The sequence below is a fragment of the Globicephala melas genome, chromosome 17, assembly GCF_963455315.2.
Source record: "Globicephala melas chromosome 17, mGloMel1.2, whole genome shotgun sequence".
Taxonomy (NCBI): Eukaryota; Metazoa; Chordata; class Mammalia; order Artiodactyla; family Delphinidae; genus Globicephala; species Globicephala melas.
Genome location: NC_083330.1, coordinates 48,960,130 through 49,536,845, shown reverse-complemented (window position 1 = coordinate 49,536,845; position 576,716 = coordinate 48,960,130). Strand labels below are relative to the sequence as shown.

Sequence of the window (576,716 nt, the reverse complement as noted above, 5' to 3'; positions counted from 1 at the left end):
ATTAACTTGTACAAATCATCAAGGAGATACGCTCTCCTTTCAAGCAATGTCAAAGGTATGTCCTCTTCTGTGTGGCAGAGCTATTACTCATTTTCCATTGCGTTGACTTGTGAGTCTTTGAGGTTCCAGTTTTAGCAGAGTCTTCTATTATATTCTTTACATTGAGAAGGTCCTAGATTTTATTTCCCATACATCAAGCCCTATGAACTTTGAAAACTGGGTTTCAATTCTCTTCTTCCTTTGTTTTCCTCTTTTTAATTTAAAAAATTATTGAATTCCTTCTTCTCATCATCAAAAAGCCATGAGGTAGTCCTAAATGAGATGGTGTCTTAGGGAAGCACTCTCCTGCAGGAGGGGATGAACAGTCAGCAGGAGGAGAACATTGGATATATACAGGGAGATGGAGACCATGGGAATTAGCTTTCTCATCGGAGGAGGAAGTACAAATAGCAAAAAAGGGAAAAGCTAGAATAAACCTTGTATTGTTGGATGAGAACTTGAGATAACCATGTAAACTCATGGCTTTAAATGTACACTGAGTTAAATGTAAATGTATGTTTTCTGCGAATATGTATATGTGCATATACACATATGTTTCTTAACTTTTCCACTGATAGAGCTTGGGAAGAGCGACACTTCATTAGCATCATGCACAAGTCCCACTTAGATCTTGGTTTCTGAATACTGTTTTCCACTAAATGGAATCGGGGTGTTTGGAAAAAATAGGTGAATCCTGGGCTAGAGCACATGAATAGAAAGATGACCTTAGAATCTCTTGTACCAAAGAGTAATGAAGTATGCAAATAATGAAGGCATGGAAAAACAACACAAATGCCAACTTGAAGTCACTCACATTGGCTAAATCTGGGAAAATTAATGTATCAAAACAAATAGTGGAACAAGGGAGGAACCAAGATGGTGGAGTAGAAGGACGTGCTCTCACTCCCTCTTGTGAGAACACCAGAATCACAACTAGCTGCTGGACAGTCATCGACAGGAAGACACTACAACTCACCAAAGAAGATACCCCACATCCAAAGACAAAGGAGAAGCCACAATGAGATGGTAGGAGGGGCGCAATCACAGTAAAATCAAATCCCATAACTGCTGGGTGGGTGACTCACACACTGGAGAAAACTTATACCACAGAAGTCCACCCACTGGAGTGAAGGTTCTGAGCCCCATGTCTGGCTTCCCGACCTGGGGGTCCGGCAACAGGAGGAGGAATTCCTAGAGAATCAGACTTTGAAGCCCAGTGGGATTTGATTGCAGGACTTTGACAGGACTGGGGGAAACAGAGACTCCACTCTTGGAGGCCACACACAAAGTGGTGTGCATATCAGGACCCAGGGGAAGGAGCAGTGACCCCAGGGGAGACTGAACCAGACCTATCTGCTGGGTTGGAGGGTCTCCTGCAGAGGCGGGGGTGGCTGGGGCTTACCGTGGGGACAAGGACACTGACAGCAGAAGTTCTGGGAAGTACTCCTTGGCGTGAGCCCTCCCAGAGTCTGTCATTAGCTCAACAAAGAGCCCAGATAGGCTCCAGTGTTGGGTTGCCTCAGGCCAAACAACCAACAGGGAGGGAACCCAGCCCCACCCATCAGCAGTCAAGCAGATTAAAGTTTTACTGAGCTCTGCCCAGGAGAGCAACAGTCAGCTCTACCCACCACCAGTCCCTCCCATCAGGAAACTTACACAAGCCTCTTAGATAGCCTCATCCGCAAGAGGGCAGACAGCAGAAGCAAGAAGAACTACAATCCTGCAGCCTATGGATCAAAAACCACATTCACAGAAAGATAGACAAGATGAAAAGGCAGAGGGCTATGTATCAGATGAAGGAACAAGATAAAACCCCAGAAAAACAACTAAATGAAGTGGAGATAGGCAACCTTCCAGAAAAAGAATTCAGAATAATGACAGTGAAGATGATCCAGGACCTCGGAAAAAGAATGGAGGCAAAGATCAAGAAGATGCAAGAAATGTTTAACAAAGACCTAGAAGAATTAAAGAACAAACAAACAGAGATGAACAATACAATAACTGAAGTGAAAACTACACTAGAAGGAATCAATAGCAGAATAACTGAGGCAGAAGAACGGATAAGTGACCTGGAAGACAGAATGGTGGAATTCACTGCTGTGGAACAAAAGAAAAGAGAATGAAAAGAAATGAAGACAGCCTGAGACCTCTGGGACAACATTAAGCGCAACAACATTTGCATTATAGGGGTCCCAGAAGGAGAAGAGAGAGAGAAAGGACCTGAGAAAATATTTGAAAAGATTATAGTCGAAAACTTCTGTAACATGGGAAAGGAAATAGCCACCCAAGTCCTGGAAGCACAGAGAGTCCCATACAGGATAAACCCAAGGAGAAACACACCAAGACACATAGTAATGAAATTGGCAAAAATTAAAGACAAAGAAATATTATTGAAAGAAGCAAGGGAAAAACAACAAACAACATACAAGGGAACTCCCATAAGGTTAACAGCTGATTTCTCAGCAGAAACTCTATGAGCCAGAAGGGAGTGGTATGATATACTTAAAGTGATGAAGGGGAAGAACCTACAACCAAGATTACTCTAGCCGGCAAGGATCTCATTCACATTCGATGGAGAAATCAAAATCTTTACAGACAAGCAAAAGCTAAGAGAATTCAGCACCACCAAACCAGCACTACAACAAATGCTAAAGAAACTTCTCTAACTGGGAAACACAAGAGAAGAAAAGGACCTACAAAAACAAACGCAAAACAATTAAGAAAATGGTCATAGGAACATACATACCAATAACTACCCTAAACGTGAATGGATTAAATGCTTCAACCAAAATACACTTTCTTCTCAAGTGCACACAGAAAATTCTTCAGGATAGATCACATCTTGGGTCACAAATCAAGCCTCAGTAAATTCAAGAAAATTGAAATCATATCAAACATCTTTTCTGACCACAATGCTATGAGATTAGAAATCAATTACAGGGGAAAAAAAACGTAAAAAACACAATCACATGGAGGCTAAACAATATGTTACTGAAAAACCAAGATATCACTGAAGAAATCAAAGAGGAAATCAAAAAATACCTAGAGACAAATGACAATGAAAACACGACGATCCAAAACCTATGGGATGCAGCAAAAGCACTTCTAAGAGGGAAGTTTATACAATACTATCTCAAGAAACAAGAAAAATCTCAAATAAACAATCTAACCTTACACCTAAAGGAACTAGAGAAAGAAGAACAAACAAAACCCAAAGTTAGCAGAAGCAGAAGGAAAGAAATCATAAAGAGCAGAGCAAAAATAAATGAAATAGAAACAAAGAAAACAATAGCAAAGATCAATAAAACTAAAAGCTGGTTCTTTGAGAAGATAAACAAAATTGATAAACCATTAGCCAGACTCCTCAGGAAAAAGAGGGAAAGGACTCAAATCAATAAAATTAGAAATGAAAAAGGAGAAGTTACAACAGACACCACAGAAATACAAAGCATCCTAAGAGACTACTACAAGCAACTCTATGCCAATAAAAAGGACAACTTGGAATAAATGGACAAATTCTTAGAAAGGTATAACCTTCCAATACTGAACCAGGAAGAAACAGAAAATATGAAAGACCAATCACAAGTAATGAAATTGAAACTGTGATTAAAAATCTTCCAATAAACAAAAGTCCAGGACCAGACGGCTACAAAGGTGAATTCTATCAAACATTTAGAGAAGAGCTAACACCCATCCTTCTCAAACTCTTCCAAAGAATTGCAGAGGAAAGAGCACTCCCAAACTCATTCTATGAAGCCACCATCACCCTGATACCAAAACCAGACAAAGATACTACGAAATAAGAAAATTACAGACCAATATCACTGATGAATATAGATGCAAAAATCTTGAACAAAATACTAGCAAACAGAATCCAACAACACATTAAAAGGATCATACACCATGATCAAGTGGGATTTATCCCAGAGATGCAAGGATTCTTCAATATATGCAAATCAATCAATGTGATACACCATATTAACAAACTGAAGAAGAAAAACCATATGATCATCTTAATAGATGCAGAAAAAGCTTCTGACAAAATTCAACACCCATTTACAATAAAAACTCTCCAGAAAGTGGGCATAGAGGGAACCTACCTCAACATAATAAAGGCCATATACGAGAAACCCACAGCCAACATCATTCTCAATGGTGAAAAACTGAAAGCATTTCCTTGAAGATCAGGAATGAGACAAGGGTGTCCACTCTCACCACTATTATTCAACATAGTTTTGGAAGTCCTAGTCATGGCAATCAGAGAAGAAAAGGAAATAAAAAGAATACAAATTGGAAAAGTAGGAGTAAAAATGTCACTCTTTGCAGATGACATGATACTATACATAGAGAATCCTAAAAATGCCACCTGAATACTATTGGAGCTAATGAATGAATTTGGTAAAGTTGCAGGATACAAAATTAATGTACAGAAATCTCTTGCATTCCTATACACTAACGATGAAAAATCAGAAAGAGAAATTAAGGAAACACTCCCATTTACCACTGCAACAAAAAGAATAAAATACCTAGGAATAAACCTACCTAAGGAGACAAAAGACCTGTATGCAGAAAACTATAAGACACTGATGAAAGAAGTTAAAGATGATACCAACAGATGGAGAGATATACCATGTTCTTGTATTGGAAGAATCAATATTGTGAAAATGACTATAGTACCCAAAGCAATCTACAGATTCAATGCAATCTCTATCAAATTATCAATGGCATTTTTTATGGAACTAGAACAAATCATCTTAAAATTTGTATGGAGACACAAAAGACCCTGAATAGCAAAAGCAGTCTTGAGGGAAAAAAACAGTGCTGGAGGAATCAGACACCCTGACTTTAGACTATATGACAAAGCTACAGTAATCAAGACAATATGGTACTAGCACAAAAAACAGAAACATAGATCAATGGAACAAGATAGAAAGCCCAGAGATAAACCCATGCACCTATGGTCAACTAATCTTGACAAAGGAGGCAAAGATATACAATGGAGAAAAGACAGTCTCTTCAGTAAGTGGTGCTGGGAAAACTGGACAGCTACATGTAAAAGAATGAAATTAGAACACTCCCTAACACCATACACAAAAATAAACTGAAAATGGATTCGAGACCTAAATGTAAGACCGGACACTATAAAACTCTTAGAGGAAAACATAGGTAGAACACTCTTTGACATAAATCACAGCAAGATCTTTTTTGATCCACCTGCTAGAGTAGTGGAAATAAAAACAAATATAAACAAATGGGACCTACTGAAACTTCAAAGCTTTTGCACAGCTAAGGAAACCATTAACAACACGAAGAGACAACCCTCAGAATGGGAGAAAATATTTGCAAATGAATCTACGGGCAAAGGATTAATCTCCAAAGTATATAAACAGCTCATGCAGCTCAATATTAAAGAAACAAACAACCCAATCCAAAAATGGGCAGAAGACCTAAATAGACATTTCTCCAAAGAAGACATACAGATGGCCAAGGAGCACATGAAAAGCTGCTCAACATCACTAATTATTAGAGAAATGCAAATCAAAACTACAATGAGGTATCACCTCACACCAGTTAGAATGGGCATTATCAGAAAACAACAAATGCTGGAAAGGGTGTGGAGAAAAGGGAACCCTCTTGCACTGTTGGTGGGAATGTATATCGAAACAGCCACTATGGAGAACAGTATGGAGGTTCTTTAAAAAACTAAAAATAGGGCTTCCCTGGTGGTGCAGTTGTTGAGAGTCTGCCTGCTAATGCAGGGGTCACGGGTTCGAGCCTTGATCTGGGAGGATCCCACATGCCACGGAGCAACTAGGCCCGTGTACCACAACTACTGAGCCTGCGCATCTGGAGCCTGTGCTCTGCAACAAGAGAGGCCGCGACAGTGAGAGGCCCGCGCACCACGATGAACAGTGGCCCCCACTTGCCACAACTAGAAGAAAGCCCTTGCACAGAAACGAAGACCCAACACAGCCAAAAATAAATAAATAAAACAAATGGGAAAAAAAAAAACTAAAAATAGAATTTCCATATGATCCAGGAATCCCACTACTGGGCATATACCCAGAGAAAACCATAATTCAAAAAGACGCATGCACCCCAATGTTCACTGCAGCACTATTTACAATAGCCAGGTCATGGAAGCAACCTAAATGCCCATTGACAGACGAATGGATAAAGAAGATGTGGTACATATATGCAGTGGAATATTACTCAGCCATAAAAAGGGACATAAAATTGGGTCATTTGTTGAGATGTGGATGGATCTAGAGACTGTCATAGAGAGTGAAGTCAGTCAGAAAGAGAAAAATAAATATCGTGTATTAACACATGTATGTGAAACCTAGAAAAATGGTACAGATGAATCCGTTTGCAGGGCAGTAGTTGAGACACAGATGTAGAGATCAAACCTATGGACACCAAGGGGGGAAAGCCATGGGGGGGATGGGAGTGGTGGTGTGATGAATTGGGCGATTGGAATTGACATGTATACACTGATGTGTATAAAATTGATGACTATTAAGAACCTGCTGTGTAAAAAAATAAATAATATAAAATTCAAAAATTCAAAAAAAAAAGAAACTCAAAAAAAAAAACCAAATAGTGATAGTAATGGATTATATCCTACTTTTTATATAGGAACCCAAAGTCCACACTAATATAAATTAATAAATAAGTAGAAGCCATCCAATAAATACTGAAGGAATGCTATATTAGAAAAATCACCATTTGACAACCATACTAGTAATAATTAATTCAATCAAGAAACATTAACGGATGCTAAAATTAGTCGGTAAAAGTTAAGAAACAAGATTTTGTATAGTCCCTAGGTATCTCCCCACAAAATAATTATTTAAAAGGGAGGAATATTGGGGGTAAATTTACAGTGGAGACACCTGGCAGGCAACAGCTAAATAAAGTGGTCAAATTTAACACAATCAATAAAGGGATGAATGGACATCATGTGCCACCCAATAGGATTCAATGATATTTGGGGGGAAAAATGTATAATCTAGGACTGATGGTAAAGAAACACAAGACTAACTCAAATTGAGGGGAATTCTACAAAATGACTGGTCTAGAATCTGCAAACCATCAATGTGGTGAAAGTCAAACACTGAGGTACTGTTCCAGGTTGAAAGAGAAAGACATGACAACAGGTGTAATGCATAATCCAGGATTGGATCCTTTGCTATTAAACAAACATTACTGGGACAATTAGCAAAACTTGAATGGAGTGTCTGAGAGAATGATAAATAGGAGTTCTCTGTGTTATTCTTGCACCTTTTTTGTAGTTTTAAATTATGTTGAAATAAAATAATAAAAACCAAACAACCAGAAGTCTAGGGTCACTTAGGGTGTAGCAGATATCCTCAGGGCAAACCTTCGCTTCCCAGTATTCCTGCTTTCACTTAGGTTTTGGCCTGTGTGGATTTGTTTTCTTGTCACCTCAGTGATGCATTTGAAAAGATATATTTTATCTAACATTTTCAGTAGAAGAAATATTTAGAGTACACTTTAATACAGTTGACTCTTGAACAACATGAGGGGAAGGGGTGCTGACCCTCTGCACAGTAGAAAATGGCATATAACTTTATGTCAGCCCTCCATATCAGCAGTTTTGCATCTGTGGATTCAACCGACTGCAGATTGTGTAGTAGTTATTGAAAGAAATTTGCATATAAATGGACCGGTGCACTTCAAACCTGTGTTGTTCAAGGGTTAACTGTATATTTTTGTTCTACTTTTTTCATTCTTTCTTTACGAAATATCAATGTGTGTGTATCTCCTTTGACGTTCTGGAACACTCTCTGTATTCCTTCTTTTTTTTTGACTCAATGTTTTCTGGGGTTTTTTTAAATTTATTTGTTCAATTTCCTAGGACCTGTTTTTCATACCCCTAATTCCATATTCAGCGACATCTAGTCTTCAGTTTTCTTTTTGCTAATCCATCTATGTTTTTCACTTCTGATGTGGTTTTGTTTATTTCTCATGGTTCTTTAAGGAGTGCTTCCAACAATATTTTTATTATGTTCTATTGTCTTATTTCCACTTTGAGCATTTATTTCAGGGTAGCCACTATGGAACTTTATAAAGACTCTCTATCCTAATTTTTGTCTGCTTAATGGTAAAGTATTTCTCATCTGAACCAATTTTCAGTCCTTTATTTGTCATATTCCTGTTAATATTTTTTCTTACACTATATTGAGAGGTCCCATTCTAGTTACTTTCTGGTTATTACTAGATTTTTAGTGCCAGCTAAGTTGTTGAAAGAATGCGGACAGCCTTGAAGAATGAACTATAGACATACCTCGGAGGTATTGTGGGTTCAGTTCCAGACCACCACAATAAAGCAAATATCACAATAAAGTGAGTCACACAAATTTTTTGGTTTCCTACTGCATATAAAAGTTGTTTACACTATGCTGTAGTCTATTATGTGTGCAATAGCATTATGTTTAAAAAGAAAGTACATACCTTAATTAAAAAAACTTTACTTCCAAAAATGCTAACCATTATCTGAGCCTTCAGCAATTCATAGTAACATGAAAGATCACTAATCACAGATCACCATCACAGATATAATAACCAAAAGTTTGCAATATTGTAAGAATTACCAAATGTGACCCTGAGACATGAAGTGAACAAATGCTGTTGGAAAAATGGTGCTAATAGATTTGCTCGATTCAGGGCTGTCATAAGCCTTCAATTTGTAAAAAATGCAGTGTGTGAAGCGCAATAATGTGAAGCACAATAAAACGAGGTATGCCTATAGTCAGTAAGTAGCTCCAATTTCAGCTAGTTGTCTCTGTACACTTACTTCCTCATCAGGTGTCTGCCAACTGAGCAAGTTTCCACTCCAGGAGAATAGAAGTTTTTCCTCACTACAATGACACAATTTATCCCATAAGCCATTATGCAGTGATTTAGCCTACTTCTCTGTAGGAGATAAAAAAAATCTATGGCTACAAGACTAATTACCAGCAGCAGTTTACTGACATAGCAAAAGAAATAAAAGAGGTAGTAAAGATGGCATGTCACTGCATTTGCTCCTTTATCACTGCCCTCGGACACACTGTCGTGTCACAATGGGATATTCATGCAGCACAGTGGACACACAAACACATCTGGACTACACAAGCTCAAAGGACAGCAGGAAGGCCAGAGTGCTTGGAAAGTACTGAGCATATATGAGATGGGGTCAGAGGAGTAGGTTGTGGCCAGTTCACATAGTACCACAGGCCATGACAAGGAGTTTGCCTTAAATTCTAAATAAAGTAGTAAACTATTGGCAAGTTTTAAGTAGGGAAGTAAACCATGCTTTGGAGGTCAGAGAGGACTGCTTGGGGGAAATAACTGTCATTTGAATGACAGTGGAGAGAAAGAGCTTGGCTCTTTCTAGAAGCTTCAGGATGCCTGAGACAAAGAGCAAGGCATGAAATCGTGAGAGAAGGGATGGAGAGGTGAAGGCAGTCAGGGCACTGGAAACCTTTTAAACCATATTCAGACTTTGGTACTTACCCTGAGGGCAACAGGGTGTCAGGGTAGGCTATATAAGCAGGGAAACCAAAAGGTACCTATTTGCCTCCTACTCGTACTTCATTGTCATGAACCAGTCACAGACCTCACACAGCTGCAAGGGCTGTGAAGTAAGGTTCCTGCACACCTGGGGGCGGGGAAGAGGAGGGAGTCAGTGAGCATTAGCCATATTTACAACAGGTGGGGACCAATTATATACAGATTACATATTCTAACCCAAGTATCCACATTCATTCTTCTTCAGTGGAAAAGACACAGAGACAAAAGTTTTTTAAAAAATGATCTATTAAAGTTCTGGTCTATGTATATATTTGTCTGCTGCTATAGGATGTAGCCATAGACAAATATACATTGTCATCAGATCTGTATGTTACATTTGGGATGATTGATCTTTATTACAGGCTCTGCCCCAAGTGCCTGAACAGCTGAAACTAAGGAACATAAAAAGCCCAGTACGGCTGCCAACTTGAAGAGATTTGCCAAAGACAATGTTAAGACACCACTGACAGAAAACCCTGGTTTCAAATCTGATCTCCAAACAGAAAGCATCTACAAGTGTAGATGCTTCAAACTGCTGTGATGGGCTCAAGCTGCTTCTCCCCGTGCAGAGAGAGAGAGAGAGAGAGAGAGAGAGAGAGAGAGAGAGAGAGAGAGAGAGAGAGAGAGAGAGAGAGAGAGAGAGAGAGAGAGAGAGTGTGTGTGTGTGTGTGTGTGTGTGTGTGTGTGTGTGTTCCTCGAAGGGAACAGAATGGGGATTGATTTTTAATGATGATGTGATTTCCTTAGTAACTGTAAAAGCTAGCTAGTTTTTGATATTACAGGGAAAGTCCAAACCATAGCTGATATGAACTCTGTAGACACTGCTTGAACGACGTTACTTTCGCTACTGTTTAGGTGAAGAAACATGGCATGTGCTTTGGTTTGAACAGAAGCCTGATTAACCCCAGGTTCCGCCACTACTGGCTGTGTGGTCTTGGGCAATAAACTTTGTGAGCCTCAGCTTATTCATCTAGAGTCTGATCATAATAATGTGTATTTTACTATGTTGTCTTAAGGATTAACTATTTAAGACCTATAAATCACATAATACCATACTTGCCATGTGGTGAGGGCTCAATTAACAGGAGCTCTTACAACCTCATTTTTTAGTTCTCTGTGCTCAGTTGTAGTTTTTGGATAAAACTATTTGAATTTTTTAAATTTAATGTCACAAATTCAAAATGACTTTGTTCTTACTTTAAATGCACGAAAGAATCATTATAAACTGAAGAATTTTTATAAAGTTCATTTTAATGAACAAATTTGATTTAAGAAAAAACATGAATCCTTTTACGGTCAGATCTTTTTCATGAAGTTCTGACAAGTCAAATCAAATGTTTACCACAGGTTTCCCCACCTGCCAAGAACTACAGATGTCCTGGGCATCTGGTGCAGGGATACCCACAATCATGCCCACAGGTTGAAGGGCTTTAAAATCCTAATGTGTGGATTCAGAACTCACTGTGCCTGGGGGCTCAACAAGGTCCTCAAACATACAGCCCTCAGGCTTGGCTCTGTAAACTGATGATCCCCTTAGGTATCCCTACAAATTCAGCACTGGGTGTACTGGAGGCCTTTAAATGCAGACAGTGTGTTCTGCAGAGTCCCCAGGAGACCTGATCCATACCAGGGTTCATGTGGTAGAACGGGTTACAAAGAGAGAGGTACCGAATTAAGTAGCGCCTGCACAAGTGTGCTTAAACAGTAGTTAAGTAAAACAAACCAAAATAAACATAAAAGACATGTCATGTTGAAAAGCACTGCATCAGCATCTATTCAGCGTCACCAGGTTGCTGACATTAGGAAAGAAAGAAGAAAAGGACAATGAAAGCAACTCACACTCTGAAAGCAAGCTTCAGAAAACAGTAAGACTAAAGTAGGTGAAATAACACAATCTCTGAAACAGTGACATTGAGCTAGTGAAGAGATCACTAACCAGTATACTTCTAAAGTCCTTTCTTTCATTCTATTCCTAGTATTTCTGCATATGTGCAGGTAAGAAGGCAAAAAGCCCAACTTCTAAAAACAAGCTGAGGATAAGGATTAACTTCTGCTCTGTTTCTTTCTATATTTGCAAAGATCAAGATTTAGCCTCTCTTGCAAGTTGATATAGAAACGTGTAAAAGAGGTAATTGGAAAGGAAGGCACATGAGTAGGAGAAAGATACACACTTTACCAAGAGCTGGGCTGTAGTCCTACTTTGGTCCCTGATAGAATGTGACTTCACTAAATTGCAAATCTTGTGGCTTCATTTCCTAATACGTACCAAGAGAAGGGTTGACTGGTTGACCTCTTAGTAAACGACCATACATCCGAGAACAGACCCAGTTTGCACCTGTTCTGGAGTTCTTATGGCATCTCCTCTCACACTGAAACATGCCCTGGTTTGGTTGATAAATAATGCTCTCCACCCTACCTCTTGTATTTTTGAGCTCTAAAATTCTATTAATACTTCCATTCATTTATTCTTCTACATTGAGAGCATTTATATTCAGCAATGCTCTCACCAGAAAAATAATAGCTGGTGCATATTCACCTATCTTGGAAAGCATGTTAGCATAATTGTTCCTTGCACATAGGTCTTTTCAGCTGGACTTTTGCTGTAAGTCCAAGATGTCATCTGCTTTGTACAATCAAATTCTGAAAAACCTAATTCACTTGAACTTTTCAATGAGGTAAACAAATGCTAATTATTCATTTTCCTATTAGTGAGACACATCATTTTACACCCAGTGGCCTTCATAGATTAATAAATTATAATGATTAAATTCTTTTTTTTGTTTGTTTGTTTTCTGTTTTTTTTTTTTTTGCGGTATGCAGGCCTCTCAGTGTTGTGGCCTCTCCTGCTGCGGAGCACAGGCTCTGGACGCGCAGGCTCAGCGGCCATGGCTCACGGGCCTAGCTGCTCCGTGGCATGTGGGATCTTCCCAGACTGGGGCACGAACCCATGTCCCCTGCATCGGCAGGCAGACTCCCAACCACTGCACCACCCGGGAAGCCCATGATTAAATTCTTAATTCTTAGGCTATGTCACACTTCCAGTTTCCAATTGGTTAACGTACTCGTTAGATTTTTAGATGCCAAAAGCCACTGAAAATATATGTCTATTATGCCATTTTCTGTGGAAGTAAGATTTTAATAACATTTCAATTTCAAAAAAAAAAAAATACTTCGACCATAAATATATTTAAATAATTAAAAAAATTTTCTTCCCAAGTTAAGGAATATAATGATTAGTAACATATGTTGTAATATGTCAACCAAATTGTATAAATTTTCTGTCTGGAATTTTTTTAAAAAGCTAAATCTCAAACTTACCAATTAAATTTAAAAAAATTTATTTTAGCATTGCATAAGCCAAACAAATCTATTTCTTGGCTATATTGTCCATAATGGACGATCCTTCCTGGAAATGCAGAGTTCCTTATTTCCTTCTCCACTTCTTGGCAGTCATGCTTGTCTTCTGGGACATTCCTCCCTCTGCCTGAGCCTCCAACACCCTTCCAAGACCAGCCAACTCCATCTCGGGCTTGCCTTTCTCCCTCCTGTACCCTTTAACTGGAGCTGCTGATAATTTACAAATGTGTTAACTGCTTTAAGCAAAGCTGTGTTTTAAACATTAGCACAACTGTGTCGGGGGACATCTACAGGCTGTCTTCTTCCATAAAAAGAAGAACTAAGATGAATTACTTGATTAATCAAGGCCACCTCACTGCCATACCTTGCACTCTCATCTTTTCTCCACCAATTAATCTTCACACTTGACCCCATTCCAAAAGAAGACTCAAACACAAATCTTAATTTATCATCCAAGTAAATCTACAAACTAATCTGTATTTATTACTATTATAATAATTTCTCGTAGTGATTATAAACTCTCTCCAACCCATACGTGTCTCAAAGTATTTTAAATGATTAATTTTGTACTTTAAACTATGGAATATTAACAGAGCTTGACAAGTTATATTTCATATGCAAAGATAAAAATGCTTTGGAAAGTCTAATCGTCTAATAATAAATAACAGAGGAGAACCAAAAATTAAAACAGATGCTTTCAGATATGATTAAAAAATAAATAGGAAATGAGTACTTAAATAATCAACGCTTGCATACATAAATTATTCAGCAATAGAAAAGAATAAAGTATGATACATGCCACAACATGAATGAGCCTTGAAAATATTATGCCCGTGAAGAAGCCTGTCAAGTGAAAGGCCACTGCTTATAATTTCATTTATATTAAATTTCCAGAATAGGCAAATCTATAGAAGGAAAAAGTAGATTAATGCTTGCCAGAGGCTGGGGGGAGGGGGAGATGGGGAGTGACTACGAATGGGCACGGGATTTCTCACTGGAGTAATGAAAGTGTTCTAAAATTAGATGGTGGTGATGATTATACAACTCTGTGAATATACTAAAAACTACTGAACTATACTTTTAAAGTGTGAATTCATGGTATCTCAATTATATCTCAATAAAGCTGTTCTTTTTTCAAAAGCCAATAAATAAATAAATAATCAAGGCTTAAAATAATTCTACCCAACATTTACCAAATACTTTCTCTGTACCCGGTCCAGATCTATGCACCTTCTGCTGCATTATGACCATAATCACCCTTCAGGTTAACTGTTTTACAGATGAGGAAATGAAATCAAAGAGAATGGGAATAGCTTTTCAAAGTTCTCACAGCAAGCAGGTAGCAGAGATGGGATTCAAACCCAGGGCCGACTCCATAGTCCTTGATTTTAAATAATTAAGCACTTCTTTATAGATTCATGGTTTTTAACCCTATCAAATACCCACTTAAAAATAATATTGTCTAACTCCTATTTCAAAATTCTAAAATAAATTTATAGAAAATATAATCTACCTACAGATATAATTAAAACAGACAAAAAGCCCCCCAAAACTCCCTAGTTGTTATACAAAAGAGAAATAAAAAAAAGCAAATTACAGTAAAATAATACATAATTCAATATACAAAAACTCACATTAGAAGAAATAATGACCTCAACAGCCAAAAATGCAGACCAACACAGGTGTGTTGCCTTTTTTTTTTTTTTTTTTTTGCGGTATGTGGGCCTCTCACTGTCGTGGCCTCTCCCGTCGCGGATCACAGGCTCCGGATGCGCAGGCCCAACGGCCATGGCTCACGGGCCCAGCCACTCCGCGGCATGTGGGATCTTCCCGGACCGGGGCATGAACCCGTGTCCCCTGCATCAGCAGGCGGACTCTCAACCACTGTGCCACCAGGGAAGCCCGGTGTGTTGCATTTTTGACTCAAGTACCTCAAGCAGTGTTGTCATCAGTGATGAGATGTTCCACAATGATGAATAACCCTCGGAAAAGTTCCAAATAAAACAAAGGGAGACTCTATGTGCACAATGGTTGTATTCTGTCAAATTCAGTTGATGTTAAAACTGCATAAAAATACCATTTGCTTATATGTAAAAAGATCATTTGGTTCTTCCTTCAGAAAATTATAAATAGGTTGTTTACACTTATGAATGTCTGGTGGGACTTCTGAAAGTCAGTAGTACAAAAAGCAATTACTTGTGGCTCAGGACTCTCCTGAACATTGTTAGACATCCAACCTGGTGATTCTCCACTCACTAAATGCCAGCAGGGCCTTTCAATCACTGGGACAACCATAAAACACCCCCACGGATTTCCAAAACATCGCTTAGCAGCAGGACTGCCCCTAATGAGTACCACTGCTATAGAAGAGAGTAGACCATACACTTAGAGCAGAGGAAGCACCACCTCTAGGAGAGGAAAAGAAAGCCCAAATCCAAATATAGATGGAAAAGTCTACTTTAGAATGCATAATCTAAGGCAAAATGATTTTGAACTTTAGATGAATACTGAAAAACAGGCCGGCTGGGGTCTTTGGCGTTTAGTTTGGACACTTTTCGCTCCCTTCTCATCAGCATAAGACATCCCACCTGGCGTAACTGAGAATGCGCCTCTGGTCTGCCTCCTTTTCCAAAAAATAGCCTTGGAATGGGCTAAGTCTACTCTGTGAAGGAAAGTTTATTTGCTCTTTTTCTTCTCTTTCTGCCAAACTCCATCACCTTCCTTCCTCTAGCATCCCTGTCTTCATCATTCTTCTCTTATTCTTAGCAAGTACACCCACAAAGCAGAATGGGGCTGAAATGAGCCCCAGGAACAAATATTTTTGTGATAAAAGATTAGTTGAGGGATTCCCTGGTGGCGCCGTGGTTGAGAGTCCGCCTGCCAATGCAGGGGACATGGGTTCGAGCTCTGGTCCAGGAAGATCCCACATACCGCGGAGCAACTAAGCCCGTGCACCACAACTACCGAGCCTGCGCTCAAGAGCCCACGAGCCACAACTGCTGAAGCACCCAGGCTTAGAGCCCATGTTCCACAACAGGAGAAGCCACCACAGTGAGAAGCCCGCGCGCTGCAACGAAAAGTAGCCCCTGCTCGCCACAACTAGAGAAAGCCCGCACGCAGCAACGAAGACCCAACGCAGCCAAAAATAAAATAAATAAATTTATTTTAAAAAAAAAAAGAGAACTTGATGGAGTCAGGGAACGGCAAATAACTCAATGCTACTAGAGGCAGGACAGAACTGACAAGTACTGTGGCTAGACATGTTAGAAAAGGCTAGATCATGCAGGGTCATATCTGTCATGCTGAGAAGATTGGATTTTACCCTGAGTGTCATGGGATCCCACAATCAGGCTTTTGTTATGAGAACTGGTTTTTGCAAAGACCATTCTGGCCCTTTGTGGAGAATAGATTAGAGAAGGGCCCTAGTGGAAGCAGAAAGACCAGTAACAAGGATCTTGCATTGTTACAGGCTAGAGATAAGGGTAGTTGAGACTGGGGAGAAGTGTCCAGTTTTGAAAGTTATAATGGACATAGGAGTGGATAGGACTAGATGATTGTCTAAACGGAAGGGGTGAGAAGTGCACACACAAACACATGTCTGTCGGCTCAATGGAGGATGGTGCTATTGACCGAGATGGAGACAACAGGTTGGGTGTAACAAGAACGCAGAGGGTGGATTTTGAGGCAAAATACCCAATTGCAGCTCTGTTACTAAGGTATCTAATTTTATCAAAGGACAACTTTTCTGTTTAGAGCTGCTGAATTTTGTAATGATGGAACCAAAGAGGACTTTGGTTATCAGACGTTTAACTTCCTCATTTTAAAAATAAAGGAACTGAGCACAGACTAGGAAAGAAAGCAACTTAATCCAAAATTTACAACGAGTTAATTAATTGAGGCAGAATGTCTAATGAAGAAAAAGACTCAGAATCAAATCTCTATTCTGCTGCTTATCCACTGCATGATCTTTTCAAGCGTCTTTTCCTGTCTGCCTCCACCCCTTAGTGTTGTTGCAAAAGAGATCACAGGTGCAAAATGCAGCACAGTGCTGGGTACAGAGCAAGTTCTAGAAATGTTTTCTTTGTTTCTCATCCCAAAGAACTTGGTCATTCCCTAGATGAAAGGACAAAAGGATGATTTTCCTAAACTTAAGTGTTCACTTGTCCTCTCCCTGGGCACTGGAGTTGGTCAGAATAAGATTTGAAAACAGATTCTGATGCTCTACTGGACAAGTTAACTAAATGTCTTAAATTGATTTCCTTTTCTGTAAATGTGGTGATGCCATCTGCCCTACAGGATTTCCCAAAGATTAAGTGAGTGAACGCATAAACACACTTAAAATATCAATAGTACCGGTCACATAGTAGATGCTCAGTAAATCGTTCCAAGTAGGCATATATAGTTGAAATTTTAAGCTAGCAGTTTAGAAAGGAGATCAGGATGACAGATCTAAATTGACTTCTCTAAATAGACATGACAACAGATAGGAGATTAAAATTGGGGTGGGATGCTGAAAAAGGGAAAATCTACTAAGTCTTAAGGAGAACATATATTTATGAAAGACAGGGGGTGTGGCTGGTCAAAGAAGGAAAATAAAGCCAAGGATTACAGGGTAAAAACAATTAACAGAGTTTAGAGGGGAAGTAGGGATTAGTCAAGTGGTAAACACAGCACAGAAGTAAGTAATGAGAGGAGCGGAGAAAAGACTATGAAGTGTGCAAGCTGGATGGGAGAAGAGGGGGACATTTAAGAGATCAGTTTCAAAGTGCTTTCAAACTGTACAAAGTCAGTAAATATGTACTGCTCTTCAAATATTAATTTCACGGGCGTATATATGTGACTGGGTGGGGTTTTGTGTTTTGTTTATTGGTTTTGGAGTGTGCGTGCTACTCAGTTTCAGAGTCAGAGGAAATGGTTCTTCTCTGCAGCATGTTGATGTTGCCACAACTGTTTTGTTTGTTTGGCTGTTTTGGTTTCTTTCAACTAGGGGAGAATAACCTGGAATTACAGGAGAGCCCCATTGTAGGAGTTCACACCGTTTTTCATTTCTATGTGCCTGATCTATCCTGGCCGATCCTTTTACTCTCAATAATTTTTGTTATTTTACTTTTGTCCTTTGGAAACAACATATATTTATTTTGGGTTTTTTCTCTTTTTTTAAAAAATATAAAACTGTAATCTATCTATATTAAATTATAGACAAATTTGTTATTTACATGTATGTATTTTAATACACCCCTTGTTGATGGTCTGTCCTATAACTTACCTTGTTTCTGTCTTTTCTTTGTGCACTAATGCTATATTTTCTCTATTTTTATCAATTAAAAGTTATCCTAAGTGTTTTCAAAACTCAAAATGTGCTTGAACTCGCTGTTTTCAATGATCAATATTAAGAATGCAAGAGAATCTCTTGACTTTCCCCTGTAAATAAGAAAATTAGCATGTTTGGCTTTCCTTAATTCTCTCTCAGCTACTCAGTTTTTTTATATATAAAATATGAGTTTTTAAGGCATGAATTATTTTTATTTTGTATATTCTCTTTGGGCATATTTTTATATTTGTACTTTTTAAATTTATATTTACAGCAAGAATTTAAACTTATCTACGTGTCACTGGTAGCAGTGTTTATAATCAATTATTCCTTCTTTTTTCCTTTAGCCACACAACTTGTGGGATCTTAGTTCCCCAACCAGGGATTGAACCTGGTTCAATGTGAAAGAGCTGAATCCAAACCACTGGACTACCAGGGAATTCCCTAAAATCAATCTTTTTATGACCCAATTTGTCCTTTTTTCAGTTTGTTATTAATTTATGTCTTGTTCTAATGTATATTTAATTTTTTAAAAACAGATGAGTGATACAATTTTTGATTTTATGAGAATTTCTTTCCTTTATTTAATATGTTTCATATTCCATATACTCATATTTTCACATTTCCTATATACCTTGGGAAAGGAAGGGGAAGCTGGGAGTGACACCAGCACCATGGCAGCAAGAGTCATTCCTCTTTTCTCTCCCCTTTGATTAACAGCTAATTAGACATCCATAATGGAACAAAAGTGCCGCTGCACATTATACCAGGATACCCGGAAGGTTTCTACCCACACATGCTTCTGAAAATGGGCAGACAGGACCTCGGTAGGGGCTATGAGGCTGACTTGATGAGCCTGCCCCGCCTTCACTCACCTTGATCACAGAAAGGAAATCTGGAGGGTACAAAACTGGGTGGATACCCGTGGCCACCTGTGAGAAATTTTGTGGAGGTCCAGCCTTTCTGAGGGGAGAATCTGGCATACCACAGAAGCAGAACAGAGGTGAGTTTGGATGCAGAAAAGGGAAGGAATTTGCCAAGATGGGAACCCCTCTCCAGGGCAACACTGCAAGTGGCTGGGCTTTTGGCTGTGTCAGTGGGGACCCTTCCCATGGAGGAGGTAAAAAGCAAAAGTGGTGAGTGAATTCCAGGCTGTCCCAGGTGTGCAGGTTGTAGCTGGAGAAACCTGTTTCTCTCTACCAACACCCAGATTTCTGAGGACGAAACTCTGTGACTGGGGAAGGGACAGGAAAGGGAAGGAGGCAGATAACATAAAAGGGCTTTGAAGGAGTGTGTTTCCTGCTGTCTGCTTCAGGACTTCAGCAGGAGGTCAGCCTGTGGGCCTCTGGGAGTGACACACTTGAGGAGTTCATCCCTGGGCTCGCTCGTGGGTACCCCAAAAGTCACAGGTGCTAAGCTCACACCTCCCCTTACTCTGCTGTCAGCTCCACATTCCCAAGAGCATCCCAGACAGCCAGCTCCAGTAGGAGAAACCACAGACTTGAGCTATCATGCCACCTTCTGGAATATAAAAGAAAGGTTTCTAGTAGACAGTTTGTCGAATTTTAAGAACCAAAGAACCGAAGTTCAATTAAGGATGGGTCTGCTACTTCAAATGCAAAAGCAAACGTGCATACCTTCAAACAGTATGAAAAATCAGGGAAATGTGGTATCATAAAAAGAAAATGATAATTCACCAGCAACCAAACTCAAAGGCATGGAATATTGCAGTCTAACTTATGAAGAATTCAAAATAGCTGTTATGAAGAAATTCATTGAGCTACAAGAAAACTCAGCAAGACAATTCAATGAACTCAGGAATAAAATTAATGAAGAGAAGGAGTTCTTTACCCAAAGACAGAAATTATAAAAAAAGAACCAAACAGAAATCCTGAAGCTGAAGATTTCAATAAATGAAATAAAGAATGCAATAGAGAGCATCAATAACAGGGAAGAACAGATGGGAGAGAGAATAAGTGACTTGAAGGATAGGAATATAGAAATATTTCAATTAGAAGAGGAGAGAGAACTAAGAGTTTTTTAAGTGAAAAAACCCTAGGAAAGTTATTGGATTTGATTAGAAAGGCAAATATAAGTATAACTGATGTATCAGAAGGAAAAGAGAGGTGAAGGGGGCAGGGAGTTTATTTAAAGAAATAATAGCTGAGAACATCTCAAACCTGGGGAAGAACTTGGACATATAAGTCCACCCTGTTGTCTCAATGCAAAAAGACCTTCACCAAGACACATAATGAAACTATCAAAAATCAGTGACAAAGACAGGATCTTAAAGGCAGCAAGAGGAAAAAAGAAAGTAACTCCAAAGAATCCCCAATTAGGCTAACAATATATTTCTCAGCAGAAGCTCTACAGATTAGGAGACAGTGTTATGATATATTCAAAGTGTTGAAAGGTAAAAACTGCCAGCCACGCATACTTTATCCAGCAAAGTTATCCTTCAGATATGAAGGAGATGGAAAGGCTTTCCCAGACAAACAAAAGCTGAGGGAGTTCACCACCAATATACCTACCTGACCTGCAAGAAGGCTGAAAAAGTTCTTCAAGCAGAAATGAAAAGATGTTCATCAGAGCCATATGAAAGTATATTACACTCTGGTAAAGGTAAAAAGTTGATAGAATTAGAAAACTATAATTCTATTATTGATAGAATGATGTGTTAACTACTTAACTATAGTATAAAAGTTTAAGGAAACGAGCATTAAAAATAACTATAGCTACTATAGTTTATGAACAAATATACAACATAAAAAGAGGTAAATTATGACATCAAGAAGATAAAGGGGGAGGAATAAAAGAATAGAGCCTTTATAGGCAAATGAAAATAAATTGCTATTGGCATAAAATGGACTGTTTTATCTATGAGATGTCTTATGCAAGCTTCAGTGATAACCACAAAGCAAAAATCTACAATAAATTCATGAAACATAAAAAAGGGAGGGACTTCCCTGGTGGTCCAGTGGTTGAGACTCTGCACTTCCAATGCATGGGGCGCAGGTTCGATCCTTGGTCAGGGAACTAAGATCCCACATGCCGCACGGCGCAACCAGGAAAATATTAAAAAAAGAAAAAAAAAAAAGGGAGACAGAGCATACCACAATGGAAAACCACTAATTTACAAAAGTAAGCAGAAACAGACAGAAAAAGAAACAAGGAATATACAAAACAACCAGAAGGCAAACAATAAGATGGCATTAGTAAGTCCTTACATATCAATAATCACTCTAAACATAAATGGATTGAATTCACCAATCAAAAAGGCACAGAGTGGCTGGCTGGATTTAAAAAACAAGACCCAACTAGATGGTGCCTATAGAAGACTCATTTCAGCCCTACGGACATAGGCTCAAAGAGAAGAGATGGAAAAAGAAATTCCAGACAAGTGGAAACCAAAAGAAAGCTGGGGTAGCCATACCTATATCAGACAAAATAGACTTTAAGCCAAAAACAGTAACAAAAGACAAAGAAGACAATTATATAATGGTGAAGGGGTTAATACATTATTATATAACGATAAAGGGTTAAGATACAACAATTATAAATATATATGCACAATTCAGCAGAGCTCCTAAATATATTAAGCAAAAACTAATAGATTTGAAGGGAGAAATAGATAACAATACAGTAATAGTAGGGAACTTCAGTACCCCACTAGCAGCAATAAATATGTCATCCAGACCAAAAAAAAAAATATATATATATATATATATATATCAATAAAAGAAATGTTGGACTTGAACCATACTTTAAACCAAATGGATTAACAGTTATATATATAGAACATTCCAACCAATGGCAGCAGAATACATATTCTTCTCAAGTGCATACAGAATATTCTCTAGGATGGATCATATCATAAGCCACAAAATAAGTCTTAGCCAATTTAAGATTTAAATTATACCAACTATCTTCTCTGATCACAGTAATATGAAACTAGAAAGCTGTAAGATCTACAAATATATAGAAGTTGAACAAGACATTTTTGGAAAACCAATGGGTCAAAGAAGAAATCAAAAGAAAAGTAAAACATTATCTCAAAATAAAAACAAAATGGAAACACAATGTATCAAATCCAATAAAATGTTACAAAAGCATTCAGAGAGAAAATTTATAACAATAAATGCACATATTAGAAAATTAGAAAGGCTCAAATAAACAACCTAATTTTATACCTCAAGGAACAAAAGAAAAAAATTAAATCCATATTTAGCAGAAGGAAGGAAATAATAAAGATCAGAAGAGAAATAAATAAAATATATGAGACCAGAAAAATGATAGGAAAAAAACCAATATAACTAAGAGCCGGTTTTTCAAAAAGAAAACAAATTTTTGGCTACCGTAAGAAAAAAAGAGAGAAGACTCAAAATTAGAAATGAAAAAGGACACATTAGTCTCCCAAGGCAATAGAAATAAAAACAAAAATAACCAAATGGGACCTAATCAAACTCACAAGCTTTTGCACAGCAAAGGAAACCATAAAAAAAAAACAAAAAGACAATCCACTGAAAAGACAATCCAGCAAATGATGGGACCGACAAGGGCTTAATTTCCAAAATATACAAACAGCTCATACAATGCAACAGCAACAAAAAGCAAACAACCCAATCAAAAACTGGGCAGAAGACCTAAATAGACATTTCTCCAAAGAAGACACACAGATGGCCAACAGGCACATGAAAATATGCTCAACATCATTAATTATTAGAGGAATGCAAATCAAAATTACAGCGAGGTACCACTTCACACTTATCATTAAAAGGTCTACAAATAACAAATGCTGGAGAGGGTGTGGAGAAAAGGGAACCCTCCTACACTGTTGGTGGGAATGTAAGTTGGTGCAGCCACTATGGAAAACAGTATGAAGGTTCCTTAGAAAACTAAAAATAGAATTACCATATGACCAGCAATCCCACTCCTAGGCATACATCTATAGAAAACCATGGTTCGAAAGGATGCATGCACCCCTATGTTCATAGCAGCACTATTCACAATAGCCAAGACATAGAAACAATGCAAATGTCCAATGACAGACGAATGGATAAAGAAGACGTGGTACATATAAACAATGGAATAACACTCAGCTATTAAAAAAAAAACGAATGAAATAATGTCATTTGCAGCAACATGGATGCAACTAGAGATTATCAAAGTAAGTGAAGTAAGTCAGAAAGAGGAAGACAAATACCATATGATATAACTTACATGTGGAATCTAAAATATGGCACAAATGAGCCTATCTACAAAATAGAAACAGACTCATAGACATAGAGAACAGACTTGTGGTTGCCAAGGGGGAGGGAATGTGGGGGAGGGATGGACTGAGAGTTTGGGGTTAGTATATGCAAACTATTACATGGATAGTAGAATGGATAGACAACAAGGTCCTACTGTGTAGCACAGGGAACTAAATGTATTCACTATCGTGGGGTAAATCATAATGGAAAAGAATATAAAAAAGAATGTATGTATGTGTATAACTGGGTTACTTTGCTATACAGCAGAAATTAACACAACATTGTAAATCAACTATACTTCAATTAAAGAAAAGAATGGTAAACACTCAAAAAAAAGAAAAGAAAAAGGACACATTACAACTGATAGTACAGAAATATATACGTTCATAAGAGAATGCTATGAACAATTACATGCCAACATATTAGACATCTTAGAAGACATGAGTAAATTTCTGGAAACATACAACCTACATGACATAAGCAGGAAGAAACAGAAAACCTGAACAGACCAACAATGAGTAGAGATTGAATCAGTAATCACAACTCTCCCAAGAGAGGACCAGATGGCTTATCTGGCAAATTATACCAAACATTTAAAGAAGAATTAATGCCAATCCTTCTCAAACTCTTCCAAATAATTGAACAGGAGAAACACCTCCAAACTCATTCCATGAGACCAGCATTACCCTGATACCACAGACAGATAAGGACACTACAGAAAAGAGAACTATGGACCAACATACCTGATGAATACAGATGCAAAAATTCTCAACAAAATATTAGCAAACTGAATTGAAGACTACATTAAAAGGATTATATCCCATGGCCAAGTAGGCTTTATCCCTGAGATGCAAGGATGGTTCAACATATGCAAATCAATAAATATAATACATCACATTAATAGAATGAAAGATAAAGATAACATGATCATTTTAATAGATGCAGAAAAAGCATTTGAAAAAATAAAACATCCTTTCATGATGAAAACCCTCAACAGACTGGGTATAGGAAGAACATACTTCAACATAATAAAGGCCATATACAGCAAACATACAGCCCATATTATACTCTTCCAGGAATAAAACAAGGATGCCAGTGGCCACTCCCACCACTAGGGAGAAGTTCTAGCTAGAAAAATTAAGCAAGGCAATGAAATAAAAGGCATTCAAATCAGAAAGGACGAAGTAAAATTGTCATTATTTGCAGATGATATGATTTTGTATATAGAAAATCCTAAAAATTCAACCAAAAACTGTTGGAACTAATTTAAAAATTCAGTAAATTTGCAGGATATAAAATCAACATACAGAAATCAGTTGCATTTATATATGCTAATTATAAAATATGGAAAAGAAATAAAGAAAACTATCTCATTAACAACAACATCAAAAACAGTAAAATACCTAGCAAAAAATTTAACCAAGGAGGTAAAAGATCTGTACAGTAAAAACTACAAGAATTTGTTGAACGAAATTGAAGAAGGCACAAACAAATGGAAAAACATCTCATGTTAATAGATTGGAAGAATATTAAAACATCCATACTACCCAAAACCATCTATAGATTCAATGTAATCTTCATCAAAATAATAATAGCATTTTTTAAAGATGTAGGAAAAAAATCCTAAAATCTTCAAATAGCCAAAGCAATCCTGAGAAAGAACAAAGCCAGAGGCATCACTCTTCCTGATTTTAAACTACACAACAAAGCTATAGTAGTAAAAACAGTATGGTACTGGCATATGAATAGGCACATAGATCAAAGGAACAGAAAGGAGACACCAGAAGCACACAGTCACATAATATTCAACAAGGGAGCCAAGAATACCAGTGGGGAAAGGATAGTCTCTTCTATAAATGATCTCAGGAAAATTGGATAAACACATGCAGAACAGTGGAATTGGACCCCTATCTTACACCATTCACAAGAATTAACTAGAAATGGATCAAAGACTCAAACATGAGATAGGATACCATAAAAGTTCTAGAAGAAAACCTAGGGAAGAAGTTCCTCAACATTGGTCTCAGCAATGATTTTGAATATGACACCGAAAGTGCAAACAACAAAAGCAAAATCAACAAATGGGAAAGAAGCAGTTAACAAACTGAAAAGACAGCCTACAGAATGGGAGAAAAATTTTGCAAACCATATATTGGATAAGGGGTTAACATCCAAATATATAAGTAACTCATAGAACATGACAAAAAATGTTTCAAAAATGGGCCAAGGAACTAAATAGACATTTTTTCCAAAGAAGACACCCGAAGAACCAACAGGTACATGAAAAGATGCTCAACATCACTAATCAGGGAAATACAAATCAAAATCACAATGAATTATCACCTCACACCTATCAGAATGGGTATCATCAGGAAGAGAAAAAGATAACAAGTGTTGGTGGGGATGCTGAGAAAAGAGAAAACTTGTGCACTGTTGATGGGAATATAAATTGGTTCTTCAGCCTCTATGGGACACAACATGGAGGTTCCTCAAAAAATTAAAAATAGATCTATTGTATGATCCAGCAATTCCACTTCTGGTTATACAGCCAAAGGAAATGAAAACAGGATATGGAGGAGACATATGCACTCCCATGTTTACTGCAACATTATTTACTATAGCTAAGGTATGGAAACAACCTAAGTGTCCATCAACAGATGAATGGATAAAGAAGTTATGATATATTTATACAATGGAATATTATTCCACTATGATAAAGAAGGACATCATGCCATCTGTAACAACATGGATGGACCTTGAGCACATTATGCTAAGTGAGATAAGTCAGACAGAGAAAGACAAGTATTATATGATATTACTTGTATGTGGAATCTATAAAAGCCAAACTCATAAAAACAGAAAGTAAAATGGTGGTTACCAGGGAATGGGCATGGGGATAGGACAGATGCTATTTAAGGGTACAAACTTGAAACACGTAGTAAATAAGTCCTAGAGATCTGATGCACAATGTAGTGAATATACACAATATTGTATTAAAATCAAACTTGCCAAGAGATTAGAATTTAGAATTCAATTATCCCAATCTCTAAAAAGAAATAACTATATAACATGATAGAGGTGTTAATTATTGCTACAATGGCAATTATATTACAACCTAAAATTACCAAATTAACGTGTTTTATACATTTAATTTAAACAATGTTATATGTCAAAAAAATTTCAACTGATTTTTTTTTAATTTTAAAAAAGAAAGAAAAAGAGAAAAATTGGATCACAATTTCTTCCCAGGAGTGGATGTGTTGTGCCCTTAGAGTCTAACACTAATATAAAGAATTGTAAAAACAGTTTCATGGGCTTCCCTGGTGGCGCACTGGTTGAGAGTCCGCCTGCTGATACAGGGGGACACGGGTTCGTGCCCCGATCCGGGAAGATCCCACATGCCGCGGAGCAGCTGGGCCCGTGAGCCATGGCCGCTGAGCCTGCGCGCCCGGAGCCTGTGCTCCACAACGGGAGAGGCCACAACAGTGAGAGGCCGGCGTACAGCAAAAAAAAAAAAAAAAAAAGAAAGTTTCATTTCAATTTATTTGTAATTACCCTAGTTTGTTTCTGTTTTTTTTTTTTTTTTCCATCTGGACACTTAAATAGATTGCTCTCTAGCTCTAAAATTTAAAAACAATTCATCAGGATCTGTCTCAGGGTTGTTTCCTTTTCATCAATTTTGCCTGATATTTGGTTGAGCCTACTTTATTTATAACTGGTCTTTAAGTCAGTAAAGCTTTACGCTTTTATATATTTGTTCCTTATTACTCTTCATTTTTTTCTGACCAGGAACATTTTTTTCTAATAGAATTTCCTGAATATTGAGTACGCCCTTCACTGCTTCTATTGCAGCTGTAAATCAAACTTCATCATTTTTAGGTTTTGTGCAGGATTTTCTTATTTTTACCTGCATAGAAGTCACTCCTTTTTCATATTTCTTGTCAAATGTATATTACACTACTATGCTAGCCACCTACATATACTTGTATTCCTCATATATTTTTATAGAATAATTTTCCTGTATTCTATTGAAAACCCAAAGCAGATGGTTTATAAAATTTAAATTTGTGTGTTTTACATAATTTTTAGAAGTCTGATTTTTCTCTACGACTTGAGAAAAATAGTGTCATTCTTTAGATCGTAGAATCTTTTCCTAAGTCCAGTGTTCCCTTTCACCAGATTCCTCATCTTTCAGTGAGGAGAGCTCTATTCAGGTTGAGGGTTTCCCACAAAAACAGCCCGAGAACCCAGATTTGGTGCTCTGGTTGATGTGCACAGACTCTAATCAAATTCCTAATGTCTGCCGTTCGTTCTTTTAGAGTTAACATGCTGAATTAACTGTAGCTTGCTGGAGCATATCAGATCATTTGAAAGCCAGTGAAGCCCATAAAATACCCCTCTCACCTTTGCCCCAGGAGGTATTCACCAGCACTAGGCACCTAGATAATCTGAGCACAGATTCTAGAGACCAATTGCCTATGTCCAAATCCTGGCTCCACAATTTAGGAGTTTTGTTATCCAGGTACCTTTGGAAAACACCTTCCAAGACTACGGTGGGAGAATTATTTCATTAGCTTTGATTTTTTTCATCTCTGAACTAGAGATGATGAGTTTTTCCCTCATAGGGTTGTCGTAAGGCTAAAATGAGTTACCATATGTAAAGTGCTTCAAATAATGCCTGGCACACAGTTACTGTTACATAGCACGTGTGCTATTTCTCAGAAATGTTAGCTTCCAAAGGGATTGTGTAAGATTGGCAAACTCAGCATTGACATGGATCTATGTGGTATCAAGTAGGAGCTGAAACCACCAGAGCAACCAGGAGTATAAAGACGCTGGCCTAGTGAGCAGAAAATCTCTGTACCTACAGACAGCCCACTCTATACTGGCTGCCCAGAACCGATTCCTCTTTGGGTGTGCTCCCCCAACACCAAGTTCTAACAATTTTGTCAATCCCAGGATGTATAGTCATGCCCATTAAAATCCTCGTGTGGAAAATGTGTCCATAATGATGTAAGTATTCTCATCATCTGGCTGGCAAATGCACAACAATGAAGAAGAGAAAGGACAGCTGTGTTTTGGGAATGAGACATCTGGAAAGATCAAGGAGTGCACTGAAGAGGCCAATGACACAGGAGACGGAGAGATGAAGGGCTGTGGTCTTAACAACGGGACAGACTTTCAATGAAATGATTATTACAGAGAACAATACCCGTGACGTTTCAAAATGACACAATAAAGAGAAAACAGGCTGCAAGAGGAAAAATGCTAAGGAGGCAATGATTCCACAAAGGACATTGAAGGATAGGGTGTGGGTGCTGCCTCACTGCTCACACAAAGGGCACCTTTTGTGCACCAGACACTTGGGAGTTCAAAGCGCCACCAGATATAATCAAGGGTGAGTGTAGAGAAAGGGACTGTGCCCTGTGCATACAAAAAGATTCTGTAAGGGAATAAAAATAAGAGTGGTAACAGATTTGTGATGAGGCAGAAGGACAAAGAAGGAAGAGAGAAAAAGGATTATGCCTAGATTTATTTGGCCACAAACAGCCCACTCCATTGTGCTCATGTTACATGATTTTACATGGTAAAAATAACAAGGGTGATGCCTCCCTTGACCATATGCAAAGCAGTCTTTTGTTTCTTTGCCTGATCTTCTTCCCGCCTTGTTCCTCTATTATCAACAGTCTTCTTTTTTGTTTCCAACCTAAGCATCATACATTTTAAGAAAACTAAACAAACTACTTGAATAAAATAGAATTTGATCCATGGATACTGAAGAGTTTAAGAAAATATGGTAGATTTTTTGTTTCTCCACTCTAACCAGATCAAGTACAGGACAAATAGTTTTTCTTGTAATTTTCTTTGAAATTGCTTCCATAATTGGAACATTTCTGGTTAAAACTCCTTTCCATCTTAATCATCTGAATAATTGTCTCAATTCACGTCCCTTTTAAAAACTGCAATGTTTCCTCCTTGATTCAATAAATGGCCTTGCTCTTACGAGTAGGCATGGTTTAGATAGAATCCGTTGCAATTCTCACTGTGTCCACAAGATGGCAGGCGGGGATTTAGACTAAGTTTAAGAGTGCTAGTGACAGACTTTTCATAGATCTTTTTTTCTGATTCAGATCACCTGTTATTCAATCGATGAACAAATCTTTTTTCTTTTTTCCCCAAATTTACTGAGGTATAATTGAAACATTAAAAGTTTTATATAAGGTGTACAATATGATGATTTGATATATGTACATAGTGAAATGATTACCACCACCAAGCTGATTAACACATTCATCACTTCACATAGTTACCTTTCTTTTTGTGGTGAGAACACTCAGATCCACCTCCTTAGAAATTTCAAGTATATAATATTGTTAACTATAGTCTGGGGACCTAATGTGCAGCAGTAACCATGCTGTACATTAGACCCCCAGAATTTATTCATTTTATAATTGAAAGTCTATTCCATCTGACCATCTCCCCATTTTCCCCATCCTCCAGTTGGCAACCACCATTCTACTCTCTGCTTCTATGAGTTCGACTTTTCAATAAACCTTTTTTGAATACATATTATGTACCAAGGATTATACTAGATTTGGGGTGGCGGGGAATACCATCCAGTTTTAAAGATGACCTTTATTTACCATATGACTTAGAAAAAAACACCAGGTATTTTGTTTCCTGGAGAAAAGGCAAGAACTTCTGGACAGTACATTAATATAATTATATGCTGCACAGGAAGCCACAGCTAAAATGTATGCAAGAAAAGTAGCACATAAAACAATAATCAAGATAGCAGACTGGGTGTGTCTGACAATCTTTAAAAATCCTACCAGGATTACCACAAAAAATCTGAAGATTGACTCCAAAATTCCAACCTTTTTGTTTCTAAAAGTATTTCCTTTGGAATTTAATTTGCTTACAATAATAAAATTGTAAAATATTTTTTTCCAGAGACCAGTTAACTGAGTAGAAATTGAATTATCAATGCTAAGAAATAAACCTTCACTATATTATGAAAGTCAATAAATAGAGCTATATTTTAAAATAAAGGGAATTTGAGAGGTCAAGAGATGCCAGGAAAAATGTTCCCTTTCCAGATCTTGAAATTTAAATCTGATAAATTTTCTTTCTACTATACTGATATTAGGCAATCTTAATTTAAGCAAAATTAGAATCACTGTAAAATGACATATAGTCTAGTTTATTTTAGATATTCATATTTTTATTTTCTTAGTGTTCCCTACAATTTAACATAATTATTAAAAGTAAAATCGTAAAAGGTAAATTTAAAAATTAGTATTCAGTATTAGAGAATACTAAAATTACATGGTTACAAAATGCCAGATGGTGTCATGGATTTAATCCTGGAACAGAAAAAAAGAGCATTAGTGGAAAAAACTGGTGATATCTGAATAAAGTCTGTAGTTTAGTTAGTAGCATAGTATCAATGTTAATTTCTTGGTTTAGACAAATGAACCAAGGATATATGACATGGTATTAGCGCATGGGTGATGCTATACAGGAATGCTCCGTATTTGCAACTTTTCTGTGAATCTAAAATCATCCCGCCAACAACGTTTTCAAAAACTTATTAGCACACTAACAAACGTAAGGTAGACAGCTAGTGGGAAGCAGCCGCATGGTACAGGGAGATCGGCTGGGTGCTTTGTGACCACCTGGAGGGGTGGGATAAGGAGGGTGGGAGGGAGGGAGACGCAAGAGGGAAGAGATATGGGAACATATGTATATGTATAACTGATTCACTTTGTTATAAAGCAGAAAATAACACACCACTGTAAAGCAATTATACCCCAATAAAGATGTTAAAAAAAACACAAAACTTATTAGTCTAGTTAACAAGCACTATTGGTCATCCACCATACACCAGTTAATGAGCTAGATGCTGGTGAGTTCACAGTCTAGAAGTGATATTAATATTAAATCATAATCACAAAATATCTTTACCAATGTACTTTACCAGCAAGTACATTCTTCCTTTTATTTGGAAGAATTAAAAATCACAGAGAAATTAATATGGGTAAAAGAGGAAGGAGAAATAGTGTTGTAAGAGGTCAAATAGAGAAACAAAAGGGATCATGGCAGAAGCAAGGAATAAGTGGGTGGATGGAGTACACAGCCTGGTGTGGTGGTGGACATCCTCTCCATCACTGTTTCCTTTAAGACTTGTTCCTGATTAAAATATGCGTTTTTTAAGTAGCTGCAAAACAAACATGACTTAAATAGTGCAATTCCCATGGATAATTTCGTGTGCTGTCTTGTTTTATGTCCTACCATTCTGGCTTGTGTGAGGCCTGTTTTACCCCATCCTCCTAATAGCATGTTTTATAGATAGTGGGGGGTAGGGACAGGAAATAGAAGAAAACAAGCAAACAAAAAAATAAGTTGTGGAAGAGATGGAGAAAATAGAAGAAAAATATAAGGTAGGAAAACAAAAAAAAGGAAAGTCATCTGGCTTCACCCAAAAACTCACTTCCCAAATAATCAAGTTAAAATGCTGGTATAAACTGAGTCAACCCTCTTCATGCTTCAGCTGTCACCATTAACTATCAACAGATCGCCCAGGGGATTAACTTTACACAGAAAGGATTTAATAGCTTTCTGAGAAGGTGGGCTCACAAATTCCAAGAAAGTTACGTTTTCATCCTTCTTTTACCAGTCAAGGATAATTTGGCCTCCTCTTAACTCTTTTCAAAAACTGAATAGTTTTTTCTTAACATACCACAATCGATCAACAGTGATGTGTACGGTATTTAGTACCAGAGGACATGGGATATGATACAGATGAAGTTTATGATCTTAACATTTAAGTTGACTAGCCATCTAGAATTTCACAATAAATAACTATTTTACTGGAAATCATTCCTCATGTCAAAAACTCAGGGTTCATGAAGTGGAAAACATGCACAGAAAGGTAACGACAATGATCAGAGGAGAGAGAAGGCTAAAAGTTCTGGAACACGTAGGTCTATAAGGGTGAGGCTGGACTGTAACAGAAAAATGAATAATACAGTCACTAACAAGGATTAGCAGACTCATTCACCTAATTCTATAATGTTAACATACCCTTCAAACCTGAGTGAGGTGGAGTTAGGAAACATGGAAGTATTGCTTCTTTCAGCTGGGTAACTTAGGAGGTGACAGCAATTAGAAATTTGTAGAGATTAATTCAAAACTGGTTTGAGAAAAAGAATTTTGGCTAAAATATCCAAAGTGATCACCTCTGTGTGTGTCCAGCATTCCTTTTCTAGGAATTGATCTCTCCACAGCCTGGGTAGTTGCTGCAGGAGCTGTCAGGTTACAACAGGTCACCTGCCCGCTAGCAAATGAGTTTTCTTCCTTGGAAATTTGGACCTGAATCAAGAGAACTGAGACAGTCTTTCCTTGTGTCTACACTGTAACACATAGAGCATGGGAGTTGTTGCTGGATGACTGTGTTCCATCATGTAAGTAAGAGCAAACAATAAACCTATACAGAGTGAGGAACAGAGAGAGAAAAGTCAAGAGTCTTGACAGGGGTTCAGATCCCTGAATCCTGCCTCTCCTGAAACCTAGAAGCATTCCTGTCTTTGGGTTCCATGCTACACTGAGTGTCCTTCTAAAGAAATTTCTGGCCGAAATTCATTTTAGTTGGTTTCTGGTCTTTTCAACCAAAATAATTCCACCTAACACAAATACTCTAAACTATTCTCTTTTTCTCTCTCTCTGATCTTTCCCTTTCTCTTATATCTTCAATTTCTGCGTGTAACCAATATGTATAGCAGAGAAAACAATTAAAAACAGTCATCTCCTTGCTAATCAGTAACTGGAGAGCTTAAACTACAGCTACAGCTAGGTGGATTTCAAGCAGGAGAGGGGGGATAGTGTCATCTGATGATGCAAACAACAGCTAACAAAAATAATGATTTTTAGTGAAGAGTCCAAGTCTGAAGTAGGACTCAGCCTAAAGGGTTTTCTCTTCTTGCCAAATACAACAGAGGTGCCTACAATCTCTTCCAATGCTACACTGCTATCCGGAGAGGTGTCATCATGCAGTGCAGGCATTTAAAAAGAGCCAAGTCTGAGGATTCAATATTTGTACACACCTTATCGTGATACATAGGAAAGAAAATATGCGTCATAAAGAGAGAGTTGTTAAAAGCCATAAACTTAAATATCGCAGTTAGTATGTCACCTCAGGCTCTAGAAAGAAGAAGAAAAAAAAAAAAGAGTGGCATGACTGGTCTAGGACAAGGAACAGTCCATGAATCAGCTGATGATCCAGAAGTGGTCTTATTGGTACCTAATCTATTCAACAGCATCACTGAACACCTAGCAAGTTTGAATCAGGATCAGCATTTTCAGATCTCTGTCACAGGATTTCACCAGTTCCCTGCGTCATTAAGAACAGCATTACCTTGTACTGACACCTCGCATTTCTAGGGGAAGCAGAGATCCCAGCAAATGTGGCTGCGTGGACTCGATGATCTAAATTTTTCCTTCCAGCTCAACATGCGTCTGTGCTTTTTATATTCCTAAATGTGAAAGTACTTTGTGGGAGACTCCATTAAAAAGCTATTAGCAATGACAGTGGAGGAAGAAGAAAAGTGGTGACAAGGTAGAGGAAATCAGTGAGTATAAAAAGCCATTTATCTCATCAAAAAACGGATTTTTCTTGTTAAAATATTTGATGTATTTAGAACATGTCAGACTCTAAAATATCTCTATGGAGTGGGTATCACAATTTATAAAGCTAGACATCACACCAAACTGACTCAGTTTATTCTCATTGTACATTCACGTGTATTAAGAAATGAATCAAAAACATTGCGTTGGCCAAAAAGTTCCTTCAGGTTTTTCCATAACAGCTTATGGAAAACCCAAATGAACTTTTTGCCCAACCCGATATTTCCACATGTGTGAATGTATGAATGGTTTTTATTTTCATACTTTTTCTACTTTGATATAGCAATACAGACCTGTAGCCTTCACTTACAGTAAAATCTCAATCCTAATTTAGAGTGGACTAGAGTTATTTGGGAATAATAAAATCAACTTTTCTTGAGAAGTTACTATGCACCACGCATTCTTCTAAGTGCTTTATGTATATATAATTCTCATGCTATCCCTATGTGCCAAGTACTATGCTTATCAAGACTCTTTTACAGATGAGCAAAGTGAGGAACAGAGAGATCTAACTTGCCCAAGGACCCACATCTAGGAAGTCCCAGGATTGGTATTTGAACCCAGACGTTCTGCATTCAGAGCTGCGCTCGTAGATAAGCTGTTGCCCAGATTCTGGGAGGCCAGCATGGATAGGATTTTATGCTTAGGGGCTTGGTACTGGCTCCGTAAGACCATCAGAGACAACAAAGCTGGGAACAACCTTCAGTGCCCCAACTCAGGTGGGAAATGCTGTACAAAAGTGAAATGGGCTGTTCGGAGAAAAGGCAATGGATTTTTGCTTACTTGGCAGACAAACAGCATTGGATAAAGGACCAAGTACAAGTTTAAAGCCAATGCCACTCTACTTATTTTATGTTGTAGCAGGAAATGACAGGTACCAAAAAGGAAACATCTGATTGCTCTCTACGTTGCCCATGTGAAATTCAAAACTATCCTTAGGGTACCAAGACCCACCAGGGTCAGCCCGCTTAGATCATTTAGAGACGGCCCCAGTCACTCACTCACGTGACGGTGAGTAGAGCACTACAAATGTCCTAATGGGACTTGACGTCTGTTTAATACTGCCTGCTGAATTTTAAGTATTTAATAATTTGGGGGTAAATTTCTTATTTTCTTATCACTAACTTTTAGTATTGGAAATTCTATGGAAGTTACTGGTGGAGAGTTAAGGTAGATTTTAGATGCAAGCCCAGCGTATAAAACGTTATAAAAGTGTGGCAGCTTCACTGAAGGGGCTTGGAGTTCTGGAGCATCCCCCCCCTCCACTAGTACATCCCCCTCCTGCCCCTGAGGGAGTGCATAAAGGTCTTTACGAAACCCCTAGGCCTCCAGACTAGAGTTTGTAAACCACTGGCTGTTACCAAGTGGAAAACAAATGGGCAGTATTCCTGAGCTCTGGAGGTGATATGATATGTTCTGAGGATGAAGAATGAAGTCAGGTTTTGATGACTCTGCCAGAGTCAGCCAGTAAAGTCCATTTCCCTGAAGGTCTTCATGGGAACGGTAGGGATGGGAGAAGGGAACACCCATGTCTTTTCCTAAAAGTCAGAAATGCCCAAGCACATGTGATGGGCCAAACATAAGCCCCTTTAATTTAGGGTTTGAGGAGCATCGTCACATCATTCTAAGGAAAGAAAGAGTCAAGCAGAGAAGATTCTATGAAGGTTATTAGCACATATAGGGAAGGGAGAGGGTGGAAGGATGGATGCCCAGGGGCAGAATGACAGTTTGACAAAAATGGTTCCAAATAACTCTAAGGACAAAGAGTGGTACCTGAATTAGATTTGAAGATGACTGCCTAAAGCTGAGAAGGCTGAGGAATGTTGCTAGATGCTGGAAGGGTCATCACCAGTACAGATTTTAAACACTCAGGGAGCATATTGAAGGGAATGAAGCAAATTTTAGGATGAATTAGGAATGGAAACCATTAAGAACATCTTAAAATTCAAAAGATTTTTAGCAAGTGACGGCAGGATAAGCATTGTACGGATGGAAAACCTGGATACAGGTGGTGGTGATGTCGGCGTTCATCCCACTTGAGAAGCCTCACAATACTGGTGTTAAACTTCAGCTCGTTATGGACTTTTGCTCTGGCTAAGATACTTTTTAGGTCATATTTATTTTACCCTAAAATTTCACCATTTCTTCTAGCCATTTATGAAATCTACTTGGTGGGTCTCAGCCAGCATTGTTTAATGAAACAGGATAAAAAAATCAAATGCATTTTATACAGTAAGGGTTAGAATTATTTTGTGTGATTTTTGTTTTCATTAAATATATGTGTTTGTTTATGTATATGCATTTATCATGTGTGTATGAATGTATGTGTTCTAAGTCACAACATAAAGTATTTTTTTTCCTTACTCTTGGGTCATATTCAAGAAAAACTTTAAAGGTCACTAAATTAGATAACCTGGTCGTGGTGATGCTGTTGAAAAAAAGGCACTCTCTTACACTTCAACAGAGAAAGTGAAAAGGTACAACTGTTACAGAGGGCAATTTGGTAATAAGTTCCAAGAGCATCAGAATTATTCAGATCTTTTGATCTTGTAATTCTGCCACTCAGAATTTAGCCTAAAGAAGTATTTGATCAAATACTTAGATACATATAATTTCCCACAGCATCATGAATAATAATGAAAACCTAGAAACAATCAAGGGATCAAAGGATACAGTGATGCTTTATACAAATTTTGTGGCAGGTATACATCACACACCAAAGGTTGCTAGTTGCTATTTATCAATACAGAAAGATATTCGTGATAAGATTACATTACAGTTCAAATGGCGTCACCTAATTTTTAAGTTTTTTTCTTAAATGTGTGTCCATTGAGGGTGTGGAGAAAGGGGAACCCTCTTGCACTGTTGGTGGGAATGTAAATTGATACAGCCACTGTGGAGAACAGTATGGAGGTTCCTTAAAAAACTACAAATAGAACTACCATATGACCCAGCAATCCCACTACTGGGCATATACCCTGAAAAAACCATAATTCAAAAAGAGACATGTACCAAAATGTTCATTGCAGCTCTATTTACAATAGCCCGGAGATGGAAACAACCTAAGTGTCCATCATCGGATGAATGGATAAAGAAGATGTGGCACGTATATACAATGGAATATTACTCAGCCATAAAAGAAACGAAATTGAGCTATTTGTAATGAAGTGGATAGACCTAGAGTCTTTCATACAGAGTGAAGTAAGTCAGAAAGAGAAAGACAAATACCGTATGCTAACACATATATATGGAATTTAAGAAAAAAATGTCATGAAGAACCTAGGGGTAAGACAGGAATAAAGACACAGACCTACTAGAGAATGGACTTGAGGATATGGGGAGGGGGAAGGGTGAGCTGTGACAAAGCGAGACAGAGGCATGGACATATATACACTACCAAACGTAAGGTAGATAGCTAGTGGGAAGCAGCCGCACAGCACAGGGAGATCAGCTCGGTGCTTTGTGACCGCCTGGAGGGGTGGGATAGGGAGGGTGGGAGGGAGGGAGATGCAAGAGGGAAGAGATATGGGAACATATGTATATGTATAACTGATTCACTTTGTTGTACAGCAGAAACTAACACACCATTGTAAAGCAATTATACTCCAATAAAGATGTTAAAAAAATTAAAAAAAAAAAAGTGTGTCCATAAAACAAGCCCGTCATTGGTGGCCCAGGGCAGAAAGGAGTCCTGCCCCATTGGAATCTGTCCCCACAGCAGCACAGCCGCTGTTGTCAGAGGTACCTCAGTGGTTCCTTGTCTCCTTTCCACAACCAAAGCCATTCCTGCTCCTCTGAAATAGATGGGGCTCCCCCACTTGGAGAAGGAGGAATGGGTGCCCCCCACCAGGCAGGCCAGCTTTGAGCAAAACCTGGGGCGAGGCATCGTAACCTTCTCACACCCTCTCTTTCCCATCCCCAGGCAGGAGACCCTGGGTGTGGCCGCCCGGGCTGGGAAGAGCACACATTGGATTACAGGGTTGAATCAGAAATCAGAACGTGTTCTTACAGAAATAACGTAAGGGAGCACCCATACCAGGCAGAGGTATACTAGTTGAGTTGGTAGACTTTCCACAAGGAATCATAAGCAGAAAAAAGCAAGACGCAGAAAGTGAGTGTAATGGGATCTCAGTTCTGTAAACAATGACTGTGAACGTATGTATGTACATATACATATGTCAACACATGATTATATAAGCACAGAGAAAATAAATTTAATTATATGGACTTTACCTGATGAAGAGGCTAATAAAAGGAGATGGGATGGGGGAAGGGACAGAAAGGAAAAATCAAGTAAAATTACACTGAAAATTGAAAAAAAAATGTGTCCATAGAAAAATTTCTGAAAAGGCATTTATACAAAAATTGTAAAATCAGTAACTCTGTGGGAAGTGGGGAGGCATTATGAATGTTTCATTTTTTTCCTTTTCTATTATTTCACTTTTTTCTAAAATGAATATAGATTTTTATTTTAGAAACATTGACACTTATTTCAATCCTGTCCAATTGGGAATACTATGACTTCCAGAGCCTGTATCCAAAGATGAACCTCTGGTTTTCAGCCCACACAATTCCTTATGAGTATCTTGAGTCCTATAGGGGACAGCCTAAAGTGTGAAGCAAGAAATGGGAATAGCATATAAAGCAGACAAGAAGAAATTAACCCAGCTGGAATAGAAGATGCCTTTTAAGAATATATTTTAAGATTAAATTGATAAAGGGAAGTCAATAGGCTATCAGGCCTTACATGTAGGATATGCAATATGGACTTGATCTTTGTAAAGTATCGAGTCATTTCATAGGAGGGCACTGTCACGTTTTCCTATCAGTACATCATAGCGTCCACTTGGTCTAACTTTAACACTCCATGGAAACTAACCCTGAAGGGCAGGAGGTCCACACTGCAACGGGATGGTGTTAGTATATGGAATGGAAGTGAAAGTGATGCAGGAAAGTACTTCACTGAATTCTTTTCTCAAAAAACAGCAGACATTCTTTTCTAGCTACTGTAGCAAGTACTTCAGTTTTTATAACAAGCTAAGGAAAATCGCTGTACAGCTATAAATGTCAGCTTGAGTTCTAAAATTAATATTCTACTTGGAGCTCCATTTCTTACAGGACAAGATCTCTACAGTTTCATTCTTAGCAATGTTCCAAGCATCATGTTTGGAAAGCACCATGCCTTAATGAAATAAGACCTAAATAGGCTCAAAGGGAAATAAAAGTCTCTACTTAATACTGTAAAAGATAAGAGTACAAATGTAAGCCTTAGTCTAGAACTTGGCAAACTTTCTACAAAGAGTCAGATAATAAATATTTCAGGCTTTGCCAGCCCAACGTTCTGTTGCAACAGTAACGGTAGACAATATATAAACAAAATGGGAGTAGTTATATTGCAGTAAAATTTTCTTTTCAAACATCGATAACATGCCCAATTTTTCCCACAGGCTATAGTTTGCTAATCGCTAACTTAGACAATATAAAATAAACTTCACCAAAACACAAATTAATCTACATTCAGAAATTTACCAAAAAGTAATAATTAAATGAGCAGAGATTATTTGATCATTTAAATAGTCTACTATTCAAATCTTTATTGGTCAATTAAATATGCTACTAGATTCTATGTAAAAATTATTAATTTATACTAGATTTAGTGTGTTCTCCTAGAGCGTTTTTGTATTTTACAAATCCAACAATATAGAGGTAAGATCAGATCTCCTCTTTAGATTTTAAATTTATTAAATATGGAAGTTATTATAACTCTATTGGAATCTACGTGCTTTTTAAGTACATCCTTGAATATGAAAATATTTAGGCTTCTCCTCTGTAACTAGCTCTATAGCCCCATTTCTGCTGATGGTAGAAAACGGGTCAACTCTGGATCAGTTCTGGGTCCAGCCCGAGTACTTAGTGCAGGCCTACAGCACAGTCTTGTTATAGTTCCAAATTCCCTCACATGCTTTTGGCTTTTCTACTTCACCCAGTTCCTAAGTTGCATCTACAGTCCTAATATGAGGGAGGCTCCAGTAACAGCTGATGAATCTCTGTCCCACTTCTCCCTGGAGCCTGAGTGATTGTGGGTTCCTCCCATGAACGATGAGGACCTTAGCATCCTGTGTAACTGACTCTACGTATTTCCTCCTCCCTGACTTTTGGGATCTATTCAGATTTTGATCAAGTGTCCCTGATAACGTGGGGGTAAACTATCAATACAGTATTCACCCTCACACTTCATCCTGCTTCTAGCCATGGCCACCAGGTGGCAGGCCTGGGAACACTTCCAATTCTTCACTCGCTCAGGGCCCCAGGGAACTCAAGGACCCTTCCAATTCTCTGGAGCTCTGAGAAACTCAGATGGGAGATGAGGGACAGGGCAGTCACTGTCCCTCTGATGCTCAGATACTATATGTTTCCACTTCAGCTCCCCAACTCAGCCACCGTGAGCTTGGTGCTGTGGGGAGAAGAGGCACACTGCTAAGATCTCAAACAGGGAAGAGGTTCCAGTGCACTTGCTCTCAGATCCTCAAATCCCATGGCAGTAGGGTTGGGGTGGGGGGTTTGAGGAGGTGAGGCAGGGCATCACACCCGCACGAAGTGCTACCTAACACATTCGATTTCCATATGTAGTTCTTTGTATCTGGTAGGGAGGACCCTGAGTTTTACACATAAACCTAAGATTTTGAGGCCCTTTATTTTTCTTTTTTGTTTGTTTGGGTTTTTTTTGGATGTATTGGGTCTTCGTTGCAGTGCGCGGGCTTCTCACTGTAGTGGCTTCTCTTGTGGAGCACAGGCTCTAGGCGCGTGGGCTCAGTAGTTGTGGCTCACAGGCTCTAGAACGCAGGCTCAGTAGTTGCGGTGCGCAGGCTTAGTTGCTCCGCAGCCTATGGGATCTACCCGGGCCAGGGCTTGAACCCATGTCCCCTGCATTGGCAGGTGGATTCTTAACCACTGCGCCACCAGGGAAGTCCAGAGGTCCTTTATTTTTAAATTGGTCTTTGTCAACTCCCCCTTGGTGTCTGGGGTGGGTGATGAGGGGATTCAGAAACAAAACATGACCTCAGGCATGGAGGCCAAGATCTCCTTTATTGTAAGGAGATGCCAGTCTCTAGTTATAAGCAGCCCAGAGCCCATGGTTGAAAGCTAGTGGGAATATAACACTTGGCTGGAAAAAGGAAGTAGGAGATAAACACTGAAAATGCTCTCTTTGGGACTGTTATGTTTTAAAGCATTTTCAGGAGGAGGCAGGAATGTTATTCAGACACATGGACTAGTGATTTGAGGATAAGGTGACTGGGAAGAGTAGGAATAACAGGAAACTGGTTCTGAAAGGCCACCTAAAGCAGTACTGAACAGTGCAGTTACTATGCTGTTTGTCATACCTTAAGGTGACTCAGCAGTCAGCAAAGTGCAGTTCAGAATCCTCAGTTCCCTTTATTTGTTGTCATGGATGGCCTTCCCAACCCACTCCACTTGTACAATGGATCATTATAATCCCAGCTCTTTGAAGATTTTTCTCCTGAATAATTGCCCTCTCTCTCCTGTATCATTCGTTTCCAGTCTTCTTGAGGTCATTCTTAGCAGCACACTTACATGCTGTATTGTCTGATGTCTTTAAAAAGATAACAACTCCCTCCAGCTATCAACCCTTTGCTCTGCTCCCATTTATAGCAACATTTCTCAAGATCTGTCTGTACTCACTGTCTATTCCTCACTTCCCATTCGTAGGAAGGAATTGGCTATATTTTAATCCCTTCTAAATAAGCATTCATTCTAGATCACCCCATAGAAACCTCACCCACGTAAGAATCTGCTGGTTATTTCTCAAACCTCATCTTCTAAACCCTCTTGGCAGCATCCGGCACAGCTGATGATTCTCTTCTTCTCCAAATGCTTCCTTCAGTTGGCCTCCAGAATATTATATTCTTTAAATATGCCTCTTATCTCACTGGCCCATCTTTCTCAGCTACCTTTGCTGCATCCACCTCCTCAGCTCTTTTCTCTACCGTTACTTTCCCTAATCAGTGTACTCAATTCTTGCTTTAAATTATCTTAATATCATTTTTAAGCTGATGATTCCTGAATCTTTATCTCTATTCCTGACATCTCCTCCGAAATGCAGGAAGCCTACTCTACCTGTCTACTCAGATATGTAATAAGCACTTCAAACGTAATTGTTCTGAATAGAACTTAAAATCCTCCCTTAGTCTTAAGACAAAAAAAGCAAAGAAATATTGAACTGTAGCTCACAGTTTATTTTTCACAGTGATATGCATTAGCAATTCTGAAACTATTTTGTATATAGTGCAGGATTGAGCAAATGGGTCAACATATTGAGAATAATAGGAACCAGGTTTCTCACTGGCTGGTTGTTTGGAGAAGAAATTACAAATGCAGAAATGGAGAAGTTAAAAGTATTAGTATAAACTTGGGGTGTTTGACATAGATCAATAGATGATAGACAGATAGAGTAAATGAATATAGAAACACACACACACATACACACAGCTCTTCCTGCTGAGAAGACATAGAAGCACTGACATCCCAGGAACAATAGATCTTGATTTCAAAATGCCATTCCTCACAAAAAGGAGTCAGGATTTCTTGGAAACCAAGGAGCAAGGAAAGTAGAAGGTAAGCCTGGAGCATCTTCCTGTGCCAGAAAGTAAGGAACTGTTCAAAGAATAACGGAGATATGTCAAAAGGACATAACTAGCATGAAGAAACTCTCACTGGCTAAACTTGGGAAGTTTGAACATCGAAATAATTAGTAATGGTAATATATAAAAATAATCCTTTGAATAAAACAAATATCCATGAGATAAAACTAATATAAATACATTGATAAATGCAGGGGAAAGTAAGGCTTTACCTTAAAGTGTAATGACAACTAATAAATGTGAAAACAATGATAGAGTTTGGGGGAGATGGAAATCACCATTTTGCAACCATCTTTGTAAGAATTGATTTAGCAGAGAATCATCAGTGGCTGATAAAACTAGTGGTTGAGTGTTTGAGGAGGAACAGGGTATTTACAGGATATTAATCTCCAAGTAACTGTCTGTAGATTAATGGCAAAGTGAAATACAGTAACTGTACAGTGGAGAGAGGTGGTGGACATTACCTTAACAAAGTAATCAAAGCTAATGTCACCAATAATAGGACAAGGCTCCATTATATGTTTCTTGATATGATGCAGTGAGGACATAACATTTGTAGCATTCCTGCTGAAAAGGCTTGCTGATCAAATCATAAGGACACCTGAGATAAACCCAAATTAAAGGACATACTAGAAATTATTTTGCCTCTCCTCTTAAAAAATATCAAGGTCGGGCTTCCCTGGTGGCGCAGTGGTTGAGAGTCCGCCTGCCGATGCAGGGTACACGGGTTCGTGCCCCGGTCCGGGAAGATCCCACATGCCACGGAGCGGCTGGGCGCGTGAGCCATGGCCGCTGAGCCTGCGCGTCTGGAGCCTGTGCTCCGCAGCGGGAGAGGCCAAGACAGGGAGAGGCCCGAAAAGAAAAAAAAATCAAGGTCTAGAAAGACAAAAATGAGGAACTGTTTCAGGTTAAAGGATACTGAAGATATAGGGAAACTGAAAGTAATGCATAATACTGGGCTGGAAAGAAAAAGAAAGACAATATTGGAAAATTGACTTTGAATATAGAATATAAATTAGATGAGAAATAACATTCAACAGTAAATATACTGATTTGGATAATTTTACTGTACTTATGTAAGTGAATTTCTTGTTCTAGGAAATGCACTCTGAAATATTTAGGGATAAAGGGTGATTTGCAACTTTTTAAAATGATTCATAAAGAGAAATGGAATGTTAAAGCAAGAGAGCTAGAATGTAAATAAGTGGTGAATCTGAATATGAAGTAGAGTGCATACTATTTTCACAACTTTTCTAAAAGATTGAAATTGCATTAAAATTAAAAGTAATGTTTATATCTATGTTGTTTTAGAAGAATCAGGGACTTCCCTGGTGGCGCAGTGGTTGAGAATCTGCCTGCCAATGCAGGGGACACAGGTTCGAGCCCTGGTCTGGGAAGATCCCACATGCCATGGAGCAACTAGGCCCGTGAGCTACAACTACTGAGCCTGTGCGTCTGGAGCCTGTGCTCCGCAACAAGAGAGGCCACGATGAAGAGTGGCCCTTGCTCGCCGCAACTAGAGAAAGCCCTCGCACAGAACTGAAGACCCAACACAGCCAAAAATAAATAATAAATTAATTAATTAGAAGAATCAGGAGTGGCAATAAAGGTCATAAATAATGTCAGAAGCTAATATCAAGTTCAACAAGAAAAGAAACAACAAGAAACATAAGTGAGCATATGCTGAGAAGAAGGAGTTCAGAATTTTACCACATAAAGGAAGCTGTTTCCAAGGGTTATGATGTCTAAATCATGGCCTCACTAATAATGGCTGTGAAAAGGGAAGATCAAGATCCTGGCATTGTAACAGTTAAGGCATGAAGAGGCCAGTCATCAATACAATGTTTGGAGTCTACAAAGATGACAAGAGTGATTCAGAGAAGTCTTTGTCTACAACTAAGTGTTGAAGTCATCAAATAAGATGGAATAAGTAGATAACAGCAACGAAGTTGGGGAGAAGGTGGCATTAAGTGAATAACATTGGGAGTCCAAAGAAAGGCATTAACAAGGGTTTGTGGGGAGCAGTGAGGGAGAAGCAGATAAATGGAAACTTAACGTGTAATGACCTTTCCAGGATCAATGAGGGAAGGTAGGAGAAAAGCCCTCTGTTTGAGAGGGTGGCCAGAAAAGCTGTATCATCAGGGAAAACCATGTTTCACTTAAATAAAAGGAATTGAGAGCATTCTAAGGAAATGTCAAAACTGCGGGGTTGTCTCTTCAACAAATGGTGCTGAGAAAACTGATTATCCACATTCAAAAGAATAAGTTGGATCCTTACCTTACAAACTATACAAATACAAAATCAACTCAAATGGACCAAAGACCCAAATAAGAATTAAAAACTATTAGAGGAAAATATAGTGGAAAATCTTCAGGATGTTGGATTTGTTAATGATTTCTAAAATACAACACCCAAAGCATAAGCAATGAAAGAAAAAATACATAAATTGGTTTTCAACAAAATTGAGAACTTATACATCAAAGGACACATTAAGAACGTAAAAAGTCAAGGCACAGAATGGGGGAAAATATTTGCAAACCATATATCTGATAAGGTCTAGTATTTAGAATATAGAAAGAACCCTTACAACAACAAAAAAGACATTTTAAATGGTCAAAGGACTTGAATAGACATTCCTCCAAAGAAGATATACAAACAGCAACAAGCACAGGTGCCAAGGGTGGGGCGGCAGGGTGGGGGAACATGGAAGTGACCACTTAATGGGTACAGGTTTCTTTTCGCAGTGGTAAAAAGTTCTAGAACTAGACAGTAACGACAGTTGCACAATATTATGAATGTACTTAATGCACTGAATTTTCACTTTAAATTGGTTAAAAGAGTAAGTTTTATGTTGTATATATTTTACCACAATAAAAAAATGCAGGTTATTTTAGAGAACCTGGTAGAAGTAGCTAGACAGGTGTGAGATTCTATCAAGTGTCTGCAGGATGGGGAACAAGCAGGTGGGAAGAGTTGCATGAAGACACCAAAAAGAAACTTTGGAACCAAATTTTGAAAATCTTTGAACATCATATAAAAGAGTTTGGACGTTACTCTAGAATCAATAAAGAACGACTGAAGAGTTTTAAGCAACCTAGTAAATTGATCTGAAGAAGTTCTAAAGTTACTGTAACACTCTTTGAAATGGAGGCCTGATATGACATCTAAACATCTATCAGAAATTCTCTTTTATTGACAGTTTCATTAAATAGACTCGATTAAAATGTCTTCCTCTCTGTCCCCAGAAGCCAGGGTGCTAAAGTCCTTTCCTAGTATATAATTTTTCCAATCTCCTTCTTAAACTGTAAGCCAAAAGTAGCCAGACTGGTGGCCATCCCTAACAAGGTTTTCATAGGTCTCTTAGGATGCTTTTTACAAAAGGATACGAATGCCTCCCTCAACAATTAGTGGATTGAAGGTCTAGGCTATTTTAACGAAAATATTTCCCCTGCTCCCAGGCAGCCCTGAAGCTTCCTCCCAGCTGTGGGATGATCTGTGCCTAAGCACAAAAGCCAGGGCTGCTAACATTTCATGGCAGGAAGTCAACTCCGCAGCCTGCAAGTCTGGCATGTAAGGCATATAGATCTATCTTTAATCAAAACCACAGACAGTTGGCACTTTGGGCACTCCAAGAATGCAGACAAGAATTCTCTGTGATCCAGCCCTGGCCAAAAGCTCCCATGAACACCTGACATTGAGAGACTTGGTAAAATCCATTCTTAACTCTTCACTCTTCGAGCTGAGTTAAATACTATCCTATCCGAGACAGATGAGATCCTAAATCTCACACAGAGGCCTCGTGATCACTGTTCTCCAATCTGTGCCTTTCCTGGATTTTAAGGGGTTATAGCTTCAGATGCAAATGTTCAACTAAAAGATATTTTTTTTATTTTTAAAATCAACCACACATTCACCAGGGTTCATTCAAGACCCTTCATGAATTGTGCATAGTCACTCTAACCTTCTAGACTCATCTCCCCCTGTTTCCCCACAGAACTTTTGCCCACTTATCTCATTAGTTGTGTGTCTTCTGATGTGTCAGTTGCTGAGGATTCTAAGATGGGTAAGGCACGGTTTCTGCCTTCATGGTATTATATCAGCTCAACAGAAAGACAGACACTGGGCTGTCATAGGAACAAGGCATTTGCCAAGAATGTCTCTCCAGCACTGTTTTAGGACCTGTCGAATTTTTTTGCCAAAGATCTTAGGAGCTTTATGAAATTAGTGACACCTCCCCATTCTAGGCAGGACTTGACCCTGCACTGTTTTAATCACAATGAGATGGAAGCTTAGGACAATTAGACCAGCCAAGAAAGCTTTACTGTCCCTTTTTGTTGGACAAAATGTGGCGCCAAGCAGCACCCAGGAAACACCAGCTCTTCCCCTGCTCTGAGCAGGGTGTGTGTCTCCCCACCTGAGTGATCCAGGATTCCTAGGGGTATGTGTACAAATCCGCAGCCAAACCCCATGGCCTTTACCAAGCGATGGCTGCAAAAGGTGAGGGGCTGTTACGTCATTCTGGTGCAACGTGGGCCTCAAACTGTGCTATCGAATCACTACTCTTTTACTTCTTTTGAGTCATAAAGGGGCAAATCTCTTTCTAACCTGTTATAGCATCATTAAACAACATGCAGAATTGTGGACAACTTTACCTCAGAAATGTTTACGAGATAATCATGCTTTCTCCCCTTGTGTGATATGTAGAATGTATTTTATAGTGACTTGTTTAAGAATAAACAACAATGAGCACAGTTTGTTAATCCTATTTGTTTCCCATGAAAAGAGAAACAAATAATTATACGCTAAGTGTCAGGGATTTTGAGGCCATTGGTGGATGGTTACTTGACTGGGCTAAGGGATGCCCAGAGAGCTGGTGAAACGTCTCTCTCCCTCTCTCTCCCGCCCCCTCTCTCTTGGAGCTGGGACATCCCTTTTCTCCTGTCTTCAGACATCAGAGTTTCTGGTTCTTCGGTCTTTGAACTCCTGGGCCTACACCAGCACCCCTACCCCTCCAGGTTCTCAGGCTTCAGGCTCAGACTGGTAGTTACCCCATCGGGCTCCCCTAGTTCTCAGGCCTTTAGACTTGGACTGAATTATACCACTGGCTTCCCTGGGTCTCCAGCTTGCAGATAGCAGACTGTGGGATTCAGCCTCCATGATCATGAGTCAATTCCTATAGGAAACCTCCTCACATAGATCTGTAGATATGGATATAGATCCTATTGATTGTGCTTTTCTGGAGAACTCTAATATACCCTTTAAAGGGGAAACTGACTGAGAAGCTCCCACAGCAAATATCTAGCCAGTACTGAGCATATGGTAAGTTTGTGATGTCACACTAATTTTAGTAGTAAGTGTGCTTCCACAGGAAACAGATTCTCCTTGAATTTCCAAATAGCGCTTTTTTAGTGCCTGTTAGGTCAATTCTATTTACGTACAGGAATTCTATTACATAATTAGTGACTCAATTTTCATTAATCTCCCCACCCCCTGCACTTTGCAAGCTAACACCCATTTTTTTTTCTATAGGAACAAAAAGTTTGCTTTATTCAGGAGGCCAGCAACCTGGGGGTATGTGTCCAAAAACCAACTCTGAAGATTCTGCTTGACCATGAAAGTTTTTAAAAGGAGACCAAACCAACACCAATTTCTGATGCATCTAAGTGAGTCATTAGGCATACAGTTTCTTGTCTGTTATTTCTACCCTATGAGTCAACCATTCCATACTGCTGGAATGGAATTTAAACAGAGACAGTAATCATTGCGAACTTCGTATGTAGAAAAAAATTACTGTGGGGCACCTGTGAACCATGTCTGAGTGATCATTTTGGACTGCATCAGGGTGAAACATCACTATTCCAAGGCTATTAGAGTCTTGGTGCGTCCCAAGTGGACCAACATGGAAATCTTTCTCTTCTCCCTGCTCTCCTGGCTGCAAGGCAGCCCAAGATCCTCCACAAAGCTCAGAGAGTCAATTCACTGTCCGCTTTGCAGACCCAACTCTCTCCAAGGCCAGTTCAAGGTCTAGATTTAGATGGAGGTAGTAGGAATTTTGCCTTAATTTCCAACCAAGGAGCCCTCGGCTTTGGAATGATTAGTTCTTGATTTAAAAATAATTTGTTTTCCCTGAACCAGTTTTATATCTATTAGCACTTAGAGGAGAGGACAAGTAATTATTTGGTATCCTAGAATGCCAACAGGCTTAAAATGGGCCATTTCTAAACCAGCTCAGTTTCACTTTCTGGGATAGTTTCTTTATGACCCCAGGGCAAAGGAGAAGAGAGAGTGAACACTGAACTCTCCAGTTCTAACTCCTCCTCTCCCTAAATACACACAAATGCTGCAGTTGAAAAGGCAGATCCAATACAGCCTAGAATATCCAACACATCTTATGGGTCATCTGGTCTCTATTTCTCTCCCAAATAACAAGAGCAAGATCCTGTTAAAGAAAAAATACCAGAAGAAATATGGGAGGAGAGAAGATTAACAGCCATATAAAGTAGGAAGTAAATTTAACCTCAGCAAAAATAAAAATTCTAACAATGAAAATCCTCAGCAAATGAAGGAAACCCATCACTGGAAACATGATACGGAAGGTAGATGGTCATGGCAGGGGGCTCTAGAGAGGATATACAGTTTGACTGAGAAATTAAAGATTCTCTGAAATGCAAATACATTATACAGAAGTCACCTGGCTGCTTGCTGTCCAGCCAAAGTACAACCTAGCATCATGGCTTTCCTTCCCACATAGCAGGAGAAGCCACCAGGGGTCAGTGAAAGCTAGAAAATAAAATCAAGTTTGGGTGTTTTAAAAAAAAACTAACTTGCCTAAATTTACACTAGGAGATAACATTCTGGACATGTTTTAATAGTAATACTGAAAAGTAATGATAATAAAGGGAATATCAAATACAGAAACTCACAAAAATTATCAAAAAAGTTTGTTAATGAACACCATAATAAATGAACTCCCAATTTTTCTCATGATTCCAGAGAATGTCTATCTTAGTTAACCAATGCCACATTGGGAGAGGAAGAAACAGTGCTTCCTATCGATCAGATACACAGCAAAATAGCAAAATTACTTTAATAAACTTGGCCATCAGACGCATTCCCACCTGGGATCACCACAAGCATCACGGGAAATGGGCAGCTGTTGGAGGATCACAGCTTTTGATTAATTCCAAGGAATTTTAACTGGCTCTTCCATTCTCTCCACGCAAATAACCTCGCTCAGATTCTTACTGGAAATTTTAGAGAAGGTTCTGCCTATTTAGGGAATGGCCTCTGCCACAAAGAATCAAGTGAAAATCATCATCTCCCCCTCACCTCAATGGGCCCTGAAAATTGCCATGCTTAGAACAGACTGGCACCTCCCAGAAAATTTCATATTTTTTTACCTCAAGGTCAATGGGTTCTTGTGGGGGCCTCACATGGACTTTCAAATTAGCCATATGCTTGAGAATTAGCTACCCCTCTTTGCCTCAAAAGCAAAGAAGAAATAAAAACCGATATTCTTATACCACTTTATGCTTATAAGACAACATTTTCCCTTGTATTTGATATTAACAGCAATCCTGTGTTGTCAGTAAAATAATTCCATGCCCATTTTATAGATGAGGAGATGGAGGCTAAACAATTAACCCAAGTTTGCACATTGGGTTAACTTCTCAGCATCAACTTCCCCACTTGTAAATTTTTCTGACTCAGCTCTAAGAGAAAATAAAAATAAAGAGCCATATGCTCTTAAAAATGTTTTCCGTTTCCACAGAAAATCACCATATAAAGGTAGAATAAAGAGACAAATACCGTTATCCAGCAGAAAAAAAATTAAAACATTCAATACTGCAACTAAAGAAATTTTTGTCAAAATCTAGCTAAAGATATTAAACTTGTCATGAGACTATACCATTGTAAACAAAATAGAAGTTATATATTTATCATATATCAAAATACACATTTTTTTTATCCATGTCTTTGGCAGGAACAGAGTGGGTTGTGAGCCAAATTCACTTAATGTTTGCTTATAAGGCTTAATTTTATATTTTTAAATTTTAATGTGAAGAAACTAGGAGACGTGGAAAAGTACAAGTTATGGGGATTTGAGAAGGAACCTTAATAATATAATCCATTTACCCTCCTGAGTTCTGAACTAAGCGAGATAAACAGAAGTCGGGCAAATGAGACGACAGATGTCAGCTTCACATGAGCTGTTGGAGAATGTGACTCAGGTGGGAAGCAGCAGCGGTCCCTAATAATGCACCTGAACAGATTTACCCAGAAGCCGGACCCAAGGCAAAGATTTGACCCCAAGTAGTATCCCTGGGCGTTAATCCAAGCAGAAGAGTTAGGGAGTGACAGGGAAGGGAAGAAAGCCAGCAAGGAGCATGTCCTAAAGTCAGTTACCGATATACAAGTGTATAACTGAATCACTTCTCTGTACAGCAGAAACTAACACAACACTGTAAAGCAACTGTATGCCAATAAATATATACTTTTTTAAGTATCAATCAATCAATAAATAAATAAAGTTTCCACCGTGGGCAGCCTGTTCTCAATCCAGCTGGGGAACTCTGGGAGAAAGCAGAGAACACACCTCTGAGAGTTGTCTCACCCCAGTGTCTCTGAAACTAGCTCTTTATTCATCAACTCCCACTTCATCCTTGTTGGAGAGCTGCCTCTAAGGACATCAACTCTAGGGCACTTCCAGCTTGTCCTGTGCATGGGCCAAGTATGTTCCTGTGGCCAGGAACATACGCTAAGGAAGCGCAGGCATTGGTAATAAGCAACCTTCTGCCTGTAGAGGTGAAGGCTGGGAGGAGAGAGATGGGGCACCCACAGTCCTTGCTGCACGCATCGAGTCACAGACAGCACAGGCCAACCTCAGCATGTGACCAAGAGCAGACCAGCCGTTAGGCTCTCCTGAGCCAAGAAAGAGAAAGGGATAAAGTCGTGTGTGCTCAGCTCCTCAACCAAAGTCACATCAGCTAAGTCGCTCTTCTGCCGAGGGGAACAAGTGAGGGAGCAAGAGGGGCCAGGAGTGAACGCTGACGGAGCTATAGGGAAAAAGGGCCCCCATAAGGACAGCTGGGATGAGGTTTACAGCAGGTGAGAATGGTCTAGAAACATTACCTAGAATGTCTTCACTCATCTTTTTACCTCGTTACCAAAAAGAAATCTCGAGCAAGCCACTTTTTCTGGTTTGACTTAGGTTTCACTGAATTATTAGCATAGTTCTACATAAAGACTAGAAAGTATAATTTGGGTACTACAGATCCAAAGCAAATACCTTTAACAGAGTCGACTGGTATAAAAATTACTTTCAGATGTATGTATGTATGTGTATATATATATATTTATATCCTCTAAGGGAGAATTCAAAATCATAACCCAATGGTTGGGTAGTAAAAATCAGTCTAGGGCTTCCCTGGTGGCGCAGTGGTTGAGAGTCCGCCTGCCGATGCAGGGGACACGGGTTCATGTCCCGGTCCGGGAAGATCCCACATGCCGCGGAGCGGCTGAGCCCGTGAGCCATGGCCGCTGAGCCTGCGCGTCCAGAGCCTGTGCTCCGCAATGGGAGAGGCCACAGCAGTGAGAGGCCCACGTACCACAAAAAAAAAAATCAGTCTACTTTAAAATATTTTTATAACTCCCAGATACCAATTAAATTGACTTAAAGAGGTGAGAAGTAAATAGGCAGAAATAAACACGACAAACAGCAAAATAGCCAAGAATATAACTTGTCGGAAAAAAAGAAAAGTTTATATAGGGTTATACCATACTTATGCTAGGACTTAAATACTTCTGGATGTGGCAGACCAACATACCATCTAATTTATTTTATTAGAAAAGGGAAGCCTTTCTGACATGAAAAATATATGGCAGCCCAGTGTATGTATGTGTCTATGCATATATACATGTATGTATATATACATACACACATAGGCTTGCGTGTTCATGTATGTGTGTCTATATCACTGACTTATTGGATGGAGATTAAGTAATGGCCTTTGGCAAGTTTCAGCTCTGTAGGAAGTGGAGACAATCAATACAGATCTCTAAAGTTTCCGTAACAAAAGCAAGTGTGTGCTATGAGAAACAATGGACTACCTTTAGAGCCAAAACCCCTGTATTTATTCATTCCTCACTCATTTATTCGTTCCACAGCAACTGAGTGCCTACTTGGCAGATGGAAGATTAGGAAAGAGCAGAAAAGAGGCTGTATATATTATCTATTGCTGCGTAACAAGTTAACCCAAATGTAGTATCTTATAACAACAAAAATGTGTTATCTCACAGTGTCAGGAATCTGAGGGAGGCTTAGCTGGGGACATCCGGCTCAGGGTCCCTCAGGAGGCTGCAGGCGAGGTATCAGCTGGGGCTGCAGTCATCTGAAGTCTTAGCTGGGCTGCTGGATCTACTTCCCAGGTCACTCATGGGGCTGGTGCCCACAGCCCTTGGTTACTCACCCCATGGTCTTCTCCAAAGGACTGCACACAATATGGCAGCTGGCCTCCCTAGAAGCACATGCTCTAAGAGAAAGAGAGCCACCAAGAAGGAAGCCGCCTGGCAACCTCTTTTGAGACAAGTGTATTTGGAGCCTTGAGTCACCATGTAAGAAGTGCTGCTACCTTAAAACTACCATGATGGAGACAGCACATGGAAAGGGCGCATAGACGCAGAGAAAGATGTCCGAGGAGCCCCAGCTGTGGGAGCCCTCGGCCCAGGCAGCAGACCTGTGAGTCTGGAGGCCTTAGAGACCACCCAGACCCAGCCACGGAAGGACTGCAATCCCATGAGAGATGCCAAGTGGGAACCCCCTAGCTGAGCCTAGTCAACTCTCAGCACTATCAGAGATAATAAGAGATTGTTCTAACAAACCACTATTGGAAGGTGGCTTGTTACACAATAATAGATAACCTGAAACAGATCTTACGAAGAATACAATCTCCTTCAACTTTAACCAGAAAAAGGATTAAAAGTCATCGTATATTTGCCTAAAAAGACTGTTGTATTTTAGAAGGGTTTTGGCAACCCTGGAAGCCAGTGATTTCATTCTCCCAGTTTCCCCTCTCCGCTTCATTCTAAGGCCTCCTGCAGCACTTTTTCTAATGCAGAAGCTCAGCTCTGTCAAACCTTCTTCATTACAAAACAAGTGAAACACCACTTTCTAACCCCTCAGTTTGGAAATTCTAGTGGTCCTCACTTTCAGAAGCGGCTATTTCGAGAGAGAAAACTACCAAATGACTACGAAATGCTATTTTACTGGAAGACAGCAGCATCAAAAGGTCACTTTCAACACAGCATTAATGTAAATGTTGTGTCTTAAAGCACGTGTAAAACCTTCCTGGGCGGCCCCTTTTAATCACCACACCAGGAGGTGTTTTACTTATTGAAGGACAACAAATGCAGGCAACTCTCAGTGAGGCATTTGCTTCCCAGATCTGACTTACAGGGTGCTACCTGTGCAGGCAGGGAAGCAGACGCAGGAGTAACAATCACAGCATCTGCCAATGAGGTCAATCACGCCCCTCTCCCTCTTCCCAGGACACTAACTGAAGCGGGAAGCAATGGGGGGTGGGTGGTAGCCGGCAAGCAGAGAACGGGGGCTGGGCAGGGCAGGGGGACAGGTGAGGTGAAAGCAAGTGAAACACCCGAGCGCTAACTCATCAACTATTTCTCCCTAAGTCCGTGGCAGCTCTCCTACATGGGAGTTAGAGTTGCCACATACGCTAAATACGAACTGAGTGGCCCGGTCCTCCTTTCTACAGGTACAGAAAGTCAAAACAGCTTTGCTGTCAGATCATGGCCTGAATATTTCATTGGCTCCATAGATCTCAGAGGCCTTTGCTGCAGGTTTTTGATATTTACTTACTGGCCTTTAACTCTGGGCCAGCTCTGCTCTCTATTACAAATGCAACATAGAAATGTGGTCATGAAGTACTTTGTTGGGTTCAGTCACTCTGTAGGTCAACTCCCAGTTCCTCATGCCAACCCAGAGAGCTTACTTGGCACTGTCATTACTTCCTGAGAGAAGCATTACAGTTAGCTCATTATTTAGGTTACTATGATATGGGAATGCCTAACAGGAGTGTGTTGGATAGAAGGTATGTGTTCAACAAATGCAGTTCATGTGACGATGACACTAATCGGCAAGCCTGATTAAGCCCTAACCTCTGCAGCAATGGTTCAAGTCTAGCAGCACATTCGCATCGCCTAAAGGGCTTTTAAAAATGCTGATGCCAAGCCTGCCCCAGAACAGTTATATCAAAATGACTAGAATTGGGAACGCGGCGTTGGTATTTTTAAGAGCTCCCTCACGGTTCTCATGTGCAGCTAAGTGAACTTCTGCTTTATATTATTTTCATAGTCAATTAATCCTTATTGGTTTCAGAATCAATGTTTTTGAATGCCTTCTCATACTATAGGGCTGACCACCCTTACTGTTCACCTTCAACTGTTGCTACAGGTAGTACTGCAAATGGCCCTAAATCCTTATTAAAAGGAAATTTACCAGTTAAGAAAAAATGGAAGACTATTAGAAAAACGAGAGCTCTTAGAAAAATTGTCTGTTGCTTGAAAGTAGAAGTTCTGTACTCAATATTATCCTGAGTCTAGTCACTCTCCCTAAAAATTTAGCAATTGTTTCTAAGTATCTTATGTAACCCAAACAAATCTGGGTGCCCTCTAGACCAGAAGTGGCCTAGTGTTATGTCCATAAGCCAGCACAAATATATCTCCAAAAGGCCTTGACGAAGGGTATAAGTCTTTACTTATATTTCTTGAAAAGTGAGAGAGAAGAAATTATATAGCATGAAACATAGCAAACTAAGCTTAAAAACACCATCTTCCCCAAATCCCACATCACAGCATAGCAAATGTCTCTAATATCTCCTCCCTGCTCTCTCAGAAACACCATCTTTCAAAAACTCGGCCTACTCAGGATTTTCCATTTCTCTCTCCTTCTTCAAATCCACTCTTTCCTCCTACAAATAGCCTTCTGTCTCTATAATATTTCTGTCGTTGTTACCTTTTATGTTTTATGCCCAGCATCCATAATTTCTTATTCTCAGGAAATCACCCCCTTTCTTGAAAGTGTTTCAAATGTAGCCGAGCAAACCTGTCTCCAAGGCTGAGTGCGCGAGCTGGCCATCACCTATAAATCCGCAGTGACCTGTCTGTTCAGGGTGCGCACAGGTCAGCCAGCCCAGTTAGAGGCAACGGGACAACTTCAAGACGGCTTATGCTGTTAGACAAAGACTGTCTCTTTCTTCTGAGGATACCAGCCTTAGAAATACATCTCTAATTGCCCTAAGTGAGCACAGAAGCCTGAGAATGAAACCAACAACAAGGACATAGAACGCAGGGGTGGAAAATAGGTGCACCTGGGTGTGACAGCATTGCTCAAGTAGGTTAATCCCACACCTATTAAGCTTTTGATGGAATCCAGCTGTGCTTCAACAACTACCCTGTTTCACAAATGAAAGAGAAACTATTTTAAAGTATATTGAGTTAGGTTTCTGTCACTTGACACTGAAAGTTATATGCAATACAGAAACCGGTGCTTGGAAATAGGGAATGGTATTATAAATAAGAGTCCATACTGGGGAATTGGCCAAGCTGTGTTAGGTTAGATGGCAGTTAGGAGACCTCTGGCCTAACTAAGCTAAGAAGCTGGAAATGTTTGTTACAAGGTGATTTACCTGTTGCACCTGGGGATATAGAGAACATGTCTAAGAAGGCTGGAATATTAGGGAATTTTGCAGAAAAACTCTAGAATGTAGGGATGTATCGGTTACTCCTTGCCGCCCTCACTAAGCTCCAGCAAGAAAAAAATTTCTTTTACAAAGAACTCCTGTGCACACTTGCCCTTCTGGAAACAGAGGGAAAATAAAACCTTGCTAAGAAAGACCCTTTCTACGTACAAGTAATTTGGAGAAGCTTTCAATTCTGTTTGTATTTTACTTGCAGGGTTAGAGATACTAAGCCCCAGGATAACGTTGGAATTGAAGATAAACGTGGGAGCAGATTAGACAGCAAGAGGAATCAACAGGCTTCTCCCTCAGGCTTCTTAAAACCTGTGAACTTCCTATTTTAAAAGGAGACAATCCACCCCAAGGAAAAGAGCCAGTCATTGGACTGCGGGTTAGGGACAAGGGAAAGATAAGACGGGACTTCTGACCTATCTTGAGACAGAGGCCAAACTGGAGAGTATTAAGCTGATCTCTGGTCAGATGGACAGAACTCGCTCTAATCTCAATTCAGGGGCACTGACTTGACAAGATAACTAACTTTGTTTTTACTAAAATTGAGTGGCTGCAAACAGAGCCCAAACCTACTAAGCTTTTAAGGGAATTGTATTTTCAGAGAATCCTCGGTCTATTGAACAAAAGTCCACACATATAGTTTTCTGCAGCTTTTCTTTTTTCAGTTAGCAATGTCTCGGGGAGAGTTTCGTATCAGTGCCTACGAGCTTAATAACCCTCTCTAACTTCTACAAATTTCCTTGTATAAAGGTTTTATCATTTATTTATCAAATCCACTATTGCTGACCATGACCTCTACCCAATTTAGAGACAGCATAAAGAATGCTGCACTGAATATCCTTGACTGTACTTATGAAAAGAGGTTTTTTCTAAAAAAAAACAAACAAACACTCAAACCTGGTACTATGGGAAGGGTTGCCATGTCCTAGCTAACAACTTCTGGGAACTCAAACAAGCATTCGTTCAAAAAATGAACTGAAAGCTATCTTTATCACCCATGAGTTTTGTGTTTCATTCCCAGATCCGACAGACGCAGAAATATCCTCCATAACACTTCATCCAAAGAAAGACCCCAGCTACGAGGAGCGGAGTAACCCAAGGGCTGTGAATTTAAGACCTGACCTTTTGTAACGCTCCAGCATCCCACCAGCACAGTCTCCGCACTCCAAATCTCTTTTTCTTCCTGGTTGGTGTTGTCAAACCTCCATGGTTTCCTAGTATGCCAGCAGCGTGTTTGTTTTTTCATTTTCTTGCGGCTTATAAAGCCGCAGATGTGGGCGGGTGGCAGGAACTCAGTACTTCGCTTCCTTAGCAATAAGTACCGCCATCAACTGCGTACATATGGCTCCTATTAAAGTAAATGCAAGGCACGTGTCTAACCTGGAGGACAAAATTGGCAAAACTGAAACAGCTGTAGCTGTTGACCCTCTGTTTTGAGTGGGTGCTATAGGAGGTGAATAGTTCAGTCCCTTTTTCTAACCTGCCTATATGACTTCTTCCTTGCAAAGTGGTCATTTCTTTCTACCTCTGTTCACATACCCTAGGATTTTCCCCACACTTTTCTAGGTTCGGTATTTCTTTCTTTCTCATTATAAAAGAAAGAAAAAAAGCCATTTGGCATAGTCTGTAAACACCAATGATAAAGAACAACTCCCGGTGCCTGCAGAAACTGGGTGACCAGGTATTGGTATATTTTAGAAGTAAATCAAATTGGGAATCTAACTGGGACAGTGGTTGAACGTAAGATTCCTTTTGCCCTCATGTGTCTATGATTCGTGAATTAATGCAGTGAACATATTTTGAGCATCTCAGCGTGCCAGTTACTGGTAGAATCTGGACACACACAAAACAAAGACAATTTATATTTCTAAGGATTTCACATTCTAGAGAGGACAGACAAGAAAACTGCCTCTCACAAGAATCCATGAACAACGAAAGGGCAGAGAAACTGTGCTATTTGTTGTTGTGTTGTCAGTATTCAACAAATATCTGTTGTATGAATAAAATAATTGCAATGTATGTGATGAAACCAACTAGAGACAGTAGAAACACAGATCTGAAAGTTAAAAGAATGGTCCAAACTTGGTTGGAAAATTATGAATCATCACCATAGAGATGTTAGAAAAAAATGTAAAAGTGGGTGAGACTGACCAGGAAGAATATAGGAAGTCTGGCCAGCTTCGGAGCAACTGACCTCTAAGTGACAGATGAAGGGCAAGGAACCACCAAGACACAATCAAAGATGTGGGATGAATATCTATGAAGTGTAATGTCCTAGAAGTCAAGAGAGAGTGTCATAGTTCGTTCAGGCTGCTATAACAAAAATACCATAAACCGGGTGTCTTACTTCCTGTTAGCATCTAAAGGCATCTGCACACCATCACGAATGAAAGGAAAGTTCTCCAAGATTAGGCTTCAAGGTGGCAGAGCTAAGGGAAGGATGCCTGAATACCATCGTCATGATTGGCCAAATGAAACAGCTGGTCTCTTTAGACGGGCTAAAAGCTTGTGATCTCTACTATTAAATATGAAGAGGGGACTGCACCCAAGCCTCTGCACCTGGAAGCAATTGGCCTCCCAGTCTTAGCCAAACTTCTAAGGATGAGGAACCAAAGGCCTTCATCTCATGGTGCAAAATGACTCCTGCATCACTGGTATGCTATCATTTTCCACACAACCACCAAGTGAGCTGGATAGACTCCCCGTTTCCTCCACCCTTGGGAGAATTTGCTGGAAGAAATAGACATCCAACTGATTTACAATTCTGGACGGCCTTTCCTGTGTACGTGAAAAACTATTTCTCACAGGGCTTTTCTCAGCTGTTGCCTATTCCTGACGCAAGTGTCAAATGCTCTGGCAGGTGAATTCTACACCCCTGTGGTGGCCTTGGGTGTTGGCACTTGTAAACCAGTATATTTCTGTCATCACTTGCATGCCAAAGCTCAAAAGACAGCTACGTGTGTATTGAAGGAGAATGCAATTAAGAAATGTTTTAGCACACAACCTCAGCATTTCCTTTGGAGAATAAGGGGGAAAGCTGGAGAGCTAAGGGGGTTCCAGCCAGGGAAATGGAATCTCTAGAACTAGATACATGAATCTAAGAAGCTTAAAGAGAAAGCAAGGCAGAAGGGAATGATAAAAGATCAGAGCCCATCCCACGCCTCATTTGGCTCAAACCTTTGTCTGATGTAAAGCCCAGAAACTGCTTCCTTTGATTTCTGTCCGACAAGGCTGAAATTTATTTCCAATGCACTTAATATTGTATAGACATAGCAGGAACCGAGTGGAATCAAAGGAACGAAATGCATATATATCAAGGGTCATCCTACTCTTAGCTTGGTTACCTGTCAGTTGAAACATCCAACGCTTTACTGGAAGATAATTAGGTGCCTTCCCTACTCTACCAAATAAAAGAGAGTAGGAAAAACAATCACTGGGTTGAAGCAACAATTTATACATTGAAAAGAATATGAAATACGAGAGCCAGAAATTATCTTAGAATTAAAATTTCCACACTCCTCATATTAAGTAAGGACACTGAAGCTCAAATAAAGCGAGTTCACCAAAGCCAGCCAGCTGGTTAGTGACAATAGAGACTCTGATGTAGTTACTTAGCAAAAAAAAGTCATTTTTCCAGGCATGGTGCTGGGTACCAATGGGTGCAAAGGGGAAATAAACAAACTACACTCATCACACCAAGAATCACATACGTGTTACAGTGGATAAATGCAGGAGTCAGGAGATCATTCAGGTACAACGTGCAGAGTGAAAACAGGAGACACAAAAGCCCGTCTCCTCACGAGCCACCCAAGGTTCTTTCCACAAGGCCCACTCCAGTCAATACCTTCAAAGGAAAAACTTAATGTCATCTCCACAGCATCACAGTGTAAAATCTTGTGATTTAAGACAGTTTTATGTGAATGTAAAATGTCATGTTTATTACCAAAATGCATTCAGATCTCACACTTGTACTGTTTACTATAAAGCAGATTGGGGTACATAGCCCAAATATCCCAGACCTCAGCACCCAGGAGGTCACATTTCCCTTTTATACATAAATCACAACAGTTGGAACCCCTCATTCTTTCGACATGCATTCTTTTCCAGGTTGTCTTAGTCCATTCAAGTTCAGGATGTTCTAAGAGGATACCATAGACTGGGAGGCATATAAACAACAGAAATTTATTTCTCACAGGTCTGGAGGCTGGAAATCCAAAATCAAGGCACCTGCCTGATTTGGTATCTGGTGAGAGCCCTCTTCCTGGTTCACAGATGGATATTTTTTCACTGTGTCCTCACGTGGTACAAGGGGGCGAGAAGCTCTCTAGGGCTTCTATTATAAGGGCACTAATCCCATTCACGAGGGCACTGCGCCTGTGACCTAATCACCTCCCAAGGCCCCATCTCCTAAAAGTATCATCATGTGGCTTAGGATTTCAACATGAATTTAGTGGGGAGGGATATAAACCTGCCTACAGCATAGGTTTTCCTCTTTTACCGGTTTCTGAATATCTCAGTATCTTGTGTGTTCTCTAAATCCTCCTGTCACCAGTCATCTGATTCTAGATTCTGTAAGCTGCTTCTTCTCACCCCAGGAGAGCCATCCCCAAGTATAGCAGAAGCCCTTCCCTTTCACTTTTCACAGCCAAGCAGAAACAGGCTACTTTTGAAAAAATAGTGATAATAAAATTATTCTAAAAGTAATTCAAGGGGACTGCACAGTCCCGCCCCTTCTAGGTCCCTTATAAAGCAAGTTTATAACATGTGCTCTGCCCCAGGCCACTTACTCAGCCCCAAGGGTTTATCCTATGCCCAGTGGCTGTTCGTGCTCCAGGTACCTCCACATCTCCAGGTCTAGGCCAAAGGGAACCCAGTCTCAGAGAGAGAAAGAAAAGTGTTTCCCTCACCCTGTTCTAAGGCTCATTTAGGAATGACTTCTTTCCAGAATGATCGACAGTTGAAATGTCCATTTCCTTCGGAGGCAAACCCACTCGTACTACAAGGTTGCAGTTGAGCTGTTCACAGGACAGTTCTATGACAACTGATAGCATATTTCCCAAAGCCCATGTGCTTTAACCCGTCCCCAGTTTGTAGGACATCAGTAGCTCAATGGAAATTCGGTGATGCCAAAGTTAGTATTATTCTGTGTGGGACAGAATAATGCCTCCCAAAGATGTCTACATCCTAATCCCTGGAACCTGTGAATATGTATGTTACCTTACATGGTAGAAGGGACTCTGAAGATGTGATGAAGTTGAGGGCCTTGAGATGAGGAAACTATCCTGGATTATATGTGTGGGCCCATGTCATCACAATGGTCCTTAAAACTAGAGGAAATTTCCTGGCTGTGATCAGACATAGATATGACTACAGAAGACTGGTCAGAAAGATGCAACATTACTGGCTTTGCAGTGGAGAAGGGGGGCCACAAGCAAAGGAAAGTGGGCAGTCTAGAGAAGACAGAAGCAGCAAGGAAATGGATATTCCCCTAGAGCCTCGAGAAGGAACACAGGTCTCCAACACCTGATTTTAGCCCAGTGAGATCCGTGTCACAATTCTGACCTACAGTCTGTGAGACAGTAAAAGTGTGCTGTTTTAAGCCACTAAGAGGTAATTTGTTATGGCAGCCCTGGAAAAGTAATTCCTTATTACTTTTCAGTCTCTCCTCATTAAGCATACAAAAGCCATGGAGACACAGTCTCACCTAGGAATACACTAGTGATCTGTATTATACTTGTTACCCTTGTAATGCCAGTTTACCCTGGATGTGGTGTGGGGAATTTTGATAAGCAGCAGTTCTGTACTAACTTTAGTCATTCTTGGACTCAAGAAAATGATCTAAAACAATAAAGTTGAAGTCAATTGGAAGAAATTTTAAATCAATTAGAACTAAATTCTCCAACCCAAGGTGTCTCAATTTGGCATTACTGACACCTAGGGCCAGGTCATTCTTTGTTGTGGGAGGTGGTCCTGTGCATTGTGGGACGTTTAGCAGCATCCTCTACCCACCAGATGCCAGGAGCCTCCAACTGTGACAACCAAAAATTTCTCCAGACATGGCCAAGTGTCCCCTTGAGACAAAATAATCTGTGAGTTCAGAACCACTGTTCTATCCCAAAGGTATTTTGAGGGGAAATAAACGAAGCTATCGTCCAAGGATAACTGCTAATTCAGGATAGGAAAATGTTCAGTTGAGAATATACACTGGTAGGATATGTGTCAGTCCCACAGGCCTTTACATTCTCAATGCACAAAACACACAGTGTCAGGGATACAAATAGCTATTTCAAAGTGATTTAGGTATTAGGACCTTCTTGGATAGATTCACTGTACTCTCCTCCACTTTTAATACAAGCTCTTTTTCCATGAGTCAGTCATTTTTCCTGGCAAACTGACCTGGAATGGCATTAAACAGGGTTCAGTGGCTGCACTTGTAAGGGCATAGCGTGACTTCTTAGGAGATCAGACACCAACCCAACCAATTGCAGGTGGCTTTGGGTTACAGGGCACAGGCCAGTGGGCAGGGGGGATGTCGCCATACAGCCACTCCCTGAGAGGGACAGGGGCTTCAAACAGAGCTACATTAACTCGGGCTAGAGTTATTAAATGGGATCTGTTCTCAGGAAAAAAAAAAAAAATTCCATTGAAGTAGATGTCACGCCTACAACCGATCCAATATTTTTACTCCATGCTTTAGATTTAGCTACATTAACCTTAAGTGCTGGGACCTCAGGCTGCCACATGCACAAGAAATCAAAGGTTATCTATTCTTCTCAAATATGGTAATGATCTAAAAATAGGGAAGTGATTTAGGAACTAAACAAAGCAACTGAGGTGGTGGTTTATAACCTGTGAATAAGGCAGTGTATGAATTCAGGAGACAACATTTGAAAATGAAGAATTCAGCGAGAGCAAAACTTAATCCATCATCACAATCATATTAACCAAATTAATAAATTAATGGAACAGAGAGTCCAAGGTTCTATTCTATAGCAAAATAACCAAGAATTTGGGTGACTTTTTTTTTTGAGGTTTTTTTTTTTTTTTAATCACTTAGCAAAATGCCCTTGATATCCATCAAAGTTTGTGTATCAGTAATTCACTCCATGGTACGGATGACAGATAAACCACAGTTTGTTTAACCATTCACCTATTGAGGGATATTTTTGTTGTTTCCAGGTTTACAAATAAAGCTGCTATTAGTAATCACCTACAGGTTTCTGTGCTGACATAAGTTTTCATTACGAGCATAATTGCTGAATTGTATGATGAGTTTATGTTTAGTTTTTTAAGAAACTGACAACCTATCTTCTAGAGTAATTGTACCATCTTACTTTCTCAACTAGTAATATATGAGAGATTCAGTTTCTCCACACCCCCTGCAGCATTTGGTATTGTCGCTATTTTTTTTTGCATAAACCCATTTATTTAATTTTTTTAACATCTTTACTGGAGTATAATTGCTTTACAATGGCGTGTTAGTTTCTGCTTTATAACAAAGTAAATCAGCTATACATATACATATATCCCCATACTCCTTCCCTCTTGCGTCTCCCTCCCACCCTCCCTATCCCACCCCTCTCGGTGGTCACAGAGCACCGAGCTGGTCTCCCTGTGCTATGCGGCTGCTTCCCACTAGCTATCTGTTTTACATTTGGTAGTGTATATATGTCCATGCCACTGTCTCACTTCGTCCCAGCTTACCCTTCCCCCTCCCCGTGTCCTCAAGTCCATTCTCTACATCTGCATCTTTATTTCTAGGTTCTTCGTGACTTTTTTTTTCAGACCATCAATAAGGTCAGCTGGGTCTTTTTTGTGGGATAGAGACTTTTTAAATTGGGATTTTCTTTAAAGCACATTTATGATGTCCAGTAGCCAGATGTGGTGACAGTCTATGGCAACAGTATCTGGGAATGGAAAAGTAAGTTAAAAGTGATAGATAAATGGGTTCTTTTTAGCAGGGTTCTACTTTAGATGATTTTTTATAAATATACTCCCATAATAAACACTACACAATCAGGAAAAAAAATCCCCATTTCTCCTTCAAAATAATTAATTCCTATTTTCCTCTTAGATTCAAGGTGATGTCTCAATTACATTATAGATAAAGGCATTATGGTCACAACTTATAGCTCTCTTTAAATATTTCAAGGTCTGTTACCTTAGGGGGGATTAAGTCCCTATGTGTTTCTCCAGAACGAGGGCCCATGGACAGACGCTTTAGGAAATCAGGTTTCAGAACAAAATACAGAAAGAAACCTCTTGCTGTTGTTGTTTAAGGAGAATGGCTTAGCCACAGACTGAACTCTACTGTACATCAGCTCTTCCAGCAGGGGCTGCCTCATCACTGATTTAAAATGATTTAAAGGAGAGGCTAGCCTAGCAGCCCTTAGAACAGCCTCTTCACACTGCCGGGGTCTACACTCCAGGATATGGAGGTGGCCATCATGTAAGGCTCCCAGGTGGTGGGTTCTAAGATGTCAGATGACTCTTCCAGCCCCACAGGGACCTAGCACAGCCCCCCACCCCGGAGCATCAGTGACAGGAGGCTTGGCCTATTTTCTGTGTTGGAGCCACTGTTCATGATGGAGCATGAGCTCTGTCAATAGTGCAGGTTACCAGAGAACGCAAATGGCCCACCTCTACTCTTCTCTGCCCTTACTCCTCTCGCCATCAGCAAAATGGTTTGCAATCCAGTGAAGATCCCATCCCTAATTAGTCAGGTCCCCTTTTGATGTTTTCAAGCCTGCTCAAAATGTTGGCTCAAACCTGTCCCTTGAGTATACTTATAAACCGAAAGCATGCATTCAATAAATTTGTATCAAGGACCTACGTGTAGCAGGCACTGTAGCAGGCACCGGGATTAAAGGGGTGAGCAAGATAGGGGTGGGTCCTGCCTTTCAAGGTGTTAACAAATACGGAAAATACGCAAATAAACAAGCACTAGCATAAATGAAGTATAATTTGGGAAACTGTAGGGCAGTAAAGGAGCATGTGCCGGCAGCCTCTCACCTGTCGGGGTGACAAGGGGCCTGCCAGAGCCAGGGGCCTTCAAGCTGAGACCTGAGGAAGGAGAGGGAATTGGACCTGGAAAAGAATGAGTGTTCCAAACAGAGAACAAAGCACGAAGGCCGGAAGTCAGGGTAGCTATACACTTCTGAGGAAGCGGTAGAAGCTGCCCGTGGCTGGGTTATAGACGATCCCGAGCAATGAGTCTGGAGAGGAGGGCCAAGGTCCGTCGCTCCTTGGTGACTGTGTGGTGTAGCCACATCAACTCAGTTATACTGGGACTAGGGAAAGCCCCACCCCCAAGCACAATGAAACAACGCACCCAATACCAACGCGCGTCTCTTCCTGGGGCAAAGCTCTCTCCCTGCCCAGACATCCCCAGGTGCTGACCTGCTCTGAACACTTCCTGCATACAGTCTAGAGGTGACACTGTGGTAGAGTCAGTGACTGTCCCTCTGCCCTATTTCTCTGCAGTTCCCACCAAAGGTTGCTAGGAAGCTGCCACCCTCTCCCAGAAGGCAACTGTCAACAAGAGAAACATTAGACACCATAGGCTCCAGGTCTACCGCCAGCCCCCTGATTCTGGTACTGCCCTCCTGGATCATTCCCAATAGACAGACGTGAGCAGGGACCTCAGTAGGATACACCTATCTGTCAGCATTGTTCTCAGGGCACAGCCTCATCTGGAGAGGGATGGAGAGCAGGTACTAGTGAGAGAATATGTGCCTTCCATACTGGAAGGGTTTTATCCTTGCTTTTCCCCCTGGGGTTGACTGGAAAGGCCATTCTGGAATGACAGATACTGATTCCAGCCTTTCTGTGCCGCATCCCACCCCTAGGTTGCATGATATGGTAGGGGGCTGGGAGGAGATTATGTGGAGGCAACTGTAAGCCGTGCAGTCTCTCCATCTGCAAGGAGGGTCCCTGCCCACACCTCTGCATCACCCAGCTCACTAATGGGCAAAGAGAAAGCTTTCTGTGATTCCCACGCTTAACCACTACCACTGGTTCCGTGTCTCATGAATGTATGTGGATCTTCAGGGCCCACCCCTCCCCTGCTCCTCAGAGCAGGCAGCTCTCCTGGGCCTCGGCATACAAAGCCCCCAGGGAATGCCCCGAGTTCTGAGTAAAAGTGGATCAACTTGGTTGCCAAACGTTCTTGGTAGGCACATAGTGGCCATCCAGTGTTGGCCACATCCTGATGATTTGCTCTGCAGACCAACCTAGGAAAAGAGGCTGCAGTTTTATGCAGTTAAAAGTATGACGAGTTTCGCAGAATCTGAACACTAACGGATTGATCATGATACTAAGGAAAAATTGTTTATTTTTTAGGTGTGATCATGGTATTATGGATATATTAAAAATAAGAGAGAGATCTTTTAGAAAGAGAGGCCCAGGTGCAACATTTATTAGTAAAATTGTGTGTTGTCTAGGGTTTATTTCAACATAATCTGACAATGGAAGGAGAGTGGGTACATAGATGAGACAAGCTTGGCCATTAACTTATGATGGTTGAACCTCTGATGGAGACTCAGCGTACACAGAAGTGATTACACTATATTTTCTACTTTTGTCTGTGTTTGAAATTTTCCCTACTGTGGAGTTTTAAAGCGTACCCTTAGTAAATATGCAAACTACTAGAAAGGTTTAAGATAACCGAAATCCTTTAAAAAGGCTTTAATAAATGGCATTGCACTAGATGAATAAAGGCAGAGCAAGGTCTCCACAGTCCATGTAGAAGTCAGCAAAGCTAAGACTGCTTTTGAAAGACCTTCTGCTGTGGATTATACGTAAGTGAAAACTTAGGCTCAGAAAATTAAAATTAGATCACATACAAAGAAGGGAAAATCAGTACAGAGATCTTAAGTAGTATATAGTCTCTCTTGGCGATAATACTATTAGATTTACCAGGTAATCAAGACTGAACAACAAAAAACCACATTTATTAATTTTCTGAAAAGTTTTGGATCCAGTTCTGCCAGAGGGGAGAGGTCCAGTTCCAGGGAACCTCCAGGCCTCCCAATTTGGTTTCTGAGCAAATGAGTGAGAACATGAAACCTCTCAGAGTCATTCTTTCTATTCCACTGATGGCAGGTCTGGTCCCCTAAATGGACACAAGTTTTATTATCAAAGGGGTTGGAAATACCCAGGTGTAAGTCTATGGTGTAGAGATACGGCAAGATTCAGGAAGTGAATCCAAACCCTCAGGTGGGGCTCACTCTCGAAATGTAAGAGAAGCGAGGAGAATACAGTGAACGGGTCATTTCATCCTAAGTTAGAATTCAGATGTCTGTCACAATCCAAACTCCTAGTTCTGAGTTCAATAAAAACTGTGCCAAGGGCTTCCCTGGTGGTGCAGTGGTTGGGAGTCCGCCTGCCGATGCAGGGGACGCAGGTTCGTGCCCCGGTCCGGGAGGATCCCGCATGCCGCGGAGCGGCTGGGCCCGTGAGCCATGGCCGCTGGGCCTGCACGTCCAGAGCCTGTGCTCCGCGGCGGGAGAGGCTACAGTAGTGGGAGGTCCGCGTACCGCAAAAAAAAAAAAAACTGTGCCAAGGTTTTCATGTCACACTTCAACTACCACTGAGGAGCTGAATTAACAGACAGACAGATAGTGACCACTTGAGCAAGTGGTCACTTGCCCCGCCACTTTCGAGTAAGATTAGAGTTTAACAGTGAACTATTGAGTGTCCCCTGGGGCACTAAGCACTTCACCAACATCATCGAATATAAACCTCTCAGCTATTACCTCCCAATTTTACAGATAAGGAAACCAAGGCTCAGAAAGGTTCAGAAAGTTACCTGAGGTCCTACCACTAGTAAGTTGCTAAGCTTGGGTTTAAATCCAGATCTCTCTGACTACAGAACCCAATGTCCTTCACCACAATGCAAGCCCATTTTATTAAATACCACAGAGACTAAATAAAATATATCAGAGAGTATTTTCTCTCTGGCCTTGACCAAGTAAACACATACTCTTTTGTTGATTCATTGGGCAAGTTGTCTAGCTATATCCTTTATCCTTCACTGCAGTTAACCTCTAGTGTTGTGAAATCCCTTTCCTTCCAGAAGCTCATCAGGGCTCCAGTCTGGGATATGACAGCGTCACTTGTACATTTAAAAGTAGCCACTTGCTTTTCACACACACAGGCACACTCAAACACACATTGATTTTGGTGGATTTGAAAGTTAGAAACTAAGGAAAAAACCCCTGAGAAGGATGCCTGTGATCATCAAAAATAACTTCTGATTAGAACTCAGAAGAGCCCCATCTAAGGCAAAGCTGACTTGTTAACTTGCCAGAGAAACTGTGTATTTCCTGCCCAAGGAGGAATTTACTCTAGACCAGCAGGTATGTGGGCAAGATGGCTGCACACGACTTGAGAAGGAGGTAGAAAAGGAGGAATTCCTTTCAAATAGGGTCTTTCTATATTTCTATAAGAGGGAAGGCGAATCTTTCCCCTACAAGTTCAAGCTTATTAACTCTGTGCCACCAACCTCATATGTGACCACCAAAATTTATTGTATAAGTTTTAAGCGAATGCAGTTACAATGTCCTTCTTATCCCTGAAGGACAAGTTCTTTGGCAGGAAAACTGAATATAATCCTTCCTTTTGAGGGGTATAAATATTCATCGCCCTAACACTACTAGTACAACAAACCTGCGGCTAATATACTCTCAATGCAAAGATCTACCACAGCACCTGGCCCATTACAGTCATTATTTCAACAGCATCTTCTCCATGACATAACTTTTGGGCTAGCTGACCAAAAGTATTTGAAGGTAAAATAAGGCATCTTGTTTCCTTGTTTGCAACACTCACATGGGTAGGCTACCTTAAATCCAATTCAAGTACTCCTTGCTTGAGTTTCATATTATATATTTCAAGAAGCTGCCGCCTGTTAGGTTTAGTGTTTTGTAGTACTTTGTGCTGGGATTTCTCATGAGTGGTAGTGAAGTGGCTTGTCTATGATGCTAGGTCATAAGACATTCTTAGGTGTAGTAAAGGCCTTCATTTAATTAAATATGTGCAAAGGACAAATAATGGCTCTTCCTCACAGACATCTCACAGTGCTCTGAAGTCAGTGGCACAAATGGTCAATAATTTATCTAATTCATTAAAGTAACTGCAATTTAAGGGGTCAAAATTTATGCTTTTCTTAAATTAAAACAGTCACAGTTTTTCCTATAATGTCACTCTCGCTGGTTTATATTTTGTTTAATTGTGGATTTTGATTGATTTTAAATGAGAAAATTCCAGTCCAGTGTAGCTTAATAAAAAAGGGAATTTATTAGTTAACAAAACTGAAGAGTCTTAGGGGAGTAACATCTACAGGTATGGCTTGACCAAGGTGCTAAAACAGTGTTATCTGGACTCTAACTCTCTCCATCTTCTGATTTGCTTTCCATTATGTTGATGGCATTTTCATGTAGGCTCTCCCTATGTAGCAAAACAGCTTACCTTATAACTTAGCAACACCAATAGAAAGAAAACCTTTCCTTCCCAATAATTCCAGAAAAACTCTGGGATTGAGTCTCACTATAGTAATAAGGTTACTTGTCCATTCCTACCTCCAGTGGGGATAAAACACACTGGTTTGTTAGATCAGTCACTCACCAGGACGGGAGGTACAGGACAGGTGGTGGGTTTTTAGTCTCACTCAACTACATAGGCAAAGAATAAGATGCTTTCTCAAAGAAAAATTGGGATGCTGTTTCCAGAAAAAAGAAAAATGAGAGCCAAGCAGACAAAACCAAAAGCAGTCAACTCCATAGAGCAAGGTGGAGCTTTAGCAAAAGCACTTGTCAAACATACCTAACAGATGATCCTATCTTACCCTTTACTGTCTTGAATGACAACAGTGATGACTTTGTGGTGGTATTTGTGGATTATAATTTCATAAATTCTAACGATTTGCTTTCTCATTTTTTCGATAGATACATTTTGAATACGAAAGAGACCAAGGGAAAATGCAAAAAGAGTAAGTAGTATCTGCATATCCATACTGACTCTGATACCATTATGGTAAACTTTGCTTAAATTTACATCCAGATTTTTTTAAGTGCCATCTCTCACGTGTGTGAAAGCAGATAAAAGTTTGAGAGCTGCTCCGAGACCTCTGAAGAATGAGCCCTCAGGTATAACCCAACTCTGCAGAAGGAGAGCCTCTAGCTCATTAAAGATTTTTCTAGCTGCTTAGTTTATGTTATTTGGGTTTACTTTGGAATTTGTCCTTAGATTTTCAACCTATACCAGTATATTATGCAGGAATTGCCAAGGATGTTATTGATATCCACAATATAATTGGCAGAACAATCCATGCCTTAAAATGAAGGTAGAAATGAGTGACTTTCATGGCTTTATACATTTAGTTTTAGTGTCCTAACATGATACTATCTTGTTTAACATTGTCATAGAACAAGGTATTCTATATAAGAAGATTTCCTAGATAATTGTTTTAATTATTGTTACTTTGGTATATTTTTCTAAAGTGCATTATTTTATGTAGTAGCTTAGTTAGCACACATATCTGGGTCATAGATAAAAACATCAACTAAGTTAATATGTCAAAAATCAGTGACAGTCTCAAGGCTTATAACTTACTGGGGTTTGTATGGGTGTTTAGCCAATATGTTAGATGACTTCAAACTCACATGCGGTTGGAGTTGTGTCTGCTGTGTCCTCCTGTGGCTTCATAGTGCTGTAAGTATATCTTCCTGGTTGCCATTTCCAACCTGTGGCAGAAGAGAAAATGGTAAGTGAGCTTGTTAGAATTCTTCTAAAATAAGACTACATAGATCATTTGAGGAGCTCTGCAATGAATAAGGTACAACAGTGGCAGTGCATAAACTATTTTATGTTCATCGACCACTACACTCAGAAGTCTAAGACAGCAGGGCCACATCTGCATTCTTAGAACCTACCAGAGTAGATAATATATAATTGGTACTCAATAAATAAATGCTGAATGGCTAAATGAATTGACAGTTTGGCACTTATTTAACTGCTCTGAAACTTTTAAATTTCTTGGCGCTTTCCAGGGACTTCCGGGAAGATGGCGGAAGAGTAAGACACAGAGATCACCTTCCTCCCCACAGATACACCAGAAATACATCTATGCGTGGAACAACTCCTACGGAGCACCTACTAAACGCTGGCAGAAGACCTCAGACCTCCCAAAAGGCAAGGAACCCCCCACGTACCTGCTTAGGGCAAAAGAAAAAAGAATAAACAGAGACAAAAGGATAGGAACGGGTCCTGCACCAGCGGGAGAGAGCTGTGAAGGAGGAAAAGTGTCCACACACTAGGAAGCCCCTTCGCGGGCGGAGACTTCGGGTGGCGGAGTGGGGGAGTTTGGGAGCCGCGGAGGAGAGCACAGCAACAGGGGTGCGGAGGCCAAAGCGGAGAGATTCCAGCGCAGAGGATCGGGCCGACCGGCACTCACCAGCCGAGAGGCTTGTCTGCTCGCCTGCCGGGGCGGGCGGGGCTGCGAGCTGAGGCTCCAGCTTCTGTCGGAGCACAGGGAGAGGACTGGGGTTGGCGGCGTGAACACAGCCTGCAGGGCGTTAGTGCGCCGCGGCTGGCCGGGAGGGAGTCCCGGGAGAGGTCTGGACCAGCCAAGGAGGCAAGAGACTTTTTCTTCCCTCTTTGTTTCCTGGTGCGCGAGGAGAGGGGATTGGGAACGCTGCTTAAAGGAGCTCCAGAGACGGGCACGAGCCACGTTTAACAGCGCGGACCCCAGAGACGGGCATGAGACGCTAAGGCCGCTGCTCCCGCCACCAAGAGGCCTGTGTGCGAACACGGGTCACTGTCCACGCCCCCTTCCGGGGAGCCAGTGCAGCCCACCACTGCCAGGGTCCCGGGATCCAGGGACAACTTCCCCCGGAAGAACGCACGGTGCGCCTCACGCTGGTGCAACGTCACGCCGGCCTCTGCCGCCGCAGGCCCGCCCCACGCTCCGTGACCCTCCCTCCCCCCCGGCCTGAGTGAGCCAGAGCCTCCGAATCAGCGGCTCCTTTAACCCCGTCCTGTCTGAGCAAAGAACAGACGCCCTCCGGCGACCTACACGCACAGGCGGGGCCGAATCCAAAGCTGAGCCCCTGGGAACTGTGAGAACAAAGAAGAGAAAGGGAAATCTCTCCCAGCAGCCTCAGAAGCAGCGGATTAAAGCTCCACAATCAACTTGATGTACCCTGCATCTGTGGAATACCTCAATAGACAACGAATCATCCCAAATTAAGGAGCCCTGTGGATAAAAGGCTCTTGGTGCTACAGCCAGGAGTCAGTGCTGTGCCTCTGAGGTGGGAGAGCCAACTTCAGGACACTAGTCCAACTGTGTCCACTGTGTCCAACTTCAGGACACAGGACAGAGGCCTCCCAGCTGCACACAATATCAAACGGCAAAAATCTCCGAGAGATCTCCATCTCAACGCCAGCACCCAGCTTCACTCAACGACCAGCAAGCTACAGTGCTGAACATCCTATGCCAAACAACTAGCAAGACAGGAACACAACCCCACCCATTAGCAGAGAGGCTGCCCAAAATCATAATAAGTCTACAGACACCCCAAAACACACCACCAGACGTGGACCTGCCCACCAGAAAGACAAGATCCAGCCTCATCCACCAGAACACAGGCACTAGTACCCTCCACCAGGAAGCTTACACAACCCACTGAACCAACCTTAGCCACTGGGGACAGACACAAAAAACAACAGGAACTATGAACCTTCAGCCTGTAAAAAGGAGACCCCAAACACAGTAAGATAAGCAAAATGAAAAGACAGAAAAACACACAGCAGATGAAGGAGCAAGATAAAAACCCACCAGACCTAACAAATGAAGAGGAAATAGGCAGTCTACCTGAAAAAGAATTCAGAATAATGATAGTAAAGATGATCCAAAATCTCGGAAATAGAATAGACAAAATGCAAGAATCAGTTAACAAGGACCTAGAAGAACTAAAGATGAAACAAACAATGATGAACAACACAATAAATGAAATGAAAAATACTCTAGATGGGATCAATAGCAGAATAACTGAGGCAGAAGAACGGATAAGTGACCTGGAAGATAAAATAGTGGAAATAACTACAGCAGAGCAGAATAAAGAAAAAAGAATGAAAAGAACTGAGGACAGTCTCAGAGACCCTGGGACAACATTAAACGCACCAACATTCGAATTATAGGGGTTCCAGAAGAAGAAGAGAAAAAGAAAGGGACTGAGAAAATATTTGAAGAGATTATAGTTGAAAACTTCCCTAATATGGGAAAGGAAATAGTTAATCAAGTCCAGGAAGCACAGAGAGTCCCATACAGGATAAATCCAAGGAGAAATACGCCAAGACACATATTAATCAAACTGTCAAAAATTAAATACAAAGAAAACATATTAAAAGCAGCAAGGGAAAAACAACAAATAACACACAAGGGAATCCCCATAAGGTTAACAGCTGATCTTTCAGCAGAAACTCTGCAAGCCAGAAGGGAGTGGCAGGACATATTGAAAGTGTTGAAGGAGAAAAACCTGCAACCAAGATTACTCTACCCAGCAAGTTTCTCTTTCAGATTTGATGGAGAAATTAAAAGCTTTACAGACAAGCAAAAGCTGAGAGAGTTCAGCACCACCACACCAGCTCTACAACAACTGCTAAAGGAACTTCTCTAGGCAAGAAACACAAAAGAAGGAAAAGACCTACAATAACGAACCCAAAACAATTAAGAAAATGGGAATGGGAACACACATATCGATAATTACCTTAAATGTAAATGGACTAAATGCTCCCACCAAAAGACACAGATTGGCTGAATGGATACAAAAACAAGACGCATATATTTGCTGTCTACAAGAGACCCACTTCAGACCTAGAGACACATACAGACTGAAAGTAAGGGGATGGAAAAAGGTGTTTCATGCAAATGGAAACCAAAAGAAAGCTGGAGTAGCAATTCTCATATCAGACAAAATAGACTTTAAAACAAAGACTATTAGAAGAGACAAAGAAGGACACTACATAATGATCAAGGGATCGATCCAAGAAGAAGATATAACAATTGTAAATATTTATGCACCCAACATAGGAGCACCTCAATACATAAGGCAAATACTGACAGCCATAAAAGGGGAAATCGACAGTAACACATTCATAGTAGGGGACTTTAACACCCCACTTTCACCAATGGACAGATCATCCAAAATGAAAATAAGGAAACACAAGCTTTAAATGATACATTAAACGAGATGGACTTAATTGATATTTATAGGACAGTCCATCCAAAAACAATAGAATACACATTTTTCTCAAGTGCTCATGGAACATTCTCCAGGATAGATAGTATCTTGGGTCACAAATCAAGCCTTGGTAAATTTAAGAAAATTGAAATTGTATCAAGTATCTTCTCTGACCACAACGCTATGAGACTCGATATCAATTACAGGAAAAGATCTGTAAAAAATACCAACACATGGAGGCTAAACAATACACTACTTAATAACGAAGTGATCACTGAAGAAATCAAAGAGGAAATCAAAAAATACCTAGAAACAAATGACAATGGAGACACGACAACTCAAAATCTATGGGATGCAGCAAAAGCAGTTCTAAGAGGGAAGTTTATAGCAATACAATCCTACCTTAAGAAACAGGAAACATCTCGAATAAACAACCTAACCTTGCACCTAAAGCAATTGGAGAAAGAAGAACAAAAAAACCCCAAAGTTAGCAGAAGGAAAGAAATCATAAAAATCAGATCAGAAATAAATGAAAAAGAAATGAAGGAAACGATAGCAAAGATCAATAAAACTAAAAGCTGGTTCTTTGAAAGGATAAACAAAATTGATAAACCATTAGCCAGACTCATCAAGAAAAAAAGGGAGAAGACTCAAATCAATAGAATTAGAAATGAAAAAGGAGAAGTAACAACTGACACTGCAGAAATACAAAAGATCATGAGAGATTACTACAAGCAACTCTATGCCAATACAATGGACAACCTGGAAGAAATGAACAAATTCTTAGAAAGGCACAACCTGCCAAGACTGAATCAGGAAGAAATAGAAAATATGAACAGACCAATCACAAGCACTGAAATTGAAACTGTGATTAAAAATCTTCCAACAAGCAAAAGCCCAGGACCAGATGGCTTCACATGCGAATTCTATCAAACATTTAGAGAAGAGCTATCACCTATCCTTCTCAGACTCTTCCAAAATATAGCAGAGGGAGGAACACTCCCCAACTCATTCTACGAGGCCAACATCAACCTGATCCCAAAACCAGACAAGGATGTCACAAAGAAAGAAAACTACAGGCCAATATCACTGATGAACATAGATGCAAAGATCCTCAACAAAATACTAGGAAACAGAATCCAACAGCACATTAAACGGATCATACACCATGATCAAGTGGGGTTTATTCCAGGTATGCAAGGATTCTTCAATATACGCAAATCAATCAATGTGATACACCATATTAACAAATTGAAGGAGAAAAACCATATGATCATCTCAATAGATGCAGAGAAAGCTTTCGACAAAATTCAACACCCATTTATGATAAAAACCCTGCAGAAAGTAGGCATAGAGGGAACTTTCCTCAACATAATAAAGGCCATATATGACAAACCCAGAGCCAACATCGTCCTCAATGGTGAAAAACTGAAAGCATTTCCACTAAGATCAGGAACAAGACAAAGTTGCCCACTCTCACCACTCTTATTCAACATAGTTTTGGAAGTTTTAGCCACAGCAATCAGAGAAGAAAAGGAAATAAAAGGAATCCAAATCGGAAAAGAAGAAGTAAAGCTGTCACTCTTTGCAGATGACATGATACTATACATAGAGAATCCTAAAGATGCTACCAGAAAACTACTAGAGCTAATCAATGAATTTGGTAAAGTAGCAGTATACAAAATTAATGCACAGAAATCTCTGGCATTCCTATACACTAAGGATGAAAAATCTGAAAGTGAAATCAAGAAAACACTCCCATTTACCATTGCAACAAAAAGAATAAAATATCTAGGAATAAACCTACCTAAGGAGACAAAAGACCTGTATGCAGAAAATTATAAGACACTGAGGAAAGAAATTAAAGATGATACAAATAGATGGAGAGATATACCATGTTCTTGGATTGGAAGAATCAACATTATGAAAATGACTCTACTACCCAAAGCAATCTACAGATTCAATGCAATCCCTATCAAACTACCACTGGAATTTTTCACAGAACTAGAACAAAAAATTTCACAATTTGTATGGAAACACAAAAGACCCCGAATAGCCAAAGCAATCTTGAGAACGAAAAACGGAGCTGGAGGAATCAGGCTTCCTGACTTCAGACTATACTACAAAGTTACAGTAATCAAGACAGTATGGTACTGGCACAAAAACAGAAATATAGATCAATGGAACAGGATAGAAAGCCCAGAGATAAACCCACGCACATATGGACACCTTATCTTTGACAAAGGAGGCAGGAATGTACAGTGGAGAAAGGACAGCCTATTCAATAAGTGGTGCTGGGAAAACTGGACAGCTACATGTAAAAGTATGAGATTAGATCACTCCCTAAACCATACACAAAAATAAGCTCAAAATGGATTAAAGACCTAAATGTAAGGCCAGAAACTATCAAACTCTTAGAGGAAAACATAGGCAGGACACTCTATGACATAAATCACAGCAAGGTCCTTTTTGAGCCACCTCCTAGAGAAATGGAAATAAAAACAAAAGTAAACAAATGGGACCTAATGAAACTTAAAAGCTTTTGTGCAGCAAAGGAAACCATAAACAAGACCAAAAGACAACCCTCAGAATGGGAGAAAATATTTGCAAATGAAGCAACTGACAAAGGATTAATCTCCAAAATTTATAAGCAGCTCATACAGCTTAATAACAAAAAAACAAACAACCCAATCCAAAAATGGGCAGAAGACCTAAATAGACATTTCTCCAAAGAAGATATACAGAGTGCCAACAAACACATGAAAGAATGCTCAACATCACTAATCATTAGAGAAATGCAAATCAAAACTACAATGAGATATCATCTCACACCAGTCAGAATGGCCATCATCAAAAAATCTAGAAACAATAAATGCTGGAGAGGGTGTGGAGAAAAGGGAACCCTCTTACACTGTTGGTGGGAATGTAAATTGATACAGCCACTGTGGAGAACAGTATGGAGGTTCCTTAAAAAGCTACAAATAGAACTACCATATGACCCAGCAATCCCACTACTGGGCATATACCCTGAGAAAACCATAATTCAAAAAGAGTCATGCACCAAAATGTTCATTGCAGCTCTATTTACAATAGCCCAGAGATGGAAACAACCTAAGTGTCCATCATCGGATGAATGGATAAAGAAGATGTGGCACATATATACAATGGAATATTACTCAGCCATAAAAAGAAACAAAATTGAGCTATTTGTAATGAGGTGGATAGCCCTAGAGTCTGTCATACAGAGTGAAGTAAGTCAGAAAGAGAAAGACAAATACCGTATGCTAACACATATATATGGAATTTAAGAAAAAAAATCATGAAAAACCTAGGGGTGAAACAGGAATAAAGACACAGACTTACTAGAGAATGGACTTGAGGCTATCGGGAGGGGGAAGGGTAAACGGTGAGAAAGCGAGAAAGAGGCATGGACATATATACACTACCAAACGTAAGGTAGATAGCTAGTGGGAAGCAGCCGCATAGCACAGGGAGATCAGCTCGGTGCTTTGTGACTGCCTGGAGGGGTGGGATAGGGAGGGTGGGAGGGAGGGAGACGCAAGCGGGAAGAGATATGGGAACATATGTATATATATAACTGATTCATTTTGTTGTGAAGCTGAAACTAACATACCATTGTAAAGCAATTATACTCCAATAAAGATGTTAAAAAAATAGAAAATAAAAAAATAAAAATAATAATAAATAAATTTCTTGGCTTTGTAGGTTTAGATATGTGGATTCTGCATAAACTGTTACTGACAGTCCTTGTGAGGTGAGAAAACATGTGCAAAACCACTTAGCTTAGTGCTTGATACATAACAGGTGCTCAATAACATAAGTTGAATCAGCATTTTCCTCCATTATGATGCTGTCTTTGTTTGCTTATTTTTTAAATTGATTTTCATTTGTTACAGAATTTTCAGAGAGGTTGCATGGTATAATGGGAAAATCACTTCATCAAGACTGAAAATACCAAGTTCAAGTCCTGGCTTTTTCAAGTATTATTTAATTCTGGCTGTGGGCAGTTAACATAATTTCTCAGAACCTCAGTTTATTTGAGGGCAAATAGAAATAACTATCCAACTGCATAACAGTGTATTGAATCCCAGTCAGAGTTAAGGTCCATTAAGATTCAAAAATGATCTATTGCTTTTCTACTTCATACAGGTTCTTATGAAATTCAAATTAGATAATACAAGAATCTTTTGTAAACTATGAATCAATATCCAACAATTAAATGCTATTTGGATTATTTTTCCATGAAGTTTAAGGTCTTTTTTTGTCACTGAAAGCCATTCAAGTTCTTTGGTTTCTTTTTCTTTCACTGTACCCTTCAGAGACAAATCAAAACAAGGACTGCTTTGGGTTTTTTCAGTTTGTTTTTATTTGCAATTGATTTTTCCAAAGCCCAAGTTCTACTCTGCTTTTGGATTTGTTTTGTGGGATTGAGTTACATATTTTATAGATGTTTTGGGAGTGTTGGGGATGAATGTTTGCTTACAGGATCTTAGGGAAAGGTTTACAGGATTTTAATAAGTGGATTTGATTGATCTAGAGATTTTATTTCCTGTATTGATCTAACCAGGAGTCAAGGAATGAAGGATGGATAGGGAAGGTAAGTAGTCTCTTTGAAACCAGCCCCTTTTCAATATTGGGTAGAGATTCAGGGTATGTGCTAGGTTGCCAAGTCTAGCAAATAAAATAGAGGTCCAGTTAAATTAGATTTTCAGATAAACAATAAATGAAGCTTTAGTACAGTATTGCCAAATGTTGTATCCTGTATTTTATCTGGCAATTATAGGTGAGACAACGCCTAGAAGATTCTAAGAAGACTCCTTATTTACTTTAAAGGGTCTATAAGGAGTCAACAAAACAGCAACCTTCAGATTATCTTTACTCTGTTAAAAATTGAGATACATTTGCCACCTGGAAAAGGGTTCTGTAGGGTGACCAGAGTCATCTGAAAGGTTCTCTCTTATGGTCTCTCATGTAGGTGCAATTCCATGGCTGCTGGGGCTGGAGTGGTCTAATCATGCCAGTGAGCTGCAAACCCAAGAGACCTCACAGAACCGACAACTGACCGGGAGCTCACCTGACAGATACTGAATAAGGTGTCTACATATGGCAAATCCACATGGCTTGGGCATCTCCCAATATGGTGGCTGTGGTCCTAGAGAACATTCCAAGAATGAGTCCAGTGGCCCCCATACCCACAGTTGCCGCATCTGCAGACTCAACTAACCACAGATCAAAAGTTGGAAAAAAAACTCCAGAATGTTTCAAAAAGCAGAACTTCAATTTGCCATGCACTGGCAACTAGTTTTTCTATTAATTAATTTAATTAATTTATTTATTTTTGGCTGCGTTGGTTCTCTGTTGGCTGCGTGTGGGCTTTCTCTAGTTGCAGCGAGCAGGGGCTACTCTTTGTTGCAGTGCGTGGGCTTCTCATTGTGGTGGCTTCTCTTGTTGCGGAGCACGGGCTCTAGGCACACAGGCTTCAGTAGTTGCAGCACGCAGGCTCTTAGAGCACAGGCTCAGTAGTTGTGGCACACGGGCTCAGTTGCTCCACTGCATGTGAGATCTTCCCGGAGCAGGGCTCGAACCCATGTCCCCTGCATTGACAGGCACATTCTCAACCACTGTGCCACCAGGGAAGCCCACTGGCCACTATTAACATACCATTTACATTGTATTTACAACTATTTACACAGCATTTACACTGTTCTAGATATTATAAGTAACATAGAGATGGTTTAAATATATGGAAAGATTACATAGGTTATATGCAAATACTATACCATTTTACACAAGGCACTTGAGCATCCGTGGAGTTTGGTATCCTTGGGGGTCCTGGAAACAATCCCCTTTGGATACCAAGGGACAATTATATTCCAAGAGCTAAATCCTTTGCTTTTGCTTTCGAACTAAGCAAACTCAGTGAATTTGTTGATACCACCACTATGCATGCTTTAGAGATGATTAATATTGTTATGGCACTTGTTACATGGCTTCTGCTCTCTAGAACACATTTACTTCAATCAGTAAGAATAGAAAGATGCAGGGCTTCCCTGGTGGCGCAGTGGTTGAGAGTCCGCCTGCCGATGCAGGGGACACGGGTTCGTGCCCCGGTCCGGGAAGATCCCACATGCCGTGGAGCCTGTGCATTCGGAGCCTGTGCTCTGCAACAGGAGAGGCCACGGCAGTGAGAGGCCCGCGTACCGCAAAAAAAAAAAAAAAAAGAAAAAAGAAAAAGAAAGATGCAAGAGAGGTCAAATAGTGCATGTGAAGTGAGGATTGAACAAAGGGCAGAAGGACAGGTGGAGGCAAGTTATAAAGACACAAGTGGTGGCAGGGAAATAGCTATCTTAGGTGGATCAGGGTAGTAGGTAAAATGGAAGAGTTATGAATTACACTGGACTGATATACGGATTATCTAGGATAATTCTGAGAGCTGGTTTAATTAAGAAATAAGTTGACCCCTAGGGAAGAAAAACTAAGAACGTGGAATCCAATTAAAAAATCTGCCCCAATATTTTTATACATTAGACCCTATAAGGGACTAAAACATAGTAGGTTAATGGTTTAATCCTTTTTTAAAAAGTAAAATTTTTGACTTTACACCTGTTTTTCATTTAAGTCTATGCCCAGTTGCTTTAATAAAAGGTTACTTTCCCTTAAACGCACTTAAAAATGTTAATTGAACCGAAAGAACTCACCTCTAACACGGATCTTGGCTTATATTTTGAATTATATGATAACATCCACTGCACTGCTGTTTCCTTTTCATATTTCATGAATGTCCCAAGTATAAGCTGAGAGCCCCAAAGGCATTCAGGAGCCTAAGTGAGTATAAATCACACTCTATCAACGTTTCTAATCTCAAGTCCTTGACATGCCTAGGCATGTGCAGATGTTTGATTGAGGCTCAGTACGATTGTAGGTGAGCCCCAGAGCTTGCTGTTGGTTAAATAAATATTAGGTCTGTTAGAAGGTCACCTTTCCCAGCCATAACATAGCTGCCTGCTGAGCAAAACAGTTGGTGGCTGGAAAAGTAGTGAATAAGAACATGTCCTGCCTGTTGCTATGAGATGTGAAAGGGGGAGGCTGAGAGCCCAGCTTGCCCTGAGAGACTTTGCAGAATAGAAAGGTCAAGCAGCTCAGCTGTACATTCGGACTAAGATGCAACTGAGTTGTTTCTGAAAGCCAAGCCCAGAGGGAGAACATACCGAGAGGGAAAAACGAGATCATACTGTCCAGTCATTGATTGAAAACTCAGGCTATGATCTTTGGGTCTGTCACTATATCAGAAAACACAAAATTTCACTAATAGCGATCAATAATGGGATCCGGAAAGCCACTTGAGTAGGGAAGGAAAGGTAACAGCGTTGGGGGGGGGGGGGCGCATTTCATGCTGAATCAGAGTACACAGGGCCCTGGAAGAAAGCAAAATCAAACTGATTGTCAATCAGCAACACATGCATCTTGTTGTTGTGGGCTGGCCACTACTCACTAGAAGAAAATTTTACTTGGAAAATGAGGATTAGGAATGCAAATGAGTTAAGGTCATAAAGGGCAAGTAACTCATTTGACTCCATACAAGATGAAGGTTGAGCTCAACCTGTCCTAAGACAGCATTTCTGAACAGCCTTTGAAACAGGTAAAAACATCTGAAATTTTAGTCTTCAGTCTCCTTCCCTAAGAACTAGTCTTGCCATTAGAGGCATTTAGATAATGTTGGAAATTTAAGGTGGATCTTGCTACATGAAATGTTGCTTTAACCTTGTATCATCATTGCTACAGAAAGACAAGCATGGTTATTTATAGATGTTTCAAACTTCTGTTACTATTCCTCTCTCACTTAAAGAACAACAACTTGTGAGGTTTATTTAACTTAATTCACAGACTGTCTTTATCTTCCAGGGAAGATCAAAACCTCTTCTTTTTTCCTGTATGTTTGAAGCCAGTTTACCATAACCAGGAAAATTTGCAGCTATGTAGCCAAATGCCGGCATCCTCTAAGAAGTCTTTCTGATAATATTTCTGCTCTCTTCGGATTACTGCTTTAAAGCATATGTAGAGTCCCCGTTTCTTTTCTCCCTTTCCTGTCTCAGCAAGAGTATTTTAGCAGCTCCATTAAGGTATTCAGATTTCCAAATATCAGACTCCCTGGAGTAGCTTTCCAGGTTGAAACTTTACAGAACAGAGGTGGGTAAACTGACATTTTCAGAGTTTGAGATGAAGATGCAATGAAACACACTGCACCATAAATAAGAGAAGACATATCACGATTCTTTTTAACAGGTCACTTCAACCGCTGAAACTTCACTAGCATCAAAATGACTTACTAAACTTTATCGATGGGTAACACTCAAACGCTTGAACCACTTGGACAGCCTGAGCACTGAATTAAACCTGGGTCTTGAAAGTCCCACTATGTGCCAGGTGTTAATCCCCTGGTTGCTGGACTGGGGGTGTCTAGGGGTCCCTGGGTCAGAGGTGAGGTGGAAAAGCATAACTGCTGTTTACATGAGTATTTCAACATTCTAGCAACCGTACTAGCTGTGTCTGTGTACACCTGCATCATATTATTCCTGTTTTATGCCGCTGCAAATTGTTCATTAGGAGATACAACAGAAAACATGGTATGATCCAGATTTTGAACCTTTGCTGTGTTTCTTAGGCAACTGTATGATTAATCTCATTGTCTTAGTTTTCTTGTGGAAAATAGTTTTTCTAACCTCAGTCATCACGAAAACACAGATTGTGAAAGCTTTCTGCAGGGAAATCTGTCATCAGAAAGCTCTTTATTACTCTCTAGCGTTGTCTGTCTTTGAAATATTCTTAAAGAATTTTTGTCCTGTACCTTTCCTAACACGGTCATTAAAATTGCAAACATACTGTCTTAGCTAGATGACTACCATCATCATCATCACTGGTGCACTGTGTTGACATTATTTAGATATTTTCAGCACCTAATGATGTTCTAAAGAGAAGTTTATGTTCACTTTTTCCCACTATCCTTAAGTCAAATAATTTTAATTGGGTTAAAAATATACTCTCCTCATGTTTTTTACCACAATAAAAAAAATAATTATGATGTTGGCATCTTAGGGTTAGAGTATATTACAAATCCAGGGACTTCTACTACTAGGACACAAATAGATATTTATATGTATTCAGATACCTGTATACTAATTGAGACATGACTTGTAAACATCAAGACTGGCATATTAAAATGATTAACATGTATATATAATATATATATGTATATCCTCTACAATATTATCGTATCTGAGGACACATACCATTTTCACAACTCAGCTACTTCCTCAGCAGCTGACTTGAGAATAGCACGTTTGCATTAGCCACAAGACCCGAACCCTTAGTTGATAAAGGAATGAAAAGTAAAACATGTGCTGAGGGAGAGAGACCTGTTTCTTGATCTCATCCTTTAGCAGCTTGAAAATGTTTCTGAGGGAAGAAAAGGTTGTGGGAATTTGGTTGCATGCGGCAGAGGATGATTTATGAAAGTTCAATTACAGTGCGACCCCGTCTGTGGTATTCGCCAAGAACCAGATGTGAGTGTCTTTGGTAAAGTAGAACAGAAAAACAGCCCTGAACGCATACTGATCTTCAAAACAAAAGAGCAATATAATGGGTGGCTGCCAGATACAAGTCTCCTGAAAGGGCATTATAATTAAAAATACCTGAATAGTTTTTAAATACAATATACAAGGCCATTCCAATAAGAAGGGAACACAGTCACTGACAAAGAATGACAAGGATTCTCAGAAAGCAAGTGCTTGGAAATTACATTGCACATGAAGTTTCACATAGGGGCTTTAACAAACTGTGTCAGAAGAAAGGGTATAATTCATCTCCCATTCTAATTTTATTGTCATGACAGGAGGCAGGCTGCCACTCAAAGGCTCAGAGACCTGCTATTGCTTTTGCATTGCTTATACCTGCAAGAGACGGTGTATAATCGGAAGTAACATTTTGCAAGTCCCAAAACAAAGTTGCAGTCAAAGGGGAAAACTGGACAGTTTACTGATTGGCAGGTTAGGTAGGGCAGACACAGAAGAGAGAAGCAAGTGTTGAGATTTGCACTGGGAAATGTCCGTTTATGTAGCCCATCTTCTACCTGAACCTGTCTTGATCCACATAGCAAATAGCTCATGCTGTTTTGATTATCTGAGCTTGAATCAAGATGCCAGACTCCAATTCTAGCAGCGTGTATTTCCGCCACAACATGGACAAATCATTTCCTCCAGAGCTTCACTTACCTGTCTGTAAAATGAAGATAAGGCACACGTTTTTCCACTTTGACTTATAACCAGGAGGTGCTTGGATTAGATTCTCTTAGGTGAATAAACTCAACACAAGAAGCAACATAGACTCCAGCAGCACTTCCCTACATCATCACTGAAGCAAATTCAAAAGACACACTAGGAATGTCCTAGAAGCTCATATACACAAGATACAACATAATTCCTTGACCATCATTCTCTTTGTCCATCCTGCTTCAGCCCCATTAAAAAGCAGTTTTCAAAAAGTAGGGAATTATAACCACATTTCAGTTATATGCTGTAATAATACAATTTTTTAGCACTTACCATGTTTTACCAAACTCGGTTTTAAGCACTTTGCATGTATTACTCATTAATCTGCACAGTAACCCCATGGCTAATACTGTTTTTATCGCCTTTTAATATTTAGGCAAACAGTGGATAAATTGCCTTAGATGTACTGGTTTTCTATTGCTGTGTAAGAAAATACCACGAAGCGAACAGCTTAAAACAACACACATTTATTCCCTTATAGTTTCTGTTGGTCAAGAGTCCAGGCCTGAATTAACAGTCCTTTGCTCAGCATCTTGCAAGGCTGCTATCAAGGTGTCAGCTGGGCTGCGTCACCCCGAGGCTCGGCAGGGGAAGAATCTATATCCAAGGTCATTTAGGTGGTTAGTAGGAATCATCTCCTTGCACCTGTATGATGGAGGGTGTCCCTTTTATCTGGCTTCTGGTTGGAGGCCATCCTCTGGTCCTGGAGGCTACCTGCCCCACCTACACTCAAGGGAGGGGATTATGCAAAGGCATGAACCGCAGGAGGGAGGAACTGCTGGGGGGTCACCCCAGGGTCTGTCTGCCAGTACTTCTCAAACTTCAAGGTACACACAAATCATCTGATGATCTTGTTAAATGCAGATTCTGGTTTAGTAAGTCTGGGAGGGGCCTGAGCGTCTGCATTTCCAACAAGCTCCCAGGAGATGCTGATGCTGACAGTCTGGGGACCACCAAGACCCTGTAAAGCTGAGGTAGGAACGAGCAATTTGAGCTCCTGGCCCCATGCTCTTAACCACTTCACTACACCTGTTAAATCTCCCAGGACTGGACATAAGGCTGTTGGCAGCAATGTGTCTACTTTTATTTTTGCTGAGCATTTGTTCTTGGAACCCTAAGGTGTTCCGTGTAGTCGACATCTGATTACCTCTTTTCGCATATATGTGGTTTACAGAACAAAGCTTTAACCACGGGCAAGCTAGCCTTTAAATCAAAGCTTCAGACACCTTCTAGTTGGCCCTAGTGTCCTCCATCCCCTTCCTCAGCCAGGTGACAGTCTGCCCTGGCTAAGGGTGACACCCTGGGGAGGGGATTGTGCCTGTTCCCTTTTCGGCGTGCTGAGGAGTGTTGGATAAGCGTTCCCCTAGGTTCTCAACCATCCCCTCCCCTCTCTAAACGAGAGAAGTTTCTTCTTAACTTGTTTTATAATTGGGCCTCCATGGATATTTTTACTTGACCAAGTGTTTTACCAAAAAAAAAATTTCCTTTTAAAGAAAAGGAAAGATAGTACAGGTTTTGAACACTCCTTGGTGTTTTAAGAGAATAAATATTTACTTGGAAGAAAAGACTTACAAGGATTTAAAACATCTTACTTAACTAACTACAAATAATTCTCCCTGGACTTTGTAGTGGGGGAACCATTCTCACCAAAAGCATAAAAATGGTTGAATTAAAGTTTCTTTTTTGGTAATCTCTCCCAGACAGGAAGCTGTTATCTATCTTCTTTTTAAAATGATGCTTAGACCCTTACAACTTAAATTTAGCTCTCAGGCAGCCTCTCCTTCCTCCCTGTGGGGTACAAGTGGTGTTAAATGACAGACAGACCGTTAAACAAGATACCTCCCCACACAGCTGCCTTTGCCTCTTTGAGTAAGCTCTAATCTCTATTTAAAAAACAAAAAAAGAAATCTGAAGATAAGCCTGTCAGAGGGTTCTGAAATTAACATAGCTCAGACCTCCCGCCAGTGTCCTAAAACTTAAAATAGTGAATTTCCAGCTGTCTGCCAGCTAGCTGCAAGGCTTTCAAAGTAAAGCCCCTGTTCTGAGGTTGGAGCAAGTCTGCAGTGCTTACCTTGGTGCTGGGAAAATTAAGGCAGAAGGAAATAAAGGAGAGATAAAGGCCTCCTTGTAAAACTGCACATTGAAGAGCTGATGACCTCCCAGTGCCTAGTGTCACAGCTGCTAACTGCAGTGAAATCACCTCTTCCCATTATTTACTGAGCTGGGCTAACAGCTTTACATTCCATGCCCCATTCCTCCTTACAATAATCCTGTCAAAAGCACATTTGCACTTCCTGTTTGCATAGAGAACTCAGGCAGAGAGAAGCTAGGTAACATGCCCAAAGGTCACACAGCTAGCTGGCAATGGGGCTTAATTTGATCCAAAGTCACACTATATAATACAAACAGAGAAGCCTAAAAGCACAATAGGATGCCAAAGGAAAGTAAAACACTCTGCAAGAAGACTGTGGTGGGTTGAATGGTGGCCCCCCCCAAAAGATACGTCCGCATCCTAACCCCTGGAATCTGTGAATATGATATTATTTGGAAAAGGGGTCTTTGCAGATGTAATTAATTTGAGGAACTTGATATCATACTGGCTTATCTGGGTGGGCCCTCAATCCAATGACACGTGTCCTTATATAAGAGAAAGGCAGAGGGCAATTTGACACAGAAAGAAGAGAAAAAGACACGGACACAGAGGAGAGAACCATGTAAAGACAGAGGCAGAGACTAGAGTGGTGCAGCCACCAGCCGAGGAAGCCTGGAGCCACCAGGAGCTGGGAGAGGCAAGGAAGCATTCTCCCCTGGAGCCTTCACAGCGAGCACAGCCAGGCCACCATCTTTTTTTTTTTTTTTTTTTTGCGGTACGCGGGCCTCCCACTGCTGCGGCCCCCCCACTGCTGCGGCCCCTCCCACCTCGAGCAAAGGCTCCTGACGCACAGGCTCAGCGCCCACGGCCCACAGCCCCAGCTGCTCCGGGGCATGCGGGATCATCCCGGACCGGGCCACGAACCCGCGTGCCCTGCATGGGCAGGCGGACTCCCAACCACTGCGCCACCAGGGAAGCCCCAGGCCACCATCTTGATTTCTGAACACCAGAACCGTGAGAGAATAAATTTGTTTTAAACCACCAAGTTTGTGGCAATTTGTGACAGCAGCCCTAGCAAAATAATACAGACTTAGGACAAAACAAATCCTTAGGTTAACAACTTGCCGAGGCCCCTGTAATTATCATGCGCACCTGAATCCCTGACTAGGGTGCAAACCCTGAGACACCACCTCGTGTGTCTTGGTACCTCTTACAACCATGATACTTAGCTCAATGAATGTTTGTTGACTTGGGCCACGGAAATAACTGAAGGTCTGGCAAGCGGAACCTGTAGAGACAGCAAGCCTGGAATCATCTGAGAGCAGGCAGAGGAGGCTGTGACCAGTCAGTCCCTTCCAAAGGGCAGATCAGACTGGAATCGCCTGTGTGGCTCTTCCGCAGGACTGAGAAGAAGGACCAGGAACCCTGCCCTCATGTGGGGGGATGCAGAGGAGGCCCCATGAAATTCAGAGCAAACAAATGTTTTCAGTCCTCATCAAATCAAAACACAGTCATGGAAATGGAGACAGATTCCTGTAAATTCTGAACTGGAGAACATAACAACTGGAGAAAATAAGAATAAATCTGAGGCCCTTCTATCATTCACTCTTTTGTCGGTTTATTTTTAATTTACCTTTAAAATAGATTCATTATTAAGGTATACAATGGAATTCAGGAACATCTCCCTCCCCCATCACCCATCCATTCACTGACCAAACATTTGTTGAGCGCCTACCATGTGTGCTCCTCTCGTGTTTTCCAAGTATACGTTCAAATTCTTTGAGAAAAATACCAGATTTCTCTCTTCTGGTCCCACTCTTCTACCTCTAATATCTTTTCTCTAGTCTTTTTTGTCCTTGATTGCTGTCTTGCCATCTCTCCCAAGAATTACTATATCTGCTTTGCGTGCTCCTTTCTACTTCACAGAGGTCAGGTTTTCTGTCTTTACAGTTTTGGCTGAAGGTTCACATTTTTCACCTGTTCTGTGGTAGCTTTTTTCTGGTGAGTGGTCTTTGTTGGTAAGTTTATTGTTCTTTTCCACATATTTTTCTTAAAGTGTCTTTGGGTTGCTACTGTACCATTTTAAAACTTTTTTAACATCACTAAATGAGTTGAATTTTTCTGGACTAGGCATTTAAGAAAGTTCCTGTAAAGAAAGAGGATGGACCAGAGTAGCTTCCAGGTGTTTCAATCCAAAGAACTTTCTGTAGCCACCTTAGAGATCTGCTTCCTGCAAATATGATGCAGCCATTTAATTCTTTGTGTACCCTTACTGCTTCTGCGTCTTTAAATCAACTGCTTTTCAAATTATGGTTTTCTCAGGGTATATGCCCAGTAGAGGGATTGCTTGGTCATATGGTGGTTCTATCTTTAGTGTTTTAAGGAGCCTCCATACTGTTCTCCGTAGTGGCTGTATCAATTTACAGTCCCACCAACAGTGTAAGAGGGTTTCCTTTTCTCCACACCCCCTCCAGCACTTATTGTTTGTAGATTTTTTGATGATGGTCATTCTGATGGGTGTGAGGTGATACCTCATTGTAGTTTTGATTTGCATTCTCTAATGATTAGCGATGTTGAGCAACCTTTCCTGTGTTTGTTGGCAATCTGTATATCTTCTTTGGAGAAATGTCTATTTATGTCTTCTGGATTGGGTTGTTTGGATAGAGAAGATGTGGCACATATATACACTGGAATACTACTCAGCCATAAAAAGAAACGAAATTGAACTATTTGTAGTGAGGTGGATGGACCTAGAGTCTGTCATACAGAGTGAAGTAAGTCAGAAAGAGAAAGACAAATACCGTATGCTAACACATATATATGGAATCTAAAACAAAAAAAAAATGGTTCTAATGAACCTAGGGGCAGGATAGGAATAAAGACGCAGACATAGAGAATGGACTTGAAGACACGGGGAGGGGGAAGGGGAAGCTGGGACGAAGTGAGAGAGTAGCACTTACATATATACACTACCAGACGTAAGGTAGATAGCTAGTGGGAAGCAGCTGCATCACACAGGGAGATCAGCTCTGTGCTTTGTGACCACCGAGAGGGGTGGGATAGGGAGGGCGGGAGGGAGAAGCAAGAGGGAGGGGGTATGGGGATATATGTATACATAAAGCTGATCCACTTTGTTGTACAGCAGAAACTAACACAAGTAAAGCAAGTGTACTCCAATGAAGATGGTAAAAAGAAAAACAAAACTGCTTTTCCAAAGTTGGAGTTTAGGAGGATTTTGATTGCCAGACCTGACACCAGATTTCTACACTCACTACAGCAAACATGCCATGCAGCTTTTTTTACTACACGGTGAATTGCTTCCTTTCAGAAAATGTGTTTTTACAAAATCCTTCTGCAACCCACCCCTGCAGGCCTTCTCAGTATCCCTCTTGACTTTCTGCTACATAGATTCTAACCAACCTCAGCTAGTTTTAGCAATTATTACACATATGTCAGAGTCTGTAGATTACCTGTGTCCTACTTAACAGAAGATAGAGTCCGAGAGGTTTTTTTTAAAAAAAATTGTACCTGTTGCTTTTAGATAATTTCCAGGAAAAGACGGGAAACATCTGGTGTACAAAGCCATGTTCAATGGGCTATTTCAGCATTTTTTTCTCAAAATGACAGCCCTGCACTGAAAGGAATACTTCTAGCACAACTAAGGTTTCAGGATTGGGAATAAATTGTAACTCTGTATGTTACATTCATGCCGGCCTATGATAAGTTGCATGAGTATAATTAGGATTGGCTATTCCTTCTTGGTTTTCCAAACTTTATCTTTCTGTCAGGACTTTCCTTCCCTCAACACATACACATATTTACACACACACACACACACACACACGGAAGGGGATGTATACAAGATGCTATAGAAAGTTTAAATAAGTTAGAACTAAAAATCTCCCTTGGGTTTGGCAATGAGGAAGTCATCTGTGCCTTGACTAAATTGTTTGTGGGCAGAAACCAGAATTGTGGGTTGAATGGGTTGAGAAGTGAACAGGAGGTCACAAATTAAGAAGTGAAGACTACTTTTTTTTTTTTTGCGGTACGCGGGCCTCTCACCGCCGTGGCCTCTCCCGCTGCGGAGCACAGGCTCCGGACGCACAGGCTCAGCGGCCATGGCTCACGGGCCCAGCCGCTCCGCGGCACATGGGATCCTCCCAGACCGGGGCACGAACCCGTGTCCCCTGCATCGGCAGGCGGACCCCCAACCACTGCACCACCAGGGAAGCCCCGTGAAGACTACTTTTTAAACATACCTTTTTTCCAGCTTTATTGAGATATAATTGACATGTAACAATGTGTAAGTTTAAGGTGTATAATGTGTTGATGTGATACTTATATATTGCAAAATTATTACCACTATAGAGTTAGCTAACACCTCCATCGGGTCACATAAAGACAGTTGGCATTAAGGAAAGGAAAGTTTTACAGGATCAGAGAGAAAGTCAGGGCTAAGAAACCCTATATTTAGATCTTCTTAAGAAGCTGTTTTCGAGAGTGGTGTCACAAGCTTCCGAAGCCCATCCTTCAAGGTGGGGCGCTAAGCGAGGAGGAGGAAAGGAATTTGTGTCCGACCACAGCCATTAGCAGCCCTGGCTCTGGAGTCAAAGTGTCTGACTTTGATCCCAGTGTTAACTCTTGTTGGCTCTGTGACTTGGCATGACTTAGCCTCCATGATCCAAAATGATGCCCTAATCTACATAAAAGCCCAGACCTTTCTCCTGCGCTCCAATCCGCATCTACTGGATACCTTACCCTGGAGGTCTTACAGGCATCTCCAAGTTAGTATGTCCAGAACTTAATATTTGTCCAATCCCCAAGCTTAGCATTCCCTTCGTATTTTTATTCTTCGTGAATGAAACCACCATCTACCTATCAACCCAAGACAAAAAGCCTGTTCGTCTCAAATGCCTTCATTTCTTTCACACCTAATATCTCATTGTGACCAACGCCTATCAATTCCACCTCTTAATTACACCTGTAGTGCTTATTCCCTCCTTTCCGACTTTACCACTACCATCTTAGAGTAGGTTTTCATCATCTCTTACCTAGATTTCTGCGCTCCTCCGCCCAGCGCCCTCGCACCTGGCCTGGAACTGTAAATCCCTAGTCCAGATTCGAGAATCCGATTCCTGGGGGCGAGGCCGACGGCGGGGGTTGGGGGGGGGGCCGGGAAAACTGGCGGAAAGCAGGAGCAGCCACCCGTTGGCTAGAATTTGGCGCGGTCAGCAGGGCCCACTATCTTTCTCGGTTTGGGAGGAGGGTGGGAGAGGCACTTAGGTTCCCCCACCCCCCGCTGTCACCATAGTAACGAAACTTAGTGGGTGGGGCCGTCTCTCCACTCTCCCACCTCCAGCGGTGGGAACAATTTTGGTCTAGTTGGTGAACTAGTAGGGGAAAGAATTGACTGGAATTTCTGCTTTAGAAGAGCCTTTATAAAGGGGGTGGGAAAGAGACCAGAGAGCCAGTAGAGACCCCCAAACATCCTGCCCTTGGCAGGGGTTGCCTCTGGATAAAAGAAAACAAAAATTATCTCAGCCTCTACTCTTGCCCACTCACCATCCTTGAGTCCATTCTCCATACTACTGACAAAATGAATTTATTAAAACGCAATTCTGATCATGCCATTCTTCAGGTTAAAACTTTACAAGGTTTGGATAAAATCTGTCTTTCTTATCAGGGCTTTAAAGTTCCTCCACTATCTGGTCTTACTTATTTACCTGACCAGCTGCAAACTTCACTGCACTTCCTTCCTCGGTTTCCACTGCAGAAGGATGCAGCATTGCTCTTAAGAGGAGAACCTCTTTTGTTTAGAGATACTTTGTGTCTCTGTAATATGCAGAGGCAATGGCGCCGGCTGGTGGGGAATCAGGAGGTTAAGACAAAGGGAGCTACAGTGCAGAAGTCCCCGGGCAGGTGAGAGCTTGGAGATCCATGTGGCCCAGGCAGGGTGAAGAATGGGGTAGGGGAGAGTCACAGGGAAAGCAGTCAGGGGCCTAAACGGGGAGAGTGTGGTAAGACTTTGCAGACCATTGTGAGGATTTTGGCTTTTACTCTGAGGCAAAAGCCAGAGAAAAATTTGAGTTAAGTTTTTAAAGGATATGACTAATGTTGGGAATAGATTGGACAAGGTTAAGAGTAGGGAGACCAGTTAAGGAGACGATGTAATAATCCACAAAAATGCTGATGGTGGCTTGAGCTGCCCATGGTCCAGGTGAGAAGGGGCGGGCAGGTTAATGTCCATAAAGATGGTGAGAAATGGTCAAATTCTAGATACTTCCATTCACACTCATATTTGAAAAGACTTCTAAGATAGCCACTAGACTCTTTCCGTTTACACTGAGTGGAGGGGGATGTAAGTCGTTTTCTTGGGTTATTAAAAGAAAGGGGGGCTTCCCTGGTGGCGCAGTGGTTAAGAATCTGCCTGCCAATGCAGGGGACACGGGTTTGAGCCCTGGTCCGGGAAGATCCCACATGCCACGGAGCAACTAAGCCCGTGCAGCACAACTACTGAGCCTGCTCTCTAGAGCCCGTGAGCCACAACTACTGAGCATGTGTGCTGCAACTACTGAAGCCCATGTGCCTAGAGCCTGTGCTCTGCAACAAGAGAAGCCACTGCAATGAGAAGCCCGCGCACCACAAGGAAGAGTAACCCTCACTCTCCACAGCTAGAGAAAGCAGCAACGAAGACCCAACGCAGCCAAAAATAAAATAAATTTATATTAAAAAAAATTAAAAAAAAAGAAAGGGGACCCCATCAGGCTGTAGTATGTAGGGACACCCAGCTTACACTCCAGTAAGACATGCTGTTTCCTCCTCCGTACCTTGAGTCGTTAAGCCTCTCTCTGGGGCTTCCTCTCCCCAACTGCCTTCGACTGGACAGCAACCCATAATGCTCAGTTCAATCAGCACCTCTTTTTTGAGGCGTTCCCTAACCCCAAAGATATAACTGATTCTGACCTCAGATATATCCCTATTCTGACCCGTATATCATAACCCAGTAACACCTGATTGCTTTCTTTCTCCATGTTCTACTGTGAGCTTCATTAGGACAGACACTGGTCAGACTCATCTCTTTTGTCACCCGTCCCCTCCATAGCCCACAGCTGGTGCTTAGTGACTACATGGGTGTACATCAGGTAGTAAGGTAAAAGTAGGTGGCACCAATGGAACCCAGAGACGGGGGTATTACAGAGCTCAGTGGTTTACAATCACTGAGGATCAAATTAGGATCTTAAACCACATTAGGATCACCTGTGGAACTTTAAAAACTACAGCTGGTACAGAGCTGTTACACAGCCGGAGATGTATTACAATATTACAATAGACCCAGTGGTGAAGAAAAAAAGAGAAGTCCGAGCATGGTGACGGGGCTGCTATCCTTCTTTACAGTCTATGAAACACTTTGGTGTACATTATTGACACTCACACCAAGTCCAGGACAAAGAAGATTTTTGCAGGAAGAAACAGGAGCAAAAATTAAATGAATTGTCGCAGCACACACAAAGCTTCTCTATGTGCACTGTTGTTTCAGCCATACATCCTCCAAAATAGGAAGAAAAAGGCTTTTTTCGGTGAAATTCCATAGAGTTACCAAACTATAAAGGCAAGGAGTGAAAAGTGAAGGCAAATGATAGCAAGCTTTGACTATGAGGCTAAGACGTGTTAACTTTATCTGGATGATACTGGGAAGTGGTTAAAGGGTTTTGATCAGCTGAGCGACTTTCAAGGTATAAACATGGGAGATGTGTACAGATGGATTTGCATAGAGCAAAATGAGAAGTAGCAAAATGTATTAAGCAGCTATCGCACTAATTAAGTGGGCGTGATCAGCCCAAACCAGCCATTGATTTCACTTTTTTTCATTGAACTATAGGTTGACACCATCCTAGGTGTGTTATGTTATACTATTCAATGATCAGAGGAGTTAGGAACATGATACTTTAATGGGTATTGTCAGTTTAGGGTGTTAATGAGGTACACTTCTAAATTGTGCAGTTTGGAGTTAATCGATTAAACATGAATTGAACCAAGTTAGTGTTAATAACACAGTAAAGACTGAACAACGTTATTCAAAGAAGAGTGAGTTTCAGTCATGATTACAAGGTCAGTTTCTGAGACACCATTGTTCAGATTTAATTAAATATCATAAGCATTTATCTGTTTGTTTCCTGAATTAAATTAATGTGACTATAGATTGGTAATGGTTTGTGTGACATTTGTTCTCTGAAATTTTCTTTGGTCTCTGGCAATGTATGTAAATTATTATTGTTTATGATGTAAAAGTTTATGTTGTATTATACATATTGAGGTTCGATGTGTTGTCTGTGAACTGAGGTCATTTATGTAGAGGGTGGCATCATTATCCTCAGTAACAGTATAAAGAACAATGTGAACAGCTTCCACGTGGTGCTCTTATCCAGCATATTGGGCATTGTGCTAACTGCTGCACAAACATCACCTCATGTAGACACACAAAGAACGGCGGGGAAAGTCATGTTATTGCCATCAGACAAGGCAACTGAGTCTCAGAGGAGTTAACTCTTGTGGTACACAGATTCTGAAAGGAGATCCAGAATGCAAAATCCATCTGCCTGAATCCATACCTGGGCTACTGGTCTCGACACTCTTGAGACCTGCATGTGAAATGTCTGCTGGAAGCCTCTAGAATCTAGAACAAGGGTTGTCAGCCCCGATGGTGTGTTAGGTTAAGATGGTGCTGGGATCCTACCCAAGACCTGTGTCCAGAGACAGTTTAGCACCAGTGGTAGTTTTTAAAGCTCCACAGGTGATCCCAATGTGATTTAAGATTCTGATGTGAGCCTCAGTGATTGGAAACCACTAAGCTCCATATTCCAGGAGGTTCCAGGAGAGCACCTGTGCTCAACCCTTTGGTTATCCCTACCAAGTAACTGAGACCTCATTTGACCTGCAGCAGGCTGAGGGAACCCTTTCAAACACTGCTTTAAAGGCCGCACTATAAATTACCTTACAATGGAACACTATAAATAAGCGTTCCCTCGCAGCCACCAGTCCCTCCCTACAAATCACCCCACTTGACCCTCCCACCTGAAGACGCATCCCTGCCGTGGGTTTGGCATCAGTCCTGTCCTTGGTCAGACAGAAATATCTAAGGAGCTTTAATTCTCTAACTCCATGACTCAACGTCCAGATATTAATAGCAATAACCACTTATCGAGCTTCCATGGGCCAGGCACGCTGTTCAGTGCTTCACACGTGTTACTCATTTGATTCTCACACTGACCCTATGAGGTAGACGCTCTGATAATACTCATCTTACAGATGAAAAAACTGAATCCTAAGAGAAATTAAGTAACATGATCTAGGTCACCCTGCTAACCTGCAGAGCCTGGATCTTCACCTCGTTCTGCCCGACCACCGGGTCCATGTTCTTGGTTCCTCTCAGTGCTCCGGGTCTCCACGGGCGCCCCAGCGCTTCCGCAACTCAAGGGGGAAACCCTCCTTCTCACCACAAATCGTCCCTTCTATCCTTTCCCAGATAATTCACCTCCTCACACCTGTCACTTAAATTGAAACCTCTAGACCACCCCCGATACCCATCACCCTTGGCAACTAGCGGGTCTGATGTGAACCTCAATGGCTCTCAAACCTTTCTCTCTTCTTTCAGATCCTCACTGGGTTCTTTCCAAGATTATTTTTGTAACCCCTAAAAAGAGTCTCCCTATCCTAGTCCTATCTTTTTCAAATCCAAACCCCACTTCACTGGTTTTTGATTTGATCGTTTGGTGACGCAAATTTGATAACACATTGAGGTTTAAAATTTTTTAGTGATGCAAGTGAGTCCCATTTGATAAAACACTGATTCCTTAGCAAGGCGTTCTTTGTAATATCGCTCCAACTGACTTCTTCAAAGGCCTGTCCTACTGCTCCCAGGCCCCTTGTTCTTACCCCATAAACACTGTATGCTCTTCTCTAAAGCTTATAAACTGGGGGTCCACAGAATCTGGTCCGAGAACTGTGTAGGTTCACCCAGTACTACTGTGTGTGAGCGTGTGTGTGTGTGTGTGAGCGTGTGTGTGTGTGTATTAACTGTCACCACTTAAAGAACCGGGAGAGTTCATGTAAAAATCCAGATCTCTTACTTCTCTTGTGACATTGCTTCGCCAGTTGCCCACAGTCCTCACCACCCCATGTTGTGCCCCAACCCAACTCACCTCATGGGTTTAAATGACCTGCATGATCCTGGAGGCATCTGAGGTTGTGATCTCCACGCGGGGCCATTAGGTCTCTGGGTGTACCGTGCATCTTCATGCCTTATCTTTGTTCACGGCGTTTCTTCAGATTAGAGCGCCCTTTCTCCACCTCGTAGAGTTTTACCTTTTAAGGATCAGATAAAGGACCACCCCTGCTGTGAAGTCCTTCCAATAAAATCAGTCACCTGTGCTCAATGAGCCCATAAAGCTTTATTTCTATTTCTAGTGTAGTTCTCCCCAAACTATTAAGGGCAGTTGTATGCATGTCCTCTCCTGGCTAGATGGGAAGACGTTGAGAGTAGTTTCTGCTTTGTTCAGCTTTACACTCTCCCCGACACTGTCTACCATCAGGCCTCACCCACTGTATTCATTCCATTAGCAGTGAGTTAAGTAAATTCATTTGAAATCAAAAGCCATTTGTTGCTGCCCATTAAAGTCTTTTCATTCCCACTTTTCTGTGAATGAACAAGTAAAAAAACGTACTTATTTATGTAGAAAGGATCAATGAAATTATTGTTTCATATAAGCCTTGAGCAAACGTCGGTTTCTAAAGTCTCTTTAGTAAGATTATATAGCTGGTGATGAGAGCTGGCTCCATCTGGCTTCTAAGTGTATCATGCAGAGAATTGCATAAATATAACTTCCTTAGTATTGCCCATATGATCAAATAATAACTAGTATTTTTTACAAAATACTTCCACACTTATGACAAATTTCTTAGGTGGTAAATACTTCATTAATCAGGTCTGCATTTTCACCTACAGTTTCTAATCTCATCGTCTCACAGGGAACTCACATTGTAAACTACTTAGTTCACTATATCTTTCTTTGAGACTTTATTTTCTTTTTTTTTTTATGGTCCTCTCCCGTTGCGGACCATGGGCTCCGGATGCGCAGGCTCAGCAGCCATGGCTCACAGGTCCAGCCGTTCCGCGGCATGTGGGATCTTCCCGGACCGGGGCACGAACCCGCGTCCCCTGCATCGGCAGGTGGACTCTCAACCACTGCGCCACCAGGGAAGCCCCTATTTTCATTTCTTTTACACCTTCTATTAAAGCAGAAGAATGCTGAACTCTTAAGACTCTAGATCGAGGTTGAGAAAGAAGATATTCCTTATAAGATGCACAGTAGGTAGTATACAGGCCTTTCTTTAGGGAAGGAATGCCCAAAGCTGACACGAGGAGGAAAAGGATTTCACACTCTCTTCTGAAGAAGCATGAGTGAAGGACCACAGTTGCTGTGGAAGCAAAATCTCAGAAGGAATGACCAGATTCTTTTAGTAGCTGCCTGTTTTTGCCAAGACTATCCGCTGATAGCCCTAAGCCCAGGCAGCTGACTGCAATGCCTGTTAATATGTGAAAGACTAGTAACATTTTGCTGTTTCCATTCTCTCCCTATAAGAATTGAATGTGGAACAGGTGTGGGCAGGGAAGCAGAAAAGTCCTTGGGGAGTTATAAATTAGCCTGGTCCTGGGTTGAGTTCATGGGCATCTCTGAGGAACCCCATTCCTTCCCAAGGCATTCCAAGTAGCTGAAGGGAATCTAACAGGAACGAAACAGTCTGCAGTGTGTCTACATTCTAAGAAAGAATGCCAGAAATTTCAGACTCAGATTGAAATCTTTGTCATAGTTTTCTTTTCTTGTGATCCAATTTCCTCTTAATCAAGAGGGATTTTGTCTCTGCATTGTCGGACCACAGTTAACATTTTCAGATGCTGTTGAACTCTAAAAACACATCTGACAGATTTCTAGAATAGAGTAGTAAATCGTCTCCCCAATTGTCTTAATCCTGGGAGGTAAATGACCTACAGGATGGAAAACTGACATCAACATATTTTTTTAAATAAATTTGTCTCACAATCAGAAGTAATTAAAGTTCTTACCTTTTTATGGTCTTAGACAGCGGTTTTCAATCAGTGTGGTTAACTACATGTCAAGATTGGAGGAAAGTATAGAGTTAAAAAATCTATAGAACTGTTGTATGAAGAAAAAATTCTATTTGTCTTACTTTATTACTCAGTGTTGAGCCCTGAGCATTTTTACCTGGTTTAGGACACTTAATAGATGGTTATTTTCCTGTCCAAGTGCCCTATCTATCCAGTCCTTTTTTAAAAACTATATTTCAGGTCTTTGTTCTGAGAATTGAAAAAATGGTTTTTCTGCATGAACTTGAAGTTCTGCTAAGGAAGGTTGTGTTATTCAAAACAAAAGTTCGGGTAGGGGTTGCTTCTGATAGCATTCACTTATTTTGTCTTTAAATAGTCTGCTTTAACAAAACATTTGAAAAGATTTGTTGTAATAATCTCTGAAGTTCAGTGTGTGTGTAGGTCTCAATTTAAAGATTTTTTAAAAAAATAATTGGACCAAAATTTTGACTACCGTCTCGTGTATTAATAGGATTTGTCTATAAAATAATTCAAACGTGGGACTATAACACCAGGCCCTTGTCTCCCCCCTTATCTGGGCCTCAATTTTCTCACCTGGTAAATGGAGGTTGGATGGGGTGACTTCTAAAGTCTGTATCGAATAGAGCTGAAGACAAAAAGAAAACGGCTACTTAGGACCCTTGATGAGTAGAGAGAAAAGAGGCACATGCCCTACATCAGACATCTGGGTGTGAGTCTCAGATATTATTCGCTATAGGAAGTTACGTGTCACTGTATTCAGCTATAAAATGGGGACTAAGAGCTATACTGAAAGCTGTTGAGGTTTCAATGGAAACAAGCCTATGATGTTCCCAGCATAACTTGTGCATGTATTTTATGCTCCTATAAATGGTAGGACCATATTTTAAGGTCAGGAAAAACCTAAGGCTGAGCACATGATCGGATCTAGTAATTTCCACTCTGGCACTTGGAGAAGAAAGGGCATGATCCTATCACTGTCTTTTACCAACAGAGATGTCCCTCTGCTCTGATGAAACTGGAGCTGTCAGGGTTTAAAAAAAGCACACCATCACAGGGAAGGCACTGCATCTTGGCAAGAAGTGCTTAACATAGTTTCCACCGTGACCAAATTCTCTTCCCACCCCACGTCCCACTTCTATTTAAATCCCAGGCCCTCCACCGGCCCCCACTCATTTTAGCCAGTGCCCAGGCTAGCAGCAGAGAAGAGGAAGGTAGCATGGCTCCAGGGGAAAAGGAAAGGGAGGAGGGGCCAGCCAAGAGTGCCCTCCGGAAGGTACGCACAGCCACCCTGGTTATCAGCTTGGCCCGAGGTTGGCAGCAGTGGGCCAATGAGAACAGCATCAGGCAGGCCCAGGAGCCCACAGGCTGGATGCCAGGAGGGACCCAGAACCCACCCCAAGCTTCTGGACCAGTGATCCATCCCACCACCCACCGGAAAGCTCAGAGGGCCCCAAAGTCTTCCTCCCCAAAGCCAGAGGAACACGGAGATGGACCAAGCTCAGAGGAAGCCACCGAGGTGTCTCAGATCAGAAGGAAAGAGGTGACCAAAACAGTGGTCAGCAAGGCTTACGAGAGAGGAGGGGATGTGGGCCACCTCAGCCACAGATACGAGAAGGATGGGGACACGCCTGAAGCTGGGCAGCCAGAGAGCGAAATGGACAGAATCCTCTGCGGCCATGGCTCCCCGACGCGGAGGAGAAAATGTGCCAGCCTGGTATCTGAGCTCATCGAAGGCTGGAAAGAGATGGGACAGGAGGAACGGGAAGGGCCCAAGTGCAGGAGCAGCAGCGTAGACACAGAGGACAGCGGCTACGGAGGGGAGACGGAGGGGAGGCTGGAGCTGGATGGAGAGCGGGTGGCCACTGCCAGAATCAAACGCCCCTTGCCCTTCCAGTAAGTGAATGCATCTCCCAACTCCTTATCCCGCTCCTGAGCCCCAGGCAGCTGCGGGAATCCCAGAGAGCAGGGAAGGACCACCAAAGTCAGAGTGAGAATCTCACAGCTCGGGCAGGCAGCGAGGTCTGGGGAAAGGCACGCCCCTGGGCTAGGAGGGCAGGACCAAGCTCAGCTATGGACCTTTGGGCCAAGGGCCTGCACTATTTGGTTTCTCCTTTCTCTTTTTGAACACTCCAGGTTTAGCCACAACAAATCTGAAGCCACCGGAGAGGGGTATCTGCTTTGGGAAAAATTTTTAAGTCAATTCTATAATGAGTAAAAAATTGGCTTATTTTTCTGCAGAGACAAGTATTTACTGGTAGACTGAGTGGAGAAACCTTTCCCTTGTCCAAAATCAGTCTACAATATTTTCAAGAGACACATCTACCCAAATAGTGCCCCTGGAACACGGATTTCTGTGAGCCTGTATACAGGTGGGAAGCTGCTGTCTGACGTCAAAGCAGGCTCTGAAGTCAGACAGACCCAAGTTCAGATTCCAGCTCTGCCCTGACTATAGTTAACAATACTGTATTATGCACTTGAAAGTTGCTAAGAGAATATCTCTTAAATGTTCTCACCACACAAAAAAAGGGCTTATTCTTCTAAACCCATTTCCTCCTTTGTAAAACAATGGCAACAGTAACCTTTTGGAATAAATTCTGTGGTATTGGGAGGAGAGGAGAATTTAGCACAGTGCCTGCACATAAGCTCACTATATGAAGGTTATTACTCCTCATATAGATTTTATTATTTAGCAATTTTTCAAACCTTCAGAAAATTTTGTTCTGCTTATAAACAAAGATAGAAATGCTATAAAAGCTAGGTAATTAAAATATCACAATCCGAAAACAACTAAATGCACGCACGCGCACACACACACACACACACTGACTCAAACTGATACTTTAGTCTGACAAGAAACGCATGTTTTGTTTCAAGACAGTAGCTGCCTCCACGTAACAGAAAGTCAGGATTTCTCATTCAACAACCACAGGATGTCAGAATATAGGAAAAGTCTCAGATGTGGAGAATAATTATAAACCGACTCCTTCTGGGAACGGTTAGATGTGTAGGTGTGTTTTTCAACTTTTATGATATAATCAGAAAGTAAAGAACAAAACTGGTTACCTTATTTGACAAAAAGCTGTCAGTTTGTGACTTTAAAGATGTTTTGAAAGAATTAGCACTATTATATTGAAAGCTTTCAAGAAAAATGAAATGGCAAACGTAGATAATGATAATTCCACGTGCATCTAGTGTGTGCTGTGGGTATCTTACGTGCTTTGTCCTTAGAACTCTCACAATGAGGTAGGTAATATCCCGTTTTAGGGATGAGAGCACTGAAGCTCAGAGGGAAATTTCACTCAGCAAGTTAGTGACCTGAGATGTGTATGCCTGTCTCTAAATGTAATGCTTTGGAACCAGACATGACGCTACTTCTCAGGCAGCACCTTGAGGATGCACTCAGAGATCTAGATTTGTGCTCTATTTACATTCACATAGGAATTCACAATCAGAAATCACTATTCTACCAGACCATATGGAACCATAGTCTAAGTTTTGGCCTTGTGAATTTGGGGGGGGGGGCGTGTGCTACAAAACAAAACAATAGAACCGAATAAACCCAACGGAATAAAGACTAAGGGTGGCACAATGACGATCTTACTGTCAGCATGTTTTGAATTGGCCAGAGGTAGGGAGGTGACAATTGGGACCAATCTCCAACGCATGTACTTTCTTTGGCACTCTTCTAAGTATTTATTCATTTAATCCTCAAAACATTCTCATGGGGTAGGCACAGTCATTATCCTCATTGGATAGATGGGAACATAAGACAAAGAAGTATTAGCGAATTTGTATAAGATTGTACAGCCCATGGGGTTTGAACCCAGGCACTCTGGATCCAGAGCCCACCCTCTTGACCACTACTCTAAACTGTCTCACCTGGAAGTGAGAACTTCCATACCGGACCCTTCTGTTGGTTCCCCCAAACAGACATGTACATGGACACCTTCTTAGTGTGATAGAGAGATACCTTTGAATGAGAGACAGATTTGAATCATGGTCACTCTGGCAAATCCTAAGTTTCTTTGTACTCAACTAAAAAAAATAGATGTGATAATCACAGAGTTATTTTGGTATTAATTATGTAAAGCAACGGACCCAGGAAAGCTACTTAATAAGTTGTACTCATTATAATGCAAGGGGCCAGCCCTGGTGATCCCAACACTATGAGATGCTAGGAGACTGGCTCTCAGGGTTTGGGGAGGAGAATGGGAATGAAATCCCTTCCTTCCTTCTTTGGTTCCTTTCCCTTAGTCTTAGAATACGTAGGGTACCAGAACGTTGTACACAGCAACAGCAGCTCTGGATGTCAGCAGTAATCCTAGCTATGCTCAGGAAGCTTCAGCAGAAGCCCAATGGGACTTTTTACCTGATGGGACTCTCACATACTGCTTGAGAAATGAATGTGGCATTATTGAGGAGGCCTATGGGAAAGGGGGTTTTGTTCATTTATTTTTAATTCTAAGCACCATTCTTTCCCCATATCCACTAACAGGGAGAAAATTATGTGTCACGAATATCTAAGTAGAAAAAAAGTTTTCTTGGTGGTTAAGATGTTCTATGGATAACAGAGACAAGGCAGGTTTGGTAGAAAGTAGAAATATTCTTCACCAGTAGAGTTTTACTACCTGGGGCTTTACCATGAAAATGATTTCTATTTTATGCTTTATTTTTTAAATATTCAGTCTTTTGATTGTATAGCTATGTGACTTGTTTGGTCCATCTCCTTTAGACAAAGGAAATTTTATCTCCCATACAGTAATGATGCAATATTGAAATGACAATCACTCATCCATTCTCTCCTCCAAGTTCTGTTTAGCAAAAATACTAATGGCTGAGCGTTTTATAGAAAAGGGAACTGAGCGAGGAGATGTATACAAGTCATAGAGCTAGTAAGTGATGACACTGGGAAGGCTGATGCCGGGGCTTGCATTCTTAACCACTGTGTTAGACTGATTCTCTGAGGACAGAGTGGACTCAAGAAATCAAATGGAGATCAAAGCATCAGCTTAATTAGTGGAATCCCAATAACTCCCAAACTGTAGTGTTTTGGTACAACTATATTGAAGATATTTGCTAGAAATGAAGGGGAAAGTATGGCTTTCTAATATGTGCCCCCAATTCTCGAGCTTGGAACCCTTTCCATGGACTCTGAGGACAGTTGCCAATCTGCAAGGAGAAGCACAGGCTTGGCTCCCAAACCTGGCTGATAACAGAAAGGAGAGCACAGTTTTGAATTCAGTCACCCTGCTTCTGAAAAGTGTGACCCTGTAGATATCAATCTCCCATTAACCAAATTGGCTATACTTCCTGTGGTGAAGGGCAAGCAAACCAGTGGACAGAGGAGCAGATTCTCCCCAGAACTTCCCTGAGAAGTTGGAAAGGGTGGCAGAAGTTCTTCAGTTTACTGACAGAGAAGTGTTCTAGCCTAAGGTATGGATGTGGTGCTAGTCTTTGAATATCACTTTGCTTCTGTAAATGTGTAAGAGATTGTCTTTCTAAAGCTCAATCTAAACTATTATTCACATTTTTACTTGAAATTTAGAAAAACAGGATAAGCTGATATATTAAGTCTTACACTCATTGATCAGGAGGATACTCAAGGTATAAGACTTTCTAATCCTGATTTAAACCTGAAACTTCCATACTTTTTAAAAACTGGAAATACTAAGACAATATAGAACGTTTATAAGATAGTGAAAATTAAATACTCATTAAGATATATTTTCTTCTAGTACTTCTTTAAAACAACCTTGTCTATTTTCTAATTCTTGCTAATAGGATCAATTCTTTTGCTTTCCTTTTCTCTTATTACTGGAAATTACAGTTTGACCATAAAACAAATGGAAATTAAGGTTTAGTAGGTGCTTTTTTAGATGTTTGTCTTCTTCAAAGAGTTATTACCTCACCAACCCTAACCCTTATCCCAAATGACATAGAGTGTCAACACTCAGGGAATTTAAGTTCCTAATTAAAATTAGAAGAAAAAATACTACATCAATGAATGAGAGACCCATATAACATACAGTTTAAACAAATTACCTCTGGATGATAATTTGAATATTTTTCTGCTTCTTGTAAATTTTAAAATCAATACAGTTGATGCAAAACAACATGGGTTTGAACTGTGTGGGTCCACTTATAAGCAGATTTTTCAAATAAATGCTTGCAACACTATTACACAATCCATGGTTGGTTGACTCTATGGAGGTGGAACCATGGATACAGTATAAGTGTAGAGTTATACTCGGATTTTCAAGTGCTTGAAAGATCAGAACCCCTCCCCCACCATTGTTCCCTTGAACAACAAGATGAGGATCCTGTAGTACTGTAGTATTTACTATAAAAAAAAAAAAATCCATGTATAAGTGGACCCGTGCAGTTCAAGCCTGTGTTGTTCAAGGGTCAACTATAATACCAGTATGAAAGAGAATTTTGAAAAAGAAAAAAAAAATCAACTGTCACCTAGATACCAACATAATTATTTTCAATTGTGCACATGCTCTTGATTTCTTCAGCCTGGTGTGTACACATTTTACATGGTTAGAATTGTACCATATATACTCAAATTTGGTTCACTCTGATGATTTTCATGAATGTCTTTTAGTGGTTATTCGTCATTCTTTTTTCATTATTGAATATTCAGTGAGTACCTAAAAGACTGTCTGGCACACAGCAGTTGTCATAAGTACTTTACTAGAGGATGGAAGGAATGTCAAAGTGCCCAGAAGCTCCTTAAAGGGAGGATGTATTATGTTTTATACTATAGGACAGAACCACAGGTGGTGCTCAGGAGACAAAAAGTATGAGTTAATAAATCGTGCTATTCTTTTCACTTTCTTCTGAGATGTTTCAAGTCGCTTCTCCAGCAAGATGTTCCAGCCTTGGGCTTGTTTTTGAAGACTATGTCTGCCATGGATTGCCATCATTCCAAGGGCACTAGGTGTTTCCTCTCCTTTGGTCATGAGATCAAGCAGCCCATAATCTGAGCAGCTGAACAGGGACAGTCTATGGAGATGCAGATGAAGACGAGGACCAGCAGGGTTGAGGGAAATGCATTCCACTTCAGGGCAGTGTAGCTCCTAGCACTTTTCCATACATGTATGATTTTTTTAAGTTGTGATAATTGTGTAAACAGTTTTTGTATGCTGCTTTTTCCCAATTAACTTTGTCATATACTTTTGTCCATGTCATTACAAAGAAGAGCAGTGTTATATTCAGCAATGTACTCCTAGTTTGAATTCTACTGCAACAGTGAAACAATGCAGCAAGTGTAGGACACAAACCACGGGAATTAGTGAAAGGTCGCCATCTAGTGGATGGCCTTCCTCTTCGAAGAAAACAATGCTCAGGCAAGTATGCTTGCCTCTCTACCCAGTGTTAGCCTCCTGCATCTGAATGACCAGACTGCAGGAAGTGAGTTTGGATAGCGAGGAAGACTCACATCTGACCCGTTCCTGGGTTTTGAACAGCAAATTGTGAGAGTTCAGATAGCAGGGGCCGCTGAGTTCGGGCATGCCATTGCCATAAGCAAATCCAACCCTGCTCTACATCTCCCACTTCCAACGCTTCCACACGTGAAGCCACTCGGAGCTGGGGAGAAGGATGGGTGAGGCACTTGTACAGATGAGGAATACAAATTTCTGACTTTTAGGCAGTCCAAGAGTTCATGCTTTACTCATGAAGGCAAAGAGACCTCGAAAAAAGGTCTAGGAGATTGGAGATACAGAAATGACAGGAAAGTCTGTTAAAGACAAATTTTGCCATTTTAAAATTAGATCTGCACCCTCATGACATTATTGGTCTACACTTTCCAATGCTGGTTTTTGTTTTGTTTTAATAAAAAATGCATTCCAAACTGCAAGGGCAGACACACACATTTGAGACAGAGCTCATCCACATATTAGACACTGTCCTGGCAGGCTGAGTGGCATCATCACACAGAGGGAAGAGCACTGACGCTGCCTAAGACAGTCTGGGTTTGAATCTTGCCTCTTCCGCTGGGTTAGGGCAGCATTTCACAGAAGTTATACACAGGCTCTGGAGCCGGATTAACTTTGGTACAAGTCACAGACCCATCACTTAACAGCTTTGTGACTTTAAGCAAAGTTACTTAACCCCTCTGGCCTCAGTTTCCTCATCTGGGAAGTGAGATTAACAGTACCTATCTCATGAAATGGTTGTGGAAATATTAGTAGAAAGTGTTCAGAAGAATGCCAGCACACTGTGTTCAATAAATGTTACTATTGCTAGCTGGTGTTTCCTATATATACAGCTTGATTTTTCAAAATTTGTGGTACATCACAGATACTAGTATAGATATGCTTCATTAAAGATCCATGTATAGGGACTTCCCTGGCAGTCCAGTGCTTAAGACTCCGCACTTCCACTGCAGGGGGCACGGGTTCCATCCCAAGTCGGGGAAAGAAGATCCGCATGCTGTGCAGGGGGCCCCCCAAAAAAAAATCCATATATAAAAATCTATACATGAGTAAATATTACAGAGTATGTGTGCCGATACAAGGCTTATTTTGGGCAAATAACTGTTTCTTGATGTCCTGTGTAAAGTGTATTCCCTTAATACACTCATTCAAGTCCAGTTCTAAATGTTACTAATATGCAACTTTAAGATACACATATTTGGGGCTTCCCTGGTGGCGCAGTGGTTGAGAATCTGCCTGCTAATGCAGGGGACACGGGTTCGAGCCCTGGTCTGGGAGGATCCCACATGCCGCGGAGCAACTAGGCCCGTGAACCACAACTACTGAGCCTGCGCGTCTGGAGCCTGTGCTCCGCAACAAGAGAGACCGCAACAGTGAGAGGCCCGCGCACCGCGATGAAGAGTGGCCCCTGCTTGCCACAACTAGAGAAAGCCCTCGCACAGAAACAAAGACCCAACACAGCAAAAATAAATAAACTCTTACCCCCAACATCTTCTTTAAAAAAAAAAAAAGATACACATATTTGCATTACATTTGTGTAAGGAAGCTTTTTTCTTGAAATAGTTTAATATGATTATTTTAAAGAGCTTAAAACATTACTGTTATTTAGAGAGAAAATAATCTAGAAGGAGATACCTCAAACTAAGAACAATGGTGGCCTTGTATATGATTTTTCTTCTTTTATCTCTTACTTTTTTGAATTGTTCATATTTCTTTCATAATGAAACAATTATAGTTACATTAAGATGCATATGTACAAGAAGTACAGACAGAAAGCAACACTTGGGTGTTAAAATATCAATATTTTGATTCTTCATCCTCTCTCTCTCTTTTAGGGCAAACAGAGTCACAGAGAAACTCAACTGCAAAGCCCAGCAAAAATACAGCCAAGTGGGCAACCTGACAGAAAGATGGCAACACTGGGCTGATGAACACAGACAATCTCAGAAGCTGAATCCTTTCAGTGAAGAGTTTGATTATGAGTTGGCCATGTCCACCTGCCTGCACAAAGGAGATGAAGGCTACGGCCGTCCCAAGGAAGGAACCAAAACTGCCGAAAGGGCCAAGAGAGCCGAGGAGCACATCTACAGAGAAATCACGGACATGTGCTTCATCATCCGAACGATGGCTCACCACAGACGGGACGGCAAGATCCAGGTTACTTTTGGAGATCTCTTTGACAGATACATTCGTATTTCAGATAAAGTGGTGGGCATTCTCCTGCGTGCCAGGAAGCATGGACTGGTTGACTTCGAAGGAGAGATGTTATGGCAAGGCCGGGATGACCATGTTGTGATTACTCTACTGAGTGAACCTTCAACTGCACAAGCCAAACTTGACCCACTCTTGTCTTAATGCTAAATGTGAATGTAGTGAAAAGTAAAATGCAAACTGCTCTGTAATAAGTTGGTAAATATTAAACAATTTTTACATGATTGACTTTTTTGGCACTCTATTTAAGCACACACAACGCATTTCAGAAAGGACATCGAGGACTATTCGTATATAATAGTATAAATATTTGAAATTCTATTTACCCTTCTAGGCAAAAATGTTTGGCTATTCTTTGCACAACTACTATAAATCTTTAAATAAACAATTATATCTAAGAAAAATGCTGACTTCAGGGAAATATCAGCAAAACATATTACAATGTGTCATTGTTCAGGAAAAAAAAATTCCAGCAAGTTTGGCAAAACTAAATTTAAAATTTTCTAGGAAGCTTGACTTTGTACCATTATTTTTATCCCTTAAAAAACAAGCACACAAAATAAGCACACAAATAAAAAGTTGTATTCAAATAAGATGCTGGAATTTCTCTGTGGACTTTGAATTTAATAGGTTTCCAACAGAAATTAGCCACCCTTCTCTGATGTGATTTGCACAAATCACATAAAAAGACATTGCTGGTGGTCTTAGAGCCAGCAGAGAAGGCGATTTTGTTCACTTGCTCTATGAAAGCAGAGCAAAGGTAAGACATTTAGATTTACCTGCCATTGCAGGACTTCTTGGGGAAGTTTTTTCTCAAAACCTTAGTGAGTCATGCTGTTTGAAGTAGAAATACAGAAAATGCTACAATGAATTGGAATGTTGAGTGTAGAAGAATCTGAAAGAATCATGGGTAGATCAGAAACAGACTTGAGACATTTTAATTTACTTCATGCTGTAACAAATTTTTTGAAATATCTGAAAGTCCTAAAGCAGCAATATTAGTCCTGCCAAAGTGAAAAAAGTATAGCTTAATGATGACAAATTTATTTGGCACTAATCTGTTACTTGTCAATTGTTCTCAATTAGATTTAATGTGCCTTGTATAATTTTAAAAACAAATTGAATAAAAATTGTGAGATTACAATTCTTACAGAATTCAATGGAAGGTACTAAATGATATTATAGCACTTCGGTGTTTGATACAGAAATTAATGTCAAAGCATAATACCTCAAAGTAATAGACACTCATAATTGTTAGGCATTAGGTTTAATATAAAGTATGGATTAAACTACTGTAAGAGTTATCCTTGTTTTCATATATGATTCTCTTTCAAACTGAAAGTTCCAAAAATCTTCTTAAAGAAGGTTTACACATTTTTGTTTCCATAATAGATTTGTTAAATTACAAATTAATGACTAATATTTCTAAGTAGGATTTCATATAAGATGTATACTTTTATCACAACAGTGAAACCTATGTCAAACTTAAAAACATGGCACAAGAATAAAAGATACTTTCTTGTACTTTATGTTCTTGTTTTTATATTACTGTTTTGAAGTTATATTCCACAATGCCACTTTCTGGTGTTTGAAATACAAAATTATAGAGTGCAACTCGGGCTACTTCTAGAATCGGTGGAATATTTAGACAGAGAGCGCATATCCAACTCTGGACAGTAACGGTTTATGCGAGCATCGATGCAGATCATTCAAAGTTCAGTGTGTCTGAATGTGAGGATGGAATTTAAAAGTCTTCTTCTCAGAGAGCTTACATTAACACTCTTCTGAATAAGGTGTGACTCTAACATCAGAAAGTTTTCTTAGAGGAAAATGCCTGCTATATGACAGATTTTTATCTTAAAAAAACTCCATGACAGGAAAAATCCATGGTTGAAAACCTTAAGGCTTTTAGACAAAAAAAGATGAGTAGAACTCAGGTGGCAAACATGTTAATGAAAGTCCTCATATTTTCAGTCACCAAATAACATATGAAATAATTACATATAAAGTAAATATACTATCAATAGCACTTTACTTTTGGCAATTCTAAATTCCTAGTAATGGATAAGTGTACAGTTGGTTTCCAAATCTTCAGGATTTTTCAAAACTTTCAATCAGATGTTTAAAGAGCTTGGGGTTACTGAAAGGTACATTTTTGTTTTTTTAACCTTTTCTGTATGGACCTCCAAATGTTTGATGCCTTTTAATTTCTTTAACTTGAAGTTTTATGACTTCCTGATTCCCAAGTTCACCTTCTTATCACTTTGCCCACTTACATCAACAGGAGGGAAGTCGGCACTCGGACTTTCTTTCTCGCCAACACTGTGTTGGAAAATGAGGCTGCAACTATATTTTTACTTCTGCTTTTACTTTCCCTTCCCCAACTCAAGTTCCTTTTTTTTTAAATGAATTTTTATTTTTAATATATATATTTTTAAATAAATTTATTTATTTACTTTTGGCTGCGTTGGGTCTTCGTTGCTGTACGCGGGCTTTCTCTAGCTGTGGCGAGCAGGGGCTACTCTTTGTTGTGGTGCGTGGGCTTCTCATTGCGGTGGCTTCTCTTGTTGAGGAGCACAGGCTCTAGGTGCACGGGCTTCAGTAGTTGTGGCACGCGGGCTCAGCAGTTGTGGCTTGTGGGCTCTAGAGCGCAGGCTCAGTAGTTGTGGTGCACGGCCTTAGTTGCTCCGCGGCATGTGGGATCTTCCCAGACCAGGGCTCGAACCCGTGTCCCCTGCATTGGCAGGCGGATTCTTAACCACTGCTCCACCAGTGAAGCCCCCCCACCCTTTTTTTTAATACTACCAACAGATATACTAGGTACTGTTTCTCACACGATGTGGGAATAATTCTGTGTAAAGTAGAATTTCATTTCAGTGGGAACTCATGCTAGAGAAAGTATCGCTGTACTTTATTGTCACTATTTTCAGGGATTACAGAAGCAGCGAACCATCTGGCCCATGTTAAAGTGGCCTCTTAATGCAGATGCCTCCTAGAATATACATTTTCATTCCCAGTACCGAGGATGTTTCTTGATACACAGTAAGAACACAATGTCTGCAGAAGTATTTAATTTATAAATGCGCCGTAGGACCTCACTTCTTGGCCTGGAGGTTTTCAGAGTGCTGTGGTTCCATATCATCCCAGCAAGGATTATCTCATGGCAGTGTGTGCCCAGATTTGGGGGGCACCCCTGTATCTAACAAAATCACATTGCATTTACTTTTTTTTTTTTTTTTTTGTGGTATGCGGGCCTTTCACTGCTGTGGCCTCTCCCATAGTGGAGCACAGGCTCCAGACGCGCAGGCTCAGCGGCCATGGCTCACGGGCCTAGCCGCTCTGTGGCATGTGGGATCTTCCCAGACTGGGGCACGAACCCGTGTCCCCTGCATCGGCAGGCGGACTCTCAACCACTGCGCCACCAGGGAAGCCCTGCATTTACTTTTTGACCAATAAATTCCAATCCCCAAATTTCCTTTTAAGATACAACTCAAACAATATGAAAATACATATGCATAACATAGTGTACTATTTTTAATTGTAAAATAATGCAATAACCTAATACATATAGGAAAATGGCCGAAAAAAGCATGGTACATACACATGGATGCAGCTCTGAAAAAAGTAAGGGAAAGGTTGCAGGGGAGATTAAGATGGCAGAGAGTAGGAGAATGCTGAGCTCACCTCACCCCAGGAACACATCAACAGTACAACTTCACGTGGAGCAATTCTCACTGAAAACAAACTGGAGACTGGCAGAAAGGCTATTCTACAACAAAGGCTCTAAAGAAAGATTCACACAGAACCAGGTAGGAAGGGAGGAGAAGCTGTCAGATGAGGGCCTGCGCCCTGAGCAGGGAACACAAAGAGGAGGGGGATATATCACAAGCTCGGGGATCCTGCCTGGGGAGTGAGGGGCTCGAGACACATACTGGGCACCCCCAGACCTGGAGTCCGACACTGGGAAGATGAGCCCCTTTAGCTGGTTTGAAAACCAGTGCGCCTTACCAGAGGGCTGGCTGTAAGAACCAAGACTCTGCTAGTGAAGAGTGCCCACGTGCTTGATTACTTCCAGGAACAAGCCAGAGGAAGCAGTAAATTAGACTCAGTAAAACAGGTGAATGGGTGAATGTATGGAGGGAGCAGGGCGATGGTCAGGAGAGGAGAAAGAAAGCAAATAGTTCTTTTTTAAACACTCTAGTACATATATTTTGGTAAACAAATATACACAATTACTGTTGGGTACATAGCAAGGAATGAAATTTGCCGGCCAAATTTAGCTTTAGTAGAGTACCGCCAAAAAATGTTTTCCAAAGTTATTCCACTTCACATTCCTTTTTAAAATAGCGCTTATTGGCTGTTTTAATACTTTTAGGAATTGCCAAAGTCTTCTGCCTTTTCCGTCTTTTGTTTGAGTCGTAGTCATTTGTATATTGTGTATGTGAGACCTTCATTAGATCTGTGTATTACAAGAACCTTCTACTCTGTTGGCTGCCTTTTCATTTTTAATGATGTCTTTTGATGAAAAGCTCTTAACATTTTAATGTAGTATAATTTACCATTTTTTCCTTTATAGTTAGTGCTTTTCTGTCCAATGTATGTGTATCCTAAAGTCATGATGATATTCTCCTATATTTTTCAACTAAAAGCATTATTTTTTTACCTTTAACATTTAGATCTACAATCTGTAATTAATTTTTGTATGTGGTATGACAGGTCAAGATTTTTTGTTCCATACAGACATCCAATTAATCCAGCATCATTTATTGAAAAGACCATTCTCTCCACTAAGCAGCAGCAGCATCTTTTTAAAAAATCAGTCTGTTTCTAGACTCTTGACTTTAATCCATTCTTTTGTATAGCCTTTGACCAATACCACATTGTTTTAAACACCTTTTTAATAGATCCTGATTATCTAGTATTTAAGACCACAGCCTCATTCTTCACTGTTGCCTCAGCTGTTCTTTGCCTTTACATTTCCATATAAATTATAGACCAGCTTAATTTCCACAAATAAACCTGGCTGAGATTTTCCCTGCCAATACAGATTGATTTTAGAGAACTGACATCTTTCAATTTTGTCTTCGTATCATGAGCATGGTATATCCTTCCTACTTATGTCTATCTTTTTGTTACATATCCGATTTTTTCAATGGTATTGCAAAATGACAGTATTTTAAGCTTCATTTTCTAACTATTGGTTTAGAAAGAATAAAAAGAAGGGTTTTTACTCTTTTTTTTAATATTGAACTTGTCTTTAGTGACCTTGGTAAATCAAATTATTTCAATAGTTTGATCTTTTTGGAATTTTCTATGTCCACGATTGTGTCCTATACAAATGACATTTAAAGTCTTTTCTTCCCAGTCCTTATGCCTTTTATCTTGCTTTATTGAACTGGTTGGAACTTCCAGGATAATGTTGAAGAGAAGTGGTGAAAGCAGTTATTATTGTTACGTTTCCTACTTCTGGGAGGAAACCTTCAATAATTCACCATTAAAGATGATGCTTCCTGTACATTTTTCAAGGATATTTTTCTATCAGATTGAGGAAGATCCCTTCTTTTCTAATTTGCTAAGTTTTTATCATAAACAGGCACTGAAATTGATCAAATGCTTCTTTTGCTTCTGTAGAGATGATCATGGATTTTTCTTCTTTAAATGTGGAAAACAATACCAATTTAAAAATAACTACTGTTTGCTTTCCTGGAATAAACTCAATTTGGTTGTAATATATTATTCTTTCATACATTGCTAAATTTGAGTTGTGAATATTTTATATAGGATTTTGTATCTATGCTCATACCATGCTGTTCTGTAATTTTTTTGGTAAGGATTGTAAAGTTTTGGTATCAAGGTGGTGCTAGCCTCAATAACATAAGTTCTCCCTTTTCTCAGTACCCTGGAAGAGTTCATGTAAGACTGATACTTTATTTTTCCTTAAATACTTAAAAGGATTACCCAGTGGAAGCATACAGACCTGAGTTTTTTGTGGGAAGGATTTTTTTTTTTAATTAAGAGATTCAGTTTCTTTAATACAAAAATTTTATTTCTTCTTGGATCATTTTTTAATAAATTCTGTTTTCCAAAACATTTTTCTGTTTCATTTACATTGTCAAGTTTATTGATGCAAAGTTCTTCACAATATCTTATCTCTTTAAGGTTCACTGGTTCTAGTGATGTCTCCGTTTAAATTCTTAACAGTGATTTATCTTTTTCTTAATCTTGCTGGAGGCTTACAATTTTATTATTCTCAGATTTTCTGTTCTGTATGCTTGTTTTAAATTTTATTGATTTTTGCTCACATCTTTATTTCGTTTTTCCTTCTATTTTCATTAGGTTAAATTTGTTACTGTTCTTCTAGCTGCTTGAGATGGAAGCTTACAGCCTTTTCTTCTGCCTGTCACTTAATATTACTATACCCCCAAAACCTATCTCAAGAATTCTCTTTTCACTCAGTCTATAATCTCCAAGGGCATATCATCCACAGGTTATGGCTTCAACATCTACCTATATGTTGTTGATTTAAAATTTTTTTTTATCTATCAGAACAGAATATTAATTCCCCCCTGCCCCCAATCTGTTCTCTAGTTTCTCATATTATACTATAATAAGTTCCACAACTAACCTAACTTCCCTATCTGCTGCTTGTTTCTACTCTTTGTACATCACCCATCTCGATGAATAATATATTCCTAACAAAAAAACCTGAGAGCTATCCTTAACTCTTTCTGACATCCAATTAATAACCATATCTTGTTAATCCTAATTCCTAAATCTGTTTCAAATCCATGCCTCCTTTCTTATCCCTATTGCTACTATTCTCGTTCAGACCTCAACATTTTCGCTCTGGACTTTTCAACAGTCTTATTAGTGTCCTTGTCTCTAATTTGTTTCTCTACTAATCTACTTTTCACAGACATCTTTCTAAAGTGGAAATCTGATCATAACATTCTTGCACTCAAATTTTCTTAATCGCTCCTATGAGATTAAAAAAAATCTAAATTTTTTGACACTGCACAACAACAGAGCTCTTTATGAAATTAGTCTTACCTTGCTATGCACTCCCCACCAAGAAAACCAGGGACATAATTTAAAAATAACAAATGACTTACATTTCCTCATGTGCCAAGTACCCAAGTACATCCCCATTTTTTAAACTGTGCTGTTCCCTCTGTTTGAATGCATCCTTCCATCATTATTACTATTACCACCACCACACCACCACCACACCACCACCATAGCTCCTAGAACCATTTTTCACATATAAAAGATAGTAGTACATTTAATCAGACTTCTTAAATATAAAAATAACTTGATTATTCAATAAATCCAAACTCAAATTTATATTTATGTATTTAATTTTATTTGGTATACACCACTATGACCTTATTGTAACTGAAATCCAATACAGGATTTTTTTATGATTAGTCAACTCCACAAAGACAATAATACTGCTGTGGAAGACCAAAGGGGGAAAGAAACTGATATATTTATTTACAGTTCCCTATATTGTAAACATTTAATCTATACACTGGTAGTAACTTTTAATGAGAGCTTTACATAAACAAGGAAACGATGCCCTGTATTTCTATTCATATTCGGCAATAGCATATTAAATAGATTATCAGATTTTCTTTTTCATTAGCATTATGCTTTCTTTAGATAATTATCTAAACTTTCAAAAGATCTAAATATATCCAAGTACTATACAACTAAATCTACTTAAGCCAACATATTTGGCTTATAATTTCATTTTTAGAATAATTTAAAGTGCTATAAGCAACCTGGCAATCAACACTTTCTATAAGAACAAAACTACCTTTAAACATTAATTTACAAGATAATATACAATGTTTACCTGGAATAGCTGAAATTTCAGCACAAGGTCACTGTCACATGTATAACGGCAGGATTTTTTTGCATTACATGAAGCTTTGAAATTAACTGATGAATTATTGCCGCAATGGCTTATTACTGGTTTCCTACAAAAGAGGATAAGAACTACTGATATATTTTATCTTTTCTTTTTTTGAGGTCACTTGACAGTAAGTTTGCATATTCAACAAGTCTACTGAGTTACAATATTCTACTATAATCATTGCCCTTTTATAACAGCAAATGCTAATGGTGATTAATAACATATACCACTCAAAAAAAATCACAAGGTTTTTTTTTCTTTTCTTTTGAACAGGAACCTTATTTTCGGAGTTGGTGTGCAACAAGGCTAAAACAACAGAACTATAAAACAGTATACCTGACACAATATGTTGACGAAATATGCATCTGTCTCTTAGTTTCTGTAGTTATGATAATGCCCTGCTAAGCTACAAATATGTAAATAGTATATTTTCTTGCTTGATATATTAAATTCAGTAGAATCATCAAGTTCTCATTCTCCTCTGTCATTTTATAACTCTTTATCAGGTAATTCAACGATGAAAGCATATGCCCAAACCTGCAGATCATGTGCACTGTGGTCTATTACAATCAGAATTTTCCTCAAATTTCATTTTTATTAAAATGAAATTGAGAATACAGGCAAAATTAATAAAGAGAATGTTGTACTGTGAATTAAAACTAGAACTCAGTGGTGTATGAAGTATGCATTGTTTTGGCATGTGTTTTTTCCTTTATAAGAATAACTAAGCGGAGCATGTCGAAAAGTCACCTGTGCCAACCTCACAGATACAGCAGTACCTAGTCTTCATTCCCTCAATATCCCAGGTTAGACTACTCTACTAAAACAATCAATATAGTTTAAAAAATAATAAACCAAAATAGGTTCAACAAAAGAGCACCATCCTATTAGGAGACTGAGAAAACATGGATTATAGATGAGGTGGTCACTATGATCAAAATGCTACCAAAATTCTGACAAAACCTAAGCTGTTACACTGCAGGGACCCACACCATGGTCTAACCCTAAAAACCTCTGGGACAGAAACATGATTTTAAAAATAAATTCCAAAATTATAGCTGTAAGAAATGGTGATATGAACTATTTTTAAAGCATGAGTTACATGTTACATTGTATTGCTTCTTGAACTTTCCAAACAATGCTTGTTTGTCCATGTCAGGTTTGGGCCATTATCCTGCTAAGAGAGAGAGCATTATATTCATTCAAAAGCCCAGATTTCAATGTCTTGGATAAAGAAGTCTTCCTTCTTAGAAAGTGTATGATTTCCAAATGTTTTACAAGAATGGCTTCTTCCATGGTAGAGATCTCCATCAAGCCACAGGGCAAATTCTCCCCTGTAATACATAGAAGAAAATCGTTCTAACAAAAATCTTTTAATACTTATGCCCTAAGTTGTAAAAGAATAATTGCAGAGGTTGTAAAATATTAATTTAATGAGACATTTCAATATTCAACAACTCTAAAAATTTTTTTCAAAACCATTCCCTACTCCTTTCCACACAAAGTGGCACAAGGCAACTTTGTTTTGTTCATATCCCATTATAAAATCACTTAACATATAGATCAAGGAGTAAGATGAACTCTCTAAAATTATAGAATTAGCTTTTGAGGCAGGTACTACTCTGTTATTCTTTGCCTGGTATTATGAATTTCTCTTTGCTGTTTGGTTTTAATATATTTAACATGAGTTTCTTAGCGACATGAAAACTCCCTATCATCTAAAATAAAATGTGTGGTTAATGTTAAGGGTTCACTCTCTTTTTCTTTTTTTTGAGGTATGTGGGCCTCTCACTGTTGCGGCCTCTCCCACTGTGGAGCACAGCCTCCGGAGGCGCAGGCTCAACGGCCATGGCTCATGGGGCCTAGCTGCTCCGCGGCACGTGGGATCCTCCCGGACCAGGGCAGGAACCCGTGTCCCCTGCATTGGCAAGCAGCCTCTCAACCACTGCGCCACCAGGGAAGCCCAAGGGTTCAATCTCTAACTCACAGCTGAGGAAACTTTAGACTTGAGTTGTTCAAGGTCCCACATGTGATTTATGTTGAAGCTGGAATTTGCATGAGGTCTATCTGACTCCAAAGCCTATATTCAGTCCATCACATGATTTTGATTTCTTTGGGGCTCCTGTTTGGAATTCTGGAATATCAAGTCCTTACAGCTCCCATTTTCTGAGACTGTACTCACCTTCAAAGACTGTAAACTTGTCTTAATTTGTTATCAACTGACCCAATGGTGAGTTTAGCTGCTGGAATCACGTTGCATCATTAACACTAAGTTGCAGCAAATATCTAATGACATTGTGTACATTACTTTCAAAGACTAAAGGCACCCTTAATAGCTTGAAATTATAAGCCACTTGCTTGTGAGGCTTTCCTGGAGAGCTAACTGAATCACATGTAAGACCACCATTGGAGTAGGGACGAATGACTCTGCCTTCTCCCCAAACAAAAAAGGTGTAATTGGAACATATAAACATTATAAGCTAATTCCAACAACTAAAAATAACATGGTTTTTAGTTACCTGGTTATGTCCTTCAGAGAAGGCTATCATAACCATGGTTAATTTTTAATCACTGAAATCATGTCTTCCGAATACCTATCTATAGAGAAGTTGTAAGAGAATGTGCTAGAATCACTCAGGATGATGACTATCCAGGCTAACAAGATTCTGTGGCCTGAACGAATTATTATTATATATCCTGAAATGTGGGAAACAAATAACACTTCTATAAATTTAGGAGTTATTTAGCATACATTATTCCGATCCGGAAGGATAGAGAGAAATAACAAATGAAGGAAGTCGTGTTTGCTAAGGGCTAGTTGCGGAGTCTAGGCTAGGAGGCAGTAGAGCAAGCTACCCCCAAATACCATGAAGACTAAATGAAGGTGGAATACCAGAACAAAAAAACAAAGTTTCTCACAATGCTTGCTATGCCAAAAGAATCAAATCAAACTGCTGATTACTCATACTGTTAAAAAAAAAGAAAACAAGCCCTGAAAATCGGGGGTGGGGGTGTCACTAACATTTTTAACAGGAAAACAGATTTCTATTGTCTAAAATATCAATCCAAATAGTCTCCAGGGTAGAATAACATGAAAAATTTTAGACCTTTTTTATAAATTGAGAGAAAGAACATATCACCATGGTTTTCTGAAAATTTGAGAAGTTCTAAGGGATTAGTGTATTTCTCTTTCAACTATCAAGAAGTCACTAGACTTTAAAAGAAGGGTTTTAATCAAAAGGGTTAATCAAAGGGGAATCAACTAAACAGCATTTTGAGATGAGTAGTATTCTACCAAAAGTTTCAAATACTACACTCAAGCACCTTCTTGCAAATATTATACTTTCTTAGTCATAATATATAAATTAGGATTCCAATGTCAAAACTTTCCAAAGATAGCTGATTTTATAAATAACACAAATGATTTTTTTTTTTTTTTTTTTTCCGGTACGCGGGCCTCTCACTGTTGTGGCCTCTCCCGTTGCGGAGCACAGGCTCCAGACGCACAGGCTCAGCAGCTATGGCTCACGGGCCCAGCCATTCTGCGGCATGTGGGATCCTCCCGGACCGAGGCATGAACCCGTTTCCCCAGCATCGGCAGGCGGACTCTCAACCACTGCACCACCAGGGAAGCCCCACAAATGAATTTTTAAAGTTTCTTTCAAAATCTCACAGTCAAATGTTCAAGAGACTTACCCTCCACCACCAAAAGCTAGTGAATCCATGTCTCCTTTGATAAAAAACATATTATCTCCTGTCCACTTAAAGACCTACAAAAATGACAAAAGCTTTAAATATGTAGATGAAAATATCACTATCTATGTGAATTTCTCTTTTCTGACTACAAGAGTTCAATGGTTAATGAGAAAAGTTAAAGAAAGTAGAAAATTAGTTAAAAACTGAGTAGATGTCATTAACTTTTATTTTAGCATCAAATATAAATGAACATTAATTTGATAATGTTTTAACATTTTGGTATAGGGCCAAGGTCTTTTCTTTGGGTATGAATTTGCCTATCATTATTCTCACAGAAGCCTATAGCACGTGTTTATGCTTTCCAGTTTCAATTTCTTTAAAGAGGAGTGAACATAAAAACACTTGAGACATTCAAGGGTAAAACTTTTAGATGTTAATATTCTTAAATATTTTTAACCTTTCATGCAAGTTCTACCTAAACCTAATACAACATCAATTTATAGCACCTCACCTTTATAAAAATTTTCCAAAGTATTCATTACAGTTTTCAATAAAATACACTTTAGCACTCACTTTTTCATATACATATAACATTTGTTTAATTACATTATTAGTTACCAGGTAGAAACAGCATCATAAAAAAGGACTGGAAACAAGTATAACTGAAACTTCAAAAATCTGTAACAACTACAAGCTTCCAGGTAGCTGTAGGCATCAGTTGATATGTTTTATGGAAGGAATGGAAAGCACTAGTTAATCTGGTGAGCCACTTAAACCCAAATTTGTTAAGAGAGTTCATTCCTATTATGTTATCAAATCCTATTTTGTTCATTATAGAAACTGTTCCTAAAGACAATTTTTTAAAAAACCAACTGTGTTGATCCCTATTTTCAAGGTTATAATTTCATCTCTTAGGTACTGTCTGACATGCTGAACCTGACTGTACCAGAGACTCTGAGATTGCACTCAATGCTTTAAACAGTTACACATTCACTAAAATGCATGTATTAAATTTCAGATCTCATTGGCATTAGAATGTATCTAATTTTAGTCAAGTCACAATAAAGAAAATGAAATCAGGTAATCACTGTTGATTTAACCCCAAATAATTTGTTTTTAAAATTTTCAAGACTGACATCATTAAACTTGGTCATTAAAAGTTTCTAGAAATTTTACAAAGATAATTAATAAACAAAACAGTAATAATGACGTATACTCCTTACTGAGCCCATGATGTCTTTCTGGTACCACACCAAGTGTTACACATATATGATTCTCATTTAATTTTTAAACAACCTTGTTACATTTTATGATCCCCATTCTAACCACAGGAAAGTTGAAGCTCACAATGGTCAAAAAAGTGCTTGGTTATCAGTTAGTAAAAGGCAGAGATTGAGAGTCAAATGCAAGTATGCAGGACTCCAAAGTGAATGTTCTATTCAAGATGACACCTCTTCACAAACTGAATATAACTGGAATAAGTGTTCTTACCTCAAATTGTGGACAGAACGTAAAAACAAAGGTCTCTCCAGTACCATAAAAGCCATCACTTACTTTAAATGGCTCAGACGCCAATGCACCAAAAACCTAAGGATAAAAAAGGCACGTTCAATGACATGACTATTAATTTGTTTCGGTAAGCACTGTCTCAGTATATATGTTTAAGTAAAATGCAAAAAGTTTAATCTAGCATAGTTTTGTCTACTTGTACTTAAAGAAGTGAAACATGACCAGTTGTCACACAATTCATATTATTGTCAGGTACAAAGCATATCAGTTTCTCAGTGGGAAAAAACCAGATTTTTCCTAGTTTTGAAATCTAAAAACATGTCTATTATAACAAAAAGATAATCTAAAAAAGTGGTAGCCACATTTCAGCATGACAATGTACACACAGTGAGGACAACATGCTGTTGTGGTACTGTAGCACTTACGACAGCAAAAACCCCTCAGTATGGGTAAACATTCTACTACTAAAAAGGCATGCCAGTTTCCTCTTCATTAGACAGTAAATTCCATGAGGACAGAACTTCAGTCTGAATTGTTTGGTCCTGTAATGCCTTGCCTTTACACAGTACAAGACACACAGTAGATACCCTAAAAAAAGGATGAATAAATGAACAAGAGGACTGGACAAGTCATTTCAATGTTGTGGGTCTAAGGTTCCAGATCACGAAATGGCAAAGTAGAGTTCGATGATCTCTACAGTCACTATCTCTCCTGACATTCTACTTCCAGACTCAATTTTTAAAATAGACTTTTCTTATTGTAAGGTGTGTATGTACATATATATATATATATATATATATATATATATAATACAATGATACAGATCAATTTGGAATCATCACAAAGCAAAGTTCCATTCAACCTTCATGCAGACCTAGAAACAGGACATTACCAGCACCCCAGAAACTCTGTACCACCACCTCCACCTCCCAAAATGAAGCTACTAGGTCTGACAATAACAAAGACGTGTTCTGCCCATTTATGAACTTGCTGTTTCAGGAATAACCAAACCGTCTCTTCCTTATCTGGGACTTTGTTCTTGGTCTCATCCTCACACAATTATCTTTACTTATTTTATAAATTTTATTTATTTATTTTTTTAAAAACATCTTTATTGGAGTATAATTGCCTTACAATGGTGTGTTAGTTTCTGCTGTATAACAAATTGAATCAGCTATACATATACATATATCCCCATATCTCCTCTCTCTTGCATCTCCCTCCCTCCCACCCTCCGTATCCCACACCTCTAGGTGGTCACAAAGCACCGAGCTGATCTCCCTGTGCTATGTGGCTGCTTCCCACTAGCTAGCTATTTTACATTTGGTAGTGTATATACGTCCATGCACTCTCTCACTTCATCCCAGCCTATCCTTCCCCCTCCCCGTGTCCTCAAGTCCATTCTCTACATCTGCATCTTTATTCCTGTCCTGCCACTAGGTTCTTCAGAACCATTTTTTCTTTTTTTTTTTTACATTCCGTATATATGTGTTAGCATATGGTATTTGTTTTTCTCTTTCTGATTTAGTTCACTCTGTATGACAGTCTCTACGTCCCTCCACCTCACTACAAATAACACAATTTTGTTTCTTTTTATGGCTGAGTAATATTCCATTGTATATATGTGCCACATCTTTATCCATTCATCTGTCAATGGACACTCAGGTTGCTTCCAAGCCCTGGCTATTGTAAACAGAGATGCAATGAACATTGTGGTACCTGTCTCTTGAGTTATGGTTTTCTCAGGGTATATGCCCAGTAGTGGGATTGCTGGGTTGTATGGTATCTCTTATGTTTAGTTTTTTTAAGGAACCTCCATGTGGTTCTCCATAGTGGCTGTATCAATTTACATTCCCACCAACAGTGCAAGAGGGTTCCCTTTTCTCCACACCCTCTCCAGCAATTATTGTCTGTAACTGATATCTAGTCTCATAGTGTTGTGGTCGGAAAAGATACTTGATACGATTTCAATTTTCTTAAATTTACCAAGGCTTGATTTGTGACCCAACATATGATCTATCTTAGAGAATGTCCATGAGCACTTGAGAAGAAAGTGTATTGTGCTGTTTTTGGATCGAATGTCCTATAAATATCAATTAAGTCCATCTTGTTTAATGTATCATTTAAAGCTTGTGCTTCCTTATTTATTTCCATTTTGGATGACGTGTCCATTGGTGAAAGTGAGGTGTTAAAGTCCCTTGCTATGACTGTGTTACTGTCGATCACCCTTTTATGGCTGTTAGCATTTTCCTTATGTATTGAGGTGCTCCTATGTTGGGTGCATAAATATTTACAATTGTTATATCTTCTTCTTGGATTGATCCCTTGATCAATATGTAGTGTCCTTCTTTGTCTCTTGTCATAGTCTTTGTTTTAAAGTATATTTTGTCTGATATGAGAATTGCTACTCCAGCTTTCTTTTGATTTTCATTTGCATGGAATATCTTTTTCCATCCCCTCACTTTCAGTCTGTATGTGTCCCTAGGTCTGAAGTGGGTCTCTTGTAGACAGCATATATACGGGTTTTGTTTTTGTATCCGTTCAGCCAGTCTATGTCTTTTTGTTGAAGCATTTAATCCATTTACATTGAAGGTAGTTATCGATATGTATGTTCCTATTACCATTTCCTTAATTGTTTTGGGTCTGTTATTGTAGGTGTTTTCCTTCTCTTGTGTTTCCTGCCTAAAGAAGTTCCTTTAGCATTTGTTGTAAAGCTGGTTTGGTGGTGCTGAATTCTCTTAGCTTTTGCTTGTCTGTAAAGGTTTTAATTTCTCCATCGAATCTGAATGAGGTCCTTGCTGGGTAGAGTAATCTTGGTTGTAGGTTTTTCCCTTTCATCACTTTAAATATGTCCTGCCACTCCCTTCTGGCTTGCAGACTTTCTGCTGAAAGATCAGCTGTTAACCTTATGGGGATTCCCTTGTATGTTATTTGTTGCTTTTCCCTTGCTGCTTTCAATATTTTTCTTTGTATTTAATTTTTGATAGTTTGATTAATATGTGTCTTGTGCTTCTCCTTGGTTTTATCCTGTATGGGACTCTCTGCCCTTCCTGGACTTGACTATTTCCTTTCCTATATTAGGGACGTTTTCAAGTATGATCTCTTTAAGTATCTTCTCAGCCCCTTTTTTTTCCCTCTTCTTCTCTGGGACCCCTATAATTCAAAAGTTGGTGCATTTAATATTGTCTCAAAAGTCTCTGAGACTGTCCTCAATTCTTTTAATTCTTTTTTCTTTATTCTGCTCTGCAGTAGTTATTTCCTCTGTTTTATCTTCCTGGTCGCTTCTCCGTTCTTCTGCCTCAGTTATTCTGCTATTGATTCCTTCTAGAGAATTTTTAATTCCATTTACTGTTTTGTTTATCATTGTTTGTTTGCTCTTTAGTTCTTCTGGGTCCTTGTTAAACGTTTCTTGTATTTTCTCCATTCTATTTCCAAGATTTTGGATCATCTTTACTATCATTACTCGGAATTCCTTTCCAGGTAGACTGCCTATTTCCTCTTTATTTCTTTGGTCTGGTGGGGTTTTACCTTGCTGCTTCATCTGCTGTATATTTCTCTGTCTTCTCATTTTACTTAACTTACTGTGTTTGAGGTCTCCTTTTCGCAGCCTGCAGGTTCATAGTTCCCGTTATTTTTGGTGTCTGTCCCCAGTGGCTAAGGTTGGTTCAGTGGGTTTTGCAGGCTTCCTGGTGAAGGGGACTGATGCCTGTGTTCTTGTGGATGAGGCTGCATCTTGTCTTTCTGGTGGGCAGGACCGCATCAGGTGGTGTGTTTTGGGGTGTCTGTGAACTTATTATTTGGGGTGTCTGTGTTATTTTAGGCAGTCTCTCTGCTAATGGGTGGGGTTGTGTTCCTGTCTTGCTAGTTGTTTGGCATAGGGTGTCCAGCACTGTAGCCTGGTGGTCATTGAGTGGAGCTGGGTCTTCACGTTGAGATGGAGATCTCTGGGAGACCTTTCACCATCTGATATTACGTGGGGCTGGGAGGTCTCTGGTGGACCAATGTCCTGAACTCAGCTCTCTAACCTCAGAGGCTCAGGCCTGACACTTGGCCGGAGGACCAAGACCCTGTTAGCCAGATGGCTCAGAAGAAAAGGGAGAAAAAAAAGAAAGAAAGAAAGAGAAAGAAAGAAAGAAAGAGAGAAAGACAGAAAGAAAAATAAAGTTATTAAAATAAAAAATATATTATTAAAAATAAAAAATAAGAGTAATTAAAAAGAAAGAAAGAAGAGAGCAATCAAATCAAAAAAGAAAATCCACCAATGATAACAAGTGCTAAAAACGATACTAAAAAAACCCAAAACAAAGTGAAAAAAGACAGACCCCTAGGTCAAATGGTAAAATCAAAGCTATACAGACAAAATAACACAAAGAAGCATATACATACACACTCACCAAAGGAGAAAAGGAAGAATATATATATATATATAAAAGAAGAAAAAAGGAAGAGAGCACCAAATCAATAAACAAATCTACCAATGATAATAAGCTCTAAATACTAAACTAAGGTAAACATAAAACCAGAAACAAATTAGATGCAGAAATCAAACCCCAAATCTACAGTTGCTCCCAAAGTCCACCTCATCAATTTTGGGACAATTCATTGCTTATTCAGGTATTCCACAATGCAGGGTATATCAATTTGATTGTGGAGCTTTAATCCACTGCTCCTGAGGCTGCATGGAGAGATTTCCCTTTCTCTTCTTTGTTCGCACAGCTCCTGGGGTTCAGCTTTGGATATGGCTCTGCCTCTGTGTGTAGGTCGCCTGAGGGCATCTGTTCCCCAACCAGACAGGACGGGGTTAAAGTAGCAGGTGATTAGGGGGCTCTGGGTCACTCAGGCCAGGGGGGAGGGTAGGGTACGGAATGTGGGGCGAGCCTGCGGCGGCAGAGGCCAGCATGATGCAACAGCCTGAGGTGCACTGTGCGCTCTCCTGGGGAAGTTGTCCCTGGATCACGGGACCCTGGTAGTGGTGGGCTGCACAGGCTCTCAGGAGAGAAGGTGTGGATAGTGACCCGTGCTTGCACACAGGCTTCTTGGTGGCTGCAGCAGCAGCCTCAGCATTTCATACCTGTCTCTGTGGTCCGCGCTGATAGCTGCATCTCGCACCCATCTCTGGAGCTCGTTTAGGCGGTGCTCTGAATCCCCTCTCCTTGTGCACCCCGAAACAATGGTCTCTTGCCTCTTAGGCAGGTCCAGACTTTTTCCCAGACTCCCCTCCAGCTAGCTGTGGCGCACTAGTCCCCTTCAGGCTGTGTTCACGCAGCGAACCCCAGTCCTCTCCCTGGGGTCTGACCTCTGAAGCCAGAGCCTCAGCTCCCAGCCCCCACCCGCCCTGGCCGGTGAGCAGACAAGCCTCTCAGGCTGGTGAGTGCTGGTTGGCCGCAGTGCTCTGTGCGGGAATCTCTCCGCTGTGCCCTCCGCACCCCTGTTGCTGTGCTCTCCTCCGTGTCTCTGAAGCTTCCCCCACCCACCTGCCGTCTCCGCCAGTGAAGGGGCTTCCTAGTGTGTGGAAACTTTTCCTCCTTCACAGCTCCCTCCCAGAGGTGCAGGTCCCGTCCCTATTCTTTTGTCTATGTTTTTTTTTTCTTTTGCCCTACTCAGGTACCTGGCGAGTTTCTTGCCTTTTGGGAAGTCTGAGGTCTTCTGCCAGAGTTCAGTAGGTGTTCTGTAGGAGCTGTTCCTCATGTAGATGTATTTTTGATGTATTTGTGGGGAGGAAGGTGATCTCCACGTCTTACTCCTCTGCCATCTAGAAGCTATCTCTCACAATTATCTTTAACTTTCTAAAATTTACCCACATTTCAAGACTGTCAATTTCCACTACTTCCTGGAACCTCATTCTTATCTCCCTCAGATAGGAATGAACAATCTAAACACCCCTTTTACTTTTTACAGATTCTAACTATACTGGGCATATTTTGCTTGGCTTTAGAGATACTCACATACTTTAGTATTCTTTTCTACCAGACTGTAATTCCTTTGAAGGCAGGAACTGTTTAATTATTCATGCTCATATCTATACCTCTGTAGGACTCAGCATTGCCTTGCATATCAAAAGCACTCAATAATTACCAGTTAAACTTAATAAAATGTACTAATGAAAATTTTTATCAAAAGAATATGCTAACATTACTGTTACTACCATCTCTTAAAAGGTAAGGTTGTTATTTTTCATACCTGCCCATCACTGTCTTTAATCACCATCAGCACTGGAGTGTCTAAACCTGTCATTGTTCGATAAAGGGTCTTCAAGCTTGTACCATGCTTCCCAGTACCATAAACAAGAGTCCATGGATAGCCAATTGTTCTTGGTGGAAGATGCTTGGTAAGCTTTGAAAAATAAATTGTTAACACATACTCAATAGCTGCTTATTGTTAATCTGTACGATACTAATCCAGTTGGAATTTAATAGTACTTTATAAAATGCAGCCTACAAAAATAACAGTAGAAAATATCACTGTCAAAGATACTGAGATGCTTTTAGAATAACTGTACATTTCTCAGTATGAAATATTAATTGTTCATTAGGAAAAGAAACAGTCATACCAAACAATATACAGATTAGAATAGAGTCAAGAAACATGGATTACTTATTGTTTGCATCCTCTGTATCAAATTAACAAAAATATTTGATGAACTGTTAGCTTGATTATTAATAACCTCTCAAATCCAGAGGCAGACTATCAGAATTAGAAATCAAGCTTCAATATGTTATAACTGTATGGCTTTGAACATTTATGTAACCTCTCTGCACCCACGTTTCTTCACTTACAAAATGTGACAATAAGAGCATCCAACTCCTACAGGGGCTGCAAGAACTACACTAGATTGCCCATATAAAGCAAGTAACTGGCACACAGTAAGAAATTAAATACTGGCCATTATATTGTCTCATCTAAATTGCTACTGTTATTTATTTTAATGTCTGCTTACCCAAACCTCCTAATATCTTCTATTACAGCTAGCTGTTATATTTTGTTTACTTTCTCTGCATTGAAGACTATGACTAGGAACAGCAGCCCTGCTTCTTCAGTTTTCAAAACAACTGAAAATAGGGTATTTTATTCTCATGGCACATACTCAGAAAGGCACATATGTGGGTATGTCATACCTTTTCAATCTGATCTGGCAGTAAGAGTTCACTGGGATCACTTAGGTTTGGTCGAAAAGATTCAGATTCCAGGTCTGCTTTCACTGGAGTAACCTGCTTTGAATTTATATCTTCCCTTGTAGTAATCTAAAGAAGTAAACAGCAGCAACATATTAATACAGAACGGCAACCAACCTTCAAAAATTTTAGCCTTTTGAGAGAAATAAAACCTTATACCTTAAAAAAGGTGGCTAAAGCTTTAATTTAGGATTTTAGAATAGGCAAAAGATGCTCCATCTAATAACAATGGCATGTCCAATGCAGAAAAAGTTTTTTTATAAGCAGACATTTTTCTCATCTACTACATGAGGAAGGACAGGTATTGAATGATAAACTCCACATTTCTGGTAAAAAGAGGTAAGTTGCATGGAAACTTTAATTTTTCTGTTCAAGGGCAAAAAATGAGCCAGCTAGCTTGCTTTTTATCTGTGCTATTTAAAATATGTGAGAATATTTTTTCACGGTTAACATAAAATTTGCCAAAAGTAATTAAGAAAACTTCCTGGGTGCCAAAATTTTAATTTAAAAAATAGTACCAAAAAAAAGGATAATGTTTCATTGGTGTGCATGTGTATGTGAATTTATCTGCTTCACTGAAAAGGTTACCATTAGTTTTAGAAATGCCTTTTTAATTTTTACTTTCTAAACATGAAATTTCTTTATCTAGCTGAACCAAACAATACATTTAAAAGTTAACTTTTTCACAAACCTATTTTTAAATTAGAACAATTTGATGCACTAAAAAGTATGTATGCTTTTCTTGATGGAAATGATCTCACTGATATTCTTAAAATGATAAAATGTTGATTAAATCAAAACAAATTCTTATACAATTTATTCTGTTGGTACTTTTTCCTATTAATTTTATTTTCATATGTAAAATGGAATAATATTAGAAAATAAAATATATGAAACAACAGTGATATTCTTAAAGTGACAGAAACGTTGATTAACTTAAATTCCTGTACAATTTATTCTGTTGGCACTTTTTCATATTAATTTTATTTTAATATATAAAATGCAGTAATATTAGAAAATAAAATATATGAAATGAAACTTTTAATTTGGAAAACAGAATTCTATTGCAGCAGATAACTAAAATGCAGCAATTCTCGACGACTGTGATTCCACGCAGGAATGAAATCTTGCTAAATTTTGTTCCTTTAACAGATTTCTTACCAAACCTAAACAACATATATTTTCAACCAATACATGTTCTAGAACTGTATTGTTTTTTGATGAAAACTATATTAATTCTTTCACATCATCATCATGTTTTACCCTTATTTTGATGATGTGAAAGGTTAAAAAATATCCAAGGCAGCATGAGAAGCATTAAAAGAAAAGAAAAAAATTCAGGAGTTCTAGCAAAGCCATGAAAGCATATCTCATTAAGAAGAGGAAAACACACAATAATACACCAAGCTGAAAAATGAGGTCAAATATATAGTTCTTATTCCTGAAAAATCACAAAGATTATTTCACAGAATTTTAAACAATTTATCTAGTTGTAGTGCCTAATCTATACTATTCCGAAGTATTTCTAATACCAACCAGGAAAACCTAAGGAGAAAAACAATTCATCTCATTATGATATTTGATGTAGGGTTGATACAACTGAAATAGCCTTAAAGAAGAGAACCTTGCTATCCGTTAAATTTTAAAACATTTTCCCATAGTACATCTTTCGGATTCCATTTAGTAAAGATTCTACCTCAAACCCAAGACATTCTTCCAATGTAAAATGAAAACTCCTCATCAATCTAAGAAATACAGTACTGAGAACAGTTCTAAAATAACAGAAAATTCCTCTGAACATTTTTCAAATGAAAAGATGCCAGAAAAGAAAGTCCTACAGCTCTTCAAGGCAATACTGTACTCTTTAATACAAAAGGAATTTTCTGATGGCGTATTTTAGTGCTGCAGTCAAAACGAATCCTTCAAAAAAGAGATTTGCCCTGACAAAAGACACTGAAAACAGGGAATATTCAATCTCTGGAGGGGTTTAAACTACTGAAGGGGGCACCTGGAGACGTCTGCAGAGTGTGCGCAGTTCTTCAGTATTTAGAGCATCGATCCTGCGGTGATACTCAGCCACTGACACTACCTGAATATGGAGACAGGAAGACAATAATTCCACTGACAGTTGAGAAAAACAGCCAAAACAAAACAAAAATTGGAGAAATTTAAATGGGAAAGAGAACTGTAATCAGGATTTCTTTCCCCACTCCATGCTGAAAATCCAAGAGATTTATATATTAAACTACGGTGACATACACATGAATGAATTTAACTTATTAACTACTACATCCAACTAACTACTAGTACACAACTTAAGGTTTATTTATAACTACTAGTACACAACTTAAGGTTCATATAGACAGAATTTGACTGAATAAATAGAATTACAGTCCTTTATAAAAGAAACACTACATAAAACATAACATGCTTTGCTAATATCAAAGATAACATCTAAAATCTAACTGTCTTGCAGTTTACAAAGAAAATGGTAGTTTCAACTCTCCCCTTCAAATCAGTTTTAACTCAAAGGTTACATCCTAATGGCAATGCTGGAAAAATTTCTTCTAGGCAAAGGTAACAAACGTACCCGTGCTACATGATCTGTATCAGAACAGAGAAGTGGGGGAGCAAGAAAAAGATATGAAGTACATTTTAAAACCTAAGACAGTAAGAAAAATAAGCTCCAGAAATAGAAAATTAGATTTTTAAAAGCATATCTAATAGCACTCTCAGGCATGTCCACTTAGTCTTTCTAAATGATCCTAAACTGAAAGTTTTTGCCTTTCCTCTACAGTAACTCTTTGTAGTTGGTACTGTAGCAGTTATTTGTGACTAAAATGTAATGACCTTCCTACATTCTAAATTTCTAAGGGAAATTCTATATCTTCTGTAATTGTCTAGACCAGTCTCTTGCACGGTGCTGAATTTGAAAGCCATGTCTGACAGATAAATATTATTATAAAAAGCCCATGAAAACAGACAAGTTTCCTCAGACTGACACAACAGCTACAGCTTTTTCAGATCGTGACACAATTCCCAAAACAGTAAGCATAATATAGTGAACTCTGGTGGTGCTATAAATGTGTGTTGAATTCTCCTGACCTATGACAAATTCCTCTTGTGATCAATCAATTATGTGTAGAGGTTCTGGTCACAAAATGCAGTTAAACCAACTGACCCATAAAAGGTTTAGATTTTTAAACTAACCTAGGTTTTAAAAGGTTCTTGTTCCAGTCAACTAAAACGCATTAGCTACTTCTATGAAGAGCTGTAAAGTTGTTGAAAGCAATGAAAGACATGAGAATAGAAAAAAGGAAAAGAAACTGAACAGATTTTCCATTCTGGCCATTATTATTAGATTGACTTTTGAAAAGCAAGAATGCTTGCAATATGATAGCTGACTCTCTACTTACAAAGAAACCCAAAGTAGTTATGATTTCAAGCTCTGGGGAATCAGATGGACCTAGGTTTTCCCCCTTCCTTATCTATTTCTCCATAAAACAGTGGAAATAATAATAGTACATACTAAATAGGGTTTTTGTGTAAATAAAATGAAGAAATGAAATGCACATAGAGGATTGAGTATAGTGCCCACCACAGACTAAACAGGGGTTAACACTACTTGTACTTAATTTTCCATCAATTACCCTAAGGACTAAAGGATAATGTTGAAGAGTCTCCATATTTATTTTTGGTTTTTATTTTTGATATTAAAGTATTTCAGTTTTAAGAACTCAACTATTTTATATATTTTGTCTATTTTGAAAGTTTAATTTAAAAATATTAAAGGTTTTTCAATTAAGAACAGAATTTTCAATAAAGATGAAAGAAAAATTAGGTACTAAAAGTAAAAAAATAAAAATCACAGCTTGCTTTTCTAAGACCAGCAAAAGAAATCTCTACAAAATATTTAATGACCAGTTATACCTTTCTTCCTTCTTCCTATGGCATTCAGTCTAATCGAGAGTTTCCTAGACAAGAATTTTCAAATTATATGACTTAACTGTTCCTCTGCATTCTTTCTATTCCTCTACTCAACACTGATCTTACACTGAAAGCTCTTCCTTTTACCATATAAAACACAGTTCCTGGATGAAAGTAAAATTGAATTTGCTCACAAAACGGATCAGTTATAAACTAATTGTATCAACATCACTTAGAGTAGGAATCATCAGTGAGGGAACCATAAACTGGCATCATAAGTATAAGCTTATAACATCTGGTAGTCATAGTTTCTTTAAGGTCACTAATCTACTTTCCTCATTCATTTTTTTTTTTTTTTTGAACTGTATTCCTTTCTGGAATTTATAAACTCACCACTTCCTTACCTTTAAATATTTACTCATGCTGTGATGAATGATAATACACAATATTGTCAAAAGAGTAGGTGAACTAATAAAGAAAAAGGATTTGAAATCAAATGACTATGATCTTGGGGTGGCCTCAGCCTGCAGCAGCTTCAAGCAGGATTTCGGTTCCCCGGCCAGAGACTTAAGTCAGGCCTCGGCAGTGAGAGCGCTGAATCCTAGCCACTAGACCATCAGGGACAGTGGCCAGCGACAAGGTCCCTGGCTCGTCGGCTTTGCAGAAATGCATTCCCAGAGATGAAAAGTAGTGAAAAAAGTAAAGCATTTATCAGGAGGAAAAAGGGTACGTATGAACAGACTCACATGGGCAGACTCAGAGTCGAGAGTTGTGTGCTCGTAGTAGTTTACCTCACTTGTATGGGACATTTCTTCTGGGTTCCCTTTGGCCAATTATCTTGCTTTGCCTGGTTCTGGGTCTGTAATTGGTTTATCTCAGGGTCCTCCCACGTGTGCATGTGCATCTCTTAGCCGAGATGGAATTCTAGAGAAGAGGCCTATGGGTAGGTTGACATCACTTACTATGGGGTGACGCCCCCTCCCTTTTTGACCTCTGTGGAGCCTTTCTGCGCATGTGTAGTGGGAAAGGTCTCCTTGACTCTGAGAACGAGAAATATATGGTCCCTTTATCTTTCATCTGGGCAGGTCTTAGCTTCTCGTTCCTCCTGCTATTGTATTCATCTTGGAGAATCTGTCCACAGGGGATAAACTCCAGCTGCTCAGCCTGGGGCCCATCTATCTCCTGCCTCAACTAGAGAAATATACTTCCTCCTCTCAAAATAAATGAATAAAGAGATATAGATTCCTAGTATATATGGTGGATCTGGAATTAGTCTCAAATTAATTTTTAACCCCTTGGTAAATCATACTCCATGTACAGAATGTATTACTTTACCCAAAAGATTAAACCTAAGTGGAAAATGGACAGATTGCTACAAAATGTCCTGTATCACACTCCCAATTATTAAAGGTACACAGTTGAGGAAATCAAGACCTTCTAGCTAAAACTGTATTCACTGTCTGGCTAAAAAGTCATTTCCTGAGGAGCAAAGTAGTTTGCCTATACTGCTAAATCCCATCTGCAGAAACTAAGTACTATGAACTACCCTCTGTAGAATTAAGTGCTACTCTCTAGTCTCTTCAGTTTTTCACAAAGGACTCTCACAAAGAGAGCATTTATTTTCAACAAATTACAAATGTGAAGGCAGAAATAAATCTACCCATCTCTATTACAAAGAGACTAATAACAACAACAACCAGAACAGAAGCTGAAAATAGAGGAAATGTAGAGTTGCTGCAAATCCCATGAATAAGAACATGCTGTCCTAGAAAGAAAAGAGCTTCAGTCTAACATTGGTCTAACAGTCCTCCTTCCAGGATATTCCAGTATTTCCTCCTGAGATTACACCATAAACAAGCCAAAAACCTTTCCCCCAAGTGCCTTGCAGACTAAAAAAGATATCTGTGAATGTGCAATTTTTATTTCTCACTTATGCCTTACTTTTATTCCTTAGTAAAGGAAGATGGGGTAGAAAGAAAAATGTTACTTAACAATGCCATTTATATTTACTTTGGAATCCAAAAATATTTTTAAAAAGGAGGAAATTAAAGTTGAGCTGTTGTAGCTAACAAAAAAGGGCATACAACAGCATCCTGAACTTATGTAACATTCTGTTCTATATTTCATAATATATGACAAAGTCTCATCACAAAATAAGACCTGGATTGTGTTAAAACTTTACTCCTTTTTGCCTTAAATTAAAACTACTGTTTTCAAAATACACTTCCGTGACTTAAATAAAATATAAAAGGAGCAAATAGAGAATCATAAATTAGGTAACTAGAAAGTAGAATTAAGAGGGAAAAAAAGGATTAAATCCAGAATGAATAAAAAACAGAACACATTACTGAAGTTTTGATTTGAAGAAATCTTTTATATTTAAAATTACATCCTGTTAAGTATATCTGCAGATGACTCACATAGAATTTCATAAGAAGGCAGATATATTCACTGTTCTTTTAGTCAAAAAAAAAAAAAAACCTGTTAACTACTCAAAACCATTCAATTACAATATGTGTATATTATACTAGCCTTATAGAACAATAAATGTAAGAAGTGACTCTCACAAAAAGGGAATAATCTTGTTTTCCCCACAGCATATCAGGGGAAAAGAACACTCACTGCATAATCTTGAGATATATTAATTCACTATTATAGTTGGAGACTTCAAAACTCCTCTATCAGTAATTTGCAAATCTGACAGAAAATCAGTAAGGACATAGCTGAACTGAACAGTATTCTCAATTAGTTGGATCTAATTGACATGTATAGAATACTCCATCCAACAACAGCTGAATACATATTCTTCTCAAGCTCACATGGAACATTCACTCAGACAGAACACATTCTGGAACATTAAACATACCTTAACAAATATAAATCATAAAGTATGCTCTCAGACCACAATGAAATTAAACTAGAAATCAGTAACAGAGAAATAGTGCAAAAATCCCAAATTACTTTAGAACAACACACTGCTAATTAACACAAAATCATTAAAGTCTTGGGAGAAATTTAAAATATTCTGAACTAAATAAAAATATAACTTACCAAAATTTTAGGATACAGTGAAAGCAGGAATTAAGAGGAAAATTTATAGCACTGAATGCATATGTAAGAAAAGAGAAAGATCTAAAATCAATAATCTCAGCTTCCATTTTAGGAAACTAGAAAAAGAAGAGTTAATTAAGTCTGAAGTCGAAGAAAAGAAATAACAGAAAAAAATCAGAGTAGAAATCAGTGAAACAGAAAACAGAAAATCAATAGAGAAAACTCAACAAAACCAAAAACCAGTTCTTTGGAAAGATCAATAAAATTGATAAACCTCTAGCCAGGCTAACTAAAATAAGAAAAAGAACACACAAATAAATTATATCATAAATGAAGACAGGCCATCATTATTGATAATAAAGGAAAATAAAGGAATATTATAAACAACTCTATACCTACAAATTTGAAAACCTAGATGAAATGGACCAATTCCTTGAAAGACACAAACCACTAAACTCACACAGAAGAAACAAATCATCTGAACAGCCCTATATCTACTAAATAAATCGAATTAGTAATTAATAGCCTTGCAAAACAGAAAGTACCAGGCCCAGTTCTAGCCAACTAAAATGAATGAGCTACCAGTAAACATCAAGGTAACTCTATGAAAAGCTATGCAAAATTGCTGAGCAGTATGACAGGCATGATCATAGAAAAAAGGAAAAACTGAACAGATTTTCATTCTGGCCAATATAATTATATTGACTTTTGCAAAGCAAAAATGCATACACCACGGCAGCTGATTTTGTACTTACAAAGAAACCCAAAGTGGTATGATCTCTAGCTCTGGAGCATCTTCAGTGAATCCAGATAGATTCACTAGTGAATTCAATTAAACATTTAAGGAAGAAATTATACTAGATCTCTACAATCTCTTCCAGAAAAACAGAAGCAGAGAAAATACTTCCCAATTCATTCTATGAGGCCAGCACTACCCTAATAAAAAATAAACAAAGACATTGTAAGAAAGACAAAGTACAGACCAACATCTCTCATGAACATACATGCAAAAAAACCTCAACAAAATATTACCAAATTGAATCCAACAATGTATAAAAAAGATATCTATACAGTGACCAAGTGGGATTTAATTCCAGGTATGCAAGGGATATGCAAGGGATTTCAACATTTGAAAATCAACTGATATAATCCATTACACATAAATAGATGCAGAAAAAGCATTAGTCAAAATCTAACATTCATTATAAAAACTCCCGGCAACCTAGAAATAGAGGGTAACTCCTGCAACTTGATAAAGAACATCTAACGAAAAAATCCTACAACTAACATCATACATAATGTTGAAAAACGAAATACTTTCCCACTCCTATTCAACATTGTACTGGAAGACCTAGCTAATGCAGTAAAACAAGAAAAGGAAATAAAAGGTATACAGATTGGAAAGGATGGAATAAAACTCTTAGCAGATGACATAATTGTTTATTAAGAAAATTCTAAAGAATCATCCAAAAACTACTGGAGTTAATAAGCAATCATAGTAGGCTTGCAGGATGTAAGGTTATATACAAAAGTCAACTGCTTTTCTATATATCAGCAATGAGTAATTGGAATCTGAAATGTAAAACCATACTATTTATATTAGTACAGAAAAAAATGAAATACATGAAGTACAAAATTTTGAAGAAAGAAATCAAAGAAGATTTAAATAAATGAAGAGATATTCCATGTTCATATATATGGATAGGAAGACAATACTGTCAAGATATCAGTTCTTCCCAACTTGGTCTATAGACTCAACATGATTCCAATAAAAATCCCACCAAGTTACTTTGTGGATATAGGCAAACTGATTATTTAAAGTTTATGTAGAAAGATCCCAATGCCAACACAGTAATGAAGGAAAAGAACAAAACTGAATGACTGACACTATTCAACTTCAAGACTTGCTGTAAAGTAATCAAGATTGTGATACTGGCAAAAGAACAAACAGATCAGTGGAATGGAAGAGAGCACCTACACATAGACTCACACAAGTACAGTCAACTGATTTTTGACAAAGAAGCAAAGATAATGCAATGAAGAATGGATGGTCTTCTACCAAATAGTGGTGGAACAACTGGACAACCACACACAAAAAAGTTAATCTAGACAAAGTCCTTATACTTTTCACAAAAATTAACTCAAAATGGATCATCAACCTAAATGTAAAATGCAAAAGTATAAAACAACTAGAAGATAATACAGAAAAAAATCTAGGTGAACATGGGTTTGAAGATGCATTTTTAGATAGAACACCAAAAGCATGATCCATAAAAAAAACTAGTAAGTTGGATTTCATTATAATTAAAAACGTCTGCTCTGTAAAGACACTGTCAAGAGAATAACAAAATAATCCACAGACTGGGAGAAAATCTTTGCAAAATACATTGCTGATAAATATGTTATCCAAAATATACAAAGAACTCTTAAAAAACAACAAGAGAACAAACAAAACATGAACTAAAGATCTGGACATGTAAGAATATGAAAAGATGCTCTATGTCATATGTCATCAGAAAAATGCAAATTAAAGTAACAATGGGATACCACTAGGCACCTATTTAGAATGAAAGCACTGACAATATTAAATGCTGGTGAGGATGTAGAGCAGCAGGAACTCTCATTCATTGCTGGTAGAGCACAAGATGGTACAGTCACTTTGGAAAACAGTTTGGCAGTTTCTGTTACAAAACTAAACATACTCTTATTATACAATCCAGCAGTCACACTCCTTGTATTTACCTAAATGAGCTGAAAACTTAGGTCCACATAAAATCTGCACATGAATGTTTATAACAACCTTTTATTTAGTATTAGTGTCAAAACTTGGAAGTAACCAAAATGTCCTTCTATAGGTGAATAGACAAACTGTGGTACACTGAGAAAATGGAATATTAAATGTCAGCACTAAAAAGAAATGAGCTATCAAGCCATGAAAAGACAGGGAGGAACCTTAAATGCATTTTACTAACTGAAAGAAGCCAATATGAAAAAGCTACATATGATACGATTCCAACTAGATGATACTCTGGAAAAGGCAAAACTATAGAAAGATTAAAAACATCAGTGGTTCTCAGGTGGAGGGAAGGAGGGATGAACAGATGGAGCACAGGGCATTTTGAAGGCAGTGAGACTACACTGTATCATCCCGTAATGGCAGATACATGTCATTCCATAGAATGTGTAACACAAAGAATGAACCCTAATGTAAACTACAGACTTTGGGTGATAATAATATGTATTAGCTCATAAATTATAACATGAACCACATTAATACAAGATGTAAATAACAGGGGTACTCTGTTTGGAGAGAAAGGGGTATATGGGAGCTCTCTGTATTTCCCATTCAATTTTTCTGTAAATCTAAAATCTAAAATCTCTAAAAAATAAAATCTATTAATTAAAGAAAAACAGGGAAAAAAACCAGGCAAACACAAAATTCAGGGAGGTAGTTACCAATTTGGAGTTGACATGAGATGAGATAGAGAAAGAACACATAGGATGATGCACTTTCACTGGTAACGTTTTAGTTCTTAAGTTGGGTAGTGAATGAGTGAGTGTGATCACAAATACTCATTTTATCATTATGTCTCACAACTTACATATGTAATAAATATGCTTTTCAACTACTAAGTCAAATAAATAAAGAAAAAATATTCTACACTGAATATATGTGTATATGTCCTTTTTTCAATTATGTTGTGACATAATTAGTAAGATGTTTTATACAATAAGCATAAACACTAGTTAAAAAACTTCCCATGAATATGTACTATAGGTAGGCAACATAGTATAGTAGGTTTAGCTGTAGAACTCTGTCTTAATTCTGATTCTGTTTAATAGTCGTTCCTACATATGCCTGAGGGATTGCTTCCAGAAACCTTCACAGAAACCAAAACCCATGGATGCTCAGGTCCCTTATAGAAAACAGCACAGTATTTGCATATAATCTATGCATATCCTCTCCTTAAATCATCTATATATTACTTATAATACCTAATACAATGTAAATGCTATGTAAATAGTTGTCAGCATTGTGGCAACTTCAAGTTTTGCTTTTTGGAACTTCCTGGGATTGTTTTTCCAAATATTGTTAATCTGTGGTTGGTTGAATCTGCGAACGCAGAACCATCGAATGCAGAACTGGTGGATAAGGAAGTCTGATTATTTTAGTTTTGTGAACTTGAGCAACCGTACTTAATCTCTCAATTTCTGGTCTTTCAAATGGAAATAATAATCATATCTTAGGCACTTTATGAGGAATAAATAATAGTATGTGTAAGATATATATAAAGTAGAAAATGATACAGCAAATGTACAAAATAAATGTTAATCTCCTTCTCCTAGTTATAGTCTGAAGATTTTGAGAGCACGTATAGCAAAGAATTTAAGGGCACAGCTTACAGCCAGAATAGAATGCCTGGATTCAAACCACAGCTCTGACCTTTATTGGTCAGAGTATGGCTGTTATATGCCTCTGTTTTGTAAAATGAAGGTGAAAGCAGCAATATTTCACAGGTTGAGGATTAAGTAAAAAACTCATGGTAAGTGTATAGTGTTAGTATAAGTAATTATTAATATTTTAATCAGTATTATAATCATTAGCTGAGGTCCCTGGAAAGAGTTTTACATTTAAATTTGTTCTTAAAATTCTACCTGTGAGCTAATTTCTATACAGATGTAAGTAATTCATCATGTCATGTGTTTTCAAATATAAAGACCTAAAATACAAAAAAAAATTCATCTTGTCATATATTAGGGCCTAAAAACAACAAAAAAAGGAAAAGATGAGAAAATTCAGTGAAGTACTGATAGAAAAAAATGATGTTATTTAATATTTTGTGACTTTAATCTGATTAAACTTATATCCTTATAAAATGAGCTTATAACCTTCACATGAATTACAATTTACTGACAGACACTAAAAAGGCAGGATATAGTATATGGGTATATCAAATATACAAACAGCTTCAAGTAAATGATTAGAGATTAAAGTTTAGGTTATTTATCAGAATAAACTCTAAAACAGCCTTTAAAAATAAAGAAAACATAGCAGGATGGCTGAGCAGAAAGACCCTGAGTACATGAGCACACCAAAATTACAACTATTTACAGAACAACTATCAGTGAAACAGACCAGAACCTATCAGAAAAGATCTTTTACAACTATAGATATAATGAAGATGGGCAGCAGGGGTGGAGTCATGGTACAGTCAAGACCATACCCCTGGTAGGTGAACCAGAAACAGAAGAATAATTATTGCAGAAGTTCTCCCCAAGGAGTCTCAGCCCCACATCAGGCTCCCAAACCCAAGGGTCCTGTGCTGGAAAGACAAGCCCCCAGAATATTTGACTTTGAAGGCAAGTGGGGCTTCCTTTTGGAAGACCCAGAGGGTTGTAGGAAATAGAGACTTCACTCTTAAGAGGGCGTACACACTCTGGGACTGGGGACAGAAGCAGTAATTTGAAAGGAGCCTCAGTTAGACCTGCCTGTTGATCTTGGAGAGTCTCCTGGAGAGGCAGGAGGCAAAAGGAGCTTACCTTGGGGACACATACACTGGCAGAAGCCATCTTTGGGAGCTTGTTCTACCATGGGGACATTAATGCTGGCAAGTACCATTTGGAATCTTCCCATTACCTTATTAGCACCTGAACCCAGCCCTGCCCACCAACCTACAGGCACCAGTACCAGGTGCCTCAGGCCAAGCAACTAACTGAGCGGGGACACAGTGCCACCCAACAGCAGACAGGCTGCCTTAAGAACCCCTGAGCCCACAGCCTCCCCTGTACATTGCCCAGCCTACCAGAGGGCCCACCAACCAGTACACAGGCACTAGACCTGGGACCAAGGGAATGATCATGATATGATCAAAGAACTCAGGAGAAAAACAGATTAACAGAGTGAGAAATCTTAAGTGTTTAACAAAGAGTTAGAAAATATAAAAGAACAACCAAACAGAGGTGAAGAATCCAGAAAGTAAAATGAAAAATACACTAGAAGGAATCGACATTCGACTAAATGATACAGAGGAATGGAAAAGCGAGCTGGAAGACAGAGTAGTGGAAATCACAGAAGTGGAACAGAAAAAAAGAGAAAGGATAAAAAGAAATGAGGACACTAAGGGACCTCTAGGACAACATCAAGTGTGCTAACGTTCGCATTCTAGGAGTCACAGAAGAAGAGAGAAAGGGGCAGAGAAAATACCTGAAGACATAATCACTGAAGACTTCCCTAACCTAGGAAAGGAAACAGACATCCAGGTCTAGGACACACAGAGTTCCAAACATGATCAACCCAAAGAGGACCACAGCAAGACATACTGTAATTAAAATGGCAAAAATTTTAAATAAAGAGAATATTAAAGGCAGCAAGGTAAAAGCAACAACTTATATACAAGGAACTCCCATAAGACTATAAGCTGAATTTTTAGTAGAAACACTGCAGGATAGAAGGAAGTAGCACAATATATTTTAAATGATGAAAGGGAAAAACCTACAACTGAGAATACTTTACCTGGCAAGGCTCTCAATCAGATTTGATGGAGACATTAGAAGTTTTACAGACAAACAAAACGTAAAAGTGTTCACCAAATCAGTTTTACAAGAAATGTTAAACGGGCTTCTCTAAGTGAAAAAGAAAAGGCCACAACTGGAAACATGAAAATTACTAAACAAAAAAGCTCATTGGTAAAGGCAAATAGGTAGTAAATCAACTGCATAAAAGCTAGTAGGAAGGTTAAAAGACAAAAGTAGTAAAACCATCTACATCCATGATAAACACTTAAGGGATACTCAAAAGAAAAAAGTGTTAAATATGTCAAAAACAGTAAACGTGAAGAGAGAAGAGTAAAAATGCAGGGTTGTTGAAATGCATTTGAAATTAAGAGAACAGCAATTTAAAATAATCACATACATATATAGATTGCTTGCTCGCTGTGTGTGTGTGTGTGTGTGTGTGTGTGTGTGTGTGTATATAAAAACCTCATGGTAACCACAAACCAAAAATCTATAACAGATACACACACAAAAATGAGAAGGGCATCTGCATGTAACACTAAAGATAGTTATCAAATCACAAGGGAAGAGAACAAAAGAAAGGAACAAAAAAGTACTGCAAAAACAATTAACAAAATGGCAATAAGTACATACAGATCAATAATTACTTTAAATGTAAATGGACTAAATGCTCCAATCGAAAGTCATGGAGTGGTTGAATGCATACAAAAACAAGACCTGTATATATGCTGTCTTAAGAAGTCAGACACACACAGACTGAAAATGAGGAGATAGAAAAACATATGCCATGCAAAAGGAAATCAAAAGAAAGTCAGGGTAGCACTACTTCTATCAGACAAAATACTTTAAAACAAGGCTGTTACAAGACACAAAGAAGGGCCTTACATAATGATAAAGGGATCAATCCAGGAAGAAGATATAGCAACTGTAAATATATGTGCACCCAACATAGGACCACCTAACACAGAAAATATTAACAGAAATAAAGAAAGAAACTGACAGTAACACAATAATAGCAGAGGCCATTAACACCCCACTTACATCATCCCGACAGAGTATCAATAAGGAAACACTGGCCTTAAATGACACATTAGACCAGATGAAGTTAACAGATATATATGGAATACTGCATCCAAAAGCAGCAGAGTATACATTCTTTTCAAGTGCAAATGAAACATTTTCCAAGATACATCACATGCTAGGCCACAAAACAAGCCTCAGTAAATTTAAGAAAATTGAAATCATATCACGCATCTAATCTGACCAGAGTGATATGAGACTAGAAATCGACTACAAGAAAAAAAGCTGCAAAAAAATACAAATATATGGAGGCTAAACAATATCCTACTAAACAAACAATGGATCACTGAAGAAATCAAAAAATACCTGGAGACAGATGAATATGAAACACAATGATCCAAAATCAAAAGGATGCAAAAGCAGTTAAAAGAGGGAAGTATATAGCGATACAAGCTTACCTCAGGAAACAAGAAAAATCTCCAATAAACAACCTAACCTTACACCTAAAAGAACTAGAAAAAGAATAAACAAAACACAAAGTTAGTAGAAGGAAAGAAATCATAAAGATAGAAGCAGAAATAAATGAAATGGAGACTAAAAAAAAAAACAGAAAAGATTAGTGAAACTAAGAGATGGTTCTTTGAAAAGATAAACAAAACTGATGAACCTTTAGCCTGACTCATCAAGAAAAAAAGAGAGAAGTCCCAATTCAATAAAATCAGAAATGAAAAAGGAAGAGAAATCATAACAGATTACTGTGGACAGCTATATGACAATAAAATGGACAACCTAGAAGAAATGGACAAATTCCTACAAATGTACAATCTCCCAAGCATAAACCGGGAAGAAAGAGAAAATGTGAACAGACCAAATACCAGTAATGAAACTGAGTTAGTAATAAAAGTTCCCATCAAACAAAAGTCTAGGACCAGACGGCTTAATAGGTGAATTGTACCAAACATTTAGCAAAGAGTTAACACCCATCCTTCTCAAAGTATTCCAAAACACTGCAGAGAAAAGAACACTTCTGAATTCATTCTATGAGGCCAGCATTACCCTGATACTGAAACCAAAGATATCACACACAAAAAAAATTACAGGCCAATATCAATGATAAACATAGGTACAAAAATCCTCAACAAAATATTAGAAAACCGAACCCAACAAAACATTAAAAGGATCATACACCATGAGTAAGTGGGATTTATCCCAGGGATGAAAGGATGGCTCAATATCTGTAAATCAATCAGTGTGATATACCACATTAACAAATTGAAGAATAAAAACCAGATGACCATTTTGATAGATGCAGAAAAAGCTTTCGACAAAATTCAACATCCATTTATGATAAAAACATTCCAGACAGTGGGTATAGAGGGAACATACCTCAACATAATAAAGGCCATGTACGAGAAGCTCACAGCTAATATTATACTCAATGGTGAAAAGCTGAAAGCACTTCCTCTAAGATAAGGAATAAGACAAGGATGCCCAATCTTGCCACTTTTATTGAACACAGTACTGGAAATCTTAACTATAGCAATTAAACAAGGGGAAAAACAAAGAGATACACATTGGAAAGGAAGAAGTAAAACTGTCACTATTTGCAGATGGTATGATACTATACATAGAAAATCCTTAAGATGCCACCAAAAGACTACTATAGATCATCAAGGAATTTGGTAAAGTTGCAGGATACTAAATTAATATACAGCAATCTATTTCATTTCTATACACCAACAACAAGCTAACAGAAAGAGAAATTAAGGAAACAATCTCATTTACCATCACATCAAAAATAATAAAATACTTAGGAATAACCTTACCTAAGGAGGTAATGATCCTATACTTGAAAAACTGTAGTGCACTGATGAAAGAAATTGAAGATGACACAAACAGATGGAAAGATACACTGTGTTCATGGATTGAAAGAATTAATATTGTTAAAATGACTATACTACCCAAGGCAATCTACAGATTCAATGCAATTCCTATCAAAATTCCAATGGCATTTTTCAGAGAACTAGAACAAATATTTTAAAAATTTGTATGGAAACACCAAAGACCCCAAATAGCCAAAACAGTCTTGAGAAAGAAGAACAAAGTTGGCGGTGTCACACTCCCTGACTTCAGATTATACTAAAAAGCTATAGTAATCAATACAGTATGGTAGTGGCACAAAAACAGACACATAGATCAATGGAACAGAACAGAGAACACAAATATTAACCCACATATGGTCAATTTATCTATGACTAAGAAGGCAAGAATGTACAGTGGGGAATAGACAGTCTCTTCAATAAATGGTACTGGGAAAACTAGATATCTGCATGTAAAAGAATGAAATTAGAACATTTTCTCACACCATATACAAAAATAAACTCAAAATGGATTAAAGAACTAAATGTAAGACCAGAAACCATAAAATTACTAGAAGAAAACTACTAGGCAGAACACTATTTGACATGAATCTTAGAATTATTTTTTTGGATCCATCTCCTCAGGCAAAGGAAACAAAAGCAAAAATAAACACACAGGACCTAACTAAATTTAAAGCTTTGGCACAGCGGAGGAAACCATTGACAAAACGAAGACAGCCTACTGAATGGGAGAAAACACTTGCAAATAATATGACTGATAAGTGGTTAATATCCAAAATATATGAACAGCTCATATAGCTCAGTATCAAAAAACCCAATTAAAATATGGACAGAAGTCCAGAATAGACATTTTTCCACAGAAGACCTAGAGATGGCCAACAGGCACATGAGAAGATGCTCAACATTGCTAATCATCAGGGAAATGCAAGTCAAAACCACAATGAGATATCACCTCACACCTGTCAAAATGGGTATCGTCAAAAAGAACACAAATTAACAAATGCTGGCAAGGATGTGGAGAAAAGGGAATCCTGGCACACTTTTGGTGGGAATATAAATTGGTGCAGCCATTGTGGAAAACAAAATGGAGGTTCCTCAGAGAACTAAAAAGAGAACTGCAATTCTATTCCTGGGTATATACCCAAAGAAAACAAAAACACTTAGAAAAGATATATGCACTCCAATTTTCCTAACAGCATTATTTACAATTATTTACAATTTAACCAAGATATGGAAGTTACCTAAGTGTCCATCAACAGATGAATGCCTAAAAATGTGGTGTATATACATATACAACAGACTACTACTCAGTAGTAGTAAAAACAAAATTTTTTTAAAAAAATAAAAAAACAAAACCCAAAAAAACATAAAAAACAAAACCAAATTTTGCCATTTGCAACAACATGGATGAACCTAGAGGGTATTATGCTTAGTGAAATAAGTTAGAGACAAACAAATACTGTATGTTATCACTTATAGGTGGAATCTAAAAAATAAACTAGTGAATATAATAAAAAAGAAACAGACTCACAGATATAGAGAACAAACTAATGGTTATCAGTGGAAAGAGGTGATACAGGGGTAGAGGTTTAGGATGCAGAAACTACTATGTATAAAATAAATAGGCTACAAGTATATATTGTACAGCACAGGGAACATAGCCGGTATTTTATAATAATTATCAATGGATTATAATCTACAAAAATTTTGAATCACTATGTTGTACACCGGAAAATAATATAATACTGTAAATCAACTATACCTCAATAAAAAACGTATAAGGAAAAGATAAAGTTAAGCATGTTTCATCAACATGGTTCTCACCCAAGCTAACTGGCAAAGGTTTAACTTTATTCCATATATTTTGGAGCATATTCTAACTATTAGTCCTATTATCTTTGAGACTTTAATTCATTTACAAAATGCAAATAATCTATCTCTGGTTAACACACAGTTACTGAGCATTTAGAAAACTGTCCTAGTTTACATAAATATATGGCCATATCAATACTAGCTATAAGACTATTTATTACTTAAGTAATACCATTCTACTAATCAGTTGAGTAAAGTTATGAAGAACTGTAAGAAGTTACAAAATACGAAGTCCAAAAATGAGAAATTTTATTTGTTCTAAAATATTTGTTATACTCCTAGAAAAATTATTTTTTATTTTCAGTTTTAAAGTGGAAGAGCTCCCTCTCTGGCAGAATCTTAGAGGAAATTTCAATCTACAAAACAAGTAAAAGAACTGCTATCATTTTAATTTGTATTTCCTTAAGCCTTTCTCCTACCCTACAGCTTCTAGGATTTCTACTCCAAAGCAAGGAAAACAGCTAGAAAACTGGGACTTGCGCTTGTCTACACACCAAGACACATCATAATGTATTGTACCATTTTATAAAACTCTCAAAGACATCCTGGCGAGGTAATGAATATGCTAGGGTCTAGCTGTCTCTGTGCTCCATGACAACTTAGTTCAGTAAAACACTCGATATGAATTTTCACCTTTAAAATGGGAAGTAATACTACTGACTTTGCAAGGTTATTGTGAAGGTTAAGTGAAACAACATATATAAACTCTATGCGCAGAGCTGAGGACCAGTGAGAAGCACACTCTCATATCTGAAAAAATAACATAACAGCTTCCTATGAGGTTAAAAAGGAATTGGTGACTGTAAGTGTGTGATGTACATTATAATGACCTATAAAGTTGGTCTCTCTCTCTCTCTCTCTCTCTCTCTCTATATATATATATAAAGTTGGTCTATATATATATATATATAAATATACATATATATTTTGAACTATACAGTTCAAAATATCCACATTTTGCCTGTATTTGTAATAAATTAAACTATATTACAGTATTAGCAAACTAATGATAAATGTTAATTCAAACTGCAAATCAAAAAAATACATGCATAGCATCACTGTTCTTGGTTTAAAAAAAAAAAAAAGCTATGTTAATTGGCTAATCTGATAACCTGATCAGAATTTTAACAAATCCAATCATTTCAGATGCCTAAACCACTCTGTGCTGATGTTTCATAAACAAAAACTTGAAATCATTCAACTTAAAAATAAAAAGACATAAAAAAGTACTCTCCAGCCAAATTACACCACCACCAATGGAAATCATTTTGATATTTTTACATGTTTAACATTTAAGGGTGGCAAGCTGCTTTGGGGGCATCTTCCAAAGTCACTCCCGGTTCTAAGTATATGTCTAGTCTCATTTAAATCATCTATAATCTCAGTAAAAATAAAATTAATATTCATAAGGCAAGATATAATCTTAAATTACCAAAGAAAAAACAACTGGCAATACATTTTCTAACAAATAATGCATACATACTTATACTGAAAAATATCTAGGATTCTTAAAATTAGTAAGGTTGAGTTAGATATTTCTTAATTAGAGTATCATTTATCATCATAGAGTATCATTATCATTCTGTATTAGGCAACAATGCTTGAAACTTTTTGGATAGCTTGAGAAAGACTTTTCTTGGATTGCTAAAATAATAGTCTTAAAACACAAAATTATAAATGTATTTAGTCTGGGATCCAGTCAATAAAAATTAAAGTTAATTCACTAAGATAGTTCTACTAAATTTATTTTTAAGCAAAACAAAAATTCCAAATATTTTCCTACAAAGTTAAATTAAAAATTAAGGCAGTAATAAAGGTTTGATAACTTCCTGTTGATGTAGAACATGAAAACCAAAACACTTCCACAAACCAAAATTACAGTCCCTTATTCATTTCCTTTTTGAAGATATTTATGATTAGCAGAAATAGCTTAAATTAAGGTATGCTTTTATAATCATACAATTTTGTATTCTATAAATATTCTCTATACTTAAACTTTTAAATTATACAATTTTTCAGAATGTCACCATACAAAGACTAATAAATATAGAAACTGAAATCATCGACTAAGATTTACCAGAGTATATTTTTGATTAATTGGTTGATGCCTTCTCCCCTTTTTCCCATACCAGAGACGAGACATTTCCTTTCCAGGGCAAATTAAGTTACATCAAATCTCCTAAGAACTGTTTTAGAAAGCATTCTTCCTCTGTCAAAAATACATTTCTAGCACAAGAGCCCTACTACAGTGACAAAACAGTTTGCTGGAGACAAAGATTTGATTGACAAGACAGAGAGCTAATCACTAAGTAGTATCCATTGCAAAGATAGTCCTGAGTGGAGACTGTAAAGCTGGGGAGGGAAGAGAGGATTTCCCATGTTTAAGTTTGGTTGCACTGTACCCAAATGTGCAGAGAAAGGATTCAAAAGCTTAAAGATACAGAGCATGTATTTCCAAATACCAGTACACTAAGAAATATACTAAAAATAACCCAGTCATAAAAAAGTAATCAGTACAGTTTCCAGAGTCCCTCCCAAAGTACACAAATGATTTCAATTAACATTTTACTATTTGCTCATACAGTCATAAAATTCTGTTCCTTATTTACATCTAAGAGTCCTATAAAATTTCATCTTACATGTATTTTTTCAGCAGTAAAACATCCTTTGAGGACCCTTCAATCCTCAAACTTTTAGAATGACTATGTAAAAATGAAGCCAATCTACTACAAATAAAGCCTATACAGATATTCAGTGTGATCTGAAAATTCCTTTTAGTGTTAACACAGTCCATTTTTAAACTGCATTTTCTAACATCTAGTTTCTTGAAAAAGTACTTATATTTACTATGCCTATGTATACTTCACTAACCAGGGGTATCCTGAATATAAGTGAATTTTTAAGATTAAATATTATTATGACTATAAACTATAATCACCTAGATTACCTCAATTTTAACTAGAATATCAATGCCATATGATACACTGAATATTTCTTCCATTTTAAGCTAAGACTGCTCCTCCCCCTTTACCTTGTTGTGTGTACACACAAAGCTGTGCACACAATGCCACCCTTCACACACACACAGCTACCTTTCTAGTATACACAACGCTGCACCATACCCACACCCCCCCCAACTCCTTCCTGCACATTCCAGCATGTGCATGCACAAGACACAGCACACCCCCTGATGAATATCCACCCTGCCGTGCCACTCATACCAGCCACCCCCCCTAACTCCCCCACCAGCTCCACCACACTTACCCTAAGATCTCTCTCCCACAGTCCCTTGTAGGCACACTATACCCATCTCCACACCAGCTTTAGTTCAATTATATACATAGTGAACTGTGGTCGCCAACCCCCATCCCTGCACTCCCTCTGCACACACCAACAGCATTAGATAATTTGGTGGTAGTGGGGTGCTCTTTTGAAAACTTATCATTACTTCCAGCCGAATTTTCTAGAATTAAAAATATATGCATACCAAAATGTGGTTTAAATGAGATTTTTAAAAATATACACACATGCACCATGCAAAGGATAGCCTATTTCATTGGTTGTCTTACTCAGCATACATCTCCACACCTTCTTCCTAATACAGTTTTGATTTTGCTAAGGTATCTTTTCAGCCATGTGTTTCTGAGAAGGCTGGCTCCATGCCTAGACAGGATGGGTTCTTAAAGATCTAAACCAGTGGGTCTCAAATTTAACCTACACCAGAATCACTTGGAACATTTGTTAAAACAGAATACTGGGCTCCAAAACCAGTTTCTGATAAGCCGACTGCAATGGTGCCTGAGAATGTGTATTTTTTAATTTTTTTTTTTTTGGCTGCGCTGCGGCTTGTGGTATTTTAGTTCCCTGAGCAGGGATCGAACCTGGGCCCTGAGCAGAGAGTCCCAACCACTGGACCATCAGGGAATTCCCTGTACTTTTTAAACAAATTCAGAGATACTATTGCTGCTGGTTGTGGTCTAGGGACCACACTTTGAAAAACAACTAAACTACAATGAGATATCACTTCACACCGGTCAGAATGGCTATTATCAAAAAGACAAGATATAACAAGCATTGGCGAGAAAAAGGAGAAAAGGGAAACCCTTATGCACTATTGGGGGGATTGTAAATAGGTGTAGCTACCATGGAAAACAGTATATTTTTTGAGGTTCCCCCCAAAATTAAAAATAGAACTACCATATGATCTAGCAATTCCACTCCTGGGTATTTATCTGAAGAATGAAAACATAAATTTTAAAAGATACATGCACTGCCATGTTCACTGCAGCATTATTTACAATAGCCAAGATATGGGAACAACTTAAGTGTCCATCAATGGATGAATGGATGAAGAAAATGTGGTATAGATACACAGTGGAATACTACGTAGGCAAAAACAAAAACAAAAACAGGAAAAGACTGAAATCTTGCCATCTGAGACAACATGGATGGACCCTGGGTTCATTAGCTAAGTGAAATAAGTCAGACAGAGAAAGACAAATATCATATGACCTCATTTATATAAAACAACAACAAAAAATGAAGCTCATAGATAAAGGAAACAGATTGGTGGTTGCCAGGGGGGTGGGGGGTGGCATTGGGGAGGGCAAAATAAGTGAAGGGGAGCTCAAAGGTACAAACCTCCAATTATAAAGTAAGTCATGAGGATATAATATATAGCATGGTGAATATAATTAATAATACTGCATTATATATTTGAAAGTTGCTAAGAGAATAAATAGATCTTAAAAGTCTTTATCACAAAAAAGATTAACTAGACTTACTGTGGTGACCATTTCACAGTATATATAAATATCAAATCATAATGCTGTACACCTGAAACTAATATGTTATATGTTATTTATACCTCAATTGAAAAAGAAAAATCAACTGGTCTAAGCTATTTTAAGTGTGATTTTCTGTTTCTTGAAGCCAAATGCTTCCATTTAATAAATACAATATCTACCTAGCAGACATAAAATGAGCTCAGTAAATCTCCTTCTTGCCCTTTCTTTTTTCATAATACTCAGAAAACATAACGCTAGGTCATTTAAATTTGTCTAGACACCCCAGGGCTTGAAGCAGATGTCAATTTAGCATTAAAAATGTAAAATGACAGGCTATAAAATGAAGCACTTTTAAAAACATAACCAGCTTAAGGTTGAACATAATCTGTTCTCATAATTCACATATTCAACTTAATTTTTTTCCTTTACTTTCTTTATCAGGGCTGAAATTACTGAATTACCTTATATCTGATATCCTCTAAGTTGGGAGTGGTCTACTAGAAGCAATAATACATTATCTACCTACTCAATATTTAAAGTAATATTTTAATTTTTAAAATCATAAAATAGTCTGTCATTCATTCATCCCTTCTCACAATATCAATTAGACATTTTGTGCTTTAATAGAAATTTTATAGTCTATAGCTTTTGGCTAGTAACTGAGATAGATTATTAACAGGGAAAGCAAAGCATTGGTTCAATACTTTCCTGAGGTAGTTAACATCAGTAATAGTCAAAACAGACCATAATGACTCCTGGGTGCTAAATGCTAATATGAAAAAACATAATAGCCTAGAACTAGAGACCTACTCTACAGCACAGTGCCTATAATAATACTGTACTATATACTTGAAAATTTGCTAAGAAGGTAAATCTTATGTTAAGTGTTCTTATTACAAAATAATAACTATAAAGAGGTGAGAAGAAACTTCTGGAGACGAATGTTTACGGCATAGATTGTGGTGATGGTTGCATGGATATACACGTCTCCAAACTCATCAAGTTGTATATATTAAATATGCACAGCTTTTTGTATATCAATCATACCTCAATAAAGAGGTTTAAAAAATACTCAATATAGAAATATTATATAAGACGATCTGTATTAACTCATAAATTCTAATTGTTTTTAATGCTTTTGATTTATGAATTTTTCATATTTACTAAATTTCTTTGGCATTATGATTTGTAATCCTATGTGATTAGATCAATGTAAAAAAAAGTATATTCTTCTTTAATTGCTTTTATCTGAGAAATGTGACCTCTACTTAGTGACTTAGAGATAGAGACTACTTTCATTTTGAACAAAATCAATTCTGTATGGATTTTTCAGGCTAGACTAAGAGATCAGGAATTTTGTTTTATATATTGACTCAATTTTAATTTTGCCATTACTTGTGCTTTAATTCAAAAAACAAAACGAAACAAAAAAACAACCCATGTGTTTAAGAAAATGAACACCAGAATACTCATTGTCTGGCAGCTTAAGAAGTAAAACATTAATCAAACAATTGAAGCCTCCTGATACTGGTGCTTCTTAGAAGTTGCAGCCATACCAAACTGTTAGTCTTCTCTGAGAAACCTAATAAACAACCACAGCAATAACTCTAATTAATTAGTGACAACTAAGAAAACAGAACTGATTCCACATGATGATTACCACATCCTAGTGGAAAGCCAAATCAATAAGGATATAATATGATAAATTTTATAGCCTAAATTGCTAAGATTAGGTTAAATATATTAAATTTATATAATTAAAATGGAGAACATTAAAAATTAATGTCAAAATGGGAAGATCCTATAAATGAGTTACAAAATTATCTACGCCAGAAAGCAGATTCTAAAATACTTGGAGTAACTACAAAACCTTTGTACAGGTTTATTTAATAAGCAGCCAATATATTTACACTTACACTTTCACTTAAATGAAAGCTTTGATTATTTGAGAAAATGTGAGTCATGTCAAGCACCTAAAAATGAACAAGTCATATCAGAAACCAAACACTGAATGGAACATATTTTTAACAATACTTTGGCAAGTGTAAGAAGTAAGAAGTAAACCAGAGTAATCTTCTAATAACAATCATTGCTTTTAAAAATGAAAAGCACTAATACATTATATAATTTACTATGGGCATGTAATTTTAGTAAATCCATATTTTAAAATTTAATCAACAAGGATAAACCTGGGGATAAAATCTTACTAAACTTGTATTTTAAAATTTAACCAACAAACATAAGCCCGGGAGGTAAACTTTTAAATAAATCAATTAAAGCTAATTTAATAAAGTCAATTTCTTAGTTGTTTTGACCACTGGATATTTTAATTAGTAGGTCTGGAGTATGAGAGATACTGCACTACAAGTGGTATAAAATTAACTTTAGAGATGAAAAAAAATTGAAAACTTTTTCTGCCAGCTCTTATCCCAAAAGGAGTGGAATGTCAACCCAAAGGAAGTGGTACAACAAGCAATTTTAACTTCAAAAGTTCTACTTTTGAGGCATGTCATCAAGCAGCAAGACTGGTACACTCAACACATGTGACAAGCTGAAACCTAAAACTTTCAGAGGATTCTAGTAGAGTGCCTATTGAAGTTGGTATTTGGGGTCGAGGGTAATAAAGCCTGAGGGGTGTAGTTATGTGCCATGGTACCTGGTGATAGGATAAAACTGATCTGTATTACTGTAGCATCATTTTTATTTCGTGATAAGAATTTTAAAAGTTTTTTAGGTACATCAGATAAATTAAGACGATAAATGCAAAATTCACATGAACCTTAAAAATAAAACAGGCTTCAAAGTTATTTCAGGCTTACTGTGGTAGGCACTGCTTTAGACTATACCACTGGACACTTGGGTACTTGTCAAGTACATCAAACTTTAAAGCGCATTTTATAGATAAGTTCAACAGGCATAGACCAATGAAAAAAAAAGTATGGAAGGCCTGGTATATTTCTCGATTTCCCTTTCCTTGTAGTGCCTCTGAGTACATAAGGTGATAGGAGTCCTTTGGTATATAAGGGAGCTATGCCTGAAGTAACTATGTCAGGATTGCTACTATTGATAAGAACTCTTTTTAAAAATCAAAGCATAAAATGATTAAAGAAAGTTTCTCCACAGTGAAGCAAATTTATGTTTTTGGTGTGCAGATGCAACACCAAAATAAGGGGAATATTTTGAAAATGTTTTATACATTGTAACTTGCATGACAGACACCTGAAAATTAAAGTATATTATGACCAATATAGTCTGAAAGTATCTTTTGTCTTAGCATTATATATGTTTAACACAACACCCAAAGTGGTGGCTTGGGGTAGTACAGTAGTTATTCCACCTCTACTGTACAATGTAATCACCTGAGGAGCTTTAAAAGAACACTGATAAGTAGGTCCCACCCCAGGGCTTCTGATTTAATTGCTCTGAGGTGACCCTGAGTATTAAGATTTTTGAAAGCTCCCCCAGATGATTCAAAGGTTCTGCCTAGGTTGAGAACTTGGTGTGGTAAAAGAGTATAGTCTCTGAATTACAGATTAACCACTTTGAGGATTTTAGCTAAAATTAAGCTTAAGAAACAAGCTTAGAGAAATTATCTGTAAAATAAAGATAACAGTCTATGATTAAGTGGGATGCAATAGATCTAAATATTGATTTATAGGAAATTCAAGGCAGAAGAACATGTCAGTAAGGCTGTGGGGATGTGATCAGCAAAATCCAGACTATGGGACATTCTACAGGAAAAATACGATTTCTTAAAAGCTAAAATTACAAGGTAAAAAAGCAAAGCAAGGCAAACAAATGGAGGGAGAACCTACATCTACAGAGAAATAAGAGACGTTTTAACTAATCGGAACATCTAAACCTTAGTTGGATGCCAATTCAAACAGCAAACAGTAAAAATACATTCATATTACGTGTATTTTAAACATTTTATCACATTTGAAGAAATGTGAACTGGGGAAAAGGAAGGATTACAGATAAAATAAGTTGAGAAAGCTGAGTGGCACATGCAAATTCACTATACTATTAATCTCTGTATTTATGTATTAATCAAATCAAAGCACAATCATCAGCAAACAGTAGGGGTCAAAATAGGCATCTTTTCCCACCTTTACCTGACACTGCTGAAATGCCATTAGTGTATTTTCCTTTTCAGTGAACATCCATAAAAACACTCCCCATCAAAAAAGCAAGTAATATTTCTCACAAAACTGCGAAGGCCCACATAAAATATTATCCTCAGTAAACATGCTCTACTGACTTCTTGCACTGAATACTGGCAGAAACCAGAAGACTCTACAATTGTTCCTTTTCAGTCGCAAGATAGGGTTATTAAACTACCAACAGCAGAAGAATTCATAATTAAGAAACTCAAGACAGTATGGTTAAAAAAAGAAACAATGTTGAGGTAACCTGATGTTTTATGCTAACTATATTTATATTGACTAATGACTAAACTAGAACAATAAAGAATACATATTAAATAACATCAATCTGTTACACATCTTGAGTTACATGTATAGTATTTCTAGATTCTTTCTCCCAATATTCAGGAATCTTAGTTCTAATGTATCTTAAGGGGTTCTTACTCCTGACAATCTTAAAATTTAGCTATCTTTTCTCTTTGCTAGTAAAGGTAGGTTTCTGCTGCTCTCACTTCTCTCTGGAATTCACTGTACAAATCTCTAATACTGCTCTCCTTTTTTTCCTTTTCTCATCATTTCTAATTCTTGAATTCCAACCTTTTCTAATTATCTTCAGAACTGACTTTCAATTTGCACATTTGGGATCTGAAATTGTTTCAAGTATTGTAGAATTTTTCTTGCTACAAAAGGTGCACATTTTAGTAATTTGGGGTGCCACAGTTAATGAATCCTTTTAGGGTAATGATGAGGATAGTGTAAGATCAAAGAAGAGTTACTAAAGTCAAACAGAAGTACCAGGGAAAATAATCCTGGTAGAGGATTAAAAAGGAAGATAATAATAATAAATAATAATATTTAATTATATTTAAATATTAATAATTGATAATAAATTTTCATAGTATCATAGTATATAGAAAAAATATGTTGTTACTAATGTGCACTGGAAGGAAGAACAAAGACAAATGTATTAAACTTACAAAGGTATGTTTCTTTAAACTCACTAGGAGAAAGAACTTTCTAACAGAACTGTCCTAAACTGAAAAGTACTGCCCTTTGAGGTAGTAAGTTTCTTATCACTAAATATATTACAGCAGAACCAAGAATAGTGTAAAATGTAAAATGAGAGAGGCTGAACTGTCAGTTAATTCCAACTTCCAGAGTCTATGGCTTTATGACAAAATATTTACTACAAGTGACATAAGAACTTATTTTAGGATACAGATCAATTTTTAATAAGTACAAGTTTCATTATTTATTTTAATCTATGTCCAAATTTATTCATTAATGCTGTAAGTATTTATCGAGGATGAATTATATGCCTGTACTGTTCTTAGCTCTGCAGATAGTGTATGAAACCCATAAAACCCTGTCTTCATGCCACTTACAGAGGTAGGGGGACAGGAAGGAAACAGAAGAGAAGTAGTAGAGGAGGTGAGTTTATCATATGCAGAAGTTTCCTCAATGTATAAATTTCATGTTAGCATGAAATAAATTCATCCTAAATTCTAAGTCACCTCTTCTCCGGCCGTAGGTAGAAATTTTGAATTACTCTTATTTTATATATGTCTCTAGTCAAATTCCTTTTTTAAAAAACATCCTTTTAACAATTAAAATACTTTTTATGTCGTTTTACATTTCTTGAAACCCATAGAATGTACAACACCAAGAGTGAGGCCTGAGGTAAACAACAGACTTCTGATGGAAAAAAAAAAAGCAACAACAACTTTTTAGGTACTTAGTAGCTATCAGGCACTAGACCAACACTATACAAGAGAAATACAATGCAAGACATATGCAAGTACAAATTTTCTAGTGGACACATGAAAAAAGGAAAAAAAAAGTTAAATCAATTTTAATATATTTACTTCACCCAATATATCCAAAATATTATCATTTCAACATAATCAATATAAAAATTAATCACATTTTTTTCTTTCAATTCTAAATCTTTAAAATCCAGTAAATATTTTGTATTTACAGATTATCTCTATTTGGACTAGCCACATTTCAAGTGCTCTACAGCTACAAGTGGCTAGGGGCTATTGTATCTATAGGAATTAGTATATTTTAACTACATCTCAATGCAGACACCAAATTTCATAGGAAATACCTGAACTTACTTAGATCATATTTAGATTTCATGAAATTTATAGTTGAAAGAATAGATTCATATATCCAAGTTGTTTCAAACATATTTAAACGTCATCCAATACCAAATCAAGTATCGGTTTTTACATTTAAATTATTTAAAAGTAAATAGAATTAAAACTTCAATTCCTTAGTTGCATTAGCCACGTTTCAAGTACTCGATAGCCACATGTCAACAGTGGCTACTATATTAGATAGCGCAACAAAATGTTTCTAGACAAGGCAGCAAGAAAAGTTTTTAAAATTAAATTTTTTATCATCCATCTTCTTTTTATTTGAATCAGTTCTAGTTGAAAACAAGTGAGGGGACCTTTTTTTTCTTTAGAAATCATAACCTGAAGAGTCTTCCACAAGAACTGAGGCAGTTCCTTTGAATCAAAATGTCAATACTCAAAAAACTAATAATAAAAGTCTATTATTTCCAAAGTTAAGTATTCCAATCCCAAAGGAGAGAAAACTCTCAACTCCCTTACTTGATTGAAAATATTGCCATCCACCTTGCCACCCAAGTTAGAAACTTCACCATTACCTAATTGTCACTAAATCCTGTCTTATTAGCTAGGTAATACATTTTTAAAAAACTTTATTTTATCCCCTTCCACTCTACCTTCTATTGTTACTACCTTTGATCACCTGGGCTATTTTAAAAGTATCCTAAAGCTAATTTTAAATACATAGGGATTATTTTGTGCATGTGAACACCCATTTCATCACCAAGAATAAAATACAGACCATCTCCAGTACTCTATATAAAGTTCCCTCCTGCCCTTTGCCAAGCCAAACTCCCAGAAACAGGTAGTCTGGTGGACTTTTGACTAGTTTTGCCCTTATGAATTTTATGTAAATGGAATTATACAGTATATAGTTTTTTATGTCTGGCTTGGCTTCTTTTATTAAACTATTATCTTTGAGACTCATCCATGTTGTTGTTACCAATAGAACCTTTTTATTGCTATATTATTTGGAATTATATAAAATTCTGAAATTTATTTATCCAATCTCCTGCTGTTAGGTATTCAGGTTGTTTCCAGTTTGTGCCTATTGTGAATAAAGCTGGTAAGAAGATTAATAATGTTGGTTTAAATATTAAAATAACTCAAAATAAATGCTCAAAATATGTTAAACTCTTTTCCTCCATTATGTTGTAGTCACAGTAGAAACTGATGCTGTATATACCACAGAATGGACTTAGGCACATACAAAATCAGGTTTGCATTTTGAACAAAAGACATGCCATGTATACCTTCAATCATTATACATGTTAAGTACATACACAATACATTCATCAAATAAACAACTGCAAACATTAACACCACATGGATAACAAAATTTGATTCAGTTTATTATCACATTTTAGCATCTGCTTTGTATTTTCTAACGCACAAAGAGATTAATCCAGGCAACCATAACAAGAGAGAAACTGGATACTGTCACCCACCCTATCAATCCCACAAGACAAAGCATGTAAAAACATAATATGTAATATTAAAAGATGGATCTAAGAGGGGTTATAAAAAGTTGATTAGTGTTAATCTGATCATTTAGACAAGCTCAGTAAATTTGAGCACATAAAACTTTCATTACTTAGTAAAATTAGCATCAGCTTATTTCCCTAGCACTACTGCTAAACTGATGTCAAGATAATGCTTTATGAGCTTATTAGAAAGGAGTGCTAATTTGCATGAATGAGTTAAATAACTGCTGTACTGCCTCCATGCAGGAGATAACATTAAAACAAATCAGAAACAAAACAAAACAAAACAAATCAGATCTGAAATAAGTATTTTATGAAAATTAGTATAACAGCAGTTAATATTATTCTAAAGTTCACTCAATAAAAGGCATTTTATTGCTATAGGTTGCTTCTCTAGTATTTTAAAGGAAAAGGAAAATGACAAATAGGAATAAACCAAAGTTACTAATCAGATTTATTCAATAAACATGTATATACATGGACAGTGAACCTTTAAAAAATTACTCTTTTGTACAAAGATCACTTGCACTTTGCCTGTAACTACTATAAAACTATAAATTCACACAAAACAAAAAGATAAATGAAATCTTCGCATTTTTCCCCTTACCTCCCATTCTCTAGCTGCTGCTTCATTAGTAGAATCCTCACTTGTTTCCGATTCTTCAATCTTTTTTACTACTATAAATCCAGGTTCTCTGGTATATTCACCAGTATCTTCTGCATATATTTCTGGACTCCACTGAATGAAGAAGGCATACAAGTGGTCTGTCCTGTTAGAACAAGCGATTATTAATAATAGACGTAGTATTCTGTGCTGTTAGCTAGAGTTTAAAAACTATATTTGTTAAATATTTTCACAAAACTTGAAGACTTAAAATATACAAAATATATACCATGCTTTATTTAAAAATAAAACAAAGCCCACTACCAGGAAGACATTAACTTAAAATTTTTTGGCTGTGTTCTGTCAAGCTCTGAGAAAACTACATTAGGATTTTCTCTAGCGTGGTTCTGACATGCTCAGATGCTGTCCACAGTAATGTTTCTTTTCTTTAAAGAAACTTAGTAATGGAAAGGAAAACTGAACCCACCATTTTGACCTCATTTACACAATGATCTAATTATATAAAATATAAGTAAACAACTAACTAATTACCAATTTTAAAACCTGGACATTATACAGATTTTCTCCAAGTTAATAGAAATTTAGTATGTTTAACTTTTATTTTTTTATTTTTATTATTTTTTTTGTGGTCTAGAGTTTTTTTCTTTTTTTTAACATCTTTATTGGGGTATAATTGCTTTACAATGGTGTGTTAGTTTCTGCTTTATAACAAAGTGAATCAGTTATACATATATATATGTTCCCATATCTCTTCCCTCTTGCGTCTCCCTCCCTCCCACCCTTGCTATCCCACCCCTCCAGGCAGTCACGGAGCTGATCTCCCTGTGCTATGCGGCTGCGTCCCACTAGCTATCTACCTTACGTTTGGTAGTGTATATATGTCCATGCCTCTCTCTCGCTTTGTCACAGCTCACCTTTCCCCCTCCCCATATCCTCAAGTCCATTCTCTAGTAGGTCTGTGTCTTTATTCCTGTCTTATCCCTAGGTTCTTCATGACATTTTTTTTTTCTTAAATTCCATATATATGTGTTAGCATACGGTACTTGTCTTTCTCTTTCTGACTTACTTCACTGTGTATGACAGACTCTAGGTTTATCCACCTCATTACAAATAGCTCTATTTCGTTTCTTTTTATGGCTAACATTCCATTGTATATATGTGCCACATCTTCTTTATCCATTCATCCGATAATGGGCACTTAGGTTAGGTTGTTTCCATCTCCGGGCTATTGTAAATATAGAGCTGCAATGAACATTTTGGTACATGACTCTTTTTGAATTATGGTTTTCTCAGGGTATATGCCCCGTAGTGGGATTGTTGGGTCATATGGTAGTTCTATTGGTAGTTTTTTAAGGAACCTCCATACTGTTCTCCATAGTGGCTGTACCAATTCACATTCCCACCAGCAGTGCAAGAGGGTTCCCTTTTCTCCACACCCTCTCCAGCATTTATTGTTTCTAGATATTTTGATGATGGCCATTCTGACTGGTGTGAGATGATGTCTCATTGTAGTTTTGATTTGCATTTCTCTAATGATTAATGATGTTGAACATTCTTTCATGTGTTTGTTGGCCATAAACTATCAAACTCTTAGAGGAAAACATAGGCAGAACACTCTATGACATAAATCACAGCAAGATCCTTTTTGACCCACCTCCTAGAGAAATGGAAAGAAAAACAAAAATAAACAAATGGGACCTAATGAAACTTCAAAGCTTTTGCACAGCAAAGGAAACCATAAACAAGACCAAAAGACAACCCTCAGAATGGGAGAAAATATTTGCAAATGAAGCAACTGACAAAGGATTAATTTCCAAAATTTACAAGCAGCTCATGAAGCTCAATAACAAAAAAACAACAACCCAATCCAAAAATGGGCAGAAGACCTAAACAGACATTTCTCCAAAGAAGATATACAGACTGCCAACAAACATATGTTTAACTTTTAAATACCAGGAACATTCAGTGTATTATTGGTTCAGGGATGATCCAACCTTTTAACTCTCTTGTTCCCCTTTTCCATTTTGTTTACTAGAGTAAAGCCTAAATCCCTGATAAACATTATTTGAGGGTCAGCAACACCTTTCAAACATGTATGTTTTGTTGGCTGTAATTAGCATGGATAATTGAAAAGTGATTATAAAACTCTCCGCTAGCACATACTAATCAATAACCACTGTTCTGGAAATTGTTTCTAAGTTAATAAAATTTTTTAATAATGTCATTTCTTATGTGGCAACTAACACTTTAAAAAGGTATAGCTCAATATCAAAAAAACAAACAACCCAATCCAAAAATGGGCAGAAGACCTAAATAGACATTTCTCCAAAGAAGATATACAGACTGCCAACAAACACATGAAAGAATGCTCAACATCATTAATCATTAGAGAAATGCAAACCAAAACTACAATGAGATATCATCTCACACCGATCAGAATGGCCATCATCAAAAAATCTAGAAACAATAAATGCTGGAGAGGGTGTGGAGAAAAGGGAACCCTCTTGCACTGCTGGTGGGAATGTGAATTGATACAGCCACTATGGATAACAGTATGGAGGTTCCTTAAAAAACTAAAAATAGAACTACCATATGACCCAGCAATCCCACTACTGGGCATATACCTTGAGAAAACCGTAATTCAAAAAGAGTCATGTACCAAAATGTTCATTGCAGCTCTATTTACAATAGCCCGGAGATGGAAACAACCTAAGTGCCCATTATCGGATGAATGGATAAAGAAGATGTGGCACATATATACAATGGAATATTACTCAGCCGTAAAAAGAAACGAAATTGAGCTATTTGCAATGAGGTAGATGGATCTAGAGTCTGTCATACAGAGTGAAGTAAGTCAGAAAGAGAAAGACAAATACCGTATGCTAACACATATATATGGAATTTAAGAAAAAAAATGTCATGAAGAACCTAGGGGTAAGACAGGAATAAAGACACAGACCTACTAGAGAATGGACTTGAGGATATGCGGAGGGGGAAGGGTAAGCTGTGACAAAGCGAGAGAGGGGCATGGACATATATACACTACCAAACGTAAGGTAGATAGCTAGTGGGAAGCAGCCGCATAGCACAGGGAGATCAGCTTGGTGCTTTGTGACCATCTAGAGGGGTGGGATAGGGAGGGTGGGAGGGAGGGAGACGCAAGAGGGAAGAGATATGGGAACATATGTATATGTATAACTGATTCATTTTGTTATAAAGCAGAAACTAACACACCATTGTAAAGCAATTATACTCCAATAAAGATGTAAAAAAAAAAAGGAATTAAGTATCATCTTTCAGATAATTTGCCTCTATGAAAACAAGCAATTGTTTTTTCATAAATTACTTAGATACAATACAGTTCAAAATTCTAATAAAACTAATTTTTAATGAACATTAGCCAAGGTGCAAGGACAACATTAAAATGGAAAATTCCATGCAAAAATTAAAATAAAACCAACAGTAATGAGAAAAACAAATCCTTACATTATTTTTAACTAAAGATATAATAGAGTTGAATATTTCATTGTAATCATCTTGGTATCGTTGGCAGATCTGAGTATCTGGCTCTTTGCCTTTCATGTACTCATGAATTATGCAAATCATACCATATTTTTAAATTATTCTAATCACAGTTTGTTGAATGCACAGACTGTACTGTATATTTAGGTGAGGGGGGAGAGAGAAGAATTTTATTATTATATTCCTGAAAGCAACAGTCTTCAGAGCAACATATAAAGACTTTCCAAGAGGTACACAGACACATAAGATAGTCCTAAGGGAAGTAATCTTATATTCTGCTTCCATATGTTAATCTTATACTAAGCTGCCTGAGAACAGTGTGGTCAAGACATCTTACAGATTGCCTGTTCTCTGCTTTCACTAAGGCACTATCATCAGTCATCCAGAATTTTACATGCCATAAACCGTAAAAACTTCCTCGTTGCCCAAAGTTGGTACTGAGATGCGGAAAAGTTTTAAAAGACTGGATAACAAGTCCTTTGGCATATCAGGTGGTTTCTAATTCACTGATTTCCATAAAACTGGAGGAGTTTTTAATGAAGTTGTTCACTAATGGTCACTGAAAATAATTTTGATGAAATGTAAGTAATTTTGGAATATAAATAGAAACATGTTTAAAGAATTGACATTATTATAATAAAAATTTTAATAGACTTTTTTATGAACAAAGCTTCTCAATACTTATAATAAAAAGAAAAAAGGGAGGGGGTAGAACTGAGGGGCTGAATCCTATCTCATCATTTCAATGAACAATATTCATCAATGGATACATAAACTAATTGGAGGAAAGCCCTAAATATTTTATTAAGGCATTTCCTATATTTTACTTTTTTATATGTAATAATTATGACAATTTATAATTTATGTTGCTTTGATGAGCTGTTTATTAGTAATAATTTTAATGATAAAATTTTCTTGTGTTTAATTAACATTTGGAATAATGCAGTTGTTGATAGACAATTTTCTCTTTGATTTCCACATGTATTGTGAGCAGAGGCATTGTGTATCTTTGTTCAGCACTACCTTTTCAAGTATGTTAGAACAGGAAACAAAGCATAGCATAGTTTTAGAAGGCAGAAATAGTACCTTACTCTGGAGCAAAGGGTCACCATGCTTACTGTATATTATAAAAGGTTTAAGTTCCCAAAACTTATGGTTCCTCTTCTTTAACATAACCCATGGCACATGTAGCTGTCACTTGGCTTTCTTCACATCCAACCATGGGGACTGAAGCTCAAAGAACTCATACAAGTGCTGGTACTGTGACTGCTGCTATTGTGACCCTGTTTTCTGCCAGCATGCATTAAACTGAGGCAGGCCAACTTGTTAGCAAGGTAGGGTAAGCCTTAGACCCTTTACTCTTGACAATAATCACAAAATTTTTAAATAAATGTAATTCCAGTACACACACACTCACACATATAGATAAATGTGTAAGTATAGGTAATTTGTTGCAAAAAATGTAAAAGGGAATAAAAATATAGTACCTTAGAGTAAGATTCTATGAGGAGGTATAATTGAAATACAAATTCAAAGAGAAAAAGTAACGATGCAAATTTTAACTGTTAAAGAGCACATTCAAGTGGTGTTTAAATGGATAATGGTAGAGGGCAAACTGTTAACAATGTTTAGATTCTACTGAGTATATTTAAAGTATAAATGCAAGTTTTAACTTAAAATGTCAATATTTACAATGCAGTGATGACAGACATCCTTTAGAATTGCTTAAACTTAAGATGAAAAATTTTACTGTGTAGTGGGTATAAAAAATAGTTTGAGGACCACATCCTTTTAGTAGCTAATTTAGTGCTATGTATTCTATAGTAGGCATTCAGTAAGCATTTGATGAAATTTTTAAGAAGGAAATTATACATCATTACCTGCCTTGAGGTAGGGGCTGTACCAGTTCGTATTTCGATGAACCTTCTTGATTTAAGACATTTTAAGTAAGTTTCTTTACTACTAAAACTAGGTATATGTTCACCTTCTTTGCATCAAACCATGAAAGGGACTAAAATTAGAAATGGGGTAAATTAAAGAGTGTAAAAGAGGAGCTAAACGATTTTGAATAGATTTAATGTCAGGTTTTAATCATAAACTATTTCAATACTTTGCTACCGGTGGGATGTAGTATACAAAATAATTTCAGTTCAAGGAATCTCAATAACGTTTTGAAGATTCTGTTGTTGTTTTACCTTTCTTGTGGCACAGCAAACCAATATTCATGTTTCTTATCTCTCTGTGCATACTGTTGCATCGTTGCACTTGCTTGAGATACAAATGTTTTCCTCATAGGTTTTCCAACTCTGAGACATAAGAACTTATGTAATCGATGCCTCCTCTTTTCTTTTAAAAGTGCAGAACCTAGAATTGAGACACAAACAGTGTTTATTCAATTCTCATACACCATGCTTGAATGATTTAAAATAATTTAGATTAAGTAATGCTTATCTCCAAACTTCTGACAAATAATTACAGAATAAAACATGAACTTATTGAATTCTCTTAAGTAGCTTGTATTTTTTCCCATCAGAGGCAAAGTGACAAGTACAGCAGGACTAATGAACTAATAGGCAAAGTATGAGCTGACGTTACGTCTAAGCGTTAGGGAAAAGGCAGAAGATCCAGGAACTGTTGGCAAATTTCTGTTTGTGACACCCGCACTGAAGTATCATATACACATGCGCAATTTTCTGCATGTTCTTTATCAGCCTTCTAGAACAATATCTAAATAAGTCTGTAGAATTTTCAAAGGTTTACTGTAATATGGTTGTTACAGACAAAAATTTAGTAAAAAATCTTGTGAAGCTTTTATATGCATATGAAGGTGTGATAGAAACAATATGCTAGATTCAGCCATCAGTTTGGACAGCCTGAATTATCTCTAACCCGTCCAACCACAGATGCTGACATATGACACACTGAGAGTCTGACAACATGGTTCAATTCAGCAATCTAGACATTAATTAGCTTACGAAGGTGGCACACTGTGAAGAAAAAGCACTTAGTTATAGTCAGGAGATCTGGGTACTAGTCATGGCTTTTTTTCTGTGTAATACTGCACAAGGTACATCATCTATCTAAGCCCCAACATTTGCATCAGGTTAAAAGAGTGAACTTTTACCATTCTTCCCACAATTATATTTGTACATTTTTATATTTATATATTTACAGTTTTATAAGTTTTATGATATTATAAAGTCACTAAAGATCAGAAACTTTAAATATTTCCCTATTATAGGATCTCAAGTTACTTAAAATTAGTTACTTAAAACTAAGTTTCTTGTCCCCCCTCCATACACAGGTACAAAAAGAAGAAACCAAGCGGTAACAATCCAGGGATACCTATCTAAACTATTTACCAATTTTTCTCCTTTTAGTATTTTGTCATAATGGGATGTCCCTCCCATCAAACCCTGCACCCAAACAAACCCAATAAAATAAAAGTAGTCTACTATATTATTGGGTCAAACGGAAATGCCTCATTTTATCTTTTTCAAAGTTTCAAAATATAAGACAACTATCAGACACAAATATATCAAATAAAGATATTTATGCCAGCATTCTTTAAAACATCAAAGAAATATCTTAATAGTATGAATTGTTAATAACAACTGAATGTCTTAATACAGAAATGGCTAAATTACAGGGCCATTAAAAACCATGAAAGAATTATATGGATTCAAGTTGACCCTTGAACAACATGGGTTTGAACTGCACAGGTCCACTTATATGCAGATCTCCTTCAAATAATACATACTGTAACACTACAATACATGGTTGGTTGAATCCATGTATGCAGAACCACAGATATGGAGGGCTGGCTGTAAACTTACACATAGATTTTCGAATGTGGGAGAGGGGTGTGTGTCACCCCTTAACCCCTGAGTCGTTCAAAGGTCAACTGTATAATGACATGGGAAAATGTTTATTACATAATATACTAAGTAAAAAAAAGCAAGAAACAACACTACATACAATCCTGATTTTATATGAAAAATCCATGTAAGTAAAGATACAAAAACTAGCAAAATTGTGTGTGTCTGTGTATGTATATACACATACACACTAAAGATCAAAGATAAATATACCAAATATTAACAATGATCATTTCTAGGTGATGAACTCAAAGTAATTTTTATAAATTTTCTAAAAACTTCCTACATTTGTCAAATGTTCTTTAATGAACATTCATTAGCTCTGAATAAAGAAAAAAATTACAAAAGAAAAAATATTCAATCTTTTATAGAACTTGCTTTGAGTAAATGAATTCCTTAACATCTACTGAATATAATCCTTAGGTCTTCAGTATACCTAAATTAGACAATGCAAAGAAAATTCAGTGTTTTTAAAAACTGAATCAAACCTTTGTGTGTTGCTGGTAGGAATGTAAAATGGTGCAGCCACTGGAAAACAGCTCAATGGTTCATCAAAAAATTAAACACAGAATTACCATAGGATCCAGCAAATCCACTTCTGGTATATATCCAAAAAATTGAAAGAATGAAATCGAACAGATTATTTGTACACCAATGTTCATAGCAGCATTATTCACAACGGCCAAAAGGTGGAAACAACCCAAATGTCCATCAACAAATGAACATATAAAGAAAATGTGCTGTGTACAGTAGAATATTACTCAGTTTTAAATAGGAAGAAATTTCTGACATGGTACAACACAGATGAAACTTGAAGGCATTATGCTAAGGGAAATAAGCCGCACACAAAAGGGAAAATATGGTATAATTCCACTTATATGAGGTACATAGGGTAGAGATACAAATTCACAGAGACAAAACGTAGAATGGTGGTTGTCAGGGACTGTAGGGAGAAGAGAATGGAAGTTACTGTTTAATGGGTACAGAGTTTCAGTTCAGGAAGATGAAAAAGTTCTGGAAATGGATGGTGGCGATGGTTGTACAACAATGTTGAACGTACTTAATGCCACTAAATTTTACATTAAAAATGGTTAAACTGGTAATTTTTATTTTATGTATATTTTAACAATTAAAAATTTTTAATTAAAAAGACTGAAATCTAGTATTGATTAATCTAGAATCAATACTCCAATAGAATATGAGAAATGTTAGCTAAGATACTTGAGTTATACACCTTTTAACCCATAATGTACTAAGTGGAAGCACTGTATATTAGAAATAAAAGACAAACTATTACTATAATTTTCATAAGTAAATAGTATGAAAAAACAAAATGGTGTTTTAATTTATCCTTAGTACTGCTTTTTAAAGGAAAACATTTAATCAGACAATGATGGAACTTGTGGATACTTGAAAGAATTTCAGAAATAGATTTTTATGTCTAATTGCACTTTTTAAAAATGATGGGATTACAACTTCGGCAATTGCAAATTGCAATTAGGATATTATATATGAAATTTTAAAAGGTATTTTAATGATAAAACATATCAAGAACTAAAAGAGAAATGGAGAAATCAGAGGTATTACGGAACTTGTGAGCACTTTCAAGAAATAAATTGTTTAAAGACAGAATGCAGTGTGTGAGGAATGTTTAAACATGGTGGAAAAGATGCCCATTATGTGTACAACCCACTGTGGGATAAGAAAAGACAGGAGAAACCAGAGACTATGTACTTGTCCCCAGAGAAACATCAGTCAAGGGCTACTAGATCATCCTTCAGAGTGGCCTAAGATACAGTAGCTTTTGAGTCAGTGAGGAAAGACGGAGACAATATGCAATAAGATATGCTAACTTTATATATTCCTTAACACTTACCTTCTATATTGGTTGTTGCTATTTTATGCTTAATTTCTTTTTGTGACACCTGGTGAATATTTTCCCTTTGCTGTTTAGTTTGTTGCATTGTATGGGTTTTCCAGAGTTTCCGTAGCTCTTCTACCTCAGTCTCTGAGTCCTGATTTTGTTCCTTTCCTTGCTTTCCTTTGTTGACAATTGGCTTTTGTTTAAATTCTATTGCTTCCCCACAGGGCATACTTTCCTTTTCACCTTCTTCATGGTGTAATGAATTCTCATTAAGAAGAAAATCCTGGTCTGCATTACCTTTTATACCTGTGCTTTGTTCTTTAGGACCTGAGATTTCTTGAAGATTATCTGTAGTCTGATCTCCTTCCTTAGTAGCCATTTCAAGATTATTTAAATCAGTTTTAAGGGAAAGAGTCCCAACTTCATTGGTAGTATGTCCAGAATCGGATTTTAAGTGGTCAGGAGTACTAGCAGCTTCTGTTATGACTGTCAAACATTCTACTCCACTCTGACTGATGGTTTGCACAGATTCTGATGACGCACCAGATGATTTATCTTGTCGCAGCTCATCTGAAGAAATAAGCTCCTCTCGTATAGGAGAGAGTTCTGATTCCGTGAACACATCTTCAGAAAGAGACTCCTCGGTGCTCCTAGGAGCAGTGCTGGCACTATCATTACCTGCATCGCGAATTCTTGAGTCTATTTCATCAGTATTACTTCTTGTCATTTTCTTCAAATGGCAGAAGTCCCTTCCTGATAACTGATCTATCTCTCTGTCAGTAAACAAAATTTAAAGTTATTACTTTTTAAATTGTAGAATTTTATTTTCCACAAACTTAACACTGAATTAATATCACTAAAAAGGCTTTCCTAAAAGGGTGTAGCATACATCTCTTAACAGCACATCAAAAATTTGATTGATTCCTATAGACCATGTAATTAAGTCAAGTTTTGCATCAGTTGCTTAAGATCTGGGAAATATCAGTGTAAGATTTCCTGAATTGATCTACCTGAAGAGAAGTTGAAGATACAAGTTCTGGGTGAAGCTATAATTCTAAACTAAAATGTATTCACTGATGAAATATGCAAATAAAATTTTGATTAAAATTTTAAATGTCTTAATAAAATAAAAATACACTGATATTACACACACACACACACGCACACAGTGCTTATTTACATTTAAATAGAAATTAAACTAAAATAAATAGCTCAAGTGCAAAGTTAAAAACCAACCTGAATAGAACTGAGGCAAAAGTGCTTAGAGGTTAGATATTAGCTAGCTGAATGGTTCATCATTACTTTTAGATTTCCATGTTTAATGGCATTTGTATATGCAAGCACTAATGTTCAATGGTTAGACAGTTAAGTTCTGGAAGGAGACAGTGTAAACACTACATGAAATGCAAGTCAGCAACTCAAAATGATGGCTAAAAGTAGTTTCTGATAAACGGAAATTGCATGAGTTCTTTGGAAAAAGTATGAACATTTATGCAAGTCTGAGAATAGGAAGGACTGGAAGTAAGCCGACACACAATTTATTGGCTACCTCTGGATGGTGAAGTTGGGTAACCCTGTTCCTCTTATTCTAGTACTTGATATTTTTTATAATGATATGCATAATTTTCATTGTGCATAGGATAGGTAAAATTTATTTTTAAAAAAGTATTAGTTGAAGTCCAGTTCCTATCTCTGCTTGCCTTGTACTGAGTGATTCACCTTAAGAAATGTATGTAAGCATCTAATCTGTGTTATTAAATGTGTAATAGTGTCATCTACTGGTGAGCCCCTAAAACTGCATATATAGGGTCTTGGAACTTGGCAAAAGTTTTGAGAAACTGTACCTGTAGATTTAATAAGACCCTTAGGTATGAGATAAAGTCAAGTAAACCTAACAGTATATAGATTTAGATAAGTGTTGTAACCTTATTTTTTTATGTCAATGATGCTGCTATTGCTCAATATAGTTCCTGAACAATACCTTTGCAATTAACTTCCCAAGCAGTGTAAGACAGAAGAAAACCAATAAAATCTTACACCTCATTTTTACCATACATGACATTATCTGAGTTGTTGCCAAATATTGTTTTTAATCAATTCATAAGGCAGCATTGAAAGATATTTCTTTTGGAGTAACTTTTTTAAAGGTTTGGATCAAATAGATGGTCTTTCCAGGTGATGTTGTGAATGATAAAACAGTGATTTACAAGAGGAAGGGCCCTATAGCATCTGTGTAGAATAGTTACGGATCATTCAGCATAATAGAATCCCAAAGTATCCTAATACAAATGGAAAAGCAGGGCAAGATAAAATGGATCTCACCAATGACTGGCAACATATACATACATATACTCTTCTTGTTTCTCTTTTAATCTAATCCTTCACTCCTTCACCTTTGTCTTACCCCTCCACCTGCCACAATAATCTTTACTTGCTGAGACTGATTTTGGATGATGATATATTAAATAGCTAACAGTAGAGGCAATCCTAGGAATAATCTGCACCTCTAAGGATGAGTTTACCAAGCCAAAACAGTATCTACTGGGGGGCCATTATAATGGAGACTGTTTAAATAAAAGATTTTATTCTACCACAGGTATTCTAACAATTCATGTAGTCTGCCTCAGAAACAAAAATAATTTGCTCTCCGTCTCTTTTGTAAGTAGTTCTGTCTCACAGGGGTTAATTTTAAAACAACCATTATCATCCCTGTGGGCTATTATAGGGATAGAAATCTCAGTATCAGTTAAAGTGAAGCCAGTTTTTAAACTGTTGACAAAGTCATGTATGGAGGAATGGGGGAGTTCTTTTCTATTACATATCAATTTTCTTCTTTTGTCCTTCCCTTCCTTTGTTTGTATACCTGTCTTTTATTTTCTTCTCCTTTTATTTCTTATCCTTCCCTTTTCTTTGTTATTCCTTTAGTTAAACACATTACTTTCAAAGGCTATGCTGACCTGTAGCCTCACATCTATGTTACCTGAAACACACAAATTCCCTAACCAGTATATTCCAAGGTTAACTCTTTAAATTTGTGCAATCTGTGGGTCTTCTTCCCTGTGTTTTACACTTTTCTGAGAGAAGGGTGCAAACATATAAATCAATAAATGACAAAGCTGCTCTGGCTTTATTAATGTCAGGTCTTTGCTCATGTGACCTCCCCCAAACCCCACACCCAACTCTTCAGGCTCTTCTAAGGAAAATTTGAAAGCTACCCTTGATTACTTATATTACCTTAAATTACTAATAAAAATAATTTGAATTTACCTGAATAAAATGGGCTGGTAAACATTGAATTAAATGAGTACTATAGGTTACTTTTAAATATCAGGTTCTCTGACCAAATATACAAATATAAATCTAAAACAATTCCTAACCTAGTGCAGTAAGAATAATCTTTTCAATACTACATATAATTTCTGTTTCATTAATGATAAAATGAAAAGCAGCTATAATAAAACTATTAAAAAATACTTCAGAGTTATTAGACCAGGGTCAACTATCTAGATGAAATAAAATTACAAAGGAGTATAAATATCACTCTTACATGGGTAAGGATTCCTTTATTTTGCTATCGAAAATTTCTTTGTACATTGCAGCTGACATCACCTCTTCCATTGGACACATGATGCCATATTCCTCACAGCCATTCTCTTGAACCAAGGGGTCAGTTTTATGTGGATCAAACATTATATTATTTGGTGTAACTAGCAACACACCGCTGACTGTGCCCTAAGATGAAAAAAGAAAATAATGTTTAATCTTCAAAGTTTAAATTTTCAAAATTATTCTAGGTATTTTTATTTCCAATGTTAGGCCACCTACCACATATAAAAGTAGTATAGTCAAGCACTATGGCATTCTCATGAAAATGTTTTTAATAACACCCAAATTTTCCCAGTAAATTCTCCTTGTTAGCAGAGGCAAAATACAAAGAATATCATATTCACCTTCAATCAATCAAGACAGAAATTAAAATTTGCAGCCTCAGTAAAATGCTGAGTTATATCAGCAAGATAACTTCAGTAATATAAGAAGGACTGTAAAGTCCTTCAAGGCATGAGCCATGTTTTACATTAACTTGCATACAGCCTCCTGTGTTCTTCCGTCACTACAGGTATCAAATAGTTTCATGCACACACTGCAGGTTTAATAAATAATGTGCTGATAACTCAATCCATTATAAAAGGAAAATAGTATAATCTGTTTAAAATATCTTTAAAAAAAATCTCCATTTCACTCGATTCTGCTACTGCCTAGTTATGTGACCTCTGGCAAGCAAAGCCTCTGGGGTTGTTTCTTCATCTGTAAAATTAATTAGATTAGATTACTTCTAAGGCATACAGTAATTATTTTAATCATGAAAAGTTATGAAATGTTAAATATATTTATACAAATATAAAGAATCCAACCCTCTCATCTTACAAATGAGCAAACAGAAGTACGTAAGAAGCTGATCCCACTAATATTAGCTAATGTTTCTTGAATGCTTTGTATGTGTCATGCTTTATATATATTATTGTTCATTTATATATATTATTGTTCAATTATAGCTCTGAGATGAGAATACAGGTGGGGAAATTAAAATTGAGAGAGGCTAGGCAATTTGTTCTAAATAATAAATAACATAGCTAACTAATAAGTGTCAGGACCAAGATCCAAAATCCAAGCAGTCCATGCTTTTTACTATAATCTTTTCACATCTGAGTTACAAACAATAATCACTTCAACTCAAGTACCAAATATTCCTTAATCCTATTATTTTATTTATTTTTATTGAAGTATAGTTACTTTACAATGTTGTGTTAATTTTTGCTGTACAGTAAAGTTATTCAGTTATGTATATTCTTTCTTAATCCCATTTTCAAACTCCCATTCCACTACATCCTGTAAGAATAAAAATAAAGAGCCAGACAGAATTCTAAAACTAAACCAAATAATTACTTCAAAGTTGTCTTTTTTTTCTGAAGATACCAATAGAAAAACTTAAATATTGCTTGATTTGGTATCACACCCTCCTTCCAAGTCCATATTCAGCTCTGTGAATTTATCTGATTTAACTTTAAGAATGTAAAACTTAAGTTATGACAGACACTAACTTTAGAGACAAAAAAAAAAAAAAGAAAAATCCTACTAAAAATGGTCACCCAATCACAAATGAAAAAAAGTTATTGCCAATGTTCGAGATTATAAAATACGCTTATTATTTACAGTAACTGCATGCAATACTGGAGAGAAGAATACGTGTGTGTGTGTGCATTTTGGTGGAGGAAAGGGAATCAATCTCAAACTCTGACTAGTATTTCTTTTAGTTCAGACCATGGACCTCCTAAATAAGGAGGAACTTTATGTAAACCATAGCCTAATCATCTTTTGATCAATATTTTATTTTATTGTTTTTTAATATCTTTATTGGAGTATAATTGCTTTACCATGTTGTGTTAGTTTCTGCTGTATAACAAAGTGAATCAGCTATATGTATACATATAACCCCATACCCCCTCCCTTTTACGTTTCCCTCCCACCCTCCCTATCCCACCCTCCCTATCCCACCCCTTGATCAATATTTTAAACAGATTCATATACATTATGTATTTCTGGATCACATGCTAACGGAAATCAATGAGTGATGATAAAATATGTTGCAGGGACATTTACAACTGCCAGGGATAATCCAAGAAATAAATAATCAAGAGTAGAGTATATACAATATAAAAAAGCTGAAAGATTTCCAATCTTTAATACCTTCCTCTATCTCACCACATCTACAAGCAAGTTATTTGAGAAATGAAACCAAACAATCAGTAAGGATTAAGGAAAGCAAACTTGAGGTTCTCTGAAAGACTTCAGGTCATTCTTGATTTCATAAATTTCATCTGAGCATTAGTTTTAAATGATGATATAATATTTGGTTCACTGGCATAACACTACATCTTTTGCTTTAAAGGATTTTCATTAAAGACAATGATTACTAGGTATTATAGAAAAGGCCCAGTGTAATAATACTTTAATTTACTATACACATGAATACTATAATCTTAGTAGTGTAATTATAGAAACCATTTGAAAGGTCTCTCAAAACCGTACTTCTACTACTCGGATTACAAGGGGCTTGAAGCCCTATAGCTTAACACTGGAATGATCAATCTGCTAGTGTTATATTCCAGGAATTCACCCTTATTTGCTGCTACTGAAGGATGCACTGATATATTCAAGCTTCTTTCCCTCTGCCTTTAGCTGGAGCTCTTTGAGGTATTCTGTGAGATGTCAGGTGTCTCCATAAATCAAAAGAGACGGCCATGAGAAACATTACAACACAAAATTCACAAAAATCTCTTTAGAAAGGAGCCTCTCAAATTCATTTGCCCAAGATCAAATCTGAAATCATAAACTCATACTAAACCATTAACACTTCATTCTTTTTAAATACTGTTTCATAAATGTAGACATATTTTCAGGAGCAAGAGCATACTGTAAGTAAGAGATTTCCAATTACCATATCTTAATCCACATGACCTTCAGAAACTTTAAGCACCTACTTCCCTTTAGTATTAGTAACTTCCAATTCCTTATGTGCAATTACTTGACTAATCTTCCAAGAAGGAATTATTTCTATTAGAAAATAGTCTATTTCTAAAAGAAAAGTTACCACTTATATTTCAATATTTCTGTAAATACTAAAAGATAAAAGATTATGAGGGAACTCATCCCAGGAGAAATAAAAGCTTGTACTGATTTTTTTTTCAGTCTTAAGTCCACAGTAATTTAACCATTACAATAATTGTTGATAAATTTCCATAATTTTATATAAATAATCTTTACTACAATCAACCTGTAAGAAGAAGAAAGAAGATGACTTGTATGAGAAAGCATCTTTTCCTGCTTACTTTCTTACAAGAGATTATGTTTCAAGAACACCAGTGCAAGCCATTCCTAACCCTGCCAATGACTTTATCTTTTCTTTGATTCTTAAACAAAATTGTTATTCAAATACTTCCAACTAAAATTTTGCTTCTAGCCAAAAACTAATTCTGCCTAAAGCTACTAAAACACATAAAATACATGAAATAACTCTTTTCCGATACTATAATGCTGAATAAGGGGAAACAAATAAGATGAGATCTACAAATGCCCCAGCACACTGGGTGGAGTTTCCTGGCCACAGACAGAGACAGGAAAGGAGAGAACACTCCCTACTGAGAAAGCTTTGGAGATCTACAGAGGATTCTTTTCCAAGGTTCCAGCTGAGGACTGATTGCCACCTGTGCGAAAGCAGCTATCCAAGGATGAGAAAAAAAGCACTCAAAAGAAGCTGAGAAAACAATCCCTAGAGTCCACAGAGTCAGAAATAGTTTGTGTTCTCACCAACCAGAGCAAAAACCCTTGTAATTTACAGCACCTCAATACTCAGAAGGGTATTATCTCAGTAAGGGGAAAACTAGCTAGACTTAAAGGCTGCTCTGGTCATGCCTAACAAAACTTAAAAGCAAGCCATGATAGGATGAAGCTGTTTCCAAGAAACAACCATGTCACAGAAAAATGCGCAAGAATATGTATAGAAATACAAAAATATCCAGCACCCAACAAGATAAAATCCATAATATCTGGTATCCAATTAAAAATTACTAGGCATGCAAACAAACAGGAAAATATGGCTCACAGCAATAACAAAAATCAATTAACTGAAACAAACCCAAAAGTGGAAGAGAGAAAAGAATTGGTAGAAAAAGACATTAAAACAATTATTTTAACTATAGTCCATGTATTCAAGAATATAGAAGAAAGATTTTGCGTGTTAAGTAGGGATGTGGAAGATATAAGCGACCCAGTTTAAACTTAGAGGTGAAAAATACACTGGATAGAATACCAGATTAGATTTGGCAGAAAAATTAATTACTGAACTTCAAGATACAGCAATTGAAATTGTCCAAAATGGAGAGAGAGGAAAAAAAAGAGCAGAGTATCAGTAAGCTATGAAGCACATCATCAAGCAACCTAAAATATGCATAACTGGAGTTTCCAAAGAAGAGGAGAGAATGGGGGAGAAAAAACATTTGAAGAAATATGGCCAAAATTTTTTCAAATTTGATGAAAACTATAAACCTACAGATCCAAGAAGCTGAACGAACCCCAAGGAAAACAAATATGAAACACACACCAAGGCACATCATAATTAAACTGCTCAACAATATCAAAAAAACAAACAACCCAATCAAAAAATGGGCAGAAGACCTAAACAGACATTTCTCCAAAGAAGACATAGAGATGGCCAAAGGCACGTGAAAAGATGCTCAACATTGCTAATTATTAGAGAAATGCAAATCAAAACTACAGTGAGATATCTCCTCACACCAGTCAGAATGGCCATCATCAAAAAAATCTACAAACAGTAAATGCTGAAGAGGGTATGGAGAAAAGGCAACCCTCCTACACTGTTGGTGGGAATGTAAATTGGCACTATGGAGAACAGTATGGAGGTTCCTTAAAAAAGTAAAAACAGAACTACTATATGATCCAGCAATCCCACTACTGGGCATATATCTGGAGAAAAACATGGTTTGAAAAGATACATGCAGCACTCCAATGATCACTGCAGCACTGTTTACAACAGCCAAGACATGGAAGCAACCTAAATGTGCATCGACAGATGAATGGATAAAGAAGATGTGGTACATATATACAATGGGATATTACTCAGCCACTAAAAAGAATGAAATAATGCCGTCTGCAGCAACATGGATGGACCAGGATATTATCATACTAAGTGAAGTGAGTCAGACAGAGAAAGACAAATATATATTGCTTGTATGCGGAATCTAAAAAAAAAAAAAAGATACAAATGAACTTATTTACAAAACAGAACAGACTCACAGACATAGAGAACAAACTTATGGTTACCAGGGGGGAAAGGTGGGGAGGGAGGGATAGACTGGGAGTTTGGAAGTGATCTGTACTATATTTAAAATAGATAACCAACATTGTATGCCACAGGGAACTCTGCTCAATATTCTGTAATAACCTAAATGGGAAAAGAATTTAAAAAAGAATATATATGTAAAAAAATAACAATAAAATTAAAAAAAAATCAACTTGCTCAAAATCAGTGATAAAGACATCATCTTAAATGCAAAGAAAAATATATATTTTATACAGCACACCAAATACAAAAGTAATAGAAGACTTCTCTTCAGAAACAGTGCAAGCCAGAAAACAGTAGAGATTTGAAAGAAACATCTTTAAAGTTCTGAAAGGAAAAGAAAACCCTGTCAACCTAATATTCTATGCCCAGTGAAAATATCTTTAAAAAGTAAAGAAAATACCAAAGCTATATGAATAGCAAATAAGCAAATGAAAAGATGCTCAGTATCATAAGTCATTAGGGAAATGTAAATTAAATGAGTTACCACTAAAGACCAATAAGCATAATTAAAATCTAAAACACTGACCACGGTGAATGCTGGTGAGGATGTGGAGAAACAGCAACTCTCAGTGACTGCTGGCAGGAATGGAAAATAACACAGCCACTTTTGGAAGGCAGTTTGGTAGTTTCCTACAGAGCTAAACACAGTCTTACCACACGATCTAACAATCACATGTCTTAGTATTCAACCAAAGGAAATAAAAACGTATACAAAACCTGCATATTAATGTTTATAGCAGCTATCTTCGTAAGTGTACAAACTTGGAAGCAACCACGATGCCCTTCAGTAGGTGAATGGATAAACTGTTGTACTGTACATCCACAGCGATAAAAACAAATGAGCTGTCAAGCCATGAAATATATGGAAGGCTCTTAAATGCATACTGCTAAGTGAAAGAAACCACTCTGAAATCATTCAATCATACTTTATGATTCTAACTGCATGACACTCTGTAAAAGGCAAAACTATGGAGACAAAAAAAAGATCAGTAGTTTCCAGGGGTCCAGAGGAAGGGATGGATGAACAGACAGAGCACAGAGGATTTGGGAGACAATGAAACTATTTTGCATGATACTGTAATAGTGGATACATGTCATCATACATTTCTCAAAACCCATAGAGTGTATGACACAAAGAGTGAGTTCTGATGTAAACTATGGAAACCCACTTTAAGTGTAAGACACAGTCTCAAAGTAAAAAAATGGAAGAGATAAATCAAGTTAACACTAACTGAACAGAAGCTAAGTGACTACATTTGTATCCATCAAAGCAGACTTCATAGCAAAGAGTTTTACCAAGAATAGTCTTTCATAATTAAACAAGTCCATTCATCAAGACAATATAAGAATCCAAAACATTTTTATACCTAACCACAGAGTTTCAAAATACACACAAAAAAACTGATAGAACTAGAAGGGGAAATAGACAAATCCACAATTATAGAGGTATTTCAACATCCTTCTGTCAATAATTGATAGAACAAAAAGACAGAAGATCAATAGTAACACTCAACTTGATTTAATTGACATTTATAAACTATTTCTCCCAACAACAGCAGAATACACATTCTTTCCAAGTGCACATGTAACACGTATCAAGATATAATACATTCTGCACCATTAAACGTTAAGCCTACAAATAGTAGTATGTTCTCTAACCACATGGAAAAACATTAGAAATCAGTAACAGAAAGATATCTTGAAAAATACCAAATATTTGGAAACTAAGAAACTTCTAAATATTCCATGGGCCAAAAAAGAAATAAAGAGAAAGTATTATGAACTGAAAGAAAATGAAAATACAACATATCAAGACTGTGGATTCAGTTAAAACAGTACATAGAGGGAAATTTATAGCACTAAACACCTATTTCAAATACCCATAATTTATGAATTACGACTATAAAGAAATGGTTCCCACGTGTGACTTCTCAAGTGGGTATCATACTATAATTACTTTCTTAGCAACACCTGGAGTTTATTTTGACTACTGTACTTTACTATAATTCCCTCTGCAGACTAGAAGTTCTCTGTTTTAGAAAAGCAGCAACCTGTGGTAGATAAAACACAGATTCAAACTGGGTTTGAATTCTAGCCAGGATAGAGAAACCATGGACTCATTAACCTTTTCTGAAAGTTTTTTTTTTTCCTGTGAAGAAGGAATAGGACTGCCTATTTCACAAGATTATTTTAAATTGATCATCATGTGCTGATGCTGATGACTAAAAATGTAAATGCAAAACTGTCATATTTTAGTAATAAATAAAAAATGATTAAAAGTTTTTTCTAAAGTTTTATCCATTACCTTGCCACTGGTAACATATCTGCAATTAATTTTAAGAAATTTCTCAGTAAATGCTTCTTCCTCCTCAGAAGTTGAAGATACAACTCGTGCAGGTCGAATACCAGTAAAAGCAGATGAGAGAGTTTCTTCTTTCGGGTGGACTACATCAGGATTCTTTAAAAAAAAAAAAAAGATAAAGACACTTCAGAGAACTAAATAAAACTAAGCACATTGTTAAATGCAAATGCATAGCTCTCCCCAGTAAGTGTTCTTCCTTCTCATCACATTCTGTAGAACAGCTCAAAACGTTTTTATGTAAAAAAATATGGGAAAGATGGCTTCCCTGGTGGCGCAGTGGTTGAGAGTCCGCCTGCCGATGCAGGGGACACGGGTTCGTGCCCCGGTCCGGGAGGATCCCACATGCCGCGGAGTGGCTGGGCCCGTGAGCCATGGCCGCTGAGCCTGCATGCCCGGAGCCTGTGCTCCGCAACGGGAGAGGCCACAACAGCGAGAGGCCCGCGTACCGCAAAAAAAAAAAAAAAAAAAATGGGAAAGAATGTCACTTCTTTTACATTTGGTAAAGATCCTAATAGAGCTTAAACTTACATTTTTCAATTATTTTTTTAATGGGAATATATATATACTGGTTATAATACATATGTGTTTGTGTGTGTGTGTGTGTGTGTGTATACACACACATACACATTCAGTTGCTCCTGAATCAAATCACTGGTCCTGATCATTTAATATATCCCTCAGGTGCTGGGAGCAGAGAAAAGGTGAGTGCTTGTCTGTGAAACCTAGGAATTCAGCACAATCCATTCATTGAAGAGCCTGTTAAAATCTCAAGCTATAAAGAATTTATCAGTACCATTTTACAAAGTATTAATTAGTTAGATCATAGGTTTTTAACTTTTTTGATGCCATGGACCATTCCCACAGTGAAGCCTATAGACCTCCTTTTCAGAATTTTTTTTTTAATACTCAAAATATAGAATTACAAAGAAAAACAATTATATCAAAACAATTATCAAAACACTTTTTAATCAGAGATATTTTTATTTATAGATATATACACTTCTTTATTAATACATTAAATAACAAGATCTAGTGATGACTCATAACGATAATTTTGAAGTACATGGCCATAAACAACATTCTGTGATATCTACAACAACTCTAAATGGATTTGAAAATATGTGAGTTCTAGGGCTTCCCTGGTGGCGCAGTGGTTGAGAGTCCGCCTGCCGATGCAGGGGACACAGGTTCGTGCCCCGGTCTGGGAAGATCCCACATGCCGCGGAGCGGCTGGGCCCGTGAGCCATGGCCGCTGAGCCTGCGCGTCTGGAGCCTGTGCTCCGCAGCGGAAGGGGCCACAACAGTGAGAGGCCCGCGTACCATTAAAAAAAAAAAAAAAAAAGAACTGAAAATATGTGAGTTCTATTGGAGACAAAGTCACAGGTATCCCTGGTGCTTTTCTATAGTTTGCTGCTTATATTCTTAATCTTTAAAAATGCTAGATTTCACTTAAAATTTTTTCTATCCAAGTTCACAGAACTCATAGTTTTCCCAAAGTTCACTATTCTGTACAAATGTAGGAAGGTTAGACAGATGCCTTTTAATCTTTGTTTTAAATACCTCCACAGAGGCATTTCATACCTTATAAGTAAATGCACAATGCCTTATATAATAGTTTTCATAGTAGCAAGGTTCTTCACAGCTTTGAACTAAAATCTGCCACTCTGTAATTAATATCTAATAGTTATTATTTGCCCTTTTGAAATAATAAACAAGACTGCTTCCTCTTCAGTCTCACAGACTTTGAGATACTTGAAAAGAACTATCAAATTTTAACATGACTTTTTCTACTCTAATAAATGCACCTAATTCCTTGAATTCTGTCCTATATAGGACAGAATTTGTAGACTTCCTTTCTAAATTTCATATACCCTTCCTAAACTATAGGGCTGAATCCCAAGCACTTGGGCAGATACTCAACAGACATTTTTTGAAGGGAGACCAGTTCAGAACACTGCAAAACAGCTACATCTGATATAATTATATTTTTAAAAAACCTAAAATGGAATTATATTTTAACAGCTGCATGATACTGTTATAGCATTATTATCAATCTTTTCATTTTGTGATACAAACTAATAACTTTACATTCATCCTGTTGTCTCTGGTAGTTACTGTATCTAAGAGTTTTATATCATATATAAATTCATTTAGCACAGATAATTAAATAAGGGACATTAATAATATTAATTGATATTTATGAATACCTTTATATTTAAGTATATTATAAAGACCATTTCACTTTCAAATCATAAGGTATATACTATTACCTTAATTTTTAAGGAAACGTATGCTTGTCCAAATTCAGTAACTTGCCCAATGAGTAAGATGAAGCTGAGATGAAAACCCATGTTGCCAACACATGAACTAGCGAGCTTAACTGCACTACTATATGCTTTCCATTTCAAACATTCTTCTAAAAGATTGTGTGCAGAGGGGAAAAAAAAAGCCAATACAGAGCTATCACAGGGCCCCCTGCAAACTGGCACAAAGCAATACACAAATTTTGTCTATGACTGTTCAGTTACTCCCAAATCAGGTGACAACAGTATCTACTAAATAACCGTATTATTCACAGAAACTGTATCAGGGTACATTGTCAAATATTTTCCTTAAACATATACCTCATAGAACAAGATCTCTGAGGTTCCTTCAAAGCCTCAAATTCTACAACTCAGTATCAATAGCAATCCCAACTTGTCAAAGTAATCCTATTAAAAAGAATACATGAGATTAGCTTAACGAATGCTCAAAGTATAGCATAAAAGAGTATTTCTTTAAAAGAGATCAAAGTTGTTTAGAGAAATCATAATCAGACCTCATTTTAACTTACATACATGTACATGATCCAAAGTATCAGTATCTCCGTATCTCTGTGAATTTACAGATTCTGTTTCTTAATAAGGTGATTTGAATAAGCTTATTTGAGTGCTTTCTGAAGCTTCTTTGTGCAATTTTGTTTTAGCCACTAGGGATGGAAAGGTCCTTAAAAATACAGGATTATAAACATTTATTTATCAAGCCTCAATTGTCACCTCAATTGTTCAAATGTGCAAAAGGAAAGCAATGCTATGGCAAGTGACCCAAAAAAGTTGACTTATGGTCATCTTTTTTGTACAATATGATTAAATATTATATAATTTGTAGAGTATTATTATAAATCATTACCATAAGCTAATTAGCAACTCCAAACTCTCCTTTTCCCATGTTGCCTTGGCTTTATGGAGTTTTTGTTCTTTAGTGATTGAAAATATGTAGAAATGTTCTCTGGTAACATGTAGGTAAGGCATACAAAATTTGAGAAGGAAAAACCATACAGGCACAGAAATACCAACATTTATATTTATTTCATACAAACATATATAATATATAATCTAAAATAAAATGTTTATTTTTAAAGTAGTGAATATTATGTTTCTTCACTCAATCCAGTAAATATGATGGGTACCATTTACTTCCTATAAATTGTTATGTTTAACTATCACTCTCAGAATTTATTTAAACTCCACTTAAGAATTTGAGGCTCTTAAAACAAACATACAGAATAAAATACAATACAAATAAAAATATCAGAGTGAAGAAAAAATAAAATGCAATTTTAAGTGTTGTACTTGGAGTTTTGGACCTGGCACTGAGCTTTTTAGCAACCAGGTTAAAAAGCAAAGAAGGATCAATTTTTAAATTCTAATTATGAGAACAATGCTTGCTTTCAGAATCTAGAAGAAAACTCTCACCCAGTAATTTAACTATTTATTTGTGATATTACAAATACAGAGATTTCTTCTATATAAAGAAATGCTTTCCCAAAAATCTATATAAATACAAAGTCGTACTATGACGTTTTATGTTTTCACATATTTCAAATATAAAATTTTGTTCTAAGAATGTAAGACTAAGGTATAATTATAGCACCACCATTTAAAAAGTACATATTAAAAAATTATAATTCCCTAATAAACTGTTGGTATTTAAGTTTAAAAGCACCAAAGCTAAATTATATTATACAATATATAGGTAACATATAATTCATGTGTCATTTATACATACGGCATTTATAGTTGTTTAACTTTATTTTAATATAATATGTAATATATAAACTTATGTTTATTATATAATAAAGTATATATACTTACATATGAAAATTTAGGTTTAAAAGCATGAAATTTAAAATCATAATTTATATATTATATATCAGATAAAATATATTTTATATATTATATATTTTAGTGATTTTAAATTTATTTTAAGTTTAAATATATAATATTATACACAGAGAGAGAGAGGAAGGAGGTGGAAGTAAGGAAGAAGGGAAAGAGGGGAGAGGAATGCTTGTGACTAGTTTAAGGATGGCATATGTGAGAACAATTTTTGAAGCATATGCTATATTTAATCTCTTCAAACTATATTGATATTTCTAACTAAAATTTTTTTAACTTCTTGCATGTGTGCTATTACTTTAATGTCTGTTTTCAGGTATATAAGTTCAGGATGTCAATGAATTATGTGATTAGTATAATTAAAATAGAGGGAGGTTTATTTTATTAGATTTCACAAATATTCTCAAGATCCCCAAAACCCTGTAAGAAATTAACATCACTCTTTTATACATTTTCTCATCTATATGTAAAGAGAATAGTCACTGAATGTCTTTTTTAAAAAAATCTTATTTGACTAGAGTTAGAAAACCTTCTAAAGTTCCCTGACTAAACAATGTGGTTCTCTTGAAATTTTATAAAAGGCAACATTATGACACTTCACTGTGTCACCCAAGAAGATATGCTGAAGTCCTAACCCCCTACCTCAGAATGCAACCTTATTTGGAAATCAGCTTTTCACAGATGAAGTGAGTTAAGCTGAAGTCACACAGGAGGAGTAGAGTGGACCCTTAATCCAATTTAATTGGTTTCCTTATCTGAAGAGGAGACCACTATGTGAAGACACAAACACACAAGGAGAAGACAGCCGTGTGACTACAAAGGCAGAAACTGGAGTAATCTGTCCAACAAGACAAGGAATGACAAGGATTGTGGGCCAACACCCGATGCTAGAAGAGGCAAGGAAGGATCCTCCCCCACAAGGTGCTTGCCAACATCTTGATTCCAGACATCTAGCCTCCAGAACTGTGAGGTAAGTTTCTGATTTAGACCACCCATTCTGTAATCCTTTGTTACAGCAATCCCAGGAAATTAATACAGGCAAATAATAATTTTTTAAGTTACATAAACAGAAGAACAACATATTTAAAAGTCCAGATAATCTTAAATATTGAGGGAAAAAAAGCAATGCTTTTGTTCACCTTTTAATCATTTTAAGCAATACTTCCGATTATCTGCTTTACTTTTATTTTTGCTTTGGTAAGCAAAAATTTGCTACATTACTTCCACATAGCTCTTTACTACAAACTTTCTAGTTTCTACAATTTAGGACACATATATTTTAGTTTTAGATTGTATGTCTCAGTCACAGAGAATCTGTACTGCTAATCCTTACCCTTTCATCAATTAGTTCAAAAAGTGGTTAAGAATATAACACAAAACCTGGATGTAGACTGTCAGGGTTTAAATCTCAGCTCTACCACTCATTAAGTATGTGACCTTGTGTACATTACTCATTCTCTCTATGCCTTAGTTTCCTCATTAATAAATGCATAGTAAGTACTTTTTAAATGTTAATAGTAACTGTAGCAGAATAATTGCCTATGCTTAAAAAGAAGCTTTTAATGTGCCTAAACTCTATTAATGCTTTATATATTTTCTCCTGTAAGACCTTCTAGGCCTTCCATAGAATCTCTTAGTAGTATTTTTTTCAAAATTATATTTTCTTACTACCATGAAATATAATTTCAAAATTGTATTTTCTTACCACATTATAAGTACTCTACTTATTATCTTTTAGATTTATTAGAGTATACTAAAGAGTGTTTTATATTAAAGAGAATACAACTATCTGCTAGCCCATCTTTCAGTGGAGTATAGTAACATAAGCCGAAATTAAAAACTATTTAAAACCATTTCACTTTTCCATATTATTTATTTAAAATTCTTTTTCCTCTGAATTCCATCCTAAATATATCACACTAGTAGTTCTAGCCTAAAATGGCATTAGCATAATAAATAAATTTAAGATGCAGAGAGGAGAAATCAAAGGAGATAAACAAAAGAGGTTTTTATATTTACAAAAGAATGTTAGATTAAAAAAATTTTACAAAATGATAGTGCAAAAGTGACAGGTTTTACTACACTCACAATGATTGAATATTACTTATCTTTTTGGGTTGGGTCCAATTATTTACTGATCGATAGTAGTTTCTGAGCTATCAATTTCCAGCTATAAAGTGCTAGTAAAAAACCATGGGCTCTGGACTCAGACTATCCGCGTTGGAATCCTAATTCAGGTAAGTAGTCTAGCTTTTCACAATTTTGCTTTAGGGTATGGAACACAAGCTAAATTAACCGAAGGCTACACTGCTCTCCTTTGTCATTGCCCCTTATGAATATATCTGTTAAGTCCCATAGGACAATGGCATGGCCATGTTCAAAAAGGTCCAGTAACTGTTTGGTCTAGTATCATTAGAAACTGACTTCCATTTTCGTCAATGATGAGAATAAATGTAATACATTCCTTTCATGTAGCTGTATTCTAAAGTAGTTGTCATTTTTACAAGATAGCCAGCAAATAAAACATTTGAAAAAGACCCCCTTTCTCCCTCCCTCCCTCTCTCTCTCTCTCACCACAAACACACAGAAAAAAGTCCCTAGGCAAGGAGACAAATACTTATTAATAATATCATGTCCTTTACTCCATGAGAGAAGTGGAACTAGTCTAATACTACAGCTTAGAAACTAATAATTCCTAATAATTTATAGGCAAATTAACATTAATAATTTGTGTTTTGTTACCAGTATGCCATTTGGTATCCTAAACTTTGAGTGCAAATTGGGGCAGAGAAAAGGATGTCTCCTAAAATCAGCATAGCAACACAGAAGAATCTCTCACAGGAGTCTAGCCAGTTAATGGAGAAATAACCTTTTACATGTAAACATAATCATTGGGTCATTATGAAAATGGGAAATTATGATTAGTATTAATTTACACAGGAAAGGCACAAAAACCATAATTCCTGTCGGAGGAATTTTAATCAAAATTATTAAAGTTTTTTTCCTTGGAATTCATTTGTAAAATGTAACATATAGAACATCTATTCCTTTAAAATGCTAGATAAATTAATATACTATTAGTTACTCCAAATTAATATTCTGAAGAACAACTAAGATAATAATTTTTTTTTTCTTTGGCAGTGCTGTGCAGCATGTGGGATCTTAGTTCCCCGACCAGGGATCGAACCCACGCCCCCTGCAGTGGAAGTGCGTAGTCTTAACCACTGGATTGCCAGGGAAGTTCCCATAAATTATTTTTTTAAAGTGTGCCAATAATGAAGAGTTTTAAGTATTATATAAACATTCACAGAAACTCAAATAAAAATCAAATTGGGGGCTTCCCTCGTGGCACAGTGGTTGAGAGTCTGCCTGCCGATGCAGGGGACGCGGGTTCGTGCCCCGGTCCGGGAAGATCCCACATGCCGCGGAGCGGCTGGGCCCGTGAGCCATGGCCGCTGAGCCTGCGCATCCGGAGCCCCACAACAGTGAGAGGCCCATGTACCGCAAAAAAAAAAAAAAAAAATCAAATTGGACATGGACTTCCTATCATGATATACTCATGTTTGTTAAGTAAAATTCCTTTCTTAGTTAAATTATTATATGATATTCATAAAAGGGCTGATGAATATCTTTGGATTACTACTACCACCAACAGTAATCAATTTAAGCTGTCTGATTTAATAAGAATGTTTCACTTTAAAAACCGGGATTTACAAATTTAATTAACAAACTAAAAAGGTAAAATTTCGTTCAAGCCACAGGCAAAGTAGGATTAAAAAAATGGTGATATATACAAATACAGTGACATTTCTTTTTTTTTTTTTCAGTGACATTTCTTGATAGCTTTGAAAAGAAGGGAAACTTACAGTGGTCTTATCAAGTTCAGCCTCGGATGATGTTGGTGACAAAGGACTTATGGGGCTTAGAGACGGGGAGCTCTCAACACTGGAGACATATTCAGGATCAGGAACATATAAAACCTGGAAGAAAATATTCACATAAAGATTTAGTCAAACTAAAATATTAATAATCAGATGGTATTCTCTAAGCGAGCACCATTAACAATGACCTTCAGAAATAAATTTTAAAAATTAAAACCTTCAGATTAAAAGAATGTTTATTACCGAAATAACTGTAACAAAATTTTAAAAAAGATATTTAATTTAGATAAGTTTGATAACACAAACTGTGGGCAACAGTGAGGGAAAACAGTAATTCTTAAAAATTATTGGTGTTCCCCTTAAAGGACAATTTGTCAACAGCCAGCAAAGCTTAAAATGCACATATCCTTTAACTGAGCCATTTTACTTCTAGGACTTGACTTTATAGATATACGTGCATATAAAGAAAAAGAGAAACAAACAAGAATGTTTCCTAGAGCAACATTTACATAGCAAAAAAGTAGGAAGTCTAAAGCCTACTGTGCTTGGTTAAACCATAATACAGGCACACCTCGTTCTACTGTGTCACCTTATTGGACTTCGCAGATATTGCGTTTTTTACAAACTGAAAGATTGTGGCAACCCTGTGTCAAGCAAGTCTATCAGTGCCATTTTTCGACTGCATTTGCTCACTTCCTGTCTCTGGGTTACATTTTGGTGATTCTTCCAATATTTCAAACTTTTCATTATTATTATATTTGTTATGGTGATCTGTGATCAGTGACTGCTGCAAAAAGATTATGACTCTCTGAAAGCTCAGATGATGGTTACCATTTTTTAGAAATAAAGTACTTTTAAATTAAGGTATGTACTTTTTTTTTTTTTTTTTTTTGCGGCACGTGGGCCTCTCACTGTTGTGGCCTCTTCCACTGCGGACCACAGGCTCCGGACGCGCAGGCTCAGGGGCCATGGCTCACGGGCCCAGCCGCTCCGTGGCATGTGGGATCCTCCTGGACCGGGGCACGAACCCGTGTCCCCTGCATCAGCAGGCGGACTCTCAACCGCTGCGCCACCAGGGAAACCCAAGGTATGTACTTTTTTTAGACATAATGCTATTGCACACTTAGCAGACTACAGTGTAGTGTAAATATAACTTTTATACACACTAGGAAACCAAATAATTCTATGACTCGCTTTATTGTGATATCTGCTTTACTGCAGTGGTCTGGAACCAAATCCACAATATTTCCAAGGCATGCCTATATATTAATAGAGTGCAATACTTTACATACATGAAAAAGTCTGAGATTGAGTTATGCTTCAACAGAACATTTTTCCAGAATCAAAGTTATTTATTTTTTTTAAAGAAGAAAGAAAGGCTAGAATATTTTTGGAAGGGGATACATATTGGTAACTGTGGTTGCTTCTGGAAAAGGAAACTGTAAGTCTGAGATAAACTACCTTTAAAAAAGTTTGAATTTTTTATCAGGTACATGTACTGCTTTGAATATTTTTTAAAGCTCTTTAAAACTATATTTGAAAAGACAACAGTTATTTTCAATATGTATTAAGAGAAATTCACATGGATATAAGTGACATTTAATTTTCTCTTCTAGAACCAATGTGATTTGTTCAAAGTGTGCATAAAATTACTCTTCTTAAATTAACTGTATTGCAATGGATACTTTCTGTCTTAAAACTGATGCTTCTAACCATCAATGCATTAAAAAAAAGATACCTGTCCAGTAACAACTGCTCGGGAGAATAACTTATTTAGCTGAACAAGTTCGTTGGGCGTTGTATCAAATTTCAGGGCTATACTATTCAAAGAATCCCTTGATTCAACCTGTTTAAGAGAAAAAAAAATAATTTGTTAAAACAGAAAAACTAAACGAAGAGGTTTAATTTTCATTAATATGTCTATGGACCAATTTTACATTTGACTAATAACTGGTATTTCCATCTTTAGAGACAGGATAACTTGACAAATTTTGTGTTTGTTAGCAACTGATCTCAACCTATTATGATACAGAGTATATGCTTTATCATAATACATCACAATTACATGTAGGCCTCTACTTCAAGCAATTTCAAAATACAAAATATAATTTTCAAAACACAAACAAGTGATTTTTATTTTACGAAGATTTTAAAACAATACAAATAGTTTGTAAAACATATGTAACTTCTAGAAGCTAATTTTACTTTAGCAAAGTATGCCTGTATTAAACTTAAAGTGCTGTTTCTAATGATCTTTACATAATCTTCCATTTAAATAGATAAATTAGAAAATATATTTGAACCAAAGCTGAGGAATATGTTTTTGAATTAGTATATTTTAATGATCATATTTATAGAAATCTTAAATCATGGGATTTAATTGTCAATTATCCTGAAAGAAAGTCATTTGATCAATGTATTCCTTTAGAGTTCTCTATACATAAAGCATCTCTGTAGAGAATGATGAAGTCCAATGAAGTGGTTTTAGTGCATATGGGATTTACAATCTAGTTAGAAAATAAGAAAGACAAAAAAGGTTATATAAAAGATAAAGAGCAATTTAAGTGAAACAACAAATGCAACAGAAGCTCTGAGCAGACAGAGCAACATATTTGCTGCAAATTGTCCAAGAAAGACTTTATGGAAAAGATTTAAAGCTATCTTGAAGAACGGGTAGGAATTTGAGAAGTAGAGAGTAGGGAAGAACATTCAAAATGAAGAGAATAGAACTGACATATTAGGAGACAGAAAAGAACAAAACACATTTGTGGGATACTATCTCTTCCTCCCAAACCATCCAGGGTACACTCATGAATTTAGGATTTTAGGAAGGTAAGTAGAGCCAAATCTCAAAAAAAGGATGAGACTGAATTAGGCATTTTGAATTAGACTGTAAAAGACTTCGAAAATCAGGAAAAGTAGATATGTATGTGGGGGTAAAAAAAAAAAAAAAACAACAATAAATATATATTTTTTCTTTAATGGTTTTGTAAAACCAAATTGATGCCAAAGACACAGACTAATAATCTAGCCCTGCTCTCTTCTTCCATGCAAACTTTCTCATCTATGAAATGAGATGGTGTGTCACCTACCTTATTGAGATAATGTATGTAAAAGCTCTCTATAAACCAATTTTACTTTGCAGAAACATCTGGAAGTTTACGAAGTTCTTATTAATTAACACACATTTCATCTTCACAATGATCCTATCAGTTGTGGTAATGAAAGTAATAAAAACACCAATATGAAGCAAGGAAGTTACATGGCCGAGTGGCATCTTAGATTAATGGCTACAGGTCTATGATTAATGACACAAGAGAATGGATGCAGAAAAACCAATGTAATACTACAGCAGCAGATCATCCTTAAGGTCATACAAATATAAAGAAAGAGATAAAGGTATAAGATTTTCAGATAAGACTCAAGAGAAAACAGGAATGGATTGAATGAAGTTGTAATAGAGCAGCAGTTGTATTACGTCAGAGGTGCAAACATTAATGATCAACTGATGCTAAATCCAAAAATTCCAACCTAGATGAACAACAGATTGAAGGAAAATGGAAACAAGAAAATAAAGCATTAGGCAAGAATGAAGAAAAAAATTGGTGAAAGGTTTGCTATAATTTGTTAAATATGAAGTGGTGGTAGGAAATGTAAGCATCTAGAAAGGCAGAAATAGAAAAAAGTTTGGGTCTTACTTCATATAGTAAAGTTCTTAAGTTCTCCAAGTTGCAGAATGTAAATGGGAAAGTGAAAAGATACAAGGAACCACTCACATTTGGAATCAACAAGAGCCGAACAACCAGTGAAAGAGGTGTAAGATACAGTCAAAATGTTAGCAAGAACAGGGCAATGAAGCATAATGATAGCAAAATGTAGTACAATTAGTTTCAAGAATAAATTGAGAAAGGAGAGTATATAATCAAAGAAATAATGGCTGATAATTTTCCAGAATTTATGAATGGCATTATTCCTTAGAGTGAAGAAACACAATAAGATAAAAATTTGTCTGAATCTAGACTTATCACAGTGGCACTATAGAACTGTAAGGACAAGAAGTAAACTTCAAAAAACAATCTAAAAAAAGAAGACTGCCTAGAAATGAACAGAAATAAAAAGGCAACAGAAGGGCATACGATAAAAGATAACTACATTCAAAGTGCTGACAGAGGGCTTCCCTGGTGGCTCAGTGGTTGAGAGTCTCCCTGCCGATGCAGGGGACACGGGTTTGATCCCTGGTCTGGGAAGATCCCACATGCCGCAGAGCGGCTGGGCCCGTGAGCCATGGCCGCTGAGCCTGCGCATCCGGGGGAAAAAAAAAAAAAAAAAGTGCTGACAGAAAATAACTGTTAACCTAATAATCTATAGGCAGCTCAACTACCAGGAATGAGGGTGCAATGAAGACTTTTCAGACACTGCCTGATTATCCATTCACAGATCCTCACTGAAAGATACATTAAAGAACATTGAGAAGGAAAGTAAAACAAGAAAGAAGGAACAGTGAGTGGTATGCAACAACAAAGAAAAAGCCACCAGGTTTGATAATTAGAAAATCATTAGTGACCTTAGACAAGGCTTTCGGTAGAATGGTACAGGGATATTAAATTAACTAGGAAGAAAATGGTTATGTATAGCATTTTCAAGGTCTACTTGTTGATCCTACTGAAAGTAATTTTATAGTTAAAAACTGTGCATGTATGTGCATATATAAACACATACGTAATACATATGTATGTTTTTTTTATGTATGATTCTAACTTTAAAGCTTCCTAAGGTACAATGACTAATTTATACTATATTTAGGTGGTCTGAAAATACATTTAAGCTAAACCATAAATATTTTAGAATAAGTAAATGTTGAGAGTACACTGTAATATTGAAAGATTTCAAAAGAAATATAGAAAAATATATTTTTCCCAAATACAAAAATCATGTTATGTACCTTATATAAAGATATTATATGAAGATTTTACAAATTATAATAAGAATAGAAGACAGTAATATCTTAGTTTTAGAAACACATGTGTTTCTATCTTTAGGATATGGCATCGGGAATAAACAAAGGGATAAAAAATGAAAACAAAGATCTCCTAGAGGATGTTTTATAACTTTTCTTATCAGTAACTGATTATTTCCCAAAGGTCATTTATAACATAAGAAAAAATATATAGTAATTCCTCAGTATCCCAGGGGATTTTTGTTCCAGGATCCCCGCAGATATCAAAATCCATGGGTGCTTAAGTCTCTTATATAAAATGGCATAGTTACTTGCATATAACCTACACACATCCTCCATATACATTAAATCATCTCTAGATTATTTATAATACCTAATACAATGTATGTAAATAGTGGCCAGTAAGGGAAATTCAAGTTTTGCTTTTTGGAACTTTCTGAAATTTTTTTTCCCCAAATATTTCTATCCATGGTTGGTTGAATCCATTGATGCAGAACCCAAGGATACAAATGGCCAAGTTTCAATTAACCTTTGCCCAAAATAATGGTTCTTAATTTAAATTTAAATTTGCTACCGATAACACGTTTTATTGAATTACAAGAAAAAAATTGGTAAACTCCTGAATTCAAAACCAACTAAACTTTTGTAATTCTTCAAAACCACAGGATTACATATGTAGATAACATCTTATGCCTTATGCCTACAGTCTTATGTCTTAATAAACACTAATGAATACATCAAACTACATTACTCAATATTTTACTGTCTGAATTTATATTCTCAATTTCTCAATCATGCAGAGAAAGTACAAGCACACTCGAGTTTATAATATGCTTAAGAGGAGATTCTTTTGATAGTAGTAAATATAATTCTACCTTAAATTATCTGGTTTCAAACTTTTTAAAAATACTTAAAATCTCAAATTGTCAATTATACAGTATATGAAAATAAAGTATAACTCAAGGTTTTGATAATTGGTTCAATTTTTAGAATTTATGAAAAATAATCAAGACTCAAACCAAGATTGGAAGACTTCATGATGACACAAATGTATGAATTGTTTCAACTTGCTATTTTCTTCTTAATACAGTTACAATAACATATTAGAAAAACACAAAATAACACAAAATTAAGCTCAGTTAAAATAACAGATTTTTAACATGTTAAAATTATCTAACAACATTTACATTCAATCAAAGAAGCAGCATATCACAGACTAAAGTACATTTCTCACTTCAGTTTTCCATAGTTAACCAGAAATATGAAAAGCTGACTGCAAGGAAATTTGAGGGTCATTTCAAGAACATAGAAACTTAGCCATAAATCAGTGTAAATAATCTAATGTGAGAGGTTATTCTGGAAAATTAACAGCAACTTGTTTTTTCCGTATTCTATCTGCCATTTTCATTACCGTTAGCACTGCTGGGAATATAATGAAGATCACATTTCTAAAAACGTAAATATTTCCCTAAAAGTCTAACCTAATAAAAAATTATTGTACCACAGGAACTTTAACTCCAAGTAAATTATCATTTTACTAAATTTGCTAGAATAATTATCTTTATATCACACTTAATAAAATTTTCCTTTAAGGAAAAAAAATCCTAAAATACAGTTAAGAACTGAAGTATCATTATTATTAGTAAAGCAGTTATCGAAAGTGGTATACAGATTTTTAAAATAAGGCAATTAGGAACCTTTGTCTTATTTACAGCATAAACAAAGAATGTCTCAAATAAGACTATCACAAAGAGATATCAGCTTTTTCAAAACAAATAACTTACAGTATATTCAGTAGTCCCTTTGGGTTTCTGAAAAGACATTCTCCTCCCATCTTTCTTGTCTAGGGTCTTCTTTTGGCCAGTGTCTGAAAAAAAAAATGATGCAAAACTCTATTAAATTCATTTTCCTTTCACAGTAATGTCAAGGACCGCTAAATAGAGCTCACTGGGCAGATATCTACTGGATTCACCAGTAATACAGCTTGCTAAGTAGGATTCTCTACTCTAAAATACAACCGAGTATCAAAATAAGTAAATGTACTTCCTTCCTGCTTGCTTTACGAACTGACCAGTATGAAACACTATTAATAACTGGAAGTCAATTCAAAACCTAACTGGAAGTCAATTCAAAACCTAAGTAACTGTCAGCTGAAAGGAAGGTATTAAAAAGTAAGTTAAGGGCCATATCTTTCAACACATCTAACCTGATTATAATAAAACTATATTTGAAGATTATTATTATTAACCAAACCAAGTCTGAAATATGTAACATTAATCTTCACAGTGTCTCTACTTCTACAATCATAGTAAAAGACAGAGTCGTCTTTTGTATTAAATTACTGAATTCCTTACATATACCATGAAGTAGATTAAGATACTCTTTCATATACAAACATACTTTTATGCACTTCATTTCAGATAGAGTGCCAACTATTTTTCACTTGCTTATCAAGACATTTCACTTGAACACATCATTACCACCAAGTTTATGGTATTTGTTTTAGTTTAAATTTTGCACTAATGTTAATCTTCTCATCTATACTTCATGTAACAAAGATTCCACTGAACTGATAAAATACCACTCCTATCTAAACAATTTTAAATAAAATCTCTAAAAAAAATCAATCTCTAAAACACTAATAAAAAACTCAAAACTGAGTAAGACAGTAAACATAGCAAAATGCTATACTCACACTCAGTTTTTATAAGATTAAAACAGTAATTTTCAAAGAAAAATTAGTTCTACCTAAGCCTAAAGAATCTAGAAAATATCTACTTCATTGCTCTCCACCTATCCAATCTTAATTGACATTTTGACCATACCACAGTTTGCTTATATGTATCTAATTAGCTCAGTTGGGTGAATGGTTCTAATGAAGCATTAACAGTAACAAAAATAATATTAATAATCAAGTCCGAATCCGAAAGAAGTCAGTTATCTCTGCAATACTTAAAAAGGCTGTCCTAAAACCTTCCTGATCACCCAGGCTAAGCCAGATCTGTTATTAGTCACAGAGCATCTTTGTCTCCTTCACAGCATCTAGCACAGTTTAAAGTTTCTTTTTAAATCTCTCCCACTAAACTGTAACCTATAAAACACCGCGCTTGCTTTGTTCACAACAACTTCTCAGTGCCTAACAAAGAGCCTGACACAAGGCAAGCATCACATTTGAATGAACTAATGTTTTGAAGCTACAACTTGAACTGTACCTAGAACTGCCACAATTCTTATAGCCATTTTTTTTTTTTAAGAAAAGTGGACAAAGGAAAAAAATATATATATACAGTCTGGCTGTAGAAAAAGAGGCATTTTTCTAAAGGTATGGTGAGAATGCAAAATGGTACAATTCTTAGTGAAAGACAATATTTTTGCTTATCACTATATTCTAATATTTTCTCCAATGAACAGCATATATGTGAATTTGATTTTTGTGATAAAACATTAAAACTATTTTTAAATAAATTTTTAAAATTTATTTCTGCTATTTCATAAACAGCAGGAGCCAAAAACACTTTCCTCATTTTGCAATTTAAAAGCAATGCAAAATACAATTACAGATAACTTTTAACTAGTAATATATATCCCTTCTTAATTGATTTCAGGAGTAAACGTTAGTCTACACTTATTTGTCTAACAGTAGTTTTTCAATCCGTTAAAGAGTTCATTAAACATTTAATCACAATTAAGTTTGCAACTGCACTACCATTTTCAAAAGTTCACCATGGAGTGCAGTTCAGAGCAAAAAAACTAATAAACCAGTTTTCTGCAGTTTAGAGTTTCAAACAAATTGAAAGTATTCACTTTAATAATTTAAAATTGTAAAATATATTGTAATAATATTATAAAAATAGTTCTAAAATTATTTTAATAACCAATATTAAAACATGTATTCACAAATATAAGTACCAGAGTACAATGAAATACACTGATCATTCTTTTCTATCAATATGAATATATAATCACAGTAATTGAGAGTTGAAAGTGATCACAGTTGTTCCATAGTCCAGTCTCTTACTTGGTAACTTTATAATACCCTCTCTTACATGGTAACTTTATAATACCCTTTTAAAGACAGTTGCCAGCAAACATGAATCTAGGTTGGGAGTATGGAAAGGAGAGGTCCTATTTTTCTTCTTTACAAAAATTATTACAGTTTAGAAATGCATAGATATTTGACAATCAAAATAACAGTTAACATTTACCAAGTGCCTAGCATATTCCAGGCACTGTTCTAAGGACTTTATATTTACTTATTGTCTTACCTAATTCATCAACCTTATAAAGTAGGTATCATTATTATCCCCATTTTACAACTGAGAAAACCAAGGCACAATTTTGGTTATCAAAATGAAGGAGTATTACTGGCATCTAATGGGTATAGGCTGTGGATACTGCTAAACATTGAGTGCTAAACAATGCACACAACGGTCCCCCCAAAAAGAACAATGTCACAAAATGTCAACACTGCTGAGGCTGAGAAACAATGCTATACACCAAGCACCTAATACAGTAGTAAGCATGACATACGGTAGGTGTTCAAAAAATATCTGATAAATAAATGAATATATATGACTTTCCCTGAGATATAATTATCTGGTATATTGGAAAGAGCAGGGAGTTAGATTTTACTCCATCATTACCAGAAGCAAAATCTTAACATATGTAATCTAAAACAAGAAATTCCCATCTAGACTGCATCCTACAAGTTTTGATACATTGTATTTTAATAATTCCATCCAAAATATTTTATGGCTTTTACCCTATTTCTTCTTTTGCTATTTAGAGAATATTGTTTAATTTGCCAATCTATGACAATTTAAAATTTTTATCTTTTGGTTACTGAGTTCTAGCTTAATTGTACTGTGGTGAAAGAAAATACTCTTAAATAGTTAAAACCTATAAAATTCGTTGAAACTTGCTCTATAATCACATATAAATTTAGTAAATGCTCCATACATGCTTGAAAAGAATGTGTATTCTGTACTGTAGGGTAGTGTTATATGTGTGTTTGTGCGTATGTGTGGATATGCATACATACATACACACACTCCTATCTCCACATCCATGAGATTAAGTCTGCTGATTGTGTTGTTCAAATCTTCTACATCCATATTGGTTTGCTTCTGCATGCTTATTCTTTAAATTACAATACAATTACAGATAACTTTTAACTAGTAATATATATCCCTTCTTAATTGATTTCAGGAGTAAACGTTAGTCTACACTTATTTGTCTAACAGTAGTTTTTCAATCCGTTAAAGAGTTCATTAAACATTTAATCACAATTAAGTTTGCAACTGCACTACCATTTTCAAAAGTTCACCATGGAGTGAACTTTTAAAATCTCCCACTATGATTGTGGGCTATTCAGGTCCTCCTAAGTCTCCTTACTTTGCTTACTATATTTTGAGACCGTGATATTAGGTTCATACAAATTAAGAACTGAACACCTACTAATTGTTTTAGATTACATCTTCCCAGTATATTGAAACTTTTCTTACAATATTTTTTGCCTTAAAGTTTGACGTACTCTTTAACTATTATGTTAGTGGTCATCCCATAGATTACAGCCTAAATTACTAATTTTTCACTATCTAATATTAATTAGCACTTTTATCATCTTTCTGGATAATGTAAGGATGTTAAAAACTATGTGCCTTTACCAAGACTTATATGCAATTGTTATTACATACTTTAATTACATGTATGTGTATTTAAAAACACTGTGAGACATTATTATTTTTCTAGATAGTCAACATTCATTTAGTTTTGCCCTCATATTTACCATTTTAATTGCAGCTCTGGGTAATTTCACAGGGGATGGATTCTAAGCTGGTAGGTATTTTCCCCTGCCGTTTAGTTTCCACTGTTTCTGTTGAGAAATCAACTGTCAATCTTATTGCTACATCACTGACTATTTGTTCTGATTGCTTTTAAGATTTTTCATCTTTAGTGAGATTTGTATTGATTCCATTAGGGGCCTATACGGATGCTTGAATCTGTGAATTAAAGTATTTCATCAGTCTTGGAGTTTTCAGCCATTCTCTCATTAAATAATACTTTTGCCCCCCTTTTTTCATTTGGGGGACTCAAATATACACACATTATAACTTCTAATTAAATCTTTTTTTTTCTTTTTTGGCTATGTTGGGTCTTCATTGCTGGGCATGGGCTTTCTCCAGTTGTGGCAAGCAGGGGCTACTCTCCGTTGTGGTGCGCAGGCTTCTCAGTGAGGTGGCTTCTCTCGTTGCAGAGTGACATGTAGGCTCAGTACCTGCAGCACGCGGGCCCTAGAGCAACCGGGCTTCAATAATTGCGGCGCATGAGCTCAGCAGTTGTGGTGCATGGGCTCTAGGGTGTGCAGGCTTCAGTAGTTGTGGCGTGCAGGCTCAGCAGTTGTGATGCGTGGGCTCAGTAGTTGTGGCTCATGGGCTCTAGAGCAGAGGCTCAGTAGTTGTGGCACACGGGCTTAGTTGCTCCGTGGCATGTGGGATCTTCCCAGACAGGGATTGAACCCATGTCCCCTACATTGGCAGGCAGATTCTTAACCACTGTGCCACCAGGGAAGTCCCAAGAACTTCTAATTATATTTTGTATTAAGCTTACCCCCTCCTTTATTTTATTTTTTTTGTCCCTCTCTCTTTATTCTGGATATTTTCTTCTGACCTATCTTTCAATTCACTAATTCTCTCTTCTGTGATGGCTAATTTGCTGTTAACTTCATCCACAAAGATCCTAATTAAGACCTTTAGATTACATTAATCTAAAAAATTGGATTACATTTTTCAATTCTAGAATATCCATTTTTCTTTTTTATAGTTTGTACCTCTACAAAACTCTTAATTAGCTCAAAATTCTCAACACAGCTAACTACAAGATACAGAGTTCCTGTGGATCTGTTTCTATTTTCTTGTTTTTTTCTGCTATCTTGTCAGGTGCCTAATTATATTTTATATACCGGATACTAAATTTGAAAAATGGTCTATAGACAGAATTTGACACAAAGAAAGCTGTATTTCTCCAAAAAAGATGTTTGCTTCTGCCAAATACTTGAGGACACTAGCAATACCAGATCTTATTAATGCAGTTACAGGAATGATAATTTAAAGCTGAGCTACCATCCTATGAGAGCCTAGCCACTTCAGTTTTTCTGTATCCTAAGGTACAGCATTTTGGGGTCCTAAGTGAGAGGAGTTCACCCCTCTCCTGTGGTGGGTCTTGTCCTGTCCCTGTCTCCTTGTACCCAACAGGCCACCAAAAGCACCTCTTCATCTCTCAGCTGCTGCTTCTGGAATCAACACAACCCCCAGGGGAAAAAAAGCAATCCCAAATTGGAGCTGCTCCTCCTTGGGCCTCTGTCAGCACTCAGATCCTAATCTAGTCATATCAGTTAGCATTCTAATACCCTCAATAAAATGTGTTTTGATTTCACTCAGCTATTTATTTATTTATAATTGAAGTATAGTTGATTTACAATATTGTGTTAGTTTCTGATATACAGGAAAGTGATTTAGTTATACATATATATACATATTCATTTTCATATTCTTTTCCATTGTGGTTTATTACAGGATATTGAATATAGTTCCTGTGCTATACAGTAGGACCTTGTTTATCTATTTTATATATAGTAGTTTATGCCTGCTAATCCCAAACTCCTACTTTGTCCCTCCCGCACCTCCCTTACCCTTTGGTAACCATACATTTGTTTTCTAAGCCTATGAGTCTGCCTCTGTTTTGTATATAAGTTCATTTGTATATTTTAGATCCCACATATAAGCAATATCATACGGTATTTGTCTTTCTCTTTCTGACTTTAGTTCACTTAGTATCATAATCTCTAGGTCCATCCAAGTTGCTGCAAATGCCATTATTTCATTCTTTTTTATGGCTGAGTAGTATTTTATTGGGCATATATACCACATCTTCATCCATTCATCTGTCAATAGGCATTTAGGTTGCTTCCATGTCTTGGCTATTGTAAACAGTGCTGCGGTGAACACTGGGTTGCATGTATCTTTCAAAACTAGAGTTTTCACCAGATATATGCCCAGGAGTCAGATTGCTGGATCATACGACAACTCTATTTTTAGTTTACTAAGGAAACTTCATACTGTTTTCCACAGTGGCTGCACCAATTTACATTCCCACCAACAGCATAGGAGAGTTCCCTTTTCTCAACATCCTTTCCAGGATTTGTTATTTGTAGACTTTTTAATGACTGGCCCAGCTTTTTAAATTGTTCTCAGCAGGACAATCTGAATTACCTAGCTTGCTATTACCAGACAGAGAAGTCCCAAAAGATTTTTAAGTAGAGAACTGAGAAAGCAGTATCAGACTTTAAATTAAAAATCATGTTGGTAATAGAATGGGAAAGGCAAACTGGAAGAAGCAAGGCTGAAAACCAACAATGAAAACTGTATGAGGTTTAAAATATGAAAAAACACCTAGTATAACTGAATATTGTAATTTTGGTAGTAGCTACTGATAAAAAGTTTGATGATTTAAAAATACTGACATAGACCTTCAAGATGGCGGAAGAGTAAGACGTGGTGATCACCTTCCTCTGCACAAATACATCAGAAATACACCTACATGTGGAACAATTCCTACAGAACACCTACTGAACGCTGGCAGAAGACCTCAGACTTCCCAAAGGAAAGAAACTCGCACGTACCTGGAAAGGGCAAAAAAAAAGAAAAAACAGAGACAAAAGAACAGGGACAGGACCTGCACCTCGGGGAGGGAGCTGTGAAGGAGGAAAAGTTTCCACACACTAGGAAGCCCCTTCACTGGCAGAGATGGGGGGGGTGGGGGGGGAAGAAGCTTCGGAGCCACGGAGGAGAGGAAAGCACAGCAACAGGGGTGCAGAGGGCAAAACAAAGAGATTAACGCACAAAGGGTCAGTGACAACCAGCACTCACCAGCCCAAAAGGCTTGTCTGCTCACCTGCCGGGGCAGGAGGGGGCTGGGAGCTGAGGCTCGGGCTTCGGTTGGATCCCAGGGAGAGGACTGGGGTTGGCTGTGTGAACACAGCCTGAAGGGGGCTAGTGTACCACAGCTAGCTGGGAGGGAGTCTGGGAAAAAGTCTGGACCTGCCTAAGAGGCAAGAGACCATTGTTTCGGGGTGCACAAGGAGAGGGGATTCAGAGCACCGCCTAAATGAGCTCCAGAGATGGGCGGGAGCCACGGCTATCAGTGTGGACACCAGAGACGGGCATGAGACGCTAAGGCTGCTGCTGCAGCCACCAAGAAGCCTGTGTGCAAGCACAGGTCACTATCCACACATGCCCTCCTGGAAGCCTGTGCAGCCCGCCACTGCCAGGGTCCCGTGATCCAGGGACAACTTCCCTGGGAGAACACACGGCGTGCCTCAGGCTGGTGCAATGTCACGCCGGCCTCTGCCGCCGCAGGCTCGCCCCGCACTCCGTACCCCTCCCTCCCCCCCAGCCTGAGTGAGCCAGAGCCCCCGAATCAGCGGCTCCTTTAACCCCGTCCGGTCTGAGCAAAAAATAGACACCCTCAGGCGACCTACACGCAGAGGCAGGGCGAAATCCAAAGCTGAACCACAGGAGCTGTGCGAACAAAGAAGAGAAAGGGGAATCTCTCCATGCAGCCTCAGGAGCAGCGAACTAAAGCTCCACAATCAACCTGATGTACCCTGCATCTGTGGAATACCTGAATAGACAATGAATCATCCCAAAATTGAGGCGGTGGACTTTGGGAGCAATGATAAATATATATTGTTTTCCTTTTTCTCTTTTTGTGACTGTGTATGTGTATGCTTCTTTGTGTGATTCTGTCTGTATAGCTTTGCTTTTATCATTTGTCCCAGGGTTCTGTCTGTCCGTTTTTGGGGGGGTTTTTTAGTATAGTTTTTAGCTCTTGTTATTATTGGTGGATTTGTTTTTTAGTTTGGTTGCTCTCTTCTTTCTTTTTTTTTCTTTATTACATTTTAATTTTTTATTTTTAATAATTATTTTATATTTTTTATTCGAATAACTTTTTCTTTTCTCTTTCTTCCATGTTTTTTTTTCTCTCTCTCTCCCCCCCCCCCCTTTTTCTTCTGAGCCATGCAGCTGATAGGGTCTTGGTGCTCTGGCTGGGTGTCAGGCCTGTGCCTCTGAGGTGGGAGAGCTGAGTTCAGGACATTGGTCCACCAGACACCTCCCGGCTCCACGTAATATCAAATGGTGAAAGCTCTCCCAGAGATCTCCATCTCAACGTGAAGACCCAGCTCCACTCAACGACCAGCAAGCTACAGTGCTGGACACCGTACGCCAAACAACTAGCAAGACAGGAACACAACTCCACCCATTAGAAGAGAGGCTGCCTAAAATCGTATTTTCGCAGACACCCCAAAACACACCACCAGACGCAGGCCTGCCCACCAGAAAGACAAGATGCAGCCTCATCCACCTGAACACAGGCACCAGTCCCATCCAGCAGGAAGCCTACACAACCCACTGAACCAACCTTACCCACTGGGGGCAGACACCAAAAATAACGGGAACTACGAACTTGCAGGCTGCAAAAAGGAGACCCCAAACACAGTAAGTTAATCAAAACGAGAAGACGGAGAAACACACAGCAGATGAAGGAGCAAGGTAAAAACCCACCAGACCAAACAAATGAAGAGGAAATAGGCAGTCTACCTGAAAAAGAATTAAGCATAAGGATAGTAAAGATGATCCAAAATCTTGGAAATAGAATGGAGAAAAATACAAGAAACACTGAACAAGTACTTAGAAGAAATAAAGAGCAAACAAACAATGAAGAACTACACAATAAATGAAATTAAAAATTCTCTAGAAGGAATCAATAGCAGAATAACTGAGGCAGAAGAACAGAAAAGTGAACTGGAAGATAAAATAATGGAAATAACTACTGCAGAACAGAATAAACAAAAAAGAATTAAAAAGAATTGAGCACAGTCTCAGACACATCTGGGACAACATTAAACGCACCAACATTCGAATGATAGGGGTCCCAGAAGAAGAGAAAAAGAAAGGGACTGAGAAAATATTTGAAGAGATTATAGGGAAAACTTCCCTAACATAGGAAAGGAAAGAGTCAATCAAGTCCAGGAAGCACAGAGAGTCCCGTACAGGATAAATCCAAGGAGAAACACGCCAAGACACATACTAATCAAACTATCAAAAATTAAATACAAAGAACAAACATTAAAAGCAACAAAGGAAAAACAACAAATAACATACAAGGGAATCCCCATAAGGTTAACAGCTGATCTTTCAGCAGAAACTCTGCAAGCCAGAAGGGAGTGACAGGACATATTTAAAGTGATGAAAGGAAAAAACCTACAACCAAGACTACTCTACCCAGCCAGGATCTCATTCAGATTCGATGGAGAAATTAAAACCTTTACAGACAAGCAAAAGCTAAGAAAATTCAACACCACCAAACCAGTTTTACAACAAATGCTAAAGCAACTTCTCTCGGCAGGAAACACAAGAGAAGGAAAAGACCTACAATAACAAACCCAAAACAATTAAGAAAATGGTAATAGGAACATACATATCGATAACTACCTTAAATGTAAATGGATTAAATGCTCCAACCAAAAGACATAGACTGGCTGAATGGATATAAAAACAAGACCCATATATATGCTGTCTACAAGAGACCCACTTCAGACCTAGGGACACATACAGACTGAAAGTGAAGGGGATGGAAAAAGATATTCCATGCAAATGGAAATCAAAAGAAAGCTGGAGTAGCAATTCTCATATCAGACAAAATAGACTTTAAAACAAAGACTATGACATGAGACAAAGAAGGACATTACATAATGATCAAGGGATCAATCCAAGAAGATATAACAATTGTAAATATTTATGCACCCAATATAGAAGCACCTCAATACATAAGGCAAATACTAACAGCCATTAAAGGGGAAATCGACAGTAACACAATCATAGTAAGGCACTTTTAACACCCCACTTTCACCAAAGGACACATCATCCAAAATGAAAATAAATAAGGAAGCACAAGCTTTAAATGATACATTAAATAAGATGGAACTTAACTGATAAAGGACATTCCACCCAAAATCAACAGAATACACTTTTGGCTTATGGAACATTCTCCAGGACAGACCACATCCCGGGTCAGAAATCAAGCCTTGGTAAATTTAAGAAAACAGAAATCGTATCAAGTATCTTTTCCGGCCACAACGCTATGAGACTAGATGCCAATTACAGGAAAAAAATCTGTGAAAAATACGAACACATGGAGGCTATACAATACATTACTTAATAACCAAGAGGTCACTGAAGAAATCAAAGAGGAAATCAAAAAATACCTAGGAACAAATGACAATGAAAACACGATGACCCAAAATCTATGTGATGCAGCAAAAGCAGTTCTAAGAGGGAAGTCTATAGCAATACAATCCTAAGTCAAGAAACAAGAAAAATCTCACATAAACAACCTAACCTTACACCTAAAGCAATTAGAGAAAGAAGAACAAAAAACCTTCCAAAGTTAGCAGAAGGAAACAAATTATAAAGATCAGATCAGAAATAAATGAAAAAGAAATGAAGGAAACAATAGCAAAAATCAATAAAACTAAAAGTTGGTTCTTTGACAAGATAAACAAAATTAATAAACCTTTAGCCAGACTCATCAAGAAAAAAGGTAGAAGACTTGAATCAACAGAATTAGAAATGAAAAAGGAGAAGTAACAACTGACACTGCAGAAACACAAAGGATTATGAGAGATTACTACAAGCAACTGTATGCCAATAAAATGGACAACCTGGAAGAAATGGACAAATTCTTAGAAAGGTATAACCTTCCAAGACTGAACCAGGAAGGAATAGAAAACATAAACAGACCAATCACGAGCACTGAAGTTGAGAATGAGATTAAAAATCTTCCAACAAACAAAAGCCCAGAACCAGACGGCTTCACAGGTGAGTTCTATCAAACATTTAGAGAAGAGCTAACACCTATCCTTCTCAAACTCTTCCAGAATATAGCAGAGGGAGGAACACTCCCAAACTCATTCTACGAGGCCACCATCACCCTGATACCAAAAACCAGACAAAGATGTCACAAAAAAAGAAAACTACAGGCCAATTATCACTGATGAACATCGATGCAAAAATCCTCAACAAAATACTAGGAAACAGAATCCAACAGCACATTTAAAGGATCATACACCATGATCAAGTGGGGTTTATCACAGGAATGCAAGGATTCCTCAGTATACGCAATTCAATCAATGTAATACACCATATTAACAAATTGAAGGATAAAAACCATATGACCATCTCAACAGATGCAGAAAAAACTTCTGACAAAATTCAACACCCATTTATGATAAAAACCCTCCAGAAAGTAGGCATAGAGGGAGCTTACCTCAACATAATAAAGCCCATATATGATAAACCCACAGCCAACATCATTCTCAATGCTGAAAAACTGAAATCATTTTCACTAAGATCAGGAACAAGACAAGGTTGCCCACTCTCACCACTCTTATTCAATACAGTTTTGGAGGTTTTAGCCACAGCAATCAGAGAAGAAAAAGAAATAAAAGGAATCCAACTTGGAAAAGAAGATGTAAAGCTGTCACTGTTTGCAGATGACATGACACTATACATAAAGAATCCTAAAGACTCTACTGGAAAACTCTAGAGCTAATCAATGAATTTGCTAAAGGAGCAGGATTCAAAATGAATGCACAGAAATCTCTTGCATTCCTATACACTACTGATGAAAAATCTGAAACAGAAATTAAGGAAACACTCCCACTTACCACTGCAACAAAAAGAATAAAATACCTAGGAATAAACCTACCTAAAGAGATAAAAGACCTGTATGCAGAAAACTATAAGACACTGATGAAAGAAATTAAAGATGATACAAACAGATGGAGAGATATACCATGTTCTTGGATTGGAAGAATCCACATCGTAAAAATGACTATAGTACCCAAAGCAATATACAGATTCAATTCAATTCCTATCAAACTACCAATGGCATTTTTCACAGAACTAGAACAAAGTATTTCACAGTTTGTATGGAAACACAAAAGACCCCGAATAGCCAAAGCAATCTTGAGAAAGAAAAACAGAGCTGGAGGAATCAGGCTCCCAGACTTCAGAGTATACTACAAAGCTACAGTAATCAAGACAGTATGTTACTGGCACAGAAATAGAAATATAGATCAATGGAACATGATAGAAACCCCAGAGATAAGCCCAACACACACACATGGTCACCTTATTTTTGATAAAGGAGGCAAGAATATATAATGGAGAAAAGACAGCCTCTTCAATAAGTGGTGCTGGGAAAACTGGACAGCTACATGTAAAAGAATGAAATTAGAACACTCCCTAACACCATACACAAAAATAAACTCAGAATGGATTAAACACCTAAATGTAAGGCCAGACACTATAAAACTCACAGAGGAAAACATAGGCAGAACACTTTATGACATAAATCACAGCAGGATCCTTTTTGACCCACCTCCTAGAGAAATGGAAATAGAAACACAAATAAACAAATGGGACCTAATGAAACTTAAAAGCTTTTGCACAGCAAAGAAAACCATAAATGAGACGAAAAGACGGCCCTCAGAATGGGAGAAAATATTTGCAAATGAAGCAACTGACAGAGGATTAATCTCCAAAATGTACAAGCAGCTCATGCAACTCAATATCAAAAAAACAAACAACCCAATCCAAAAATGGGCAGTAGACCTAAACAGACATTTCTCCAAAGAAGATATACAGATTGCCAACAAACACATGAAAGGATGCTCAACATCACTAATCATTAGAGAAATGCAAAGCAAAACCACAATGAGGTATCGCCTCACACCAGTCAGAATGGCCATCATCAAGAAATCCAGAAACAATAAATGCTGGAGAGAGTGTGGAGAAAAGGCAACCCTCTTGCATTGCTGGTGGAAATGTAAATTGATACAGTCACTATGGAGAACAGTATGGAGGTTCCTTAAAAAACTAAAAATAGAACTACCATAATACCCAGCAATCCCAGTACTGGGCATATACCCTGAGAAAACCATAATTCATCAAGAGTCATGTACCACAATGCTCACTGCAGCTCTATTTACAATAGCCAGGACATGGAAGCAACCTAAGTGTCCATCGACAGATGAATGGATAAAGAAGATGTGGCGCATATATACAATGGAATATTACTCAGCCATAAAAAGAAACAAAATTGAGTTATTTGTAGTGAAGTGGATGGACCTAGAGTCTGTCATACAGAGTGAAGTCAGTCAGAAAGAGAGAAACAAATACCGTATGCTAACACATATATATGAATCTAAAAAAAATTTTAAAATGGTTCTGAAGAAACTAGGAGCAGGACAAGAATAAAGACGCAGATGTAGAGAATGGACTTGAGAACATGGGGAGGGGGAAAGGTAAGCTGGGATGAAGTGAGAGAGTGACATGGACTTATATATAATACCAAATGTAAAATAGATAGGTAGTGGGAAGCAGCCGCATAGCACGGGGTGATCAACTCTGTGCTTTGTGACCACCTAGAGGGGTGGAATAGGGAGGGTGGGAGGTAGACGCAAGATGGAGGAGGTATGGGGATGTATGCATATGTATAGCTGATTCACTTTGTTATAAAGCAGAAACTAACACACCATTGTAAAGCAATTATACTCCAATAAAGATGTTAAAAAAATAAAATAAAATAAAAATAAAAATATTGAGCTGGGAGTCAATATTTTCAAACTCAGTAATATAGATTTTAAACTTTTAAAAGCATCTTCTAAACTAAAAAAATATGCTGATTACTGTTTTTCTAATTAACTGATCCCATCTATAGTGAAGTAGTACAGGAAAAAATGCCTGTACTTGCAACCTTTCACTTGCTATTGACTGCTTATCCATAGTCAAAACAGAAATAAACTTTTAAAAATATCCCTCAATTTTTCTTGAACTTTGTAACCATCCTCCTCTAGATATCAGCCTATGTTTCTGCTTCTTTTCATAGTCGAATTTTTGGAAATAAGAGTCTACTTTCACTGTCTTTACTCCATCACCTCCTACTGATTCCACAATGTACTGCAATGTCTTCTGTCTTCCCAGTTCCCTAAACCTGCAAAGGAGAATAAACTAAAGGGCAAATTTGATAGTCTTTTTCAATTTTATTTTATTTGAACTTTATGAAGCACCCAACTAATTCCTTATCAATGCTCACCTTTCCTTTCATTTGGTAACATCTCACACTCCTTGGTCTCTAACCTGTTTTTTGTTCCCCTTTAATGCTCCTTTCCTCTACCCAGCCAAGGAATTTTTGTGTTGTGTGTGGCTCACTTCTAAGTGAAAAGATCCATGATACAGAGTGCTATAGAGTCTTGCTATTTAAAATTGTGTTCCAAGGACCAGCAGCACTGGCATCACCTGGGAGCTTACTGTGACGGCAGGATCTCGCGTTTCACTCCAGAACTGATTCACCGTTGCACCCACAATAAATTTGAGAAGGATTGTTAGTAGAGCTTTTGAAAGGATTAAACTTGCAGACTGAATAACTGACAGAAGAAACAGGCTTCTTTATACAACTCCCTACCCGTGACAGTAACACTAGCATCTTCAAATCTCTGTCAAACGAATTGTTTTCTAAGGTAGTCATTGTGATAGACTACCTTACAGTTACTAAATACTCTGTATTCCTCCCTGGGGAGGAATATAAAATACACTGTACCATCCCACTGATGTCAGACTTGGCTATGTGACTTGTTTTTCCCAAGGAAACGTGAACAGAAACCATGAGTCTTTCAGGTAGAAGTGTTAAGACCCAACATTAAACTTCTAAGGTCTTTTTTCCTTCTATCTCAAGACCAGGGCTGTTCCATATAGTGACTACTCCCTAAAAGGCTATTACACATACACATACCTGTGCACACACATCTAGTCATTCCTGTTTCTGCTCCTGATTAAATTAAAATGCTTGGAAAATAAAAGTTCTTCAGGAATTCATGCATAAGAAGCAAATCACCTACTAGAAGAAAAAGAAAACAGTCTAGCTTGCTTAAGACCTCTTACTGAAACATTATTCAATGCCACAAGAATGAAATTATACGAAATTATCAAAATAAAAACTCTAGGAACAATCAAAGGAGTAGCAGGGAGCACTGAACAATTATGTAGTGGAAAAACTATCTGTGACTGGTGTAAGTATGACAGCGCTATGTAAGTATGAGAATTGCAAATATGATGTAATGAATATCAGGAGGTGGGGAGAAGAAATATGGGAGATGACACTGCTCATGTTACCTCAAAGAGTTAAAGAAACCCCACCTAAAACTGAAAGAAGAATGTAACAATAATACCAATCTCTTAATATTTTTGCAGATTCTGCTTAACTTTAGACACACCATTTAAGAAATACTTTCTTAAGGCAAACAAATATCTTTCAGTCACTCTTTCCCTCTAACCATCTATCCATCATTTTATACGTATATATTCATAAAACAGATCTTAACAATAATGCCTACCCTAACATTAATGACATCACTATATAGTTGGATTGGAGGTGGCTTTTAAGCTTTAATATTTGTTATGCATGACTTCTTCATAGTTAGCATGCATTAGTTTTACCAAAGTTTATAATCTAGCACCTACCCCTCAGTTAAGACAAACCATCAGATAACTGCATATTTGGGTTAATTGTTTTCGTCCTGTACAGAACTGTTTTTACTACCTTGCATTTTGTTGTCACACCACTGAACTACATTAAAGAACGGTGTTAAAAAATAGCTTTTTGAAATTAGAATCTGTATTTACTATAAAGATGATGAGGACACTTTTTGCTATATTAGAATTCCATGAGAATTTTTTCTCTTTATTCTATCAGGAAAAGTTGCATTTTTCTTACCCGCCTAAGCAACGGGTTTATCTTTATTTTAGTGACACTGTGATTTATGTCTGATCACATTTCCCTTTTTCACTGATTGCTAGAAAACAAAGGCTAATTTCTGGCCTTTCTCTAATACATTAATTTGGTCTTAAAACATGCCCCTTTTTTGTACTAATATTCATTCATTCAAAAAAATGTATCAAGAGTCTCTTAATGTAAGTTTGCTGATGGCCATTAGGGAGTCTTTATAAACACAGAAAAAAACTATTTGCAGTTACTTTACTTTTTGATTAATGTTTGATTTATTGAAGTACAAATATAAAAATCTAGTTTTCCTTTAAGCCTTCAACTGTAAGTGTATTCTATTTATAAAACTAGTACATTTAACACACTTTCTAAGGTGCTTTTGATAGTTGATCAACTCAAACAGAAAACAAACTAAATATCCTTAAATACAAACGAGTAATTAAATTCTCTCACATATATATACTAAATTGTATTTATACATCTACTATCGTAAACACTTTAATTGCCTCTAACAAGAAAACCTTTCTAAAAACTTAACTCTAGTAAATACATTGCAATAAAGTTTTAAATATAATGAATGTTAAGTTCTCTTAAACATTCCAATAGTTTCAAAATTTAGCCAAATACTTGCACCTTTTAACTTAAAATCACTCAAAAAACAATTACATAAGTATTCATCTTCAATTAGATTCTTAGACTAATTTGTATGCACTCTAATAGGCCTAATTCTCTGAAATATAACAAATATTTTAAAGACCAAATACACTGATTATTCCTAAACTTAATACAAAAATACTAAGCATTTAACAAATTTCATCATTTCCATATTTACTTCTAACCTTAACAAGGGTAAAAGACTTACCCACTAAAGAAAGCAGTGATTCTCAAAGTGTGGTCCCCAGATCAGCAGCATTGGCATTACTTTAGAAGTTGTTAGAAATGCAAATAATGGGTCCTGGCTCATCAGAAACTCTAGAGGAGGGGTCCAACATTTTTTTTTTTATACATATACATATGTTCCCATATCTCTTCCCTCTTGCATCTCCCTCCCTCCCACCCTCCTTATCCCACCCCTCCAGGCGGTCACAAAGCACCGAGCCGATACCCCTGTGCCATGCGGCTGCTTCCCACTAGCTATCTACCTTACGTTTGTTAGTGTATATATGTCCATGCCTCTCTCTCGCCCTGTCACAGCTCACCCTTCCCCCTCCCCATATCCTCAAGTCCATTCTCCAGTAGGTCTGTGTCTTTATTCCTGTCTTACCCCTAGGTTCTTCATGACATTTTTTTTCTTAAATTCCATATATATGTATTAGCATACAGTATTTGTCTTTCTCTTTCTGACTTACTTCACTCTGCAGGACAGACTCTAGGTCTATCCACCTCATTACAAATAGCTCAATTTCGTTTCTTTTTATGGCTGAGTAATATTCCATTGTATATATATGTGCCACATCTTCTTTATCCATTCATCCGATGATGGGCACTTAGGTTGTTTCCATCTCCTGGCTACTGTAAATAGAGCTGCAATGAACATTTTGGTACATGACTCTTTTTGAATTTTGGTTTTCTCAGGGTATATGCCCAGTAGTGGGATTGCTGGGTCGTATGGTAGTTCTATTTGTAGTTTTTTAAGGAACCTCCATACTGTTCTCCATAGTGTCTGAACCAATTCACATTCCCACCAGCAGTGCAAGAGTGTTCCCTTTTCTCCACACCCTCTCCAGCATTTATTGTTTTAACAAGTCTTTGGGTGATTCTGAGGCACATTAAAGTCTGAGACTCATTGCTTTACTGTAGCCTCAACTACTCAGAGGCAGTTTTGTCCTAAAACACAGATAATGTAAAAGCCTTGAGTTCAGCCATCCTGTGAGGTGAGCAGCAATTCTAAAATGGGCAAATCTACTTCATGCTTGAGAACCAATGGACAAAGGAAACAATATTAAGACCTCAAACTTAGTTGGAGTTACCATCAGAGCAGATTGAGGTTGTTTATCAAGAAGAGATTCTTCTCCCCCTCACCTTAGGAAATGAGACTAAGACTGGCGACATCTAGGGTTATACTCTTCCATGAGTGACCAGCACCATGAGTTGTTTTTTTAATAGTAACAACTGGTACTCCAAATCCTATACAGGTACTTGGTCTTCTCTGGGTTCAAGATAAACTATTATCTAACTCTTCCTGACAATCTGCATCTGCAATTTCCAACCTAAAATATATCTAAGTTTTCTTACACCTTCCTTGGATTTTACGTTTTCATCTCATTTTAATATCCTTCTGATTCTAAATAAATTTCAGTGGCTATCCATCCTATCCTTTACCTAATTTAACTTGTTTTAACTTTAACATCACACATGATAGAATTTTGCATTCTTCTCACATTTTTTCCTGTCTGACATAACTCTTAGAAATAGGAAGATAACTCTCAAATGGATTCTATATCCCTTATTTCTTTGCCTGGCCCAGATTCTTTGTCAGGAAAATGGGATAATAATAGTACCTATCTCACAGAGTTTTTATTAGGATTAAATAAAAGTATCTGCTAGTGCCTGCTCCATAGAAAATGTTCTTAGCCACTCTTATTCTTGTCATTTCCCCAAAAGATACTGTTTTAATTGGTAAAAGTAAATGAAAAGAAACTTCAAATAGGAGTGAGATGTATTTAAAGTATACTGTCACCAAGTGGGAGAGCAGAGTTGACGTAACAGGGAAGTTTATGATAAAAACTATGCTACAATTAAGTTGAAACTCTAAATGTGTTAAATTTTTTTACTTATTACCATGTGATCTAGTAACTGACTACTTTTAAAGGTTACCCAATACCGGTTTATGGTGATGCCTCCAAACCTGATCTATACTTAAGGTCTAAAAATTTTTTTGAATCAGAACATAATTTACTCTTTAACCAGGAGCAAAAATTGTGTCATAGTGTGTCTTCTTTGTAATTGTTATTAACTAGAGCAATGGTGTGATAAGCTCCTTAATGTGTCTAAGTCCCAATTAGATGTTCCTGAGGGGACTATAATGTTGGAATCAGCAAACACTGAAAACTGGTAAAAGCAAAAGCAGCCACCTTGGAGAGGAGTGAAGGCATCAGTTAACACTGTCAGGTAAGCAGTTTGTTTACAGAAAGAGTTAAAATCAGAAACATACGACCAAAGTTTTATCTGGTCCATCCTTAAACTGTCAATGGTAAAACTATTTTATCAGCACCTTTACTGAACATGAAATGGTGAGGGGTAAGATCACAAACAACAAATGGAGTCCTGGAGTGTAGCCGATCTACAAGTGTAGAAGTGTCTGCACAAGATATACTGCTACAACACACAGGACATTTGAAAGAACTGAAGGAAGGGTGACAAATAACAGGGAACTTAAGCAGCTGTTATAAAAATCTAAAATAAAGGTAGTCACAAGCAGAAAGAGTAGAAGAAATCCTTTAAACAGACTAACAAATACTCATTCCAAAGGACACAAATGTAAAGAAAAACCCTATACCCGAAACCTATCTGGTAGGCAGCTGCCAAGAAAAGATCTCTCATTTTAAGCAAAGGCTGCCTAGAAATTAATGAAGAACCATTTATTTTTTACCTGTATGTGTACATGTTGCCTCTCAAAGGAGTCAACTGAGGAAGCTATACTTATTCTAAGAGTGGGAGGGGGTAATCAAGTTATTGCTGGGGCATTCATCTTTTGAACTACCTTCAGAACTCTGTAGGCATAACTTTATAGACTTACAATGTTTTTAACCCCAAATGCTATTTAATTTGTAGCTTTACCATCTATCATGTTCACTAATTCTGTTCCAAATGAAAAAAGAGCTCCAGAGTTGAGAACCTTTGAGATCATCCAATCAACCTCATTTAAAATGAGAAAATATACACCCAGAGAGATTAAGTAATTTATACAGATTCTTTCAGCTAGTTAATGCTAGAAGTACCTGTCCACTGACCTTGGTCATAAACTGACATCACAAGGCCTTTCTAACTTGTGTCAAGAGATTTGGGGGCACCATGAATATTAAAGAAAGTGCCATGAGTTCATAAGGCAGCTTCAACAGAAGAGGAATCGGTATAGTATTTTGAAGCTGTACCGCTGAAGGACAGTGTTTGATATAGCAGTGTGCTCAATACATGTTTCTGAAGCAATGAATCAGATGTATATATTTGGGCAAATTTGTTAAATTATTCATCCTATCCCCTTCCAGGTTAAGTTACACCACATATTTCTCAGTTCTTCATCTACCTAGAGGCTGGTCACATTTCAACTGTTTTCAATTAATCAACTGAGGTCTCATAAAAAAAAAAATCCTTTATTCAAACACTTTAAAGTTCTAGTCCTCATCCCTGGTCCCACCTTTAAGAGGATTCTGCATCTGATTAATGTCCTTCAAAGCAGAAACCAAGTATCCCCTTTTTCATTTTTCTAATTCCATAAACAAGAATTGTGAAGAAAAAATATTATGTAAAGTGAAGAAAAATTAATAAAAGGGACCATGATAAAATTACATTTTAATATTCAAGTTTCTTCAAAGCTTAAATTACACACACACACACACACACACACACACACACACACACACAAAATCAATAGATATCCTCACAGTTTCAGTGCTTTAAAATGAATGTTAGGATGTGGGTCATGGATAGATTTTATATTCTTTGTACTTTTCTCTATTTTCTAAACTAATACTCACATAATTTACTCTCATAACACCAGAATGCATATTAAAACAGGTAACAAGAATAAAATATGATTAGCAGAGGTCTGCCACTTATTAACTCAGGGAAAGCCAACGACATTGGAGAAGTTACCATATGCATGATGCAAATACCGCTTCAGCAAGTGCTTTTAAAAATTCCGTAAGATATCAATGTCCTGTCATTATGACTGATTTTTTAAAGGGCAGTACAACCCCACTATGACAAAAGAAAACTGAACAGGCAGTAGAAATGATAACTGGGGAAAGTTTCCAGGTTCTGCCACCTCAAGACAACACGCAGCCTTTCAAAATACACGACACAAAAATCCACTGGGTTCCCGTGGACGCTAAACATTTTCTTTTCCAAAGCCGTATTAAGTGCTTATGTGAATTCTAACAGTTGGCAAATATCAAATAAAAACAATGACCCAATCCAAACCCAAGTCAAGCACAGCGTTCTTGATTTCTAAGAGGGAAAACATGAGCGTCACAATTGGTTCAATATTCACCTCTCACGGGGAGGGAAAAACGAAGGGATCCTACCCTTGAAATAGTTGGCGGGGTAAGGAAAGTCGAGCATAGGTGAAGAAAGCAGGAAGAGCAGAGCAGGAAAAGCTACGACGCAGACACGAGCAAGTCCTCCGTCCCCAGAGCAGAGCGAGCCCTCCGCTCCTCGCCCCGGTCCCGCCGCCATCCCGGCCCGGCACACCTGCCAACGCCCGGCCCGCGACCCCGCCCACCCCGTTCACGCCGGCGGCCCGCGGGGCCGCGCCCCCAGCGCAGCGCCCACACCTCCGCCTCCCCCCCCGCCCTCAGCCCGGGTCGGTCGCGCGGGACGCGAAGGAAGGCTGGGCTCACCGGGTCCCTCCGGGCTGGACGGCGCCGGGGGCCGGTGGGGCGGGGACCCGCACCCGGGGTCCCCCTGGGCGGGCTCCCTCAGGTAATCCTCGAAGCGCACCTGCCGGGCTACGCCGCCACCCCCGAACCCCCGCAGGCGGTTGGCTGTGCCTCGCAGAAGGCGCCCGCTCTTCCCCGTGAACGTGGTCAGGTAGTCCATGCTGCCGCCGGGCAAGCGCCGAGGAGGCCAACGGTTTCCGCCGAGACTCTGTGCTCGCCCACCCACGCGTCCGAGCCGACACTGGGGGCGGTGGCTCCGCACGCCTCACCGGAGGCTGGGAGGGAAAAGGGGAGGGGACGTCCGGAACTTGGCCCCGGGGCGGACCATCAGGGAACTAGGCGTCGGGGGAAAAGAAGCTGGACAAAAGTTTTGAAAAGTTTTTCTTGTTGCTTCCAAACGCCAGTTCGGGCCAAACTTAGCTTGTAAAGTAGATATATACTTCCTGGAACAGAGGCAGCGTCGAAACGCGGCGGCCTTTTAGCAAGCCGAACCGAACCTATCCGCTTCCCCCCACGTGCCTGGCTCCAATGGAGCAGGCCTGCCCCGCCCTACCCCGCCCAGTCCCGACCCGACCGGACTTTCGGGACTGCTGGAGAATGGGGAGGAGGCCGAGCCTCGGGACCCGAGAGTAGAGCCGGGTATAAGGATATAAGGGTATAAGGATGGCCCTGGGGAGGCTAAGCTGGATTTGCGGAGAGTTTGGGGGCCTAGGAGAGCAGTGTCCAAAAGTTTCTGTGTGTCCAAAAGTTTCTGTGAGTCTCTGTGTGTTAGGGGGAGGGGCACAATCCACAGTAAACTTTTGCAGTTTGAAATTTTGGTGGGCGGGGTGAGTGAGAGGAAGGAGAGAATGTTAGTTTTAAGGTAAAACTAAAGTCGTAGTTAACATAAAACAACCCAGATAAAATGCTTCCTAGGAAGCCTTATGAGACCATCTTTGTAAAATAAAACATTAATCGTCACGTTTGAAGTTCGCCGTGGCATTAGGAACTGATGTTAGAGTTTGACATTCCATGACTCTGGTCCTGTAAGGCAAGGTAATTAGGGCTTCAGTGTGCAACTTTATCCTCCTTTAAGCAGAGAAGGAGCAACGACATTTGACAGACATTTACTACCCGATTTTGTTTCCTGTGAGATCTGGTTATTCTCTTCCTTTCACATCTGTTCATAGCTGTTTTAGTTTTTCCCATGCGGTAAATAAACTTTCTTGGAATTACCAGATTATTAATGCATTTGAAGAAAAGGTTTGAACTAGGAAGTTGAAGAGCTAATCATACCGAACAGTGGAGTCCAGAAAACATCTTTGAGGAACTTAAGCATTTTGCCAAACCATTAAAGATTATCCTCCGCCCTGCCCCCCCCTTTAAATTATTTGACTGATCTTTTTCCCATCATCACCATTTTCAGCTTAAATTCTTAATAGGTTGGACAAACTTCACCATTCTAACATCAGCATCACCTTTATACTTGGTTAAATGTATAGACTGTCTGGGCTGTACCCCCAGAGTGTGATTTCACAGTGTTTCTGAGTAAGGACCCAGGAATATGCATATTCAGCAACCATCCCTGTGTTCAGATGTGCTGCTTAGGAAAGCACTGCTCCAGACTTCCTTCTGTACCTCCTTGGAACCCATTTGGTACAGTGGTAAGTGGATCCCAGTTTTTCTGCGATTTCCATTTCATAAGGAAGGAAGCATTACCAAGCTTAGCACCACTTCCAAGATCTCAGAGAGGCTCAGTAAGCTTTACAAATTGAATTTCAATGACTTAAGTCTAATCCTGATTAACTACAGTGAAATCCTTTTTCTAAAATATATTTTACATCTTCAAATCTGCCATTAGTTTGTGATAATCATATCCAAAATAGTGGTTGAGTATTTTATACCTGATTAAATCTGCACTTTTACATCTAACCTTAGTAGGAACCTGTACTCTACCAGTTCAAATACAGGTTTACAAGCAGTTAACCCATCAATTTTTTCTGCTTCTGTTTCATGGAAAGCTAGAGCTGCTGGATAAAAATGTATAACTTTGATGATTAAGTGCTTTACAAGCTTTTATTTAAACTCAGCGAAGCCCTAATGTCTCTAAAATCGTTTTACTCATTTCGTCATCTTTCCTTTTTATTCTTCCCATTTGTTGTCTGACCCATCACCATCCTCCTGAAGTTACCAAATTCATTACGCAAACATGTTACTTGGTCTTCTAAATGACTTAAAATCATAGGCCATGAAATATAAACACTCTCACTTTTCTTCCCCTTTCCTTTTTAATCTACAAGCTCATCTCCATATATTGCCTCAGAAGGAAGGAGGTCCTTACACGTCCATGCCTCTCGTTCTCCAAATTAATTCTTGACCTTAGTCTGGTGTGTGTTGTCTATGACTTGTCAGCCTTATTATTCCTTTGCGTTTTATTATTTTTTCTCTCTCCACTCTGGTTCCTTCCTCCTTATCATGCCATATCACCACATATATTCCTCTCATCCTTTAAGAAAAAAAAAAAAGTGTCCTTATATATCGTGCATGCCTCCTCCAGCAAACCTTTGCCTTACTTTTATTTATTTATTATTTTTTATTTATTTATTTTTCGCGGTACGCGGGCCTCTCACTGCTGTGGGCTCTCCCGTTGCGGAGCACAGGCTCCGGACGCGCAGGCTCAGCAGCCATGGCTCACGGGCCCAGCCGCTCCGCGGCATGTGGGATCTTCCCGGACCGGGGCACGAACACGCGTACCCTGCATTGGCAGGCGGACTCTCAACCACTGTGCCACCAGGGAAGCCCCCTTTGCCTTATTTTTAAATAACTTTATTGACATATGATTTTACAAACCATATAATTCATCTGTTAAAAGTATACAATTCAATGGTTGTTAGTATATTTACACAGTTGTTAAACCATCACCCAAATCTAATTTTTGAACATTTCTATTACCCACCGAAGAAACTTCTTGTCCATTTCTAGTACTCCCCATTTCCACCACAGGCATAGACCACCACTAATCTACTTTTTGTCTCTATGGATTTGCCTTTTATAAACATTTCACATAAATGGAATCATACAATATCTGGTCTTTGGTGTCTGACTTCTTTCACTTAGCCTAATGTTTCTGAGGCTTATTCATGTTGTAGCAGGTATTAGTATGTCATTCCTTTTTATTGCCAAATAATATTATAGGGATATATCATATTTTATTAATCCATTTATAAGTTGATGGATATTTGTATTATTCCCACTTTTTGGCTATTATGAGTAATGTTGCTATGAACATCTATGTACAAATTATTTTGTGGACATATGTTTTCATTTCTCTCTATACCCAGAAGTTGAATTGCTGGATTTATTTTTTTGGTATAGAACATATTCTAAGTTTAAGGTATATAATGTGATGATTTGATAGGAGTATATATTGCAAAATGATTACTGCAGTAAAGTTAATTAACATTTCTATAAACTCGTATAGTTACCTTTTTTGTATATGTGCTATGAGAACGTTTAAGATCTACTCTCTTAGCAACTTGCAACTATACAATATTGTTAGCTATAGTCACCAGGTTATATGTTAGATCTCCACGAGTTATTCAACTTGAAATTGGAAATTTATACCATTTGAGCAACATCTCACCATTTCCCCCAACCTCCAGACCCCAGCAACCACTATTCTACTCTCTGTTTCTATGAGTTCAGTTTTTTTAGATTCCACATGTAAGTGAGATCATACAGTATGTGTCTTTGTCTGACTTATTTCACTTAACATAATGCCCTCAAGGTCCATCCATGTTGTTGCAAATAGTAGTATTTCCTTTTTATGGCTGAATAATATTCCGTTGTGTATCTATATCACATCTTATTTATCCATTCATCCATTGATGGATATTTAGGTTGTTTCCATGTCTTAGCTATTGTGAATAAAGCTGCAGTGAACATGGGGGTGCAGATATCTCTTCGAGATAGTGATTACATTTCCTGTGGATATATACCCAGAAGTAGAATTGATGGATCATACAGTAGTTCTAATTTTAATTTTTTGTGGAACCTCCATACTGTTTTCCATAGTGGCTGTACCAATTTACATCCCCACCAACAATGCATGAGGGTTCCCTTTTCTCCACATCCTCGCTAACACTTATCTCCTACCTTTTTAATAACAGCCATTCTGACAGGTGTGAGGTGATATCTCATTGTGGTTTTGATTTGCATTTGCCTGATGATTAGTGATGTTGAACATCTTTTCATGTAACTCTTGGCCATCTGTATGTCTTCTTTGGAAAAATGTCTATTCAGATCCTCTGCCCAGTTTTTAATTCAATTGTTGGTTTTTTGCTATTGAGTTTTATGAGTTCCATATATATTTTGGATATTAACCCCTTATCAGATAAGTGGTTTGCAAATATTTCCTGCCATTCCTTAGGTTTGCTTTTTATTTTGTTGATTGTTTCTTTTACTGTGATGTAGTCCCACTGGTTTATTTTCATTTCTGTTGCCTGTGCTTTTGGAGTCATATCCAAAAATTTATTGCCAAGACCAATGTCAAGGAAGATTTTCCCTGTTTTCTTTTAGTTTTATGGTTTTAGGTCTCACATTTGAGTCTTTAACTTGTTTCAAGTTAATATTTGTGTATGTTGTAAGACAGGGGTCGAATTTCGTTCTTCTGCATGTGACTATCCAGTTTTCCCAGCAACATTTATTAAAGAAACTGTATTCTTGGCTCCATTATAGTTGATGGTATATGCATGATTTATTTCTGGGTTCTTGATTCTGTTCCGTTGACCTATGTGTCTGTTTTTATGCCAGTACCCCACTGTTTTGATTACTATGACTTTGTAATAAATTTGAAATCAGCAAGTGTGATGCATCAGCTTTGTTCCTCTTTCTCAGGATTGCTTTGCGGTTTGGGGTCTTCTGCAACTCCGTATGAATCTTAGCATTGTCTGTCCTATTTCTATGAAAAATGCCATCGGAATTTTGATAGGGATCACATTGAATATGTAGAACACTTTGGGTAGTATGGACATTTTAACAATATTCTTCCAACTCATGAACACAGGATACCTTTCCATTATTTGTGTCTTATTCAATTTCTTTCATCAGTGTCTTACAGTTTTCAAAGTAGAGATCTTTCACCTCCTTGGTTAAATTTATTGCTAAGTATTTTATTGTTTTTGATGCCATTGTATATGGGATTGTGTTCTTTATTTCTTTTTCAGATAGTTCTTAGCATATATGAATACAACAAACTGACTTTCTCTGTCAGTTTGTATCCTGCAACTTTATGAAATTATTTATTCGTTCTAACAGTACTTTTATGGAGTCTTTAGGATTTTTCTGTATACAAGATCATATCATCTGTAACTTTACCTCTTCCTTTCCAATCTGGATGCCTTTTCTCTGTCTCGCCTAAGTGCTCTGGCTGGAACTTCCAGTACTATGTTGAATAAAAGTGGTGACAGTGGGCACCCTAGTCTTCTTCCTGATCTTAGAAGAAAAGCTTTCAGCCTTTCATTGCTGAGTGTGATTTTAGCTGTGGGCTTATCATATATATGGCCTTTATTATTTTGAGGTACATTCCTTCTGTACCCAATTTATTGAGAGTTTTTGTCATGGAAGGATACTGAGTTTTGTCAAATGCTTTTTCTGTATCTACTGAGATGATCATATTAGTTTTATTTTTCATTTTAATAATGTGGTATATAACACTTATTGATTTACATATGTTGAATCATTCTTGCATCCCAGGAATAAATCCCACTGTTTGCTAGTATTTTGTTAAGAATTTTTGCATCTATATTCATCAGAGATAAGTGTCCTGTAGTTTTTTTTGGTGTTAATTCTTCTTTAAATGTTTGGTAGAATTCACCAGTGAAACCATCCGGTCCTGGGCCTTTGTTTTTGGGGATGTTTTGATTACAGATCCATACTTCTTACTAATTATTGATCTGTTCAGATTTTCTATTACTTTGTGATTCAGTTTTGGGTTGAATTTTTCTTGAAATTTATCCATTTTTCCTAAGTTATCCAATTTATTGGCATGTAATTGTTCATAGTAGTCTCTTATGAACGTTTACATTTGTATGTTATCAGTTGTTTTAGTTTAGACCATATTAGAAATAATTTCCGTATCTCTGCTCTGTATTTTTTTAAAAGGTATTAGAAAAATGGAAAAAAGGAAAAGAAAGAGCAAAACAACTTTGGAGAAACCTAAGCCTGTTGCTAGCTATTATTTTTATACCAAAATGCCAGTTTCCAGCTTCAGTCTGTAGCTGGTAATTAGATACTATTATTTTTATTTTTTCTTGTTGGAGGGGCTATGGGGAATTGAACTTTGGGGTCTATCAATACAAGACAAAATGAAGCATGGCAATAAAAATAGAACCTGCCTACAAGTCCATCCATCTCTCTTAGACAAAGTTCTGGGCAGCAATAACAAGTTCTTATCAATATTCCACTTGTTTCAGCCAGGGTGCATGAGCAGAAGACTGGTAAGTGCTGAGCATAATATTTGAAAGGAAGAGAACCTAATCCTCTTCTTAAAGTGTATGGGGGTTCCTTGACTCCCCACCTCCCCATCCCAAACAACATATGGGAAAGATGCTAATAATACCAGGTAAATTAGCCAAAATCCAGACTGCATACAGGAAGAGAAACCCAAACCTGGATGGTCAATCCAGCACTAGCCAGATAGGTTTGATTTTCAAAAGAGTCATGCACTAGCCATTCTCTCCCACTGCAGATCTACTCTTAGCTCTCACAAGGCAACAGAAACATCAATAGAACCAGATTCTGTGCTGTTCTAACAGGCATGAAGAAAAGTTTGACCACTTCCAGCTACCTCTCAAGAGAGAAGCAGACTAAGCCCACCTACCCCACTCCCCACTCCCAACCCAGGGCCTCTTATGGGAACTAAGCTGGCTCTACAACCAACACCATGAGCAGCAGTGGCATGAAAAACATGTAATGAATGAAGTGAACAAAGACTGGTTGGAAGCCACTTTGTGCCTACTCTACTAATTTTCTGGAGTTAAGGAAGAAAGGTGTGGGGAGGAGATTCTTAAAACATACAGAGAAAGATACAACAGCATTGTTAGGCTGCATGATACATAAACACATGCACTTATGTTTGGTCATTAAACCCTACGTGTTGTGTGACATGAAACCTCCCAGCTTTTAGTTTCTCCCCTCTTTAATCATCTCCAACACTGCAGCTGGGTAATCTCAAATCCATAGATCTAACTGTTGCCTTTCCTCCACTTTAAAAACATTCCTGTTCCAGCAGCAACATCCTGCAGTTAATGAGAATCAGCTGTGGAACATTTAAAAAAATACAGATTTCCCTACTATACCCCAGAGATCCTGCTTCCAGGGTTGTAGGGTGGGGCTCAGGAACCTCAGTTTTTGATGATGAGCCGCGTTTGAGATCTGCTCCTTTACAGTTCTTCTAAGTGCTTTGCATATTTAGTTCACACAAGTCACACATTTACTTCTGAATAGGGCCACAAGGCTAGTTTTGACAAACACTGAGCAAAAGTGACGTGTTTTACACTCACATGTGTAAAGAAACAGCCTCTTTTTAAAGCAGCCAATGTTCTACACTCCATATGCCCCTGCCCCTGCCTCAGCAACCAAGGATACCACCTGCTTCAGGTGGCACAGCTATGAGATGGTGGAGCCATCTCCAATAACCCGGATCCCTGAGAAACTACGTGGATCAGAGTCCCTCCCCGCAACTTCAGTCTGAATTGGACATGTAATATGAGTGAGAAATAAAGAAAGAAAGAAACACTATTACAGTAAGCCACTGAGGTTTAGGGGTTCATTTGGCACCATAGCAGAAGCTTAGCCAACCCTGACTGATACAAGGGTTTACAAATGCTTAATTTACATTGATTTTTATCATATATTCCAAGTTAGTATACAAAAGACTTCCTGATTTACGTTGTCAAATTCATGCGTTTTGTTTTTCAGGCCTCTCTTGCCATTTCTATATTCTGACGAGTATTCTCAGATTCCAAGAATATTTATTAATTTACCATCTAAATGATGTATGTGAATAAGAATTTTCTTGACATTTCACAACCAAAAGCAAGCAAACAAACCAAAACACAATGAGTAGAATGCTGAGGTGCTGATGCTAAGAACCCATCAATCATCCATCACTCCCAGTTTAAAACTTCAGTTTCATTCACATCAGCCTAATTCTCTCAGTAAATGTCTTTATGATCAGAAAAATTATAAATTTGAACTTGTAAAACAAATGTATGCTCATAAAATGCCATTTTTATGTTCTATATATTGGTTTTAGGTAAAACTATATTAGAAGAAGTTTAAAAAGAATTGCTTTTAGAGCTATAAAGAGTAAGTCTCAGTTCTCTTTCACATGCTGCCCTTAATTTAGTAATAGCAACCCTGTTACAGCTGAGAGAGACCTTGGTGTTCATCTGTTTGAGCCTCTCATATTTGTTGATTTGTTAGCTAAGACCCAGAGAAGTCAAGCGAATCTCTCAAGGTCACACACTTGGATAAGAGCAGAGCCAGAAGAATCCAGGGCTTTTCTACAGGGAGTGCTGCCACATGAAGTGCTCCATCTTTGACTTGAGTAATGAGTTGTGACTCTCGATTCACCCAAACATTTGTTAAAGTGGCAGGATGTCCCATAAAGTGTTTTCCAGATGTGAAAGCTGGGTCAAAGTATTTACTTTTGAGATGTAGCTTTCTTATCTGTAAAATAAGAGCAAATAATACCTATCTTGCAGCTCTCTTTTGATTAGAAAGGATATCACACGTGTTCAGTGTTAGACCCATTGTCCCTTGGCCTTAAGTAAACAAATTTAGATTTATTGCCTTCAAATTTCCGCCTATACTTCTAGATCAGGGTTCAACAAAGTATGGCTTATGGATCAAATCTGGCCTGGTACCTGTTTTTATCAATTCAGTCTTACTGGAACACAGCCACACCAGTTCATCTATGTATTGTCTATAGCTGCTTTTATGCTACAACAGCAGAGATGACTAGTTGTGACAGAGACCTTATGACCCAAAAGCCCCAAATATTTACTTCCATGCTGTTTTCAGAAAAATGCTGCTGACCCATGTTCTAGATTGCTGAGATCATTTTGAAACTACTCTTAATTCTTTCACTGAAGTATCATTCAATTATCTCTTTGCCTAACTCAGCCACAAATTTATCTCTATTCAAGTTGTTCCTAAAAATATTTGGGACATGGGCAAGGAGAGTCCCAGGGCACAGCACAGGAGAGTGCCTTCATGGTTGACAATGATTACCACTCGCTGGACACACTTATCTGAAGAAGTATGAATCCACTAAATGATACCATTACCCAGTTTTCATTTATCAACTATGTCATATATTTGTTAAATGCCTTTCTAATGGACAGAAGAAGATGAGGTACAGACTCCGATCACTGTTTATCCCCTCCCAATGGGTTTCAAACCTTTGTTGTTTCTGTATCCTTCAACTCCATTTCAGCCCCATCCTTTGAAATTTGAATTATTCATCTAACTATAGTTTTCTGGCAGATCTCCTGTTATCCTGGTAAAGACTGGTTATCTGTCAACAAATCTGATTATTCTTCCTGGGCATACTATATTTCCCAGCTTTCTTTTTGATCATGGTGCCCAAGTGACTGAGTTCTAGCCAATGGAAGGATTGCAAAAGTGATGTGTGCTACTTCCAGGCCTGGCCCACAAGAGCATCCCACTGATGACCCTTCACGGTCTTTCCCTTTCACAGCCTGGAAGCAGATAAGCAGGAAGACCCAAGAAGCCATTTGTTAAAGATGGTAGAGCCACAAGATAGAAGGAACCTGGGTCCCTGAATCTACTCTTAGAGGGGAGCCACCCACCGTTCAGGAACACCAATTTTGGACTTGAACAAGAAATAAATTTCTCTTGTATTTAAGTCATTATATATATTTGAGGTTTGTTTGGTACAAAAGGGAATATAATTTTCACAAATACACTATCATTCTCATACTATTACTACCAAAGGGTCTGTGACCACATATCAAAATATCCTGATAATCAAGTTTTCTGGACAAAGAGGTTACAAGTTATGCAAAGTGGATGTAGGTGGTCTTTCACTATATCCTCACCTACCTTAGCCTATAAATCTCCGTGTCACAGTTTTTGTTTTGTATTTTCTAGTAGCTCATTCATTTTTGTTTTTTAATAATGCTCAGGAGTTTGTTTGTTGATTCAATCAGTCAACAGATGTGGGGCCCTGACTAGGCACCAGGGAGATGCTAAACCAGACAGACAACCTTCTGCCTCTAGTGCTTCCTGATTTGTATTCGTGAATAACTCAGTGAACACTGCCTAGCCTCAGTTTCCTCAGCTATCACACTGGGGTAGCAATGGTGACCTAGTGTTTAATGAAAACAGTGTAAGTTCATGACATTTGACACAAGCCTGACATACGATCAGTGCTCTGTTGGGGAGGAAGAAAACTTTCCTCTACCCTTCTAGGTTCTTCTGGCTAGATTATTAAATTGACATGTAGCTCATTCATTCTTAATTGAGAAAAAGCAAAATAGGCACAGTTGTTCTGTCTTAATAATCGGTTCAACAATGTACATCTTCCTCAAGAAGAGAGCCTCATACCGGCTTCTTATTCTCCTTTATTCAAAGACTTCCCTTTTCACAGAATGATCCTAGTTGGCTAGTTCCTTTAGTGTTTCTGAAACCTCGCTCTGTGTTTTGACCTTTCTAACACTCTTTACAGTTTTATGCCATCCTTTTACTTGTCCTGGTTAATATGCCCTTCCTACTTTTATCTCTTCTAGGAACTAAACTCAGAGAACATGTTAAGTCACACTGCTTTCTCCCCATTTTGCTTTCTCAGTAGGAGTATTGATGACTTCAATTGTTTGGAATGCTATCATCTCTCATGTAGGCTTCAGTTTTAATCTTTGAAATTAGATTAAAATGTCTTATTTATTGTCTGTCTCTCCGTACTAGCATTCAACAAGTACAGGGACTCCCTTCACTGCTTAGAATATGGCCTGGCACATCGTAGGCACTCAGGTATTGTATCTGTTGAACGAATGAATGTAGGAAATCATGTCCATCTTTTCTCTGGATTGGATCCCAACCCATTTTTGTGGTTCCCATTGTGGATCTCAGCCTTAGCTACATATTTGAGGACCTCTGGATCTTCTGAAATCCCAGTGCTCTGGCCACCTTCCTGATCAATGAAATCCAAATCTCTTAGAGGTAGGATACAGACATCAGGGAGGACACTGCCCAGCTGATTTCACTGTGTAGCCAAGATTGAGAATCACTGCTGGGCTCCTGTTGTTTCTGTAATAGTCTTTCCTGTTAGTGAAAATGAAGTCCAGAGACCAGTAACTATTATGACACCATCTTGTGAGGGATCCTAAGGTAATAATAATGAACATATTATCAATTGCTTCCTATGCCAGGCATTGTACTAAGAATTTTTCATACATTATTTCCTTTAGATCTCATGTCAACCCTGAGGGGAAAGTTAATGAACCCTCCCTTTGTAAACAAGGTTACTGGTAACCTCAGAGAGGTAAAGGAAAGCAACACTGTCAGTCAAGTCAGTTAAGAGTCTCTTGGGTGTCTGCTCTTAATTTAGTGGGATCTACAGCGCAGGGGTTTTCAATCATGGGCAATTTTGCCTCCCAGTAGGGTTACTAAATAAAATATAGGACTCCCAGTTAAATTTGAATTTCAGATAAACAATGAATAAATTTTTAGTACAATTCTACATCAAATGTTGTATGGGACATACTTATACCAAAAAGTTATGTGCTGTTTATCAGAAATTCAAATTTACCTCGGGGTCCTCTAATTTTACTTGCTAAATCTGGCAACCCTACCCCAAGGGAACATTTAGCAATGTTTGGAGATATTTTGGGTTGTCAGACTGAGGGTGTGCTACTGGCATATAGTAGGTTGAGGCCAAGGGTGCTGCTTAAGATCTTACAATGCTCAGGACAGCTCCCAAGACAAAGAGTTATCCAGCTTCAAATGCCAATAGCCCCCAGGTGGAGAAACCCAGATCTAGTAGATGCTGGGAAAGATAACTGCATTATGCCTCTGGCAACTTCTATAGTTTGTCCTCAAACAGCCTTATTTCATCCTCCGCCTAGCTAAAGTAATATTTCATCTTCTTTTACATTTGCACTTTAGTATGTTGTGCACGGAGATAGCATGTTTCTCTTGATCCTGATACCTCTCCATCTCATTACAGAGAAGATGTGGGGCAGGCCAGGGCCACTTACTGCAATATATTTCTGTGCTTTCTCTTTCGGCCCCACATTTGCACTTATTGTTTCAAAATCTATGTGGCCCCAGTTAAGACACCCTACTCTCTGAAGTCCTGTTTGCACCAATTTGACTTAGCTGCAATTAGCACAGAGAAATCTGTGACTGAAAGGTGTCATAAAAGCCCAGATGGCAAAGGGAGAAAATAGCTGCATGCAAAATAGTTTATTGCTAATAGAATGATGCTTCTGAAGATAGGAAATTTTTATGTTGTGAATACCATTAGCATGAATGGCAAGTACTTGATAACTTCTACAGGTGTGCTACCTTCAGATGTTTTCTCAAAACTTTAGCAAAAGAACATTGAAATGAATTTCACCTCAGTGATTTTATAGAACATGCATTATGAGCCTGTCATGAATAAATCTAAGTCAATTTATTTTATATTATGCATATATTCTAGTTTGATTTTGGAATCTGTGAAAAGCATGCTGGGTATTCTTTCAAGTATTGTGACCGAACATAGAGTGTATTTGGTACAAAGTTTTAACTATTTCTTCAAGAGCTTAAACATTGAATCATGTGCCAGAATTTGAATTTCAAAAGATTTAGTTTGTCTTTTTCAGGTGTAACTTTAATACACTCACCTTAGGGTGTTCCTAAAAATTGATTTGCAAGGTAACAGATGACAATTTTATTCCACAAAAGGTTAGAGCTTGAGTTACTTCCCAAAATAAAGCTCACTTGCCAATCAGGCTTTTAAAAATATATACTTATTTCTATTATTTCTATATAGAGTATTTACTGTGTTTTAAAATCATCATACTCACTACTTATCTCTCCCAAAAAGAAGAGACCATGAGTTTTGGATAATATAAAAAGAGCTCTATCCAAATGTCCTCTTATCCTAAGGTCCCAATAAGGATTATCCACATTAGCTAGGGATAATCATAATTATCACAAAAATCTAATATACATATACAGTTAGTTGAAATATACACACACACACACATGTACACACACATGCACTTCACTGTATGTGTAATATAATTGGTTCTTAATAAATATGCATTCTTTTCCACTCCTCCAAAATTTTGAATGTTTATGAGACATGTACTTGGTATTTCCAGACACACTTTATGTGTCTGTCTCTGAAACTATTGGTTGACTGTCTACGTTAATATGACTTTACTACTCTACTGTGCTCTGGTTCATTTCAGGAACATCCTGAAGGAAGACATCAGCTCTTCAACAGAAAGCATCAACTGATAGTTTTCACACCAGAGCTCTTTGAACCCCTTTTGCCTCAAAATCCTCATCTTATTCTATCAATTCTAAACTATCATACCATGATTCTTACCCAGTCCTAACCAAGTTGTTACCCTGGAAGACCTGCTTTCAATCAAACTTGAAAATCTCAAAAATCTCAGCTATTACTCCCCCTGACTTCTCCCCACCCCCAACACAAGGCACTTAAAAGGCTCTGTTGTGGTATTCTCTCTACCTCAATAAACTCAGTTTTGTCTTACCAAAAGGTAGTCTTAGGGGAGCCAGCTTTTGACATTTCCATTAGATTATGAATTCCTAAAGGGCTATCTATGTCTCATTAATGTTATCTGCAGTGTTTTTACAGGGTTCTTCTGGGCAGGTGGTTACCAAAGTGTTATTTTCAGACCAGCATCATCAGCATCATCTGGGATCTTGTAAGAAATACAAATTCTCAGGCTCAAGCTCAGCTCCACTGAATCAGGATGGGCAGAGCCCAGAAATCTGCGTTTTAACTAGCTCTCCAGGTAATCCTGATGTACTCTTAGGTTTGAGAACTACTGTAGATCACAGCAGACGGTCAATACACAGGAAGAGTACAGAAAAAAGTGTGATGAGTCTCAAGTGGAGGTATGGTAATTCCTAGTTAAAATAGATAAAGTACAACATGGCTTTTTGGAGGAAGTGACAATTGCGACTTGAAGGATTAGTAGAATTAGTAGAATGTAGTTAACTTTGGCTGAAGAAAGTAGGGTTTAAGGGTGTTGAGCTGGAGAACAGAAATTGGAAAGAGGCTGAAGCTAAACTGTGAATGTCTAAGGAATTTGGACATTTTTGTGTTGATAGCAGAGGGTCACTGATAGTAACAGTGCACTTAGGGATACAGTACTGTAAGGGAAAAATAATTCTGTGCTTCAGTGGAAAAACTATGCAGTGTCTAGAGTACACTCTTCTGGGTTATCTGCTTTTGATTCTATGGAACCTAATTTACAACTCTATAAAGTGTAAAAGCTGAGAGCTATGCAAAATTATTCTTGTCTATAAACAAAGACATTCTTGTTTATGCAAATTCTGTCCAACTTTGAATTGACTTTGAATTGACTTTCTTCACCGACTGTGGAAGAATGTGTCCCCATGTAAACATTCTTTCCAATAAGCCTGTTCTATGTCTGTTTGGATTCTCCTTTAAATTGGTTGTAACATCTCACTGCTTCCTTAATTAATGAGTTAAATAAAATATTTAATGTGTTAATTTTTATATCTGTCTTGATGTTACCTTTTTTTGGGGAAAATTATCCTCTGACCATCTTATTTCTCTAATAGAACCTATTTGGGATATACACACATGCATAGACACACACATCAAAGCTTTTTTTTAAATATAATGATATTCTTTTAAGATAGCAAAAGGATATACTATTTTTGATATATTTATTAATTCTTTGGGCTATGAAACTTTGCATCATGCTTCCTATAAAGTTCATCTACAGTAATAAAGGTACTTTAGAGCTTTGGAAATATTGTTATATTTTATAATAATAAACAATTTTAACAGTGGCAATAAGGTTAGGAAAAACAACAAGTTGTTCTAATTACAATTCTCCAGCCAAAGATTATAATATTGTGCTGTAGCAGAACAAACAAGCTGAAGGGTACAGAGGTGTGTGGAACATGTTTGCAGAATGCCAAAAAATCACAGTTTGCCAATCCAAAAATGGGCAGAAGACCTAAATAGACATCTCCAAAGAAGACATACAGATGGCCAAGAGGGACATGAAAAGATGCTCAACATCACTAATTATTAGAGAAATGCAAATCAAAACTGTAATGAGGTATCACCTCACACTGGTCACAATGGCCATCATCAGAAAGTCTACAAATAGTAAGTGCTGGAGAGGGTGTGGAGAAAAGGGAACCCTCCTACACCATTGCTGGGAATGTAAACTAGTACAGCCACTATGGAAAACAGTATGGAGGTTCCTTAAAAAACTAGAGTTGCCATATGATCCAGCAATCCCACTCCTGGGCATATGTCCAGAAAAGATGAAAACTCTAATTTGAAAAGATACATGCACCCCAATGTTCATAGCACCACTATTTACAATAGCCAAGATATAGAAGCAACCTAAATGTCCGTGATAAATGGATAAAGAAGATGTGGTATATATACACAATGGAATACTACTCAACCATAAAAAAGAATGAAATAATGCCATTTGCAGCAACATGGATGGACCTAGAGATTATGATATTAAGTGAAGTAAGTGAGAAAGAGAAAGACAAATACCATATGATATCAGTTACATGTGGAATCTAAAATATGACACAAATGAACTTATTTACAGAACAAAAACAGACTCACAGACATAGAAAACAAACTTATGGTTACCAAAGGGAAAAGGTGGTGGGGGTGATAAATTAGGAGTTTGGGATTAGCAGATACAAACTACTATATATAAAACAGATAAACAACAAGGTCCTACTGTATACCACTGGGAACTATATTCAATATCTTTTAATAAACTATAATGGAAAAGAATTTGAAAAAGAATATATAAAGAATATATAACTGAATCACTTTGCTGTACAAACATTGTAAATCAGCTATACTTCAATAAAGAAAAGAAAAAAGATCATGGTTTGACTAACAGGTTTTTGTTTGTACTGAAGGCTAATGAGCAATATATAAAATTTCATGCAGAGGCTGCTCTCCTGAAAAGAACAGAGCAAGAAATACTAGCTGATTGGGCATCTACCAGGAAGAATAGGAAGAGAGAGAGAAAAGAACTTGTGTCTAAAAAGTCAAAAACCACACACATCTAACAAAGGAGCTTCCTATAAATAGGGAGCCTCTCGGGGCACAACCTAAATTAGAGAAGCTTGAGGAGCGGCACCTGAGTGTCAGTCACTCTGATTCAGAGTCAGAACCAAAATTCCCTCCATTATCCCATTACTCATTCATTCCTCCAAATACATATTCATCAAAGGAAAACCTTAGATGCTCTAGGTTATTCCATAAAATCCAAACCAATAGACCAAAATATAGTGCCATGTAGGGAAAACTACTTGTGGTTCAAATGGGAAGGTTTCTGGAAGCAAATTCTTGCTCATCCACTGACTCACTCCCTAAACACAAGGCACCTACTAAACCAGTCAGGGTCAGCTGTTCACCTGTAAACAGTATAATGCCTACATCTGGGGCTGTTGGCAGAGTTTAGTATTTAGTCTCTGAGAACCATTCTTAGGTATCTATAGGAAGGAACCAGAAAATATAAAACATTACCACAAATACTGCCAAAGTACTTGGTTGCAAAAGTACTTGGTTCCTCTTTTTAATAGCTTGTGGAATTCTCTTTTGCACCCCTTTCCAGAAACAAAAAATGATATGCTTTGCAGTGGTTAAGTACATCAAGGATTTATATGATGTTGAAAGGAATGCCTTTCTATATGACAAATACATGCCAGCTTAAAGGGTTTCCTATTGATCACATAACATCAAAAGGCCTTAGTCTGCACTTACAGGCATAGACTCGCAACAGAATGAGATCAGTATAGGACTCTCTATTAAATGCTGGATTTGGATGACTATGTTGCTCAACATTCCATCAGTCAACCATTAAAGTGAAGAATGCCACAAGAGAGGAAACACAGGGCTAGAACAGAGGCATCTCCAACTGCTTTTTCTTGTTTTTAAACACAGCTAAGGCATTAAATCTAAGACCAATGGCCCGAAGTATTCACAAAGTATAACATCTACCACAGAATCATTTTGAGAAAGGCAGCCTGGCAGATTTTTTTATGTCTTCTGGTTTTTACCAAGACTATCTCTAAAACTGCCCATAGACCAAAAAATGTGTGCTATTATTTAAATCCTTTGGAGAAAGATTCTTTGACATTCTGTGAAATGATTAACCCTTTCTACTATAAGAGACTTCTTTTAGTTATTTCTACAATTTCTAGGGCATAAGTCCATTTATTTTGATTTTTAAAAAATATTTATTTATTTATATTTATTTGGCTGCGTTGGGTCTTAGTTGCGGCATGCAGGCTTTTCCCTAGTTGTGGCGCACGGGCTTACTTGGCCCGCAGCACGTGAGATCTTAGTTCCCCAACCAGGTATCGAACCTGCGTCCCCTGCATTGGAAGGCAGATTCTTAACCACTGGACCACCAGAGAAGTCCCTATTTTGTTATTTTTTTATAAATTTATGAAATATTCTAACATTCAAAAGCAGATAGAAGAGCAGAATGACAGATACAACAATTTTCAAGACTTTGCCACATTTGTATCACTTACTGCTACTGTATTTACCACAACATTTTTTTGGCCTCTCACCGCTGTGGCCTCTCCCGTTGCAGAGCATAGGCTCCGGACGCGCACGCCCAGCGGCCATGGCTCACGGGCCCAGCCGCCCTGTGGCATGTGGGATCCTCCCGGACCGGGGCACGAACCCGCGTCCCCTGCATCGGCAGGCGGACTCCCAACAACTGCGCCACAAGGGAAGCCCTACCACGACATTTTAAAGCAAATTCCAGCCATATTATTTCACCCCTACATATCTTGGTATACGTGCCTAAATTTTAAATGATTTGGACATTCATCATTAACCATTAGGTGCTATTATCATACCTAATAAAATTAGAGCTTAGAATCCAAGACCTAGTCCGTGCCCAATTTCCCCAGTAGGTGAAAATGTCTTTTTGCAGTTGGCTTGTTGAATCATGACCCAAACAAGTTCTACCTATTACAATTAGTTAAATCTCTAGTCATCTAGACCAGTGCTGCTCAAACTCTAATGTGCAAATGAATCACTTAGGGATCTTAAGATTCAGTAGGACTTGGGGCAGGACCTGAGATACTATCTGTCTAACAATCTCCCAGGTGGTGTCAGTGTTGCTGGACTCAAAATGGGCCACATTTAAAGTGTAAGATCTGAGCAAAGACTCCACTGGTTTTTGTTTGTTTGTTTTTTGCATGCCATTGGCTTGTTGCAGAAGCAGGTCAGTGATACTGGGCTATGTCCCATGGTCTGAATTTCCATGTTTGTTTTCATGTGATATTATTTAACCTGTTCCTCTTCCATTACCATTACTTTCTGTAAATAATGTTCTCTCTAAAACTGGAATAGGTTCAAGCTCACCTCTTTTCATACAAATATCTTAAGGAGTATTCTCTGATTCAAATCACTGTTCAATCTGCATGAATATCATATACTTTATGGTGACTGTTGTGTTAAAAAGCTGGCTCTAGAGTCAGATTTCTATGATTCAACTTCACCTCCATCAGTTACTGTTTATATGACTTTGGACATGGTAATTTTCTCCAAGCCACAGTTTTCTCATCGGTAAAATGGGTATAATAATACTACCCTCTTATAGAGTAACTGTGAAGAATGGCACATGACAATTGCTCGATAAGTGCAAGCTATTATTATTGTTATTGATTTTGTAATCTTTTTACTCCAAGTTAAAATATTTTAGTTTCTGGGATTTTTCTTCTAAGTCCTAAAACTAACTTTTCAGCTCTTTGTTCATTTTTAGGCTCCTGTATAAATCAGCTATGGCTTTTGTCTTCTTTTGTACAGTGCAGACTACAGAACTAGGAAGGACCCTAAGGGAGAGAATATTATTAGTTTTTGGAGGATTTCCTTTTCATGCTTTAATTTCTTTTTCATGGTATCATGGCTTACAAAGCCTACAAATAAGCCTTTTAAAAATCTTCTATCAACTCATCCGAGTAAGCCTTTCAAAAGCGTCAGTTCTTGGCAGTTCACGATAGAAATTTAGGTAATAAAATTGTATAATATGAAATGTTCCGAATCAACCTTCTTAAGTGGATGCTGCAAAACTAAGGAAACTTGTTGTTCATTCATATAAATCCTATATAAATTATAGAGCTTTTTAGTGTGTTACCAGTAAGAAATGTTTTGATACTAGGACTAGGGTTTAGTCAGAGAGTAAATCTTCAAGATTACTGAAGTTGAGCTGACGAGACACTCTGATATTTCCTTATCGTTCTTTTAGCTTGTGAAGTTTGGAGAGAATTCCCAAATTAAACTTGATACTTTGGGAAATCTAAGAAGCTAGGGAAGGAAGCCTAGGTCAATCCAGAACAGCACAGTACATTCTGAATTTTTTTTATGACTGACTGTATGAACATAGCACATGATTTATATGGACAAGAAGTCTGCAATTGTAAGTTGAAGCCGTGACTAGTAAATTATTCCTTTCCTTGTAATAAATTCCATCAGCACAGAGTCACTTAGAGTCATCTTTCATAGCAAGCAAGCGCTAGCCCAGATGATCAGGGCCAAAAATAAATTTGGCAATGGGCCCAATATTGTTCTACACTTTGCTCTTTTTTCTTTTCCTTTTGAGTCTGATTTTCTCAGATGCCTTTCCTATGAGACAATGAATATATTTGTTTCAGAGATGTATTCTCTTAGTTTAATGATATGGAGAGTAAGATAGGAAGGTAGAATTGGCAAAGAGTAGTAGCAGCAAAGCAAAATAACTGAAGAGAGTATTTTGAAAGTCAATTACTTTTGAAGAGTTATTTGCAAGACAGCCATATGGTAATAGATGAGTAGTGATATTACCATAATTTTATAATTATGCAGTGTTTTGGAATCAGCATTTACATGTAATGGAAGTAAAGAATAACTAGAAATTGTATGGTAGACTATATAATTCTATCTAACTTAACAAAACACAGCAAAAATTTAAATGAAAAAAAGGGTGGTATATAAAAAGTGTCCCCCCCTTTTTCTGTAGCTATAATATATACACATACACATATAGCACCTAAACCACGTGTTACATATACATACACAGACATACACGTAACACCTAAACCAGATCAATACAGTATGAGCATTAGCCAACGATGACAACCCATCTATTATCAGATAATAGAGTATTTTACTGGACAACTTCTTCCATTTTCAGACATTTGATTGCATTTAGCCTGAAATTATTGATTAAAAGCCAAACACAGGGCTTCCCTGGTGGCGCAGTGGTTGAGAGTCCACCTGCCGATGCAGGGGACACGGGTTCGTGCCCCGGTCCAGGAAGATCCCACATGCCGCGGAGCGGTTGGGCCTGTAAGCCATGGCCGCTGAGCCTGCGCATCCGGAGCCTGTGCTCCGCAACGGGAGAGGCCACAACAGTGAAAGGCCCGCGTACAGCAAAAAAAAAAAAAAAAAAAAAAAAAAAAAAGCCAAACACAAAAAGGAATTAGATGGAATAAGACCACCTAGAAACAAAGTTGCATTTTATAAACATATTTAGAATTTAGGCCACAGCAGTTTTCCAAATCACCCCTATAAAGATAAAAGGCACAGAAGATGTGTTATGTGAGCAATCACTCCAACAATGAATGACATTGCAAAGCTAGGCATGTACTTATATGATCACACCTGAAGGTGATATCTGTTTCCAAATTAAGCATGAAGGACACTCTTATTCTCCCACAACCTTTTACTAAAATCTGAAGGGTAGGCCTAATCGGATCATGTTGGATCTTTCTTCACTGTTAATATTTGCAAGATCTACATCTCCTAGGAAACCTTCTGCCTTCGCAAACTGTATTTAGGTTTAGGGACCATATCAATAACATTTTCTCAATGAGGGTAGATATTTTCTGTCTTCTTGTCTAGGATATGAACTAAAATATCCCAGTGCCTCTGATTTTATTTCATTTTCCAAACTGCAAGTCTTTAGCATATTTTTTTGGTACTGTATCCTGATGAGAGGCATAGTATTATATAAAGTGTTATAATAAACAGCAGACGTAGCAATCTTCTCAGAACAGAGAACTAAAACTCTACTTAAGGAATTCTTTTCAGTTGGTGATTAAATCACTGTATCAGTAATATGTTCCAAGTAAATGTGTGTTGAAAATTATTGAATATTTATATGTTCTTATTAAGATCAAATCTTTCTTAGTAGACTGATTATGATCTTCTATGACATGATCTAGCTCATTACTGGCACCTAGTAGCCATTCAATAAATATTTGAATTAAGGTAATAAGTACCAATAGAGCACAATGAAAGCATATTACATGTTCACTAAATGCTCTCAATCTAGACTCATAGTCATGAAATAGTCTACCTTTTACAATTCAACTTATAACTACTTAAAAGTAAAGCCACAAAGATATTTTGATATATTTTTTGTGTGTGTGCCCAAAAAAGAGACAGATAAATGCAAAACAAGATGCATAACAATTCGAGGGTGACTATTTCTAAATACACTTAATTTGTCTTAATTTCATGTTCTATCCATACTTATAAAAATAACAGTTGTTAACATCCTCACATAACGCTGTCAAGAATCATTATCAGATAGTTTTAAGATTTTAGAAAACTACAGGTTGTAATTGTGTATGTGTAGACTCCAGTCTAAAAAGCTTCAAACATTTCCACAATCTCCCAGCTCTCTTTCCTGCCCTTCATCTCTTACCACTCACATGTTGATCTTCCCTACCTTTCATTGTTGAACCTGTATTGGAGATATTTAATCAGTATTTTCTCCTCCTCCCATGGTTTCCATGCCTGACAACAATTTCCTTTGATCCAGAAGCATCTCCCTTGCTCTCTTGACCTCATGGTGTATTCCTTCAGGTTTCACACTTGAGGTCAGGTCCCATTTCATACAGCAAAAGGCCAGAAGAAAATCCTCCAGAGGGAACTGGTCTAATCTTTTCTTGAGCATAATGCTACAGATTACTTGAGAAATTTCCATTTAACTGTCCTGTCCACTTACTGAATACTGGCTCAGCTGTGATCCATGTACAAGCAACAGGCCTATGGCTCTCCACCCCTCTCCATGCTGCCCCAGGGTCATAAGATAGCTCCTGAGTAAAATAAAACAGTCCAGGAAGTTAAAAACAAAAGAAAACTTCTGGGTAGTGATTTCAAATCTTTCAGCGAAATAAGTGTCTTTACTACTCTTAGATCTATCCTAGCTCTTAAGTGTCCGGTTGTTTCAATTAGTTAGTAGTGTTGAACTATAGAGTGTAGAACTATAGTGTTCTACTGTTCCTGATATCTTTCACTGATAAACTGGCTATTTCTGAATCTGGATCTGTATGAGAAGGTTAATGCATGGGTGGCTTCAGGACAATTAGTTGATCTCTGACGTTTAACTTTAATTCTAATTTTGATTACATAGCAATACTCTTGAAACTAAAATTTAACACGATTCCATTGAAAGATACATTTCAATGTAGACCACTGTCAGCCTGACAAAGGATAAATGTTTCTTCACTAGAAAAGTGTGAAGTTCTTGTAATCTTGAATACAAAAAAATACCATTCGGTTTACTTTTAAAATTCAGTCCCCCACTCCCACTCCTTCGTTTGAGAAAAAAAAAATTTTTTTTAAAGCTAGCTATCCACATTAGGGATTTCCAGATAGAAATATTTTAACTGTCTTGTCCTACACCAGGCACATCTGACCCAACTTTCAAGACACTCTGAGATCGCATTTGGATTGCACCATGACTGGTCGAATGGCAAAAGTTCATGGAGCTCATGGATGCAAGAATGGTTTGCAGCTGGTATATTTTAAGGTTAAATTTTTATCACCTATTGGTATATTTTTAAAATGCCCACCATGGATTTTTAAATAATTTATGCTTATTTTACTCTCACCGATGACCAGAGAAGTGGAAAGGCATGCATTCGAGTCTCCTTCTTCTAAAGCATAAAACTCCTTCCCTTCTATTACCTTCTTAATAAAACTACCTTATATTTATATATTCCATTTTGCTTTTCAATTTGCTGAAACTCTCATTTATTTTCCCCTAATCAATGCTGCTCTGTCCAAGACTGCAACTACCAGATATCCATTCTTCCCTCCTTCCTTCCTGATTCTAGTTGGAATGACAGTATGTTTAGCAAAAAAGTTAATTTTTCACATTCTTTTTCAAGTAGCTCTGTGACACAGTTCTGGACACTGAGACATGAGCTGAAGTCTGCTAGAAGTTCTTCACTGATATATGTGCCCCTCCTTTCTGCCTCTACCTTCCTCCTGTCTGGAAGATGGATGTGATGGCAAGAGCTATAGCAGATCTCTTAGAACCATGAGGAAAAAGCTAAGAAAATTTCAAAGAGACCCCAGCCTTGACATCCTGAACCTATACCAGTGATTACCTATTTCTGGACTTCTTTGCACAGGAGAAAACTAAAGCTTTATGTGTTTAGATAAGTGGCATCAGGAGTCTTTACTCACAGACAAATGCAACTCCTTGCTATCAGGGTAGGAATTTGAATTTAGGTTCGCAGTTTCCAGCTCTGTAATCTTTCCATTGTCTCTTCTAGATTATGGTGTCTGCTAATCCAAGACTATAAATTTGACTTGTTCTTATTCCTAGCACCGTGAAATACAACATTCAATATCCAGTTTTAGGCATGAAAAAAAGGGTAGTGTCATATCTTGGATTTTAATTGGTTACCTCTGTAGCCCTAAGCAAAAAAGCAAAGCAGCCAAAGGCTGTTTTTCCCGTTTCTCACCAATTATTTTTTTCATGAGCTTCTTTTGCCTCCTGGCACTCAGTAGTAACCTTTGGTATCTACCATTCAACTCCTATCTAGGTCTGCCCTTTCCTCAGGGCTTTAAGCTCTCAGTTACACTCTCTTCCACCTCTCCATCACCAATCAAAGCTGATGTGATCAGAGGAGAAATGTAGACTTACTGTCAAGGGTAATTTATGGGGATGTAAGTATCATTTTAAGAGAATATTTGCATTTCATAAGAGGGACTTGAAAATCCAGCTGAACTTCTAAAACTGGAAAGCACCGAAGAGTCATTTGTGAGTGAGAGGTTTCCCTGGTACCTTCATCTAAACCAAGCAGCTACTCCTCTCCCCAGCTCAGCCCCTTGAACTTCCTCATACACCCTCCGCCCACAGCCAGCACAGGTGGCAACACAGCATAAAGCAGAGATTTCGTGTACACTGTTAAGATCTGCTAAGTCCTAGAAGAGCGCTAGAAACAGGGAAGGCAAGAAATGTGTTTTTGATAATTCTGTAAGTTAAAAAAATATCCTTTGTAGCTATTTTAACTATGTAATACGAATTGGGTAATTAAACGTTTTTCATGTTTTAATGTATGTTTGGCATGCTATAAACCCTCTAATAAATATTCTTCCTGTACCTTCCTCTTTTCTCATTTGCTGTCATGTCACTTGGCGTTAAAAACCTACTTCCTCTTTAAGATCATTCTATCATAGTCTTTACATGCCTTCCTTGTGTCTATCAGTTCTATCAAGTGAAAAAAAAAAAAAAAGGAAGCAAGAACAAAGCACACTCAAGCAAAGGACTTGGTTTCTAGCCTCAGATGTACAACTCACAGGCTACTGGTCTTGGACACAGCATTTACCATGCCTCTGCCTCCGATTTCTTAGCTGAAAAATGGTGAGGTAGATTCACTTTTGTAAGGTCCTTTTCAGGATTCTATGATTGAAGCCCACGTTTACACATATGTCATTAATCTTTGCAAGAACCTTGTAGGGAAGGAGGAAAATGTTATCCCCATGTTGCAGATGAAGAAATGAGGGGTAAAAGGGGTTCAATGACTTTGTCTACTGTTGCACACCTGGCAGGTAGCAGTGCAAGGAACTAAACCCAGGTATTAGCTGACTTTTACATCTGCAGAGAAAGGTAAGCCACCATTTTCCTATACAAAGAGGAGACAAGGGAGGTCAGATGAGTGAGATGTTAAGGGTCACCTACAAGTTCCTAGACAGAGGCAGGGGTTTCACTCTCTTAAGACATGGGATTGTAATGTGTAGATATACATACTGTATTAGATCACACTGGCTAAGGGAAATTATTACTATTTTCCCCCAGGATAACAAATCTGCTTTAGACCTTATAGTTGTTGAATATCACTTAGGGATGGAGGATCCCACCACACAAGTTAAAAAGAACAAGGAAAGTAGTAGTTTATTAAAAATAATGTTTACCCTTTTCTTCGCACAGAATAATGATGGTCAATGAATACTTCCTTGTTTTATAATTTAAGAAATGCTTTTGTGCTGATATATGTTGGCTCTCTATATTTTAGGGGATAATATAAATTTTAGACATATATCTTTGTTGGTATTCTTGACATAATATTACATGCTAATCAACAGAACATATGCATTTATGAGTTAAAAATTATTATTCTATTAAGCAGGGAAAAATAGAATATGGGCACTGGCAATGACAGTGATTTCTTTCCCCAACTGTACCATCTTCTATTTTTACCAAATCCTTCAGGGGACATGGCAGTAGTTGGATGCGTAGAACCCTCCACTAGTAGTCAGATGATCTAAACTTTATTCCTGGGACTTGCACTGACTCACTCTGTGACCATGTGTCTACCAGTTCATCTCCTCTAAATTCTGAGATCTTAAAATTTAGGGGTATTTTCTAATTCACTAACCTTGAGAAATGTGTGAATGGAGGTATAACTGTTTCGGAAAAATGGAAAAAGGATCAAGGCGGGGAAAGCTTAAGACTTGAGTCTTAGTCATCTTAGCATGAGGTATAACTAGTATCTTTTCAAAAGAATTTAAATGTCATTTCACTATTTCTAAATATTATCTTCTCTCCTTCAATCTTGCCTCTCTCTCATTTGGAGGGAAAAGGGGAATGAAGAAAAAGGAGGGTTCATCTTCCCTTCACCCTCTTGGACCTCATAAGTCTGATTCTGCTCTTCCATAATGACCCGGTTGAGTGTTATTTGAAGGGTTAGTGCAGTTACACATTAAATGGAAGGAGGAATTCCTCATTTTTGAGAAAGGAGAAAGCCTCACATATTTCAAAATTCTCTTCAGAGCTTGCTTCACTCCTTCCATTTGCTCACCACTTGCTGAATGTTGCACACGTTATGCTCAGCTCCAAGGACACAAAGACAGTGAAGATGTGGTATCTGACCCAAGGAACAGCCCACAGATGAGAGGCAGTAGATACGTAAACAATTATTACACCACAGTACGCTGAGTGTGAAGTGAAAGAGGACAGCATAGAGGAGACTGGAGCATCTAGAAAGAGTCAAAAAAGTGGTTTATCCGTTAACCTTGGTAGGCAATGGAAGCAAGAAAAAAAGGTCGTTTTCCAGACACTGTAAGTTTTATAGTAATGGGTTTAAAAAAATGAATATTTAATCAAGCTGAATTGTACACCAGACAATGTACCAGGTGGCAGTAAAATCTATAAAAGCATCAGTTTTGGAGTCGGAGAGATAAAATTACAACTCCATTTCTGGCTACTGGTGTGACCTTGGGCAAGCTGCCTGACCTCTCAAAATCTGTTTCTTCATTTAGAGAAGGGAGATTATAGAAGTATCTATACCTCATAAGGTTGTATAAAAGTATCTATACCTCATAAGGTTGTATGAAGATTAATACACATAAGCACTCAGCCCAGTCTTTGGCACCTGGCAAGATGGTAAGTGTTCAGTAAATACTAGTTATTATTGAGTGCTCTATATACAGTTTCTCACTGAAATCTTGCAACAATCCAGTGGACAGGCATTCCTAAAATCAGGTCAACACGAAGAGGATATATAGACAGGAGATGCTAGGAAGATAGGTTCCAAACCACGAAAGACTGTGTGCGCCATAAAAAGGAGTTGGCATACAGGTAGCAGCCAATGGAAAATCTAAGAGGATTTTTGAAAGAGAGAACCAATCAGTTCTTTGTTTTCGAAAGATCATTAAGATGGCAGTGTGGATAATGGGTTGGAAGGGCATGAAGAAAGAAGGAAGGTTAGAAGTCCAGTTAGGAATTCCTTGTAGTAAATCACTCTGAGTAATAATAGTATGGGAAATTCTAAATGCAACACTACAGACCTTTCGAAAAAATGGCTGGCAGATCCCCTGCCCCTCCAACCTCCACCTCTTCCTATATCCTGTCATGGCAGAAGCTTTAGGACTTGCCTTAAGGCTAATGTTTTCAGCTTTGGCTTGCACCAGCACTGACAGTCTTTTCAGATTGGTTATCTCTGTTACCAAGGGGCATGCGGTTTTAATCATCTCTGAAAAGGCAGCAAGTAAGTCCCTTGCTGGCACTGGAAGAATTCAGTGTCAGTGTGATTGTTCCTTGGCTGTAGGGGAGAAGTAGAAAGCAAAAGCTCTAAAATCATTTGGGTAGATTGCCACCTTTATCACTTTTGTCATCTTCATCAATCTACTCAAAGCAGTAAATCATACACAGTAGTAGAGCTGATATAAAATGCAAACAGAGTATCTCACTTTACATTAATTTACCACCACATACCTAGTTTTTCATCTTTTTCTATTTCAGAAAGCCAATTTTCCTTATCCCAGCATTTAATATTTCTGCTATAAAACAGTAGTCCCCTCCCACTATTTTTGTTTAAGATTATCAACAGTAAAATGTATGCTTTGAAAGAGAAAGGAATGCAAGGGAAGTTTAAAACAGTTGGATGGCCATTTTTCTCTCAAAAAAAACAGAAGCTAGGTAATTCAGGACTGCTCTCTTGATTAGGGACCAGCATCTGAATATATACCTAGAGAAATGTACGAGAAACCAAGTTTTGAAATACCATCTTTTCTATCCTGAAGTCTCCCCTTTCTGCATGTGCTCTGATCCAGTTTTGATTAACAAGACATGCTTTATCAGAGTTGCCTTGATTTCAGTTGTTTGCATAACATGTACATGTACTTTGAGATAAACGCTGTTGCTGATGTGAGACATAACCAGCTGGAGAAAAGAGTCAAGACCTAGAGGGAAAAAAAGCGTCTGAGCATTTTCTATTTTTCAGGAGTTGCAATTTTGAAATAATAAAAGAAAATATGTGTGCTAGCCCTTAAGTTACTGAGTACATTAAAAATCATGTTGCATCTGAAATATGTTAATTATTACATATATTTAAAAATTGGCTTGAAATATTTACATGATAATTAGAAACTGTAAATATCCTAAAAATTTTTTGAAACCATGGAGTATTAATTTAATGTGTCTGAAGCTGAGAAAACGTTATCACAACAATAGTGAATAATAACTTTGAGATCTTTTCTTCAAGTTTAAGACTTGGTGGTGGCGGTTGTTTTGATTATTACAAGGATCTACAATGTTAAATGAGGAAATCAGCCTTAACTTGGAAGATAAAGCAGAAGGGAAAAAAAGATATCCTTAAATGAAACACTTATCTCAAGTTTTAAAAAAGTGTGTGAGTTTTAAAAAACTAAGAAAATGAGATACTTTTAAAGTAAAAAAAAAATTATAACCAAGATTTAATCATCCAGACAGATAAGGTGTTAAGAAACCACAAGACCAAAGGAGAAATAAACAAATTAATTTAAAAATATGAAAAAGGACTTAATTAAAAGAGAAAAGCTGTCAAACTTCAACCAAGGCCATGTCATACAGAGAATGACATTTGTAGGAATACAACTGAAAATATAAATATAATAAGCAAGAAAGAGGAAATACTAGTTAAAAATGTAATCATCAAATCTACAAAAGGGAAAAAGGGTTTTCTTAGCTAATAGGCTGAGACAGTAAATATCACACCTCTATATAATTTAATTTTAAAAAATTTAAAAAAAGAATATGTGGTTAACTGCATAACCTTGACTTGCTTCTAATAAGCAAACTTAATATCTGTAGCCCTGAGATATTTCTAATATGTCCAGATTGTTTATTCAGTTTTTAAAATATTTTTTTGCCTTGAAAGAATTTATGCTATAACACACACACACACACACACACACACACACACACACACACACACACACCTGCTATTAGAGGAAACCTCTTCTTTTATTCATTGTAGCAATTCTTTTTTGTTTCTCTTTTTTTCAGCAATGAGCAGCCTTTAGATATACCAAAGCCCCAAGTTCATTTCAAATCTGGGTTAAAAGACAGTTTTGACTCTTGGACAATATTGATGATGCAGGTGGCATCAGATGACATGAATGTCTGTAGATGGGGGAAGGGTTGCTTTGTAGACATCTTTGTAGGCAAGTTATGTAACATTTTTATACCACAGTTTCCTTCCCTGTAAAATGGAAATAAAGTTAGCCCTGTCTACTTCGTGGGGATGTTAAGGAATTTTAAGTAAAATGAGAATGCATGTAAAGGTTTTTATAAATTATGCACTACAGAGCAAATTCAAGTTATTCTCTACTAGAAACAGTAGTAGATTTACACTTGAGACACACTTAAAGAAGAAAAACAATTCCAATGCTCTTAGGCATAAATGAAGGTTAATTATGACTGTACATCATGTCACTGGCAAACTCTGAGACCTCATCTTGTACTACTACTCTGTCTAGTCGTGTTCTTTCTGTTCTGTGAACAAACCAAATTCGTTTTCGCCTCCCAACCTCTGCACTTACTATCTCTCTATCTGGTTAGCTATTCTCCTGGTTCCTTGTATGGCTTCTCATCATTTGGGTCTCAACTCTAATGACACATTCTCAGAGATACATCCCCATCATTATGCAAGCTAACTGTATCTCTGCCCACCCCGCTCCAGTCTCATGTGACCACATAACTCTACATTAGTTTCTTCTTAACATTTATTATTTAAATACCTTATTTCTTTTTGACTTGTTTGTGGAGAAATCACCACCATGTAAGGGCACAGTGTCCTTTTTACAGAGGACCTTAGTAACAACCAAGCAGTCTGTCACTAAGCTAGATCAGACTGCCAACACTTTGGATGGCAGGAAGTTCATAGTGACCTTGCCAAATGAGAGACGTGGCCAGCTGGAAATCAGACTTTCCAGAGGAACAAGGTGGGTAGGGAAGGATGTGAAATTGACAATTTTCCATATGATGCATTTGGATAAGTAATGATATCCTTTTACTAATTAAATTCAATATGTATTTATACATCCTTCAGATAACTGATTTGCCTGTAATTTCTATTCTATAGCATATGTAATGCTATTTTAAAATACCCTCTCTCACTGAGTCCCATCATCGAAAGCAAAATTGTGACATGTCACATTTATTGCTGACATTCCCCAGCCTCCTCTTTCAAACAGTGTTTCTTGAGGCGTTTAATCCCTTTCCACTCACTATTTACATACTTGCCCCACGACTCACTCTACAAGGCCCTGCTTTCAGCTGTCAGCAGATCTCTATTTGCTGTTTCTTCTTCTAAATTCCAATTCAGAATTATACATAACCCAACCATGACACTTAACGAAATGCATAATTATAACTGTCTGCATATGTGTCTGTCCCTCTCGTTAAATTCTACTTGCATTACCAAATATGGAGTCCCTGCACTTACTTATTACAGAATATAGTAGACATTCAATAAATGCTTTCATTTTATTTTTTTCTACAGTGTTGCCTTTCTTCTTTTAACCATTGTCCATATGTTACTTTATTATTACTATTTGAATGTCAACATGAGTGGAATTGGGGTCATTTGTTTGTACATTTTTCTATGTTAAAAACTCATACCTTCTTTTTAGAAAAAAAATTCAAAAAGTGATGGAGGAAAGAGGCTTCACTGTGTCCTGGCTGTGCTAAGCCAGGCAACTCTCAATTTTTCACTTAAGCGGAAGAAAATTGAAGAAATTAATTAATTGATTAATTGAAGAAAATTAATTAATTGAAGAAAACCCCAGAGAATAGCTGAATCTACATATAGTTCTATTTTCCCAATTAATCTACTTAGTCACTTAATTAAGGACATGGAGTGGTCTGAACACAGATTCCTGGAGCCAGGTCTTGGGTTTGAATCCTGATTCTGACCCTTAGCTTAGCTTGTTTGACTTCAGGCAAATTTCTTAATCTACCTGCATTTTAACTTCCTCCTTTGTAAAATGTAAAAAATAATTGTACCCAATGAATAGGGTTGATACAAGGATACAGTCAACAAATATTTATTTAGGACATATTATATACCAGGCTCTGCTCTTGGTACAAGGGATAGAATATGAAAAAAAAGACAAAAAAATCCTTCTTCACAGGGTTTGCATTCCAGTTAGCAAAATAAATATAAACACACATACATATGTTAGTGATAAGTGCTAAGGAAAAAAAATAATAAACAAAGAAAGGTATAAACTGTGATGGGGCTGGAGGGATTTAAAGTTTTAGATAAGGTGACCACGGAAGTTCACACTGAAAAGTACTGAAAAAAGACTGAAGAAAGCAAGGAAGCTGGCCACGCCAGTTGCTATGGGAGGAGCCTCTGAGGCAGAGGGAACAGTACTTGTAAAAGCCTTGAGGAAGAAAGAAGCTTGTCTGATGTGTTCAAGGGACAGCAAAAAGCCCAGTGTAGTTGGAGTGCAGTGAATTGTAGGAAGTTGTGTGTGTGTGTGTGTGTGTGTGTGTGTGTGTACTCGTGTCGGGGTGTCAGGTAGGGCCCTGTGCACCACGATGAGAACTTCAGCTTGGCTTTTACTCTGAGAGAGAAGAGCCCTCGAAGAGGTTTGTGCACACAGGAAAGACACAATGAGATTCAGGTTTTAACTGCATTTCTCCAGGCGCCTTACTGAAAGCTGACTGGTAGAGGGGCGATGGGGGAAAGCAAGGGCAGAGGCAGGGAGACCTATTGCCATAATGCAGTTGAAAAATGATGGTGTTTGGACCTAGAAGGAAGTAGTACAGGTGGTTAAGAGCTGGGCAGATTCTGGATTTATTCTGAGAATAGAGCTAGCAGAATCTCTGGGCTGATCAGATATAGAGTGGAAGAGGAAAAGGAAGAGTAGCAACGTTTCTGGCCTGAACGACTAGAAAAAGGGTGCTTCCATGAACTGAAATACTAATAAATGCTCAATGCATGATTTATGTAATTTTGCTAAAATGTGTTAACCTGTTAATGAGTTAATAAATGGTACAGATGAACCTACTTGCTGGGCAGGAATAGAGACGCAGATGTAGACAACAGACACAGTGGGAGGAGGGGAGGGTGGGATGAATCGGGAGATTAGGATTGACATACATACACTACCATGTGTAAAACAGATAGCTACTGGGAACCTGCTGTATAGCACAGGAGGCTCAGCTCGGTGCTCTGTGATGACCTAGATGGGAGGGATGGGGGTGGAGGGAGGTCTAAGAGGGAGGGGATATAGGCGTACATATAGCTGATTCACTTGTACAGCAGAAACTAACACAAAATTGTAAGGCAATTATACTCCAAAAAAAAAAAAAAAAATATATATATATATGTAAAGCACTTAGTCTAGTACTTAGTACCAAGTCAGCCCAATATAGGTGTTTGCTGTCAACTACTAACAAATTGAGATGGGGAATGTATTAACCCCTAGAATATTATTAGATGGGAAAATGTTCACAGTAGAGTTAAAACTTTTGGTCTTTGGAAATAAAGTGACTGAAATGAGATACTGAAAGACTCTCCGTTGGGTGTTAAAGTATAGGAGATAAACAGGATTTTCAAGTAATGACCACAATTCCCTCTCCTTCAATTCCCCCTTTTCACCTGCACGTGCCTTTAATACAGTATTTTTCTCTTTTTTTATTCCTACCTCTTGAAAGTATCCATAACTTCAAAAAATAACACATGCACAAAACATTAACCTTCCAAAAAAAAAATCTTTGTGTTTTATACTCACTATAGCAATGGAATTTACATTCAACAATACTAGTTTAAGTACCATGGAAGTACTTGTATTTTGAAGATACAACGATGACCTTTATTTTTTATTGTTATTTTATGTTCTTGAAACTGTGAAAGCCAATACAATGAAATGTAAGTATTAGAGAATGCTCAAATACATACAGATATCCTAACCAGCTTTTTTTTTTTTTTTTAAAGCACTTTTGGTTTCTATGCAAAGGTTTGGTTTCTATGTTCTTCTATAGAATTCATTTTTCACTGGCGAATTGTAAGATGACATTTCAAGCTAAAAATATCTGGAATCTTCCTGTTGGCAGAAAAAGGGTCCTGGCTATGGAAATAATTATGTGACTGACTCCATTTGATTCAATTAACTTTGCATCATTTCATTTCTCCTTTGTGAATATCTGGGATCAGGGAGTAGGGCCCTTCCATAATTACTATTATGACTTAACAGTACTTTTTTTCCCCAGTGGGCATTAGCTTATACCTGTAACTCTCCTTCCGTAGGAAGTATGACTCTATTAAAATGTATGCTCATATGCCGATTCTATTTCAGTTTAAGTCTTTATGTATAACAGGGCCTGGTAAATAAATAACACTGGGGGCCCAGTAAATAGACAATAAGGTTTGGCTGCTTCGACCAGACCAAGCAACTAAAACAAACACAGAAAGAACAATAACTGTTGGAAACCCCACTCCACCCCCTCCCACCGTGTTTTCCTCTGAAGGTGAGGAGTTAGACAAAACTCTTTGTCATATGCTGATTCCGAAATCCACTGTTAAACACGCTTATGTTATTTTTCCCAAAGCCTTACTGTAATTTACAGATCGGTATGGCTCTTAAATGGAAGGAACAAAGACAGGAAAAGAATTGGGGAATCTAAGTAACCTTTTATTTTTAATGCCACAGAGGTGCTGTGGGCTGTAGTTCTGCTAATTCAGTAAAGGATACAAGTTCTGAGACTAGTATGCATTCAGCACTGGGACTTAAAATAGCTTGAACGCTGCAAGTTGGAAGTTCTCTGAAGATAGATGTCACAGTTCTCCTTTAAATTCAGGCAGTGAGTTAATGGGTCAGATCATCATCTCCAATGATAATTAAAATGCAGAATGTACTCTCTTTAATTTGGGATAAATTCTATAATGTCTCCTTCTTTCCTCTTCCCAACCGTCTAAAGTTTTGTTCAATGTTGATGCTAAAATTGATAGCTGAACAGTGCTTCATGGTTTATCAAGTGCTCTCAAATACATTTCGTATTCAATATTTTTACTGGCCCAATATTTTTTACAAATCGTCCTAACAATATCACGATGAAGAAATTATTCATATGATTTCTATTCTTTAGATATGTAATTTGAAACTCTGAGAACAATTCTGGATCACTAAGTACATATAGTTTAAAGGAGCAGAACCATAACTTGAACCACGTCTTTAATTTTTAAAAAACTGTACCCTTTCCATTTCATTACAGTTAAATATTGGTAATTCTATTACTAAAAATTCTCTGAGTATTTTCCAGAGGTTTTCAGTCAAGACAGTTGCCCAAGAACAGGGAGAATCACAGTGCAAGGGAATTAGGGTGGAGGAAGGTACTGAGAAGAGACCAAAATTGACCCTGGATAAGCTACAGAACAGAAAGAGAATACTCTTACAGAGTTTGAATGTGAAATGCACAGCATTTAGCACATTATACAAGTAATGCATTTATCTATAATTTTTACTGCCATATTTCATCAAGACTGCATTTATTATAAGATGCACCACCAAGAGAACAAACAACGAAACCCTGTCAATTAAACCATGATACACCATTGATCATAAGATATTTTGAGATTTTAATAAGTCAAAATGTGAAAAAAGGTACGTCTTAGAATCCAGGAAATATAGTATTGGTAACTGCGGAGGGTATGGGAATTCTCAAAATCAGTCAATATAACCTAACTAGACAATCAGTAAGCGTTTATTAAGTGCCTATGGATGGGTATGAAGAAGCAAAATGCATAATCTAGTTGAAGAGGCTTAAGTGCTACATATGAAATATTAATTGCTATCCTCCAGTTTCACAGTGATGACCACTGGTTGGAGAAAACAAATCTGCCTGTGCAAAAAAGATGTCTGGGTGTGCAAGTGCCAGGGGGTTATGAGGTATAGGAAGGAGTAGGAGAGAGGGGAATAAAGAGGAGAAAGCAGTTGGGGGAGGGGAGGGTGGCTTGGAGGACAGGTAGGAAGAATGGAAGGAGGGGTCTAACCTGTCCAGGAGCTTCACTGAAATTCATGAGTGGTCTGAATCCTGTGCACACAGATCTCCTGATCCTATTAATTGCTGGGCTGTATGTGAAATGATTCTTTGAAACAACAGCTTTGAAAAAGGGCTTCAAACATTTTTGTAACGTCTATAGTCTAACCCTGATGATTTTTCCATTCTTGTATATTGTTTAAATCACAAAGACTGAAAACCTAGACACTTTGATACCTCTCAAATTTGAGCTAAATGTAGCTGCTTAAACATTGGACATTGCTTGGAAATTAAATTTTGTTATGACTGGTTTTCAACATTCTTGATGACTTAAAAGTTTTAGATTCTGTGATTAAAGTTAAAAAGTTGTTTGGGCTGAAACCAATCATCTAAATATTTAACTTGGGCATTTTGCATATTTTTATGATTATCAGCACACAATCTGTGTGCTGAACTGGAAAAATGAAATTAGATTGTTTATTTCTAATTAAACACATTTCTGTTTCTGCAGTGAGATTTTCATAAATAAATTACCCTGTAATGTGAAATAATTGCTTTTGCAATTAACCAAGTAAGAAGAAAAGATACTCAACCTTTTAGCCGTGCATTATGCTCATAAATTTATTGCTAATTTGAAAGGGATAATATCCTGTAGCATCATTAAGCTTCATGACTAAGTGATAAACTACATTAGACATTCTGATACTGTTACATAGTTGCTTGTGATTGAGGAAAAACTAACCTAGTAATGGTAATTACTTCTTTTAAAAGGAAAAACTATAAATAAATAATAATGCAGAGCAATTTCATTTTTAAAAGTCAATAATGAATTCCATCTGCTGCATGCCATTAAAAATCAAAGAGGTTACTTACGTGCGTGCCTCAGATCTTTTTATATCTTTATGCCTTCCATTTAGAAGTATAGGTCGACCCATCAATGATAATGTTATTTTGACTTGTTTGACCAAAACATAAAGAAAGAAAAAGACGGGCTTCCCTGGTGGCGCAGTGGTTGGGGGTCCGCCTGCCGATGCAGGGGACGCGGGTTCGTGCCCCGGTCCGGGAGGATCCCACATGTCGCGGAGCGGCTGGGCCCGTGAGCCATGGCTGCTGAGCCTGTGCGTCCGGAGCCTGTGCTCCACAACGGGAGAGGCCACAGCAGTGAGAGGCCAGCGTATCGCAAAAAAAGAAAAAAAAAAAAAGGAAAGACAAAAACCTCCTATTGATTTCCCTCCGCATTTCTGTGGAGCCTAAAGGACTTATTTCAATAAAATGCCAAAGGAAAACAAAGGCATTTAAGCAAACTTTTAAGAGGATGGTTAGAAGAGCCTAATGAAATGCATTACCAGTCTTTGAAACCCAGAGAACACGCATAAGCATGTGACTTAAAAACTATCATTACCCTAGCTGTGCACAACCTTTCAGTTACGGGCAAGAAAAGGCAATATGCAAACCTTACTGGCAAATTTCATTTCCTATGAATGAATGAAAAAAGTCACTAATGACATATAAATGGCCACTGGACATGAAAACAGACCCAAAATCACTATGTTTGAATCTATTTCTGGTAGGGCCTCCATATAGAATCACAGCAGCTGCACCTACAGCAAATCATAGACAAATAATGTAGTTGCACGGAAAGTCTTTTTCATATCCTATATTCAGATTAGTATTTCAACAGAGTCACTCCCTCCTGACTGCCCCCAGCAAACATTCCCTTCCTGGAGGTAGTAACCAACAGATCCATATAGGTCATCTGGATTTTGAAAATGTAACAAAGTCACCTTCCTCTGACCGTCTAAAATGACTTGTTTAAAGCTGAGAGCACTTACACATACCTTTACGTGCGCAGAACATTTCTGAGGTCCTCCCTTCAACCCCTACTCAGCCAGCAAAGTGCTGCTCTCAGGAAGACAGGACGGGGATTTTGGTTCCTGTGCTTCCCCGGGTAATACAACACTTCCTTTCTGGGAGAGTGCCCTCTACTCCCGGCCCTGACCTCTGGTGGCAGTGTTTGAGTCTCAAAGGTTTCTGTTTCTGCACTTGGTAAAACCACTGTATCGCCTCCTGGCTGCGTAAGCCTCCCTCTTGTTTCACTGAACATTCTCGAAACAGTGCCAGCATGCTCTACACAATACACTACTAAGTGGACCCTCTAAGTCTATCATGGAGTGAGATAACAGAACTCAGTATCTAACTTCTGTACGTTTCTTATCTTAAAGTGAATCAATGGCTCAGCCACCTTTAACAAATCTCTATTATGTACTCCTAACAGCACTGAGACTCAGCAGACCTGATAAGGCTGGGTCCTAACCTGACTGGTGTTTTATACCTTTACAGATATTTAAATGCTGTTAGCTCATTGTCCAAACATAAGTTTGATTTCTTTTTCTCCAGAACCTCCATCTGCATTGTCATGGTATAGTACACACTACTTTGCATTACAGTTATTCCCTTCTGTATTTTTTCCCTGTTAGGACAAGGAGAGAGTACATTATACAGCAACTATAATAGTGTGGAAACTTAGTAACTGAATGAATGAATGAGTCATAATAACTCCCTCTTCCTACCTGCCCCCCACCTCCCCTTAATTCACATTCTGTGTTAGTCCTTTAAAAGCAAATGGCACCATCCACAGCCTGGCTCTATTCGACTCCCTGTCAATATACTTAAACTTCAGAATCCTGGAGAAGACCTTGGTGGATGTTTCCCTTTTATTCTCCCCGGTCATCACATTTTTATGGAATCCTTCAGTGGCAGCTCACTGAGATATAAACATATGATAATACTGTATTTTATTTGGTGGGTAGGGTTTATTATCATCAGGAAGAGAAAATGTCAACTCAGTAGATAAAAATCCTTTGCAAGTCCAAGGTCTGCTGTCTGCCAAAATAGGCGGGCTCCAGGGGCAAGTTAAAAAAATATACAAGTCACTGAAAACTGTGTGCAGTACACTGTGATGGACTGACAATGCTTATAAAGAAAACGGAGTTCATATTACCACCAGTTCATGACACTGGCATCTCTACGCAATACAATAAGACCAAGATTTTGCGTGCAGTACAGAACTTATGGCCTTTGCCAAGCTCTGACAGTTCCATAATAAGCTATTTATTGGCTAGTACAGAACTGGATCAAACCAACATGACTTCAGAGGAAAATGGTATAAACTGGCAATATAATTCACTCTCAAATGAAAATTTATGAGATCTAATCTTCTCTATGGAGCTACCGTTGTATCCACCACGAACTATTTGGCTCCTTTAAGGGTTCCAGCAGTATTCCATATGAATGCTATTAATTAAATAAGACAACCTATGTAAAACTTCTGGTAAAGTTCCTGGCACCCCGCTATAAGTGTTTTAACAGCTATCAATTTCTATTCCATTGCTTAATCATACGACTGGTTTATTCCAGTCCTAGATACCATTCTACATAAGAGCAATGCTAATGCTAAACAATGCCTTACATGTAGGTAAGGCTTTATCATTTACAAAGTGCTTCAACTAATATTCTCTAGTTATACACACAACCACCCTGGGAAATGTTGCTTATTCTCCAAGTGGAGAGTTAGGAGTTTTGTGGAGTTAGCTAGGTATAGAAACTTAATGACAATGTATCCTGGCAGCTTTATATGGTGAACAAAAAGAGAGGCCAGAAGTGTTTTGAAGTTGCTCTAATGTTCACCTTCAAATAATTTCGCATAGCTGCAGACTCCTGGAAACGACAGCAAGCAGGTAGAAAGCAGGAATGAACTGGCTCTTTCTTTAAATCAAGACTTTATATTAGAAGAAGAGACTCACACACAAAAAACCCTAGACAAAACATAAACATATGGATCTGCAGAAAATGCAAAAGGGTGGCTTTTATATATTTACATCTCACATAGATGGTAATGCTATCTATATCTGCATTGTGTTTGAATTCAAATAATAGACGTATAAAGATGTACACACATAACAAATACACTTATAAACTGGTCATATGAAAAGTACGTGTATAAACAAATACCCATAGCTATATACATTTCATATCTACACAAGACACATATTTCCCAGTATTTTGCCATTTGCTCTTTCTTATTTGCTTTCACTAGGAATCTGATAGGAACTAGATTTGAGTCACTTGTCAGCTAAGTGTAGTTCTTTCAAGGTTTTGTAAGACCAAGTCAATCTTTTAATTGTGCTTAGAACCGGCCATTAGGCATCTGATGACATAGTTTCCAAAGAATAAATACTGGCTCTTGGGCATTGCTTCCTCTTAACTGTCCTTCAACTTTGGGATCCAGGCTGCTAAGAAGCTCTGTTTTTAAAATATTTTTAGTGCTGTGGTCAGGAATGCCACTGCTTCTACATAACCTCCGGTTTTTATTCTATATTCTCTTTCCAGTTTTTTTTTTAATGTATTTCCTATCTTACTTCTTGATTGAGTTGCCTTATATTATATATGTTACATCATGTAGATTGATCAATTCATGATAATGAGACATTTTATTTCATTGAAAGGCTTTTTTTTTTTTTCTTCAATTTTACTGTGGTAAGAACATAACGTTCTTACCACATAGTCTAGTTCTTATCAGATTCCTAATGTGAGCAAATAAGAAAGAGCACATGACAACATACCGGGACATACGTATTTTGTGTAGATATGACACATATATAGATATTTGTTTACATAGGTACTTTTCATATGACCATTTCACAAGTGTGTTTGATATATGTGTGTCTCTTATTTGAATTCCAACACTTAACATGTTAACATGCAAAATTTTGCATACAGTACATTATTGTTCATTATAATGTGACTTTTTTCCTTATTATTTTATTTTTTATTGAAGTATAGTTGATTTACAAAGTTGTGTTAGTTTCAAATATACAGCAAAATTATTCAGCTATATATATACACACACATATATATTCTTTTCCAGATTCTTTTCCACTATAGGTTATTACAAGATAGTGAATTTAGTTCTCTGTGCTATACAGTAGGTCCTTGTTGTTTCCTTTATATACAGTGGTGTGTATATGTTAATCCCAAACTCCCAATTTATGCCTCCCTCCCTTTCCCCTTTGGTAACCATAAGTTTGTTTTCTATGGCTGTGGGTCTATTTCTGTATTGTAAATAAGTTCACTTGTATCATTTTTTAAAGATTCCACATACAAGTGATATCATATGATACTCGTTTTTCTCTGTCTGACTTACTTCACTTAGTATGATAATCTCTAGGTCTATCCATGTAGCTGCAAAAGGCAAAATTTCATTCTTTTCTATGGCTGAGTAATATTCCATTGTATATATGTACCACATCTTCTTTATCCATTCAACTATCAATGGACATTTAGGTTGCTTCCATGACTTGGCTATTGTAAATAGTGCTGCTATGAACATTGGGGTGCATATATCTTTTCAAATTACGTTTTCTCTGTATACATGCCCAGGAGTGGGATTGCTGGATCATACGGCAGTTTTATTTTTAGTTTTTTAAGGAACCTCCATACTGTTCTCCACAGTGGCTGCACCAATTTACATTCCCACCAACAGTGTAGGAGGGTTCCTTTTTCTCCACACCCTCTCCAGCAAATAATGTGACTTTAAATGTAAAAATTTGTTGTTTTATTTCTATGCGATGGATAAATCTGCTTGATTACACAATTAGGACTTGTTCAAACTGAACTTTTTTTTGAAGATGGTAGGGATAGGACCCTTTGCTAAAGGAAAATTTATGAAAAAATAGTCTTTCCAATACTTGGGTAATTTCAGAATCTTGTGGTCTTCCTATTTATAGATGTTAATTGTTGGCAGGTAGGATTATAAAAGCACTTTTGCTAATAACACGTTACAATGCCAAGGATACAACCTTAACTTGAGATGTGAATTTTACTTGTAGCCTGCACCCTTATCAAAATGCATGCTACAGAAAAGAAAAAGAACACTTTCCTCCTCAGGTGAAGTGGCAAACAAATGTGGTTAAGATGCTGAGTGATCAGCGGTGTCAGTTCTAAAACAAAGGTTTTCCAGGGGATGAATGCAAGGAGAGGCGATGTTCCCTGGTGGGGAGAAAACATCCACTTCTCTATGAGAAAGGCTACTTATCAAGTATTTAATTTTCTTTTAGAAGAGAAAGGGTGTTTAAGAGTGATTTTTAAAAGAAAATTTGAACTGCTTCCAGTAGCGATTATTGCTGGGTACACGTAGGGTATTTCAAGTGTACTAGTCTTCATGGTAATAAATGTCTCACAAAATTCCTATAAGTTTAGTTTGCCTAAAAGAGCTTTCCCCAAACCAGATCAGGTAGCACGTAACAAAATTAATGCTGTTTACTGAGCAGCTAGTGTTTGAGGGAAGCCTTTGCCAAACACTGGAGTTACAGTGGCGATTCAGTAACCTGATATACACGGTCTTTTTAATTTTCTTCTTTCTCCTTGTGAACATACTTTCTGAATGAAGGGGAAAAAGCCCCAAGTTCTGTGTTTTTCCCTTGGGAATAATGTCTCCTATTGAGCAGGGAGCACAATTTCTGTTCTATTTTTCCCTCCTGTTATATTTCTCAGCAATCCGCACTAAACAGTCAGCTTGTCTCCCTTCTCTGGGCTGTATCAGCTAACGTAAATATTGCAGAGTGAGCAACAGTTAAGACTCTGGAGGCAGTCTGCCTGGGTTCCAGCCTCCACTTTCCAGCCATGAGGCCTGGGGTAAATTATTAACCTCTCTGCCTCTCGGTTTTCTCACCTGTGAAACTAGGATTTTAATACTTCCTACCTCATAGGGCTGCTATGAGGATTAAGTGCTTTAATACATACGAGAAACTCAGAATAGTACTTGGCATGGAATAAGTACTCAATAAATGCTAGCTTGTTAAATTATCATTATAAAGAGAAACCTATAAAAGTAGGTGTAGGTATTTCACATATTGCCAGCCATATCAAGATAAGCCATGTTAATACAACATTCTCTAAAATACAGAAATTTATTAGGATGAACTCTTCAAAACAAAGCTTTCCTTAACTATCTGATTTTGAAATTTCAAAATTGTCATAAGAAAAGAGATGCAGAAAGGAAATAAAGGAAAAAACCCCTCAGTTCATAATGACAAATGAGTTTCAAGCTTGATTTCAAGCTCCTATAGTAAAGTCTAACTAAGAAAATGAATGATTCCACACATAAAAATTTACACAGTCCCTGAAAATTATTATAGCCTAAAAGAATTATGTTAAAGTTAGTGTTTGATTAAAATAGTTATGTCAATCAATGGTGCCTTGGGACTTACCTGGTGGTGCAGTGGTTAAGAATCAGCCTGCCAATGCAGGGGACATGGGTTCGAGCCCTGGTCCAGGAGGATCCCACATGCTATGGAGCACCTAAGCCCGTGCGCCACAACTACTGAGCCTGTGCTCTAGAGCCAGTGAGCCACAACTACTGAGCCCGTGTGCCACAACTACTGAAGCCCACGGCGCCTAGGGCCCGTGCTCCGCAACAAGAGAAGCCACCACAATGAGAAGCCCATGCACCACAATGAAGAGTAGCCCCCGCTCACGGCAACTAGAGAAAGCCTGTGCACAGCGACGAAGACCCAACACAGCCAAAAATAAATAAATAAATAGATCGATCGATCGATCAATAAATAAATAAATATTAAAAACAAATCAGTGGTGCCTTGGACATTGTCTAGTAGTGTATATCTTAAACTTTTACTTTATTATAATTATTAATTTAAAAAATTTCCCCAGATATGAATTATATGCCATATAATTTTTTTTCAACAAAAGGGAGACAATCATTAAGATTATGGACATTGAGAAGTGGAAACAACAAAGATCAAGCAGAAGATTATAAAAGAGAAAAACAATGAAATGATTAGTGACTGATTAATAAGAAAAGAAAATGGAATAGATATCATTTAAGAAAATAATTCAAGATCTCTCAGTCACATTGGTCAGAAACAAGTTAGTCCTCTTGAAAATCAGAATGACCTTTTAGCTTTTGTTTTCACATATGTTAACCAAATGTAGTGTAGAAATTAAAATTATACTATATTTGATCTATTTAGACTATGTGGCTGGAAATTGATGTAAAAACTGGAATTCATTATTTTATTTTATAAAACAATCTATTACACTTCCTGAAAAAAGTCATTTCTATAGTTCAAAAGCAAAAGTACTCTCCATCACCATTTAATGGCTGGGGAAAAAAAAAAAAAAAGCCTAGATTTGACTAAGTTAATTTTGGAATAGTCAGGAAAGAATGGGGATGCGAAACAGCAAAAGGAAGATATCTGGGATGTCCAGGCTGTCTGCCCAGCACTGCTACTTTACATGGAACAAAGGCTTTGCCCCATCAGCTTGAAAGAATCTTCTTGTGCCTTGTAAATTATACTGAGGATTTGGATTTTCATCTGAGGGCAATAGGGAGGTACTTAGGCTTTTAAGCAGAGCACCTTTTGACATCACCCTTACAGTTCTCCAGGCTCTGTCCAATTCTGGCTCTTTAATTCTCAGGGCAACATCTTTGAACTAGATGGGACTCTCCTCCCATTGTCCTTGGTCCCCAATATCCTTTCTTCCCCACAAAACGCAATCCAGTTTGTGTTCTCAGTCCAAGTAGAAAACCATGAGGACAACTGAAATCAATGCTCAGACAAAATCAGATCTGACAGAGTGGATTCACTACTCACAGGATCCGGCCTAAGAACTCCTTTCCATCATCACCCCCTCTTGCTCACTGAGTTTAACATATGCAGGCTTCTTTGCTGTTCTTTGAACATACCAAGCATGCTCCTGTCCTAACACTTTTGTACTTGTGGTTCCCCTTTTCTTAGAATGCTCTCCCCAGATATTGGCCTGACCTTGCTGCCTCATTCTATTTAAGTCCCTGTTCACATAGCTCTTCCTTAGAGAGGTCTTTTCTCACTACAGTATCCAGGGAAGCAGCCCCTTACATGTTTTTTCCTTCCTGACACATTACTAACTGATATTATACCTTTATATGTTTCTGCATAGTCCCCCCTACTAGAATTTAAGCTCTAAGAATGTTCATTGCTATAGTTCCCCACAACCAAAACAATGTCTGGAACATTGTAGGAGACCAAGTAATATCCATTCAATGGCCCAACTAGAAGTTGCTGGGCATATCACAGATGTCCAATGAGTACTTGTGGAAAACCTATTAAGGTTTAGACTGAATGAATGTGTACATGCTTTATGCTAGATCAAAAATATGTATTCATAATAATAATTCTATTGCTATTTTATTTTAAATTTGCCTCTAATTACTGATTTGCTCAGACTTGGGGTGTCATGAGTCTTTCCTAGAGTAATGTTGTCTAAATTGAGATTTAAAGAGAGAAATAAATTAGGCAAACAGGATCATGTGTTGAAAAGGTAGGTGGGAACAGGGGAAAGGGAAAGTACTCAAGGCAGAGAGACTACAGGGGAAAAGGCCTGGTGAGGAAGCTTCAACTGCAAGAAGTCCAGTGTGACAGAAGCATGCTATAGGAGAAGACATGATAAATTATGGTACAGAGAGAGGAGAGATATGAGATTAGGGAAATAAGCAGGAACCAGGGCCTTCATGTGCCCTGTAAATTACACTGAGAATTTAGATTTTAATCTGAGGGCAATAGGGAGAGCATTAATAAGATCAGACTTGAACTCTAAAAATTAGCCCCAGTACAGGAGATGGACTGGAGGGGGACACATCCTGAATGTAAGAATGGTCTTAGGAGGTGATGATTATAATCCATGTGATATATGAAGCTAAATAACGACAGTAGGGACTGAAAGAAGTGAATCAGTCGAAGACACTTTATGGGTTAGAATATCTAGGATTTCTTGAGTGATTATAGCTGCTCTGATGGGGGAGATGTGCTTGGGGTGGTAGAAGAAAGAACCTATTTTGGTACCAGAGAATACTGACGGGAACTCAGCTTTAAAGGGGGGCATTAGAAAACCAGCTATGGAAAGGTTGGTTTTGAAATACCTGTGGAATATCCTAGATGTCTAGTGAACAGTTGTAGGTCTAAAGTTTATGATAATCTTCTCAGCTGGAAAGTTAGATTCGAACATCATCTGCTCATGGATGTGAATTAATATTGCTTAGGACAAACATATTCTCATATATTCTTTACCTAGATTCAGCCATTGTTAATATTTTATCCCATTTGTTTTACATTTGTGCTCTCCCTCTGTCTTCTCTCTCTGACATATATGTATACATACACACGCACATGATGTATATATTTGTTGAACCATCTGAGGGTAAGTTACATGCATCATGGCTTTGGCCCCAAATACTCAAGTGTATACTTCCTATGAATATGGATATTCATGCCTACCCATGAAGATGCACTTTTCAATTTAGTCAATTTCACATTGCCAGAATACTTTTATATGACTGTTGTCTGCAGTCCAGTTTTGACTACTGACCCAATAATGACTCCGGACAGCATTTTTAATTCTCAAGTTAAGGTTGATTTCTTCTGCTAAGTTTGGCTTTCACAATTACACAGAAGTCTAAGAGTCACGTTAAGTAGTTGATTTTGTTTGCATTTTCCTTCCTATAAAAGAAGTAATAAGATTTGAAAGTATATTTCTTTATGTTACTGAAATCCATCTCCTGCAGCTTTTTTTTTTTTTTAATTCTATGAGTTCTATCATCTACATAAGGGTAAAGCTATCACATGAATAAAATAGAGTTGCCCAACTGACCTCCTCTGTATAGTATTTGCTTTGATGCTTTTTTATGAGCAATAAAGCTTCTTAAGCCCCCAGGGAACATTCTTCCTGTTCTTAAGATCACCTAATTTTTGTTTGTTTCTTTTTTGCTTTTTGTTTTTTTTGGCCTCCTGGCTTGTGGGATCTTAGTTCCATGGACTAAGGATTGAACCTGGGCCCTCGGCAGTGAGAGCGCAGAGTCCTAAACACTGGACAGCCAGGGAATTCCCAAGATCAGCTAATTTGAGTTATATTATTTTTTTTCTCCCTTTAGGAAAGTAATTGATAAGGAAAGGATGGAGGGTAGTGGTGGAAGGAGACAAAGTCCAGTCTGTAAAGTAGACTTTATGATTAAAGTCACCTTTAAGAAGTATCAAAATTATAATTCTAAAAAATGTAACGCACCGAAGCATCAGCTAGAGCTAAATTCAGTAGGTTGTCAGTAAGAGCTCAAAGTAGGACGATATAAACCATCAGCATTCCAAACCTAACAGGACCAGAGCTGCACAATGGGAGGCTTTATTTATAGGAATCCTTTCGCACCCACTTGCAAAGTTGCTAAACTGGTTTCTGTTTCCTTTGTGGGTGCTTTGGTCAAAGAAGAGAAGCGTGTTTTGGCTTGTCACTGAATGTTGATCTTTAATGGAAAAGAAACAGATTTATCAGAATTATTTACCTCCAAAAGAGTCCTGACTTCACCTTGTTCAAAGCCACCCATAGCTGTGCAAATGGCTTCCTCGCTTCCCATCCCTCTTTTTTTAGATATGAGAAATGGACCTGGGTTAATCTGCAAGCCACGTCAAAGGCAAAGGTTTGATATGTCTTAAATCTCTGATAAAAAATAGTACACATAGCAGTCCTTAGCTGCCCTCGGAAACCACCACCAAGATGACCAAACCATGATACGTTTGTCATTAGGCTACTGGAAGATTTGCCCCAAAAGTACGTGAACTTGGGTGTACCTTCATAAGGTATCTGTTTTAGAACCTTAAAAACAAAATCAAATGGTGGGGCTCCAGTATAAAGCTGTAAAATTAGGAGCTTTGAAATCAGACACATCTGAGTTTGAATTCTCTCTCTGCTGCTTACTCTGTTGCTTTGGCTGAATTACATAAAGCTCTCTATCCCCCAGTTGCCTCGATAGTAACAAGGGAGCGATAGCACGTACCTGCCAGGGTATTAAATGAGGATTAAATGAGATAACATATGTGACATGTCTAAGTACAATATCTACCATATGGTAGGTGCTTAAAAATAATTCCCTGAGCCCTTCAGCATGCTGACAAGGACTGATTTACTACAAAGCAGAAGGCCTGATTCAAGGCAGAAGGATTGATTTAAGGCAGAAGAGGTGGAGAGGAGGGACCCGAGTCTTCCTGGAGGCGGTGACATAAATCAGTGAAGGAAGGAAAGCAGGAGACAGGCGGCTATGTCATGGTCTAGACGAGGGCACAAGAAGCTCGAACTTGGATAGCACCAGTGAGGAAGACGACTGGAGAGGACTTGTGAGAGTGTTAGGGGGCACAAGAGTCATGTGACTCCCAATGTTCACGTCTGCGTGGCAGAGAGAGTGATGCTGCCCTTGCACCCAGCGGGCAGGAAGAGATGGCTTGAGTCAAAAATGGTCATTTGAGGGCTTCCCTGGTGGCGCAGTGGTTGAGGGTCCGCCTGCCGATGCAGGGGACACGGGTTCGTGCACCGGCCCGGGACGGTCCCGCGGGCCGCGGAGCGGCTGGGCCCGTGAGCCATGGCCGCTGAGCCTGCGCGTCCGGAGCCTGTGCTCCGCAACGGGAGAGGCCACAACAGTGAGAGGCCCGCGTACCGCAAAAAAAAAAAAAAAAAAAAGGTCATTTGAATTCTCAGGTGTTTCCAGGGACCCACAGACTCTTAGGGGGCAGCCGCTCAGCTCCAGCTGGACGTGTGGTGCCTTAAGCTTAACAGAAAGGTTAGCACCCAAGTTCTATTTTGGGGGAGTCGGCTACATATAGGTGAGTTGATACCACCGCAGAAAATATCCTCAAGAAAGGAAAAAGTGTAGAGAAAGAAGAGAACAGGAAAGCTCTAGACCATGTGTATTTAGGTCAGACGTCACAATCCTGTTCTTCATTTTTCAGCTTTAAAGGCAGAGTGCCAAAACTATGTTTGTAGAAGGTGTTGAAACATAGTGTGGGAGGTTCTACACTCACCTGGTTTCTGGGACATTGGTCAGTTGGCGCCTTCTTATTTAAACCACAAAAAACATTCAGAGAGGGTTTCTTTCTTTATGGGGGATCAAGAATAGCAAAAACTAACTAACATTCCCTGTGTTGCTTCGTGGCAGGTACTCTGGTGCGGTAGGTAGAATAATGACCCCTAAAAGCGCCCTTGTCCTAATCCCCCAAACCTGTGAATATGTTACCTTAAGTAGCAAAGGGGAATTAAGGTTGTAGACAGAACTGAGATTCAGATGAAATGAATGAAGGTTGCTAATCAGTTGGCCTTGAGATGGGAAATTAACCTGGTGGGCCCAGTGTAATCACAAGAGTCCTCCTAAGTGGAAGAGGGAGCCAGGAGGGTCAGTGCCTGTGTGATGCATGTGAGAAAGGCTTGATCAGCCATCGCTGGCCCTGAAGATGGCAGTGGGCCACCAGCCAAGGGCTGTAGCCAGAAACCTCTAAAAGCCTCTAGAAGCTAGAAAAGGCAGGAAAAGAGATCCTCCCCTAGAGCCTTCAGAAAGAAATGTAGCCTCCATACATACAGACTTTAGTCTAGTGAGATGCATTTTGGACTTCAGACCACCAGAACGGTAAGATAATAAATTTGTGTTGTTTTAAGCCACTCACTTTTTGATAATTTGTTACAACTGTAACAGGAAACTAATACATCTGGTAAATAGTTCCCATACCGTACTTGAGGTAGGACCTATTATTACCCCCAATTTACAGAGAATTAAAATGAAGAGAAGTCATACCTTGGTCGGCAACCAAAGCCTGTGCTCTTAGTCACTACGTTTCCCCCTCCAAATTCTTCCAAAATATTGGGTTGGCCAATAAGTTCATTTGGGTTTTTCCATAAGATTTTCAGAAAACCCAAACGAACTTTTTGGCCCGCCCAGCATCTAGCGAGGAGCCTCAAGTCATCAGCTTTCGTGTTTTACAAAATTCCTCAACATAGCTCTACTCATCTAAAGACAACTACGTCATATTAGAATGGCACAAGAATGGATTATAATTGCACCCAATAAAAACAGTATGACTGTCTCCTCGTTAGGATGACTTTGTATTAGTTGCTTTCAACCAGGAATGTAAGAAGTGCCTTGTCACAAATAACTAATTCCCACTCCTTGAAGCTTAGTGTTTACGCTGTTTCAACATCAATGAGAAGTAGGAGCTCTCTGACTTGAGGTCTTTAGCAATGCCCTTGTTCACATTAAATTCTAGCTATTTCTGTTCTGGCTCCTCCCCTCCAGAAGGCGGCTGGCTCGATTAAAGCAGGCCATTAGGTAAGCCTAGGCTGAGGCTTGCCGGAGAAGAAGGAAGAACATCTGACCTGTACAAATAGACCGCAGACAGAAACCAGATCGGCAATGCTGACAGCCGGCCATACCCTAGCCTTGTGTTTTAATTTAATTCCTGTAGTTGTAATTTTGATAAACAATTCCTTTTAAAAAACTTTAGTTTTCAAGTGCAAGATAGTACGGAGTTTTTATCTTTATGAATTACCTTATACAGTAAACGTTTCTAAAAGCTTGCCTTTCCCATGAAATCTTTTTCCTCACTCCCCTTCAGCACAAAGGAATGATTTCGCCCTAGTGCAAATCAAAAGTCCCAGAATCTCACCTCCTTCATCTTGTAACATTTCAAGAAATCTAAGCTGAAGAGCGCATGATGCAGCCTCTGGTCTATTAACTGACTGTAACCTGATGTGGCTTTTTAACCAGAATGACATCCTGTACTACCTCAAATCCTTTGTGCAAAGAGATGTGCGAGTCACATGCACACACGTGTGCACAGGGCACACAAATACACGCACATCTTGTACACAAACATGAGCTGCCTAAATCATTTCTGAAACACTTACCTCAATCATAATACATAAACTTTTTGAAAACCACTCTCTGAGAATAAATAAGAAAAGCTTATGTAACAATTATCTAAAGGTAGGGACTGCCTGTATCTTATTGCAAACAGCTGTACAACCATCTGTTAATCAGCTGGGTACTGGAAAGGCAGTAAACAGTTTTATTCAATAAAGCTCTTCCTCTCTTTGCCCTGGTTTAAAATCATGTAATCCGACACTTCAGTAAAGCAACTGAGCTTTGTTACTGCATCTGTCCACAGAAAACAAATGGATGAGTTCAGAAGCAATGAGTTTTAATGCTGTTAAATCTTCTTAGTAAGAGCAATACCCATAGAAATTTACAAAAAGCTGAAAACCAATATCATACCTAATTTAGAGGATGTCAACAATACTGTATATGACAGAAAGGGGAAAGATGGTGGCATGTTTTTAAAATTCACATAAATATGCATATTTGTCCAACAAATTATGTATTTTGTGTTTGTTCCCTGTTAAAAGATGGTACCAGGGCTTCCCTGGTGACGCAGTGGTTGAGAGTCTGCCTGCCGATGCAGGGGACACGGGTTCGTGCCCTGGTCCGGGAGGATCCCACATGCCGCGGAATGGCTGGACCTGTGAGCCATGGCCGCTGAGCCTGCGCGTCCGGAGCCTGTTGCTCCGCAACGGGAGAGGCCACAGCAGTGAGAGGCCCGCGTACCGCAAAAAAAAAAACAAAACCATGAACACAGGAAACAAGTTTTGCACTCTCTTTCCGTTAATAGCAATGGCCTTGTCCCGATACAGCCGTGTTTTCCTGTTCTGCAGTTCTCGGCTATTAACAGCTGGTGTTTTTCAAATAACTCAGCAGTTCATGACTGTGGAACACAACAAACCTTATAGATAAATAACTGGGGAGAGAAAGAGCAAGAATAGAAGTCCAAGTATTTTGGCTCTAAAACTAACTGGTTGCATAAACCTTAGGGAAGTCTTTTAAATTAAACTTAGTAAGAACTCTTGCTGTTCTAACATCTATTTAGCAATATAATTAACTAATGAGATCAAATATTAATCAGCACCATCCATAACTCAAAATAGCTGTATTCCATTTGGAGTGACCAATGAAAGTGTTACCACATGGAGGACCAGCTTATATGGCGGTAATTTATAAGCCTATGGGGAAGAGCTCAAAAACATGTATTGTCAAATTTATGATTGAAAAAAATCATTAAATCACCTATATGGTATGCACGGTTTTGTGTATATACCACATGTAGAGAAATTCTTAAGCACACTAAAGCATGTTTAAAGGAAGAACAAAAGGAATGTCTATATGCAGATGTTTGGACATTCAAACCATACTGTCTTTAAGATAACTATGAAACCCTAGTGGTGAATGGGGTATGGATGGGGGATTACAAAGTGTTTCTGTTTGCTTGTTGGTATACTGCTTTTTAGTTCTGTTATTCATATTAAGCTCTATAATTTTAATAGATTTATCATGAGGTTTAGATGACAATAATGGAGGCACATTCCACACTTTATGTGGGTTTTGGGTCTGAAGTCCTTGAATAAGTTCAAGGTGGTATGATTCCACTGCAGCTGCAAGTGGTAGACATGTCTAGGGATATCACCAAAGTCTACACTTTCCTCTTGTTGAAGAGTGGACCCATGTCGGCACATGGTTCTCCATGACCATTTACTTGAGCTGACTGGATAATGAGGTCTCCACTTGACACTTGACTCAAGGGCTGTTCTTCCATGGGCAGACAGTCTGGGCAGTCAGCTACTCTCTCAAATTGGAACTGAGAGATGAATTCTGGAGCTCAAAGACCATGTTCTTAGAGCCTAACTGAAGTCATAATGACAAAAGCCATCTGTAAGCTAATGGATAAGGAGGGAAACTAGTCTATACACAGGAGAATGGAAAAGACTTGCACAGAAAAATGGAAGTCAAAGACCTTGGGGAAGCAGGGGAAGAGAGAGACAACCTTGGCTCGTGATTTTCTAGGACCAAGTCCTATGTTTACAAAGCCTGGACTGTGGATGTCATTGTTTGCCCAATCATTACCATCTCTATCTAGTAGGATTGGATAATTGTAACTTCTTATGACTCAGCCTTGACTAGAAAGAACACTACTATTTAAAGAGTATGAAACATTCTGCTGGAAAAATTTATACAGTTTTCTCACTTGACCCTTACGAAAGCTCTGAAAAATACCACTCCTATTTTATAGGCAATAAAAAGGAAATAGGTAGGTTTTGTTCAACACTGTAGAGCTTTGTCCAACACTGGGATTTTCAATTCGGGACTGTCCATCTCCATTATTCCATCCAACCACCACCATCATGCCCAGACAGTTTCTTCCCAGCAGAAATTTCCTAACAAAATTTGTCCATGTTCATAAATGTCCTTGTTTTCCTAATAACTGACACCATGCCCAGAATTTCTGTAGAACGGTGGAGCTCTCTCACCCCTAACACAACGGTGCCAAACTTGTCACTGGAGGTTTTAGCCCTTATCCTAATTCTGTAAATCTGATAGTACTGCATACAGGTGTTGGGGGCATAATGGCAAAGTGGATTCTGAAAGTAAAGGCTATTTTAAAGAATCATAAGCTTTTCAACTAATCCTTAAGCACACTGAACGTTATTAACATTTAAATCAATGTACTTTAAGTAAAGCGCCTTCGTAATGTAGACAGGCCATATCAGCTGAAGGCCTTAAAATAAAAGACAGGTTATGCAGATGGCCAACAGGCACATGAAAAGATACTTAACATTATTAATCATCAGAGAAATGCAAATCAAAACAACAATGAGATGTCACTTGGCTATCACCAAAAAGAACACAAAAAACAAATGTTGGCAGGGATGTGGAAAAAAGGGAACCCTCCTACACTGTTGATGGGAATGTAAATTGGTGCAGCCAATGTGTAAAACATTATGGACGTTTCTCAAAAAGCTAAAAATAGAACTACCATATGACCCTGCAATTCTACTCCCGGGTATATATCCGAAAAAAAACCAAAAACGCTAATTTGAAAAGATACACACACCCCAATGTTCATAGCAGCATTACTTACAATCATCAAGACATGGAAGCAATCTAAGTGTCCATAAACAGATGAAATGGATAAAGAACATGTGGTATGTATATATATACAATGGAATACTACTCAGCCATAAAAAAGAATGAAATTTTGCCATTTGCAACAACATGGATGGACTTGGAGGATATACCACTAAGTGAAATAAGTCAGAGAAAGAGAAATACTGTAAGATATCACTTATATATGGTATCTAAAAAATACAACAAACTAGCAAACATAACAAAAAAGAAGCAGAATCACAGATATAGAGAACTAGTGGTTACCGGTGGGAAGAGGGTAGTGGGGAGGGGCAGTATAGGGATAGGGGATTAAGAGGTACAAACTGCTATGTATGAAATAAGCTACAGAGATATATTGTAGAACACAGGGAATATAGCCAATATTTTATAATAACTATAAATGGAGTATAACCTTTAAAAATTGTGAATCACTATATTGCACACCTGTAACATAAAATATCACATATCAACTATACTTCAAAAAAAATTAAAAAAAGAAAAGACAGATTTCCTGAAGAAGGAATTAGGCCTCAAGACTACAACACAGAGCCCCTGCCTGAGTTTCCAGCCTTCCTGTCTTGTCCTGCAGAATTAGGATTAAAGACTGCAACATCAACTGTTGCCTGAATTTCTACCCTGCCAGCTTGCTTTCAGATTTGAATGCGCCAGCTCCCACAATTGTATAAGCCAATTCTTTAAAATAAATCTCTCTAGATAAACAGAGAGTTGGATAGATTATGTATTTTTAAATTGTGCGTGTGTGTGTTTCCTGTTGATTCTGTTTCTCTGGAGAACCCTGACTGATACTTAGGGTTTGCTGAGGTTGTTGAGGGTGGGAGAATTTGACTCTGGAGGCGTTAAGGAAGAAACCGTAGTTTAAAGTCTTCAGGCAGTCCTTTGTAAAGGTGGCGGCAGAGATCCTGAGTGGATGGCACTTGGCTTAGCAGACTATCTTACTGAGTTATTGAAATACGAACACAGGACCAGAGCCTAGACTGGCGAGGGATGGAGAGTTAAATAGCTGTGTGATCTTCCTGGTTTGAGGGAGTACTGGAGAGTTGGGAAGCCAGGTGCGGGTTATAGAAACAACTGCAGAAGAAAGGCAGAGGGTCCAGCAATGTGTCCAGAGGCCTGAGTCTGAGAAAGAAGTAACCTGTGGTGAGGAATTGCTGGTAAATTCCCAGGGACAGTGGTGTCTGATACTGAATTTTAGTTGTTTCCTGCTCTTTGCAGGAAACACCTTCGCCACTTCTCTCCCCACCTCCAATCTCCAATCAAGTGTGTCACACTCTTAATGTTGTTTTAGTTGTGCCTTGGGAGCCGAAGGAAGAAAGCGTGGGTTTCCAGCTTGAAGCAAACTGGGCAGAGAGTGAGGTTCTGCACCCACCAAGTGCCTCAGTGGACAGCAATGATTAGAGGTGATAATGGCAGAGAAGTAAGTTGCACATGGTCTGACCCAAAGACAGCCAGTCTTGAAAGCAGTGGTTAAATTGCTTATATACTTGGAAGAAAAACAGTTTAGATAGACAGTAGGCTAAGGATTACAAGTAATAGCTAAGAGCAAGAATTAGGAGTAAGAAAATCCCGAGGTTAAATCTTACCCTCTCTGTTTACCAAGGGGGGATGTTGGGCAAGCTATCTCTCTGAACATGATTTCTTCATTTATAAAATCAGTCAACTTATAAAAAAATTCTGTAAAGTCCTCAAAAATCGAGTGCATGTAAAGCACAGAGCAGACTACCCAGCACATAGAAAAAACTCAAACAAAAGATATTATCATCATTAACAAAGAGAAGCCTATAGGTCTTTTAACATGGTTTCCAAACGCCATTTAATAACTGATATATGTGCTTGATGCTGAGCTGTAAAAGGCTTTCTTTTCTTCTGAAAGTCAAGCTTCCTGATTTCACAGCACCCTGGCTTATCCCTTCACCAAAAGGGACTCTTAGCCCTTTCGGCAGTCTTTTTCTCCCCTGACCCATTTTTTTCTTTTTTTTAATAAATGTATTTATTTATTTATTTTTGGCTGCGTTGGGTCTTTGTTGCTGCACGTGGGCCTTCTCTAGTTGCGGCGAGAGGGGGGCTCCTCTTCATTGCGATGCGTGGGCTTCCCAATGCAGTGGCTTCTCGTTGCAGAGCACGGGCTCTAGGCACGCGGGCTTCAGTAGTTGTGGCACGTGGACTCAGTAGTTGTGGCTTGCGGGCTCTAGAGTGCAGGCTCAGTAGTTGTGGTGTACAGGCTTAGTTGCTCCGCGGCACGTGGGATCTTCCCGGACCAGGGCTTGAACCCATATCCCCTGCATTGGCATGCGGATTCTTAACCACTGCACCACCAAGGAAGTCCCCCTAACCCATTTTTAAAAGGTGTTTAAAATATATATATTTAAAGGGTGCTTTAGGTTTTAACAAAAGTATAATTGTTGGTTTGAGGTCAGGGGTTCTGGCATACAATTACAGCGTACAAGCCTGCATTTTCCAGAGTTTTTTCATTTAACCCCTTCAAGTGTTTAGGTTGCTTCTGTTTATTCTTGATTTTTAAAGCAGTTTCAAGGAATTGCTTTCTAAGACATCTTAGGGGTTTTTTAAAAATTAAAATTTGAAGTTCTATTCAAATCTTTATTTTTAGAGAAAATTACATGTTCAATATTAAACATCTGGGCAATACAGAAAAAAATAAAAATAAAACAATCACTCATCATAAGCCCATCACCCATAGGGAACACTATTAAATAATATACACCCTCATACATGGAATACATTTTAAATTACTGATTCTTGAGATATATTATAGATGTTTTAACTGATAGTTTTAGCTCAGAAGGATAATATGGTAGTATTATCTACCATATATTATTTTAAAAATATAGAAAAACAGGATGAAAAATGTTAAAGACATTTTTTGTTCTTTCTTTTATATGGAGAAACTGTATAAAAAGTATTTTAGGGCTTCCCTGGTGGCACAGTGGTTGAGAGTCCGCCTGCCGATGCAGGAGACATGGGTTCGTGCACCGGTCTGGGAAGATCCCACATGCCGCAGAGCGGCTGGGCCCGTGAGCCATGGCCACTGAGCCTGCGCATCCGGAGCCTGTGCTCTGCAACGGGAGAGGCCACAACAGTGAGAGGCCCGCGTAAAACAAAACAAAGAAACAAAAAAGTATTTTACACTCTGTGTTTTTAGAGGAAAGCTAATTGAGAATGAGGAGAGCATCTGATTCTAGACATAATTTCAGGAACTATATCAGAGAAAATTAATTATCTTGCTTTTCGTCTGTTTCCCTGACTAGACTGTAAGACTTAGGAAAGCACAGCCCTTTGTGTCTTTTTTCCATTGTATCCCAGTTCCTAGCTCAGTGCCTAGCACCAAGAAATTGCTCGGTAAGTATGTGATGGGATGAACAAATGCTAATGGCAAATGGGCCTTTCTAAGATCAGCCTATATGACGTGAGCCATATAAATAAACATGGAATATTACAGAAAATACGAGGACCTTTTTGCAGTTAAGGAACTTTATGTATCATCTATGAAGCAAGCGTTAAAACCCTCAACAGTGACAGACTTTCAAGTGACAATCACAAAACAAACTTGGCAGCTTCAAAAGTTGATGAGTTCTTATCAGTGAAATTGTTCTAAGAGAAGTGAATGGCCGCTTCGCAAAAATGTTCAAGAAGGGATGTGAGCCTTGGGTAAGAGGTTGGAAGAAACTGCTGTTTAGGCTGGGCTAAATCACGAGGGTGGTAAATTGGAGATCCATAGGCCATGTTTGTTTTGTGGATGGGCTTGTTTGGAAGGCAAACCATATTTATTTTTAAGTTGGTTTGAATATCTTTAGATAGGGCATACACTCTCGAATTCCCATGGTTTCCATCACTCTTATTATTTGCAAATGATGTATATACTTATTTATAGTAGCTGCTTGACCCCAAACAAGCCTATGAGTTTTCTGCTCTTGGATTCTCTAAGGTCTGTTTCCACACTTGATTATAAAGGACAAAGTGACATGTTAAGAGAGTTGTTGGGAGGGAGGGATATAAACTTTACACTAAAAATAATCATCACTGTGTGACTTGCAAATCCTTTCTCTACTCTTTATCCTTGATATTCTAGCCTATGAAATCCAACTCTCATTACATAAGCCTGTGGCTCACTTCGAAGATTTTGTCTGTTATCAAAATATTAACTTAACCTTTCCCATCAGAAACTTGATAACAATCCAACACATCTGTGGACCAAAAGTAAATTAATCTTTTTGTTCCTGGTTGAAGAATAAATATGACCCAGTTCAGAAATTTGAAGGAAGATTTGGAAAGTAACAAGTCTCTCTAATCATGTAAATATTGAATTCAGGCTCAATGTTCTTTTTGATTTCAGGCCATTGAGTTGCAACTGTATGTGATTTAATCAGTGCACGTTGTAAACCACTGTGGTGGACCAACTTCGTGTCCTACCACCGATTTTTACTGTTTGAGATGCTGAACTAGTATCTGATAAAGGGAATGCTGACATTTTCTCCTTTCAGTAATAAACAGCAACTAGGAAGAAAGAAAAGTGTTCACTGTGTGCGAGGAGGTAACACTATCCTCTAATCTGCCTGTCAACTAGCCTCCTTAAATGGAATATGGTCTACTAAGTGAAGCCACTGAACTTGATTCAAAGTCCCCTCTTTCTCATTTGTTTATCATTTTCTTCACAAAAAAATCCATATTTTGTGTCAATTTCCCAAGTTTTATCATATGAAAACTGGAAAAAAATTTTTTTTAAATTGAGGACATAAAAAATAATTTTTTTGTACAATATAATAAAATTTACACTAAAACTCTCAGATTAATAAACCTGTACTTGGCATTTATTTCATTGATGCGAGCCTAAGAGTGATCAATGACTACTTGAAAAACTTAAACACTAAGGCATTATGTTAATTCTTTTAAGCTCAGGGTGTCATTTAGCCAATTAGTACTTGGGCCACTGAACAGTCAGAACAAACAACTCAGCTTCTTGTTATTACAGAAATAGTCTATCACCTTAATATTAGGGAAAAGGAAACAACAATGCTATTTATATAAAGTAAAAAAGTAATTTAGGATATTACTTGTACTTGAAGCCCAACTTGCCTATAATCTTTAACTGCCTCAATACCGTTTAAGTCGTATTAAATCTAAACTCATATTTTTTCTGGAATAACAGTGTTTTAAATACTGAATAACAGGCCTGAATGTTTGAAATTTTTGTGGCATTGGTCAACTTTTTTGAGCCAACAGAAAACATCATCATCTACATTTTGGTTACAGAGTAAGTAATGAAACAGATAACCAAAATTTTATTTTCATAGGTTGTGTTTCTATTATATTTCAGGAGGTTGGTTGTAAAACTTTGTAATAGTTGCCTAGTAGTGGCTTTAATTTACCACATCTGAACATACCCCAAAGCACATGGTAGTCTTTCATACCAGTTTTCCTGAGGTCTAGTAGAGTATAGGTTTTCATTTTGGTGAGTTAATAAGTCTTTATTTTAATTGTACTATTATGTTGCTTTTTACATCCAGTTAAGTAAGTCCAGAGATACCCTTGGTCTCCCACTAACATCAACCTCTGATGGTGGAAATTAACTTCTCTCTTAGTTAAATTATAGTTAAGTATTAGTTATAGTGAAGGCACTTTCTTCACAATACTCCAAAGCCCCAGGTGTGGAGGGAACATCATGAAGTTGCCTCTGATAATGCTTAGATTCTCTCCTGTCATGGGGTCAAGTGGGAGACCTTGTGATTCTGCAGAGTCTGCCAAGTTGTCTTACCCCCATGGCTCCTTGCAAGACAGGAAATATTACCTTGAGACCTGTGTGTGCTCATGCAGAGAAGTGTTCACCCTTGTGCCTTCCTGGGCTGCATGGGAATTGAGTATGCTGAGTACAAGAACAGAGGCTACAGGCAAAAACTGTCTTGAGGAACGGCTGAAACTAGTGGCAATCTTGGAGGATGAATGAACTTCAAAAATCATATTGTAAACTTGATCCAATATGACTACAGTCAATTAGCCTGTCAATTAGTGATCCATAATCCATAACTGATACTAACCCAAACAGTAGAGCATTTTGCAGGGAAAGATGTATTCTTCACAAATTCAGCCTCAGTTTAAGGTGATCGTATTTATAAAACATAAGCCACCTGCAAGATATTACATAGTTGTGAAATTAAATTTTCAAAGACTATTTCAAGGGCAAAATTTATACTAGAACTTCATCCTGAATGTATTCCATCTGGATCATGTAAATACGAATATTAAGCACTTCAAAATTAGCAATGGTTCTGCTCATGAGTTTTGTTTCGATAGATATTTTTATGCTTTCCAAAAATACTAGAAGGTACTAGTTGAAATTACTGTACAGCTATGTAACATATACCTTAAAAACGGTTGCCTTTTGAATTCTGCAAACTTTTGGTTCACTTAACACAAAATGTTAAACATAAGTCAAAATTAAAATATAACCCGATATTCATGAACAATTTTTGTTTCATGGGATGCATTTGAGTTGCCAGGGATGTATTGTAATTTCACACATTAATAATTATGTGAACTCTAAGTATCATAGACTTGCAGAAAAGCAGACTTGCCGAGGTACCTGATTATTTTTAGAAAGTGGTCTAAAATTAAGAGATTAAGAAGCACATACAGTAAGGACTCTGACACCGCATATACATCTATGAATCACTAACATCACGCTGTATGACAAAATTTTTCTTTGGACCAAATTTTATTTATGATTAGATTGAATATTTATATATTGCTGGCTCTTGCTGAATTATAAAAAAAAAAGTTTTGCTTTTAGTTTTTTCCTTCACTGCATTTCAAGTAGTTACATTTCTGCATAAGAAAACCTAGGCACAGAGTAGTAGCTGGAAATTGCCTCTTTCCACTCTACTTCTCTGAATTGCATTTGTTGTTCTGAAAATCCAGTTAAGCAAAATTATCTGTACGTTCTGGTTAATTGAAAGTTTTCCTAAGATTATTTATGAGAATTTAAGGAATTTGGGCCCAAATCAGAATGCTTTAAAAACTCACAATAAAGAAAAGGACTAAGCAGAGTAATGCATGAAGGAACTCTCTACTGGACAGGCTCTGGTCCCATGCAATGTCCCTGGCATTAAAAAGACGACAAGTTCTCTACAGCCATGAACTGTATATAAAAAAGAGCTAATAAGAGGTGGTTTGATTTAACAGGGGAAGCACCTGGGCTGACGTCCTGGTTCTGCTACTCCTGTGTGACCTTGGGCTTAAAAGACGATGACTTTTCTAAGCCTCTTATGCCTCATCTGTAAAATAGGCCTCACGGTTTTGTGGAAACCAGATGAGACAATGTGGGTCAGAGGGCTTTGTCTACTTGAAGGCCCTTAAGGAAACCTGATATATTAACAGTCGAATTTTCAAATTAAAATACTCTGGTGTATTTTTCCCCCCCACGGCAGCCAGCAAACTGCCACTATTATACTTGGAGCGGGTAATCAAGCATAAGAAGTTCCCAAAGTTGTATTTCTGCTGTGAGTGAAAAATGGAAATAACTGGGGAATGTTGGTACATTCTGAGCCAAACATATATGGCAGGTGAACGGCACGATGATGCCAATGACCTCTACGATCTCCCTTTGAGTTAATGATGCCTACTGCTAATTGTTGTGACCAAGCAAGTCTCAGCCACTCAGATAAACAAGACGACTGTGGACATTTTCCACCCATATGCAAGATCAGTGCTTAGCAAAGAGAAGATGAAGCAGCAGGTAACTCTGAAAGCAGGAATCAAACTCCAGGGAGCACAGTTTACTTCCATGGAGTGAAAGGAAGGCAGTCGGAGTAGGACTGGGAAAGTGCCAGAGGTTGGTAAGTAATTATGACAACTAGAGTTCTAGAGAGGCCTAGAGCCAGAGAGGAAGGAGTTATCTTTATTTCTGTAGTGACCGAGCTGTGACAAGGACAGGAATCACTTGGCAGAAGGAAACTGAAGTTATTAGCAGAAGCGGGGAGCCAGAAGGAGGACCCTGATGAAGCATTATGCTTGCAGAGGAGGCACGTGCGGAAGGGCAAGAAAAAATATAGAAAGAGGGAGGGAAAGTTTGATCTAGTCAGATCATGGATTTCACCATATCCAAGCTACAGGACACCTCTGGAATAAGTTTAAAAGGTTTTGATGAAGGCTGAGGATCATTGCGTAGGGCTCTGAAGAGGAAGTGTTGAGACAAATGACAGTGACCAGGAGAAAGCTATTGAAAGCCCCCGACCTAGAAGATTTTGCATGAACTGCAGCTTTCCAGAACTGCAGCTTCCTATGTGGTCTGAACAATTGATTAATCATGTTGTTTGTTCATCAGTTGAAAGACCCCACGTGTAAAATAGCTAGCTAGTGGGAACCTGCCGTGTACCACAGGGAGCTCAGATCGGTCGGTGCTCTGTGACGACATAGATGGGTGGGATTGGGGGTGGGGTGGGAGTGAGGGCCACAAGGGAGGGGACATGTGTATATATTTAGCTGATTCACTTCGTTGTACAGCAGAAACTAACACACCATTGTAAAGCAATTACACTCCAATAAAAAAAAATTAACGAATGGATGAATGAAGAAAAAAACCAAAGAAGGGGAGGATTTATACAAAAAAAAAAAAAAAAAAACTACGACCCATATGGACCATAAACTGTGCTAACCACTGGGGATACAGTGATGGAGAAGACATAGTCTCTGCCCTCCAGGAGCTCACCAGACAAGCAATTACAGAAGAAGCAGTTAGTACTATGATAAGGATAAGCATGGTGCTGGGGAAACACATAATTGCTGGGGTACAAAATTCAGCTTTGGTGGAATCAGGGAAGGCTCACCAGAAGAAGTGATGCCCAAGTAGAGACCAGGAGAACCATCTGAGGGTAGCCAGAGAAGGTGATGGGGAACCGCATGTGCAAAGGTCCAGAGGCAAGAGGGCTTGGCAAATGGGGAAAAGGAAGTAGCTCGGTATGGCTGGAATGTGGACAGTGAAAGGGAAATTGGCAAGAGATGGTGTGAAAAGGTAAGCAGAAGCCAGATCACGAAGGGTCTTGTGAACAAAGATCAGCGGAATGGGGAATCAGAGGGAGGCAACGAGGAACCGCTGAGGGGTAAGGAAATTAAGCAAATCTTTAAGCTTCATCACTTTACTTAAAAAAAAAATAGAAATCATCCCACCTGTCCCAATGAGTTATAATGAATATCAAATAAAAATGTATGAAAAGACCTTTGTATACTGTAAAGCTTTATAAAAATATATTGCAATATTATTCCCTTCCCTCAATTTGTAGAACTGTTTATATTAAATCTGTCTTCTCTTCTTTGCATTAAAGATATGAATTCCATCAGTAAACACACAATGTGCCAGTTCTTTATCACTTAGCTTACACGGCTTTGATAAATGGGAAAAAAGAGTGGTAAACAGTAAAGAACACCTATCTCCTCTCTGTATTGCCCAAAAGTCACATAAGGCCCTCCCTGACCTGCCTATTTAAAAATACAATGTGCACACCCCCATCCCCGGTCCCTCTTAGCCTGCTCTACTTTTACTTTTTCCATTGCACTTACTTCCTTCTAACATACCAGGACATTTATTATTTATTAGTTGTGAAATATAAGCTCCTTGAGAGCAGGATTTTCATCTGTTTTGTTAAATGATGGATCCCTTGTACCTCGAAGGGTGCTTGGCACTAGTAGGTGCTCAACAAATTCTTACTGAATTAATTGAATAAATAACTAGAAGAAAGGGAAGTTCAGTAGAAATTGTTGCTAAAATGTACATTTTCAAAGTAATTATAGTACGTAGAATTTACAAAATTAAGAAGAAACATTTGGAATGCATTTTCAAAATCTAAAGCCTCTTCAACACTCTGGTTTACAAAGGTTTCTGTTAACTAGTCTCCCCTGACCTGGATCTCATAACAGCCAGTAGCTAGATATGCCATAGATCACATTCCCAGAGCACGTATTGAATTCTAATTTCAGTAGGTTATTGAGAATTCAACTACTTCTCTAGGAGTTTTATTTGCCACCTTTATTGAATATGTCTTGTTCCTACTATGCCTGTTGGCTTGTTTACAAGCAAGGAGGAAAAAGCCACGTCTATCATTATTACATAGGTAAAGTGACCATAAAAACAAGACAAATGCTGTCTTTCTTACTTTTTTTACCCCATGAGGTACAGTGTTGGTGTTCTTAAAGGACATAATGCCTCTGTTTGAACAGATAATGTAATGATGCAACTGGTTGTTATAAAGCAAAAAGCTAGTTCTGTGCATGCTCTTTTTTCAGAGTCCAGGGACCAGGAGCCTATTATAATTTTAAAGGAAGGGTTGCAAAATGGTGGTCCACAGGCCACATCTGGCCCTCACACAGAAGAGTATGGTTTTGACTATAAGTTTCAAAACTTTTTTTTTTTTTTTTTTTTAAGTACGCGGGCCTCTCACTGTTGTGGCCTCTCCCGCTGCGGACCACAGGCTCTGGACGCACAGGCTTAGCGGCCATGCATGGCTCACAGGCCCAGCTGCTCCGCGGCATGTGGGATCCTCCCGGACCAGGGCACGAACCCATGTCCCCTGCATTGGCAGGCGGACTCTCAACCACTGCACCACCAGGGAAGCCCCGATTTTTGTTCTTTTAAACTAAACTTGATCTTCGAGATTTTGAACTCATTCAGATTGAAGGCAAAGACAGATGAGAACTTCAAGAAGTCTCCAAACAAGAGCTACAACACAGATGCCTCATTAAGTTCTCAAAATGAAATAGCAGACAACTAGGCAGTAGTTAGGAATGGTGGTGTGGAAGAGGTTTCCAAGGCTTCTGTGGAGGCTCGACATCATTCTTCCATTCTTGTATGTAACAAAGAGGACCACTTTTACAGACTGATAGATAAACTTGACGATGAATTAATTTAATTTTTAATTAAGTTAAGAGATGACACGATTTTCTCTTACATAGCAATATTGATGCTGGCGTGCCCCTGTGAGGGCTTCACTTTATAGGGAACAAAGAAGAAACCAGCCCTCAGAATAGAGCCATATGCCCTATAAATGGCCAGTTAGAGAAAAAACTAAATTCTCAGCAATTTAACAGACACTTGTCCTTTACTTCCCTTTGAGACTGAGCTACGGTGGCTGCTCCCTGGGGCTTGGGAGGACACCCAACTTCATTCCTTTCTGCACTCAGCCTTGGCAAATAACCAACACAGACTCTAAAGCTTCAATCTGTGGTCTTATTTTCCACAACTGCACTTAGTTAAATCAGAATCAGCTAAACCAGGTCGATGAAGCACTTGCTATGTAGATGCTCCTGTGCTACGTACTTGGTGCTGTTTGGGATGCAAAGATGAGTGAAATCAACGCTGGACCCACTACTCTACATGGTGTCTTTATGCAAATTAGACAAAAAAGGAAGCCTTCTTGGTGGATGCAGTCCTTTGCCATGGGGCTCAGTTTAGTAAGGAGAACTCAGCTGGATTTTAGCTACGAATCACAGTGTTGGTTGGGTGCCCTTGTGAAGGGGTCAGCATACGCCCTCATACCTGGTGGCCCTGAAAGTCCAAGTCCTTGATCTCAAGATTATAATCGAGGGCTTCCCTAGTGGCACGGTGGTTGAGAGTCCGCCTGCCGATGCAGGGGACACGGGTTCGTGCCCTGGTCTGGGAAGATCCCACATGCCACGGAGCGGCTGGGCCCGTGAGCCATGGCCGCTGAGCCTGTGTGTCCGGAGCCTGTGCTCCGCAACGGGAGAGGCCACAGCAGTGACAGGCCCGCATACCACAAAAAGAAAAAAAAAAAAAAAAAGATTATAATCTAACAGTCAATGAGACAGGTACTTACTTAATGCATATCCTAGAATAGAGGTTAACACAGGAAAACTATACTTAGAATACTACAGAGTTCAAAGGATGGAATTATTATACAGTTGAGGGATCGAAAAAAGCTTCACAAAAGAAATCTTAAAAAAGGTTGCAATGGAAAGGAGGAGAGGGTTCAAGGGGGAATTCTAGGTAGAAAAAAACCCTGAAAAATGAATAGGACAGGGGAACATGGGGGACTATTTAGGAAACATGAAGTGGTTCAGTATTTCTAGGGTGTGTGTAACGTTTACATAAATGGTGGAAACGGGTGGTGATGTGTAACATTTACATAAATGGTGGGAATAGGCGGTGATGCTTTAATAATACATTGGGTCCATCATTGGGAAGGCACTGAAGGCCAAACTGAGGATTCTGCTTTTAATTCATTAACCACTGTCTCAGATGTTCTTGAGCAGAATAAAGTTAGTGATAAAGAAGGCATTTTGCCGAACTCTTGGCATGCATTATCTCATTTAACTCTCATGACAATCCTGTGGAATATGTACTGTTATTACCTCTAATTTTGCAAATTGGAAAACTGAGCTTAGAAAGATTAATGTTCCCATGGCTTAGTAGGCAAATAAATGGGAGAGCTGGAGTCAAGCCCCTTTACGATTACAAAGTCCCTAAACATAAGTGTTCTTCTCCTTCGACAAGTCAGAGCTATGTTTTGGCAATAATGGGTAAAATGAGTGAAAATGGAGACAAGGATAGAAGGACTATTGCATTGTTCAGGTGAGAGGCAATGAGGACCTGAAGTGGTAGTGGAAATGGAAAGGAGAAAGCTTGTCTGACTGACGTTTCAGAGGAATATTTCAGACTTAGAAACTGGATGTTCAGGAGAGAGTGTTGATAACATAAGTTTTAAAGTTGGGTGCTCAGCAGAATGGTAGTACTACAGAAAAAAATGTGGAAAAGGGTGGAACAGGTGTCCAGGGATAGTTGAGCTTGAGGGACCAAAGGAATGTTCAGGTGAAGATACGCAGGAGGCATGATGGCTGGAATGCTAGCAGCCATGTGAAAGATGAAAGCCACGTGCTAAGGAAGGCAGAACAGAAAGACAGAGCCCAGTGACTTTGTGGAACCTGAACTGCCTATCTTTGGTCATTCTGCATGAGTATAAAGGTTTAGTCTGACTAAATATTGTAGTTGTGTCTCTGTTACCACAATCTAAATGTACTTCCTTTTTGATACAAATATTATATATATTTTCACTGACATAATGAAAAAATTAGTTCTGATTGCTATAATTGTTTTCACTGATATCCACAACTTATGGAAACAAGGTTGGGGATTCTCTATCATTCCATTATAGACATTCTGCTGTATTTATGGAACGAAGGGTTTTGTCCTCTCATAAAGTACTAATCCAGATAAAGTTGATATAAAGTAGGTAAAGCGTTTTAGAACAACTTATGCAAAGTTTGGGCAAGGAGAAAAAATTTTAAACTAACAGGAAATCGAAAGTATGTAAAATTAAAAGTACCCTACCTTATTGCTGGGAAGAGAGCTTAGGAACAGAAAAGGATTTTCTAACTAGAAACATGAGAGTTGGTCTTCCTATTTCTCTAAAAAGAGGTATCAAAAGAAATCTGTTGCTAACTACATTATGTGGGATTCTAGGTGCTGTACGGATCAAGCTAAGGACACAGGGATTCAGTTGGCCATAAATCCAATCTCATTCCCAAATGGGTCACATGAAGAAGGAAATTAGAGGGAGCGTCCAGTTGCATCTGATGACATGACACATGATCGAGGGAGGTGACTGTTCCATTGTCTGATGAGATCTGGAGTAGCCTGCCCAGTGCTGAGTGTAAAGGGGATACTGGCAAACCAGAGAACATCAGAAAACAACAAGGCTGAAGGCTATGGTGAGAAGAAGGGCTGGAAAACTCGGAATGTTAGGTCTCCTGAAGAGGAGGCCCAGATGGGACAGAAGTTACCAATCTCCTAACTAGTTGCCCTTTACCAGCTCTTGTTTTCCTATAGTCTGTTGTCCTTTCAATATCCAGAGTGAGCTCCTTAGATCAGGAATAAGGTTACTCCTCTGATTACCATTCTCCAATGGCTCCCTCTTGCACTTTAGAATAAAATCCAAGCTCCTCAGCGTGAACTGGCCTCTGTTACTTTCTCTGCAGGCTCTCTAATATAGGGTCTTTTTTTTTTGTACGTTGACATTCCAGACTCACTGCCATCTCCTGGCCTTTGCACCTGCTATTACTTCTGCCTGGCTTGCTTTCCCCTAGATCTTCAAAAGCTTGGCTTCTCCTCTTCATTTCAGTGTGATCTCCCCAGAGAAGCTGACCCTAAGCATTCCTGGAGTCAGAAGTGGTTTTGTTTCAAATCCTGGTTCCACCTCTTAGGATCGTTCTGGCCTTACCTCAGTATCTTCAGCTGTAAAGTGAAGTAGCTACTTGGAGTTGCCGTGAGAATCAAATCACAGAAAGCCTTTAACTGAGCAGTGCCTTTAACTTTCTGTATTCACCATGACCCACAAAGATGAATTATCATCGCTGTTGTTTAATGCATCTATCATAACCTTAAATTATTTTATTTATTGATATTTTCCCCATTTTTTTGTCTGTTTACTCGTGCAAGAATATGAATTCTGTCAGCGAAGAAATCTTGGTTTTCTCTTCTCCATCTTCAGTGCTTCTGACAGTATGAGGCTCATAGTAGTCACCCAATAAATAATTTGTTGACTTTCAATTTAATGGGGGAGAGGCAATATGACAAAGCAGGGAGAAGTGACTTTTCAGTAGCCTAAACCTGAATCTTCCACCATCTGTGTCATCTTGGTCACTTTTGGGGCGCCTTAGTGAGATTCTGTAATATGGGATACAGTTTTGTTAATTTTATAAGGGTTCCACGTGTGAAAAGGTACAATTATGTATTAGGCAGCAGGGGGCAGCAGTGCACCAAAAAATGCATCTGCAGCTCTAGTCCAGGTATCCTATGTTTTCCCTCGAGCTGAGTAACTTGTATTTAAATATTCCATCAAGTCATTACAACCTGTGAGATAAGGAAAGAATTGATATCTTGAGAGAAATGATGTGTAAACTGTCTTTTCTTTCTGTAAAAACTGTTTTCAATTCAAGGATCAAGAAAAGCTCACTCTTCTGATTTTATTTCCACGTGGCAAGCAGTTAGTCATGGGACGCATTAGAATTGGATTTAAGGATTGGGGTGATGGTAGGTGATACTTTCAATTCTACCTTTTACTAGCTGTATGGCCTTAGGAATGTTGGGAATAAGTAGCTAATGATAACTTATCTATAATAATACTATTCAATTCTCAGGCCAACCCTATGAGCTAGATATTAAAACACCAAACAGTGAAAGATTAAGTCATCTGCCTAAAATCATGCAGCTGAGATATACAAGCCCTGCTAGAAAGCTGTTAACTATTATGTTATATTATAAGAATTTGCTTGGTTTAAAAGTAAACAAGGGACTATATGAATTTCTTGCAAGTAAATGAAAACTAAGAAGCAAGAAAAATTTTCTTCCTTGCTTGAAAAATTAGATCATTAAATAAGAGGTTCAATATTCAGTTAATTCAATACCTGGCAGATCTACCAATAACTGAAGATAATTTGAGACTCCTTTTGAGACAGATTAAATTTTCACACAATCATCCTACTTTTTTTTTTTTTTTAATATTTAGATCATCGTTCAGCTGGCCTTACCTTCATGGGTCTATCCTGAGTAATTTCTTATCTAAATCTGTAACTTTCCCTTCTCTGTTCTCAGGCATTCTATTACCTTTTTGGTTTCTGTTTTTCCTTTTCCCAAGCTCAAAAATAATGCTAATACACACCAGTTCAAACATTAAAATTTCCATCTAGAAATGCCATAAGCAAAGGAAATACATGCCAACAAGAAAGGGAAAACATGCGGAAAGGGGATACAGAAAGGTTTCAAGAGAGGAAGGAGAAAAGCCAGGTCGTAATGTTTATGTGGGCACAGCCATGGCCACGTGTGCATACATGTCAAAGAGAAACTCACGGATGATTATACTTTGACCTCTTTGGACTTCTATGAGAAATCTAGCCTATTCTTTGAGAACATTCTTTATTCAAAATCCATCTTAAAAGAACAACCATAAAGGTTGTTGGATTTTCAAATCCAACAATACAGTCGCGAAAAGCAAGCTTCTAGAGCTATTACTGTGAACTTCAAGTTGACCCATAGTGCTGCCTGGCATTTGTACTACATTTCCCTAGTTATTCACTCTCCCACTCTCCTAGATGATGACTTCACACCATTTCCTCTTTCCTAACAGCCCGAAGAAACTCTTCCTCCATCCGTATCCTCAGATGATGATCTTGCTACCTAATTTACTGAAACAGTGAAGCATTCTGAGGAGGACTTCCACAGACCCTCAGTATCACACTGACCCACCTCCCAGCATCTGCACCCACCCACTCAACCTCTCATCTGCTCCTACCTTAAGCTCATTTATCTCCCTCCCCTACTACTTATTCGAAGACAAACCTTCTGAAACTCTCCACTCTCCTCTGTCAATTGTTTCCCTCTCTGCTGGATCACTCTCATTCACATAAAACTATGATGCTATTTCTCCCATTTTAACAAAGCCTTCTCTTGACCCACTTTACTCCATGGATGAGCACCCCTTTCTGCTGCTCCCTAGGCTGAAAAAAAAAAGCAAAACTTGAATTTTTCCATATTCACCATTTCTAACTTCTCCTTTCCCATGTTCTCTCCTAAATCCACTCCAACAGTGGTGGCAGGCTCACCACTGCACTGGTCTTGTTAAAGTTATCAATGACCTTCACCTTGAGAAAACCAACGGCCATCTCAGTTCCCACTCAACACAGTGACCTCTACCTCCTTCTCCACTGGGCTCCATGACATCACCATCTCCTGGTTGTCCTCCCACTGAGCTGGTTCCTCCTTCCATCTCTTCTGTCAGATTTCTTCTTCCAACACTGGAGACCTCAGGCCTCACTTCTTGGTCATCTGTCAATGCTTACTCTTTTGGTGAGCTCATCTATGGCTTTTGTTACATCTATGTTGAAAATTCCCAAATTAATATTTCCAGCATAGATGTTTTTCCCCAACTCCAGATTCATAGAGCCAACTTCCTGATTTCCCACTTGGAAGCCTAGATAACCTCTCAGATGTAACATGTTCAGAAATAAACTCATGAATTCTCTGCAAACCTGCTCCACCCATGTCTTTCCCACCTTACATGAGGGAAAATCCTTTCATTTGCTTTGGCCAAAAACCTTAGCAGAATACTTGACTCCTTATTTTGTTTGTTTTTTACTTTCTCTCTGTTCTTTCACACTTCATATTCTAACCATCAAGAGAATCTGTTGGCTCTACATTTAAAATATATCCAGAATGTGACCACTTCTCACAACTGCCATCACTGCCATCTTGGTCTGAAGGACCATCATTTCCCACCTAATCAGAGCAACTACTTCCTAAGTGGTGTCTCTGCTTCCGCCCTTGGTGGTCCACCAGTCTATTCTCCACATTCCATTTAGAATGAGTCATTCAAAATGTAAGTCAGATCTTGTCACATCTTTTCTCAAAATCATTAATAATGCTTCATTTCACTCTGAGTAAGAGCTGTAGTCCATTAACCCAGAATAGAAGTTTCTAAGATGTCATATGATCTGGTCCATTATCTCTCCAAACTCATCTCCCATTTATTCTTCCCTTGCTCACTTCTTTCCAATCACACTGACTTGGATGTTCTTGAGACATACAAAGCAAGCTCCTGCCCTGGGGCCTTTCTTCCCTTCTTCCTGGAATTCTACTTCCCCAAGTATCTGCTTTGCTAACTCCTCAATTCCTTAAAGTCCTTGCTCATCTTTGCCATCTTCTCAATGAGGCCTACTACCATTAAAGAAAATCGCAACACACCCCCTTCCCTGGCACTCCTGATCTCCTTTACCTAATATGACATTTAATTTACTCATTAGCTCTTTCACTTAATTTACTATACAATTTACTTATTTACTATGTTCATTCATTTTTTTGCCTTTCTCTACTGATATATATGCTCCATGAGAAACTGAATTACTGTAGTATATAGAATGGTAAATAATGAGATAATGTACAAGTTTTTTTTAAAGTATTAAATTCAATCAGGCAAAAAAGATAACTGCAAACTGGGTAACAGGTATATACCTAGTAAATTAGTTTAGACAAAAGCTGCCTGAGGTGATAGGAAATAAGTGAACAAGGCAAGATGTGACTCACTAGGTGGTAAGAAAAGGGATGGGCTTTGAAAGTGACATTAAAAGAAGGGACTTGGCTTGTCAACCTGTATTTGGACAGAATTTTCCTAGAAGTAGCCCTGAGAAGTCCAAGAATCACCATCCACAACCAAAATCAATGACCACAGTTGCTGTAGTAGGGTGGAGATGATGATAAGTCTCTTTGGTTGAACGGCTAACTTTTAACATGAGGAAAGTACATCCGAAAAAGTGGAGAGATGCTGAAGAAATGAATATTGCTCAAGTTGGGTTTATAGAAACTTGTGAATTTTCTAATCAACATGATGATTTGATTATACTTTGTAAGTTTAGTTTTAATTTTTACCAAAGTTCCACATGAACTAAAGGAGCCCATACTTAGTTCTCCTGGGCTTCTTATAAAATAAAGCAGTTCTTCCAATCCCTTCCTTTTTCTACTCCCTAGAGCCAATCACTCTGAACTCTTTTAATTCGGACCTGCTCCGGCCTGGACTGTTGTTATCTAGGACAGCTCTTAGTGGAACTGTCCTTCGGAAGATTCCTTCACTTCTCCCTTATGTATGGATATATCCTGCTTTCTGAACGCCATAAATTTTTTTTTCTTGTTTTATTTTCTAATAATGATGGCACACCCAAGAAAGGGGACGTGGGAGGGAAATGTTAAAAATGTGCATTACGAAAATGGCTTTATTCTACTCTCACATATTATTTATAATTTGAGTAGAATTTCTGGTAGGAAATAATTTACATTAGAACTTTGAAAGCAGAAGTCCTATACCACTCTGATTCTTGATCCATTGACTACATATGTCACCTTGAAGACTTGAGGATCTTTTCCTTATTACCAGCTTTCTCAAGTTTCACGATAATATGTCTATGTGTGGGCCTACTTTTATTTACTGTTCTTGGTACTAGGATCTTTCAGTTTGGAAACTAATGTCTTTCAGTCATGGGAAATTTTGAGTTATTTCTCTGACTTTTCTCCACTCTATTTTTCCTTTTGTATCTCTTTCTGGAACTCCTGTTTGGATGATGGACTTCCATGACTGGTCCTCTAATTTCCCTTTTTTTTTTTTCCTTTTATTTTCATCCTTTATCCTATTATCTTACTTTTGGGAAGATGTCCTTCAAAGCTTTTACTGAGTTTTTAATTCATGCCATTGTATCTTTAATCTCTTAGAGCCTTTTTGTTTTGTCTTGTTTTCTAAATATTCCTTTTTGTATCTCCCTATTTTGGTTTCATGGATACAATGTATCTTACCCTTTAGAGAATATTATTGATGTCTTTAGAGGTTTTTCTCTCTTCCTGTATATTTTACATTCTTTACAATTCTTTTCCTGTGTGTTTGGTTTGGTCAGTGCTCTCATATTAAAAAAAAAAATTTTTTTTTTGGCTGCACCCCGCATGGCTTGTCTTGTGGGATCTTAGTTCCCTGACCAGGGATTGAACCTGGGTAGTGAAAGCACGGAGTCCTGGACAACCAGGGAATTCCCTTAAAAACTTTCTTAATTTAAGGCTGCTTAAATTAAGAAACATACCTCAATAGCTTTCCTATTTAACAGTGGGACACTAAAGAAGCTGACTGGAAATGGGGCTTGGTTAGTTGCATTGTTCACTGTAAGATGCTCTAGTTGAGCTGATTCCTAGGAGGATTCTTAATATCACTAATGAGGTCTTTTCTCCTGGGTCAATCTACTTTTTAAACAGATATTATTTTAATTCTACCTTTATTCCTACTTTCTGAAATACTCAATATCACCAACTGCATTTCAGGAGTTCTGCACTATAAATTTTGTGCTTCTCACTTTTCCCAAAGTTAGCCTTAGCTTTCTTGAGTCTGCTAAGCCATCTGCTTTCCAACTTCTGAAATATTTTAACTGTTATTTCCTCTCTATATTCCTTTTAACCTATAGTGCCTTCTTAAAAAAGAAAAAAAATCACTTTACTGTCATTTCAGTTGAGCATCAAAAAGGAACAGACCTTAATGGCTGTGTTTAATCTGCCATCTTTAACTGGAAGTCTTGCTTCCAGTCATGACTTTAAGATGTTTGAAATACTTAGGAGCATCTTATTGCTTGTTTTTTTTTAATGTAAGTTACTATTTTTAGAAATTGAGGTATAGTTGATTCACAAATATTATGTAAGTTTCAGGTGTACAACACAGTGATTCACAATTTTTAAAAATTATACTCCATTTTTCGTTAATATAAAATATTGGCTATATTCCCCATGCTGCACAATATATCCTTGTAGCTTATTTATTTTATATATAGTAGTTTTTATCTCTTAATCCCCTACCCTTATATTGCCCCTACTCCTTCCCCCTGGTCCACTGGTAAACTCTAGTTTGTTTTCTATATCCATGAATTTGTTTCTTTTTTGGTTATATTCTCTAGTTTATTTTCAGATTCCACATATAAGTGATAACATACAGTATTTTAATTTCTCGTCATATTTCACTAAGCATAATACTCTGAAAGTCTGTCCATGTTGTTGCAAATGGCATTATTTCATTCTTTTTTATGGCTGAGTAGTATTCCATTGTGTGTGTGTGTGTGTGTGTGTGTGTGTATGTATACATATATATATATACCTCACATCTTCTTTATCCATTCATCTGTTGATGGACACTTAGGTTGCTTCCGTATCTTGGCTATTGTAAATAATGCTGCTATGAACATTGGAGTGCATGTATTTCTTTGAATTAGTGTTTTCGTTTTCTTCGGATATGTTACTAGGAGTGCAAATAAATCTCTTTGGATATTTACCCTGAATCATATAGTAGTTCTATTTTTAGTGTTTTGAGGACCCTCCATACGGTTTTCCACAGTGGCTATACCAATGTATTACATTTATAGATCTGATTATTAGTTTTACAGGAGTTGAGTGCTTAGAAAGTATTGGCTTATTACATTTTAATTTGTCCCATTAAGCATTTATAATGTTTGTTAAAAATGACATAAAAATCATGATTTGTTAAAAATCATTTGTAAGTGTAGTTTAAAATGTTTAAAGAAGCTTATTTAACTAGATTTGTGAATGACAGTAAATTTCAGGTGAACTTAATCTGTTAAATTTATGACTTAATGGAATGAAGTGTCTACAGTTTTATAAAAAACAGACTTATGAATTGTGCTTAAATCTTAAGGAAAAACTATGCTTTCTAATTAATATTTAGTTTACAAAAGTTATTTATTTAAACACAAATAACTTTAAAAAGCCTTTTTCACAAAAGACTACCCTTCCTCCCAACTGAAAACCTTGTTGATGAACCTGAAGGACATTATGCTAGGTCAAATAAGCCAGATACAGAAGAATAAATACTAGATGATCCCACTCACATGAGGAATCTAAAATAGTCAAACCCATAAAAGCAGAGAGTAAATTGGTGGTTACTAGGACCTATGAGGAAGTAATAGTCAAAGGGTACAAAGTTTTAGTTATGCAAGATGAATAAGACCTAGAAACCTACTGGTCAACGTATTACCTATAGTTAACAACAGTGTATTATATACCAAAATTTTTTTCTAAGGGGGTAGAGCTTATGTTAACTGTTCTTATCATAAAAAATAAATAAAGAAGGTGGGAGAAAACTTCTGGAGGTGATGGATGTTTATGGCATAGATTGTGCTGTCGCTTTCGTGGGTGCATACTTATCTACAAACCCATCAAGTTGTATACATTAAATGTGTACAGTTTTTTCTTTTTTTTAAATGCAGGTTTAGGTCTACAGATTTGATTCTGAACACCTGACAATAGCCAGCTCCTTAGTCATTCTCTCCAACGGAGTCCCCCAAACGATGGCAGTTCGGGGGTTAAAAGACTTCCTCACTGATAAGATATTGGATGTAAACTTGTTTGCTATGTTCACAGAGTGAGCAGGGATGTATCCATTGGTACCACCTGCCTCTTGTGTATCTCTTTTTTCTTTCAGTTTTATTGAGATATAACTGACATACAGCACTTAATACATTTGAGGTATACAGCATAATGATTTGACTTACATACATTATGAAATTATCAAAATAAGTTTAGTGCACATTCCTCACCTCATATAGACACAGAGTTAAAGAAATAGAAAAAATGATTTGTGATGAGAGCTCTTAGGATTTGCTCTCTTAACAACTTTCCTATGTAACATACAGCAGCGGTAATTGTATTTATCGTGTTGTACATTACATCCCTAGTACTTACTTATAACTGAGGCTTGTATCTTTTGATTGCCATCATCCAATTGATGACGGACCCTCCCTCCGTCTCCCACTTCTGGTAACAACAAATCTGATCTCTTTTTCTATGAGTTGTTTGTACATTTGTTTGTTTGTTTTTGAAGTATATTTGACCTGCAACACTGTATTAGTTCCTGTTACACGTGATGATTTTTTAAAAAATACGTTTCAAAATGATCACCACAACAAACTCCTCAAGCTGTAGACAGTACATATGTACAACTTTTTGTATATCAATCATACCTCAATAAAGTGTTTTTTAAATAAATGAAAAATAGTATAAGTACATCATGTCACAGAAGTGCAGAAGCTATGGAAATGAAACTTTGTTTCAGTTTTGGTTGAGGATCCTAAGGCTGAATATTGTGGAGTGGGTATCAAATATCTCCATATCCTGAAAGTGATGCAGAGACTATAACGTTGGTTTGGCCCATCACGCACCTGAAGGGTATAAAACAGTTGCTATGGACGTCACTGAAAGAGAACTTCTTTGGAGAAAGTGGTCAGTATATTGTGCTTCCACCCCCCCCCCCCAACTCCCACCCCCATCTGGTGTGGGAAAAGGGCTAGGAAAGCTTCTTCCTCATGTCAAGCCAAGTGAAAGACTTCAGGGTGCCCTTAGAGAACCTGGCTGCAGCTGGCTGGCCAGAGAAAGTAGAGGGGGCTGTGTAGGCATTGGTCTGTATTTCCACCAATGGCGGAGCAAAGCGGTCTATCTTCTGGAAACCAGATGCCATGGTAAGTAATTACCAAGATATCATGGTAGCTAATTCCCTGGAATTGTTTGATTGTTGATTGTTAATGTCCCTCAAAGAAGAGGGACACCTAAGGAGTGAAAGGGAACCTCAGGGAACGTCTGAGGGGCTGGCAGTTCGGAGTAACTGTATGTAGTTAGACATCCTCTGGCGTAATTACATAGAACTCCAGAGAATAAGTATATCCACTACCTGAAAGGAGTATTGTAACAAAGTCAGTCGAATAGCTTGTTGGGTCTGTTAATTAGGACCCATTAGATAATAGTGCTATGTTGTTATTTCATTGGCCAAAGACTCTGATAGACTAGAAAGAAAAAAAATACTGTTATAACTATGGCTGGACATTACTTACTACCTCCAACTATTATTAAAAATATTCCTATAAAAGTCAAAGGCCTTTATTTTTTTCTCTTTTACGCCTATTTTCTCTAAGAAATCTGTTTGCTCTGCAACCACTTTGTGACTAAGTCCATGGCCTCCATAGTCTCATTGTTTAATATATTAGTGATTCCTTCATAAATTAAGCCTGCTGGTCAAGTGATAAGCTTTAGTTATTTTCTTAAAACAGGAACTAGAACACTGCTGTTGCTTTGTAAGTTATTGTCTCTACTTTATAACATGTGGTGTTTTCCCTCTAACTTTGTTATTATTAAGCTTTACTCATAAACTCAGTAAGGAATCTGGCTTTATAAGGTTGGGAAAGGCGAAGTTAAAGTGTTGTAGAAGACTTTTTATGTAATGCTCTCCATTGTTGAACACTTACCCTTGAGAAAGAATATACAGTAAGCTCTATAATGACAGGGCATTTCTGTTTTGTTCCTCATGCTAGACAACCGTAACAAAGAATAAATATACGAAAGAAAATTTCACTGTCCCCAGGTTTGCTATTTTTAGCTGCCACACAGAACAAATGCCTTGTTTTTGGCTCATCATTAACTTTCACTCTCACACTTCCACATAATTTTGTCTTATCTACTAGGTCTTTGTTATTTTTATTTCTAAGTAAACTGTCTTGAGTTTTGAGCGATATTTGTTTTTCAATACATTATAAAAGTCTATTTGTCTCGCTGTGTTTTTTTTTATCACTTATCTGATAGTATTAGAAAATTTATCAGTCACTGGCTGGAAAATGTTAAATATTCTGATTTTTCTTCCATACTAGCAATTCTTTTGAGAATCTAAATACCGTCATCTTATAGTAAATAAAAGTGAGGTTAAATTATTATAATTTTATTTTATTCACCTGTTCTCATGTTTAGACTGAAAAAAGATATTTGCTTCTAGACATTTCTACTAATGAAATGAGAAATGGAAACAAGAAAAATCAAACAATATTAATAGAAATAAGATAAATGTTTTAAATATTTTTTAACCTATATCACAGAATCAAAATATTACCGACAGCTAACATAACTACTGCCCTTAAAGTCCAAGGTTAGCAATTTCTGGCGCTTATGCCATAGAAGGGCCACTATGCAAATATCCAAATCCGTTCTTATTTGCATAAGATCCTACCATTTGGTTAATTTCCATTAACCAAATGCTTCAGTAGCAGGATTCTGCTTTCCCCAACTATGACTGCCATTTCAAATAAATGAGAAATTAAAAAAACAGGCATGATTTCAGAAACTTACTTCTCCACTTCATGAATACTGGGCATATTTTTCTGGAATTCAGCCTTCTGCAGTAGTGCGCTGGCGAGTTGTCTTTCAAACATTCTTGCTATTTCATTGGGTTTATTTCCATCCCAAATTCTAAATCTCCAAGTACAGAATGCCTTTGAATAGCACCATTTTTTCTCCATCTTTAGAGAATATTGAAGTGAGAAGTCTATACCTTCCCACTTGTCTTCCTCTGACTATTTTTAAGAAGATTTTAAAGTTGGGTAAGACAGTGGCAGCCAAAGGAATGAAGAAACAAATATGTGTTTTAGGTTCACAAGAGCAAGTTATTCATTTACTCAAGAAATGTTCTGGGAAGTATTTAGCTTCTTAGATTAAACACATTTTAGAGGGCTAGAAAACATTTAAATATGTTAGCCCCAAATTGTTTCTCACAAAGTATTAGCTTCAGTAATATTATATTTTCTGAAATACAAAGTATATTTCTTCATCAAAACATGAAAAAGATAACAGGAAATAACAAGTGTTGGTGAGAATGTGGAGATATTAGAACCCTAGGGCACTGTTGGTAGGACTGTAAAATGGTGCAACCACCATGGAAAACAGTACGTAAGTTTCTCAAAAAATTAAAAATAGAACTTCCATAGGATCCAGCAATACTACTTCTGGATATATATCCAAAAGAATGGAAAGCAGGGTCTCGAAGAAATATTTGCATACCCACGTTTATAACAGCAGTATTCACAATGGCCAAGAGTTGGAAGCAACCTAAATGTCCATCAGTGGATGAATGGACAAACAAAATGCAGTGTATACATATAACGGAATATCATTCAGCCTTAATAAGGAAGGAAATCCTGTCACATGCCACAATACAGAGGGACCTCAAGAACTTCATGCTGAGTGAAATAAACCAGTCACAGAAAGACAGCTTTTTTATGATTGCACTTACATGAGGTATCAAAAGTAGTCAAATTCATAAAAACAGAAAGTAGAATGGTAGTTAACAAGGGCTAAGGGGGAGGGGAAAAGGGAAAAAACAAGTTTTATGGTTATAGAGTTTCAGATACGCAAGATGAAAAAGCTCTGGAGATCTGTTTCACAAAAATGTGAATATACTTAATGCTACTGAACTGTACACCTAAAAGTGGTTAAGATGGTAAGGAGAAAGATATGTTTGAAAGGCTTCTTATTTAAATTGCTCTCTGACTATCATTCTGTGCATTTGAAATCACAGTGGCTGGTCAGTCACACAGGAAGAAAATGCTGGTCCTTAGGATATGTTTTCCAAGCTAAATCACGAATAATGATTTCAGGCGGCTGGCTGGAAGCGTGGGGTCATTCAGAATGCACACACTTCTGCTATGAGCCTGGCATGACAACAGCATCGGGGCTGCTGCTATGAGACTAGTGACACTTTTTGGAGTTTTAACCATTCGTTACTACTACCCCAAACCACTGAATTAAAGAATCGCGCAGCTCATGAAGGCTACATTTTACAAAATCAAGCACATAGATAGCATAGTGATTAAGAATACGGGCTCAGAACTCAGCCTGTCTGAGTCTGAATCCTAACTTCCCTGCTTAGAGGCTGTATGGACGACTCTGGAAATTCTTAGCTTTTCTGAGCTGTAAGCTTGCTCTCTCTCATCTGAGGGGTAGAAAAAAGTTGTAAGTACTCTGTGAGGCTCTCAGGAGCAGTGCAGCCGATGAAATGTCTGGCACGTAACACTGAAACCCTGGCTATCGTTACAACGTTTTCTTTTTTGGAGAAGATATGTGAAGCTAGAGGTTTTCTGCTCAATATTCTGAGTGAGAAAATGAATCAAACTGTTGTAGTGAGTCTCTGAAACCAGGCTTTATAATTACTTTGATTCTGTGGATTACTTGGTTCCTTCAAATACTAAGGTATTAAATATTCAAATATTAACAGTATTAATTTTTACCACTGTTACTTTCAAACTCTATGACATCCTTTGAAGTAGTAAGAGAGTTTTGGCATCACCTTGAGGTAACAGAAAGAACAGTAAATTTGGAGGAACCCTATGAAGGGGAAGATATGCTCTCGACTACTAGCTAAGTTACACTGGATACATGTGTAAACTTTACATTTTGTGTCAGTATCTTCATATGGAAAATTAGATTAATTTCTATTAAAACCTTGAAAGTAGGTTAAATGTGATCAATTGTAATCATGCTTACCAAAAAACTCTGTAAACCCTAATACTGTACAAATGTAATAAGTTCTTTAGAATTATTTGATAATTAAAATATATGGATTAAGAATCAAATATATATAGGATGTATATTATTAGTAACTGTTCATTGTAGAGTCACTGCACAGGGCAAAAAAAAAAGTTAGCCAATTACACGCAGGTTTGCCTTGACAGATGAAAATAGTATCTTTGTCTCGTACATAGACCCAAGTGTAAACTAAGCTAGACTGTTAATTGCTTAACCCAGCAACTTGGCTGGAACAGGCTGTTCTAAGGTTTCCATTCTAGTCACTGCTTCTTCCAGGTTCCTACAATCTTTGGGCCCTTCAAACACAGACTGAAAGAAAGATTTTATTAATAGTGATCTTTCTCCCTTCTTCATTTACCGAAATAGATGCCACATAAAAATGGAGGGTTCAATAATTGTGTAAGGGAAGTTATATGTATTCAACCATCCTCTCAATGATTGATAAGTCAGGAGAGTAGTCATTTAGACATGATATTCAATTTTAGATATCAACAAAATCATCAAGTATCACGATAGAGGAATAATACAACAAAGGCTAACATTTCAGTGCTTTTTCTGTGCTGGACATTTCTGAGCAATTTGCATGCTTTATTTAAGTTAATTTTTACAATGATTTTTGAGGCAGATATGTTCTATTTATACTATACACAAGGAAACTGAGGTATAGGGAGGTAAAGAAACTTGCCTAAGGTCACACAACTAGTAAATGGTTGAACTAGTTGTGTGAGCTCAGTCCTTCTGACTCCAGTGCCAGCAAACTCAGCCACGAGGCTTTCCAACATCCTTCCCCAAATACCCTGAGATGAGCAGAGGTGCAAAAATAGTCACTCACTTCTCCCACTTTGACTTACGTTCCCTGCTCAGTTTATTTAGCTAGAGGCTGGCAGGCCCAGGAATCAGCAAGGCTAGGGCTAACCCTGGCCTCAGGTAAGATGAAAGGACATACAGGAGAACCAGAAGTGTGGGGCGAATCAGAGGTGAGGAGTTTCAAGGGACAGCAATTATAGGATGTCAGACAGGAAGGGATGAGTTTCAAGTGGTCACTGTATAACCAACCGCAGCCATAAACAGAATTACAGCAAAAGCTAAGCAGCAAGCCAGAAATGTGGTCTGGGGCAAGCCAGGAACCCAGAGTCAGCACAGAAATTCTGGAATCCAAACAGTCACAGCTAGAGACAGGCAAAGGAGCAGGCAGTCAAGAATTTCAGGAGCTAGGAGGGGTCAGTCCAAGTCAGCAATAAAAGAGGTAGCATTTATTTCAGGATGTTTTGGTATATTTTCTTTCTATGCAAGAAAAAGACTGAGAAGATTATCTGGGTAGTAACTAAGGTCAAAAGTGCCATTATAGTAGTAGTTGAGTTCAGATAATGGCAGGAACCAGGAAGAGAGTCAATGGGAAATCTGAGACAACCTTGTTGATAAGAACAATACGAACACCATGTAAACACTTTTGAACTGATGAATATGTAACCAGATGTGTTAAGTATTTTGCTAACTAATGAATTTAGTACTCAGAGTCCAGACCTCAGATACAAGTGGTACAATGAAACTTAACGCATGTTACAAATTAACAATTGACCTATTTTACAACCACGTTAAATTTGTAAGTTTTTCCTTCCTGTCACATTTTTACAATATACATAAACACACACACACATATATGCATATATACATATATACACATATATGCAGTTATATACATACACACAAAGAGTATATATGGTAAATTTTTAATTCCTTAAAATGTTGACAAGGAAGCTATGCTGGCACATGAGAAGAACTGACTGGTTTGTATTCCTGAACCATAAAAAACTACTTATATCCTGTATATGAACTCATTTCTTTGCAAAGTAGACAAAGTTCTGATAGCCTCTATCAGAGTTACCATATGTACCCACGTTAATTTATTAACTAGTAGGAAAATTATCTTATCAATTCCAGTATTTCTGCTTTAGGAAATTATGCTGTCTCAGTTAGTGTAGCCAGGAGACAGAACAGAATGCAAGGAACAGTTTAGGTATGAAGTAGATAACACTAAGCTATCACAAAGAAAGCAATTGCAGAAAGCGGCTACTACCTTGGGCTGGGGAGCAAAAAGAAGTGGTTGATACTTTTAAAACAAAGGAACTTAGAGAAGGGTTGTTATTGGAATGAACCCTGGTTGCCAAAGTTAAGGGTAGCTGGGTAGCTACTCATAGCAGTAGCAGTCAGCCAGGAAAGAGTTCATCTCCCTGCTTAAGCCTTGCTGTCTCCCTCTGGCGCCCCCTATGGGCAGAGGAGAAACTTGGTTCACAGAGACCCAGCTACAGCCATAACGGAGCTGAGTCCAGAAGAGTGGGTTTGGATCTGAGAGACAACTTACTTAAAAACTGGTACATGTAGAAATATGTTCAATGTAACATAATTTAATAAAGGAAATCATGTAATTACATTGTTCATGTGATTAGTTTAGAAAATCTGCAGATGATCAATTTCAAGCTATTATATTAAAGGAAATATTTCATACATTTAGTAATTTTCTAGAAAATACCATGAATTCTTCTAAGTAAAAGTAGTAAAAGTTTCTCTCCCTAAATACAAAGAAAAATAATTTACACCGAAGAATGCTACAGAAACAATTTAAATAAACATTCTACTCCTATGTGCAAGATGAGTGTATATGTAAAAAATTTAAACACACTTTATGGTTTAAATTGTTGAAGTTTTACTTATGCCTGAAACAATTTTAATTTGTCAAATGTCTGCAATATTACTTATATAGCAAGAGCACTCTGTCTAAATATATAATGATGCTTGACTTACCTAATTTAAGAATTTCCTTTCTAACATCATAATGTATGATCAATCATTATGATCATTACTTCATAGAACAAATAATTTAAATAGTATCCAAGAGACAACCTCAAAAGACTACTGACTAAATAATGATGTTTTTTACATCACTACTAATTATGTGTTTTGCATCTCATCAGTTTACATTTTATATATTACAAATACTTCATGTTTATTTTTACTCTGGATAAAAATCTTTCGAAAGAGATTATATTTTTCAGGTCTTCTGCAGTAAAGTCTGTGGAACCAAATTTGATCTTTTCTTGTTAACTTGGCTACCACTGTAAGCACAAATTACTCTATAATTCTATATGTTATCAATAAGTACAAGATAATAATTTCTATTCTTAAATTTTCTGGAATATTATTCCAAAATAACATAACTTTAATTCTCTTTATTAGAGTAATACATATATTTTTTAGAAAATTTAGAAGATACAGAAAAAAGTAGGAAAACTTATCTTACCACCCCAAGAAAAATCAGAGTTCATATTACAGTGCATTTACTTCCAATATGTCCCTTTTCAATTTTTAAAATGTCTGTGATCAAATTTTATGTTCAAAGTTATATCCAGCTTTTTCTTATTATAAATGGTATTTTTCTGTTATATTAAAGCCATAAAAATAATATGTAAGGCCTTCTTAACATACTTTCAATAGGTGAGCTATAGTTTAATTAAACACTAGTTTTGTTAAAAAGTTACAATTTTAAAAAGCAGAATTTCACATTGTTGTGTGTGTTTGTGTTATAAACAACACAAGATCCCTCTGTCTCTCTCTCCCTCCTCATTGTCAACCTCTTAGCTACCATTATTTGTTGTTAATGTGTCTGCTGCTCTTTTCTAATCTGTTTTTAATCTGCTATTGACTTGGAAATCATATAATCAAAAGTGTCAGGATTTTATCTAACTTCAGAGTTAATGTGCTTTGAAATGAGGATTTGAAGTCTCCCCTCTGGGAAAATTTCATGAACTTTGGCACATAAATGAGGTGTCATTTATTTTAGCAATTCAATACCTGCTCTCCCTCTCTCTCTTTTTAAAAATATGCTCTTCAGGATTCTTGGCTAAATCAAGTTGGTTGGGATCATTAAATGAGATATCATACATTCACTTCATACCTGCTTTAGTGACTAACACAGTTGGGCACATGATACTTTATATTTGCATTAAAACAAAGGATGAATAAAAGATCAATATAATAGAATTTAATGTAGACATGAAAACATTGCTGGTACATGTGAAACTACACTCAGGCTCATCCGTCATCAAGGGCCTGTGAATGTCCTTTTTCATGTAACTGAGTGAGACAAATTTATTTAATTATAATAATGCTAGTAAGAGTGATATGAAAGAGATTAATAGAACTAATAGGAGAAATTTTCATGACCCTTTGCGGAAAGTGATTCAGCAATATAAATCTAGAGCCTTTAAAATGTTCTTACCTTGTGATCCAACTTTATTTTAAGACTCTATTCTAATAATTCAAAATGCAGGCAAACATTAATGCATGAAGATGTTCATAGTAACATTCTCAATACCAACAAAGACCTAAAACTCTAAGTATTTGATATTGGCAACATGTTGAATAAATTCTGGTACTTCTACAGGTTAAGTTAATGCAAACATAAAAAATATTTAGAATCACTTAATATTTCAAAGATGTGATAATAATGTATATTATCTGGTTGCAAAACTGTGTCTAATTATCTACATAAAGAGAAGAATCTCATGGAGAAAAGCCATAACGTAAATGTGCCAAAATCTTAGCAATGGTTATTGCCACCTAATGGAATTATGGTTGATTGTTACCTTCTTTACATTTTTCTGTATTTTCCAAACTTTCAAAAATATGCATTTAAAAAAATCAGAAACAAAAGGTACATGTTATAATGATTTGAAAGGCTGGATTCTGTAACCCATGGTAACTGAGGTAGAAACTATTTTAGTGTACAAAAATCTTATATTCTGTCCATTATAGTTCATATTTGGACAAGCTGGTGCACTAACTGGGAGAACTGGACAGATGTAACTTAGCTTGGGTGGATAGGGAGTTATGCAGCCTCCTTTCTTCAGAGACTCTGTGACAGAGCCTGCTAGTTTTCTCCCTAATATCTGTGCTTGTCTTCTATAGAGACACTGGGTTTAACTGGGCACTAGGCTATCCAGCAAAAGACTTTGTCTCCCAGCCTTCCTTGGCTCTAGGGGTGACCACATGACTAGTTTCTGGCCAGTGAGAAATGAACAGAAGCAGTGATGTGGCAACTTTGGGGTCACACTCCTACAAGTAAGGGTTTTGTCCCATCTTTCTATTTTATCTCTTCATTGGCTGAAATGCAGATGCTGGAGTGCACACTAGAGAAGCCTTTTTAGACCAAGAGATGGAAGATGAACATTAATATGCCAGAGGACCTAGAATGAGTCTCTACTCTTGACACTAAAAACCTGCCCAGGACTCCTTACCCTCAGGCTGTTGTATGGGACAAAAATTAAATCTTTGGGCCTTTATTATAGCAGCAGCCAAATGAGTATCTTAACTAGTGCTGCTTCTATCTGTCAGAAGCAGCTGGACTTAGCTGATTACTTTTAGAAGATTAGTTCACCATTAATTACACCAGAACTAAAATCACTATATTTAGTACCCATTCCCCAACATTTAAAGAGCTCATCTTAAATAACCCATTCTGTAGGCCAATTAATACAGCTATTTGAGGGTTCAGAGTGGCATGCTACTTGAAACCAGATGTCCCAGAAGCCATCTAAGGTCCTTCAAAGAATTAATGCCTTTTTTCTTTTTAATATTAAAAGTCACTCATCGGGCTTCCCTGGTGGCGCGGTGGTTGAGAGTCCGCCTGCGGATGCAGGGGACACGGGGTTGTGCCCTGGTCCGGGAGGATCCCACATGCCGCGGAGTGGCTGGGCCCGTGAGCCATGGCCGCTGAGCCTGCGTGTCCGGAGCCTGTGCTGTGCAACGGGAGAGGCCACAACAGTGAGAGGCCCGCGTACCGCAAAAAAAAAAAAAAAAAAAAAGTCACTCATCATATGCCGTTTGGCTCAGACTCAGTTGCTGGAGAAAATTCAAATTATTTATTGGGATACTGTTGGGAGCATTTTCAGGTCACATGACTTTTGATACCAGTGCTGAAATGAGAGTCAGGTTCTCAACTGTTCACAACAGAATGTCAGGCACTTCAGATCTGACATCTTAAGCATAAAGAAACCTTGCTTTATTTCATATCTTAGATGCTGTCCCTTCTCAGAGAACTGAATCATGAATTGACAGCAACTGGATACTGCTCAAGCATTTTAAATGGCTTTATTTGAAAGACTAATGGATATACTGGAAATCTATTCTAGATTCTCCAAATCATGTCTCCAATTAAGTTAAAACATGAAAAAACAAAATATGTATATAAAAGTTTAGTACTCGACTGGTGTTTCTTACCTAATCTAGCAGAATTATTACTGAATACACTGTCTCTGTTAAATAGTTTTTTTTTAGACAATACTCAATTCAATAAACTCTTCCTCCAATTTCATTTTTGGAAGTATAAGATGAAATTCATTTCCTTTTTTCAAATATACATATATATATTTTTCTTTTTTTAATATATACATATATAAAACCCAAAGTTTCCCCTTCACAGCTACTCTGGGGGATATCTTCCCTTTAGCCTACCGGCGTATATTCCTGTGACCCTTGGTAAAAGCACTCCCATTCTTGTACTGGTTCCACTCCTCTCCAATACAGCCCATGTGCTTCAAGGGTAACTGGCTTGACCTCCAAATTGAAAGTAGAATCTATGGCTCAGGCCTAAAGCAATTCGCCTAACCTAGATCCAGCCACATGTATTGAGATAAGGGTGGGCAAGTGCTCTAAGCTGATTAATTTAGGCTAAAGCCCCGGATTTTGTTTGAGAGTAGGAAACCTGTACTCTTTGCTGAATGAGAATGAGATTAGCATATACGAGATTCAAGTTCAAGTTTGCAACCATTCACAATAGACTGTTAGCTAATGCAGATCTGACGCCTTAGCCGTAAAGAAACCTGAATGTGAACAAAATAGTCATCTTGGGACTGAGGTGGGAAGCTTGCACAGAATGGAGTTAGCACTCAAGAAGCGGAGTCAAGAAACGGAGAGGGCATAAAAATGGGTCCTTCTCCTGTCATTTAAGTAGACAGGTCAGGCCTGGCCTCAAGTCATTTTACCTCCAGATCTCAGTCACACATGCCTATGAATTTCTTTTATGTTTAAATCAGTTTGTGATAGGGTTGCTGTTGCTTGTAACTAAAAGCATCCTGGTAGAGACAGCGAGAAATTGAGACAAATTCAGGGCTTAACTGCAACACTAATTTCATCTCACATTCCTGATAATGCCAATCCCCTCTCTTAAAGGTGGTCCTTGGTTGTTTAACTTAATTACACTATTTACAATATGTTTGCTTCCAAATCTTTATTCATTCTCTGCCTACTTTGAGTCGGGCATTCAACGTATACTATTTTATTTAATTCTCAAAACTGAGAAGGTAGGGTCTCCATTAATAGATACAGAAAATGAGGTTCAGAGAAGATCCCCAAGGTCACACAGCAGTTAATCCAGCTGCTGGGAACTGAATCTCCAAAGCTCAGTCTCTTTCTTTTCTTTTCTTTTTTTTTTGTTTTTTTTTTTTTTTTGATGTGGACCATGTTTAAAGTCTTTATTGAATTTGTTACAATATTGCTTCTGTTTTTATGTTTTGGTTCTTTGGCCACGACACATGTGGGATCTTAGCTCCCCGACCAGGGACTGAACCCTCACCCCCTGCATTGGAAGGTGACGTCTTAACCACTGGACTGCCAGGGAAGTCCCCCTCAGTTTCTTCCTATTATACTAGGTTGCTTTAGATAAGTAATAAATTCCAAACAAATAAAAACATTGAGATACCCTTTCATATGTGAGTTTTTGAAACATTGGCCACCGCCTACCTCTTTAAATTTGTATAAAGTTTGAAGACTTAAAATTTTGTTTTGGAAAAATTGAGAATTTTCCAGACCATTTAGAGATAACTTCAATGTCAAAACAAGGCAGATCTCACTGACTCTTAAAAAGAGAAAAACATGAATGTGCCAATTTGAACAGTCTGGCAACTAGTAACCATTTCCCCTCAATCTTTATCATCAGAAGGCACACGTGTCTCAAATGATTATCAAAGAGCAATTTTCAGAGTTCTTCCCCATCTCTCTAAGCTACCCAGAGTCCCACAGTTCAAATCTATCTCTATTGTTAAAGTAGGATTCTTGGCCATTCTTCTGCTTTCTTACTGTAATTTTTCCTTTGATTTCTTGGCAACTTTCTTTTCCACAATAATCTTCTTCCCTTGCAGGTAGAGGCCAGCTTCTTTGTCTACTTTATATCATCTCTTTCTAGGAGGCACTGAAGTTCAAGTTTCCCATTTTTTCTCTCAATATCCTGTTTAACTCTTCTTTTTAAATGCTCATGCCTCTCCTTTCTCTAAATCTTCACAATATCACCCAACCTCTTTCCTGATTATTAATGTTGCCAATTCTCTCTCTTTGAGCTGCTTCTTAAATAGCAAAGTCATGTCTAAACCTTCTGGTAATCATTAACTGACCATATCAAATTGAGCTCTATGCACTACAGAAAGTACAAAGCCATTGGCTCTGTACTTGCAAGACTATGTAGTCTGGAAATATCTTCAAGGGGGAAGAAAATCTCACATCTGGAGACACAGACACAGTGGCAGCGGCATTGATGATTTTTCTGAATGTCAAAGTCTGAGCATACAAGGAAGCAGAACTGGATACTGTCATATTTGTTGTTCACATAAGGGTGTATAATAAAATTGTGAGCAACAATCATGGCTAGGGGTAAACTCAGATAAACCATCAAAGCTGCACCACGACTGCGTACTGACAAGAATGCAGTAACTGTGAAAATTTTGTAAGACCACATTCAGCTGTAATGTGTTCTGGTTGTTTCAAAGTATTTGCACCTAGAGATATAAAAAATAATCTATTTACCTTGGAAAAACAGCTCCCACACAGATTTTTCACATTTGATTTCATGAGGGGAGAACACTGCACAGGTTACAAATATTTCACAAAGTTTTACGCCGTTTCTGGGTTTCATAACAGTTTGGGATTGATTTAAACAGGCACTGTCAAACTATACAAATGTGAAAAATGATTTACTGAAAATGATTTTAAGTAGAACGGTGGCATGTCAAAGTGAAAGTATTGATATGAATATCAATGGAATATTTATGGAAACTTTCTTGTCATTTCTCCCAATTAACCAAATCAGTGAAACAAACAAAACAGAACTTTCCTGACACTGTTTTAGGAAGATTTTATCCTTTCTGGGTTATAGGATCTTGTATCTCAGAAAAAGTATTTGGAAAGATGTCCTGGGCTGGTAACATAGCATGCAGGAATAAATATTCTCAACATTTAGTATGCAGTGATCTACTTTTTAAACTGATTTTTAATTTTTTTCAACATAATTCCTAATAACCTGTGAGAGTGAAGGGAAAGAGTCAGTCTCTGTTGACTGGATTGTGAATTGACACAATCTTTTGGAGGGCAATTTGGCAACATGTAATCATTTTCTAAAATTGTGAGTGGATGACTTAAACTTGGTGATTCCCACCTTTACAAATTTATCCTAACAAAGTCATAAAGAAGAAGAAAGGCATAGGTTTATTTGCATGGATTTTGATTAAAATACTGTTATAGGTAAACACGAACAAACAAAATCTGACAAGTCCAATAACAGAGAATCTAATTAAGTTGTGGTATATCTGTACTGTAGTATACTATATAATCATTTAAAATGATGCTGCAGAATCATACTCATTGGCACAAAAAGATATATAGGAATATAGTAGTTAAAAAGAGTATTGGGTATATACTCTGTGACTGGCATGTTCTAGATGCTTGAACAAGAGCAGTGAACAAATCCAAGCACATCCCAGCCCTTACGGAGCACATATACTGGTGCTTACCTTAGAACCATATAATATCAACCGATTTTGTTAATGTAAACACAGTTTACATGTAGTTAGAAAATCTGACAAATTATACAAAGTAGTTCTCTCTGGAGACTGTGTTTATGCTTCATTTCTTCTATTTGTTCATATTGTCTGGTACTTTGTATAATGAAAAAATAATCATAAGTTATTTTTAATTTAAAAAATTGGGATATACAACAGCCAGCAATAACAAAAAACTGGTGAAAAGGAGCAATGAGAGAAGGTTCTCGACAGCAGTATGGATGGACCTAGAGATTACATACTAAGTGAAGTAAGTCAGAAAGAGAAAGACAAATACCATATGATATCACTTATACGTGGAAGCTAAACTATGACACACAGAGGGCAGACAGCAGAAGCAAGAAGAACTACAATCCTGCAGCCTGTGGATCAAAAACCACATTCACAGAAAGATAGACAAGATGAAAAGGCAGAGGGCTATGTACCAGATGAAGGAACAAGATAAAACCCCAGAAAAACAACTAAATGAAATGAGATAGGCAACCCTCCAGAAAAAGAATTCAGAATAATGATAGTGAAGATGATTCAGGACCTCAGAAAAAGAATGGAGGCAAAGATCGAGAAGATGCAAGAAATGTTTAACAAAGACCTAAAAGAATTAAAAAACAAACAGAGATGAACAACACAATAACTGAAATGAAAAATACATTAGAAGGAATCAATAGCAGAATAACTGAGGCAGAAGAATGAATGAATGACCTGAAGACAGAATGGTGGAATTCACTGCTGTGGAACAGAATAAATAAAAAAGAATGAAAAGAAATGAAGACAGCCTAAGAGACCTTGGGACAACATTAAACACAACAACATTCGCATTATAGGGGTCCCAGAAGCAGAAGAGAAAGAGAAAGGACCCGAGAAAATATTTGAAGAGATTATTGTCGAAAATTCCCTAACATGGGAAAGGAAATAGCCACCCAAGTCCAGGAAGTGGAGAGAGTCCTATACAGGATAAACCCAAGGAGAAACACACTGAGACACATAGTAATCAAATTGGCAAAAATTAAAGGCAAAGAAAAATTATTGAAAGTACCAAGGGAATAACAACAAATAACATACAAGGGAAATGCCATAAGGTTAACAGCTGACTTCTCAGCAGAAACTCTACAAGCCAGAAGGGAGTGGCATGATATACTGAAAGTGATGAAGGGGAAGAACCTACAACCAAGATTACTCTACCCTGCAAGGATCTCATTCAGATTCGATGGAGAAATCAGAAGCTTTATAGACAAGCAAAAGCTAAGAGAATTCAGCACCACCAAACCAGCTCTACAACAAATGCTAAAGGAACTTCCCTAAGTGGGAAACACAAGAGAAAAAAAGGACCTACAAAAACAAACCCAAAACAATTAAGAAAATGGTAATAGGAACATACATTTCGATAATTACCTTAAACGTGAATGGATTAAATGCTCCAACCAAAAGACACAGGTTCGCTAAATGGATACAAAAGACCCATATATATGCTGTCTACAAGAGACCCGCTTCAGACCTAGGGACACATACAGACTGAAAGTGAGGGGATGGAAAAAGATATTCCATACAAATGGAAATCAAAAGAAAGCTGGAGTAGCAATACTCATATCAGATAAAATAGACTTTAAAATAAAGAATGTTACAAGAGACAAGGAAATACACTACATAATGATCAAGGGATCAATCCAAGAAGAAGATATAACAATTATAAATATATATGCACCCAACATAGGAGCACCTCAATACATAAGGCAACTGCTAACAGCTATAAAAGAGGAAATGGACAGTAACACAATAATAGTGGGGGGGGGGACTTTAACACCTCACTTACACCAATGGACAGATCATCCAAACAGAAAATTGATAAAGAAACACAAGCTTTAAATGACACAATAGACCAGATAGATTTAATTGATATTTACAGGACATTCCATCCAAAAACAGCAGATTACACTTTCTTCTCAAGCGCACACAAAACATTCTCCAGGATAGATCACATCTTGGGTCACAAATCAAGCCTCAGTAAATTTTAAAAAATTGAAATCACATCAAGACATACAGATGGCCAAGAGGCGCATGAAAAGATGCTCAACATCACTAATTATTAGAGAAATGCAAATCAAAACTACAGTGAGGTATCACCTCACACTGGTTAGAATGGGCATCATCAGAAAATCTACAAACAACAAATGCTGGAGAGGGTGTGGAGAAAAGGGAACCCTCTTGCACTATTGGTGGGGATATAAATTGGTACAGCCACTATGGAGAACAGTATGGAGGTTCCTTAAAAAACTAAAAATAGAATTACCATATGACCCAGCAATCCCACTACTGGGCATATACCCAGAGAAAACCATAATTCAAAAAGACACATGCACCCCAAGGTTCACTGCAGCACTATTTACAATAGCCAGGTCATGGAAGCAACCCAAATGCCCATCAACAGATGAATAGATAAAGAAGATATGGTACATATATACAATGGAAAATTACTCAGCCAGAAAAAGGAATGAAGTTGGGTCATTTGTAGAGGAATGGTTGAATCTAGAGACTGTCATACAGAGTGAAGTAAGTCAGAAAGAGAAAAACAAATATCGTATATTAACGCATATATGTGGAACCTAGAAAAAGGGTAGAGATGAAGTGGTTTGCAGGGCAGAAACTGAGACACAGATGTAGAGAACAAACTTATGGACACCAAGGGGGGAAAGCCGCGGGGGAGTGGGGGTGGTGGTGGGATGAATTGGGCAATTGGGATTGACATGTATACACTGATGTGTATAAAACCGATGACTAATAAGAACCCGCTGTATAAAAAAATAAATAAAATAAAATTCAAAATAAAAAAGAATAAGTAAATAAAATTTAAAAAAATTAAAAAATAAAATAAAATATGAGACAAATGAACTTGCCTACAAAACAGAAACAAATTCACAGACATAGAGAACAGACTTGTGGTTGCCAAGGGAGAGGGTAAGGGAGGGATGGACTGGGAGTCTGGGATTAGCAGATGCAAACTAGTATATATAGGATGGATAAACAACAAGGTGTCCCACTGTATAGCACAGGGAACTATATTTAATATCCTGTGATAAACCATAATGGAAAAGAATATGAAAAAGAATGTATATATATGTATAACTGAGTCACTTTTCTGTACAGCAGAAATTAGCACAACATTATAAATCAACTATACTTCAATAAAATAAATTTTTAAAAAAAGAAAAGATTGTCTGTCATTTAGGAAGCATGCCACTTTCACATGATTCAGATATATCTCATTTACAAAAAATAAGGCCAGTACGACTTCATAGACAAAAAGAAAAAGAAATGTCAGGCAGCACAACTGTTTTCAATAGATGTCATTCTTTTTTTCACCAAGACAACTCAGGAGAAAAACCAAATCATCTTTTAGGTCTTGTCTGCCATGGTTCTATATTTTACCATCCTTCTAGTACACTCTCCAGGATTATAACTTTTTCTGTAGGGACCAGAGGTCAGAGGCCAGAAGATTTCATGGAAAAGGCAGATTTGAGAGTTCCAAAATGATGCAGGATAAGAAAAGGAATACAGTTGATGGCGAACCTGATGAGTTATAAGTGGAGGATTCTGTACTTGGAGCTTTTTACTTCCTTACTTATTTATCATCATTCCACCAGGTAGGTGTTCTCCATTTGTTACACATCAAAAATCTTGGAAAAGGTATCTTGTTCATGTTCACACAGTTAGGAAGTGAGGAGACAAGATTTGAATTCATACCTGGGTCCAAAATCAGTCCTTCTTTCATTAACTCATTAGGCAGGGCAGAAGAAAACAAGCTATGATAAAGCCAATGACCTAAAAACCCACAGAATTTTAGAACAGGAAAGGATCTTGTAGATCGTGGGTTTCAATTTCCTCATATTAGAGATGGAAAGGCAGAGACTCTGGGAGGCTAAGAAACTTGTCCAGGGTCACAAAGCCCCAGCACTAGAGAGAAATGATCATAAAATATCCAAATGTGAGTCATGAAGCAATAATTCTACTTTCTTTTGGCCATTATTCAGTGCAAATTATTCAGTGATCACACATCATCCAGGTAGCTTCATGCAGTGAATTCCATTTACATTTTAATTGAAGATATTCTGTGTTTATTAGCAACTGGAATGGAAGGTCACAAAAATTATTTTGTTTTCATTACCTTTATTTAGATTTCATTACCTTTATCAACTCTTCCTGAATACTTTGTGTTTTGAAAGAATGCATAATAGTCATGGCTTTCAAATTATGCAATATATTTACTTTTGTGACAGACTAACAAGACTTTCTAAATATTACCCATTTTAACAGCATTTGTATTTGGTATTACAATGAGTTTTGGCAGACCAACTTCAGAGAAGTAACTCCTTATTTGGGTAATTATCCGGTAATGGGCTCATAGAAAACAGTGTAAACAGATGAGACTAAAAAATGTATTTGAACTCTTTCCTCACTGAGTTAAGCACAAAAAGAAAGCCATGGCATCAAACTAAGTATCTCTCCTTTTCGAGGCAGCATCTTTATACAGCATGCAGTGCTGATGAAATTGCAGAGCATCTGGTGAAGCCATGAGTAATCTTTTTAAAACCTGAGAAACTTACCTGAAGTGTCTGGTCTACCTGTCTTGAATCTAAATAAATTCAACATCCCAGATATCTCTATATGCATAACAAGCATTTATAAAAGATAAAATCCCTTCTTGCCTCTTCTTCCTACACCTAATGAGATACAGAGTGTGAAAACAAAATAATCTCATGAGAGGTAAGATATGCAAGTTCTTAAGTCAAGTTTGTTGCAGCAAATTGAATAACAGTGTGATGGGCTGATTAGAGAGGGTGGGCTCTACTTATCATGGCTCTTAGCAAGTGGCCAGTGACTTTAACAGAATCTGGAGCCCAAGGCATTCAGGCTGATACCCCTGCTTAGCAGATGGGACTTCCAAGGCATGCAGGAACTTCAGTGGAGCCCCGACAGGTTATCTGTCAAGGTTCAGGACAGGAACTACCTCTGGATGCCTGCTACGAGCAATCTTGGCCAGCTTTATACAAAGAGGTAAAATCTTGGCCAGCTTTCCCAAAGAGGTAAAACGAATCACTTGGGAGCATCAGTGCTATCAGGTCAGGTTTAAGGATGGGACTATGCAAGAAGAGCTCAGAAGAAAGACCCTAACCAGTTTATGGGACAGAATTCCATACCCAGCGCATAGCTCAAACTTGCCTTAGTAAGCTGACATCCCTGTGTTTTACTAAGGTTAATGCCCTTTTACAACTGCATTTCCTCAGTACAGCAGACCATTGGAGCCAATGATTTTCCAACTTTAGTGTCAGTAAGAATGATCTGTTTAAAATCAGATCCTGGGTTTCACCCTAGAGATTCTGGCTTTCTCCGTATCACCTTTAAGTTTTATGTTTCTCAATGTTTTTAATCCATGGTGCCTTTTGAAATAGGGTGTGGGTCTCTTCCTGTTTTGAGCATTGTGTGTTTGGGCAAATCTCTACCAACTTTTATTATCTATTATGATGAAAAATAATTGGACGTTTTGTGTCCCACTTGACAAATATGGTTATTATAATATTGGAAAACAATATTTTTTTCCAAGCCCATTACTGCCATCTTTTCCCCAGTTAAGAATCATTGCCCTATTTCTAAGAAGCATGTATAAAACTTGTGCTTGCTATTGATGTGGGTTTATTGGAATTTGGGAGAGGTGGGCTGGAGAGACACATGGATGTAAGCAGTATCCTTGGTACTAAGATGAAGGGGGCACTGGTGCTAACTGCAAGGTACAGTATATTAGTGATAAGATATCAAGAGCCTTGGGGCAACGTGGACAGGAAGAAGATTATAATATGGATGGGGCAAGGCTAACATTCAGCCAGTTTGTATCAGAAACACTTTTGTATTGGCTGATCTATAGCTGCTGCACCAATCCCCCAGACAGCCCTCTCCTGCACTGTCCAGGCTCCCCAACTTGGCCCCTCAGACCAGCGGATCATCCAGGAACTAAGTGATTAACAATTGCCTTGCATGGGTCATCCAGCCCTGCAATTGCACTTGACTGGGCTGAGCTGCTGCCAAAGTGATTGCTAAATATTTTGAATATCACTATTTTGAAAAGGGCTAAAATATATAAACATTCATAAAAATCAATTATTTTGATCGAGCCAACTGCAGAAGCATGAGAAGCAGGAGAGCCCAGATGAGGCCTGAATAATCACCCAGCTCAGTGTTACCTAAATTGGAAGAAGTAACTTCGATAAACGGTTGTTGTTTTAAGCTACTGGCTTTGGGGTTGGTTTGTTAAGCATCAGTGGCTAACTGATACAAGAGGGCTCTGGCTTTAACTTCCAAGGGTAGGAAGTAGGAAGCTTTAAGAAGGAAGCTAGTTTTTCCCTAGCACATGTCCTAGAAATGGGAGCTCATATCTCATATAATTTTGACAGTAACTCTATAAAGTGACTGTTAGTTCCACTCTGAATGTGAGAAAATGGGCTTTTAGACACATGAAATGACTTCTTCACCAGTTACAAAATCTCATCAGTGGTAAAGCCAGAATTCAAAGTCAGTTACATCTGACTTCAAATCACTGAGGTGAACATCTGTAGTAATGTGCAATATAGTTCAGTTTGCTGTTGTGTCTTCAATTTTCAATTCAGCTTCTTAGTTACACTTAAATTACTCCTTATTGATTCTTCATTCTTTATTAAGATGGAGCCTTTTCTCTTAAAACAAATAAGAGGAGTCCACCAAAGTCCCCACTTCAGATAGGAGGGTCTGAAACCAACATGAGTGGCATTCAACTTGACAAGTACACAGAACAGTAGCTCTACTTCAGGACTGTAAGTGTTTATTCTTGCCACATTTTAGCTTAGCTCAGCCTTAGTTGCCTGCAGAGATGGAGGATAAATGCTGAGTTCCAAAGGATCCTATGTGATAAATTCAATAAGTGGAATCTAGGGGAAATACCTGCTTCCTTCTCTTCTTGGGAGCTCCCTGTAAGAAGGTAGTTCCCAATAAATAAGCAGAATTCCACAAACCATAGTTTTATTGAGAGTTTTGGTATCTGCTAATTCTGTGCCTCAGATAAACATGTCCAGGAAATATTAATCATTTGACTTTGCTGTCAATGTCAAGTGATCATCATTTAGAAGAAACCCAGGCCAGCACAACAGTCTCTGTGGGTAACATAACCCTTAACTGTATGCTTTATATGTCTAAAATCGCATTTTAAACCGAGTGCTAGTGTGCCGCTATGTATGGATTTATCTCCCATGCTTCAGCTACCTTATTATGGCAATAACTTAAAATGGTTTTAAGGACCATAAAGGGGGAAGTTTCTTTAAATCCTACTGATCTGCTTTTCAGGTAATGGGTTATGCCTTCTTCATTAGAAAAAGTCTTAATTAATCGGAAGGGCTCCATATAGAAAACGTTTCATTAACTACAGTTAGAGCCAACACTAAGAGAGAAAGGAATTCAGGTTTCCGTGCATGTGTGAAAAGAAAAGGAAAGAATTCTATTCGTATGAGTTTAGAAAAAAAAAGAAAACTGCAGGTGGGTTTTTGCTCAGACTGCTTCAATAGCTTCAAGGTTACAAAATTAATGAGGGAAGGGAATTGCTCAGTTTCAGAGGAGAGAACAGGAAGCTGTGGCCTGAAGCTATGGAAGGAAAGATCAGACTAGCTGTTAGGAAACACAGTGAGTTGGAAAGAACATTTAGCAGTGAAGCACACACACAGTCAAGTGACTGAGGGAACAACAGCAGAGACATTGCTTAATCAGTGAGGACAGATTACATAAAACACAGGCCTGGCATTAGACGGTCATCTTGCATAACAAGGGGCTTCTGGGCAGCCTTTGCTGCAGTCAGTTTTTTGTGTCTCTTGCTTTTCAAGGACAATTTGATGTCCTACTATACTCAGCTGTTGATGCATGATCTCATTTAATTATTAGAATCTATGAATTAGGAATTACCCTGCTTTACAGATGAAATAAATGAAGGGAGAGATATTAAGTATTCAGCCCAGCTCACAAAGAAAATAAAGGCAGAACCAGGATGTGAACACAGATTCTGTCATTTGATATGAACGCTTATGCTCGTCAGAGCTCTACAGCTTCTGATATTGAGATAACAACATAATCTTAAACATAAAAATGTATATTCTTCAACACTGCAGAACACTGGTTTGTTCTTCCTGCAAATGCCTAAATCCAGAGTCTTAAATGAAAGCACAATACAGAACAGGTTTGTGATGCCTCCTCATTACTCCCTAGCCTTCTTCGTTGCACCCACAGTCGAGTCACAAGGGCCTGGAATGCTGGGGCTTAAATCTGCTTCTTCTCGCGTCCCCAGCCTACTTGTACTCTTCTCTGGGCTTTACAAGTTCTATTATTAACAAGATAGCTCTCGTGGCTAGGCAAAGGTTATGCCTAATACCTTGTTTTGCAGAGTTCTCAGATACTGCCCGTGCTGAGAATATGCATTCTCCTGCAAGGCTTAGAGAGTTGGTATCTTTGGGGAATTAACCCCTGCTGCATCTGTTAACATTTCCCCAAACCTTTTTTTCTCATTACAATCTCCAGCCAAACTCAGAGAACTTCCACGGCTCTCTTTTTGTTCTTTATTAACCCTACAGTGGAAGAGAACTTACTTTCCAAATGGACACTGCAAATTTTCCTCAGAGGCAAAGTCTTGGCTTAAACAGATGTGTGGACGACTTCATGTTATAGCTAATTTCATCTTTTTCCTAGAAGACTCTACTCATGTAGTTTTCCAACATAGCAGGTGGCTTGAAGTCTAGTCTGAGGGAGTCCCAAGATCAAAGAAAAAGAATGTTTTCCATTCCATGGCTAATCATCCAGTTTTAGGAATGATACATTGATTTATATCATATATATATATATATATATATATATATCTCCAAAGGAAAAAATTCATCCATACATGAACCATACCAATATACCAGTAAGATGGGGGACTTGTAAAACTTAGGCCAAAGTAAATAATAATTTAGAACTGCCTTAAGTAGAAGGCAAAAATTATACAATGTCAGTCTCTATTCAATATCCTGTTAGATAAGCAAATGTAACATTCAAATATATTATGTCTACAGCATGCCATCAGTCCTACTCATCCCCAACTTCCTCAATATTTCCACTGAGGAAACAAGCAAGTCAACTCTTACTCTGTGGCAAAACTTTATTTCAAAACAGAACACAGAGTTAAGGTCAGAATTTGTCCTAAGGTATTTTATTAAGCTGATCATAAGCAGAGGCTAGAAAGTCTTCAGTTCACACTTAATTGAAACTTTGGGGAAAACCTCCTTAGCATCATTTGAGAAAACTGAGCCTAAGACCCATTTATTATTATGATCAGCATATTCATTACATTCACATTAGCACTGATCCCATCAAAAAGCTGCTTTAGTAAAATGTGCACTTGAAGTAAAAGACGTACTTTCTTGAGGGCAATTAATTTTTTTTCAGGGCATCAGCTACTCTGTAGCAAAATTCCAGTTCTAGAGCATTATATGGTAAGCCACCGTTTTGCAAAAGGAAATTTACTCAGTATGTTTAGTTCTCAGAGTTTATTTTACTCAAATTGTATCATGATTACATAAACCAAGAATGGAAATAGATAATAAATAGATAGATGAATATAGATAAAATATAGATATGGATATAGATATAAATTATTTTCTCAGGTTATGGGGACATTAAACAACACATACTGGCAAAATGTTTTTGTTTAACAGATACAGGAATGAATCTAGACATAGTATGTTAGTTTAATACGTAGTTTGTCTGAGCAGAGTTTATTTTCTCTGCACAAAAGGTAGAAAAGTATCAGATTAGACCACTTTCTGACAAGGATACTTATTATTCCATATTTATCAGCATAGTGCTGGTTGCTTTTCAAAGGAAAGAGACTGGAAAATTATTTCCACTGAATATGGAAATCACAAATTCCCTCAAATAACATGCCAAACTTGTTTTCACACATTTTTCATTTTAAACACCAATGGTAAGAACGAATATATTTTAATAAGGATGGAGGAGCCATGCTCCTCCTTTGTAAAGATTCCTGATCAGATTTGCAGTTGTTACAAAATGACAACTCAGGGAAGTGTAGTTACAGCTGTGCTTCTTCCTAGATGCTGTTACTAGTAAGGGTAGCTGGCAGGAGGCATTCTTAGAAGGGAAGCTCTATGATACCACTTCCTCAATGAAAGTATTGCTATTGAAAGAGTAAAGGGGAGGAAAAGTGGTGGGGAACACATGGCCTTTCTGATTCTAGGAACTGCCAGGCTTCCCTCCCCAAGGATTTGCAGATCATCAATCACTGAAGTTCAGTGGTGGGGGGGAGAATAAAGGACTTGTCCTTCAAGGAAGGGGTCAGTGATGCCTCTGCAGGGGTGTTATCTAATGAGCTCTTAATGAAGAAACAGGTGTTCACAACCAGATGTTCACAGGATCTGCAAGAGGCAGGGGGACAGCCACCAGTGGACCTGGTCTGAGTGATGTCTACGGAAGAGCACTGATGTTTATCTCAGTTATTTATTTCTACTCTAACTCCATGCATTTGTGCATAAGAATTCAACACCCATAAAGAATCTTTTTTGTAAATATTCAGCTTGATTCTAATTCCCAAATGGCTGCAAGCCAGAAATAAAAGACACTTTTTTGTAAATTAAAAAAAAAAATAATTTAAATTAATTAAATTTTGATTAAATTTTAATTAAATTTAATTTAAATTAAACAAGACACTATCTCAGCCCTTAGAACAAAACCAGTCATGACTAGTAATTGAAACAGGTACTCATCGTCAACATTTAATAATTCAATGCCTAAGATACCCTTGACATTGATCAAGATAAGACAAAATTCTCTAGGGCCACCAAGATAGGAGCTTGAGAGGTATTAAACATATGTATTCTCCCTCAAAATTCCCCTCCTATCCGAAAATTCAGCCCTATCCGAAACGGGAAAACAAACATGCTCAGATAACACCAACCCCCCAACCTGTTCCTCTTTCCTACCCTCACATCTCTACCTCTATTCCATCAACATGCCCTTCAAAAGAGATTCTGAACCCATTTACTTCTCTCTCTGTGACTGTCACTGGACTCCAAGTTACTATCTTCCCTGCTACACTGAAACAGCATCTTAGCTGGTCCTTCTGCTTCCACCCTTGTCTCCAAAAATCCAATTTTTACATACGCTAACTTAAAAATATAAACATACATGTATATATATTTTAATTATATATATATATACGTATATATGTATGTATATACATACGTATATATACACACATATATATGTGTGTGTGTGTGTGTGTGTGTGTATATATATATATATATATGGTTAGTTAGTTAGTTAGGTTCAGATGATGGCTGTTAAAACTCTATAAGCTCCCATACGACCTACCCCAATTGTCCCTTATAACTTCACTCACTCTTCCCCTCCCTCACTATGCTGGCCTTATTCCCTTCCTACAACACGTGCAGCTCATTCCCACCTTAGGGTCTTTGCACTTGCTATTCCCTGCATTTGGGATTCTCTAGCCCTTGATGTTTACATGACTGGCTTCTTCTATCACTTAGGTCTTATTTCAAAAGTAACTCCTTGGGCAATGCTTTCCCTGGTGGCCCAATCTGGAGTATCCATCCACCACCTACCTTTCTCTATGATGTTGCCATATTAAGTTTTTAAACCTCATTACTATTTTTATTGAGCTATAGTTCACATAACATAAAATTAACTACTTTAAAGTGAACAATTCAGTGGCATTTAGTGCATTTGCAATGTTGTGCAACTAACCTCTATCGACTTCCGAAATATTTTCATAACTCCAAAAGGAAATGCCACATGCATAAGTAGTTGCTCCCCATTTCACCTACCCCAGCCCCTGGCGATCAACAGTGTGTGTTCTGTCTCTAGGGACTGACCTTTTCTGCACATTTAATATAAATGGAGCCATACAATATGCGACCTTTTGTGTCTGGCTTATTTCACTTAACATACGGTTTTCGAGGGTCATCCACATTGTAGCACGTATCAATATTTCATTCCTTTTTATGGCTGAATAATATTCCATTGAATTTATATACCACAGTTTGTTTATCCATTCATCTGGTGATGGACATTTGGACTGTTTTAAAATTATTTTAAAGAGGAATTTATCTGAAATACCATGTTCACTTATGAATTTACTTGTTTATCATGTGTGTCCCTCTACCACTGGAATGCAAGTTTTGTGAGGTCAGGTACTTGCCTTTCCATTACTCTTTCCCTAGTAAATCACTATTGAATAAATAATGGCCAAACATGTTTTATCCAGGCCGGGGGATTTATCGTCCATGGATTTCCTCTGAGCCCATCGTTTATACCCCTCCTTTTCCTGCTGGTACAATAAGGAAGTCTCTCTCTGCAGGGCCTCAGCCTTCACTGCCAGAACCTAGACCAACTTCAGTATTTCTAGATAACTTGTAATGTTTCCCAAACTTTTCTGATCATAAAATTCACTTTGGCTGAATGTTAAAAATTCTTATCTCCTCTGAATATTGATTCAGTAGGTTTGGAGTGGGGACGTCTATGTTAAAATTTTCATGGACCATTGTCATGATCATGGAACATTCCAGGATTTGCTTATTATAATCATGCACATTGGGGAACATTAGCTTAGAGCAGCAATTTTCAACCATGTTTTGCATAGAATTACTTCAAGAGCTTTTAAAAAATATCAATGCCTTTGTCCAAGCCCTAGATATTCTAACTTAATTTGGGGTAAAGACTGAGCATTGGGATTTTAAAAAACCTTCCCAGGTGATTCTAATGGACAGCCAAATTCAAGTACGTTTGGTTTAGAGCATTGGTTCTCAACTTATCTGTTCATTGGAATCACCCGGGGAGATTTTTAACGTCCCAGTTTCAAGGTCTCAACCCAGACAATTTAAATCAGAACACCTGGGAGTGACATAAGTGACTTTTTATTTTTAAGTAATTGTAGATTTACAGTCAAGTTGTGATAATGGTACACAGGATTACCATACAGCCTTCACTCAGCTTTCTCTAATATTAACACCTTATATAACCACAGTGCAGTTATCATAATCAGAAAATTAACAATGATGGAATATTTTAACTAATCTATGTCTTTGTCAAATATTACCAGTTTTCCTACTAATGTCCAATTTCTGGTTCAGAGGACCCTGCCTTAGATCATGAAAATAAAGGTGAAATTCATAACATAAATTTAAGCATGTTGAAGCATGCCAGCCAGTCATTTCATAGAATACCACTCAATTGGATCTGCCTGGCATTTTCTCATGATTAGACTGGGTTATACCCTTTCCAGATGCATACCACAGAGGTAATACTACAGCCCACCTTAATACATCATACTGGGTGTACAGGATATTAATACGACTTACTATGAGCATGAGTATGTTTTAAAACTCCTCAGGTGATTCCAATATGCAGTCAAGTTTGAGAACCATTATTAACACAGAAGAGATTATAATGTCTCCAGAATCTATGGTAACTCGATAAATCCTGGGATTTGGATATTACAGAGAGGAAAACAAGAAAAAAAATTCCCAGATACTGAAAACTGGTGATACAAATATAAATGGAGATATAAATAATATAAATATAAATATGAATAACTGGCATTTAGGCTTAAAATTTTTTACTGAGTGTTCACTACATGCCAGGTATTGGGAAACAAAAATAAATAGGACATAAACTTAGCCCTTAGGGAGCTTAAGGTAATGGGGAAGAAAGTATTTTTAGCATAAAATATCAAATTCTAATACAGAGGTATTATGATGGCTTTCTGGAAGTGATGCTACTTGAATTGAATCTTAAAAGAAAAGTTAAAGTTAACTGATGAAAGATGAGAATAGCCTTTGGGCAAAAGAGGAACTTCATGAATAAAGAACTGTAGGCAAGAACAGCAAGGTATACAGGTGGGGTATGGCAGGAGTGCCCATATACATTTTACTGTTTATATAATTTAAAAATATATATAATACAAGAAAATAAATTGCAACAGAATAAAATGGCATTAAAAGTTTAGCTTGGGTTGTGTTTTTTAATGTGCAAGACTTTAGGGTTATTTTTCTCTAAGAATACATTTCTAACTATTTTTATAAAAAGTTTTTCTCCCTTTGGGTTTAGAAACATTTTCTTTCCTAAGATGCCAGCAAATGCTTATGAAACACTAACTACACACCCAGCATACTGATCAATGCTGAGGGGCGATTAAGAGGAGAATAAAACGGTCTTTGACACCCAGGATGCTACTATTTATTTGGAGACAGAAGTTCAAATGATCCACCACCCATGTCCGCACTCAGGTTTACAGAAACTCTGTGGAACTAAAAAAAACTTGAGAACCCACCAATGTCACTACTGTTAAGAGAAATGAAATATTCATACTAATGAACTTAGTGCATTTCAAATGAATTTCATATCTGAAAATCCAAGCTTAAATATAGTCTCTGTTACTTCCGTGCCCTGGAAAAGTTATGTGTTTTATTTTTTGCAAATGCAAGAGTCACTGAATCCTCTCTCAGGAAGACACAGAGAGTAAGTGGAATCACAATGCACTTTTACTTTCTGGTTTTTCACAAATGTATCTGGCCAATTAGCAGCTAAATTTACAGAAGCCTATCTATCAGGAAGGCTTAATACTGAATGTGTAAAGTCCCTATGGATTTCTAGGAGGAATGAATATACTGACTCAATTTTGAGTTTTAAATGCAACAATAGTTTCAGCCTGAAGTCCACATATTTACACTGCCTAAGAACTGAGAACAGAGCAACCCACACAGAATACTCATATGGAGCTTGGGAGATATGATCAAAATTTATTTGCTTGATAAACAGATATGGGACTACTCAGAATAGATTCACGAAAGAAAGCACCGTCTGGTTCCTCATCTCAGCTGCAACTCTTCCGTCATGGAGTTCAGCCATGCACTCTGCCTACAGGCAAGCACTAAAAGGCGCAGCAATTTTTTCACCAAAAATAAAGCTTTAGCATCTCAAACGATATATAAATCCTTTCTGCCGTCTGAACACTTCGATTCCCCTAGTATGAGTGATTCCCCAGGTACAAAGAAGTCCCTCTCACTCTCTAAGGCACTGAACTCAGATGTGACCTCAGCATTCTAAACTGAGCTGTTATCACAAAAGCAAACCAGAATTCAAGTAGCTGATGGGCATTTCATTTTAGCCTCTAAGGGCCAAAAAGTGAACCCAATGCTAAGCAAATAACGAATTAACTGTTTTTATATTTTTGCACTTAAAAAATACAAAACCACTTTTGTACCCAAACGTGCACGAATAGAAGAGGACTTTAGAGTGGTTTTCCTGGGGCTCATTTCTTTTAACTGTTACGTTTCCACTTAATTTTGCTTATTTCAACAAGAAGTCTTCCCTAATTACAGCAGTTATTGAACAGTACATAACTGGTAGTTGGTTGGATACTATGTTGAACTATTTCCTAAAATAAGTATAGTACTCTGGGATGAGTGAATTTTCCAGATAATTTACATACTTACTTTAAAATGTAACTGCTCTTGATCGTACACTATCTGAATTTCATTACTCCAATTAAATGAGTAAGCAAAGGTACAACGGAATGGGGGCAGAGAGAAAGGGAAGATTCCTTTGGGGACTGGGAGAAGGTTTCACAGGAGAGGTAGCATTTGAATTCAGTTTGAGAGCATTAAAAGGCTACTAATTAGAGGGTTAGAAGAGAGGATCATTCTCGGATAAAGAAACAACTGAGTGCTTAAATGTGGTGATAGCTGTTTGCTCCTCTGATTGGGCAACTTCACTGTTTGGCTTATCAAGTGTTGTAGGCAGGTGGATGTACTTCCATCATGAGGGAAATCCAGATGGGTGAGGCTTCTGAACACTTACTAATGAGAATATGGAACGCTGTTATTTATATACTGTGATTTTGGCCCTTGTTCTCTGTCTACAGTGTAATCTGAGTGTTTTGAGAGCTGCAACTACAGTATCTTTCTGCACTGGAATCCTCTCCCTAGAGAGAGCGAGCAGTTTGAGTCTACCATATTAGCAGCAGAACCCAGGACTAACAGCACAGTTTTACTAACAGCACAATTTCCAAGTCCCACTTCCTTTGTAGCATTCTGACTTTGGGTAGATATTTAATCAATTTAAGCCAAGGTTTTCTCATATGTAGTATAGGAATAATGGCAACATCAAGCTCGTCGTACAGCATTCTTAAAAGGATTAAATTAGATACCTAGGGAAAGCTTGTTAGCACGATGCCGGGCAAATGGTAAGAACTCAGAAATACCACTTATTTTTATTCAGGGTGACCATGCTACACTATGTTCTTCCCAACGGCAGTAGTAACAGGACACAGGAGGATCTCCCACGTGGATAGTAAATGGCTGACCCTTATCATTTATACCTTCAGCCTTTCATCTGGGCGATCACACCATTTTACAAACAGATATAATGGGGAGTTAGTAAGAAAGAACCCTTGGTGTCATGTGCAGAAATAAAACTCTAGAGTTCAAAAAGATTAGAACTTTCCCAATCATGCTCATACACATTTGCTAACATTCGTTTACTCACAAAGTCAGCAAATGTTCATTGAGTGTTTCCTATGTGTCTAGCCCTGAGCAAAGTGCAGGGGAGACAATGATGAACCAAGCAGCCTGGACTCCTGATGTCCTGGAGAGTATGGTCTAGATAAGGATGAAAGTCACTTCAAAAATGTTTGATGGGTCTTATGGTGGGAAAATCCAGGGTGCTCTGGGAGTTCTGCCGTCAGGTTGGTGACATCACCATCTCCTTTGCTTCACAGAGCATTGATTCTATGCAGGCTGTTCCAGTTCCCTGGAGGCGATGGGCACCCATAGCTGAGATTTACATCACTGCTGCTGGTTCTCTCAGTGACAGCAACTTTGAGGCAGGTGTATTCTGCACTGCTGCTTTATGTTGCTTTAATATATTCATGAATGTGCTGGGGTTATTTTTGTGTTGTGATTCCAGTGAGGGGGAAGGACTCTGTGATTGGATGTTTACACAAGTAGTTCTTTTTCTGCAGCTGGTTTTAGGCTGCCAGAAAATGGCACATTTTATAATATTCACAGACTACATTACCTCTGAATCACGAAATATTTTGAGAACTCTAAAAATCAAATCCAAATCTCTTCATATTAATAGAAAATGACAAAGCAGTAGGCAATATACATCCTATGAATATACTCAGTTCTCTTTTGCACATAGCAATTTCCTGAGAACTACTTCTTTGAGGCCCCAAATACATAGTATACTAATGGATTAAAACCTCTTCAGCTGGTTATCAATTCATTGTTGAGACCAGAGTGTAAATTACTTTTTAATTCACCATTCTTTACTGGTTTGTGGAGAAAACAACATTTGTTCATGTTTCTTACTCAGCTTTTTATATAACATTTTTATTGTGGTAACACTTCTCAGGACATCTACCCTCTTAGCAAAACTTTAGGTGCACAGTACAGTATTGTTACCTATAGGCACATTTTTATAGCTATTTCCTCCACAGTCTCATAATTTTCCTGCTATCTCTCTTTTTTATAGTGAAAGATTAGAAAATGTTTAGCCGTAAAGCAGGAGAGAGGCAAAGGTGAAATTAAAGTGGAAAGTTTCTGGTAGGTCCCTCTTTGTGTCTACTTGTGTAACCAGAGGAACATGATGGCTTGGTGAAGAAGCAACAGACCAGGAGTCAGGAAACAAGTTAGGTAGCCACTTAACCTGAGGTAAGTCCCAGGAATTCTCTGACTCAATGTCTGCTTATGACAAAATGAGTGAGTCAAATCAGATAACTGCTAAGATATAAAAATGAATGATTCATGCCACTTCATACCCATTAGGATGCCTATTATAAAAAAAAAAAAAACAGATGAAAACAAGCGCCGGCAGAGGATGTGGAGAAATTGGAACCCATGTGCATTGCTGGTAGGAATATAAAATTGTACAGCCGCTATGAAAAAAACTATGGTGGTTCCTCAAAAAATTAAAAATAGAATTATTGTATGATGCAGCAATTTCACCTCTGAGTACATACTCAGAAGAACTGAAGGCAGGAACAGAAACAGTTGTACATACATGTTTACAGCAGCTTATTCACAATGGCCGAAAGGTGGAAGCAATCCACTGTCCATCAGTTGATGAATGGATAAACAAAACATGGTAAATGCATACATTAAAATATCATTCAGTCCTAAAAAGGAAGGACATTCTGATAAATTTTACAACATGGCTGAACCTTGAAGACATCATGCTAAATGAAATAAGCCATTCACGAAAGGATAAATACTGTAGGTACTTACATGAGGTACCTAGAGTTGTCAAATTCAGAGACAGAAAATACAATGAATGGTGGTTGCTAGGTGCTGGGGAAGCAGGGAATAGGGAATTACTGTTTAATTGGCATAGAGTTACAGTTTTTTGTTTTTTGGTTTTGTTTTTTTTTTGCTGTACGTGGGCCTCTCACTGTTGTGGTCTTTCCCGTTGCGGAGCACAGGCTCCAGACGCGCAGGCTCAGCAGCCATGGCTCACGGGCCCAGCCGCTCCGCGGCATGTGGGATCTTCCCGGACCGGGGCACGAACCCGTGTCCCCTGCATTGGGAGGCGGACTCTCAACCACTGCGCCACCAGGGAAGCTCAGAGTTACAGTTTTGCAAGATGTAAAGTGTTCTGGAGATGAATGGGGGTGATGGTTGCATACAGTATGATGTACTCAATGTCACTGAGACGTACACTTAAAAATGGTTAAAATGGTAATTTTTATGTTATGGGTATTTTATCACAATTTTAAAAAATATAAGTATACTTTACAAATAACAAGTCCACTGGGCTAGAGCCTGGGAATGCTGTGATAAAAGTCTCAAAGAGTGGGCTTCCCTGGTGGCGCAGTGGTTGAGAGTCTGCCTGCCGATGCAGGGGACACGGGTTCGTGCCCCTGTCTGGGAAGATCCCACATGCAGTGGAGCGGCTGGGCCCATGAGCCATGGCCACTGAGCCTGTGCGTCTGGAGCCTGTGCTCCGCAGCGGGAGAGGCCACAACAGTGAGAGGCCCGCGTACCGGGAAAAAAAAAAAAAAAAAAAAGTCTCAAAGAGTGAACTGTTTAGCAGAGAAGAGAGCTAAGTAAACAGAAACTCACGATAAAAGCTAAGCCCATCCTGGTGTGGAATTATGTAAGAGCGGAATTAACAGAGACAGCAGAAGTCAGGGGAGGAATGGCCCTGGTACGTCAGGGGTGAATGTCAAGTGTGCTGGTGAGGGAGAAAGAACAGGCCCTTGGGTAGAAGGATAATCCACAGAATGGCATAAAAGAGTCATCACCTATTTTGTTGAAATGTAAAGTGTGAAGGATTTAACATTTTTCTTTCAGATGGTTAACCAACTGTACCAGAATCATTCAATAAAATTTCCCTCCTTGGCTTCCCTGGTGGCGCAGTGGTTAAGAATCTGCCTGACAATGCAGGAGACACGGGTTTGAGCCCTGGTCCGGGAAGATCCCCCATGCCTCGGAGCAACTGTGCCCATACGCCATGACCACTGAGCCTGCGCTCTAGAGCCCGCGAGCCACGACTACGGAAGCCTGTGAGCCACAACTACTGAAGCCTGGTCACCTAGAGCCCATGCTCCGCAACGAGAAGCCTGCGCACCGCAACCAAGAAAAGCCCCCTCTGGCCGCAACTAGAGAAAGCCCGTGCGCAGCAACGAAGACCCAACGCAGCCAAAAATAAATTAAATAAGTAAATTTAAAAAATAAAATAAAAATAAATTTCCCTCCTTTACCTTCTAATTTGTGATGCTACCTTTCAAAACTAATTTTTTTTAATGTAAATTAGGTCATTTTGAGGCCATTTATTCTGTGCTAGTGCTCTGTTTGTTAGATACCGTGTCAGTGTACCACTGTTTTGATTATTATAGGTATAAGGGATGCTTTAGCAAAAATATTTTCATTCCTTTCTTTTTATAATGTCCGTACATTTCTTGCTTGTGGTTTTCGTAGGTTTTGTTGTGTGTTTGCTGCCCATTACAAAAGGGACACTATATTGCATTTCCTAACTTGTTTCTGATGGTTATTGAGTTTTGTATGTGTGTATATATATATGTGTATATATATATATGTAGTTTTGACTAGTTTATTGAAGTCTTTTGTTCAAATAACTTCTCAATTGAATGTCTTGGTTTTACCAGGTAAACAATTATCTAAAATAATAATTGTCTCCCTTTCAGTAGCTGTTTCTAATTTCTATTTTGTATTATATTGAACTGTCTAGAAGAGTGCTTCTCAACCATAGGGGACTCTTCTCCCACGGGATATCTGTCAATGTCTGGTGACATTTTTGGTTGTCACAACTGTGGGTGGGCTGTGCTACTAGTATCCAGTGGGTAGAGACTAGGGGTGCTGCTGAATCAGCTTTTTGCCCCCATTATTTTTATTTGCAGAGGAACACAGAATACTTTTACATACTTTCATGCCAGTCGAAAAGACTCTGACACCACAAGAAAAGCAGCGCTCATTTCTGTGAGGCTCCTTCCAACCAGTAATACATATATGCTTAATGCTCTCATCAACTGAAAACAAATCAGATACACCTGAAGGAGCATTTCCATCATGGGGATAAACTTTTACCTTCTAAAAGATACAGTTGAAAATATTGAAAAACGTTCCTGCTTGCTTCAGCTTTTAATGTGATCCAATCTGCTAACCAAAATGCTCATAAAAGGCTAAGGAAAGCTGATTTTGCCAATATTGTTGGTTGCTAGGTAACTTCCTTATTACCTGTATGTTGCACATATCTGTCTCCTTTTGGATTATACAGTTTGACAAGCACACCATCTTGTAAATGGAAGTAAAAAGCCTGTCCTCTCTGCAATTAAGAGGCAGGATAAGAAAGGATATGTAAACATTTAGAATGCTAACTCACTCAACATTACTCAAGCTAGTCCTCTGGAGAGAACACAAAATTCCACCTATGACTTATATGAACTGACAGTGCTCTCTTGTTATAGAGATATCAATGCAGTCCCATCCCTGACCTTTTAAGTACAGTGACCCAAAGGGCTTGAAGCCTAAAAACTAGATTTTTTTTCTATTCTCCTGTAAGTTTTCTATTTAGATTCCATCGATTAGAGGTATTCATAAAGACTTGGAAAGGAGAAGATAAGGCGACTTTTCTTTCCTCTGTTAGTGGCCAACGTAGACTTATGGGTGGATGGCAATGTGAAATTTTCAAAGGCTTCTCCCATGTCTCTAAAATCATTTATTTCAGTGCTGTAGACAGCTGAGAGCTTGCTTCCTGTCAAATTGGCACTCCAGGTTTTTCAAAGCCAGAAAGTGCTGTCTGCCCTTCTCTCCCAACCTTTCCCATAGCTTTGTAGGCATTAATTCCTTGTATTAAGTCCTTTCTTGCTCAAATACCTAGAGTGGTCTGTTTTCCTAAGCAAACCTTAGCTGACAGTCTATAGTATCAGCTGACTAATGAGTATCTGTAGGGAGAAATGTACCTACTTGTGTCTGAAGAAATAAAATCCTGTCTAAGGAAGGCAGTAGCTTTTCATACATTTTTAAAGAAATCACTTGTGGCTAAGAATTACATAATTTCTACAGAGTTCCTTTTTTTTTGGTCTTTTCTTTTGTTTCAAGTATATACAATGTTCATTACCTTCTCTCATGTGAATCATTAATCAACCTCTCATCCCCACACACGAGTCCTCAAAAATGAAACAATCCATCAACATAAAACCCAGAAGAAAAACAAAGATAAACTGACTGCATCTCAGGTGGGGATGTTTAAAAAAAATGGGTATAAAAACAAAGGAATGACCATATGGGATGGGACAGGCATGACGTAGCTTAAACTAGTTAAATTGAAGTAATTTCAAGGTAGGGTACTTGACCAATAAGCCTTTTATGAAATTCTGTGAATGAGTGTCATGCCCATTAGATTGCCTCCTTCTCCTTTTCCCCATCCTGCTCTGTAGAATCCCCCAATGTCTATATTTGGAGCCAGTCACTGAGGATTTGCCAAGAAGCACAGACACGTAGGAAGCCTCTTCTTTAAGCTTACAGTGCAAAAAGAAGTTGCAAATTTCTGCAGGTGTAGCCCACTTACCATAAAAAAGTCATAAAAATGGGACTTCAGACTTGTGAGTCTTAAGTCAAAAGCTAACAGACTTACGAGCCATATCTGAGATCAATCGACAGGAAAAAAGGAATTTACCATATCCTCAACACTTTTGGGGGAATTGTTGACACAAACTGTATCCATTTATGAAAAACAACAACAACAAAGCAGAGCTTGATGGTTTGCTAAAAAAAAAAAAAAAAAAAAAAAGGACAAATCTTCTGAGCTACCAGAACCAATTTACACACAGTTTCATTATTTTTTTTTTCTCATGACCTTAGACCTCAAGCCAATGTCAAATTTAGTTTCTTGTAGTGATATCACTTTCTGGCTATTGCTAACAGCATGATATATTTGAGACATTTACTTAAACTGAATCTATTTATATGCAGTAACGCTACCACAGTTTTATTGAAGGGAATGGAAATTAAAACACACACAAAAAAGCCTAACTCACAGTGGAAATTTAGTAAGAGGAAATAATTTTATGGTTGTATATATGTGAACACATGAATGTGTAACATTTTCTCAATAAACCTTGGCAGAACTACAGATTGGGAAGAAGAAATAAGTTGTTTTTGTGATCTTTTTAAGTTCTGAATACGAACCGAAAGTTTTGGAAGCTTTGCCTCCAAAACTTCCTAGAATTGGAGAATATATTTCCCCCTATCAGATGCTCCACCCATTTAGTAAACACTTGTTTTAGGCTACTTACAGTCTGTGTGTTTTCTTGTGAACTTATTTCATTAGGATTTCAGGTTGGGTAATATTCATAGTAATCTCCAATTATTATATAATCTTAGCTGCTAGACAATCTCTGTCAAGTTAAAGAATTCTTTCCAAAGGGCTTAGGAAGATCACCTGTGTCCCTATTTCAATGGTGAAATAAGTTTGCTGTGTTTGTAAAAGAGAGGCTCATTTTATTCATTCAGTGACAGAGAGTAAACAGATCTCTGCTCTTGTACAAAAGGCAGGCTCAATTCCTTGGTTCATTGGTTACTAACTGTGGGATCTCAGGCAAGCTACTTAACCTATCTGAGCCCTAACTTGCTCATTGGTTAAATGGAGATAAAAATACATAACTCATAGGATATGCTCAAGATAATATAGAATGATACATATAAGAGCCAAGGGCCAATACAACAATCAACTGAGGGCCTAGATGAAATGTTGGTATCTTAGCCCCACTTGGTATAACGTGTTTCTTCTCTATCGCCTTTGAGATCTCTATTCACTCCCTGGGATCCCTCAGGGACTGCTCTGCCTTTCAATCACTCAGTGTTAATCCCTGCCCTGCTTCTCTTAGGCTTGCTGAAATCAGCTGTTTCCATAGCTCTTCACACCTCAGGAAACCGCTTCTGTGCTTCTAAGATAGCGAACACCAATCTGCTAAATTCAGTTTTGCCAAAGTGCTAATAAGCAAGAATCAAAAGTATTCCCTTTCTTCTTCACAGGTGGATCAGCGATTCCCTGGAAAAAGTCATCTCTTTGTTTTATAACTTGTGGGTGATTTTCATAGGGGTCTTTGGGATCAAACCGAAAGAGAAAATATTTGGGGTTAGACGTGGCTTTATGATAGCCCTCGACTCACGCAGCCTGCTTTGGCAACAATGAATGAACCTCATTTTCTTCATTTCTTCACCACTGTATCTCCCAATAAATGATTTGTGCTGCATCCCAGGAGCACCATTATACCAATTTGTTTCACACTAACATAATAATCATTCACTTTTATTTATCTACTACTTACTACGTGTCTGACACATTTCTAATTGTTTTAAAAACATGAATTATCATACTCTTGTAAATTATTATTAATGGGTATTTGTTAAGCACTTATCATATTTTATTTGAAATTACTAATTTAAAAAACACATTATCTACATTTAATGCTTAGAGCAGCCTAGTGATGTAGACAACATCTTTTTAGAGATGTAGAAACAGAGGTTCAGAGAAATTAAGCAAACTTCCCAGTATCACATAGTAACTAGTAGAGCCTAGATTTAAGTCAGGCTATGTTCGGCTTTATAGCGAAGGCTTCTACCCTCTTCTACACTGCCTCTTACTACGGGGCCCTCCTAATTGAGGGCAGTAATGCTGAAGTATTACAAGAAAAAGGAAATCATTCAGAAGTCTATTAAAATGCAAACAGAATTTGACTGTGGCATTGCATAGTCTAAAAAATGGAACAGTACAGACATTACCATGGTTTTATGCAAAAATGAAATAAGAATGTATTATTTTAAAAAACAAAACAGATTAACTGTTGGGAGGAGTTGCCTTAGAATCCCTTCTTTTTGCAGTCATATTTTCATATAGTCCTTCTTTATATTAAGCTAAAAAGTGGTCTTGGAACTTCCACCTATTGGTTTTAGAGCTATCCTTGGGAGCCACGTGGATGCTCCTTCTTCCTTAAGGTAGAAAACAGCTAGCAGGTATCCCTGAGATCCTGATCATTCAAGACTGGATTCCCTTTTTCGGCTTGCAATGTCACATTGCTGAAAGGCCACTTCTAAAACTAAAATCCATGGATCTCTTTTTATCCAAATTGCTGTTTAATCAGGTTTTCTGAAATCTGTACATGTACAGGTGACTTTTTCAAGCAGAGAAAAATTAACATTTAAACTTATTAAATGTTAATTTTTCAATTTGAGTCAATCATTTAAGGTGAACTTATCTTGTCATATTTTGATTTCACTTAGCATTGTGTCAATTTAGAGCTTATCTGTATATGGGCCAAGACGACGACGGTGAAATGTGAATGAGACAAAGTCTTAAAATTCAGGCCTTATGGCCCAGTACTAGGAAACCATTCTCTAAGCTGACCCCTCATTATTAGTCATCCTCAAAGCTATCCACAGAATCATCTCATGTTTATTTCTCTCTCTGTTTAACTGACCGTCGTAAGAAATTTGTCAGATGGCTCTGCTGAAATCAAGATACTTTCACTATGACATTTTTCTAATTCTTAAATCTTCTATTTAAAAAGAAAAGGTTTGTTTGACATGAGTCATTCTTAAAAAACTCATAGCCAATTCCATTGCATGACATTTTAAATTAATTTACCATTTTTTAGCAATATGTTTGGTGAACTTAGTTTTGGTTCCTGTCAAAAAATATTGTAATTTTATCAGTTCACAATATACTAGAGCATGAAAACAAACAGGACAGAAGTTCAGTTTAGATTTTACTAAAAACTCTACACACATACACACACACACTCCGTAAGAAGTCCCAAGTTGAATCATACAATGAGTTTTCAAACACTGCCAGTATTCTGCTTTCATTGAGAAAATATGAAAAGGGCATGTATAGTGCTTCAGTGGGAACAATACATTAATTATAAAATGCTATTTCAAATACACATATGAGAAGTAAAATTACATGAGCAAGACTAAGTGCATAATTGCGCTTATCTGTTATTTATGATTGTTCCTTAGGAACCTAAAATGACTTATCCAGTTTTATCAATTATAGTGGTAATAAGTCACAGTTGTACAGCACTTTACAGTTTATGCAGAGCTTATACAGGCATCATCTCATGTGTTAAACAGGTTGCTATGAAAGAGTAGAACTCTTTGGAGACAGTGAAATTTAACGGAAAGAAGATAGATAGGTTTTGGAGTCCAACGTGGATTTAAATCTTTGTTCTACCCCTTACGAGTTGGACGACCTTGGGAAAACCATGCGATACCTTTGAATCTTGTGTATACATGTACACATATGACCAAAAAAAAACCTATCACAAAATTTTTATGATAATTAAATGAAATGATAATGCATAGTGTCCAGCACACACATGTGCTTATAACTGTTGGGATTTTTTTCTCCTTCGTCTTCCCCACTTTGCAGAAGCCAGCTCCACATGCATTTTTGCATGCTTAACTTTAGCTATGCTTTATTGCACTCAAAACACCTATTTCCATGCTATTCAGAATTGCTGAGTTTGTGAGAACTATCTGGGGTCATGAAACCAAAGCAAAGAACATAACCACTGAGAAAAGGTTCCTTTCTGTAAATGATTTAATTAGTATAAAGATTGCTTCTTTTAACGCAGCAAAACAATTACACTAAATAAAAGGAGTTTAGGAGGCTGTAAAAGGACACATCATGATGAATGGTTGGAATCACGAACAGGAAATAAGCAGTTCCAACCTGAGACTTGTACATTTTGGTAAAAGAGCCTAGCCTAGGTTTTGAACAAACAACTCTCATGAAAGAATACTAAAAATGACAGAAAGGACAAGGTACAAGTAACTGCAGCTGTTTTTAAGAACAAATGTTGTTTTGTATTTAGATAGGGGTTATGCCAAAAAAAAGTCAATGCTCAAAATAACTTTGTTTGAAGGGAACGCTAATAAAAGGCACCACAGTTAAAAATATTAAAATCCATGTATTAAAGGCTCAGAGGGGTTTTCCTGATCATGTGGATCGCAAATTCCCTAGTTTTTCAAGTAGCAGTTAGAATTCTGGGAGGATAAGTGACCCAGGTCCAGGACCACACCTTTCATGAGCAGTAAATGTGGGAACAGTTTCAAAGTTATCTGATTTTTGAGTCGCCTCTTTCCACTATTAACGATGATCTGTCTGACCCTAATGTCAGGGGTGGGTCTCTCTATCCCATGGGTCTGTCAGTTCTACCTATTTCTGCCAATTCAACCAGGACAAGGAACCTAGTCTTTCCATCCGTTTCCACAGGAAATCCTATCACAGACAAAAATGTCTTAATTTGTATAAACTGTACTGAAAGTTCAGGAGTCATAGGGAGGGGATGGGAGGGGAGGAGGGGCCATCGGAAGGTCCATATTTAGCAAAAAAATTGGCATCTAGGTAAAAGGATGGCTGAATAAATGAAGAGCTCTGGAGACAGACAGAGCTCCCTGGATCTATGTGTTTATATTTCAAAGGAGGCTAAAACCCTGAGCTATCTTGTTTGTTGTGCCAAGGGTTATAAAAATTTAGGGACCAGAGAAGATTCATACATATTACGGACAAAGATTTCTCTCCCTCTTTCCAGAGGGGAGCAGGGCAGCTGTCCAGCTCCTGTATAAATGTCCAGATTGATATTTCAGGCTCCCTGCAGTACAAACTCCTACAAGCAGGGTTGACATTGCCCTTCATCAAGCTGCTGCCAGGGAAGGGGAATCAGTGCTGTTATTGCTGTAGGTAATCTTAAGTCTGATGCAGAAACCTCATGTTTGCTTTCAGGACAAAATTAATATATATAGACATTAAAATATAGCAATAACGAATTTTCCCCAAGTAAGACTACTTATTATTGATTATTACTGATTGGCTATTACTTGCCCATTGACATCTTTCCATTTTCATTCTCTTTCTTTAATGAAAGAGGAACTATCTGTTAAGAATTTACTAACCAGATTCAGTACTAAGAGCTTTACATGCATTGTTTTATTTAATACTCACAAAAAGCCTATGAAGAAAGTGTTTTTATTCCCATTGAATAGTTGAAAAAAACTGATCAACAAACGTGACCCATACAACTGGTGAATAGCAGAGCTAAAACAGCCAGTGAATTGCTAAATTCTAACCTGTCTCTTTTGTTTCAGAACCTAGTTATTTCTCCTGCTCTGCACTAAATTACATGATAATGTCCCATTTAGCACCCTCGACTAATCAAATTCAGAAGCTGCTAACACGTGGCAAATTCTCTAATCTTAACAAAACAATTTTATCTATTACTGCTTTAGGGTAATTTGTGTATCTGATAGTATGAAAACTATGCGTATGCATGTGTGGGTGTATCCACGTTCTTATTCTTACTCTGAAAGTTTCTAATAGCATAGGTATTAAGGGCTTGGCGTAGCAGTAGTCTGTTTCAAGAAAGGAACATTAAGTCTTCAAGATATATTTTTAGTCCAGGATGATAACTTGGGTCCAAATACTGAAAAATACTTTATATGTGTTTCCTCGTGAAGATGCCTGCAGGCTCTATAGACCAGCCTTGCTATTCATGGACCAGCAGCACCTGGATTGTTGTTACAAATGCGAAATGGTGGGTCCCACCCCAGGCCTACTGAGTCAGCCTCTGCATTTTTATAAGATTCTCCCATTTAAGAAGGGATTCTTTAGAATAGTCTGAAGGCTTTAAAGCTTTCCTTTCTGGGTGCTGCTGTTGAAAAGTAAGGTAGATAGCTAGTGGGAAGCAGCCGCACAGCACAGGGAGATCAGCTCGGTGCTTTGTGACCACCTGGAGGGGTGGGATAGGGAGGGTGGGAGGGCGGGAGACGCAAGAGGGAAGAGATATGGGAACGTATGTATATGTATAACTGATTCACTTTGTTATAAAGCAGAAACTAACACACCATTGTAAAGCAATTATACTCCAATAAAGATGTTAAAAAATAAAAAATAAATAAAAACAATTGGGGAAAAACAGATTAAAAAAAAAACCAAGCCTTTCCCCTCTTCAGGTGGTGTATCACGGAACCGCCTTGAACCCCTGAGTCATTTGCTGTCTGCTGCTTATCCTGAAGTTTTCTACAAGTCCCCAAATAAGGGAGGAGAAAGTTCTCAGACTGTGTGATGTGACATGACTCTGCAATAAGCAGGGTGTTCAAAGAGAATGAATCACAAGTGTGATTTACGCTAAGAGAACAGACTCATGAATACTGATTCAATACTGGAAAGAGATGTTTTCGGATGCATTGACATTCCTCTAAATCAGATAGAAACCGTTTGCCTTTAACATCAAAATGTTTCTGACGTGACACTTAAGACATCAATCCCAGTTCATCCCATTTTTCTTGACAGATTTTATTACTCCAGTAGACTTAAATCACAGGGGATGACCAAAGAAGGGAACCAAAGAGAAGTTGCTGTTCCCTCTCTCTTTGACAAAGAATATTCCCCCTGCCCCTCTTCCAACATAGCTTTCTTGAACACATTTATTCCTGCATACTAGGATGTCAAGGCCTCATCATGATAATCTTTTGCATGTTTGGTCATATGAATGGCATAGTTTCATTTCTTTCCTAAATAACTAGTAGAGGCAACAAGGGGATAATTTATAGGATTATAGAGCTTGAGGGAACCACAAAGATTCCTCCTACGTCCCTGTTCGTCCTTTCTCAGTTTCCTTTGCAGCCTGTTGGTCTGGTCCTACCCCTTAAATTTTGGGGAGGACTCTTTTCTTTATCACTTTATTCACTCTTCTTAAGAAACTCCGTTATACTTACATGCTGATTTGGAGAGACATCTTCATCCTAAACCTACCTCCTGTGCACCAGAACTGCAGCTCCAACTGCCTATCCCCCCAGGAATCTCAAAGCTCAACGGACCCACAATCGAACTCAATATCCCATTTCAATAGCTATCCCCTGAGCATTTCGCATCTTTGTGAATGCTAACCCCATGCACCTAGGTGTTCAAATCAGAAACTCAACAGTTATCCTAGAAGCCTGACACAAATCATAAAGTCAATTTAAAAACTAACAGTTTTTTTTTTTTTCCATCTTCTCTAGTGAATTCCTCACCCAGTTGTTGATTTTGTTGACTTCCTCAGTTTTAGCTTTCCTCGTGTACTTCAATTTTAGTTTCGGACTCCTCTTGAGAGCGAGCTTTTAGGTTTCACATTTTTTTCCCTCTCTCTAGTGCCTTCACTTCCTCTGACCATTTTCCTCTTAGCTCAACTTGCCCCCGAGACTTCCATTCCAGAACAAGGTCTTGTATTGGTGGCTCATGGCGAGAAAATCGATTCGGCTGTGGAATGGAGGGGTGGCTTCTCCTAGGTCCAGGTTCCAAGCCTCTCTGTTTCCTCTGGCCTCTGAAGCTTACGCTGAGCCACAACCCAGGGTGGGCAGTAATCACAGCTTTTTCCAGCCTTTCATGGTTGGGAATCCCTGCTCAGCTGCTAAATTTGAAGAAGTAAGTGGGGCTCTGTTCTTCTAATGTGCATGGTACCCATTTTTTTTTTAATAAAATTTTCTATTTGAGAAAAGTTTTTAGATTTATCGAAAAATTGCTAAGATAGTACAGAGTTCTCATATATCCCATACCCAGTTTCCCCTATTATTAACCTCTTATATTGATTAGTTACATTTGTTATAATTAATAAGCTAATACTGATACATTACTATTAACTAAAGTCCATACTTTATCCAGACTTCCTTACATTTTGACTTAATGTCCCTTTTCTGTTCCAGGAGCCCATCCAGGATACCACATTACATTCAGATATCATGTCCTCTTGAGCTGTTCTTGACTGTGGGTTCCATGCTCCTTTATTGCTATGTGTTTCTACCCCTTTTCTGGCCCATAGAGATATTTGTTTGGTTTAGAAAAGAAGATATACCTTAATGGAAAAATGTCAGCTATCATTGCTTCAAGCATTCAAAACTTGAAATCATAGAACTGATTGGAAAATCTTCTTCTTTTTCATTTCCAGCTGGTCACCAGTTCCTCCCCATTTATATCCATCACCTCTCTGTAATTCTCTCCTCTCATATTGCCTCTGCCCTAGATTAGGACTTTGTCACTCTCAATTAATATTATTTTGATACTTTACTTTTTATTTAACTTCTACTGTGTGTTACACTGTGCCAGGATCTAGTAAGCAATTTGTACACATTACCTCATATAAACCTTATTACAAACCTGAGTGGTACAGGGTAATATTCTCACTTCCCAAAGGAAAATCAGTGAGGTTAAGTGACTTGTCCAAGGTCACAGAGCTACTTAGAATGGCTGTGCGGGTATCCAAAACTAGATCTGTGTAGTTCCAGAGCCAAAGCTCTTAAGCCGTACAGCATAATATCTAATTAGCCCTGACACTTATACATCTAAAAGATTATTCTGTCTCTAGGCATGTATAGCCCCAACCCATTCTCCATATGATGCTCAAAATATCTCTCTATAAAGCAACCTTATCAAGGTACTCCCCTAGGCAAAAACCTTCAACAATTCCCAAGGTGTCATGATTAAGTCCAAATTCTATAGTACAGCCCACAAGACGCCCCATTATCTGGCCCCTCTTCTTTCTCAAGCCTCATCTCCAACTGCCAATTGTCAACAGTGGTCATTCATTTATTAAATGAATGAATAAGCATTCTTAAAACTGACCACTGAACTAAGATTTAGATAGGCTTATTTAGGGGTAGAGGTGAAAAAAATAAATGAGAGCATGGAGACAGGGAATTACTATTGATATTCCTCTTTTTCTTATTTTAGTGCGACTTTTTGGCTATCCCTATCCCATCCCACTCACCCTATGTTTATTTACAAGAATGTTTCTCATATCAAGAAAGATCTGTAATTTGAGAGAATTATTTAAAGTAGGAAGTGAAACTTTGTAGCCTCAAATAGCACACCAGATACCCTGTTTCTTTAGTTAGAGTAAACAGTATTCTGCTGTTCTGCTATACAATGACTCACTTGAAATAATACTTGAAAAAGACCTCCAAGACACTAAAATTACCTAATTAAAAAGGAAATTGTTTTGAACTGGTTTATGAGACACTCAATAAACAGAGTCACAAGGTAAAACTCCCTGTGGGCACCTATGATATTTTATTTCCAATATACTACTGATGATAATTTTTGCCTCCTTTGGCTCAGAGAACTAGGGGAGGAAATCAATGTCCTTTCTATCGACATATTAAAATTTAAGCAACAAAATTAAGTCCAAGGATTCTTGAGTGCAAATCCTAGCAAATAAAAAATATTGTGATGCAGCAGGTAGGCAGGCACTGTTTAAAGACTTACTGATTTCTCTGTGATGGACTATCGTCCATATACTTAATGTGTAACATCTTAATATTTAATGTCCATAAGACTGAATGTACCAGAAGACTTAAGATTCCAACTCATGAAACAGGCTGACCAAATAAATGACCAAGGAGAATGGAGGAAATGGGATGCTAAGATGTGTCGGCTATGATTACACAGACAATATAGGCCTTCTCCTCCAGGAAACATCCATCTAAATAGCTAAAGACCTATTCAGATAATATTTTGAAGGTATTTAACTTTGTTATCTTCAAACATACATAGTAACATGAAATAGGTTAAGTATTAGATAACATTACTTCAAAACCATTACATGAATTTCTCTTAGCAGGTATTTTTACCTACTAAAAGGCTGTTAAGCTAATTTGCTGAACATAATATTTTCTGTATTCTGAAATCATGTTTCCATTAAGAATTCACATAGCCTTTTATTCATAGATTATACTGACACAAAGGCTTTTTAGGTCATAGTCTGTCCAGATGATTCAAGCTGTGAATTAGTGACGTTTTAAAATAGCTCACTACAAGCTTGCTTGCATGTACATGTGCACATGATTTATAGTGAATCTATTAGGAATGGTCACCGAAACATTTATAATTGGGCTGTTCAAAGTAATTAACTATAGTCAAAGTCATTTCAAAACCTCTGGCAGAAATAGCCAATAGAAGCATTTCCCTCAATTGTGTCTCACTTTCAACTATTTTCACATTCTTCTCAGTAATATTCTTTTGGTCAGAGTGTGAACATGGTCAAAATTTTGTTGAGGAGCATGAATCTTGCAGGTTTTTTTAATGTGTGAAAAATGTCTTTAGATATGAAGTAGGAAGAAAAGCCATATCCTAAAAAATCAGGAGATATCAATTGCTTTTTTAAATATATTTTTCATCGAGGTATAATTGACATAGACATTATATTAGTTTCAGGTGTGCAACATAACAAGGGGCTATCAATAGCTTTATTTCTGAATATTTGCAAGATCCTAGAAACTCTTTAAATTGATGCTTTTTTTAAAAAATGGAAATACGGGGGAAATTTGAACATATTTCACTGTTCAAAATGCCATTAATTCTATCCCTTAATGTTTAAAACAAAGCAGGTATTTCTTAATAATCTGTCATTTTCTTCCCCTAGCCATGGTTCAGTGGAAAGGAACGTTCCTACAAGCGTTGGCAGGGGGAAAGGGCAAGTTCTGATGGCTGGCAGTGCTGACGGATTTACTGTCATAGGGATTTAGCAAATTTCAAATAAGATCATGATTATTTCTCCACCACGAAACAATGTCTGTTTAAATTATTACACAATTTTAACCAGTATAGCTTCAATTAGGCTGCTTAGAAATCATTAAATAAATTGACAGGTATAATTTGTTTCTAATAAGTTATAAGTTATACTGCAACTCAAATACCAAACCAACACCAGTAGCTCAAGGAAACCCTGGGGTATTGACATTTCTTAATCCATTTATCACAGCCATGATTAAGCTGTGTTTCTCGATCCTGGGTTGATTACCTCTGACAGAGAACAATAACAGAATCAGGGCAAAAGAGAATATGGCAAATGTACAAAATATGGTGGTAACTTTGTAAATTACAGTTGGCAAGCTTATCTAGCATGTTACAAACATTACCAATCTATAGGGGTATCAAACAAACATCTTTTTCTTCTTTCTGAGTACACCTCTACTGCTTAGTAAAATTTAGTTAAAATTGTATAAATGCTTAGTTAAAAAATCTAATTTCTCTTGAAAGAAATAAAGTGTTCATATTTAGTCTAGACTGGAAAAGAAGTTTTCATTTGTGGTTTTCCTAGGCCTCATGTTTTAAAGTGGATTTTAAATGGAATTTTTTAAATGACATGAAATAAAAACCCATTCAAATACCCCTCCAGCACATACACACAGACGCAGATTCTCATACACCGAATCCCAAGGTCTGCTTACCCCACAAGTAAACAAAAAAATTGAACTTGGATTTTCAATATCTTCAAATTCCATTATCTTAATACAAATGGCCCAATCTAATGCAATGTGGGTCAAAAAGAAAACGCACTTCTACATGTGCAGCAGTCTTTGAAATCTGTGAAAAGCCCAGGTCCATTTAGGGAAGTCCAGATTCCATGTATAACAAGGAACCTCAGCAACAGAATAATTTTCCTTAAATAATCTTGTGACCCAGAAAGTATAAGAAGTCATCAAACAAACATCAATTCAAAACAAAGTCATTTTTCTCAAGAACATAATTTAATCTGAACCCTCAGAGCAGTTACCCATTTTAGTTTCTGTGCTTACAGACAGTGACCTGTGTGCCAAGTTGGTTCTGATTAAATCAGAGACTTCCTGCTTTTACATGAAGAATCTTCTAGCGTGGAGAGAAGGTTCTGGTTCAGCGGTGACCTAGTTTCATGCTGCAGAATGTGTCACCTCCAGCGAGATTAGTCTTTTCCTTTTTTTTCTTTCTCTTTCCTGCTACAATATTTTCACTTTAGAGTCGATCTTTTTTATTCTTATAATTAAAAAGTCTGGATTCAGAAGGAGAGGCATATAAGTTATGTGGTGATATTTTTAAATGCCTGGTGTATTGCAATTAAAAAATAGTTAAATACGTGTCTTGCTTTTACCTTTTTAGAGTTTCCAAACTAGTTATTACTGTTTTAATTTTGCCAACTACTCAGAAGAATTCCCAGGGAACCCCTAATTCTGTAGGCTCTCTTTTCAATATGTAAGCAGGCTGAAGTTAGTAAGATACAAATTTGTATTTATCTGTGCTTCATTAAGTTTGGAATGTTGAAGATATTCTATTCTGAAGGCAGGGCAAAGGACAAGATCAGTGGATGTCAGACTTTTACAAGTTCACAGAAGAGTAATATTTCGAAAGAATATTTGGGGGACATTTCCTAACTTAATTTTGACAAGTGAGGAGATTTAAAAATAACACATCTTAGGGCTTCCCTGGTGGCGCAGTGGTTGGGAGTCCGCCTGCCGATGCGGAGGACGCGGGTTCGTGTCCCGGTCTGGGAAGAGCCCACATGCCGTGGAGCGGCTGGGCCCGTGAGCCATGGCCGCTGAGCCTGCGTGTCCGGAGCCTGTGCTCCGCCGCGGGAGAGGCCACAGCGGTGAGAGGCCCGCGTAACGCAAAACAAAACAAAAAAAACACATCTTATTAAAAAATTCTACAAAAGCAATATATATACTATGCCATCATTTCGCAGAAGGCAGTCCATTTTAACATGAAAAGGAGGTGAGAAAAGAAGAAAAGAGAGGAGGGGAAGAAGGAAAGAAAGAAGGAAGGATGGGCAAAAGAAGGAAAAGATGGTCACTTTAATCGAATAAATGTAATTTCATGAAAAACTAGTATTCTTTTTTTAATGCATCTGTTTCACTATAAAAGGTATGGACTAGTGCTTGCGAAACCACTTACTGAGATCTCTGTCAATGATCAAATTTCATTTTTGTTTTTGTTTTTGAGAAGAGAATTGACCTGAAAACATGCAGAAGACAAACTGTTTACCTTAGTTATCAATCTACTTATTCTTTCCTTGACTTTGCCACCATTTCCAGTGTGATCATGAAAAAGTCATTCAACTTTCAGAGACTCAATTCCCAAGAATGCTATATGGTGGCCATAATAAGTATCCTACTCATCTTTTAGGAATGTTATAAGCATTCACTGAATTTAACATGTATTTTTTAGTCACCTAAAAAACTGACAATGCATATGTTAAAATGCTTTGAATCTTTTCATGTTGATCAAATCTGGGGAAGGTGTGGCCAAGTATGAGGGGAATTTGGATGGAATCCTAACACTGTTCTAGGCAGAAGGAAACACTTCCATAAAGCCCATCATACATCATACGGAAGGACACCTTTGGGAAACCACAATGAGCATGGCTAGAGTGTGGGGCTGGGGTCTGAGACTAAGCTGGAGAGTAAACTGGGGCAGAGCATGAAAGGTCTACAGAGCAACAAACAACCTTATCTTGTGGGGAATGAGGAACCACCTGCTAAAAACCAGGGGATAAGTGAGCATATCCACAAGGATCAGGGCAGGAGGCTAGCTTCACATAGCAGGTGGGCAGCGATCATGACGCCTCATTCATGCCACATCTTTAATGCACAACGACAATAACAAGCTCACTAATATTCATGGAGAACTTCCATGTTCTAGGCACTATTATAAGCACTTTACATAGACTACTTCATTTACTCCTCACAACGGCCCTTTCAGGAAGCATCAGTTTTATTTCCTTTTATAAGTGAAGACACTGAGCTTTGAGATTCTAAGTGCCTTGTTTATGGTCACATAACTAGCAGGGGGAATGGGATTCCAACTTAGACATCAGATTCCAGAGGCCAAGTTCCTCACCCTTGATCCATCCTGCCTCTGGGACCAAAAGAAGGAGCTCAGTAAACGCAGTGGAATGAATGACTACCCTTCCGCCTTCCTGCCACTGATCAAAACCATTCAGGGTCTTGGAGAGCTGATCGGAGCACTTTTCCAGGCAAGTTGATGCCTAAACCACTCTAAAGACATAACAGCTGTACTTTAGAAAACACGACCCAAACTTCCCCAGTAACGGTGCTCAAATTGTTACATTCCCCCAGTATTTAATTTTTATATTCTTTGCTACAACCTATTCTTTCCTTGGGAGAAGTGAAGAACATCTGGGCACCTCCTTTTCAAAACAATGCTGGGAAGCTTGAGGATCATTAAATTTTCCCTCAATCATTTTCTTCTTCATGCTGCAAATATCAATTCCATTAGTCTTTTCATAAATTAATTCTATGACAAGCGAAAAACAACTCTTTGAAAAATCTATTGTTAATGTATCGAATGTCCTGTAATTGAAACCAGCCTAACTGATTTCTCAGAACTGTATCATTTATCTGCTAGAATGTTTATAAAAATTGTATAAGGTTTAAACACATTTTACAGAGTAACTTTTCTATCGCCCTCCTCCATTAACCTGTTTTATTTTTCTTTAAAAACTTACTATTCATTGACAATGAATAACCAGTTGCTTATTTATACCCTGTTTTTCCCACTAGAGTATAAGCACCTGAGTGCCTGGACTTGGCCTTATTTTCTCTTGTATTAGTGGCACTTTGAACAAGGCCTGGTTTGTAGTAGGCATTTAATAAATATTTATTTAATTAATAAGTGAATAGGTTAATAAGTGAAGGAACATATTTTCATATATGAAAAAGTTTGAGTTAAACACATCCACCAAATAAACCCAGAATTTGTTTACCTGAATATAACTGGAAATTACTGTGTAGAGAACACTGACTGATTCATCATACATGGTATTCAACAAAGAGAAGGTGATACAGTGAGATTAATATAGAAAGGACAAAAGGTAGAGACTGATCCACGAGGGCAAACAAGAGATTAAAAGGCGTGAGCAGACTGTGAGTTCGCTTGACAAGGTGAGGACCTGCACGGAAGTCTCAACTGAAGGAAAGTTCCAGAAGTATTATGCAGACACCTGTTATTCAAGGAGCCCCCTACTGGCCCTGTTTGGAAGCCGTGCTGAGCCAAGAACCAAGGAAGGCTAACTTCAACCCTTTTCTGCCTTGTCTTTGAACTTGCAGAGAGCATTTAAATAGCATAATAAATGTGAATTGGTTCAGCCACTATGGAGAACAGTATGGAGGTTCCTTAAAAAACTACAAATAGAACTACCATACGACCCAGCAATCCCACTACTGGGCATATACCCTGAGAGAACCAAAATTCAAAAAGAGTCATGTACCAAAATGTTCACTGCAGCTCTATTTACAATAGCCTGGAGATGGAAACAATCTAAGTGCCCATCATCCGATGAATGGATGAAGAAGACGTGGCACATATATACAATGGAATATTACTCAGCCACAAAAAGAAACGAAATAGAGCTATTTGTAATGAGGTGGATGGATCTAGAGTCTGTCATACAGAGTGAAGTAAGTCAGAAAGAGAAAGACAAATACCGTATACGAACACATATATATGGAATTTAAGAAAAACAATGTCATGAAGAACCTAGGGGTAAGACAGGAATAAAGACACAGACCTACTGGAGAACAGACTTGAGGATATGGGGAGGGGGAAGGGTGAGCTGTGACAAAGCGAGAGAGAGGCCTAGACATATATACACTAACAAACGTAAGGCAGATAGCTAGTGGGAAGCAGCCGCATAGCACAGGGAGATCAGCTCGGTGCTTTGTGACCACCTAGAGCGGTGGGATAGGGAGGGTGGGAGGGAGGGAGACGCAAGAGGGAAGAGATATGGGGACATATGTATATGTATAGCTGATTCACTTTGTTATAAAGCAGAAACTAACACACCATTGTAAAGCAATTATACCCCAATAAAGATGTTAAAAAAAAAAGAAAAATGAGAATACTTAAATTACTAAATTAAAAAATAAACAAAGGTATATTACTACTGACCTTCCTTATAATAAATAAGTAAGTAAATAAATAAATAAATAGCATAATAAAAGGGAGCTTTAAATGTAATACATGACACCATTAAACTCCTAGAAGAGAACACAGGCAAAATGTTCTCTGACATAAATCGTAGCAATGTTTTCTTAGGTCAGTCTCCCAAGGCAAAAGAAATAAAAGCAAAAATAAACAAATGGGACCTAATCAATCTTATAAGCTTTTGCACAGCAAAGGAAACCATAAACAAAAAAAAAGACAACCTAAGGAATGGGAGAAAATATTTGCAAATTATGCGACCGACAAGGGCTTAATTTCCAAAATATACAAACAGCTCATACAGCTCATTATCAAAAAGGCAAACAACCCAATCAAAAAAATGGGCAGAAGATCTAAATGGACATTTCTCCAAAGAAGACATACAGATGGCCAACAGCCACATTGAAAAGATGCTCAACACTGTTAATTATTAGAGAAATGCAAATCAAAACTACAATGAGGTATCATTTCACACCAGTCAGAATGGCCATCATCACAAAGTTTACAAATAATAAATGTTGGAGAGGGTGTGGAGAAAAGGGAATGTTCCTACACTGTTGGTGGGAATGTAAATTGGTACAGCTACTATGGAGAACGGTATGGACGTTCCTTAAAACCTAGAAGTAGAGTTACCATATGATCCAGCAATCCCACTCATGGGCATATATCTGGAAGAGACAAAAGCTCTAATTTGAAAACATACATGCACCCCAATGTTCACAGCAGCACTATCTACAATAGTCAAGACATGGAAGCAACCTAAATGTCCATCAACAGATGAACGGAGGGACTTCCCTGGTGGTCCAGTGGTTAAGAATCCGCCTTCCAATGCAGGGGATGCAGGTTCAACCCCTGGACAGGGGACTAAGATCCCACATGCTGCGGGGTAACTAAGCCCGCGCATCACTGAGCCCGCATGCCACAACTAGAGAGCCTGTGTGCCGCAACTATAGAGGCCACGTACTCTGGAACCCGTGAGCCACAACTAGAGAGACGCCCACGTGCCCCAGAGAAGAGCCTGTGCACCGCAACGAAAGATCCCACATGCCGCAACTGACATGACACAGCCAAAAATAAATAAATATTAAAAAAACCCCAGATGAATGGATAAAGAAGATGATATAAAGATGTGTACACACACACACACACACACACACACACACACACACACACAGAAAATGGAATATTACTCAGCCATAAAAATGAAATAATGCCATTTGCAGCAACATGGATGAACGTAGAGATTATCATACTAAGTGAAATAGGTCAGACAGAGAAAGGCAAATATCATATGATATCACTTATATGTGGAACCTAAAAAAATGGTACAAATGAACTTATTTACGAAACAAAAATAGACTCGTAGACGTAGAAAACAAACCTATGGTTACCAAAGGGGAAAGGGGGGAGGGATAAATTGGGAATTTGGGATTAACAGATACAAATTACTACAAATAAAATAAGGACCTACTGTATAGCATAGGGAGCTATATTCAATATCTTATAATAACCTATAATGGAAAAGAATCTGAAAAAGAATATATATATATATACACACACACACAGGTATATATATGTATGTAATGTAACTGAGTCACTTTCCTGTACAACAGAAATTATCACAACACTGTAAATCAATTATACTTCAATTAAAAAAATAAATTAAGGGCTTCCCTGGTGGCGCAGTGGTTGAGAGTCTGCCTGCCGACGCAGGGGACACAGGTTCGTGCCCCGGTCCGGGAAGATCCCACGTGCCGCGGAGTGGCTGGGCCCCGTGAGCCACGGCCGGCCGCTGAGCCTGCGTCCGGAGCCTGTGCTCCTTAGCAGGAGGGGCCACAACAGTGAGAGGCCCACGTACCGCAAAATAATAAATAACTAAATAAAGAAATTTAAAAAGGGTTTTGCTAAATCTAACCTTTTTCTAATTTCTAACAGATTTAAAAGTTGTAGATCTTATTCATTGTTCTCCACAGCAGGGGTTCCAATCCTTCTCTCATGCCTGGAAGTATTCAAAGCTCTTCTTTACACTAAGCTCTTGGCCCATTTCCTCCCTCCTCCTCCACTGAAAAGGGCAAGGTTCATCTCCACTACCTCCACCAGCACCCCCCCTCCCTCCTCTTTGCCGCCCCCAAAGTTTATTTAGCACTTACTGTGTGCCTTACACTGTACTCAGTGTTAGGATTAATGACATTAATGCCATCCTTTCCTACTCATAAGAATTGAGATTTGGTATGGAGACATGCTAACACAAGAAGATAAGGAAGACAGCTAAGTGCTAGATGTCAAGGCAGCGAGAACGGAGGGTGATGAACAGTGCCTAGATCTATGAAGCGAACAAAGAGCCCCAGAGTGCCTTTAAGGTCTGATGTGATTTCTCCATCTTCTGGATTCCACAGCACTTTGAGTGAACCTCCCCTGCCCTCCGCTACTCCTCACTCATCTCCCCTACCTCTGGCCCCACCCATGGCATTGAGAGCATCTGTCTTGTATTCTAGTCACTGGTGTGCCTATTTTAACCAAGCACTCCCTCCCCCACCGAGACGTGATAAACACCTCAAGCGCAGGGATCTCTGTTTTACCCTTCTTATTCTGAGCAGCATCTTCTATGAGGCCTTCACACAGCTGGGTCTGATCGAGGACTAATCAGCATTTGGTGTGTCACTGAATGACTCTGATTATGGAGACATCTATTCAAGACCTGTCCCACTTCCTAACTGTCAAGCGAAAAAAGTCTCAGAATGGAAAGACATCAGCACATTTTACTAATAGTCACAGATGCTGGAGAGAGATGTACGAACTCTGGCTTTAGATTCTGAATCAAGGAATGAATATTACATGGATTTACAAGCCCAGCTTAGGGAGTGCTGGGACACTTCTGGATTCTGCATGCCGAGTCTTCTTCACTATCTCTACATCTGCTTTAAAACTCTTTTCAGAAGTCCTTACATGTAGTTCTCTAAATTAAATGTAGAGAATACATGGAGTATTAAAAATATGAGTCTGCTATTTGGTTTCATTTTCCATCTTTAAGTAGGGACTATGTTTTTGAAGGATATAGGTTTCTTATATACATTGTTAAACTCAAGTAGTTTTACTGAGCACAAACAAAAACTGGAGTGGGGAACAATTCTATTCTGTTTTCATCTGTTTACCCATTAGAGCCAGTCCACTAATTTAATATTATATTATTCTAGTTCTAATTAACACTTTTATTTAAAAATAATAATAGAATTGTAAGTACCTGAAGGACTTCAAATATCTAGTCCAGTTGTAAGTCACAACTCATTAACAGACCATGTAGTCAGTTTCGTGTGCTGAGATTGCATTTAAAAAAATGAAAATAACGATCAGAATAGATAGTAAGGAAATGTTCTCAGGAAATTTTTTTCAGCTATGTTGGTGGTTGAGTGCGCACTGGGTAAGTGGTGTACAATGTGTTAGGCAGAATTCTAAGATGGTCCCCAAGATGCCTCACCCCTGTAAGGTACACACGTGTGTGATCCCCAGGCCTGTGAATGTGATGGACATTACTCCCATGATTAGGTTTTATTGACTTCGAAACAGGAAGATCATCTGGGTGGCCCTGACCTAATTACATAAGCCATTTAAAGCAGAGAGCTTTCTTGGCTAGCCCAAGGAGAGGAAACTAGAGATTCATAAGAGAAGGATTTGACATGCAGTTACTGGCTTGAAGATGGAAGAGGCCACATGGCAAGGGAAGAGAGGAGCCTCTGAAAGCTAAGAGTGAGCCCCAGCTGACAGCCAACCAGGAAATGGGGACCTCAGACCTACCACTTCAAGGAACTGAATTCTGCCAACAAAAGGAATGAACTTGGAAGCATACATTTCCCGAGCTGAACCCACCTCCAGACAAGAACTCAGCCCAGCTAACACCTTGATTTTAGCCTTGTAGATACCCCGAGCAGAAAGTATAGTCATGTTTTGTGGATTTCTGACCTACACGGCTGTGAGCTGATAGATGGGTGTTGTTTTAAACAGCTAAGTTTGTGGTAATTTGTTTCACAGCAATAGAAAACATATACAGTACTTCATATGGTCAACTGTATAATAAAAAGCGAGCAAGAAAAAATACTCAGAAAGACTGATTTGGTCTAAATCTGTCACTGTCCAGATGAGAAGGTTAAGGTCAAGTGATGGTAAGTAACTGAGCAAGATTATACAGTTGGTAACAAAAGCAGCACAGAACAAACTCTTTTTTTAGCCACAGTCCTGATATAGTGGTTACTCTCCTTTTAATTTAGCTGAAGCTTCATATAACTCACACCAATAGAGAACAGCTTTTCCTCTGCTTATATCAAAACAATGAAATTTTATTATACTTCTTATAAGATGGATTGTTTTCCTATAAAAAGTAATGAGTTTATGCCGTGCCATTTTTTTTTTTTGCTGCTGTAATTGTTTTAACATGTTTCTGTTATTAGGAATAATTAAGGACCTAAATCTATTGTCTATACAAGGAGGCAATCATTTCTATTTCCTAGAGTTCTCTCAACAGGAAGTAGATCCTATACATAAATGCATGAGGGATAAAAGCTGTGAGATCAAAAGAAATTTCTAGAGAAGCTACTGCAGCCACTCATTAGCCACTAAGAGACATTTAAATAAGTCCAAAATTTTCTAGTTCTTTTTTTTAATTTAAAAAGTCTTCAATTCCTAGAATGGTTACTTAAATATAGTACTGCACTTCATTGCTAAACTTAAATGTAGTAGCAACTTGGCCACAAGAGGGCTCCCAGGGTTTTCCAGTTGTGTGAGCTATAAATTGAGACATTGAAAGATATCTTTAAATGAAAGGGCATGTTGGCTGGTGGATGGGTTAGTTGGCATGGTTTCCTTAAGTGAAATTTTCTGGGGATTGCAGTAAAAATATCACTCCACTGTATCACTCAAAGAAACTCCTCGGGCTCACCTCTCTAGACGGGGATGGTATCCTTCCGAGTGACATAAAAGGCAGACTCTAAAATGTCACAAGAAGGTTAATTTCATTCACAGAGTTGGCTATCTCTGGCTCACAGTTTTTTCTTTAATTTCTTTAAGGTTCTATCCCTCATCTAAAAAAAATAGAGAGTATAATACTTACAAGAGTTGTGAGGATCAACTGAGAGAGAAGAAAGGAGCTTAATGTGTGCCTAGTATTTGGAATTACCAATAAATGGCAGTTATAATTGTTGTTGTCTTTATTACCAATACATTTACTAAGGGATACTGAAATAGGCTTGTTTTGTGAAATGATCTTTCAATATAGGTGATTACGTGGTTGCTAATATTTCAGCCTTGAAAATGTCTCCAGGTCTATTTTAACATACAGACATGCCACTGACATTGCTTATGAATCAAACTGTTGCAAATCCAAAAATAAACATTCACTAGCTGTAGGACTATTTAAAATAACTGATAGTTCATCTTTCTGCAATCCAAACTCACCATTTAGAATTCTATCTTTCAGGCTTAGTTGTTTATTTACATTGGCCAAGCTGGGGGTCAATGTTTTACCCTCATTTTCTCATCTTTAAGGAATATTGAGTTTATAAGACAAACTTTATTTTCTGAAGGCAAAATATTGTCTTCTTATCCAGTTAATAAATCAGAAAAGCAGTAGATGGTAGTGGACATGTTGAAGGGTGGGAGGAGAGGACATTGGAAAATGGAGAGAGAAGCAGTTATGTAAACGTCACGGGCTTTTCTAGTTGATTGATTTTTAGAACTCTGCTATCATAAGTTTTAAAAATGGAAATATGTACCTGTCTACACTCTCGTATATCAATTCTCATTATAGCTGACCACTGACATCCTCAAAGACACCATGCTTGTTGTCTATTAAAAAATAAGACTTTAACATCTTCATGTGGAAAACAAGGAAACCTGAGAGTAGATATAGGAAGAAGATATAAAATGGTAGAAATCTGATCTGATTACATTTCTAGATAGAGACACTAAAATATCCGAGAAAAAATTCCAAACATCCCATAATGGGGTGGTGGGGTGCTGGATACCAAGAAAAACATGACCCCTTTGATGTAACTTTAGTAAAGCCATTAAGCCAACAGTGTCTACTATTAAGGACTTTGGTGATGACCAAATCTCTCCAAATGAAATAATAAGCAACACCGAGGCATCCACCTTCTTCCTGGTAGATTCATCTCCCCTACACATCACCTCTACCATACATATGTTTAGCAACTTGTGTCTCAATTACACCTAAAACACTGAAAATTGTTATTGTGAGTTAAAAATCAAGGCCAAAGACATGATGAACAAATACTGGTACATAAAAGTTGGTAATTCGACTTATTTGAATTGATTACCTCTAACACTCCAATTAAGTGTTAATGTTCAAAATTACAGGATATTATTCTACCTGGGAAAAAGGTGGCATAACGCCTGCAAGACCCTATCCACAGCCTACTACCCTGGCATACATTGGGATCTGGACGTGATTCAATCTCTCCAATGTGAAGTAATGTGCAAGGTAAAAACGGACCTACAACATAATCTGTCCTTCCTCAGAACGTAATAATTTTCTATTTTCTTAGTGGCTTTGTTAGTTACAGGCTGACATCAACCACTGTCTCAACAACCTGACAGAACAGGGTCAGCCACTTGAAAGCCTGGAGGGAGAAGGAAAAGAGCAAAAACCGAAAACCCAAAACAAAAACGGCGCCCGGCTAAAGACTGGCAGAAATGAAAATAGTAGCGCATAAGCTTAAAACTTGGAAAACCATATATATGTCATTTACTTCTCTTAGGCAGGATAGAGAAGGTCCTCAGGCCTACTCTCTTACTTAACTTTGCTGAAGGTGTGCAGTATTTTTCCAACTCCACGTTCAGACCGTATGAGATGTCCACCATAAACCATCAGAAAGATATACAGTCGGCCCTCTGTATCTGCAGCTTCCACATCCACGTATTCAACCAACCAAGGATTGAAGATATTTGGGGGGGAATATCCAGCAAGTTCCAAAAAAGCAAAACTTGAATCTTCTGCACATCCAGTACTATTTACATAGCATTTACATTACATTTGGTATTATAAGTAACCTAGAGATGATTTAAAGTATATGGGAGGATGTGTGTAGGTTATATGCAAATACTAGGCCGTTTTATATAAGGGGCTTGAGCATCCTTGGATTTTGGTGTCCCTGAAGGGTCCTGGAACCAGTGGATACTGAGGGAGGACTGTACACGTTATATAAACAAGGGACATTTAACCACAGCCCCACACATTCACTGTGCTGTTTGGATAGATCCCATCTATTCACTTGCATAAATCGTGGTGCTCACCAATGGTGTAGAACCTCTTCAGCTCACTCCTTCGGGAAGGATGCTTCTGGGAATTTGCTGCGTTGTTCTGCTCTTCTTCAATGATGGACGTCTTGGGTGTGGTGGGTTTACTGGCTTGTGGCATTTGCTTTCCTGCACCAGCCAAAGGGTTGAACCCTGGAGCCGTAATATCCACCGACTGGGACTTTTTCTTCAACCTACAGGTAAAGAATACCGCATGCTGTAATTACTGACTCTAGAGAAAGACACACTTTCTTCATATTTATCTCCACCATAATTGCTTTCAACAACTGAGTTATACTTGGCCTTGAAAGAGAACAAGGTATGTTCAGAAATTACAGACCTTCCCTACAGTATTTTAAATTCTTCAAATATTCTTGAAACTAGTGGGGAAGAAAATCTTCTGTCTAATCATTCTGAAAGGTTTCATTAAAATATATTAAAATGTAAGGTGATAAAAAGAAGACCTTTATTTTTTGAATAGCAAATAAAATGTAACTTCAGACAAAGACAATGCATTTGACTATTGCTTGTACTTTTGAAAGGAGTGTTTTTTAATGCTAATGCAAAACATTAGTTAGAAATAAATAATTGCAACCCAGAAAAGAATAATGAAATGCCTATCTGTATAACTAGAGGCTGCCAGTGCTTTTCTGTTTCATCGGTAACAGCATCTTAGCTGGAAAAATTATAGCGTTTATACTGTTTCTCCAGATACTCTCAATGACAATAAATGTATTGCTCACTCCTGCATTTTAGAGAGCTGACATCAGGCCTAACATGGAAAGCAAAAGGCCACGTAAGCACGAGAATATTTCTCTTGGTATAAAAATAATTGGTAGATGATATGAGTTAAATTCAAATACTTCAAGCTACACAACTTGATATTTGTAATGCAACTGAACCCTAAGCCCAGCTTACTCTAGGCCTTTGGTTCTTCTGGAGGCTAATGTTAAGTGTCATTTTTCAAGTCTTAATTCCCTACAGAAGGCGAGTTGGCAGTTTTCTTTATCAGTTATGGTAGTCACACCTGCAAATTTGGAATTTCCTGAAAGTTTCATACACCTTCACACCTACAGGTTTTATTCAAGCCTTTCCAGTACATTAGCTCCCACTTTCTGCCCCACAGTCAGACCCCTGCTCCTGCTTCTAGACTCGGCTTAGATGTGGTCTCCTCTGGGCAGCTTTCAATGACACAGACCTTGGTCATTCTGCATAGGAGGTTATTCATAATGAGCTCTCAATAAGCATTTATTAAATTGAATTTACCAGAGCAAAAGCTCTGTTAAAGAAATAAAATGTATCAATTAGTAGAAGATTCTTTAATGAAAGCAGTGTTTACTGAATTTTAGTCATTGAATTATCACCTGTAGGATATCTGCCATCTTCACATACCACCTATGTTACCTACTTAATATTCATGAAAATTGACTCGCTTTATCCAAATTGCCAACAAATATATTAACAAGTGCTCAACAGCACTAGTCATGAGAAATACAAACTAAGACCACACTGCACTCATGAACAGATCTACCAAAAGGGCTAAAATGTCAAAGACATGGCATGAAGTATGGTGATAAGCAGCAACTGGAATTCTGGGACACTGATGGTGGAGACCACTTTGGGCAAATGCCTGCTTAGCTGAAGGCATGCATCTTTTGACTCACCAATTCTATTCTTAGAATTTATCCTACACAAATATAGGCGTGTTCACCCAAAGACCCAGTTGAGAGTATTCACAGAAGCACTATCTGTAACACACAAATATCAAAAACAGCCCAAATGTCTTACCAACAGTAGAAATGCATAAGTGAGTTATGATGATACTTACATAGTGGAATTTTATACAGCAACGGAAATGAACAAACTACAACTACTTGCAACAACATGGACGGTTTTCATAAAAATAATGTTGAGAAAAGGAGACAGATACATAAAGGCACATGCTCTAGGATTCCATTTGTATAAAGTTCAGATAGAAGCAAAACAATCTATGATATTAAAAGTGTGGGTAGGATAACTGCTGGGGGAGTTATTACATTGATAGAGACATGAAGGGCTTTCTGGGATTCTGGTACTATTTTGTTTCCTAATCTGGGTTCTATGTATTTACTTTGTGAAAATCTAATGATCTATGGTTTCTGCATCTTTTCTGAGTATACCATATACTCCAATAAAAAGTCTCCATCTGAGGGCTTCCCTGGTGGCGCAGTGGTTGAGAGTCCGCCTGCCGATGCAGGGGACACGGGTTCGTGCCCCAGTCTGGGAAGATCCCACAGGCCGCAGAGTGGCTGGGCCCGTGAGCCACGGCCGCTGAGCCTGCGCGTCCGGAGCCTGTGCTCCGCAACGGGAGAGGCCACAACAGTGAGAGGCCCGCATACCGCAAAAAAAAAAAAAAAAAAAAAGTCTCCATCTGAAACTGACTGAATTTTTAACTTATTCATTTACAATGAAGATTACATATAGTTACTGAATGGCTGCTTGCTACAAAAAGGTGACAGTAGAAAGAAATAGAATGAAAGTCTTGGCCTCTAGACTCCCAAAGATGGCCAGAGTAGAGTGAATCTAAAGAAGGATCCTTTCCTCGCTGGGGATGGCTATTCCCTATCCCCTATCCCCCTGCTTTTCATGAACTGAAAGGGACTATTCATTCATTCCTTGAATGGCTACTCTGCACCAGGCGCTCTACTGGGCACCACGGATACACAGTGAGCAAAAGAGGCAAAACACCTGCCATCATGGAATCCTCATTCTTATAGAGGGAGACAAGTAATAAGCAAAGAAAGAAACCAATAGATAACAAATCAGGTGGCAAAAAGTACTGTGGATTAAAACAAAGCAGAGTAAAAGGGATAGCAGACAGAGGTGTACAGGCATACTATTATATAAAGGAGAGTCAAGGTAGTGCTCTCACACCATCAGACTTTTGAGGAGAGACCTGAAAGAAGGAGCCATGAGCATATTTGGGGAGCAGCATTTCAGCAAATGGGGAACCAGTTTTTTTTGTGTTAGAGGAACAAAGTGGCTGGAACCGAAAAAGGGAGGGGAAGAGAAACAGGAGATGAAGTCAACAAGATGGTGCTGGGGAGCAGGGGAAAGAGGACAGATTATACAGAGCTTCAAGGTCATTCAAGGAGGAGGCCCGGAGAGGATGTGAGCAAAGGAGAAATGGCACGATGACTGTATTTTAAAAGAATCACTTTGGTTGCTTTGTTGAAATTAGGTTGAAGGCTGTATTTCCAACTTAAGCAAACTGCACGCAACGTCCTTCAAGGAATCACCACCAAAAATCACCTACAACATACAAATCAACATACAACCAAGTATGTCGTAATGTTCAACATACTTAAGGAAACAAGGGTTTACTTTGTACAGGGTTATGTATTTATTAATGCCTTGGTCTTCCAATAACATCATTCTTGTCTTAGTCTGGAGTTTGTAGACTGGAACTAAAAGTTATGGTAGTACTATATGCAGCTTAAGAAGGCATTAAGATTAATAAGAAGTTAAGAAATAAGCTGGGGGCCACCAAAGCAGCAATGTTAATTTGTCCCAACGTGGCTTTCCGAAAACTGCACTTAGACACAAAGACTTAGACTATACTAAAAGCATTACACTGAACCCTACAAACTCTAAGAAATCACCAATATTTGATCATTTTCACTTACAAAAAGGTTAATTTTTCTAGAGTTCATCCCATAAACTGTATTTCAAAATTAAATTTGAGTTTCAGTATAAAGCAAGTTTTCTGGGGGGAGGGGGGTGCAGAGGAGTAGGGATTGAAAGGAAAAGTGCTAAATTTTCCTGAAAGAAATTCAACTGCTCTCTAGTTCTCAACAAAGATTATTTTCAAAATGTAAATGTGACAGATTTTATTTTCAATTCACATAGCAGATTATTTCGTCACCAGAAATTGTTTATATCTTATGTTGGTCTGTTTTAGAATTGACCAGAGTTGCTAAAGTTATGTGTCCCATGGGAGGATATCAACAATGGATCTTATGTTTGATAAAGGGCTAGATACTATAATTAAGGAAGTTCTCCAACACTTCAAACACCTAAGTGTCCCGCAACTCCTTTTATAGCCTCTTTGGAATGAGCAAAGGACAAAGGCAAGCAGCCAATAGGCTTTCTGTATTTCCCCTCTTCTTTCTGCCCTTCCCCAGCAGACACTCTTCCCAATCAAGACTTGAAAGGTATCATGTTTTCGTGTTGTTGCTGGAGTCGGGAATACTGCTAGTAGCTTTGTGGGCTTGCTTAAGAAAAGACTTCCATTGGCACGATCTTAGAAAGCAGAACTGTGTGGGTAACTGAATTACTCCTTTAAAGATTCTAAAGATGACTACTGTGGTTGACAAGGAAACCTGCTAAACGCTACCTTCGATTTCCAAATTTCATGAAAGGGGAAGTCTTTTTTACATTTTTAAACAATGTTCTTAATTAAATGTGTTAAACAAATGTAAATATAGCATAATGGCCTATGTAGCTGTACATGAGATAAAATACCCATTGATGATAAATGAAGCACTACAAATAGAGACAAAAATAATCCCTTAATAGGCACTGAAAGGATCTTTGTTTAGTGTGCTCTGCATTTCCAAAGACATGAAAAGAAGGAGCCATCCCTCTTGGCATGGCTCTGATAGGCAGACCGTCTGGTGTTTCATATCTTTGCCTTTTCTTGTTCCTCTGTTCTTGAACAAAAAAGAATTCTTCCTACTCCTCCAAACATATATCCCACTACCTCCTTTCTGCATGGGAACAATGTTGGACACTTCTCTGAGACTCAGTTTCCTCATCTATAAAATGGGGATAAAACTACCCAGGAAGGTTCTGAGAACTAAGTCAACATCCTATGGGAAAGTACCTAGCATAGCACCTGCACAGGATGCAAGTTCCAATCTCTTTATGATGATGTAAGGGGATATAATTTTGTTCAAACTTCTATGAATGCTGAGGAAATTTTATCAGTTTCCTAGGATCCTTCCCTGCTGCACAACTTTAAACATTGAGCCTATAGGGATTACATTACATTTTGTAGGGGGCTTCACCTTTTCTGGAGTGTGGATTTTGGTGAAGGAGTGGAAGATAACAAGAGGAGACACGCTAAATGGGAGTCCTTTGGGTGGTGTGTAATATGGTATTTTTCCTGTGAGAGCCCCCAAATCTTTTGGAAAACAACTGAATCCATTGAATAGTTCACTTGAGTTATACATATTTTTAATCTGTGTGGAGTTGACCTAAATTAGCAAACTCGTAAGCAGAGGTAGAGACCAGGGAATCAGGAGGAAGTAAGGACAAGACCAAGAAAGCAAGCGTGAGGAGGGTTTTTGCCTCTCCTACTCTGTAAAAATAGGGTTCATGCCGATTTCAACCAGTTCTCCAAGGAGCAGGAGAAGCCCTGTAGGCGGAGGATGATGAAATGTGAGGTCACAGGAGCTAGAGAAAAAAAAGGAATGGCAGAAAACTTTCAATTCTAGCCAATTTAAACAGAATTAATCTCATAGTCATCAGCTAAATTTTATTCTTGCCTAACTTATTTCGACTTTACCAGAAACATAAGAAACCTTCCACTCATTTTCAAAATCACGGAGTAGAATACATGAATCTTCTGTGTTAAAGGATATAATGGACATCTGGAGCCCAGAACTTGTGCCGACAGTGAGTGAACGTGGCTTTAGGCTGCTCACCACACAGGACTTCTCCGCAAGATGCGGGTCAACCCTCTATTTCAATGGCTGTCACCATGGAGAAGCTTTTCCTAAGCATCTTCACATTTAGATGTTTATTACTCTGGTTTATTACCTGTCATACTCTTTTGGTCTTACCTTCCCTTTCCCTCTCACACTGTGGGGATTTTCACCTTCCCACTATCTCCATCCTTCAATCATCTTCCCTCCAAGTCATAGCTAAGCAATGCTTTTCATCTTTCTTTGCCTGTCATGCTCTGCATCTTTTAACAGTTTTGTTAACTTGTTTGAATACTGCATAATAGAACTCTACCTTAAGCCTAAACTAAACCCTGGTATGACTTAAATACAAAAGAAAAAACAAATTCATTTAACCTGAGTTCTTAACTGGAATTACTTCTCCCATCAAGTGAATTTAAATCGTACATTTTTTTATAACTAATTGGATATGTTCCTGAGCTCTGTAGCTATCTGGGGAAAAAATGAACCTTCTATTAATCATTTACTGTATAGTATTGGGATGCCCATAGCAATAATAGCAACAGTTGGGAAAATCTACTACAGTATAAGGGGAATATTCCCTAGGGCATAGGAAAAGTTTGGTTGGGAGGCTAAAAATTAGGGAAGCTGGAATCCAACCAGGACATTTTGACCAAAAAGCCATACTTCAGAATTAGGAGACAGAGATAAATTTCAGCTCTGACACTCATCAGTCATGTGACTGTGGACAAGAACTTGGACTGTCTGGGTCTCTACTTTCTTACCCACAATGGTGGCATTCAGGCTATCTACCTACTTGACCCAAGAGAGTTACTGTGAACAGAAAATGCGTTAATTTCAATGAAAGTACTTGGTAAAATTCCACAGAACTCTGCAGTGCCAGTAGCAGCTATACAAATTCCCTCTTTGCCCCATTTATTTGTTGTATACTTACACAAATGTACATGTACACATACATACATGGATGCACGTGAATGGCTATGCCCCAAAGACTCAATGCTTGTAGTCCTTTCCAGTAATTTCCAACCAGAAGACCATCTGTGATTTGCACAACTCATTACTGTTAGCAAAGCTGTCTCCTTGCTTCCTAAAAGAGCTAATGTAAGGATATTTTTTAAAGTAGTAAAGCTGCTGAGAATGTAGATTTTCGAAGTTGGATACTGTGCGCTGCAAAAATGTCAAGTCACTCAAAAAGAGCTTTTGAGAGTGAATGCCTAAAGAATTTTCACACTGCAAAATTTAGGGCTTTTGTTACCCCTGCTGTAAAGTTTGACTAAAAATCAGCAGCTAAAAACAAACCACAAAACCATCAAAAAACAAGCATATTCAGAAGTCCAAGCAGAAGAAATGACAGATTGGAAACCTATGCATTAAAACAAGAAAACAATCCCTTGGGGTATGGGGTATGCCAATTACAGCCTGCTCTATAATTGCTGTGGCCAATCTATTCTTTGTGCTCCTAAACACAAGGATTAAGACAGAAAATATCATTAACATGGGATCAGGAATTACACAGTCTTCTTTTAAAATTCCAAACCAATGCAAAAAGTTTCAACAGAATTATCGTTTGGGAGTACAAACTGGTAGTGGAACAGTTAATGGGACACCAAAACTAGAGACCTTGTTATAAGATGTTTCTAGCCCTGTATTCATTCTAAGAGATTTATACTTTCCTATCTTGGAGATTCAGAGCACAGAAAATTCAAAAATTGAGCCACAGGTGCAATGATATGTAGAAATGGTTTGCTAGAAATTCTCTTGTTAAATGCAATTGAATTCAACTCTGTGAAGAGCAAGCAAGGCCAGTGTACATAATATCAATCATATAGAAGCATACACAAATTCATTACTATCATACCTAATTTTGTAACAAAAATACTAGAAATTAAATCCAAAACCGATCTGCCTCTACAGAGTTCAATAAATCCTAATGTAAAAGGTTAGCCTTTCTTATTGACCTTTCATGAAAAAGACATCCAAGTCCTTGAAGTTTGCCAGCTGGTTTATTTATATCCCCATGCTTATGCCAGCCCAGAGAAAAGAGGTTGGAGAGAAGCATTTTTCATCAGGAATACTCACCACCAGACCAACTGAATTCCTGCATTCACAGAAATTCAGTCTGTTCACCATTTCATTCCTAGGACTTAGCATATTTCTTGGCATATAGAAGGCACGTCATAAATAGTTAAATGAATGAGTGGTTTCATCATGGGAAAAAGCCACAAGAGATAACACAAAAATGCAAGCAAGTTCATGTATAAAATCCATGAAAACAAACTAAGAGAATAAGTAACTTTGGACAGTTTGGGAGCAGATATAATAATCAATTTAGTACATTCACGTAATATAGCCTCTTTCCCATCCGATCATGGTAATGTTTTGAAGCTTAGACAAAGGAAATTATTCCACCTCCATTATCAGTAGTATGATAAAGCTGAACAGTATTTCACTTCTTTTTTCACTAAATTCAGCTTTGTAATTTCTAAAAATACACTCTGTAGTCTTGATAAATTGACATCCCCATGCAAAAAATTTCAGTGGTGGCATGAAGAAGTGAAAAGAGCAAGGACCCTGGAATCAAAAACTAGGGTTCAAGTTCAGGATCTACTGTTTTAAAGTAATCTAATATTAAATAATGTTATCGATTTGAAAGTTCTACTTTATATTTTTGATCACTCATGAAGAATTTTGCCTATGATCTTTCTACTATCAAGTTTCCAAAAATTAAGTCAATAGTAGTAAAATTTTATGTTTCCCCTTCCATGTACTTTCCAATTATACCATTATATTGTAAGCATTCACTTTGAAATTACACAGATTTCCAATTTATTTCAGTTTTTGCCTTGGAACTTCAAAGCCTTTCGACTGGAAAATCCTGAAAGTAGAAACACATTATGCAAATCCAAAGATTAGGGCTTGAAGGATTTGGAAGTCAAATTCTTGTAAATGTTCCACAGTCTTCTGTAATAACTCACAGAGATGGAATTTAATTTTATTACCTTTGATGAAATGATTTGTAACAGCTATTGCCACATCGATTGCATTCTGTTTATTCATCTTAGGGAGAAGGAAATCAGAATAAAGAAGACTATTTTAAGACTTTAGGCTTCTATCCAACATTGCTGATTAAAGGAATCTATGTTTAACAGGGCCTATTACAAACTATCTGTATAAAGCATATGGACTAGCTGATTAAAATGTAGTTTTGCTTACGCACAACATAAGGCAACTCCAAACTTAATCAAGATAGCTTCTGCAGGTAATAATACTCTGGGCCAAAGCGCAATGGTTTATAGTTAAAATGCCAATGGAGCACAAAAATCTCCCGTCTTAATTTCCCCAAATGAATACATGAGACACAGGAAAAGAAGTTCAAAAATATAGGTCTCTTATTTACATATTAATTCAGGAGCTTGATGGAAAACATCACTTCATTTAATCCATTGTTTCTTTACCTCTTTAAACCAGCCCATCCTATTGTCATCCTAAATATTTTCAAATGAAAATGATGCCTTGTTCTTTTTAAGTGTAAGATTGCATTATTGAGGGTATTCCTGATGGAAAAGGAATTTTTTTAAACTGTCCTATGTAGACTCTAAGTAGCTACCCTAGAATAGGGCAACCATGTGCCCTCTTCCAGTTTGAAGATCACTGGGGAACCTGTTATAGTTTTCTTCTGTTCAGATAATAGTGGTTTAACACATGAGGTCTACGAAGTGTGCCCCCAATACAGCAAAGTTGGATTTTAGACTTTCTTCAGGTAAACATACTATAAAATGTTTAAAATTACATTAAAGAAGTCACTGTCTTCTTCCCAGTGGCAACTCTATAAACCTACATTTCTTTCCCTATTATTTAAAACATTTTTCCTATTACAGAAAAGGGTATGGTCCTCCTCTTGTTAAAGCTAATCTCTCCATGTGTTCTCTGAATCCAACAGCATCCTCTCTCTATACCTGAGGTTTTACTGTACTAACTACTCTCTTCCCTCTGTAAATCCTGAACCAACTGAGAAATAAAGACAGGAGTCAAGGACCCCGTTACAAGCTGGCAGCTTGGAGAAGCAGTATCCTGGTGAGGCTGCTCCATGCTCAGAGAACATCACAAAGATGCTGTGGGCATCACATCCCAAAGACAGAAGGCAGAGGAGGTGGGGCCAGACCTCTGCAGTCCCTTTCACAGTTTGAGAAGTTGCTCTCCTTCCTTTGGAGAGGCACAGACACAGAGAGCCAAAGGTCTCTTCTAAATCCTTCACAAAGGAAGGAAGTTTCTATTTTACACACACAGGAAGGGATGCCGGCAAGGCAGACGATGCTCCTCCTACATCACTTTCTCAACGTTACTCCTAGGTTATCTGCTTCCAACCTGGTCATGAATCTCCCCCTCTTTGCTAAGCCATTCCCACCAGCATTCCACCAGGTGCTAAAATCTCTCATCCCTTCAAGAAGCTGTTTTCTTCCTAAGGCTACCATCCCATTTCTTGAGTTCCCTTCTCTGTTTCACAGCACTCGGCTTCATCTCTTCATCACTGCACAGCCCTCTCCAATACCACTCTCGCAAAACAACTCATTTAGGTTTTCAATCATTTCACACGAAGTTACTTTTTTTGGTTTTCATCTCTTTTTTAGTCTTTGAGTCACAGGATGTGTTTGTAGAGGTGGATGGCACAAAGGGTAAGACTCTGGAGTTAGAAGCCTGTGTCCCAAATTTGGGCAAATTGCTTCATCTCTCTACAGTTTACTCACTTGTAAAACGAGTTTAATAACTCTACTTACCTTGAAGCGTTATTAAAAGGATAACATAACGTCATCCATATAAATATTCAGCATGATATGCACTGGTACATATAAGTCCTCAACTTTTTTTTAACAGCCCCTCTATGTTGAAACATCCTAGCTTAGAGCCCCTGACACACAATACTTCTAATATTCCTTTTTTTCCCACTATTCCTTAAGAGTTCCTTTTTTTCCCTTTCAACCCTAAATTCTGGAATATCCAGGGGCCTAACGGAGCTGGGCCTCCCTTCGCTTTACGTTCACTATCTCCCTAGATGTTCTCATCCATTCCCTTGGGAAGAAATATTTATATGCTAAAAACTCCCACATTTATACCTCCAGCTCAAACTTTCCCCAGAACGGCAGACTTAAATATACAACTAGCTACTTGGCATTACCGATTACCTGTGGTACATCTTAAACTCACCATGTTCCTAAACAAATTCTTGGTTCCTAAATTTGCCTCAACCTTCCTTCCTGTCTTCTCCATCTTTGCAAATGGCACCAACACCTACGGTTATTCAAGCCGGAAAACTCGAAGTTATATTTGTTCCCTCCCTTTCCAACACTCTCCAATTCTAATTCATCAACACATTCTCTCCATTCTGCCTTCCCAAATTATACCTTCAGCCTCTCCACTTCTCTCCATCTCCACTCCCACCTCCCTAGTCACCAGCCCACTGGATTACTGCCACAGCCTCCATATTGGTCTCCCTGTTAGACTTGCCTTTTTTCCTACCTATTCTTGCAGCAGCCGTAACAAGCATTTTAAGCCTAAAGGAGATAGGCTACTCTCTTGCTCCAAAGAACTGAACGCCTCCCCAGTGTGACCTGATGAATTTCTCAACTGCTTTCCATGGGCTGTAAGTCCCTGCATCTCTCCATCTCCTACTTCATCCTGGGCTCTTCTTCTCGCTCATGTGCCAGTCCCCTTGGTGTCCTTCAAGGTTCTCAAACACGCCAAGCTCTCGCCTTCCTCAGGGCCTTTGCACATGCTATTTCCTCTGACTCTCTGAGTTGCTGGTTGCTTCTCATTTTTTAACTCTCCTCAGAAACCCCATCCCCCATGATTCTAAGTAGGTTGTCTCCCATCTCCTACCGCCCAGCCCCACTCAAGCTGTGCTTTAGCGCTCTGCTCATCTGCTTCTCAGGGTATTTATCACCAAGTCTAATGATACATTTGTTCATGTTTACTTCTTTCTCTTCTGTCTCTCTCACTTTGCTGTTCACTCTGGTGGGCCTGGAAGCACATCTCCTTTATCCATCTACCAAGTGCCTTGCACAGTATGTGCACACCAAAAATATTTACTACACGAATAAGTGAATCGATGAAGAAATAAGTAAATTATCCCTCTGCGTAAATTCCAGACATGTCTTCACTCAGAAGACTTACAGGGCATGAGGTTATGTTTATCCTCTCCCTCTTCTTTCATTTTTAGTTTGGACCAGTCACAATGTACAGGGCATGAGGTTATGTTTATCCTCTCCCTCTTCTTTCATTTTTAGTTTGGACCAGTCACAGTGTACAGGGCATGAGGTTATGTTTATCCTCTTCCTCTTCTTTTATTTTTAGTTTGGACCGGTCACAATGTCCCAAATCTTTCTTAAGAAATTACTGTCACATCTCTTTGGTTAGAAAACCACAATATTCATAACAGTTGTGTGAAAAGAGAGCTGTCTCCAGATCTATGAGGAGGACTAATTTTAAAGGCTGAAAATTATGGTTGAATGCATCATCTAAGGAAGAGGCTTGGGCTAGAAGACCCTTTAAAACATGTGTTGATATACTGGCATTATGCTAATCGGCATTTCACTCCTGTATTTTCCGGGTGTCATATTTCTGCAGGTAGTAAATTACATTAGGAGAAAAATCAATTGGAGGTTGAATGCACAGAAGCAAAATATTACATATTAACAAGCCAGGAAGAAAAGGGCAGTAGAAAAAAATATATCCATATATGTCAATTTCTAATTACATTAAAGACTGATAGAAATACCTACATAACTCTATGAAAAATAGTATATTCAGTCAATCATCGTTAAAGAATAAGAAATAAAATCTGATGATGGCAAAAAGTAGCAATCTATACTTAACTGTAGTTTGGAGGGCCCTTACAATCTGTAGGGAAGCTGAGTTCAACCACTGGATTTCACAGTGGCATTACTGGAACTAATATTTCTTGAGCTCATGCTATATATTAAGTAAATGACCAATTACTGCCTTTAATCTGTACACCATAAGCTACCTGAGGTCAGGGATTGTCTTATTTATATTTGAACCACCAGTGCCCTGTATCCTGCCGGGCACGCAGTAGCCACCATTAAAGGCTTGACTTCACCTAAGGATAAACTGAATAACCAGGTACATACAAGCACCCCAGGAAAGACTGCCTTGGAGTCTTCTTATGAACTCTTAGTTGCTTTATCTCACAAACCTGGTAAAGGCCACACAGTGCTGTTTTGAGCACCTATTCAGAACCGTGCTCTCGACTAGCTTCTGCCATAACTAGGAATAAACCTGACTTAACACACTTAACCTGAACCTCATCATTCTCGTCTGTACCATGCTGGATATCACCCCTGTGATATCTGCCTAGCAAGTCTACATTCTTTGTGTTCACCAAGTATCCGCTGACTCCCATCTATGCTCAAGGCACTGTACTACGCTCCAGGGATCTTAGCTGTGGGCACCAGCACTCTGCATTTCGTTAGGTGTTTAAAGCCACCTCTTTCTCTTGTCAGGTGGGATATTTTATAGGTTCTTTGTAGTCCACACCTGACTGGAGATCCCTCCTCTGCAGTTTCCTCTTTTTGAGTGAATGCAAATCTTCTCACTGGGCCCTAGTAGCTCCTATACCAGCCCTCACATACACTGCCATGTTATTTCCCCCAAACAGCCCTCCTCGACAAGATCTAAGACCTGACCTTTCAGGCCAGGTCTCTCTCTCTCTCTCTCTCTCTCTCTCTGCGCCACATTTTGCCAACAAGAAACGAACATTCCTTGACCTGTAGGTTTCAGCACACTCGCGCGATAGCAGCTCTTTGTATCCCTGTGTCAGATTCTCCCTACTCTTTGATTTCTCATGGTTGAGTCAAAGTCTAACCCATTGTTTCCCCAAGCTCTCTGGGTTGTCCCAATGAAGCCCCATACATAGATTTAAGGTGAGGGTGGGGGGTTGGGATAGGACAAGACTCCCAGAACGCCAGCAGCTCTCTCTAAAAATCCTGCTCTAATCTCCAAACTGTTATATCAGCTGGCGGTGGGTGCTCAGCTAAGAGTCACAGAACAGTCCCTGACCATCAGCTTCTCAAATCTCGATCTGGCAGTTCCACACCTCATTTCAAAATGTGTGAGTATCGGGTGTCTTAGATCCAGCTGAACCAGAGAAAATGTCTAATTTCCACTTCCTGCTACAGATGCAATGCACCTTTATTAACCCTTCTTAAGGTCATTGCTCTTTGGCTCAAGAAGGGTTGGAACCACCAAAGAAGGTGGTGATAGAATGGAGACACCCCTCCATTTCAGGGACATTTCCAGTTAAATATAACACAGTACAATATAATATTATATATATATATATATATTTTAATTTATTTTCAATATATTCAATTGAAGGCTTATTGAACCTAATGCACGATGCTAAGTGTTGGGGTTACCAAGATAAAAACTGTTGCTCTCCTTTAGGACACAAAAGGGGATGGATTTATAAAACAGAATTATAAGTACTCTGGTTACAGGAGGATAATCTCTCCTCCACTTTGGATTTAGCTATAAGTTCTAATATTCATGTGAATTTATTTCTGATTACCTTTTACTCAACCTTAAGAAATTAGGTTCAAGTATTTGTGAACTGTGTGTCATTGTTACTGGGAATAATTAGAATAAGAGAAAACTGAGGTTGGGATTAGAAAAAAGGAGGTAAAGGTAAAGCAGAACACAGGGATAGGATGGAGCGTTTTGTTTGTTTGTTTTTTGTCAAGAAGCATTAGGCTGAAATGAAATGGTCACGTTTTATTTTACAGAAGTGCTTTAAAATAAAAAGTTCCTACCTGCTACCAATATGTTACAAAACAGAAAACATGTTAGACCAAAAGTGGCAAGATTAATCTAATTTCAGAATAAAGAGCAGACCTCTCAGCTGAACAAATTTACCTTTACAAAAAACTGAGGGCATCCTCGTCCATGTTCTTATTTTTCCACAGAGAGGTAAAAATCAGGTAGGCGTGGACTGAACACAGGCACTTGAAAACCACTGGACTAGATTATCTCAGATTCGACAGGCAATGAATTTCCTTTGCCAGAGAATCCCTTTATTCAAACCTGCTACCTCTCCATGCCTGACAGCAGAGGGATAGATTTTCATACAGTTTTCCAAGCTCTGTGATCAGGGCCAGCTACATAATTTGTGGTTCCCTGTGCAAAATGAAAATGAGAGGTTCCTTGTTTAAAAATGTAGTAAGAATTCAAGATAGTGACTGCAGAGCATAAAACCAAGTGTGGACAGGCACAGGCCCTGTACAGCTAGCTGTACAGGGCACACACCCGTAAAGCTGGATCTGCCTGTGTTGCCTAACGCAATCCCTCACATTGATTTCCCAAAGCAGAGCTTTTTAAAAATGATGCTTCAGCACCTACGAATCGTGTATAAGGAAACACTTCTAGAATGACAGTCCAGCTTGATGAAGTCTTTCTTATTGGTCAGTAAATCGTATCTTGCAGGTCATAGCTCAAACCCAAGGTACTGCAGATTATGAATTTAAATACTGTCTTAACCTCCTGGCAGTTGAAATGTCCTTAGTCAGCTTAAGTTAATCTTTGTGTCTGTGGGGTTGTACTGGAGCTTAAGAATAATATTCTACATGCATACAGTTTGATCAAAACCACCTGGATGGTTCAAAATAATCTCCATGTGGAGAAAAGGATACTGAGATGGGATACAGCTCTGGGATGGGAAACAGCTGCAGAGAGTATGCTATCCTTCCCTTTTTTGCATTGAAGCAGAAAGTGTTTAGATGGATAACATTTTTATTTTGCAGAGGTAAGAGGCATTTCAGAGCAAGGATAATTTGGAGAGTCCTGGGAAGAATGTTCTGGCTGACCCACCATTATTCCTTCTTTGGACGCCACTACGGCCTCCTACTGCTTCTGCTCTTTCCTCTCATTCAATCCATTTTCCACACATAGAGCAAACTGCTGTTTTAAAAACATAATTCAGATCAAGTCAGTCCTTCCAATAGGGCTTCTTATCTTCACTGAATAGATTTTAAACCACTTACCAAATCCTGCAGGACCCTTCAAGACATGGCCCCTGCCTATTTCCCTGTCCTCATCTCTATGCTCCTCCTTACTGTTGTGTCCACACTTTTTTCTGTTCCTAGACACTTTACTAGTCTCAAAGCTTTTGTACTAGAAGCTCCCCCTGCTTGAAACGCACCTTCCCTAGAAATTCACGTCTGGTTCCTTGTCATCCAGGTCTCAACTCAAAAGCCTCTTTAGAGAAAGACCTTCTTTACTACCCAACCTGAAGTTGTCAATTCCTCCCATCACCCTATTTTACTGGTATTTTCTTCAGACTATTTATCGTAGATATATTTTCTTGTGAATGATCTGTGGTCCCGAACTGCTTCATTAATGATGTGAGAGCTGAAAGCTCACCTGCCTTGTTCACTGACAGATTTCCAGTGCTTAGAACAGAATTTTAGACAGTAGAGCAATTGTGTCACAACTCAAATACTTCATTCTGCATTAACTAAGAAGGAAACACTAGACACATTCATTTAAAAATGACAGTTTACCTGCAGAGATTTTTAACTAGAAGGAAACGTTATATGCTTTCCATCATTTAAAAATGACAACTTCTCTACAGAGGTTTTTACATATACAGGAAAAAGACTGACATCTTAAATGTAGCACTTCATGTATAGTATCTGCTGTGTTTTTCCTTGATGATTGTACTTTTTCTTTTTAAAGAAATTCTTTGGTAATTTCTCAGGAACTCGATTAAGTAGTCTACACACAATGACAATTTGCACCACAAAAATCCATAGAGCACTACAGCCAGCAGCTAGACATTAGTGGTCATTTATGATTACTGGGTCATTGGTTTTGTCACAGTAAGCAAAGGAAAGCTCAGTGACTACATTTTTAACATTCATTTCTCACTTCACAGGCAAAAAAATACTGTCTTATTATTCAGACAAAGCTTTAAAATGGCAAGTCACTGCTGAGACAGTGACGAGAAGGTCAGTTTTAGGGGAAGAACAATTCTTTTTCTACCACATATTCTCCTATTTAACTTCACGGGTATTGTTGGAGTTAGAACCCAAATATTGCTTTATCTCACTACATATATCAAACTACTGTAATTATATTTCTATGTTTCCTTTCTACTCCAACAGGAAATGTTGAATAAGATTCTATGTGCTGCTCAAGAATCAAGGAAGAAGAAGGAAAATTGTGAAACATGTTCATAATTCTTGTCATGCATTCAGTTGATTAAGGGCAGCAGCAATTTTGGAGACAGTGATAGGTCCATTGCATGTTGTAATCTTTCCTGCACAGTGGAAGCAAATACCATACAGGTTTTGGGGAAAACAATCCTCTAGGCACACAGAGCAGAATCTATTTTGTTACTTTAGTGCTGACAACACAGAATAGAAAAAGCAAAACCATGCTACACAAAGGTTTGGGCCACAGAAGGTGAAGATATTAAAATGAATATATTTCATATTAAACACATGCTTTTCTTCCCCTGACTTAAGATGACCCTCATGGAGGCCACCAGAAATAATAACATTTTTCATGACAATAAGTATGAGCCCAAAGCAAAAGTAGTAATTAACAAGCAGTTAACCTGGTAATTACCTCCTGGGCAATTACAGTTGTCAAAGAAAACAGGACACTACATACTTGAAAAATATCTACTCATGGGCTTCCCTGGTGGTGCAGTGATTGGGAGTCTGCCTGCCGATGCAGGGGACGCGGGTTCGTGCCCCGGTCTGGGAGGGTCCCACGTGCCGTGGAGCGGCTGGGCCCGTAAGCTATGGCCACTGGGCCTGCGCGTCCGGAGCCTGTGCTCCGCAACGGGAGAGGCCACAACAGTGAGAGGCCCGCGTACCGCAAAAAAAAAAAACAAAAAAAACTACTCATTCTTTAGCCAAAGAGGTAAAACCTGCATCAGTTGGTTTCTTGCCATATAAGATGATCAAGGTGAACTAATGCCAAATGAAATTGTCTTGGAGAAAAAATCAACTCCAAGCATTTTTGAAAAAGTTTTTCAAGTGACATACATCCCAAGATGCATTGTCTAATTTACACACACACACACACACACACCTTAAGATGTGAGTAGAATGGAAACTAGAGATGCAATCATGATTTAAAACAACAGTCTTAAAGTCTGACTTAAATAAACTGCATTCCTATGGTCTATGTTGCTATTTAAAAGTTTCTGGATTTCATACAAAGGTTTATTTGATTGAAGCTAAAATATATGGGCTCCAAACTGTCTCATGAAATTTGTTAGTAAGCAAAAATTTTATTATTTCTGCAGATAGCATTTTTTAAAATTATATCTGAAATACTCTGTTGATTGATTTGTTCATAAGACAGATTGTGTTGGGATATGTTTAAAGGAATAGTCCATGCGTGGATTTATTATCTAAGCAGCAAACGTCAAAACTACATTGAGAAAAATGTTTTAATAAATGTAAAACCTGATGTTCATATACTTGTACTATTTTCTTAAAAACTGTATTTTATTACAATTTTGCAAAATGGAATTCATAGCAAACAATATATGCCAACTTCCAGGAGTGTCTATAAGAACTTCTGGTAGCTATTGCTTAAGGACAATTATCAGCTAATTTCTAACAGGGAACTACAATAAGAAGACACAAGTCATATGTACAAAAGTCAGAGATAAGCCAGGACATTTGAACTCAGTTAAAAGTATACTAACTAATCCCATAGAGTTTTCCTGGGCAATACACACGTTTTCCCCCTGGGGAAAAATAGGGCGACAAAGTGGGCAGATATTATAATGTGTACATTTCATAGTGAGAAGGTGAAATATTCTCTACCAACATATATGTCATACCTCATTCTCAGACATTCAATAAAGATACCCCCTCAAAAAATATACTGTGACCACATAAATTCTTCTACAGAAGCTTTTTCTCCATTGGCGAGGGGTTAATCACCTACTGGTACATTACAATGCAACAGAAAAAATTTGTGGTTACTAAATACAAATGTAGCATTTAATTGTAGATTTCAATCTTCATCAAATGCACATTTATGGTCGCATAGTGGCTAAGATATTTCCAAGAGGGTCAAGTAATAAAATCTTCACCAGATAAGCCAGGCTTTTTTTTTAAACAAGACCGTATTAGATCAACTTTTACTGTGACTACTTTCTCATCATTACATGGCTAATAACTTCTCTTTATTTATTTATTTATTATTATTATTTTTTTGTGGTACGCGGGCCTCTCACTTTTGTGGCCTCTCCCGTTGCGGAACACAGGCTCCGGACGCGCAGGCTCAGCGGCCATGGCTCACGGGCCCAGTGGCTCCGCGGCATGTGGGATCTTCCCGGACCGGGGCACGAACCCGTGTGCCCTGCATCGGCAGGCGGACTCTCAGCCACTGCGCCACCAGGGAAGCCCAACTTCTCTTTATTTTGAGGCAAACGCAGGGCAAGTAGAGAACATTGTAGAAACATGCCAGCTGAATGTAAGATTTTATAACTGATGAAAAAGAATTACCTGTCACAATCACAAAGAAATGATTAAGTACCAGTGACTCATTGTTCCATTAACTGAGTCCCAATATGAATTTAGAAAAACCTCAGACCTATAATCTTTCTAAGTCAATATGTCAATTTAGTCAGTGCTGAAGTATCCAAAGAGTTTATTTTATCATCATCAAAAGCATTTAAGAAATCACCCTTTAAAATGTCCTGCATTAAGTGCTGAACCAGTGCACTTTACACAGACAACAGCTCTGGTGGATATGAAGCTTACCCTACAATCTCAGGTGTGTCAGAAACAGGAAGTGCAATCTCAGTCACTCTTGTATTTTCCTTCCTTGCCCAGAGTTGTGCAAAAGTCCCTGGGTCTTAAGCATCACCAAAATAAAACGAAGTGCCCCCTCCTTTGGCCCATCCCAGTCACTGGTCTACTTCGTCATAGATTTCGTGGTCACATTGGTTCACATTGGTCCACCCGCTGGTCCAGGCTGCATGGCTTCCTCAGGGCCTGTGATTCTGCTTTTCCTGTGCCTGCTACAAACATGGGAATCATTGGAGTGGCTGTGGGGTGTTAGTGGGTCATCCTCTCTGAGATCTCGCTGTATCTCAATAATGTGTTAGTCATCCCTAGCTCCCTGGCTTCTGGGCACTTCCTGTCCCCCAGCCATTGGGTAGAGCCTCGTGATTAGTTCTGGCCAATTAGTGGTTAGTGGAAGTGCCACGTATCACTGTTGGTCCATTAATCACCAGTGTGAGACCCTCCATTCTTCTTCCTCCTCTGGCACAGTACTAATAATGCTGGAGATGGTGGCTGTTCTGTCACCCGGATCCCAAGTGAGGAGACATGGAGTAGAACGAACCCAGCCTAACCATGATGGAAATTCAACTTGAATGAAGTCAAAAATCATACTGTTTTATATGGATACTACTGAGATTTAGGGCTAGTTTGTTACTAAAGTATAATTTAGTTTAGCGCTTCTCCAGCTTGAGCATGCATCAGAATCACCTGGAGGGCTTGTAAAAACAGACTTTTGACCCTGTTCCCAGAGTTTCTATTCAGTTGGACCAGGGTAAGACCTGAGAATTTCCAGTCCTAACAAGTTCCTAGGTGATGCTTATGCTACTGGTTCAGGGACAAGACACTGAGAACCACTGACCTAGACTCTCCTGACTGATAAGCGCTACCTGGGAGTGACGCTCAGTCCTTCCTTTGAACCTGGAGACCACACCAAAGGGTTCCATAGACTTGGACGGGAGAATGTTTACATCTTTATTTTCATTAACCTCTAAGTGAAAATGTACCATTTCCTTCTATTACAAATGTAGGCAATAAACTACAATAGTGTTGATATTAGCAGTACCTATAAATCCATCATGAATAAAAAGTAGCGATATTTTGTATCACTTCATAGCTAAAAATCCATGCTCATCACTATATCGAAATCAAGGTAATTATTAGTTATGCTTCCAGACCTTATTATTTTATACATTAATAAACATATATATTACTATATCTCAATCTTAAAAAGTGTTTTGATAAATGAATTTCAATATAATAGTCTTTGTTTGTAATTCTCACCAAACTACTGGAGGGGACTATGGCATAGAAAAAAATGAATAATACCTACAGCATCATCTTCTCAGCTTAGACTGAATTCTTTTGCCTTGGGAAAAATTCTTGCTGCTTTAGCTGTCCTCAAAAGAACTCTTCTCTCTTCTACCCTACCCCACGATACACAGCATAATCTCTTCAAGTTTAGGATTTTATAAAAGAAACAGCAGACTTTCAGCAACTTCTGTTTTTTGCACTGCAAAATTCTCTATCATAGGAAAACTAGGGAACCGGATAACTGCATGGAAACTGGGGGAAGGCTTCAAGGGGAATAAAACTTAAGGTTAAATCTCAAATAATTATCCTACCAAATTCCATCTACATGAATTACCTTCCTCTCCTTCTCTTTCTATATTTATAAAAGTGTTTGTCTTCACTCAAAACTAGTTCAAATTTTATTTCTTTTCTGAAACTTTCAATATTTGCCCAATTTCAAGAAGTTTTATTGTAGTTGTCCATAACACTAATTTGACATGTATTATTGTATATTTACAACTTGAGGTTGATAATATATTCGTCTGAATGTTCCTATTAGGATAATATACACAATATCTAAATATTATGTGTGTATGTACATTACCATTACCTGTATTCATCTAGTCATTTATTGAATCACAAATATTACTGAGTACTGGTGTGTGAGGAGATGGGCTTTCGGCTGCAGCTCACCCACATGTGTTAGGCGCTACTCTAGGAGCCGGGAATACGGTGATGATCAAAGTAGAAAGGTCTGTGCTCTCACAGAACTTTAATTCTATTGGAGAATATAAGCAATATGTAAAATATTAAAAGAATAGTAAATACCAAAAAGTGTTAGAGAATTAAAGGAAGAATGGGATACCTTAGTGCTTCTAGAACTTTAATGTGTCTAAGAATCACCTCTTGGTCCATGGACCGGCAGCGCTGGTGTCACCTGGGAGCTTGTTAGAAATGCAGTCTCAAGTCCCATCCTAGACCGAGTGAACCAGACTTGACATTTTAATAAATCCCACGTGATTTGTGTGTATGTTAAGGTGCGAGAAGCATTGTTTTGTGACTACATAGCAGCACACAGTAGGTACTCAATATTCATTCATTTGGGGCAGTGAGTATTCATTAACTGACCGGCATGCTACAGTTACAGGCTGACAAATCAGGATACTGATTAAAGCTGGAGAGCATTATGGCTGACAGAGTCCTGTCTTCAGGCTCTAAAGAAAATTAAATTATTTTCAGGGCTCATTTTGTTCCTCCCAGTGCACACTGACTATGTGCAGTGAAAGGTCATCAAACACAATTTTTTTTTCCCCTCCATGGGAGAAAGTCATTGTTTACAGTGAGACCATGAACAATTTATTCAGCTTGAAGTTTCACTAAGTGCTAGTGGGGAGAAGCAGGAGGGAGGCAGCACTAAAATCCTAAGACTGAAAAAATCTGATGCTTCAGAACCCCCAGCTTCTAGACAGCCTCCAAACATCTAATAGGAAGAAGGAATGAGGCAGATGGGGGACGAAGGTGTCTTCTGCTCCTTCTATTTACAAACCATGATCTGCAACAAGTCCCTTACTTCTATCCTCAACTGCCCCTTCTGTAAAATGGGCTAATGATAACCAATCAGTGTTTATTATTTTCAGAGATTTAAACTCTTTCAACATATTCTGATTCATAATTTCTCATAACAACTATTTAAGGTGGGTATCATCATGCCCTTTCTAGAGATGAGGGACTGAGGCTTAGAGCGGCTGAGTGTCTTAATCCAGATCTTATGAACACTACACGGGAGAGCTGGAGTCTGACAGCAGGTACAGAGGACAGACTTCAAAGAGCGTGTTCTTACCTTTAGCTCATACTGCCTCATGGGCTGGTTTTGGTAATGTAATGCTATACCGACCTTTATTCCTACTTCCATTTTTCTTTCAATCTCCTCTCCTATAATGACTGCAAACATTAACATAGGATGTAAAAAAAAAAAAAAACAAAAAAAAAACGGTCTTGGTATTCCATCAGCAGACCCTGAGTCCCCAGAAGCAATAAGCACAGGTCAGGAAGATAATGACATCCCTGGAAGGGAGGACAGTGCATTTGAGTGCAGAGTCCCCAGATATGTGGCTATGGTGATAACAAAGAGTGTGTGAAATGGGCAGAGGGGAGAGAGTGAGAGGAGATGATTGAAGAGGACTCCGGGGGCAGGGAACCTACGTGAGGCACGGAACCTACGTGGGGCACACAGGCAGTGTGCATGCGATCAGCACTCATTTGAACCTAATCGAGACAGCATGCGATGAAATAAATGTGTACCAGCTTGACAGTCCTGCAGGCTGGAGGGGCTGTGCCCTCATCTGTAAAGTAGTGGCAACACAGTGTGACCTTAAAGCTCCTCCCTGACCGCACGCCTATCTATAGCTACAGCATATAATGTTGCCGAACAATCTGTAATGCATTTTAGAAAGATTTATTTTTAATTCTAGTTTCATGTCAAAAGTAAGTTGGCCTGAAGGTCCACTCCAGCTCCTTCAGTATATGTAACTGTATCTTTCCAGAATGTAGGAAAAACGTATGAGGCACTTTTTAAAAAATTCTTTTTAACATCAATTCATCTGTAAAAGCTCTTGTCTCTATGTATCCTCCAGCTCTTCAGAAACCTAGATTTTACTGTTTAGGAGTCTGGACTGGTGAAGTTTTGTTAAATCGCTGGCAACACAGTTTGGTAAACATTAACATATAATATAATATATAATGCATGATGGGTTAATTGGCCTGGGAGCTTATAGGTCTGGTGAGGCAGTGCTTCCTTTCTCCAAAGACTTAGTTAGCTTTTTACAACCAGCCCAAATACCTGCGGGCGGCAACTGGAAACATATGGAGCCATCTGGAAGACAGGTGAGTGGACACTGCTGTATTGCTGCCGGTTTCCACAGCCTGGGGGGTGGAACAGTAAACATCAGGCTTTCCTTTTACCTACATCATTGTGCAGGTGACCTTCGGGTAACTTCTGCTTGGCACACCTGCAGAGGAGCTCCAGGGAACCATAAAAGCATGTATTCCTAGGTTTTAAGGGCAACTGTGATTGACACAGTGAACACACTGGAGAACTGAGTCTCTTTTTCCTTTTCGTTTTGCTTTAGATTCTCCGAGGCCTTCAGACACACAGCAACACTTTACATGAAGCTCCAGCTTCCTTTTTTAGGTTTTCCTCTGAGGGCTTTCTGAGCTAACTCTGTGTAGAGACAGATTAAAGGTTTTGGAGAGGGGGAAGTCATGAATCAGCATCACAGAGCACTTGCTGAATGATTATGAAATAACAGGCAGAGGTAAGAGCTAAACAAGTAAGTACCCTTATCATTTCCGAGTTGTGCCCCCAAATACCTCAGGGGCTGCAGCAAACTCACAGGGGGTACGTGTGGAGGTTGGGAGGGATTTAAAATTTTCAGGGAAAACACATCGACAACTGGTGGATATCACGCAAATGTAGACAAAGAACACAGCCTGTCTTGTCAGTAAGCAAAGGATGCCGTAGCCAGCAAGCCATCAGCCACCACAGCTGCCCCCCTACGCCCCCTAACAGCCACCCCCAGCTGTGCACCCTGAGGGCATTCAGGACAGAGAAAAACAGGATGCTGGCCCCAGACAGTTAAGGTGCCTATCAAAGGAATGATATAAATGAGCCCAGACTCTTGCATCTTCCCATACATAGAAAAGCGCTAAAGTCATTACCTTGAGATATCTGCGTTTTCCTTAATTAACAGTAAGTTTTTGATGTTCTGTCTACCTCTGTTTTGTTGCCAAACTTCCTATATATCCTGGCTCCTCCCTTACCTCTTCGGAATAGTCCCTCAGAGCCATCTGAGAGCCTGTCTCCTGGGCTTACGTCCTCAGTATGTCCACTGAATAAAACATAATTCTCAACTTTTAGGTTGTGCTTTTTTTTTTTTTTCAGTCAACACAAATGGCTACCTTTCCATGGTTTGGACTTAATTAATTAACAAACTATTAGGTATTTATTTCAGTCTAGGGGCACCATGAGAAAAGCCTGAGATTAGAGTGAACCCAGGAAGTTTGAGAACCTCTGGTGCATCTCATGAAATATAACCAGATAGTATTTTATACCATTTCCACTTTTTTAAATATTTGCTTTTTCATTGTTAAATCTAGAGGAAACAAACAAACAAAAAAAAGGATGACCACATAGATACCTTAGGATGTGCTAAGCATTGATCTAAATATTCATGCAAACCATTCCAATCAATCCTGGCAAGTTTGTTCTTCTCGGCCTCATTTTACAGGTAAGGAATGAGGAGAAGAGGTTGACTCGCTTGAGGTCACAAACATTCAGAGCAGGCAGTAGGTGTGTCTGTGGAGCTAGCCCTTGTCACCACGACACTGCTGCTCATCGCAGGCTGGGAGCATAGAAAACAGTGTGACATGGAGTTAATTCAACAAGCCTCTGCTCTCTTTCACAGGCTTGAAAACCGGAAATTTCACACTACCGATATTTTCACACTTCTAAAATGTCACAGATTTCTTTAGAAGCTTTTTGGGGGTGTGGGAAGAAAAGCTACATCATCACATTAATTGTATGTACTGGTTACAATATATATTCTGTTTAGATTAGTTAATACGTGGGAAAAAAAGTGTTTGTGGGTCAAGGAAAATCAGTGTACTCATACTGCTGCTTGTGTGTGTGCGTGTGTCTGTGTGCAAATGACTGTTTGTCTACACACACATATGGATTTCAGTCCTATTAACCAAAATAAAATACTAACTAGGAAATGAGGGGAAAAACCCATTAAAGACAGCAAAAATAAACTGGGGCCAGGAAGGGAAAGAAAGGAATGAAAAGAAAATTAAGGCCAGTTATCTAGGCAAGATTGGGCAAAAGAATAATTCCTTCCCGAGGGTACGAGGCAGAGCAAGTCTGTTGGTATTGTATTTACAATCGGTAAAAATCAGGATGCTGATATACTGAGCACATTCACCAGGAGAGCAGACATGAAAGGAAGGGAGAAAAATGAATAACCCAGATTGAGACATTCGGCCAGTATAAAGGCAGAGAGGACAGCCAGGACAAGAGAAGGGGCTGGGACTATCATTTGTTTAATAATAAACACATCACATTAAACATACATTCCTCAGGTTGGCATACAAAGCCCTCCATCATGCCATATGGTATCAGCTCCTCCACACATGGGCTAAACCTGCCAAATCCAGCTCATTCTGCCCCTGTGCCTCTTCAATCCAAGATGACAGAAGACTTCCTCTCAGTCAGGGAAACTGCCCCAGGGAACCTCCCGCTTTACATTTCTGTCTTCAGTTCTTTTAACCACCCCTCCAGGCTCACCTTCAGGAGGAACACGCTTTTTAAATACTGCATCCTCCTACCTCGCATAAGACACGCTTTCTTTAACTCTGCACCTCACAGCATTCTAAATCTTCCTCATGACACTGAACTTATTCTTCTACTCTACTCTTTTGGTGGTTTGCAAGCATTTTAAGTAAGGTAATACATTGCTTATGTGAAAATAAATAAAATTCATCAAAGCAGAACACAGCTGGTTGGTGGTGAAGACAAAGGCTGGTGAAAGGAAAATGTATTCCTTCTTTTGTTTCTTTGGTTCAAAGAAAAATGTCTTGCATGTAATAGTCCTCAGGAAGTATTAGTTGTGTTTAATGAAAACAGGGCTACTGGTAGAGTGATCACACATTCAACTAGCCTGGAACAGTCTAGTTTAAGCCAATTGTCCTGGCATAGTTATTAATGGTAACCTTATTCTCTCTCAAGTGTTTCAATTTGGACACAAATTATATGGTCACCCTAGTTACAGGAAAAAAACCTGATAGGTGAGGAAAATATGTTGTAGGAAAGGTTAAATTAGTTCCTCAAAATCACAGAGTGTATGATTAGTACATAATCGAGGACATAATCCTAAATCAACAAGAGGCAAGCATCTTTCATAAAACTAAACATCTTAAGTACAGAAGACAGCTTGATGAAACACATTTTATCGTTAATAATTAGAACATTTTTGAAATTATTATTCTGTATAACCATGTCATAACAACTCTCCTGATATATCTAAATAATGTTTTGTGTTGGCTACATCATCACTGGTTTATTTAATATTACCAACTAACAATACCAATCCTCAAATCTCAAAATCAAGCTACCAATAAATATTTACCTAGTGTTTACTATACATAAGATAGTAAATAATATGTCAGATACACTAACATAAAATGCAAATACTTATTGCACATAGACTTAATTATGAAAGGAAATCTATCTCCCGGGAAAATCTGCAATGATGGGTTTTTCTGGCAACTGCCCAAAGTCACCCCAGGGACGGTGCTGCATTGGAGTGGGTCCCCAGGGCTCCCTCTGCACCCTTCATCCTGACTCCAAGTCACACACCAGCACAAAAGGAACCTGGATTCATATTCAGGAAGGTTGCATAATACTTGAGATATTTACTCAATATGACCCAAAGCTGCTGTTTACTTGAACTTCAAGAACTTTTAGGTTAAAAATTATATTGACATTGAAAACATTATATAGTAATTATAACTTATAATAACCTCTATCTGGTCACTTCAATAAGCAATTATGCATACGAATTTAACTGCAGTACTAGACTGGGAATCTACAAATTCTACTTCTTCCCAGATGATAAAAGACAAGATGAAAAGTCTCATTTTATGCACCGAACAGGTATATAAATAAAATGTGAAACCATGAGAAGTCTCAAAAACTTTTAATATAAACAAAATAGGCTTATTTCCTACAGGCCCAGGAAATTAATATATAAACATACATTTTATTATATATGTAATTGAAAAGGAAAGGGAGAACAGCACTGTTGTTTTTTTTTAAAAAAAAAGCACAAAACTATCAGTATTTGTCTCTAATTCATTCTGTATGATTATACAAATTTAGGAAAGACAGGCAGGATTTGAGAAACTTTTTTACCAAGATCCAGTTTCTTAATATATCTTAATTCTTGACATAGTTGGCTCAGAGATCTAGAAGGTCATATCTGAGAGAATGTATACATGCACAATTGGCTAAAAGAAAACCAAAGTGAAGCTCCAGTGACATTAGCTAAACATAGAACATGAAAGCAGAGGCAATTAGAGGGTTGTTGTGGTGACATTTCTTTGAAGCGTGTAAAATAGGTGTTCTTAGACCAACAGTCTGAAATAGGTGGACAGTTTTCTTTTACTTGATTAATTTATTCAAAAGCTGTTTATTGAATGAACTCAAAAACATCTATTGAGTTGAGCACTTATGGTGGGGCCCCATCCCAGACACTACAAAACAAATAATATGAAGGAGGTATGGCGGTTCTGCTAACCAGGCTTAAAGATATAGAGGGAGGTAAGGAAACAGACAATTATCGTGATGATAACGATGGCAATGCTGTTATCAGAAATGCTGTAATGTGTTGAATGCGTACTACAATCTATGCAATATGTTAAGTAAGAGGGCAACTCATTTACAGATGAGAAACCCAGAACTCAGAGAGGTTCAGTACTTATACAACATCACTCAGGTAGAATCTGATAAAGCGAGAATTAAAAGTCAATGCTCTCGGGCTTCCCTGGTGGCGCAGTGGTTGAGAGTCCGCCTGCCGATACAGGGGACACGGGTTCGTGTCCCGGTCCGGGAAGATCCCACATGCTGCGGAGCGGCTGGGCCCGTGAGCCATGGCCGCTGAGCCTGCGCGTCCGGAACCTGTGCTCCGCAACGGGAGAGGCCACAACAGTGAGAGGCCCACGTACCGCCAAAAAAAAAAGTCAATGCTCTCAACTACATGGAGGCGATTATGAAGGTGAGGAAAAGGATAACAGGAGTGTGGTGGGCAGAATATAGCCCCAAAAGGTGTCCAAATCATCATCTCTTGAACCTGTAAATAGACTACCTTGCACAGCAAAAGGGACTTTGCATATGTGGTCAAGTATCTTCAGATGGGGGAAATTATGCTGGATCTAAGTGGGCCCGATGTAATGAAAAGTGTCTTTAAAAGTGGAAGAGGCAGGCAGACGAGGCACATCCGGGGGATATATGAGCACAGCAGAACAGGAGTAAATGACCAACAGTGAAACAGAGATTGGTGGCTTTGAACATGGAGGACAGAGATCATGAGCCGAAGAATGTGACTGGTCTCTGGAAATGAAAAGGCGAGAAACAGATTCTCCCATAGTGTAGCCAAGCAGGACCCCATGGGACCTTCCTGGGACAGACCCTTCCCCCCATGTCCTCTGCCTGCCTCTTGCTTGTAGAAAAGCTGTAGTCTCCCAGGCTTCCCCTGCGTCACAAAAGCCTGGCTCAAGAATTAATGATTGAAAGGATGTGAACATGTAGTGACAAAAGTAGCAGTTGGGCCAGGAGAACTGGTAACAATTTAAACAGTAAATCAACCATATGGCAGTCACAGAATCTTTAGTTCCTCCCTGAAGTACCTAGATAACAGTATCTCATGCACATTTCCCGAGCTGTTTTACAGATGCTAAAACCTCCATCAAATGGACGAAGTTAACTACTTGGTGACCATAAGCACATCGCCCAGACCTACTGGAGCCTGAGGATTGATAATGTTAACCCCTAGGACACCACCCTGTCACCTCACCATCAACCAATCAGAATTGTGTACAAGCTGATCACAAACCCTGGGATGCCCCTCCCTCACCTTGCCTTTAAAAATGCTTTGCTGAAACCCACCAGGGAATTCAGGTATTTTGAGCACTAGCTGTTCTGAACTCCTTGCTTGGCACCCTGCAAATTCTTTGCACCCTACATGGTTCCATTTCCTGAGATTGGAGTGGGGAGCACTGCCACAACAGGAGCAGCTGAGCAGGACTTGCGGGAAGGAGAGAGAAGGGGATATGGCTAGGCTGGTTGGATATATACTGTGTCCAAATGGAAACTTGCAACAGGTGGTTGGCTCTGTGTATGCGGCGTCTCTAAGACCGTACTTTCTGTTTTCACTCTCTTGAGTGCATTCCTAATGTCGAGCAAATATAACAAAAGCCTTTTCTCTCCCTCAAGGTCCCTCTCATTATCCTCTAAACCGACAGTGGTTGTTCCCCTCCTTGTCTCTCCATTTTCTTCTGGAAAATGACTGACACCCCTCCCCACCCTCCCTTATCCCTCACATAGGCTCTTGTCCTCTGGCTGACCAGAACATTCCATGCCGGTCAGAGAACCCAAGGGTGCCATGCTCCTGAGGCTTCTCCCTCACTCCCTGTGGGAGGAAGCATACGTACAGAGTGTCCCCGCAATAAGCCCACTCAATCCCCTTCCCAGGGCAGGAATGTAGTGCCCTTGTTGCTCTTATCTGCATTTTTAGCAAGAGATGCCGTGTAAATAGAATTGTTCGCAGTCCTTCAATTGTTAAAGATTTGTTGCTTCACTTGACTACAGTGCATTCATTACCCACTGCTTTGGAAACTAGATTTTAGTTACCGTGACAGCTGAAGTTAGTGCTTAGGGAAAGAGACACACTCTACTTATTACAATAACGCCAGGAGGAAGAAAATGCTGCAGGAAACTACTTAACGCACAGAGCAAAGTCACTGCACAAGTCAAGGCGACCTTACATGAGACTGCTGGATTTTACTGAGGTATAACTGACCAAAAATGGTATATATTTAAGGTGTACAGTTTGAGCTTTTATATTCATATACATTGTGAAAAGATCACCAAAGACAAGCTAATTAACATACTTATCACCTCACTTACTCTTCTTGCTTTTTTCTTTTCTTTTCCTTTCCTTCCCTCCCTCCCCCTTCCTTCCTTCCTTCCCTCCCTCCCTCCCACTATTCCTTCTTCCTTCCTTTCTTTTTGTGGTAAGAACACTTAAGATTTACCCTATTAGCAAATTTCAAGTATACGGTTCCATATTATTAACTCTAGTCACCATGCTGTCTATTAAATCTCCAGAACTTATTTATCATGAATAACTGAACCTTTGTGCCCTTCTGACCAACATCTCCCCACTTCTCCCCCGCTCCAGCCCTGGCAACCATCATTCCACTCTCTGCTTCTCTGAGGTTGAACTATTTTAGACTCTGCAAGGAGTAGAAGAATAAGTGAGATCACACAGTATTTGCTTTTTCCGTGTCTGGCTTATTTCACTTAGCATAATGTCCTCCAGCTCCAACCATGTTGTCACAAATGGCAGGATTTCCTTCTTTTTAAAGGGCGAATAACATTATAAATATATATATATATACACACACATATATATACACATATATACATACACACATACACATACCACATGGTTAATAAGTATCTTTAAATTTCGATCTCATAGGTACCATAAGAAACCTGAGAATCTATCAAAGAACATGCTATGTTAGGAAGGACAGGGATATAAAGGAGAATGACCTTAAATAGTCTTAAAAAACAGCATTGCCTGTTATCTATATATAAAATAGATATATAATTTTTTTAAAGATTATTTACCCATGTTGACATTGGAACAGAGTCCACCACTAAATTGATGATTTTATTTCATATGTTTAGATTACTTAGAAGCAGGAATTTGAGTCTATCAAAAGCATTAAAAAATGGGATTGAAATTTAGAGTGATTGAGGAAAAAAACTCCTGACTTCAAATCCAGTTACACAGGCAATGTTTTTGAACCAAATCATTCAGTTTATGAGCCAGGAGGTGCTTTGCATTCTTGCAACAAGATCAAGCATTTTCCTTGATAAAACAATGTTAGTAACTTTCAATACGATGTAAATCCAGTTATTTGGGCAAATCTTTGCCAAAAGCAAGCAAGCCAACTAAAATGACATTTAAATCAATAAATTAGTACAACCCAATGATGAATTAATTGATAATTTAACAGTTGAAATTTTGTGCTTTTAAAATTAGTCATACCTTTTTAAATTAACTTTAATTGTATGTTCACAGAAAAATGGAGCAGAAGGAATAGATACTCCCCTCTACTCCTTGCATCCCCTCACTGCAGCCTCCCCCATTATCAACATCCTCCACCAGAGGGGTGCATTTGTTACAACTGGTGAACCTAAACTGACATGTCATTATCACCCGAAGTCCACAGCTTACATTAGGGTTCACTCTTGGTGTTGTGCATTCTATGAGTTTGGACAAACACTGGAGTATCATACAGAGTAGTTCCACTGCCCTAAAAGTCCTCTGTGCGTATTTATCCTTCCCTCTCCCCAGTCACTGGCACCCACTAATCTTTTTACTGTTTTCATAGTTTTGCTTTTTCCAGAATGTCACAGAGTTGGAACCATATAGTATGGAGTTTTTTTCAGATTGGCTTCTTTCACTTAGTAATATGAATTTAAGGTTTATCCCTATCTTTTTTTGGCTGATATATATTTCTTTTAAGTGCAGAGTAATGTTCCATTGTATGGAAGTACCGCAGTTTATTTACCCATTCACCTACTGAAGGACATCTTGATTACCTCCAAGTTTTGGCAATTACAAATAAAGCTGATATAAACATCCATGTGCACGTTTTTGTGTAGACATAAGTCTTCAGCTGCTCTGGGTAAATACCAAGGAATGTGATTGCTAGATCACATGGTAAGAGTATGTTTAGTTTTATAAGAAACCATCAAACTGTCTTCCAAAGTGGCTGTACCATTTTGCATTCCTGCCAGCCATGAATGAGAATTACTGTTGCTTCGTATCCTTGTCAGCATTTAGTGCTGTCAGCGTTCTGGATTTTGACCATTCTAAAAGATGTATAGTGGCATCTCACTGTAGTTTTAAATTGCATTTCCCTGATGATGTCTAAACTGGGGCATCTTTTCATATGCCTATTTGCCATCTGTATATCTTCTTTGGCGAGGTATCCATTAAGGTCTCTGGCTCATTTTTTAATTGAACTGTTTGTTTTCCTATTGTTGAGTTTTAAGAGTTCTTCATATATTTTGGATAACAGTCCATTATCAGATATTTCATTTGCAATTATTTTCTCCCAGTCTCTGGGAGACTTTTCATTCTTTTGACAGTGTCTTTTGCAGAGGAGAAATTTTTAATTTTAATGAAGTCCAGCTGATCAATTCTTTCTCTCATAAATTGTGCCTTTGGTGTTCTAACTAAAAAGTCATTGCCAAATTCAACGTCAAATAGATTTTCTAGCTATGTATTTTTTTTTTTAATGTGGACCATTTTATTTTAAGGTCTTTATTGAATTTGTTGCTATATTGCTTCCGTTTTATGTTTTGGCTTTTTGGCCACAAGCCATGTGGGATCTTAGCTCCCCAACCAGGGATTAAACCTACACCCCCTGAACTGGAAGACGAATTCTTTAACCACTGGACTGCCAAGGAAGTCTCTATGTATTTTTAATAAATAGAGTAAGAGGCTAAAGCCAAACCAAATCTCTTGATCTGATCCCTTGAAAATCAAATGTAAATTCAGTCATTATAGTTGAGTCCAGCATAGGATGGCTTCATTTTGAATGGAAAGGTGTTAGCGAAGATGTTTGGGGAAGGCTGGCTGGCTCTCCAGAGAAACTGGCCCCCTTAGCTTGTGATGACATCACCATTTCCCAGAATCTGGTCCTCAGCTTGTGGACTTGGAAATTTAATTATTCATCCATGCAAGAAAGTCTACAGGTAATCAGATTTCCAAGAGACTAACACATTAAAATCACAATGCTAAGCCATGAATTTATAACCAGAAATGTTTTCAGGTGGACCAGATACTCCATTGGCCTATATGCAAGCTAATAATTCATAACCAAATTATAACTGGAAGCTTCCTGATGAGGATAAAGATAAGCAGATGATTTTAATGGTTACTTTCATGGTATTACTGGTATATAATATTTAAAGAAGAAATCATGTTCAGGTGTCATATCACCACCCCCTCAGGATGGGGCTAGAGGTGCTATCAAGCATTCACTCACTAAGTCACCAATTTTTATTTTCAGTTGCTATCACTTCTATTTCTTGTTTCCTTCCTCCCTCCCTCCCTTCCTTCTTTCCTTCCTTTTTTTAATAGAAATGCCAATACCTTCAAGTCAAATCTTGCTGCATGAATCTTTCTCAGTTGACTGTGCTCATACATAGTATTGGTTTACAATTCATCAGCCAGAAAGCAATATTATTTCTTTATTTCCTAGTCCCCAGTGACTGGAACTGCCTGTTGCTGTCAAGTTTTCCTACAGGTGTCAGATGACCAAGTGACAGTTTTATTGCTGGACAGTTCTCTATTTACTTTCACCTATTCTGTTTCATTAGCTATGAAGATTTTACCTTCATAGTGATTTCAGGCCCCAACAACCAAACACTAAGGAAACCAGTGAGGCACATTCTGCTCATTACTAAAATAATTGGTCTAAATGCCTTCACATTCTGACATGTATAAAGCCACAGCTCATTTGAAAGAATCTTTGAAGCCTGGAAAAAAAAGATCCATAATGAAGTGAAATCCAAATGAGTGAACAAAACAAATTCTAGTTAATAACAGAGATAAAGAAGAAGACTTTAGTACTTTCTCTGCTATTTGAGTCTATGGATATATGACAAATTGAATACCCATCGAAGTATCTAGTAATAAGGAAATTAATATTTATTAATTGTCTACCATGTACCAGGAACTATGCAGGACATTATATAATGAGCTTGAGAAGTAGGTATTTTTATCTCTACTTTAAAATACAAAGTTGTTCAGGGAATTTCTGTAGCCTTCTAAATGTCACTGAGCTTGCAGGGGCTACAGATGGGATTTGTGCCCAGTTTCCACTGATTCCTAACTCTTATTCTTGCCAGTATTCTACACTGCCTCAACATCTTATCCACTCATTGTTGAATGATTTACTTGGTTGGAACCCTTGAGAAGGAGTTTAATTTCTGCTCTGTGCTCTTGTCTTCCAGATAATTTGGGGGCTCAGAGTATGCATGTCCATAGAATAGTCTTTCAGAGCCCCCATAACTAACACTCCATCCACCAAAATGCAGTAATATAGAGAAGCCAATGGGAGTACTCTGATCTTACTCTAAATTTGTTGTTTGTTTCTAGTTGTGTATCTTTTCCCCATGAAATAGCCATGATTCACTTAAAGGTAAGTCAGTATGGTGTCTGTATCAAATTTGACACATTCATTTGTTTAATGAATGAATGAAGGCATCCATGAATGTTATGTGCATGTTATTTTTACTTGCCCCATTATCCTCTCCCCAATTTTCTGACAACAGTACCTCAAATTTCTCATCCTGTATATCCTACTCCTGGAAGCCTAAAAGCATCATAAGCATACAGGAAAAACAGAGTTAATTACTTAACCTACCCATAATTCACATGCACGGCAATTAGAAGGAAGATGACACAGAATAAGATTAGCATGAAGACAGATATTAACTTAATAGAAATCATACTATGAATCCATCAAGGGCATGTTTAAGATATATTTTTCAAAATAAAATAAAACAGGTTAAAATGTGGCAAATTGAGTTGCTCCATGTAAGAATGATTTATACTTTCCTTTCTCAAAAGCTATTTGGATGTACTCTTTCCCTCCATGGCTCTTCTTAAGAATTTATTCTTCTGGTTCTCTAGCCTAAAGACACTTCATATTTTTCCTCAATTTCTAGTTCACTTCAAAAGAAGCCAGTCATATATTCTTACTAGAGCTACCAAAACAGTTCATTGGAGAGCTATGCAATATTGCCTAAGAAAGTTTTATTTATGTTTATACAAGGATCAATATTCTAAACCTTCTGTATCTGGTTATATTTCTGGTATCCAGCCTCTCCCTATTGTTGGAAGTCTTTAATGCAATTTTCTAAAAGTCTCCTAGTTTAAGCTATCATGTAGAATTAAGGAGGTAGCAGAAAACCGTTACATAACGTCAGTATAGGGCCTTCCAAGAAAACATTCAGTGTTCAGTCTTTAACATTACTCATCCTGTGTGTCACACATGGCCCAGGTGTTTAAGACTCCAAGATCCAACCATGTTTTGCTAAACCATTTGCCTGTCTTAGGATCAGCACAATAAAAAATTTTCAAAGAAATGAGAGGCTACTGTCATCCACCTCAACAGTCTTACTTAGTTCTAGCCACGGCCTCCTCGTTATCTTCATTTACTTGGTAAGCTGCCTTAACACTGATGGAGATGATTATGTAAGATTCCCAGAGATACCAATTTATTTCACTCAGTGACCTGAAACAAGGGAGCTTGTGAACAATAACTGTCGCCTTAATTTAGTTAGAAGTATTCAGTCACTCTCTTCCTTAAATTCATATGGCACTGTATTGGTCTAAGTTTGCTCACGTATATTAAATAATTTAATCCACATAACCTTTTGTAAGATAGGCAAGGCAGGAACTTTATATTCCTATGAGCAATCTAAGGTTCAGAAAGTTTAAGGGACTATGAAAATTTACACAGCTAGTGACTGACAGAGAAGACACACAAGCCAGGTCCATCCTCCAGTGCTGTAGCACATATTACTGTGCTACGTCACAAGTGCTTACCGAGGGCTTACCATGTACACACGTCCATTCCCAACACTCACTGTCTAGATCAGGAAATAAGAAACACAGGGAGGAATTAAGCAATACTATCACTCAAAACGTCTGGGACTGAAATATTTCTATAGTTTATTATCAGCTGATATCCAGTCCACCCACCAAAGTGCATCAATAGGACAAAAGAAATAGAATTTTAAGAAAAAAGGCATTAGAATACTCAGAGAAGTTATTATTTCTTCATAAGCCTAATTAATGTAAAACCTATTTCTATCAGTACTTTACTAAAAGGAATGGAGAAAAAATGCAGAAAGTGAAATAGCTATACTAGGTTTGAATTTTACAAGCAAGATGATTTGAGAAATAACACAATGCAGAGAAGCGAAATATTTGGCTGGTTCTGCATATCGGGGGTAATGCTAACAAAGTCAAGGTGACCTTTCAGGGTTTCTCTTTTTCTTCATCTTCTTCCCATCCCTTCTCAATTGTTTATCACAATAAACAATTGTGCTTGATAATTAATGAACAAAAATTAGTTCTTTGGAAACTACTGTGGGGGAAGAGCATTCCAGAAATTTAGGCATTGCTACTACAGTTGTTAAGAATATAGAGAAGTCAAGAAGTGGCAAAATTGTTGTAAAATACTGACTATCACAACTCCTACACCTTCCGCCTACATAACTAGCCAACTTCACAACTGAAAACACTGCACTGTAAATAAACCAAAACTATTTACATTCCCAGTAAAGTCTCTTAAGTTTGTTCTTTAAATCAAGTTAGAAACTTTAATCTTTTGTGATTAAATTCTAGAGTACAAATCTTTACATCCTCAAGTGCTTCTTGTAGTTCAGGAATAACTATAAAGCTACGGTTTTTTCTGTATTCAAATGTGAATACTGATTAAATTTACAGCAACTGAGTCATGCAAGTAAATCCTGGATCTTTACGCAAAAGCTAGTTTATGTAAAGTAATTGGCCAGCTCTAAATACTAAATATAAATATCCAAAATTGAAGTCCTCTATGTTTGGGTAATGACGGTAAATGGCTGCCATGCAGGCTGTGCACTACACAATCCCAGGGAGACAATGGTGCCCCCTGGAATTATGTAATGTGGCAGCCCTGTAAGCGAATTTACTTTAAGCAATTGCTTCCAACTAGCAGTTGAGAAAACGTGATGAGAAAATCTAAAGTGATACTGGAGAGGGTAATAAAAACTTACTAGGTAGATAAGACATTGCAGAGAACGTCAATGGGAAGTGAATGAAAGATTCTGGTTTTTGATTCCATAAGGCATAGCAGTATGGTAGCATGCATAAGTCCTCGGCAGCATATGGTTAGTATCAATATACAAAAATAAGTTAAACAAGTACAGTCCTAGAGAAATAGACAATATAAAATAGATACTGATATAGTACCATTCAGAGCATACACTGAATATTTAGACCAAAAAGCTAATTATTGATAATATGTATTTTTAAAGGTAGTATAATATTAAGTTAGGATAGAGCTGTAAAAGTGATTAATCTAGAGAAAAGTCACCTTTTTTCTCCTCTTCTGAGGAGGTGGGTATTGAATTGCTATAGTACTGAATAAAGAATATCTAGGAATTATCAAAAGTATAGGACTGAAATTAGATACGGAATTTAAACTGTCATATATTATTTAAATGCAGTTGAATTTAATTTCTTACTTTAGAAGTATACACACACTCACATATACATAACACACATGTTCTTCAACTTTTCTTAGAAACCAATTCTAATCTTTAACTCTCATTTGAAAGAAAACTTTTTCTTACTGATAAAAGTTACAATGGTTTTACAACAAAAAATAGTAGGAAAAATTACGTAACAGCTTTCTCCTATAATCAAATTATTTTTTAGAATTAATCATATAGATTATGTTAAATTTAACTATTAACTAGCTCCAAGGCATCAGGGACCACTGACTAACTTCTCATGCTATCACACCCACCCTTATCCTAAACTATTCTTTTTCTGGATTTAGTAAGGCCAGTGTTCATCTCTAAACAAAGAGTCTCTTTCAACCAATTACTGCACTTCATCTTTTTTTAAAATTAATTAATTAATTAATTTTTTGACTAGGGTCTTCGTTTGGGGTCTTCATTTCTGTGCGAGGGCTTTCTCTAGTTTTGGCAAGCAGGGGCCACTCTTCATTGTGGTGCGCGGGCCTCTCACTATCGCGGCCCCTCTTGTTGCGGAGCACAGGCTCCAGACACGCAGGCTCAGTAGTTGTGGCTCACGGGCCCAGCCGCTCCGCGGCATGTGGGATCCCCCCAGACCAGGGCTCGAACCCTCATCCCCTGCACCGGCAGTCAGACTCTCAATCACTACGCCACCAGGGAAGCCCCCATCTTTTTTTTAAATAGGTGCTCTTTCTGTCAAGCATTTTCTTACTGTTCAGACATGAAAGAATTCAACTATGAGCTATTTGTATTGTCCTTTTATTCTGCTTTGCAAGTGTGAATTAACTTTTTTTTCCCCAAACACCAACTTTTGGTGATTTGAGGTGGCCTAAAGTATAGAACACAGTAAAAAGTAATTTACTCAGGATTCCCCTGGTGGCGCAGTGGTTTAGAATCCGCCTGCCAATGCAGGAGACACGGGTTCGAGCCCTAGTCCAGGAAGATCCCACATGCTGCGGAGCAACTAAGCCTGTGCGCCACAAATACTGAGCCCACATGCCAGAACTACTGAAGCCTGCGCTCCTAGAGCCCTTGCTCCACAATAAGAGAAGCCACCGCAATGAGAAGCCCATGCACCACAACGAAGAGTAGCCCCCGCTCACCGCAACTAGAGAAAGGCCACGCACAGCAACAAAGACAAAATCGCAACCAAAAGATAAATAAAGTAATTTACTTGGACTCAAATAACTTTAAATTAATTACATTTTGGTTAGGGGTTCGTCCTTTTATTTATTTACTTTTAATAAATTAAGGATGGTGTGCTATGTGAAATAACAGTATAAGTGCAAAATTGAGGAGCTCCTTCAATCACACTCAACCCTTGCAGAATTGTTGGTTACATAAAATTCATACACTGATAATAAACTGTTCTCCCCTATTCATATAACAAGGTCACTTACAGATACTGCTAATTAATTAATAGTTACTTTGTCGAGTTAAGGTTAGCGTCACCAATGAATTTAAATATAGAAATAAATATTATATATTAATCCTATGCAAGACCTTTCTAAATTACTTCCCTTCTACTCCCTTTTATTCTGACAACATTCCAATCCCCAGCCAACATGAGAATTACAGATATATCAACACAGTATAGCTGAAGATGTGCATAATCAATAAAAGCTAACATTTATTGAGTGAGATGCCCTAAACTTCACCTGGATTATCTCGTTTAATTCTTAAAATAATCCTATGAGGTAGGTAAAAACAATCACAACACTACCACCAATAGTGATAAAATTACAGCAGTAACACCAGATACTACTTGATATTATTCACCTGTGTTAATTTTTACAGCAACTGATGAAGTAGGTACTAGTACTATGTTTTCCTTATTTCACAGATGAGGAAACTGAGGCACAGAGCAGTTATGTAACTTGTCTAGGCCCAAAGCTATAAATGGCAGACCAATATTAAACCTAGTTTGGCTCTAGAATCTATGCTTGTAACCATTACACTATGCTGCCTCTTTATTCTCTCATGACAATTCTATGTCACAGGTACTAGTTTACTAACCCTATTTTACAGATGGGGAAACTGAAACACAGAGAATTTAAGTGATTTAACTAAGATTGCCCAGCTCAGAGGAAGGGAAACTTTTTCTATAAAGGGCCAGATAGTAAAATTTTTGGCTTTGCAGAACGTAGGGTCTTTGTTGCAACCACTCAACTCTGGTAATGTAGCACAAAAGCAAGCATAGCCAATACAAAAATAAATGAGCATAGCCATATTCCAATAAAACTTTATTTATGGACACAGAAATTTGAATTTCACAGAATTTTCATGTGTCACCAATTTTTTTAAAAAAACTTTTCAACAATGTACAAACCATTCTTAAATTGCCAACGATTCAGAAACAGGCAGTAGGCCAGATTTGGAAGACCAGCTATAGTTTGTCTACCCCTGACATAGCTTGGGATTGTTGGAGCTGGTATATTAATCCCAGGTAATCCATCTTCAGAGTTCACATTCCAAACCACTGTAATCTAAAGAAGTGCTTCTCAAACTTAGAGGTACATAAGGATCTTGTAAAAATTCACTTCTTTAGATTACCATAAGCCTTCCTAGTCTGAAAGCCACGCATCAAATTGTATTGCTGCTGTCCATAATCAGGTGTTGAAAAGCTTACGCCTTCCAAGAACACTATGAGTAACAATCATTTCCTGACACATGGGGGTGCCACTTTACCTGGTAAATAGAAAAATTCTCTAGATTACGTAGTCCATAACATTGTCAGTCCTAAGGGAACACTGGTCTGAAATTCACATGAAATATAAAATACATATATATTTCTTACTGAATTCATGATAGCAAAGTACAAATAAGTAATCAAAGTTTTGCTTTCAAATTGGACAACCTTTCTGCCTTCCACTGGCAGGTGTAAGTCTCATGTCAGTGGCAAGGAAAGGCACAGGCAATATGAAAGAAAACAGGGGCTTCTCGTCTGATTTTTCTTAGAGTATTGAATAGACAAGACTGAAACTTCTCCCTCTGATGAGACCCCAGATATTAAATGTATAGAAACAATTTGGTAAGCAGTTATTTTAAAAGTATTGCAATAATTTTTTGTAATACTCAAGCTTACCCCCTAAAGAACAGAAACAATCCTCTTTATTAATCTCTTCACTTTCCACTAGAAATTAAGCACTGTTAACTTCTGCTTTATTAAAGTGTCCGTTTTTTCCCCTGTAGATATGTGGTCATAGCATGTGGCTCTTTTTAGAGCCCTCTAGAAAATAGAAAGACGGACACTTTGTGTTAAAAGAAAGCCTTTATGGTTATCTTAGCAGTTTATTATTTTACATAACAAAAGGTTACATTTAGTTTTCTTTTAAACCTAACAATCTACTACTCAGAACCCTAACATTTGTTTTATTTTTCTCAAGAAACCTTGAGATGCCTAATGAGAGCATTTGCTGCCTAAACAGAACGCGTATTTTTTATAGTCTTTTCAAGTGGTGTTTTCCAAGGCACTGGGAGAAAGGCTGATACTGTGTGATGACTACCTTTAGGACCTTTATTTAATCACCTTTATCAAAAGGCATTTATCTGGTGCCCAGTTGTGGCAGCAGCTTATTTGTGCTGCGGCATTAAGTTCCATCCTGCCTTAGGGCTGGAAGAAAACCTAAGGGGTCATTTTATCCAACATGATCTTCCAACCAAGAATACACTAAACTATTCAGAGACAGAGTATTCTTTCTTCTTCCAGTTGGTATAAACAGAATCTTTATAACCTTCCGTCAATCAATTTCATAACAAAGTCAACTGAAAATGAGTGAAAAAGCAGATTTCATAGGACATACCAGTGATGTATAACTCGAGTAGTGCTACAAACAAAATCACAGAAAAACACATTGCCTATCCTGGTTAGGCAATTTTTAACATGGCTTACTGCTAGGAAAAAACAAAAAAACAAACAAAAACCTCAGAGTACAAAGTTAAGAACAGCTCCAAAAATTTGGGCATGTGCAGCCTAGACCGGAAGAACATACGGAGTGAGACTACTGATTACTCTGGCTTAATAAGGAGCAATTCCTGAGAAATATAAGCACTGGACACTGATGTTTAGATGACAGGCAAATGTGGATATTAACTTTAGAAGAAAAGAAGACACATCACCATGGAGTGATGATTTAATTAATATAATTTAATTGTGTAAGTCTCTTACATGATCTAAGCATGGGAGTACTCTTTACTACAGCAATCAATCTGTCTCATATGTTGAGAAGCATTTACCCTCTAAATTTAAACCAATTCAAATTTGAGGGTTATAGTAAATATCTGGGGATTTTTTTACATTTAGCATTCACTTACCCTCCTTCCTGTAACCGCATTCCTATATTTCCCTCTGAGGAACAACCCTTCTCCCCCTTAGTCACGTGCCTCCAGTGAAACCTGCTCTGTGATCCAAGCCTAAGCCAACCCTACCATCGTTTTTCCCTCAGCCAGAACTATTGGTTCAGTAATGTGCATGTGACTTAGACCAAACAAGATACGGGAAGATATATGCTATTGTTTCTGAGAAAGTGATTCTTCTTTTCCATTGTCCCTAAAAACCAAGAAGATAGAGACAGTTGACAGAAGATGGAAAAGAACAAAGTATTGATGATATATATATATATATATATTTTGCGGTACGCCAGCCTCTCACTGCTGTGGTCTCTCCCGTTGCGGAGCACAGGCTCCGGATGCGCAGGCTCATTAGCCATGGCTCACGGGCCCAGCTGCTCCGCGGCATGTGGGATCCTCCCAGACCGGGGCACGAACCCGCATCCCCCGCCTCGGTAGGCGGACTCCCAACCACTGCGCCACCAGGGAAGCCCTGATGATATTTTTAAAGCCTTGAATCCAGAACATCCTGAGATATGGGCTTTTCAGCCTATACAAGCCAATAAAGTTATTTTTTGTTTAAGTCATTAAAAAGAATCAATTGATTCAATGACTTAAATGATAGCATAATCCTCCTTTAATATGTTGTTTTAATATGCTCTTTATTTAATCTTTTGTGCATATACATTTTAATAGTGAACAAAGTCAATCAAATAGTGAACAAACTCTCTATATCTTGCCACCTTAGCCTGATTGTATAGTATTTGAGGTAAAGGATTATGGCTTGTATTTCTTTGCATTTTCCAGGGCACCTAACAGTATACTTTAACTGCATATTTTCAGAATTTTTCTGTTTGAATTACTGACTCGCCCTTTTATTTGTGAATGGGAAATCCTCAGTAGATCTGAATTGGGGAAAAAGTATCAGCCCAAGACTGTTCAAAACACAGCCTTTAAGATCATTTATGTTTATATATGACATATTACCACTTTTTGAACAAATGCATCCTAGGCTTATATATTCAACAGAGTATTTTCCTGCATATCCTGAATCCAAACATCAGGAAACATCATTCAAACACTCTACAAAATAACTGACCATTACTCTTCAAAAGTGACAAGGTCATGGCAGATAAGACTGACACAGACTGGGGATACGACGCGACATAACAATGGAATACAACAAGGGATCCTGCATTGGATCCCAAGCCAGAAAAAGGACAGTAGTGGAAAACTGATAGAATTCTAATAGGGTCTGTAGATTAGTTAATAGAATGCTATATATACCCATTTTCAGGTCTCAATAATCAAAATATGATAATGTAAGAAATTAACATTAGGGGAAGCCGGGTGAAGGGCATATGGGAACCTGCTCACTATTTTTGCAGCTTTCCTCTAAGTCTAAAATTATTTCAAAATAAAACAGTAAAAAAAAGAGTATTTTCCCCTTCAAAGTAGCTTATACATGCTGTTATTTCTTCAAATAATAATATGCTATTATTGGAATTTATCTCCCAGAACTGCCTTTAGAGCAAATTTTTAAAACAAAAAAGCACTCATTACTTTAAAATCAGAGTCCCTAGCTTGGTAGTCTGCTTTATTCATGTGGGCCCCTGAAGAATCTTCAGCACCGGGAGCAAGCTAGAATGTGATCCAGTAAGTCTGGGTCGTAGCTTAATCACCAAGGCGAACTAAATTATTTGAATCAAACTGTAGACTTCCTCAGTGGCAGGGTTTCATCCTTTCTTCATTATTCTACTATATCTACATTTACCCCTTTATATTTAGTACAGAAATGTATTTCATTTGGGGAAAATATTAGTAAATATAAATTGAATTGGAAGTAAATTATATCTAATAAATGAAATTTATATGGATGAAAGTAACTGAATTGAAAGCAACAAAATCGAAAGGTAATCATGTCATTTCTAAGTTAAAGTTTTACCTTCCAAAGAATAATCAAGAACATGATCAAATTATACTATGGGGTTTCCCTGGTGGCACAGTGGTTGAGAGTCCGCCTGCCGATGCAGGGGACACGGGTTCGTGCCCCGGTCCGGGAAGATCCCACATGCCGCGGAGCGGCTGGGCCCGTGAGCCATGGCTGCTGGGCCTGCACGTCCGGAGCCTGTGCTCTGCAACGAGAGAGGCCATAACAGTGAGAGGCCCGCGTACCGCAAAAGAAAAAAAAATTATACTATGGCTGAATAAATTATTTGGGTTAAAATAACAGTCTTTGAAAGAAAAGTTCCTTTTCCTTGCCACCCTCCCCCTCCCAAAAATGTGGCTCAGTTTTGCAAACCAATAAGATTAATGCTCCCTTCCTATTCCTATAATATATTCCAAGCTTATACTCTGAAGATTCAATTTCATGAAAAAATGATGAATGTTCATCTTTTTATTAAATTAGAAAAGCATGTAAAATAAGCAGTTATGTGTCTAAACTGTTATAGTGCAGTATCAAAATTATTCATAAGATAAGAATTCATAAGATATCAGTTTTTCTCTCAATTGAGGAGCACATGTTCTAGTAAGGACAACAGATATGGCAACATATAAAATATAAACACATAGAATAGCAGAAGTTTTTACAGGTATAAAGTAGGGCAGTGGAGAAATTGATTAATATTTTTTGGACAATGACATTAGAGAAGGCTTCTTAGAGATGCCTGAGTCAGTCTCATTTAAGAATAAAGTAAGTTTGAGACTTAAAGTGGCTTAACCTACATCACGGGGCTAGTTTATGGAATATTCAAGAATAGAACTCGAGTCCCCAAACTGTCTCTTGGATAAAGTACAATCAAGTACCATAACTATATGGTATCCTGCCACTATGTTCAAGTTGTTGAAGTTTTCTATTCTTAATCTATGGGAGAGAGAATGATGATAGGTAATGATGTTCCTCAAATTGTTAATGACAGCTCGAATCTTCTAGGTGCTCAAGTCAAAAACTCTGATATCATCCTGATCCTTCTCTTTCTCTCACATTCTACAACTGGTCCATCAGCAAGTTATGCAGGAGGTACTTTCAAAATATATCCATAGTTTGACCACTTCTCATCCTCCCATCGCCACTACTCTGGTCCAAGCCAAGATTCCCTCATCTGGTCTCTCTGCTATGCCTTAGTCTATTCTTAACATAACAGCCAAAGTGATTCTGTTAAAACGTCAATCAGGGGCTTCCCTGGTGGCGCAGTGGTTGAGAGTCTGCCTGACGATGGAGGGGACGCGGGTTCGTGCCCCGTTCCGGGAAGATCCCACATGCCGCGGAGCGGCTGGGTCTGTGAGCCATGGCCGCTGAGCCTGCGTGTCCGGAGCCTATGCTCCGCGACGGGAGAGGCCACAGCAGTGAAAGGCCCGCGTACCGCAAAAAAAAAAAAAAAAAAAAATGTCAATCAGATCACATCATTCATCTGCTCTGTACCCTCCTGTGGCTTCCCATCTCACTTAGAGTTAAAGCCAAAGTCCTCACAATGACCTACAAGGCTCTACATCGTTTGGCCTCTTTTTGCCTTTCTGACCTCATCTCCCACTACTCTCCCTTGCCCCCATCTACTCCCTTGATGACTTCATTTCAACTGCATTTTCCTCTTCAATATTTGTCAAACACACTGGGCATGCTCCCACCTTAGGCAGGCCTTATACTTATTTTTCCTTCCACTGACATCCACAGCTGGCCCCCTCACTTCTTTCCAGTATCGATCCAACAATCATCCTCACAGTGAGGCTTTCCATGCCCAAATGATCTAAAATTTCACCCACCCAACATTCCCTATCCCCTTTTCTATCTTATTATCATTAATACTGAAAAAACTTAACATACTATATATTTCATTCAAGTATCCTGCTTTTCTGTCTGCCCCCTCCTTTCCATGTGGGCTTCATGAGGGCAATGACTTTTATACTTTTTCTCTACTACTTTATCCCTAGTGCCTTTATAGTAGCTACTCAATAAATACTCATTGAATGAATAAATGAGTGTAGATGTCATGACAACAAAGAACAAGCCCATGTTCAGTGATGCAGAAAAGGGAACCAGATAAGAGATGACAATCTATCCATGGTTACTGTATAAAGAGGCACCTCCCTGCCTGACATATCCTAGGTGTCCTATAAATATTTGTTGAATAAATAAATTAATAAAAAATAACATAAGGAGATTTCTTCCAGCTGCAGGATAAATGAGACCTGCCATTTATCAACTATGAAGTCAACATCAAAAAAGGCCGATAGATGCACTTTTAAGAGTCTCTCTCACTGACACTTACACTGTGCTAATGTCAAGGAACCTGGGAACATCTAAGGGTGGCAGCAGCAGGCTGACATTTGCCATATCAAAAGTTCCTCCTCTCGGGAATTCCCTGGCGGTCCAGTGGTTAAGACTCAACGCTCTCACTGCTGAGGTCCCCGGTCAGGGAACTAAGATCCCACAAGCAGTGCCGTGTGGCCAAGAGAAAAAAAAACTTCCTCCACTCTACGAAGAAGAGAAAAAAGGAATAATAGAAGTCAAGTAATGAATGATTCCTTCTTTATGTCTTTTTTTTTAGTTTTTCAACTTCTGTATTTTTTTTTTTTTTTGAGGTACGCGGGCCTCTCACTGTTGTGGCCTCTCCCGTTGCGGAGCACAGGCTCCGAACGCGCAGGCTCAGCTGCCATGGCTCACGGGCCCAGCTGCTCCGCAGCATGTGGGATCTTCCCGGACCGGGGCACGAACCCGTGTCCCCTGCATCAGCAGGCGGACTCTCAACCACTGCGCCACCAGGGAAGCCCTTTTGCATTCTTTTTTGTACAAAACACTGCACAGGGGACAAGCCTCCTCTCTTCCCACAAAGGCACATATATAATCCATTAATTTGTGTGGTCTAGAAATAATCAACTTGAATAAACAACTTAGCTTAATTTTACTCCATTAACTTTGCTATCAGTTTTCTCGTCACAAAATAAGAATAAAAATACCTACATCACAAGATGTTTTAAGGATTAGTGCAACACTGTGCTTGAAAATGTTCTGTAAAATATCAAGTGCTATTATCATTCCAGAGGAAACATTTGTGGAAGACAGTACTTTTCTGTGAAGATTCTAGGTTCAACTCAATAGGCTACAATCAAACAAACAATGAGAGTACAATCAGGGAGTTTCAGAAAATATTACGTTAAAATGTAATAAACACATAAATAACAGAAAAAAGATAGATAGGTTCACTTAAATGTGATGATAAATAGGTGAGGCCCTGAAATTACATTCTACAATGCAGTAGCACCTGTGGTTTTGAATAAAATCAATTATATTATATATCGATGAAGAAACTGATATTGCTATGAGCAATAACCGACTATATGCTACCCAGATGACTCAGGCTTAGAGCTTAGGTTTTCCTGGTCTAATCCAGGACTCTAAAGTATAGCTATAAGCATTTATTGAGCTCTTACTATATGCCAGTATTGCCCTAAGTACTTTATATGAATAATACAATGACGCTGGTGCTCTTATAATCCCTGATTCCCTGATAGGCTAGTTGAGACAAGCAAAAGTTAGGTAATTTAACAAAGTCACACAGCTCAGAAATGGCTGAACTAGGATTTGAATCCTAGTTCAACCAAGGCAGGCTGACAGCCTTGCTATGTTCTCAACCTCTATGCCACTTCTCTAAGCAGAGCGAGACTCCCTCGCCTTCCATTATGCGTTTCTCAATCTCATGAAAACCTAGTTCATGGGCTCTTATTATACTTTTAAATAGTTTATCCAAGGTTTTGGATTGCATTTGCTATTTATTCAGAGAAGCAGTGTGTTCTCCCAAAGCTCCCCACAGGAGCTGAAGAGTCTGTGAATGGATAGTGATTGGAACAGAGGTGGAAAAACAAACTAGCACATTCAATGCAGAAATAGCGATTAAGAAGTTCAACACAATATCCTACTAACGCCTTTACATGCTGCCTAAAGCATAACAATCAGACAAACCTTGTGTCCATTACAGGTTAATAAAGACTACTGTAGGAATGTGAATATATAAAGCTGAGAAATCTAAATTCATTTCTCTGAAATGATTTTAATTCGGCTAAATTATTCGCAGAGGTATACTTTTCTGGAACAGATTATTATCCTTTTCCAAAATTTCTTTGAGACACACAAAATAGTCCAATAGACTAACCAACAGACAAAAACCTGTCGGTAAGATCACCCAAGATCTTCTACATAATAGAAAAATAATACATTAATACAACTAAAAAATAAATGTGAAAGGGAAATAAATCCATCTGTGTCCAAGTCCCTGTAAAGTGAGTCGGTACACTTTTCTCTAAACATAAGTCTGAAAATTACAAGTTCATGTATTATCTTTAGGTGTTTTAATCTGGATGTTTCTTACAGATGCTAATGAATAACTGTGGTATTAGTCAGATCTGATTCACACTCATTAATGAGTAACTTCCTTTCACGCAACAGAATTACTTATTCTTTATATTTTTTGCAACACTTTGCATATATGGTTGACGCTTGAACAATGCGAGAGTTTAGGGCAAGGGTTAAGGGTGCCGATCTACCCCCCCAACACACACACAGTTGAAAATCTGTGTTCTGCTATCTCTGCCTCAAAAACAAAGCAACCGATAAATCATTCACCCAAGGGCAGGAAGCTGAGACAGTTTGTATAGAATCAGGCCTCAAAACCCTAGTTCTGATTCCATGTATTGTGATCTCTAATCAAACACAGACTTTTCCCTTACACTTAAAGATCTGTAAAATGAAAACACAGGTGCTATATTTATTGAAAAAAAATCCGCACATAAGTGGACCCATGCAGTTCAAACTGTTCAAGGGTCAGCTGTATCATCTATTCTCCTCTGCACGATAACCTGTGAGGGGAAAGGCAGGTATTATTATTTACAAATAAAGAAACTTAGAATCAGCAAGAAGTCTATATTTTTGGGTTTAAAACAACTGTGAAAGCCACCTATTTGAACCATACACCCAAAGCTTGACGCCCCTCTAGAATTCCTACTTTGTACGTCAATACATCTAGTGAAGGGAACTCCTCATTTCCCAAAGGGGATGACTCTTACCTTCGCCAGATCTCAATTTGGGAAAATCTTTCCTTACTAAAATCTGTTCACATAATCTCAAACCACTGGCCCTAGCTTACCGTTAAGGACACTTAGGACAAAGCTAACCATTCTTGGATAAACAGATTTTTAAACATATGTGCTTGGCTATTAATGGCCCCCTATTGTTTTTTCCTTCAGGCTAAACATTCTGCTTGTTTAACTCTTCTTTGTGTCTTAAGTAAATATAATATAAAATATATAACTAATACATATTTTATATTAATTTAATATACTTACGTATTGGTATCTCACTTTACATGTAATAAATATGTAATATATTAATATACAGTATATTATACAATTATACATGTATATATATAAATACATATAAACTTTTTAATATAAATCTATACACATAGGCCCCAAATACTGCATTTCTCTGTGAGACTTTATACAAGCCTATGGAGGTAAACTTGAATGTCATTCGACTGCATTGTTTTACCAAGTCAATACATGTTTGAGTAATTACTGTGTACCCCAAATTTGAACAGCATCTACAGAAAAAAATAGAGTGGTATAACATATGGGAACTTTTCTCAATCAATTTATAGTCCAGTTGGATTTATCTAATTTTAAAAGTATATGGACTAATTCAAGTAAAATTAACATTCCATAATCTGGTACTAATTATAAGTGTAGTAGGAATTTATAGGATTAGCACATAACCTACATATATGTTATAGGTCACGCATGCTACAATTTCCGTTCCCTTGTCCATGGCAGGCATTGCTAAGAGATCACTGAAATGAATGTTGAGTATGGATCTATGACTTCTCTGGGAGAAGTGCCTTAAAAGAGTAAATCAAGATACATTTGGGGATTGTAGCCCAGCAGGATGCCATGGGGCCTTCCTGTGACAGACCCCTCCCCCGTATCCTCTGCTTTAACTCCTCTCTGAAGTACCTAGATGATAGTATCTGATGCACATTTCCTGAGTTGTTTTTTTTTTTTTTTTTTTTCCCCGGTACGCGGGCCTCTCACTGTTGTGGCCTCTCCCATTGCGGAGCACAGGCTCAGCAGCCATGGCTCACGGGCCCAGCTGCTCCACGGCATGTGGGATCTTCCCGGATCGGGGCACGAACCCGTGTCCCCTGCATCGGCAGACGGATTCTCAACCACTGCGCCACCAGGGAAGCCCCTGAGTTGTTTTACAGATGCTAAAACGACCACCAAATGGAAGAAATTAACTACTTGATGATCATGAGCTCACCAGCCCACAGAACTACTGGCACCTAAGGATTGATTATGTTAACCCCTGTGGCACCATCCTGTACCTCATCTACAACCAGTCAGAGAACTGTCCACGAGCTGATCATGTACCCTGGGATGCCCTTCCCTCACCTTTCCTTTAAAAATGTTTTGCTAAACCCCATCAGGGAGTTCCAGATTTATGAGCACTAAGCATCTTGAACTCCTTGCTTGGTGCCCTGCAATAAACACTGCACTTTCCTTCACCATAACCTGGTGTCAGTAGATTGGCTTTACTGCACACTGGCGCGAGTGCATCCAAGGTTGGTTCAGTAACAGGATTACTAGTGGAGTTCATCTATACAATGCTAAGTTTGCTCTTGGATAACTGAGAAAATATTTTTAACTGTGCCCTGCCATATTTTTCCTTAGAATTTATTACTGATTTTATTATTGTTATAGATTATTGTTATAAGTTCTGGAGAAATAACTTGTTTTTAAGTAGAATTCCTTTTAAGACGTTATGATAATAACATGCTTTAAGTAAAATTCCTCAATGCCCCATTAAAGATAATTTATACTCTTCTTTTTCACGTTTCTAAACTTACAGTTTAGAAATGACTATAATAATGTTTGCTCATCAGTAATGGTAGAGGCACCTAAATAGACTTCTATAAAACTAGGAACACTATGGATCCTCTTCCTTTTTCACAAAAGAAACAGTAAAGAAAACAGTTAAATATTTTTCCCAGGGTCACGACTATATACACACATACATTTAATATGCTCAATGATTTGATGTCACTCTCAGATATTTTATTTGCAGAGTAAATAACAACAAGATATCTCAGTTACTTTTTGGTGGTTCCTTGGTAGGGACAGAGTTTAGACAGGCTGAGCCTCAGAGAATGTGGAAAAATAAAAGATGTTTAATCAGAGTTAGTGGCATATTCTTTGCAAGACTGTTGGTGGCTCCATGGTTAAAACTTTAGTTTATGTCTGTACAACAATCCTGGCCATAGTGTGTATGGGAGGAGGGGATAAATTCAAAAGAGGCAAAAAGTGACAGCCCAGGGGCAGTCTAAAATCACTGCCCTGAAAGACAAGGGGAGGGGGGTTAGCCTTTCTGACTACATCTGCCCAGTACAAATATCATACACCTGTACCTGGGAAATATCTGAATTTCTTTGGGGATAATTTTGGTTCATCTGCTAATCACCTGTCTTAGGCAAGTGTTCATGGTTGGCACATTCTGAGTATAGGGAGATTCTGCCTTACAGAAAGTCTTTTCCTTAATAAGACATATTAACGGGAACATATTCCAAACATCCCAGCACAGTACCTGCTTATTAACTTACTTTTATAAAATGATGATGATTACACAAATTGTTTCACCAGCAGTAGACCTGATTTGGCCCAGGCATGAGGCACAGAGATTAGATTACTTTTAGAGACTGCTTTAAAGCCCTTTAGCTACCACTAGAAATGCTTCTCAAAACAAGGCGGTGCGTGGCCCTATCACTTGACTTGGTACAAATGTTTTCAAAATGCCAGGAAATGGCATGTAAGAAACAACCCAAATTCCCCCATGCTGCCTTCCATGCAATTCCAAGATAACTGGAAGCATTCACAGGGTATTGCAAGTCACATTTCTTATACATAGAAAGATGATGATGGCATTTAATTCTGCACTTGGAAACTGACAGTGGCAGCTCTTGAAGGACAGGGCAGCCTCAGAGAGTGTACTGAAAGTCTTTGCAAATATTTCCAGGTGTAGAGAGATTCTTGGTGATATTTCCAGGTGTAAAGAGATTCTCAGTGATTCTCTGGATTACTGTCAACTTGTGAAGGCACTGATTTAGAGCACTGGTGTCAAAAGTAAATTTAAAGTAAGCTGCAAGTGACAGACTGGAATCCACAAGGCTGGGACCATCTCTGCCTCATCAACCACTGCATCTCTTGTACCCAGAACTATGCCTGCCACAAGCAAGCACTCAACATGCCATTTATTTTAAAAGGAATGAATGAATAAATGAGTGAATGTCTGTGGTGAGCTGACAGTCACGTCAGCTAGCTCTACAGCTAGAGGAAAAGAGACACCTCCGAATGCTCCGCCCCCTCCTGACTTCAGCTCATGCAGCCCAGCTGGCTTGTGACACTGGGTGAATAATGACGGTTAACAATGACATCATTTCTCTGACAGGCTTCAGTATATCACAAAGATTGTCTTTTGTTAAATTAAAAGATTGTTTTAGTGAAGTAACAAGGACACATGGTGGCAACTGCTGCAACAGGGAAAACCTGGCATGTATTAATGAGGCCATGTCATTACAGACATATTAAGCTAAATGAACAGCAGATATGCTAGGTCCTGGGCTTTTCAAGATATTGACCCACCTTCTCCCCAGTGAAAGGCTCCTGTATAGGTCAGAAAGTGGTTCATTTATTATAGATCGGAACAGGAAGAGAGACAATTATTCCTAACAAGTGCTGCCAGAAGCCCAAGCTATAGTCGTAGAAAAGCAAGCTGGTTGGAAGTAAGTATCTTGCTCGCCTGAGTCCCATTGCCGAGCACCGTGCCTGGCACACCGGAGGGATTTAGGACATGTGTGTAATCAGTAAGTAGATGTGAAATGAGTAAATCCTAGCTTCAAAGGTGGAGAAAGACTGAAAATTTAGATGGGAACTGCCTAAAATATAACAATGATACCCAGTCAGTTGTCTTAGCCACTTAATTAGGGGTCAATTTAAAGATGCATTTTTATATAAAATGCTTACAATAAATATAACTGCAATTTACAGGAAGAACACACACACACACACACTCACAACATTTATTTCTGTGGTCTCTCGGATCCTTGAGTCTCCATTTATCTGCCATCCCTGGTTGACACGGGACTCTGCTAAGAATCCAAGTAAAGGAGCGGCTGGGCAGAGGGGTTAAGTAGGCTCCAGAGGTAATCAAACGCTGACTAAATTACTGTTATGGAGTTTATGATGGATATAGATGTAAATGCAAAGAAGAATGCAGGTGAAATTGTGGTGTGGAGGGAAAAAATGCAGGTGAGATTGTGATGCGGAGGAAAAAAACCTCACAATTCCGCATCGAGATGGATTCAATTTGTCTCTTTCCTCCAAACTACAATGTGATGCTATAAAACCATCTCCAACATAATTATCCTATCAACAGAAATAAAGTCAGACAATAGTGCTAGATGTGTTCAAATTCAATTATTTAGTTTTTCAAGTTCCTATTGTGTAAATAACCCAATGTCTTTTTTTTTTTTTTTAGTAAGTAATGCTTATTTTGCTTCTCCTGAATATACTAGAAGAAGCCAGAAAATCCTTAATGAAAAGCTGTTCACATTGTTTCACAGGAGCATGATCGTATGACGCATGACTAGATTAAGAATCATCAGAGGATAAAGGAGATGTGGCACATATATACAACGGAATATTACTCAGCCATAAAAAGAAACGAAATTGAGCTATTTCTAATGAGGTGGATGGACCTAGAGTCTGTCAAACAGAGTGAAGTGAGTCAGAAAGAGAAAAACAAATACCATATGCTAACACATATGTATGGAATCTAAAAAAGAAATTGGTACTGATGAACCTAGGGGTAAGACGGGAATAAAGACACAGACCTACTAGAGAATGGACTTGAGGATATGGGGAGGGGGAAGGGTAAGCTGGGACGAAGTGAGAGACAGGCATGGACATATATACACTACCAAATGTAAAACAGATAGCTAGTGGGAAGCAGCCACACAGCACAGGGAGATCAGCTCGGTGCTTTGTGACCACCTAGATGGGTGGGATAGGGAGGGTGGGAGGGAGGGAGACGCAAGAGGGAAGAGATATGGGAACATATGTATATGTATAACTGATTCACTTTGTTATAAAGCAGAAACTAACACACCATTGTAAAGCAATTATACTCTAATAAAGATGTTAAAAAAAAAAAAAAGAATCATCAGAGCAAGGAGGAAGTAGGTAAGGTATGGAGGACAACAAGTACATTCTATTCCCAGTTAGGCTCCATCCTCTGGGTGACCTATGATGACTCAGATCTCTTTCTACGTGTGCGCAGTGACTCAGAATTGTTTTAAAAGCTTTCTGTTTAATTCTATATCGCAGATCATTTCCTCTGGAAAGCATACAGTACAAAATGATCTTTTTTAGTTCTTTCTTCCATCTGTATTCACAGTGAGTTACTAACTCCCCATGTATATAGAGTGAAGTGAAATGGCATTATGTTTACAGCATTTCATAGTGAAAGGCTAATGATGAAAATATTCTAGAAAATATTTTTCAAAGTTTTTGAATTATGGAACCTAAGAGTGCTGACTTGTACAGCCCAGAAGAAAAAGTCCCTATTGGAATTTGGGAATTAGTCTAGGACTACCAGGAAAACACTAAATATATCTTCTGTGGTATCAGATTCAATGGATCAGAATCTAAAATCACATATTCACATATAGGCTTCTGTGCCTATAAAAATTACCCAGAATCTAGGGAATCAGAAGCTGAGGCCCCCTACTGCATTTCTATCCAGTATGTGACTGATGCAGGCTGGAACAGACAATATTTTCAGTAACACTGTTCCAGAAGATCATCACCTGTTCCTTTGTCAGTATCTCTTTGAGTCACGTTAACATCTATACATATATTGTAGAATGACTCATGGCTAACATAGGGATTTGGACATACACTCTTTGTTTTGACACTTGTTAATGAAATGAGGAGATACTTTTTAAAGAACAGGCACTGGACCTTGGCTAATGTTTTTTTTTTATCAATATACAATGTTTCAACTGAGAATTTAAATTTGCTCTTAAAGTTTCTAAAATTGTTTCTAGTTGTCTTTTTCAGACTCTGATCTCTGGTTAATTGTAGTATAAAAATTGTGAATGTATAAATGATGTTTAACAAATAGGTTGTACAATGCTGATGAAATGTACACAAATATCAGATTAGTGAGCTTTTGTTTGTTTTGTAAAATGTAGGTCTTGACCAATGCAGAATTTAGATATTCTATCTAAAGCAAAATACTGGACCAAGGATACCAGTCATATAAGAGCATTGGTATCACAAGTCCTCCCAGGGAAACCCTGGAAAAACGTTCTCTCACTTCATACCATTCCACAGTCAAATAAAGGAATGAGATATACCAAACTATATTTATTCAAGTTTCATTGAAAAAATAACTGTGTGCCAACAGCAAGAAGACAAGGAAAAATACCACGTTTGGTCTTTATCCTTAACCATGTCATCAGAAAAAAATGTGAGAAGTGTTCAAATTAGTGTATACAAAATGCTCAGAAGGTATTGGAGAGGCAGAAACAAAGTCTGTCTGGGGTAGTGAGGAAGGTAGGCTTGGAGATGGCATTTAAATTGGATCATGAAGAGCTAGTCTGAGTTTGAGAACAGAGAAGAGAAGTCAATTTCATGCTGAGTGAATAGGAATGAACGCAATAGCACAGAGTTGCAAAAGGATCTCCTCCCATTCACAAAGTCTCTCAGTTCAGAGAAATAGTGTGTGGGATTGACATGTGGGGAGAGGAAACTGAAAGGGTAGGTTGGGAGCATTATAATAATAGCATGCATTCAGCCCATGCATAATTCACTTTGTTCACCAATTCTGAGACGTCCCTTACCGTTTTAACCTTTTAACACCTCTGAAATCAGGATGTAGCTGGACAGCTGGAAGTTATGGCTACCTATGAATGCACATAAGAACTCGCAAAGTGGGTGGAATAGAATAACTCTTCCAAGACATGCTTCATCACTAATACTCTTGATGAAACAGAGAACGATATTATGTGGAACAGAACACAAATGTCAATGACTCTGAGGAGGAAAGAGATGCAGAAACATCAGGCTTTCATTGCAAAGTTGTAAGAATAAACTTAGCCCATTTATTTTGCTTATATTTTGCTTTTTATTTATGCACCAGAGTGATAAATAATAAAAACCTGCTTTTATCTGAAGAAGTCTCAAATGTCTTTCAGGAAGAATAAAATAAAAATTCAAAAGCATATAAGAAAGAAACAGTTGTGCCACACTAGAATTTGCAGATTTCTTTTCCCTTAGTGGTACATAAAATAACGTTGTGTTTTGTGATCACTGACGTCTTAGATTTGATGTCATAGGTTATCCTAAGATAGCACATGCATTGTAAGACATGCCAATCACTGTGCTAGGTGCTGGGGTATAATGCTGAACAAAACACAATGTGTCCCAGATCTCATACTGTTGCCAGGCTACAGTCTTAGATGCTGGGCCTGGATTATGTATTATGATAGGGTGTGCCCAGGGGGTTTTAAGAACAGGAATGATCAGATATGTTTTCAGGAAGTTAGCTCTCGCAATGATATATAGGCTGGATGACAGAGAAGGGGACTGATGGTAGGGAAGACTAGTTAGGAAGATCCTGAAATCGTTTGTATGAGATATGATGAGGGCCTGAATTAAAGACTGGACTAAGAAAGAAGAGGATTTAAACAACATGATTCCCACTGCTCATGGTTCATAATCAAAGAAAATCAGCACTCAATTTAAAATGCCTTCACATAGATGGAAGAGCAGTATAGCATCTGAGAGCTGTTTGATCATCAAAAAGATGATCACTTTCAAAATGGTGCATACACTGTAGCCTTAGATCACCCAACACGGAGGGCAAGGTACTGTGCTGAGCCCTGGGAACACAAAGAAGAATTGAGTCTTCCTAGGTGAATGGGAGAGAGAGACGGAAAGATGAGGTGATTATACCACTGTGATTCCGTGCAGCGATAGAAGGGCAGACTCGGCCTGGGACAGCTCAAACTGAACAGCACTGCAGCACTGCCTGGAGATGGGAAGGACCTCCAAGGGGGAGTCACATTTACCAGACACTTGAAGAAGTACTAAAAAGCCACAAAGTGGACAGTCCAAGAAAGGGCATTCTGGGCAGAGGTAAGCCTGTGCAAAAACACAGAGCTGAGAAAGAGAAAAACACATTTGAAGCAATTTTCAGTATATGGGTATGGCTATGGACAGGAGGGAGAGATTAGGGTGCATGTAACCCAGGGGGCTTTACATCACATTAAAAGGTTTCAATTTAACCCTAGAGCACTGTAGACTCACTAAAGGATTACCTATATTTCAGTTTATGTTATTTAAACAGGCCTTCAAAATTTTTATCACTCTAAACTGGATTACACATAAAAACAAGCCCAAAAAGGGTTTTCATTAAGTTTCAAAATAAACAATAAAAAGCAAGGGAAGAGATTGCTAATATGTCCCCATTAAAGTAGGCAATTAATTTAAAATGCTTCTCAAAAAGTGAAATGCCATGAGCAGTAAATTGTTGACCAATTTAAAAGAACAAGTCCAATATCAAGTAGAGGCATGGCAGTGTTTTCAGAATTATTCCATGATGTACTTGGATGTAATAGAAAGAAAAGGTGTCTATAGATACTGAGTGGCCTAAATATTCTTTTCTGTAAAGATAACAAAATGTGGAAAAATTTTCCGATGAATTAAAAGTTTCTCTTTTATATTTATGAGCATAGTATATTTAAATATATATACACAGTAACTATAAATAATATATAAACATGTATATAAATGAATAGTTAATTTAACATCAACATTTTGGTTTGCTGTCATGTTTATAGAGTAGATTTAAAACACTGCTGTCTTTAAGTTCATATTTACATGCATTTCAAAAATTTAAGAAGCCGCAAGAGAATAAAAAATTCAACTAATATCACGCTTCTTTTGAATATCAGTGGGGTTCAGCACCCATCTTCTACCATTTTAAAATTACCATTGAAGAATAAGCCACATCCTTTTCCTGTGTTTTTCATTACACACATGACCCTACTAGAAAGAAACCAAATGCAGATGGAGTAAGGAGCTAGACTTTGGTTTGTTTTTTACACATGAAACATTTTGAAATATTTGCCAGACTCTGGGACCCCGAAATGAGTACACAGTGGGCATTCAGTCAAGTATGCTCTCTTTCCCGAAATCATCTCATGGCCTCGTGGGGTTTTTTTGGGGTTTTTTTTTGTTTTTTTTTTTGCGGTACGCGGGCCTTTCACTGTTGTGGCCTCTCCCGTTACGGAGCACAGGCTCCGGACGCGCAGGCTCAGCGGCCATGGCTCACGGACCCAGCCGCTCCGCGGCATGTGGGATCTTCCCGGACCGGGGCACGAACCCGTGTCCCCTGCATCGGCAGGCGGACTCTCAACCACTGCGCCACCAGGGAAGCCCCAACCTCGTGTTTTTAACGCCCCACTGTTTGAGCACATAGCAGCCTTCCTGATGTTATACCATATTAATATTTACACATTTAACTCTGAGTTTCACCCACTAACCAGGAAAATCTGGAGAGCTAGAATTGCGTTTTATTCATTTTTGAATCTTCTTATAACAAAAAGTCAAATGCCTTGCAAAAAATAAAGGCTAAAGAAATGTATGTTGAACTAAATTACAGATATATGTACAATATTTAAAATTTTTATTGCTAGTCTCAACAGATATGAGCACTTCTGGAAAACAATTAAAATTTTATAGTATATAAAGCTTTGTCTCTTTGTGCTATTTTTAAATCATTAATATTCCAACCAGCATACGTCATCATCATCAAAACCAATATGTAAAAAACAAAAAGAAAAAATTCCTATTATTCTGAAATAAAAACAATCATATAAATTGCTTTGAAACTGAACTGGCTTTGAAGGGAATAACTATACACATAATTTCTCAAAAGGTCAAAATTATAAGAACAAATCCTTTATTCTGGATAGTGTATATTTAAAGAACAACTACCATGATGCAGTTTCTGGATAAGTTTTTGTTTCTAAGTGGGTAGAATTCATGTGTGTGAATGATATATATATTAGAGCCAGTGTAAGTACTTGTAAGATTTCCAGTATCATGCACTCAGATGTAGCCCTAGATTCCAGATGGTCCTGAACAGAACGCTCAGAGTATCAACGTGAAAACTCCCATTCTCAGATGACTGCGTTCCTGTCATCACCTCAAGGGCATGTATATATTTTTTGCACTAAACCCTGAGCAAATAAACACAATGCAAAATTGCCTTCAGACATTTAAGATGTGAATTGAGTCAGGCTCCACATCTCTAGCTTTGATGGGTTCCACAGGAGCACAAAGAGTGTGTTATAGTCTCTCTTGTTTCCCAATTTATGATGGGGACGGTACTGAATGTCACTCTTTGCTGCTTTACAGAATACTGCTAGATAAGCAAACTTGCTTCAGTTCCAGAAGCAGGAAAAGTCAAGCAGATAACTTGATGAGCTGCTTGTTCTTGAGAAATAAGAAATGAGGAATTATTTTTCTGAGGCACAAAAAGGAAGTACTAATCATTGTAGAAGATTTGCTTTGTTTTCAAACTCAAAGAGGAAAAAAGAATCTCTTTCAGGGCTCTATAAAATGGAGACATAAAAGTATTTAAGGAATAACTCTCCTATGCTCAAGAGGTACTCAGGTGGCTTAAAGATGCCTATTTCATTCTACAAGAAATACTGGCGCCACAGGAGACAAGGACCTTAAAGGGTTGTTGTATACAGTGTACTGCTGTTCAGTCGGCCATGGAAAGCATATTCTTATGGAGAATATCCCAGGCAATGTGTTTATTTCAGAGCTGCCTATCCTTCTTTATTGTTTTGATTGATTGCTTTTGTTTTTTTCTTTTCAAACCAAAATTTAGAACTGCAATGAATTAGTGTTTTTACTCTTCCCATCAGCAAAAATTTAAGAGGTATAGATAGACATTTCAATTTTCCCATGTCCTAAGTCCTTCTGGTTTGCTTCAAAGAATCTAAACTAAGATACTACATAGAGACAAAGCTAATGAGATCAATTATAGTCTTTAAGGCAACGGGGAGCATTTTAAGAAGTGTGGACTTGGGATATAGCCAGGCATAATTTTGATCAAGTAATCACTAAGAACTTGCAGTATTATGAAAAATGTTCTCATAATCAAACCTTACCTTTGGTTAAAGCACCTGGCTCATCTCACTCTTTCTGTCAGGTGTCTACTTCAAACACTTAGGCAATTGATCATTCATTTACCTGAATATCCATCATAACATGAATAAATTATGGTTCATTCATCCCATGAAATATTATGCACCATCGTAAAGCTGAGCTGTAACTCTAGTGGCATGAAGCATGACTCTACCGTGACGTGTAACTTGGTGAAATAGCAAATTTCAAAGTAATGTTTGGATGTTTTTATGTTTGTTTAAAAACATGCACGCATGTGGGAGAGTGCACGTGTTTGTTGCTTAAGCATGAAGAAAAATGCAGAGAGATATTCTCTACTGTGGGGAGAGTAGGTTCAGAAAGGGGACATGGCAGAATTGTTTTCTTTGTACATTTTTGTGCTATTTGATTTGTATCCATAAGCACATATTTTGTAATTTGAATACCTAATGAAGAAAATATAAGTGGAATTTTAAAAAAATAGTCTTGAATTGGACTTGTTTTAATTTTTTAAAAATCTATTACCAAGCTACTATGGACTCTACTGCCACCATTAGTAAATGTGTGATGCTGAGAAACTTATTTACTTTTTTTATTTCAGTATCCTAATCAGTACAACAGGAATAATAACAACACCAATCTCACAGGAGTGGTTGTGATAATTGTGTTAATACATGTAGGGCACACGGAATAGTGGCCCTTATTAAACGATGAACATCATTTTCTAGTATAAGTGGTGGTACCTCTGGGGTTATTTCTAAAGAAATAATTTTGTTAAGGTTTCTGAATATCTCTATTGGTTTTGCAACTAAAGCATTCTATGTAGCTGTGCCTGCTTTTGCCTCAGAACTTTGGATGGTTTTCCTCATTTAAATATTGATGGAAAGAAGGCAAGAAGAACTGCTAGTTTTTCTCATTATTAAACAAAGAGTGAAACTGGTCAAAAGGGAAACATCTGTTGAAGCAGGTTAATTCTTAATTAGGAAATTTCAACCCCTAAAATATTTCTACAATGCAGGCAAAAATCTATATATTTTTAATTAAGTTTCCAGAAAATTGTGGTTTTCTTGCTTCCAAGATGCAAATTTGTGGTCAACTTTAATTGTCAAACCAGACAGCAAAGTGCTAATTAAGTAATCTGGGTAAATACTCAAGTTTCAAAAATTATGTTTTTTCCCACCTACCCATCTGTAAACTCCATATCAGAAGGAAAAAATAGCTTTAATTACGTAAAATAATATAATTTTGATACCTGAATGATGTTAAAAACTACTAATGCTGTAGTCCACATCTTACAGAAACAAAGAAAAAGGAAACATAATCTTATAGTTTAAAAAAGGGATTAGGGACTTCCCTTGCGGTCCAGTGGTTAAGACTTTGCTTTCCAATGTGGGGGGTGCAGGTTTGATCCCTGGTCGGGGAGCTAGGGTCCCATGTGCCTCGCGGCCAAAACACCAAAACATAAAAAAAAAAAAAAAAAAAAGAAGCAATATTGTAACAAATTAAATAAAGACTTTAAAAAAAGGATTAGTGAGTAAAGGGAGTTAGTTTATTTCTCAGGGTGAAAGACAAGTTTCTGTACCTTTGCTATGTCAGATGTTGTAAAAGATCACATGGGCATCTACCACGGCCTGTAAAAAGTTGAAAATTGAGACTATTCAAAAGATATTCCATGTTGCTAGACCGACACCACTGTTAGTTTAAAATACAAAGTGTTTGAAAAACTATTATTCTCAGAAAAATACAATTTTTCATGACTCGTTTTCTCAAGCAATTATTTAAAAATGATTTTAAATAATGTATTAAGCTAAATACAACATACTAAAATATATAATAAATGCTTAAGATACTTTTAATGGAGAACAAAAAGTATGATTATCTCCCCACGCCATTTAAAAGCGTTTAATCCGTCAATAAGAGGTGCTAGTCAATGACTGGTAGTGCTAAGGTAAAATTAGAAAAATAGCATTAAAAATTACAAAGCACTGTGGTTCTGAAAGGGATCAGAAGTAATGGATACAGCAAACCAAGCATGGCAGAAGGTTTTCCCTTTCTTTAATACCTATGCCTTTGGCTGCCTGCCTTGCTCATGGTCCCATTTTGCCAGGAAACAGCCACAGAATCCATCTGTTTGGTCCCATAAACACAAAGATTTGATTTCCCACTTGCACAGAAATCAGAGATCTGATTTCATTTGCTAATGGAACTAGGAAACGTTTTCTTCATAATAACAGAGGAAGTAACAACAGATGGAGCTAGTAGATCTCACCTACCCCGGGCTGTTTTGGTCCTTCGTCATTTCAGTGCGGGAGAGCAGGCAACCTTATAGCTGTGTGGGAGCCCAGGCGGATCGGATGAACGTTGTGTTACCTGTGAGCCCGGTACTTGGTGTCTCGCAAACTCCGCCCACACCTCCACCAGGGGCCCGGCTGTTGGGGGGAGGGGCTGGCATGCGGAAAAGCATCCGAGGAAAAAGAAGACCCTAAAGTCCACACAGCAAGCTGTTATTCCCTAAATAACATGCCATTCAGTGAGTACAAAGAAGGCGGGTTTAAACGCAATTGCTCTTCGGTTATGTATGTGAGAAATATGCTTCCATAAGTGTATTTTTCTTTGTGGCATATTATTTAAACTACACAATAGGATGTGTTAGTAAATGACAGAGGTGCTCAGGTGAAATTTCGTCGTAGCATACAAAACAAACAAACAAGCGATTTAGAGATAGTGTCCATATCAGACTTTCAACCCTCAAAGAATGCAATAATACTGACGTGGACACGGCTTTCACTTTAATTCATTGTGTTCTTACTATGCTCTAGGCATTGTGGCAAATGCCCTAAATGCAATACTTACTCTCACAGTGGTGCCTGTGAGGTAGCTACTATTCATATTTCCACTTAACAGAAGAAAGAATGGGGAATTGGCAAGGTCGTGGAATTTGCTCAAGGTCAAATAGCTAGTAAATGGCAGACATGGGATTTGAACTCTGTCCTTAAAGACTCCAAACACTGACCTGTTGATCACTTTATCCCATTTCCCTCACTTTATTACATTACTTTAGGTAAAGCCCTTCATACCACCAGAACGTTCTTCCTCAGTATTAAAAGAGAAATACTTAGATAAGGTAGATTTTGTCATTTAATGTGCAGCATTACCAAAGATAAGCCTCAATTACTGTCAAATTAATACCCTAAAAAAGTTTAAAATGCCTTCAAAGAAACATTTAACTTTTAATGTTTCTTCAAAATCTTGGATGTCGACGATGATAATATATTAAAAATCTGTAAACACAGTCCTTAGGTGTAAATTACCCAGCATCCTAACAAATAGAAGTAGCAGAAAGAGTCAAACGTATGTTATTTAAAGGATATGTTGGGGATGGGATGAAAACTTAGACTGCTGCTGCCAGAGATCACTGTAAAAATTCAATCTCTATGTGAAGAAGCTCCCTGTGGATTCAGACAAGCCAGGACATAGGAAAGCCCCCGGGCATTGCGACACCTAGACTTGTGAAGAGAAGTAGCAATGAGTTAGAGCAGCTTCCTCAGATGACAAACCAATCTCTTAAGGAACCACATTTGGACACACGAAGGTGTCCACCCTGCCAGTTTCTCGAGGGTAACAGTGAAGGGGAGACAGCCACCTCGCATCACACTCACGCTTTTCACTTGCATCCACGTGCTTGGGCTGCAGAAGACTGTCACAAAGCCATCCTCTAAGAGAGGAGGCTGGGCCCTGCCCAGATAAGAGACAAAGGACCACATATTTCTTATTCTCAAAGTCAAGGAGACCTTCCCGACTACACATGCACAGAAAGTCTCCTTGGAGATCAAAAGGGAGGGGGCGTCACCCCATAGTAAGTGATGTCAACTACCCATAGGCCTCTTCGCTAGGATCCACCTTGGCTAAGAGATGCGCATGCACACAGGGGAGGACCCTGAAATATACCAAATACAGACTCAGAACCAGGCAAAGGAAACCTGGAAGAAATGCCCCATAAAAGTGATTCAAACTACCACGAGGGCGAGACTGTCCCTGAGCCCTCCCGTGTGTCTTTCCATACATACTGTACTCTTGTTCCTCCTAATAAACACTTTACTTGCTTCACTACTTTCCATCTCTCTGTGGAAATTCATTTCTACAAAGCTGACAGGCCAGGACCTTGTCACTGGCCACTGGTCCCTGGTGGTCTGGTGTCTAGGATTCAGCCCTCTCACTGCTGCTACCCAACTTCAGTCTCTGGCTGGGAACTGAAGTCCTGCTTCAAGCCGCTGCAGGCCGAGGCCACCCAAGATCACCTCTGTTCACTAACACCCATACCCCAGGAGAAATTAAGGCCAACTTGCTTTTAAGGTAGAACTAAACCCAGCCAACAGCCTATTTTTGCCACTCCTTTTCGGGAGGAGCTACATTTTTATTGTACTTTTAGAGAAATAGTAAGGTATGACTTGCCACAGGTAGTAATTCTTCCCGAGTCTTTGCAATGTGAGTAGTGCTAAGCTGTGAACTAATAAGCATGTGTATCTTTTCTTTCTGTCCCTAACATCTTTATTCAGGTAAGATCTGATTAAGTGGACATCTAGGGTAAGCTTAAAAGGTAACTAAAGTCTAAAAAAAGGCAATGGATAATGGACATGGACAGAAATGAAGGTGGCAAAAATGGGGAGAGGGCACATAAGGACCAGGCACAGCAATAAGGCTGGTCTTTTAGCACAGGCTGGATGTGATGCCATCTGCGGGGGCGGGGGGGGGGGGGGCTGCCCTGAAACATGACCAGTTAATAATGAGCGGTTCCCAAACTATGGGCAGCAGGCTGCTGGGCTGAGTATCCTGCCAATGGATTTGCCTGGCACTAGAAAATGCTCACATTTGGACGGACCCATAATTTAGCAGTTAGGCCTCGTGGTATTCAGGGTTCACTTACTCGGGTACTGAGTGCCTAAATAAGCCTCTTAAGTGACTACAAACTTGTCACGAGCCCATGACGTTATACTAGAAATAAAACAGGTGAGATTAGAGTGTTTGTCCAATCCACTGTGCTGTAAGGCTCTTTCATAATAGGAAAGCAGGTGGATATTATCAGGACTGCTTTAGTGGTTTCCGTTTAATTCCCTATAAATAAAGGGCTCTGTTGGTAGACTCATTAAGACAAAGGATTTAGAAACAGCAGAAAAAGAACTCTCCTTGAATTCTTAATGGCTATTGCCCAAGGTCATATCTAAAGTATTTTATATTTGTTCTGAAATACTGTGATTTATATTAAATTATCCTAATTCTAACATCTGTGTGATAAGTATAGATGGTGTGAGTGTGTCTGTGTGTGTCTGTGTGTGTGTGTATACATAAATTTTCTACAAGAATTTTGGAATTACATTTTCAGATAATACTTTCTTTTTAAAAAATTCAAACAAGGAATGAATGTATTTAACAAATGTTTATAAGTCCAAGCTCAGCTATAAAAATAAACAATAGTTGACAGTCACACTGGAAAAATGTTATGAATGGGAGGGTACTAACTACCTTTATACATTTAACCTGAGAATATCAACTGGTGAAAAATTCTGATCATCTAGGTTAACATGTTGTACTTGATATTTTCATTTCAATTTGGCACTGCTTTCTATTTTACTATGTTTTTCTAAGATGAAACATAAACTTTGATTTTATTATATTATTTATTTATTTATATTATTATTTAAAAATTCCAACTGCCAGATATTCTTTTCAATATTATTTTTTATCTGCCTTTATCCAGAGAGGTAAAAACTACAAACCAAATCCTGTGCCTCCTTGAAAAGAAGCAAATGAGAGCAGAAACTGTGGATAGAATGTAATCTATTCATCAGTGGCCCGATATTTTTTAGGTACATGCCTCAAAATTTAACAGTAAAATTTTAATGAGTTGGAAGTTGTTCTACCACCCAGAACTAGAAAAGAATGCTCTTTTACTCCTAACTACATTCTGTATAATTATTCATTATTGAAATCAGCAGTGATTTCAGCATGTAAAGAAAAAAAATCACTTTAATTGGGGGTTGTGACATTTATTAGTATTAAGGACAAGTTGTGCAGTGGTCCATATGGCATGGCTGAGCACAGCTGTCCAGGAAATGTTGCACTCCTATCTTCAGAGCAGAACCTATTCAACCAGCTTTTGGAGGGTGAGCATATAAGAATAAACCAATAAGTTATAAATCTATAATCCAGACAATACACTAAAGTTTCTAAAACTGCTGTCCACTTTGAAAATGCAGTTCCATTGATGAGGGGCACCGCTATGAATCCCCTCTATGACAGAGACAGCAGATCTTTTCTCCATTTTATTGAAGATGAAATTAAAAGGTCAACTTATTTAAAATAAGTTAAATTTTATTCATGCCCCCAAATAATATCAGCCACAGTAAAACCTCACTTAGCCAGCGTTTTCAACTGTCCAGAACACAATCGATGATTTACAGATTCACAAATTCTCAAAGACGTCATTCATAGGAGAATTCTATGTGCAGAACCTAATTAGAACTCTATCTAAATCTTTATTTTTATTATTAATCGAATAGACATGGCTACCTGGTTTCTCATTCATTTGACAAATTTACTGAATGTGGCATTTTGCTAGGTTCTGAGGATTCAGCGGTGGAAAAAAAAAAAGTGATTTCTCCCCTCTGCCAGTGGGATTTCCAAGAAAAAACCCACAATGTTTGCATGGAAAGTAAGAAGCTGGTTGAGGTGGGGTGGGTAGTGACTATTAAAGGCTAGCACATGCATCCCTTAGCTGCATGGGAAGAGTCTAAAAGGAATAAATTCAGAAAGCACAGTGGTTTAGGACCCCTAAATTTAAAAGCAAATATCAGGAAATAGAACAAAAACAGTTAAAAAGCTAAAAGAATAAATATATACATATAAATACAATTTTGAAAAACAAATGTCTCCTGAATATTAACAACAGTAAAAACAACAATGCAACTATCATTTTCCATTATTTTGCTCCAGGTGGGGTTCTAAGCAACTTTCATGCATTATCTCATTTAATCATCCCAACAACAATGGGGATGGGACCCTTACTAAACCCAATTCATATGTAGGTGGGGACTGAGGCACAGAGATGTAACTGGCCCAAGGTCACATGGCTGGCAAGTTAAGGGCACCAGAGCAGTGCTAATCTAATTTCATACCTATCAGACAAGCTATAGGGCCTGAACCAACATGCTCATCCCTGGCACTGTATCTTAAACATACTGCCATCATTTACTGAATCCTAACTGTGGGATGGGCACTAAGTACTCAATAAATATAATTTGGTTTAACATTTAGAACAAACCTGTGAGAACAGCGTTACTCTCATCTGTACGTTACAGATGATAAAACTGAATCTCAGAGTAGTTAAATAATTTGCCCAGCTACAAAGCAGCAGACTCAGGCTTAGAATCCCAGGTTGGACTCCAAAGCCCTTACTCTTTGTCTCTGTAAATACCTTGGTGACTTCCTAACACTCTAGTACTCAGGCAGCACTGGTTTGGTAGCAGCACTTGGGCCATACAACATAGTATATAGACAAGCATCTATTTTGGAATGAGAAAGTCCTGAGTTTGATTCTATTTGTGCTCTCTGGACCCAGGACAAGTTACTTCATCTGAATGAGCTTCCTTTGAATGGAGAATAAAAACTCCAACTTCATACGGCAGCCCAGAAAAGAGTAGGTGCTCAATAAGTATTAGTTTTCTCACACAATTCCCCCAACACATTTTGGAATCAGTGACCAGGCTTTAGAATAAAGGTATCTAGAGCTTGCTTACAACTTGGAATTGAGAACAGGTAGAAAATGGGATTCGTAAAAAGCATCCTCAGTTCCTGATCTGGTCAAATTAAATACTGCTCTCCAATAGCCATATAATGTAAGCCATACATATTTAAATTTCCTAAAGGCCACATCAAAATAACTAATATTTTACCCAATGTATCCAAAATATATCATTTCAAAGTATAAAAATTATTAATGAGATATATTTTTCATTCTGTTTTTGCATATTGAATCAACATGTATTTTTCATTTATAACACATGTTGATATAAATTAGTGCCTCCTGTATATTATAACACTATAACACATGAATGTTATGATCATTCCTTTGTTTGTGGTGGATTCCCCCCTTCCTTTCCTTATATAATCCACTCTGGATTTGGATATACTTGGTCAACAATCTGGTCCTTGTGTATCTACCTTGACTGCCTGCATCTACCTTTATGCTGATATTCATGGAAATAATCAGATTCACCCATATTACAAGGTATGTGTGGACAGTCCCTAATGGTCTGAACTGCTCACCAGAAGTTAAATGCATAAAGCACTTCTATTCACATGGCACATTGTATATGCTGCCTTGTATACTTATCTTTCTTTTTGCCCATATCTCTCCATGTAGACTAGAAGCCCCTTAGAGCTTTCCTGTATATCTTTAAGATCCCCTCTTCTAGCACAGTGTCATGTACCTATTAGATAATCAATGCATTTTAGGGAATGACAACAGATTCCCTTGAAGAACCATCTTGTAACTTTCACCATATCTACCACAGTACTGTGCCACAGACTCTCAATTCATTTTTGTCTGAGTGAACGAATTTTGATTTACTGGCCAATTTGAAAAGCTCTACTGTACCCAGTGTGAAAATACAGCCATTAATGAGATTATGTAAGAGGGTTATAGGAGATCATCTCAGAAAGTGAGGAACTAATTTGCTGTCCCTCATTCCTGATTTCTAATCCTGTACTCTTTCCACTGGGTTACATTATTTATTTCTGCCTACACTTTTCTACTTAATTTTTCCCAAGGGGAGAGTATTGTCCTCAAAGTGTGAGGTCAAAAACGCTGAAATAAAGATTGTTGAAATGATGATAAAGACTCTTTGTGTTGTTGGGAAAGACAGAAAATAGTAGTGCAGCCTTAAAATGAAAGATGAGGAGAAAGTCCATTCTATGCCAAATATCCTTTATTTTGGAGATGTGATGAGGGACATTTTATTCAATTCAAAAACTGTCATGAAATTAGACACTAAATCATTGCATTTTTTTAATCTAAACTTTAGAGAATCTCTAGTTTCTAGAAAAAGTATTTCCCTTATGTTGACAGACTTATTTTTAAGAGATATATCACAAGTATGCTGGTGCTTTTAAACATCATTTCCTTTAAAAACTGGCTTTTTTTTTTTTCCACAGAAGTACAGGAGATGTTGAAATTATCTCACAATGGATTCTTTTTTTTTTTTTTGCGGTACACGGGCCTCTCACTGTTGTGGCCTCTCCCGTTGCAGAGCACAGGCTCCAGACGCGCAGGCTCAGCGGCCATGGCTCACGGGCACAGCCGCTCTGCGGCATGTGGGATCTTCCCAGACTGGGGCACGAACCCGTGTCCCCTGCATCGGCAGGCGGACTCTCAACTACTGCGCCACCAGGGAAGCCCTCACAATGGATTTTTAGAGACAATTATCTGGAGATGAAGCTCAGTGTAAAGGGTAAGAGAAAGTGCTTTGGAGCCTTACAGATCTGAATTTGAGTCCTATATATGTCACTAAGCACTACTGGAACACAGGTACATGTAATGGACAGATGTTATTTGGTTGTTTTGTTTTGCTCACCCCACAGGCATCCCCCCTTTCTGGGGGTGAAGGTACAATGGACTGCTTCTCTCTGTGGATTTGGGTTGTGTTGAGCCTACTTCCCTGCCCCAGGGGGAGGACGGGAATCAGACTCAGCCAAACAAGGAACATGCTATGCAATTCCAGAATGTGCAGGAAGTGCAGGGAAAGAGGCATGGCTGGGCTGCTGAGGACTGGGAAGCAGAGAGGATGTGAGCCTTCAGCAGCTGGCAGTCATCAGCCGCCTCAACAGGGAAGGCTGTGTGTGAAAATAGCCGACAGAGAGGAAAAGCACAGCAAAGACGTGGAGAGAGGAAGATTGCATCCTCTGGGCTCAGGCATAACGGAAACCAGTTCTGCCCCTCAGCTTTACATGAATTATTAATACCTAGGTTTTCTGTCTCTTGAAATTGTTAAGGCCCTGATAAAACTGTAAGTTATGAAACTTCGCTCAACCTCATTTTTCTTAGTGATGAAACAGGCACAAGACACCCATTTTATTAGGCTGTGGGGAGGAGTAATTGAGATTATATTCACGAAGTCCCTGAAAGAGAGTGGGATGCAAATAGTCAATGGTGCTATTTTTATTTTAAAAAGGGTAGAGCGTGAGATGGTTGAGAATTTGAGCTCCTGAGCCAAAGAGATTATGTTTGAAACCTGGAAGTGCTATAACCTGCAAGGCAAATTTGAGCAAGACTGCAGAACCTCTCAGTTCCAGTTTCCAAATCTGTAAACTGGGGATAATAATATGCATTTGAGAGAAACATCATACCATTTGGAAATAACCTATGCAAGGGCCTAGCTCACTGCCTGGTACATGACCAGCAGCCACGAAATGGTGGCTGTTTGTTTTGCTATTACCAATTTCAATAATTACTAACTTTAATATATTTTATGTCAAAAGCATTATAAATAGTATCTGTTTTAGTTTTTAGCCAAAAAGCCATAACTATTTTTACTCTTTCCTTGGAGAGAGAAAAAAAAATGCCATGTGCATTTCAAAAAAAGCCAATGTGGGGCTTCCCTGGTGGCGCAGTGGTTGAGAGTCCGCCTGCCGACGCAGGGGACACGGGTTCGTGCCCCGATCCGGGAAGATCCCACATGCCGCGGGGCGGCTGGGCCCGTGAGCCATGGCCGCTGAGCCTGCGCATCCGGAGCCGGTGCTCCGCAACGGGAGAGGCCACAACGGTGAGAGGCCCGCATACCACAAAAAAAAAAAAAAAAAAAAAAAAGCCAGTGTGATCGTGAACAGTGAAAATGGATGTAACATCCAGAATAAGCAAAGTAAAGCCCCACTTTACTCTTTCTCCATCTGACTGATTTTGGAGCTTAATTTCACGTTTAGGACCAACCACTGGATGTGGTTGGGCATGCAGATGTGCCTAATGGCATCCTACAAAGCAGTCAGTAATCAGAGCACTGAAGGGTGAGGAGATGTGTCACATGGAGAGTGGCTGTCATATCTGGGGCTGCGGAGTGTATGGAAGACAGAGGGTATTTGATAGGGGCACATATCCCAGTGGCTAAGAGGGGATGGTTCCAGAGGACCAGACAGAGAAGTGAAAGAATGGGGAGAAAGTTTCCATTATTTGGAGTCAAAATGTATCTACTTTCCATAGTTCTATAATTACCCCTGCTTCCTCCACATCCTACATATAGAAGAAGTACTAGCTCTTCATCTGGGACATAAAGTCATACCCACAAGTCCCCAACGTGCTTATAGTCACACACACATACATGAATAATTCAGGCCTTTATAAATGATTAAGCAGATGTACCGATATTTATCAGGAACAGGTACTTTCCTTTCACAGTATCACAAATCCTCATGATTGAGGGTGATTAAGAAGAAGACCTGACTGAATAACTGACAAGCCCAGATTAGTAAGTAATTTTATATTCTATATTCAAGTAGACTCTGTAAATAGCAACAAAACCAGCAAGTAAGACGTCATTGCCAAACAAAGCCCTTCAGGTTCTGCATTAATAAACTGTAGATAAATATCATTTGCAATGAGAATATTATTTACAGGCAGATGGGGGTCATATACAAGAACCAATGTCTTCTTTTTCCTGAAATTTCTAATCAGTCAGTAGGTCACGTATGCTCTACCACCAGATATATATTAAATATGGCTTCTGTCCCCCATCTCCAATACTATCCCCTTCTCAGTTCTCAATTGGGGCCAATTTTGTTCCCCCCCCCCGGGACATTTGGCAATGGATGGAGATATTTTTGGTAACACCTGGGGCAGGGAGGTGGGCAATGACACTGATATCTAGTGAGAAGAGGCCAAAGACGTTGCTAAATATCCTACAGTGCACAGCACACCCACTCTTGTGTGGTTGCCCCAAGATGCCAATAGTGCCTGGGTTGAGAAATTCTGCCCTCATCTAATCCACTAGTGCATTTTTTTCTTCTGGACTACTAGCAACCCTGCCCGTGCTCAGTGGTTACCCTCACCCACTAGGTGGCCCCTTACAATCCATTCTCCAGGTAGTAGCCAGAATGGTCATTAAAATATAGAAATACATAACATATATATAAAGACGCAGATGTAGAGAATGGACTTGAGTACACGGGGAGGGGGAAGGGTAAGCTGGGACGAAGTGAGAGAGTGGCATGGATTTATATATACTACCAAGTGTAAAACAGATAGCTAGTGGGAAGCAGCTGCATAGCACAGGGAGATCAGCTCGCTGCTTTGTGACCACCTAGAGGGGTGGGATAGGGAGGGTGGGAGGGAGATGTAAGAGGGAGGGAATATGGGGATATATGTATGCATATAGCTGATTCACGTTGTTATACAGCAGAAACTAACACAAAATTGTAAAGCAATTATACTCCAATAAAGATGTTAAAAAAGATATGGCATATACATATTATATTATATATAATAAATGTTATATATTATACTATTCATTATATTGGAGGATGGCAGAGTGCGCCACCCCCAGGTGGGCCACATTGGCATAGGGATGGTTTGGGGCTGGGGGCACTTTAGAAAGAGCCGATGCAAGAAGGATATTCCAATTTCCCCTTTTCTTCCCGAAAACAGGACATAAAAACTCCCGTGGGAAAGATCCCCTCCCTGTACCAAGAGAGAAAAGAAACATTCTTCAACCAGGAGTCAAAGTTGAGAGAACTCTGTGCAAACAGACCTTGTAAAAATCATTCTTATCTTCTCTTAGCCTCCCTGTATATTTTAGGTGCTTCTCCACAATCGCCTCTCTTTGTTCAAGCTGGTATAAAGCATTTAGGTTTTGCCACTTCTTTGGGTCTTCATTTCCTCACGAGGGCTCCCATGTCAGGGAAAACTTACAAGTTTTCTCCTGTTAATCTATCTGCTGTCAGTTTATTTATGAGGCCGAGCTGAAAAACCCTAAGAGGGGAGAGGTGAAATGGTGCCTTCCTTACAATATTATTATAATTAGTATGTCAATAATTGTTAATAATAATATAATATGTATTATGTATGTCTAGTATAACACACACACACATAAATCTGCCATGCCACTCCCCTGCCAAACCTTTTCAGTGGCTTCCTAGAATACCTAGGAATTCCTAGCTTAAAATCCAGCTCCTTACCAAGCCTCCAAGGCTCCTCGCTGTCCCACGTACCATATTTTCTGCCCCTCTCTCCCTCACTTCCTCAGTCACACAGACCTCTGCAGTCTTCACACACAGCAAACTTGTTCTCACTTGCTGTTCCTTTGACTGCAGTCTTTCACTGGATGTCTGCATAATTGATGCCTCATGCAGCTCTTAGCTCAACTGTTACCCCCTCAGAGGTGCCCCCAGGACACCAGAGCTAAGGCAATTTTGACCCCCTCTCTGTCCCCCAGATGCACTCACTTTCAATCACACTGCCCTGTGTTATGGGCTTCACGGCAGGAGTAAGTTCATAGCGGGGCATCATCTCATTTAAGTATGAGTTTCCTTGTTTATTATCTCTCCTACTACTAGTAAGCTCAAAGGAGTAAAGACCTCAAGTATTTTATCCATAATTGTATCCTGAGTATCTGGAATAGCACCTGACTCCTAGTAGGCCCTCAATAAATAACTGCTAAATGAATAAATTATATTTCCTGAATCCAACTTTTTTCCCAGGTTTATTGAGGTATAATTGCCATTCAACCCTAACACTAGTTACTTGATAATTTTTCTTAGCACAGATAAACTTTTTAAAATGTTGACATTTAGATTAACTTCTCTCCAAATTGTTACAAATTACAAATTAAGTAAATAGAACTCAGCTTTTTTTCCTTTCTGGAATGATTTAACAAGGAGCAAGGCGAAATGATCACCCCCAAAAAGCAATTTTTTCTTATCTGTTTTAGTTGCATTCATAGCTTCACAGTCAAAATGTATGATATCCAGTAAAATATGCTGTTTCAAAGCATATTGAAAGCTCCAGTTCTTTTGGAAATTGTCTATATTATATCTTAGTATTAACGCTCTTAATGAGTTTTTCGCTGTTTTTTCTCATCATCTCTTCAGTTTAACAAAGTTCACAATTTTGTAACAAAATTGGTTTTTTTTTAACTTTAGCAAGCAAAACACAAAACTCTCTGAATAGTTTCTCTCTGATTTAGTGGAATATTAGCATTGCTTAAACTACTGGGAACACAGTAATTCAAATGATCATATATACACACACACACACACACACACACACAACCACACAAAGGTGCAGGCACATAACATCAAAATGAAATAATTTAATCAGAGGTAACATTATATTCTAGTTTTAACAGCAGAACATATACATCATTAGGGCACGATGTCAGAAAAGTATGAGATTTAAAAGGTAAATAGAGTATTAAACTTGTTCTTTAAAAAAAAGTTTGGTGACATTGTTTTTCTCCCCACTCCTAAAATGACTTTTACGTTTGCACAGGAACATTTGGTGGATGACAGACGAATCCTGTAAGCAAAAAACTAATTTCTGTGGAATAATGCAGAAGGGCCTCCTATAGTGAAGGCCTAACCTTCTACCCAACTTCCTTCTTGCTGTGTTGAATACAGATGACATGCTTTGGGGTACAGCCATCTTGTGACCATGAGGATGAAAGGGCTGTGAATGTAGAGCTGCTGAGGCAGAACACCGAAGGAGCTCATTTCCTTAATGACACCTGTAAGCACCCACATTATCCCTGCATTTCCTAGTTCCAGATTTCTTCTTATATGAGAAATAGACCTAGTACTTATTCAAGACATCATTTATAGCTGTGCTCTTCAATATCATAGCCCCTGGCCACATGTGGCTTTAAAATTTTAATAAATTAAAATTAAATAAGATAACAAATTTGGTTCCACAGTGCTGGACAGTGCAATTATAGAACATTTCCATCATCACAGAAATTTCTACTTAAATAACACTGGAGAAAATGTTGTTATTTGTAGCCAAATATACTGTAAATGTTACGGAGGCTAATATTTTCATCACTAAGCTAAGGGCAGAAACATTTCAGTCCCTGTCTCTCAGCTAAGCCTATATGCCCCCAGGTACTTGATTGTTTATTCCATATTGAAATATCACACATTGATTTATCACTAGCCTTTCATCCAAGAGATTTCTCACACTTCTTAGAGGATGAGATTGGTCTGTCAGAACATATTCTTCACATAGCTCCAAATAATCAAGTACTCTCCCTAGAGATAATGGCAGAATTAAGAAAATTAACATTCCTGTGCTAATATTTCAGGAAGAGAGGAAAGCCACAATAATGTCACAGTAACAGCATTTGCCAAGTTGAAGCAATTGGCCTCAATATATGGCTATCTCTCCAGTGGTAGCTCTTGGCCCTTTCAGAATATAGCAGTCTCTTTTATTCTCTTACAAAGTATTACAGAACGAGCGCTGAATCTGAGACCACAGAGTTACCCATAGCTGCAAGCGTGACTGTTTGAGGCTGTGCCCTGCAGTCTTTGATCGGGCTTCAATAAATATAATCACGAATCAGTCTACCAAACATAGAGGCATATCACAGAATTCGAATCAATGGGAAGAATACCTGATGAGGCAATGTCTTGCAATTTTAACTTTGTTATAGCAAAAGAGGGGCAGATGATAAAAATTTCAAAAATATTTCTGACAAATTTCCTAAAGTATTAATTCCAATTTCAGCTTATGTACTTGTAAGTCACAAAATGGTGATTATAATAATAGTATCTAATATTTATTTAGTATTTACTATGAGCCATGCAGTACTGCAAGTAATGTTCATAAACTTTAATCCTCGCAAATGTACTCTGAGATAGGTGCTGTTATCATCCTAATTGTATAGATAAAGAGACTGAGGCGCAAAGAGTTTTTAAAAACTTGCCCAAGGTCACGCAACTGAGCACATGGTGAAACTCAGATTCAGACCCACAAAAATCTGTCTCCAGGGTCTTCCTCTTAGTCACTATATTCTTTTAAATTGATCATGTTCCTACAGAAATAAATCAAGAATTGTTCAGTGACGTTACGAAGAGAATATCACTTTTCATCCGGGTACTGAGATCCTCCAGAAGAAGTCTAAGACCACACTGAAATTTTTCTCCATCACTTATACCCCTTCTTCTTGAAGAACAAAAAACAGCAATTATTATTATTATTTTTGGCCATGACACGTGACTTGTGGGATCTTAGTTCCCTGACCAGGTATTGAACCCAGGCCACGGCAGTGAAAGCCTGGGATCCTAACCTCCAGGCCACCAGGGAACTCCCCAGAAAACAATTATGAAAATGAATATTTTCTAACACATAGAGTTACTTTAGATTGAGGCATGATCTTCAATTATAAGAGTGTATAAAAGAACACATATAAAAGAAGAAAAGTAGAATAGATTTGCCAGAAATTAGAGGTCTGTAGAATCTGTGCAGCAATTTAAAAAATAATAATATCCTCAATATTCTGTAATGACCTATATGGGAAAAGAATCTAAAAAAGAGTGGATATATGCATATGTATAACTGATACACTTTGCTGTACAGCAGAAACTAACGCAACATTGTAAATCAACTATACTCTAATAAAAATTTTTAAAAATACTAATATCAAAAAGCTACTGAACGCTTAAAGTGCCAGGCCTTATTCTGAGCATCTCGGTTGTAACACCACATTTTATCCTCACAACATCCTAGTGAGGGAGGTGTTATTGTCCCATGTACAGGTGAAGCAGCTGAGTCACAGAGATGGTCAGGGAGATAGTAGGTGGCAGTTCCAGGCAACCAGCTCCACTGTTGACCTTTCAGGCCTTTTGTGGTCTGGCCCTTGACCTCTTTGCTTTTATTTAATCCACTAAATAAACAACTGTTCAGGTGAGCTAAATTAGCATAACAGAGGCTTAGAAAGTAAACGTAATTTAGAAGCATCTTGAGAATAACTAATTTACCTGCCAGAATTGAGGCAATTTATTCTCTCAAATTGCTTCGGGAGTTTATCCTAGCCATAGTCCCAGAAATATAGAAATAGCTCCTTAAATAAAGCCCAGTCACTTAATTTGAATGACGGTTTCAAAACTGAACACCTAAAATTGCTTTACCAATAAAGTAAGGATGGTCAAAAGGATAGTTGATAACTGTGCTCTAGGACGGACCTTAAATCTGAGGGTACTCATCGGGTGCACTTTGAAGGTGGCACATACCGTTTTTGAAAGACTGAGTCTACAGTGATAAGAGCCATGGTCCCTCTTGAAATGTTTTACTTTGTTAATTTTTATTCAACTAGATGCTAATCTAATCAATTATAATAAGAAATCACACTCCCACAGGGCCTGACTACTTATTGATTCCTTGTGGGGGGAAATAACAATGAAACAGTGAAAACACAATCAGGGTTGGGTCAATAATATGACTAACGGGTTTTGAGCTCTGAAAGTCAGAAGCTTCTAGAACCCTAGAGAAATGCTGGATATTTATGCTAACCAGCCAGGGAGAACCTCTCTCCTGGGCAATACCAAGAGCCATTTTGACCCCCTCTGTAGGCACCATTTAGATCACTCACCTCTTAAAAGATCTCTATAATATTAAAAACCCATTAATATTAAGTGCTTTACAGTGTAATGATTAAGAATAAAATTAAGAATATAGAGCGTAGAATTTGGTGTCAGAAAGAAATGATTTCAAGTTCTGATTCTTCTGACACTGATTGATTGTGACCTTGGGCAAGTTACTTAGCCTTTCTAAATCTTTTATTAATCTGTAAACATAGCTACCTCACTGAGCTGTGAGCACTAAATGAATGCTCTAATGTGGCACAAAATGAGTGCTCCAACAATGGTAGTTAATCACCATAAGGGTGAATACGCACTCTGAGAAGCCATTCAGCTCTTATATTTGAAATCATACAGGTGGAAAACACACGGAAAATCATAAAATGTGACTTAAAATGAACATATTATTACTATTTATCTTTTTACTATTTTATAACATTTTATTTTTTTAATTAATTTATTTTTGGCAGCTCCACATGGCATGTAGGATCCTAGTTGCCCGACCAGGGATGGGACGCACGCCCCCTGCAGTGGAAGCGCAGAGTCTCAACCACTAGACCGCCAGGGAATTCCAATAATGATTTGAATAAGCAAATGTTTTTGTAACACAATAACAGAATCTGGGACATTTATAAGTTACCTCAAAACCAGATACAACCTTGCCATTCAGAATTAACTTCTTTTTTCATTGAAGAGAGGTGTTCTCACTTTTTTTCTACTTTGGGGGGTACTTGTTCTTTAAATAATATATGTGTGTGATATACATTACAGGATATAGACTTTTACTGTGTATTTTTTGAGGAATTATCAATTTCTAACTTAAACGATAGAATTTTATCACATTTCCCCTTTAGTTTTAGACCAACACTTCATGAAAAGAGGCTTAACTTTCCATATGCAAAACAAGTGAGTACATAATTACAACAGTCACAATTACACTTTTCCTGCTTCCTTAGAGCTGAGACTACCCAAGACATTAATGACGAAACCCTTTGGAAATACAATCTTAAAATTTAACTTCAACTTCCAATGAGCTGAATTACAAAATGAAACATCTATAACCTCTATGGCCAGAAAATTACCCTAAACACTGAAATAATCAGAAGACTGAGGTATATTTGGCACAGGCTACTCTTACAGCTATCTAGAAATTATCAGTCCATTTGCATGGATCAAACAGAGAAGAGACTTTGTGTTGATGCTGTAGATTGACAGCATTAATGGCCCCACCTCTCACACCCATGCCTTTTACTCTTTAATTGTGTATTGCCTTCCCAATCTGATGCGGAGCCCGATCAGCGTTTGCTTTAGCCAGTAAGACAGAAGCAAAACTGACGGAAGCAGAGGCTTGAAAAAGCATTTGGTCATTTGGTCATTTGCTTCCAATCTTGCTTCTCTGAAATCATGGAGAGAACACACCCAGTCTTGCCTTCTGAAGGAATGTAATAGCCAAGCATGTGGAAGGGAGCCCAGGTGTCCCAGCTGAGGCGATCCTAGCGCAGTCCACAGCTAGACACGTGAGGGAACCCAGCCAAGATCAGCAAAACCGCCTCCCCACCCTACAGCTAACCACAGACATAGGGTGAGCCCAGCTGAGCCCAGAAGAACCCTCCAGCTGACCTACAAACACAGGAATAATGATAAATGCTTATTGTTTTAAACTACTATGTTTGGGTGCAGGTTGTTACCTGGTATTGTTTTGGTGATAGATAACTGATATACCTGTAAATTAGTAAAAAGTCTTCCAATTTTAGCTTCCTATTATACAACTCAGAATTATTTAAAGAGGTCTAAGGAAGAGCAGACTTCTATAATAATGTTCTCCAAAGTGTGTATGTTTGTGTGTGGGGGACGGTGGCACACACCCAGACGTTCCACAGAATCATCTGTTGGGAAGGGTACGAAAGATGTTAAAATTTCTATTTGTGTGAAGAACTCTATTTGGGAAACATGTTTTATCATGTACAGAGTATATTATTATCATAGCTCATAGATATAATTTATTAATAAATATGTGCATATGTATTGGAGGCACATGTTTTATCAATAGGTATGCACCCTCCAAAAAGTTCAGAGGCCACTGATCTTGACTGTTTACATTTGGTAATTTTGTTATCTAGTGTGGGCTTCCACGGTGGGTCACCTCTTCAGAAACAAAATGAAGGCACACTCATTGGCTAGGTGTCACTCTTCTCTTCTGAATATGATGCAATTTTAAGTATTTTTTAAAATTATTAGTCTTCTATTAAAGGAAAATGAAAAATAAAGGTAGTGACTGTATAGTGGCTTCTTTTTTTAACGTATGGTCAGTGTATAGAACAGCTGCAGGGGAAAACACAGCACAGTCTCTTTAGCTTGAGACCATTCCTCAAATAGTAACATTTTAATTGGCCATACCAATTTAGTGTGATATCATATTAATATTTTGGATATAAAATATTTTCAGATATAAGGTATTTTAGATGTAAAATTTAGATCTATAATAGTTTTACTACAAAATATTTACAAGAAGACACAATTGTTTTAATGAGTATAAAGATTTAGGAGTTTTGATTTCATAAGAGATTGCACATATTAATGGTTTACAGTGATTTTAAAATACAGCTAATTTAGCTAATCACATAAACCCCCAAATAACTCCTTTATTGGAACTAAAATTACAAATATATCTATTAGTAAACTAGTAACGAATGATATATTTATTTCTCAGATATAAAGAAATTTATAAAAAAGATATATTCTTCATGACTTCAGAGAGTAAAGATAAATGTTCGAACGTAAATTCTACAAATTAACGAAAAAAGATGTATGACCTTCAATTCATGACCAATTTTACAATGTTCTATATCTTTAAAAGGAGAGTAATTTAAAACTGTCAACTTTGCTTCAGTATGGCTTTCTTATATATTAAATTCTCATAATGCTACCACATGTATTTTTCTTTTCCTCTTAGATCATTCTGCCAAATTCATATACATTCATATTTAAAGGTATTTTTAAAACACAAGTGATTTTCCTCCCCTTCACATAAAAATGCTTTCCTTCTTTTCTGCCCCAGAGAGTTAAATATTCTGGGCTACCGATTTTCCTGAGAGCTCAGTTTTAACCCTTTAAAAGAAGGTTGGAATAGTCTGTATGTGTTTATTCAGGTTGAGTCGTATTCTTTCTGAAAATAAAAATAGCGTAAGTGTAAAGTCTGATTTGCATATTGAGTTCCATAGTGATTTGAGTTATATCTAATTCCATAAAATGAAATAAATCTGCCACTCTACACTACTGCAGTTGGACTGGCAAATAAAAGGTCCAAATTATTAAAATCCATTGAATTATTGCCCAAATAAGAAACAAAGAACCAGAGGGCAGCTAAGAGATTGCCCCCAACTATACAGCAATCCAGACAGATGCAAAGCTGAGGGGTGCAGTGCCCCAGCCTGTCCTGAAGGGGGACCCTCTGCAGCCCCACCAAGGAGTGGGACATAATGCAGCAGAACTAGTCTCCTCACAGACTCCGTGGATTTCAGCTTTTCATGCCTTTAGCCAAATAACGAGCTCATCTGTCACCTATTTAGCTTTTGAACTAACAGGCTATTGACTGGATCCACGCTCTAGGGACTAGGATGTTCTTGGAAGAGCTGCTGATACTCACCATGTGACCACAATCAAGCCAATCAATACACCACTCGGCTCTTCAAAGTTCCCTTTCTGCAAATAGAGGATAAGAAATAGCCTGCAACCTATCTAAGTGTGTGCTATTTTGCAACCTGCTTTTTGCCCAGTTGTTGTGGACATCTATTCCTCTTCCATAAATACATAGATTAATAGCACAATTTTCGATGACTGCTGCGTTGTGCTCCATGGCAAGGATGCACTGTTTTATTCTGAAAAACAAGGCACCAACAAACAACAGAAGGGAAGTTTAGCACCATTTCAAAATATCAGTTTTTTATGAACAAAGGATCAGGAGATGACAGAGACATTACGAGAGAGAAGGACATGGAATATAGAGAAAGATGGTGTGAAGAGATGAACACATTAGTATATTTTCAAATGAATCTTGTATATCATATATATATATATATATATATACACTGAGTAGTCCATTTACAAAATGAAATATAGGGAGGATGGGAGGGAGGGAGACGCAAGAGGGAAGAGATATGGGAACATATGTATATGTATAACTGATTCACTTTGTTACTAAGCAGAAACTAACACCATTGTAAAGCAATTATACTCCAATAAAGATGTAAAAAAAATGAAATAAACACTAAAGATTACAAAATCCCAAATTTGCATCATTTTTTCACAGCCTCAAATGAACCTCCTCCCCATTGATCTACTGTCTTTTCTTTTTAACTTCCTTGTAATCACATTCTGTAAGCTGCCATTTTTGTCAAAAGTTAAAATTTAAGGTGTTCCTTTACTAAGCTGGCCACTTGATACTGAGTGGACAGCTGGACCCACCAGAGACGGCCACAGCTAGAGTGAAGCAGCCCTTTTCACAAAGCCCTCTGTCTCCGTCATCCCTGGTCACTTCATGCCTAGGAGTGATAAAGCCCCCTCTCACCACCACTGTCCCTAGTCCCTGGAGGTTACTGTGCTCTCCCTAGTGGCTCCCTACATGCTGGTTAACCCTTTGTAAGTCATCCCTTGATTAAAGTCTTCTCAAATTACACACTCTGAGCGTGCCGTCGTTTCTAGACAACACCCTGACTAAACCACACGTATTCCGTAGGTATAGAGACACTACAATAATACTGATGCTATACGGTAATAGTTGGAACTCCTCGTGGGTGCTTTTTTTTACATCAAGTTTTTTATGTCACAAAATTTGGCTGATGAGGAAACTTAAAAATTTCTTCTGTAAACAGTAATAGTTTTATAGATAGCAGCTCTATGTATTATATTAGGAAGAGACAATTTGATAACTGAGCTCATTGGACTCACAGACACATATGAAATTTACTGAGACTATTAGGTGTTTTCCTATCACGCTTTAAACAAAAGAATTTCCTCGGTCTCACAGAGTGAAGTGAAAAAGAATTAGTTAGAAAGAATTGTACCTGAGAGTAGAGACTATACATAAAATATTGTAGTAAACCTTGCTCAGATCTGAGTGATAAGTCCATAATTTTTAGTACACATTCTCTCTTATTTTTACAGGTTGTCTTATTTGCACAATCATGTCATGTTTACATAACAGTAGAGTTTCAATAGCTAACACTATTGGAAAATTTAATAACTGACAGCCACCATGTTAGGTATATTATATAAATTACTGTATAATTCTCCAATGATTTTATGACATAGGTATACTATTAACATCATTTTTTTTCAGATGAGGTCACATAGCTGGTATAAGGCAAAGGTGAAACTTGACATTTTTAAACACTTAAGTATAAGACACTAAAAATGACTCATTCAGCACACAGAAATATATTTGATGCATACTATCCCTATTAGTCTTTTTATAACACTCTTCCTTCCTATGCATCAACCTTGTTTCTTTGTAATGCTAATTAACATTCTAAGTTAAGAGAAAACTCGAAAAACCCTAAGTCAAGGCCCCTTCCAAGTCTTACCAGCCACAAATGTCTAAGCCACCCAATAAAGCAAAATCTTCAAAGCTGCTACTTTGAGTTTAAATTTGGAGATAAGAAATGGCTAAATAAGTAGCACTTTGGCCCAAGTGGTAAATAGTACTTAAAAAATAGTAGACACAAAAATTAGGCTTCAAGAGAATGTTGGCCAGATTTATGCATTGCTACCAGCCCTGATGTACTTCATGCTTTGGGTCTTTCCCACAAATACAAGAGAGAACACTTCATAATACACACCCATAATACACATTGAGTTCTTAGATTTGCCATGTAGTCACTTTGCATTAGCTCATTGAAAGTTCACAGCCCTTAGAAGTAGGTACTATTATTATTATTCTTACATAGATACTAGAACTCTAATTCTATATGTGTTCTAAATGTGCCTATAAAGTCAAAAATGACAAAATCGTGCCATTTCAAACCAAACAACCATTTCTTCTTTAAAAGAAATGGCAATGGGTAGCCCCAGTAATGGACTTCCTTAGAATTAGCACCCAATTACTTTTAAATTGTAGCTTTGAATTACGACATAGAAATCTTAGTGATTGAGTGACCTGATTTTGGGTGTTACCAAAAATACCTTCAGGATCTGGCTCCAGCTTTTCCGATCTCCTCTCCTCCCATGGTCATACTACGTTAGCAGCAATGTCATCCCACGAGGCCCATGTTTCACACTCAGGCCCATGTACATTCTAACTCTCTCCTGCTTTCTCACCCTTATGCCTTCCCTTTTTAAATTGTATTAAAACTCAGATAAAAGGTCATCCCCTCTAGTAAGCCATTCCCTTACCCCAAGGTTGTTTCTACACTATACCTACAGCAATCACAACACTTACAGATTATATTGTAATCATCTGATCATTTGTCTGCAAGTTTTTAAAGAGAGGGGACTGTATTCTGTTCAAAGTACTTAGGAGCGTCTCAAAATCTGTTGAGTGAATGAACGCCCAGGCAAGACTGTCCTAAGATAGGAAAGCTCCAACAGTATGGGGATAACTATTTGAAGATATACGATGAACCAGGTGTCATGCTTTGCACCAAATGTATAAATATGTTGTCCTCCAGAGACACACAATCTACTGCGGGGAAAAAGGGCAAAAAACTCACCATAATATAATATATAAAATTGCATAAGTTCAAAATAATATTGGATTGCTGACAAGGGAGCAAAACTTTCTCACTATTAGGGGTGAGAGTAATCACCACAATGTATTAAAGAGAAAGTGTTTTATAAGAAACTTAATTATGCAACTTTTTTGTTTGCCAGGAGTTATTCCACAGAAGGAAGCAATATGATAAACATCTAGTCCTTTCTCTACATAGTCATATGCATGGTCTCTCTCACTCTCACCCCCTTGCTCTCACGTGCATGCACGCACGCACGCACGCACGCACACACACACAACACATGTAAACACACAAATACATACACACACAAAACACATTAAAAGCCTCTTAACCAAAAGATAAAGGAAACTTTACCTTACATAAGATTCTTACGTAGCCTACTTCCTAAATAAAAAAAAAATAAATTATCCCGGTTGCTAGAACTGAAATTTGAATATTGTCTTCTAGTCAACATCAGCTGTTAATTCAAACTGCAGATAACATAATGATGCCTTCCCTTTTGGCAAAGTATATGAATACCAATAAAAGATGGCAAAGCATTATTATAAGTAATAAGACAGATGGCAATAGATTTTAGGCCTGCTGAAAAGCCATAAAAATACACTGAATATTGACAAGGCAGAGAGGTTGCAAAAATGGTGAAAAGTAAATCATGGTCCTGTTAAGGCATTTTAACAGTGTGCCACTGTTGTGTCAAATAAAAAGAGGAGACTCCGAGGAGACATGTCACCTGTCACTTCAGATATCTGTTTACAATTCTAGGGGCTCATACTCCACTATAAAGGATGACTCAGATTAAATTCAGGCCATCATCCCTCACAGTAATTAGTTTGCTAATTCTGCAGCACAGCTTTTGGCTTCTGCTCAGCAGTTGGCCTACGGTTATAAACTGGACTATTTATTAAGCTTTATTAAGACTGCTGTCAGCTGTAATCATATTGCTCCTCCACACAAAACCTTCAGTGGCTCCCTGCTGCCTTCCTAATTAAGTCCATACTCCTCGTCTTGGCATTTCAAAGTCCTTTACAATATGTTGCTAACCTTCCTTTCCAGTCTGTATTTCCACCACTCCAAAGGTTGTTCTGGTCTGGTCCAACTAAACTTCTTCTTGTTTCTCACCCACCCTTTCTGATATCTATTCTTTACCCATGAGGTTCTGACCAGACTGCTCTTTCTCCTTCCCATTTTTAACATCCCATGCCCACCCATCCCTCTATATGGCCACAGCTTTTCAAGCTTTCCTGATGTATCTCAAAAATACCCTGTCTATTAAAGAATGTAAGTGGTATAAGTGTGAAAAGTGTCACATTTGAATGATAGATTGGATTCTGAATTCTAATTTTTTTCTACTTGCTGATGAGCTTGAGGAGGTTAAATGAGATCCCACATGTAACAATCCTGTTATAGTGTCTGGCACATGGCAGAAAATCTATATACACTGGCTTTCCTTTCCCTGATTTCTCCATTCAATATGGGCTCTTCTCTCTTTGAATTACATATGACAGAAAACACTCCGCTGTGTCACCTGGGAGTTGTTCATGATCTCTTAGCACTTGTCACATAGGAAATATGTGCCTTGTCATCAGTGATAAATCACTGACGGCACATTGACAAATCAAAACCCATCAATTCCAGAAAACAAAGTCCCAAATATCATAATCAGTTCGTCAAATTCAGAAATCTAACACAGCCTCTTAACTCCTTATTTAGAAAAAAAATATTATTGGTTAAGAAAAAAAAAGCACTGTGCAGTTCTAACAACAAAATAATTACAAGATATTCAACCAAAAGTAGATACAGCATTAGCTATATTTTCATCCTATTCTGCTAACCACCGTGTATGCAGTGAGAACTGGGTCTACTTTGAAAATTAGAAAACATCTAATTAAGAATATTTTCTAGGGCTTCCCTGGTGGCGCAGTGGTTGAGAGTCTGCCTGCTGATGCAGGGGACGCGGGTTTGTGCCCCGGTCCGGGAGGATCCCGCGTGCCGCGGAGTGGCTGGGCCCGTGGGCCATGGCCGCTGGGCCTGCGCGTCCGGAGCCTGTGCTCCGCAACGGGAGAGGCCACGGCAGTGGGAGGCCCGTGTACCACAAAACAAAAAACAAAAAACAAAAAAAAAAGAATATTTTCTAGATAGCATGGAGTTATTGAATAAAATAAAAATAAAATCTAATTATTGACCCTTAACCAACCTGTTAAAACTCTTTTCAGTGTTACTGAAAATTTGTCTTGATTAGCTCTTATTCAATTTAACAATGTCTAATAATCACTATGTCTAGGAGACCTGAAAATTTAAGGTTTTAGAGCTTAACCAGAAGCTCGACAGACATTGATGTCTTTCTACAATTATTAGTGCATACATTAATAAATCACAGTGAGTACTGGAAAGATATTTAATTCTGAGAAGAGTGCTTGGAGAGTACAATAGGATTTCTGGGATCAGGTACCTGCATGTGCACTGAATACATGTTTTGGCCTAATATTAAATGACCATGTATTTAAAAGCAGTGTTAGATCAAAGTCAAATCCAAAGCTAAACATTATCATAGAATGAAAATACTAAAAACAGGCTTTATATATGATGAATACAATAGATCAGTAGCAACCCTAGAAAAATAAGGTATATATTTAAAAAAAAAGAAAACTAAATGAAGGCAAAGCTTAGCCTTGTCTAAAACAAATTTTTCCTTAGTTATTTGTCAAAAAATGTTCTAAGTCAGTTGTAGACAACCAAATGGATTCCCTGGCAAGCAATGAAAACTCACATGGTATTTATCAAGTTTAGCTTTCAGAATAATGCAAGTTACCGTCTATCACTGAATTTCTATAACATGTTGAGCGTAAGTATTCCCCCCTTTATAGGGCAATACAAACAAATAGGATTACAGAAGAGATAAATATATACACCATCATCCTGTAATGAAATATATATATCTTTTTTAAAAGAAAATGATTTAACTGATAATATAAATAATATACCTGTATTATAAAACTTCTAGAAAATTTAGGAAAATACCAAAATAAAAGAAAAATCACCCCATTACATATAAAGAATTAAAGTTCAATCTACTAGTTAACCAATAAAAATAGAGGCTCACATTGCCTGACTTGATTATTAGCATAATTCTATTTCAGGACAGAGTTTTAGGTCTAAAACCTCCTGACTCCTTGTGTACTTCACCTTGAGAATGATAATATTTGTTGAGGAACTTTCTGTGCCAAAATAAACTAGGTAATGGGAATTGATAAGAACACTTATGTAGGAATTGCTCATAGCCCAAAGGTCTGTTTGGTTTTAATGCTGTTAAGATGCACACTGTTATGTATGGGGACAATTTTAAAGAGGTCTGGAAACTGTTTCCAGCGCTGGGCCTTAAATAGCTTTCATATTTACAGCTCAGTTTGAGAGGTGAGATGTAGCTCACTTTTGGTCCCAGAAACACCTTTTTCCCCATCCTGGCATTTGAAGGACAGGATGCCTTCTGGGATGCTAGGGATTGATTTGTATGCTATTGGATATGGCTAAGGAAATTTCCTGAGAGACACAAAAAGCCTGAGAGAGGCTGATATAGTCAAGAGTGAAAGTTGTCAAAAAAAAAAAAAAAAATCTAGGTTCAAATGCTAGAATTACTAGTATCTCAGAAGAATTGTGAGAATTACCTAATATAACAACAATAACAACAAAGGGAACATTTTTGAGGGTTTAATATTAATATGTATTGAGAGTATACTAAGAAATTTATAGAAATGTTTATGGTCAATCCTCACAGTAATCGTATGAAGTAGGTTCTGCTTTTCTCTCCATTTTACTGCTGAGAAACTGAGGACAAGAAAATTAAAATGTCACAGTGAGTAGCAGAGTCACTACTGCCTCCTAAACAGTTTGGCTCCAAAGTGTTCAATTCCTATACTATTAGAGTAATAGGTAGTATGCAAAGTGCCTTTTACAGTCCAGCACTTTAACTGTTCTGAACATAATACAGGCCCCCTCGGTGACACTATATCTAAGATTATATAGTTTAACCATAAAGGATCAACGGCAGAAGTAGCCTGAAGCCTTAAACTCTTTAGATGCCAAAAGGCCAATGTTCTAAGACTCAGGGTTGTACAGAAATCAGGGACCTTGGATAAGCAAAGCCTTATCACTGCACTAAGGACTTTTAAAAGTCCACAATAACAATGTTTCTATTAATGTTTCTATACAGTATGCAATGACCATATATTTACTACTGAGCACAAATCTGTTGCATTAGACACAGGGGATAAAATGAAAAGTAAGGGAGACTCTGTCCCAGAAAATTCACATGGGAGAAGAAGCATCATGCATATGTCTCCTTTATGACACTGAGGACTTCTTGAACGAACCAACTATAACTTTCACACTTTCATGTCCTTCATGGTGCCAATCATGTACCATCATGTCTATTTTGTGACAGCTGTATACTACACAGTGCCTTCAGGGTGTAGGACATAATGGGTATCCACTGGATGAAAGTCAGCACGTTTAACCTGGTCCAAAGTGCTGTGCATGCTCTGCCCTTGCCTCGTGTCACACCATTCTCTTCCCTCACTTCTTATCATTCTTGACGACATCAGTACTTTCCCAACACAGGAAGTTTGCCCACATGCAGCTGTCAGCTTAAGTGTCACTTTCACACAGAAATCTTCTCTCTTCTGTATACTAGGTCAGGTGAAAACTCCCTATAAATCATTCTCATCTCATAAGATACTTTTCCTTCTTAACACTTTCCTCAAATATAATTAAACACTTATTTATGTAATTAATTGCAAAAGGGCAAAAACAGTGTAAGTCTTACTTGCTGCTATAATCTCAACATCTAACATAGTATCTGATACTTGGTAGATGCTCAATAGTGACTTATTAAATGAATAAATGAATGAATAAGTGGATTAATAAGCATTTCTGAAGAAATGAATCCTTTCTGGAACAAACATATAATGAGTTAATCATTTCTGGAGGACCACAGATGCAGTTAAATTGATAAGTACTGGGAAGCTTAGAATTTAGTACAGAATAAAGTTATTAGAAATGATTGCCCTTTTCTCTGAGACACTCATGGTAAAGTTGGTTGTTGTACACATTCCATTACTCTTCTTTTGCTTATACCAATCAGTCATCCATATAATGCTTTCATATTTTTTGAGCCATATCCCATATCAGGTTATCCACACTTAGGTTTTAAAGTCAGAAGCTTTGATAACCTCGTTGCTATGTCTATAAACACTTGCGTCCCCTCTAGGCTCAGCACCTGTTTGCAGGAATCACCTTGGAATTAATTCAATGTTCTAAGAGGCCAAGCCTCCTTCTGAAGGTGCAGGGCTCTTTTTGAAAGAAGGTTCTGGGTTGATTTTGTACTAATGAATTGATTTACTGAATAAAGAAAGAGTCATATCTTTCTTCTAAGGATGTCACTAACAGCCAACATCTACCATTGTTCCAAATACAAAAGAGATTTACTATATTATCATTGGATTTGATTAGAAAAACAAGGAAGTAACAGGATTTTTAACTTTCAAGCTAAATCAACTTCATTTAGTTCTCTCTTCTCTGACAAATTCCCTTCATTGACAAATGGAATATTAAAACTAGAAAGATGCTTACAGAGAATCGAAACTGTTATTCAATCTACAGAAAAACTGGTATTTATTATTCCTTTTCTTCCTAGAAATAAATGAGGCTGAGTGCAAATGCAAACTCAAAACTTTTTCAGCCATCTAGACCTTAGATTGTTACTGAAATAATAGGAAATTATATCTTCGTTGGTGGTTTTTGGATTGCATTTTATTGGTAGTTTTGAAAAAGTTCACACTTGTATGTGTGTGTGTGTTATCTCCTACAGGCATTTAAAAAACCAATCCCAATTGATCAAAGAAGAAATTCTTCAGTTTGCTCTTTAGTGGGATGAGCCCTTGCTGCATACTCTCCGAGGTAAAATATTTTCAAGATGACTCTCTAAGAAAGGAGAAAGATTAAGAAGTATATACAAAAACACCCCATCTAATTCACTAAGCTCAATTTAAAGATGAGATTTAGTTGTTTTGTATATTCCAAGAAAAGAAAGGCTATCTAATTCTTTTTCTATCATTAAGCCCAACTCTAAGTCTTTCATACAATACAACTATATCAGCCTGCTGTATGAAGCTAGTGAGTGAACCACAAATATTCTTAAATATTCTCCAGGAGTTGTGAATTAATTTCCGTAAATGTAACCCCTGTGAGCTTTACTTCAAGTTACTCTACGTGTTTCAAGTTCTGTATTCATTACTTTCATAATTTCATTGGTTTGTGTGCCAAGTACATTTAAAAGCCTACTATTTCTTAAGGAAGATAAAACTTAATTTAATTTCTTTGGAAAGAAACCATTTTCTCAATTTTGACTCCTTCCCAGGCCAAATAATCATTTTCTAAGAATTAGACAGTTACAGACGAGGAAACATGGCTGTACCAAAAAATAGATTTTTGTTGTGTTTAACAGTAAAATAATCTTTCCTTTCTTTTAACTGAGAAAAGCCCAATGATGCTTCTGATTTCTCTGCTTTTGCAAAATTGACCTCCAGAAGTGATTCAGGAAAAGCTAATTATCATGGGGGAAAGTAATGCATTTTCCCTCTCTGTGTGTAGTATCAGTATATCATTGTATGCATGAGGCATGCTAGGCACTAGAGAGAAAAGCTCAAAGGTTTCATAGTCCAGGGGAGAAAATGAATCTATTACACAATTAAATACCACTGCAGTGATGGAAACTTTTCCTGTAGGACCCCTTGGTTAAATCTCTCTTGAAAGGCCAACTTCCCCTCCTGCTCTCCCTATCAGCTTCCACCAAAACCTCACCACAGAATAAATGATCTTGACCTATTCTAACTGCTTTCTGTTTTCCCTCAACTAAGTCATACTAACACCTGCATGCACCTTACCTAGCGAAAACTGAAGAAAATGTAAAGTTAATTTGCTGAAATACAGTTGCCACCAGTGAGATAATAGTTTGCTCTGATCAGAACCCCATATTCTACTTCGGAAGAGAGAAGATAAAGGAATGGAACCATCCCCTACCCACTCCCCTGAAGCAGTGAGTAAAACCCCATGTGTCCAAATTCTTCCAAATAGGGGCCTGGAACAGGAAGAGGAGGAGAAAGAAGAGGAAGTGGGGGAGGAGGAAGAAGAGAAGAAATCTCACCAACAAAAAACCGAAACCAATGTGAATCGTATGTGCATATGGTTGAATACAGTTTTGAATTTAAAAAATTGAAAGAGCAGTGAAAGAAACCCTATGAATTAACATATATCTCTTAACGTCTTGAAATGTCCATCTTACTGCTTATTTTAAAAGAACTAAAAGTAAGTCTATCCCAGAGAGGAGAACCATCTCTGGTACTGGCAAGCACCTAAGACAATACTGTAACTCAGGGTTTCCCAGGAGCAGCACTGTGGATATTTTGGCCAGGTCATTCTTTGCTGTGGAGGGCTGTCCTGTGCACTGTAGGGTGTTTAGCAGCATCACCGGGCTCCACCCACTAAATACTAGTAGCAACCTCAAGTCATATCCTTCAGAAATGTCTCCAGACATTTGCCATATGTCCCCTGAGAGGTAAAACCACTCCTAGGTTGAGAACCATGGCTGTAACTGATGTGTTGTACAATCCTGGATGGTGGGGACATAGTCACTGGTACCTGGGGACATTAGTGAAAGCTTCCCAAACAATGTGATACTTGAGTTGAGTTTTCAAGGGTAAGCAAGAATTTGTTCTGAAGGCTAAAATAAACCCTTTGCCCATGAGTAAATTTAATTGGAGATCTCAAAACTGGGAACATTCAGGGTCAGTACTAGCCATTCCTGGGCCAATCAATTCTCCAAACTGTACATGAACATTGCTCTGCCATGCTTCCCTTCTCCACCATAACGCGTTTTTGACACTGTGCACTGCTGAAAGACAGTATAACTTAATAAATAGTGGTGCTGGCTCAGTCACTAGCTATGTGATCTTGAAGAGTTACCTAACTTTTGGGTGTTTCAGTGCCCACATCTATAAAGTGAAGGTGTTCAATTAGTGTTTGACCTCCAGGGCGCCTTTGAGTTAAATTCTTTAATAAACCTTTTCTGTTTTTTATAGTAGTCTCTCTGCTCATTAAAATGGATACCCTTCGTATTATATTAATTTGTAGTGGACACTAATCAAATAACAGTTCTAATAACCTGGGTACTGAAAACTGATTAGAAATGCATCCTCATTTTTCATGCCCCTCTGGTGAAAATATTCAGATTCAAAGGAGAAATCATTCGCCATTTAGACAAATCCCAGCGTTACTGCACTGACAGTGAATTAAACTGCTCAGGATTCAGTTTCAAAGAGTTACAACCTTGTCATGTCACAGACGTACACAAGTATCGTATTTTTATTTTATTTATTTATTTTTATCGGGGTATAGTTGTTTTACAATGTTGTGTTAGTTTCTACTGTACAGCAAAGTGGAGTTCCCTGTGCTATACAGCAGGTTCTTACTAGTTTTCTATTTTATACATATTAGTGTGTATATATCAATCCCAATCCTCCCAATTCATCCCAACCCCACCTTCGACCTCCCTCTTTCCCCCCTTGGTGTCCAAACATTTGTTCCCCAATGTTCATTGCAGCACTACTTACAATAGCTAGGTCATGGAAGCAACCTAAATGTCCATCAACAGATGAATGGATAAAGAAGATGTGGTACATATATACAATGGGATATTACTCAGCCATAAAAAGGAACGAAATTGGGTCATTTTTAGAGACGTAGATGGACCTAGAGACTGTCATACAGAGTGCAGTAAGTCGGAAAGAGAAAAACAAATATCGTATGTTAACGCATATATGTGGAATCTAGAACAATGGTACAGATGAACCGGTTTGCAAGGCAGAAATAGAGACAGATATAGAGAACAAGTATCACATTAATATTCCTCAAAAATCCTGAATGTTTCCACAAAGAGAGAAATGGAAGAGTTGAATTCAATATATAAACTGTAGTCTTTTTTTTTTAAACAGACTTTTTTTTAAGAGCAGTTTCAGGTTCCCAGCAAAACTGACCAGAAAGTACAGAGAGTTCCCATATACTCCCTGACACCACAAATGCACAGCCTCCCTCATATCAACATGCCTTACCAAAGTGGTACATTTGTTACAACTGATGAACCTACATTGACATATCATTATCACCCAACATCCATAGTTTCCATTAGGGTTCACTCTTGGAGTTGTACATTCTATGGGTTTTGATAAAGGTATGATGACATCTATCCACCATTAATAGAATCATACAGAATAGTTTCACTGCCCTAAAAATCCTCTGTGCTCTGTCTATTCATCCCTCCTTCTCCCTAACCCCTGGAAACCACTAATTTTTTAAAATTGTCTCCAATAGTTCTGTCTTTTCCAGAATGTCATAGTTAGAACCACAGAGTGTGTAGCTGTTTCAGATTGGCTTCTTTCACTTAGTGATTTGCATTTAACTTTCCTCCATGACTTTCCATTGCTTGATAACTTATTTCTTTTTAGTGCTGAATAATATTCCATTGTCTGAATCTATCACTGTTTATCTGTTCACATACTGAAGAAATCTCGGTTGCTTACAAGTTTTGGCAATTATGAATAAAGCTGCTACAAACATCTGTGTGCATGTTTTGCATGAACATAGTCAGATACTCTTTAAATTGTGGTTTATGTATATGAATAAGCAAAGCCGAAATGGGTATCAAAGCTTATATTCTTGACTCAAAAATAATTCAACTTGTATTGAGTAAACTTCTAACTTACATGTTTCTGAATAAACTGAGCAGTTATGTTAGAGAACCAGAAATAACAGCTATTCTTGGGGTAATAATTAAAGACTGTTTTCCAAGTACTCATACAAGTGCAAAAGCAACAGTAAGACAAGCAGGCCCCAAGACAAGATTAGGTCAATGTAAGATACAGAGAGGAGGATTCTAAATATGTTCTTCCAACTGTGCAAATTGTAAATGTTTACTAGTTCCTTAGGAGGGACAAGAGATTGACTTCAGAAGTTTCAGAGTTCACTGTATATGAATATATAGGAGAGAGTTTTAACACCATATTTACTATTTAGTCTGTTGTTCTGTTAAATAACTCCTCTGGTGTATTGGTTAGCTACTACTGTGTAACAAACCACCCTGAAATGTGGTGGCTAAAAACAACCACTTACTTAACTTATGATTCTCTGGATAAACAATTCTGGCTGGACTCATCTGGGTGGTTCTTCTTCTCAACTGGCCTCCCTCATCATCTGCCATCTTGTGCAACTTGGCATTGCTGATCTGCTTTATACTCTCTCACATCTCTGTGACTGTGGCTGAGACAGCTGAGCTGACACAGCTCTGGCCCATATTCTCTCATCCTCCAGCAGGTTAGCATGTAATTGTTCACATGATGTCTGGGTAGCGTTCCAAGGGAGTGGAAGCATGCAAGGGCTCTTGCAGGCTAGGCTCTGAACTTCCACAGTGTCACTTCTGTGGGATTCTATTGGCTGAACCAAGTCACAGGCCTCCTCAGATTCAAGGGAAGGGGAAACAGACTTCACTTCTTGATGGGAGAAGCTGAAAAGTCACTTTGTGCAGGGCATGGATTAGGAAAAAGTGAAGAATTATGGAATTTTTTTTTTTTTGCAATCTGCTACATGTGGGTTATTAGACTAGCAGAACAACACTGTGGTTTAAATTCTGAGCTCTGGAAATCAGCCACTGAAGCTCAAAACCCAGCTTTGTCATTCACTAGCTGATTACTAATGACCTCTTTAACCCTAAATCGCCTTATCTGTAAAATGGGGATAATAATGGTAACTACCTTATAGTATTATTATGAGTGTAAGCATACTGCCTGGCACACAGAAAGCATTCAGTGATGGCTTTCCTTGCTTACTATTCTATTATCATTACTATCTGTTATAAGGGAACTTCACCTCACTATAAGAAACACAATTATTGCCCAGTTTGGGAAAATGAGATAAACTGCCCTTCCTCCTCAAATAATTCATCATTAAGTCATTTCTTTAAGTACACTTCTGAGTACATAGAAAGATCATGGAGCTATTTTTGATTAGCTTTTATTTTTATACTAATGAATGCCTTTTCTCCCGTCTTTATTGACAAGAACAAAAGCAATCATCAAATTCTCATTTGCTAAATAGTTTCAAGTAAAACAATTTTTAAATGCTTAGCTTTCTATCTGTCTTTAACTTTTCATTTTCTTAAACTTAGTATTCACTAGAGTACTTGATAACACATTGAAATTTTTGAGTAGTAGCTACTCAAATTTTTTAATAGCATCTAACTTAAATTACGAAGTCAAAGGTTCATTTAATCCTCCAAAACACATACCTACTTGTATCTATCTGTCATAAATCCATTCAGCAGGATCATGATACCTTTGAGCATGCTTTGTTTCCATATCAAAATTAGATATTCTGTCTCTAAGTGTGATTCATAATGGAACCTTGTTATGGAGATATTTTATTACATTTGTTTCCTTTTGTAATGAAACATTTAAAACTTGTTTATTTTCATAATCCAAATTGGATGTCATAACTCAGTATTTCAGTCACTCAAATAATCTGCCAACTCTGGCTATAAATTCATAATACAAGACCAATTTATGTTAATTTTAAAAAGGTTTTAAAAATTATAGTGAATCTTTTACTACTCTTGGAAAAAGAAGAAACTGAATTGAAAGGAATATTTTTGTTAATGTTAGAGAAATGCTGGGATTCTTTCAGTCCAAAAATGTTCATGCTACGTCATTCTCTTTTGAGGGTATTTTTAAGAAGGTAGCCATTAAACCAGAGGAAGAAAACCCAGAGTTAAAAACCCAGAGTTGAAAGAGATCACTTTGCTATACATATACAGAAAGTGCTTTTATTCAATACGAACATGATTTCCAGTTATTCAAATGAAACTTCCTTTATTTACAGCAGGAAGATTTGGCATTTAATAGAAAGTACTTGTGAGCATCTACTAGGCACACTTTGGTGGTGACACAAAGGAAAAGAAGGTAGTATTCCTGATTTAAGAATGTTGGAGTATGCTTGAGAATACGACGTGTGTGGACATTAATGATGTAAGAATACATACAGAGAACAGACATTCAAATGATCATTAAAATAGCGTAAGATATGCAACTGCTAAAAGACAGAGTTAAAAAAAATCAAAATAGTTGGAAAGCTAATAATCAAGAATTTATTTTGAAAAAATAATGAGTCTTGGAAGGGCAAAACACAGATTATGAGAAAAACTAAAGTAAGTTAGGGATGTTGACAAAAATAGAAGAGAATGAAGATAACTCATATCATTGCTTTACATAACTGCCTGGTGATGAATTTTCTTAACCAGACACAAGGAGGCTTGAAATAAGGAAAAATACACTGAGATTGTCTATAGAACCCTACTTTATTGCAGAGGCAGAAAAGCACAGGAGTTAAGAGCTTGCAATCTGGAATCAGACTGCCTGGATCCAAACCTGATTCTGCCACTCAGGAGCCGGGTGACCTTGGGCAACTTACTTGGCTTTGTGCCTCAGCTTCCTCATTTGTAAGGCAAGGAAAATAAATGCGCCTGCTTATATGTTGGACTGTGTCATGCCAACTTGGTTAAGGTAGGAATTACATTTCCCAGAACCCCTCCCCTGTACGTTGCTGGGTTATTCTTATCAAAAGAAAGCTTGCCGGAGATGTGCAGAGTGGAAATGAAGCAGTGGTCATTTAATCTCTGAATGGCTTTGTGGTCAGATGTGATGATGGACAGATGCAGAGATGTCTGCTGGTTTTCAGCTTGTCCTAACTTTCCCTCACTGCCCCATTCAGAGGTTCTTCCTTACTTGTCATGCTGCTGACCAAGAGCAGACTCAGAGCTGCCAGCAGGCTCTTGACTGAGGACCCACGGAGGCAGAAGTTACAAAGAAACCACAGCTTCTCTCTGTAAGCTCCCCTTGCTATTGTCATTTCAGTTTCTGGATGTACCTGGCTTCTCAGATTGATAGGCATGTGACTTCTCTGATCCTCTAATTTCCTCTTCTGGACCTTCATGTCCCCAGCTCCTCCCACAATTGATCTAATTCTTTTAATAAACACTTTATGCCATAAACTTATTGTGACTGATCTCCTGAACAAATGTTTACTGATACTCTTTCTCATAGAGTTTTGAATATGAATATTATATGAGTTAATATTTGTAAAATGCTTGAAACAGTTTCTAGCATATAGTAAATACTTATGTAAGTATTTGTTAAACAAAATAATCTCTAATAAATTAGTGTTAGGCAATTGAGGAAGAAATTTTAAAAGTCTGTGAAGGAGAAGGATGACAAAATGCAATACTCTCTATGACAAACACCATTTGGGGTAACAAGGACAGAGGAATTCTGATACATCATGATATGGTGAGAGATACACAAATGAAACAATCAGGTAAGAACTTCCGACAGAATAATAGCTAATACCTACTGAGCGCCTTCTATGTGCAGGTACTAGTCTAGGTCTTTTGAATAGATTATTTCATGTAATCTTCACAAATGCCCTGTGAGATACACACTCTCCATATAGAGGAGTTAGTGAATACTATGATGAGATGTAAATGGTAAACCATATGTAAAGGAAATTAACTCCCATGACTACAATTATCATTGTTGGCAAGTGGGTCTAATATTGTTCTTTCCCCCTAGTTTGTCTTAATAAATTCCGTTCCAAATTGTACTGTGGCCTGACAATCTCATATCTTACTAGAGATTCTGAGAGGTTCTGTTCTAAGGAACACCATTGTTACTGATGGTTGTTCACATTTCCTGGGCAAAAGAAGCTATAAAGTGACATGAAAAAGTAACATTCTGACATAGGGGAAAAATTCTGGGGTTCTGGTAACTAGAAAAATCTGCATGTGATCCCTGACTTTGTTCCCTCTTGTGTGATTTTTTTTTGCGGTACGCGGGCCTCTCACTGTTGTGGCCCCTCCTGTTGCGGAGCACAGGCTCCGGACGCGCAGGCTCAGCGACCCAGCTGCTCCGCGGCACGTGGGACGTGGGACCTTTCCCGGACCGGGGCACGAACCCATGTCCCCTGCATCGGCAAGGCAGACTCTCCACCACTGCGCCACCAGGGAAGCCCCACTCTTGCGTGCTTTTGAGCTAAGGTCTTAACACATCTAATCCTAATTTGCCTCGAAAGTAAAATGGGAATAACACCACCCTACAAGAACTTTCATAAAGATTTATGAAATAACACAATAGTATTTGCACACTGTCTGGAATATTATTAGGCACTTAGTAAATGGGTGACCAATATTATTATTTTTTCTCTAGATCTCAAGGTCTAAGAAAACACATAAACAAAAAGAAAATTTTAAATTCTCTGAATTTGTTCTTGTTAAAAATAATACCAGTGTTCTATGATTCCCATACGTAAGACCTGTTGATTTCCTAATTACTCTTGAAATAAGTTAATGTAGAGGTAATGAATACCTTATTTGAAATGCAATAATATGAAAAATAGGCACTTCATTTACAGGGTATCATATTAGGGGTAATGTGCACTTTCCAGCATGTTGAGAGAAAACACACAGATGGCATGCCAGGTCATTAAACTAGTAGACATGTTCGACCACAGAAATTTTAGCATAACTGAAAATCCTGATAACATACATATTAGAAAAAAGAATAGAAAATTAAATAATGGAGTTCTGTTTATATTTTCACTTCAAAGTCAGGTATATACTTAATATAAAAAACTACTCAGACTTCTTTAGTCATAAATGCCTATAAGTTAATGGAAATGTATTGCAATTTACCTCTTATTTCACAGCAGGGCAACACTCAAACTTTCCTGAACTAACATATAATCGAAACAGGTATGTCCTAACTAGGATAGAGAAAATTATACATAACTGAAAGAATTATAAAAAGGAGCATGATTCATTAATTTTTATTAGTCCTCTCTGCTGTATTACACAGGGATTTGGCAATTACCCACTCACATCACTATATACTCTCTGTTTCACTATTTAGTGTTTCATGTCTACATTATGTAAAACACTGTATATATTTGTACTCCTAACAAGAAATGGTATCACTCATTTCATTTTTATTCCATTTTAATTGGGTTATTTATTTTTCTTTTCCTTTTTCCTGAATCCAACGAAATACTAGGAAAAGAAGAAAAACAGGGCTTCTAATCACAGTCTGAGTGCCTAGTAGAAGCCTTCAGAAAGGCTTCTTTTGGGATAGTGAAATGATATTTTAAATAATGTTCTTTAATTATTCACATCTATGGCTCTAGCACTCTTTTCTGAATTATGAGTTTAAAAAAATGATATACTGGCTCAGATTATAAAGCCCAAGATGAGCTATAACAACTCATTTTCATTCCAATTGTTCCCAGCCAGGTAAACAGCTGAGAGCTTAGATGAAATAATGATAATAAAATGCTAGGATAGCTATTTTCACAGCTATATCACTGAATACAATAAAAACTACTGAGCTAGAGTATTTTATACTTCCCAAGCCCTCTTTACTATCTTTATTAATTTAATCTCCACACAAACAGAATGAGTGTACTGACATAATTATGAAATTACTATATCAATGTCAGAGATGGGGAAACTGACTCAGGATTATTTAGGAGGTTTAAAATCTAACTGGTAGTTGCTTCCATTTAAACTTCAAAACATTTTAGTATTTTCAACATTTTAGTATTTTCAAGTGGCCTTTGGGGCATCAAAATCATTATGGCTGGTGCAAATAAATAAAGACAATGGAGATAAAAGTTAAAGATTCAGTATTCCAATTTGGATGAGACTGTTTAGTGGGTGGGGGGAGAGGAGGATTAAACTGAAATCCTAGAGAAAATGAGAAAAAAATTCCCAGATGTGCATGTACAAGGAATATTTTTAGAGAACAATAAGAACTAGTAAAGCAAAGCTGCATCAATAAAGAAAAGAAGCTATGTTAACACTCACATATCTAATATTATAACTCAATAACAACAACAACAACATCAGTTAAAAAATAGGCAGAGGAATGAAATAGACATTTTCCCAAAAAAGACATCCAAATAGCCAAGAGGTACATGAAAAGGTACTCAACATCACTAATCAATCAGGGAGATGCAGATCAAAACCACAATGAGATATCATTTCAGACCTGTGAGAATGGCAATCATCAAGAAGACAAGAGGTAAGTGTTGGCAAGGATGTGGAGAAAAGGGAACACTTGTGCCCGGCTGATGGTATTGTAAACTGGTGCAGCCACTATGGGGAACAAACAGTTTGGAGGTTCCTCAAAAAATTAAAAATAGAACCACCATACAATCCAGCAATCCATTATGCAAAGGAAATGAAAACAGGTTACTGAGGAGTTTCTATATTTCTGAAAATACAGAAATGCCCTCTTGCTTATTTGTAACTTATTTCTCTGATAGTGATAAATCTGGCTCCAGTTATATGCAATTTACATATATACATACACATCTGAAGTAATTTCAGAATTGCTACTGGGTACTCCTGGGAGAAACAAATTTACCAATTAGAATACAATGTTCATGCATAGTTCTTTTCTGTCTCCAGCTTGATAGCTTCCAGTCAAAACAGTGTTTTCTAATTATTTAGGTAAACTACTTTTTCCCCATTACGATCACTAAGGTTATGTCATACATGTGTAACAAGGTTAGATTTAGTTTTCTGTCTGCATTCTATGCCCTGGGATCCCCCAACATCGCGGTTGATCTTTTAAAAAAATGTATAGACATACATTGAAGTTCACGTTTGTGATATACATTTCTATGGATTGTGATAAATGCATAGTGTCCTATATCTGTCACTGGACTAGAATACAGAACAGTTCATCACCCTAAGAATTCCTTGTGCACCCCCATTTTATTCAACCACTGTCCCCTCCTCAAAATTCAGACAACCACTGATCTGTTCCCCATCCCTATAACTTTTCTAGAATGTCAAACAAATGGAACCATGCAATATGTAGCTTCTTCAGTCTTCTTCAGCTTCTTCACTTAACAAAATATAGTTACAATTCATCCATGGTGTTGCTAATATCAATAGTTCCTTCCTTTTTTACTGCTGAATAGTATTCCATTGTATGGCTATATGACATTGGCTCATCTGTTAACCAGTTGAAGGATATTCAAGTTGTTTCCAATTTTCAGTGATTATGAATAAAGTTATTATAAAAATCCTCATACAGGTGAATATTGGTTTTAATTTCTCTTGAGTAATTATCTAGGAGTGGGGTTGTTGGGTCATATGTCAAGTGTACGATTAATTTTGTAGGCAACTGTTTTCTTTTCTTTTACTTTATTTTTTTATTTTTTGCCATTCCAAAAGGTACGTAGCAGTAAACATATCCTTTTAAAATGTTCTCTAATTTTAAACATTTCATTTTTCAAAGCTAGCAAACTTGTCATGATTTGTGGGTGGCTGTGTGTCAATTGCTTAGAAATATGTCCCTTCCACTCTCAACTCTTAGACTAAAATATTGTGTCTCAAATGCCCTGTCATTGGTTATTTAATCATCTAATGGATGAATCATCTATTCATCTAATCTTTAGAATAATTATGGTCTGCTTTTTTAGGTAGAGATTCCATTAAAAATGATTTTCTACTATTTTCCTAAAATATATGTTCTACTACTTTCTTAAAATGTATTTTGAACTGAAATAGGTAAAATTATCTAAAGAATATGAAAGTACTACTTTTTCTTTGGCCAGTAACTTACTGTATTTCTTTCCTACCTCCAATCACCCAACTTATATTAACCTTCTTAAAAGAGCCTTTTTTAAAACGGAGCTACCATATGATCCAGCAATCTCACTCCTAGGCATATATCCGAAGAAAACCATGGTTCAAAAGGATACATGCATTCCAATGGTCAGAGTAGCACTATTCACAATAGCCAAGACACAGAAGCAACCTAAATGTCCATCAACAGATGAATGGATAAAGAAGATGTGGTATATGTATACAATGAACTATTACTCAGTCATTATAAAGAATGAAATAATGCCATGTGTGACAACATGGATGGACATGGAGATTATCATACTAAGTGAAGTCAGACAAAGACAAATATCATATGGTATTGCTTATATGTGGAACCTAAAAAAAAGTGATATAAATGAACTTATTTACAAAACAGAAACAGACACAGACTTAAAAAACAACTTATGGTTAACAAAGGGGAAAGGCAGGGAGGAGGGATAAACTGGGAGTTTGGGATTGACATATACACACTATTGTATTTAAAATAGATAACCAACAAGGACCTACTATATAGCACAGGGGACTCTGCTCAATATTCTGGAACAACCTAAAAGGGAAAATAATTTGAAAAAGAATAGGCACATGTATATGTATAACTGAGTCACTTTACTGTATACCTGAAATGAACACAACATTGTTAACCAACTATACTCCAATACAAAATAAAAATTTTTTAAAATCTGCTAAAAACAACAGGCAATCCACATAATAGAAGATTATTTCCTTAGTTCTAAGTTCTTATCTCCGACCTTATCTGTTTCTCTGTCCTTCCCTTAACCTCAGCTAAACCTGCAGACTCACTGTCTCAGTGTCACTCCACCCTTCTCAATGGTTGTTCACCTCCAGAGATGCCTCCTATCCAACCCCCTTTAAGACCAAGTACAATTCCAAACTTCATCTTGACTTGGTGGGGAGGCCAGGAGAAGGAAAATAGTGTACAGGCAAGAGAGATATGAGAAAAATCTCCATTATTGCTTCTCCACAACTGAGGGTATCAACGTAACAAGCAATGCTTTTGGTGGGGGTCCTTCTTAATTATGTAGGTTTATTATTCCTCAGGACACTGTCTGTTACTTTTTTTCCAGACACATTATCTCCCAGAAATGCAGAGCTTTTTGTGAGATGGCTAACTCAGCGAAGGAAGAAATAAACTCTATTGAAAAACTGGCTTAAGCAAACGTATGAAGTCTCTCCTCTCTGCTCTGTTCTGGTCCTTGAGCTCAAAAATCATAGAATTTTAAACTTGAAATGAGCCTTCCAGTCCAACTTTCTAATACTGAAGGAATGCATTGCCTCTAGTCAACTTTCCAGTACTGGAGGGACACCAAGGGTCAAAGAGATGCTTGGATAATATCCCTTCATAGACTTGACGACCTCTGCATTAATCAGGGTTCTTGTTCACGGGGAATGTAATCTAGCTTGCTTAAGTAGAAAGTATTTTACTACAGGGTAGTAAGTAGTTACAGAAGTTCCCAACCACATGACAAGAATTTCATGGAGGAATTCTCGCTGTTGCTGCCAACCCCCTGCTCAACAGCTATGATGTCAAAGACCAGACCAGTAACTACAGGAGAACAAATGCCTTTGCTGCCTTTTCTGCACCTCGCTTCCACACACTCCAAGTCTTAGTCAACAGAATCTGCTTGGTAGAGCCCGGAGCACGAGTAAAGCTCTAGCTGCCAGGGAGCCTTGACAAGGTGCTCTTTGAGTTTCCAGGCTCTATAGCACAGGAAGATATGCTAGAAGGGGAGTAGAGTGGATATCAGATGAGCCAATCTGCAGCATCCTCCCCATGCACTCACCATACAACGAATGAGTTTGCTTCTCTTACGGATAACAAACTGGATAATGAGGCTGTGCAGAGACTTGATTAAGAGAGTAGGCCCTGGACTGAGACTGCTGAGGTACAAATCACATCTCAGACACCATTTGTGTGATCTTGGGCAATCACATATTATTTCTATGCATTTATTTTGTCTATAAAGGAGATATTTGTAATTCTTCACTCCCCTGATTAGTATAACGATTAAGGGCATTAAAATGTAAAGTGCTTGAAACACTGCCTCTCACATACTAAGTGCTCAATTAATGTTCATTATAACTATTTCTATGAAATTGTGGCTTTTTTTGAATTTATGGAAGCTGAACTAAGATCTGTGTGCATCTTTATCAGAAGACAGTTTATATGAATTGCAACAAATGGAACATATGATACCTGCAAAGTACCAATGAAAATTTTCTCCCGAGACTTTTTGCCAGCTTTTTGTAATATTGCTGTGAAAGGATGGAAAGAAATCTGTTATTAACCTGCCTCAAATTAGGTAATTGTCATAGCCTATGACTGCTGTCCCAGGGAAGGTAATGAAAGCTTTCGTATACCTTTCTTTGAAGGAAAAACCCTGCCCCAGTGTGTTTACTTTGAGTTCCGAACAGAACTCCCTATTTCTATCCCTGAAAAAAACAAAAAGGGAATCCAGACTGGAACTAGCATGGGAAATAACAAAATGCTCCTTAATAATTTTTTGAGTCAATTATTTAAAGACAGTAAAACAGCAACAACGAAAACTTTTGACAACTTTTAGTATCTTAGATAAATGGAAATCTCCATTCCATTAGGGCCAGACCAAAGGAAAGAGCCGCTCTTGATTTTGCATATACCTAAAACAGCTCCCCTGCCACTTCTTGAGCACCTCTGCTTATTAGAAAACTCTTTCACACAAAGGTTTGAGAATCTGTCTACCAAATTTAACCCACTGGCTAGTTCCACACCCTGGCACTGTATGAAATCACTCTCTCCTCATGCAAAGCGCTGTAGTCCCAGGACAGCGCTTTCAAGGACAGGCAGCTATTTACAAGTGGTAACACGTGGCAATATCATTAAGGACATGGACTCAGGTGTCCCTCTTCCTGACTGTGTGATCTCAAGGAGGTGCATGAACTTCTCTGTGCCCATTTTATTCTCTGCAAAACGGGTGATAATAAGTATCCTTACCTCACTGGATTGTGAGAACATTAAATAAGATAATGTAATAAGCATGAGTTATCATTAATGATATCCTCATCACCACCATCACAGACTCCATATCGGCCTCAGCGTTATCTAACATTTTCTAATGAAAGCATCTTTATGAGATGTAGTTCTATTTTTATCTACCTTTAATAGACAGATTCATTTTGTCAGTCTCCTCCACTGTGTGATTGTTGGAAATGTGCACTACCCTCTGCGGGTGATTTAATTAGTACAGCAGACAGATGAAGTCTTCTCCCTTGCCCATTTGTGTTCGCTCTATGCTTCTATGAATGCCACCTATTATAACAGGAATGGGAGCTCATCACAACTCTGGTTTACACTGACTTTATGGACAAATGAAATCCTTAGGTCTTTTTCCCGAGGGGCTATTATGCCAACTGTTTCTCATACTACGGTTTTATGAGTGATTTTTTTTTTTTTATCCAAAGTGCTATATGATAAAAGAATTCTGCTTAGGGAAAGCTTTGACTTGGTTTGTGTGATTTATGGGCAAAGACCATTTTGGTAAATAAGATAAACAAAATAAAGATGATTCCCATGGTGCTGAAAATCCAATCATCTCTCTGGCTCTTCTACCGGACTATTAGCTAGGTGAAGCCTAAGATTCAGTCTTGATCATCTGTTTATTTTTTGGTCAAAAGTGTGCACTCAATACATGATGAACTGCCAACCTCTACAGTAATGATCTGCCCCCTTTGTTTTTATCAACCATGTGCAAGATAATCCTGATAGATTTGTGAACACTGCCTCAATTTCTACATAATACGGTATTTCAAATGATGCAATGACAGGGCATACATCTGGTTTACAACAAATGCTTCATTTTACTGCAATCTTGTGGCTGCCTAGAGGATGTAATACCTGTCACCGATAATACATTTCCAAACTAACACAACATGGCATATTACAGGTTCTGAAAATAAATTTAGATGTAAAGACACCAACTATGTAAAATGCAGTGGAGTTTTACATAGAGAAATTTAAAAATACCTTTGATGCTATAACCTAATTAAAACACTGATCAATAGTGTTCTTGCCTCATTACACGAGCAACTCAAGGGATGACAACTGCTTTTATGATCATTTATTATTAACAATGGGAAAACATGATTTCCATTAAAATAGACACCTTGAAATGAAATGAGCACGCTCTCCAGAGATATGTGTATCAATCTTTCCTTCCCCATATACTTCAAATCTCTTTCCTCCCCACCCTTCGAGGCATCCAGGGGAAAAAAAGAAAGTGAAAAGAGCATTAAAGTTCTTCCTCCTAGGTAAGCCCAGTATTCTTCCTCCCCATGGATACTCTAGATGTACAAAAACAGAGTAGCAAAGAGCAAAGACTTTGGATGTAAGCTGTCAGAGGTTCAGCCAACCTCCCTCCACTTACTTGGGTAAGTTCTTTAACCTGAATTAGTCTTAGTTTCCTCATGTATAAATTGGTGATGACCCAATTTCCAGGAAAGGCATAAAAATGTATTGAGATTAAAGGGAATTCCCTGGCAGTCCAGTGGTTAGGACTCAGCGCTTTCACTGCTGGGGCCTGAGTTCAATCCCTGGTCGGGGAACTAAGATACCGCAAGCCATGCAGTGAGGCCAAAAGAAAAAAGAAAAAAAAAATTATTGAAATTACATGACAGAGTACCTAGCGCAGTGCTTAGTATGGAAAACGTGCCCACAGTCCCCCATCTACATCCCCACAAAACAAAACAAACAAACAAACTCACTGTAGTTCACAGACCTGGATAGGAGAATTTGGAGTAGAGAAGAAAATACCAGATTGCTGGGACCCTCTGGTATGGCTGGGCTGTGGGGCGAGAGTGCAGTCATCACAAATGTGGTTCACATGGAGAAGGAGGTCCAGCACGTGTATAAATGCTGTTCAGGAGGCCTGAGACTGGGCCAGCCTGGCAAGCGGCTCTCAATGAACATTACATGAAAAGATTCAGGACAGGAAGGAAACATCAGGATTTCGGTTTGAAGGATTTGCAATCAATTTAAAAAAAAATCATCAATGAGAAAATAAGATAGTATGTTGCATTATATCTTTAAATCAGAATGGTATACATATATTAACTTGGAGATCTGGATTAGCAAACAAAGAGAGAAAATGCAACTCCAAATTTACATAAAGACTCACAAAGTAACAAATCTGGAGGCCACTTTCGATTTCATTTTGACCTCGTAATTTTCCCAGGAAGAAATAAGGTGTCCAGATTGTGATTTACCCAAGGAGACAGTTAGTTACTGCAGAGGGACTTAAAGTTGGGTCTCCTGGTTTTTGGTCGGTTAAAAGTCTGATTTCTGTACACTTATTCTCCAGATGTTGATATTCGGTCGATGGGAAAGCTTCACATATAAAACATAAAAACAAAAAGAAAATCATCTGAAGGAAGCTTGTAATTTAGAAAGAAATGTTTAGATTATTGTTTGTTAAGCATCTAACATTTAGAACAGTGTAGATTATTTATTAGTTTTGCTTTGGCTAAGAGATTAAAATTAGTAACCATTTCAAAGATCCGTAGGCACCTGGATTTGTGGGGTAACTAGAGGTATATTTAGGCCGTTAAAATATTGAACTGTAAGGGATATCAGGTGAATTTTTCAATTAAAAGCTTGCCTCAGACAGATTGTCACTGTAAAAAAACTCAGTAACACAGAATATTCTATAATAAGAAACATTTCTTCATGAACAAATCAACACTGATGATTTGATAGAAGCTTCAGATGAACATATGAGGAGGGAACGCGATGAGAGTTAGAAATCTCATTGAGACCAACAGAAAATGACGCGAACAGTAAACGTACAGCCTGTTTGTTTGGGTCCCACATCTGAGAATGGTTGTGGAGCTCGGCGAGGCGGCCTCACGGCCAATCAGGAACTACTCCCCTTATGTTTTCTATTCTGCCCCGCCCTACCTCGCTGAGACTTTGCAACCACCCTCTCCTTTATGGTCAAACAATTGTTCCCTCTCCACACACTTTCTATCCATTGCCTCAAACATGCTCAAATCTCTCCAATCGAAAGACCCTTCTCTTCTGTTCCTGATTCCACTTCATGACCAGCCTCCTCTCTCCTACTCATCACATGCCAATTTAGTAAAGGCACATGCACACTGCCACCATGTCCTCCTTTTCCCTTACACATAAGCTGAGTATATTATGGTTCTTGCCCCATCATTCCAGAGAAACTGTTCTCTTGTGTCACAAATAACCAGGATCCTAATTTCCACAGCTTATATTTAGTTCTCATTCTGTTTGAACTCTTCATTATTTGGCTATCCACCCCTTATGGAAACTCTCTTTCCCTTAAAACTCTGCATTGGTTTTCGCCTCAACAAATTTGAAGTAAAATCCCTCAATTAAATATCCTAGATAAGTAACACGTGAAGTTGATGTTGAATTATCATAGCAGTGACCATTGCTACTCTGTTTCATTGAAAAGAAAATGTACTTTTTCAAATCTCTCATTAATCTCCAACTCCATATATAGAAATCACATCTAGTCCTTCAAGCCTTTATCAAAAAAAAAAAAAAATACCACGAGTCATATACCTGAGAAGGACCTGCATCTAGGATATATAAAGATATATAAAGAATTTTTTATAATTCAATACTGAAAAGTCAAATAACTCAATTAAACTATGGGCAAAGGATCTGAATAGCATTTCTCCGAAGAAGTGGACAAAAAGCATATAAAAAGAGGCTTAACATCAACATCATTAATCATTAGGGAAGTACAAATCAAAACAATGAGATACTACTCATACCCACTAAGATGGTTAGATTCAAAAGACAGATAATGGACTTCCCTGGTGGTGCAGTGGTTAAGAATCCACCTGCCAATGCAGGGGACATGGGTTTAAGCCCTGGTCTGGGAAGATCGAGCAACTGAGCCCGTGAACCACAACTACTGAGCCCACGTGCCACAACTACTGGAGCCCGCGCACCTAGAGCCTGTGCTCCGCAACAAGAGAAGCCACCGCAATAAGGAGCCCGTGCACCGCAATGAGGAGTAGCCCCCACTTGCTGCAACTAGAGAAAGCCCGCATGCAGCAAGACCCAATGCAGCCAAAAATAAAAATTAATTAATTTTTAAAAAGACAGATAATATGTGCTGGCAAGGATATGGAGAAACTGGAACACTCATACATTGCTGATGGGAATGCAAAATGATGTAGCCACTTAAATAGTCTGGCAGTTCCTAGAGAAATTAAATACAGAGTTACCATATGAACTAGCAATTCTAGTCCTAATTCCTACCCAAGATAAATGAAAATAATGTCCACACAAAAACCTGCACCATGAGTGTTCACAGTGGCATTATTTATTCTAAAATGTGGAAACAACCCGTGTCCATAAGCCGATGAATGGATAAATAAAATGTATATCTATTTATATTTAAAATACCATCTATATTTAGATATATTTAATGGGCCATTATTTGGAATGATTTGAAATAATGAAAAGGACTGAATTACTGATGCACGGTACAACATGGATGAACCTTAAAAACATTATGCTGTCAGAGAAGCCAGTGATAAAAGACCATATACTGTATGATGCCATTTATATGAAATGTCCAGAATAGGCAAATTTATAGAGACAGAAAGTAGATTAGTGGTTGTCTATGACTGAGGGGGGAGTTAGGTATGGGATTGGTATTAGGTAAGGGTGGGGGGTGGCTGCTAATGGATACGGGGGTTCTTTTGGGGGGGTGAGGAAAATGTATTAATTGGGGTGATGGTTGCACAACACTGAATATACTAAAAGTTAATGAATTGTACATTTTAAATGAGTGAATTATATGACATATGAATTCTATCTCAATAAAGCTGTTATACATGTTTTAAATATCAATACCATGAAAACCTCCAGCAACACACATTCCTCTCTGAATGTTTTAAACATTAAGAAATCAGAATTGTTGCTTTTAACATGTGTACCAAAATATTGCTCCGAAATTTACATCAATTGGATGCCGCAGCTAACAGGAAAAGAAGCATGATCTTATATGCTGACAATGCTCTCCTCCAGTCAAAAAACAACTTTAAAAAAACAGCTGAAACTGTTAAATATTATCAGAAGGATCTTTTGCATATCAATTATGCCCAAAGTCATTATTTTTGGCAGTCACACTGTAAATCTAGACTCTAGAGAGACAATTTTATACCCATCTGTTCTTAAACTTGAGCACGCACCAGAATCACCTGGAGGGCTCCATAAACTACAGATTGCTGGATCCCAGGTCCAGATTTTCTGACTCAGTAGGGTTGGGCTGGAGCCTGGAACAAGTTCCCAGGTGATGCTAATTCTGCTAGCCCAGGGACCACATTTTAATAACCACCCACTATTCTACACTAATCTATTTAGTTTACTTGTGGTCTTACTTAGGACTAACTTATCTCAAAGATAGTTATCAAAAATCAAACCTGTTACATGAGCCATATGATAGATTAGAACTGCCATAGTAGAAGAATTGCTTGATTGAGAGAAAATTATTGAAATAAGATAGCAGTGCACTCATAGGGCCACCATTTCAGCTTGAAATATATGGGGAGACTTAAGCAGTGGTAGCAGGTACAGAATCAGAAGGTCACAAGGAAAGTCAGGCATTGTTAAATTAGATGAATACAAAAGAACTAGAAGAGAGATCAGTAAAGTTTTGCTCCTTGGTGCAACGAGATGACAGTCACTAGGGCATCAGCGCATCCTAATTGGCCTTCAGTTCTTTTTTAAAAAATTAGTTATTTGTTTGTTTATTTATTGGCTGCATCGGGTCTTCATTGCTGCACGTGGGCTTTCTCTAGTTGCAGTGAGTGGGGGGCTACTCTTTGTTGTGGTGCGCGGGCTTCTCATCGCGGTGGCTTCTCTTGTTGTGGAGCACAGGCTCTAGATGCACGGGCTTCAGTAGTTGTGGCCTGTGGGCTCAGTGGCTCCGTGGCATGGGCTCCCGGACCAGGGCTCAAACCCGTGTCCCGTGCATTGGCAGGCAGATTCTTAACCACTGCGCCATCAGGGAAGCCCGGCCTTCAGTTCTTGAAACACATTCTCAATTTTGTGAGGCCCAACGGTCCCGTTGTCTCAGTGTTCCCCTGACACTTTCTTGTGTCACTGTTCCTGCAGTACAGCAAGCTGTGTAGATGAGATACCTGTCCTCATTATTCCAGACTCATTCCTTCAATAACCTGTCCCTACTTAGAACAGACTTCAGTGGGTAGCTTTCCTCAAAAGCCTAATGAACACATTTCCAGAAAGATCTTAAGGTGACAGGTTGATGGGCCAGCTCTAACAAGGTGATGCTTGATAGAGATGTGCGCTCGTGATAGGCTCAGAGCTCATATTTAACAAGCACATGATAAATATGGCAAAAACAAGGCACAGCAAAACTAAACAAAAATGAGCTCCTCTTGCACTTGTAGGAATATACACCCAGAAAAAGAAGACAGCAGTCCCATATTGCACGAGGTCAAGCCAAACCTGGTTTTTGTGTTCAGTTATTAGCCATATTTTTTAACAGAAGCTAAAGACAAGTTAAGGCATGTCCGGGGTACAGCAGAAGGGACTGGAAATCATGTAACTGAGTTAAAGGAATCAACGTGTTTAGTTCGTGAATCTTTAAAGAAAGGCAGAGAAGGAGAAAAAATAGCTTTTATCTAATGATTTTAGTGCTGCCCCTAAGAACACCAGCTACAAGAAAGAAAAAAAAGGTACCGCAGTCCAAATTTGGAAAACTTAGATTATTATATCTTCCTCTTAAATATCTCCAGTATAGATTAAAATATAGAACACTGTCTGCCATGTAGTGGATGCCCAATAAATATTTGTTAAATGAATTAGCCCAATAAAGAATTTGTGAAGTACTGAAATTAATCAATCTACTGGTTTGAACTATTGCTTCCCCAAATAATCTGTCTCTGGTCCCCCCTCCTCCTCATGATACCTATTAACACATACCTTGGAATTACTGGTCTTTAGAAGATATTTGGGAAAGTGTTGTATTAGACACAGCATATATGGCTTTAGGTAAAATGATGAACTAGTAATTAGAGTAGTAGACTTAGAGCCAATGTAGAGGAAAACTTGTAATAATTAGAAAGCCCAAATTCATATGAGCAGCCCATTAGGCTGGGGACTCACAGGAAGGGTGCTGAGAAAAGGCTGAATTATCACTACTTAGGATTTCTGTTGATGGGATCTATGGCTTGGGTAATTATCTGAACTAGGTCAGTAGTTCCCAGACTCTTAGATTCATAGAACCATAAATCTGAAAATTGAAATTGGACATCCACTTAGTATTTTAGGCTAAATACTTCTGCTTTTCTTAATTAGGGATAATGATTATTATTTATTATCACCTTCTTTGCATAAAAGACCATTTTAATATCAAATAATCATTTCAGATAAAAAAAGAAATTTAGCAAAATTAGTCTGATATTATCTTTATTTTTTTCATTTGGTAACAAGATGGTTCGTCACTGACTGCCCTGTGTCCATGAACCCCAACTCTGTAACCAATGCCCTACGCGACCTCACAGCTTCCTTCTCAAAAATGGTCTATGATTTTAGGCAAATACTGTGCCAGTGCCAGCCAATAATTTATGGTGATGTGAAAAGGCTAAGAGATAGTCAGGAAAGGCAGAAGATGACAGAACACGGATCTGAGGAAATTTCTCCGGAGCGTAGAGGTTAAAAATCAAGATCACAGGATGGGAACAGAGCTGTTTTATTTTCTCAAATATCAGGAAAGTTCTTACATTATCATACATTAGACACAGACTAGCTTTATGACAGTCAAATCACTTTACCTGCTGTTCCAATGTTGGACTTTTTTTTAAACAAGATTTTCCACCCATACTATATATATCCTGTCCATTACAGTGCCTGGGGAATTAGACTGAATGCTCTGGTGAACATTCAGCTAGTTATGAGTGCAAAGCATCTGGTGAGTACCAGGTGCCAGCAATGTGCAAGATGACCTCATCTCTGTCCTAGCAGTTGGCTGTCCAGATACATGCTAACTGGGAAGCTGAAGTTTCAGACATCTCATAATATATGTTCTGGTAACAGCTATAGCTCAATGCTTCAGTCAATCACATTTACAACTTGCCAAATACAGTATGTACTTGATATGTCTGTTTTATTCTCCAAATGCTTGGAACTTGGAAAAATTATGGAGGGATATCAAGCAAATCCTCACTTCAAGAAAATGACTTTCTCTTACTCAGTTCATGAGAACCCAGAAGTAATAAACATAATGAATGCTTTCACCATGCAGATGAATTAACAGATGCCTTTCAAATCTTTTCATATCATCATCTTTATAGTCACTTCAAATATCTAGCTAGTTTTCCATAAAAACACTAAAAAGAATATTATAGATTGAAAAAGATCATCATTATAGATTGAAAAAGATCATTGAAAAAGATCATTGAAAAGAGAATTTCAATGAGCCTGATTCTATGCAAATTCTGTATCTGAATGTAGGTTTATGATACTATAAAAACCTCAGGGAAAATGTCTAAATGAAAATTTACCTGGGGACATCACTTAACTTGAATTTCAATTTCTTCTGTCATATTCATGAAAGCACTTTATATCAGTAATCTAAAACCAAAGAGTAGTTAACCTAATCTAATTTCTTTGTCAAATGTTGGCGTAAAACCAATTTTCAGTTACAGCAGGAGTCCACAAAGCTAGTGTGCAGAAAGCTGAAAAACCATCTGGAACAAGAGCGTCTCTCCTGCGTGAAATGTCCCTGTCAGAAAAGATGGTGGAGTGTCAGAACTTGCACTTTCTACCATGAGCTCTCAACTAAACAAGGGAGGCCTGGTGCGGCCGGCTCTTTAGAAATCATCTGTCAGAGGAGGTTATTCTCTCTCTGCTACTGTCGCTGAGCTGGCCTGAATATTTAGCACGGAAGTTGTAAAATCATGCACCATTTTATCTAAGCAGACCTAGATCAAAGGAAAATGTTCACTTGAATTGAACGTGGTTTCCATAATTAATAGTTTCAGTTCACCAGATATCATTTATGTGACCTCTGTCAATGTGAATGTGAGAGCAGTTAACTTTACAATTCTGGAGACTCAAAACACATTCACAAGTTCAGGTCTAGTTATTATGAAATATAGATATTTCTTATTACTTGGGAGTAGCATTAATAAGTTAAGTAGCATTGAGCGATGAACTAATTGATTTTGTTCATAATAAAAAATGAGTTTGTGGAACCAGCAGTAGGAAAACTTTAATGTTCTTTGATAAAGAAAATGTAATTTTTTTTTTTTTTTTTTTGCGGTACGCGGGCCTCTCACTGTTGTGGCCTCTCCCGTTGCGGAGCACAGGCTCCGGACGCACAGGCTCAGCGGCCATGGCTCACGGGCCCAGCTGCTTCGCAGCATGTGGGGTCTTCCCAGACCGGGGCACGAACCCGTGTCCCCTGCATCGGCAGGCGGACTCTCAACCACTGCGCCACCAGGGAAGCCCTCCTCCAGCATATTTTTACATTTTTTTCCCTGTAATTTATTTCTAATCTCATAGCATTGTAGTTGGAAAAAATGCTTGATACGATTTCAATTTTCTTAAATTTACCGAGGCTTGATTTGTGACCCAGGATATGATGTATCCTGGAGAATGTTCCATGCGCACTTGAGAGTGTAATCTGCTATTTTCAGATGTAATGTCCTATAAATATCAATTAAATCTATCTGGTCTATTGTGTCATTTAAAGCTTGTGTTTCCTTATTAATTTTCTGCCTGGATGATCTGTCCATTGGTGTAAGTGAGGTGTTAAAGTCCCCCACTACTATTGTGTTACTGTCCATTTCCTCCTTTATAGCTGTTAGCATTTACCTTATGTATTGAGGTGCTCTTATGTTGGGTGCATATGTATTTATAATTGTTATATCTTCTTCTTGGATTGATCCCTTGAACATTATGTAGTGTCCTTCCTTGTCTCTTGTAACATTCTTTATTTTAAAGTCTATTTTATCTGATATGAGTATTGCTACTCTAGCTTTCTTTTGATTTCCATTTGCATGGAATATCTTTTTCCATCCCCCCGCTTTCAGTCTGTATATGTCCCTAGGTCTGAAGTGGGTCTGCTGTAGACTGCATATATGTGCGTCTTGTTTTTGTATCCATTCAGCCAGCCTGTGTCTTTTGGTTGGAGCATTTAATCCATTCACATTTAAGGTAATTATCAATAGGTAGGTGCCTATTACCATTTTCATAATTGTTTTGGGTTTGTTTTTGTAGGTCCTTTTCTTCTCTTGTGTTTCCCACTTAGAGAAGTTCCTTTAACATTCGTTGTAGAGCTGGTTTTGTGGTGCTGAATTCTCTTAGCTTTTGCTTATCTGTAAAGCTTTTGATTTCTCCATGAAAGCTGAATGAGATCCTTGCCGGGTAGAGTAATCTTGGTTGTAGATTCTTTCGTTTAAATATATCATGCCACTCCCTTTTGGCTTGTACAGATTCTGCTGAGGAATCAGCTGTTATCCTTATTAGAGTTCCTTTGTATGTTATTGTCGTTTTTCCCTTGTTGCTTTTAATAATTTTTCTTTGTCTTTAATTTCTGTCAATTTGATTACTATGTGTCTTGGTGTGTTTCTCCTTGTGTTTATCCTGCCTGGGACTCTCCGTGCTTCCTGTACGTGGGTGGCTATTTCCTTTCCCATGTTAGGAAAGTTCTTGACTGTAATCTTCAAATATTTTCTCGCGTCCTTTCTCCTCTCCTTCTGGGACCCCTATAATGCGAATGTTGGTGCATTTAATGTTGTCCCAGAGGTCTCTTAGGCTGTCTTCATTTCTTTTCATTCTTCTTTCTTTATTCTGTTCCACAGCAGTGAATTCCACCATTCTGTCTTCCAGGTCAATTATCCTTTCTTCTGCCTCAGTTATTCTGCTATTGATTCCTTCCAGTGTATTTTTCATTTCAGTTATTGTGTTGTTCATCTCTGTTTGCTTGTTCTTTAATTCTTCTAGGTGTTTGTTCTTTAATTCTTGTAGGTCTTTGTTAAACATTTCTTGCGTCTTCTCGATCTTTGCCTCTGTTCTTTTTCCAAGGTCCTGTATCATCTTCACTATCATTATTCTGAATTCTTTTTCTGGAAGGTTGCCTATCTCCACTTCATTTAATTGTTCTTCTGGGGTTTTATCTTTTTCCTTCATCTGGTACATAGCCTTCTGCATTTTCATTTTGTCTGTCTCTCTGTGAATGTGGTTTTCGTTCCACATGCTGCAGGATTGTAGTTCTTCTAGCTTCTGCTGTCTGCCCTCTGGTGGATGAGACTTTCTAAGAGGCTTGTGCAAGCTTCCTGATGGGAGGGACTGGTGTTGGGTAGAGCTGGGTGTTGCTCTGGTGGGCAGAGCTCAGTAAAACTTTAATCTGCTTGTCTGCTGATGGGTGGGGCTGGGTTCCCTCCCTGTTGGTTGTTTGGCCTGAGGCGCCCCAGCAGTGGAGGCTACAGGCTCTTTGGTGGTGGACTCTGGGAGGGCTGATGCCAAGGAGTACTTCCCAGAACTTCTGCTGCCAGTGTCCTTGTCCCCATGGTGAGCCACAGCCACCCCCTGCCTCTGCAGGAGACCCTCCAACACTAGCAGGTAGGTCTGGTTCAGTATCCTGTGGGGTCACTGCTCCTTCCCCGCTGGGTCCTGATGCACTCACTACTTTGTGTGTGCCCGCCAAGAGTGGAGTCTCTGTTTCCCCCCAGTCCTGTTGAAGCTCTTCAATCAAATCCCGCTAGCCTTCCAAGTCTGATTCTCTGGAAATTTCTCCTCCTGTTGCCGGACCCCCAGGTTGGGAGGCCTGACGTGGGGCTCAGAGCCTTCACTCCAGTGGGTGGACTTTTGTAGTATAATTGTTCTCCAGTTTGTGAGTCACAGTGGTTATGGGATTTGATTTTATTGTGATTGCGCCCCTCCTACCGTCTCACTGTGGCTTCTCCTTTGTCTTTGGATGTGGGGTGTGTTTTTTGGTGAGTTCCAGTGTCTTCCTTTCGATGACTGTTCAGCAGTTAGTTGTGATTCTGGTGCTCTTGCAAGAGCGAGTGAGTGCGCGTCCTTCTACTCCGCCATCTTGAACCCAAAGGTCTGATAATTGATAGTATATTCTCAATTTCCACAATTTACCAAAGCATTCATTCACCTTCTTCTGATAGGCTCCTTAATGCAAGATAGAATATTTCTGTAGATGAAATCTCTTTTATATCATGGCCCTAATTACGCAGATGTATCAGATTTGTTGGATCTTTTGAAATGGATAGTAAGGAGACACAGGCTATTTTCCTGAAAAAACGTTTTTCATTCAAAACCTTTCATTATTACATCTCATTAATCATATCTGCTGTATGTTTATATTCAGAACATAATATAAACTCTTTTAATAAAATCTGTAGATCACAGAGAGGTCCTTTTAAATAGAAATCAGATTAAGACTCTGGTTTCAACACTCAATTCTTCCCAACACTGAATTTCTCTAAATTTATATTTTATATGAACTTTTGCCTATAATGTGATAAGTGAGGGCAAGGTCTTCCATCACACTTAGAATATAATTCAGTCTTTCTGGTGACCTACATGGTCCCTGCTACCTCTCCAAGCTCAGTCAGTTCCTAGGACTCTCCCCTCTATTGGTTGTTTCCACCAAACTAGCTTCCTTGATGATTCCTCAAACACACCAGGTACATTTCCATCTCAGGGCCTTTGTCCTTCTGTTTCTCTGCCTGAAATGGCTTTCCTCTGGAAGCTGTATAGCTCATTCCCTTTCTACTTAAGTGCCACCTGTCAGAGAGGCTTTTCTTCACCAATTCCCCATGCCTGCCATCACTCTATATTTTCACTCTGCTGATTATTCTTCAAAATCCTTACCACTGGGGGAAGGTGTCCCTGGATCCCGAGACCCTGGCAGTGGCGGGCTGCACAGGCTCCCCGGAAGGGAGGTGTGGATAGTGACCTGTGCTCGCACACAGGCTTCTTGGTGGCGGCAGCAGCAGCCTTAGCGTCTCATGCCCGTCTCTGGGGTCCGCGCTTTTAGCCGCGGCTCGCACCCCTCTATGGAGCTCCTTTAAGCAGCGCTCTTAATCCCCTCTCCTCGCGCATCAGGAAACAAAGAGGGAAGAAAAAGTCTCTTGCCTCTTCGGCGGGTCCTGACTTTTTCCCGGACTCCCTCCCGGCTAGCCGTGGTTCACTAACCCCCTGCAGGGTGTGTTCACACCGCGAGTCCTCTCCCTGGGATCCGACCTCCGAAGCCCGAACCTCAGCTCGCAGCCCCGCCCGCCCCGGCGGGTGAGCAGACAAGCCTCTCGGGCTGGTGAGTGCCGGTCGGCACCGATCCTCCGTGCGGGAATCTCTCCGCTTTGCCCTCCGCACCCCTGTTGCTGCGCTCTCCTCCGCGGCTTCGAAGCTCTCCCCCTCCGCCACCCGCAGTCTCCGCCCGCGAAGGGGCTTCCTAGTGTGTGCAAACCTTTCCTCCTTCACAGCTCCCTCCCAGAGGAAATGTACCCACGAGGAGTTCTGAGACAATGTCCTCAGATGTTCTGCTGGGATTAAACAAGACACTGCTGTATTTCAACTGAGCTTGGCAAAGCCAGGATATGAACAATTGTGCAGGTGGGCCCCTCAAGGCGAGTGAAGAGAGAAGGCATCCAGTCAGGAACTGGCCACCCGCAGCCCTGCCAGTATGCTCCTCCACCAGATTTCCGTAATCCCCACCCGGGAGACGGCCAGCAATGGGAGAAGTTCAATGGGCAGAAACAAAGAGAAGAACAAAGAAGTCGAGATGCACAGCAAGTCAAAACAGTGAGACCCCGAGGTCTGCAGCAAAGAGAGGGTTTATTCGTAAGGCAGCTGAGCGAGGAGATGGGAGAACAAGATCTGCCTCCCTGAAGAAACAGGAGACTGGGTGGTCGGCGCTGTGATTCGCGCTGGGCTGGCTGGGCGGCGGCAGCCGTCACAGGAAATAAGTGACCATGGTGCTCAATCGTTTGGATAATATGATTCAACTCCAGAAAAACACGGCTAACATCAGGAATATCTGTGTTTTGGCTCATGTTGACCATGGAAAAGCTACTCTGGCTGACTGTCTTATATCTAGCAATGGCATCATCTCCAGCCGCCTGGCACGCAAGTTAAGGTACATGGACAGCAGAGAGGATGAACAGGTCCGAGGGATCACTATGAAATCCAGTGCCATTTCACTACATTATGCAAAAGATTAATGCACTCACGGGAACTCTTTTTACTTCTAAAGTGCTAGAAGAAAGAGCAGAGAGAGAGACTGAATCCCAAGTGAATCCAAATTCTGAGCAAGGAGAGCAAGTGTATGACTGGAGCACTGGCTTAAAGGACACGGGTGATTCTCACCTTTACTTCTCTCCAGACCAGGGAAATGTGGTATTTACAAGTGCAATAGATGGGTGGGGCTTTGGAGACTTTCTGGGAGCTTGGTCGCTGGACACATTGTTGTGCCACTTGCGGCCACTTGGGAGCCCGAGTTCAGAGACCCCAGTGCGTAATGGCCAACGGGCAGGAAATGAGTGAGGCCTTCTGTGAGCACCTCCAGAAGCCAATGGCTGGGTCCAGCCCTGTAACATCTGGGACTGCCCCTCGAGTATCTGTACTTAGGTGGTTCATGGGCACGTGGTCAGAGTGCTCTGTGTCTTGTGGTGAAGGATTCCGCAGTCGGCAAGTGACCTGTAAGCAGACGAGAGCCAATGGGACTGTGCAGGTGATGCCTCCGAGAGCATGTGCCCCCAGAGAGAGGCCTCTGGGAAGAAGCCCCTGCTCCAGTCACCCGTGTGTTCAAGGGCTTATTGAACCAGGGAACCAGATAACGCTGACAAATCTAGTGTTTTGAGAGTATGATCATCTAGTATAATCATCCAGTCCCCGTGGTCCAACCCATGCATCAAAACAATGAAATTAAAAAAGAGACTTCCCTGGCGGTCAGGTGGTGAAGACTTTGCCTTCCAGTGCAGGGGGTGCGGGTTGGATTCCTCGTCAGGGACCAAGATCCCACGTGCCAAGCGGCCAAAAAAACCAAAACATAAAACGGAAGGAATATTGTAACAAATTCAATAAAGACTTTTAAAATGGTGTACATCAAAAAAATAAAATAAACCCATGCATCAGGGTCCTTCCGCACAGGGGAAGAGGAGAGCCCAACTGCTGCGCGACAGTCATGAAACTCAGCTGCACAGGGACCTTACCACACCGCACACAGGCTGGTTCACGGGACCTTCTTATCTTTTCATGGGCCTCTCTGTTGTAATTAACACAGGCTGCAGGGACCAAAAGTTCCCCTCGGCCCTTCTGAAAATGTTCGGTAATGTTAGTGCAGGAAGGTACTTCACACTTCCTGCATTTCTGCCCTGCAGTGCAGCAGTTGTTGCTGCTGGGAGTCATTGTGCTAATTCTCTTAGGTCATTTTTCCCTTCAGTTGTTCTGATTAACTCCAAGCACTACATGGCTACACGCTTGTCTAACTGGAAAATGCACAGCCCCAATTCTGTGCAGGGACGATGCAAAGCACAGTGCGATACATCTTTCTGGAGCATCAAGTTTATTAACTAGAATTGGAAGAACCAAGGAGTTCTTCGAACAAGAACTATCCCCCTCCCCCACCAACACAGAAGACAGAAGAGTGGGGGAGGGGAGACGTGCCCCAGGAATGACAGTCCATTCTCTTAAGTTTCAAGCAGGTGGGGATTGAGGGGTGGACCTGCAGCCACGGTGGTCTCTCTTTCAGTTGCCTGGGCTGCTCCGGACCATCCTCTGAGTGGTCAGGGTCTTGGATACGATGGTTCTGAAGGCCGCGCAGAGAACACGCTAATCTTCCACTGGACTGGGTCCCAGGGAGCGTGGTGGCCTGACCTTCTGCCTCGGTCATTCACAGGGTTCAGATGGGCTCACTTTATTATAACACGCCTCGCAGGGTAGCTTGCAACAAAGGCGTTTTAATGTAAACTTCCAGATTCTCCTAGCCACCCCTTGCTTTTTCTGGCTGTGGCCAGAGGGAGTGGATGAGGACATACTCTCAGGCTGCTCAGCGTGGGAGGACCTTCCAGTGTTGGACACCCCCGGGGGGCAGCTGGTTCCCTCTAGGGCTCCAATCCTGCTGCTGGTGGAGAGGGATGTCCCAGGGCCACACTGGTGGGCTGAGCTGGGGGTGGCAGTCATCGACTGCAGGCTGGGGGTGGCAGTCGTCGACTGCAGGCTGGGAGGGGGCCAGGCAGGCTCACTGGTCTTCTGCCCTGCCTGCTGGTCTTCCTGCAGCTGCAGATTTTCTCCCTGGTTGAGCCATCTGATTATCAGGCTGGACAACTCAGAGCTTGAAGAAGGCTCACGTTCACTGCCACTGAGGTCCCTGGAAGGCAAGGGCCTCACAGTTATGATGGAGGACCCCACCATTTGTTTCATGGAGCTCACACTGCCTGTTCCTGGGTCCTGGACCTGATCGCGAGTCATGCCCAGAGTCCTCACCATTGTCACCTCTGGGTCCTCTTCCCAGGGTGGCTGGAGTGGCTCCTTCTGGCCCATGTTCACCCATGGGTGTCTCATGAGGTCAGGTAAGGTGCCTCTGTCACTGGGGTTGAGGGCAATCATTTTTTGTAATAGACCCCTTATCTCCAAAGACAGGTAAGGTGGGATGGGGTACTGCCCTTGTAGGATTCGCTTCCGCAGCTCGTGGGCGTCTTTTCCCACAAAGGGCCGGCATGCAGTTACCATGGTGTAGAGCACTACTCCCAGGCTCCACACGTCCAACGCAGGGCCGCTGTAGCTCTGCCCCAGCAAGAGTTCTGGGGCAGCATACGGGAGTGTGCCGCAGATCGTGTCCAGTTTGGCAGTGTCATCAAACTTGTTGCTGAAGCCAAAGTCTGTCAGTTTTAGATTCATGTTAGAATCAAAGAGGATATTCGGTGGCTTCAGGTCCCGGTGCACGATGCCCCTCTCGTGGCAGTGCTGCAGGGCGGAGACCAGCTGCTGGAACGGGCCTCGGGCCTCCGCCTCTGTCATACGGCCATGGTTCACTAAATAGCTGAACATATCCCCCCCACTGAGGTACTCCATCACAAGGAACAATGTCTCCTCCGTGTCAATCACCCCCAGCAGTTTTACAATATTGGGGTGATTCAGAGCCTTCAGGTTGCGCACTTCCCGGAAATGTTCCTGGAAAGTTGATAAGCTCTGACGCCTTTTCTTAATGACCTTGACAGCCACCTGTGTCCCGGTCAGAATGTGCCGGGCCAGCTTCACTTTAGCGAAGGTGCCTTCACCAATGGTGTGGAGGATCTCGTAATCATCAATATGAGCCTCCTTGTCAGCAGAGCTGGCTGTGAGGCCCTCCATCATGGTGACCTGCTAACTACACTGACTGACGGCACTAACTAGAAATGCTAACTATGCTAACTAACAATGCTAACTGTACTAACAATGCTAAGTATGCTAACTGTACCAACAGCGCTAACTAGTACTAACTACACTACCTATGCTAATAAAGTATTAACTATACCAACTACGCTAACTATACCAACAATACTGACTATGCTAACTGTACTAATCTGGCAATACTAACTAAAATTAAGATAAAAATGAGAAAAAGAACAAAGGAACAAAGGAAAGCAGAAGAAATGGAAAGGAAACACCAAAATATTGAGAAGAACAAATTTAAAACTAAAAGAAATGATAAAGAGAGAAAAATAAAGAAAAATGAGAAAAAGGCAAAGAACAAAGAAAAATGAGAAAAATAAAAAAGGGTAGAGAAAAGAGTAAAAAAAATCAACAAAATGGCAGAAACAAGGAAAAAACAAGCTAACTGTGGGTCCAAGGCCGTCAGGTCACCAAAAGCAGCTTCCCGGGCTCTAAGGACTAAATACCTGCCTAGCTGGGTTCTTGTGAATTACATCACAGTGGGGCATTCTGAGGTCAGAGCAAGAAATGGACCCATCACCGCTGGGGATAAACCCCAGTGGTTTTCTCACTTTTTGAGTTCAAGGCCCCTTTACACTTAGGAAAAAGGATCCCAAAGAAATTTTTCTGTACGTGTGTTATTAGATATCGGTATTCACTTTTGTTATAAATTAAAATCTGTAGGATACTTCAGTGGTCTTTTTATTTCTAGTTTGAAAATGTGTAATAGTTTTGAAGACCTCATAATGTCTACACTTGAAATATTCAATTCCTTTTCCTTAAATTCTGGTCTCAAAATAATGTTACAACTTAACTGACTTCACGATACTATACAAAATGTTCTGTTGCGTAAGACACGATAAGGTACATTATGAAAGTCTATGAAGCTGAGAGAAGATTTGCCAGGAAGGTCGTGAGCAGATTTCTCATCAGGAGCCTCGGAGGCCAGATGGCACGGCTCAATGTACTTCAAGTGTTGAAGGAAAGAAACCGCCAACCAAGAATCCTATATCTAGCAAAACTTTCCTTTGAAAATGAGGGAGAAATCAAGACATTCCCAGTTAATCAAGAGTCGAGAGAGTTCTTAACCACCAGACCTGCCTGCCACAGGGAGTTCTTCAGGTCGGAGTCAAGGACCCTGGACAGTAACTCAGAGCCTTATGAAGAAACAAAGACCTCTGGTAAAAGTAGATAGACGGGCGATGAGAAAAGCTAGTGCTATCGTAACTGAGGTTTGTAGCTCCACTTTTTGTTTTCTATTTAAGAGACTAATATAGAATAAAACACATACAAATCAAAAAAAAATCCTTACCACTATCTGATATTATAAAACATATCTGTTAATTTGTTTATTTGTCTTCAGCACTAGAATGTAATTTTAATGAGAGTAGGGGCTTGTTTCATTTATTATTCTATCCACAGCACTGAAAATTGCACATTGTAGGCACTCAAAATATTTGTTGAATGAAGAAATGCATGAATATAACCATAAAAAATTCTAATTTACATAAAAATAATGCAATTAAAATATACTAATTTATCTCTGTACAGGAATTATTTTTAGATTCCTATACAACTCATAACAATAAACCTATTCTTTAGAAAAAAAACCATAAAAACAAGTATAAATGAATAAATCTAACTCTTTTAATGACAATCCAATTGACCTGAAAAGTGTTTGATTTTTTTTTTTTCTCAGTTGAACTGGAATAGTTTTAAAATCAAGCTGAACTCCACCACTCACAATAGCCAAGACATGGAAACAACCTAAATGTCCATCGACAGAGGAGTGGATAAAGAAGATGTACCTATATACAATGGAATACTACTCAGCCATACAAAAGAATGAAATAATGCCATTTGCAGCAACATGGATGGACCTAGAGAGTATCATACTAAGTGAAGTAAGTCAGAAGGAGAAAGACAAATACCATACTATATCACTTATATGTGGAATCTAAAACATGACACAAATGAACTTATCTAAGAAACAGAAACAGACGCACAGAGAGAACAAATTTATGGTTGTGGGGAGTGGGCGGTTGGGGGAGGGAAGGGCTGGGAGTTTGGGATGAGCAGATGCATTATATATAGAATGGATAAACAACAAAGTCCTACTGTATATCACAGGGAACTGTATTCAATATCCTGTGATAAAGCATAATGGAAAAGAATATGAAAAAGAATGTGTGTGTGTGTATATATATATATGTGTGTGTGTGTGTGTGTGTGTATATATATATATATATATATATATATACACACACACATATACTCTCTCTTCCCAGTACCTTAATATACTAGTCATTGATTCAACATGCACTTACCACACTGAGAAATACTCACAGTACCTAACCAGCTAAGCCTGTCCTATCACTCAGAAGCTCTCATCTTTTTTTCAGTTCAAAGTGTTGGCTTTATATTTATGGGTAACCTTTTTATTTTTTCCCTCTTCTCCAATAGTAGGCTGTTGACAATTGACTTTTAACCTTTACTGTAAAACTCAGGATCAAAACTCCCCTTGCAATCTCTACTTAACCACATTTTTCCCCCCTGTGGGTTCTGATCCCTCCAGAAATAGAGACAATTCAAATCTCTGCTTCCTCTGCCACTGCAGATCCTGTCCCTGAGAGCCTACCATTTAACAGTGTAAATAGGACAAGTAGTTTGCAGTAGAGTGGCTAAGGCAATTTTTTTAATATTTACTTCTTTTTTTAATTAATTTTTATCGGAGTATAGTTGCTTTACAATGTTGTGTTAGCTTCCACTACACAGCAAAATGAATCAGCCATACATATATATATATATATCCCCTCCATTTAGGACACTACAGTGCATTAAGTAGAGTTCCCTGTGCTATGCAGTATGTTCCCAGCAGTTGTCTATTTTACACATAGTATCAATAGCATATATGTGTCAATCCCAATCTCCCAATTTGAGGAAAGATCCTGATTCTTCTCCTTCTCCCCCTTCCTTAGAATAAACAGGCTGCTCCATCTCTCCAGAATTTTTTTTTTCTCCTAAATGCAGGTGCCAAAGAATGATATGGAATGATACATTTCTTCATTTATTCATTAAAGAAGAACTTAGATAAAAATATTATAAATAATGTGAATAATCTGACAAACCAAATTTTGCATCTTTTTCAATTCTAGGATTCTAACACACTATATTTGGATAAAGAAGATAATTCAAATTAGTTTTAATCTCCTATTACAGCATTACTGAACTTCCCCACATTCATAATAGCATTTTATACTACAGGCATATTCAATAAAAACCATTCACTGCTTCTAAATTTAGTCAATATCTCAATAACTTACAGAATTCAGACTTTTGTTATATTTCCAACCTATGGGTATGCGTGATAGAATATTTTGTTGACTTTTGATAAAATTCTATTAGTCAAATATAAGAAAATATTTCTTTGACAATTATCAGCACATTTTCAATGTTAGTGAGGTTAAACATCTGGTGAAAGGGTTAGCATACATGATGGGTCCTTTTCTAAAATAAAAAAGGAGATGAGTTGACAAGACACTTTCTCAGAAATCCCATATTTTCTCCAGAGCCTTGATGTCTGCAATTCCAGGAGCTGCAACAAGATAGGGCCTTGCCAGGTACTCTGAATGGCACAGTACCTTGTGACCCAGCAATGTTTGAAAATTTTTCATCTCACGAGAAGTATCAATATTTACAATAGTAAAAACAAAAATTAGAAAACATATGAAGGTCCAATCTGGATGGCTGAAATAAATAACAGTACTGCCATACAGTGTCACCAGACTTTACACGTGATGATGTCACTTTATACCCTTCAAATAGAGAGATGGCTGTAGAAACTGTTCAGTGAAAACAGAAGATGGCAAAATATCATGCATGGTTTGAGTCCATTTTTGCAAAAAGATGTGAGTATATGTAGAAAAGAATATATCTCACATTTATAACAGTGGCTTTCTATGAATGACAGGATTTCGTTCATTTTTTATTTCTGCTTTATAATTGTAGAGCGTTTAACTCTTTGTAACTAGCATATTTCTTAATTTTTAGAAACAAATGCAAGAGGTGCATTTGTATTTCTGAAAAATAAAGCATTTCTTCCCAAGCAGAAAAAACAAATATCCATTTTGATTTTCAAAACACCCTGGACATCCTCTTAGAGCGCTTATCACATTAAATCAGTTATTTGATTACAGTCATCGCCCTCGCTATCTGCAGGGGACTGATTCCAGGACCTGCCAAGGATATCAAAATCCACCAAGCTCGAGTCCAGTACAGTTTCCACATATGCAGATACTGAGGGCCAACTGTATTTATTGAAAAAAATTCCCATATAAGCGAACCTGTGCAGTTAAAACCCACGTTGTTCAAGGGTCAACCTCACTTAGTCTTCCTAGCCAAACTATAAGCTCCTAAAAGAGCAGTTATTACTTTCCACCAACACCGCTCTGTGTTTAGCATATGGCACATTACAGATGCTCAACTGATTTTGACTGCCTGTTTGGCTTCTTGCTTTCATCCACTATCCTCTTCCTCCCCTACCTGGCTCTAGTTGAATTACCTTCACCTCTGTCAGGTGCCATAATGTCTTTAAGACACCATAGGGCAAAAGCTGAAGTGTGTGCAGATATCACAATGAAAAATAATTTGGGGTCAAAGAGATGTCATTTGGCAAAGTAAGTTGAGCCACTACTAGAATCTCTCTCTAAATGCTGACCTACATATGTACAGTAACACTAAAATAATGGAAGCTGAGGGTGTAAGATGGTCTGGGGAGGCAGGAAGTACTGGATTTAGCAGTGGAGGGTCTCTATGAGACGCGCACTTGAAGAGCCACTTCAGTTGAACTACAGCAAAGAGCTGGCATCTCTCTGTTGTGCTTCTTTGGTATTACGCTGAAAACCTGACAATTTCTACCCTGTAACATAACAAGTGGAACTAAGATTTACATTTAGTAGTATATTTAGTAGTTAGCTCACTTTACGGAATTTTGGAACTAAGTTTCTGCTAGCAACAACCTCCTTACCGCCCCTCAGAAATCAGGGGGCTCATTCCACATCCTGCCTTGCTAATGCCTGCTAGGGTTCCTGGTCCGCACACTCCCTTCCTTCCAGGACAGATGCCAGGATATCCCTATTGGAGGAAATTAAGGGAAGCATTCTGGTTGGAAATGGGAACTAGGGCGCTTGCTTTGAAGCCACACGCGCAGAGCAGGGATATTGTTTTCACACCGAGAGTTTTTGGTTTTACAGGGGTAGTGTAGTGGTTAGGAGCACTAAATGGCTGGCGGCCTTCATCTCCTAACTCTCTACTCAGTGGCTGTATCATATTGGGCAAATTACTTAACTTTCTGCGCCTAACTTTTCCATTTGTGGAAATGCAAATAACAATATTACATTCCTAAGAAGGTTGTTGTGAGGAGTATATGGACAAAGTATCTAAAAAAAAGTGCCTAGTACATGGTAAATGCCATGTAAATGTTCACTCTTGATAATATTTACTTAGATTGCATGTTGTAAAAAGTGTATATTTTAAAACATTACATATATGTACATATAAAATGTTTATATATATTATATATGTACATATACATCTTATAAAAACATTTTTAAAAGGAGGGATTGAGGATGATTATCAGAAAAGGAAAGCACTGAAATTTCTTCCAAGCGCTTCTCGGCATCATCGCTCTTCCCTCTTTGTGCTATAGACATAGGATCCTTTCTCAACTCTTTGTACCTCCTCATGTCCCCTGCTAATTATCTCTGCTACCAGCAACCATTCTTTCCCTCAGATCATAGCCTCGAACCTCTCACCTGGCTGTGGACGTCTGCAATGGATTCTGTACATCCCTCTGTCTCCATCTTAACCAACGTCAACTCAATCATTGTCTCCCTCTGGTAATTATTTACTAAAGACAAAGATTCATGAAACACCCGTTTTGTGTCCCTGTGTGACTCGTAATCAATTCCCACCAACCTCCTTACCTGATTAACACTTCATAATTTCCCAGAAATTTGGAACTTTCCTAGATTGTATTTCTTTCTGAGATTCTGCATGAAAGGGCCAAGTTATTTTATATTTTTTCAGGGGTCATACACATAACTTCTAGAGCAAGAAGTTTTTTTGGTTTTAATATGTAAAAAGACAATTTTCTTATACTGGTATTTCAAAGCTGGGAGGATTGCTTGGATAGTTGTAAATATGAATGTAAGTATCTTAACCTATATTTTCTAAATTCCTAGGTTATGTGTGGGGATCACAATTAGGCATCCCTTCTCCCATTAAGCCTCAGAGTTAAATTTTAAAATCAACACACGGTTATGGTCAGGTATGTACAAAATCATGGTAGGCAGAGCAAACTATTCACAGATTGAAGTAAGTTTTGACTATAAAGGCGGTGCTAACATTAATGAGAAAGCCAAGCTGAGGAGAGTCTGGCAGACATGGAACAGAAGAATCAGAGTGACAAACACTGACAGTGCTCCTCTAACTCCTCGCCACGAAGAAGCTGCCCTGAGAAACAGATGGTGGCATGTGGCAGATACATCCCTTATTGACAGGTAATCCTGCCAGGCGCAGCCTATCCTGTTTCCTTTGAACTCCGGAAGCGTATAACTCTCCTTGCCATGACAACGTGACATCAGCCAAACTTCTGATTTAGATTCTCAGATAGTTTGCTGTAACAGTTAGAGGATGCACTGGTCAGGCCAAAGCAAGCATCCCGCAAACTTAAAAACTACCTACATATTTTATTTAAATTAGTAGTCTGGCAACCCAGTTTATTTTCCAATGTCAGTATTTTCACATCTTAGTTTCTGGATTTCAAAACAGAGAGCCAGACCCTAGACTATAATAATTTCACTAAATTAATGTAGATCTGTGAGAAATTCTCACAGAGAATTGATGAGTTACCATGCATCTGTATTCAAATATTTATAAGATAATGTTTCCCAAATTGTAGATGAGAAATGTTAGGAAATAAAGAAGAATTACAAAGGTTAATGTGAAAAAAGAAGATTAATGATTTCTAAACTGGGTGTAAGTGAAATAAATCAATGATTTGTTTTGCATATCTTAGATTTCCTTTCTATACTTCGTTCTTGCCGGTATGTGGGGAGCCCAAATTCTAAGAGGGAGAATGGAAGTGCCAAATGGCACACAGTTGTATGAAGGGATGACACTGGTCAAACAAACTAAGAGCTCCCTATATGGAAATCTAACATGGAACATCAGTTGTGGCCAGAATTAAGGATACCATCGAATGAAAATATCCAAGAATTATCTCTGTAAAATCTGAACCTTTAACATGGAAAGAATTCTAACAAATTTAAGATATATGAAATCTATAAGATACTCTCATAATTTTTACTTTTTAACTTTTAATTCTCTTCTCGAATAAAAACATTAATTTCCCATTGAATTACCTGCTTTGCATTTTTTTTCACTCATTCACACAGCACAAGTTTATAGAACATCCACTAAATTCTAAGAGCCAGGCTGGACAATTGGACTGGAACCACAAGATACAATCTTTCTCTTTGTGTGGCGTTCACTCACATCAAGGTATCTGTTCATTGAGGTACAAACCAAGGACAGGCTCCTGTGTCAGCCTTGTCCTGACTCTGTGAACCAGGCCACACCACAGCCCACCTTGAGCTATGGCAATCACATGTGTGTTTTAATCTCCCTCTCCCTCTCCTGCTTCTTACTCATCTTCTCTTCCCCCAACCCTCTCCCTCCCCCTCCCCCTCCTCTTTCTTCTCCTCTTCTGTCCCCTCCCCTTCCTCCTTCTCTTTCTTTTTCTTCTTTGGTATGCAGTCTTCCTTGTGAGGATTCACCTCCAACACACACGTCTGCCAGGCGTATAATTCTTTTAGGGGTTTGAATGGGTTCACAAGTTTTACAGAAATAGTTTAGTTTTTAAATTTTAACGATAATTTTATTTTCATAATAATATAAAAGGAAACATTTTGCAGTAATAATTCATAACTTAAATGTTTTTTTCATTTATTTTTACAGAATATATTTCAGCTTCTTCAATTATTTTTTTTTTCCAAACTGAGATCCTTAGCACCCAGTAGGGACCCAAGGATACAGTCTAAGGCATCCATAAAAATGGGTCCCTCAGAAATACTACTCTAAATCTAAACAGATGATTCCATCCTCTGCCCTAAAGAAATTGTTTACTTAACTAAAACTAAATGCATGGAATTACACTGCAGAAACTAGTCTTTAATCTGATGCTATCTATGGTTCCAGTACAAATTGAAGACAAGGATAAGATGGGCTCTTAAGGAAACAGAAAAGATTACCAGGTTTTTCTGACATTCACATATTGAATACCGTGAATTTGTATAATATCACTTGTTCAGCTCTTTATATACAGAAAAAAATCCAAGGTTCAATAAAATGGCTTAAAATTCATCCCTGCTAGTACTGCTCTTCATTGCCAAGGAAAAGTTGTTGATTATTTGCCAGAAAAATATCTTCATGCTTTTTTAAAACCACGAACAGCTTTTAAACATGAAGTGTAAGTCAGAGATTATTCAGAATGCCAGCTGTTTAGAGGTATCAATCTATAAAGGAAATTTCTCTTCCATATTTGAGTTCTACTCAGTTTAATTTGGGTAGGTCTGTTGAAATAGGAAGTCTGAAGAAAAGTATTGATGAGAAAATGTCTATCCTACCCTTAGAGCCACGCTTACAGCTTGTTAGTCCTGAATCTGGGCATATCACAGAGGATATGAATGTTGAAAGGATATTATATTCCTATCCCTCTCTCTCCCAGAGTGTGCGGAAAAGAAAGGCAGTGGATATCACGCGGATTCAGTGGGAGGCTTGAACCCTTTCCAGAGTCCCCAGACACCACTGAAAGTGCCAGACTTTTGATTCTAGGTTGCCTTCCTCACCCTAACATAGGACAACAATTTCTTGAAAACAGATTTTTAAGTTCTCTCCCTGTTTTAGTTCTGACCATACAACTTATAAAATATTGCTTCATGATATACGTGTATTTGCATTTAAAGTTAGGAAGTCATTCACTTACCATGATAAATTAGATACAGACATTGTAGCAATTTCTGGAGGACTCTTGTGGCACAGTCTTCTCTTGGTTTCAGAGTAGGGAATGAGTAGATCAAGCGGACAAGGCCACCAGGAATTTTAGCTTGGCTACCGCAACGATGCACAAACCACTTAGCTACTCACAGTCTGAGAAGACCTGGAAAGAAAAGGAAGAAAATGATATCTTTAGTACCTGATCTATGTAACTTTTCACAGATTTATTTCATCCAGGTCAATAGTTTTGTCATGGTATAAGTCACACAAAAGAAAATATGAATTTTTTTCTTAAAATATAAGACATGTCATAAACCAAAGAAAATTAAATCAAGTTTGTGATGAGCTGAATGCTTTTTCTTGAAAATAAATTGAAAGGTTAATAAAATGTTAATTCCCTGAAGGAGAGAATACAAGGAGGGAAGAGAATATAATTTTTAGAGGCACTGAACTTTTTCCCCATAGGGTCAATCAATTATGCTTTCTAAATCAGTTTTATATACTTGTGATAAAAAGATCAGATCAACATCTTGATTAGTCAGTAGCAGATACTGGAAAAAAAAAAGCTCCTTGGCACAAACTGTTGTCCTATCCAAAGCTTTAATAAAAAATCATTCATTACTACATCCGAGCAAATGAAAATTTATAATGAGTAACACATGGGAGATAAGCAGTGTGATTTTACATAACAAACAGTTCCACACACTTTTTTTGCAGCATATACTGTGTACAGTGTTCTATGATCTTGAACCAAAAATTTTCTGAGGGTGCAATCAATTCCATGATACTATTTTAGGCACTTTCATTAGTTCAGGTCATTAATCCAGTAGTGTTAACAAACATTCATTGAATATATACTATGTGCATTTAGTCTATCCTAGGTACAGCTCAGGGATAAAGATAAATGGCACATGAATAAGACATTGTTCCTGCCCTCAAAAAAAGTTTTATGTAAAAAAGATACTTGTAATGAAATAGGATAAGAAAGGTTTACACAGAGTACATGGGAGCACAGAAGAGGGGCTTCCAACCCATTCAAGAGATTTGGGAAGGATTTCTAAAGAAAACATGCCCCACACTACTACCACTAGGTTTGGCTGCAAGTTTCAAAAACAAATCTTGAGTCTTAACAAGTCCAAGGTGCATATAGCAACTCCGCGGACACCAGAGATGTAGGCTCCTTTTCTGTTGTCTCATCAATCTCAACAAGTGGTTCCCCATCATGCTCCAAGTAGCTGCTGAGTCCAGGAAGTGTGTCTGCATCCAGCCAGCAGAAAATAGGAAGAGGGAAAGAAGGATGCACCGTAAAATTGACGCATGAAATTTCTACTTTCATTTCATTCACTGGAGTGTAGCCACATGACCACTCCTATTCTAAGGGAGACTGGAAAATGCAGCCATTATCCTAGGCAGCCATCTGTCCAACCAAAAACCAAGGTGCCTATTAGAAAGGAAGAGGGGGGAAGTGGGTCTTGGGAGAAAACTAGCACTGTCTGCCATCATGATTGAGACTCTGTGACCTTTACCCCCAATATTTTATGATGCTGCACCTACTGCAAAGTGACAAACATGGGACAGAGGGGAAGTGGAATTGATCCATTGTTCACTGGTAATTTTACATATTTGATATGTAATTTTAAATATCAAACTTCTTCAGTTTTCTTAAGTCATTCCTAGAATCAACAAAATGTTTTTTGTTCCCCACTATTTACAAGGCCCTAACTAAGTACTAAGGACACAAAGATGAATAAAACATAGCCTTTGCTCACAAAGAATTCACTGTCTAACACAGATGCCATCACGTAAAAAATAAAACAAAATAAAATGCATGCTGAAAATCGTTGTGTACGTTCAAAGGCATACAAGAAGCTATAGGGGAATAGAGAAAGTACCATAATTCTAATGGATTCTAATTTTAATAGACCCTGCCTGCTTGTGGCGTAAGCAGCTAGAAAGTCCGTTATCTTAAAGCATCTTACAGTCCAAGAAGCTTTCAAGTCCATCCTGCCCTTGGGTAATTGTTAACACATATGGGCTTACATCTATTAAGGCTATGGGAACTCCAAATTCTGCTCCCCAAACTGGTAACTGCAAACTCTCACAATCTGTATTACCTGATTCTTATCAAGCGTTTGGTTACCACCCCTCCCCTCCCCCCCCAAAAGTATGTAATACTGTCTGACACAATTCATCCTTCTAGATATTCTTAATTCTATCTTTAGAGAAATGTATGTCTGGATGTTATTATTTTAATACCTAACTAAATTACTTTTACTGAATTATACTTTGGTGTTTGGCCAAGAGTTTGCACTGAGGGACATCACTGAAGAAAATAATAAGTAAACAAGCAAAATCCAGGCCTGTGATATCAGCTATTAGGTATCAGCTAATAGCTATCAGCTATTAGGTGAAACATTAGCCAACACAAAAATATTGCCCTCACAAGTACTCAGTGGAAAAATGTGCGAGATCTCAACATCGGGAAAACCATTGTCCTAAACGTCTGGTTTGCTTCAATCTGGTTTGCTTGAACCCTATTCAACAACAGGGGTGCATTATTGCAACTTATGCTTATTTCCTTGCTTTAACTTATGGGAAGCTTTGAAACAAATTTATGATATTTCCTTAAGAACTACATAAGGCCTTGAGGTCTGCTTTTTTAGTGCTAATCCATTTTTGCATTTTTTGCCAACTTTAATCTTTAACCTCTTTTTGATAAACATACACACGTATACACACTATATTTATGTAAATACATATAAAACCATCCCCAACTCTGTTTTAGAGTGAGAAAGGGCATAACAAAGACCACAGTTCCAGATATGTTTGCTTCTGCAAAATTAGGAAATAACAAGCAAAGAAATTTGATCCAGGATCTTTGATCAAGCCATATGAAACTGTTGTTTTTGTAGGTCAAAAATGGTCAAATATTGTCAGTGTACATGGTACTACTTAATGTAAGTGAAGAGTCGACCAAGACAGCCTCTTATCATTCCCTTCAGCCTGACTAAACTTTAGACAGGCTTTTTCTTGACTGTGGGCCGCTGACATCCCCTTTCTTAGAGCATTCACCTTAGGAAAACTGCCATCGTAAATTCACTCTCTGCCCTTCTTCCAGCCTCTGGCCAGTTTTACAACCCAGGAATGTTCTTCTCCAGGACCTGAGAGCCATCCCTTTGAAATGTAAATGTAAAGGGAGATAGCACTCTATTGCCCACTCTCTGTGGGAGGACAGGAGCCTAACTTCCATATGTACCAATCAGCAAAGACAGATGCCTAATCACATTGACCAACCTCCCCCTAATATCTTCCAGTATTTTTCTACTAGCTCATCCCAGCACTTAAAAACCTTCCTGACTTCTGTTTCAGCAGAGTTGAGTTCAGTCTTTCTTCCCTATTGCAATAGTCTTGAATTAACTCTGTCTGGTTCATTTTTCTTTGAGAGAATTTTTTTTTGTTCTTGTTTTTTTCATCTATCTATCTATCTATCTATTTATTTATGGCTGCATTGGGTCTTCGTTGCTGCGTGTGGGCTTCCCCTAGTTGCAGTGAGCTGGGGCTACTCTTCTTTGCAGTGTGCAGGCTTCTCGTTTTGGTGGCTTCTCTTGTTGCAGAGCACAGGCTCTAGGCGCGCAGGCTTCAGTAGTTGTGGTACACAGGCTCAGTAGTTGTGGCTTGAGGGCTCTACAGCACAGGCTCAGCAGTTGTGGTGCATAGGCTTAGTTGCTCTGCGGCATGTGGGGTCTTCCCGGACCAGGGCTCGAACCCGTGTCCCCTGCATTGGCAGGTGGATTCTTAACCACTGCACCACCAGGGAAGTCTGTCTTTGAGAGAGCCTTGTTTTTAGTCCTTAAAGTTCAGAAAAATTTCCTAAGGTGCTGGCAATATTGTTAAAAAGCATAATCTTTTCTTAATGTACTTTACCTGCAATCACTATCAACTTGGATTTTAATAAGCTTATATTAAATGTGGATTTGTAAAAAAAAAAAAAATCTTAAAGAGTTGAATTTTTCTGACTTTAAACCTAGATGTTTATAAAAATAAAATATTTGAACACAAAAAAATTCATAGTGACCATTCAAAATTACAATAATCACTCTGACATTCACTTTGGTATTCTGGCACCTTTTACTTTTATTTGCATCTTATAACTATTTTACTTATTTCTTCAAGGATATGCACCTTGAGGTACTCAGTAAAGTTTACTGAGTTGAAAAATGCACACAAAAAAAGCCTGCTATGTTTGTATTTTTTTAAAATTTTATTTATTTATTTATTTATGGCTGCATTGGGTCTTCCTTCCTGTGCAGGCTTTCTCTAGTTGCGTTGAGCAGGCGCTACTCTTTGTTGCAGTGCGTGGGCTTCTCATTGTGGTGGCTTCTCTTCTTGCAGAGCACAGGCCCTAGGTGCTCAGGCTTCAGTAGTTGCAGCACGGGCTCTAGAGTGCAGGCTCAGTAGTTGTGGCGCACAGGCTTAGTTGCTCTGCGGCATGTGGGATCCTCCCAGACCAGGAATCAAACCCGTGTCCCCTGCACTGGCAGGCAGATTCTTAACCACTGCGCCACAGGGAAGTCTCTGTTTGCATTTTTATGATGCAGAGTTTTTCAAAGGCCTTGTTACTGGGCTTGTTATTCTCTTAAGTGACATTTAAACAATTCATTGCTTATCAGTGCAAACGTTCCAGAGGAAATATCTTTATGATCTTCAGGCAAGTTTAAATTTTCTGTTTATTGTGATAATTCACAATCTTTATACTAATCCCAGTATCAATCTCCACACTGAAGTATGAATTTATAGCTTTCAGCCAAAATTCTAGCATTACTAAGAGCCACATTCTGCCCCTTTGTCAAAAGGGAAAAAGAGTATGTCTTCATGGCTATAGAAATGTTTCAAAATATATGGAATGATTTGACTTTCCCTGAATGCCCAGCCAGGATTGTAAGTTATAAGCAAATGCACAACTGTACTCTTTAGGTTACTCTTTTAGCAAAATGTTAGGGGAAATGGCATGTGAATTCAATACAAGACCCTTCCCTTGGCGGATTCATTAAAAATGTGAATAGGGCTTCCCTGGTGGCACAGTGGTTGAGAGTCCGCCTGCTGATGCAGGGGACACAGGTTCATGCCCCGGTCCGGGAAGATCCCACATGCCGCGGAGGGGCTGGGCCCGTGAGCCATGGCCACTGAGCCTGCGCGTCCGGAGCCTGTGCTCCGCAACGGGAGAGGCCACAGCAGTGAGAGGCCCGCGTACCGCAAAAAAAAAAAAAAAAAAGTGAATAATACTTGAACAAAACAGTGGATTATTGGGATTATACTTTAACAAAATAATTCTTTTAATCATTTTATTCATGAATAAGATTCTAGGCTTCAAATCCAGCTGAAAGGAATACTATATTCTCATACGTTCATTTAGTTGAAATTACTTTGTCATTTAGTTATATAGCATTAAAGAATTTTTGTAAAGTGATTTGACTTAAGCAAAAGAAGTGTTTTCATAACCTAGTCCATAAATACAGGTACTTTTGCATCTTTAAGATGTTAAAATTCCATGAATATCCGTTTAAGCAATCTACCATACAATAAAAGTATGTTCTTATATATCCCATACTTAAGACAGTAAACCTATAAAAAATACTTGGAATAGGAAAGGAAAACGATTAAGCGTTTTTGACCATAAACACTATTGCGTGTACATAAGTGAATCACATTGCTTTGCCTACAGAAAAGAGAGCTTGGAGCTCAAAGGTGATACTAAACATTATAGGATAATTTCAAACTGGGTGAGACCATTGGATTTTGTTTAAATGATGTATTGTGCAGGTAATGAGGTACACATATACTCTAATTCCACTAAAGGCATTATAAGAAATAATAGGCATAAAGTGAAGAATAAAATGCATTAAGGATAGAAAGAACATTTTTATGCCAAAGATTCAAAATAAATGTGAGCAAAGAGAATGATCAAGAAGATATCAGAATATTTTGAGTTTTACAGAGTGGTTTCCTCTTTATTACCACATCAAATCAAATGGCTTTTCCTTGCTTTCTGGTCCCCCTATAAACTAACACTGATATTTCCAAACCTAGATTCCCTACCTCTGGTTGAGCTTCTTTGCTTACTGTGCTCATTCCTAAGCCCTGACTGTACTACAAAGCTCCGATTCTTCTCCGTGGCCTGATGTTTTCTTTCCCCTCTAGTTGCATGTATCCAAATTCTTCAAGAATCAATACAAGGCCCACATATCCTGTGAATTCTTGTCTCAGTTTCAGGTGTCTCTGATCTCCCCTCTTCCCCTCTTTCTGAACTAACCTACATCCAATTTAGCAATTAAAATATATTGAGCATTAAAATGTATACATAACTTTTCATGTATATGTTATTTTTACTTGCTTAAATAGACCATAATTTTGCAAAGGTCAGGAATTGCCTTTTATGTATAAAAGTATCAAGTATTCTCCAGGTGTTAATAAACTAGTGGACAAAATGCAATGCCTTAGCAGCAATATGATTTGAATGACTGAAAAATAACAGTTCGAACATTAACTTTTTTTCTTATTTTATTCTCTTATTTGTATTACTAATTTCAGGACCTCCAGGACTTCAGGAGAATATAAGTTAATCTTTATCCTTAAAGAGATATCCTATGGATTTCTCCTTATATCAAACTCTTTCTCTCTACCTATCTACTATAGGTAGCCTACATACACACTTTTTTCCTGTACCTTGCTTTTTCACATATGTACATAATTATATGTACACACTTTTTCTGCACCTTGCTTTTTCACATATGTACATAATTATATGTCTATATACAATATTTCCTTATCAATTCACATATAGAGATGCCTCATTGCCTTTAAGGATTATAAAGCATTTCATTGAATGGATTTACTCTAACTTATTAGCCTGTCTCATACTGAAGGAGATTCAGTTTGCATCTGATATTCTGCAATTACAAACAATGCTGCAGTGTATATCTATTATCTATATCTATCAATCTATCTATCTATCTATCTATCCAGCTATCTATATTACAACGCAGATACATATTTGTGGATAAATACCTGGAAGTAAGGTTTCTGGGTCAAACCGACGCGTATTTTTACTTCTGAAAGATACAGGTATATTGCCTTTCATAGAAGTTGTACCAATTTGCACTCCTACAGGCAGTGTATAAGTTTAATCTTTCTGACACTACTGCTCCTTAGTGTACCAATAAACCTGGTAGATTTTACAAATACACTTCTTGAAGTGTATTCATTGTTCAAAACAGAAATACTGTTCCACACAACCAATTAATCCCTAAGCCTGGTTGATTCTACTTTTGAAATATCTTTGGAACATGTCCATTCTTCTCCATTCATACCACTTCTGTCCACTGTCTTCTGATGCCTGAATAATAACAATGACTTCATAACTAGGTCCCCTTTCTAGTTTAGCCTTCATGCAAAACATTCTCCCGCAGCACACTATGGGCTGAGTGGTCTTCATGGAAGGCACTCATTTTCTACATAAGAGCAGTAGAGAATACAGAAGCAGAGATGATGATGCCAGACAAATCTGGGTATGATTTCCATCTGTGCTCCTTGTAACTTATGATCTCAGGAAAATTAAGTACATTCTCTTGGTTTTCCTTATTTTTAAAATAGGAGCGTTAATAGTCTTTTTCTCATAAGATTATGGTGAGAATTAAAATAATAATACATAAAAGGACTTAATATTGTCTGGCACATAGTAAGAGGTGAAAAAATCATAATGGTAATGATGATGATAATGATGAGGAAGAAGAAGAAGAAAGAGGAGACACTGATTACCTTCCAAGTTGTTTTTATACCCGACTGATACCTAGCCCAAAAATACAGTCTTTGCAGAGGGTTGAGAAATCCCACACGTTGAAACTTCAGATTAGCATGGATGGTAACCTTGGAGACAAGCTAATGCAAAGCTTTATGTGTTCTTTCGCTGCAGCGCAGCTGTCATTTTACTTGTATTAAAGCCATTTCATGGGAGGTATTAGTATTCAACTGAGCATGTCAGTAATTGGTCTAAAAGCATTCATCAGAGAGACCTGGCTATATTTATGATTATCTAAGTACCCACTTCCAAAATAACCCCTATGTTCAAATTATAGGAAGCACTTATCATAGGCAGAGAAATAAAGGGTTATGTGTCTTAGAGTAATTTTTAAATAAATTTAACACACGAAACAAAGATCCCCTTAAAACTGTTTGAGATTATTTTCTTCAGAATAAATGACCGTACCAAACATTGTTAGAATTTTCTGAGGAAAATTCATTTTACTCTTATTCGAACTATAAGGATGGTTTTTCCACCTGTGCTTTCACGCTTTGATCTCATCTTCTCTCGAATCATTATGTAGTTATAAGCTTCTCTGTTGCCTACATCTTCCAACTCCATCTCTTCCTAGTTCTATTCTGTGTCCCTGATTCTTTAACTCTTTCCTTGTTGTGAGTTCAAACTATTCCTTTTTCTTATTTCTTCCCTTTACTGACAAACTCCACAAAATATTACCTACATTCACTGTCTTCTCTTTTTCATCACCCTCTTTTGCTTTCTGGTTTCTGCTCCAATATTCTCATCACCAGTCAACTAGCCAATATTCAATTCCAATAGGCTTCTGTCAGGTGCCACTCTCACTGTTCACTTGTCCTGAACTCTCTTTCTTTGACTTCCAGGATGCTGAAACATCCAGGCTCTCCTAATCCTCTCTGTTCTCTACTAATCTATCATGATTCCTCCGTTTCCTTTTATGTCAAAATTCTTCAAAGTTTTGTCCAATGTGACCTTCCCAGTAGATAATTCACAAAGTTCTGCCTATGGATCTGATCTTTATTCCTGACTTCCAGAATCATTTTTCTGCTTATTAATTAAACAGTTGCCAGATCTTGTGTTGTTGTTGTCGTTATTGTTGTTTTACTACTTAATAATATCAAGTCATTGTTTACTTTTTATTCCTCCTACCACCACCCAAGTTCAAGCTCTTATTATCTTTTGTCTTAACCATCTTTTTTTTCAGATATTTTAAAGCATCTAAAAACATATCAGCAAATAAATAATAAAGCATATTTAAAATCTTAAGGTGCACCAGTATTCTAATTGAAAAACAGAGTTAAAAAAAATGTTCTTTGGACAGTTTAGTGTTTGATGAGGAACATGTCATTTTCTGGAAAACACTTGAAGACTCTCCCCTGAGCGCTAGTCTTCTCTGATACATAGTTTTCAAATCACTGGTCGGAAATGGTTGCGTTGGCTGTGAACTTGTCTCTCACCCTCAATCCATATTAGAAATTAACTTTATTAAGGCAAAGCACTTATGTACACAAATGCCTTGTTTAGGAAACCTCGAATGATTCCCTACCACCTTGAGATCTTCTCCCATATTGTCTATCCTCTATTTTCTGGCTTGTCTTCACTCATGTTGGATTACCATTGTTCAGTGAATTTGTTTTCACCCTCTGCTGTAGGCCTATCACAGAACTCTGTACACATTGGAACTAGTCAAAAATACTAAATTGAATTTTCAGTTCAAAACTCAAAATTTTCAGGTGTACATTATTGTACTCAAGGGTAGCACTAAATAAGTCTTTTAAAAAGTATGCTACATCGAAACTGCCTAAAGTTTTTAGAATTTACAATACATTTTGATGAGTCACTAAAGGTTCAATCTAATGTGGATTGCCTAGTAGAAAGGACTGCCAAAACTCAGTTTAATTAAAAACAGAAATAAACAAAGCAGCAGAATTTTTTTCTAAATAAATCTTTCAAGTGAAAAAATATCTTAGGCACACTTAACGAATCTTCCTGTAGTCTCAGAAAATAAGCATTTTAGTATTCAGAATTAACTTAGGAGAACTGGGGAAAACCAGCCCGGGAGCACAATGCAGTCTAGGAATGTAACATATAGTTGTTGATTTTCCCCTGAAGACTTGCCAGGCATGGCTTCAAGGCTCTTTATGGTTCAGCTCAGGTCACCTTGTTGATCCTCCTCTCAAGCTCCCCCAACCCTGCCCACCCCCTAAGGCCTGGCAACACCGGGCTTCCTTCGTTCTTGAGTAAACTGAACACTTTCATGCCTATAGGTTTCAGAACTAACAGACTGGTCATTACGTTCCCACTTCTGGGAATGTCTCTCCTCCTGGTCCTGAAGATGTATTTGCCCTGCAAAGTGCAGCTCAAATATCAATAGCCCTGTTATTTAAAACCTAGTAGAATGATGACCCCTTCATATTTGTACCTTCTCATGATATACATATTTCTACTGCAATAGTTATCACATTTCACTAGTGTTATGGTTTACCTGTCTGTTAAAGGTGAGCATTGCATGTTAATAATATGATATTATTTAACTACCTAAGAACTAGTTAAGAAACATGGACTTTGAAGTTTCTAGCCATGGGTATGGGGGGCACCCTGTGTTACAACAAATGGACAGACAACCAGAGAGGAGATATAGTAATATTTATTTAAAATATATTTGTAGGTATTTTAGAAAAACTACCAAAGCCAAAGCAATCCAGTAGTTATGCACCTATCTGAGTCATACTATTTCCTTAAGAGAAATAATTATATCTTAACTTTTTTTTTTCTTCATTCTTGTACTACTTAGCCTGGTTTATTATCTAGAAGGAACAATCAATAAATATCTGTTAAATTGATCTTAATTGAGTTGCTTTATTATTATGGTCATGCAAATTATTGACTTTTCTTATTTTTCTTTTGTTTTTCCTTTTGTTTGACAGTGAACTCATCTGCATATCAGAGACTCAAATAATAGATATAAGGAAAAACAGCCTACTTCCAAGAGAAGAAATCTTAAATGTTAAGACCTTCTCTGCTGATAACCACTAGTCAGCCCCTACATGTAGGCAATACCTATTTCTTAAGGAATATAACATCTTAGAGTGAGGCATTTTTCTCAGATACGGATTACAAGAAAAATATTTGCATGTCATTCTTCGCTAAGGCAAATGTTTTCTTCTTTTGGACATTATTTGAAAATACCTAACATCATCACAAATCAATTCATTTCTTTAAATAAGTCCTTTCGATAAGCCTGGAGAAGAACTGACTTTTCTCTAATAGCCTTTGACTTTCATTTTGCAGAGATTGACCTCCTTAAACTGAGGAGCTTCCATCTTTTGGAGCTGAACAGAAAGTGTCTCTAAACATCAGAGAGTATCACAGAAGGTTCAATGAAGTACACAGTCACCTTTACAGAGGGATGATGTCACCACTGGTGAAATGAATTAGCAATGGAAAAATAGTTCAGATATCCTTCTGAGACGGAAACAAAAAGAGGATTTTCTTAGCATATCACCCAAATTCTTTTTCTTCACAGCAGCGCTTACTCAACAACCTCTTTACCAACTATTTTATTAAATAAAAATTAACTCAAGTCTCAACCCCAATTCTTTATGTTGTTCTAAGAATTCATACCCTTAAGAAATGAACTGTCAGAAATTATGACTCCTTGAATAATGACTGAATGCCTCCTTTGTCAGCCAAAGTTTTATGATTTGAGAACCATAGAAGAGGCAATTTACTCTTCAACATTTCCTTGGGGTATTCAGAGTTATACAAATACATAAGGTTTTTGTTTGTTGAATTGTTTGCTTTTAAACATTACTTTAAATTCTCACTTAAAAGGTATGCCAGTTTATCTTTGGATATTTAATGCCCCGGATATTTTTTTCTTATTCTTTTAAAATGCCAAATTTTATCAAGAAAATTAGTATTTATGAAAATTTGTTAGCTCCTTTTGTCAACTGTTTTCTGTAGTTTACTGGGAAAAACTGCTACAACCTCATTACCAAGAAGCTGCTTCCTCTGTGATCTTCAAATGATGCTGTCTTGCATAGTTTTAAAATCGTTTGTACCATTTTAGGCTTGAAGTTGAAACTTGACTTCTTCTTACCAGATGATCAATCTCTTTCATCTTCTTCTTCAGATCTTCAAAGGTGTGTAGTACCTTCAGTAGCATCTACCTGGTTTCAAAGATTATGATGATCTACACTGCATGAGACAAATTTCTAGCTTTTCAAACATACCATATTATGCTTGAGTGACACAGTGAAGCTTTCCAAAACCAATAATCATAATATAGCACTGTGATAGATGTTTTCAAAACTAGAAAAAAGCCTATGCGTTATAGATGGAGACATACACATGACCAGGCTTATATCTTGTGTTCACCCCTCTCAGTATACTTCCAATGTTCCTTCTAATGAGTGGGATTTCCTAGACCTTTTGTGCTCACTAACTTTCTTCAAAGGCTTTTCCATTTCCTTAGAAGACCCTGAAATGACCCTATAAAGAGAACAGCTAAGCTACGATGGAAGAATACATTCTCCTACGTGGATTTACCTACAACTTAAAACACTTCCATTTTTGTACTATATACACTTGTTAGTTGAATTTCTATTTGGATAGTAAATTTTGGGTGAAAATTTCATACAATGTTATAGCAAATATTTGGATAGCAAGAGTCCAGATAGTGAGGGCTATCTGCTTTGCAGGAATATATGTGTTTAATAGTTTCTAATTTAAAATCCTAGAGTAAGAAACATTGCCCAACTCATTCCTCCTAGCTCTAGACAGAATTAATTGCTGCCAGTTAAGAGCCCCTATTATTGCCTGTAAATGTTTAAAAAACAGAGGGGGAACATCTGCCAAATTTTTATCATATAAATAATTCCACTACAAGGGGGTGATTTCAGTCTACCAATGTGGCATTATTGAAAGCAGAGCTGGGAAGGGATGCTCATGATCAGCTCAGGAGCCATGCTGGTGTGGGCTGGCAAATAATCTGGATATGGGGTACAAATTGTGGAGAAAGAGCTAGCAGATGGGGGAAAGTTAACACAATATATAAAAAATGGAAAGAGAAGCACTGAAGAAAATTCTTGAAGAGATCAGGTGAATAATAGATGGAAGGATGAAGCCAGTACAGAAAAATAGAAAACTTCATCTGAGCCTTGACAAAAGGAGGTGAGGTTGGCTATAGATAGAGGAACATTTTTAGGTATAGGAATGGGAAATTGTGATACTTAAGACTAAGACAGTTCAGAGTTTCCAATCCCTTTGAAAAGTAGGAAGCTAACAATCAGGTGGCACTGGGCAGTCAGGATAGAAGAGCTCATGTGGGGAATAGTAGCAGAGGGTGATCAGGGGCAAGTACTAAATAAATATATGTGTATGTGTGCATGCATATATTTGATGTTCCTATCTATCTTCCCCCACTACACTGGAGTCCCCCTAGAGAAATAAAAGCAACTTACTTATCTTTGTTTCCCTGACATATATCCTAGCTCTTTTAGTTTTGTCTTAACACTACCATTTGTTGATAGGTAGGCATAGGTAGACTGGATGATCAAATAAACATGGAAAAATACGTAGGTATTTCTAAAAGGATGTACTATTTTAAATATTATTTATTTCTCAATCTCATGCAAAACCCAATAACCTGAATTTAAATATCATATTTAAGGTATCTGTTGTTGTTGCAGACAAGAGAGCATGTATTTGGGGAAAAGTCACCTTAGTCCCAAGATAATAATTTTAAGTAAAGGTGCTGGTTATAAAAGAGATTATATACACATAGATGACATAAATACTGGAATCCCTCCCTGCTTTTTTATAGGATATGTAGAACAAAACTTTTAGCCTAACAGTTGAATATTTTCAATGCTCTTGAGTCAGATAAACTACCTAAGCTTAGGTCTATCACTGAATATCTTTATTCACAGTTTATGTTTGCTTATTTCTGCAGTATGGATAATGCAAGTTTATCTAAAGTATCTTTGAGATTACAGTAAGATTTGCTACAAACGTTTTGCAAATATCAGTAAAGGTTGAATAAAACAGGCTTTAAGAGAAAAAGTTTGAGATTTCTAAGACTGTAGCAGGCAATATAACTTTATAGCAGTTTAAGTCTTTGCTCCCTGCTGTGTTCCTTGGTGCTTTTATATCCTTTATTAATTCATCCATTCACTGATTCTTTGGTCCATATTTAAATGACTGTCACATGAGAGGCATTGTTCTATGTGCTAGGAACATAGCAAGAAAATAAGGAAAGAGCTGCTGTCCTCGTGTGGCCTATATCATACTATAGGAAAAAAGCTACAGGAACAAAATAGTAAAGGGATATATATATATATATATAATATCAAGAAATGATAAATGCTATGAAGAAAAGAAAAGCAAGGCAAGGGGCCAGTGGGTGATGGGGCCACTATTTTAGATATGGTGGTCAGGGAAGACCCATCTAAGGAGGTGATATTTGGACAAAAAATATAAAAGGGAATGATTTAATCTCCTTTCTAAAGTACTTATGTATTTTTACGAATTTTTTTAAAGTTGTATCAAAAATAGAAGTAGGGGATTCAGCAGCTCAGGTAAAACTATAGTATTACACTTACCTTTGCTTTCTTAAATAGAATAAAACAAAGAAAATTTATTGGTGACTTGGGTGGCAGATCATTATTATGATCCATCTAAATCAGAAGCTTTTCTTTCCTTTCCCCCACTGACAGCTGCTCCAATCACAACCTATCTGTTGACTGCTGCTAATCGCTATGGTATGAAAATTCAGAGCTATGGTTAAAAGGACTCAGTGAAAACAGTTAAAATATTCTGACTGATGGTTTTAAGGCTTGCCTACAGAAGAGGTTTTGCTTGTAGACTTACAAAAGTTCCTTCATTAGCTCTGAGAATTGTCTTACAAACCGACTCTGAGAAAAGGAACATATAAACACAAAAGGTGATTTACATATGAGATCACAAAAGCTAATATTTATTAAGTGCTTACTCTATTTCAGACGTTGTTCTAAGCACTTTATCTCAATTCCTCCTTCAAAAGCTAAGCACGCTCTCTCAGTTTTTCTGTCTATAAAATGGGGAGAAAAGTAGTACCTTCTTCAGAATTTTACTGATGAATTTATGATTCCCTACATATTACATTTAGCAGAGAAAGAATTATTTTTTTTTATCAGAAGGAAGATAGAATAACATATAAAGACTCTGAGACAGAAATGAACTTATTGTGCTCGAGGCAGAGGAAAAGGCCAGTATGGCTTATTCAGTACGTATATCTAAATAGCAGTATGTGCTATTTGCCAGAATATTATTGGTTATCTGTTGTATCTGTTTTATCCTTTGTTAAAGTTAAAGTCAATGCCTACAGCTGAACACATGCAATGAGGGGGGAACTCCCAAATAGCAAGATTTCAAATAAATTTCCTGACATGGAAACAGAAAACGTACCTCTGTTCTTACAGAGAAACATGAAATCCAAAATATGAATCTCCCTTTAAGAAGAGAAACAGCTTTAACTAATAGAAAACCGATAAAAGCAATCACTTTTGTTTATTTCTATGCTGTGTGTAAATTCCTTCTTTTGAGGATGAGGGTAACTTGAGAGGACAGAGAGTACTGACAGCCCTATTTGCTAAAAAGTCAGATCAAGACCAGATAGGAAGTTAAAAGAGAGAGAGCAAGAGGAAGAGAGAAAGAGACAGAGAGAAGCAGTATGATAACAGAAAGCACATACTTCCTTTCTAAAGAGTCAATCTTTGAATAGATTTCAAGAAGAATAAAAAATGTTTTAGAGAACTCCAAGTTATAAAGCATGGATGGTTCAGGATATATTGACATTTCATGAATTATACTTGTAAATCATTTCAGACATAACAATTTACACTGAAAACTCTGAGATTTCCCATTGAAGAGATCAGGATTTGTTCCCCTAAAGCTATAAAAAGCCAAATTAGTTTTTGAGATAGTTATTACAACTTTATGTCTTCTTTCTGTACAATTTTAAATATTGAAATACAAATGCTTCTGAGAGTACTTAAAGCCAAACATGATGTGGAGATTTGTTCATACTTCAACATAAGATAAAGGTGATTTAACTAAATTTCCAACTGAGACTTTATACTTCCACTCCCTTCCTTGCAGGAATATTTTATTTTGTCCCTTGCAACTTGATGGAAAAGGTATGATTTCAAGAACATTTATGCTCGTTGAGGATTTCTGTGTCTATGTTCATCACTGATATTGGCCTGTGGTAGAATATTACTCAGCCATAAAAAGGAATGAAATTGGGTCATTTGTAAAGATGTGGATGGACCTAGAGACTGTCATACAGAGTGAAGTAAGTTGGAAAGATAAAAACAAATATATTAACACATATATGTGGACTCTGAAAAAGCTGGTATAGACAATCATACTTACAAAGCAGAAATAGAGACACAGGCGTAGAGATAGATAGATAAATAGATATGGTATCCATATCCAACATATGGATACCAAGGGGGAAAGGGGTGGGTGGGATGAATTGGGAGATTGGGATTGACATTTATATACTATTGATACTATGTATAAAATAGATAATTAATGAGAACCTACTGTACAGCACAGGGAACTCCACTCAGTGCTCTGTGGTGACCTAAATGAGAAGGAAATCCAAAAAAGAGGGGATATATGTATACATATAGTTGATTCACTTTGCTGTACAATCACACAACATTGTGAAGCAACTATACTCCAATAAAAATTTTTTTTAACAAAAGAACATTTATGTTTGGAACTTTGAAACACTTAGGAACTTGTATCGGTCTCTATCTGTAAAACAAGGAAGTTGAACTACATCACCTGCCTGAAATATTTCATAAAATGTCAAGCACTATTCCAATAATCTTTATTATTTATTACCATTGTTACCTAAGTTAACACGCTTTAAGATTCTAGAATTGTGCTATAATGCTCTTTGGAAAAATTAATAAATTTTAAATCCCCAAATATGAAATTGTATTCGATATAATATTAACATTAAATGTATTTTGTTGTATTCTAGTTATTAGGTATATAACAATCTGTTTATCAGATATTTAATTATTTAAAATGCCTTGGTCACAAGTCACACTTTAATAATAACCTGGTTTACTCTGTATCTCTTTTTCTGTCTTTCTCTGTTTCTGTCTCTCTCTTTCTGTCTCTCTCTTTCCACACACACATATAAATATATTCCTTCCCTATTTTTAGAAAAATTAGTAAATCAAGTCTTTAATATTCTACTAGGTATGTCCTATGTTTCAGTGACAGTCTATATTTAGAAAATTCTCTGATTTTTATGATAAACTAATTTCCACAAATGTTGGCATATGTAGCTGAAATACACATTAAATAATTGAGAAAGAAATTTTAATTTTTCTTCATTTACTTTTATTCCCTCTGTATTTCTCAGTTTATGCTACTGTCACATTTTACATAAGATCTTACTTTCAGTTTTCTTATTTTAGTCAATAAGCCGATAGCATGTGCAGAATACATCTAGACTATAAAATTATTTTCTTATAGTAATAATTTCTTCCAAACTGTTTTTATTCATTAAATATGCTATCTGATAGAGGTATTTTGGACTTAAAAAATCATAACTAAAATCTCATCAGGAAACAACAAGAATATTCATGAATTATCTTTGTACTTCTATGTTAATTACAAAACTAAATATTTTAAGCCATGCTTTATAACTCAGAGATATTTCCCAATTAGAAAACTGACTAAGCATAGCTTCTTGATGTTAAATTTAAACACATTTGTAAAATACAAATACAGTTTTATTCATGAAGGCTTTATAATATCTTATCATCGTGTTATAGACATTTGCCTAACAACATGTGAATTAAGCTCTTTGCCGAAATGACTCTTGCTGGCATAAGCCATTGGTTTATGTCAACACTCCCAGGTCATTACGGAGTCATTCTGGTCCAATGTTTATGCTGAAGTAATAGGAAGTTTTTTCAACCTGTCACAGTGACCCAAATCCTCCAATTTGGTTTTCATCCCCTAAGAACAGCTGTAGAAGAGTTCAACAAGAATAAAATACTTTCAGAAGAGGAAGGTGAAGTCGATGTAGTGGGCCTTGCCAGCGTCCCTCCCCACATCCAGTTAGTAATGACACCTGGTGGTGGGGACGGGAATGCAAAAACCTGGGCTCTAACTTAGTTAAAGCTGGTGGATGCAATTTCAATGCATCAGTTTGAATTCAGGCACAAGTTTACATGTGAAATGTGAAAGTGAGGTAGCAATATATTACAAAGGGATCAGTGGGTTAGTTATGCCAGGGAAACCCAATCCCTTAATGACTAGAGCCAGGTCCCTTGCTCCCCTAGGGAGCGACTCATAGGCCATCATTCAGGGCAGCCTGAAGAAACACACCCAGCCTCTGACTCTGCCACTGGAGCTGCTGAATGCTCGCCTCTCAATTGCTATTCTTCCCAACAGCACACAGTGAAAACCTCAGTGTCCTTGGAAATCCAAGGGATACACGTCAGATAATGCCTGCTCCTTTTCTACACTGTCAGTCTGCACTTTGCCCCACCTGCATAAACTGTGATCCTTTAATCTGCTTTTTGACTAGCCTTCCTCGCCTCTCCCTTCTTGCCAGTGGGTCTAAGGAAAATGAGATTGGTATTCAAGTCAACTTTTCTATTCATATCTTGTCAGTCTGCATTATCTGGGTAAAAACTCACTCTTTCAGAGAAAAATCAAAGCCCCTGAACCTGGTTCTAATTCTTGACCCAGAGAATTAGTGTTTAATCATATTAGGACCTAAATAATCCAGGAATCATTTAGCTCAAGTTACTTGCTCTGATTTTACTTCAGTGAATAGAGTACTATAGTGACTATAGCCAACTGGGTATGATGGGCTGAGAGAGGGAGAAGAGACGTTGAAGGTCCAAATTGTCATGTCCTCTCATGGAAAAAAGTATAAGCAACATGCAGCCTTTAATTATGGATGGCAAAGAAGGCAGTCTGAGGACAACAGTAGACATTCGTTCAAATATTTTTCAGCATTTACTGCAGACCACTGTTCAGTTTGGGACATCCAGAAATCAAAGAAAGACCTGCTCTCAAGGAGCTCAAGGTGCAGGGTGGGTGACAGAGATGAAAATGAGCAATTAAAATAACACACAGTTGTATGCCTGGGGATTAGAAGAGGAAAGTGGCGGATATAAAGCCATGGATCAGGGCAAGGGAAGGCAGAACTGGGTGAGCTTCCTAAAGAAGTTCATGCCAGAGTTTTTAAAAACTGCCAACTGAGGCACTTTGAGTGAGGGAGGAAACAAACACCAAGGCCACAGAGAGACCATGGCATGCTGACATGGTTAGGAATAGGAATGGCTAAGGCGTAAAGGGTGTGTGTGTGTCTGTGTGTGGGTGTGTGTATGTATTTGGGGTAGGACATGAGATGAAACAGGAAAGGTAGGTCTGATGTTTCAAAAAAGATGTTAGGCAGGGCTCCCCTGGTGGCGCAGTGGTTGAGAGTCCACCTGCCGATTCAGTGGACATGGGTTCGTGCCCCGGTCCAGGAAGATCCCACATGCCGCGGAGCAGCTGGGCCCGTGAACCATGGCCGCTGAGCCTGCGCGTCCGGAGCCTGTGCTCCGCAACGGGAGAGGCCACAGCAGTGAGAGGCCCGAGTACCGCAAAACAAACAAACAAACAAACAAAAAAAGATGTTAGGCAACCTTTTTTAGATGTAACACCTAAAACACAAGCAATCAAAACAAAAATAAATTGGAATTTTTCAAAATTGAAAAACGTTTGCATGTCAACTGACACTATAAAGAAAGTGAAAAGACAATCCACAGAGTGGGAGGAAATATTTGCCAAGTATATCTGTCAAGACTTTAGCATTCACAAAAGAAAACGAACCCAGTGAAAATGTGGGCAATTACCACATTTAAATATTGGCTAGGATGTTTAGAAAGTGGAGCTCTCGTATCTTGCTGATGAGAATGTAAAAGTGTGGAAAACAGTTTGACAGTTACTCCAAAATTTAAACGTGGTGTTACTATACGAGCCAGCAATTCCACTCCTAGGTATTTATACAAGTGTTGAAAGCATGTATTCACACAAAAACATACATAACTGTGCATAGAACTGTTTTCATAATAGTCAAAAGTGTAAGTAAGTTAAATGTCCATCAACTGATAAGTGGGTAAACAAAATGTAGGCTACCCATACAACCATACAATGGAACACTATTCAGCCATAAAAAGGAAGGAAGTACTGATACATGCTACAACACAGATGGACCTTGAAAACATTAGGCTGAGTAAAAGAATAAAGACAGAAAAGGTCACATATTGTACAATTCAATTGATAGGAAATGTCCAGAATAGGCAAATCCACAGAGACAGGAAGTAGGTTATGGTTACCAAGGGCCAAGAGAGGGAGGAGAAGAAAGTGACTGCCAAGAGGTATGGAATTTCTTTCTGGAATGATGGAAATGTTCTGGAATGAGCAGTGATGGTTGCATAGTTTTTTGAATATATTAAAAAAAAACACTGAATTGTTCACTTTAAAAGGGTGAATTTTATGGCATGCATATTTCATTTTGATTAAAAAAAAATTTAATGTGTTGCCAAAGGAAATGCAAACTCTACAGACATAATATAGTAGGCCTGAGTCTCAATTATAAGGTACAAGTCTCCAAAACCCAATTTTATCTTTCTTAGTTTTTCCCATGATCAGCCTTTGTACTATAAATGCATTCCTTCCGACCAACAAGTTATGTAGGAATCAGTAAAAATCTAATTCGTTATAAGTATTGTAAATTTTTTCTTTTTTATAAGAAGACTGAGTAATATCCAGAAAACAAGATATACATTAATTCCAATACACTGCAGAATGGGAAAGAGCACAGAAACTCTGATGTTGCACGTAGAAAGTGTTAAATATCGAGTAGACATGAATTAAAGACCCAGGAGGTGACTTCGAGTAGTGCTACTCCCCAGTATGATTCATGGATCTCTGCAGTTGATGAAACGTTAGTTACCAGTCTGCAGTGATACAGGATGTTGTACCAGAATGTAAAACATTAATTCATTATGATAAGCATGGCAAGTTTCTTAAATATACATGGCAAGATCTTAAGTGTCAGCTTTTCTTCAATAATATTTATAAAAGTGGAGATCCAACTGGAAGAAGATCCAACTAGATGAAGAAATACAGCAAAAACAGATTCTTAAAACAGTATATGCACAGCTCAAATTTTGAAGCTGTTAATTTATCGTGTTAGCCCACATTTTCCCTTGATACCCTCCCATAGTTGCTTCCCAATTCCTCAACACATGACTTGGTTTTATAAATTCCCAAATCCAAAAAATTTTATCACTTATTTTATTGAAAAAAAGAAAAACTAATGTGTGGGGAGTTGGGTGGAAGGAGAGTAGATGTACATACACACATACACACACACACACACCCTATCCTCAGAGATAAATGTAACAAATGGTGCCAAAAGCATACCATTAAAGATATTTATGTAGTGTTTCCCATCACAAATTACAAAGAATAAAAAATCTGTCAAAATGGGATTTACAGAATTTCCTTCTGCAATTCTCACAAATAACTTCCAAGCCATCGCTTATTACATTTTATTTTTACTAAAAAGCTAATACAATATCTGTTTAAAGTAATTTTATAATTTATTTCTAAGACACATCTAAGACTCTGTAATTGTAATGAATTCATAAAGAAGAATGTATTTGTATAAGTGTTTCCATGACAAATTAATCTATAGTAGCAAAAATTTTAATTGTGAAAAACATTTGAAGCAATTTTTCAAATATTTCATTTCAATCAACAAATGGCAAACATCCAACCATATTTGCATAAGTTAATTTTAAAATATTTTGTTGATATTATACAATTAGAATATACTACTCTTTTTTGTCACTGGATGAAATGTTTGTTTACTTGAGGATTAAAGTCAACTTAAATATTTATAAAGTAGGGCAAACAATATTGCAGTAGTAGTTCATAAACAAATAACGAGTAGGTCTTGAACAAGACAGTCATTTATTGTACTTCTGTGATTCTGGGCAACTCACCAACACTGAATCACTGCAATATGCAAATAGAGCAACTCCAAAGTCTAAGAAATGTTTACAATGAACCTTAGCTCCTCTTAGCACTTCATACTTTTCCCTTCTTAACTACATTTTTAAAACTAGCTGGTCACCCCTTAACAAAACTAGCTTCTGGAGATCAGAGAAGAATTATTTTTTCTGAGTCCTTAGAAAAAGTTGCTGAGAAAAAGCTACACGTTTTTGTAGTAGAAATGTTCCTAATGTATTTTACTGTGGTCCAATCACTTTGGTTTAATGCTTCAAAACTGATCCAAATTAAAGTGCCACTAGCTCTTCACACCTTGATGACACAGCTGGACGAACTCAACAGCAGTGACCTGCACTTATATTGAATCACGCTGGTTCTCTCCCATGCAGGAAAGATGGGGTCTTGAGAGAACGAGCCATAATCAAGGAGTAATTCTTAAAACCCAGCAGTCTTAACCCTATGCATCAGGAAAACAAAACACACCCGGAGAAACTTCTGCCTGTGCGACGATTTTCTTCTTTTCTCTTTTAATTCCATGAATGAGCATATTTTCCTTTTTCAAAATATCTAATGTTAAATCGAGCTTCTGTCTGTTGTAATAGATGGTCTGGTCAGAGACGACTGAAAAGCGTTGTGAAAAAAATTCACTGACTTAGCCCAAAGAACCTATTCCTCAACACTTGGATACCCAGGACCCTAGCGTGAAGTAGTTTTTTCCAGTGAGGCTTCTACATTACCCCACTATAACGCCAAACTAAAAGCAAATACTTGAAGAAGCCAATTTTATTTTGAGGAATGAACAGCTGTTCTCATTCAACATTATTTCTTACAAGTCTTCAACAAGGTGCCTGGCATTGTGTTAAGAACAGTAAAGACAAGTAATATATAATTACTGAGCTTAAACCATTCAATCTAGTGGGGCAAACAGAGGAAGCAGAATGTATAAAGGCCAAGAAATATAAAACAGAATGGCAATTCAAGAACCAAGAAGCTCGTGGCTAAATCACAGGGCAGATGTAGGGGAATGGCCACGGATGGGGCTAAGAAGAGAGAGAGAATTCACAGTGTAGCCAATATTTATTAAGAACTAACTATATGCCAACAGTGCACAAGGGTTCCCTTTTCCCCATATCCTTGCCAGCATTTGTTACTTCTTGTCTTTTTTGATAATAGCTTGGTGAAGACACATAGAACACAATATGGAGGTTCTTCAAAGAATTAAAAATAGACTTACCAAATGATCCAGCAATTCCACTACTGGGTATCTATCTGAAGAAAGGGAAAACACTAACTCAAAAAGATATATGCACCCCTATGTTCACTGCAGCATTATTTACAATAGCCAAGATATGGAAACAACCTGCCTATCAATGGATGAACGTATAAAGAAGATGTGGAATACACACAATGGAATACTACTCTGTCACAAAAAAGAATGAAATCTTGGCATTTTGGACTACAGGGGTGGAATTTGAGGGTATCATGCTAAGTGAAATAAATCAGAGAAAGACAAATACTGCATGATTTCACTTATAAGTAGAATCTAAACAACAAAACAAAACAAACAAAATAAAACAAAACCCAAACTCACAGATACAGAGAACAGACTGGTGGATGCCAGAAGGGAGGGGAATGGTGGGGGGGTGGAATGGATGCAGAGGATTAAGAGGTACACACTCCCAGCTATAAAATAAGTAAGTCATGGGAATATAAACTACAGCATGGGGAATATAGTCAATAACATTGTATTAACTTTGTATGGTGACAGATGGTATCTAGACTTATTGTGGTGATTATCTCACAACATATATTGTACAAATGTCAAACCACTATGTTGTACACCTGAAACTAATATAATATTGCATGTCAATTGCACCTCAATAAAAAATTAACTATATGTCAGCTGCTGTGGTAAATACGTTACATACTTTTTTCTCATTTAGTCCTTACAAAACAAGTCTGTAAAGCAGATCTCATTTTGATCACCCCATTATAGATGAGGAGGCTTAGATATAAAGAAGGTACGTAAACTGATACCTGCGCTACCCAGCTAATAAGCAGGAGAACTGGGATTTGATTGCAGCTCCCAGATTCCAGATTCTATGCCTAATATAAAGGGTCTTGTGTAGAAAAACAAGTTTCGCTTTTTCCTTGTAGATGAAAAGGTGTCACGGATGAGTCTTACAAAGATAAGTAGCACAATTAGTTTGACTCCAGAGAATGGTGACCCTGACCCCAAAGTTGAGCATGAACTACAGGGGACAGACCATGGAGCAGGCAGGTACCCAGGGGGCCAAAGTGGTAATCCAGGCTGGAGATGACGAAGTTATGAATTTTGGCAGCAGAAATGAAAAGAAGCAACGGCTCTACTGGAGCACTGATTCAATTAGATATATTTAAATTTCTAAATAATGACTCTGAAATGAGAACTATGCTCTTGATAATCCCAAGTCATTCAATGTCCTGGTCTGAAAGGGTGACAGGTGGTTAGGAATCCTGTTACGGTACTATTCCTGCTCAGAGCTTTTCTTTTCTCCTATTACTTTCTTCCTTTTTTATCTTTTATTCTTGGCTCTGAAACAAAATTGTCACGCTTTGGATATGTGAATCTCAGAAAGCAGGCTGACCAACACTGAACTGTAACGTCTCCCCTACAATCAGAGGCCGGCATGGTTGTGCTTACGTTTCACTACGCGGCCTTTCAGACACATCCAAGAGAACAGTTGTGCCTCCTTTGCTTATTACATTTATTTTTAATTTTTAATGTGGGATTTTTTTAATCCAAAAGAGGATTTCACTAGATCAGAGCAAAAACAAGCAAATAATAAACATGTCATCATAACCTTACCCCTTATTATGATGAAACAAATGAGGCTACTCTACAAACATCAGTGCTCCTTCTACCTCCCAAATTCAAAAGGGCCCCAAACTACTCATATCAGGATGCTATCTTATGATTCACATCTTGCACTTTGACCCCTTAGCACTCTAACACTTTAAAGAATGCTACCTGATAGAACACAAACACAATACACACTTTACTACAATGTAGTTTGCTTATATTTCTCTAGGAGCTCTGTATACCCAGGATAGTTAACGGTGGAGACAGTGATTTAAATGGAGGGAAAAAACATGCTCCTACATTTTGAGAGTCTTGTATCTGAGCTGTTTATGGTTTCCAGAGATTTAGAAGATCGCTTTGAAGAAGTTCTAAAATTTAAGTAACTAACCTAAAGAAGTGTTGTTAGTAGAGAGACCCTTGGCCTAACACTCGGCATCAAAAAGACCTGAATTGGACATGGGAGTTTGTTATCGCTGCTTGACTTGCTTCTCCTGTGTGAGAACCTCCCGTCCCTTAACCAGGCCATTTCACCTTCCCCACCTCAGTAAGGCACTCAACTCATATTAATCAGAGCTTCTCATCCCTCCCTCAGGATGAAAATTTATCCAGGGGTATGCACATGGTGAGAATGGCCAAATGTAACCCTTCTGGAGAAATTATAAACATTAGGGGGAAGAGAATCATGGTCTTTTCTTTGGAAATGTTAACTATGAGGCCTGGGACTGGCAGCTGACCATCTTTGTTGCCACCTGTTACTCAAAACTCATGCCAAAATAAGAAGTTAGTAAAGGTAAGAGAGACACACATATGTCTAGAATCCTAGGCTACCACACGAAGCCCTGGATGTACTGTTTGAATCAACCCTACATCCTTTGTCCTTCCATTCCTTTTTCAATTAACCTAATTTGAATTGAATTTCTGCCACTCGCAGCTGAAAGAGTCCTGATTCCCAAAGCAAGAACAGCAATAAATTTTCTCTTTGAAAACACAAAATAATAGAATATTGGTTAAAAACAGCTACATTATATAATGAAATAAACTCAACTTTGCTTATCAGGAGATTAACTTAAGAACTAACTGGTTCTCAAGGAATTATGAGCTGGTACTTATAATTCCTTTGGCACTGAGTAACCAACTTCAGAGAACCTTGAGGGACAAAACCAAAGAGGATTCTTTTTAGAAGAACCATTTATAAAGAAAGCCAATGACAAAGACTAAAAGAGACTTTCTCAAAAGTATAAAAACAGTAGGAATCTGTAGATTTCAACAACATTTAAAACAATGTGGGGAGCTGCATTTAGCAGGGCACATTTTCAACTGAGCACAGTGGAAAACACGGGTGAGTATATTTCATGAATTATGCATTATATCAGAACCTCACTTGGTAAGCATTCTGACCTCTGCTATTTCTGTGCTGGTGTCTGTTGTACTCCCAATTAATCAGGAAAGAAATTAGCATGGTAGATAAAAGATAATGCTAGAATTAAAGACAGGAAGTTGAAAACCCTTATAGTGATTTAACATTCAAAAGCATGAAATTAGTTTTGAAATTAAAATGAAATCAAAGAGCAGGAGCAAGAAGTAACCTCTTTCTGGTTCAAGCTATAATTTTTAAGAGGAAATAAAATTGCTCTCTATATTTTTATTCTCCACAAGTAGTTCGAATGTGAATGAACTAAATATATCATAAAAATATAGAGAACAGTGAGTCGATCAATGTAGGCCTGCAATGAAACTGAATATAGCACATTAAAAAATAATCTGGTGGTTAGATATAGGAGAAAACTTTTATAAAGGACACTTCATTGTTGAAATTACTATAGGCAAATATTTTCATCATAAATGGGAAACTGAAATGATTATATGGGTATGTGTATGAATGTTCCTAAAAGTTAAAATAATGTAATGATTTCTATGGTAAAGTATTATATATTAATTATAAATTTCTTTTATAAAATAGTCACTATTTTATAAAATAGAAAGTTCCAAGCAGAGAAATAATTAAAATGGCACTATCTCCTAAAAATCCTATAAACCTCTCACGATGTCCCTCATTCTGGCCCACCACCTTCCTGACTTGATTCCCTACTGCTTTCCTCTTCTCACTCTGCTCCAGCCCCACTGGCTTTCCTAATGCTCCAGGCCTGTTCCAACCTTGCATGAGCTGTTCCATATGCCTTGAATGCTCTTTGGCCTGATATTCACATGGCTCACTCGTCCTTCAAGACTTTGTTCAATTTTCTCAAGAAGGCCTACCTTGACCACTCTATTTTAAATTGCCCTAAAATACCTGCCAGCTCCCCTTACCCCGCTCTACTTCATTTTCTCTTTCCTTTTACCACCTTTTGGCAAACTATACACTTTAATTTTTACTATGTTTTTGTCTAGACTCTATCTGGGCTACTCATTCCAGAAAAATGACTCCCGGCTTTGCTACTGGGTTAAACTGTTAGTGAAAGGGTGATGTCTTTTCCCTAGGAAGTACCCCAGTTCCTCATCTAAATGCACTTCACAATAGTGGTTGTCATTTTCCTTCCAACACACTAGAAGGACATTCTTCTATTAGTGAGACTGGTTCACCTTGGGAATGCTGCTTGGAAAGGTGAGAGATGGAGGGAGACATGTGGATAAACTGAACTCCTGACAGAGGATGTCGACAAAGATGGCACATTCTCACCAAATATTATACTTATCAGCAGTTATAGTCAAAATTCCTCTAAACCTGTTATAATTCCAAAGATGCCAAAACAACTGACTTACCACAGTTGGTATCCCAAGCTCTAAAAAGTCAATGGCATTGATGATGACCACTGGCTGTGCACACATCTCCTCTCTACTTTTATTTTATAAGCAACACAAAGGAATTGTGACAGATGACATCATCTAAACTTATTCTTCTACAGACCCTCATATACAAATGCTTTCACCTTTAAAGAAAATTTTATGTTGTAGCAAACAATAAAAAACGGTATTTTTACAGAGCAATTAAAATCAAAATAGTCTGTGTATATTTCCATAGAAATGTAAATGTAAAATACATTTTGAGGTTTTTTCTGTATGGACAACTTCATAAAACATTCAGATCCAAGTGAAAAATATAAATCAAGAAAAATAAATGTGATTGGCAAATTTCAGGGTGATTCAAGAGTTGATGTGTATTAATAACAAGAGTGATAACAGACCAGCACATATGCAGTGGGTGCTGTCATGTATTAGCTCATACAATCTTCACAGCAACCCTATGTCATAGACACTATTATTGTACCCACTGTACAGTTGAGAAAACTAAGGAATAGATAAGTGCAGTTATTTGAAAAAAGTAAATGCCAGAGCTGGAGGTCAAAACCAGGAAATCTGATCTTAGCTCTAGGGCTCTTAACCATTGCACCATTATACCATACTGTCTCCTACAGGCAGTAGGTCTTTTGTAAGAAAAATATGCAGATAGGGAGTTCCCTGGTGGTCTAGTGGTTCGGATTCAGTGCTTTCACTGCTGTGGCCCAGGTTCAATCCCTGGTCAGGGATCCACCAAGCTGCACACGTGGCCAAAAAAAAAAGAAAAATATGCAAATAAACAAAGGAAAACACAGGCAGATTACTTCTGAAGGGAAAATGTGTAGATTCAGAGAGAATATTAATGAAGCAAAGATACTAATGTTTCTTTACATTATTAGCAGATATGTTACATAACAATACAGTAAGTCCCCTACATATGAACGAGTTCCGTCCCGAGAGCAAATGCGGGAGTCCAGTTTGTTCCTAAGTCCAACAAAGTTAGCCTAGGTACCCAAATAACACAATTGGCTATACAGTACTGTAACAGGTTTATAATACTTTTCACACAGATAATACATAAAAAACAAACACTAAAAATATAGAAAGCATTTCTAATCTTACAGTACAGTACCTTGAAAAGTACAGTAGTACAACAGCTGGCATACAGGGGCTGGCATCGAGTGAACAGGCAAGAAGACTTACTGACTGGAGGAGAGAGAGGAGGTGGGAAATGGTAGAGCTGAAGGATCCTCAGCAATAGGAGACGGAGGGCAAGCTGCAATTTCATTCACGCCTGACGCTGATGGCACAGGTTCTGGTTCCTTTCTGGATTCAATTCTATCTACCCTCTTGAAAAAATGATCCAGTGATGTCTGGGTAGTACTGTACCAGCTACATCACCGCTGCTTTTACCCTCGCTTCCAGACGTCCTGGGCTTGAAATAAAGATACTGTACTTACTGTACTCTATATAGTACTGTAAAGTACACAAACGCACAACCACTTGTAGAGGGTGTGTGCAGGTGACAATGTACGCCAGACATACGAACTAACTTACGTGACTGGACATACGAACGCATGTTCACATCTTTGAAAGTTCGCAACTTGAAGGTTCGTATGTAGGGGACTTACTGTACATTAACAGTCAACCAAACAATATTATGACAATGCATTGCTCTATTGGGGGGGGGAATTTCTATGAAATAAAAAAAAATTAATTCTTTCCAAGGTTTCCTTCCTCTTTTGTCTTTTATTACTTTTTATTCTTTTCCTAAAGGTCTGTTATTCACTTAGAGATGATAAATGCGTTTTTGTTTTTACCTAGAAAATTTCCTTTATATTTCAGGGGGCCATTCTGCTAGCAGGAATTATGGAAAAAATACAAGATTTGAAGTTAAAGGATGTGGATTATATTTCTAATTCTTTTACCTTGTATTGTGTGCATTTTATCCAAACACAATACATACTGTCTTATGGCTTCTTTTGCACTACATCAGCAGAGATGAGTAAATGTGACAGAGCCCTTATGGCCCAAAATGCCTAAAACATTTACCATCTGGTCCTTTACAGAAAAAGTTTACCCGCTAATGAAGATAGCCCACAGGTAAAACACTCAGAGCGTCTGGCCCATGGGGATCATCACTCAGTACATGTGAGCTCAGCATGGGGGGCAGAGGGTGGCTGATGTCAGCGGAGGGCACCAGGTGCTCTGAAAACAGAAAGGAATCATCGCTGCACCCAAGGACAAACCCAGGATGCGGCACCTGTATCAGCAGGGATTTCTAACGCTTTTTTTCTCTTGTTCGGTACAACACCTTCTTTCAAATAAAATATTACATTGAAACTCAATACACAAAATGAATAAAAACGATGCCATTCTCGCTGGGAATGGGGATGGCCAAGCTAGGATTCAGGCATACCGGCTCACAGCCTTTGGCCCTTTCCTTGTATCACATACTGTTCCTTCATAAAATAAAGTTTTGTTATTGCTCAATTTTTATTTGCATAATAAAGATAAATCAAGTTGTATACAGAGGTACTCTAACAAATTTGTTTTCCAAGTAATAATCTAGGGCCTTCTCAACAAAATGTGAACCTCTAAACATCAAGCACGAGAGATATTTGGTAGCTCCCAATTAGAGAGCTGGTTATTTCACAATGGTAGCGTAAATCATCATTCTAGAATATAACCCTTGTCACGGAAGCTGAAGGCAACTTCTAACCTCATTTCAAACAAACTCTGGGGTAGAATCTGCGGTCTGCCTTTGGTTGAGGGGAAAGCCTGCGTGTGAAGGAGAGGCTGCACTCTCATTTCCTCTTCTACCTCATCGCTCTTACTTCTCACTGCTCACCTAACATCCTTTCAACGCAGTCTTGATGCCATTTAGAAGTGGGAAAAGGTTCTGCTTTGTACTGAGTAACATCTAGGTTTGCTCGGTTAATCTGTACCTTTCCCAAGGCCGCCACCCCACAACCTCAGCATTCACCTCCAACTTCTGCTTCTCACCTGCTCCTGCTACAAACACTATTGTTGGTCACAGGCCCACTGCCAGAGGACCCTCCTCACTATAAACACTTCATTTCATTAACTGAGGGAGAAAAAAAAATATGCTAAAAAATAACAATCGAACTATCAGATCTATTATATTTTCTTTTTGAAACATGAATTATCAATTCAAAACATTTAATATGGGAAAGATGTATTTAAATCCACTGGTCCTTCTCTCAACAGATAAAATTGTTCACAAAGCTCTGTTTTTGTAAACTGTGATTCCAAAGGCCATTTTACCTAAAAATGATTATTTTCAACACATAATCTGAAGAGGTAAAATGAATCCTAGACTTGAAGAAATTTCATTCCTGTCACGTGAAGTACTATAGACTTGTGTTACTAAATCTTATGCATTATTAATCAATACTTCCAGTTGTCAAAAGCCATAAGCAAGTAAAAACAGTTGTCAAGGATGACAGGAGAGGAGAGAGAAAGAAAAAAGAAAGAGAGAGAGACAGAAAGAATGAGAGTTACAAACACAGTGATTTCATAATTATCACCAAGAAAGTACCTGTGGAAAGAAGTAGATGCTCAGTAAATTCTCAGCTGATAAAATATTATCTATTTTGCCCTAAATCCTAAATGAAAGGGCATATCCAATTAGCATCATTGTAGCACAAGGCAGCAGAATCACGGGATAGGCTAAAATGTTAGTTTTCATAACCATTCCCACTTCTCCCCTTCTGAGGAGGATTTCTGCTATCTTGTCGTTGTGGGCTAATCAGAGGTAAAGGGTACAAACAAATATTTTCAGAAATCTAAGTCTATGACAAGGAGATCCTGAAGGCAGACGTGGGCAAGGAGAGAAGACAACATCTGTGGGGAGAGTAGGGCAAAGAAGTGAGGAACAGGGAAGAGAAGAGTCCCAGAAAATGAGGAGGAGAGATTTGAGCACCTACGTACAGTCTCAGAGAGAGGATTTTATGTGATGTGCGATATGACTGCGTCATTACATTTCAATAATAGTCACTATCGCTCCAAGCCCTGCAGCCTGAGAGACAATTTCCTGACAAAGAGGAACTTCGCTCAGCTTCTCAACCTCACTCCAGACCACAAGAGGTCGCCACTCAAACTGCCTCAAACTTGGAAATAGAGAAAAGCACCTTAACCAGGCACAGGGATCCCCTGCAAAACTTCAACGACTGGGACATGAAACACTGCAGATGAGCAACTATTCCTTATCAAGAGTTTGGTTGGGGTTTCCCTGGTGGCGCAGTGGTTGAGAATCTGCCTGCTAATGCAGGGGACACAGGTGTGAGCCCTGGTCTGGGAGGATCCCACATGCCGCGGAGCAACTAAGACCGTGAGCCACAACTACTGAGCTTGCGCGTCTGGAGCCTGTGCTCCACAACGAGAGGCGCCGCGATGAAGAGTGGCCCCCACTTGCCACAACTAGAGAAAGCCCTCACACAGAAATGCAGACCCAACACAGCAAAAATAATTAAAAAAAAAAAAAAAAAAGAGTTTGGCTGATTTTTAAATTGGGCTAACCAGCCAATCCACAGAAGTGCCCAGAGTATAAAAATAAAGGATTCACCCTGATTCCCCCTGCCCAAGGCTACTGAGGAATCCATTTATCTTCGGGGAGTTAGTCTCTCAAATATGCCCCCAGCATGTTGCTTAAGGGGAAATGGCTGCAGCTGCTGCTTAATGCATTTTTTTGGTCAGGAAAATAAGTTTCCTCATTGAAAGGGTAAATGGAAGAAGAAAAGGCTCTGCAAACTGTCATATTTCACAAGCAAAAGGCCTTTTAAAATTCCCTGGGAGTTTGATTTTCTCTTATAGACCAAAAGAGCTTTAACTGCCCTACTTCAGGATGGGCAAGACAGGCCCTGTTTCTACAGTCCAGACCTAGACAAAAAGTTTAATTCTCTGAAAGGCCACTCCTCTATTAAATAGCTTTTCTTCTGGACATAAAGTTGGCCAATCACCAGTCTGAAAATGTGCTGCCTTTAGTGGAATGTGGTTTTCTTTAGTCAAGAGAAAGTCACTTTTCAGCTTGTCCTTCTAGCTCCTTGGCAAAGGAGTAGTTAGCCTGCTTCTTTATCTTTTTCTCTGGCTCCACTTCAATGCCAACAGCTATACAGAAGGCTTTTGGATAGACACCAACCTTAAATTATTTCTTCTGGAAGATCTTAGGGAAACAAGAGCCTGTAAAGTAATAAGTTTCAAGAAAATTTTATGATATATTTTAGCTAGTTATATTAATTTTGTAAGGAATCTTTAGGAAGCCCACAGGTTGGACTTTAAGCTATGGAAAAAAGTGGGAGCGATGTAAATTACCTTGGGAATATACAGGCTACTAGAAAATACCAACTATTCAAAGAATCCATCCACTTAAACATTAAGATTAATACACTCATATAAAAGAAAAAGACATTTTGGATATTTTCTCATTTATTAAATGGCTGTTGACAACTGTAAAAAGATCCGTGATCCAATTCATTTATTTACCTCTTTCACCATGCCAGGCTCTAGTGATGAAAAGATAAACAATATATTGTATCTGCTCTCCAAAAGATTAAGAAACTAGCAGAAGAGCAAGCATCCTATAATAACAGTGTAATATATGCCACACTTGTGATGTGAATAAAGAAAGAAAAGGAAGGCAGAGGAGGAAGTAAATAATCTGGCCAGGAGATGAAAGAAAGATGTAGGAAGACTTCACTTGAGGGGAAATTTGAGCTGAGCTTTGAGAGTAATCAGAATTTGCTAGGCAGTTAAGTGATGAGGGGGCATTTCAGACTGAAAGTCTATATCACATTTGAGGAAAGACAGAGACCTCAGTGAGCATAGGAAGCAAGGGGAAAGGGTAGGAGAAGTGGCTCACAAGCTAGGTTTCTGTAAGGCCTTGAATACCATACAAAAATTTAAAACTTTCTTTGAGGCTCCGAGGAGATGTTCAAGATTTCTAAGCAAGGAAAAACCCACAAACAAAACTACTGGCCAGAAAGATTACCACTGAGACAAATGATAATTGAAATAAACATTATACAACATAGTGTTTAAAAAATATTTTCTTACACCTAGATTTTAGTTAATCAGTTCTAGGGTGGGAACAGAGAAGAAATCCTAACCAATTACTTCATATTTTCCATTTTCTGAGTGTGTTTACGCTGACAACAAAACAATACTTTTTTTTTAATTTTTGAATTTTATTTATTTTTTTATACAGCAGGCTCTCATTAGTCATCAACTTCATACACATCAGTGTATACATGTCAATCCCAATCACCCAATTCATCACACCACCATCCCCACCCCGCCACGGCTTTTCCCCCTTGGTGTCCATACGTTGGTTCTCTACATCTGTGTCTCAACTTCTGCCCTGCAAACCGGTCCATCTGTACCATTTTTCTAGGTTCCACATATATGCGTTAATATACGATATTTGTTTTTCTCTTTCTGACTTACATCACTCTGTATGACAGTCTCTAGATCCATCCACGTCTCAACAAATGACTCAATTTCATTCCTTTTTATGGCTGAGTGATACTCCATTGCATATATGTACCACATCTTCTTTATCCATTTGTCTGTCGATGGGCATTTAGGTTGCTTCCATGACCTGGCTATTGTAAACAGTGCTGCAATGAACATTGGGGTGCATGTGTCCTTTTGAATTATGGTTTTCTCTGGGTATATGCCCAGTAGTGGGATTGCTGGGTCACATGGTAATTCTATTTTTACTTTTTTAAGGAACCTCCATACTGTTCTCCATAGTGACTGTATCAATTTACATTCCCACCAGCAGTGCAAGAGGGTTCCCTTTTCTCCACACCCTCTCCAGCATTTGTTGTTTGTAGATTTTCTGATGATGCCCATTCTAACAGGTGTGAGGTGATACCTCATGTAGTTTTGACTTGCATTTCTCTAATAATTAATGATGTTGAGCAGCTTTTCATGTGCCTCTTGGCCATCTGTATGTTGTCTTTGGAGAAATGTCTATTTAGGTCTTCTGCCCATTTTTGGATTGGATTGTTTCTTTAATATTGAGCTGCATGAGCTGTTTATATATTTTGGATATTAATCCTTTGTCCGTTGATTTGTTTGCAAATATTTTCTCCCATTCTGAGCGTTGTCTTTTCATCTTCTTTATAGTTTCCTTTGCTGTGCAAAAACTTTGAAGTTTCATTCGGTCCCATTTGTTTATTTTGGTTTTATTTCCATTACTCTAGGAGGTGAATCAAAAAAGATCTTGCTGTGATTTATGTCAAAGAGTGTTCTTCCTATGTTTTCCTCTAAGAGTTTTATAGTGTCCAGTCTTACAATTAGGTCTCAAATCCATTTTGAGTTTATTTTTGTGTATGGTGTTAGGGACTGTTCTAATTTCATTCTTTTACATGTAGCTGCCCAGTTTTCCCAGCACCACTTACTGAAGAGATTGTCTTTTCTCCATTGTATACCCTTGCCTCCTTTGTCATAGATTAGTTGACCATAGGTGCGTGGGTTTATCTCTGGGCTTTCTACCTTGTTCCATTGATCTATGTTTCTGTTTTTGTGCCAGTACCATATTGTCTTGATTACTGTAGCTTTGTAGTATACTCTGAAGTCAGGGAGTCTGATTGCTCCAGCTCCTTTTTTTTCCCACAAGACTGCTTTGGCTATTAGGGGTCTTCTGTGTCTCCATACAAATTTTAAGACTTTTTGTTCTAGTTCCATAAAATATGCCATTGGTAATTTGATAGGGATTGCATTGAATCTGTAGATTGCTTTGGGTAGAATAGTCATTTTCACAATATTGATTCTTCTAATCCAAGAACATGGTATATCGCTCCATCTCTTGGTATCATCTTTAATTTCTTTCATCAGTGTCTTATAGTTTTCTGCATACAGGTCTTTTGTCTCCCTAGGTAGGTTTATTCCTAGGTATTTTATTCTTTTTGTTGCAGTGGTAAATGGGAGTGTTTCCCTAATTTCTCTTTCAGATTTTTCATCATTAGTGTATAGGAATGCAAGAGATTTCTGTGCATTAATTTTGTATCCTGCAACTTTACCAAATTCATTGATTAGCTCTAGTAGTTTTCAGGTGGCATCTTTAGGATGTTCTATGTATAGTATCATGTCATCTGCAAACTGTGACAGTTTTACTTCTTTCCCAATTTGGATTGCTTTTATTTCTTTTTCTTCTCTGACTGCCGTGGCTAGAACTTCCAAAACTATGTTGAATAATAGTGGTGAGAGTGGACATCCTTGTCTTGTTCCTGATCTTAGAGGAAATGCTTTCAGTTTTTCACCATTGAGAATGATGTTTGCTGTGGGTTTGTTGTATATGGCCTTTATTATGTTGAGGTAGGTTCCCTCTATGCCCACTTTCTGGAGAGTTTTTATCATAAATGGGTGTTGAATTTTGTCAAAAGATTTTTCTGCATCTATTGAGATGATCATATAGTTTTTCTTCTTCAAGTTGTTAATATGGTGTATCACATTGATTGATTTGCGTAGATTGAAGAATCCTTGCATCCCTGGGATAAATCCCACTTGATCATGGTGGATGATCCTTTTAATGTGTCGTTGGATTCTGTTTGCTAGTATTTTGTTGAGGATTTTTGCATCTATATTCATCAGTGATATGGGTCTGTAATTTTCTTTTTTTGTAGTACCTTTGTCTGGTTTTGGTATCAGGGTGATGGTGGCCTTATAGAATGAGTTTGGGAGTGTTCCTTCCTCTGCAACTTTTTGGAAGAGTTTGAGAAGGATGGGTGTTAGCTCTTCTCTAAATGTTTGATAGAATTCACCTGTGAAGCCATCTGGTCCTGGACTTTTGTTTGTTGGAAGATTTTTAATCACAGTTTCAATTTCATTACTTGTGATTAGTCTGTTCATATTTTCTATTTCTTCCTGGTTCAGTCTTGGAAGGTTATACCTTTATAAGAATTTGTCCATTTCTTCTAGGTTTTCAAATTTATTGGCACAGAGTTGCTTGTAGTAGTCTCTTAGGATGCTTTGTATTTCCACAGTTTCTGTTGTAACTTCTCCTTCTGCATTTCTAATTTTAGCGATTTGAGTCCTCTCCCTCTTTTTCTTGATAAGTCTGGCTAATGGTTTATCAATTTTATCTTCTCAAAGAACCAGCTCTTAGTTTTATTGATCTTTGCTATTGTTTTCTTTGTTTCTATTTCATTTATTTCTGCTCTGATCTTTATGATTTCTTTCCTTCTGCTAACTTTGGGTTTTGTTTGTTCTTCTTTCTCTAGTTCCTTTAGGTGTAAGGTTAGATTGTTTGAGATTTTTCTTGTTTCTTGAGGTAGGCTTGTATAGCTATAAACTTCCCTCTTAGAACTGCCTTTTCTGCATCCCATAGGTTTTGGATCATCGCGTTTTCATTGTCATTTGTCTCTAGGTATTTTTTGATTTCCTCTGATTTAATCAGTGATCTCTTGGTTATTTAGTAACTTATTGTTTAGCCTCCATGTGTTTGTGTTTTTCATGTTTTTTCCCCTGTAATTCATTTCTAATCTCATACAATTGTGGTCAGAAAACATGCTTGATATGATTTCAATTTTGTTAACTTTACTGAGGCTTGATTTGTGACCCAAGATGTGATCTATCCTGGAGAATGTTCCGTGCACACTTGAGAAGAAAGTGTAATCTGCTGTTTTTGGATGGAATGTCCTATAAATATCAATTAAATATATCTGGTCTATTGTGTCATTTAAAGCTTCTGTTTCCTTATTAATTTTCATTTTGGATGATCTGTCCATTGGTGTAAGTGAAGTGTTAAAGTTCCCCAGTATTATTGTCTTACTGTTGATTTCCTCTTTTACAGCTGTTAGCAGTTGCCTTATGTATTGAGGTGCTCCTATGTTGGGTGGGTGCGTATACATTTATAATTGTTATATGTTCTTCTTGGATTGATCCCTTGATCATTATGTAGTGTCCTTCCTTGTCTCTTGTAACATTCTTTATTTTAAAGTCTGCTTTATCTTATATGAGTATTGCTACTCCAGCTTTCTTTTGATTTCCATTTGCATGGACTATCTTTTTCCATCCCCTCACTTTCAGTCTGTATTTGTCTCTAGGTCTGAAGTGGGTCTCTTGTAGATGGCATATATATGGGTCTTGTTTTTGTATCCATTCAGTCAGCCTGTGTCTTTTGGTTGGATTTAATCCATTCATGTTTAAGGTAATTATCGATATGTCCCTATGACCATTTTCTTAATTGTTTTGGGTTTGTTTTTGTAGGTCCTTTTCTTCTCTTGTGTTTCCCACTTAGAGCAGTTCCTTTATCATTTGTTGTAGAGTTGGTTTGTTGGTGCTGAATTCTCTTAGCTTTTGCTTGTCTGTAAAGGTTTTGATTTCTCCATTGAATCTGAATGAGATCCTTGCCAGGTAGAGTAATCTTGGTTGTAGGTTCTTCCCTTTCATTCACTTTAAGTATATCATGCCACTCCCTTCTGGCTTGTAGAGCTTCTGCTGAGAAATCAGTTGTTAATCTTATGGGAGTTCCCTTGTATATTATTTGTTGGTTTTCCCTTGCTGCTTTCAATAATTTTTTTTGTCTTTAATTTTTGCCAATTTGATTACCATGTGTCTCAGCATGTTTCTCCTTGGGTTTATCCTGTATGGGACTCTCTGTGCTTCCTGGACTTGGGTGGCCTTTTCCTTTCCCATGTTAGGGAAGTTTTCAACTATAATCTCTTCAAATATTTTCTTGGGTCCTTTCTCTCTCTCTTCTCCTTCTGGGACCCCTATAATGTGAATGTTGTGCATTTAATGTTGTCCCGGAGGTCTCCTAGGCTGTCTTCATTTCTTTTCATTCTTCTTTCTTTATTCTGTTCCGCAGCAGTGAATTCCACCATTCTGTCTTCCAGGTCACTTATCCGTTCTTCTGTCTCAGTTATTCTGCTATTGATTTCTTCTAGTGTAGTTTTCATTTCAGTTACTGTATTGTTCATCTCTGTTTGTTTGTTCTTTAATTTTTCTAGGTCTTTGTTAAACATTTCTTGCATCTTCTCGATCTTTGCCTCCAATTAATTTTCCAAGGGCCTGGATCATCTTCACTATCATTATTCTGAATTCTTTTTCTGGAAGGTTGCCTATCTCCACTTCATTTAGTTGTTTTTCTGGGGTTTTATCTTGTTCCTTCATCTGGCACATGCACTCTGCCTTTTCACCTTGTCTATCCTTCTGTGATTGTGGTTTTTGTTCCACAGGCTGCAGGACTGTAGTTCTTCTTGCTTCTGCTCTCTGCCCTCTACAATAGATACTTTTAAAATTTATCAATCTTGTTGTAATTCTCAAATTTGGGTCTTTATTTACAATGCCTTTGTGTATTAAGTATCACGTATACTTAGTATTCATAAAATTTATGTAAGAGGGATTGGAATTTAATGATGTAATCATTATTACTTGTCAAGGTTGTTTGGACTATATTAATTTTATCTTTTCACATTTAATATTATTCCTTACACAACAGGTTTATTTTATTTGTTAATCTTTCCTTTGTATCCTCTTTCATGAGGAATTAAAGTTTAGAATGTCAATGTACTTTATTGTGGCTGGCCGCAAAAAGAAAAGTTTTCACTAAGTGTTAATTTTTAGAAAAATGATACAAACTCTCCAACTCCTTTTTTTTGTTATTTGGAAAAGATGAAAAAAGTGGGATGGGGAGAGAAAGAGTGAGAGAGAGTTCTACAGAAAGGTATTCTGAGGCATCGTGCTGTGTCAGTTAGATCCTACAGCTGCTCCAAATAGGAAATATCCGGAAGCACTGTGCTGTGTAATGGGAGAGAAGTTCTCAATTTTTTAACTGCCTTGCTCCAATGGTGTCCTAGCTAGAAGGTCATCTGGGGGCATGAGCCAAAGGAAAATACACATTAAGGTCATACTTTATGAAAAATGCATTAATATAATCAACATTTAAAATCAGACCTTAACCTTAGAATGTTGTTCACTTGCTCAAAAATTTATATATGTGTGTGTGTGTGTATATAAATATATATATACACTTTAATATAAAAACTACTAAGGTATGTTGCAAACTTGGTCACATATTGCAGTTAACATACTGCAGATAACAGTAATCAAGACAGTATGGTACTGGCACTAAAACAGAAATATAGACCAATGGAACAGGATAGAAAGCCCAGAGATAAACCCACGTACCAACGGTCACCTAATCTATGACAAAGAAGGCCAGAATATACAATGGAGCAAAGACACCCTCTTCAATAAGTGGTGCTAGGAAAACTGGACAGCTACATGTAAAAGAATTAGAAATTAGAACAGTCCCTAACACCATACACAAAAATAAACTGAAAATGGATTAAAGACCTAACTAAATGTAAGGCCAGACACTATAAAACTCTTAGAGGAAAACATAGGCAGAATATTCTTTGACATAAATAGCAGCAAGATCTTTTTTGACCCACCTCCTAGAGTAATGAAAATAAAAACAGAAATAAACAAATGGGACCTAATGAAACTTAAAAGCCTTTGCACAGAAAAGGAAACCATAAACAAGACAAAAAGACAACCCTCAGAATGGGAGAAAATTGTTGCAAATGAAGCAACTGACAAAGGATTAATCTCCAAAATATACAAACAGCTCATGCAGCTCAATAGCAAAAAAAACAAACAACCCAATCCAAAAATGGGCAGAAGACCTAAATAGACATTTCTCCAAAGAAAACAAACAAATGGCCAAGAAACACATGAAAAGCTGCTCAACATCACTAATTATTAGAGAAATGTTAATCAAAACTACAATGAGGTATCACTTCACACTGGTCAGAATGACCATCATCAAAAAATCTACAAACAACAAATGCTGGAGAAGGTGTGGAGAAAATGGAACCCTCTTGCACTATTGGTGGGAATGTAAATTGATACAACCACTATGGAGAACAGGATGGAGGTTCCTTAAAAAACTAAAAACAGAACTACCATATGACCCAGCAATTCCATTACTGGGCATATACCCTGAGGAAACCATAATTCAAAAAGGCATATGCACCCCAATGTTCATTGCAGCACTATTTACAATAGCCAGGACATGGAAGCAAACTAAATGTCCATCAGCAGAGGAATGGATAAAGAAGATGTGGTATATACATACAATGGAATATTACTCAGCCATAAAAAGGAATGAAATTAGGTCATTTGTAGAGACATGGATGGACCTAGAGACTGTCATGAGAGTGAAGTAAGTTAGAGAAAAAAAATATTGTATATTAATGCATATATGTGGAATCTGAAAAATTAGTATAGATGATCTTATTTACAAAGCAGAAATAGAGACACAGACGTAGATAACAAGCATATGGACACCAAGGGGGAAGGGGGATAGGATGGATTGGGAGATTGGGATTGACATATATACACTATTGGTACTGTGTATAAAACAGATAACTAATGAGAACCTAGAGCACAGGGAACTACTCAGTGCTCGCTGGTGACCTAAATGAGAAAGAAATCCAAAAAAGAGGGGATATATGTATACATATAGCTGATTCACTTTGCTGTACACTATAAACTAACACAATATTGTCAAGCAGCTGTACTCCAATAAATAAATAAAAAAGTTTTTTACTCTGTCTTTTCAAGAAGAAAACAAATACATCAAGCCACTACCCTTTCCTAGCCTAATGTTTTACTTAAGTTTTGAAGGGAGAGAAGTTCAACACTGAATCTTTACAGGGAGCTAAATAAAATAAAGAAACAAGGATGTGATTTAATATTGTAGGTTCATTTATCTTCTTTTGTAAAAATAAAAAAAATCACTGTAAGTAAATGGTTATAACCCTCAAATGACCAAGAGAGGTAGAAAGATGGCAGATAAATGCAAAATGTAATGAGGCAGGATTGTCCAAAAAGCCCTGCCTGTCTTTAGTCTACATTCTTTTCAATAAAGACTGGTTGTAGCCTTCAAGGCAAAATGTACGTCATCATTCTTCAGATATCCCATCCTGGGTGGTTAAACTCCTCCCTAGCGATTTTTATTAGCCTTCGTTTGTGTATACCTGACACAGAAAAAAAGAAGCTTTGAATCATGTACTTTATAAATTTACCCTTATATAACCAAACAACAGATAAGTTTGCATTAGAATATAATTATCCAATATAGGCGTCTATGTTTCTCCAATGGTCAGATTTTCCTTTACACACCCTGTTACTTCAATGATACAAATGTACTATAGATTTACTACAGCTTTTTATTTGACACAAATTACCATCATGTCACACCAACCTTTCAAGACCAGCTGCCTCTCCAAATGGTCTATCCTACATATTATCCATTTCTAAAGGCCTTTGAGAAATGCATTTCATGATTCTTCTTCAGTTCACATCAAAGTTTAAAAATAATATACATAAAAAAAAAAAAAGTTTTTTTTTCCGATCTACTCTACGTGCCTCTTGTTTCCAATTTGGCTCATCTGGAGTTATTCTTTGTGGAATTAAGGACTAGTGTTAAATAGAATGGAATCAGAAGTCCTTTCTATACCCACTGCTCTGTGGGCTTTTGAGCTTAGGTTTCCTTTTAATGAAATGTAGAAAGTAACATTTGCATATTTGAGCAGTTGCAATACTTCTCTTTGTTACCTTACCCATTATGTTTTCTATGGTATTTCTTTGATTCTATCAAAGGTGCCATTGATTTTAAGTATCACTAGTGAATTAATAACTGCTTTTCTGAACGTCGTTTCTGAAATGTTAAATGAGTAAAAACATGAATCTTAGAATCAAAACAAAAGGATTTTTCAAAAGTAATTTTCAGCCAGGCTTTAAAGATCTCCAACTATAAATCAGTATGTCAAGAGGATGCTATCCAGATGTAGAAAGTCTCATATGTTTTATCTTGTGTTTAAAAAAATACATAAGTTAATTTCAATAACAAACTTATTAAACATTACCAGCATAGGGAAAAGGGGAAGAAAATACCGTTTATTTGATACTGGCTACTTGTGTTATGTATGTGCTGTATGAGTCCTTTCATTTAATATTTACAACAATCCTATGAAATACATAATATCCTTCCCATTTTACATGGAAGAAAACTCAGGCTCCAAAGGGGTTAAGCAGCAACAACAACAAAAGCTTGACCAATGTAGGAGATTTAGTAAGTGGCAGAACGGCAAGTCAAAAAGCATAAGACCCTTTCTACTATAATGCCTCTCCAAGAAATGCCAAGATGACAAGTTTACAAAAAAACAAAATCTCTGCTAAAAGAAACTTTCATATGCTTAAAACAATTTGCTGAGAAAGGTACCTTTCATATCATCTCAACCTAATTCTTCAGGGATATTTACTCTCTAATCACTAACCCTAAAACCAGTGTCATCCCCTGGAGATAATTCTGAGTGACTATATTGTTACAGTCTAATTAAATCATCTTTTCTAAAATTCAGTTAAGACCCCATTATTTTCACATATATCAGGATACTCTTTCTTTAATGAGACTAAACAACGGATTACTCACATTCTATCCATGCCTGTATTGTTTTTTCAAGTTAACATATTCAGTATTTTCAAACATAAAGAAAAACATACATGCATACACACAAACGCATGCATGCTCGCACACATGCACACTAAGAATGAATTCATATACCTTCGGTATACTCCAAGTTCTTACCATAAGTAAACTTTCCAAAAGTCGCCCAAGAAATTATTTACAAAGGCTGGTAACATAATAAATATTAATTTTTAAAGCGAATAGCTTCTAAAATGTGTAATTCCATTAAAAGTACACATACAGAATATCTTTAGGTCCTAATTTGATGTCCAGCTGCCAATGTCTTGCTTTGTGCTGGATATGATAGAGGAAACGGTATGGATATGATCTGAATATGATATGATATGAGTTATATGATATGATATCCATGCCTGTATTTGCCAGAGGTAGTTAGGAGCTTGTGTGAAGCCAGGCTGGGCTGGTTTTGAGCCCCTGCTTCACCATGTTACTAGCTGTGGGACTCCGGACCACTTACTGAGCTTCTTTAAGCCACAATGTCATCATCATTTAAGAGTTCATGTTCATAAAGCTCTGAGCCCACTTAGCACAGAGTAAGCCCAGGTGATTCTTTCCAAAAATATTTTAAGTGTTACTGAGGTATAAAGCCTATGAAAGGAAATTCAAAATCTCAGTACATTTAACTTTAGCTTAGGCAGTGCACTCAGTGTCTTACATACAGAAGTAATTAAACCTAATTTTAGACTCAGGCATATCATATTCAGTTCCTTCAATAATTAACAATCAATCACTGCCTTCCCTTTAGAATTGGAGAAGCACTGGTGAAAATTCCACAGTGGTCCACAGTACACAGGTTTAGAGGTCACACCTTGATCAAAACATCAAGAACCAAGGTGAACTTCAGTTTGCAATGAATGAGAAATACCTAAAGATGAGTTTCCCAGAATTTGTTCCATATATACTGATCTCATGACATACTCCTAAAGGGAAAAGAGCCCCCTGCAACTTTGGATTCCTACTGTATAAAATATTCCCTTCTGGTCACGGATGATGATCAAGTGCTCTGTGACCACCTATGGTAAGGAAGCCTGTTTAACGCTACAAATTTATAATTTCCTGCATTTGTATGATCACAGAATTTTTTTCTCTCCACATAACACCTATTAAACCAAGTTCTATGGAAAGATAGTCCGGGGTTCAAGAGACATCACTGGAAAGTTCACCAAAACACTCTTCTTTAATTTTTTGTTAAAGCAATAGCATTATGGATTTCCTCTTCAATTTTCAGAAAAATTCTGCTACAGAGGCATGGAGTTACATGTTAAAAGTTCACCTTTGTTAGTATGGAGGGCTCCAGGATGAGAATAGCATAGGGCAGTGAGTCTTATACTTCATATTAACTGTTTTAGTTCCATAAAAAGCTTTATGATTTAATTTGGCAATGGATTCCTGCCACATAAAAAATATATCTTTAGGCTGTGATATGACTGAAAGAATTCATTTTGTCCTAGGAAGAGGAAACAACAAAAAGAATTACATTGGACTAGAGATTCTTCATCATCACAGAATACCAATCTAGCAATTCATAACTGTGCTTGCTGAGAGAAAAAAAAAATTCCACAGTAAAACATGGTGTGAGCTTATTGGTCACCCATTTAGGAAAATCTCCTTAAATTCAAAACACCCAAATGAAAATCAAACAACCGTGGAAAACAATATGCTTTATTTGCATATTTCTGAAAACTACTGCAAGACAGAAAATGCTGTACCCTAATTATATTGGTTTCCAGTGGATTTAAATTACAACTTTCTTAAAAAAACTGTATGTACTTAGGGAATTTTAAAAGTTTCAAGAATGAAACTACAGCTCTGACAACACGATGTAAGGTGAGAGTAAATTTTCACCAATCTTGAAGGCAGTCACGATAATAGCAATTATTTTTAACAAGGGAGAGACCAATATTCCACCATCTTGAAATAATATTTCACAGCATCATGACTACTCAGAGTATTAGCATAGAAATACAAATGTATACTGAAGAAAAAAAAATGAAGATCCTATATACCCTTCTTAAATTTCACCTTGCCTAGTGGTCTCTGATGTTCTTTAATATCACATGTTTCTAACGACCACTTTTTTAAATAAGAAAATACCTCTGAAATAGTCTATGCAGTTCAAAGGATTTGCTCTTTCAAACAGAAGTCTCTATTTTGGTGTGATCTGACATCTGACTGTCTTGCCTAGATAATCACCATGAAACACCAGATCTACACACAATGTAGGCACCCTTTATTAACATCTGAAGGAGTAATTTTAAGTTCAACCCATTGAGTCCTGTGTTAGCTGACAACCAAATTCACATTATATAACAAATTGTACAGGTTGATGGATTAATCTAAGCTTTGTAAATGGCTTTCAAGAAATAAACAATTTTATTTTGATTCTTCACAGGTAACACCATAAAATTTAGTGCATCTCAGTGTACCAATCTGAGTCACTCAAGCTTGAGAGTATTATAGACTGAATGCTTGTGTCCACTCCCAAAATTTATATGTGTTGAAACTTAGTTACTAATGTGATGGTATTTGGAGGTAGGGGCCTTTGGAAGGTGATTAGATCATGAGGGCAGATCTATAACAAATGGAACTGGTGCTCTTATAAAAGAGACCCTAGAGAGCTCCCTCGTCCCTTCTGCCAGGTGAGGACATGGCAAGAAGAGTGCCATCTATGAACCAGGAAGTGGTACCTCACCCAACACTGAGTCTGTTGGTGCCTTGATCTTAGACTTCCCAGCCTCCAGAACTGTGAGATATACATTCTATTGTTTATAAGACACCAAGTCTATGGTATTGTTTTAGCAGCCATTATAGATGAAGATAGAGAGCAATTTAACCAGGAAGGGAGCTGGATAAATATCCAGTGTGGTAGCCAACTTCCAGTATGACTGGCAGTGATTCTCCAGTATGACTGGCAGTGCATCCTCCCCCACAAAGAACAGAGCTAGCTGACCTCTTTAACTCATAGAATGCTGAGGAAATGAAGCAGTATGGCATCTCAGGCAAGGTCATAGATTATTTTGTGGCTTCTGCCTTGCTTTCTTGACTTACTTGCTCTGACAGAGCCAGGCATCACATTGTGAGGACACTCAAGCATAGAGAGGTCCAGAAGGGAAAGAACTAAGGCCTCTTGCCAACCACTAGCACTGTGTGAATGAAACACCTTGGAAGCCACCCCAAGTCAAGCTTTCAGATGACTGCAACCTTGTCTGGCAAACTGACTCAAGCTCGTGACAAACCCAGTCAGAGAATCCAGCTCAGCTGCCTCTAAAGCCTTGACCCATAGAAACTGTGTGAGATGCCAAGTATTTATTGTATCTTTAAGCTATTAGATTGTGGGGTGATTTGTTGAATGATAATGGACAACTATTAACTTGTGGGATAATTTAATGCACAGTAATGGATAAGTATACCCAACATTGCCAATCCAACAGTGTTTTGTAGCACTTGACTTGTTATAATATATCTGATTTATAAGTAAGGTATATGCTCTAGTGGTAGACATTAAGTGAGTACAGACTTTCAAAGAAGTTAGGCATCTCTCTCAAATGTCAAGGTTTCATTGTACAGTGAGTAACAAGTAGCACACAAGTGTAAGTTCCATGAGGGCAGGTATTATTTTCTGCTGTATCCCCAATGCCCAGAAGAGTGTCTCTATCACGTAAGTTGCTTAATAAATACTAAATGAATGAATGTATGCAGAGTTGAGAGGTTACCTCCCATGTAACTCTCATTGAGAGAGACTACCTATCTATCTAAGTTATTCTATATATCTATATAGAGAGAGAAATTATTTACAACTTGGAGGTAGGAACTAGAAAGGCAATTTTTCTATTTATTTTTCTGAAATGTTTCACTTATTATGAGAACTTCAACTTAACACATATCTGTAAGTTATAGATTTTTATGAGTATTATTTTGAATAAAGAACATGGCTAAATATTTAAATGAACATGTAGATTTTGGAAAAATACACATTTCTAAATTTTGAAGTTTTTAGTTCCAGAGGTTACTCATCATTTGTTTTCCAATTAAGTATACTGACTTCCTTGATGACGAACCCAATAAGCTTTAAGAAAGAATATATTACAGAATAATTAGAGATTTCTTGAATACATTTACATTTTACTAGCCAAGAAAATAGTTTTATTTCCAAATAGACTGAGAATAGATTTTATACGAGAAGCAGAAATTGCATCGTTTAGTAATCAATTCAAGTAATCCTTTCTTGTATGAGACCATCTTGTAAATACTTTCTGTAACCAGATCTCTAAAGCTTTTCAGGTCATACAATTGAAATCACATATTGACTACATCAAACTGAGAAATATAGATGTTCTTCTTTGCCAATAATTTATAAATAATAAGGGTAATAGGCAGGTAAATATTAAGTATTTTCCTGGTAATACATTTATCTGGCTTTCAATTTTACTTTGTATAGATCTTTCAGTGCCACACAGTATTTCATACGAGAGAGTTTCTAAATGCATTCTAGCATTAAAAAAGGAGCTTTAGGGCTTCCCTGGTGGTGCAGTGGTTGAGAGTCCACCTGCCGATGCAGGGGACACGGGTTCGTGCCCCGGTCCGGGAAGATCCCACAAGCTGCGGAGCGGCTGGGCCCGTGAGCCATGGCCGCTGAGCCTGCGCGTCCGGAGCCTGTGCTCCGCAACGGGAGAGGCCACGACAATGAGAGGCCCACGTATCGAGAAAAAAAAAAAAAATCCTGGAGCAAGTGAGCATGAGACCCAAGAAGTCTGAGCCACAAATCTTGTGGAAGGAGTACTTGAAACTGAGGGAACTGCATGTATAAAAGCCCAGAATGAAAGGGAGTAAGATACATTTGGAAACTGGAAGATTATGGGTGGATGAGGAATGTAAAAAAGGGAGAAGGCTGATAAAAGATGAGGCTGGAGAGGTAAGTGGGTGCCAGCCCGTGAAAGATAAAGGTTTTGAATGTTACCCTAAAGACAAAAATACCCATTTTTAAGTAAATTTAAATATAGGATCAGTGTCTCCTCATCCTGCTGTGTAAGCTGAACCTACAAGCGCTTCTTCTCCTCTGTCCATCTTTGGGAGGTGTTGGCAGTATAGCGGTTAGCACAGCTGCCTTCCATCTTTGGATGCTTTTTACATCTCTTCCCTTTGGCTGGCTAACATTTTCCTTTTACTACTGCAAATTTGTTAATACCTACATTCTATTTGGAAAATCTCCATAAAATGTACCTAGAGTGAAATGCACAGATACTAAGTGTACAATTGGATAAGTGTTAGCAATTGTATACACCCCTGTACCCAACACCCTAATCAAGCTACAGCACATCTCTATTATCCCCAAAAGTTCTCTCACTTTCCCTTGTAGAGTAGTCATTTCTCAACCCCCATAGGCAGCCCCTCTTCTGACCTGCTATCACCCAGATTAGTTTTGCCTATCCCAGAAAGTCATAAAACGAATCATACAATATTCCACAATACAATACTATTCTTTCACACAACATAAAGTTGTAGAGACGTCCATGTTTGAGTGTGTATCAGTACTTCATTTTTCTCTATACTGCTAACTAGTATTCTATTGTATGAATACACCACAATTTGTTTAGCCATTCTCTTGTTGGTGAACATTTGGGATTTTTCCAGTTTTTAGCTATTACAATTAAAGTTACTCTGAACATGTACAACTATTTCTGTAAACAAAGCTTTCCATCTGTTTGGAATAAATATCTTGACCTAGTCATAGGCTAGCTGTATGTCTGAGACACAGTGATAATGGATTCCCACAGCTTTAAATCCCAATTTATTATGAGTAAAGATGAAATAAAGTTATTAACTTTAAGGATTTATACATCCGTGCTTTGTAAATCTGAAATTGTTGAATCTCACTTGAAGATGAAATCTGAACACCTATGTCTCATGTTGCAATTTAGGAGCCATTAAAGAAAATCATTCCTTTGATGTCCCCAAAGAAGAAACATTTAGCACAAGGAAATTTTAAAAACTAAATTGTATAATAGTATCAGTAGCTCTTCAAAATCTAGAGAATCAGTTCATACTGAATTTTAATGAAAAAAAAAAAAGAGCTTTGAAGGTATGGGGCAAAATACACAATGAAGGTAGCCTAAAAAGTAGGGAAAAACCCACTTCGCTTCCTAAAATCTAAGCCCTTTGGACAATACTTTACCCTCTCCTGAGGTATTTAAGTAGATCAGCAAAAAATCCTTTAGTTTTTGCTTTGGAATACAAACTGTGGCTTCGAGTGAGAAACGGCAATAAAAACCTCTCTCTATCAGTTATAGGTAGGAACAAAACAGAAGGAAAATCCAACTGACATAGTTAAACAAATGGCGATGGAGCAAAAATATAGAAAAGAATGAATCTGAGACACCGTCGCTGCTAAGAATAGATATTGGGTTTAGAGAAATCAAGTGGTTCCCTGGCAGATAAAAAGAAAAACATGAGTAGCAGCCATAGCAGGAAACAGGATGGGTGTTGAGGGGATGTCTGAAGGTAAAAACAGACTTTGCAAATTATTATCTACATAGCTAAAAAAATCATTAAATATTACTTTAATTGACTACTTCTTCAGTAAATGTAAATAAATCTAAGATCATCTTTATGATAGTGAAAAAAAGAACTATTAGCGAAATCATGAAAAAAATTACTTAAAGCTACCTCCTAAACAAATTGAAATTTATTTAATTGGAGTGGTTTCCTTACCCAGAGCTATTAACACTTAAAAGTATATTTGCTAAATCTGACTTTCTGAAGTAGATAATATTTGAAAGCATGTTCTTTTACACATGTTGAATCTTAGGCTGGAAATATATATAAACTCTTCTGGCTATCTTTTTTTTTTTTTTTTTTTTTTGCGGTACACGGGCCTCTCTCATTGTTGTGGCCTCTCCCGTTGCAGAGCACAGGCTCCGGACGCGCAGGCTCAGCGGCCATGGCTCACAGGCCCAGCCGCTCCGTGGCATGTGGGATCTTCCCGGACCGGGGCACGAACCCGTGTCCCCTGCATCGGCAGGTGGACTCTCAACCACTGCACCATCAGGGAAGCCCCTCACCTGTTTCTTTTTACTTTTTTAATATTACTACCAGGAAATTTAAAATTACATACATAGCTCACATTACATTTCTACTAGATAGCTCTGGTCTGAATTCTTCAAAAGAAAACGAAAACAGAGGGTCTGGTTCTGATAGGTTTTAAAGGCTATGGATTCATTTGACTTTCTTCAAATTAAAATGCACAACTATTAAGTCCAGTATTTTGGGGGACTAACAAGTTGGTTCTTACAGTTTAATAAACAGGCATAATTCTAGGCTTAGAATTTAGACAGCAGGAAAGACCAAACTCAAAATACTTAACCAAGAAAATGTGTCTTCAAGCAAAAGACACAGAATATAAAATAGGATGGAAAAAGTCCAGTCGTTTGCCTTTTAAAAGAAGTACATGAAGTATTTAGGCATGTCGGTGATGACTAAATATTTTGGGTTACCAAAGAAGTTGTTACTATTTAGAGATTAGAACTAAATTAGAGAGGATGTGATTTAAAACAACTCAGATTTAATCAGGATTTCAATCACTAGCAGAAAGACTTGACTGAATCAATTTTCCTGAAAAAGTAATTAAAAATAATATGTACTAATGTAGCCAATTTCATTTAATGAAACACATAAGGCATTTTATAGTAGTGATTCTTACTATTATAGAAAAATCTTTCAGTAATTTGCACACCTAAAAAGAGACAAATAATGCTATTTATTTCCATTGTTTTTACCAAGATAAGTGAAATACATACTTGTTAAACTACTAGTAGATATTACAGTTATGAAAGGTGAGCTACATACTCAAATATATTTACCTGACAGGTATCGAAAGGGAAAATATACCAGTTTTAAAATATTTAGTTAAAATTTTAATTAAAACAAGTTTATGTATTACACAGATTTTATTCTAATATATATTAAGATATTTCATTAAATAGATATTTGTGGTTTTGAGCAGGTGAACCATAAGTACTAAAAATGCCACAGTGACTGAATCCTGGTTTTCAATCTATCCAGTAGGTTTACTTGAATGAAGTAAGGGAGTAATGTACACAAATTTCCAAGTTAATGGCAGAGTAAGCATCCAATAAAGTTTATTCCTTTCGCTATAGATGTGAAATGTGTACACTTAAATCAAAGACAAATTCAGAGAAGTCAGTATAGAAAATTAAAGTATTAGGCTAACTTAGGGCTTTCCTTTTCATGTTTTTAATTTAGAAAAGACAGGTATGCATTCCTTTTTCCCTTCTTCTCTCAAAATATTCAATCTATAGCTTTTTCCCCCTAGTTATACTATACTGTCATATTTATGTCATAGTTTCTAAATGATTCTCCATGTTCTTTAAGGCATAGGCTCACCCTCGACTATGAAATTTAGTAAACTTAATATTATAGAGAAACAAATTGCTGAATTCGAATATAGTCAGAACTTCGTCTGCCCGAAGAATGATTCTAGAACTTGGGACAAAGAAGACAGACAATAAACTAGAGAAAAGTAGCAGGTGGCCATGAACTCTTTATAAAGTTATGATGCTAACATTCCCACATAACGTCAATCTGGCCATATGTAGGTAGGTCCTTCTTTAGTTATTTCTTTCTTATCCCTACCATCAGTAATTTAACAAAGTTGATTTTTACGTTTGTCTACTCTGCTTTTAATTCTCTCATGTGATAGAGACTTTGGTTCTCTCTTAGAAGAAAAATATGCCGAAACTATATTTTAATTTCTGCTTCCTAAGATTTACTTGAAATGTAAACAAGTTATCTTGAATAACTGAGGCACTTACTGAATCCTTAAAATAAGGCTCAAAATTTGTACATGTTCTCTCATGTAATTCTTAGAATACCTCTGCAAATTTCTAAACCTTTCTAAGGAAGTTACTGTTATTCATTCACCCTTTTAACAGATAACGAAATTGAAGTTCAAAGAGGTTCTTACTTAACGTGCCCCAAATCACACAGCGACTGTGATTACTAGGTTCTAAGATGGGCTTGTTTCACTCGAATGCATCCATGAAAACAGGATACTATTTAAAATCAACGGTGTCTTCATTTGATGAAATTCAGTAAGAAGAGAATTGTGGCAGGGATCTGGACCCCAACTGGTTTGTTCAATCCAAACCCCCTTGCTCCTCTACACAATGGCATTACAATGGCTAGATGGATCTAATACCCGGAGTTCAACATCTGATTGAGTTCCCAGCCCCTGTATATTTCAAAGCCTGACTACATTTTTATATTCCTACTGATTGAGTACTGAAATCAATCCTCCAAAGCATAAAAAATAAATTAATACAAGAAAATTTTAAATAGATATTCTATATGTATAACACGAAGACACCTCAACTCAAATTATATGGTTCAACTTTCTAAGTAGTGAAATCAATACATAAGTAATAGCTAAAATATACAGTGGTTATAAAATTTATAAACAACATCCTATCAGTAACAAACACTCCTTCCTCAAATCATTTGCCTCCAGGTAACATTCATCATCCCTACTCTGGGGCAATGTTACAGTTATGCTCAAACACTATAATGAAAGTCAAGAATCCTGACTTTAGATCTCAGCTTTCATATGACTTGAGTTTTTATCACTTCGTATTTTGGGACCGAAAATTGTCACACTTTACAACATAAGGGTTTGAATCATTTTGAAATATTCTGGTTCTAAACCCAAACTATCCGTTCTCTAACCCAGATATAAAGAAGAAAAAGAAGGGTGAGGAAAAAGAATGAAATCATCCAAAAGAAATTATCCAACAGGGTTTCGGCAGAGATACCCTGAAAGGCACGGTATGAAGAGATTCCTTCTCCCTGGTGGAAAGCACAGCATTAACGTATAGTGTTCCCCACCTCAATTCAATCAAACATTTTCAAAAAGGTAATCAGAAGAAGTCATTTTTCAATATCTGTCCCTCTGCCTTTTATGAAAAAGGAACTGAAGTGCTGATGGTTTTCCTAGCAGGTTACATTTTGATCAGTCTCTGAAATGTCTGTACAACACAGTCCTTATGCCACAGATGAGGCATTGCATGCCTTGGGTTGAATATTTGTAGAACATCATAAAAACAATGATTCATGGTGCATTTCATGATGCAAATGACTCATTAATTCATTTTTCTAAACACATTAACTGAGGGATCCATGTATAAAAGGGAAAATTGTATATGTTGAACAAAAATATGGAAATCCACATACGGAATTAATTTAGAGGAGAGAAATGTTTTAGGTGACTCACTAGGACAAGCTCACTCTATGCAAATGGAATAAGCCATAAAACAAAGAGGCTTAAATGCAAATCTTAGACATGGAAAAAGGGAAAGATCAGGGGCCCAAATTAATCAAAGGTAATGGATGCAAAGAAACCCTGGGACTCGACTGGGACATTGCTCAACTGAAAAGGGGAGTGAAAATAACAGAAGAGTCTCCACTATCGGGGCCAGGGAGAACACTGAGAGGTTCAGAAAGGCTAATCTTTCTAGGTAGATATGATAAATTCTATCAAATAAATCCACCATTTATCTTAATCTATAGACCCAGTCTTAACTATGCTTTCCCCAAACTCTATACCCTAACTATAAAGAACTACTTGTATTTTTCAAAACTGTTTTACATTTTTTCCCCTGTGTCTCTGCTTTTGTTTATGCTAGTTACTTTGCCTAGAAGGCTTTCACGCCACTTCTTCCTTGACTTTTAACAAACTCCTATCCAACTTTCTCAGGACAGGACGGATCTCATCTACAGTGCCATGTAATGATTCCATTCCCCAAGAATCTACCTTTCTCTTCTCCATGTTCCAAAGCACTTGGTAAACTCTCCTTCAACAAGTCTTTTCCACAAGACTGTGTTCTAGTTTCATTGACTGACAACAATGCTTACTTAATATACTTCTTTTTAATGAAATACTATTTCCTCCAGGCTTTAAATCACTAAGAAACAGCATTTCTGAATGAGATCAAGGTGTGATCAAGCACATGGTAGTGTACCTAGCACAGAGGACGTTCTCAATAGCTTTGATTGAAAAATATTCAGAGTGAAGTTTCTATAATATAGAAATAGTGACTTAATGTCCTTAATAATAGAATGAATGGAAATATGAAAGGGTATTTTTGGGGGGGGAGAGTGGGAGAGAATATGAGGATAAATGAAGTTAAAGCCATAAAGCAATGTTCTGTTCTTATCTATTACTATCTCCCCAACCACCTGGGAAAAACACCTAGGAGTAGATGTACCAATTCCTGTGGGTACAGTTACATTCTGAAAATTATAGTGCATTCACGGTACACCAATACTCCCCCAACAAATACAGAATTAGTTTGTGTATCAGTATATTGGGTTATCATATTGTAGTCACTTACATTATCATTCAAAAATATCATTGCAGGAGGATCATCTGTACTCATTCCATGCTGATATCAGGCTTCAGCATGACTTTCTTTGACCAATGACACGTGGGAAGAATTGACGCATGTGGGCAGAAGCTCTTGGATCTATTATAAGGTCTGCCATGTTATTTTTTTCTGTTATGAGCTAAGCAATATTCCAGATATAGGCTGAACTGTCAGCCTGACTCCAGAGTAAGACTGAGTAAAGGAGAGCTGCAGCTGACTTGCAATGGACATGCAGCATGAGTGACACACTTTTGTGGTCTACACCACTAAGATTTGGGGGTTGATTGTTAACACACCATAGCCTAGGTTATCCCAATTCATTATACGTGTGTATATATATGTGGGATTACATAAGCTGTGTAGCACATATAAACACATACATACACAAAGTACACACATATGTGGGTAAACATGCTTTTCTCATGTTTTGACTTTCAGGGGTTTCACAGTCACTAGAGGGGAGAGAAAGGTATGTCAGTATGGACAGATTAGTAAGGTTCTTATTCTTCTGCCAATAAACAAAGTTGCTTTTGTTATATTTTCTACCCCAGAAGGGTCTCCCCTCAATAAAACAATAAACATAAATACCATGTGATACTCCATATCAAATCAGCTATGTGCATATTCCATCTTTGTATAGCTCTGGTTCTGATTATCCGCCTTTGCATCATTTTCTACTCAGTTCCACTCTATTCTATTCTATTCCACTCATCTTTATAAAACACTGCATAAAAAATAGGTATCATAGAGATGGAGACAGCACTCATCATGAATGACCGATTGTCAGGATTTATTCTCTCCTAATCCCTACTTGATATGCATCGATGAGCAGCAGCAAATCTGACAGAGAAGACAGAAGAGCACATAAGAGAAGATTTTATTGCCGGTAGATTTTATCTACCGGGTTTTTTCACAATATTCCTTTGCAGGATCACCGCCTCCTGCAGTGATAAATTTTATGTATCTGCCAGGGCCACAGCCTGCCATCAAAAATCGGATCTCCATGTCAAGCATCTGTGCTGTATTCATGAAGTACCCTCACCAACTTTTGTTTATTTCCTTTACCTTGTAGATTTCTCGCTACTACTTTCCCAAGGTGTTCTTGGACAGAGATTTGTATATCTGTGAGAAAACACTCTCAATGAGTATTTACACAGAACCAAAAGATTGGTAAAAGTAAGAACCTGTATGCAAACAGTTAGCTTAGCATTTAGCAGATACTTAATAAGTGGTAGTATCCCTCCCCTTAAGAAAATTATGTAATTCAAGACAAAATAGACAAAAGAATATATCTACTTTAAGACACAATAAAATTATACAACCCAAGACAAAATAAAATAAAATATCTTAGAGTCCATTTGTCTAAGATATTGCAATCATGCAAATCACTTTACTTTGACAGTAAATGAGAGATGCAGTTATCAGCTTTGGGAATGCTGTACGGATAATGCAGTGGAATCAACCTCTTAAAATTTGTTATGAGGATTAAATGAGACAATGCACATGAAGTAGGTGGCAGTTTCAGAGTAAATGCCCCTAAATATGAGTGGTGATGACATCGAGTGGAGCCAACATCACAGGTTTAGGGTGTGCTGGGACTCGCCTGGCAGGTGAAGAATAATGTTTTTAGGGCAAACCAGTTGGCAACACAGCATCTATTACCAGGTCACGTCAAACTAAATAATGGAAATCATAAGCCAAGGTTTAGGAAAACTGTACCAGCACGGGTTAGAAATTAAGTGCTAAGGTCTAAGATTACTCTTGCCCCAGCTTTATCATTTCCCTCTTGAACCTGCCTTGGTCTTTGACCCAACTCTGGGGACCATGCAGACAAATACTCACTGCCTGTCCAAGGACAGAATGAGAGCCAGAGATTATATTTAGTCCACAATATGTACACTGGCCTCACCACTGCTCATCAACACAATCCAGGGCATCACTAGAGTTTAGCCAATCACAGAAGTTAATGGGAGAACCAGAGCTCTGTCTGAGGCTCCTTTTGTAGGTGGCTCCTATCTGGTGGTAGGAACTGAGGAGGGTGATGGTCAAGCTACTTCTCTTTGCCTCGGTTACTCATCTGCAAAATGGACATAATAATGATACTTTCCTTCTGGAGTTTTCATAAAGAAAAAATGAGAAAATGTCTACAAACCACCTGGGTCAGGGACTCATCTATAATAATCATCATCATCTATTATTAACTAAAAAGAGAAAGATACATGGTAATAGTGATGTGTGTGTTTGTGAGTATGTATGTACGAGCAAGGGTGATATATAAATACACACACATATGTATAGAAATTCATGAAAATAGTAGAAAATGTGGTAGCCATCTTTGTTTTTTGTGTTTTTTTTAACTTGCCAAAACCATTTCACCATTTTTCTGGCAACAGTTCCCCCCGTTTTGAGGAATTATTCTTTTTCACTCAAGCCATGAGGTTTCCCAGTTTCTACGCATAGGCCTGAGCTGAGCCAATAAGAGCCTCTGTTCCTTCCAGTCACAGTGGTTAGCTGAGAGTTGAGGGAATCGATATGGCCCGTTCGAAACTTTCCCTGGAACTTTACGATTGAAGCTGGGAGAGTGACTAAGTCATTTTTATACGTGCTTTTAGGAATAGCAATAGGAAGAATATCCTTAGGCAGCTCACCTATAGTCAAGTGAGAGTTGATAGAACCTTTGATTGCCTCAGAGCAAAACAAGGAAATGAAAGGGGTGGGGTACAATGCAAATTGATGCTAAACCCATTAGACCCTATAAGAGCTGCACGCTGGAGCAACCAGCAGGAGACTGAGAGCAACACTGGCTCTGCAAATTGCTGCCACGGCTGAGATCTTCCTGATGAGTGGAACACCCAAGGGAACAACGATCGCGAGCACCGATGGAAGCACCACCTCGGGGAGCAAGCTCTGGGAAGAGCAGACAGGGTCAGGTTAGAAGACCTTCAGGCTCTGTGATCTCCACCAAGAGAGCACGACTTACTCTCCAGGGAAAGGGGTTCAGTTTGTGTTATTTTATAACACCTGGAAATATGTGCAGCAAAAAGATTGACGATATCTCATTTTACTCCTCCTTAAGGACAAAATCCATGTCTGATTCATCTTTCTATTCCCCCACAGCACCTAGTACTTTAACGGCACCTGGTACTTTTTGTACACGCTAGATGCTCAAAAAATCTGTTGAATGAAGACAAATGTTTAAAAATTTTAGCTCCAAGTATTCGGATTGGTTACAAAACCTAGAGTCCCTGGATGGTGACCAGCTCACTTGTAAACTGTAATCAGACCTTAAGATTTTCAAGGGATTTTGCCAAACATCACATCTGAACTCCAGCTAACAAAGAAAGAAAGAGAAATTGCTGTTGCTAGATCCCACCACCTCAAATTTGATTGTGACATTGTTTGTGGTATAATGAGTCATTCCCTCTACAGTGAGATTATTATAATATATATACAGAAGTGTCCTTTATATCTGAAATGATATCACTCATGCCAATTGCTCTCTTTTAATAGATATAGTTGACAAGTCCAATGTGCAAAACTCATTTAACTATTAAAAACTCTTTTATATATTTGAGGCTACAACTGATATCATTCACCTCAAATTTTGGTTAGCTTAGAGAAGTCTTTGCTTTGGTAGCTACCCCAAACTTGGATGCTAACTCTTATGCCCAGCAATGTACACAGTATCCTTTTGTTCTCTGAAACTATGATCATGCTACATAGTGTATACAGTTTAATTGGATATCTACAACGTTCCACACATTCTACTTGCTACTGGAGTTATAAGACACAGCCCTTCCTTCTACTTCCTTAGTTTGCGGGGAGGCAGGGAAAAGTCAGTCAACCATTCTTGATTTATAATAGCGCTATGACAAAGGTAAAGCCCACACAGTGCTGTGAAAACACATAAAAAAGACAGATATCCGAATGGTCAGATGATCTGCAAGGCTGCCTAAAAGATGGTGCTAAGCTAAGTTTTGAAGAACAAGTATGGTATAGCTTCAGTTGCCCTGTGACCCTACTTCATAAATGAGTTAATTTGTTATTTTAAAAGAATGCTCTCCTAAGCCTATTCTCTTACACTTGCCTACTAATCAAAAAAACAAAATCAAACAAAGCTAATGAAAATCTAGAAACCATAACTTTAAGAAGGTATTGCTCCACAAAGTATTTTATAACTTATCTGTGTGCAGTTCCGTTAACTTTGGCAACCACAGCACAGCACACGTGTACAACTACAAAATCAGCAGTTCAAGAACGTGCCATACCTGGATAACCCTGAGAACCGGGTCATAAAGGTTTTCACTGGTGACTCTGTCTAAAGCAAGGTTCCTCAGAGTGAGGGCCACAGAGGAGTCTGGTCTGGAAACTCTTTCTGGTCCATGGCAAAAGAAGGAGCTCGTGCTAGAATTTAAATCAATGCACTGCTTCCTTCCTTGAGAAAACCAAGCTATGCAAAAGAAATTCAGCTGATTTACATTTTGGCACAAGCTTATGTCGTCACAGACCAGTGACAACGAAGTCTGCACCCCAGTACTTTGAGTAGCACTGATCTAAATGAAGATCACCCAGATAGGACAGTTCTCTTTCTCTCACACCCAATATCGAATCCAACTCTAGGTCATATGTGTATGAGCATGTTTTGTATCCTACCTTCCACCATATTTTGTGCGTATCCCAAATGTAGCTTCTTTGACCACTTCTACCACTATAGTCATAGTCCAAACAATCCTTATTTCTCACATCCATTATTGCAGCCGCCCACTAAATGGTTTCTCTTCTTCTGTCCCTGTCCTGTGATAATCCTGCCTCCTTGGCAGCTAGGATGAAACTTCTAAAATCATCAGTTGGGTCAGGTCACTGTTGGGCTTAACAAATGACTGAAACACTCTCTAAAGACTGCTTCCCTGGTTCTCCTGCTACCTCACTGGCTGCTGTTCCCCAGGCACCTTGCTTTTTCCTCCTTTGCTTCCCATTCTCTAAATTCTCTACCCTGAGCCAGTCCTCAGATCCCTCCTATATTTAATCTATGTACTTTTATTGTTCCTCAACCTCCAGACTTGTCATACTCTTTCATATTATCCACATTATTCAAATATGTTTTCTTCAAAGCCTTTACCTATGTACGTGCTTAACTGTTGATTGTTTCCACAAACTAGAATGTAATGTCTGTGAAAGCAGCGATTTCTTTGGATTTATTCACCACTTTTTTTCTATGTTTGGCAAAGAGTAAGTGATCAATTTACGTATTGAATGAAAGAATGAATAAATGAGTTGGGACTCCTCAAAATTAATATAAAATGAAAACTACCATCAGTTTATTATACAGTTAGCTGAAGTATATTATGCAAAAATATGTATTTGGAGAGGGGGGTTCCTACACATCAACTCCAATCAGATGCTCATTCATGCCGGGCTGTAGGAAACGCCTGGACTTTCCCTGTACTTTCGTCACCCAGATGCTGCTCCTCTGTGACTTATGCTGTTCTGCACTGGAACAGTCCCTTCCCTGTGTCAGGGGCTGTACTGAAAACAGCAGAGAATGCTCAGGTTTTCTGTCAGCAATGGTACCAAGTGCAAGGTCCATATATTCAGAGTCGCCACTTGAACTTCTGTAGACCTAGCTCTTCCCTGTCTTAATTTCACAAAACCGAAGGAGTCTCCTCATCTTCCAATACACTCTGCCTGCCGCAAATGAATTTTCATTGCCCAGGAACCCCATCTGTCTGCATGGCCCATCTGTCCCTGGGCTGCAGCTATAGGTCTCAGCGAGCAGCCTCTGCGTTCTACACGGGCACGGCCAGGGCAACAGGATGTGCTTCGTACCTCACCCCTTTTGGTTAGAAGAACATGCAGACTGAGAGTCAAATGCACAGGAAACTCCACTGCACTGAAGTGTGCATTCCAGCCACTTTCTGTGTGAGCCTACAAAGCATCCATCTAGCTGGAACCGCCCCCAGGGGGCTCTGTTCTCTCAGCTATATATACTTACAGATACGATGACTGATAACAAACTGAATACTTGAAGGCAAATTTAGATGTGTGTGCTAATTTGTGTTTATTAATCAATCTCCTATGGATACAAAGGTGAGAACTGTTTTAGTTCTTGTTTTTTTGTCACCAAGGAGATAGTTTATTAAGCCATCGGTTCACTAAACGCAGCACAACAGAGTTTCATTACCCTCACGCTACTCTCTCTTGTGCAGCATTTGTCTTTTGAAAATGTGATGTTTTTCCCCATTAAATTACCTGGGAAGGAGAAATCTATTTTTTTCTATTGCAGGAGCACAAGGGATGATAAAGACCAGTATATTCTATGATATCTAATGGAAAACTGGTGTTTGTTGTATTTTCTCTTCTAAATGGAAGAGAGCAAGCTAAACCAAGATGTTTCTTTACATATTTGGAGACCATCCAGGCCATTAACTTGGAAGACAATGTTTTCTGGTCACTGAATTATGATATGCAGAGTACCTCTTCTTATAGCTTAGTAACCGGGTTCTATTATTAGCTAAAGGGCTTGTGTTATAACCCTTCCTAGCACAAATTATTATCCATGAGACAAGCATCAATGTAAAATGAAGGTCTTAATAATGCCTCTGATTCCCCTAGCCTCCTTTAAGCCACGAACAATCCTAAGTTATAGATGTTTCATGTATCTCTTCAGAAAGAAATAATGAAAAAATAAGCCACTAGCATAAACTTGTATCAGAAATGTCATTATAGATCCTCTGCTTTTCTGCTTTCCACTTTAGGTTCACAGGACACTTGAAATGCTCTTTTTCATTACCATACTGTGTATTTGTTCTTACCTGTCTTTAAAAGGAAATGGCTGTAAGAAACCAATACCTAGGATGCCAAATGGAATGACGCTGTTGCAGAACTGTGCGTCCAAAACGACTGACTCATATTTTCTAGTTATTTAATGTCCAAATGCTGAGTTACTAGAACTAGAGGATAATTTGTCTTTTATTATTGTCACTGCTTGTCCTTCTTATCTTGCTATTCACGTTAGAGACTATTACTGGCGTTGTAATATCTTGTTTGTTGAACAATAGACCTTAGAATGCCTTATGGTAAAAGCAAACGCACAACAGATAAATGTATCCATGTCTTTCAGATGGCAAGGCTGTAACTAGGAATCAGCCAGCCACCATTAATGTTTGTTTCTGTAATACACAGCAACACTAAGTCTCCCGTTTCTACATTTGAGAAAGACTAGGATGCTACTACCTCAGAATCTAGTTTAAAAGATCCAGTGCTATTTAAAGGAAATGGCATCAGGAGGGGAAAGTTAGCACATCCTTTGGTCTCTCTTACTAACTTTCTGGCTCAGGGCAATGGAGATTTTCAAATCCTTCACTCCACACCAGATGACGTCTTCAGACCTCTCCCTTCCTGCTGTCACTTTGTATAGGGCCAGTTTATGGGCTGCTTTTATGCTTTAATTATTTTATTTAAAAGTAACAAAAACCGGGACTTCTCTGGTGGTCCAGTGGCTAAGACTCCGTGCTCCCAATGCAGGGGGCCCGGGTTCGATCCCTGGTCGGGGAACTAGATCCCACATGCTACAACTAAGAATTCACATGCCACAACTAAAGATCCCGCAAACGGCAATGATGATCCTGCGTGCTGTAACTAAGACCCGGAGCAGCCAAATAAATAAATAAATATTAAAATAAAATAAAAGTAACAAAAACCTAACTTAAGTTAGTTTAAATGGAAGTGAAAAAAGTGGGCTCAGGCAACTGAAATACTTGGTAATCTCACTGATTTCGGGTGTGGGGAGATCAATAGGCTGAACTGTGCCTTTTCATCTCATCTCGTTTCTATTTTCCTTGGACTAGCTTCATTTTCAGGCAGCCTTTCTCCATTTGATAACAAAGATGGCCACCAGCAGCTCTAGGTACAAATCCTAGCAAGTCTGTGAGCCCCACGAGAAAGAGAGCGTCATTTCCGTGTTCTGTCAAAATCCCAGGGAGTGCTCTCATCATCCTGCCGGCTGAGATCACACACCCATCCTTGAACAAATCACTGTGGCTGCAGGTGGGGGCCCTTTGGCTGGCTGGGTCACATGCTCACCCTAGGTGAACAGGAGCAAAGAAGACAGGCTAGCTCCTCACCAACTGCAGGACTGAAAGCGTTGATTCTAGGGGTGGGAGCAGTCCACACAGGAAAGCTGCACAGATAAAAGACACATTTTCACGGGAGCACATTTTCAAATGAAGAATCTAAAATACAGAACAAAGCCCTTCGATGTTATGGTTACGCTCTGAGGCTCTTGTTGACATCATGTGTAAAGATGCCAAACACACAAAGAAATAATTCTCTGTAACTGCTTTAGTCACCTCCTCTGAATAGCCTTGTCTCAAGGTCCTTTCAAGGTCCTTCACGGTGTAGAACCAATAAGTATCCTCCTAGATCTTCTGTGTACTAGGTAAAAAGAACTGGGGCATTAATAATGAGCCACTTAAGTACAGGTGGATGCTGGCCGTTTCAGCACATGCTGCCTTAGTTTCATGTGAACCGTTGCAGAAATCGCACGTAAGGGGACACACAGATCTTGGTTTGGCAGCTTTAAAGGGAAGAAGTTCATGTCCAATGCCTCCACAAGAATGATACAATCATCTGGTAACTAATTCATCCCCACTGGTAGCTAACATTAAAATGAGGCAGAGCTGCTCCAATTAACTTCTGGACAAAATGTTGCCATTTCAAAAAGTATACACATGAAATAAAAACTGTGTTTTACATTCTTACTCAAATGATCTACATATTGCAAGAATTTTTAATTCAGAGAAGTGGTTAAGAAGGCCACATAGACATCAGTGTTCAATACTACTATGGGCCGTATTTTCTAATCAAATGGAAAATTCAAAATTAGTCTACAAATGTAAATGTAGCGGAGATAACCATCCCTAAAAATTGCAAGTCAGTTCAATTCAATTATACAATAATACCTCCAGCCTTTTATAATGAGGTCCAAATAAACAGGTAAACAATGGCAGCTAAAATCGCAAGCAGATACCTGAGTGATTTTAATAGCCCTTTTTTTTCTAAAGACTGAAGACAATGTTACAATAGCTTTCATAATGGAAACTTTACGAAGAAGTCTTCAAAGGCAAATGACAAAGGCGAGTGGTTTAGAATTCCCTCAGCTCAGAACCTCAAAGAAACTAGTAATTTAATCTTAAAACTGATACCAAAAGCTTGCTACTGGAGGTGAAGGAATATCTGTAATAATGTACGTGTATTATGGTGCATGTGTCATGTCCACTGTATTTAAATAGCCAACTTTTTTTTCTTAAGTTGAAAGGCATTCTGCTTCTGCTAATGGTATCTGTTCTCTTGGAAAAGAAACAGCATTACCTTTGGGTCATTGTGTCAATAAAGAATGGTTGATTATGTCACTCTCTGTTTCAAAGACCAAAATCCTCAGCCTGGCCAAGAAAATCCTGTATGTCTGATGCTAGCTTACCTTTCCACCTCCATCTGGTCCTACCCTCACCCTTGACTCAGCCACACCGATCACCTTGCATTGCCTCATAAAGGCCAAGCTGTTTCCTCTGCTTGGGACACGCCCCTATTCCTGCCCGCAACTCCACCTATGCGGCCCCCGATTAGGGAGCCCCTCTTTTAGCAGGGTCATTTCACTCTGCTGTACAGCCTCCCACCCCACCTACTTGGTGTGCCGAGTTCCTTCCGGCACTACAGCTAACACTACAGCTAACACCCACAGGGGCAGGGACACATCTGCTCTGCCCCTTATTATATATACCATCTGTGTTCAGCTGAGTGCCTGACACATATTAAGATCCCAAACATTTGTTAGAAAAATGTTCCATTGCAGCCTAAGATTAATGTCTCCCAGAAAGTATATTTCAGTCAAAATATACTTTGGCAGATTTCACAATGATCTGCATTCTTTGAACACATCAGGAAGGTCACAGTAAGAGCACTGCAGTAACTTCAGGAAATTTAATTGTGAGGTTTTACAGACCAAACCTAGGTCAGTGATAGAAGTTAAACAAAAGCAGATTTTATTCCAGAAGAGGCAAAACTTCCTGTCAGGGTTGTCAAAAATGAAAAAAGCTATCCTGAGATATGTAGAAAACTTACCTTCATAACGGATATGTAGCTAGCTGCAAAGTATAACCCACAGGGAAGCAATTCTCCCGTTCCTCGGGCGTCCAGGTGGATGCCCATTTGCCCAATAACACTACCGGCATTTAAGTCACCCAAATGGTTCGCTCTGGCATGACAGCATTTAAAATAAAGTTTAAAAGACAATAAAAGTAAAAATATAAAAATCTTGGCAAAAAAAAAAAAAAAATCTTGGCAAGGGAGATGTGTTCATTTAAATCTTACACTACCTGCCAGGGAACTGAATCAATACTAGAAAAAGAGCCCTGACCTATGGCTCTGAAGTTAGACATCAGTCCTCCTGGAATTCACAAACATGTAAGTGGAACCCACAAGACTGACTCTGTTAGAGTTGCGTGTCTCCCCACCAAGGATTCCAGAGGCCCAGAGCCATGAACATGGGATGGTGCTCTAAAACCTAGGCCTCTAATAGGCAAGGTGCATGACACCAGGTCCTTACTTCTAAGGCCCCACTATAGGAGAGGCTTCTTAAAGAAGCCACCGAGAATCTACACATGCTCAGAAACATGCTCATTGCCCTCACCATTGACAGAAAACCTGCTAGAACCACTGTTCCCTACGGAATGGCACAGATGGCATCCGGCAGATCAAGAACACGTGCAGAGTGTGGGAACGCACTCAACAGCTCCGGCTTTCTGGACCAAGCCATCTGTGCTGAATGGAATTTACTGCTGACAGACCAAGAGAGGTTCCAGGTTCTTCTGTGATGCTGTGAATCCCTCTAGGAGTCTGTGAAAGCCTATGACCTCTTCTAAGAATGAGATACACAGGAATACAAAGGAAATGAAATACAATGAAACAGTTATCAAATTATAAAAGAATGAATTCGTGACATGGTATATGTGTTTCTTTTTCTAATACTCTAAATAAAAAGATCTAACAGCAGATCTAATAATAACCAAACTTTCAAAGTAGCAATGAGCATAGATGATATTTTTTAAACATCTTTATTGGAGTATAATTGCTTTACAATGGTGTGTTAGTTTCTGCTTTATAACAAAGTGAATCAGTTATACATATACATATGTCCCCATATCTCTTCCCTCTTGCATCTCCCTCCCTCCCACCCTCCCTATCCCACCCCTCTACGTTCTCACAAAGCACCGAGCTGATCTCCCTGTGCTATGTGGCTGCTTCCCACTAGCTAGCTATTTTACATTTGGTAGTGTATATATGTCCATGCCACTCCCTCACTTCGTCCCAGCTTCCCCTTCCCCTTCCCTGTGTCCTCAAGTCCATTCTCTACGTCTGCGTCTTTATTCCTGTCCTGTCCCTAGGTTCTTCAGAACTGTTTTTTTTGGTTTTTTTCTTTTTAGATTCCATACATATGTGTTAGCATACGGTATTTATTTTTCTCTTTCTGACTTACTTCACTCTGTATGACAGACTCTAGGTCCATCCACCTCACTACAAATAACTCAATTTTGTTTCTTTTTATGGCTGAGTGATATTCCATTGTATATATGTGCCACATCTTCTTTATTCATTCATCTGTCCATGGACATTTAGGTTGCTTCCATGTCCTGGCTATTGTAAATAGGGTTTCAATGAATAGTGTGGTACATGACTCTTTTTGAATTATGGTTTTCTCAGGGTATATGCCCAGTAGTGGGATTGCTGGGTCATATGGTAGTTCTATTTTTAGTTTTTTAAGGAAACTCCATACTGTTCTCCACAGTGGCTGTATCAATATACATTCCCACCAACAGTGTAAGAGGGTTTCCTTTTCTCCACACCCTCTCCAGCATTTATTGTTTGTAGATTTTTTGATGATGGCGATTCTGACAGGTGTGAGGTGATACCTCATTGTAGTTTTGATTTGCATTTCCCTAATGATTAGTGATGTTGAGCATCCTTTCATGTGTTTGTTGGCAATCTGTATATCTTTGGAGAAATGTCTATTTAGGTCTTCTGGCCATTTTTGGATTGGGTTTTTTTTTTTGATATTGAGCTGTATGAGCTGCTTGTAAATACTGGAGATTAATCCTTTGTCAGTTGCTTCATTTGCAAATATCTTCTCCCATTCTGAGGGTTGTCTTTTTTGTCTTGTTTATGGTTTCCTTTGCTGTGCAAATGCTTTTAAGTTTCATTAGGTCCCATTTGTTTATTTTTGTTTTTATTTCCATTTCTCTAGGAGGTGGGTCAAAAAGGATCTTGCTGTGATTTATGTCATAGAGTGTTCTACCTATGTTTTCCTCTAAGAGTTTTAGAGTGTCTGGCCTTACATTTAGGTCTTTAATCCATTTTGAGTTTATTTTTATGTATGGTATTAGGGAGTGTTCTAATTTCATTGTTTTACATGTAGCTGTCCAGTTTTCCCAGCACCACTTATTGAAGAGGCTGTCTTTTCTCCATTGTATATTCTTGCCTTCTTTACCAAAACTAAGGTGACCATATGTGCGTGGGTTTATCTCTGGGCTTTCTATCCTGTTCCATTGGTCTATATTTCTGTTTTTGTGCCAGTAACATACTGTCTTGATTACTGTAGCTTTGTAGTATACTCTGAAGTCTGGGAGCCCGATTCCTCCAGCTCCGTTTTTCTTTCTCAAGATTGCTTTGGCTATTTGGGGTCTTTTGTGTTTCCATGCAAATTGTGAAATTTTTTGTTCTAGTTCTGTGAAAAATGCCATTGGTAGTTTAATAGGGATTGCACTGAATCTGTAGATTGCTTTGGGTAGTAGAGTCATTTTCACAATGTTGACTCTTCCAATCCAAGAACATGGTATATCTCTCCATCTGTTTGTATCGTCTTTAATTTCCTTCATGAGTGTCTTATAGTTTTCTGCATACAGGTCTTTTGTCTCCTTAGGTAGGTTTATTCTTAGGTATTTTATTCTTTTTGTTGCAATGGTAAATGGGAGTGTTTCCTTAGATGATTTTTTTAAATATCTGCCAACAACTGTAATGGGATATGATATCATCTGTGACTTCCATTGGTGATAGTCACAGGTACTGCTGATGCCACTGTGGTTGGTAACCTACACCTATAATGAAGGACAATGCTAAATTTCAATTAGAGGTTAATAACAATAAAGATGTCATTTTTCCTTACCCAAGTTTGTGTACTAGCTGAATTCTATCCATGCCTGTGAACTACAGGTTAAGAACCCCAGTTCAGAAGGATATTAGATGAATTCTAAAGACGCTTTAACTTTGAAGAATCTATGACCAACTTGACATACGTTTAGGGTAGTGAAAAACCTGTTTATGTATTTACAGGGGGCTTTGAGGTTCAAAAGGAGAGTAGTTTATAAATCAATAGTATTTTATGTATCATAATGAAAAAAAACCCTCAGATCATATATAGGACTGTCTTCTTGCTGAGCAAATTATGACCTCTAAGTCTCTCCTAGCCTCACAATCAGCCCCTCTAAGCACTCCTGCTTTCTACATAATTGTCTTGATCTCCTTCCCAACCTTTGCATTTTCTAAAGTGCCATGTTTTTCATGAAATATTCATGGCTGTCTCCCTGATGGTTACTCTCAGTGAACACTGGCACAGTGGTGAAGTCAGCACTTTCCTTTTATTCCTTTTTATTGCCCTGTAGAATTCTATTCTATGGAATACCAGCACAATTTGTTTATCCATTCCCCAACTGATGGACCTCTGCGATGTTTCCAATATTTAGCAATTATGAATACAGCTGCTACATAAACGTTTGAGTTCTCTGGGTCTTCCCTCACTCTTAGGTGCTATGAACCTGGGCCTTAGGCTGGCTTTTCCTCAACTTTTCTACAGATCTCCACTTTGTACCAGGGCAGAATGCTGGGCTCAGTGGGGTTTCTGCCCCTTCCCCAGTGGCAAAAGGCTTTTGCCAGTAAGAGAAGAATCTGGGCTTGGAGGTGGGATTTTACACCTGTTTCCAGGGGCAGCCTCTCACTATGTGCACACCTGTGGAACCAATGGGGTTTCTCTCTCTGGTTAACCTCCTTGCCCCCAAACTCTCTGGTAAGCACTGAGCAGAGGCCCATGGGAAAGAACTTGTCCACTTATATGTGGAATCTAAAATATGATACAAATGAACTTAGTTACAAAACAAAACAAAGTCAGAGACATGGAAAACAAATGTATGGTTACCATGGGAGGGAGAGGGATAAATTAGCAGTTTGGGATTAGCAAATTCAAATTACTATATATAAAATAGATAAACAAGGTCCTACTGTATAGCACAGGGAACTATACTCGATATCCTGTAATAAATCATAATGGAAAAGAATATGAAAAGGAATATATATATGCATAACTGAATCACTTTGTTATATACCAGAAACTAACACACATTGTAAATCAACTATACTTCAATTAAAAAAAAAGAAAGGGGGCCTTCCTGGTGGCGCAGTGGTTGAGAATCTGCCTGCCAATTCAGGGGACACGGGTTTGAGCCCTGGTCTGGGAAGATCCCACATATCGCAGAGCAACTAAGCCCATGAGCCACAACTACTGAGCCTGCATGTCTGGAGCCTGTGCTCCACAATGGGAGAGGCTGTGACAGTGAGAGGCCCGCACACCGCGATGAAGAGTGGCCCCCGCTCTCCACAACTGGAGAAAGCCCTCGCACAGAAACGAAGACGCAACACAGCCAAAAATAAATAAATAAATTTATTAAAAAAAAAAAAAAGAAAGAAAGAACTTGTGAGAGAGTGCAGACTCCCCTTGCATCTACGCTCCCAGGTATTCTCAGGTATCCTGCTAAGTCCTCACTTGACTTTCAAGAATTTTTTAAAGATTTTAAATCTTTCTTCTTATTCGCTTTCTAAAATATTTTTATCTTTAGTTGTGGTAAAACATACATAAAATTTATTATCTTTACCATTTTAAGTGTACAGTTCAATGGCATTAAGTCCATCCACATTGTTGAGCAACCATCACCACCGTCCATCTCCAGAACCTTTTCATCTTGTAGAGCTGAAACTCTGTATCCATTAGCCAAGAGCTCCCCATTTCCCCCTCCCTATAGCCCGTGACAGCCACCACTTTTTTTTTTTTTTTTTTTGCGGTACGCAGGCCTCTCACTGTTGTGGCCTGTCCCGTTGCGGAGCACAGGCTCAGTGGCCATGGCTCACTTTCTCTTGTTGCGGAGCACGGGCTCTGGGCACGCGGGCTTCAGCAGTTGTGGCACACGGGCTCAGTAGTTGTGGCTCACGGGCTCTAGAGCGCAGGCTCAGTAGTTGTGGCGCATGGGTTTAGTTGCTCTGCGGCATGTGGGATCCTCCCGGACCGGGGCACGAACCCGTGTCCCCTGCATCGGTAGGCAGACTCCCAACCTCTGCACCACCAGGGAAGCCCCAGCCACCACATTTTCATCTCCATGAGTTTGACTATTCAAGGTACCTTATAAAGTGGAATCATGTAAGAATCTGTCTTTTTGTGACTGGTTTCTTTCACCTACATAATGTCTTCAAGGTTCATCCATGTTACAGCATGTGTCAGAATTCCCTTCCTTTTTAAGGCTGAATAATATTCTATTGTATATGTATATGCCACATTTTGTTTATCCATTCATCCATCGATAGACACTTGGGTTGTTTCTACACCATGTCTACTGTGACTAATGCTGCTATGAACATGGGTGTACTCTTCTTATTCACTTTTGTGTATATTATTTCTTCTTCCTATGAGCTGGCACAGGTAAAAGGGTTCATGTCCCATATCTCCTTAGAAGGACTTGTCCTTTTTTGGACTTCAGTTCACTTGCTTATCTTGTGACCTCAGCTCTTGATGGGCCCAAGACAAGTTATGACTTTATGTAATATACAAAATCCAGCTTTTTGTCATTGTGATAGTGGGAGTGATTTCTTGTGAATTTCTCCACCTTACATGGAAACCAAACTTCTGAACTTTATTTCATCAAAAATAAACAAATGAAAAGAAAAGAAAGAAATACTGTTGGGAGGAGTGGGAAGATGGAGGAAGAACAAGATGGAAGGAAGTTGGTGAAAGAGATAATAATACTCATCTTCCATATCTTCTAATCTAGGAAGTTACCAGATAAGAGCAAATATCAAGATCTAGAACTCTATGTATTTAGGGATACGGAAATAAACACCAGAAAAAAAGTGGTTGCTTCCTATGAATAAGGAATTGGAGATAGTGAGCAGTGGAGGAGGAAACTACTAGTCTATATCATATGCCTTGTAGAAAATTTTGACTTTTTAAACATGCTCATATATAAAACTGGCTGAAAATTTTAAAAATTCCTTCAGTATTATAATTGATTCCCTCAGGTAGTAAAATGTAAAAAAAAAAAAAAAAAACCTGTAAAAAGAAAATCTCCTTCTTCTTTATGAAGTCTGGGCCCTATCACAAAAAGAAAGGAAAACAAAAACAAATAACAATGGAGAAAGAATTACATAAATTAAAATTAATTCAACATTTATTCTATCAATGTACAAATCTACCTTAAAAGCCAGAAAAGCAATTTTGAGTTGCTCTTAAAGGATAGTTCAGAAACACACAGTACCTAGGCACTATAAGCAACGCAAAGCCATATTTATATGCACAAAGTTCCCTTTCTCTGGGCCAACAGGTATCTTGTGAACCAACACAGAAAGGGAGGACTCTTACACATAACAGCTGCTTTCAGGTGTCCACAGTGCAAAGGAGTGCCAGAAACAGCAAGGAAGAAAGTCCAGACACATGAATCATCAGGAGAACTCTGACATAGAAATTTCCAAGTCTCAATCATCTATATATATTACCTTCTTGATTTTTTAAAAATATCACACCATTAAAAAATTTAACTGCGTGAATTTTTAAAGGAAGCTTTGTGTCATTATTTTATATGGAAACTAGCACTGAGCATGAAAGAAAATAAAACAAAAATGAATAGAATGGAAACAAAATAGTTTTACTGGACTTTTGAAAGCTTGGCAACTGAAGCCTACTCTGTTAAAAAGGGAGCTAAAACTAGTATCTCGAATACATGTTTAACACTAGCACCAAATTGAAACTTCCTCCTTGCCTTAATAAGAAACATTGGAAGAGAACAAATTCAAAATCCTTTCAATTCAGTTCAGTACGTATCCATACACCACCCAAAGTCATCTCGTATAAAATCAGTCATAGTGTCCCCCACTCTGAGAAACACTGCTTTAGCCAAAGTCCCCTCCAGTCCTCACAGTAACACATGAACTTCAGAGGTTCAGGGCTGCCTCTGTTGGCAAAGACAGCCCAGAGGCGGAAAGAGATTAAGGAGGAAAATCACTCCCCAACTCCACCCCTATTTTTAAGATGGTAAAAATGAAACAAAGAGAGGGATGATATATGAACAAGGTAATCCTATAGAGCCAGAAGGCCATGGAGAAATCGTATGAAGGAATATGACCGTGCTGATACCTATCAGGTCAAGTACTCCAGGGAAACAACGTGAACATATATTTGTAAAGCAGACTCCGATTAAACAACAAATTCACTCAACAAGTAATTACTAGTCTTGTGCTTTGTGCCAGATACTTTACAGTTTCCGGGATATGTACTATCACTACCATAGAAGACCACTGAAATATTTATCTACGTAATAACCAGAGACTATGCATGCCATGTTTACTACTGTTTCCACCAACATACAATACCACGCTTCATGCTTAATAAATGTTTGGGGGATCACTAACGGCCTATGTGTTCCTAGAAGAGAATCTTAAACATGGAACGTTGGGCAGTTATCTAATCTAAGCTCCCTGGATATTCAGAAATCTCTTCTACATCATCCGTAACAAATATGGATGACGAGCTCCTGCTGAGTGCTTCCAGAGATGGGGACTCCTGAACCACACTTACATAAGATTGTTCTCGCTTACAGTGAGCGAAAATCGGCTTCTCTGAAATTCCCGGCCATAGGTCTTAGCTCTTAAGCGAGCGATAAAGATTCAATCTTTCTTCCTTTCGACAACTGGAAGCTCATATTATATTTATCTTGAACTCCTTTTTGCCAAGTTTATGGTCCGTAGTTCCAAAAAACTGCCCTTACAAAGCAAACTGTTTTTCCACTAGTTCTCCAGGGGACACATGATCATCTGAAAAGGGGTGCCTAAACCAGGCACGATACTTCAGATAGAGTTTTATAACAGAATAAAAGGATAGTACCCCCTTCCCACTCTTTAGACCCAGCTACGTGCATTGTTGTTTATTTTATCCACATTACATCAGTACTAGGTTGGATAGTGTCTCCCCAAATCTCATGTCCTTCCCAGAATCTCAGAATGTGACCTCATTTGGAATTGGGTCATTATAGATGTAATTGCTTACATTAAGATGAGGTCATACAAGAACAGTATGGGCCCTTAATCCAATATGACCAGTGTTCTTATCAGAAAAGAAGAGACACAGATTCAACACAGGGGAGAAAGAACACCATGTGATGATGCAGGCAGAGATTAGAGTGATGCCTCTGTAAACAGAGGAACGCCAACAATTACTGGCGGCACCAGGAGCTAAGAGAAAGGCATGGAACAGATTCTCCCCCTAGAATCTTCAAAGAGAGGATGGCCCCGTCAACACCTTGACTGCAGACTTCTATCTTCCAGAACTGTGACAGAATAAATTTCTGTTGTTTTTAGTCACCCAGTGGGTGGTAATTTGTAAGAGTAGCCTTAGGAAACCAACAAAGTATTTTTGCCTCCCACATGGATTCTGTTTAGATAATACACTCATTTTATTTGTTGCTGTCGTTTTGTTTTCCTTTTTTCCCTTCTAGTAATTCATCATCACTGAAGCAAGTTTTTCCCATCCGAATCTATGTAGTGGACATGAGTTGAGTATGCCTGCCCGGTATCATCTATTCCCCTCCTTCTGGTAGGAGCAGATTAGAGATTATGCCTTGGTAGCCCCTTGGGCCCATGAAACACAATGTTGGTGGACTGCCGGTCAAGATGCCCTGTTTTTTCTCTGAACTGACTCTCTCTTTCTCTGTCAGAATTCTGAGTCTTGGGCACAGTGACACAATGACGGAAAACAGTTAGAGTTGACTCAACCCGACAGCGGGGTACCCTTTCCAAGGTCTTCTTCTTCAGCATTTCCTTCGATTCCATGAACTACTCCATGACCATATGATGAATTCCTTTCTGCTTAAATTGCCCAGAACCAGTTTCTATTTAATTCAGTTAAGGAACTCTGATAAATTACAAAACTGAAGCTTTGAATTTTTTTCTGCTGTGTTTTACCGCCTATCTTATTTTGACTTACCACTATTAGTAGGTTCCACTGAAATTTCAGCTTCACTCCATTCCCTCCCACAAAATAATCTATGGAAGCATCTCAAAACTCTTCTACATACAGCTATCTATAATGGATTTATTATTGTTTTAGCAAGGCTGTGTGCTTCTGTCCAAGAAGAAGCTATTGGAAGACTTAAAAGAAATTAATGCAGAGTTTCCAACTGGACTACTAACAACCTTTTTATTCTCACTCCCATTAACAATGAACTAGTCACATGGTTTGAGCCTTAAATTAGGTCCTACCTGGAGCCAGATATACTCCCCTATTTTACTGAGTTACACATTCATGAAGTCTCTCTCTCTCTTTTTTACTTCCCCTCAAGTCACTTAAAATCAGGTTTTCTGATTCTTCACAGTGAAAAACTCTGAACTAATTCAAGTATAAATAATTACTTTAGAGGCGTAGCTGAAGTATGGCGAATTAGCAGTGTACAAGGACAAAGAAGGGTGCCAGGCACCATGCTAAGATCTTTACTTGCTTATCGTACTTAATCATCACAAGAATCATACCTGTAATCTGGTGGGTGTGATTCGCAAAAGACAGGAGAAGCTGGAAAGTCAAGTAATTTGTCCAAGTTTTCACAGCTAGTGACTTAAAAATGGAGATTTGAATTCAAGTCTGTCTGATTCGAAAGGGAATGTTTTTTCTGTCCTGGCTTTCAATTTTAAGTCTTTCATTACTGTAACTGATAATATATCTTTACCATAAATTACAAATAAGACAACAGACATAATATACTTTACAACTCACAAAGTACTTCCAACACATGTAGGTTTTAACATTTTCATTGAATCTGAAACTCTTCAAGAAACCACAATGGCAACAGCACTGATTTAAAACAAAAACCAAACTATTAATTTAGCAACAGAACCATCAACAAGGGCCAATCTTCAATTTTCTTGTCATTAATAGCAATAACCTATTTGAAGAACATTATCCATAGTGGCGTTTTTTTTGTTTTTAGATAAAACTCTACTAATGTTCACCCCAATTAGGAAAACATAAACATGTACTTGATCATCTTGATCACTTAAGTGAAGAGCTGAGTTGAACTCCTATACAAATTCAATTAGAGATCCATTGATGCCTTCTTTAGTTGCCTATAAAAGACCTGGAATGTAACAACTGAAAAGAGAGGTTCTTGAGCTGAATAACCATTTTTAGATAAACAGAAGAAACATGGATTTAACCAAGAAAATAAGTGTGCTCTTAAGGTGGAGAATGTTAGGATGGAGACTTTGAAAAATTATAGACTCAGCTGAAATGATGCAGCATAACCTTGGGCAAATCACACCATAATCCTGAGTCCCCAAGGCCCCATCAGTCAAAAGAGGACATCAGACTACTTCACCTCCAAAACCCCTTCCTAACTATGATCCACTCCCATTGTCCTTTTCCATCTCATCTTGCTCACCAATGGCCCCACTACTTCCACTTCCTAGACAGTAACTATTTAAATTCCAGCACTAGAAGGACATATAAGCACCACCATCACCAACACTATTAATACGCACTTTTGCTTTGAAAATATTTCCTCTAATCCTATAGTGAACTCTACAGGGAAAAAAAAAAAATCTCCATTTCAAAGATGAGGAAATTGGAGCTCCATGAAGTTAAAAAAGAAAAAAAAAACCTCATCTAAAGCCACAGAACTACTAAGTAAGAGGGCCAGATCTGACTGCAAATCTCTTTTTTTTTTTCTTTTTTGCGGTACGCGGGCCTCTCACTGTCATGGTCTCTCCCGTTGCGGAGCACAGGCTCCGGACGCGCAGGCTCGGCGGCCATGGCTCACGGGCCCAGCCACTCCGCGGCATGTGGGATCTTCCCGGAACGGGGCACGAACCCGCGTCCCCTGCATCGTCAGGCAGACTCTCAACCACTGCGCCACCAGGGAAGCCCTGCAAATCTCTTGATCCTCCTTAAACTGCTGTCCCTCTTTCCTGGCAATGGGTGGCGAGTATTCTGGCTCATCATTTGGTCTTTTCCGAAAACGTCAATTGATTCACAAGCCTGGTCGCAGCTCTGGTTCCAATCAAAATTGCTAAAATCAGGCTTCATAATCCAGAAGACTGAGATCTATGTTTTGGTCAGTGGAGTCCCAGACCAATGTCAAGTACCAGGCATGTCTGTGTGTAAAAGAGGCTGCTTCCAGCACCCATAACTGTGCTCCCAATGACAAACAGTATATCTCTTTCACCTTCTTTAAAAGGACAGAGACAACGCTAAATCACTAAATTAGAAGGGACTGCATCAGCCAATTTAGCCCAGTATTCAGATTCCGAATGATATCACATAATGAATATTCTAGAGATAGAAGAGACACACTATTTATACTGAAGGCTGAAAGCCTCAGGATACGTTCTAGGCTATTTGCTTCTGAAGATGAACAAGCATTTATGAACAAAAGTAAAACCTTCCACAGGCAAGGTTACCTTTTTCATGCATTACTGCTGCTTGTCCTTAACAATAATAAGCTAAAATGAAATTAAAAGCAGAAAGTCTCTTTGCCTCTGCTGTAGCATAAATTTCAAATTCCTGCTTTTGTTGTTCTTTTTCTCGTTCTTAAACTCAGCAAGGACAGCATACACTGTTCAATAAAATTCCCAGCCTTGACACTACCTTTCTTCCAGCTGGACAATAACTGACCTGCCACAGTGGCCCGCAAGTTTGTTCATAGGTAAGAGAAGCTGACATATCATTTCATTCCCCACTCCCAATACATGCACTCTGATAGTTTAAAGCATAGGCAGTACCTAGTAGCCAAATCAGCAGAGATGTTCAGCTCTGTAATCTTTATATTAGTCTCATCAAAATAGTGACATGGTATGCTCAGCTTTTGAAAGTGAGCCTTTGTCACAAACATTATTGACAAAATTGATTTGAAATTCTGCTTCACTCTATCATATCAGCCAGCCCACTGCCTCCTACTATGGCTATCAGAAGTATAAAAGGGCACAGACCCATTCAACAAGTATCTGTGGGGAAGGAAATCATCTCTCCTTCCTCAAATGTCAAACAAAATCAATAACTATGTCCTAAAGAAAGGAAAAGGGAGATAAGAACTGACCCCTTTCACCTCAGATTGCTCACTCCCTCCTTGTCTGATCTATAGAGAAACACATGTAACTGTTTCCCCCCTAATGGTTTCTTTTGCCTTCTGCATATCAACAATGTGTTCTGAAGTATTTTTAAGAATAAGGCTATATACCTCTATAGCCTCTCCAACTTTAATGAAAACAAATACCCATCCTGTGTTTCTTTTTATAGATAGACTTTGAGACATACGTGAAATATATGTATATTACTCTAAATGAACTTGGTTTTGCAAACCGGTTGCAAGGCACAATGCAGCTCAGCATTGCAAATGCAGAGTCCCAGTGTCTAGAACAGAACCTGCTACTGTTGAACTTACAAATGCTTGTTGACTTTACAAATAGGATTATCATTGGTTCAAATCATATCCTTGAGGCTTCATACAGCCCATGAGAGGTGCCCTCTATCAACAACAGTGCGGCTCACAGTGAAGTTCTATCCTCCTCAGTTCTTTCACTCTGTCTTTGGAAAGAGGAAGCCTTCCTAAAATCAAGAATATGCAACTGAACAAACAATTGAACAAGACATCCAAGGGTGCAAGCAGAGAAACTGAGGTTGCCTCTGTGGAAAACAAGGACTCTCCCCACTGCCTTTTTCCAAGAGAGACGCAAATCTCTGTTCCTCTCAGAAGCAGGAAAGAGCTGTTTGTGTTTGTACACACAGGAGAAAAGGAGAGGTTACCGGGTGCCCCAGAAACTAAGCAGGAGACTCTTCTGCTGCATGAATTCCTGAAGGACTGAGGGATGGTGACGGCCAAGGATGGAGGGAATGGTTATTAGAACAAGAAGGGAAGTAAGCAGCCCTAATGAGGATCCCTTTAGAATGAATTCTGAAACCAACCCACCAATAAAAGTGCTGGCAGGTGGAGGGAGACGGAGGGGAGACTAACTAAATCTGTTTAGTTTCTCCAGGCCTCAGTGTGATCATGACAAAGGTTTTATCAAGCAAGCTTCTGAGTTCCTGCACACAGGTGTTCTTAGAACACTTCCCTGATCTTATTACATCCAAGAGTGTAAGCTATTGTTTCCCCTCTCCAAGCAGTGTATTGTACTGCAAGTCGGAAAGGTTTGCTTCTCAATACATGCCTTGCTGTCGATTTAAAACTGAAACTAAATGCACGAAAATTATACAGGTTCTTACCTTCCTGGGCAGATGTCTACAAATACTAAGGTTTCATTTTGGAACACTTCATGAGGCTTCTAATAAGTGTTCAGCTAACATTTTTGCCTGATTCGGTTCAATCCCTCACTACATGAAGAATTTATTAGTTGTAATTTAAATTAAATTAATATTAATTTTAAAACTATGTATTTTTAAAAGCAATTACCAAACAAGTACAGTGAAAAATACAGTGGCAGAACCAGTTTTAACTTGTTTTCATCAAAAAAATGTTTACTCAGTTCCTATGCATACTATATATGTCTTTTCAGACATTCCCAATCTACTTGAGGACTTTTTTTTTTTGAAGGCTGAAAAGAAGTTCTGCTAAAAGGAAACCTCTTTAATTTCCTTAAAGCGACTGTTTTTGAATATGGGGCCATTTGCAAAGAAAGTCTCTTAATATTAACTACTCTTGATTTTCAAGATAGACTTCCAATAGGAATACGTGAAAGCATCCTGACAGGAGCCGCTTTTCATTATAATCATACCTAGCTCTAAGCCAGGGTTCCTCATCTTCAGCACTGCTGACATGTGGGGTTGGATAACTCTTTGTTATGGGGGACAACCCAATGCCTTGTAGAATATTAGCAACATCCCTGGCCTCTGCTCACGGGATGCCAGTAGCACCCCTCCCCACCCAGTTGTAACAACCAAAAACATCTCCAGACATTGCCAGTGTCCCCTGGGGGGCAAAACTGTCCCTGTTGAGAACCACTGTTCTAAGCCTATCAGTAAGATCTAACCCTGGGGCAAGAGAAAGTGATTTCTCTTCTTACGTTTTGGTTAATATTTCTCTCACTCATTATTCTGCTTCATCAAACCATTTCACCACTTTTTTTTTTAATGACTTTACCTTAGGGTTGCAGGGAGTCCATTGATTATTTCCTAAAGTGTACCTGAATTTAGGGAACAATCCTCTGGGAAAATTATTAAGCTGGCCTTCAGAGGACTAAGAACCAGCCCAAGGGTACAATCCTTTGTATTTCAAATGCACGAGGTAAACAGTGGAGACAGAAGGGTTTTCTCATTTTGCACTGAATTTAGCATTATATAAATGAAGCTTTCACCTCCACACACGCAAAAGATCTTCAGGTGCCTAAACTCTACCTTTATTTGACATCCTAATCAATTTACCCAACTCTCCTTCCTCCATGACTCCCAAAACAAAAAAAACAGGCAAACATATTTGGTTATATCTATTTGAGCAGCACTCTGGGGAGAACAGTATTAATGGGTAAGATAATAATTTATTTTACCTTCACCACATGTTCTAATAATAATCAATGAAAAAAACATAGTAATAGAAGCAGAAAATGACAGTATATGTCTTTGTATTCAAACTTTTCAGATATCCAGAATCATGGCCATACTTCAAAAGGTATTTTTCAATAGTTACTGTACTAGAAACTGGGCCAGCCACTGTCCTATGGAATAAGACAACATGCCCCTGGCCATTAGAAGCTTGCTGTTCTTCTGCTGTGTCCCTCCACAGGTCAGTGATCACCTTGCAAGACAACCCCATACTATGGTCCTCATCACTTTTTCAGAGTTTCTCACTTCCCTTCATCTGAGTCTCCCCCCTGCAATTTGGATGTTCAGAATTATTTCTGATGTCTGAACACACAATCTCAGAGCCCAGCCCTCTGAGATATCTGGCAGACAGTAAGCACAGCTCTCGCTCTCCCTTCTCTGAGTCCTTCCACAGATGGCACAGGTTTCCAGAGTCTCCTTCACCCTCATTTCCTGTATTTGGTAAAGTCTCGCTTAAAATATGGCACGGAGGACAGGAAATAGCAAGCTGGATGGAGTCTAAGAAACCGTGGACATGGTGACAACTCCCGCTCTGCCGCCCCCTCCCCTCCAGTTTCAGATGCGTACGCTGAAGAAGCTTCTTCCCTTCTTGTGGTTGGTGGGTAAAATATTTGTTAGTCTAAGAGGCGCTTTTGCATAAAGCTTTTTGCCCTCAGGGCTTGTTTTTTCTACTAACCTGGTCTTTTTCTTTTTAAGTTGCAATTACCTGTGGGAAACTCTGGGGAGACCCACCTCGCGAGAACCAGTAAGTGCTGGCTATTTGGAGCCATCACTGGGGTCCGCGGGGCAACATCACTGCGTCACCTGCAGGGGCAGCAGAGTGAACTGAGGACCCCCGGAGTGACGCCCCAGGGAAAGACTGGTGGATTCGGGAGCCCCTCTAACCAGCGGGACTCCTCGGATTCCCTCTGGCAGAGGAGGGACAGCAGCGTCCTCCGGGGTACCGAATCAGAGGACAAGACCGGCGTCAGGTTTGGGACGTGCAGAAGTCGGGGGAAGAGGTTAGAGAAGAGCATCATTGGACGAGCAAAGAATGCGACCCTAGGCAAAGGAGGCAGAAGAGAGGCAGGAAAGCACGTTTCCTTTAATCCCCTCCCCGTGCCGCCTGTGGAGCCCTGGATCTCCTCGTCATGGAGACAGACTGCAGCAACACACACGACCCCGGGCGGGCAACACGCGCACAGGCGCGCACACACGCATACTCACACGCCCCGCCGCGAGTTGCACACTGCAGACTTCTGTCTGACTTCCCGGCCCCAAACACCGTACCTCCCGGATTCCTGTGGCCTAGAGCAGACATCACCCTCCACCATCCCCTGAAACACACACATTCAGACCCTACATTGCACCCTGAGGGTGCCGGGAACCACTCAAGGGAAGCACTGGCAGCTCCCCTGCAAATGACTACCTTCCCGGTTGCTTAATCTATCCAAATCTACAAGCTTGCCTAAAGCGAGCTGCCCTGTTAACAACCGAGGTAGAAGATGAAGGAGGAGCCTGGCGTGCAAGTAAACCTCAGAGAACCGCTACTAATTCACTAGTCAGGGGGACCGCACGTAGAGTAGCCTCCAAGCCTTTCCTGAGCCTTTGAGCTCCAACAGCAGCCCCGTTCCTCCGCTCGATCTCTGCACCACTCCCCTCCTCCCCTTTACCCAAATCCCTCAGCGATTTTCCTACTGGCCCTTCCAGGCCACTTTCTGCCTCCATCCTCTGTCCAGCCAGTTCCCAACATTTGGCCTCGCGTATTCGCTTCGAAGACCTCCATCCAAGCCTGTCCCTCTCCATCATCATATCACCCTGGCCTGGTACAGACTCCCCAAATTATTCGAGTCCACTCGTTTCCCGGGGCCCACGGCCCCCTCCACCGGCGTCCTAAGCTCTGGTTCAAATCCGCTTTCCACGCGCCCCACTTTCCATCCATCTTCCCTCCCGCCCCTCCGGCCAGGACACGCTCACCCTCTACTATGCCTCCCACACGGCGCTCTCAACCCTGTCCCCCGGAGACACCCGGCTTGCCCTCTGCGGCTGTTCTCTGCCGGGAGCCCGCATCCCAAACCCATCCCGCACCAGCCCGCTCTCTCGCTGCGCGGTCCTTCCCTCTGCCCCAGTCGGCCCCCTCGGCCTCCGCCGGAGTCAGTTCAGACTTCCTGCTTTGCCGCCCCCGCCCCGCCCCCCACTAGAACATCCCAGAGGCCACCACTTTCAAACTGGCCAAGAGGCTCGCCGAGGCGCCGGGCACCTGGGGCAGCGGCCAGCCGGTTCTCCGCAGCGCCAGCCGTGCCTCCCGCCTGCCAGCGTGGGCTTCCCCGGGCCGCCAAGCCGTCGTCCCACCGCCCAGCCGCCTCACAAACTTACTTGCGGGTCGCCAGGAGGGGGCTGCGGTGAGCGGCGGCGGGCCCCGCGGCGGCTAGTGCGCCCCTCTCGGCTGGGCTGGGCGGCGCGGCGTCGGCGCTGCGCTCCTGCGGCCGCGCGGTGAACGGGCTCAGCCTGACGCAGCCTGGCTCTGCCACCGCTGCCGCCGAGGCCGCCGAGCGCTTCCAGACATGCTCAGTTTCCAGACCTGCCCGCGTGGACGCTACCAAGAGCGAGTGACTGTGGGGGGAGACAGGAGGGAGCCGCGGAGCGGCGGCCGCCCGCCGGAGGCTACCAAGCCGGAGGCCGGGAGGAAGGGGGGGCGACGCGCAGCTAAAAATAGCTAGTGCTGAAACCGCCGCTCGGGCTTAAAGCGCCCACCCACGCCGCGCGCGCGTCCCCGCCGCCAGGGACTTGGGCTCGGAACCTGAGCGAGCGTCCTGCTAGGTCCCTGCCGGCAGTCTGAACCCCACCCCGGGGGGAAAATGAGCTTCCCGCACAGGCACCAGAGGGTTTCGCCGGAACTAAGCCCCACGCTTCCCTGATTTAGGGCTCCAGACTATCGGGCAACCCTAATTTCAGGTACTCGCCAAAGAAACGAAAGAAAGTTGGGTTAAAGCAATGAAAAAGCTCCGCGACTGCGAAATTGGCTTAGGACTTCTGGAGAAGAATTAAAGTTTTTTGGATACTTACTTTTACTGGAAGGAAAAAAGAGGAAAGGAGGGTGATGATCAATAGCCGGGAGAGGGGGCCAAAGGGTGGCAAGCGGCAGGCTGTAGGGGACTTTGGAAAGAGCTTCTAAAATTAAAATGTAGAATTCTTTTCAGAGCGTTTATGACTCCTCATTCCGCAGGGTTTTGCATAGTTCACGGACACCTACCCTGACCTTGGTGATTTTGTTGTCCTTGTAATCTGAACTGTAATTTTTTTTAACGCACGTTTTACCTCCATCCTTGCGCCTCCAGTCCGACTTTAAATTGCAAAAAGAAAAGGACGCAAACTGGAGATGAACGGATTCTGACACCTAAACTGGAACCGGGCCATTTGGTGACCCTGCGCAGAGAGGGGTCGGTCCTCTTGCCACGTCGGGCCAGGAAGCGTCCTAGGTGTCCTGAGCATCAGGCTCTTTCAGCCTCGAGGTCTCAGAGCCGCCTCACCTGCAAACAAACTATGCCCGCTATTCATTTTCAGTGTATTCTACCTTAATTCCTGATAATCTACTTTTGAAAATTTTCCTCCCTTAAAATGAGAGTTACAAAAGTTTCCTGGGTCAAATTCCTGTCTTTATTTAACTCACCCCTCACAACCATCCCGTAAGAGAATCATTATTATTTCCATTTGACAGAAGAGGACGTTGAAGTTCAGAGACACTCATCTCTTGCCTGGAGTGATAGTGTTGAACCCAGAGTCCGCCTGACTAGAAACTTCCATGGTTTCCGCATAACCTATTCCCCTGAATCAATAGCTTTACCTGATAAGGGCAGAAAAAAAATAGATTTTTCTCTGTGGAGTGCTCAGAATAGGAAAATGCCAAATATGAATTTTGTTCTCCATTATTTTACCCCTAATTTCTTCCTCAACATTCACAGCTTAGATTGTGTATATTCTATTAAAAGTGATGTGTTTCGTTTTTATTCATTCATTCAGAGAGAATTTACTGGGAATCTTCTAAGAACAATGCAGTCACTGGGGATGTATTTTATATCTCACAGTTCAGATTCTTTGTAAGCCTACTTTCGTTTGCCATTGTTACAAATTAATGCGGTTTTGCTAACCCTACTCAGTAATGTAGTTGTGCTTTTTCACAGAACTGAGTGGTATGTGTCTATCTGGACCAAGTTGTCCTCCCTCTTAAGTTTCCTCCTTCCCTCCCCACTTAAATTTAGTGCCATGTCTAGCCCCAAATAGTTGATTAGTTAATGTTTGACCTTTTACTTGCTAGTCTCCAGCTTCTTGACTCCTTCTTCCTTTAGTGTGTGCCTCCGATAGATGTCATCTCCAGGACTAGAGCCACTTTGTCATGACAACACCATTTTCCTAATTTTCCATGAGCAATTCATTGGGAAAATCAAAATGGAATTTCCCTTGGAGTATCAGCACAACTCACCCATTCCTTTCTGTAGGTAGTGAAAGAAAATGAAAAATATACTTTGTCTTCATCCCGGTTGTCTTTCTTCTTCCTTTCTCAGTAATTAATCTTAAGGTGGGTATGATTATCTGAACATCTTCATGCTATAGCATGCATACTAAGCATAATCATGAGACGGGCAGATTTTGATTTCACAGTAAAGACTATGATTTCCTACCCAAAGGTGTAGTTCAAAAACATATTGCATCCAGGATTCTTAATAGCAAGTGACAGAAACTCAACTCTAACTAACTTAGGCAAAAAAAGGAAATTCCCTGGGCCATGTAACTCAGAAGTACAAGGGGTGGTTGGGCTTATCCGAGGCTTAACAACGTCAGCTAGAATGTGTTTCTCTCTCTCTCACTTGCTCTCAGCATTGCTTTCTGGTTTGGCTTCATTCTCCATCAGACTGTGTCCAGAGTGCAGTTCCAGCCCTACACAGATGACAAAGTTTGAGATCTTACAAAGAGAGCAAACCTTGTGTTCTGATGAGCAGATCAGTCTTTGTCAAAGGAGCCTGGTTGGCTATCCTTGTGCATCCTCTAGGGGAAGAAACCTCTCAAAAGGAAATAAAGTATCCAGTCAGCGGAAGAAGGGATAAGGGATGCTTGCAAGATAGAAATAATAGGTATCCACCACAGGCAGGTTTCCCCATAGAACAAAAAGGACAGCAAGCCCGTGGTGGGATATCGGTTGATTTGAGTTATTCAGAAAAGAGCAAAAGGATAATGATGCTTAGAAGTGATTTTTCCTATCTCTTTTTAGGAAGAGGTGCTTTGATTTGCCTGCCTAAGGGTAGCAGTTAGTCCCTCTTTGTTGCCTTTTCATCTTGATTTCGGGGCCATAGATACTTCCAAGGTGATGCCACTCGTTAAAGTCTTCTAATGAGCCTTCAGTCAGCTGAGGCCTCCAGTAGATAATCTGTCTCTATGGGAAAAGGACATTTTCCATATTCTTAAAGCCCCTTCTTTCTTTTTTGATTTAACATACCTGATAATTATGTAAACCATTTGACAATAAAAAGTGAGATAGTTCTCTTTTGCCTCCAATCCTGAACGTATAGAGGAGAAATGTTGACCTTCTTATAGTAAATGTATTATGTCTTCATATGGATCACTGCAATTCGCTTGTTCCCCTTTTTAGTATTTGTTTATGCATAAATGAATGCAATCGATGAATCACTTCATTCAAACTGCATTTTATAGTTATATTAAAATCATCAAATCCATACCTTTTCCTTAATCTTCCTCATTGACTTCTTTGCACATAGTCTTCTAAGGACTCTTCACTCAGCATTTCTCACACCACACCTTTTATTTTTATTTTTTTAACATCTTTATTGGAGTATAATTGCTTTACATTGTTGTGTTAGTTGCTGCTGTATAACAAAGTAAATCAGCTATACGAATACATATATCCCCATATCCCCTCCCTCTTGCATCTCCCTCCCACCCTCCCTATCCCACCCCTCTACGTGGTCACAAAGCACAGAGCTGATCTCCCTGTGCTATGCGGCTGCTTCCCACTAGCTATCTATTTTACATTTGGTAGTGTACATAAGTCCATGCCACTCTCTCACTTCATACAGCTTACCCGTCCCCCTCCCCGTGTCCTCAAGTCCGTTCTCTACATGTGCATCTTTATTCCTGTCCTGCCCCTAGGTTCTTCAGAACCTTTTTTTCTTTTTAGATTCCATATATATGTGTTAGCATACGGTATTTGATTTTCTTTCTGACTTACTTCACTCTGTATGACAGACTCTAGTTCCATCCACCTCACTACAAATAACTCAATTTCGTTTCTTTATATGACTGAGTAATATTCCATTGTATATATGTGCCACATCTTCTTTATCCATTCATCTGTCGATGGACACAGGTTGCTTCCATGTCCTGGCTATTGTAAATAGAGCTGCAATGAACATTGTGGTACATGACTCTTTTTGAATTATGGTCTTTTAAGGGTATATGCCCAGTAGTGGGATTGCTGGGTCATATGGTAGTTCTATTTTTAGTTTTTTAAGGAACCTCCATACTGTTCTCCATAGTGACTGTATCAATTTACATTCTCACCAACAGTGCAAGAGGGTTCCCTTTTCTCCACACCCTCTCCAGCATTTATTGTTTGTGGATATTTTTTTAAACATCTTTATGGGAATATAATTGCTTTACAATGGTGTGTTAGTTTCTGCTTTATAACAAAGTGAATCAGCTATACATATATATATATATATCCCATATGTCCTCCCTCTTGCATCTCCCTCCCACCCTCCCTATCCCACCCCTCTACGTGGTCACAAAGCACCAAGCTGATCTCCCTGTGCTATGAGGCTGCTTCCCACCAGCTATCTATTTTACATTTGGTAGTGTATATATGTCCATGCCACTCTCTCACTTCGCCCCAGCTTACCCTTCCCCCTCCCCATGTCCTCAAGTCCATTCTCTACATCTGCATCTTTATTCCTGTCCTGCCCCTAGGTTCTTCAGAACCATTTTTTTTTTTAGATTCCATATATATGTGTTAGCATGTTTGTAGATTTTTGATGATGGCCATTCTGACCAGACACCACACCTTCTTAATCCACACTTCTGATTATTCCTCTTTTCCTAGTTCTCCTTTATCCCACCAGTGCAGTTCTTTGTCCTTCTCTTACACCCCTCTCCCATTTGCTTTCATTATCTATATACTTGTTTTTCCTCCCCCACTGAAACACAAGTTCATGGAGGATTGAAACTACGGCAAATTTATGTATGTGTGTATTTTTATCTTCTTCATTGTTCGATAGATGTTCGCTGATGCATTAATGGATTGTAAAGGGAGGTGAATGTTTAGATCTGAAACAATGGGTCTAAGCACGAAGTCCCCAGTTTCATGAACTGGAGAAAGGATGGAGGGGGCTGATGCTGGGGGTAGGATGCCATGGCATGTAGGCTTTGCCTGTCTCACCATTTTGTCTGGGGATAGCTCAGGATAGCCCCTTCTTCCCTCCTTGATGTTTTCTTACCAAACTTCTTGGTAACTTGAAGTTGGAATGCCTTCAGTATGATCTGTGCCACACTGCCAAGCATCTCTAATTTTCCCAATATTGACACTGACCACTGAGCATATTCTGCCTCTATTATATAGAGAGAGCCCATTTTAGACACTTGGACACTGGGCTGCCTCTCCCTTGCACTTCTTTCATACTAAATTTGCTTTTAGAAAATCAGAACTAAATTAGGAATGTGAAGTCATTCATAATTGAGTTCTTTAAGAGAAATGGAAATATCATGATGGCTTCATTGAAGAGCTATTAAAAGCTTGTCTTTTTGATACCGTTATTTTCCCATTGTGAAAAAAATGTATGAAATGGAGAATTAAATGGGACTAATCAAAGTCATTAATGCCCAAATTATTCTTTCATTTCATGACCATAGATAAATGTCATAACAGATCAACTAGTGATATGCACTAAAGATATAAATGTGCATTTCCCCCTCTCTCTGCACTTCAAGGCTAAAACTGCTCTAGGTAATAGTCATGGGACATTAAGGATGCTCATAGTATATGTGAATCAAAGATACTTCTTGACTAAAAGACTTAGCTCTGATGGCCCTTTCCTCTGGGAAAAAGAATGTGGATAATTATGCACTTCAAATATCAGGCTGCTCTTTTCTTGCCTCTAATTCTAACACAAACATGACTTAGTTATTGAACAAGCAGCAAGGTCTTGTTATAGCTGCAACTCTTTCCACTTCTCATTGAGTCCAATGCTACAATAATAAATATTCTTAACATGTGATCTCAGATTTTCAAGTATTGTCAAGAAATTCATGACCATTAATTTATTTCCATAATACATTTGAATATAATAGATACAAAATACTAACCTGCATCAGTTAATAATAATAATATCCAACATTTATCGGTATTTCTATGTCTCACTCTCCAGTAGGCACTCACTTTGCACACTTTTTATCATTTAATTCTCATAGCCATCCAGTGAGGTAGTATGCTACTTGGCATCTTTTTAATTGTACATATAGAAATCCAACCTAAACTAGTTTAGGTGAAAAGGGAGATTTTCTGGCACAATAGTGGTGCAATAGTGGTGCCCCCCAGAAGGCAGGGGGCTTCTCTGAACCTCAGGGTGTGGAAATACTATCATGATGCTGTCCATTTCTCATCAACTTCTCTCTCCTGTGTCAGCTTTATTACCCACCTTGCAGACAGCCTTCCTTACAACCTGCATAGTCCAAGGATCCCTCCTTTAAATATATATTGAATCTATTCCACTTGTTTTAGCTTTAAAATTCCCAGCAAACTTAGTGACTTGCTTCCATAGAATAGAATATGGAAACGGAAAGTAGCAACCTTCTCGTGGATACCGCCTTAACCAAGTGATGAAGGTTAACGTCACCAGTGATGTCATGTGGATTTTTTTTTACCTCCTGATACAATGTGATAAGAAGGGCACTCATCTCTGTAGAATTATTTCCCCAAAGTTACAATTCTACAAAATATCAAACTCAAAATGAGTGGCATTCTGTAAAGTACCAGAATGGTATTCCTCAAAACTGACAGTCATAAAAGACAAGGAAAGGTTAAGAAACTGTCACATACCAAAGGAGACCAAGGAGATATGACAGCTAGTTGTACCCTGGATTGGGTCCAGGAACAAAAAGAGGAAATTAATGAAAAAATTAATTGGATCTAGAGTTTAGATAATACTAATGAGTCACATGCCTACATAATACAATATTTGGCTGTTATAAAATTATATCAGCAAGATCCAGGGGAAGGAAAGCGTGTGTGTGTGTGTGTGTGTGTGTGTGTGTGTGTGTGTGTGTGAGCGTGTGCGTGTGTGTGTGTGTGTGTGTGTGTGTTTGCTAGCCCAGGGAAGAAAGAGGGACATAATTTATCAATGTGGGGGGAATTATCAGAGAGTCTGCGTTTGATGTACAAGCTTGAATAGGTGGGAAATGTTCTAATGGTTTGTTCACTTGCTTATCTAAATCCTGGTCTTGACAGGTACTATACTGAATGAAGTTGAGATGCTAGAAGTTCCTGTGTATAATATAAAGGGTATGTGAGAGGTTATGGAGCTAGGGATATTAGAGTGACATTATCAAGGAGGATTGGCTTACCTACTCCCTACTGGTCCCTGAGAAGAGTATTCTTCCATCAAGACACTGACTGATGCATTGTCTCTCCTCTTTGGCCACGAATGAAGGTAGGAGATGTTGACATTGAAATGGTTTCTAGGATTTAATAGAAATAAAGGATTATCAGGGTGGAGGAGTCAGGTAGCAACTTAACCACCGGAGTCAAGGTGGGTGATTCTCATAGTGGATGATAAGGCTGAAATGGTCATAGAAAGTGGGACACACAGCGATCTTCGGAATTGGCTAAAAAGTCATGGTCTCTTTTGGACTGGATACTTGGGTATCACACTAAGGTCCTACTTAATCTACAGGTAATTTCTGTCATGGTGAAAATGGACTTGACTTAAATCACAGTAGAAAAATCATGGCTCTTCACTTAATTTCCAGACCTGAGTTAGAACACTGGAGTCTGGGTACACTCAGAGAGGGATCCTCCGTCACAAGTACTTAATTCTTTCTCCTCATTTTTCCCCAAAGGACCTGCGATTATTTACCAGAGTGACTATCATAGGAAAAGGGAAATACCCAGATCTTTCTGGGGATTGTTGCATTCTAATTCTAGCCCAGAGTGCACTGTGGTCCACTGGCAGGGGATAAATAGAAATTCTGTTCTTAATCAGTGTCACAAGGGGCGCTGTGGTTCTGCAAACCCATTCTGTACTTAATTTTCCCCTTCCTGAGTGAAGAGTTAGAATACGTATACTCAGCAGCTGTTATTAACTCTCTGACTTTACCATGCAGGCTTTCAAGGCAGAAAATCACCCCTCAAAACACACAAACAAACCAAAATACTCCCCAAAGACCTAGACCTTAACCTCCCTAGCAAAGTAATAAGAAGTGAGCCAAAGCAACATCACGTGGCTAGAGGAATCATAGAGAAAAGTGTTACCAGCGAACACTTGAAGGTTGCAAGGGTAGTGACTGCAATCACATCCCCCATTTAACTCACCTGTTTAATTTATGCATAAGCTCTATGGATACTGGAAAAAGAGGATTCTCAAAAGCTTAATTAGGTGATTGCACCAACTGCAGTTGATTTTTCAAAGGTGACCTCATTACTGGAACAACTCAAGACAGCCCCTGACACCTGGTATGCATCTATTTATTGGCCAGATGTGTTTTTCATTGTCTCTATAAACACAAAACTGCAGAAGGTATTCAATTTCTTTATCTGATAGAAAAGCAGGACAATTTACTGTCTTGTCTCAGGGCAAGATCAACTCTCTGGTTCTGCACCATAACATATAATCCAGAGGTCCCTTGACTACGTCATCATCCCCCAGGTTTCATGCTGGACAACTACACTGATGACACTCTCCTAGTGGGATCTGGTGATCAGAAAATAGGAGGTGTACTAGTTGCCTTGATAAGACATCCGGGAGATAGGGAGTTAGATTCAGATAAAAATTCCATATATGTAAGTATGTATTTATGGATATATGTACTTATTATCCAGTTATTTATTTAATGTTGCTCCTCTTGACTAGAATGTACGTTCCAAGAGAGTAAGGATTGTGTCTACCTTGTTGATCACCATATTCCCAGCACAATCTTGGCACCTAGAATAAATGAATGTTCAATGGATAGATATGTTCTTTAATGCACACCCTCTCGTAAAGAATAGTGAGAATTTTATAACAGCTAGAGATGAAGTTTTTACTGCTAGACATTATAATTCAGAAAGGTTTTGAATTGTGCTAAAACAAGATTGGATGTGAAATCATTCGGAGGATGAAGCATGGTTTGGAATAGGTAATACACAT

General features: G+C 38.2%; 2 protein-coding genes across 6 annotated transcripts; one reads left to right on the top strand and one right to left on the bottom strand.

Moving 5' to 3' along the window:
* Positions 1-100,692: 100,692 nt before the first annotated feature.
* Positions 100,693-109,273, top strand: ABRA (actin binding Rho activating protein). The gene is made up of 2 exons (XM_030863093.2): positions 100,693-101,369; positions 108,754-109,273. The coding sequence occupies exons 1-2, from the start codon at positions 100,693-100,695 to the stop codon at positions 109,271-109,273; spliced, it is 1,197 nt and encodes a 398-aa protein (XP_030718953.2).
* A 7,329-nt stretch (positions 109,274-116,602) lies between these two features.
* Positions 116,603-567,840, bottom strand: OXR1 (oxidation resistance 1). Of its 5 annotated transcripts, XM_030863081.2 has the most exons (17): positions 567,685-567,840; positions 485,870-486,043; positions 353,623-353,819; positions 196,195-196,277; positions 191,192-191,299; positions 189,439-189,552; positions 181,359-181,511; positions 173,681-173,865; positions 170,146-170,906; positions 166,587-166,755; positions 160,852-161,014; positions 131,433-131,513; positions 129,368-129,493; positions 128,433-128,585; positions 122,235-122,330; positions 120,744-120,817; positions 116,603-118,381 (listed from the first exon to the last, which is right to left on the bottom strand). In XM_030863081.2, exons 2-17 carry the CDS (start codon positions 485,890-485,892, stop codon positions 118,246-118,248), a joined length of 2,622 nt encoding a protein of 873 aa, XP_030718941.2. In that variant the 5' UTR covers positions 485,893-486,043; positions 567,685-567,840; the 3' UTR covers positions 116,603-118,245. The 5 variants fall into 5 exon arrangements, with proteins under 5 accessions (XP_030718941.2, XP_030718944.2, XP_069900156.1 ...); XM_030863084.2 differs by lacking the exon at positions 131,433-131,513; XM_070044055.1 differs by lacking the exons at positions 131,433-131,513; positions 353,623-353,819; positions 485,870-486,043; positions 567,685-567,840 and adding an exon at positions 217,876-218,089.
* Between the last annotated feature and the right edge of the window lie 8,876 nt (positions 567,841-576,716).

What these genes read in the sequence shown, in the direction of transcription:
- ABRA (XM_030863093.2), top strand. Translation starts at nt 100,693, where the DNA reads ATGGCTCCAGGGGAAAAGGAAAGGGAGGAGGGGCCAGCCAAGAGTGCC. An exon ending in AAACGCCCCTTGCCCTTCCA is followed by an intron (nt 101,370 to 108,753) that starts GTAAGTGAATGC and finishes TCTCTCTTTTAG; the next exon opens with GGCAAACAGAGTCACAGAGA.
- OXR1 (XM_030863081.2), bottom strand. Translation starts at nt 485,892, where the DNA reads ATGTCTGTATCTAATTTATCATG. An exon ending in TCTGTATCTAATTTATCATG is followed by an intron (nt 353,820 to 485,869) that starts GTAAGTGAATGA and finishes CTTTACCTGTAG; the next exon opens with GTTGAAGAAAAAGTCCCAGT. An exon ending in CTAGCTTTTGGTGGTGGAGG is followed by an intron (nt 118,382 to 120,743) that starts GTAAGTCTCTTG and finishes TATGTATTACAG; the next exon opens with GGGAGAATTTGCCCTGTGGC.